General features: G+C 45.6%; 1 protein-coding gene across 1 annotated transcript; it reads right to left on the reverse strand.

Annotated features, from left to right (window-relative positions):
• Positions 1-192,271: 192,271 nt before the first annotated feature.
• LOC134990376 (arachidonate 12-lipoxygenase, 12R-type-like) lies at positions 192,272-464,417 on the reverse strand. The gene is made up of 14 exons (XM_063950685.1): positions 464,286-464,417; positions 359,638-359,814; positions 306,212-306,423; positions 238,908-239,011; positions 238,339-238,511; positions 238,029-238,175; positions 210,184-210,387; positions 206,804-206,890; positions 206,281-206,347; positions 204,349-204,355; positions 203,900-204,021; positions 195,186-195,286; positions 192,951-193,121; positions 192,272-192,721 (listed from the first exon to the last, which is right to left on the reverse strand). The coding sequence occupies exons 2-14, from the start codon at positions 359,782-359,784 to the stop codon at positions 192,542-192,544; spliced, it is 1,722 nt and encodes a 573-aa protein (XP_063806755.1). The 5' UTR covers positions 359,785-359,814; positions 464,286-464,417; the 3' UTR covers positions 192,272-192,541.
• Between the last annotated feature and the right edge of the window lie 911 nt (positions 464,418-465,328).

Below are 465,328 nucleotides of genomic sequence, written 5' to 3' on the forward strand. Positions count from 1 at the left end.
GGCTATTCAATTAGCACTGATGCTGTCACTTATTGTTCAGTTATACAAACGGGATGCAGTCAGGATGCCGGCAGGCAGGATTATGGCAGTCAGAAACCCAACACGTAGCCACAATGCCGACGCTGGAACTCTGACAGCAGATGAAATGCCGATGCCAGTATCCCAACTGCCAGCATCCCGTTCGTAAGTATGCTGCCCACTGTTAGTGCTAGCCCGGGGAGGGAAGTTATATATAGGCACCACCGGGGAGGGTTAGGGTGCCGGGGTGGGAGGGTTAGGTTTAGGTTGCGGAGAGAGCTAGAGGGTTGCTTGGGGAGGGTAAGTATACTTACCTAGCCCCTGTTGGGTTTCTCTCCATTGGGATGCTGAAGTTGGCCCTTTAGCCACCGGCATCCCGAATGCCAGTAAAACATATCACACCCATATAAACGTGCTTGTTTCAGGCACAGAGACAGGAAGGTGCGCACCTTTAGCGCACATCTGGGTGATGAATACTACAGCCCCTGACCTACCTGTTGCTGTACTGTGAAAGGTGACCTATCAATTCATTGTACTCCTGTTAGGGGGCTGAATACTACAGAGCCTGATCTTCCTGCTTCAGTTTATAAAAAACAGTAAAGCCCAAAGGACTCACTGAGTCTATAAAGAACTAAAGTATTTAAATGATCAAATATTATTTATCACAGTGCCATAGCTAGACATATTAGCGCTGTGTGCAAGAAATAGCATCGGCGCCCCCCACCAAATATGAAAAAAATCAAGGGACGTTGCTTCACGGGGAAGGGGCATGGCCACATAGCTCTCTTTTACACAGTACAGCAGGCAGAGCTCCCTTTTACACAGGTAGGCAGGTAGAATCCCCTATTACTACACATTAGGCAGATAGAGTCCCCTTTTACACATTAGGCAGGTAAAGTCCACCTTTTACACAGTACGTCAGGTAGAGTCCCATTTTACACATTATGGCAGGTAAAGTCCCCATTTTACACATTACGGCAGCAGAGACCTCCTTTTTACACATTAGCAGCAGAGTCCCCCTTTTATCACATTAGGCTGCAGAGTCCCCCTTTGTTACATATTACAGTACACAGGAGAGAGAGAGAGACAGAGTGAGTGTGTGTTTTCTCTAGAGATGAGCGGGTTCGGTTCCTCGGGATCCGAACCCCCCCGAACTTCACCTATTTTACACGGATCCGAGGCAGCATCGGATCTTGCCGCCTTGCTCGGTTAACCAGAACGCGCCTGAACGTCATCATCCCGCTGTCGGATTCTCGCGAGATTCGTGTTCTATATAAGGAGCCGCGCATCGACGCCATTTTCACTCGTGCATTGTAGATTGAACGGAGAGGACGTGGCAGCGTTCTCTCCCTGAAAAGATCCGTAATCTGTGCTCAGTGTGCTGCAAATATCTGTGCTCAGTGTGCTGCAAATAATCTGTGCTCAGTGTGCTGAAAATATCTACATTCTCTGCCTGAAAAAGCTCCATATCTGTGCTCAGTGTGCTGCAAATATCTGATCAGTGTGCTGCATTGTTGGGACTGGGGACCACCAGTATATAATAATTATAGTAGTACAGTACAGGAGGCCATTGCTGTATCGTGCAGCTCTGTGTCACTGCAAGTATCCATTCCATATCTGTGCGGCATTTTTGTGAGCAGTATATATAGTATTACAGTGCAGCATTTTGGTGACTAACAGTATATAGTTGTACAGTAGGCCATTGCTGTATCTTGCAGCTCTGTGTCACTGCAAGTATCCATTCCATATCTGTGCGGCATTTTTGTGAGCAGTATATATAGTATTACAGTGCAGCATTTTGGTGACTAACAGTATATAGTTGTACAGTAGGCCATTGCTGTATCTTGCAGCTCTGTGTCACTACAAGTATCCATTCCATATCTGTGCGGCATTTTTGTGAGCATTATATATAGTATTACAGTGCAGCATTTTGGTGACAGTATATAGTTGTACAGTAGGCCATTGCTGTATCTTGCAGCTCTGTGTCACTGCAAGTATCCATTCCATATCTGTGCGGCATTTTTGTGAGCAGTATATATAGTATTACAGTGCAGCATTTTGGTGACTACAGTATATGGTTGTACAGTAGGCCATTGCTGTATCTTGCAGCTCTGTGTCACTACAAGTATCCATTCCATATCTGTGCTGCATTTTTGTGAGCAGTATATATAGTATTACAGTGCAGCATTTTGGTGACCAACAGTATATAAGCACATGAGGGAAGAGGGCCCTGCTCGTGAGAGCTTACAATCTAAAGGGGAGGGGTAGACAGACATGGGTGACACAGATGGGGTACATAGAGAACGTGGAACAGAGGGTTAGGAATCAGGATGAGATTTGGCTGGGTTTGGTGAAGAAGTGGACCCCCAGAAGGCACAAGTCAATACTTAACATTGCAACATTTTACTGGGCTATGCAGGAGAAAATTAAAAATAGGGAAAAAAAAAAAAAAGAATCGATAACTTCTACCGCTTTCAAAAAGGTCAATGGATGCTGAAATAATGGACAACTACCTCATGGAAGCCAGATACAGTATACCAAACAGTACTTAGCAGAGTTAGGAATGAGTGCTTATGAAATACAGTAACATTTTGTCATAATATTTCAGAAACTGCATGGCTGGTCTCTTGCACTCTTTTGCTCTAATACACCACCTGCTTTAGGATTTATATTCAAAAACATTATGGGGTAAATTTACTAAGATTCGTAATTTCCGAAAAAAGGTCAAAGTTCAATCACGAATGACATCGACAGTGTAAAACTGCAACTTTTTGAATTGATTACGATGGATTTACTAAGCTGTCGTATTCGGGTTTTTCTTTTCTTCCGATGTCGATGTCATTCGTGTTTTTTTACCTAATTTTACGGCAGTGATTAGCAAAACACTGCCGTTTTTTTTTACAATCAATCTCGGCCGGATCTGTGTGATCCGTGCTGGGGTTCTTATTTTTTTTTAATTTAATTAAACAATGTAAAATAAAATAAAAAAATGCGTGGGGTCCCCCCTCCTAAGCATAACCAGCCTCGGGCTCTTTGAGCCGATCCTGGTTGCAAAAATATGGGGAAAAAAATGACAGGGGTTCCCCCATATTTAAGCAACCAGCATCGGGCTCTGCGCCTGGTCCTGGTCCCAAAAATACGGGGGACAAAAAGAGTAGGGGTCCCCCGTATTTTTAAAACCAGCACCGGGCTCCACTAGCTGGACAGATAATGCCACAGCCGGGGGTCACTTTTATACAGCGCCCTGCGGCCGTGGCATCAAAAATCCAACTAGTCACCCCTGGCCGGGGTACCCTGGGGGAGTGGGGACCCCTTCAATCAAGGGGTCCCCCCCCCAGCCACCCAAGGGCCAGGGGTGAAGCCCGAGGCTGTCCCCCCCCATCCAATGGGCTGCGGATGGGAGGGCTGATAGCCTTTGTTGTAAAATAAAAGATATTGTTTTTAGTAGCAGTACTACAAGTCCCAGCAAGCCTCCCCCGCATGCTGGTACTTGGAGAACCACAAGTACCAGCATGCGGCGGAAAAACGGGCCCGCTGGTACCTGTAGTACTACTACTAAAAAAATACCCAAAAAAAGACAAGACACACACACCGTGAAAGTATAATTTTATTACATACATACACACATACATACATACTTACCTATGGCCCCACGCAGGTCGGTCCTCTTGTCCAGTAGAATCCAAGGGTACCTGTTGAATAAATTATACTCACGAGATCCAGGGGTCCAGGCTCCTCGGCAAATCCAGGGTTAATCCACGTACTTGTTAAAAATAAAAAAACGGTATCCCGACCACGAACTGAAAGGGGACCCATGTTTGCACATGGGTCACCTTCCCACGAATGCCAGAAACCCACTTTGACTTCTGTCTAAGTGGGTTTCTTCAGCCAATCAGGGAGTGCCACGTTGTAGCACTCTCCTGATCAGCTGTGTGCTCTTGTCCTCACTGACAGGCAGCACACGGCAGTGTTACAATGTAGCGCCTATGCGCTACATTGTAACCAATGCTGGGAACTTTCTGCCCTGCGGTTGACCTAAAGTGACGTCACCGCTGAGCTGAAAGTTCCCAGCATTGGTTACAATGTAGCGCATAGGCGCTACATTGTAACACTGCCGTGTGCTGCCTGTCAGTGAGGACAGGACCACACAGCTGATCAGGAGAGTGCTACAACGTGGCACTCCCTGATTGGCTGAAGAAACCCACTTAGACAGAAGTCAGAGTGGCTTTCTGGCATTCGTGGAAAGGTGACCCATGTGCAAACATGGGTCCCCTTTCAGTTCGTGGTCGGGACACCGTTTTGTTTTTTTTGTCAAGTACGTGGATTACCCCTGGATTTGCCGAGGAGCCTGGACCCCTGGATCTCGTGAGTATAATTTATTCAACAGGTACCCTTGGATTCTACTGGACAAGAGGACCGACCTGCGTGGGGCCATAGGTAAGTATGTATGTATGTGTGTATGTATGTAATAAAATTATACTTTCACGGTGTGTGTGTCTTGTCTTTTTTTGGGTATTTTTTTAGTAGTAGTACTACAGGTACCAGCGGGCCCGTTTTTCCGCCGCATGCTGGTACTTGTGGTTCTCCAAGTACCAGCATGCGGGGGAGGCTTGCTGGGACTTGTAGTACTGCTACTAAAAACAATATCTTTTATTTTACAACAAAGGCTATCAGCCCTCCCATCCGCAGCCCATTGGATGGGGGGGGACAGCCTCGGGCTTCACCCCTGGCCCTTGGGTGGCTGGGGGGGGGGACCCCTTGATTGAAGGGGTCCCCACTCCCCCAGGGTACCCCGGCCAGGGGTGACTAGTTGGATTTTTGATGCCACGGCCGCAGGGCGCTGTATAAAAGTGACCCCCGGCTGTGGCATTATCTGTCCAGCTAGTGGAGCCCGGTGCTGGTTTTAAAAATACGGGGGACCCCTACTCTTTTTGTCCCCCGTATTTTTGGGACCAGGACCAGGCGCAGAGCCCGATGCTGGTTGCTTAAATATGGGGGAACCCCTGTCATTTTTATTCCCATATTTCTGCAACCAGGATCGGCTCAAAGAGCCCGAGGCTGGTTATGCTTAGGAGGGGGGACCCCACGCAATTTTTTTAGCAAAAATAAGCACTTTCACACCCCTTCCCACTGATATACATGCACGGATCTCATGGATCCCTGCATGCATCTCAAATCACGGATAAAAAAAGCAGGTCTGTTTTTTTTTAGGACTTTTTTACGAGTTGTAATTTTTCACGGCAGTGTTTTGTGTTTTTTTGCTTTGCACTTCTTAGTAAATGACCGAGATTCATACTTAAACAGCCGCGTTTTGACCGATGGTGTATTCATTCGTAATTTTTTACCTAAACTAGCAAAAAATTACGAATGCCCTCATCACTGCCGTGATTAGTGTTTAGTAAATGACCGAGATTTACCGAGATGACACTTTGATGAAAAAACGGCATCTCGGTCAAAATCGGGAGCTTAGTAAATATACCCCTATGTCTCCATAATCCCAAAAACGTCAGTCTTCTTGGAAAGTGGTTTGTTTCTTTGTAAGGGAAAGAGAACAAACGTTCTCAAACAACGGTTTCTCAATTTCTTTTTCCTCTGGGAAGGGATTGTGGATTCGCAGGAATATCTGAGCATTTCTGTAATCAGAAAGCAGCGACTTTCTACAAATGTTTACGAATAATTCCAGTGATTTTGTCATTTTCTTCCAGTGATTTGGACCAATAATACCATTGATTAGAACGAATAATTCCAGTGATTTTGTCATTTTCTTCCAGTGATTTGGACCAATAATACCATTGATTAGAACGAATAATTCCAGTGATTTTGTCATTTTCTTCCAGTGATTTGTACCAATAATATCATTGATTAGAACAAATAATTCCAGTGATTTTGTCATTTTCTTACAGTGATTTGGACCAATAATACCATTGATTAGAACAAAAAATTCCATTGATTTTGTCATTTTCTTCCAGTGATTTGGACCAATAATACCATTGTTTAGAACGAATAATTCCAGTGATTTTGTCATTTTCTTCCAGTGATTTGGACCAATAATACCATTGATTAGAACTAATAATTCCTGTGATATTGAGGTGTTTGTGTCGCTTAGCTTAGCTGTCCAGCGACCACAGTGACACTCTTTTTCTCTTTTCTTTGCATCATGTGCTGTTTGGGGCCAATTTTTTTAAGTGCCATCCTGTCTGACACTGCAGTGCCACTCCTAGATGGGCCAGGTGTTTGTGCCACACTCTTGGGTCGCTTTGCTTAGTCATCTAGCGACCTCGGTGCAAATTTTAGTACTAAAAATAGTATTGTGAGGTGTGAGGTTTTCAGAATAGACTAGAAATGAGTGTAAATTGTTATTGAGGTTAATAATACTATAGGATCAAAATTACACCCAAATTCTATGATTTAAGCTGTTTTTGAGGGGTTTTTGAAAAAAAAACCCCAAATCCGACAAAAAATTCCAAAACGCGTCTGAATCCAAAACACAGCCGTGGAACCGAATCCAAACACAAAACCCGAAAAATGTCCGGTGCACATCTCTAGTTTTCTCATCTGTCGGGACAGTCCAGCAGCAACGGCTCTCTCTCTCTGCAATTACAACAAACAGCAGCAGCTCATATGCGGGAGCTGGCGGCGCCGGGTCTCACGGACAGAATTACTATAGCCATCAGCGGCTCATATACGGGAGCTAGCGCCTGCTGTAGCGATCCTGCTCCCTCTACATTACAGAAACAGTGGCAGCTCTCAAAGGCAGAATTACTGGCGGAGCTTGTCTAACACCATATGCAGCCTGTGACACCGCTTCCAATCCACAGCATGACACAGGTGCTGGCGGACAACTGAAGTTTCACTCACTCACCGGGTCTCACAGACAGAATTACCATAGCAAGCGGCAGCTTATATACGGGAGCTAGCACCTGCTGTAGCGCTCCCACTCCCTCTACATTACAGAAACAGCGGCGGCTCTCAAAGGCGTAATTACCGATGGAGCCTGTCTAACACCATATGCATATAAGGAGAACTGGAAAGGCGGTTGTTGAGTTGGGTGCACAGTGTCAATTGATTGGATTGATTGTCAAAATAAAACGTAACTTTTATTACTTATATTAATATTAAGAAGGTCCTTGTCTTGGGACACATACAGCAAAATATAGAGGTTAAAAACATGACATATACAAACACATAAGTGATATAGAAAAAAGGAAAGTGTGAGACAGATTCTTAAAAAGTGGGGTCACCACAATAACTCCTGCAACTAGTATAATTATTTATGTGTGAGACAATAGCCACTCAGGATACAAACTGGGTGATATTTCCCAGTCCTAGGTATAGTTGATATCGTATGGGGAGATTAAAAGTAACCACAGATAGTGGCGTGGGGTGTTTCTAATGGGACACTGCCTCTGGTACGTGGATACGGTGGAATATATGATACAATTCGGGCCTCTTTCCCACCTGGTAATAATATGCCAGTGAGTTATTCTTGAATAGAGAACATTAACTGCAATGGTACTGATGGTTGAAACATACAATATGTATTGTACCACTGGTGCCTTATATTACAGAATGCTGTATATCTCCTTTCGTACTGCTTCTGGATAACTTAATAACCGTGAAAATATATAAGTATTTGTCAAAAGATTAACAGTGACAAGTACTGGGGTGCTCACACCATATTAATGTGTAGGGCACTCGCATGGATAATATAAACTTATATATCTTGAGAATAAGATGTATAGATTTAAATCTAGGGTAATACCCCGTATATTAATGGAGTCAATTGGAAGATGTACTGAGATACTACAGTAATGATTGTTTACAAACATAGGCACAGAGTGAATGTGTTTCAGTCCACATTTGTTTAGAAGTAAAGGGAAAGATGTTGCAAATTGTCCTAGGACTGATATAACAAAAAGCAACAATTGTTGCAGTACTGATTCATGCAAAGGAAAGAGGATATGTAAGAATATTGCTTCACTAAAATGTGTGGTATTCACGGATCATACACATGTGTGCCTATTGAAAGGGTATTACTTTCATTATAAGTGTATAGTACACTATCATAGCGGAACATACGCGTGTGCACCTCTTGAAAGGTTAATCACTTGTATTTTTTAGGTATACAAATGTGTGCTCCATATAGAGAAGTCCACTAAAGGCGTCCAAATTGTTGAAAGAAAAAATTATAATGAATAATATATATTTGAGCAGTGTTCCTAACACCCTTAGAGGTCTGTTGTCCCTATTATAACGTAATGGGTCCCCTATGTGGGGATTATGAAGATAATAAATACCGCTGCTAACTCCAATGACCCCTAGGATATAGTATAACTCTAAACCAATGCTTGTGATACAATTCCTGATTCCTATAGTTTTATTATAGGCAGTGCAATGGTTACTGAGCACAGAGTGGTTGCGGCATGAATAACGGTAATCGAGTAATCCACAGATGTATGCTGTTCAGAGAAGCAAGTAATTGCAACCTCTGTTTACAGCAATAACCTAGGGTAATCCTAGTACACAGATGTATGCTGTTCAGAGAAGCGAGTAATTGCTACCTCTGTTTACAGCAATGACCTAGGGTAATCCCCTGTGCTGCTATCTTGAGTGGTGGTTTGTCTGATTTCATAAACTCATACACACAGCCTGCTGAGCGAATCCTAATTGCTGAATGCTAAGGCTCTATAGAGATCAGTGCTGGTGCTGGTAAGAACATCACTAACTATTACATAGAATACAACATTGCTATACAATTTCAAGGAGTGTGGTGGGCCACCACACTCCTTGAAATTGTATAGCAATGTTGTATTCTATGTAATAGTTAGTGATGTTCTTACCAGCACCAGCACTGATCTCTATAGAGCCTTAGCATTCAGCAATTAGGATTCGCTCAGCAGGCTGTGTTTATGAGTTTATGAAATCAGACAAACCACCACTCAAGATACTGTAGCAGCACAGGGGATTACCCTAGGTCATTGCTGTAAACAGAGGTAGCAATTACTCGCTTCTCTGAACAGCATACATCTGTGTACTAGGATTACCCTAGGTTATTGCTGTAAACAGAGATAGCAATTACTCGCTTCTCTGAACAGCATACATCTGTGTACTAGGATTACCCTAGGTTATTGCTGTAAACAGAGGTAGCAATTACTTGCTTCTCTGAACAGCATACATCTGTGGATTACTCGATTACCGTTATTCATGCCGCAACCACTCTGTGCTCAGTAACCATTGCACTGCCTATAATAAAACTATAGGAATCAGGAATTGTATCACAAGCATTGGTTTAGAGTTATACTATATCCTAGGGGTCATTGGAGTTAGCAGCGGTATTTATTATCTTCATAATCCCCACATAGGGGACCCATTACGTTATAATAGGGACAACTGACCTCTAAGGGTGTTAGGAACACTGCTCAAATATATATTATTCATCATAATTTTTTCTTTCAACAATTTGGACGCCTTTAGTGGACTTCTCTATATGGAGCACGCATTTGTATACCTAAAAAATACAAGTGATTAACCTTTCAAGAGGTGCACACGCGTATGTTCCGCTATGATAGTGTACTATACACTTATAATGAAAGTAATATCCTTTCAATAGGCACACATGTGTATGATCCGTGAATACCACACATTTTAGTGAAGCAATATTCTTACATATCATCTTTCCTTTGCATGAATCAGTACTGCAACAATTGTTGCTTTTTGTTATATCAGTCCTAGGACAATTTGCAACATCTTTCCCTTTACTTCTAAACAAATGTGGACTGAAACACATTCACTCTGTGCCTATATTTGTAAACAATCATTACTGTAGTATCTCAGTACATCTTCCAATTGACTCCATTAATATACGGGGTATTACCCTAGATTTAAATCTATACATCTTATTCTCAAGATACTGTATATAAGTTTATATTATCCATGCGAGTGCCCTACACATTAATATGGTGTGAGCACCCCAGTACTTGTCACTGTTCATCTTTTGACAAATACTTATATATTTTCACGGTTATTAAGTTATCCAGAAGCAGTACGAAAGGAGATATACAGCATTCTGTAATATAAGGCACCAGTGGTACAATACATATTGTATGTTTCAACCATCAGTACCATTGCAGTTAATGTTCTCTATTCAAGAATAACTCACTGGCATATTATTACCAGGTGGGAAAGAGGCCCTAATTGTATCATATATTCCACCGTATCCACGTACCAGAGGCAGTGTCCCATTAGAAACACCCCACTATCTGTGGTTACTTTTAATCTCCCCATACGATATCAACTATACCTAGGACTGGGAAATATCACCCAGTTTGTATCCTGAGTGGCTATTGTCTCACACATAAATAATTATACTAGTTGCAGGAGTTATTGTGGTGACCCCACTTTTTAAGAATCTGTCTCACACTTTCCTTTTTTCTATATCACTTATGTGTTTGTATATGTCATGTTTTTAACCTCTATATTTTGCTGTATGTGTCCCAAGACAAGGACCTTCTTAATATTAATATAAGTAATAAAAGTTACGTTTTATTTTGACAATCAATCCAATCAATTGACACCGTGCACCCAACTCAACAACCGCCTTTCCAGTTCTCCTTATATGTTTTGACACTTGGTTGTAATAGGGTCGCACCCCCAGAGAGGCTTAAAGTCTAATTTAGACACACGTATATTGGGGTTTCATTGATCTACTAATCAATCAAATTGTTAATTTAGATCATTCAAGTGTGCAGATGTACCCTTCTTTCCTTGTTCTTAACACCATATGCAGCCTGCGACACTGCTCCCCATCCAGAGCGTGACACAGGCACCGGTGGACAACTGAACTGACACTCTGATATATAGATACCCCTCAATTTGCCCTTAAATGAGCCCTTCTTCTTGGACCAGCCCAGCAACACTGAAGGGGTTAATACCCCTTGCTCCTGGTCCCTGGATGACGTCAGCTGCAGCCCCAAAACACGGGGGGTACAAGGACCTGGGGATGATCGATCGCCACTGCCCGGAGCGGGAAGCATCCAGGAATTTTGAAAAAAACTGTTTTATGGGGGCACGGGGAGCCGTTGGTAAAGCGCTGAGGAGATGTGGGAAGAGGACAGAGCTGCACGGAGGGGAGAGAATCTGGACTGAGGACCGCTACCGGAAGCACCGCTTAGAGCAGGAGAGACAACGGGTGCTGAGGAGAGCCGGGAGCCGTGACTGCAGCCGAGAGACGCGCCAGCTGTCGCTAAAGGGGACCACCAGCCACCACAGAGAGGACCGAGCTGCTTCAGAGAGGAGCCGCTTGCAGCAGTGAGAAAGACGGCAGGACGCTGAAGTAACCGAGCGGCCACTGTGAGGGAGACCGCGCCGCTGCTGTGGAGGAGCTTGTGCGCCGTTGAGGAGAGACGCCACTGAAGGGAGCCGAGTGGAGGATGGGAGCTGCAGCTGTGAACAAAGCCGGGACCCGACCGCCCCCGCCAGCCTGTCTGCCGCTGAGGGGAACCGTTGCTGTGGACAGAGCTGGAGATTGAGCATCCCCGCCAGCCAGCACAAACACAGAGAGAGGCCGAGCCGCAGCAGAGGCACTGGGGAGAAATGGACCTCCTGCTGCTGGACCATCAGAGGGAAAAGCACCACTGAACTGCAGCAGCAACAAACATGTATCCCTTTCGTCCACACTGACACCCCCTACAAGCAGCCTTTTGCCTAATAACAGCCTGCACAGTTAATTACTGGCAGAGGAGAAGGAGAGAGACATTGCTAACCTTGCTCCGTAGACCCAGATAACAGGGGGAAAGAGAGGAGAGAGACACACTTCTAGATTTGCCCTATAGATACAGTTAACAAGGGCAGATGAGATAGAGAGATATTCCCAAACCTACTCTGCATCCCCAGTTATTCAGATTCCCAGATATTTAATACAGCTTGTATTGTCAACTTTGGATCTGTTCTTCTGTTCCCATTGAACTGTATTCTTATTCACACCTTACCTGGAACCTGCTACCTGCATGTTGGTTGCTAGTAAGCTATCTCATGAACTCAACTGCAAAGCCTGCTTTATTGCCCTCATGTCTGCTCATTAGTGGTTTGGCTTATGACAGTACCCTTGCTATGCACTGCTATGCCCCCTATCCCCTGTTTGTCACCTGCCTGTAACTTCCGCACAACTCTAAAGTGGTTTTGAACTGTACTGCTATCCTAATATTGTTTGCTAACTGCATGACTAACAGTTTCTAATTGAAATGTACTAAGTACTTATAGACGCATCGCTGGGAATTTATCAGCTTCATCTGCTATCTTTGAGACTTCAGCTTCACCTTGTCCACATCTTAAAGAGACTCATTGCTACTTAAAGTTAGCTATGAACTGAGTATATACTATAAGTTAAGGGTATAGTTGAATACCAGATGAGATTATACTGTTGTCAAGTACCCAGGTTAGGGTACATCAGGGTTTAGCCCATTCCCGGTATAAGCAGATAGTTGACTGTTACATTGTGATGCTATCTTTTGGATTTGTCCTATTATTGTACATTATTTTGTACTGTTTATCCATTTGTGAAATCGTATTTGGCCTTAGCCATTTAGTCCGACTGAAGTGATCAGTCGTTCCAGCATAATAAATCTTTTTGTCGCCATCCTACCGTGTGGTGACTTGTGTGGGGTTGGGGTTCCTTGTTCCTCTGCCTAGGGTTCCAGCAGCTAATCCGGTCTAAGACGCGATCCCGGGTGAAGAATCCAGGTATGACCACCGATACCTACAGCTGCAACCACATTCTCACCGATTGAACCTGTTACAACTTGGTGTCCACGAACAGGATACAGGATGTCAGAAGCACAGGAACTTCAGACGTCCACATCAACTGCAGTTAGAAGTAAGTTACCCACCTCGCCCGGTCAGTCATCACCAGCTCTGTCATCACCGGCTGCACCAATTACAATGCCAAATTATTTTGGAGCCCCATGGCTTCCCATATACTCGGTAGATTCGAAGCCAATTGGCACGAGTCCATTTAAAGAATTCCAGGACAAAATAAGATCACTGATCACAAGCTTTATCCCCTGAATGAGGAGCAAAAAGTGGAGGTAGTTATCGGATAACTCAAAGGGGAAGCATTACGTGAAGTCAGGTCTTGGTCGGACGAAGAATGGAAAACAGCTGAAGGTATCTTGGAAAAGTTGGCTGGTATCTTTAATTTACAGACCATTGTGGAATTAAAGGGTCACCTATACGCTCGGAAGCAGCAACCAAATGAGAATCTCCGGTAGTTTGCCCTGGGCCTACAAGAAGCCAGGCGGGCAATATAGGCCAGAGACCATTGAGAAGCTGAACAAACAGAGGAGACTATGATTAATTTATTCATAGAAGGAGCAAGAGGAGAGGCGACAAAAGCACAGTTGCAAATGTGGGGGCGTCAGAACCCTCTCTGCACTTTCTCTGAATTTAAGGAGGCTATGATGGACATTTTGGGTTTAAACCAAAACACAGATGGAGAATATATAGTGGTGTTAGGACCATCTGGAGGTGGAGTGACAGGAGAGTCTCAACTAAGCCCGATGGCTGAATCCTTTATCTGTAAAGGGACCGTCAGTCAGCGATTACAGGCTGATCAAGATCAAATTGGAGCCCTCATCAGCGTTGTTAATGAAATGATGAAGGAGCTGAAGGAGATACGGCTGGAGCAAGTAGAAGCTAAGCACCAAGGTTGGCGTCAGGACCAAGGTAGAAGAGGACGATCATGATAGGAGGTGCCACGAGAATCGTGGGCGGCGCCCCATGTACCAATTTGATGATCAAGGAAGACCTATATGTAGGAGATGTAATCAAAGTGGGCACATCGAACGGCGATGTTCTAATGGTTCTTTAAACGACTCGACCCCAAGGCAAGAGACCGACCCTCGGGAGGAGATGCGTCAATAGGTCCATCGAAGCCAGGGTGGTGGCCTCAATATGTTGGCGAGTGTCCCCACCTGAAGATCCGAATTAATGGGGTAGAAGTGTCCGCTCTTCTAGACACGGGATCACAGGTGACAACGATCCATTTGGCCGAATTTCAGAAACACTGGGAAGATTCTGAGATAGTGAACCCACCAAACACTTGGTTACATCTATTGGCTAGTAATGGACAGCCAATCAAGTTCCACAGCTATTGGGAAGATAATCTCACTATCGGCAAGGCTAATCTGGAATGACAAGGGTGTTTGGTCACTACTACATACAACCAACATCTTCCCCCGGTCATCCTGGGAATGAACGTTCTGCATAATTGCCCAGATGAATTAGTGGAACCCCTTAAACTGGAAATGCGATCTGCTGCCCCGAAGGAGCAGAAGACTCTCCAGCAGATGGTCCGGTTGCTCGAGGGTCACAAAAGGTTCACTAATGCAACGGGAGAAATTGGAAAGGCAAGGATTGCCGATCATCAGTGATCCTTGCCTTTCTGAGCATGTGGTGTGGTGCAAGGCACGGATCGGCCCTGGTGGAAGAGATTATGAGGCAATCCTAGAACCCTGTGACTTCGATGGACAGCAGCTGTTCGCGGTGGCCCAAACCCTTGCCATTGTAACGAGGCAGAGTACCCCTTTAGGATTTTGAATCCTCATAGTTATCCAGTTCGTCTGTTCCGGCATTGTCCTGTGGCTAGTGTGGTGTTGGTTGACTTTCAAGATGTCATCGGTGAGGCTTTACCCAGAGTTTCAGAGGGAGCTGCGGCCAGTCAAACTAGTACGACCACCGGTGAGACTCCCTGGTGGAGCGAAATCCAGATTGGCAGCCCAGATACTACAGAGAGTCAATGAGAAGGTGTACTGCAGGTGGTGCGCAAGAATGCCAAAGCGTTCAGTCAATTTCCATCAGACTTTGGAATGGCTGAAGGGTTCCAGCACCACATACCCACTGGAACCCATCCCCCAGTCAAGGAGAGACACAGACCTCTACCCCCAGCTATGTATCAACCGGTGAGGACCATGATTAATGAAATGAAGGAAGCCGGTGTAATCAGGGAGAGCCATAGTCCGTGGGCGGCCCCATTGGTAATTGTGCTGAAGAAGGATGGCAGTCTCAGATTCTGCCTCGATTATAGAAAATTGAATGCTGCAACACACAAAGATGCCACTGACAGCATTAAAGACGGCTCGGTATTTTTCAACTCTTGACCTGACGAGCGGATATTGGCAAATCCCAATGGCTCCAGAAGACCGGGAGAAGACGGCATTTGCGACTCCTATGGGTCTGTTTGAATTTTACCGGATGCCGTTCAGGTTGTGCAATGCTCCGGCCACCTTCCAGCAGGTCATGGAGCATTGTTTGGGACACCAAAACTTTGAGATGGTCTTGCTCTATCTGGATGATGTTATCATATTTTCAAAATCTTATGATGAGCACCTAGAACATCTGGAGGAGGTCTTCACCCAATTAACTAAATGAGGCCTAAGGTTAAAATCCTCTAAGTACCACCTATTAAAACCAAGTGTGCAGTACCTATGTCACATAGTTAGTTCCAGAGGAGTAAAGCCCGATCCTGAGAAGATACGAGTGGTGCGGGATTGGCCTGTTCCTCGTACTGTTAAAGATGTTCGCAGTTTCCTTGGTTTCGTGGGATATTACAACCGTTTTATCAAGCACTTTGCAAAAATAGCTGCTCCACTTCATGAATTACTTCGAGGCAAGTCAGGACAGGAGAGACGGAGTACTGCCCTGGTCGCATGGACAGAGGAGCAACAGAATGCTTTCGAACAACTAAAGTCATCTCTAACAGAGGCCCCAATCCTCGCCTACCCTGATTACAAAAAACCGTTCCAGGTGCACATCGATGCCAGCCATTGTGGATTAGGAGCTGTACTCTCCCAGCTGCAGGACGGTCATGAGAGGGTTATAGCATATGCCAGCAGAGGTCTGAGGAAGACCGAAAGGAATAATGAGAACTACAGCACCTTCAAATTGGAGCTCCTTGCCCTCTTATGGGCTGTCACCGAAAAATTTAAGAATTACCTGACCGCCACACCTTTCATGATCATTACAGATAACAATCCGCTGGCACACCTGTCCTCTGCCCGCCTTGAAACCCTGGAGCAAAGATGGATGGCACGGTTGGCAAATTTCAGATATACAGTGTCTTACCGGAGCGGTAAGGCGAATGGAAATGCTGATGCCTTGTCTCGCCTCCCGACTATGGACCTTGCGGAAGAGGAGTGAGACAGGACTGAAGACATCAAGACTCCCGTGTTCAGACCTCCGAGTACACGGAAACAAGTCATCCATTCAGACCCTGTCGCTGCAAATAGAAACCGTGGAACTGATAATTCTGTGAGCGTTTCCACCGAAGTTGACTGGGCGCAAGTACAGAGAGCCAGCCCAATGATACAGTGCCTGATTGACCTTATTCATCAAAAGAAACAGCTAACCAAGTCACAAAGAGCCAATGCTGACCCTGAATTGGTCAAACTATTACACCATTGAGACCGAATTAGCCTCCGAGGGGACTTTGTCATCCGCACCAGCCTTGATCCCGGTACTCACCAGCCTATCTCTCAGATTGTAGTGCCCAGACAGCAGGCTAATCTGTTGTTATCTGCTTATCACGACCAGTCGGGACACTTTGGCACCCAGAAGACAGAAGCAGTACTTAGACAGAGATTCTTCTGGATTGGCATGAGAACTGATGTCGAAGAGTGGTGTCGGAGTTGTGTGACCAGCAGTCTAAAAAGACCATCTGATTCTTCCCAAAAAGATCCTTTGCATCCAATTCAAAGTTCTCGACCGCTCGAACTTGTTGCTCTGGACTATGTAAAACTCGAGAATAGCTCCGCTGGGTTCCAGTATGCCCTGACTATCACGGATGACTATAGCAAGTTCTTGGTGGTGGTACCAGCCCGTGACTTAACATCGAAAACAATGGCAGAGCTATTCTTGAAGCATTTTGTCCACCCTTACGGTTATCCTGACCAAGTTTTGACTGACCAAGGCCCTGCATTCGAGTTCCAGTTATTCCAGGAACTCTTGCACAGAGTGTAGAGCCTCTACACCTGGACCCCCAAACCACGGTTGAGAATTTGGACTGCAGTACTTGATGCCCGAGGATAATCCCAGACCGTCAACCCGGGAAGACTCTCTGGTGATTATTTGCTAACACGTCAGTTTGAGAGCTGTTTTACACCAGTTCTCCACGAACTCTGGTAATTGCACTGTTTGAACTATTCACACCAGGATTGGGGGATATAAAATCTGTATTCGATCTTTTTGGAATCTGTTATATGTGTATTAAATTAACTGTACTACACATGGTATGTCTCTAGTTTTTTTCTCCTTTATGGCGAGAATCTTCATCTGGCAAATAATAAGGAGAATGAACCTGTGAAGAGGCCTCAACCAAATTGAAAGGAATGTATTGATGTACCCTCATTTTCTCTCACTTCTATTTAGGCGCCCATTCACCTCACTTATTCCTTCTTTTGTTTGCACTATTCCAGGAACTCTGTTCTCTTTATGGATGTAAGAAGCTCCGTACTACTGCCTACCACCCGCAGGGAAATGGCTTATGTGAGAGAGCCAACCAAACCATGATTGGGATGCTCTGGAGTTTATCGACAGAGATACGGACGCAGTGGCCCAATCTTTTATCCAAACTGACATACCTCTATAACAACACGGAGCATTGCTCTACAGGGTTCACCCCATTTTATTTGATGTTTGGGAGACCAGGCAAACTTCCAAAAGACCTAGAATTGGCGACAACGCCGGATGAGCCTAACCTCCTGCAGAACGACTGGGTGCAGGAGCATCAGCATCGGATCGAAGCTGCCCGACAACTGGTGGAACAATGGATGGAGATGGTACACCGCCGCTAGGAGAAAAATTATAATTTAAAAGCGCAGCCAACACCCCTGAAGGTTGGAGATAAGGTATGGAAAAAGAAAAATCAACGGACAAGCAAACTCAATGCCATGTGGGAAGATATTCCTTATGAGATTGTCAAAATTCCAGCTGATGGACTTTATACCTACCAAATCCAAAGACCTGATGGACATCTGACTACCGTTCCTCGTGACCAATTGAAGCTTTGCACCGTTGAAGTCCCGGCAGCAGAGAGAGACTCACCTTTGGCAGAGGGGTGGGGAATCCCAGGGGGCATTCCATTCCACAACCCCATTGAGCTCTTACTATTCATGGATAGCTGGATCCCGAGTTCTGTGAACTCAATTGCCCCAAGACCCTGGGAAGTTAATTTTATTGAAAGTGATGACACAATTTGTATTGTACCTGAACTGGCCGAAGGGGTGCATACCCCAATTCCTAAGAGGCCCGAACGTAGTACCAGGGGTACGCTACCTCTTCAGTACCGCGATTGAAATGTGTTAACACAACCTGTTTCCATATCTGATGTTTTTAAATATATCTGTAAATAAATACCATTGGAAGTGTATGTAATGTATGAACAGTTGTTTAGAATATGTTTATTTAGGGCTTATGATCCTTATTGCTCTGCTGTGGAACTGTTGCTCAGAACTCTTGCCTTTGACGACTTTGCATGAAGACACGCATGTTTTTAGCAGGGAGATATGTGACACTCTGATATATAGATACCCCTCAATTTGCACTTAAAAGAGCCCTTCTTCTTGGACCAGCCCAGCAACACTGAAGGGGTTAATACCCCTTCCTCCTTGTCCCTGGATGACGTCAGCTGCAGCCCCAAAACACGGGGGGCACAAGGACCTGGGGATGATCGATCGCCGCTGCCCAGAACGGGAAGCATCCTGGAATTTTGAAAAGAGCTGTTTTATGGGGGCACGGAGAGCTGTTGTTGAAGCGCTGAGGTGACGTGGGAAGAGGATGGAGCTGCGCGGAGGTGAGAGTAGCTGGACTGAGGACTGCTGCCAGAAGCGCCGCTGAGAGTAGGAGAGACAACGGGCGCTGAGGAGAGCCGGGAGCCGTGACTGACAGTGGAAACCTGCCAGCCGCCGCTAAAGGGGACCCGCCAGCTGCCGCAGAGAGGACCGAGCCACTTCAGAGAGGAGCCGCCTGCAGCAGTGAAAAAGACGGCGGGACGCTGAAGTGACGGAGCGGTCACTGTGAGGGAGACCGCGCCGCTGCTGTGAAGGAGATTGTGCGCCATTGAGGAGAGACGCCACTGAAGGGAGCCGAGCGGAGGACGGGAGCTGCAGCTATGAACAGAGCCGGTACCCGACCGCCCCTGCTAGCCTGTCTGCCACTGAGCGGAACCGTTGCTGGGGACGGAGCTGGAGATTGAGCATCCCCGCCAGCCAGCACAAACACAGAGAAAGGCCGAGGCACCGCAGAGGCACTGCGGAGAAGCGGAGCTGCTGCTGGACCGTCGGAGGGAAAAGCGCCACTGAACTGCAGCAGCAACAAACATGTATCCCTTTCGGCCACACTGACACCCCCTACAAGCAGCCTTTTGCCTAGTAACAGCCTGCACAGTTAATTAGCGGCAGAGGAGAAGGAGAGAGACATTGCTAACCTTGCTCCGTAGACCCAGATAACAGGGGGAAAGAGAGGAGAGAGACACACTTCTAGATTTGCCCTATAGATACAGTTAACAAGGGCAGAGGAGATAGAGAGATATTCCCAAACCTACTCTGCATCCCCAGTTATTCAAATTCCCAGATATTTAATACAGCTTGTATTGTCAACTTTGGATCTGTTCTTCTGTTCCCATTGAACTGTATTCTTATTCACACCTTACCTGAAACCTGGAACCTGCATGTTGGTTGCTAGTAAGCTGTCTCGTGAACTCAACTGCATAGCCTGCTTTATTGCCCTCATGTCTGCTCATTAGTGGTCTAGCTTATGACAGTACCCTTGCTATGCACTGCTATGCCCCCTATCCCCTGTTGTCACCTGCCTGTAACTTCCACACAACTCTAAAGTGGTTTTGAACTGTACTGCTATCCTAATATCGTTTGCTAACTGCATGACTAACAGTTTCTAATTGAAATGTACTAAGTACTTATAGACGCATCGCTGGGAATTAATCAGCTTCATCTGCTATCTTTGAGACTTCAGCTTCACCTTGTCCACATCTTAAAGAGACTCATTGCTACTTAAAGTTAGCTACGAACTGAATATGCACTATAAGTTAAGGGTATAGTTGAATATCAGCTGAGATTATACTGTCGTCAAGAACCCAGGTTAGGGTACATCAGGGGTTAGCCCATTCCCGGTATAAGCAGATAGTAGACTGTTACATTGTGATGCTATCTTTTGGATTTGTCCTATTATTGTACATTATTTTGCACTGTTTAAGCATTTGTGAAATCATATTTGGCCTTAGTCATTTAGTCTGACCGAAGTGATCAGTTGTTCCAGCATAATAAATCTTTTTGTCGCCATCCTAATGTGTGGTGACTTGTGTGGGGTTGGGGTTCCTTGATCCTCTGCTTAGGGTTCCAGCAGCTGATCCGGTCTAAGACACGATCCCAGGTGAAGAAAACAGGTACGACCACCGATACCTACAGCTGCAACCACATTCTCACCGATTGAACCTGTTACACTACTACCTCACGAATATAATGGCATACGTGCGGGTGAGGGCAAGGCACCATCGGCACTCACTTATAGCTCTGATTTATCAGATATATCCACTCACAGCATAGTAATTGTCACAATCTGTCAGCCCGACCTCCCCCCCCAATAAATGTCATAACCCAGTAACTAGGGTGTCCGCATTGTAACCTGGTGAACTGTAGGGCACTGTAGGAGGCATGGGGCTACCCAGGGCAAATTAGTGCCTTGGCACTGGTCATAACAAAAGTATATCATATATTACTAGCCTAAAGAGTACGAGTAGTACGAGATTATGAGAACATTCAGATTTTGGGGTCTATTTACTAAGCCTTGAGCCTTGAGTATAGATAAAGTGGATGGAGATAAAGTACCAGCCAATCAGCTCCTGTCATTTTTCAAACCCAGTCTGTGACATGGCAGTTAGGAGCTGATTTGCTGGTACTTTATCTCTGTCCACTTTATCTTCACTCACGGTTTAGTAAATAAACTCCTTAGTCTGTTATGAAGTGGGAATAACTTATCGCAGCAACTGTATAGTAATATGTTCTCTCATACATCTAGCCTCAATATGGCACGCAGCACGGATGCCAGGTCCCATGCAACTCCTCTAGCTTTGGGTGTCTTTTTTTGCTGAAAATGTGTCTTAGTCACAACGGAATGCACCAGGCCACTGCATAATGTATCTAGGATGCACCAGGAGAATGTGCTGATTACTTTGATATGTGACACTTGTATATCTCTGTGCAACTGAGTCTGTATACTAAGCGCTATTTATGGTAAAAAGCTGTGGCGGCTGCATCAAGCGTTTCTTACTGTATGTAGATTAAGAGACTCAGTAGCACACACATATTCAAGTGCTGCATATCAAATTGATCAACACAGTCTCTTGGTGCGCCCTAGTCGCACTGCGTTGCGACTAAGACACATTTATTTTCAGCACAAAAAAGACGCCCGACACCAGCAGAATCTCATGGGACCTGATGTGCCAAGAAGGGCTGTTTGACACGACTGCAGCAAAGATAAAAGATATATGACAACACATCTGTATATTTTATGTCTATTTAGCATTGTTAGTGTCCCTAGCGCCGCAACATTTTTTTTTTCTATTACTGTATAGTGGATGTCAGATAATAATGTGTTTTCATTTTATTTTTTATTCATAAAAAAATAGCAATTTTGAGGTAAAATGGTCTCATATAATCTGCAAATGCAATAATCCATAACTTCATCCTACCAGTGAATATCCACTTTCTATAATTCTTAAATAATATCTTTATGTATTACTAGTATTATTGGGACTCCCATAAGATACTTACTGCTCCACGTATGAAGTTGCTCCACTTATGGGGTAGTCGGAGTTTAGTACTTTCTCCCTCAACTCTCACAAGAGCAATGGAGACTTGTACGCAGGTCCCAGCACTCAGGTCAGTCCCGGTTGCAATTTTAAGCTTGTAGATCACCATGTCTTTAGGCAATGATCCTCGCAAAAGCAGCTGTGGAAGAAACTAGACCAGTCAGGAATGTTTCAGACTAGGATGCGCATTTCTCTTTTACCATGTACAATACCCCACTTATAATGCATCACAAATCCTGCAGAATGGAGATATGAAGCAAGAGATTTTTTTTTTAATTTTCGGGATGTCTGACTGTGCCAAACATCAGTCATTTTCCTGCACTCCTCTATTGCGGAAAATAGCATTGTGTCACAACCATGAGTATTTTCTCTGTGAACGTACTCAAACCACTCAGGTATCACAAATGAAATGGGTTAAATCAAGCAAATTGACTGTTGAAGCACACACACACAACTTGGGAGTGGTAGCTGGACACAGGTCAGTAATCAAGGCATTGTACCCATTAAATAGTAAAAATAATATGATCATACTTGTTAATTTTTGGCTGCACCATTGTGTGGCCATGATCAGGGTCCGATTAAGCCTTTAGAGGGCCCGGGGCACTCAAGACAGGGGACCATCCCACCTATTGTCAGTAATTTCAACTGCTGGAGACAAGCAGAATGGTCCCCTGATAGCAGCAACAGTATTGGTTTGGAGCTGTTGATACTGTATATAGCTAATAGGTATGGTGGTCACAATAGGGTGCATGGAAGATGGCAGGGGCGCTTTAAGAGAGGAGGTGACCCATGTGCAGCCTCCTCCTTCCGGGCCCCCTTTTCTCTATCCGACAGTGCATTAGAATCTGAGCACTAGAGGGCTCGGACTGTAATGCGCATGCGCAGATATCCGGGAAGATGGTGCGTCGGCCATTTTCCCAGTGATTTCTCTACTGCGCATGTGCGAAACACTGTGAAAATGGCTGCCACATCATTTTCACAACATATATACAAGGCGCTTAAATAATTATTGGTGTATGCTGTATAAACTCTGTTATATTTATCAATTAGAAATAGCAAGGACAAAGCGCAGAAAACAATAAATCTATATACAATATAAATCTAGATATCTAATTCTCTCACCAATATATAAATGTATATCAAAGATATTATATTTAAAACCAAATAACCATATATTAAATGTCTAATTTGTTTATTTGTCGCCATCTGTTTGTTTCCCTTGTTAATATATGTTTATTTGGTTTTAAATTGGTGAGAATCACAAATCCATTTTATAGTTATCATGCCAAACCCCATCTCTGGGTGAAAAGTGTTGATTTTTTTTTGCAGAGAATTTAAATCTGGTTTTGTCTGTAACTTGCCACTTTAGGTCCTGCTGCAAAAATTGCCACTAATTACTCTCTGTATGTCCTGTCCTCATTTACACATTGGTATGTCAGTACCAAGAGGAATCAGCACTGGTGCAGCAAGACGGAGTCAGTGGTTGTAGAAGAATCCAAGCAGTGGTAGTGCAAGGTTTCTAGGCACCATAGGCAAAGCTACACAATACTGCCCCTGCCCCCGCCCTCTCTCCCTCCTTAGTACATACGGGAAATGTGGTAAAAAATAACACATTTGCCCGTTAGTACATCCTGCAGGTTGGGTATAGAATACAGGCTGTCAGGATGCCGGCCGGCGGTCAGAGTACCAATCCCGACATTCTGACTGGCTAAAACCCGACATTGGATCTTAGGTAAGAGAACCCTAATCCTCCACCTAACCCTCTTTACCTGCAGCCTAAACCTTTCCCTAATTTTCCCTCAGACAGCCTAACCCTATCTCTCCCTTCCCACAGTCTAACTCTAACTCTCCCTCCTGCAGCCTAACCCAATCCCCCCCCCCCCCCACCCACCCGTAACCTAACCCTAAACAAACTTTTGTTCGGGATCCTGGATGTTGGAATGCCACCGTCGGCATTCTGGCAGATGTCAGGATTCTGGAAGCTGGTATTCTGACTGCCAGAATGCTGAACGCTGGGATCCTAGCTACATCTCCATCCCGCCCAGTGTGCTGAAGTGGGAACCTCAGGACAGGTTGCTGCTGTAATGCTGCGGGTGTACCCAGGGTGTGCAAGAACAGCTAGACAAGGGATGGATTAAACCTTCGGGAGGCCTGGAGCACTTAAGACAGGAGGTCCCTCTCCATCATGCCAGCACCACATTCTTGGCTGTGCCCATCAGGCACCTTTCCTGAGTTTTGAGCTTTTGGGAAATGCAGTCAAACCTCCAAAGACTGCAGTTTGCAAAGTTTTTATTGCATTTTAGTGTTATTTCCCCCCAATGTACATACACATACAGGAAGTTCCCCATGCACAATGCTCAGGACCAACAACACCAGACCCTGCTCAAAGTAGTCACAGTCACAGGAAGGTGCCACTAGCCACATACCTGCCTTGTCCGGGGTGCCCATATTTGCAGCCCCTTACATGTGTGATTCAGGGCAGGGAGTACGTATTGCTTGATGTGCAGACTACAGAGGGTGTAATGTGGCCAGGGAAAGAGGGGATATTTACTAAGCAGTGAAAAGAGCAGAGAAGTTGCCCATGGCAACCAATCAGCACTGAAGTAACATCTATAATTTGCATACTAAAGAATGATACAGAGCTGCTGATTGGTTGATGGGGCCACTTCTCCACTGGCTCACTTCTCCACTTATCACTGCTTAGTAAATGTCCACCAGAATTACACCTGCTGTTGCTGCTGGCTGCTATTACATGTCCCTCTGCAGACTGCAGCTCAGCCTCTTCGGCTCCATGAGCTGAATGTTCAGCACCCTCATTTATTTATTTATTTATTTCTGCTGCATGAGTATTATTAATGGCTGTCTGGCGTCCTCTGCAGCCTGCTGTCTTCCTGGTGGCACTTGTAAGTGCTTAATAAAAGTTTACTTTATTTTAATGATAGTACATATATATATATCCGTGTGCATACATATATACACATGTACATACATACATATAAACACACACACATATGATATATATATATATATATATATATATACATGTGTATATATACGTGTACTGTATGTATGTATGTATGTATATATATACATATGTATGCAAGTTTAATATGTCATGTATATGTGTATATGTATGTGTGTATATAGATATATATATATAGGTGTATATAGGGTATATATGTGTAGATATATATGTATATATACACACACAGACACACTAGTTTTACAGACCCAGCATATACTGGGTCACCTCAGTCCCCACCCCCGTGATTGGCTCCACCCAGTTCTGGAAACTCCCCCATGCAAATCCTGCATTTGCCACTGTCACCCCTGGCTTGGTCTGGCTTGTACCTCCATTTGCTTAGCCCAGTCCTATGCTCGGAGCTGGGCTGGCTGCACAAAGTAAAGGGGGTACACACAGAGAGATCCATGCTTAAAAACTAAGCAATATGACTAGATTGCTTAGAAGTTAAGCACGGATCTCTCGTGTGTATGCCCCCGCACCCCCACCCCACCCCGCAATAGCCGCACATCGCTATCGCTGGTGCTAAGTTGAGCCTGTAGGCTCAATCTAGCAGGTCGCTCAATTCAGCATTGGGTGAAATGAGTGCCCCCTTCCCCTTCAGATCGTGCTGTGTGCTGAGCGGGGGAAGAGATATGTGCTGAGCGGTCTGTGATAGATCGCTCAGCACACATCTTTAGGTGTGTCCCCCCCCCTTAACAACTTTCTAAACTGCACTGCATACCTTCACCACCTCTGACCTCCGTTTGCTGGGGGGAGGAGGGGTGCACGCTCAAATTCCCCCTCTCCATCTGCTTGAATTACCCTTCCTGATCACAACATGCATATCCCCACTGCAATCACGGGAGATATCATGGAGGGGAGGGAGGGGGGCGGGGGGCTAGTACTGCAGAGAGAGGAGCAGACAGTGTACATAAGTCAAGCTGGCTGATGGGTTTTACACTTACACTGTCAGTGCTGTTGTGCCGGCTGATGGCCCTCATTCCGAGTTGATCGCAGCAGGAATTTTGTTAGCAGTTGGGCAAAACCATGTGCACTGCAGGGGAGGCAGATTTAACATGTGCAGAGAGAGTTAGATTTGGGTGTGGTGTGTTCAATCTGCAATCTAAATTGCAGTGTAAAACTAAAGCAGCCAGTATTTACCCTGCACAGAAACAAAATAACCCACCCAAATCTAACTCTCTCTGCACATGTTATATCTGCCCTCCCCCCTCCCCCCTGCAGTGCACATGGTTATGCCCAACTGCTAACAAAATTCCGGCTGCGATCAACTCGGAATGAGGGCCCATAACCGGTGGGCGGCCACTGCATCCCTGCTCCTCATCTCTTAAGGAAGAGCTCACGTTGAGCTAAGGAAGTAATATAGCCAGCACTCATCGGCAGCATGCGGCATTGCCCTACAGTGGCCAGCGCCCATAGGCAGCTGCCTAAAGCTTCCTAATGTTGGTGCCGGCCCTGAACCCAAGTAGTGCTTGCAGGCTATCATATCTTATGTAGATGGTTACTGTGCTACGTCCGTACTTGAATGTTACAGATGATACAGAATTTTGCAAATATAAAATGATATAAGCACTGTTCAGGTTATTGGACTTTTAAGTTCTAGGCCAGGATGTAATATGAGCCGATTTTAATTTCTGGAAAACAAACTCAAAATGTGTGACTTTTTCCTGTCACTTAGCCAATGTAATGGTGTGGATCTTTTACGGTCCCAATTCAAATTGGACCCGAGTTCTGACGACATTTTTAAACCAGGAAATGTCTGATTTTTTCTGATCAAATGGAAAGCGTCTGTTATTTTAACATGTGCACAGTGATAGAGTGTACCTCATTGGCACTCAAAAGTCCCATAACTAAAACAACACACACCCTAAATAATCCCCAGACCTCCAAGATGCACTAGCAGTTTATGCCCATTAAAATGATATGTGGCATGGCTATATTCTGTGTGATTGCAACTGTATCAGCATACCAAATTATGTTACAGTGTTTGGCTGGAATACACTGTAGCATAACATTCTGTATACAGATACAACTACAATTATACACATAATATAGGCATGCCACACATTTTAAACAGCTGGAGCTATTATTATTGCATCCTGGGGGTCATTCCGAGTTGATTGCTAGCTGAATTTGTTTGCAGCGATCAGGCTAAAAATTGGCAGTTCTGCACATGTGTATGCGGCGCAATGCGCACAAGCGACATACGGGCACAACGAACGATGTAGTTTTGCACAGGGTCTAGCGATGCATTTCAGTCGCACTGCTTGCCGCAGAGTGATTGACATGAAGTGGGCATTTCTGGGTGGCATCTGACCATTTTCAGGGAGTGTGCGGAAAAACGCAGGCGTGCCAGGAAAAACGCAGGTGGGCTGGGCAAACGCTGGACGGGTTTGTGATGTCAAATCCGAACTGAATAGTCTGAAGTGATCACAAGCGCTGAGTAGGTTTTGAGCTACTCTGAAACTACACAAAAAAATTTTGTAGCTGCTCTGCGATACAACCGTTTGCACTTCTGCTAAGTTAAAATACACTCCCAGTGGGTGGCGGCACAGCATTTGCACGGCTGCTAAAACTAGCTAGCGAGCGATCAACTCAGAATGACCCCCTCTATTAGCACTGTTTTGTGTCTAAGACACATTTTCTGGGGCAAAATGTGCAAAAATTACATGTACAGTACATGGACTGTTTTGAGAGATCAAAGTTTTTGTTTTTAAGCTTAGAAATAGTTTAAAAAATGTTTCTGTTATATATTTGTTGGACTTGTGTAGTTGCAATTGTTTTTTAACACTGTCAAATTCAACTTGCCCCAAAAAAATAGGTCTGTTTATGTCTGACTTTGTAGAACTGTTTTCAGAGAGATTTCCAAACTCGGAATCCATTACATCGGCCGAGTTGTATGTTTAACATGGGTTAGATAACAAATGAAGAAAGAGAATTGGGTTCAATTGGGTGCACTCCATCCCCTAGATTGAATTATTATTATTAAAATCCACTTTATTAATTTTAATTTAAAAACAGGTTTCAGGATCAATACTCAGTTCAGCAGCCTGTACGGCCTGTGAATTATAATCTATATTTGTTTTTAACCTATAATAGGTGAATTGAGCGAACTAAAGAAATTAGAAAAAACAATGTGAAAGAAATATAAGAAATGTGAATAAAGATTTTTTTTTATATATATATATATATATATACTATGTGTCACGTCTCTTATTTGCTTATTATATGTAAGTTCCCATACATATGCTACCAATAAAATGTAAGCACAGAGTTAATACATGTTCTATTATATATATATTCAGATATATGGTGCTTGTTCCACAAACAGGAGAAAGGTACCAATTTATAATATAATGCAGCCCTCAATGGTTACATGATAAATGGTACTGGTAACTTTTGTATCAATAATTACTTGAGTTTCCTGGATTATAGCTTTTGAATCCAGCAGCTACTGAATGTGGTGTTTGAAAGAAGTTTGTAATTAGCCTGTAGTCATATGATATCCTTATATCTAGACTCAAATGGTTATAGTTGGGATTATATTTTCCAGCACCAAATCACGTTGTTTTCATTACTCTGGTATTTATCATGGTTCATATGTAACAAAAATAGTGTTACTAATAGATCCCTACAGCCATACAATAATAATGATGGTAATATTGCATACAGACTCCTGTTATTATAAATAGTGTTAATCCAAACCTTGTTTGGTAATTCTAACCATTTTTTTCCCACTAGACAGGCTTTGTTATGAATCGCTACACTTCACATTCATGCGTGGTACTTGTAACTTTGTATCAATGATTGCTTATGTTTACTGGATTGTAGCTCTTATATCCAGCAGATAGTAAATGTGGTACAGGTCGAGTATCCCATATCAAAATATCCGAAATACGGAATATTCCGAAATACGGACTTTTTGAGTGAGAGTGAAATAATGAAACTTTTGTTATTTGATGGCTCAATGTACACAAACTTTGTTTAATACACACAGTTATTAAAAATATTGTATTAAATGACCTTCAGGCTGTGTGTATAAGGTGTATATGAGACATTAATGAATTGTGTGAATGTACACACACTTTGTTTAATGCACAAAGTTATAAAAAATATTGGCTAAAATGACCTTCAGGCTGTGTGTATAAGGTGTATATGTAACATAAATGCATTCTGTGCTTAGATTTAGGTCCCATCGCCATGATATATCATTATGGTATGCAATTATTCCAAAATACGGAAAAATCTGATATCCAAAATACCTCTGGTCCCAAGTATTTTGGATAAGGGATACTCAACCTGTATCTGAAACAAGTTTGTTATTAGCCTGTAATCATATAATATTCATATATATAAACTCAAATGGTTATACTAGGGATTATGATTCCCAACCAAGAGTCACGTAACTTTTATTATTCTGATATTTTTATGGTCCATGTGTAACAACAATAGCGTTACTAATAGGTCCCTGCAGTCATATAATAGTAATGATGATAATATCACATGCAGACTCCTGTTGTTATAGATAATATTATCCAGATCTTATTTAATAATTTTAACCGTTCGTCTTAATATATATTGCACAGGCTTTCTTATAAATAGCTACACTTCACATTCATGAATAATATTGCACTCCAAAATTAATGTGATTTCTTACACTAGTATCAACTATTTTATTACTAGTAAAGCATATTATTAGTCTTGTGTTTAGTGCATTACCATTCAGCGGGCGTCCCCGCTGTGCGGGACCATTATGATCGGATCTCCTATGCACCGTTCAAGTCTCATGTAGCTGCCTCCGCCGCTATCTTGATAAAGACCGCGGTGGAGTGCATGTTAGGCTGTTGGTAGCAATGGGATTATATAAATATATATTATATCTGTTATGATTCCCGTACTCCAGACCAGAGGAGATCTTTATGGCAGAGGTCTGAGTACTGGAAGGATATGCTGGTACGGGAGCAGGAAAGCCTAGTAACCCCTGGCGCCCTAACTCCGTTGTCTCGCCCGTGTTATCAGAAATCCCCTGCGAGACTATGGTTGCTTGAGCCCATGGCAGCCGCGTTCGAAGGGCGGATTATGTCTGCCCAACCCCGATGCCCCCTCAGGTCTTAATGGGAGACAAAGGGAAATCCGAGACAGGGTGATAACAAGGGGCCCTCTGACTAAGCAACCAGGCCAGGGGTTACAAGCTATCTAACTTAAACCAAAAGTATGTGCGGACAAACCGCCAGGGAAAAGGACAACCAAAGATCCACTGATCCGTTACTCCTATCCAGCACCGCTGGATACCAGAGTGGATTTGTGGGAGCGGAATCCTCCGCAAAAGCTCCAGAACACAATAAACTAAATAATAAATAGTAGCGGTCAAGCCGCAACACACGGCTACGCCGCGACTCACGAACACCACAGGATGTTAAAGGTGCTCGGTCGGACTCCAGGAATAGATGACAAATTCCGAGTACTGGATCACTGAGGACAGGAACAACCGGGTTGAGCAGGACTGGAAACTCTCTGTAACTGACACAGCAAACAGGAAGCTATCACCGGCGTCTGTGAGAAGTCCTGAGAGTGCTTAAATTTGGGAGCCCTCCAATCATGATCCAGACAGGGTAATCACATAATGATGCCGTGCAGCTGCATGCTGCACGGCCAGAATACACAAGCACTGATTAATTAAGACCCAGCAACGGGGAACGCGGTCTGACCGTGGCGTCCCCGTTGCTAGGGTCTGAGCGGCTCCGTGCGCCCGGCGTCTAGCGTTGCTAGGGAGCCGGCGGCTGTCTGCCTGCGGCGTCCCTAGTTGCTAGGCGCCGGGCCGCACTGACGGGCGGACCCTCGGCGCCTAACAATATCATAGATGTGACACACAGGGCTATTGCCACTATTGCCATGAAGAAGCCCGATACTGGAGCGAAATGGGCATTGGTGATCTGGATCCAACTTTTGTCCGGCCGCTCTCTTTAAGGGTAAAAAACATCCAACTTTGCATGTACTTGGATGCCATTACATTGGCTGGGTTTGCAAAATGTGTGACTTTTGACAAAAAATCTGACATTTTACAAACTCGCTCAAACTCTGCTCCCATTGCACACAGCTCTAGTGTGAGATTTTATATAGGTATAAAAAGTAAAGCCGCACTAAAGAAGAGCTGCACATTTTTTGTTTTCAGAATTGGGGGCAGGGGGTTGGGGGGGGGGGGGGTGCGCTGTTCCCTACTTTTTATGAATATGAAGCAGCTAACCTGGTTAATTCCTGTGACTTTTTACATGAGTGCAATTCTATATTGTCTTTATCCACAAATAATTTAGTAAGCTACTTACATGCTGTGGTAAATCTCCAACCAGTCCCGTATTATAGTCTGGAAATTATGAGTCTCTGATTTCTATACCAGGCACTCAGGTCCTCCTAACCACATCACAGATCACACCACAGTCACATAACTATTTAGTAAATATTCCTTATCAAATAATTACTGAATATCAGTTCTAAAGTAAAATCTTTGCATAGATGGCCTGACTCATACTGACACACTAAAGCCTCATACACACAGGGAGATTTCCCCAGAGATGTGTGCGGAGCATGCAGGCCAATCTAGCACCGGCGATAGCGACGCGCGGGGCTGCGCATCGCTATCGCTGTGGGGCATACACAAGGAGAGATCAGTGCTTAACTTCTAAGCAATCTAGTCAGATTGCTTAGAATTTAAGCACGGATCTCTCGGTGTGTACCCCCCTTAACCCAAAGGACTACCTACATAGTAAATGGGGATAAATTAGGGGATTCTGTACTAGAAAAAGAATTAGGTGTTCACATAGATAACAAACTTAGCAGTAGTACCCAAAGTAGAAATGCAGCAAAAAAGGCAAACAAGGTAATAGCATGCATAAAGCGGGGAATTGATGCAAGGGCTGAGAGTGTTATACTCCCATTATATAAATTTCTAGGGCCTAATTCAGGCCTGATCGTAGCCATGCAAAATTTTGCATGGCTACGATCAGCTTCCCTGACATGCGGGGGGATGCCCAGCACAGGGCTAGTCCGCCCCGCATGTCTGGCCCTCCCCCCTCCGCACTGGAACAAAAGCATCTCATATACTGTGCACAATTATGGACACTATACTACAAAAAGGATATCCTGGAACTAGAAAAGGTTCAGAGACGACCAACCAAATTAGAGATGTGCACCGGAAATTTTTCGGGTTTTGTGTTTTGGTTTTGGGTTCGGTTCCGTGGCCGTGTTTTGGGTTCGAACGCGGTTTGGCAAAACCTCACCGAATTTTTTTGTCGAATTCGGGTGTGTTTTGGATTCGGGTGTTTTTTTCAAAAAAACCCTAAAAAACAGCTTAAATCATAGAATTTGGGGGTCATTTTGATCCCAAAGTATTATTAACCTCAATAACCATAATTTCCACTCATTTTCAGTCTATTCTGAACACCTCACACCTCACAATATTATTTTTAGTCCTAAAATTTGCACCGAGGTCGCTGGATGACTAAGCTCAGCGACCCAAGTGGCCGACACAAACACCTGGCCCATCTAGGAGTGGCACTGCAGTATCACGCAGGATGGCCCTTCCAAAAAACACTCCCCAAACAGCACATGACGCAAAGAAAAAAAGAGGCGCAATGAGGTAGCTGTGTGAGTAAGCTAAGCGACCCTAGTGGCCGACACAAACACCTGGCCCATCTAGGAGTGGCACTGCAGTGTCAGGCCGGATGGCCCTTCCAAAAAATACTCCCCAAACAGCACATGACGCAAAGAAGAAAAAAAAGAGGCGCAATGAGGTAGCTGTGTGACTAAGATAAGTGACCCTAGTGGCCGACACAAACACCTGGCCCATCTAGGAGTGTCACTGCAGTGTCACGCAGGATGGCCCTTCCAAAAAACACTCCCCAAACAGCACATGACGCAAAGAAAAATGAAAGAAAAAAGAGGTGCAAGATGGAATTGTCCTTGGGCCCTCCCACCCTCCCTTATGTTGTATAAACAGGACATGCACACTTTAACCAACCCATCATTTCAGTGACAGGGTCTGCCACACGACTGTGACTGAAATGACGGGTTGGTTTGGACCCCCACCAAAAAAGAAGCAATTAATCTCTCCTTGCACAAACTGGCTCTACAGAGGCAAGATGTCCACCTCATCATCATCCTCCGATTCATCACCGTGTACATCCCCCTCCTCACAGATTATCAATTCGTCCCCACTGGAATCCACCATCACAGCTCCCTGTGTACTTTGTGGAGGCAATTGCTGCTGGTGAATGTCTCTATGGAGGAATTGATTATAAGTAATTTTAATGAACATCATCTTCTCCACATTTTCTGGAAGTAACCTCGTACGCCGATTGCTGACAAGGTGAGCGGCGGCACTAAACACTCTTTCGGAGTACACACTTGTGGGAGGGCAACTTAGGTAGAATAAAGCCAGTTTGTGCAAGGGCCTCCAAATTGCCTCTTTTTCCTGCCAGTATACGTACGGACTGTCTGACGTGCCTACTTGGATGCGGTCACTCATATAATCCTCCACCATTCTTTCAATGGGGAGAGAATCATATGCAGTGACAGTAGACGACATGTCCGTAATCGTTGGCAGCTCCTTCAGTCCGGACCAGATGTCAGCATCAGCAGTCGCTCCAGACTGCCCTGCATCACCGCCAGCGGGTGAGCTCGGAATTCTGAGCCTTTTCCTCGCACCCCCAGTTGCGGGAGAATGTGAAGGAGGAGATGTTGACAGGTCGCGTTCCGCTTGACTTGACAATTTTCTCAATAGCAGTTCTTTGAACCCCTGCAGACTTGTGTCTGCTGGAAAGAGAGATCCAAGGTAGGTTTTAAATCTAGGATCGAGGACGGTGGCCAAAATGTAGTGCTCTGATTTCAACAGATTGACCACCCGTGAATCCTTGTTAAGCGAATTAAGGGCTCCATCCACAAGTCCCACATGCCTAGCGGAATCGCTCTGTGTTAGCTCCTCCTTCAATGTCTCCAGCTTCTTCTGCAAAAGCCTGATGAGGGGAATGACCTGACTCAGGCTGGCAGTGTCTGAACTGACTTCACGTGTGGCAAGTTCAAAAGGTTGCAGAACCTTGCACAACGTTGAAATCATTCTCCACTGCGCTTGAGACAGGTGCATTCCACCTCCTATATCGTGCTCAGTTGTATAGGCTTGAATGGCCTTTTGCTGCTCCTCCAACCTCTGAAGCATATAGAGGGTTGAATTCCACCTCGTTACCACTTCTTGCTTCAGATGATGGCAGGGCAGGTTCAGGCGTTTTTGGTGTTGCTCCAGTCTTCTGTACGTGGTGCCTGTACGCCGAAAGTGTCCCGCTATTCTTCTGGCCACCGACAGCATCTCTTGCACGCCCCTCTCGTTTTTTAAATAATTCTGCACCACCAAATTCAAGGTATGTGCAAAACATGGGACGTGCTGTAATTTGCCCATATTTAATGCACACACAATATTGCTGGCGTTGTCCGATGCCACAAATCCACAGGAGAGTCCAATTGGGGTAAGCCATTCTGCGATGATCTTCCTCAGTTGCCGTAAGAGGTTTTCAGCTGTGTGCGTATTCTGGAAAGCGGTGATACAAAGCGTAGCCTGCCTAGGAAAGAGTTGGCGTTTGCGAGATGCTGCTACTGGTGCCGCCGCTGCTGTTCTTGCAGCGGGAGTCAATACATCTACCCAGTGGGCTGTCACAGTCATATAGTCCTGAGTCTGCCCTGCTCCACTTGTCCACATGTCCGTGGTTAAGTGGACATTGGGTACAACTGCATTTTTTAGGACACTGGTGAGTCTTTTTCTGAGGTATGTGTACATTTTCGGTATCGCCTGCCTAGAGAAATGGAACCTAGATGGTATTTGGTACCGGGGACACAGTACCTCAATCAAGTCTATAGTTGGCTCTGCAGTAATGATGGATACCGGAACCACGTTTCTCACCGCCCAGGATGCCAAGGCCTCAGTTATCCGCTTTGCAGCAGGATGACTGCTGTGATATTTCATCTTCCTCGCAAAGGACTGTTGGACAGTCAATTGCTTGGTGGAAGTAGTAAAAGTGGTCTTACGACTTCCCCTCTGGGATGACCATCGACTCCCAGCAGCAACAACAGCAGCGCCAGCAGCAGTAGGCGTTACACGCAAGGATGCATCGGAGGAATCCCAGGCAGGAGAGGACTCGTCAGAATTGCCAGTGACATGGCCTGCAGGACTATTGGCATTCCTGGGGAAGGAGGAAATTGACACTGAGGGAGTTGGTGGGGTGGTTTGCGTGAGCTTGGTTACAAGAGGAAGGGGTTTACTGGTCAGTGGACTGCTTCCGCTGTCGCCCAAAGTTTTTGAACTTGTCACTGACTTATGATGAATGCGCTGCAGGTGACGTATAAGGGAGGATGTTCCAAGGTGGTTAACGTCCTTACCCCTACTTATTACAGCTTGACAAAGGCAACACACGGCTTGACAAATGTTGTCCGCATTTCTGTTGAAATACTTCCACACCGAAGAGCTGATTTTTTTTGTATTTTCACCAGGCATTTCAATGGCCATATTCCTCCCACGGACAACAGGTGTCTCCCCGGGTGCCTGACTTAAACAAACCACCTCACCATCAGAATCCTCCTTGTCAATTTCCTCCCCAGCGCCAGCAACACCCATATCCTCCTCATCCTGGTGTACTTCAACACTGACATCTTTAATCTGACTATCAGGAACTGGACTGTGAGTGCTCCTTCCTGCACTTGCAGGGGGCGTGCAAATGGTGGAAGGCGCATGCTCTTCACGTCCAGTGTTGGGAAGGTCAGGCATCGCAACCGACACAATTGGACTCTCCTTGTGGATTTGTAATTTCGAAGAACGCACAGTTCTTTGCTGTGCTTTTGCCAGCTTAAGTCTTTTCATTTTTCTAGCGAGAGGCTGAGTGCTTCCATCCTCATGTGAAGCTGAACCACTAGCCATGAACATAGGCCAGGGCCTCAGCCGTTCCTTGCCACTCCGTGTGGTAAATGGCATATTGGCAAGTTTACGCTTCTCCTCCGACGATTTAAATTTAGATTTTTGAGTCCTTTTTTACTGATCTTTTGTGTTTTGGATTTTACATGCTCTGTACTATGACATTGGGCATCGGCCTTGGCAGACGACGTTGATGGAATTTCATCGTCTCGGCCATGACTAGTGGCAGCAGCTTCAGCACGAGGTGGAAGTGGATCTTGATCTTTCCCTATTTTTGGAACCTCAACATTTTTGTTCTCCATATTTTAATAGGCACAACTAAAAGGCACCTCAGGTAAACAATGGAGATGGATGGATACTAGTATACTTATGGATGACGAGTGACTGACGACACAGAGGTAGCTACAGCCGTGGACTACCGTACTGCGTCTGCTAGTATAGAGATGATAATGATATAAAAAATATATATATATCACTACTGCAGGTATATATAATATAATGACGGACCTGCTGGACACTGTCAGCAGACTCCTAAACTACTAGTATGAAGAAGATAGAAAAAAAAAACCCACCACAGGTAGGTATACAATTATGGACGAGCACTGACGACACAGAGGTAGCTACAGCCGTGGACTACCGTACTGCGTCTGCTAGTATAGAGATGATAATGATATAAAAAATATATATATATCACTACTGCAGGTATATATAATATAATGACGGACCTGCTGGACACTGTCAGCAGACTCCTAAACTACTAGTATGAAGAAGATAGAAAAAAAAACCCCACCACAGGTAGGTATACAATTATGGACGAGCACTGACGACACAGAGGTAGCTACAGCCGTGGACTACCGTACTGCGTCTGCTAGTATAGAGATGATAATGATATAAAAAATATATATATATCACTACTGCAGGTATATATAATATAATGACGGACCTGCTGGACACTGTCAGCAGACTCCTAAACTACTAGTATGAAGAAGATAGAAAAAAAAACCCACCACAGGTAGGTATACAATTATGGACGAGCACTGACGACACAGAGGTAGCCACAGCCGTGGACTACCGTACTGCGTCTGCTAATATAAAGATGATAATGATATAAAAAATATATATATATATCACTACTGCAGGTATATATAATATAATGACGGACCTGCTGGACACTGTCAGCAGACTCCTAAACTACTAGTATGAAGAAGATAGAAAAAAAAACCCCACCACAGGTAGGTATACAATTATGGATGAGCACTGACGACACAGAGGTAGCTACAGCCGTGGACTACCGTACTGCGTCTGCTAGTATAGAGATGATAATGATATAAAAAATATATATATCACTACTGCAGGTATATATAATATAATGACGGACCTGCTGGACACTGTCAGCAGACTCCTAAACTACTAGTATGAAGAAGATAGAAAAAAAACCCCCACCACAGGTAGGTATACAATTATGGACGAGCACTGACGACACAGAGGTAGCTACAGCCGTGGACTACCGTACTGCATCTGCTAGTATAGAGATGATAATGATATAAAAAATATATATATATCACTACTGCAGGTATATATAATATAATGACGGACCTGCTGGACACTGTCAGCAGACTCCTAAACTACTAGTATGAAGAAGATAGAAAAAAAAACCCCACCACAGGTAGGTATACAATTATGGACGAGCACTGACGACACAGAGGTAGCCACAGCCGTGGACTACCGTACTGCGTCTGCTAATATAGAGATGATAAAGATGATAGAGATGAACAAAAAAAATATAACACTACTGCAAGTAAATATTTATATAATATAATGAATGACGGACCAGCTGGACACTGTCAGCAGAATGCGTTTATAGAATAAAAAAAAAACACCACAGACAGGAGTGTTTAACTTTTTCAGGCAGACAATATACTGGTGGTCACTGGTCAGTCACACTGGCAGCAAGTGTGCACTGTACTCCTGCTATAACTGCACCCCAGTCTCCCCCACAATTCAGCTGTGTGAGCAGTGAGCACTCAGCACAGTCAGATATACATATAGATGATATTATCATGCAGCACACTGAGGCTGAGCACAGATATGGTATGTGACTGTGTATCGTTTTTTTTTCAGGCAGAGAACGGATTATATTAAATAATAAATAAAACTGGTGGTGGTCAGTCACTAGTAACTATCAGCAAAACTCTGCACTCTGAGTACTCCTAATGCTCCCCAAAATTACTAAGTAATCAACTCAAGTGTCTCTATCTATTCTAACGGAGAGGACGCCAGCCACGTCCTCTCCCTATCAATCTCAATGCACGTGTGAAAATGGCGGCGACGCGCAGCTCCTTATATAGAATCCGAGTCTCGCGATAGAATACGAGCCTCGCGAGAATCCGACAGCGGTATGATGACGTTCGGGCGCGCTCGGGTTAGCCGAGCAAGGCGGGAAGATCCGAGTCTGCCTCGGACCCGTGTAAAAAGGCTGAAGTTCGGGGGGGTTCGGATTCCGAGGAACCGAACCCGCTCATCTCTAAACCAAATTGATTAAGGGGATGGAGATGCATTATAGTATTAAAATACAATAAAAATAAAAAAAAAGGAATTGACATAACGGCTAAACATTTACCACAGTTAAATTAGTCTGAAAAATATTACAGTGTAGGAGAGCACTAATAGGTTGAACTCGATGGACAAATTGTCTTTTTTCAATCTTAGAAACTATGTTACTATGGTAAAGGTTAACATACAGACACAGTGGTGGGGGCACTGCGCATGTACAGGACCCTTTCTGCATTCTTCCACACAGTGCCCTCTAAGCCCCAGCCTGATTGACAGGCTGAGGGTGTTTGGGGGCGGGGAAGTGGTGGCGACCAGGCACGTTCCTCAAAACAGAAGCGTGTTACTTCTGTTTTGTGGGAGAGACAAAGTCAGTGTCTACATCTGGCGACACAGATTGTGACCTTGGCTGTGGATCAGAGATGGAAATCTGAAGTTACTCAGATGACCGATGGTCATGCAGAGTGATCTGATGGTGCGTCTTGAGACACAATAGCGGATCACCGAAGCAGGCAGGAGGCGTCTATTTTCATCAGGTGCCTCCTGCTGCATTGGCATATTAGCTGTACGGTATTACACAGCCGCTTCCCTGTGGCTGTGTAATAGTGTACAACCCTGAATCAGACTCAATGTCAAAGTATATAGAGATATAAGTAGGAATTACAGAATGATTATAATTAAGCGTGTACAATCTGTGATACACCACAATTGTGATGTATAGTACATTACCACCTCCCAATGTTCTAATTGCAGCAGCCTGGGACTACTTCTCCCAGGATGCAGAGATACAGTAAGTAAGATAAGCCTCACAAGTTTCAAGTTACAGAATAGATAAGCACCTTGAGTCCTGTTGGAGAAAGAGTGCTATATAAATAAAATTATTATTATTATTATTATTATTATTATTATTATTAGTGTGAAACCATTGGGAGGAGAGTGTGGAAGCATTAAATAAGATACAAGTAAGGGAGAGGAGATGTGAAAGACTGTGTCCAGAGTGAAACACTGCATTCAAGAGATTGCTGAGACTTGTGGTGCCACAGTGAGACCAAGCAACCCAGTGGAAAGTAAAGCTCCGGTCTTCCCAGACTGACCTGAACAAGAGGGAAAGCCATTGCCTGAAAGCTCCACTAAATGGTGAATTACTACAGGCTGACTCATCAGCCTCAATAACATCATAGGTCTGAGTCAACAGACTTAAAGGTCAGGCTGAGTAGACTGTAAGTTCATGTTGTTTACTCGGCTCTATAAAGGGGTCTGCATGTTTCCAAGCCTGTCACTGTGCTATTTGAACATTACAGTGCTGTATGGCTGTACAGTACTTATCCCAATATATATTGATGCCTTACCCTATTGACTGCTACTTATCTACTGTTACCTACACCCTGTTTTCTTCACAGCTTCAATAAAACCTACTCTGACATTAAAAGAATCAGTGAGTACATAAAAATATACAGTATATATATATATATATATATATATAGTGTGTGTGCATATATATAGTGTGCTCAAATCATACCCCCCAACTGTCCCGATTTCAGTAAGACAGTCCCGCTATTCGGACACTGTACCGCTGTCCCTCCCGTGGGTTTCAGTGTACGGCGGGCGAGGGGGCAGTTGGGGGAGGCTTTGATCACCCGCTGCTCTGCTCTGCAAAGCAGCGAGTGATCTCTGAATAGACACTGTGCGCACGCGAACAGCATCTATTCAGCATCTATTCAGTGCGGGGAGTGGAGCAGGGGGCTGCCCAGCTGCCATTTTGGGGGCGCCAGACACCCCCCCAAAGTGGCGAAAAATGGGTCCTCGTCGCGTGGCCACAACCACTTTGTCATAGCTACGCTTCTTTCATCTGAGGCCGCGCGAGTGTCCTAACACCGAAGGAATCAAAGTTGGGAGGTATGCTCAAATGGTTAACAACTGTGGATTAAGCTGTACAGGTAGAATTCCTGCCTATGAACTAATCACAGCATTGAGGCAGAGAATTTCTTAAGAATAGGAATGGTTCAAAAGTTCTGATATCGGACCCAACTGGGTAAGCGCGAGTGAAGAGCAGCATGCTGCGCTCACTATAATAGACAGGGCAGAAAGTCAGACTGCTGGAAGCTGTGGAGAACAACTGTTCCCTCGCTAACAGCTGCAGGAGTCTGAGGAGAACTGCCACTAATGGAATCAATGAGGGTAATTCAGAGTTGCTAGCAGCAGCAAATTTGTTTTGCCCAACTGCTAACAAATTTGCTAACAATATTTTTGCTACGATGTGGTGCTCCCTGATTGGCTGGCAAGTCTCCAAGTGACAGAAGTCACGAGGCGGCCTGGTATTCGAGAAAAAGGGAGCCATGTATGTACACATGGAACCCCATACGTACGGTGGTGTGGTATAATGTGGTTTGTTATTTTTAAGCCAGTGGATGCCCAGTGGATTAATTTGATATATGACATTTGTATATTGTTTGTGACCGAGCCTGTATACGATCAGCGGCGTTTCCTACCTTTTTCATGGAGGGGGGCTGCCATGTCCCTACTGACGAGGGAGAGAAGAAAAGCAGCCCCTGGACTGCCTGGTCCCGGCACATGTGCAATGAATCTGGCAGGTTCCGGGACCTGCACATACAAGTGGCTGCTTGAGTGCACATGCGCAAACCCCTGGCTTCTATGGACTGCATTGGCTGCAGCCCAGAGAAGCCGAATTGTGCTAACGATCAGGCAGGGAGTGGCACTTTGTATAGTACTTTGTATACAGATTCAGTGACTGAACTGCACAAAGATAAACAAGTAATCAGCACAGTCTCCTCTTGCATCCTAGTGGTATTGTGTTGCGACTATGATGCATTTTTTGGCACTAAAGATTCTCATGTGACCTGGTGTGCCAAGGGGGGCTGTTGGCTTGACTGTAGCAAAGATGAATGAGGACACATCTGTAAACTGGTTGCTTAAGGGGCCCATACATCAGCAACCAATTGGGACAATCTGACGTTTTGCAGATGATTGTGTCAATAAATCTGCAATGTATGGGGTTCACAGATTGCAGATTTCAGCCACAAATCGGTTAGGATATTTTAAATCATGTTTTTCAACATGTTTAATTTCACAGATTAATTGGGACTGCAAATTGCTAGTGTATGGGCAACAATCAGCAGATCTGCAGACTGTGAATCTTTGAAGATTGGCAGATCTGTTTAACTGAAAATTATCTGCAAATCACTGAAAAATATCTGTAGTCTATGGGCAAAATGAGATGGATTGGGGAAACAATATATCTGGGGGGAGAAAATCACAGGATCTGTGAAACAACAGTGATTGCTGGTGTATGGGCCCCATTAGTCGAATCCTGTTTGGCTGTGACAACCCTCGGAAAATGATTCTGGGTAGCAGGTGGCATAGTCAACCATGAAAAAAAGAGGGGGATGGAAGGTTCACCTATTTGGCGCAAAGCAGCCCGTACACTGAAAATATCAAAGTAAATGTCACCACATCTATATAACAAATTTAGAAAAAAGGAAGGAGATATTAATCTGTGTCCAGGGCGCTCTAACATAAAATATCACTATGTATAAACATATGAATAAAAAATGGAAGAAAATACATCCCTCTTGTACAGAAGGTGACTGATAAAGCATGTTGATCTCCAATCCAAAAAGTTCAACTTGAGTTCTGAGTTTTCCAACCCGTCTAAAATGGCTCCTCCAGGCTCATGCAGAGAGGAAAAACATAGAAAAAAACAACACATGTGTAGGCCTGTTTCATAAAAAATGGAAACATAAAACCCTTGACATATCCGAAACAAGGGAGCGTACCCCACTCACACAAATTATGGTAATTATAAACACATCAATGTATCTTTTGGTAAGTAGAAAGGATGCTTTTGGTAAGTAGAAAGGATGTGGAGTTTAACTTTATCCAGTGTGAGTGGGGTACGCTACCCTTTAATAATTGGTCTAGCAATTGTCTGAGAGAACATCATTCAGCTCTACTGGACTTACTATACCATGATATCTCATTTATTTTTCCATTGCATATCACCGTGAGGTATCTGTGGATCAGAAGATTCGTCTACACCACTACAGGAGGCTCTTATTGGAGTTGGACTCTTTTTCCTTTGTCGCACATATGGACTTTAAGTATTCACTATATTTGTCTACATGAAACAACACTGAGCGCCTATTTTGAGTATTTGTTTTTGTTCTATTGCTTTGTAAGGGCGAGGTGGCCCTTTTTTCCTCAAGTGGCTGCACAAGTGTGTTTGCGCCTTGGGTTTCTGATTATTTTTCTTGTCACACTGTGCAATATTGAAAGGAAGAAATCCAGTAAACTGAGCCAGCTCTACCAACTGGGCTGCTATGCTGTTCAGTCGCAGTCACTTAACTCTAAGGTTGGACAATTTCTGGACCAGGGCTAAAACTCTGACTGCAGGATCATAGGTACAGACTACAGATATGCGTTGGACCATTTTTACTGGATTTGGATTTGGTTCTTTCTAATTCGTCGGCCTGCTTTGGATTTTAATTTGCCACATCACAGTGACTGGCTTTGGATTTGGATTTTTTTTTTTTATTTACAAAAAAAGCTAAAATCACTTAATTTGGGCTCATTTTTGTCCCTAGAGTATTATTAACCTCAATAACATTAATTTTCAGTAGTTTCCACTTAATTTTGACCACCTCACAGCTCACAATATGGTTTTCACCTATATTGGCCAAAGGCTGGCTGGCTAAATTGCACTATACAGTGTAGGTTGGATACGGTGCTGGTCAAATACAGTGCAGGTTGGATACAGTGCAGGAAACAGGACAGGTTGGATACAGTGTGGGATACAGAGTGGGTTAGATACAGTGTAGGTTGGATACAGTGCAGGATACAGGACATGTTAGATACAGTGCGGGATACAGAGTGGGTTATATACAGTGCAGGTCAGATACAGTGCAGGATACAGGACAGGTACAGTGTTGATACAGTGCTAGCTGGATACTGTTTGGGTTGAATACAGTGCGGGTCGGATACAGTGAGGGATACAGGACAGGTTGGATACAGTGCGGGATACAGAGTTGGTTGGATAGAGTGCTTGTTGGATACAATGTGGGTTGGATACAATTACAGATATATTACTGGTTGAATACAGTGCGGGATACACTGCGGGTCAGATACAGTGTGGGTTGGATACTGTGTGGGTCTGATACAGTGCTGGTTACATTGCTAGTCGGATACATTGTGTGTTGAATATAGTGTGGGATACAGTGTGGGTTGGATACAACGCAGGATACAGTGCAGTGCTGATACACCAATAGTGCATTTAGTGTGACAGTGTATGCCGGTGGTGTCCCCAGTGCGGGAGAGTCGGCAGTGCAGTGGTGCATTACAGTCTTCATTGTGGGGTTGCCGGTGGTATCTGTACTGCTGGGGTGCTTCCGGTGTCGGCAGTGACGGCGGTGTCCTCAGTGCAGAGTTGCTGGTGGTGTCGGTACTGCTGGCTGTGTTGACAGTGCAGGGGTGCCAGGGGTATCCTTACTGCAGAAGTGTCGGCAGTGCCTGCAGTTCCCTTAGTGTGGGGTTGGCGGCAGTGTTCAAATTGCTGGGGTGTTGGTGGTGTTGGCAGTGACGGTGGTGTCCTCAGTGCAGAGTTGCTTGCAGTGTTGGTACTGCTGGCTGTATCAGCAGTGCGTGAGTGCCAGGGGTATCCTCAGTGCAGGGGTGTCAGCAGTGCCGGCAGTGTACTCAGTGTGGGGTTGCCGGCAGTGTCGGTACTGCTGGGGTGCTGGGGGTGTCGGCAACACGGGAGTGCTGACGGTGTCCTCAGTGCCGGGCCGTGTCGGCAGTGTGGGGGTGCTGGCTGAGTCAGCAGTACTGGGGTGCCGGTTGTGTCCGCAGTGCGGGGGTGCCGGTTGTGTTGGCAGTGCAGGAGTGCCAGTGGTGTCCTCAGTGCGTGGGTGTTGGCAGTGCAGGAGTGCCAGTGGTATCCTCAGTGCGAGGGTGCCAGCAGTGTGGGGGTGTCAGCAGTGTGGGTGGTGGCGGTGGCACTGCAGGCGGCGGTGGCGGCGGTGCAGGCAACAGTGTCACAGTGGTGCGGGTGGCCATCTTTATTCATTAAAGTCTAAGGGAAAATGCTGATTGGCTGAGAGCTGTGACAGACGGCTCTCTCACAGGCATGGAAGCGGGACTCTTTGCAGAGCTGCTACCGAAAGGGAGCATGGCCTACAGAAAAGGGGGGCGTGGTTTTGTGGAGTGCCGTGATCGCGAGCCATGTCCCTGTTTTCTATCACTATGCCCCCAGACCCTCTGTTTCCTGTGAATATGCGCAATTGACTGCTGCAAGTGGCAGAAGCCTCCCAACGGGAGGTATTTGATTTGCCGCCTGTTGGGATCCCGGCGCTCATCGTTTGCGCTCACCCCGTTGCCTGCATGCCGGCGGTCGGGATCCCGCTGCCGATATGCTGGGCGCCGGTATCCCAAGTGCCGGCATAACATACTACGACCCTCCCAACTGCCCTCCTCACCACGGGACATTGCGGCCCGCAAGTTGGACAGCAGGACAGTCCCAAAAAAGTGGGACTGTCTTGCGAAACTTGGGACAGTAGTGAGGTATGCACTTCCATGGCCATGCACATATATGCATGCGGCAGTTTGTGGGCACACTTGGCGCGACTACTTTGCTGCAATACATCAAGACGAGGCTGGCTACATCTGTAGTAGTACTTTTCTCTTTCCTTGCTGTCACTTTTGGATCCTGTTCAAGGGAACACAGAACAAAATCATAGCTTTGTTTGTGGAGCATGTGATACCATTGCCATATGATTGTTTTATGCAACATATACTGCTTCAAGGCTAATGTTTATACTATTATGCCACAGAACAACCAATGGTTAATATAATACTGTATTAAATTAATTATAAAGTCTTTGGATCATGAGATCTATTTCAATATGTGTACTTTAAGTAGGATTTTAGGTTATTTATTCTTTAATGTTGTGAATATACTGTACTGTAATGCCATTTTAATACATTTATGAGAATGAATGTGTCACCTGCTCCTTTATCTCCTTTTTTTCAGGACCATTAGAAAGAGAGCAGAGTTTTCCATATAATTCGTGTTTTTTAAGATACGAGGCCAAATGTAATAGGGTCTGAGTTTTCAAAATGTGCGAGTTTAGCGCTACACTAACACATTCTGAAAACTCAACCAAAGGAATAGGTTCCGAGACCAAGGAAACTCCCATGTTTCTCAGATTCTCACAACTCACACGATTTAAACTCGCTTCCAGATGTTTTGTACATACAACTCGGCCAATGTAATAAGGGTCGGAGTTTTAAACTTGGACCTAAACCATGACTAAAAACTCTCAAAAAAAGAGACAGTTTAGATAGGTGAGTTGTATGTGACAATTTGGGAAAACAATTACAAATATGCAATAAAAGCACATTTTCAATCAAGCATTTCTAAAGACATATCTACCTTTAAAACCCCATTTACAATAATTAATCCCTAAAACAGTGTACCTACATGTAAGTATAAAAAGCTCATTAAACAAATCCATTACCTAAAATGTTCCCCCTAAATAGCGTACATACATATAAGTATAAAAAAACCTTTTACATTAATGCACCCTCTAAATAGCGGGGATACATACGATATCCTGCCGGCTGTCAAAATACCGACATTGGCATCTTGGAGGTTCAAATTCCGACAGGGCCCTAAAACCCAAGGTAACCTTTATCTGTAACCCCTAACCCTAACACATCCTACCCGCAGCCTAAGGTTTTTTTTCTAACACTTTACTAAACACAATCTGAAAAAAATAAGAATTATCAGAAAAACAACAGCAAAAAACATAAAATAAAAAAGACATCATGAGGCAGAAGTGCCTCTTGTCCACCCTACCCCTTGAGATACCCTCACCTCATACAGACCCTACTCATTGGGGGAGTAACTGGCAAGGCAATCTGTGGTCTGGTCATTTGGGAGCTGAAGTCTGCTTCCAGATAGCATGTGTCTGCTCCCATGTGGCCTGTGATTGCCAACAGGTGGTCTGGTTGAGCTCCATCAAGCAGTTGTAAAATTTGCAGGACATCTGGATGCGGCTACTATGTGCCACCACTGTTGTGCGGTTCAGTCTCCACAGCTGCCACCCAATAGAGTCCATCTGGTGAGTCTGGTGCTCCATACATGTGAGCTGGTGTTCACAAAAAGTGTGGAGGGACAGCGTCAGCTCATCCACACTTGGCACACTGGGCTGTGGGGTGGGCGATGTTGGCTATGGCTGCTGTGGCAGTGGCAGGTGTTGTGTTAGCTCCACAGGAGTGAGAAGTATGGAGTCCTCCTCATCCTTCCCTGATGAGTAAGCCACCAGCATCACTGGAGTTGGCAGGACGAGAGGCGCTAATGAGGTGGAGAGCAAGCTGTGGAAACAGCACATAAGAAGGACCTGAAAAGTTAACAAAAAGGCAAAATAAGTATACTTGTATTGCACTAAAAATACTGTTCCTACCAATTTGGGTCACCTAACAATTAGAAATGTGCGGCTGGCACTTTTCGGGTTTTGTGTTTTGGTTTTGAATCTGGATCCCCGCTCATGTTTTGGATCTAGATTGGTTTTGCCAAAACCACTCTTTCGGGTTTTGGTTTTGGATCTGGATGATTTTTTTAAAAAACATAAAACCACCTAAAATCACAGAATTTGGGGGTAATTTTGATCCTACGATATTATTAACCTCAATAACATTAATTTCAACTCATTTCCACTCTATTCTGAACACCCAAAGGTGATGCACACCTTTTAGGCCAAAAGGGTGCACCGCGGTAGCTGGATGACTAAGCTAAGTGACCCAAGGGGGCGGCACAAACACCTGGCCCATCTAGGAGTGGCACTGCAGTGTCAGCCAGGATGGCACTTTTAAAAACTATGCCCCAAAGAGCACATAATGCAAAAAAAAAAAAAAAAAGAGAGGTGCAATGAGGTAGCTGGATGACTAAGCTAAGCAACCCAAGTGTGCGGCACAAACACCTGGCCCATCTAGGAGTGGTACTGCAGTGTCAGACTGGATGGCACTTTTAAAAACTAGGCCCCAAAGAGCACATAATGCAAAAAAAAAAGAGAGGTGCAATGAGGTAGCTAGATGACTAAGCTAAGCAACTCAAATGTGCGGCACAAACACCTGGCCCATCTAGGAGTGGCACTGCAGTGTCAGACTGGATGGCACTTTTATAAACTAGGCCCCAAAGAGCACATAATGCAAAGAAGAAAAAGAGGTGCAATGAGGTAGCTGGATGACTAAGCTAAGCGATACAAGTGTGCGGCACAAACACCTGGCCCATCTAGGAGTGGCACTGCAGTGTCAGACAGGATGGCACTTTTAAAACTAGGCCCCAAAGAGCACATAATGCAAGTAAGAAAACACGACTATGGCTGAAAAGATTGGTTTGTTTGGGCCCCCACCAAAAAAGAAGCAATTAATCTCTCCTTGCATAAATTGGCTCTACAGTGGCAAAATGTCATCCTTATCCTCAGATCCCCCCCCCCCCTTCAGTGTTTACATCCTCATGCTCACATAGAAATAATATTGAAACAAACAAAACCACATAATTTAGATTTCAGTGGACTGCTTATGCTATTACCCAAAGTTTCTGAACTTGACAATGACTTATGATGAATGCGCTGCAGGTGACGTACTGTATAAGGGAGGATGTTCCAAGGTGATTATTGTCCTTACCCCCTACTTATTATGGATTGACAAAGGCAACAGATGGCTTGACACCTGTTGTCTGGATTTGTGGAGAAATAATTCCACACCAAAGAGGTGGCTTTTTTGGTATTTTGCCCAGGCGTGACAATGGGCTTTTTCATCCCATGGACAACAACTGTCTCCACTGGTGCCGTATTCAAACAAACCACATCACCATCAGAATCCTCATCATCAACTTCCTCCGCAGCGCCATCTACACCCATATCCTCCTCATCCTGGTGTACTTCTACAGTGACATCCTCAATCTCAATATCAGCAACTGGACCTGCAGTGCTCCTCCCGGCACTTGCAGGGGGCATGCAAATGGTGGTAGGAGCCTCCTCTTCCCATACAGTGTTTTGAAGGTCAGGCCTAGACATCGCAACCGCAGACAGTGCCAGCACCCCTGTATTTTTGCAACACCCCTGTAATTTTACAGCATACAAGACAGGGCCAGTGTACATTGATTTTAACTGTACCCTAGAATAATTACAGTATACAAGACAGGGCCAGTGTACATTGATTTTCACTGCACCCTAGAATTATTACAACATACATGACAGGGCCAGTGTACATTGATTTTCACTGCACCCTAGAATAGTTACAGCATATAAGACAGGGCCAGTGTACATTGATTTTCACTGCACCCTAGAATAATTACAGCATACAAGACACGGCCAGTGTACGTTGATTTTCACTGCACCCTAGAATTATTACAGCATACAAGACAGGGCCAGTGTACATTGATTTTCACTGCACCCTAGAATAATTACAGCATACAAGACAGGGCCAGTGTACATTGATTTTCACTGTAACCTAGAATAATTACAGCATACACGACAGGGCCAGTGTACATTGATTTTCACTGCACCCTAGAATTATTACAGCATACAAGACAGGGCCAGTGTACATTGATTTTCACTGCACCCTGAATTTTTACAACAGTGTAATGTTATTTGAACAGCAACACCCCTATATTTTACAGCATATAGCAGTGTGCTTTTAACTTTTAATAACTGCACCTCTGAATTTTTACAACATACAGGGCCAGCAGCACCCCTATATTTTACAGCATGCAGCAGTGTGTTTCCGAGTCTGGCGGGATGTCCCAAGCCGGGCTCAGAGTGTGAAGTTCGGGGGGGGGGGGGGGGGTTTGGTTCTCAGGGAACTGAACCCACTCATCTCTACTAACAATGCATGTGTAAAATAAATCTATACTTGCTGACAGGTACATTCAGTATGGACAACAATTAAATGAAACAGCACAATATAAATGTAACAGCAAAGTAGGTGTAATGCTGTGCCGGTGTAGATGTCAGATGATGTACCTGGATTCTTCACCCGGAATCACCTCTTCGACCGGATCTTACTGCTGGAACCCTAGGCAGAAAGATGAGGAACTTCAAACCCAGAGGACCCATACTCAATAGTCACCACACGTTAGGGCGGTGACATATATTTTATTACTCAGGAACAATTGGTCACCGCTGAGAATTTAACCGGTAAAGCAGAGCTGGCCCTAACCAACATGATGCCCTAGGCAAGATTTTGTCTGGTGCCCCCTAGCACCACCACTAGTTTTGCCTCTGACCCTGCACCCCTTATCTGCTTGGATACAGATGCCTCAATACGCCATGCAGCAGGAGATGCCCGGCGTGAGTCAGCTCTGCTAACGTTGGGCACCCTTTTTTTAACGAAAATGCATCTTATTTGCATTACTATGTGGCTAGGATGCTAAAGCATCTTCTGCTGATTAAAATGATATGCGGCATGACTATATTCTGTATGTGACTGTGGCTATATCTGCATACGAAATGCTACAATACAGTGATTTCCAGGAATACACTGTAATGTAGCATTTCGTATGCAGATACAGCTGCAGTCACACACAAAATATAGACATGCTGCATATCATTTTAATCAGCAGAAGCTGCTTGTGCCCCTGGGCATACCAAATGCCCTAGGCAATTGCCTAGTTTGCCTATGCCTAGGGCCGGCTCTGCGGTAAAGGCAAGATGCAATTCACAGTCATATAAAATAATGCAATGACCTAAGCAATAGTGCTATCAGTAACAACATCAGAGACCAAGAATAATAATAACACACACCAAGGTACACTTCCTACGTAGTGGATGCACTTTTATTAAGTAAAATTCACAACAATTGAAATACAACAATATTACTTCTATTAATTGTTCTGGTAATGCCCTCACTTGTCCACTAGGCAGCACTGTAATGCACTGTGGTCCAGTCTTAAACCTAAGGGACCGGTAGGTATGAGGGTACTCTCCTATATTAAAGGTTGTAATCCTACGAGGAAGGCAACTGTTTTGGTAGAATAAGTTCCATACAGATAAGGGCAGTAAACTATATCATGCGGTGTAATAAGTCCCCTCAATGTAGTAATTCAGCAGCACCCTACAATCCACATTCTTTATGCATTAGTGGGGAAGAGGCTGTTAACAGGGGTCATGCAGTTAAATGTCTCAGCAGGTAGCAAGCTGGATAGCGGTGCACAAGAGGGCTTTTGAACGTAGCAAGCAAGCAGATGTGAAGCTAGAAGCAGGGCAATTCATAACAGAAGTACCTCAAGCAGTGACAGGTAAAGCCATGCAGTTTCTCTACTGGGTCAACAGAATTATCTGGTAGCATGACAACAACAGTACTCCTCCTCTTTTCTGGATTGACTCTCTCCCTGTTTCAAGCAGGGACAATTGACTTTACTGAAGTCCCTATAATAGAGGGGAATGAGTTCCTCACAGACTGGGGAATGGTTTAAAGACAACGACAGTTAAGGCAGGCTGGTCAGTCTCTATCTCTGTCTGTGTTTAAGGGGTGGTTTTGTGAAAACTATTGTGACCGGGGTAATCTCTAACTAGCAGGCTTTGTAGGGGCGCTCAGTCTATAGGGCAGTAGGATGGCTTTACAGATTCCCTGTGGTCTGAAATGTTGGGTAACAATATCTCTCTCTCTCCCCTCTCTGGTCTCTGATAAACTGAGAAACTGTCATTAGCTGAAGTTGCACACTCACACTCATGTCACACTCATGCTCTCTTCAGCGTGGTCCCTTAGCGATCACCTCAGCAGCAGCTTCTGTCCTCACAGGGCGGCTCCTCTCTCTGCAGCACGCTCTCCTCATCACACCAACGGGCGCGAACCCCGCCTCTCCAATTCCTGCTCTGCGGCGGCCAGTCACCAGTCTCCCAGCCTTCCCACTCTGAGGAGCTGCTGCTGGAATTCCTGGGTCCCTGTGTCCATAGTGTTACAGGCAACCACTGACGTCATCCATGGAGAGTAATGGAGGAGGAATATTAACCCCTTCAGCATTACTGGGCTGGCTAGTGGGAAAGGGGTTCATTTTGGGGTCTCAGTTAAATGAGAGATGGTGCCTGCATATATATATATATATATATATATATATATATATAACCCCCATACATTCAGATAACAGGGGTCTGTTTCAGAGTGTCACATAAACATGGTCTGTAAAGTATCTTTCCAGGGGACCTTTTAAATTTAAAATACTACTTCATATACAGTAAGTAAGACACTACAAAATTTTCACTGATATGGTTGTCGCAAAAATGTTTTATGTAATGGTTTCAGGCCTTAATACATACCTCCCAACTTTTACGCAGTGGAGCCGCGCCCATCCAAAAAGGGTGTGTGGCCCCAGTATAAGGGGGTGTGGCTTCACAGGGATGCCGGGATAGCCTTCTACGCCTCCTGTTTTTGTCGCTGGGGGGCATGGCCGGCGCTCTGTGAGCTACTGGCATCCCCCTCCCCAGTCCCTCTGCCTCCTGTGAATAGATGTTGCTGCTCTGCTCTGCACTAAGCAGAGCAGCGAGTGACAGAGAAACTCCCAACTGCCCCCGCCCCCCCTCCACCATGGGACAGCCCGCAGGAGGAATAACGGGAAAGTCCCCAAAAAACTGGACTGTCCTGCAAAAATCGGGACAGTTTGGAGGTATGTTAATATGTCAAAATTGTAATTTCATTAACGGTATGTGACATTACACTTAGGTAACATAGGCCTGCAAATGTGCATAATGTTCATTATGTGTTTGTGTGTTTTTTCTTACACTTACCAGCCTCCCCAAATATAACTCTCTCTGCACATGTTATATCTGCCCCCCCATGCCCCCCCCCTCTAGAAGTGCACATGGTTTTGTCCGTCTGCTAACAAATTTGCTGCTACGATCAGGTCCGAATTAGGCCCTATGTTTCAAAGGCAATAGTACCGTGTTGGGTTAGGTACAGGAGGTCAACAGTGACAATGTCACCAGTCACTATGTTAACATCACTATACCAATAGAACAAAATATATAATGGATGAGTACTTTCTGGCACTCCTAATAGTGCAGCCTGCGTGAGACCTAGTTGTACCCAATAAACAACTCAATGACAAAATACAGTAAAAAAGTGGAAACTCTCAATGCATTCTATATGCAAAACACAGAATAACTATTTCCCTTTTTGCCAACATGCAGTCCTAATAGAGAGATGTCCCAAACACTTCCATTGCCAAATATTTACAAGTTCTTCCACAAATTAAAATGTCCAGACATAAAATATCATGATTCCTTCTTCAATGCAAAAGTACTAAGTGGAGCCATACAGCCAAATCCTCTTAGACATAAGAGATGATCATCTCCAAATGTCAACCAGAAAAAATAAGGTCCAGCAGCAAGTCCAAAAGCAGTGAGATCCGTGTAGGGCTTCATTGTGTTAACATTTTTAAAAACATTGCATGGGGTCTCCCCTCCTAAGCATAACGAACCCAGGACTCTTTGAGCCAGTGCTGGTTCTGAAAAAATACAAAAATTTCATAGGGGTCCCCCAGTATTTTAAGAACCAGCACCAGGCTTAGGACTGGTCTTGGTTCCAAGTATATGGGGGGAAGGACGTAGGGGTCCCCCATATTTTTTTAAACTAGCACCAGGTTCCACTACTCAAGAAGATAATGCCACAGCCAGGAGAAGACATTTATACAGGTCCCTGTGGTAGTAACTCAACTAGTCAACCCTGGCTGGGGCTCCCTTATTAAGTGGGAACCTCCCCAATGAAGGCCCCCCCAGGTCCCCCATGGTCCAGAGCTGAAGCCCGGGGATATCCTCACCGTCCTAAGGCCACTGCTGATTGAGAGTTGATAGCAATAAAGGTGCAAAAATAAAAAATATTGGCCCTCATTCCGAGTTGTTCGCTCGGTATTTTTCATCGCATCGCAGTGAAAATCCGCTTAGTACGCATGCGCAATGTTCGCACTGCGACTGCGCCAAGTAACTTTACTATGATGAAAGTATTTTTACTCACGGCTTTTTCTTCGCTCCGGCGATCGTAATGTGATTGACAGGAAATGGGTGTTACTGGGCGGAAACACGGCGTTTCAGGGGCGTGTGGCTGAAAACGCTACCGTTTCCGGAAAAAACGCAGGAGTGGCCGGAGAAACGGTGGGAGTGCCTGGGCGAACGCTGGGTGTGTTTGTGACGTCAACCAGGAACGACAAGCACTGAAATGATCGCACAGGCAGAGTAAGTCTGGAGCTACTCTGAAACTGCTAACTCGTTTGTAATCGCAATATTGCGCGTACGTCGGTCGCAATTTTAAGAAGCTAAGATTCACTCCCAGTAGGCGGCGGCTTAGCGTGTGTAACTCTGCTACATTCGCCTTGCGAGCGAACAACTCGGAATGAGGGCCATTGTGTTTTTCTTGTGGGATTACAGGTTCCAGCAAGGCTCTCCCACATGCTGGTACTTGGAAAACCACAAGTACCATTATCTGGGGCATTAAAGGGTTTGCTGATGCTTGTAGTTCCACGAGTATAACAAATCAGTGACGTGCGGTGAGGTCACTGGTTGGGGAGGCACTGGCAGCTAAGAAGCCCCCCCCCCCCCCCCCCTGAAGAAAAAAAAAAAAAAAAGTGTGGTCCCCCAACACACCAGTAAAACCAGCACTAGGCAGAACCAGCTAGGGGGAGTAATGCCATAGCAGGGGAGACACTCAGTGTGGGGTCCCCCTGCCATTACATTAATCTGCCCCCCAGCCAGTCAGCCCAGGGTTGGAATTACTCGGAAAGTGGGAACCCCAAAAAATAAAAATGGGGTCCCCCCTCCCGAGCAGTAACCAGCACTGGGCTGATAGCCCAGTGCTATGCCCCGCACCCTTGGTGGCGGTGGGTGCGGGGTTCATTGTGTTAATATTGTTCTTTACAGGTGGCCTACAGGTCCCAGCAAGCCTGCCCCAGCATGCTGGCACTTGGAGAACCACAAGTGCCAGCATGCCCGGACACAAAGGGCCTGCTGGCACCTGTAGTCCACCTGCAAAGAGTAGTAATATTGTTCTTTACAGGTAGCCTACAGGTCCCAGCAAGCCTGCCCCAGCATGCTGGCACTTGGAGAACCACAAGTGCCAGCATGCCCGGACATAAAGTGCCCGCTGGCACCTGTAATCCACCTGTAAAGAAAATATTAAAATAAAAACACCACACTATCTTGAAAATAAACTTTATTAAACTGGGTCTTCACCTGGGGGCGGCGGCCTTTAAGCTCTTTTGCGTGGCCGCCGCCTTCCCAGGGCTTCCGGCGTCTTCACCTGGGGGGGCGCCACCCCCCCAGGGCTTCCAGCATCTTCACCTGGTGGGCGGCGGCTGCTAAGCTCTTCTGCATAGCCGCCGCCCAGCCAGGACTTCCGGCGTCTTCATTCTTCAGGAGCTCTTCACTGCTCCTCCTCCGCCGTCGGACTGACTCTCCTCCGCCTCGCGCTGACTTATATAAGTCAGCCGGCGGGGGCGGGGCGATGACGCGGCGAGCCGTGATTGGCTCGCGGCGGCCATCTTGAATTTCAAAAATGACGCTGAGGCGCCATTTTTGAAACTGGAACCGCTCCGCTGCCAAACTCTGCAGAATAAAGGTATTTTCCGCCGCCGCACCACCGCCGCAACCCGCACCGCCGACGCCCGCTCCACCGCCGCATCCCGCCGCCCGCACCATCGCCGCATCCAGCCGCCCGCACCTCCTCCCCCGCGTCGCCCACACAGTGATTGACAGCGGATCCAGGGACGGATCCGCTGGCCAATCACTGTGGCCTCACTGACAGGGACGTGCTTTCATAGGTTGAAAGCACGTCCCTGTATGAAAGCGGCACCACTAATGGTGCCGCTTTCCCATATATTTTCAATGGGCTTTTACAGCCCAAGGCTAGTCCCCGCCCGTGCCCGCCCCCCGCTCCCCATACTTTCCGCAGTGACAACGGGAGGCACCACGATCGGTGCCTCCCAAATACATAGAGAGGGGAGAAATGTAAAGAATAATATAAAGAAGATACATATGACACAGAATATGTGTCATATGCATCTTCTTAGTATTATCTTAATCATTATGACAGGGGAGGCACTGCCTCCCCTGACTGCACGTCCCTGTAACAAATATTACAATAATGACAGTGCATGCACACCATAGAAAGTTTATTAAAACACCCTTGCATGCTCACACTCACGTACATACACACACCTACACATACTTACCTACATCCACTGTAGCCATTCACGTCCACTTTTTCCTGTAGAAATACACAGGTCACCTGTAAAAAAGAAATATATATAAATACTCACCTAATCCAGTGTAGATCAGTTTTCCATTCATTCCATGCAGACATCACAGAGGTTAAAAATAAAATAAAAGGCAAAAAACCCACACCACCGGACATGTAGTAGAACTTCAGCAACAAGGACTGTCACTTTTGTGGCTGAAGTACTTGGTTTGTTTGGGTTCCAACAAAACAAGCTACCAATAAGCTTAAGACAGCCAAAAGTGTTGCTAATCCTCTCTAGAGCTGGAAGAGGTCATTCTCATTTGTGTTAATATTATCATCACACAATATTAACTCATCCCCACTGGAATCCACCATTACAGTCTCTGTACCTTGCCATAATTGGGGGAAAGTTCTTCCTCGTGGAAGTTATAGTTCATTTTTATGAACATCATCTTTTCCACATTTTAAGGAAATAGCCTTCTAAGCCGATCACTCACAAGTTTCCCGACTGTGCCAAACACTCTTTATGTGTACACACTGGAGGCAGGGCAGTTTAAGTAAAACATAGCGAGTTGGTATAAGGGGCTCCAAATAGCCTTTTTTACCTCCCAGTAGTCAAAGTGACTGTCTGACATACCTATGTGTACATTGGGGGTCATTCCGAGTTGTTCACTCGCTAGCAGTTTTTAGCAGCCGTGCAAACGCATTGTCGCCGCCCACTGGGGAGTGTATTTTCACTTTGCAGAAGTGCGAACGCTTGTGCAGCAGAGTGCCTGCAAAATGTTTTTGTGCAAACAAGACCAGCCCTGTAGTTACTCTTCGTGTGCGTTGATTCTAATGACAGAGGGACAGCTTTTGACGTCACACACCCGCCCAGCGTTCGCCCTGCCACGCCTGCATTTTTCCAGACAAGCCTGTGTTTTTCTAAGCACTCCCTGAAAACGGTCAGTTGCCACCCAGAAACGTCCACTTCTTGTCAATCTTCCTGCGTTCAGCCATGCGACTGGAATCTTTGTTAGACTCTGTGCAAACCCACGATGCTCATTGTACACGTATGACACGCCTGTGCATTGCAGTGCATACACATGCGCAGAAATGCCGATTTTTAGCCTGATTGCTGCGCTGCGAACAACGGCAGTTAGCGATTAACTTGGAATGACCCCCATTGTCATTAAAATAATCCTCCACCATTCTATTGATGGTTACTGCATCAGACTGAGGGCCTAATTCAGAGTTGATTGCAGCAGCAAATATGTTAGCAGATGGGCAAAACCATGTGCACTGCAGGGGGGGGGGGGCAGATATAACATGTGCACAGAGAGTTAGATTTGGGTGGGGTGTGTTCAAACTAAAATCTAAATTGCAGTGTAAAAATAAAGCAGCCACTATTTACCCTGCACAGAAACAATATAACCCACCCAAATCTAACTCTCTATGCAAATGTTATATCTGCCACACCTGCAGTGCTCATGGTTTTGCCCAACTGCTAACAAATTTGCTGCTGCTATCAACTCTGAATTACCCCCTCAGTCATGGTCAGTGTTGGACTGGCCCAAAGGGGTAAAGGGGAAAACCCCGGTGGGACTTACTGTCTGGGGGCCCACCTCCTCCTCTAGAGATAAGGTTCCATACTGTGCACTTGAATTAAACATTATTCATACAGTATGTTAACTTACACTGCACAGGGGCAATATTTACTAATATTCGTGTTTGAGTCGGTTTGTGTAGTGTTTTAACTCGTTTTGTATCGGGTGCATTTTCATGCAACTTTTTGAATCCATATACGCAAAGTTACGAAGCAGTCGACTTTATGGTTGTCGTGTTTTCCGATGTCGATGGCAGTCGGGTTTTTTTGGCAAATTTACGGCCGTCATTGTCGTTTGCGTACGTGTTTTTGTTGTATTTGCTGTTTTTTTTCCTAAGTTAAACGCGGCAGGGTTTTTTTTTTTCCGCGGCCGCATTTTCACTTTCAGTTTCTATTTTCATCCCAGTTCGTAATTGGTTGTGTTTCAGATGGTAGGAGTGTCTGTGCGCAACCATATAAATGCGCCCCAAACCGTCCGCACCTCGTGGGTTTAGTTAGTGGTGAGGAGGAGGGAGGTTGTGATGTGGAGGTAGGTGAATTTGTGGTTTGGTGAAGAGTGTTGGTAGCGATTTCTGAGTGTGGTATTGTGTTTGAAAGTCGTCTTGTCATTCTTGTTGTCTTGTATTTTGTGGTTTTGTCTAATTTTTAGTCCAAATTATTTTTCTTTATAGTCCCTTGTCAGTGTGTGTGTGTGTGTGTGTGTGTGTGTGTGTGTGTGTGTGTGTGTGTAGCAGTTGTGTAGTGGTAGTGGAGGAGTGTGTTGTTTGTCTTTTTTTTCCTGTGTTAACTGTTTAGACACACAATTATGTGTGACTCAGAGGTGGGTGAGGTGGAGGGTGTGAGTGAGGGGGAGGAGGTTGGTCAGGTGGAGGAGGTGAGTGTGAGTGAGGTTAGTGAGGTGGAGGAGGTGGGTGAGGTTGCTGCAGCAGCCTCAAGTGATAGTGACAGTCAGAGTGCTCCGCAGCTACGCACCACTACTAAGACTGGGCGGAATGTAAAGTTTAGTTTTGCTGAAAATGTGGCATTGGTGCGTGAGCTAATGAAGTATCAGAGGCAGCTATTTGGCCCTGAGTCCGCCAAGGTGCCAACACGGAGGAAGATGGTGTTGTGGGCGAAAGTTGTTGCTGCTGTCAATAGTGAGGGGGTGGTCAAGCATACGGAGGACACGTGCCGCAAACGGTACTATGACATAAAGCGACGTGTTAAGTCCAAAATGGCCAAGGAGGCCAAGTAGGCTCGGAAAACTGGTGGTGGACAGCCATATATTGCAAGATATCTGGAGTATGAGGAGCCCATGCGGAGTGTAATACCTCCAGAAGTTGTCTCTGCAACCCATGTCCGGGATTCAGATAGGCCCAGGAAGAATGGTGAGCATGTGTATTTGCATTTACATTCTATGTTTTTTTTTTTTTTTTAAATGTGTGTCATGTGACGTTGCATATTACTCCCATCTTCAAGTGTGTGTCAGCAAATACATTGTTTTGGTTCATGTTTTATACAAAAGCCAAGGTAACATCTTACTTTATTGTATGTCATGTGTTTTTCTGACAGATATTTTGCATATGTAGTTTGGACTTGGTGTGTCTCTGAATTGTCCTGCAATAATATTTTCCTTTTGTTCGTTTTTAAAAAAAAAATTGTGACTATGTTTTATATTTAAGTGATCCATGTGCAATGTTTAAAAAACAGTGGTTGTCATGTTAGAGGCTGGAGTACTGGAAAGTGGTTTGGAAACCACTTACATGTGTAATGTCATTATTAGATAATGTTATTTTTTTAATTAAAATAACACTATTTTTTTGTTTCGTTTTTGCTTGTATTTGTACCGTGACACCACACTGCAGTGTATTTTTTTTTTTTAAATTGCTACATTTTGTTTTGGATCATATAATGGTAATGTGTCTTTGGAGTGCCACATCACAGAGCAATTTATATATTGCATCTCTAATATTTATCCTTTCAATACAAAATGAAGATGTGTGTGTTTTTTTGTTTTGTTTTTTTCTTTAACTTGTGGCCTATGTCAGTGTCCTGTACATGTTTTCCTGTTTTGATGTTGCCATAGTGCATATGTGTTTTGGTCAATGTTTTCAGTTTTTTTATTTTTATTTCTGTATTTCCGGTCCTTATGTTTTTTATAAATAAAAACCAAGAATTTCTAAAAGAAAAAATGTTTATAAGCATAATGGGTGGATGTATACACAATAGCATGATAAAATTTTTAATTTTTATTTTATACAGTGTTAGAAAAAAGCAGTACTACTCGTCGGCCAAAAACTCCTATCACATCTGATGATGATGATGCTGCGGAAGCAGGTAAAGTGTCCATTGTAGTATAGGGTATGCTTGTAAAGGAATGGCCATAACAAAATTGCACTTTCATTAAAAGGTCCATCAAAAGAAGTATGGAGCAGCAGAAGTGGCACTTCTGAAAGACATCACCACAAAAAACCTGTGGCCGAAAAGAAAGCAAGGTCGTATGTCCCGGCCCAAACACAGCAGGCTACCCCGCCACGAAGATTTTTGTCCGTATGTTCTGTCCCCCCACTCCAAATTTTGGACACACCTCCAAGACGTCATCCACACTCCCCTCATCTTGATTGTGAGTATCAAACTGAAATAAATGTAAAAAATTTCAGAACGTAATCAAAATATTTTCTAACCGCATTAAGTCAAAACACATAAAAAAATTAAATACTTACCGCAGTAAGTAAAAGCTGAAATGGAATCCAAGCTAAATGGCCTTGTCCACATCCAGTAAAGATATGTATGTCCACTTGAGCCATACAGTATGACATTGTGTGTAAGATGCTGCAACAAAAAAACATGTTGGTTATATTGCAAAAAGTAAGGTTGTTTTTCCAAAATTCACATGTGTGTTTGAGGTAACATTGCAAAATACATATAAAAACATTACTATGTTTGTTTGAACAAAGCTATAAGGTAACACATTATGTATTCCAATGTGTTTTTATGGTGGAGTATGTGTGAGCTACAATAAAACTAAAGTGTTTGCTTTAACAATTAAGTCACCAGACACATTTGCCACAAACAGGCATATGTATGTATTTAAGCTATGAGTGATGATATTGATAGGCAGAATAGTTGAAAGCAACAGTGAATGACATGTGTTCCATGTGTAGTGATTTGTTTACATTTCTCAAACATATGGATAGCTAACAGAGATTTGTTTAACATTTCAGCTTCTAGTCCTGGGAACAGCATCCCTCCGCAACACAGTGACATGGAGGAGACAAACATCTTAGAAATGCAGCCATTAATGCAAGGAATGAGCCCCCCAGCACCTGTGAGTACACCACCACAGCAAAGCACACCACCACCACAACACAGCCCAACAACACCAGGAACACAAGGCCCTGATCAGGTGTTTTGGTCCATTTGGGCTAGACAGCAGGCCACTAATGAAGATTGCCTGCGTAAGCAGACACAAATGTTTGCAAGCCTACCATCTCACCTCAGAAGAATATCAAGAAATCTGAGTAGACAAAATGAACAAACAACCAGAATAGGCAATAACATGGAACTCATGCGTACAGACATTACACAGGTCATGGGCAACTTTCAGCGCATAATGGGAGAACAGCACAGACAACAGCAAAGTTATATGAGCATTTTTCAAAACAATCAAAACATTAATTAAAGTTTATTCCGAATAGTAGACAATCAAAATGCTGCTACATGTGAACTCAATGCCACCCTCACTAACCTGAATGAAATACTCAGATGCATGCACCAACAGCAAACAAGCAGCAGTTCTGGTATGACTACTCCAAATATCATGCCAGTCTCATCACCACAAAGACGCTCCACCAGAGCACGACAACATGACAGTGCTAAAGGCAAAGGGCAGGACAAGCAGCCACCAAAAAAAAACGTGAAAAAAATACAAGTTAGACATTTGTGATAAGTAACTCAAAATAGTTAGTAAGTGTATTTTTGGCAAAAAATATATAACACTTAGCTCCTTGACACTTTTTTCAACATCATTAATTATAAGTGGTACAAACAAAAACATAAATTTGTACGCACATTTATTCTTTACCATTTTTTTTGTATTGGAGGAGGGAAATGTTGAAGGAGCCACACATACATGTTAGCAGGAAGTAAACTGACCACTTGATTTTTTTCTAATCATTACTCTTTCTAGATTCCAATCATTCTCTTTTCCTGCAGACAATCCAAATTACAATGTTATTGATACATATTTTAGCTTTCTTATCTATACAACATTACAAGAAGAACACAATTGAGTTGCGTAAAAAGCTTGTAATATGTTGGCTTTGTTTTGTTTTAAAAACATTGTCAAAATGAATGTCAGTATTGTTGGGACATGTTTGTGTGTGTTAAAAATGAGTTAGAATGTTTTTACACATGATGCTGAAACAAACAAATATGTACTTTTTTTTGTGTAAACTGTTTTTTTATTAATTAAAGCAGCAGACAAAACATTACAGCAATACTTTTCCTGAAAAGGGGAGGACAAAGACATCACATATCAGCACACTACACATAGAGCGTCCAAAGTATAAAAATAACTTGTCTGCTTCGCTTACAACATCAGAATTTATAAAAGAGGAACATTTTAACAAAACAGCATATCAAATTGGGAAAGAGGAGAAAAAGAAAGAAGAAAAGAAAGAAGAAAGAAAGGAGGGGGAAATTTAGAACAGGTAGAGTCAGGTGTGAGTGTCTGCGCAGTAAGGACGGGTTGTTTGGGGGACGGGGGGGGGGTCTCCACCAATTGAGGGTCTGAGACATATTATAAAGATATCATAATCGAAATATGAATTTGAATATAAGTATGAATATGAATATGAATATGAGGGGGGTTATGTCACCATGTAGGACCGATACAAAGGTGTGTCCTTAAAATCGTACCAGGGAAACCAGATAGCTGTAAAGTTGACGGTTTTCCCAGATGAGAAGGAGACAAGGTCTTCCATATCTAAAAAGTAATCGATCTTTGTGAACCATAATTTAATCGAGGGTGGTGAGATGGATCTCCAAAGAATTGGAACAACCGCTTTTGCTGCGTTGCTAAGATGTCTCAACAGGAAGTGTTTGTAGGAGTGTGTTTCTGCAGAGGTGTGATTGAGGAGCCAAAAACCAGGATCTTTCGGGATCTCATCTCCCACTATCTGTTCGGAACACTTAAATACCTCTGCCCAAAATGGAGTTATAAGAGGGCAGTCCCACCAAATGTGTATAAAACTCCCTGGGGCATTTTTGCATCTCCAACACTGATTTGAGAGAGAGGGAAACATTTTATTGAGAACAATAGGAGTCCTATACCACCTATATATAAGTTTATAGAGGGTCTCTAATGTCGATAAGCATAGAGAACTCGCCTGGGCATTGTTGAATACGGAATCCCAGTTGATCTGCGTGGGTAACCCTGCCAGTTCTCTCTCCCAGGAAGCCATGAAGGTAGGAGGTTGCGGGAAAAAGTTTTCCATGATAAGCGCATAGATTTGTGAGATAGTATGTGTGGGAGAACTAGGAGAAGTGCATAGTCTTTCAAACCCAGTGAGATCCCTAGTTATGTCAGAGAGGTTCTTAGAAGATGATATGAAATGATGAACCTGCCGGAACCTCCAAAACTCAGTACTATGTAGGTTCCAAGAAGACTGAACATCTGAAAAGGAGCGCACCCTACCCGAGCTCACCAGCTGACCGACTCTAAAAATCCCGGCTTCCGCCCATGGAGCAAAAGCTGTCCCGTGAAGACATGGAGTAAATTCGGAGTTATGGAGAAGGGAGGTTAGGGGGGACCATTTGGAGGATATATGGCTCTGAGATCTCAGCGTGGCCCATAATTTAAGCGTGGGGGAGACCGTGGGGTGTGTGACCTTCGGAAGGGTAGGAAGCCAAGGTGCTATTTCAATATAATGTGGAAGACAGCCCTCCTCTAGCAGGACCCATTGTTTGCGGTCTTTAGCACGCGTCCATTCCAGAATCCTATTCAAATGTACTGCGTGGTAGTAGTTAGAAATATGTGGGAGTTGATGCCCCCCTTGATGTTTTCTCCTAAATAAAATGTTGTGTTTAAACCTGGGTGTCTTACGTCCCCAAGCAAATGCGCGGATAAGATTCTGGACGTCTCGGAGCCAAAGTAGGGGGGGGTGTATCGGGAGGGTCTGGAGAAAGAATAGTATCCTAGGGAGGGCATTCATTTTGACAACGTTAATCCTGCCAAACCAAGACAGTCTTAGTTTCTTCCATTTCTGGAAGTCTAGGCAAAGCCTATCCAATAAGAGGTTAAAATTTAGGGAGAATAATTTAGATAAATCGTTGGTCAGTAACACCCCCAAATATTTTAATTTGTGATCGTGCCAGGTAAAGGGGAAGGCATGTTTCAGACCCTCTACTATATCAGGAGGAGTAGTTAAATTCATGGCAATAGATTTGGAATAATTTATTTTGAAGTTGGAGAGGGCTCCAAACTTCTCAAATTCTACCATCAAGTTCGGCAAAGAAGTGACCGGTTTTGAGATTATAGCGAGTAAGTCGTCGGCATACAAAGCCAGTTTGTATTCAGTCCCCTTCACCAGCAAACCCGAGATATTCGGGTTAGCCCTAATGCTTCGAGCTAATGTTTCCATGCAAAGGACAAAGAGCAATGGAGATAGTGGGCAGCCCTGACGTGTGCCATTGGAAATAGGAAAGGAATCGGAAAGGGAGCCATTAATCCTAATTTTGGCGGACGGGGAAGTATAAAGAGATAGGATTCTGTGAAGACAGGTGCCACCGAGCCCAAGATGCTTCAGTATACCAGCCAGAAAGTCCCAGTCCACTCTGTCAAATGCTTTTTCAGCATCGGTCGACAATATGATTGATGGGGACGAAAGCTGGCCTGCATAGTGAATCATGCTGAGTACTTTAGAGGTGTTATCTCTAGCCTCTCGGCCCAAAACAAATCCAGCTTAATCTCCATGTATCAGACCAGGTAATAATAATTTAAGGCGGTTTGCAATCAGTTTGGCAAAAAGTTTTATGTCTTTATTTAATAGTGAAATTGGCCGATAACTGGAGCAAAGACTAGGGTCCTTACCCTCCTTGGGTAGAACTGCAATATGGGCTTCTAGAGATTGTGGGGAGAAAGGCGATTGTTCTGATATAGTATTAAAGGCTCTAGTGAGTAAAGGGACTAATTTCTCTTTAAAAGCTTTATAATAAGCAATGGTGTATCCATCAGGGCCGGGACTCTTGCCGTTGGGAGAAGATTCAATAACATTCTGAACCTCCTCAGTGGAAAAAGGGGCATCTAGATCTTCCACTTCTTTTATGGATAGCGTGGGGAAGTCTAAGGCCCGTAAATAGTCAGCTATGGCTGTTTGATGGGACAACTTGTCAGGTCTTCCGGTCGGACCAGAAAGGTTATACAGAGTGGAATAATATGCCCTAAAGGCCCTAGTGATGTGAGGTGTCTCATGTTGGGGCTGACCGTGACTATTTTTAATTGTGTGGATAAAAGTAAGAGCGCGTTGCTCTCTAAGGGCTTTGGCTAGTAATTTCCCAGGTTTGTTGCCCCATTGGTAGTATCTGCTACGGCACTTCCGATAAGAAAACTTGACTCTATCAGAGAGTAGCTTATTCAGATCTGCCCTTGCAGCTTCGAGATCAGCATAATGTTGTGGGGTTTGGGATTTCTTGTGTAGAAGCTCGAGAGATTGTATTTTAGACAATAAATCACCCCAAAGTTTCTCCCTCTGTTTTTTGCGGAAGGATCCTAACTGGACACAAACCCCCCTAATGACACATTTGTGTGCTTCCCAAACTGAGACTTTAGAAATGTCATCTAAGTCATTGGTACAGATATAAGAATCTAAAGCGTTGTCGATTTGAGACCGACAGTCTGCGTCCTGCAAAAAAGTGTCGTTAAAACGCCAGGACCATTGGCGATGTGTACTGGGAGGCAAGCGTAAAGTGAGGTTAACTGGGGCATGATCTGACCACACAATCTGTCCTATAGAGGCATCAGAAAGGAGGTGTAAGTGCTGGTGGCTCACAAACAAGTAATCAATTCTGGAATATGTCTGATGTGGGTGTGAGAAAAAGGAGTAATCTATCTCAATAGGATGTGTCAGTCTCCATGTGTCAATCAGCTGGTGGTCGAGCAGGGCGCGCCTCATTCCCCTATGCTCCCTCTCCGGCCTGCAGGAGATCTTTTTAGAATTGTCCTGGCTGGGATCTAGGGTCCAATTTAGGTCACCTCCCATCACCACCACCCCCTCCAGGAGAGGTTCCGCATTATCTAGAACTGAGGACAAAAAGGAAGGTTGTTTAGCGTTGGGAGCGTATATATTCAAGAAAGAAAACCGTTGACCATGTATGTCGCATTTCACCAGCAACCCCCTACCCTCAGCTATTCCATGGGAAGCAACATTAAGGACAGGCAGGTGGCGAGCCAGTAATATAGCCACGCCTAATGTCTTACCAGCAGAATTATTAGACAGGAAAATATGAGGATAATAGTGACATTTTAGGGACGGCACGTGTCCCATCTTGAAATGTGTTTCCTGAATAAAAGCAACGTCAACTTTCTCATCTCTAAGCCATTTAAGAAGTTTAGACCTTTTCTCAGGAACATTTAACCCTTTGACGTTAAGGGTAGTTACATGTAGATCATTCACCCCCATTGTCAGGCGGGCCTAAATGCTTCGCAATAGTCTTCCCTACGTCAGACACTGAAGGAGGGGAAGGAAGAGCAGCAAGGGAAGGAAATAGAAAAAAAGAGAAAGTAGAGAAAAGAAGAAAAAAAGATGCAGCGTGGGAAACCACGCCGTAAAGTACTTTGACATTAAACAGATATGATAATACTACAAAAAGGACTGCTGCAAAAAGGACAGGAGTGGAATCCTGCCGACTCCCAGTCCAAAGAAACAGGGGATGCAGCATAGTGGGGCTCCTACGGGGGGCCCAGGACAGCGACCATCCACAAGATAGAATCTAAACAAATATATAGTATTACCGAGATGTGCACAAAGGCACAGGTGAAACAAAAAATAAAAATATGAAAGCTTATATAAAAGTGTATGTATAATCTTTAAGCTATCAAACCCGGTTTCATACAGGCTGGTCAATTGTGTATATGAGCATCGTCATCAACATAATAAATCCAGCATGAAAAAAAAAAAATTCCAAAATAACATGTCGATGATGCCTCATCTCTTATCTATGAAACCATAACAACTATAAACTGTTACAAAGATACAGGAACCGATCTCACGTGTGAGCAACACAGAGCACTATTTAAGAGAAAGAACTCAGTGCAGAACATGGGTAGCAAGAGAATTCACGTCCGCTCGGGATGAGACGTCTCATTCAGGGAGTCTCTGAAGATCGTGAACCAGGAGTGGTTCCCCGCGTCCGTGGGGAACGTACTTGCTGCCACGCGTCGTCTGGAGGGAGCACAACCGGTAGGTCTGGTAGGTGGTGAAAGGCGTCCCAATCTGGTAACGGTACCGGAGGAATTCCCAAGATCGTGAAGAAGGCCTGTAAGTCCGAAGGTCTAGAGAGACTCGCGACTTTGCCACCATGAGAAACCTGGAGGGAGAAAGGGAAGCCCCATCTATATTTCAGCTCGAGTTTCCTGAGAGAGTCTGTAAGAGGCTTCAAGGCTCGACGTTGTTGTAGAATAATGAATGTAGTTTGCTGCGCTTGTGGAAAAAAGCTGCTCAAGTTGTTGTTTGACGTATATGGAAATTGGACCGAGCGCTTATATGTGCAAATGTGTAGTGTTCAGAAACAAATAAGAATTTATATGATGTAAAAAATATATAAAAATATATAAAAATAAAAATAAATTAAAATGAAAATAAAAATAAAAATAAAAATAAAAAATAAAAATAATAATAATGGGAAAGGGGAAAGGGGAGAAGTGCAATGTTTACAGCTCCTTTTTGAAAGAATTGTGGAGCTTGTGGACACTTTTATGGAAGGGTACAGTCTGTTCTTTTATACTGGAATCTTTCCCTGACTTACCCTATGCAGATGCGGCTGGAGGCTTTTGGTGTCTCTAACAGCATTCAAGTGCTGTAACTCACGATCTCCTCCTCTTAGCCGCACTGTTAGCCGCTGCTCCGTTCGTCAGACCGGAAGTTGCGATGTTTAATTCCGGTATTCGGACGCTGGCGGCGGCTGGCTTCGTGTCCTTGGTGTCCTCTGTGTTAGCTTAGTTCTTCTTATACTCCAACGCCTAAATTTGATTGGCAGGAGGGCGGATCTTGGTGTAGGGTCTGCAATGCAAAATGGTTTTGCCCAATTGGTAACTTTTTTGGTTTGCTAAAAAACCTAATCCCCTGAGTCAGCAATAGGACCTAAGCCCCTGTCTCTGATATTATTTCGCCGGCCACGATTATCCATATCCTCAATACGTGATTTTAGAAATGAGATATCGTCCCGTTGATGAGATAGCACCTCCCGAAATTTAGTCAGAGAATTCACATTAGACGATTCGTGGCGTTCCAGGACATCGACACGGGTCGCAACTTGGGACATATCTTGTCGGAGCGCTGTCACTTCCTGAGTGATGGTGGAAAGCAAGCGAGTCTCCAAGGCTGAGAAATCATGTTTCATGGGGAGTGTCTTTACATGAGACAATATCTCGCTTATCTCCGCAGACAGAGAGAGGGCCTGTGGGGGCAACGGAGTATCAGAGGATGTCATGTCGACCACCGGTCCGTGCAGATTCGGAGAGGTCGGGACAGTAGAGGAAGTAGCGGGAAGTGAGGTTGGAGTAGTTAAGAACTGACGCAGGTCCGACGAATGTCGGTTCGCAGGGGATGGGATCGCGTCCGGCTTGGTCTTGGCCTTTTTTTTCTTTATCCCTCTCACCATGAGATCGGTCTTCAAGTAAAGCAGTATATAGTTACACTTTCACATATCTTCGGCAGTATGAAGCATGTGGGTCGTCACCGTGCAAGAGCCCCCATGTGGTCTTAGGGCAGCATCAGGCAGGCAGACGCATAGCTAGGGTACCATATGTCAACTCACAGTGGCAGGACATCCGACTTGGTCTGATTGAGGTGTCTCTGCGGGACACTATGTGTTAGAAAATACGCTGCCACACCACCGCTTCACGGTGTTATAGATAAATGGCGGCAGCGGGTGGCAGGCTGTGTGGAGACCACTGAGCGGGGAACCGGCTGGTGCAGGTACTTGAATGAGTGGAGGGATGGATGGATGGGGGGGGCACTTTAGCAAGTGGTAGATAGCTAAAAGGTCTGTGTGACCCAGCCTTATATATATACCCCTCTCCCTACCTTCGCCTGGTCACTCCAGATCACTGGTGCATTTATTTCTGGAGGCCCAGCAGGAGAGAGATACAGACAGTACCTCTGACGAGATTAAGATGGCCGCCGGGCGCCCGCCGGCGCCATCCCGGGCGGCTTGTCTCAGGGTCCCCGTCAGGCGGAAGCGTGCTGCAAACAGCCGGCAGCCGGGAGATACTTCTAGCCGCGGTCAGCGGCTAGCGGCGGTGAAGAGAACGGAGCTCCGGAGGAGGTCCGCGGCCCGTGCTGTGGGTCCCGGAACTATCTCCGGCGTGAGAGAATACCTGAGACCCCGGCTTCGGTGATCCCCGTAGGCCGCAACCCGCAGGAGCAGTGAAAACTGCTCCCCGATTCCGCGGTACCTCGGGGGGGATCAGCAGGGGCTACAGGAGGGGCAGGAGAGGTATTGGGGCGGATAAGAGGGTTCTGGGAAGTGATATATATACATTATTGGCTGCTGGTCCCGGGAGCTCTATGAGAACACAGCTGCCTCCTTCAGCAGCTAGACCACGCCCCCCACAAATATGTACTTTTACAACAAAAATCAAAGAATGTGTATAATAATGTATATGTGTGGCAAACTGTGTATTTACTTACACATCATCAAGTTTACAGCATCAAACATTAGGGGTAAATTACTACGATTTTGCGGCTAATTGAATTTGGCCCTAAGTCTTGTTAAGTACTGGAGAGATATAAAATGCTAAATGCTCGAGAGATATTATTCAGAGGTGGATGCAGCTGCATTCATTATAGTGAACACTGTCGGTATAGTGGGTACAATAATATGCAATTTGTAATCCCATCTATCCCCATGTGCACAGCATGTAATGGAGATTCCAGGCACTGAGATGATCATTTTCTGAGACCATGGTTAGGGCAATTGCGACGGGTGGCTCTGAACAGTCCACTATCGGCATACCATTGTAACCATCATCGACAATTTTGAATAAGTCTGAACATGGCCTATGAGGCTGTCAATCTGCATTGGGAATTCAGCAACATTCCCATGACACAGCCATAAGTCCCATAATGTGCACATGAGACAGCAAACACTTCAGGCTACCTCCCAGTCACCACCAAGGAGCGCCCATTGCTATCCACTACAAGTTCTATTACAGGCAACTCCATACACAACAGCAACACCTGCATACAGTCAGAGTAACACATGTGCCATAGGTGTTTTCTGGACTGTTCTTGCATGAGCAGTAGCAAAATATAGATCAACTGTGCAACCATCAGCATTGTGTCCACCTCTGAATCAGGGCTTCAAATATAATTGATAGAGTACATGAGATATTTGTGCTCTTAGAACTGAGATATAATTCTTTTTTCTGTGTATGCAGAATAATCAGCATTAGATGCAGGGGTGTAACTCCCAGAGGCAATGGAGATGACTGTCTCCGGGTTTCAAGACCTGAAAGGGCACCTGCATGTACAGCAACACCTGTGTGGTTCACAGCGGGATCCAGCTGTGACTACTGCTCTTCCAACGGAGCTCTGCGGTGCGCCTGCTGCTGCTGCAGAGTTAATCTGCTCTGTTCCAGGAGCCCTGCTAACACCTGTAATAGGGGACAGGATGGTTCCTGCCTGGTACCGCTCAGCCGGTGCTGCAGCAAGTGATGGTGCACCCGCCGCAGCTGCTGGACTGTGAGATTGCACCCGCCAGTGAATGCTGATTCTGCATGCTGCAGATGGCTGAATCTAGTTAGTCTGACCCTGACCGCCCGTTTTCACACAGCGCAGCTGGTGCCCTGCCAATTCACTGTGGGCTCCGTTCTCTGTAGACCAGCTGAGAGCACTGTCTATATAATTAAGTAAGCTGTGTGTGTTTATGCACACACACATGCACACTAACACACACCATATTTGTTTTCCCTTTTTGTTTTTTAAGAGGGATGGGGAGGGGGGGGGGGGGACACCAAACTTCAACTTGCCTCCGGGCGGCTGGGATGAATTTACGCCCCTGATTAGATGCTATTTTTTTGCCTTATTGTGGATTACAAATATATGCATAAATAGTGACAGTGACCACCCAGCAAAAAAGAACTTCAACTAAAGACCTTTGAGAAGAACTGTAAATAACTGATCAGTCCGGGGTGTATACGGTCTTGCATACTAATATAGATGGGATTCTGTTTTATCAGTTTTGCTAATCTTGCTTTTCAATTCATTATATGTGTACATATGAAAGATACTGTGTGTATTCAAGATATAATAGGACATATTATAGAAGTTTAAGAATTCTAATTTCTAGTTACTCATAATTAGAGAGGTACTGCAGCAGCTGAGGCTAAAAATTGTGCTTGATTGACAAGTGGGATGCAGTTTTTTTATGCATATTACGTTACTGCATCTTATCATAAGGACAGAACATCCTCTGATTTTGCTTATGCCAGATTATTCTGCCTATTAAGGTTGTCATGTTAAGTCTTTTTACAGTGAACTGGTTTATCCTCTCTGCTACAGTGTTGGAAGAGAAAACCTGTGGAGTCTTTGCCCGAAGAAATTAAGGTCCACTGGAGCTGCCATCTCTACTGTAAGGTAGCATGATTACCTAACTAATCTGTGCCCAGGGCCGGCGCTACCACTAGGCAGCTTTAGGCAGCTGCCCATGGGCGGCGACCACTGGAGGGCGGCACCGCACACTGAATGAACCAGATAACGCTTTCTTAATCACCCTGCCTCACCTCGCCTCAGCTTAGCCAAGCTCCTGCTCTTCTTTAAGAGACGAGGTGCAGCCAGGGATGTTGTGGGCGCCCAATTGTCAGCACCCGAACCCCCTCCCCCTCCCAGCGATTGTGCTCCCGAATGTTACCGCCCCCCCCCGCGCGATTATGCTCCCGAATGTTACCGCCCCCCGCACGATTACGCTCCCGAATTTCACTTGCTCCCCTCTGCATCCCCCCCCCCCCCGCGATTGTGCTCCCAAACCCTCCCTCCTGCAATTGTGCTCCTAAATATTACCCGCTGCCTCCCCACCTCTTGCATCTTGTTACCATCCAGGGCCAGGCTGAGGAGGGTCAAGACCAGAGCCGGCGCAACACGCTCAGCCAGGTCAGCAATGCAGGGAGGCGCCGAACTATAGAGGCGCGGCGCTCTCCCTGCTCTGCTGCTACAGTGTCCGCTGCTGCTGCGCATGTCAAAACTGACAGGCAGCAGCAGAGCAGCAGCGTCAAAGCGTCTTAGCGCCGTTCCCCTCGAGTTGCTGCTGCTGTAGCTAGGACGTTTTATTTAAACTTTCTACAGTACTGCAGCCGTCTAGTAAGCCCCGCCCCTTCTGCAGGCTCCGCCCCCTACTCGGCCCGTGATTCTCCATGGTTTTGGTAAGGAAAGCTTCTTCTCTTATCTTCCCCTTCTCTGATCTCTGCACTTACTGTCCTTTTCATCACCCATTCATGATCTCCTGTTCCATCTCACTGCCTCCCTCTATGCACCGTTTCTTCCACTCCTTTCTCCACTGTCAGCTCCACGCTACAACTTTCTGTGCCTGTCTTTTTAATTCTTCTATTGAGGGCATTATGTGTGTAAGTGGCACTACTATTGTCTGCAGGCATTATGTGTGTAAGCGGCACTACTATTGTCTGCGGGCATTATGTGTGTAAGCGGCACTACTATTGTCTGCAGGCATTATGTGTGTAAGCGGCACTACTATTGTCTGCGGGCATTATATGTGTAAGCGGCACTACTATTGTCTGCGGGCATTATGTGTGTAAGCGGCGGTACTATTGTCTGCAGGCATTATGTGTGTAAGCGGCACTACTATTGTCTTTAGGCATTATGTGTGTAAGCGGCACTACTATTGTCTGCGGGCATTATGTGTGTAAGTGGCGGTACTATTGTCTGCAGGCATTATGTGTGTAAGCGGCGGTGCTATTGTCTGCGGGCATTATGTGTGTAAGCAGCGGTACTATTGTCTGCAGACATTATGTGTGTAAGCGGCGCTACTATTGTTTGCGGGCATTATGTGTTTAAGCGGCACTACTATTGTCTGCAGGCATTATGTGTGTAAGCGGCACTACTATTGTCTGCAGGCATTATGTGTGTAAGTGGCACTACTATTGTCTGCGGGCATTATGTGTGTAAGCGGCGGTACTATTGTCTGCAGGCATTATGTGTGTAAGCGGCACTACTATTGTCTGCAGGCATTATGTGTGTAAGCGGCACTACTATTGTCTGCGGGCATTATGTGTGTAAGCGGCACTACTATTGTCTGCGGGCATTATGTGTGTAAGCGGCGGTACTATTGTCTGCAGGCATTATGTGTGTAAGCGGCACTACTATTGTCTGCAGGCATTATGTGTGTAAGCGGCACTGCTATTGTCTGCGGGCATTATGTGTGTAAGTGGCGGTACTATTGTCTGCAGGCATTATGTGTGTAAGCGGCGGTGCTATTGTCTGCGGGCATTATGTGTGTAAGCAGCGGTACTATTGTCTGCAGACATTATGTGTGTAAGCGGCGCTACTATTGTTTGCAGGCATTATATGTGTAAGCGGCGGTACTATTGTCTGCGGCATTTTAGGTGTATGGGTGCAGTACTATTGTCTGCGGACATTATGTGTGTAAGCGGTGCTACTGTTGTCTGCAGGCATTATGTGTGTAAGTGGCGGTACTATTGTCTGCGGGCATTATGTGTGTAAGCGGTGCTACTGTTGTCTGCAGGCATTATGTGTGTAAGTGGCGGTACTATTGTCTGCGGGCATTATGTGTGTAAGCGGCACTACTATTGTCTGCAGGCATTATGTGTGTAAGGGCGGTACTATTGTCTGAGGGCATTATGTGTGTAAGTGGCGCTACTATTGTCTGTGGGCATTGTGTGTGTAAGCAGTGCTACTATTGTCTGCAGGAATTATGTCTGTAAGCAGCGGTACTATTGCCTGCAGGCATTATGTGTGTAAGCGGCGGTACTATTATCTGCAAGCATTATGTGTGTAAGCGGCACTACTATTGTCTGCGGGCATTATGTGTGTAAGCGGTGCTACTATTGTCTGCAGGCATTATGTGTGTAAGCGGCGGTACTATTGTCTGCAGGCATTATATGTGTAAGCAGCACTACTATTGTCTGCAGGCATTCTGTGCGTAAGCGGCACTACTATTGTCTGCGGGCGTTATGTGTGTAAGGGCGGTAGTATTGTCTGCAGGCATTATGTGTGTGAGCGGCGCTGCTATTGTCTGCAGGTGTTATGTGTATAAGCAGCGGTACTATTGTCTGCGGGCATTATGTGTGTAAGCGGCACTACTATTGTCTGCGGGCATTATGTGTGTAAGTGGCGCTACTATTGTCTGCGGGCATTTTGTGTGTAAGCAGCGCTACTATTGTCTGCGGGCATTATGTGCGTAAGGGGCGCTACTATTGTCTGTGGGCATTATGTGTGTAAGGGGCACTACTGTTGTGGGCAGTATGTGTGTAAGGGGTGCTACTACTGTGGGCATTGTGTGTAAGCAACGCTACTACTGTAGGCATTGTGTAAGGGGCACTATTAACGTGGGCATTATGTGTGACCACTGTGTGCCGTAACGTGAAAATGGGGCACTACTATGTGGTGTAATGTGAATCAGGAGCACAATGTGCAGTGTAACGTGTGGTTTAATTTGAATTGGGGTACTATTGTGTGGCCACGCCCCTTCCTTGTGATACCACACCCCTTTTGCGCAGCAGGGGGAGGGCGCAAATATATAGTTTGCAGGTGGGCGCCGAACACCCTAGCACTGGCCCTGGGTGAATGCTGTGTATGGGTGCCAGTGAATGACTGCTGTGTTTGGGTGACAATGGGTGAATGCTGTGTGTGGGTGCCAGTGAATGACTGCTGTGTGTGGGTGACATTGGGTGAATGCTGTGTGTGGGTGACTGCTGTGTGTGACAGGGGGTGACTCCTGTATGAGTGACTGTGCTAACTTTAAATTGCCACCATATCTGCTTGGGGAAGGAGCTGCATTGGATGAGAAATCGCATTGGGGAGAGTGGCTAGGGAGTTAAAGAAAAGAAAGCTAATGAGAGGTGTGGGGATTAGAGAAGGAATCAGGTAGGCAGTGGGGCAAGGAAGCAGGCAGGGAGTGAAACAAGCAATGAGAGGTGCGGGGAATGATGGGGGGCAGGGGTAGAGAGGGAAGAAGGAGCCGAATGGGTAGCAGGTAAAATGCGAGGAGTAAGTAAAGGTGAAAGACACAGGCATTCAGACACCAAGGAGAGCAAGTGTTTTTTGGGGGGGTGGGCGGATGGGGAAGGGGGGGGGGGGGTTGTTAGGCTGAAGTTTTGCCTAGGGTGCCGAAATACCTTGCACCGGCACTGTCTGTGCCCACACTCAGGCCCGGCGCTACCCGCTCAGCAAAGGGATGCAAAGCAGGTAGGTGGCAGGCTGGAGAGGTGCTCTCCGTGCTTTGCATCCCTGTGCTGCGCCTAGGCCCCCTGCTGCTGCCAGCTGCTGTGCCTGTCACACTGTTTGACAGGCAGCGGCGCCAGCAGCTTGAAGCTTCCCCGTACCGCATGTAGTGTCCGTCCGTGTTCTGGACGGAAAGGTAGCGGGGCTACATGGCACCTAAGGGGGGAGCTACATGAGTCTAGGCTGCAGGAGGAGGACAGATGCTGCTATAAGCTGCTACAGATCCAGCTAGCCACATGGTATTTTGAAGGAGAGTGAGAAAGTGTGTGTGTGTGTGTGTGTGTGTGTGTGTGTGTGTGTGTGTGTGTGTGTGTGTGGTCAGTGACGTGCGGAGGGGTGAGGCAGGTTAGGCAGAGCCTTTCCTGTCATACTAATGTGTAAACCAGAGTTTTCACTATATAAAGTATATGAAAAGTACAAAGAATATGGTTGAAATATCTTCTTTGTATTACAGGTTGAGTATCCCATATCCAAATATTCCGAAATACGGAATATTCCGAAATACGGACTTGTTTGAGTGAGAGTGAGATAGTGAAACCTTTGTTTTTTGATGGCTCAATGTACACAAACTTTGTTTAATATACAAAGTTATTAAACATTGTATTAAATGACCTTCAGGCTGTGTGTATAAGGTGTATAAGGAACATAAATGAATTGTGTGAATGTAGACACACTTTGTTTAATGCACAAAGTTCTAAAAAATATTGGCTAAAATGACCTTCAGGCTGTGTGTATAAGGTGTATATGTAACATAAATGAATTCTGTGCTTAGATGTAGGTCCCATAACCATAATATATCATTATGGTATGCAATTATTCCAAAATACGGAAAAATCCGATATCCAAAATACCTCTGGTCCCAAGCATTTTGGATAAGGGATACTCAACCTGTATTCTAATAATTTTTATAGTCAAAACTCTGGAGTAAAAATAAGATTTTAAACCTACCGGTAAATCTTTTTCTCCTAGTCCGTAGAGGATTCTGGGGACTCCGTAAGGACCATGGGGTATAGACGTGCTCCGCAGGAGACATGTGCACTATAAAGAACTTTAGATGGGTGTGCACTGGCTCCTCCCTCTATGCCCCTCCTCCAGACCTCAGTTAGAGAAACTGTGCCCAGAGGAGACGGACAGTACGAGGAAAGGATTTTTGTTAATCTAAGATTCATACTAGCCCACACCATCCACACCGTATAACCTGGAATATACGCAACCTGTTAACAGTATGAAACAAAACAGCATCAGCCCGAGACTGATCAAAACTGTAACATAACCCTTATGTAAGCAATAACTATATACAAGTCTTGCAAAAATATGTCCACACAGGGACGGGCGCCCAGCATCCTCTACGGACTAGGAGAAAAAGATTTACTGGTAGGTTTAAAATCTTATTTTCTCTTACGTCCTAGAGGATGCTGGGGAATCCGTAAGGACCATGGGGATTATACCAAAGCTCCAGACCGGGCGGGAGAGTGCGGATGACTGCAGCACCGATTGAGCAAACATGAGGTCCTCCTCAGCCAAGGTATCAAACTTGTAGAATTTAGCAAAAGTGTTTGAACCCGACCAAGTAGCCGCTCGGCAAAGTTGCAAAGCCGAGACACCTCGGGCAGCCGCCCCAGAAAAGCCCACCTTCCTAGTGGAATGGGCCTTTACCGAATTAGGTACCGGTAATCCAGCCATAGAATGAGCCTGCTGAATCGTGTTACAGATCCAGCGGGCAATAGTCTGCTTAGAAGCAGGAGCGCCAACCTTGTTGGCTGCATACAGGACAAACAGTGCCTCTGTTTTTCTAACCCGTGCCGTCCTGGCTACATAAATTTTTAAGGCCCTGACTACATCAAGGGACTTGGAATCCTCCAAGTCACCCGTAGCCACAGGCACCACAATAGGTTGGTTCATATGAAAAGATGAAACCACCTTAGACAAAAATTGAGGACGAGTCCTCAACTCTGCTCTATCCACATGGAAAATCAGATAGGGGCTTTTGTGAGACAAAGCCGCCAATTCAGACACCTGCCTTGCAGATGCCAAGGCCAACAACATTACCACCTTCCAAGTGAGAAATTTTAATTCCACTGTTTGAAGGGGCTCAAACCAGTGAGATTTTAGGAACTGTAACACCACGTTAAGGTCCCATGGTGCCACTGGGGGCACAAAAGGAGGCTGTATGTGCAGCACTCCCTTTACAAAAGTCTGGACTTCTGGGAGAGAAGCCAATTCCTTCTGAAAGAAAATTGATAGGGCCGAAATCTGTACCTTAATGGAGCCTAATTTAAGGCCCATATTCACTCCTGTCTGCAGAAAGTGGAGAAAACGTCCCAGATGGAAATCTTCCGTAGGAGCATTCTTAGATTCACACCAAGATACATACTTTCTCCAGAAACGGTGATAGTGTTTCGCCGTCACCTCCTTCCTAGCCTTTTTCAGAGTAGGGATGACTTCTTCCGGAATGCCTTTCTCAGCTAGGATTCGGTGTTCAACCGCCATGCCGTCAAACGTAACCACAGTAAGTCTTGGAACACGCAGGGCCCCTGTTGCAACAGGTCCTCTCTGAGAGGAAGAGGCCACGGATCTTCTGTGAGCATTTCCTGAAGATCTGAATACCAGGCCCTTCGAGGCCAATCTGGAACAATGAGTATTGTCTGCACTCTTTTTCGTCTTATGATTCTCAATATCTTTGAGATGAGTGGAAGAGGAGGGAACACATAGACCGACTGAAACACCCACGGTGTCACCAGGGCGTCCACTGCTACTGCCTGAGGGTCCCTTGACCTGGCACAATACCTCCGAAGCTTCTTGTTGAGGCATGACGCCATCATGTCTGTTTGAGGAAGTCTGCAACGACTTGTTATCTCTGCAAAAACTTCTTGATGAAGTCCCCACTCTCCTGGATGGAGATCGTGTCTGCTGAGGAAGTCTGCTTCCCAGTTGTCCACTCCCGGAATGAAGACTGCTGCCAAAGCGCTTATGTGATTTTCTGCCAAGCGCAGAATCCTGGTGGCTTCCGCCATTGCCACTTTGCTCCTTGTTCCGCCTTGGTGGTTTACATGAGCCACGGCTGTGACATTGTCTGATTGAATCAGAACCGGTAGTCCACGAAGAAGATTCTCCGCTTGACGTAGGCCGTTGTATATGGCCCTCAATTCCAGTGCGTTGATGTGTAGACAAGCCTCCTGGCTTGACCACATCCCCTGAAAGTTTCTTCCTTGTGTGACTGCTCCCCATCCTCGGAGGCTGGCGTCCGTGGTCACCAGAACCCAGTCTTGAATGCCGAACCTGCGACCCTCTAGAAGGTGAGCACTCTGCAGCCACCACAGGAGAGACACCCTGGCCCTGGGGGACAGGCTTATTTTCTGATGAATTTGAAGATTGGACCCGGACCACTTGTCCAGAAGGTCCCTCTGAAACGTCCTTGCATGAAACTTTCCGAAGGGGATGGCCTCGTAGGTCGCCATCATTTTCCCCAGTACTTGAGTGCATTGATGAACTGACACTCTTTTCGGTTTTAACAGGTCTCTGACCATGTTCTGGAGTTCCTGGGCTTTTTCCATTGGGAGAAAAACCCTCTTTTGTTCCGTGTCCAGAATCATGCCTAAGAAAGATAGCCGAGTCGTTGGAACCAACTGTGACTTTGGTAGATTTAGAATCCAGCCATGTTGCTGCAGCACTCTCAGGGAGAGCGACACGCTTTTCAGCAACTGATCTCTCAATCTCGCTTTTATCAGGAGATCATCCAAGTACGGGATAATTGTGACTCCCTGCCGGCGCAGGAGCACCATCATTTCGGCCATTACCTTGGTGAAAATCCTCTGGGCCATGGAAAGCCCAAATGGCAACGTCTGAAACTGGTAATGACAGTCCTGTACAGCGAATCTCAGATACGCCTGATGAGGGGGATATATGGGGACATGAAGGTATGCATCCTTTATGTCTAGTGACACCATAAAATCCCCCCCTTCCAAGCTAGAGATAACTGCCCTGAGCGATTCCATCTTGAATTTGAACTTTTTTGAGTACAGGTTTAGGGATTTTAAATTTAAAATAGGTCTGACCGAGCCATCCGGTTTCGGGACCACAAATAGGTTTGAATAGTACCCCTTTCCCTGTTGAACTAGGGGAACCTCGACAACCACTTGTTATTGACACAGTTTTTGAATTGTAGCTAAAACTATCTCCCATTCTGGGGGAGAAGCCGGTAAAGCCGATTTGAAAAATCGGCGAGGAGGCACGTCTTCGAATTCCAGTTTGTAACCATGGGACACAATTTCCATTGCCCAAGGATCCACGTCCGACTGAACCCAGACGCGGCTGAAGAGTCGAACACGTGCCCCCACCGGCGCGGACTCCCTCAGTGGAGCCCCAGCGTCATGCGGTGGATTTAGTAGAAGCCGGGGAGGACTTCTGCTCCTGGGAACTAGCCGTAGCCGGCAGTTTTTTCCCTCTACCCTTACCTCTGGCGAGGAAGGAAGAGCCCCGACCTCTTCTGGACTTGTGCGACCGAAAGGACTGCATCTGATATTGCGGCGTTTTCTTTTGCTGCGGAGAAACATAAGGTAAAAAGGTAGATTTACCCATGGTAGCTGTGGAAACCAGGTCTGCGAGACCTTCCCCAAATAAATCCTCACCTTTGTAAGGTAAAACTTTCATATGTTTCTTTGAGTCGGCATCACCCGTCCATTGGCTGGTCCACAGGGCTCGCCTAGCCGAAATCGCCATGGCGTTGGCTCTCGAACCTAGCAGACCAACGTCTCTCTGAGCGTCTCTCATATATAAGACTGCGTCTTTAATGTGACCTAAGGTCAACAAAATGGTATTCCTATCTAGGGTATCAATGTCAGCTGATAAGGTATCAGTCCAAGCTGCCACAGCGCTACAAACCCAAGTTGTCGCTATTGCCGGTCTGAGCAAGGCCCCCGTATGTGTATAAATTGATTTTAAGGTTGTTTCCTGTCTGCGATCATCAGGATCCTTGAGGGCTTCCGTGTCTGGAGACGGTAGCGCCACCTTTTTGGACAAGCGCGTTAACGCCTTGTCCACCCTGGGTGAGGATTCCCACCGTAACCTGTCCTGCGCAGGGAAAGAATACGCCATAAGAATTCTTTTGGGAATCTGCAGTTTCTTGTCTGGAGTTTCCCAAGCTTTTTCAAATAACTTGTTCAGCTCATGAGATGGGGGAAAGGTTACCTCAGGTTTCTTTTCCTTAAACATGTGTACCCTCTTGTCAGGGACAGAGGGGTCATCCGTGATATGCAAAACCTCTTTTATTGCAATAAACATATAATGAATACTTTTGGCCACCCTTGGGTGTAACCTCGCATCATCGAAGTCGACACTGGAGTCAGAATCCGTGTCGGTATCAGTGTCTGCTATTTGGGATGGGGGACGTTTTTGTGACCCTGAAGGGCCCTGTGACACCGTCAAAGCCATTGATTGACTCCCTGGGGTATATTTACTAAAATTCGTATTTGTACCGATTTGGAGTGAGATTCATCACGATTGACATCGAATGTGTAAATGTGCAACTTTTTGAATTGGTTACGCCTCATTTACTAAGCTGTCGTATTTTTATTTTTCGTGTTTTCCGATGTCGATGTCTTTCGTGGTTTTGTAAGGTAGAATGCGGCCGATTTAGTGGTTTTGCGGCCGTGTTATGAGGTTTTCTTACGACTGCGTCACATTTCGGTTACGGCAGTGTTTGTCCGTTCACGGACGCGTTTTTTTCCTAAGTTTCGTTTTTGACACTCGTCCGTGATTGGTTTGATTCGTGATGGAGGAGTGTCTGTGCACATTACTATAAAAACGCCCCAAACCGTCTGAACCTCGTGGGTTTAGCTAGTGGAGAGGTGAGAGGAAGGTGTGTTAGGAGTTGGTGAGTAGTTTGGAGTTTTTGGTGGTTTTGAGGAGGTTCTTTGTGATTGTTGAGTGCTGTACTGTGTGTGTAAGTAGTCTTGTCATACTTGTTGTGTAGTTATAAAAGTCTGTCTAGTTTTTTGTCATTGTTTTTTTATTTCACGTCTATTGTCATTGTTTGTGAGTGAGTGAGTGAGTGTGTGTGTGTGTGTGTGTGTGTGTGTGTTTGGTGTGTGGTGTGTAGTGGTAGTGGAGGAGTGTGTTTACTGTTTTTTTTTCTCAGTGTTATTTGTTGTTTGTCCTGATTATGTCCCAGTCAGAGGTGAGTGAGGTGGAGGAGGTGAGTGAGAGGGAGGAGGTAAGTGAGGTGGAGGAGGTGAGTGAGAGGGAGGAGGTTAGTGAGGTGAAGGAGGTTAGTGAGGATGAGGGGCAGGTTGTTGCTGCGGCCTTCAGTGATAGTGATGGTGTTGTGGCTCCGCAGCCACGCACAACTACAAAAACTGGCCGCAATGTCAAATTTAGCTACGCTGAAAATATGGCTTTGGTGCGGGAGCTGATGAGGCATCATCGGCAGTTGTTTGGCCATGATGCAGCAAAGGTGTCGTCACGCAGGAAGAGTGTTCTGTGGGGGAAGGTCATTGCGGCTGTGAATAGTGAGGGTGTGGTGAGGCGGACCGAGGACACGTGTCGTAAGCGTTTCTACGACATAAAGCGCCGCGTCAAGGCGAAGATGGCCAAGGAGGCTAAATCGGCCCGCCAAACCGGGGGTGGACACCCCTTCCGTACACCTTACCGTGATTGGGAGGAGCCTGTGCGTGCACTCATTCGGCCAGAAGTGGTTGGTGCCACTCATGTCCGGGATTTGGATCGGCCAAGGCAGGATGGTGAGTTATTTGTGTTATTTTTTTAACAATTTAAACATGTGTGCTTTGTCCTTAGTTGTCTGAAATGTCTTCTAGCTAATTGTGGTTGTCAGTTTGTTCATTCTTCTAATGTGTTGGTGATGTAGTGCAGGCCTGGCCAACCTGTGGCTCTCCATCTGTTGTAAAACTACAAGTCCCATCATGCCTTGCCACAGTTTTGCTATTAGGGAATGCTAAAACTGTGGCAGGGCATGCTGGGATGTGTAGTTTCACTACATCTGGAGAGCCACAGTATGGCCAGGCCTGATGTACTTTTATTCTCAATTATGTTTTTTTGTTAATATTTTTTTTTTATTTTTTTCTGGTTGCCTTGGAGTTTTTCTGGTGTTTTATGTCAAATGTTTGTAGGTGTATTTTAAAGAAGTTTTTTTTTTTAAATTATTTTTACAAAGGTTTTTTGTAAATACATTTCATAGCATTTATGTTTATTGTGTGTTGTTCTGGGTTGCCCTTTGTGTGCTTGATGTGTTTTTTAATGCATATTTGGTTGTGATGTTTCCAATTTTTTGCAGATATTTTTGTCTAGTGTTTTATTATTAGTATCAAAAATTGGGACCTTAGCGTGCAATATTGTTGCTGTGTCAAGCTACGACGTTTTGGTTTTAAGTAGTGATGTGCACCGGAAATTTTTCGGGTTTTGTGTTTTGGTTTTGGGTTCGGTTCCGCGGCCGTGTTTTGGGTTCGGACGCGTTTTGGCAAAACCTCACCGAAATTTTTTTGTCGGATTCGGGTGTGTTTTGGATTCGGGTGTTTTTTTCAAAAAACCCTAAAAAAACAGCTTAAATCATAGAATTTGGGGGTCATTTTGATCCCATAGTATTATTAACTTCAATAACCATAATTTCCACTCATTTTCAGTCTATTCTGGACACCTCACATCTCACAATAATATTTTTAGTCCTAAAATTTGCACCGAGGTCGCTGGATGGCTAAGCTAAGTGACCCAAGTGGCCGACACAAACACCTGGCCCATCTAGGAGTGGCACTGCAGTGTCAGACAGGATGGCCCTTCAAAAAAATAGTCCCCAAACAGCACATGATGCAAAGAAAAAAAGAGGCGCAATGAGGTAGCTGTGTGACTAAGCTAAGCGACCCAAGTGGCCGACACAAACACCTGGCCCATCTAGGAGTGGCACTGCAGTGTCAGACAGGATGGCCCTTCAAAAAAATTGTCCCCAAACAGCACATGATGCAAAGAAAAAAAGAGGCGCAATGAGGTAGCTGTGTGACTAAGCTAAGCGACCCAAGTGGCCGACACAAACACCTGGCCCATCTAGGAGTGGCACTGCAGTGTCAGACAGGATGGCACTTAAAAAAATACTCCCCAAACAGCACATGATACAAAGAAAAAAAGAGGCTTACCAAGGTCGCTGTGTGACTAAGCTAAGCGACACAAGTGGCCGACACAAACACCTAGCCCATCTAGGAGTGGCACTGCAGTGTCACGCAGGATGGCCCTTCAAAAAAATACTCCCCAAACAGCACATGATGCAAAGAAAAAAAGAGGCGCAATGAGGTAGCTGTGTGACTAAGATAAGCGACCCAAGTGGCCGACACAAACATCTGGCCCATCTAGGAGTGTCACTGCAGTGTCACGCAGGATGGCCCTTCAAAAAAATACTCCCCAAACAGCACATGATGCAAAGAAAAAAAGAGGCGCAATGAGGTAGCTGTGTGACTAAGATAAGCGACCCAAGTGGCCGACACAAACATCTGGCCCATCTAGGAGTGGCACTGCAGTGTCAGACAGCATGGCACTTCAAAAAAATACTCCCCAAACAGCACATGATGCAAAGAAAAATGAAAAAAAAAAGAGGTGCAAGATGGAATTGTCCTTGGGCCCTCCCACCCACCCTTATGTTGTATAAACAGGACATGCACACTTTAACGAACCCATCATTTCAGTGACAGGGTCTGCCACACGACTGTGACTGAAATGACTGGTTGGTTTGGGCCCCCACCAAAAAAGAAGCAATCAATCTCTCCTTGCACAAACTGGCTCTACAGAGGCAAGATGTCCACCTCCTCCTCATCGTCCGATTCATCACCCCTTTCACTGTGTACATCCCCCTCCTCACAGATTATTAATTCGTCCCCACTGGAATCCACCATCTCAGGTTCCCGTGTACTTTCGGAGGCAATTGCTGCTGGTGAATGTCTCCACGGAGGAATTGATTATAATTAATTTTAATGAACATCATCTTCTCCACATTTTCTGGAAGTAACCTCGTACGCCGATTGCTGACAAGGTGAGCCAGGGCCGTCTTTTCGTATGGGCTCAATGGGCTCTTGCCCAAGGTCCCCAGGAGTATAAGGGCCCTAGGCTGATAGCTGAGGGTCCCCTCTTTCCAGAGGTACTAAATTTTTGAAAATCGGCCATAGGGAACCAGAGATATCCGACTTCAAAGCAGTGGTCCCCATCCAAGCCTGTTAATTGCTCTTGCCAGCCAGATATCTTAGGCTTTGTATGATGTAGAGTTTTTCTGAGGGTACATTTCAAAAGCTGGGACTCTCCACTTTTGGTGGACACTGGCAGCTTGTCTCTACTATGTCCAGAACCAGAGATATCAGCCTTCAAGCAGCTGGTCCCTGCTCCAGCTACACACGCCTGGGATGCAGTTTTATATTTTCATTGGTGGATTGCTCTGGCTCCTGAACTCTGATCCCCAAGTCCCCAGAACCTCCTGACAGGTGAGACTTTCTCATTTTTATCCCATTCAAATCTAAGAAATCATTTTCCAGGAACTTGAGATATCTACAGTCATGCAAGCTGCTGTCTCACCAGAAAATGATGAATATTAAGCCCACTCCGCTATCCACACCTCCCCTGTGTATTAAACACTCCCTGCCACCCTGGAGGTCATGTACCGGGCCCCTTCATTCAGCCCAATGCCCCCTTCTACAGTTTAGTGTTCTCCATCCTGCCCCATCTGTGCAGTAAAGGAGTGATTAGCAGATTACTGCTCCAGGTTCTACATGCTGAGCGGAAGATAGAACCCCCCAACCCCTGCAGGACATCAAAGCTGCCGCTGATAGCCCCCCCCCCCCCCCTGGAGGATGGGTAGGGGCCCCAGTACATTGCTGTGCCCAGGGGCCCACACTGCTGTTAAGACGGCCCTGAGGTGAGCGGCTGCACTAAACACTCTTTCGGAGTACACACTGGAGGGAGGGCAACTTAGGTAGAATAAAGCGGGAGGCAATACATCTACCCAGTGGGCTGTCACAGTCATATAGTCCTGAGTCTGTCCTGCTCCACTTGTCCACATGTCCGTGGTTAAGTGGACATTGGGTACAACTGCATTTTTTAGGACACTGGTGAGTCTTTTTCTGAGGTCTGTGTACATTTTCGGTATCGCCTGCCTAGAGAAATGGAACCTAGATGGTATTTGGTACCGGGGACACAGTACCTCAATCAAGTCTATAGTTGGCTCTGAATTAACGATGGATACTGGAACCACGTTTCTCACTGCCCAGGCTGCCAAGGCCTCAGTTATCCACTTTGCAGCAGGATGACTGCTGTGATATTTCATCTTCCTCGCAAAGGACTGTTGGACAGTCAATTGCTTACTGGAAGTAGTACAAGTGGTCTTCCGACTTCCCCTCTGGGATGACGATCGACTCCCAGCAGCAACAACAACAGCGCCAGCAGCAGTAGGCGTTACACTCAAGGATGCATCGGAGGAATCCCAGGCAGGAGAGGACTCGTCAGACTTGCCAGTGACATGGCCTGCAGGACTATTGGCTTTCCTGGGTAAGGAGGAAATTGACACTGAGGGAGTTGGTGGTGTGGTTTGCAGGAGCTTGGTTACAAGAGGAAGGGATTTACTGGTCAGTGGACTGCTTCCGCTGTCGCCCAAAGTTTTTGAACTTGTCACTGACTTATGATGAATGCGCTGCAGGTGACGTATAAGGGAGGATGTTCCGAGGTGGTTAACGTCCTTACCCCTACTTATTACAGCTTGACAAAGGCAACACATGGCTTGACACCTGTTGTCTGCATTTGTGTTGAAATAATTCCACACCGAAGAGCTGATTTTTTTTGTATTTTGACCAGGCATGTCAATGGCCATATTCCTCCCACGGACAACAGGCGTCTCCCCGGGTGCCTGACTTAAACAAACAACCTCACCATCAGAATCCTCCTTGTCAATTTCCTCCCCAGCGCCAGCAACACCCATATCCTCATCCTGGTGTACATCAACACTGACATCTTCAATTTGACTATCAGGAACTGGACTGCGGGTGCTCCTTCCAGCACTTGCAGGGGGCGTGCAAATGGTGGAAGGCGCAAGCTCTTCCCGTCCAGTGTTGGGAAGGTCAAGCATCGCAACCGACACAATTGGACTCTCCTTGGGGATTTGTGATTTCGAAGAACGCACAGTTCTTTGCTGTGCTTTTGCCAGCTTAAGTCTTTTCTTTTTTCTAGCAAGAGGATGAGTGCTTCCATCCTCATGTGAAGCTGAACCACTAGCCATGAACATAGGCCAGGGCCTCAGCAGTTCCTTGCCACTCCGTGTCGTAAATGGCATATTGGCAAGTTTACGCTTCTCCTCAGACGCTTTTAATTTTGATTTTTGGGTCATTTTACTGATCTTTTGTGTTTTGGATTTTACATGCTCTGTACTATGACATTGGGCATCGGCCTTGGCAGACGATGTTGATGGCATTTCCTCGTCTCGGCCATGACTAGTAGCAGCAGCTTCAGCACGAGGTGGAAGTGGATCTTGATCTTTCCCTATTTTTTTAACCTCCACATTTTTGTTCTCCATATTTTAATGCTCACAACTAAAAGGCACCACAGGTATACAATGTAGATGGATAGATACTAGTATACTTATGGACGACGAGTGACGACACAGAGGTAGGTACAGCAGTGGCCTACCATACTGCTATATACAGTATAATGGACCTGGTGGACACTGTCAGCAGACTGCGTTTACAGTATAAAGAAAAAAAGACACCACAGGTATACAATGTAGATGGATGGATACTTAGTATACTTATGGACGACGACTGACGACACAGAGGTAGGTGCAGAAGTGGCCTACCGTACTGCTATATACAGTATAATGGACCTGGTGGACACTGTCAGCAGACTGCATTTATAGTATAAAGAAAAAAAGACACCACAGGTATACAATGTAGATGGATGGATACTTAGTATACTTATGGACGACGAGTGACGACACAGAGGTAGGTACAGCAGTGGCCTAACGTACTGCTATATACAGTATAATGGACCTGGTGGACACTGTCAGCAGACTGCGTTTATACTTAGTATAAAGAAAAAAAGACACCACAGGTATACAATGTAGATGGATGAATACTTAGTATACTTATGGACGACGAGTGACGACACAGAGGTAGGTACAGCAGTGGCCTACCGTACTGCTATATACAGTATAATGGACCTGGTGGACACTGTCAGCAGACTGCGTTTATAGTATAAAGAAAAAAAGACACCACAGGTATACAATGTAGATGGATGGATACTTTGTATACTTATGGATGACGAGTGACGACACAGAGGTAGGTACAGCAGTGGCCTACCGTACTGCTATATACAGTATAATGGACCTGGTGGACACTGTCAGCAGACTGCGTTAATACTTAGTATAAAGAAAAAAAGACACCACAGGTATACAATGTAGATGGATGGATACTTAGTATACTTATGGACGACGAGTGACGACACAGAGGTAGGTACAGCAGTGGCCTACCGTACTGCTATATACAGTATAATGGACCTGGTGGACACTGTCAGCAGACTGCGTTTATACTTAGTATAAAGAAAAAAAGACACCACAGGTATACTATGTAGATGGATGGATACTTAGTATACTTAAGGACGACGAGTGACGACACAGAGGTAGGTACAGCAGTGGCCTACCGTACTGCTATATACAGTATAATGGACCTGGTGGACACTGTCAGCAGACTGCGTTTATAGTATAAAGAAAAAAAGACACCACATGTATACAATGTAGATGGATGGATACTTAGTATACTTATGGACGACGAGTGACGACACAGAGGTAGGTACAGCAGTGGCCTACCGTACTGCTATATACAGTATAATGGACCTGGTGGACACTGTCAGCAGACTGCGTTTATACTTAGTATAAAGAAAAAAAGACACCACAGGTATACAATGTAGATGGATGGATACTTAGTATACTTATGGATGACGAGTGACGACACAGGTAGGTACAGCAGTAGCCTACCGTACTGCTATATACAGTATAATGGACCTGGTGGACACTGTCAGCAGACTGCGTTTATAGTATAAAGAAAAAAAGACACCACAGGTATACAATTTAGATGGATGGATACTTAGTATACTTATGGACGACGAGTGACGACACAGAGGTAGGTACAGCAGTGGCCTACCGTACTGCTATATACAGTATAATGGACCTGGTGGACACTGTCAGCAGACTGCGTTTATACTTAGTATAAAGAAAAAAAGACACCACAGGTATACAATGTAGATGGATGGATACTTAGTATACTTATGGACGACGAGTGACGACACAGAGGTAGGTACAGCAGTGGCCTACCGTACTGCTATATACAGTATAATGGACCTGGTGGACACTGTCAGCAGACTGCGTTTACAGTATAAAGAAAAAAAGACACCACAGGTATACAATGTAGATGGATGGATACTTAGTATACTTATGGACGACGAGTGACGACACAGAGGTAGGTACAGCAGTGGCCTACCGTACTGCTATATACAGTATAATGGACCTGGTGGACACTGTCAGCAGACTGCGTTTATACTTAGTATAAAGAAAAAAAGACACCACAAGTATACAATGTAGATGGATGGATACTTAGTATACTTATGGACGACGAGTGACGACACAGAGGTAGGTACAGCAGTGGCCTACCGTACTGCTATATACAGTATAATGGACCTGGTGGACACTGTCAGCAGACTGCGTTTATACTTAGTATAAAGAAAAAAAGACACCACAGGTATACAATGTAGATGGATGGATACTTAGTATACTTATGGACAACGAGTGACGACACAGAGGTAGGTACAGCAGTGGCCTACCGTACTGCTATATACAGTATAATGGACCTGGTGGACACTGTTAGCAGACTGCGTTTATAGTATAAAGAAAAAAAGACACCACAGGTATACAATGTAGATGGATGGATACTTAGTATACTTATGGACGACGAGTGACGACACAGAGGTAGGTACAGCAGTGGCCTACCGTACTGCTATATACAGTATAATGGACCTGGTGGACACTGTCAGCAGACTGCGTTTATACTTAGTATAAAGAAAAAAAGACACCACAGGTATACAATGTAGATGGATGGATACTTAGTATACTTATGGACGATGAGTGACGACACAGAGGTAGGTACAGCAGTGGCCTACCGTACTGCTATATACAGTATAATGGACCTGGTGGACACTGTCAGCAGACTGCGTTTATACTTAGTATAAAGAAAAAAAGCCACCACAGGTATACAATGTAGATGGATGGATACTTAGTATACTTATGGACGACGAGTGACGACACAGAGGTAGGTACAGCAGTGGCCTACCGTACTGCTATATACAGTATAATGGACCTGGTGGACACTGTCAGCAGACTGCGTTTATACTTAGTATAAAGAAAAAAAGACACCACAGGTATACAATGTAGATGGATGGATACTTAGTATACTTATGGATGACGACTGACGACACAGAGGTAGGTACAGCAGTGGCCTACCGTACTGCTATATACAGTATAATGGACCTGATGGACACTGTCAGCAGACTGCGTTTATAGTATAAAGAAAAAAAGACACCACAGGTATACAATGTAGATGGATGGATACTTAGTATACTTATGGACGACGAGTGACGACACAGAGGTAGGTACAGCAGTGGCCTACCATACTGCTATATACAGTATAATGGACCTGGTGGACACTGTCAGCAGACTGCGTTTATACTTAGTATAAAGAAAAAAAGACACCACAGGTATACAATGTAGATGGATGGATACTTAGTATACTTATGGACGACGAGTGACGACACAGAGGTAGGTACAGCAGTGGCCTACCGTACTGCTATATACAGTATAATGGACCTGGTGGACACTGTCAGCAGACTGCGTTTATAGTATAAAGAAAAAAAGACACGACAGGTATACAATGTAGATGGATGGATACTTAGTATACTTATGGACGACGAGTGACGACACAGAGGTAGGTACAGCAGTGGCCTACCGTACTGCTATATACAGTATAATGGACCTGGTGGACACTGTCAGCAGACTGCGTTTATAGTATAAAGAAAAAAAGACACCACAGGTATACAATGTAGATGGATGGATACTTAGTATACTTATGGATGACGAGTGACGACACAGGTAGGTACAGCAGTAGCCTACCGTACTGCTATATACAGTATAATGGACCTGGTGGACACTGTCAGCAGACTGCGTTTATAGTATAAAGAAAAAAAGACACCACAGGTATACAATTTAGATGGATGGATACTTAGTATACTTATGGACGACGAGTGACGACACAGAGGTAGGTACAGCAGTGGCCTACCGTACTGCTATATACAGTATAATGGACCTGGTGGACACTGTCAGCAGACTGCGTTTATACTTAGTATAAAGAAAAAAAGACACCACAGGTATACAATGTAGATGGATGGATACTTAGTATACTTATGGACGACGAGTGACGACACAGAGGTAGGTACAGCAGTGGCCTACCGTACTGCTATATACAGTATAATGGACCTGGTGGACACTGTCAGCAGACTGCGTTTACAGTATAAAGAAAAAAAGACACCACAGGTATACAATGTAGATGGATGGATACTTAGTATACTTATGGACGACGAGTGACGACACAGAGGTAGGTACAGCAGTGGCCTACCGTACTGCTATATACAGTATAATGGACCTGGTGGACACTGTCAGCAGACTGCGTTTATACTTAGTATAAAGAAAAAAAGACACCACAAGTATACAATGTAGATGGATGGATACTTAGTATACTTATGGACGACGAGTGACGACACAGAGGTAGGTACAGCAGTGGCCTACCGTACTGCTATATACAGTATAATGGACCTGGTGGACACTGTCAGCAGACTGCGTTTATACTTAGTATAAAGAAAAAAAGACACCACAGGTATACAATGTAGATGGATGGATACTTAGTATACTTATGGATGACGACTGACGACACAGAGGTAGGTACAGCAGTGGCCTACCGTACTGCTATATACAGTATAATGGACCTGATGGACACTGTCAGCAGACTGCGTTTATAGTATAAAGAAAAAAAGACACCACAGGTATACAATGTAGATGGATGGATACTTAGTATACTTATGGACGACGAGTGACGACACAGAGGTAGGTACAGCAGTGGCCTACCGTACTGCTATATACAGTATAATGGACCTGGTGGACACTGTCAGCAGACTGCGTTTATACTTAGTATAAAGAAAAAAAGACACCACAGGTATACAATGTAGATGGATGGATACTTAGTATACTTATGGACGACGAGTGACGACACAGAGGTAGGTACAGCAGTGGCCTACCGTACTGCTATATACAGTATAATGGACCTGGTGGACACTGTCAGCAGACTGCGTTTATACTTAGTATAAAGAAAAAAAGCCACCACAGGTATACAATGTAGATGGATGGATACTTAGTATACTTATGGACGACGAGTGACGACACAGAGGTAGGTACAGCAGTGGCCTACCGTACTGTTATATACAGTATAATGGACCTGGTGGACACTGTCAGCAGACTGCGTTTATACTTAGTATAAAGAAAAAAAGACACCACAGGTATACAATGTAGATGGATGGATACTTAGTATACTTATGGATGACGACTGACGACACAGAGGTAGGTACAGCAGTGGCCTACCGTACTGCTATATACAGTATAATGGACCTGATGGACACTGTCAGCAGACTGCGTTTATAGTATAAAGAAAAAAAGACACCACAGGTATACAATGTAGATGGATGGATACTTAGTATACTTATGGACGACGAGTGACGACACAGAGGTAGGTACAGCAGTGGCCTACCATACTGCTATATACAGTATAATGGACCTGGTGGACACTTTCAGCAGACTGCGTTTATACTTAGTATAAAGAAAAAAAGACACCACAGGTATACAATGTAGATGGATGGATACTTAGTATACTTATGGACGACGAGTGACGACACAGAGGTAGGTACAGCAGTGGCCTACCGTACTGCTATATACAGTATAATGGACCTGGTGGACACTGTCAGCAGACTGCGTTTATAGTATAAAGAAAAAAAGACACGACAGGTATACAATGTAGATGGATGGATACTTAGTATACTTATGGACGACGAGTGACGACACAGAGGTAGGTACAGCAGTGGCCTACCGTACTGCTATATACAGTATAATGGACCTGGTGGACACTGTCAGCAGACTGCGTTTATAGTATAAAGAAAAAAAGACACCACAGGTATACAATGTAGATGGATGGATACTTAGTATACTTATGGACGACGAGTGACGACACAGAGGTAGGTACAGCAGTGGCCTACCGTACTGCTATATACAGTATAATGGACCTGGTGGACACTGTCAGCAGACTGCGTTTATAGTATAAAGAAAAAAAGACACCACAGGTATACAATGTAGATGGATGGATACTAGTATACTTATGGACGACGAGTAACGACACAGAGGTAGGTACAGCAGTGGCCTACTGTACTGCTATATACAGTATAATGGACCTGGTGGACACTGTCAGCAGACTGCGTTTATAGTATAAAAAAAAAGACACCACAGGAGTGTTTTTCAGGCAGACAAACGTATACTGGTGGTCACTGTCAGCAAAACTGTGTACTGTACTCCTGCTATAGCTGCTCCCCAGTCCCCACAATTAAGCAGTGTGAGCACTCAGCACAGATATATCATGCAGCACTGCACACTGAGCACAGATATGGTATGGAGCGTTTTTTTCAGGCAGAGAACGGATAAAAAACTGGTGGTCACTATTAGCAAAACTCTGCACCGTACTCCTCCTAACAGCTGCTCCCCAATCCTCCCCACATTAAGCTAAGCAATCAGATCAACTGTGTAGTATATAACTAGTATATAAACGGAGAGGACGCCAGCCACGTCCTCTCCCTATCAATCTCAATGCACGTGTGGAAAATGGCGGCGATGCGCGGCTGCTTATATAGAATCCGAATCTCGCGAGAATCCGACAGCGGGATGATGACGTTCGGGCGCGCTCGGGTTAGCCGAGCAAGGCGGGAGGATCCGAGTCTGCTCGGACCGTGTAAAAAAGGTAAAGCTCGTCACTAGTTTTAAGTAGTATAATTATTTGCATTATGCGCCTTTGTGTATGTTTTTTTTTGCGTAATTTTTGCTAATTTAAAGAATAAACACCCAATGAAGTCAGGCAGAAAAGCATAAGCATCGTTTAGTTTAATTCTCATCGGGTACTACATATGTTTACATCACAATAAGGAATTTGCATAAACATATCACCAAAATAGTATGTTCATAAGGACATTCTTCATATTTCTACAGTACGCCAGAGAAGCAGCATAGCCAGGCCACAGCCAACACTGCCAAGAGATGCAGATGGTGGCAATGCCGGTAAGATTTAACTGTAAACACATAATCTGCAAACACACAGCAACACAAAAGGTTAATGATTATCTTATCACATAGGTTCTTCTTCGGCAAATCCACCTACACTAAGGCGCCCATCACAGGGCTCGGTTACTGTGGCAACGAGGCCACCAAAGAGACGCCGTCTTGAGGCTCCAGCTCCAGCATCACCACCCCAACGGCGCATCTCCGCAGTGTCGGCCGTGCCACCACTAGCTCTTTTGGCCAGCCCCCAAAGTGAGGATCCACAATCCCCTCAGTTGTCTGGTGAGTAAACATAACAATTACATGTAAATAAGTAAACAAACAGTGGTGTAGATTTATTAACCTGGAGAAGGCATAAGGAAGTGAAAAAACACTGATATGTGCAAGGTGATAAAGGCAGCAGTACAAAATAAACACAACTGTTAATGTACATATTGGATCTGTTTGCCTTGTGCCTTTATCACCTTGCGCATATCACTGGTTTTTCACTTCCTTGTGCCTTCTCCAGGTTTATACATCAGCCCCACTATTAGTACATAGAAAATAAAAATACACTAATGACCAGTCATCCTTGCAATAATCAACAACAACAAGCAGATGGTGTTAAGGTATTTTTAGATGGATAATTGTCAGATGTGATGTTGGCCATATCAACACCAGTGGCGTCACAAGGCGGGTGCGGGGGGTGCGGCCCGCACCCGGGTGTGACACCTGGAGGGGGTGACACCAAATGTCAGCTCCTCCGCAGTGACAGGAGCCAGGTGCTGCAGTGTGAAATTCCGCTACAGCACCCGGCTCCTGTCATAGCAGAGGAGCCGACCGCACACTGAGACCGTCTCTGGGGGAAGCCCAGCATCTCCGGAGATGCTGGGCACGCCCCCAGAGTGACGATCCCGGTATCCCCGCGAAGCCACGCCCCCTATATGTAAGGCCACGCCCCCTTTTTGCCGCGATCGAGGCAGTACATCAGGGGTGCGCACCGGGTGTCACCACACCTGGTGACGCCTCTGATCAACACATTTTTGTTACATAATTTTTGGAATAAAAAATCAACATAAATGTTAAGTCCAACCAATTGTTTTGCATGGCCAACAACACCACTTCTAAACATAGGGCACCTTAATACTTTTTCATCCATTGTTAATGTGTACATTTTAGGCCACTATATTTGTTAACGTTTTTGCCAGACCACTGACTGCCTTGAACAATGTATGAGTGTATTGGTCAACACATTTATTGTATTGTGTGTGTTGTTCCAAAGGAAGCTTCATACCCAATATGTAAATGTAGTACTTTGTATTTGTTAGAGTTCTTCGTGTTTAAACAGTAATTATGGCTCTGAATCCTACTATTGCCAAAAAATTTAAACAACTGAGTAGTGAACGTTAGAAGCCACATATTTATAAAAAAAAGGTGAGCAACATAGTTAAGTTTATGCCACAATCTATTTAGCAATTACAACATTAATATTAAGAAGCAATGCATGTTGACGTAAAGCTATAGTAAGACCAATGCTACATATTTACTAAATAGTGGCTGTCTTCAACCCCATACAGACCCAGCCATCATCACCGAGGATGACCAGCAGGAACGTGACCAGGATACCTTCACACTCCACCTGCAGCCCATCGATCCTACTCAGCCAACCACGCCGCAGGACATACCCCAACCACCCCAAACATCCCACAGCCCCCAATTGAGCACAACACAAGTTGACACACAAATGGGCCCTGAGTTTTGGAGCCGTTGGTCGTCACAACAGGCGCAACACTACGCGTGCCTCACCACCCAAAGCCAATACCTGTCAAGTCTGCCCCATCATTTGCCTAGACTGAGTCGCAACTCAGGCAGACTTATAGTGCAGGTGGGCAGAATCGCTAACTCCATGGAGCAGATGAGGGCAGACAACAGCCAAATGCAAACAAACCTACAACGCATCTTGGATGATCAGCAGCGGCAGCTACAATCACTTATCCAGATCATACAACACAACCAAATGATCAACGACAACCTATCACGCATGATAGCTAACAACACTGCCGCTAATACTCAGCTCACAGCAAGCTTGAACAATCTAAGTCAAAGCCTTAGTGTGTTGGCATCACACCATGCCACATCTAGTTCTGGGACAACGACACCAAGCCACACCCCAGTTCATTCCCCAGTCCGACGCTCAAGTCGAACCCGCACCAACGAGCCAGCACAATCCTCGGCACCCAGCACACAAAAAAAACACAAATAATAATGGTTGGTCAGAATATGTTGACCATTACAATGTTTTTTCTTTTTGATTTGTCACAAAAATTTGTGTGTTAATTAATAAATTGTGAACACGCAATATGTGTATTGTTTAATTAGCTCCACAAACCACATGCACATTAGTGTCTGGGGCCAGATGTGGATTGTTAGAAATATATTGCCTGCCCCTAGGTGTCCTCAGCTCAACGTGTGTCTAATCTATGTCACCCAGCACATTGTCCATGGCCGCAAGATCAGATAAAGCTACCCTGACTGCATACCACTGCGACTCCTGGGTGGGGAAGCAGAGAGAGGCATCTATGTAGCCATCCAAGACATCCAAAACCTGAGTGGCCATTAAAAAATTAAAGGTGAGTGTCATGACCTGTAATCAATACAATACTGTTTTCTATTACATTACAGAAGCACCACTTAGACATAGACGTGTATGTATGTTTTAACTCACCTGAATTAAATATTTTTAAAAGGTGGCCTGTGAGATACTAATTACATCGCCAGTCACAGGCTGGAAGCTGCCAGTAGCCATAAAGTACAACACAGGCAGGAGTTTGTGCAGGCCTGAGACAGAGCGAGAGCGTACTGTCTCAGGGTCTTGGTTCAGTTTGACAAGGTCATACAGAGGGAAAATATTATTTACATTTAGTCTGAGCATCTGTACAACATGGTCATCAGCAATTTTGTTATCGTTTAAACGCCCACTAAAAAATAGTGATGAGCGGGTTCGGTTTCCGAGAAACCGAACCCCCCCGAACTTCACCCTTTTTACACGGGTCCGAGCCATACTCGGATTCTCCCGTATTGCTCGGATAACCCGAGCGCGCCCGAACGTCATCATCCCGCTGTCGGATTCTCACGAGATTCGGATTCTATATAAGCAACCGCGCGCCGCCGCCATTTTCACACGTGCATTGAGATTGATAGGGAGAGGACGTGGCTGGCGTCCTCTCCGTTTATATACGAGACAGTTGATCTGATTGCTTTGCTTGTTTATTTTACTATTGTGGGGAGGATTGGGGAGCAGCTGTTAGGAGGAGTACAGTGCAGAGTTTTGCTGATAGTGACCACCAGTTTTTTATCCGTTCTCTTCTCTGCCTGAAAAAAACGCTCCATACCATATCTGTGCTCAGTGTGCTGCATGATATATCTGTGCTGAGTGCTCACACTGCTTAATTGTGGGGACTGGGGAGCAGCTATAGCAGGAGTACAGTGCAGAGTTTTGCTGACAGTGACCACCAGTATACGTTTGTCTGCCTGAAAAACACTCCTGTGGCTTTTTTTTTATACTAGTAGTTTAGCAGTTTGCTGACAGTGTCCACCAGGTCCATTATACTGTACATAGCAGTACGGTAGGCCACTGCTGTACCTACCTCTGTGTCGTCACTCGTCATCCATAAAGTATACTATCCATCCATCTACATTGTATACCTGTGGTGGCTTTTTTTTTATACTAATAGTTTAGCAGTCTGCTGACAGTGTCCACCAGGTCCATTATACTGTATATAGCAGTACGGTAGGCCACTGCTGTACCTACCTCTGTGTCGTCACTCGTCATCCATAAAGTATACTATCCATCCATCTACATTGTATACCTGTGGTGGCATTTTTTTTTATACTAGTAGTTTAGCAGTCTGCTGACAGTGTCCACCAGGTCCATTATACTGTATATAGCAGTACGGTAGGCCACTGCTGTACCTACCTCTGTGTCGTCACTCGTCATCCATTAAGTATACTATCCATCCATCTACATTGTATACCTGTGGTGGCTTTTTTTTTATACTAGTAGTTTAGCAGTCTGCTGACAGTGTCCACCAGGTCCATTATACTGTATATAGCAGTACGGTAGGCCACTGCTGTACCTACCTCTGTGTCGTCACTCGTCATCCATAAAGTATACTATCCATCCATCTACATTGTATACCTGTGGTGGCTTTTTTTTATACTAGTAGTTTAGCAGTCTGCTGAAAGTGTCCACCAGGTCCATTATATTGTATATAGCAGTACGGTAGGCCACTGCTGTACCTACCTCTGTGTCGTCACTCGTCATCCATTAAGTATACTATACATCCATCTACATTGTATACCTGTGGTGGCTTTTTTTTTAATACTAGTAGTTTAGCAGTCTGCTGACAGTGTCCACCAGGTCCATTATACTGTATATAGCAGTACGGTAGGCCACTGCTGTACCTACCTCTGTGTCGTCACTCGTCATCCATAAAGTATACTATCCATCCATCTACATTGTATACCTGCGGTAGCTTTTTTTTATACTAGTAGTTTAGCAGTCTGTTGACAGTGTCCACCAGGTCCATTATACTGTATATAGCAGTACGGTAGGCCACTGCTGTACCTACCTCTGTGTCGTCACTCGTCATCCATAAAGTATACTATCCATCCATCTACATTGTATACCTGTGGTGGCTTTTTTTTCTATACTAGTAGTTTAGCAGTCTGCTGAGTGTCCACCAGGTCCATTATACTGTATGTAGCAGTACGGTAGGCCACTGCTGTACCTACCTCTGTGTCGTCACTCGTCATCCACTAAGTATACTATCCATCCATCTACATTGCATACCTGTGGTGGCTTTTTTTTATACTAGTAGTTTAGCAGTCTGCTGACAGTGTCCACCAGGTCCATTATACTGTATATAGCAGTACGGTAGGCCACTGCTGTACCTACCTCTGTGTCGTCACTCGTCATCCATAAAGTATACTATCCATCCATCTACATTGTATACCTGTGGTGGCTTTTTTTTTTATACTAGTAGTTTAGCAGTCTGCTGACAGTGTCCACCAGGTCCATTATACTGTATATAGCAGTACAGTAGGCCACTGCTGTACCTACCTCTGTGTCGTCACTCGTCATCCATTAAGTATACTATCCATCCATCTACATTGTATACCTGTGGTGGCTTTTTTTTTATACTAGTAGTTTAGCAGTCTGCTGACAGTGTCCACCAGGTCCATTATACTATATATAGCAGTACGGTAGGCCACGGCTGTACCTACCTCTGTGTCATCACTCGTCATCCATTAAGTATACTATCCATCCATCTACATTGTATACCAGTGGTGCCTTTTAGTTGTGCGCATTAAAATATGGAGAACAAAAATGTGGAGGTGTGGCGGCACCAGTAGCAGCATCTCGCAAACGCCAACTCGATCCTAGGCAGGCTACGCTTTTTATCACCGCTTTCCAGAATACGCACACAGCTGAAAACCTCTTACGGCAACTGAGGAAGATCATCGCAGAATGGCTTACCCCAATTGGACTCTCCTGGGGATTTGTGACATCGGACAACGCCACCAATATTGTGCGTGCATTACATCTGAGCAAATTCCAGCACGTCCCATGTTTTGCACATACCTTGAATTTGGTGGTGCAGAATTATTTAAAAAACGACAGGGGCGTGCAAGAGATGCTGTCGGTGGCCCGAAGAATTGCGGGCCACTTTCGGCATTCAGGCACCGCGTACAGAAGACTGGAGCACCACCAAAAATACCTGAACCTGCCCTGCGAATCATCTGAAGCAAGAGGTGGTAACGAGGTGGAATTCAACCCTCTATATGCTTCAGAGGATGGAGGAGCAGCAAAAGGCCATTCAAGCCTATACATCTGGCCACGATATAGGCAAAGGAGGTGGAATGCACCTGTCTCAAGCGCAGTGGAGAATGATTTCAACGTTGTGCAAGGTTCTGCAACCCTTTGAACTTGCCACACGTGAAGTCAGTTCAGACACTGCCAGCCTGAGTCAGGTGATTCCCCTCATCAGACATTTGCAGAAGAAGCTGGAGACATTGAAGGAGGAGCTAAAACAGAGCGATTCCGCTAGGCATGTGGGACTTGTGGATGGAGCCCTTCATTCGCTTAACCAGGATTCACGGGTGGTCAACTGTTGAAATCAGAGCACCACATTTTGGCCACCGTGCTCGATCCTAGATTTAAAACCTACGTTGTATCTCTCTTTCCGGCAGACACAAGTCTGCAGGGGTTCAAAGACCTGCTGGTGAGAAAATTGTCAAGTCAAGCGGAACGTGACCCGTCAACAGCTCCTCCTTCACATTCTCCCGCAACTGGGGGTGCGAGGAAAAGGCTAAGAATTCCGAGCCCACCCGCTGGCGGTGATGCAGGGCAGTCTGGAGCGAGTGCTGACATCTGGTCCGGACTGAAGGACCTGCCAACGATTACTGACATGTCGTCTACTGTCACTGCATATGATTCTCTCACCATTGAAAGAATGGTGGAGGATTATATGAGTGACCACATCCAAGTAGGCACGTCAGACAGTCCGTACGTATACTGGCAGGAAAAAGAGGCAATTTGGAGGCACTTGCAGAAACTGGCTTAATTCTACCTAAATTGCCCTCCCTCCAGTGTGTACTCCGAAAGAGTGTTTAGTGCAGCCGCTCACCTTGTCAGCAATCGGCGTACGAGGTTACTTCCAGAAAATGTGGAGAAGATGATGTTCATTAAAATGAATTATAATCAATTCCTCCGTGGAGACATTCACCAGCAGCAATTGCCTCCAGAAAGTACGCGGGGACCTGAGATGGTGGATTCCAGTGGGGACGAATTAATAATCTGTGAGGAGGGGGATGTACACAGTGAAAGGGGTGATGAATCGGACGATGATGATGAGGTGGACATCTTGCCTCTGTAGAGCCAGTTTGTGCAAGGAGAGATTGATTGCTTCTTTTTTGGTGGGGGCCCAAACCAACCAGTCATTTCAGTCACAGTCGTGTGGCAGACCCTGTCGCTGAAATGATGGGTTCGTTAAAGTGTGCATGTCCTGTTTATACAACATAAGGGTGGGTGGGAGGGCCCAAGGACAATTCCATCTTGCACCTCTTTTTTCTTTCATTTTTCTTTGCATCATGTGCTGTTTGGGGAGTATTTTTTTGAAGGGCCATCCTGCCTGACACTGCAGTGTCACTCCTAGATGGGCCAGGTGTTTGTGTCGGCCTCTTGTGTCGCTTAGCTTACCTTGGTGCGCCTCATTTTTTCTTTGCATCATGTGCTGTTTGGGGACTATTTTTTCAAGTGCCATCCTGTCTGACACTGCAGTGCCACTCCTAGATGGGCCAGGTGTTTTTGTCGGCCACTAGGGTCGCTTAGCTTAGTCACACAGTTACCTCATTGCGCCTCTTTTTTTCTTTGCATCATGTGCTGTTTGGGGACTATTTTTTTCAAGTGCCATCCTGTCTGACACTGCAGTGCCACTCCTAGATGGGCCAGGTGTTTGTGTCGGCCACTTGGGTCGCTGAGCTTAGTCACACAGCTACCTCATTGCGCCTCTTTTTTTCTTTGCATCATGTGCTGTTTGGGGACTATTTTTTTCAAATGCCATCCTGTTTGACACTGCAGTGCCACTCCTAGATGGGCCAGGTGTTTGTGTTGGCCACTAGGGTCGCTCAGCTTAGTCAGACAGCTACCTCATTGCGCCTCTTTTTTTCTTTGCATCATGTGCTGTTTGGGGACTATTTTTTTCAAGTGCCATCCTGTCTGACACTGCAGTGCCACTCCTAGATGGGCCAGGTGTTTGTGTCGGCCACTTGGGTCGCTCAGCTTAGTCACACAGCTACCTCATTGCGCCTCTTTTTTTCTTTGCATCATGTGCTGTTTGGGGACTATTTTTTTCAAATGCCATCCTGTTTGACACTGCAGTGCCACTCCTAGATGGGCCAGGTGTTTGTGTCGGCCACTAGGGTCGCTCAGCTTAGTCAGACAGCTACCTCATTGCGCCTCTTTTTTTCTTTGCATCATGTGCTGTTTGGGGACTATTTTTTTCAAGTGCCATCCTGTCTGACACTGCAGTGCCACTCCTAGATGGGCCAGGTGTTTGTGTCGGCCACTAGGGTCGCTTAGCTTAGTCACACAGCTACCTCATTGCGCCTCTTTTTTTCTTTGCATCATGTGCTGTTTGGGGACTATTTTTTTCAAGTGCCATCCTGTCTGACACTGCAGTGCCACTCCTAGATGGGCCAGGTGTTTGTGTCGGCCACTTTTGTCGCTTAGCTTAGCCATCCAGCGACCTTGGTGCAAATTTTAGGACTAAAAATAATATTGTGAGGTGTGAGGTGTTCAGAATAGACTGAAAATGAGTGGAAATTATGGTTATTGAGGTTAATAATACTATGGGATCAAAATGACCCCCAAATTCTATGATTTAAGCTGTTTTTTAGTGTTTTTTGAAAAAAACACCAGAATTCAAAACACACCCGAATCCGACAAAAAATTTCCGGTGAGGTTTTGCCAAAACGCGTCCGAACCCAAAACACGGCCGCGGAACCGAACACAAAACCAAAACACAAAACCCGAAAAATTTCCGGTGCACATCACTACTAAAAAAACAAGCCATGGCCAGCCTACGCGGAACATGTACAACCTGCTTACCCTGTTGATTTTCCTGGCCTGGGTTTATTGTAGCCTCATGGAGCAGTGTCAGCAGGGCCAGTGCTAGGGTGTCCGGCGCCCTCCTACAACCTATCAATTTTGCGCCTTGTGACTGATCTCATCCTCAGAGCTGTAACTAGACATTTTGGTGCACCCCCCGCCCCCCCCCTCAAGATCCATAAATATACGGTCATAAAAAGATTACCTATAATATAGGGACGTAAAATAATTATGATGCACAGTAGTCTCTATTATTTAAAATTACACCACACAATAGTACCACTTACATACATCACGCCAGGTAGTGCCCCTTATATTCATTACGCCAGATACAGCCCCCTTTTACATATTGCACCAGGTAGAGACACTCACACATTATTCCGGATAGAGCACCTTTTTACACACTGAGCCAGGAAGAGTTCCCTTTTACACTTTGCGCCAGGTAGAGCACCCTTTTACAAATGCCACTTCCCCCAGCAGGGGGAAGAGCCAAAAATATAGGGGCCACAGAATAGTATATATATATATATATATAGTATCAATTCACATCACACTGCACAGTAGTGTCCGCTAGTCACATTACACAGCACAGTAGTGTCCGCTAGTCACATTACACTGCACAGTAGCGTCCGTTAGTCACATTACACCGCATAGTAGTGTCCGCTAGTCACATTACACTGCACAGTAGCGTCCGTTAGTCACATTACACCGCATAGTAGTGTCCGTTACTCACATTACACCGCAGAGTAGTGTCCGTCAGTCACATTACACTACACAGTAGTGTCCGTCAGTCACATTACACTACACAGTAGTGTCCGTCAGTCACATTATACCACACAGCAGTGTCCGGCTGGGCGGCCTTGTGCTTGTGCAGAGGTGAAAGCAGATACGGCTGCGTATGCAGCGATCTGCGTTCATCTCTGAATGACCCCCTATGCCAGGTACATCCTTCATTCCCTCCACAGTGCGGCCCCGGTACCTGCAGGAGGTCCCGGCTCGGGCGCTGCTCCTCCTCTCCCTTCTTCTCCGGTTTCTCACAGGCTCCGTTACTCCAGTGGCTCTGTAGGATGTAGTGACCCAGAGAAGGGGAGGGAGCAGGTACTAATTACTTGGGCCTGGGACTGATGGAAGGGCCCTGGTCCCCTGCACTCCTAACCACCTCCCACCTTACTGGGCAGCAGCAGCAGCTCTCATGTTGGCAGCACAGCACATGCTGCACAGTGTGCTGTGCTGCAGTGGGGCAGAGTGGCTGCTGCTAATGTTATTGCTCCTATATGGGTGGGTGGGGGGATTGTGATCATAGTGATCACACTCCCTCCTCGAATTGACCATGGATGAGGGGCTCAGGGATCATGGACTACACTTACCCTGCTCTGTACAGCAAAATACTTTTTTTTTTAAGATTTTCCCCACAAAGGGGCGCCACGCCCCTTTGTGGGGAAAATCTTTAAAAAAAAAGTATTTTTCTGTACAGAGCAGGGTAAGTGTAGTCCCGCGATTAGGTCACGCCCCCAACCCGCGAGGCAACTCCGGATGTCAGTGGCAGCAGTGCTGTGTGTAGGCTGAGGCCACACACACATTGCATGCAGGCTTTCTGGGGAGGAGAAGGGGGGTGAGCCACGCTGCTGGCTGCCAGCGCCGCTACTTGTCATCGAGTGGGACAGGCGCAGCGGCAGCTGGCAGCAGGGATGCAGAGCAGGGAGAAGCTGAGCGCCTCTTCAGTTTGGCGCCTCCCTGCACTGCATCCCTTTGCTGAGCGGCTAGCGCCGGCTCTGAGTGTCAGGTATCCCCCAGCAAACAAGACAGCAGTACTACACACAGTAGCAGCCATTTCAGATTGAGAATGGTGAAAAATGTGTTGGGGCCCCTTTTAAAGGTCCAAAAAGTCAGGTGTGACTAATGTAGAATTGACAACACATGTAAACACACTTCTTAAAAGCAGGTCTACTTTTTTTTAGGCTTTTTGTACAATTAGTAATTTTTGGCAGCCACAATTCCATTTTCGCGGTAGAGATTTCAAATACGAATGCTTAGTAAATGACCGAGTTCTTTATCTAAACAGCCGCGTTTGACCGATGGTGTATTCATTCGTATTTTTACTGCACAGCCGTAATAAAAATAGGAATGCCCTCATCACTGCCGAGATTTGTGCTTAGTAAATTCCCAAGATGACACTTTGAAGAAAAAACACCAAATCGGTCAAAATCGGGAGCTTAGTAAATATACCTCCCTGTATTATCCCTGGACTCTGCTTTGTCTAATCTCTTATGCAATAAAGCCACATTAGCTTTAAAAACATTCCACATGTCCAACCAATCAGGTGTCGGCGTTGCCGACGGAGACACCACAATCATCTGCTCCACCTCCTTCTTAGATGAGCCTTCCGCTTCAGACATGCCGACACACGCGTACTGACACCCCCACACACTCAGGGATATATCTATATGGAGACAGTTCCCCAATAAGGCCCCTTGGAGAGACAGAAAGAAAGAATGCCAGCACACACCCAGCGCCAATTGACACTGGAAACAAACTTCCCAGATAAACAGCGCTTTCATATAAACATTAGAGATGAGCGGGTTCGGTTCCTCGGAATCCGAACCCTCCCCGAACTTCAGCCTTTTTACACGGGTCCGAGGCAGACTCGGATCTTCCCGCCTTGCTCGGCTAACCCGAGCGTCATCATCCCGCTGTCGGATTCTCACGAGGCTCGTATTCTATCGCGAGACTCGGATTCTATATAAGGAGCCGCGCGTCGCCGCCATTTTCACACGTGCATTGAGATTGATAGGGAGAGGACGTGGCTGGCGTCCTCTCCGTTTAGATAGAGAGTGAGACACTTGATTTACTAGTAATTTAATTTTAGTAATTTTGGGGAGCATTAGGAGTACTCAGAGAGTGCAGAGTTTTGCTGATAGTTATACTAGTGACCACCAGTTTTATTTATTATTTAAAATCCGTTCTCTGCCTGAAAAAAAACGATACACAGTCACATACCATATCTGTGCTCAGCCTCAGTGTGCTGCATGATAATATCATCTATGTATATCTGACTGTGCTGAGTGCTCACTGCTCACACAGCTTAATTGTGGGGGAGACTGGGGAGCAGTTATAGCAGGAGTACAAAACAGTGCACACTTTTGCTGCCAGTGTGACTGACCAGTGACCACCAGTATATTGTCTGCCTGAAAAAGTTAAACACTCGTGTGGTGTTTTTTTTTTTATTCTATAAACGCATTCTGCTGACAGACAGTGTCCAGCAGGTCCGTCATTCACTATATTATAATATATACCTGCAGTAGAGATATATATATATTTTTTATATCATTATCATCCAGTCTATACTAGCAGATGCAGTACGGTAGTCCAAGGCTGTAGCTACCTCTGTGTCGGCAGTGCTCGTCCATAATTGTATACCTACCTGTGGTGGGTTTTTTTCTTCTATCTTCTTCATACTAGTAGTTTAGGAGTCTGCTGCTGACAGTGTCCAGCAGGTCCGTCATTATATAATATATACCTGTCCTGCAGTAGTGATATATATATATTTTTTATATCATTATCATCCAGTCTATACTAGCAGATGCAGTACGGTAGTCCACGGCTGCAGCTACCTCTGTGTCGGCAGTGCTCGTCCATAATTGTATACCTACCTGTAGTGGGTTTTTTTTTTTTCTATCTTCTTCATACTAGTAGTTTAGGAGTCTGCTGCTGACAGTGTCCAGCAGGTCCGTCATTATATAATATATACCTGTCCTGCAGTAGTGATATATATATATTTTTTATATCATTATCATCCAGTCTATACTAGCAGACGCAGTACGGTAGTCCACGGCTGTAGCTACCTCTGCGTCGGCAGTGCTTGTCCATAATTGTATACCTACCTGTGGTGGTTTTTTTTTTCTATCTTCTTCATACTAGTAGTTTAGGAGTCTGCTGCTGACAGTGTCCAGCAGGTCCGTCATTATATAATATATACCTGTCCTGCAGTAGTGATATATATATATTTTTTATATCATTATCATCCAGTCTATACTAGCAGACGCAGTACGGTAGTCCACGGCTGTAGCTACCTCTGTGTCGGCAGTGCTCGTCCATAATTGTATACCTACCTGTAGTGGTTTTTTTTCTTCTATCTTCTTCATACTAGTAGTTTAGGAGTCTGCTGCTGACAGTGTCCAGCAGGTCCGTCATTATATAATATATACCTGTCCTGCAGTAGTGATATATATATATTTTTTATATCATTATCATCCAGTCTATACTAGCAGACGCAGTACGGTAGTCCACGGCTGTAGCTACCTCTGTGTCGGCAGTGCTCGTCCATAATTGTATACCTACCTGTGGTGGGCTTTTTTTTTCTATCTTCTTCATACTAGTAGTTTAGGAGTCTGCTGCTGACAGTGTCCAGCTGGTCCGTCAATATATAATATATACCTGTCCTGCAGTAGTGATATATATATATTTTTTATATCATTATAATCCAGTCTATACTAGCAGACGCAGTACGGTAGTCCACGGCTGTAGCTACCTCTGTGTCGGCAGTGCTCGTCCATAATTGTATACCTACCTGTGGTGGGTTTTTTTTTTCTATCTTCTTCATACTAGTAGTTTAGGAGTCTGCTGCTGACAGTGTCCAGCAGGTCCGTCATTATATAATATATACCTGTCCTGCAGTAGTGATATATATATATTTTTTATATCATTATCATCCAGTCTATACTAGCAGACGCAGTACGGTAGTCCACGGCTGTAGCTACCTCTGTGTCGGCAGTGCTCGTCCATAATTGTATACCTACCTGTGGTGGTTTTTTTTTTTCTATCTTCTTGATACTAGTAGTTTAGGAGTCTGCTGCTGACAGTGTCCAGCAGGTCCGTCATTATATAATACATACCTGTCCTGCAGTAGTGATATATATATATATATTTTATATCATTATCATCCAGTCTATACTAGCAGACGCAGTACGGTAGTCCACGGCTGTAGCTACCTCTGTGTCAGCAGTTACTCGTCATCCATAAGTATACTAGTATCCATCCATCTCCATTGTTTACCTGAGGTGCCTTTTAGTTGTGCCTATTAAAATATGGAGAACAAAAATGTTGAGGTTCCAAAAATAGGGAAAGATCAAGATCGACTTCCACCTCGTGCTGAAGCTGCTGCCACTAGTCATGGCCGAGATGATGAAATGCCATCAACGTCGTCTGCCAAGGCCGATGCCCAATGTCATAGTACAGAGCATGTAAAATCCAAAACACCAAATATCAGTAAAAAAAGGACTCAAAAATCTAAAATAAAATCGTCGGAGGAGAAGCGTAAACTTGCCAATATGCCATTTACCACACGGAGTGGCAAGGAACGGCTGAGGCCCTGGCCTATGTTCATGGCTAGTGGTTCAGCTTCACATGAGGATGGAAGCACTCAGCCTCTCGCTAGAAAAATGAAAAGACTTAAGCTGGCAAAAGCACAGCAAAGAACTGTGCGTTCTTCGAAATCACAAATCCACAAGGAGAGTCCAATTGTGTCGGTTGCGATGCCTGACCTTCCCAACACTGGACGTGAAGAGCATGCGCCTTCCACCATTTGCACGCCCCCTGCAAGTGCTGGAAGGAGCACCCGCAGTCCAGTTCCTGATAGTCAGATTGAAGATGTCAGTGTTGAAGTACACCAGGATGAGGAGGATATGGGTGTTGCTGGCGCTGGGGAGGAAATTGACCAGGAGGATTCTGATGGTGAGGTGGTTTGTTTAAGTCAGGCACCCGGGGAGACACCTGTTGTCCGTGGGAGGAATATGGCCATTGACATGCCTGGTGAAAATACCAAAAAAATCAGCTCTTCGGTGTGGAAGTATTTCAACAGAAATGCGGACAACATTTGTCAAGCCGTGTGTTGCCTTTGTCAAGCTGTAATAAGTAGGGGTAAGGACGTTAACCACCTCCCTTATACGTCACCTGCAGCGCATTCATCATAAGTCAGTGACAAGTTCAAAAACTTTGGGCGACAGCGGAAGCAGTCCACTGACCAGTAAATCCCTTCCTCTTGTAACCAAGCTCATGCAAACCACCCCACCAACTCCCTCAGTGTCAATTTCCTCCTTCCCCAGGAATGCCAATAGTCCTGCAGGCCATGTCACTGGCAATTCTGACGAGTCCTCTCCTGCCTGGGATTCCTCAGATGCATCCTTGCGTGTAACGCCTACTGCTGCTGGCGCTGCTGTTGTTGCTGCTGGGAGTCGATGGTCATCCCAGAGGGGAAGTCGTAAGACCACTTTTACTACTTCCACCAAGCAATTGACTGTCCAACAGTCCTTTGCGAGGAAGATGAAATATCACAGCAGTCATCCTGCTGCAAAGCTGATAACTGAGGCCTTGGCATCCTGGGCGGTGAGAAACGTGGTTCCGGTATCCATCATTACTGCAGAGCCAACTATAGACTTGTTTGAGGTACTGTGTCCCCGGTACCAAATACCATCTAGGTTCCATTTCTCTAGGCAGGCGATACCGAAAATGTACACAGACCTCAGAAAAAGACTCACCAGTGTCCTAAAAAATGCAGTTGTACCCAATGTCCACTTAACCACGGACATGTGGACAAGTGGAGCAGGGCAGACTCAGGACTATATGACTGTGACAGCCCACTGGGTAGATGTATGGACTCCCGCCGCAAGAACAGCAGCGGCGGCACCAGTAGCAGCATCTCGCAAACGCCAACTCTTTCCTAGGCAGGCTACGCTTTGTATCACCGCTTTCCAGAATACGCACACAGCTAAAAACCTCTTACGGCAACTGAGGAAGATCATCGCAGAATGGCTTACCCCAATTGGACTCTCCTGTGGATTTGTGGCATCGGACAACGCCAGCAATATTGTGTGTGCATTAAATATGGGCAAATTCCAGCACGTCCCATGTTTTGCACATACCTTGAATTTGGTGGTGCAGAATTATTTAAAAAACGAGAGGGGCGTGCAAGAGATGCTGTCGGTGGCCAGAAGAATTGCGGGACACTTTCGGCGTACAGGCACCACGTACAGAAGACTGGAGCAACACCAAAAACGCCTGAACCTGCCCTGCCATCATCTGAAGCAAGAAGTGGTAACGAGGTGGAATTCAACCCTCTATATGCTTCAGAGGTTGGAGGAGCAGCAAAAGGCCATTCAAGCCTATACAACTGAGCACGATATAGGAGGTGGAATGCACCTGTCTCAAGCGCAGTGGAGAATGATTTCAACGTTGTGCAAGGTTCTGCAACCTTTTGAACTTGCCACACGTGAAGTCAGTTCAGACACTGCCAGCCTGAGTCAGGTCATTCCCCTCATCAGGCTTTTGCAGAAGAAGCTGGAGACATTGAAGGAGGAGCTAACACAGAGCGATTCCGCTAGGCATGTGGGACTTGTGGATGGAGCCCTTAATTCGCTTAACAAGGATTCACGGGTGGTCAATCTGTTGAAATCAGAGCACTAGATTTTGGCCACCGTGCTCGATCCTAGATTTAAAACCTACCTTGGATCTCTCTTTCCGGCAGACACAAGTCTGCAGGGGTTCAAAGAACTGCTGGTGAGAAAATTGTCAAGTCAAGCGGAACGCGACCTGTCAACATCTCCTCCTTCACATTCTCCCGCAACTGGGGGTGCGAGGAAAAGGCTCAGAATTCCGAGCCCACCCGCTGGCGGTGATGCAGGGCAGTCTGGAGCGACTGCTGATGCTGACATCTGGTCCGGACTGAAGGACCTGCCAACGATTACGGACATGTCGTCTACTGTCACTGCATATGATTCTCTCCCCATTGAAAGAATGGTGGAGGATTATATGAGTGACCGCATCCAAGTAGGCACGTCAGACAGTCCGTACGTATACTGGCAGGAAAAAGAGGCAATTTGGAGGCCCTTGCACAAACTGGCTTTATTCTACCTAAGTTGCCCTCCCACAAGTGTGTACTCCGAAAGAGTGTTTAGTGCCGCCGCTCACCTTGTCAGCAATCGGCGTACGAGGTTACTTCCAGAAAATGTGGAGAAGATGATGTTCATTAAAATGAATTATAATCAATTCCTCCATGGAGACATTCACCAGCAGCAATTGCTTCCACAAAGTACACAGGGAGCTGTGATGGTGGATTCCAGTGGGGACGAATTGATAATCTGTGAGGAGGGGGATGTACACGGTGATGAATCGGAGGATGATGATGAGGTGGACATCTTGCCTCTGTAGAGCCAGTTTGTGCAAGGAGAGATTAATTGCTTCTTTTTTGGTGGGGGTCCAAACCAACCCGTCATTTCAGTCACAGTCGTGTGGCAGACCCTGTCACTGAAATGATGGGTTGGTTAAAGTGTGCATGTCCTGTTTATACAACATAAGGGTGGGTGGGAGGGCCCAAGGACAATTCCATCTTGCACCCCTTTTTTCTTTCATTTTTCTTTGCGTCATGTGCTGTTTGGGGAGTGTTTTTTGGAAGGGCCAGCCTGCGTGACACTGCAGTGCCACTCCTAGATGGGCCAGGTGTTTGTGTCGGCCACTTGGGTCGCTGAGCTTAGTCACACAGCTACCTCATTGCGCCTCTTTTTTTCTTTGCGTCATGTGCTGTTTGGGGAGTGTTTTTTTGAAGGGCCATCCTGCGTGACACTGCAGTGCCACTCCTAGATGGGCCAGGTGTTTGTGTCGGCCACTAGGGTCGCTTAGCTTACTCACACAGCTACCTCATTGCGCCTCTTTTTTTCTTTGCGTCATGTGCTGTTTGGGGAGTGTTTTTTTGAAGGGCCATCCTGCGTGACACTGCAGTGCCACTCCTAGATGGGCCAGGTGTTTGTGTCGGCCACTAGGGTCGCTGAGCTTACTCACACAGCTACCTCATTGCGCCTCTTTTTTTCTTTGCGTCATGTGCTGTTTGGGGAGTGTTTTTTGGAAGGGCCATCCTGCCTGACACTGCAGTGCCACTCCTAGATGGGCCAGGTGTTTGTGTCGGCCACTAGGGTCGCTGAGCTTACTCACACAGCTACCTCATTGCGCCTCTTTTTTTCTTTGCATCATGTGCTGTTTGGGGAGTGTTTTTTGGAAGGGCCATCCTGCCTGACACTGCAGTGCCACTCCTAGATGGGCCAGGTGTCTGTGTCGGCCACTAGGGTCGCTGAGCTTAGTCACACAGCTACCTCATTGCGCCTCTTTTTTTTCTTCTTTGCGTCATGTGCTGTTTGGGGAGTATTTTTTGGAAGGGCCATCCTGCCTGACACTGCAGTGCCACTCCTAGATGGGCCAGGTGTTTGTGTCGGCCACTTGGGTCGCTGAGCTTAGTCATACAGCTACCTCATTGCGTCTCTTTTTTTCTTTGCGTCATGTGCTGTTTGGGGAGTATTTTTTGGAAGGGCCATCCTGCGTGACACTGCAGTGCCACTCCTAGATGGGCCAGGTGTTTGTGTCGGCCACTTGGGTCGCTGAGCTTAGTCATCCAGCGACCTCGGTGCAAATTTTAGGACTAAAAATAATATTGTGAGGTGTGAGGTGTTCAGAATAGACTGAAAATGAGTGGAAATTATGGTTATTGAGGTTAATAATACTTTGGGATCAAAATGACCCCCAAATTCTATGATTTAAGCTGTTTTTTAGGGGTTTTTTTTACAAAAACACCCGAATCCAAAACACACCCGAATCCGATAAAAAAAATTCGGTGAGGTTTTGCCAAAACGCGTTCGAACCCAAAACACGGCCGCGGAACCGAACCCAAAACCAAAACACAAAACCCGAAAAATTTCCGGTGCACATCTCTAATAAACATATATATATATATATATATATATATAGCTGTAGTAACTCCGGCACTCCACTGAAATAGCAGAATGAAAAATACTTGCTCCTGTGCCTTCCTACAGGGGGGTCACCCCGGAATAGTAGCAAACAAAAGAGGCGGCACTCGAAGTCAGCAAAAAACGTGAAATGTATTATCACAAGAGTGTTGACGTTTCGGGGACGTGCTCCCCTTCCTCAGAACAATTTAACAATGTGCAAAACCAGCAATAAATACCCACTTACCCCGTGGACCTCCCACACCGTCGTGCGTCCCCAGTCACGATGTCCCGCACACTCCGGTGTACACTCACAGCTTCCGGCGGCGGGGCGGAGTGACGTCACCCGGCCCGGCATGGTGACCATGGCAACTTGCTGTCACGGCCCCCCGCGCTGGACTCCCGCGATGCCTTCTGCTCCCTCCAGCCTGGCGGAAATGACACACCGGGGCTCGGCTCGTAACCAGGGAAACGCTATACAAATAAAGATAAACATACAAACAATTCATTAAAATAACACACATTTGTGCATTAAACGTGAATATAAAAATTAGGCTGTTCTAACAAAACATATTTAAGAACAGGTATAGTGCATAAGAAAAGACTTTAATACACACAGCAATTTTAAAAAAGAAAAAATAAAAAAAGATTTTTTTTTTAAAACCTGCTGCTGTCGTTACGTGACTGATGTGCAGCAACATTCCCATGTCAGACCACTGAATGATATCTAACCATACTACCATCCATAACTGCCCAGACTATAACAATGTTACCGACCAATGTGGCCATGGACCCCTGGTCATGTAGATGTTATCTAAAAGACCAAAATGGCTCTTCACAGCCTAAGCTTTATCCAAACAGATCCTGAACATCAATATGGCCAAGGCAACCCCACACAATAGCAAACCCGCCTACGCAAAAACTTGACGAAAAAGCGACTCATAACCAGTGAATAAGGCCTAATGTGTCATTCAGGCCCCTGGGACGCATAGTCTGTAGCTTAAAAATCCACCGGGACTCAAGTTGCAATAGCTTCTTCCCTCTATCTCCCCCTCTATTGGATTCAGGCACATGATCTATAATCCTGTGTCTCAGCATTGCCATGTTATGTTTAAATTCCAGGAAATGTCTGGCTACAGGTTGTTCTGCCACCCCCGTGTTCAGCGCATTACGTATGGCTTGTCGGTGTTGTGCCATGCGAGTTTTGAATTGGCACTCGGTCTTACCAACGTAATAAGTGCCACACGGGCACATAATTACGTAAATAACAAATTTAGTACTACACGTTAAGGGCCACTTAATTGGAAATTTTTTACCCGAAAAGGGATGCGTGATCGTATTCCCGGGTGACATATATGTGCACGTGGTGCATCCCAGGCATTTATAACACCCATTCTTTCTCGATAAGAAGTGTGTAGCTGATGTTTTCATATTTGAGATATCGGTTTTCACCACAATATCCCGAATATTGCGCCCTCTAGTGTAGCTGGGCATGAGTTTCTTGTGGAATAACTTCGGAAGGTCAGTGTCAGAAGACACAATGGGCCAGTATTTCTTAGCAGCTTTACTCGTTCTGCCACTCACGGAGTTAAATTCATTAACCCATGTGACAGCAGTGCTGACTGTGTTGGACTTCTGGTTTGTATTGGACTTGAGGAGCCTGCTTCTATCCTGTACCAAAGCTTTTTTTCTGGCATTTTGCAACAGCAGAGATGGATATCCCCGCTGTCTAAATTTCTCTTCCATCTCGTCTAGCTGTTTGTCCCTCTCACTCTCGTCACTATTCACCCTACACACCCTTAAAAACTGTGAGTAGGGTAGACCTTTCCGAGTGGGGACCGGATGAAAGCTGTCATGGCGTAAGAGTGTATTGCGATCAGTGGGTTTGGAATAAAGTTTGGTCACAATCCGGCCTGCCACTAATCTGATATGGATATCGAGGAAACAAATTTCCTCTCTACTGGTGGTAAGGGTCAATTTAATCGGACTGGGTGAATTATTGTGCCTACTCACAAGCCCACCCAGCTGTTCTTCCATGCCACTCCACATGACAAACAGGTCGTCTATGTACCTATAGTACAGGAAAACCTGTTGGGCCACTTCTGTATTTTCAAAAAATAGACACCGTTCTACCTCCCACATATAGGAGTTTGCCAACGACGGGGCCACTGAGGACCCCATCGCACAGCCAGTTAGCTGTCTATAATATTTCCCGTCAAATAGAAAATAGTTATGTGTCAACGTAAATTCAAGTAGCAACAGAAAAAAATCAACATCTGGTCCCATATATAATGCATTGCCAACCAGTAACCTCTTAACCGCCTGTATCCCCGCCGCATGGGGAATACAGGTGTATAAGCTTGCCACGTCAAGCGTGGCCAAAACCAAACCCTCAGGCACAGAATTAATGGACAGAAATCTTTTTAACAACATATTAGAATCTCTGAGGTGAGTGAACGTCTGCTGGATGCACGGCTGTAAGTATGCATCCAAATATACAGCCAAGGGTTCACACAGAGACCCCCGTGCCGACACAATGGGTCTGCCCGGAGGTCTCTTGGCATCCTTGTGGATCTTGGGGATGGTGTACAAGATAGGAGTAATAGGATACTCAGTAAGTAACTTATCGTACACCACCTTACCAATGATACCATCCTCTCTTGCTTTATCCAGAATCTTGATGAGTTCACATTTATACACCTCCGTCGGATCTTTTTCCAATAAGCAATAGGTGTCCGTATCGCTTAGTTGTCTTAAACATTCCTCTCGATAATCGTGAAGGTCCTGCACCACGATGGCCCCGCCCTTATCTGCTCCACGGATAATGATGTATTTCCTATTCCCCAAATCACATAGTGCCTGCTGTTCTTCTTTAGACAAATTAGAATGGAAATTGGGAATATTCTGGAAGTTGCCTTCAGCTTCAAGTAATCGATGAAACGTTTTTAAAGACGTACTATGTGAAATAGGATCAAATTTAGAGCTAGGGCCCAATTTTTGAATGCGGGGTGGTAATGGTGCATTTGAATCATCTGGTTGCGTCTTACCAAAGAACTCTTGGATTTTTAGTTTACGATTAAACTTAAACATGTCCACCTTCCATCTAAATGGATCTGGATGATTAGTGGGAACATAAGAAAGTCCTTTGTTTAAGACTCTTACCTCCACGGGTGAGAGAATGACCGAAGATAGGTTAAAAATCATTGTGTCTTCCCCTTCGGGGCCTTTCTTCCTCCCTTGCCTTTGGTTTTGTCCACCTCTTCGTGTGTATTTTTTGTTTTTGTTTTTGGTATTATTCCTGCCCGAGTCTTGACCCCTAAAGGGATGGTACGTGGCGTAGAGATGTTGCTTTAATTTTGCTCATCAGACTCGCTAGCTGATGTACTCTGAAAGTTGACACGTGGTCTACGTTTGAAAAACTTCGGTGGTTTGCCTCGTGCTTCAAGAGAGCTGGACCCCCCTAGCCAGGGGTATACTCTGTGCTGGGCATAATCCGCCTGTACTTTAGACAGTTTCTCACGTTTGAATTTTAAAAGTCCCACTTTGTACTGTTCAACTTGAGTTGATAATTTAGTCAGCCAACCATCGGTTTGATCTGCAGCCAGTGGTCCCAGGTGCTCTTTCTCGAATTCTCCAATTTTTTCTTTGATGCTGTTATATTCTCTTGTGGACTCTTCTATAACAAGAAGAATAAGGTCCATCGAGCACTTGTTAAGTACTGAGACCCATTTTTTACAGAAAGCTGCATTATGTCTCCCAATTGTCGGGGTATTTTGTACCCTGAAACCTCTGGGCAGCTGCTTGGCTCTATAGTAGTCTGACAAGGTACGACTATGGTACAAATAATCAAGCTCTCGCTTTTTCATTTTTAACAGTTCTCTGAACACATCCTCAGAGGTGGTGCATGCTTTGTCTGTAAACGCTGGTTCTTTGTGTAATATAGCCTCTGCCTCGAGGTCAGAAAAGCTCAGTGTGTCCATAGTGTCACATAGCAGCATGAATGGTGTATGATCACCTCCATCTGGGGCAGCGGTCGCCATCTTCAAACACAAGTGCTTAAGTGAAGTGCATATAGTGCATAAAGTGCTGGTGCTTCCAAAACGTGCATCAGGAAACCCTGAGGTAATGAGTGAAAAAACGATGCCAAAGGGTGCCTTGAGAAAACCCCTGTGTCTGCACGACACGCCGGGGTTAATGATACAGCTGTAGTAACTCCGGCACTCCACTGAAATAGCAGAATGAAAAATACTTGCTCCTGTGCCTTCCTACAGGGGGGTCACCCCGGAATAGTAGCAAACAAAAGAGGCGGCACTCGAAGTCAGCAAAAAACGTGAAATGTATTATCACAAGAGTGTTGACGTTTCGGGGACGTGCTCCCCTTCCTCAGAACAATTTAACAATGTGCAAAACCAACAATAAATACCCACTTACCCCGTGGACCTCCCACACCGTCGTGCGTCCCCAGTCACGATGTCCCGCACACTCCGGTGTACACTCACAGCTTCCGGCGGCGGGGCGGAGTGACGTCGCCCGGCCCGGCATGGTGACCATGGCAACTTGCTGTCACGGCCCCCCGCTGGACTCCCGCGATGCCTTCTGCTCCCTCCAGCCTGGCGGAAATGACACACCAGGGCTCGGCTCGTAACCAGGGAAACGCTATACAAATAAAGATAAACATACAAACAATTCATTAAAATAACACACATTTGTGCATTAAACGTGAATATAAAAATTAGGCTGTTCTAACAAAACATATTTAAGAACAGGTATAGTGCATAAGAAAAGACTTTAATACACACAGCAATTTTAAAAAAGAAAAAATAAAAAAAGATTTTTTTTTAAAACCTGCTGCTGTCGTTACGTGACTGATGTGCAGCAACATTCCCATGTCAGAAATGTGTATCTTGTACACCATCCCCAAGATCCACAAGGATGCCAAGAGACCTCCGGGCAGACCCATTGTGTCGGCACGGGGGTCTCTGTGTGAACCCTTGGCTGTATATTTGGATGCATACTTACAGCCGTGCATCCAGCAGACGTTCACTCACCTCAGAGATTCTAATATGTTGTTAAAAAGATTTCTGTCCATTGATTCTGTGCCTGAGGGTTTGGTTTTGGCCACGCTTGACGTGGCAAGCTTATACACCTGTATTCCCCATGCGGCGGGGATACAGGTGGTTAAGAGGTTACTGGTTGGCAATGCATTATATATGGGACCAGATGTTGATTTTTTTCTGTTGCTACTTGAATTTACGTAGACACATAACTATTTTCTATTTGACGGGAAATATTATAGACAGCTAACTGGCTGTGCGATGGGGTCCTCAGTGGCCCCGTCGTTGGCAAACTCCTATATGTGGGAGGTAGAACGGTGTCTATTTTTTGAAAATACAGAAGTGGCCCAACAGGTTTTCCTGTACTATAGGTACATAGACGACCTGTTTGTCATGTGGAGTGGCACGGAAGAACAGCTGGGTGGGCTTGTGAGTAGGCACAATAATTCACCCAGTCCGATTAAATTGACCCTTACCACCAGTAGAGAGGAAATTTGTTTCCTCGATATCCATATCAGATTAGTGGCAGGCCGGATTGTGACCAAACTTTATTCCAAACCCACTGATCGCAATACACTCTTACGCCATGACAGCTTTCATCCGGTCCCCACTCGGAAAGGTCTACCCTACTCACAGTTTTTAAGGGTGTGTAGGGTGAATAGTGACGAGAGTGAGAGGGACAAACAGCTAGACGAGATGGAAGAAAAATGTAGACAGCGGGGATATCCATCTCTGCTGTTGCAAAATGCCAGAAAAAAAGCTTTGGTACAGGATAGAAGCAGGCTCCTCAAGTCCAATACAAACCAGAAGTCCAACACAGTCACCACTGCTGTCACATGGGTTAATGAATTTAACTCCGTGAGTGGCAGAACGAGTAAAGCTGCTAAGAAATACTGGCCCATTGTGTCTTCTGACACTGACCTTCCGAAGTTATTCCACAAGAAACTCATGCCCAGCTACACTAGAGGGCGCAATATTCGGGATATTGTGGTGAAAACCGATATCTCAAATATGAAAACATCAGCTACACACTTCTTATCGAGAAAGAATGGGTGTTATAAATGCCTGGGATGCACCACGTGCACATATATGTCACCCGGGAATACGATCACGCATCCCTTTTCGGGTAAAAAATTTCCAATTAAGTGGCCCTTAACGTGTAGTACTAAATTTGTTATTTACGTAATTATGTGCCCGTGTGGCACTTATTACGTTGGTAAGACCGAGTGCCAATTCAAAACTCGCATGGCACAACACCGACAAGCCATACGTAATGCGCTGAACACGGGGGTGGCAGAACAACCTGTAGCCAGACATTTCCTGGAATTTAAACATAACATGGCAATGCTGAGACACAGGATTATAGATCATGTGCCTGAATCCAATAGAGGGGGAGATAGAGGGAAGAAGCTATTGCAACTTGAGTCCCGGTGGATTTTTAAGCTACAGACTATGCGTCCCAGGGGCCTGAATGACACATTAGGCCTTATTCACTGGTTATGAGTCGCTTTTTCGTCAAGTTTTTGCGTAGGCGGGTTTGCTATTGTGTGGGGTTGCCTTGGCCATATTGATGTTCAGGATCTGTTTGGATAAAGCTTAGGCTGTGAAGAGCCATTTTGGTCTTTTAGATAACATCTACATGACCAGGGGTCCATGGCCACATTGGTCGGTAACATTGTTATAGTCTGGGCAGTTATGGATGGTAGTATGGTTAGATATCATTCAGTGGTCTGACATGGGAATGTTGCTGCACATCAGTCACGTAACGACAGCAGCAGGTTTTAAAAAAAAAATCTTTTTTAATTTTTTCTTTTTTAAAATTGCTGTGTGTATTAAAGTCTTTTCTTATGCACTATACCTGTTCTTAAATATGTTTTGTTAGAACAGCCTAATTTTTATATTCACGTTTAATGCACAAATGTGTGTTATTTTAATGAATTGTTTGTATGTTTATCTTTATTTGTATAGCGTTTCCCTGGTTACGAGCCGAGCCCCGGTGTGTCATTTCCACCAGGCTGGAGGGAGCAGAAGGCATCGCGGGAATCCAGCGGGGGGCCGTGACAGCAAGTTGCCATGGTCAACTTGGTAACTTTTTTAACAAAGAAACCAGGGTGTTATAGATGCATAGGCTGCACTACCTGTAGCTATATGGAAGTGGGCCAAGGATTTTCACACCCCCACACAGGCAGGTATATTAAAATTGATAAAGTTTTGACCTGTACACACACCCACGTTATATATTTTATCCGCTGTCCCTGCGGATTATATTACGTGGGGAAAACTGTGAGACAATTTCGGGAACGCATGGCCATGCACAGGTCAGCGATTAGAGCGGCCCTTGGGGGTGAATGTCAAGCACAACCTGTGGCAAGGCACTTTGCCAAAATGAAACATAATCTTTCATGCCTCAAATATAAAATAATAGATCAGCAACCGGAAGATATCCGAGGAGGGAATAGAGATAAATTGCTATTACAACGGGAGGCTAGTAGAGATGAGCGCCGGAAATTTTTCGGGTTTTGTGTTTTGGTTTTGGGTTCGGTTCCGCGGCCGTGTTTTGGGTTCGACCGCGTTTTGGCAAAACCTCACCGAATTTTTTTTGTCGGATTCGGGTGTGTTTTGGATTCGGGTGTTTTTTTAAAAAAACCCTAAAAAACAGCTTAAATCATAGAATTTGGGGGTAATTTTGATCCCAAAGTATTATTAACCTCAAAAAACATAATTTACACTCATTTTCAGCCTATTCTGAACACATCACACCTCACAATATTATTTTTAGTCCTAAAATTTGCACCGAGGTCGCTGTGTGAGTAAGATAAGCGACCCTAGTGGCCGACACAAACACCGGGCCCATCTAGGAGTGGCACTGCAGTGTCACGCAGGATGGCCCTTCCAAAAAACCCTCCCCAAACAGCACATGACGCAAAGAAAAAAAGAGGCGCAATGAGGTAGCTGACTGTGTGAGTAAGATTAGCGACCCTAGTGGCCGACACAAACACCGGGCACATCTAGGAGTGGCACTGCAGTGTCACGCAGGATGTCCCTTCCAAAAAACCCTCCCCAAACAGCACATGACGCAAAGAAAAAAAGAGGCGCAATGAGGTAGCTGTGTGAGTAAGATTAGCGACCCTAGTGGCCGACACAAACACCGGGCCCATCTAGGAGTGGCACTGCAGTGTCACGCAGGATGTCCCTTCCAAAAAACCCTCCCCAATCAGCACATGATGCAAAGAAAAAGAAAAGAAAAAAGAGGTGCAAGATGGAATTATCCTTGGGCCCTCCCACCCACCCTTATGTTGTATAAACAAAACAGGACATGCACACTTTAACCAACCCATCATTTCAGTGACAGGGTCTGCCACACGACTGTGACTGATATGACGGGTTGGTTTGGACCCCCCCCAAAAAAGAAGCAATTAATCTCTCCTTGCACAAACTGGCTCTACAGAGGCAAGATGTCCACCTCATCTTCACCCTCCGATATATCACCGTGTACATCCCCCTCCTCACAGATTATCAATTCGTCCCCACTGGAATCCACCATCTCAGCTCCCTGTGTACTTTGTGGAGGCAATTGCTGCTGGTCAATGTCTCCGCGGAGGAATTGATTATAATTCATTTTAATGAACATCATCTTCTCCACATTTTCTGGATGTAACCTCGTACGCCGATTGCTGACAAGGTGAGCGGCGGCACTAAACACTCTTTCGGAGTACACACTTGTGGGAGGGCAACTTAGGTAGAATAAAGCCAGTTTGTGCAAGGGCCTCCAAATTGCCTCTTTTTCCTGCCAGTATAAGTACGGACTGTGTGACGTGCCTACTTGGATGCGGTCACTCATATAATCCTCCACCATTCTATCAATGTTGAGAGAATCATATGCAGTGACAGTAGACGACATGTCCGTAATCGCTGTCAGGTCCTTCAGTCCGGACCAGATGTCAGCATCAGCAGTCGCTCCAGACTGCCCTGCATCACCGCCAGCGGGTGGGCTCGGAATTCTGAGCCTTTTCCTCGCACCCCCAGTTGCGGGAGAATGTGAAGGAGGAGATGTTGACAGGTCGCGTTCCGCTTGACTTGACAATTTTGTCACCAGCAGGTCTTTCAACCCCAGCAGACCTGTGTCTGCCGGAAAGAGAGATCCAAGGTAGGCTTTAAATCTAGGATCGAGCACGGTGGCCAAAATGTAGTGCTCTGATTTCAACAGATTGACCACCCGTGAATCCTTGTTAAGCGAATTAAGGGCTGCATCCACAAGTCCCACATGCCTAGCGGAATCGCTCCGTGTTAGCTCCTTCTTCAATGCCTCCAGCTTCTTCTGCAAAAGCCTGATGAGGGGAATGACCTGACTCAGGCTGGCAGTGTCTGAACTGACTTCACGTGTGGCAAGTTCAAAGGGCATCAGAACCTTGCACAACGTTGAAATCATTCTCCACTGCACTTGAGACAGGTGCATTCCATCTCCTATATCGTGCTCAATTGTATAGGCTTGAATGGCCTTTTGCTGCTCCTCCAACCTCTGAAGCATATAGAGGGTTGAATTCCACCTCGTTACCACTTCTTGCTTCAGATGATGGCAGGGCAGGTTCAGTAGTTTTTGGTGGTGCTCCAGTCTTCTGTACGTGGTGCCTGTACGCCGAAAGTGTCCCGCAATTTTTCTGGCCACCGACAGCATCTCTTGCACGCCCCTGTCGTTTTTTAAAAAATTCTGCACCACCAAATTCAAGGTATGTGCAAAACATGGGACGTGCTGGAATTTGCCCATATTTAATGCACACACAATATTGCTGGCGTTGTCCGATGCCACAAATCCACAGGAGAGTCCAATTGGGGTAAGCCATTCCGCGATGATCTTCCTCAGTTGCCGTAAGAGGTTTTCAGCTGTGTGCGTATTCTGGAAAGCGGTGATACAAAGCGTAGCCTGCCTAGGAAAGAGTTGGCGTTTGCGAGATGCTGCTACTGGTGCCGCCGCTGCTGTTCTTGCGGCGGGAGTCCATACATCTACCCAGTGGGCTGTCACAGTCATATAGTCCTGACCCTGCCGTGCTCCACTTGTCCACATGTCCGTGGTTAAGTGGACATTGGGTACAACTGCATTTTTTAGGACACTGGTGAGTCTTTTTCTGACGTCCGTGTACATTCTCGGTATCGCCTGCCTAGAGAAGTGGAACCTAGATGGTATTTGGTAACGGGGGCACACTGCCTCAATAAATTGTCTAGTTCCCTGTGAACTAACGGCGGATACCGGACGCACGTCTAACACCAACATAGTTGTCAAGGACTCAGTTATCCGCTTTGCAGTAGGATGACTGCTGTGATATTTCATCTTCCTCGCAAAGGACTGTTGAACAGTCAATTGCTTACTGGAAGTAGTACAAGTGGGCTTACGACTTCCCCTCTGGGATGACCATCGACTCCCAGCGGCAACAACAGCAGCGCCAGCAGCAGTAGGCGTTACACGCAAGGATGCATCGGAGGAATCCCAGGCAGGAGAGGACTCGTCAGACTTGCCAGTGACATGGCCTGCAGGACTATTGGCATTCCTGGGGAAGGAGGAAATTGACACTGAGGGAGTTGGTGGGGTGGTTTGCGTGAGCTTGGTTACAAGAGGAAGGGATTTACTGGTCAGTGGACTGCTTCCGCTGTCACCCAAAGTTTTTGAACTTGTCACTGACTTATTATGAATGCGCTGCAGGTGACGTATAAGGGAGGATGTTCCGAGGTGGTTAACGTCCTTACCCCTACTTATTACAGCTTGACAAAGGGAACACACGGCTTGACACCTGTTGTCCGCATTTCTGGTGAAATACCTCCACACCGAAGAGCTGATTTTTTTGGTATTTTCACCTGGCATGTCAACGGCCATATTCCTCCCACGGACAACAGGTGTCTCCCCGGGTGCCTGACTTAAACAAACCACCTCACCATCAGAATCCTCCTGGTCAATTTCCTCCCCAGCGCCAGCAACACCCATATCCTCCTCATCCTGGTGTACTTCAACACTGACATCTTCAATCTGACTATCAGGAACTGGACTGCGGGTGCTCCTTCCAGCACTTGCAGGGGGCATGCAAATAGTGGAAGGCGCATGCTCTTCACGTCCAGTGTTGGGAAGGTCAGGCATCGCAAACGACACAATTGGACTCTCCTTGTGGATTTGGGATTTCAAAGAACGCACAGTTCTTTGCGGTGCTTTTGCCAGCTTGAGTCTTTTCAGTTTTCTAGCGAGAGGCTGAGTGCTTCCATCCTCATGTGAAGCTGAACCACTAGCCATGAACATAGGCCAGGGCCTCAGCCGTTCCTTGCCACTCCGTGTGGTAAATGGCATATTGGCAAGTTTACGCTTCTCCTCCGACAATTTTATTTTAGGTTTTGGAGTCCTTTTTTTTCTGATATTTGGTGTTTTGGATTTGACATGCTCTGTACTATGACATTGGGCATCGGCCTTGGCAGACGACGTTGCTGGCATTTCATCGTCTCGGCCATGACTAGTGGCAGCAGCTTCAGCACGAGGTGGAAGTGGATCTTGATCTTTCCCTAATTTTGGAACCTCAACTTTTTTGTTCTCCATATTTTATAGGCAGAACTAAAAGGCACCTCAGGTAAACAATGGAGATGGATGGATTGGATACTAGTATACAATTATGGACGGACTGCCACGGTTAGGTGGTATAAAAAAACCACGGTTAGGTGGTATATATTATAATAATAATACAATTATGGATGGACGGACTGCCTGCCGACTGCCGACACAGAGGTAGCCACAGCCGTGAACTACCGCACTGTACACTGGTTGATAAAGAGATAGTAGTATACTCGTAACAACTAGTATGACACTATGACGACGGTATAAAGAATGAAAAAAAAACCACGGTTAGGTGGTATATATTATAATAATAATACAATTATGGATGGACGGACTGCCTGCCGACTGCCGACACAGAGGTAGCCACAGCCGTGAACTACCGCACTGTACACTGGTTGATAAAGAGATAGTAGTATACTCGTAACAACTAGTATGACACTATGACGACGGTATAAAGAATGCAAAAAAAACCACAGTTAGGTGGTATATATTATAATAATAATACAATTATGGATGGACGGACTGCCTGCCGACTGCCGACACAGAGGTAGCCACAGCCGTGAACTACCGCACTGTACACTGGTTGATAAAGAGATAGTAGTATACTCGTAACAACTAGTATGACACTATGACGGTATAAAGAATGAAAAAAAAACCACGGTTAGGTGGTATATATTATAATAATAATACAATTATGGATGGACGGACTGCCTGCCGACTGCCGACACAGAGGTAGCCACAGCCGTGAACTACCGCACTGTACACTGGTTGATAAAGAGATAGTAGTATACTCGTAACAATTAGGATGACACTATGACGGTATAAAGAATGAAAAAAAAACCACGGTTAGGTGGTAGGTATATAATAATAAATAATACAATTCTGGTCGGACGGACTGCCTGCCGTGTGCCGACACAGAGGTAGCCACAGCCGTGAACTACCGCACTGTACACTGGTTGATAAAGAGATAGTAGTATACTCGTAACAATTAGGATGACACTATGACGGTATAAAGAATGAAAAAAAAACCACGGTTAGGTGGTAGGTATATAATAATAAATAATACAATTCTGGTCGGACGGACTGCCTGCCGTGTGCCGACACAGAGGTAGCCACAGCCGTGAACTACCGCACTGTACACTGGTTGATAAAGAGATAGTAGTATACTCGTAACAATTAGGATGACACTATGACGGTATAAAGAATGAAAAAAAAACCACGGTTAGGTGGTAGGTATATAATAATAAATAATACAATTCTGGTCGGACGGACTGCCTGCCATGTGCCGACACAGAGGTAGCCACAGCCGTGAACTACCGCACTGTACACTGGTTGATAAAGAGATAGTAGTATACTCGTAACAATTAGGATGACACTATGACGGTATAAAGAATGAAAAAAAAACCACGGTTAGGTGGTAGGTATATAATAATAAATAATACAATTCTGGTCGGACGGACTGCCTGCCGTGTGCCGACACAGAGGTAGCCACAGCCGTGAACTACCGCACTGTACACTGGTTGATAAAGAGATAGTAGTATACTCGTAACAATTAGGATGACACTATGACGGTATAAAGAATGAAAAAAAAACCACGGTTAGGTGGTAGGTATATAATAATAAATAATACAATTCTGGTCGGACGGACTGCCTGCCGTGTGCCGACACAGAGGTAGCCACAGCCGTGAACTACCGCACTGTACACTGGTTGATAAAGAGATAGTAGTATACTCGTAACAATTAGGATGACACTATGACGGTATAAAGAATGAAAAAAAAACCACGGTTAGGTGGTAGGTATATAATAATAAATAATACAATTCTGGTCGGACGGACTGCCTGCCGTGTGCCGACACAGAGGTAGCCACAGCCGTGAACTACCGCACTGTACTGTGTCTGCTGCTAATATAGACTGGTTGATATTTAAAGAGATATTAGTAGTATACAACAATACTATACTGGTGGTCAGGCACTGGTCACCACTCCTGCAGCAAAAGTGTGCACTGTTAATTAATATAATTGTACTCCTGGCTCCTGCTAACAACCTGCAGTGCTCCCCAGTCTCCCCCACAATTAATTATAAGCTTTTAATTTATACATTGATGACTGTGCAGCACACTGGGCTGAGCTGAGTGCACACAGACTGAGTCACACTGTGTGACTGACTGTGCTGTGTATCGTTTTTTTTTTCAGGCAGAGAACGGATATAGCAGAGAGAAGTGAACGGATATATTATATTAAATAAAAGTTAACTAGCAACTGCACTGGTCACTGACTGTGGTAAACTAACTCTGTCTGCGACTCTGCACAATCTCTCTCTATCTAATCTATCTATCTCTATTCTAATGGAGAGGACGCCAGACACGTCCTCTCCCTATCAATCTCAATGCACGAGTGAAAATGGCGGCGACGCGCGGCTCCTTATATAGAATCCGAGTCTCGCGATAGAATCCGAGCCTCGCGAGAATCCGACAGCGTCATGATGACGTTCGGGCGCGCTCGGGTTAACCGAGCAAGGCGGGAAGATCCGAGTCGCTCGGACCCGTGGAAAAAAAAGTGAAGTTCGTGCGGGTTCAGATTCAAAGAAACCGAACCCGCTCATCTCTAGAGGCTAGGTGGATTCACCGCCTCAACACATTGGCCCCAGGTGGTCTTAATGAACAATTATTGTTAAATTGTTTCATTTTGACTGGTAAATATTAATATGTGTCAACATGTGTGTAGTCATGTTTCTTTAAATATTTTTACAGTTAGGCTGACAGTTTTAATTAATTCTGTTTCTATATGTTAACAACTTCCGCTATATGTATATGTATACTAGATGGTATAATCAGTTGCACTGTTTTTTGTATAAGTGCGTCTCCTAGGTAACTGGGACGCTGACAGGGGTGGGAGCGCGCCGCACTGTGAGTGCGTGATGACGTCATCTTTCCCCGCCAGCGCACCGGGCCGGAGAAGACGCTGCATGTGGTGGAGGGTAAGGTATAAATGCTTGTATTTTACGTGTATTTGTTTGGGTCTGACGAAAGTTGTAATACAACTGAAACGTTACCGCAGAAGAGGAGCATTGTCTCTGTGTTTTATTTTAAAAAAAAAGTCCTCCTGGAGTGCCATCTGATTACACGGTATATTTCTGCATATTAGCAAGGATGGGCACCGGGGGCAATAACTGTTGATAACGGAGTGCCGGTTATTGGAGGAGCTATATATATATATATATATATATATATATATATATACACTCACTGCGCCAATTAAAAGTGCCCCCCCCCTCTTTTTTGCCCTCTGTCACCGTGTTCAGCAGGGGAGAGTCCGGGGAGCCAGCTTCTCTGCAGTGTGCTGTGGAGAAAATGGCGCTGGTTAGTGCTGGAGGACCAAGCTCCGCCCCCCTCAGCGGCGGGCTTCGGTCCCGCTCAATTTTCCCAATACTGGCGGGGGATTATTATATATACTGCCTCCGCAGCCTATAATATATATAGCCAGTCCCTAGAGGTTTAATATTGCTGCCCAGGGCGCCCCCGCTGCGCCCTGCACCCATCAGTACCCGCGGTGTGTGTTGTGTGTGGGAGAAATGGCGCGCAGCGTTACCGCTGCACGTTACCTCAGAGAAGATCTGAAGTCTTCTGCCGCCTGTGAAGTCTTCTTTCTTCTAATACTCACCCGGCCTCTATCTTCTGGCTCTGTGAGGGGGACGGCGGCGCGACTCCGGGACGAACGGCGAGGGTGAGACCTGCGTTCCGACCCTCTGGAGCTAATGTAGCCTAAGAAGCAGAGCCTATCATTTAAGTAGGTCTGCTTCTCTCCCCTATGTCCCACGATGCAGGGAGCCTGTTGCCAGTAGTGCTCCCTGAAAATAAAAAACCTAACAAAATTATTTTTCAGAGAAACTCAGGAGATCTCCTGTAATGCACCCAGTCTCCTCTGGGCACAGGATGTAACTGAGGTCTGGAGGAGGGGCATAGAGGGAGGAGCCAGTGCACACCCATCTAAAGTTCTTTATAGTGCCCATGTCTCCTGCGGAGCCCGTCTATACCCCATGGTCCTTACGGAGTCCCCAGCATCCTCTAGGATGTAAGAGAAAAGTCTATGGCAGGTTAGGCAGTGTCCCCCATGCTTACCTTGTTTGCACATCTCTGATCAAAACTTAAAAAATTTCCAGCAGTACTGTATATACTGCTGCATCTTTGCATAATGCCCACATGAACCCTTTGCCTCATATATTGTGTATAAATGTGGCTCTGGTACTAGACAGTGCCTCCTGCGCCATTTACCTTACCGCACTTTCCTGGTGTGTATGTGTATCTATGGGATCTATTTACTAAGCCTTGGATGGAGATAAAGCCGCTGGAGATAAAGTACTAGCCAATCAGCTACTAACTGCCATGTCACAGGCAGGGGTGTATCTAGGAGTCTGAGCGCCCCTGGCAAAGTAAGGGGCAGGCACCCCCCACCCCCTACATACATTTGAAATAAGGTGTGAGTATTGGAAATGGGGCATGGTCTTGTGGGGGAAGGGCGTGGACACAATAGTACCACAATTCAAATGATGCCACACAATAGTGTCCTTCATTCACATTACACCGCACAGTAGTGTCTCATATTCACATTACACCATACCTCCCCCCTACCCCCCTAACCCACCTTTCCCACAGCCTGATCCTAACCGGCCCCCCCAGCCTCTTCAGTGGTGCCAAACACTTCCTAATCTCCCTCCCTGCAGCCTAACCCTAACCCTCGCAGCCTAACCCTAACCCTCGCAGCCTAACCCTAACCCTCCCACGCGGCTTGCCAGTGGAGACTTTGGCACCAACTCGATTCGAATTGTGGTATTCTGCATCGCTATCTATGTTGGTTTTTTTTCACCAGGTACAGTCTGACAGTACTACTTTTCTACCCTTTGGCTGTGGATGGCACCGCCAGGCGGAGCCCCCTCCTTGCCTGGCGCCCCTGGCGAGTGCCATCCTGGCCAATGGGTAGATACGCCCCTGGTCACAGGCTGTGTTTGAAAAATGACAGTTACGAGCCAATTGGCTGGTACTTTATCTCCAGCGACTTTATCTCGATCCAAGGCTTAGTAAATAGACCCCTATGTGTATGTATGTGTGTGTGTGTATCTACAGTATGTGTGTGTATTTGTGTGTGTATCTACAGTATGTGTATGTATCCATGTGTATATATGTGTATATGTGTGTGAGTATCTATCTATGTGTATGTGTTTGTGTGGGGCAGGGCATAATTTGTAAAAAAAAGGCACTTCTGAGGGCATTATATATAACCAGTGCTACTACAGGGGCTATTATGCGTATAACTGGCGCTACTACAGGGGCTATTCTGTGTATAACTGGTGCTACTACAAGGGCTATTATGCGTATAACCTGCACTACTACATGGGCTATTATGCGTATAACCGGCACTACTAAAGGGGATATTATGCATATGACCTGCACATGGGCTATTATGCGTATAACCGGCGCTACTAAACGGGATATTATGCATATAACCGGCGCAACTACAGGGGCTATTATGCATCTAACTGGCGCTACAACAGAGGTTATTATGCATATAACTTGCGCTACTACAGGGGCTATTATGCATATAACTGACGCTATTACAGGGTCTATTATGCATATAACCGGTGCTACTACAGGGGCTATTATGTGTATAACCGGCGCCACAACTGGGGACATTATGTGTATAAACAGCACTACTATGCGCAGGGTAATGTGAATAAGATTGTGCTACTGTGTGGCGTAATTTGAATTGGGGGTACTATTATGTGGACTAGCCCCTTCCTTGTGAGACCACACCTCTTATTTGCAACACACTGTCCCTTTGTAAAATATGGGAGGGTGCAAATTTATAGTTTGCATGGTGGCGCCGAACACCCTAGCACCGGCCCTGCCCACACCGAAGTACAACAACCTTACTCCTGTACATAAGATACAGTATACTGCAATATTTGGAGCACTGTAACTGAACCGCTAACTACAGTTTCTGTACAAGTGTATGCGGTATGAAATACTGACAGATGGGATGCCGGCTTTTAGTATAGCGACAGCGGCATCCTATCTGCCGGAATCTTGGCAGCAAGTCCCCTTTCGGGATTGCTGCGCTCGCCTTGCTTTGGGCCCAGTACTCACCACAGGTTCTATTGCCACTTGGTTGGTGGTATGGACCCACCAAGCTATTGAGAATACGGGGTGGGTGTCGGGATTCCATCCATTGGTAAAATGTCGGCTGTCGGGATTCTGGCATCAGTATCCTGAATGCCGGGATCCCGACAGCCTGCATTTTAACTGCATTCCATACAAGTTTAGCATGTGTTTGGGGGCACCTCCCACAGCAAGGGGGCAAAGTGTTATAAAGTTAGTTATATCGATTTAGTTGTGCTGTAACATTGGAAAAGCATCCACTACTCTATGAACAGCATTATCTAATAAGAATTAGAGATGAGCGGGTTAAGAACCGAACCCCCCCCCCCTCCGAACTCCACGGGTGTGGTTCATCAAATCGACAGTGTCTAGGTCGACAATGTTTAGGTCGACCACTATAGGTCGACAGTCACTAGGTCGATATGGATGGAAGGTCGACAGGGTTTCTAGGTCGACATGTGCTAGGTCGACAGGTCTAAATGTCGACATGAGGATTTTTTTTTGTGTGTCGTTTTCTTCGTAGAGTGACCGGGATCCCAAATTAGTGCACCGCGTCCCCTCGCATGGCTCGCTTCGCTCGCCATGCTTCGGGCATGGTGCCTTCGCTCCGCTACCGCTTCGCTCGGCACACTTTACCGTTCCAATCGTAGTCCACGTGGATCGTTAAGTATGAAAAAATGTAAAAAAAGAAAAAAAATGTGAAAAACTCATGTCGACCGCATGACCTGTCGACCTAGCACATGTCGACCTAGAAACCCTGTCGACCTTCCATCCATGTCGACCTAGTGACTGTCGACCTATAGTGGTCGACCTAAACATTGTCGACCTAGACACTGTCGATCTTCAGACCGGATCCCGAACTCCACGTGTTTTACACGGGTCCGAGGCAGGCTGGCCTGACTCGGAAAACCCAAACGAGGCAAAGCGTCATCATCCCGCTGTCGGATTCTCATGAGATTCGGATTCCATATAAAGAGCCGTGCGTCACCGCCATTTTCACTCGTGCATTGTAGAGGGTAAAGAGAGGACATGGCTACATTCTCTCAGTGGCAAATCTCAATATCAATGCTCAGTATCAGTGCTTATTGCTGCTCAGTAATACTAGTACAGTGTCTCTCTTGTGCTGCATCTTACTGCTGTAGGGTGCTGTGGTAGTAGTGTCCTGTGACTGTGTATCGTTCATCATCATTCCAGTCACAGTGGTATCTGGGGGGTGACAATTCCAGAGTGCTTTGTGTTGCTCAGTAATACTAGTACAGTGTCTTGTGCTGCATCATGTTGCTCAGTGTCAGTTCTCCGTAGTATCATCAGTGCTCAGTATCATCAGTGCTCAGTATGATCAGTGCTCAGTATCAGTGCTCAGTATCATCAGTGCTCAGTATCATCAGTGCTCAGTATCAGTGCTCAGTATCATCAGTGCTCAGTATCAGTGCTCAGTATCATCAGTGCTCAGTATCATCAGTGCTCAGTATAATCAGTGCTCAGTATCATCAGTGCTCAGTATCAGTGCTCAGTATCATCAGTGCTCAGTATCAGTGTTCAGTATCATCAGTGCTCAGTATCAGTGCTCAGTATCATCAGTGTTCAGTATAATAATCAGTGCTCAGTATAATCAGTGCTCAGTATCAGTGCTCAGTATCACCAGTGCTCAGTATCACCAGTGCTCAGTATCATCAGTGCTCAGTATAATCAGTGCTCAGTATCATCAGTGCTCAGTATAATCAGTGCTCAGTGTCTTGTGGAGCTCAGTAATACTACATTACTAATACTAGTACAGTGTCTTGTGCTGCATCTTGCTGCTGTAGGGTGCTGTGGTAGTGTCCTGTCACTGTGCATAGGTCATCATCATTCCAGTCACAGTGGTATCTGGTATCTATCTAGTGGTATCTAATTCCAGACATTACTGCCATCTAATTCCAGATATTACTGGCATATAATTCCACACATTAAAAAATGGAGAACAAAAATTTGAAAGGTTAAATAGGGAAAGATCAAGATCCACTTCCACCTCGTGCTGAAGCTGCTGCCACTAGTCATGGCAGAGATGATGAAATGCCATCAACGTCGTCTGCCAAGGCCGATGCCCAATGTCATAGTAGAGAGCATGTAAAATCCAAAAAGCAAAAGTTCAGTAAAATGACCCAAAAGTCTAAATTAAAATCGTCTGAGGAGAAGCGTAAAGTTGCCAATATGACATTTACGACACGGAGTGGCAAGGAACGGCTAAGGCCCTCTCCTATGTTCCTCATGACTAGTGGTTCAGCTTCACATGACGATGGAAGCACTCATCCTCCTGCTAGAAAAATGAAAAGAGTTAAGTTGGCAAAAGCACAGCAAAGAACTGTGCGTTCTTCTAAATCACAAAACCCCAAGGAGAGTCCAATTGTGTCAGTTGCGATGCCTGACCTTCACAACACTGGACAGTAAGAGGTGACTCCTTCCACCATTTGCACGCCCCCTGCAAGTGCTGGAAGGAGCACCCACAGTCCAGTTCCTTATAGTCAAATTGAAGATGTCACTATTGAAGTACACCAGTATGAGGATATGGGTGTTGCTGGCACTGAGGAGGAAATTGACGATGAGGATTCTGATGGTGAGGTGAGACAACTGTTGTCTGTGGGATGAATAAGGCCATTGACATGCCTGGTCAAAATACAAAAAAAATTACCTTTTCGGTGTGGAATTATTTCAACAGAAATGCGCACAACAGGTGTCAAGCCGTGTGTTGCCTTTGTCAAGCCATAATAAGTAGGGGTAAGGCCGATAACCACCTAGGAACATCCTCCCTTATACGTCACCTGGAGCGCATTCATCAGAAGTCATTGACAAGTTCAAAAACTTTGGGTGACAGCGGAAGCAGTCCACTGACAACTAAATCCCTTCCTCTTGTACCCAAGCTCCTGCAAACCACACCACCAACTCCCTCAATGTCAATTTCCTCCTTAGACAGGTACGCCAATAGTCCTGCAGGCCATGTCACTGGCAAGTCTGATGAGTCCTCTCCTAACTAGGATTCCTCCGATGGATCCTTGAGTGGGACACCTACTGCTGCTGGCGCTGCTGTTGTTGCTGCTGGGAGTCGATCGTAATCCCAGAGGGGAAGTCAGAAGACCACTTGTACTACTTCCAGTAACTAATTGACTGTCCAACAGTCCTTTGCGAGGAAGATGAAATATCACAGCAGTCATCCTGTTGCAAAGCGGATAACTCAGGCCTTGACAACTATTTTGGTGTTAGACGTGTGTCCGGTATCCACCGTTAGTTCACAGGGACTTAGAGAATTGCTTGAGGTAGTGTGTCCCCGGTACAAAATCCCATCTCTAGGCAGGCGATACCGAGAATGTACACAGACATCAGAAAAAGTGTCCTCAGCATCCTAAAAAATGCAGTTGTACCCACTGTCCACTTATCCACGGACATGTGGACAAGTGGAGCATGGCAGACTAAGGACTATATGACTGTGACAGCCCACTGGGTAGATGTATTGCCTCCCGCAGCAACAACAGCAGCGGCGGCACCAGTAGCAGCATCTCGCAAACGCCAACTCGTTCCTAGGCAGGCTACACTTTGTATCACTGCTTTCCATAAGAGGCACACAGCTGACAACCTCTTACGGAAACTGAGGAACATCATCGCAGATTGGCTTACCCCAATTGGACTCTCCTGGCTATTTGTGATATCGGACAACGCCACCAATATTGTGCGTGCATTACATCTCGGCAAATTCCAGCACGTCCCATGTTTTGCACATACAATTAATTTGGTGGTGCATAATTTTTTGAAAAATGACAGGGGCATGCAGGAGATGCTGTTGGTGGCCCAAAAAATTGCGGAACACTTTCGGCATTCAGCCACCGCGTGCCGAAGACTGGAGCACCAGCAAACACTCATGAAATGCCCTGCCACCAGCTGAAGCAAGAGGTGGTAACGAGGTGGAATGCAACTCTCTATATGCTTCAGAGGATGGAGGAGCAGCAAAAGGCCATTCAATCCTATACATCTGCCTACGATATAGGCAAAGGAGGGGGAATGCACCTGACTCAAGCGCAGTGGAGAATGATTTCCATGTTGAGCAAGGTTCTACAACCCTTTGAACTTGCCACACGTGAAGTCAGTTCAGACACTGCCAGCCTAAGTCAGGTCGTTCCCCTCATCAGGCTTTTGCAGAAGCAGCTGGAGAGATTGAAGGAGGAGCTAAAACGGAGCGATTCCGCTAGGCATGTGGGACTTGTGGATGGAGCCCTTCATTCGCTTAACCAGGATTCACGGTTGGTCAATCTGTTGAAATCAGAGCACTGCATTTTGGCCACCGTGCTCGATCCTAGGTTTAAAGCCTACGTTGTATTTCTCTTTCCGGCAGACACAAGTCTGCAGAGGTTCAAAGACCTGCTGGTGAGACAATTGTCAAGTCAAGCGGAACGTGACCCGCCAACATCTCCTCCTTCATTTTCTACCGCCACTGGAGCTGCCAGGAAAAGGATAACATTTCCAAAACCACCCGCTGGCGGTGATGCAGGACAGTCAGGAGCAAGTGCTGACATCTGGTCTGGACTGAAGGACCTGCCAACGATTACTGACATGTCATCTACTGTCACTGCATATGATTCTGTCACCATTGAAAGAATGGTGGAGGATTATATGAGTGACAGCATCACTGTGGGCATGTCAGACAGTCCGTACGTATACTGGCAGGAAAAAGAGTCAATTTGGAGGCCCTTGCACAAACTGGCTTTATTTTAGCTAAGTTGCCCCCCCTCCAGTGTGTACTCCGAAAGAGTGTTTAGTGCAGCCGGTCACCTTGTCAGCGATCGGCGTAGGAGGGTACTTCCAGAAAATGTGGAGAAGATGATGTTCATCAAAATGAATTATAAATTCCTCCATGGAGACATTCACCAGCAATTGCCTCCAGAAAGTACCCAGGGACCTGTGATGGTGGATTCCAGTGGGGACAAATTAATACTCTGTGAGGAGCAGGATGTACACAGTGAAAGGGGTGAGGAATCGGACGATGAGGATGAGGTGGACATCTTGCCTCTGTAGAGCCAGTTTGTGCAAGGAGAGATTGGTTGCTTCTTTTTTGGTGGGGGCCCAAACCAACCAGTCATTTCTGCCACAGTCATGTGGCAGACCCTGTCGCTGAAATGATGGGTTTGTTAAAGTGTGCATGTCCTGTTTATACAACATAAGGGTGGGTGGGAGGGCCCAAGGACAATTCCATCTTGCACCTCTTTTTTTATTTATCTTTGCATCATGTGCTGTTTGGGGACTATTTTTTTAAGTGCCATCCTGTCTGACACTGCAGTGCCACTCCTAGATGAGCCAGGTGTTTGTGCCGCCCACTTGGGTCGCTTAGCTTAGTCACCCAGCGACCTCGGTGCAAATTTTAGGACTAAAAATAATATTGTGAAGTGTGAGGTGTTCAGAATAGACTGGAAATGAGTGGAAATTATGGTTATTGACCTTAAAAATACTATAGGATCAAAATTACCCCCAAATTCTATGATTTAAGCTGTTTTTGAGGTTTTTTTTTTTTTAAAAACACCCAAATCTAAAACGCATCCGAATCCGGCAAAAATCCAAAAGGGTGGTTTTGCCAAAATGCCTCCGAATCCAAAACACGACCGCAGAACCGAATCCAAAACACAAAACACGAAAAATGCCCGCTGCAAATCTTTAATAAGAATGGAATTAGGGCAAGACTTCCATTGATTTAATAGTGTTACAAATATATTCTGACCATGATCATGAAGATACTTTATTTGAATCATAACTTCTTCACCCACCTCTAGAAACAATCTTGACTGCCACTATTGTTATTAGATGGATATACTATTGTCAATCACACAAGGTCCAAGTAAGTATATGACAACTTCATGCTATTGTTCCACATACAAATGGAAAGAACACGGAGGACATTGCTATATAGCAGTAGTGTCATAAACCTCCTGGCTCTGTAGGCTCATGCTCTGGTCAGGCACATCAAGGGTTAGCAATTTTATGGGGAGGGTTTAAAGGAATTGATAGGGGAATTTGATTGGAGCAGCAGTAGAGTAGGGGATTGTGGATTACTAACTAGGGAATTTTCTGGAAGGTTCAGCATCTTACTCTTGGACGTTTGGACAGAGAAGTACTGTGTTTAATACACTGCTGTTATTCTTTATTATTATTATTATTATTATTATTATTCCTTCTTTATAGTATTTTCTTTCTCATTCCTGTTTTTCTATATCTCCTCCTGCCTTTCTTAACTACATTCTCTTTCTTTATCTATGCTTTTTTAGTGTATGATATGGAGCCTGAGGTACGTGGGGTAGGCTGCACTGGCAAGCCACGCAGGGTAATAACCCTCCATGCACGTTACCTTCTGGGCTCCGGAGGGGGTCCTGCACCCAATGATGTGGGGATAGATGGTGCCGGAGCAGGTTGCAGGCACTCGCGGAGGCGCGTGCCTACGTCTGCCTCTCCGGGGGGAACAGGTCTGCTGGCAGTGAGGTGCAGGGGTCATCCCTGGGACCGGGTGGCGGTACGCGGCCTTTCTGGTTCAGTGGGACAGGACCCCTGTGTAGTTGTGGCCTCCGGTGGCGAGTCACGGAGATCGGGAAGCAATTGTCCGGGCTGGGGGGAAGTCAGTGGCAGAGGCGTGTGCAGCGGGGCTGGCGCTCGTGTGGCCGGGGATCGGCGGCATGCGGCAGAGCATGCTGCTGCCTGGGGCCACATGGGGGCAGGGAGTTTTTGGGTGACGGAGCTTTTGCTCCGAGGAGTTAAAATCAGAGCGCGCATGAAGGGGACAGTTATCCCCCGCTGAGTGAGATGAGGGGGACAGAGGATTCTGTGTCTAATGACTCGGGCACTGGGGGCAATGCTAGGGAGGCACCAGAGGCAGCATGAGGGCAGCGGTAGAGGGATAAGCAGCAGCAGCTCTTCTATTGAGCTGTGGTCTTTGCGGGGTGACTCTGCCGCGGTATGTGCGCCCACCTCCCGTAATAGGGGGGGCGCAGGTCTTGTTTGCAAGATGGTAGGTCCAGTGGCGTAACTAGAAATTTTTCTCCCCCAAGCCAAAAAATTATCTGGCGATGAACTTGTGCGCGCTGCAAAAGGGGCGTGGCTTTGTTGAAAAGGGTGTGGCTTCGCATAAAGGGGTGTGGCATTGCAGGAAAAGACTACCTTATACCCCAGTTTTGCAACCTGCACGCCCAGACGTTGGCCACCACAGGAAAGAAAAATAATCCTGATTCATGCCCCTTACATTATTTGTCATTTTTCCTCCTTATAGTAATGCCCAGTATACATTATGCCACATACTGCAATGGCCCTTAGAAATTATGCCACACACAATAATGCACATGACACAATGGGGGTCATTCCGAGTTGTTCGCTCGCTAGCTGCTTTTAGCAGAATTGCACACGCTAGGCCGCCGCACTCTGGGAGTGTATCTTAGCTTAGCAGAATAGCGAACGAAAGATTAGCAGAATTGCGAATAGAAAATTCTTAGCAGTTTCTGAGTAGCTCCAGACCTACAGTACTCACAGATTGCGATCAGCTTAGTCCGTTTTGTTCCAGGTTTGACGTCACAAACACGCCCTGCGTTCGGCCAGCCACTCCCCCGTTTCTCCAGACACTCCCGCGTTTTTCCCTGACACGCCTGCGTTTTTCCGCACACTCCCAGAAAACGTCCAGCTTCCGCCCAGAAACATCCACTACCTGTCAATCACACTCCGATCACTTCAACGATGGAAATTCTTTGTTCGGACGTGAATAAATCTGCTAAGTTTTGTGCTAAAATACTTACAGCATGCGCACTGCGTACCATGCGCATGCGCATTTTTGCCTTAATCGCTCTGTTGCGAAAATCGGCAACGAGCGAACAACTTGGAATGACCACCAATATGCACACACCATAATGCCCCCGACACATTATGCCACACACCGTAATGCCTGTGACACATTATAACAGGAATGGCAATGCCCGTTATACATTATGCTACACACTGCAATGCCCTGATACATTATAGCACATACAATGCCTGTGACACATTATGACACACACCGTAATGACCCTGAGACATTATACCACATACCACAATGCCCGTGATATAGTATACCACACACCGTAATGCCTGACACATTATGACACACACCGCAATGTCCGTGATACATTATGCCACACACTGCAATGACCCTGAGACATTATACCGCATACCACAATGCCCGTGATATAGTATACCACACACCGTAATGCCTGTGACACACACCGCAATGCCCGTTATACCCTATGCCACACACCGCAATGCCCGTTATACATCATGCCACACTGCAATGCCCCTGAGACATTATACCACATACCACAATGCCCGTGATATAGTATGCCACACACCGTAATGCCTGTGACACATTATGACACACACCGCAATGTCCGTGATACATTATGCCACACACCGCAATGCCCATTACACATTAAGTCCTACAGTAAGGCTTCTAATTACTTTTAAATTACCTGCTCGTTGCCAGGTGTTTCATGCTCTTGGTTCCATACACGGTGCCAGGGGTTTTCATGCTCAGGGTGTCATGCTCGTTGCCAGGGGTTTCATGCACTGGGTGTCATGCTCATTGCCAGGGGTTTCATGCTCTTGGTTCCATGCACGGTGCCAGGGGTTTTCATGCTCAGGGTGTCATGCTCGTTGCCAGGGGTTTCATGCACTGGGTGTCATGCTCGTTGTCAGGGGTATCATGCACTGGGTGTCATGCTCATTGCTAGGGGGTAATGCTTGTTGATAGGGCTGTGTTCTCAGTGCCACATATGCCCCCAGTGCCAGATATTCCCCCACAGTGCCAGGTACACACATGCCCACAATGCCAAATATGCCCCCCCCCCAAGTGCCAGGTACACATATACCCCCCAGTGTCACATGTGACCTTTCAGTGCCATATATGCCCCCCCAAGTGCCAAATATGCTCCACCTCCCCCAGTGCCAGGTACAGCTCCCCCACGCTCCCCCGCTGTTTTGTGAAGGAGGGACACAGAGGGCACAGCGCACGCCTCTCCTGTGTCCCTCCTGCGTCACCGGCGTGTCTGTTAAATGAAGTGCCGGTTCGTGAGCCAATGAGAGCTCACGAACGGGCACTTCATTCAATAGACACGCCGGAGACGCAGGAGGGACACAGGAGAGGCGCGCGCTGTGCCCTCCGTGTCCCTCCTTCACAGCAGCGGCTAGGGAAGGAGGGAGCCGTCCGCATCTCAATCTCAGCTAAATCAGTGGCGCCCCCCGTAGCCCTGCACCTCCAAGCCACCGCGAGGGCTGCGGGGGCAGTAGTTAACCACTGGGTAGGTCATATGCGGAGGTAGTTAGGGCTCATGGCAGATGGGGTGCGAGAAGACAGAGAGCACCAGATATGAGTCAGGTGCAGGCTGCGCAGGGGGTGACTGCGGACGCAGCCAGAGTGTCAGCCATATGTGCTGCAGTGGTGGCAGCCTTGGTGCCCCTGCTTACCACCGGACCTGGTGGGGTGCTAGGGGGCGGGGCACGGGATGCTGGGACAGTGTTGTCCCGATCGGCGCAAGCGCTGGAGCTGGCAGTAGCATCAGCGGTAGATAGCGCGTCTGGCTCCAGTCCGGTCATGGCTCCTAGTGTCAGTAATGTACCTGGTGGGGCTGGTGTATTATCTTCCCTCACATCCGCAGCTGAGTTGAATCGAGCTGACAAGGACAGGATCAGGACCAGGATGCAGGATCAAGGGAGAGCGCGGCTGTGGCCGAGCATGCGGCAGGTACATCAGGTGAGTCCACATCTGACCCGGATTGGGTTGACTCGGGAGCGAGTGCCGCTAGTTCGTCTATGTCAGCTTCGGGGGGTCCTCTTCCTCTGTGCATGATCGGAGGCGTCGGCATAGACGGCATAGAAGGAGTCGCAAGGAGGCTAGTTTGTCTTTCACATCCTCGGGGTCCTTGGGATTTTCTCGGGAGCGAAGGAGATACTCTAGGCATAGAAGCGGGAAGAGGTGCAGGTGGTCGTCTACTTCAAGTATGTCCGTGGAGTTGGACCAATCGGATGAGGTGCGCTGCGCTAACACGGCGGTGCTTAGAGGTTTGCGGCCGCGGGTGAAGGAACGGATTAGAAAGGGGAGGTACATGAACATCTTCGCTCTAATGGGCAAGACCAAGAAGGCTCATGCAGTCGCTAGAAAGAAGGGAGGAGCCATACCTGTCGTATCAGAATTGGCTGCGATGCATGTACATCTTTGCGGCCTGCTATCTGGGGACACGACCTGATGAACATATCAGCGTGGTACGTTATATGTTTCTCATACAGAAGTAAGGGATCAGCATGGCGATCTTATGATGAGGAGTTTCGTCGCAAGCAGCACAGGCGAGATGTGATGGACTTCGTAAAGAAGGATGTAGAGCTTTATGTGGACGTGACTAATAACGATAAGTCACCGACAGAGGTGGTTACGGCGTGGCAAGGAGATTGCGGTTTCTGGAACGCTCCGGCTAAGGTAGCCACCGGTAGGGCTGGCGGCTCGCGGATTGGACATGGACAATTTTTCGCATTCAACAACTGGCAATGTTCCTTGGGGGCGAATTGCAAATTCCGGCAACTTTGTATTAGGGTGGTCATTCCGAGTTGTTCGCTCGCTAGCTGCTTTTTGCAGCCGTGCAAACGCTAAGCCGCCGCCCTCTGGGAGTGTATTTAAGCTTAGCAGAAGTGCGAACGAAAGGATCACAGAGCGGCTACAAAATAATTTTGTGCAGTTTCAGAGTAGCTCCAGACCTACTCAGCGCTAGCGATCACTTCAGACTATTCAGTTCCTGTTTTGACATCACAAACACGCCCTGCGTTCGGTCAGCCATGCCTACGTGTCCCCAGCCACGCCTGCGTTTTTATCTGGCACGCCTGCATTTTTCCACTCTCTCCCTGAAAATGGTCAGCTGACACCCAGAAACGCCCACTTCCTGTCAATCACTCTGCGGCCAGCAGTGCGACTGAAAAGCTTCGCTAGACCTTGTGTGAAACTACATCGTTCGTTGTAATAGTACGACACGCATGCGCATACGCATGCGCAGAACTGCCATTTTTTTGCCTGATCGCTGCGCTGCAAACGAATGCAGCTAGCGAACAACTCGGAATGACCACCTAGGTGCAGAGGGCCCCACCTGATCAAAGACTGTACGCTATCTGTCGGTGGGGGTGGGGGAGCAGCTGGCCAGCAAAACCACGGTCCCACGGTGGCCACCTCTAAATAGAGCCCCCACCCTGATCTGTTTGGGGGCGCTGTTGGGATGGCTTAATGCTTATCCCGATCGCGAAACAACGGAATTTCTGAGGTTTTGTTTTCCGGTGGGGTTTTCCCTGCCTATCACTAGGGAAGTTAGGTCAGGAACAGGCGGTAATTTGCGCTCTGCAAAGGAGTTCCCTCTGGTATTGCGGGAGAAGGTGATGAGTGAAGTGGCGTTGGGGCGTATGGCAGGTTCGTTTGAGTACCCGCCGGTTGAGGGCTTACTGCTGTCACCGGTGGGTGTAGTTCCTAAGAAGGCCCTGGGGAAATTCCGGCTGATCCAGCATCTATCTTCTCCTAAGGGTTTTTCAATGAACGATACTATAGACGACGGTCTCTGCAGTGGAAAAGATCCGTTCTTTTGGTATGGGAGCCCTCATGTGTAAGCTGGATGTTGAGTCGGATTTTTGCTTGCTGCCATTACATACGTCTGCATTTAAATATATGGGTTTTCGGTTGGACAACGTTTTTTATGTTGTTAAGTGTCTCCCAATGGGCTGCGCCATCTCTTGTGCGTATTTTGAACGATTTAGTTAATTTTTGCACTGGTGTTTGGTGCAGAACTCGGGGGAAGATGGGGTTGCGCATTACATAGATGACTTTCTCCTGGTGGGTCCGGCAGGGTCCTCGCGTTGCGCTGGGCTTCTGGAGAGTGCATAAACAATGTTTCTGACTTTCTGGGTCCCCATAGCGGTGGATAAAATGTAGGGTCCTACAGAAGTCATAACCTATTTGGGTATTGAAATGGATGCCTGGGCAGGGTTGTGTCGGCTTCCCCAATAGAAGGTAGCGAGTTTGCATGACGGAGTCCTGTTGGCATTGGCGGGGGGTAAGGTTACCCTTAGACAAGCCCAATCGCTGTTGGGCTTGTTTAACTACGCTTGCCAAGTTATTCCGATGGGTAGGATATTTTACAGAAAGCTAGAGAGTGCTATGGTTGGAGTGCGACGTGCTCATCATTATATTCGGATATCCAGGGAGATACTGAGGGATCTTCTGATCTGGGACATGTTTCTGGCTAGTTTTAATGGGGTTCGGATTTGGTTGCCACCCCCTATCGCCAGCCCTGGTCTCCAGCTCTTTATAGATGCGGCCGGCTCTACTGGGTTTGGAGCGATTTTTAACGGTGTCTGGTGTGCAGCTCCCTGGCTGACGGAATGGGTGACGCAGGGGCTGATGGTAAATATGTTGTTGCTCAAGGTTTTTCCTATAATGGTTGCTCTCGAATTATGGGCCCCAGAGCTGGAGAATAGGCAGGTGGTGTTCTGGTGCGATAACCTGGGCGTGGTACAGGCCATTAATAGACAGCGGTCTACATCTCTTCCAGTGATACGGGTACTGGTGCAGATAGTACTGCGTTGCCTGCAAGCAGTATTACGCTTAGAGTTCAACATGTCCCAGGTGTGGATAACTGTATTGCGGATGCGCTGTCGCATTTTGACTGGCAGCGCTTTAGACGGCTAGCCCCTGGTGCTAAATCATGTGGTGACTCTTGCCCTCCTTATGTATGGCAGGTTATCCATCCAACATGGAGGGACTAGCCCACCGTTCGCTGGCCCGGCAACTTATGCGGCTTACCTGTCCGCGTGTGAGCAGTGGAGTCAATTTTTGATCCGCAGGGGCGCTGGAGGTAAGAGTCCTCTTTCCTTAATTTTGCCCTTCGTTTTGTCGAAGTCAAAAATATTACATAGAGAGAACATACAGACTACACACATTATGAGTCGCTATGCTTGCAAATACGCGCAGCGAGCACAGCAATATATGGTAACACACGCATTTACACGGACATGCCACAGAGATGGATTCGACACTTATTTCATACAGCACATAGTTATAACATATCAAGCGCAAGACATCATAATGATTTAAAATTATATTATGGAGTAACGTCATGTATGCGTATTATTGGAGCGGAGCAAGATAGACATGTCATATTTGGTATTAAAGCAACCAGATTAATGTGTAGATTAATTTGTTACTTGTTATTAAGTTGTAGGATATTGCAACAAGTAGTTATGATTAAATGTATGAAAGCTAAAATCACTCTTATTAGGACAATGGACATTCCAAACAGGTGGTGGACAGGAAACTCAGGCCAGCCCTTTTGATGTCTTCAAGGCTGAACCTGGTTAGCATACGAACAGACCAGTGACTCATCATGAATGAGAAAGTTCCCTCCCTTAGACTAGATGTGTGCACTTCCCCAAACTAGATAACACATTGCTGATCAGACACACAGGAGTTAGTTGCTGTTTTGTCCCAGACGATGGTGGAGATGTTGCCAGACCAGTTCCTGTATTTATTTGCTGAGCGAGAGAGATATATTAAGAGGAGGATGCATTGAGGGAATGGTATTGTATGCTGGTCTGTAACTGTATGTATTTTGCATTAACTGATTACTGTATAAATTGTAACCATGTAACTATATATATACTGTACATTGTGATATATTGAATACATATCCATTTAATAAAAAATATATACATCAATGAGCTTTGGAACTCAGATAATGCGTGGGTGTATTCTTTTCTCTTAAGGGATGTAGTGTTTTGAGATGTACAGCGCACTTTTATCGTATATGGTAATAAGATGCGCCTGGCGTCTGCAGTATATATTAGAGCGGGCATTTTAAATATTTGTTAGAAAGCAATTTGGTATTTACAGATGAGGGCTGCGTCCGCGATATCACGGTCTTAATGATGCACTGTACATTACAAACGCGACGATGTGGTCGATCAGCTTATGGTGGACGCATCGTGACGCTGAGAATTCATATCCGTGTGTTCTTTTGTGTTATCAATAAGCCGCTGATATGAAATTCAAGAAACAATGTGTTTCTCATAATATTTAAAATGCTAAAATGTATTTTTATTGTTGCAAAACAAAGTTCAAATAAGTCATATTGTGTTTGATTCAGATTGGATTGTTTATCTGTTAAGTAGATTTAAAAGTACATTTAAAAGTTGCTGCATAGCTTTGATATAGTTTTTTTTTATTTAAACTCAGGCCTAAAGTAACTTCCGGTGCTTGTATAATTTGTGATTTCTTTGTGACAAAGGAGCCGCATGGTTTGTCCTCCATTTTGGCCTAACCACATGGCCTGTCCACCATCTTGTGTAAACCTCATGGATGTGGAAAGGGGAGGAGCAGTGGCCATTTTAGGAAGGTCACTTTCTAAATAGCTGATTTTCAGTGTGCTCAGAACAATCAGTTTCCTTTGTCACATCAAGCACCATTTATGAGTTACCAATGCATTTATTTAACCCATGCCATAGTCAATTATAATTAGTTTCAATTTGGCCTAGTGAGAGTAAATGGTGAGATAAGTGTTTTTTTTTATTCCTTCTTTTCTGTGCGTAATTACTTTACATCAAGTGGGGGGTTGCACACAAATAGAAAAAAGGAAAGAAAGAGTTTTGTTTTTGTTTTTTTTCTTTTTCTTCCAAGACTTGTAGAGTCTGCTTACTAGGGAGTATAGCCATTGAAATGCAAATTAACCTGTGTAACTCCTTTTTTTAGCAGTGAAAAGCAAATATCTTTGATATGCAAATTAGAGGTAAGGTGTCTCATTGTTGGCCAGTGAATGGTACATATATATAATATTATTATAATTATGTGTATATTTATTTCAGTGTATGTTCTGCAAGATAGCTATCCAATCTGAATCATATCATTTAAATTATAGATTATTGCAGTCATTATAGATCTGTGTGAAATTGGATACATTTGTTTGCTATATAGATAAATTTGAAATAAATGTATTTAAGGGAGTAATTATAGACATGACATGCAGTTCTGGCCTGGTTGTTATACAGAAAAAAAATGGGGTGTTGTGTTAAGTGAGCGATTATAGTTAGTATTGCTCACATTTATAGAGACTGTGTGGTAGAGCGCTCGTAGTGTAAAAGGCATGCTGGTCGCGTGTTTACGCAAGGTTGTGTAGGAATACGGACGCTAAGTACAAAGCACACGATATTTGTTCAATTAAGGTGGGATAATAGACATTTAATACAATAGCACATAACTATCCGATTTCAAAAGCAGGTTACTCTAAAATTTAGTTTAAAAACTGTAAGTACCTCTGGAATAAAGTTACTGACCTAAAGGGAGTAAAACAATTTTCTGTACAGAAAAACCAGGTGTATTTGAGTGAGTGAAAGCGGAGTGAGTGGAGCTGAACCCGGGAATTCGGGATCCCGTCGTGGTACACTGGGTTAGTAGAGGCCCAGTGGCATAGGGTTCGCTACCTTACATGATAAGAACTAGGTGTTCAAATTGAACTACTGTAAGTGTTCAAAGTGAACTATGTGTTCACAGTCCCAAGTGAACTAGGTGTTCAAAGTGAACTAGGTGTTCAAAGTGAACTAGGTGTTCAGGTGGTCTACAGCAATCGTAGGGCATATAGATAACTAGTATCTATAGGCTGTGCAATTGAATTGCACGTCCGTGTGTTCTACACAGCACAACGTGATACCATTGTGTCATATGCGCTGTGGAAAGGCCTACGCAGACATGATTGTATAGACAAAGGGGTTTTTCTTTGATAACGTCGGGAAATCTCCCTGGTGGGCTTCCACTGGAAAGGGTGAAGAATAGTTATCTAATTTCTCTGTTTTTCACCCTACAAAAATTCCAGTGGAAAGATACCGAAAAGGAATTTTTCGCTGCCTCTCTCAGGAAAATATTCCAACAGAACCTCCACCGAGAGAAATCACGGTGCTGTAAGGTCTTATAGGACCCCTAAGTTGGGTACATCATGATCCACTATCAACAGTGTACCGCAGTACTGGCCAGCATGGGCGAGAGCGAGTGAAAGGCACTCGAGTAACTTTCACCATCTGCTTGCATTGAGTATTTTGGTGTTTGTGGGAACAGCAAGACCCACAAATATGGGAGCCAGTTGCTCAAGCGAGAGACGTTTAGCCAGGGTTCAGGCAGGAGAATTGCGGCCCGAGAGGGTCAGCAAGGTTTATAAGAACTAGGCGTTCAAAGAGAACTAGGTGTTCAAAGTGCAATGAATGGGTACGTATGACTGCGGAAGATAGGGCATCATTCCCTAGGGTGGGCAGCTTTGAACCAGAGGTACTGCAGAATGTAGGTATTAAAATATGTCTGATAAAATCCAGAAAACAAAGGGTAATACGTACAAATTGTTTAAACCTGTGGCAGCAAGAGGGGTTGGTGAGTTTGATCCTAAGGTATTGCAGGTGGTATGTCTAACCAAAAGTCATATAAGACAAGAATGGAAACATAAGAACTGTTTGAACTTGTAGCAACAATAAACAAGTAGGAAGAAAAAGAGACTGCAAGTACACCGCCATATGTAGATGTGGAAGCAGTTACGGCCAGCATACAAACTATAGAAAATAATAAAAATATGAAAAATATGACTGTAACCTATATATGTACTAATGAATGTTGAAGTTTTATTTAGGAGGTGACCAGATTGTTTTCAGCCATTTCTCATGCACTCAGGGGAGTATCCAACCGGTAAAAGAAGAGCAGTAGCCTGTGGGGGAAGTGGCTGAGACCAGTGGAACTGGTAAGTATGGTATCATTCGTGTACATATACTGTATAGTAAACCCAAAAATAAAATAAAATCAAGAAAGTAACGTCAGAAATGGAGGAAAACCTGTCCGCACTTTAGTATTTGCCAGTAGGAAAGCGGACAGAGACAGGGTAACCCCCGGGTATTTCTTTTAGTTACCATATAAGAAGTTTTCATTCCTAGCAATGCCCCTAGTCAAGATGAGCTCGGAAATGTTTGTTGGACCATGTACAGACCCTTAATACGGGATGAGAAGGATTTAATGAATACTTCGCATGACCTAGAAGCTTGTTAAATTTTTTCTTTTTGTCTTTTGCAGTAATAGAAAACTCTCAGTCTGGATAAGATCAATGGTAAACACTAATTTGGCAAATGGGAGGTGGCTGTCTCTGTGCTAATGGACTGGCTCAATAAGGCATTGAGGGTCAGGGTGCAGACTTCTTTGCCAAATTGGAAAGGGGTCACAGTAGCTAATCTTAGAGAGTGTGCTATTGAACATCCCAAGAATAGTGCTAGGCGCAGAGAACAACAGGAGGAGAGTTTGAGGACGGTAAGTATACAGGCACATACAGGAAAGACCCATCAGTCCAAACCCCAGATCCCTAATGGTAAGTCAAGGTCAATAATATGTTACACTTGTAGGAAGGAAGGACATTTTGCCAGAAATTGTAGGAGTAGTAGGACACATAGTCAATATAGACCCCTAGACAGAGAAAACAAGCCACATTATTAAACTTATATAGACGGGATCAAGGGACATATATTATTTTATTATTATTACATTTATAAGGCGCCACATGTGTTTCGCAGCGCCGTACAAAGAACAGTACAGGGGACAAAACATTGCATTACAGTAAATAAATAACAGAAATAGAGTACAGGTAACAGAGCACCACACATTCTCAAGACATAATACAGCTAAGATGTAAGTATTGAGGGAGTGATCATCGTACTACTAGAGGCTGGTGGCCATAGATGGAGATGAGCCTTTACTAGCAGGATAAAGATGGTCGTTGAGTAGGGGAGAGCTGTGATTGAAATGTGTTGAGACGAGGGATTAGATAACAAGAGGAAAGAGGGCCCTGCTCTGAAGAGCTAACAATCTATTGGGGAGGGGCGACAGACAGATGATAAGAGGTGCAGGCAAGTGGGAGGTAGCCTGATGGCAGTATGCAAGCAAAGCTGAGATGTTCACGGCCTGAGGCAGGGGGGTGGAGGCGCGGCTTAAGCACTGGGTTATGCATCGGGAGGGTATGCTTTGATGAATAGGTGGGTTTTTAGTGCCCGTTTGAAGCTTTGCAAGGTTGGGGAGAGTCTAATGGAGCGGGGGAGTGCGTTCCACTGAAGGGGTGCAGCACGGGCAAAATCCTGAACTCGTGCATGGGAAGCAGTGACCAGGGCGGTGGAGAGGCGACGGTCATTAGTCGACCGTAGGGGGCGGGAGGGAGTATGAAGGGAAAGGAGGTTGGAGATGTAGGAAGCAGTGGAATTAGAGATGGCCTTGTATGTGAGGGTGAGGAGTTTGAAGAGGATTCTGTAGGGGAATGGGAGCCAGTGTAGATTTTGTTGAAGGGGAGTGGCAGATGTGGTGCGGCGGGAGAGGAAGATAAGCCTAGCTGCGGAGTTCAGGACAGATTGGAGGGGAGCAAGATGGGAGCAAGCGAGGCCAGTGAGGAGGACATTGCAGTAGTCAAGTCGTGAGATGACCAGTGAGTGGGTGATGAGTTTAGTTGCACTCTGGGAGAGATATGGCCTGATACGAGCAATGTTGCGTAGCTGGAAACGACAGGATTGTGCCAGAGCTTGGATGTGGGGTGCAAAGGAGAGGGAGGAGTCAAGAGTGACGCCCAGGCAGCGGAGTTGGGGAACGGGGGAGATGGTGGTGTTGTCAACAATGATGGAGATATTGGTTGGGGGTGTTGCTCTGGATGGGGGGAAGATGATGAGTTCCGTTTTGTCCATGTTGAGCTTTAGAGAGCGTTCAGACATCCAGGAGGAGATTGCAGAGAGGCAGCTGGAAACCTGAGAGAGGACAGAGGGGGACAGATCAGGAGATGAGAGGTAGAGTTGTGTGTCATCAGCATAGAGGTGGTATTGAAGGCCAAATGAGTTAATGAGCGCACCCAGGGAAGAGGTATACAGGGAGAACAGAAGGGGTCCAAGGACAGAACCCTGAGGGACACCAACAGGAAGGATGGACGGGTGTGAGGTGGTGCTTGAGGCAGACACAGAGAAGGAGCGGTTAGTGAGGTAAGAAGAAAACCAGTCAAGGACAGTGCTAGAGAGGCCAGCGTTTTGGAGTGTGCCGAGGAGGAGAGGATGATCTACGGTGTCAAAGGCAGCAGAGAGGTCCAGAAGGATGAGCAGAGAGAAGTGGCCCCAGGATTTGGCCGAAAGCAGGTCATTGGTGACTTTCACCAGGGCAGTCTCAGTTGAGTGGAGTGGGCGAAAGCCAGATTGTAGTGGATCGAGGATGGCGTTGTCAGAGAGGTAGCTTGTGAGACGGCTGTAGACTAGTCGTTCAAGTAATTTGGAGGCGAAAGGGAGAAGAGAGATGGGGCGGTAGTTAGTGGGTGATGAGGGGTCGAGGTTGGGTTTTTTGAGAATAGGCGAGACCAGAGCATGTTTGAATGGTGAGGGGAAGATGCCGGTGGAGAGGGACAGGTTAAAGAGGTGAGCAAGGTGGGAGCAGGCAGTGGGGGAGAGGGAGCGGAGAAGACGGGAGGAAAGGGGGTCCAGGGGGCAAGTGGTGGGGGGGAGGAAAAGATGAGGGAGTGGACTTCCTTTTCTAAAGTGGGATGGAAGGAGGACAGGGTGGGATAGATGGAGGGGAGGGATAAAGGGGGCAGGGGGGTAGCAGAGGGGTGACGGCGAGAGATGTCGTGTCGGATATCCTCAATTTTGGAGATGAAGAAGGAGGCAAAGTCAGTGGCAGTGAGGGAGGATGGGAGGGGAGGAGGAGGGGGGCGAAGGAGAGTGTTGAAAGTTTCAAAGAGACGGCGTGGACAGGAGGACTGAGAAGAGATGAGTGCTTGGAAAAAGGATTGCTTGGCGAGGGAAAGAGCAGAGCTGTAGGAGGAGAGAATAAACTTGAAATGGAGGAAGTCCGCCAGAGAGTGAGATCTCCTCCAGGAGCATTCAGCGGAGCGTGAGCATTTTTGTAAGAAACATGTTAGTTTGGTGTGCCAGGGTTGGGGTTTGGAGCGGCGGAGGGGGACAGAGGAGAGGGGGGCCACAGAGTCGAGAGCAGCGGTTAGGGAAGAGTTATAGAAGGTGGCTGCCTGGTTGGGACAAGTCATAGTGGAAAGAGGAGAGAGGAAAGTCTCGAGGGAGGACATGAAAGTGGGGTTGAGAGACCCGAGATTGCGTCTGGTGGTAGTAAGGAATCACGAGCCATATAGAAAACACAGATTCAGTTAATGGGAAGAACGGAATAAATGCAACTTTACCCTTTTGACAAAACTTGCTGGGGTTAAGATGAGGCCTCTAAACTTTTGCTTCTGTCTCTAGCAGAAATGGCCCCTGATTAACTTAACAGGAATTTTGTTAGATATGGTATACATATAGCGTGCTCCCGCCCAGGAAGTACAAAGTATGTTGGATACCCACGAAGACTAATGTTACATATCACTGTTCTAGATGCATGTCCATCACAGGTAGAGGAAATTATCTTACAGATACCGGGTTCTCTATGAACTTAGGATGGACAGGACACTGGATTGATGGCTGGGATAGTCCCAGTAGAGATACGACACATAGAATTTTTTTTTAGGGGTGTAGACCTAGTAGAAAAGTCATTCCCCATAGTGCCCAATCCAGTTGTCAAATGTTTGTAAAATCCTCTTTGCCTCTACAAACTTATCTGTTACTAACCTCTATGTAATTTTTCTTCAAAGTTTCCTCATCATCTCTTACGTTCATCGATAGGAGGGTACAATACATGGACCCAATTACAGTTCAAACGCCATATGCCTACTCGGTCCGTCAGAGTTCTGCCCAAATCCAGTATATCTCACCAGCACGATGACACCAGTATTACTGCAATGTGCCTGGTCATGCACAAAGGGTGGAGAATGAGAATACTGGTGAAGGTAGACTGTGTACAGACACCGATATGCATGATGGTGTGACAGCCTGTTGGTGAATGGCAAACCTGACATTTTCTTTTTCATTTTCTTCTTCTTTCTCTCCTCTAGAGATTTTTTTTTCTTTTTTTTTAGTTATGCTCATGGTACTCTACATTGCAAACACACAACGACTTCGTACAGTTAACACCCTTTAGGAATTATTGTTATGTATTGGTGTGCACTGATGTTTTCACAAACTGGGTAGAGGCATTTCCTGCCGCCACGGATGCTGCTGTGTTTACCGCAAATAAAAAATTGCGCAGAAATTTGTGTGTAGATAATGGTACCCCTAGAAGTAGGAGCAAAGCTTGAAATTGTACTATTGTGATCATAGATACTTCCACTAGTATTATGTAGCATCGGAACCACTTCCAGATCTTCACTTAACGAATCACCCTCTTCGAAATTTGTTTTTGTTTTGGTATTTGTGTATTTTTTGTTGTTTTTGGAAGACAACCTCATGTCATGATTAATCTGCACAATAATCAGAAATACACAAATGAGGTGACAGTACAGTACCTTATTGAGATGAGCCAGCATTTGAGAACTTGACAAAAGAACTTGAAACTGTTGATTGCTGGTATGCCAAATACTAACTGTCTTGATTGTGAACCAAGAGACTGTGTGATTGTTCTTACGCTCAGGTTGCCTAATAGGTGGGAAGGACCGTACCAAGTTTTGTTGACAGCACTATCCCAGTGAAAGTAGCCGAGAGAGATTTGGGTCCACGATTCCCATTGCAGGAAAGTCGATAGTCCGGAAGGAACTCGTAAATGGAGTGAGATCGCAAAAGTATCACCAGAGACTCTGTTCCGTGAAGAATGAGAGGCGGCACTGTTGAACACTACCTCAGCGTGATAAAGGATCACAGAAAGACCAGTCATTGTAATTGATTTGCTGTGATCAAGAGTTGTTTTGTTCTATTTCTGTTTTCTCTCTTTCCCGCTGACAAACATTTTTTTTAGGACATTCTATTTTTGCGAGGTTTTTTATGAGTCGAGTGTGGGACTGGAACTGGTCCTGGAGTAGTGATGTGCACCGGAAATTTTTCGGGTTTTGTGTTTTGGTTTTGGATTCGGTTCCGCGGCCGTGTTTTGGATTCGGACGCGTTTTGGCAAAACTTCCCTGAAAATTTTTTGTCGGGTTCGGGTGTGTTTTGGATTTGGGTGTTTTTTTATAAAAAACCCTCAAAAACAGCTTAAATCATAGAATTTGGGGGTCATTTTGATCCCATAGTATTATTAACCTCAATAACCATAATTTACACTCATTTCCAGTCTATTCTGTACACCTCACACCTCACAATATTATTTATGTTCTGTGAAGACTGCTAGGCGGCACCGTTGAACACTACCTGAGCGTACTAAAGGATTGCAGAAAGACCAGTCATTGTAATTGATTTGTTATGAACAAGAGTTGTTTTGTTCTATTTCTCTTTTCTCTCTTTCCTGCTGACAAACCTTTTTTTTTCAGGACATTCTATTTTTGCGAGGTTTTATTATGAGGAGTCGAGTGTGGGACTGGAACTGGTTCTGGAGGAAGGAGTGATTTCCTTATAGGATCCCAGGATTAGCCGATCAGTTTGTTAAAGCCAGAGAAAAATCAAAGGTCTAGTAGTTATGGAGTTCGGAGGTAATCAGGAACAATCAGACAATGGCTATTCACACATTGCAGATAAAGAGCTCATTAATATATGTGGAAGAAAGGTTTATGAGTGGCTCTCCCCGAACTCTGAAGGTTTATGTTATTTAGCAAGGACACTACTTATAACTCTTGTTCAATGATTAAACAGACCTAGCATACGTTCCAGAAATGGAAACAATGTTCAAAAAAGGATAGGAATATGTAGATCAAGAAAATTTTATATGTCACTTTCACTATTTGTTTGTGTCTTCTTCATCTACCCAGCAGAACCTCATTCGAATGCAAACATCAGTGTACAAAGACGTAGGTACATGTATGTGTGAAATGTTCGTCCAAATCAGACATTATAGGCCAAAGCACTGTCCCAGCATACTCTATAGATTGAATGTTGTCCCACACCCAACCAGTGGTCCCGTGACCGCCAAGTGCATATAGAGGATGCCTCGTCCTCCTCCCTGTCTTCCCCAAATATGGTCAAACATCTGATTTGCGAAATGAATACATACTTGTGTTTAGGTCACCGATTATTGTCTGAAATATTTTTTTCTTATGTTAATAATTGATGGCAGTTATTGTTTGCTGCCAAAGGGTGGACTGTCGAAGTCAAAAATATTACATAGAGAGAACATACAGACTCTACACATTATGAGTCGCTATGCCTGCAAATACGCGCAGCGAGCACAGCAATATATGGTAACACACGCAGTTACACAGACATGCCACAGAGATGGATTCGACACATATTTCATACAGCACATAATTATAATAATATCAAGCGCCAGGCATCATAATGATTTAAAATTATATAATAGAGTAACGTCATGTATGCGTATTATTGGAGCAGAGCAAGATAGACATGTCATGCTTGGTATTACAGTAACCAGATTAATGTGTAAATTCATTTGATACTTGTTATTAAGTTGTAGGACATTGCAACAAGTAGTTATGATTAAATGTATGAAAGCTAAAGTCACTCTTAGTAGAACAATGGACAGGAAACTCACGCCAGCCCTTTTGATGTCTTCAAGGCTGAACCTGGTTAGCATACGAATAGACCAGTGACTCATCATGAATAAGAAAGTTCCCTCCCTTAGACTAGATGTGTGCACTCCCCCAAAATATATAGCACATTGCTGAAGAGACACACAGGAGTCTCTGTCCTTCCCTGGGTGCTGTTCGAGATGCTGTCTGCCCAGTTCCTGTATTTATTTACAGAGAGAGAAAGAGTGATATGGAGGGAAGAATTTATATGAGAAAGATATGGTAATTGTATCGCTGGCCTGTAACTGTATGCATTAACTGCTTATTGTATAAATTGTAACCATGTAACTATATGTATACTGTACATTGTGATATATTGAATACATATCCTTTTAATAACAAAATATATACATCAATGAGCTTTGGAACTCAGATAATGTGTGGGTGTATTGTTTTCTCTTATGGGATGCAGTGTTTTGCGATGTATAGCGCACATTCATGGCACATGGTAATAAGATGTGCAGGCGTCTACAGTATATATTAGAGCAAACATTTTAAATATTTGTTAGGGAGCAATTTGGTATTTACAGGCTCGCATGGTGCCAATGGCGTTTTAGCAACAGGGGCTAATATTTAAACTGTATGCTGACTGTTGATTGGTCAAACTGTGATGGTGTCATCTGTATTGATAAACTTTATTAATATAACTGTACTATTATGTGTTTTAACAGTTATGTGTTTTACCCTGTATATGCATAAGCGACTGTTCGCAGCTGACGCACTGCGAAAAAACTCTCACCCCAACACTCACCCCATTTCGAGGCCTGATTCAGCTGAACAATCCCAGAGAGTAGTATGAGTTTGTAGGTATGGGTAGGTTGTATTCCAAATATAGAAAAAAAAATTAGAGCCGTGCATGGGAAATATGTACAGCAACAACCACAAAGTTCCTATTTCTATGTTTCAATATTAATGTTTTTTAAATTGAAAAACCAAAACGAGCAGGATTCTTAAAAATATGTGTACAACATGCAACAATACTGTTGGTCTATCAGCATTTACAGATGTAGGAAGTTGACAGTAAGTTAGGATACTACTCAAAAGACATACACTAAATAATCCATGGGTAGCTAAATTATGGCCATACCAACATATTACTTAAATTCCTATCAAATATAGTTACATACTGTATGTAACTAAATAAATGAATATATAAATAAAATACATCTAATTATAGCTTAACAAAAATGAGAATGTGTTCAGGACATTAGCATACATGAAATGCTGGCGCACTATTCTGGCCCTAACGGCATGACCACGCTGGGCCTCCGTGCCACATCAGAATGTCCACCCATCCCCAGGCTCCTCATCCTCTCTGGGCAATTCCTCGGATTGAGGAAGCTCCAGCCGACTCCTCACGGCAATATTGTGTAGGATGGCACACAGGACCACAATTTTACTTACCATTTCCGGCGAATACATGAGGTCGCCACCAGTGCGGTGGAGCACAAGGAAGCGGCCCCTCAGGACCCCAATGGTGCGCTCCACCAGCTGTCTAGTGGCAGTAAGCGCGGAATTAAACTCGGACTGTGGCCCTGGCATGGGTGTGCTGTAAGGAGTCATGAGCCAGGGGGTGCCAGGATATTCACGATCTCCTGTAAGAACATAATATAATCGGGTGTAGTATTGTATGCCGGCGGCCGGCTCCCGGTGACCAGCATACCAGCTCCGGAATCCCGACCACCGGCATACTGACAGCGTGGCGAGCGCAAATGAGCTCCTTGCGCGCCAAGCTATTTATTCTCCCTCCAGGGGGGTCATGGACCCCCAAGAAGGAGATAAAGTGTTGGTATGCCGGCTGTCAGAATTCCGGCGCCGGTATACTGTGCGCCGGGATCCCAACATCCGGCAAACTGAAGACCACCGAATACAATCATAAGTGCCATCTTTTAACAACATCACACACAAAAATTAAACATTTCACCAAAAAAAATAAACTCACCCAATAGCCACATGTCTTGGCCTTCCATCATACTTAATCTTTGCCAGATCCCTGATTGCCGAATGACATGGGCATCATGCCCACTCCCGGGGTACGTTGCATTCAGGGACAGGATCTGGAGGGATGGGCCATAAACAACCATCACATTCATAGAGTGGTACAGTTTCCGGTTCCTATAGATTTCCTCATTATGTTCTGGTGCCACAATTGGAACATGTGTCCCATCCACAACCCCAATAACGTGTGGGAAGTGTCAAAGTCGAAAAATATTGTTATACATATCCATTGTACTAACCCCTCATGCACATGCACGCTGCTCGTGCACCCGGTCCCCCGTGCGTACACATACCCGCAAGTTGCGTAAGAGATGCTCCAGCGACTCGTGCGCATGATATGTGTATTTATGGCAGAGTTTGTGAGCGTGTAGCGTGCGACTCGAACGTAGCATATTTAACCCAAATAGTGCATTTTGTAGACATAGTTCCCTTAGATCATGTCAGCGAGTAATGTTAGTTTAAACAGTTCCTGGACAGAGGGATTCGTCTTTGCATGATAGGAAGGGTCAGACAAAGGTTGGTAGGTGATGTCTGGTATCCAGCTGTAGGGTATTTTTAGGGTAACATTTTGGTGTTAGTTAGGAAAAGATCGCTTGCTCCTGCGCATAGTTATGTGCAGAAGTAGAATATAGATATAAAATTGTATTTAAAATATATTACGGATGGGGAGGGGACGAGAATGGAACCCAGTCACACATAAATTTCCCACAGACTGAGATACAATGGCCTTGTTTACACTAAGCTTTGAGATTCTATGAAATGGGCATACACCTTTGTTTATGAATAGGGCCAGGTTTCTCTCCAGAATAATGAGTGCTGAGTTGCCATTGTCTCAACTGAAAGAAAAGGACAAACAAGGGTGAACAATGCCCAGGAGCAGAGTATGTTTGGAAGATCAGAAACAATAGCTAACCACAACAAAACCAGACAGATAGGAATTTAGAATACTAACATTCCTAGTCCAAAATCCATGGAGATAGAGGTATTCATTTATATATATATATATATATATATATATATGTGTGTGTGAATAAATATATAATTCCTAACAAATTGTAATAGCAGGAGTGTGTGTATATATATATATATATATATATATGTGTGTATATTAGAGATGAGCGGGTTCGGTTTCTTTGAATCCGAACCCGCACGAACTTCACTTTTTTTTTCACGGGTCCGAGCGACTCGGATCTTCCCGCCTTGCTCGGTTAACCCGAGCGCGCCCGAACGTCATCATGACGCTGTCGGATTCTCGCGAGACTCGGATTCTATATAAGGAGCCGCGCGTCGCCGCCATTTTCACACGTGCATTGAGATTGATAGGGAGAGGACGTGGCTGGCGTCCTCTCCATTAGAATAGATTAGAAGAGAGAGAGAGAGAGAGAGATTGTGCAGACAGAGTTTACCACAGTGACCAGTGCAGTTGTTGTTAAGTTAACTTTTATTTAATATATCCGTTCTCTGCTATATCCGTTCTCTGCCTGAAAAAAACGATACACAGCAGTCACACAGTGTGACTCAGTCTGTGTGCACTCAGCTCAGCCCAGTGTGCTGCACATCAATGTATAAAAGCTTATAATAATTGTGGGGGAGACTGGGCAGCACTGCAGGTTGTTATAGCAGGAGCCAGGAGTACATAATATTATATTAATTTAAAATTAAACAGTGCACACTTTTGCTGCAGGAGTGCCACTGCCAGTGTGACTAGTGGTGACCAGTGCCTGACCACCAGTATAGTAGTATATTGTTGTATACTATCTCTTTATCAACCAGTCTATATTAGCAGCAGACACAGTACAGTGCGGTAGTTCACGGCTGTGGCTACCTCTGTGTCGGCAGTCGGCACTCGGCAGGCAGTCCGTCCATCCATAATTGTATAATTATATACCACCTAACCGTGGTATTTTTTTTTCTTTCTTTATACCGTCGTCATAGTCATACTAGTTGTTACGAGTATACTACTATCTCTTTATCAACCAGTGTACAGTGCGGTAGTTCACGGCTGTGGCTACCTCTGTGTCGGCAGTCGGCAGGCAGTCCGTCCATCCATAATTGTATTATTATAATATATACCACCTAACCGTGGTTTTTTTTTTCATTCTTTATACCGTCATAGTGTCATACTAGTTGTTACGAGTATACTACTATCTCTTTATCAACCAGTGTACAGTGCGGTAGTTCACGGCTGTGGCTACCTCTGTGTCGGCAGTCGGCAGGCAGTCCGTCCATCCATAATTGTATTATAATATATACCACCTAACCGTGGTTTTTTTTTCATTCTTTATACCGTCATAGTGTCATACTAGTTGTTACGAGTATACTACTATCTCTTTATCAACCAGTGTACAGTGCGGTAGTTCACGGCTGTGGCTACCTCTGTGTCGGCAGTCGGCAGGCAGTCCGTCCATCCATAATTGTATTATAATATATACCACCTAACCGTGGTTTTTTTTTCATTCTTTATACCGTCATAGTCAGTCATACTAGTTGTTACGAGTATACTACTATCTCTTTATCAACCAGTGTACAGTGCGGTAGTTCACGGCTGTGGCTACCTCTGTGTCGGCAGTCGGCAGGCAGTCCGTCCATCCATAATTGTATTATAATATATACCACCTAACCGTGGTTTTTTTTTCATTCTTTATACCGTCATAGTGTCATACTAGTTGTTACGAGTATACTACTATCTCTTTATCAACCAGTGTACAGTGCGGTAGTTCACGGCTGTGGCTACCTCTGTGTCGGCAGTCGGCAGGCAGTCCGTCCATCCATAATTGTATTACAATATATACCACCTAACCGTGGTTTTTTTTTCATTCTTTATACCGTCATAGTCAGTCATACTAGTTGTTACGAGTATACTACTATCTCTTTATCAACCAGTGTACAGTGCGGTAGTTCACGGCTGTGGCTACCTCTGTGTCGGAACTCGGCAGGCAGTCCGTCCATCCATAATTGTATTACAATATATACCACCTAACCGTGGTTTTTTTTTCATTCTTTATACCGTCATAGTCAGTCATACTAGTTGTTACGAGTATACTACTATCTCTTTATCAACCAGTGTACAGTGCGGTAGTTCACGGCTGTGGCTACCTCTGTGTCGGAACTCGGCAGGCAGTCCGTCCATCCATAATTGTATTATTATAATATATACCACCTAACCGTGGTTTTTTTTTCATTCTTTATACCGTCATAGTGTCATACTAGTTGTTACGAGTATACTACTATCTCTTTATCAACCAGTGTACAGTGCGGTAGTTCACGGCTGTGGCTACCTCTGTGTCGGCACTCGGCAGGCAGTCCGTCCATCCATAATTGTATTACAATATATACCACCTAACCGTGGTTTTTTTATACCACCTAACCGTGGCAGTCCGTCCATAATTGTATACTAGTATCCAATCCATCCATCTCCATTGTTTACCTGAGGTGCCTTTTAGTTCTGCCTATAAAATATGGAGAACAAAAAAGTTGAGGTTCCAAAATTAGGGAAAGATCAAGATCCACTTCCACCTCGTGCTGAAGCTGCTGCCACTAGTCATGGCCGAGACGATGAAATGCCAGCAACGTCGTCTGCCAAGGCCGATGCCCAATGTCATAGTACAGAGCATGTCAAATCCAAAACACCAAATATCAGAAAAAAAAGGACTCCAAAACCTAAAATAAAATTGTCGGAGGAGAAGCGTAAACTTGCCAATATGCCATTTACCACACGGAGTGGCAAGGAACGGCTGAGGCCCTGGCCTATGTTCATGGCTAGTGGTTCAGCTTCACATGAGGATGGAAGCACTCAGCCTCTCGCTAGAAAACTGAAAAGACTCAAGCTGGCAAAAGCACCGCAAAGAACTGTGCGTTCTTTGAAATCCCAAATCCACAAGGAGAGTCCAATTGTGTCGTTTGCGATGCCTGACCTTCCCAACACTGGACGTGAAGAGCATGCGCCTTCCACTATTTGCATGCCCCCTGCAAGTGCTGGAAGGAGCACCCGCAGTCCAGTTCCTGATAGTCAGATTGAAGATGTCAGTGTTGAAGTACACCAGGATGAGGAGGATATGGGTGTTGCTGGCGCTGGGGAGGAAATTGACCAGAAGGATTCTGATGGTGAGGTGGTTTGTTTAAGTCAGGCACCCGGGGAGACACCTGTTGTCCGTGGGAGGAATATGGCCGTTGACATGCCAGGTGAAAATACCAAAAAAATCAGCTCTTCGGTGTGGAGGTATTTCACCAGAAATGCGGACAACAGGTGTCAAGCCGTGTGTTCCCTTTGTCAAGCTGTAATAAGTAGGGGTAAGGACGTTAACCACCTCGGAACATCCTCCCTTATACGTCACCTGCAGCGCATTCATAATAAGTCAGTGACAAGTTCAAAAACTTTGGGTGACAGCGGAAGCAGTCCACTGACCAGTAAATCCCTTCCTCTTGTAACCAAGCTCACGCAAACCACCCCACCAACTCCCTCAGTGTCAATGTCCTCCTTCCCCAGGAATGCCAATAGTCCTGCAGGCCATGTCACTGGCAAGTCTGACGAGTCCTCTCCTGCCTGGGATTCCTCCGATGCATCCTTGCGTGTAACGCCTACTGCTGCTGGCGCTGCTGTTGTTGCCGCTGGGAGTCGATGGTCATCCCAGAGGGGAAGTCGTAAGCCCACTTGTACTACTTCCAGTAAGCAATTGACTGTTCAACAGTCCTTTGCGAGGAAGATGAAATATCACAGCAGTCATCCTACTGCAAAGCGGATAACTGAGTCCTTGACAACTATGTTGGTGTTAGACGTGCGTCCGGTATCCGCCGTTAGTTCACAGGGAACTAGACAATTTATTGAGGCAGTGTGCCCCCGTTACCAAATACCATCTAGGTTCCACTTCTCTAGGCAGGCGATACCGAGAATGTACACGGACGTCAGAAAAAGACTCACCAGTGTCCTAAAAAATGCAGTTGTACCCAATGTCCACTTAACCACGGACATGTGGACAAGTGGAGCAGGGCAGGGTCAGGACTATATGACTGTGACAGCCCACTGGGTAGATGTATGGACTCCCGCCGCAAGAACAGCAGCGGCGGCACCAGTAGCAGCATCTCGCAAACGCCAACTCTTTCCTAGGCAGGCTACGCTTTGTATCACCGCTTTCCAGAATACGCACACAGCTGAAAACCTCTTACGGCAACTGAGGAAGATCATCGCGGAATGGCTTACCCCAATTGGACTCTCCTGTGGATTTGTGGCATCGGACAACGCCAGCAATATTGTGTGTGCATTAAATATGGGCAAATTCCAGCACGTCCCATGTTTTGCACATACCTTGAATTTGGTGGTGCAGAATTTTTTAAAAAACGACAGGGGTGTGCAAGAGATGCTGTCGGTGGCCAGAAGAATTGCGGGACACTTTCGGCGTACAGGCACCACGTACAGAAGACTGGAGCACCACCAAAAACTACTGAACCTGCCCTGCCATCATCTGAAGCAAGAAGTGGTAACGAGGTGGAATTCAACCCTCTATATGCTTCAGAGGTTGGAGGAGCAGCAAAAGGCCATTCAAGCCTATACAATTGAGCACGATATAGGAGATGGAATGCACCTGTCTCAAGTGCAGTGGAGAATGATTTCAACGTTGTGCAAGGTTCTGATGCCCTTTGAACTTGCCACACGTGAAGTCAGTTCAGACACTGCCAGCCTGAGTCAGGTCATTCCCCTCATCAGGCTTTTGCAGAAGAAGCTGGAGGCATTGAAGAAGGAGCTAACACGGAGCGATTCCGCTAGGCATGTGGGACTTGTGGATGCAGCCCTTAATTCGCTTAACAAGGATTCACGGGTGGTCAATCTGTTGAAATCAGAGCACTACATTTTGGCCACCGTGCTCGATCCTAGATTTAAAGCCTACCTTGGATCTCTCTTTCCGGCAGACACAGGTCTGCTGGGGTTGAAAGACCTGCTGGTGACAAAATTGTCAAGTCAAGCGGAACGCGACCTGTCAACATCTCCTCCTTCACATTCTCCCGCAACTGGGGGTGCGAGGAAAAGGCTCAGAATTCCGAGCCCACCCGCTGGCGGTGATGCAGGGCAGTCTGGAGCGACTGCTGATGCTGACATCTGGTCCGGACTGAAGGACCTGACAACGATTACGGACATGTCGTCTACTGTCACTGCATATGATTCTCTCAACATTGATAGAATGGTGGAGGATTATATGAGTGACCGCATCCAAGTAGGCACGTCACACAGTCCGTACTTATACTGGCAGGAAAAAGAGGCAATTTGGAGGCCCTTGCACAAACTGGCTTTATTCTACCTAAGTTGCCCTCCCACAAGTGTGTACTCCGAAAGAGTGTTTAGTGCCGCCGCTCACCTTGTCAGCAATCGGCGTACGAGGTTACATCCAGAAAATGTGGAGAAGATGATGTTCATTAAAATGAATTATAATCAATTCCTCCGCGGAGACATTGACCAGCAGCAATTGCCTCCACAAAGTACACAGGGAGCTGAGATGGTGGATTCCAGTGGGGACGAATTGATAATCTGTGAGGAGGGGGATGTACACGGTGATATATCGGAGGGTGAAGATGAGGTGGACATCTTGCCTCTGTAGAGCCAGTTTGTGCAAGGAGAGATTAATTGCTTCTTTTTTGGGGGGGGTCCAAACCAACCCGTCATATCAGTCACAGTCGTGTGGCAGACCCTGTCACTGAAATGATGGGTTGGTTAAAGTGTGCATGTCCTGTTTTGTTTATACAACATAAGGGTGGGTGGGAGGGCCCAAGGATAATTCCATCTTGCACCTCTTTTTTCTTTTCTTTTTCTTTGCATCATGTGCTGATTGGGGAGGGTTTTTTGGAAGGGACATCCTGCGTGACACTGCAGTGCCACTCCTAGATGGGCCCGGTGTTTGTGTCGGCCACTAGGGTCGCTAATCTTACTCACACAGCTACCTCATTGCGCCTCTTTTTTTCTTTGCGTCATGTGCTGTTTGGGGAGGGTTTTTTGGAAGGGACATCCTGCGTGACACTGCAGTGCCACTCCTAGATGTGCCCGGTGTTTGTGTCGGCCACTAGGGTCGCTAATCTTACTCACACAGTCAGCTACCTCATTGCGCCTCTTTTTTTCTTTGCGTCATGTGCTGTTTGGGGAGGGTTTTTTGGAAGGGCCATCCTGCGTGACACTGCAGTGCCACTCCTAGATGGGCCCGGTGTTTGTGTCGGCCACTAGGGTCGCTAATCTTACTCACACAGCTACCTCATTGCGCCTCTTTTTTTCTTTGCATCATGTGCTGTTTGGGGAGGGTTTTTTGGAAGGGACATCCTGCGTGACACTGCAGTGCCACTCCTAGATGGGCCCGGTGTTTGTGTCGGCCACTAGGGTCGCTTATCTTACTCACACAGCGACCTCGGTGCAAATTTTAGGACTAAAAATAATATTGTGAGGTGTGAGGTATTCAGAATAGACTGAAAATGAGTGTAAATTATGGTTTTTGAGGTTAATAATACTTTGGGATCAAAATGACCCCCAAATTCTATGATTTAAGCTGTTTTTTAGTGTTTTTGGAAAAAAACACCCGAATCCAAAACACACCCGAATCCGACAAAAATAATTCGGTGAGGTTTTGCCAAAACGCGTTCGAACCCAAAACACGGCCGCGGAACCGAACCCAAAACCAAAACACAAAACCCGAAAAATTTCAGGCGCTCATCTCTAGTGTATATATATATATATATATATATATATATATATATATATAACACAAAACAAAGATTAACCCCTTTTTTGCGCTATACCACTAGTCTCAAACCACTAAGAAATACCCTCTGTCAGATGAGGTATTAAGAGTAGATTTGAAATGGAAAAAGATTCTCGTGGGAGCCAATACGCCTTTAGTATGACAATGATTAAAAGTTTTTATTCATACATAAACAAACGATATTTATATCCTAAACATTCGTCATTGGTACAAATTTCTAAAAATTAAAGAAAACAATATTACAATCTTATACATAAACATATTTCGGTTGATGTGAGGAATTTACAGTCAGGTGATCACAGTCAGAACTTGAAAGAGATATGTCTCCAACCAGATGCTTGTGGTAAAGGCTTTATTAACCCGATGTCGCGAAACCCAACGCGTTTCGTCTGTTAGGACTACATCAGGGGTTTACAATCAGTTCTTATAATAGTATGGATTACCACTGGTTAGAACTGGTTAGAATGTTCAATGTTACATCCAATCACACGTTCGATTCAATAAATATGGTATCTAAATAGACTTCATCGTCACAGAAAATAACAATTAGGTTGAAGTTAGATGATATTATATTCCTTTTTCACAGGAACAAGCACAACCTCACTGGATCCCAACCTGTGGTTGGGATCCAGTGAGGTTGTGCTTGTTCCTGTGAAAAAGGAATATAACATCATCTAACTTCAACCTAATTGTTATTTTCTGTTACGATGAAGTCTATTTAGATACCATATTTATTGAATCGAACGTGTGATTGGATGTAACATTGAACATTCTAACCAGTTCTAACCAGTGGTAATCCATTCTATTATAAGAACTGATTGTAAACCCCTGATGAAGTCCTAACGGACGAAACGCGTTGGCTTTCGCGACATCGGGTTAATAAAGCCTTTACCACAAGCATCTGGTTGGAGACATATCTCTTTCAAGTTCTGACTGTGATCACCTGACTGTAAATTCCTCACATCAACCGAAATATGTTTATGTATAAGATTGTAATATTGTTTTCTTTAATTTTTAGAAATTTGTACCAATGACGAATGTTTAGGATATAAATATCGTTTGTTTATGTATGAATAAAAACTTTTAATCATTGTCATACTAAAGGCGTATTGGCTCCCACGAGAATCTTTTTCCATTTCATATATATATGAATATGTGGATATATGAATATCTTGAAGATTGAGATAGATAGTAATATCATGTGTGGGTTCATATTGTTCAGAGTCACGTGAACATTAATCTGGTGGGAATAAGAACATTGTTAAAATTTACCTCATTAAGATATTAATAATATCGGATTTATGTTTAATGTGATGGGTTTAAACTGATTAGGGGGCGGGAACTCCACATCCCAAGTCCTAGCCATCGCCCACTTCTTGAACTAACCAATGGTCCCCGGTGCAGGACATGTCCCACCCCCTAACCAATGGAAGAAGAGCACATAGTGTCTATTGTATTATGTCTTGAGCTACTGAATAAAGAGCGAGCAGCAGGCCAGGTCACTATCAAAGACTCTGAAGGCTTTCTATCTGATAGCTGAGGACTGGTCCAAGACGTGCTTGCGAACGATTCCCCACGTATGTATATTCTCTGTAGCCATTATTCTCTATTATTCTGTTTAGATTTCCTTGTTAGCCTGTAGTGTATAACTTGTATCTGTTTACCCCTTTTCTCAGAATAATCCACTGCGGTGTTAGAGCCCAGTGGTTTACCACAAACCGGTGTTGTGTTTTCACTTTCCTGCAAAGGGCTTTCATAGCGTATTAATCGGTATAAGGTGTATAAGCATTGTTAAGGTGTAAGCACTGCGGGTACTTCATGCCGCCAGCGCTACTTAAGGTTTTAAAGGTATTACATCGTTGCAGTACTAGGCTGCTAAGGTTTAAAGTATAAGCATATCCTTACATTCTTTCATCACTTAAGGTTTACTGTATATCACTCTGTGTGCGTCCGCGCCGCGTGTGCGTCGCGCCCACGGCACAGCGTCTGATACGCTAAGTGCGTATCCATACGGTACTCAGTATGCAAATAGCGTACTTAGTACGTAGAGTGTGTAATTAGTCTAGCGGCCATAGCGGCTCCACGGTAATAGTGTATAGCTTTATGTTTTAAGGTAATATTTGACATTATCAATTGGGAGTATCGTCCGGTCCTCCTCATATCTGCAGCCTAGCAGGACAAGGCAGACTTTATCTATCAGCAAAGGGCGGGAAGGTATAAAGGTATCCCCGGCTAGCCTTCTCATGGTCAGGTGGATACACTGGTGCTGATTAGATAAGCGTCTGCTCCGCATGGTTTGTAGGGATGCTGGTGGGATCCGAAAGGTAAGAACGTTAAGCTATTGTTTTTTTAAATCTGTTAAATTTCTGTTGAGTGCCAACTGCGCACGCAACACACGTAACACACGCACACACCTGTATTTTATTTGTGTATCCTGCATATCTATTCGCTTGTTGCCATTAGCATTGATCATTAGATACATTTTGACCCGTGCTGAGAAATTTGTTGCTATTTAGTTAAAAACATAGAGTAATATTTAAGGGAGTACATGTAAAACACACACGCAGCCTGGCCTAGTTATAAGGTTTATACAGGAGATACTGTGTGGTGTTGGTAAGCGATTATAGTTAAATATCGTTTACATTTATAGCAGTGTGGTATTTGCATTACTGCGGACGTATCCGGCCTTTGTACACGTGTCTCGGACAGCGTGCGAGACTGCGTACGCAACGCAAAGGCCTACACACGTGGCGTATTTTACGCAACGTGCGTACAGATTCGCCCACTAAATACAAATCACACAATAGCATTGTTTCAGTTTAGGCGAGACGGTAGCCACGCGATAATAGCACAAATTGATCAGTGTCCAAATTTTAGTTTAAAAAACTTTTTTTCTGTATTACCTCTGGGGAAAGCTATCAGTTAACAGGAAAGGATTTTTCTGATCAGAAAACTATAAAATGTTAGTGTGGGCTGAATAGGGTGTGAATATATTGAACCCCGCTTGGTGGTCTTGGTGATCTTGGTGAAACTTGGTGAAGCTTGGTGAAGCACGGTCTAGGTGAAAACGTGGTGAGCACGGTCCAGGTGTACACGTGCGACGGAGTGTGATAGAGTTTTCGTGGTATTACGCTTCGGCTGTTTTGGAGCACAGTAGGGAGACTCCAGTGATCCTACCACTTATAGATAGCAAGTGTCTATAAGCGGTACGATTGGACCGCACGGTTGTATGGGCAACACGTGATGCAACGTGATACGAGGTTTTGCATATTTGTGCATAAATCTCGTCATCATATGCGTTATAGGAAGCACATGCAAGCGTGATTTGTGTAAAGTAAAGGTTTAGGGAATTTTTGCCGGTCTCTCAGGAAAATCTTGAGAGGAAGGGCCTGCAACACCTACACGTGTCTGCTAAAGAAGGCGGATCCGTGGTACTCGGAGCAGAAGAAGTTCAGTGGAAGAGCTTTAAGGATTTCCACTGTAGACTACTGTGTTTGGTGCATTTTAGGAAGTTTTCCCGTGTTAAAAAGGTCCACAATGGAAGCCAAGTGCACAACACAGGGACGTTCAGCAGTCAGGGTTCAGACTGCAGATTTCAGACCCAGGGGGTCAGCTCGGTTAGTAATGTGGGGGAAGTATGGTCCCCACACTGAGACCTTTTGTGATGAATGGACACGAATGACTGTGGGGGATAAAGCACCATTTCCTGGGATAGGTAGTTTTGACTCAGAGGTATTGCATAATTTAAGGCTTAGGATCTGTCTGATAAAATCCCAAAAACAGAGGATCAGACACACAAACTGTTTACATTTATGGCAACGAGAGAGTGATATGCAGAGGGAACTAGCTTACACAGCTGGTTCTAACCCTAGCAGGAAACTGATAGCAACCGCACCACCACCGTACACAACAGGAGAGATAATGGCTACAGAGAATGGCATACTGGTATATGACGATAATAGTGCAATTAATAAATGTATTAATGATGATAAGAGTAAACTTAATAAATGTATAAATTCTAACCCGTGCAAGTTGCACCCCATTTTAAACTTCCCTCAGGATTCCAAGCAAGAAAGTGAGCCCAGCACGATGTCGGCACTTTCTCTAGCAATCACCATACAGGACACCCAGGTGGGCACGGCCCAATCGGTAAGAGCAATAGTAAAGCCCCCTAGCGGAGGGTCAGGTGAGGTCGTTTCCACAGGTAAGTGCGGTATTGTACATTATGCACAGACAATAGCACCTCACATTGTAGAGTCAACACAAAATGATATAATTGAACTGAATCCTGTCAGGGTGATCGCAGTCCCCAATGGGAGGACTGACGCTCAGGGAGTCACTCCCGTCAAGGACATTGCTATGCATCGTCCCTGGTCCCGGGCAGAATTGAGGACAATTGTGTCTGAATTTCCCGATCCCAGGAAAGATCTAGTTGCATGCCAGAGGTTTATTAAAGAATTAGGTAATGCCACCGAACCCACAAACAAAGATTGTCGAACAGTGCTACAAGTATGTCTGCCTTCCAATATTGACCCTGCAAAATTTATTACTGATTGTAAATTAGACGCAGAAGTACCTCTCACTGAGGAATACACTCAGGAGAATGTACGACAAATCAATCTGCAGTTAGGAGTACATTTCCCAACTGTTGTCAAATGGAACAAAATCTTCTCCATTAGACAAAAAGAAGGTGAAACTGCTTCTGACTATTTCCATCGAGCACTGGAGGTAATGGCTAGATTTACTGGGATCAAAGACATTAAGGATAATGTGCATCATAGAGAGGTAGCTGTGTCCGTATTAATGGACGGGTTAAAGGAAGTGTTGAGAACCAGGGTAAAAACCACTCGACCTAACTGGAGAAGTATCTCGGTGGCTGCCTTAAGAGAGTCCGCTGTTAAGCACGATTGGAACATCATTAAACACAGGGAGTCACAGGGGGATAAGCTGATAACAGTAAGTATAAAAGTCCTGACAACGAAGCCACATCAGCCTAAACCCCAGACCCCTGTTGGTAAGTCGTATGTGGTAAAATGTTACAACTGCCAGAGGGAAGGACATTATGCACGGAGCTGCAGATTTAGAGACCCACATAAGGTATATCGACCCCCTAGACAAGAAAACGAGCAAAGCTATGACGCACGTAATTGGAATCAGGGATCATATAGGAAAAATTTTGGGCTGCACCTGTAGTCTGCAGCCAGTGAAATTGATTGTTAGCCTAGGTAGTGAAAACCTGACGTCACAGTGAATATAGTTGGTAGGTCACTCTTTGTAGATACAGGGGCGGCCAGGTAAACTCTGTGATTTATGTTTAAATGTTTCCTCTTCATCTCTGACGTTCACCGACAGAACTACAGCTCAAACGTCACATGTCTACTCGGTCTTTTCAGAGGTCTGCCCAACCCCGGTATATCTCACCAGCATCATTGTGCCTGGCCATGCACAGAGGGTGGAGAGTGGAAATACTGGTGGGGGAGACTGTGCAGAGATACCGATAGACATGTTGGTGTGACAGCCTGATGGTGAACGGAAATCTGACAATTTTTTTCTTTTTATTATTCTCTCTCTTTTTGTTTTTTCATGTTCTACGGATGGTATGTCACACAACAGTTAAACAAATGGTAATGCAAGATTTATGCTCCCTACAGAAAAGTCGCTGACTCGGAAAGAACATCGTATCACTGGAGTGTCTATTCCAGGAAGACTGAGAGGCAGCACTGTTGAGACGGCATCTGAGCAAGGAGAACAAAAAGACTAGAGGCGGTTATCATACCAGTTTTCATTCCCTTCTATTATTTTCTTTACCTCCCATTACCACTCTTTCTTTCTCCTCCTGCAAGATGGACTTACCCCAAGAGACTGTGTTCTGGGTTTTCCTGTTGACCCTGTTGTTGACCAGAGCAGTCTATTTCGGTGAGAGTACCAGAGAGGTCGAGAAAGGATCTGGAATGGGTTCTGATGACAAGGACGGATTAGTAGAATTCCAAGAGCAACACAGTCACCGAGCAAAGGCGAGTATCAGAAAACGATCTAGTAGTCATGACACTAGGAGACATTGTGAAGGGTTATTGGCTGAAGAAAATTGTATCTGTAGAAATTGTGAAAACATAGTTGAGGACGGCTGCATCCAGAGATGTCAGTCCAGCCTTAATATCAACATGGACCGTCATCCATTGAGTGATTATCACTCATTAGTGGGTAAGGTTTTAAACCAAACGGAATGCTGGGTGTGCTCACAAGTACCTCAAGGTCAGAGGAAGTCAGGATTAGTACCGTATCCTTTAACACTAGATGAGGTACTTGAATTAAGGGGTGGGAGACCGGTGGACAAGAAATTTAATATTTCTAGGCCTCCTAGTTTGAAGCTCCACCAATATCATGTGGATAGGTCCTTAATATGTTTTAACATTTCCAATCCCCGAAAGCTGGGAAATTGGGAAGTGACATGGGACAACCAAACCATGGCATTTTCACACAGAGCCGATAGAATGCCCGTAGACCCAGAACTTATACGCCAAATAGCCGACGGTGGGAGATATTTTCGGTACAGGTATACGCTAGGAAGTAGGACCATGCGGGTTGAAGAAGTATTTCCAGGGTACTGTGCGCATATCATACAGCCTGATACGTGTACTGAACAAATAAGAGAGTTAGGGATAGGGTTTTTCACCTGGAAGGTTTGCAATATGGTGATGTCATATTCTGTCCCATATGTTCTCCCCGATGATGCATATTTCATATGCGGGAGGAAGGCGTATTAGTTCCTTGCCCCAAACTCAGAGGGATTGTGTTACATTGGAAGAGTGTTGCCAGAAGTAATGACCATTACCCATGATAAGATGAAAGACGTTCACCGCAATGCTCAAGCTCCTTACACTCACACTCACTACGAACACATTGTTAAGAGACACCTTATAGATAGGACAGAGCACGCAGCCTCTGATTTGATCCACGGATCCACCGGGATTCAATTCCTACTCACGTTAGATATCACCCATACCGCCAGAGGAATTATAAATTTTAGGTATATTCATGCGCTAGCGAACCTGATAGATAATATCACCGAGATGTATGATGACACCTTCAGGTATACTGGGAGGGAATTGCAAGCTTACAAAACAGAACTGATCCAGCACAGGATGGTTCTCAATTACATCACAGCGGTGACAGGCGGGTATTGTGTCACCCTAGCAACTCAGTATGGAGTGAAGTGCTGTACGTATATTACAAACAGCACTGAGGACCCAACCGAGGTCATAGATCAAAAGATGGACGATATCTTGCAATTGAAGTGAGAGTTCCGAAGGAGACACAACCTTACCCTTACTGCTGTGAGCAATGAACTGACCGGCTGGGTTTCATGGTTGAACCCACGCAATTGGTTCTCAGGTTTAGGAGAATGGTCTCAAAACGTTATCGTGAATGTAGGAAAGTTTCTCCTTTGTATCCTGGGAGTTGTCATAATGATTGGTTTGATATTTAGATGTGTTCGGATTTTAATGCAGCGCAAGCGCAGTACCAAAGTGATGAGTTTAAGGAGCGAGGGCATTGTTACAACAACTGGTTTAATTTATGATCCATCAATTGAGACAATGTTGTGATAAGACGTGATTCCACGGTCCGTTTCTTTCACCCGTTTCCCCTTTGTTTTTCTCCCAAGCGAAAAGACATCCATTCGGAAGAAGACTACAGACTTCGATGGACATTTCTACAGACTTCGATGGACATTTCTAAAAGACTTTGATAGACACTTTAGAGACTTTAAAGACTTTATATGGACACTTGAAAGACTTTGATTATCACCCACAGCAAGGATACACCTATCCGGACAAGACTTCAACAGACACCCAAGGACAATTGCACACATTATCATATGAATGTATTTGTGACATGATTCTTATCTTCATCTCTACAATCTTCAGGTAGTGACACACATATTCGACAGGTGATATAGGTACATATATTAGCACTCACATGTTTTTCCCCCCTCCATGTATCATCAACTAATGTGCACCCCATTTGTTGGAACAAGAAGCCGAAAAGAGCTCAGTAGTGTTTGCTGGCCCACTTACAGACCCTTAATACGGGATAAGAAGGATTTAATGTATACTTAGCAATACCTCAAAGCTTATCTAGAACATGTACGGCACGATGATACATGCCCCCCAGACATGAAGTTCATACATACATGCTTTTACTATCCCACTAGGACATACATTTCTTGCCTACTCCTCTCCTCCCTCCACCCAATCATATATAGGTATTTCATATGTATTGTATATTTTTCTGCTTAAATGTTTAGATTGTGGCAGTTATTGTTGACTGCCAAAGGGTCGACTGTCAAAGTCGAAAAATATTGTTATACATATCCATTGTACTAACCCCTCATGCACATGCACGCTGCTCGTGCACCCGGTCCCCCCTGCAAACACATACCCGCAAGTTGCGTAAGATACGCTCCAGCGACTTGTGCGCATGATATGTGTATTTACGGCGGAGTTTGTGAGCGTGTAGCGTGCGACTCGAACGTAGCATATTTAACCCAAATAGTGCATTTTGTAGACATAGTTCCCTTAGATCATGTCAGTGAGTAATGTTAGTTTAAACAGTTCCTGGACAGAGGGATTCGTCTTTGCATGATAGGAAGGGTCAGACAAAGGTTGGTAGGTGATGTCTGGTATCCAGCTGTAGGGTATTTTTAGGGTAACATTTCGGTGTTAGTTAGGAAAATATCGCTTGCTCCTGCGTATAGTTATGTGCAGAAGTAGAATATAGATATAAAATTGTATTTAAAATATATTACGAATGGGGAGGGGATGAGAATCGAACCCAGTCACACATAAATTTCCCACAGACTGAGATACAATGGCCTTGTTTACACTAAGCTTTGAGATTCTATGAAACGGGCATACACCTTTGTTTATGAATAGGGCCAGGTTTCTCTCCAGAATAATGAGTGCTGAGTTGCCATTGTCTCAACTGAAAGAAAGGGACAAACAAGGGTGAACAATGCCCAGGAGCAGAGTATGTTTGGAAGATCAGAAACAATAGCTAACTACAACAAAACCAGACAGATAGGAATTTAGAATACTAACATTCCTAGTCCAAAATCCATGGAGATAGAGGTATTTATTTATATATATATATATATATATATATATATATGTGAATAAATATATAATTCCTAACAAATTGTAATAGCAGGAGTGTGTGTATATATATATATATATATATATATATATATATACAGTCTGCTCGGACCGGCACTCCCCCTCCTCAATTTAGCTGCTTTGGTGCCGTCTCAGGAATAGGTAGGTAAATGAAGCATGAAGAAAAGCGGCACTCAAAGTCTGATAAAGAAGTTAAATGTATTTCACACGTAAAAGTGAACCGACGTTTCGGGGACCAAACGCCCCTTTTTCAAGGTGAACAACAATGTGTGTAAGGAAAAAACATACCTTTTAAAGAAGTAGAAGTGCCCGCCAAAGTGCTCCAAATTACGCCCGCCCACTAGGAATGTGCCCACTATAGGCAGACACAGCCCAGAGTTTTGTAGAAAATGGGTTGGAATCCTCAACAAGTGCAGTTTAGATCTTGTCTTACTTGTCGTGGAAGAAGCTGGGAAGGAACTGAGTGGAACACGGGAGAAAATCCTCAATATGGAAACATTACACAAATCCATGTTGCAGAACGATTCCAACAAAGAATGGTTAATCAAGTTACAACATCAGATTGATCGGTATAAGGAAGATTTGGTAAAGTTCAAAAGAAACAAACTGAACACAGTGAAGGAAGACTATGATACCAATCGGGTATACAGGTGGCTGATGGGAGAGAGCACACAAACACCAGGCCAATTCAATTACAGAAGCAGACAAAGCTGGCGCAAAGAAGAGAAATGCAGCAAAGTGGGGCAGGTACCTCTAATAGTGACAGCGAGTTCGGGCTCTGTGACTCTGAAGGACCGACTCCGGAGCCTAGTATCCCTTTAGGGACCTTGCCGGTAACACTACCCGAAAAAGGGCGAAGAGGCAGGCCACCCGCAGGGGCGGCCAGTGCACGCGGGACCAAAAGTGCCACTACAAACAAAAAACGTTGATTTACAATCTCTCCAAGAGAACACTCACAGAAGCAGAACAGAGCGTCTTGGAGAAGGGCCTGTCATTCGTGCCCACCAACACATTTTATGACTTTAGGTGGAATATAGAGCTTCACCACTATGCACGTAAACTTAGGCGCCAGGAGTACTTTCAAAATTCACCTGACACAGCATCTGCACCCATGGATTTGGATTGTAAACATCAAGAATTCCTCATTAAACGTTCTGCATCCTCCTTTGATCCCATGTCCACCAATGCCTCCATTAAAGCATTTACCAGGTTATTGGACGATTCGGTGCATAGATATAACGAGGCGGCAGCCACCGTCCCAAAACATCATAATCTGTCCAAAGAGGAAGAATCTGCACTTAAACAACTTGGTGGCTATAGAGACATAATCATCCGCCCCGCGGACAAAGGGGGAGGAGTAGTAATCCTGGATTTGGATTACTACGTGAAGGACATACAGCGTCAACTCGCAGACATCAATGTGTACGAGGAGTTGAACCGTGATCCCTCCGTTGAATACCACAAAGCACTAAAAAGCACTTTAGATGCAGCTAAAGACAGTGGTAAGTTAACCACAAAATTGCACAAAGCACTTTTTCAGAAAAATCCCCTTGTACCCATCTTATACACGGTACCTAAACTGCACAAGAACCAGCTTTCCCCACCAGGCAGACCTATCATTGCTGCTAGAGAATCCATATTCCAACCAGTTTCTGTCTTCCTAGACAGCATACTGCAACCGTTGATCTTAAAGCACAAGCACTTTATTAAAGACACAACCAGTTTCCTTAACCGGTTGAGAGCCATCCAGCAGGTACCGGAAGGAACCCTCATGTGTGTAGTGGATGTTGTTAGTCTATATACTAACATACCACATGAGGCAGGATTAACAGCTATGGAAGTATTTCTGAAAAAAGAACACATGGACAAACTGGAAATTCCACTGTTCATGAACCTCCTCCGTATGACCCTGGAAAAAAAATTCTTTTTATTTAATGGCAAATTTTATCGCCAAAGAGTAGGGTGCGCGATGGGGAGCAATGTCTCCCCATCATTTGCAAACATTTATATGTTTGAGGAAGAAGAGAAGGTGTTCTTTCAAAAACAAGCAGTCAGTCAACATATTCTATTTTTTTCCCGATATATAGATGACCTCTTCCTCCTGTGGACAGGAGGATTGGAAAGTTTTGACCAGTTGATGCATCTTACCAACTCTAGACCAGAAGGAGTTAAATACACCTACCAAACCAGCACAAGTTCCATCCACTACCTGGACGTACAGATCTCCATCACAGAGGGCACACTCCAAACAGGGGTCTACACGAAACCAACGGACAGAAATACCCTGTTGAGAGCCAACAGCCACCATTCGAAAGCCCTCAAGAATGGTCTGCCTCGCTCTCAGATGATCAGGGTATCACGTCTGATCAGCAATCGAGATAAGCTGGAAGAAGAGCTTGATAAGATGGTTCAAAAATTTAGGGAACGAGGTTATAACCGGCAACTCCTTGCAAAACACAAGCAGGAGGTGATGCAATTGCCCAGAGAGACCCTCCTCCAACCCAGCAAACGCACTAAAAGTCAAGCTATACCTTTTATCTCTAGGTTCAATACCACAAGTCCGGTAGTACAGAGAGCGACTAGAGCCCTATGGCCCATTATCTCCTCGGATCAGTCGCTATCGTCGCTCAGAGGAACGCGACCAATGATGTGTTTTTCAAGGGGCAAAAACATCAAGGACGTAATAGTCCACACAGACATCACGGGTTTCCAACAACAAGAACAGTCTTCAACCACCTTCCTGACCAGACAGCCCGGGTGCTATAAATGCATCAAATGCACTACGTGTGAAAACATGATAATAGGATCTAATTTTGGTAATCCCCACCGAGACAAAACATACAAAATTAACCATGTACTCACATGCACCACCACCCACATAGTCTACCTCATTAAATGCCCTTGCGGTCTTCACTATGTGGGCAAATCTATCAGGACTCTCAGGGAAAGAATGGCTCTCCACCGGTCGGCCATCAAGCAAGCTCTGGCAGGCAAAGAGTCAGACCAGCCGGTGGCAAGACACTTTGCGATGGCTAAACATTCTTTGAACGATCTGAGACACATGATCATAGATCATGTTCCCAAACATATCAGAGGGGGAGACAGAGACGGCAAACTCTTACGTTTGGAAACCAAATGGATTTTTGAACTGAATACTACCAACCCCCAAGGTTTGAACGAGAGACTGAATTGGAACATTTTTCAGTAACTACAACATATAACACAGTATTAATAACTATCAGCAAGGGTCCTATTTACGTGATTGTCCTCACTTTCCAGTGACTTCATCCAAAGTATACACTTCCCTATTGACGTCACCCATGTATAACATTGTTCTCCCTGACAGCAATCAAGGTGATACCTGGGGACTATATAGCCGGTCCAACAAAGGGCGAGATCACCACCCTTACAGACCCTTCAACCCCTCTAGTGTGCAGGGTTGCCCATGGTAACAGTTCTACTGTTATATTTATAGCAATAGTATTTTTTCTTTCAGTCTTTTCAAACCGTATCATCATTTAGACAGCCACGGGTACCAGTGTTTCTATCATTGTTTACCTCTATTTCACTTATTGTAATTTAATTCATTAGGGGGTGTGTACATAACACCCAAGTATCACCTTATTGTTATATACACTAATGTCTTAGTGGTGGTGGGTTCTGTAATCTTTGATGGCACAAAACATATATTTCTTTCAATCAGCGCCGCAGCCCGGCCGAGGATTACAGCGGGTAACCATAGCAACGACGCGCACGCAGGGCGCATTGAATATGACGTCATCTTAATGCACCGGAGCGGAAGACGGACCTCGAGCGGCCGGGCGGGCGTAATTTGGAGCACTTTGGCGGGCACTTCTACTTCTTTAAAAGGTATGTTTTTTCCTTACACACCTTGTTGTTCACCTTGAAAAAGGGGCGTTTGGTCCCCGAAACGTCGGTTCACTTTTACGTGTGAAATACATTTAACTTCTTTATCAGACTTTGAGTGCCGCTTTTCTTCATGCTTCATATATATATATATATATATATATATATATATGTGTGTGTGTGTATATATATATAGATATATATATATGAAGATGTGGACAAACAGTCCCTTCCCACCTGTGGCTCAGGTGTTGTGTAGAGAAGGAAAAGGCGGCACTCCAAGGACTTGTATAACAAACTTGTATTCAAAACATAGTGAAAAAAACAAAGCAAAACAAAAGTACAGGTGTCTTACAACGTTTCAAGGCATGGCAGCCTTTTCATCAGGTAAGTGACCCTGGTGCTGTGAAAGAAAAGAAAACCGAACCGGTTTTCTTTTCTTTCACAGCACCAGGGTCACTTACCTGATGAAAAGGCTGCCATGCCTTGAAACGTTGTAAGACACCTGTACTTTTGTTTTGCTTTGTTTTTTTCACTATGTTTTGAATACAAGTTTGTTATACAAGTCCTTGGAGTGCCGCCTTTTCCTTCTCTACACAACACCTGAGCCACAGGTGGGAAGGGACTGTTTGTCTGCATTATCTTTTGGAGGGCACCCAGGCGTTATTCTACTTATCAGAGTGCCGGATATTTCTTTTTTGTATGAAGATGTGGATATATGAATATCTTGAAGATTGAGATAGATAGTAATATCATGTGTGGGTTCATATTGTTCAGAGTCACGTGAACATTAATCTGGTGGGAATAAGAACATTGTTAAAACTTACCTCATTAAGATATTAATAATACCGGATTTAAGTTTAATGTGATGGGTTTAAACTGATTAGGGGGCAGGAAATCCACATCCCAAGTCCTAGCCATCGCCCACTTCTTGAACTAACCAATGGTTCCTGGTGCAGGACATGTCCCACCCCCTAACCAATGGAAGAAGAGCACACAGTGTCTATTGTATTATGTCTTGAGCTACTGAATAAAGAGCGAGCAGCAGGCCAGGTCACTATCAAAGACTCTGAAGGCTTTCTACCTGATAGCTGAGGACTGGTCCAGGACGCGCTTGCGAATGATTCCCCACGTATGTATATTCTCTGTAGCCATTATTCTCTATTATTCTGTTTAGATTTCCTTGTTAGTCTGTAGTGTATAACTTGTATCTGTTTACCCCTTTTCTCTGAATAATCCACTGCGGTGTTAGAGCCCAGTGGTTTACCACAAACCGGTGTTGTGTTTTCACTTTCCTGCAAAGGGCTTTCATAGCGTATTAATCGGTATAAGGTGTATAAGCATTGTTAAGGTGTAAGCACTGCGGGTACTTCATGCCGCCAGGGCTACTTAAGGTTTTAAAGGTATTACATCGTTGCAGTACTAGGCTGCTAAGGTTTAAAGTATAAGCATATCCTTACATTCTTTCATTACTTAAGGTTTACTGTATATCACTCTGTGTGCGTCCGCGCCGCGAGTGCGTCGCACCAACGGCACAGCGTCTGATACGCTAAGTGCGTATCCATACGGTACTCAGTACGCAAATAGCGTACTTAGTACGTAGAGTGTGTAATTAGTCTAACGGCCATAGCGGCTCCACGGTAATAGTGTATAGCTTTATGTTTTAAGGTAATATTTGACATTATCAGAAGCGACTACCCCTTCCTGGAATTGCCGGTTCACCAACGCCAGGGCCCCAGCATCCAATGGCATTGATATGAACTGCTTTGTTCGCTTTAAAAATGCATCTAGGATGCGACGCAGGACCTTTGAAAACTTGCCCTGAGACATACTTACCAGCATGCCAACGACATGCTGGTAGGATCCCGTGGCACAGAAATGTAACACAGCAAGGAATTGTGTCAATGCTGGTATTGCTATAGGATACTGAATTGATTGATCTAGATCACTCTCTATTATGGAGAGAGTTAATAGGATGATATGAGGGGGCAGCCTGTAGCACCGCACAACCTCATCATCTGGCATCCCAAAAAGGGTGACACGGGTACGGAAAATAGAAGGCCTTGCATGCCTCTGTTGCCTTGGAGGATGAGGGGCAGGTTGGGGTTATACGGCTTCGGAGGCTAGATATCTGGCTACATGCATCTTGAAATTAAGGGGAAAATGTAACAATAACACATTAAAATTTTTGGCCACATTGCGACATTGTCAACTCTGGATATGGTAGTAAAAAAACTTACTTCCGGAACGTATTCCATATCTACATGTCGGACACCAGGAGCCAAAAGATAATAGAAATTAGGGAGAAAGACAAATGATAAAATAATAACATCGACAAGACACAACACACACACACAGAAATAACACACTTGCCAGGTCTAAAATACCCTTAAACTATCAAGTTACACACAAACATACAGAAATGGGTAAGCTCAATTGTACATACTAATCAAAATGGCAAACTACACACCTTCACCCCAAGCCCAGCAAGCTACATGCAAATACTTACCAGCAATTAGAAGAGAAAAAGGACTTGAAAACAAAAGTCCTCACTTGGCAGAATAGAAGCAAATAATAAAAATGCACCCTACAGAAAATATAAAAAAGACTATAGAAACTTCATTACCTCTCACTCCTGCTCTTTTCAGCAGCCTCTCTCACTAACCTATTTTCACTTTTTCACTATATATTTTTTCACTTTTGTGTTGCCCTGGGGTCACTCAGCTGCTTCATTTTGGGGGGTCCCGTGCCCTAGCTTTGTACCCCCCAAAATGTTAGGGACTTGCCCGACTAATGAGGTCACCTGGACGCGGTGGGCAAGCCGTTATTTATGGCCATAACTATGCAAAGACCCTTGCTCAAAATGCAAAATTTTATTGCAATGATTATTATTAATAAATTGGTAATGTTTGAATTGTGCACCTGCAACCTTTGTCTTTGTATGCAGTTCTACTGAAAGGTCTCCACAGGGCCGCATCTCTCATTACCGGTGTGCACCCCAGGACCCCTGCCCTGTATACCTAATGCTGTGTATTTACATACACAATAGAAGGCCAGAGACCCCTTCTGCCTGTTGGTAGCACCCACGCCCACCTGTCCTATATATTGGTTTTAATTAGGTTCCTGACATTTCTTAGACTGCATGCAAAGCAAGGTGAGTCCTGCACAAATGTATATTGGAGTATCAGATGGGGGGTGGATTTCTGGGGAGTGGGTCCCCCTGGACTGTTGTGGCTGTTTGGCCTCAGGAGCAACACATATTAACACTTATTTTCATATTTACTTTCATCCCTATCGTGTGTTTTGTTTCAATGTAATTCATTTCCTACCCTCACTTTTCACTACTTTACCTCTCACTTCATTACCTCTCACTAATTTACCCCTGCTCTTTTCAGCAGCCTCTCTCACTAACCTATTTTCACTTTTTCACTATATATTTTTTAACTTTTATGTTGCCCTGGGGTCACTCAGCTGCTTCATTTTGGGGGGTCCCGCGCCCTAGATTTGTACCCCACAAAATGTTAGGGACTTTTTTTGTTAGTAGCCTGTGATGCTTTTTCCTGTGAACTTGATCCACCTTCCCCCTTCTAGCGTGCTGTGGCTATTTGGGTTTGGGTATTGTGTCCCGATTCTTCCTCAGTTTGACCAACAAGATCCTCTGGCTGGGTATTCACACCATTGCTGGCCAGTAGATGGGGGGCCCTTAGTACTGGCTTCTGTGATCCTAATTTCTGCACTGGCAGGTGTTTGTTGCTATGGCATGTTTGCTGATTGTATTGTTTTGATTTTTTTTCGAAACAAAAGTAAAAATAAGAATTTACTCACCGGTAATTCTATTTCTCGTAGTCCGTAGTGGATGCTGGGACTCCGTAAGGACCATGGGGAATAGCGGCTCCGCAGGAGACTGAGCACAACTAAAAGAAAGCTTTAGACTAGCTGGTGTGCACTGGCTCCTCCCACCATGACCCTCCTCCAGACCTCAGTCAGGAGACTGTGCCCGGAAGAGCTGACACAATAAGGAAGGATTTTGAATCCCAGGTAAGACTCATACCAGCCACACCAATCACACCGTATAACTCGTGATACAATACCCAGTTAACAGTATGATAACAACTGAGCCTCTCAACAGATGGCTCAACAATAACCCTGTAGTTAAGCAAAAACTATATACAAGTATTGCAGACAATCCGCACTTGGGATGGGCGCCCAGCATCCACTACGGACTACGAGAAATAGAATTACCGGTGAGTAAATTCTTATTTTCTCTGACGTCCTAAGTGGATGCTGGGACTCCGTAAGGACCATGGGGATTATACCAAAGCTCCCAAATGGGCGGGAGAGTGCGGATGACTCTGCAGCACCGAATGGGCAAACTCTAGGTCCTCCTCAGCCAGGGTGTCAAACTTGTAGAATTTAGCAAACGTGTTTGACCCCGACCAAGTAGCTGCTCGGCAAAGTTGAAGAGCCGAGACCCCTCGGGCAGCCGCCCAAGAAGAGCCCACCTTCCTCGTGGAATGGGCTTTTACCGATTTAGGATGCGGCAGTCCAGCCCCAGAATGTGCAAGCTGAATCGTACTAAAGATCCAGCGAGCAATAGTCTGCTTTGAAGCAGGTGCACCCACCTTGTGGGGCGCATACAGGATTAATAGCGAGTCAGTCTTTCTGACTCCAGCTGTCCTGGAAACATAAATTTTCAGGGCCCTGACTACGTCCAACAACTTGGAAGCCTCCAAGTCTTTAGTAGCCGCAGGCACCACGATAGGCTGGTTCAGATGAAAAGCTGATACCACCTTAGGGAGAAATTGGGGACGAGTCCTCAATTCTGTCCTATCCATATGGAAAATCAGATAAGCGCTTTTACATGACAAAGCCGCCAATTCTGATACACGCCTGGCCGAAGCCAAGGCCAACAACATGACCACTTTCCATGTGAGATACTTCAATTCCACGGTTTTAAGTGGCTCAAACCAATGTGACTTTAGGAAATCCAACACCACGTTGAGATCCCAAGGTGCCACTGGAGGCACAAAAGGGGGCTGAATATGCAGCACTCCCTTAACAAAAGTCTGAACTTCAGGTAGTGAAGCCAGTTCTCTCTGGAAGAAAATCGATAGAGCCGAAATCTGGACCTTAATGGAACCCAATTTTAGGCCCATAGTCACCCCTGACTGTAGGAAGTGCAGGAAACGGCCATGCTGAAATTCCTCCGTTGGGGCCTTCCTGGCCTGACACCACGCAACATATTTTCGCCATATGTGGTGATAATGGTTTGCGTTACTTCCTTCCTAGCTTTAATCAGCGTAGGAATGACTTCCTCCGGAATACCCTTTTCCTTCAGGATCCGGTGTTCAACCGCCATGCCGTCAAGCGCAGCCGCGGTAAGTCTTGGAACAGACAGGGCCCCTGCAGCAGCAGGTCCTGTCTGAGCGGCAGAGGCCAAGGGTCCTCTGAGATCATTTCTTGAAGTTCCGGGTACCAAGCTCTTCTTGGCCAATCCGGAACAATGAGTATAGTTCTTACTCCTCTTCTCCTTATTATCCTCAGTACCTTTGGTATGAGAGGAAGAGGAGGGAACACATAAACCGACCGGTACACCCACGGTGTCACTAGAGCGTCCACAGCTATCGCCTGCGGGTCTCTTGACCTGGCGCAATATCTTTCTAGCTTTTTGTTTAGGCGGGACGCCATCATGTCCACCTGTGGCCTTTCCCAACGGTTTACAATCAGTTGGAAGACTTCTGGATGAAGTCCCCACTCTCCCGGGTGGAGGTCGTGCCTGCTGAGGAAGTCTGCTTCCCAGTTGTCCACTCCCGGAATGAACACTGCTGACAGTGCTAACACGTGATTTTCCGCCCATCGGAGAATCCTTGTGGCTTCTGCCATCGCCGTCCTGCTTCTCGTGCCGCCCTGTCGGTTTACATGGGTGACTGCCGTGATGTTGTCTGACTGGATCAGTACCGGCTGGTTTTGAAGCAGGGGTTTTGCCTGACTTAGGGCATTGTAAATGGCCCTCAGTTCCAGAATATTTATGTGTAGGGAAGTCTCCTGACTTGACCATAGTCCTTGGAAGTTTCTTCCCTGTGTGACTGCCCCCCAGCCTCGAAGGCTGGCATCTGTGGTCACCAGTACCCAGTCCTGTATGCCGAATCTGCGGCCCTCCTGAAGATGAGCACTTTGCAGCCACCACAGCAAAGACACCCTGGTCCTTGAAGACAGGGTTATCAGCCGATGCATCTGAAGATGCGATCCGGACCACTTGTCCAACAGGTCCCACTGAAAGGTTCTTGCATGGAACCTGCCGAATGGAATTGCTTCGTAGGAAGCTACCATCTTTCCCAGGATCCGCGTGCAGTGATGCACCGACACCTGTTTTGGTTTTAGGAGGCCTCTGACTAGAGATGACAACCCCTTGGCCTTCTCCTCCGGGAGAAACACTTTTTTCTGTTCTGTGTCCAGAACCATCCCCAGGAACAGTAGACGTGTCGTAGGAACCAGCTGTGACTTATTTAGAATCCAGCCGTGCTGTTGTAGCACCTCCCGAGATAGTGCTACCCCGACTAACAACTGCTTCCTGGACCTCGCCTTTATCAGGAGATCGTCCAAGTACGGGATAATTAAAACTCCCTTCTTCCGAAGGAGTATCATCATTTCGGCCATTACCTTGGTAAAGACCCTCGGAGCCGTGGATAGACCGAACGGCAGCGTCTGGAATTGGTAATGACAATCCTGTACCACAAATCTGAGGTACTCCTGGTGAGGATGGTAAATGGGGACATGCAGGTAAGCATCCTTGATGTCCAGTGATACCATGTAACCCCCCTCGTCCAGGCTTGCAATAACCGCCCTGAGCGATTCCATCTTGAACTTGAATTTTTTTATATATGTGTTCAAGGATTTCAAATTTAAAATGGGTCTCACCGAACCGTCCGGTTTCGGTACCACAAACATTGTGGAATAGTAACCCCGTCCTTGTTGAAGTAGGGGCACCTTTGCTATCACCTGCTGGGAATACAGCTTGTGAATTGCCTCTATCACTGCCTCCCTGCCTGAGGGAGTTGTTGGCAAGGCAGATTTGAGGAAACGGCGGGGGGGAGACGTCTCGAATTCCAGCTTGTACCCCTGAGATACTACTTGAAAGATCCAGGGATCCACCCGTGAGCGAGCCCACTGATCGCTGAAATTTTTGAGACGGGTCCCCATCGTACCTGGCTCCGCCTGTGGAGCCCCAGCGTCATGCGGTGGACTTAGAGGAAGCGGGGGAGGACTTTTGCTCCTGGGAACTGGCTGTATGCTGCAGCTTTTTCCCTCTACCTCTGCCTCTGGGCAGAAAGGACGCGCCTTTAACCCGCTTGCCCTTATGGGGCCGAAAGGACTGTACCTGATAATACGGTGCTTTCTTTGGCTGTGAGGGAACATGGGGTAAAAATGCAGACTTCCCAGCAGTTGCTGTGGAAACTAGGTCCGAGAGACCATCCCCGAACAACTCCTCACCTTTATAAGGCAAAACTTCCGTGTGCCTTTTTGAGTCTGCATCACCTGTCCACTGCCGAGTCCATAACCCTCTCCTGGCAGAAATGGACATTGCACTTATTTTAGATGCCAGCCGGCAAATATCCCTCTGTGCATCTCTCATGTATAAGACTGCGTCTTTAATATGCTCTACCGTTAGCAATATAGTGTCCCTGTCTAGGGTATCAATATTTTCCGACAGGGAATCTGACCACGCAGCTGCAGCACTGCACATCCATGCTGAAGCAATAGCTGGTCTCAGTATAATATCTGTGTGTGTATATACCGACTTCAGGATAAACTCCTGCTTTCTATCAGCAGGTTCCTTTAGGGCGGCCTTATCCGGAGACGGTAGTGCCACCTTCTTTGACAAGCGTGTAAGCACTTTATCCACCCTAGGGGATGTTTCCCAACGTGACCTATCCTCTGGCGGGAAAGGGTACGTCATTAGTAACCTTTTAGAAATTACTAGTTTCTTATTGGGGGAAGCCCACGCTTCTTCACACACTTCATTTAACTCCTCAGATGGAGGAAAAACTACTGGTAGTTTTTTCTCTCCAAACATAATACCCTTTTTTTTGTGGTACCGGGGGTAACATCAGAAATGTGCAACACATTTTTCATTGCCTCAATCATGTAACGTGTGGCCCTATTGGAAGTTACTTTAGTCTCATCGTCGTCGACACTGGAGTCAGTATCCGTGTCGACATCTGTGTCTGCCATCTGAGGTAGCGGGCGTTTTAGAGCCCCTGATGGCTTTTGAGACGCCTGGGCAGGCACAGGCTGAGAAGCCGGCTGTCCCATATTCGGTATGTCGTCAAACCTTTTATGTAAGGAGTCGACACTGTCACGTAGTTCCTTCCACATAACCATCCACTCAGGTGTCGGCCCCGCAGGGGGTGACATCACATTTATAGGCATCTGCTCCGCCTCCACATAAGCCTCCTCATCAAACATGTCGACACAGCCGTACCGACACACCGCATACACACAGGGAATGCTCTGACAGAGGACAGGACCCCACAAAGCCCTTTGGGGAGACAGAGAGAGAGTATGCCAGCACACACCAGAGCGCTATATAACACAGGGATCCCACTATAAATGAGTGTTTTTTCCCTTATAGCTGCTTATATTACATATACTGCACCTAAATTTAGTGCCCCCCCTCTCTTTTTTACCCTTATGTAGCTTGACACTGTAGGGGAGAGCCAGGGAGCGTCCTTCCAGCGGAGCTGTGAGGGAAAAATGGCGCCAGTGTGCTGAGGGAGATAGCCCCACCCCTTTTCCGGCGGACTTCTCCCGCTTTTTCTGGAATTCTAGCAGGGGTATTTTTACACCTATATAGCCTTCCTGACTATATATGGTGTAGATTTGCCAGCCAAGGTGTATTATATTGCCCTCAGGGCGCCCCCCCCCAGCGCCCTGCACCCATCAGTGACCGGAGTGTGAGGTGTGCATGAGGAGCAATGGCGCACAGCTGCAGTGCTGTGCGCTACCTTGTTGAAGACAGACGTCTTCTGCCGCCGATTTTCCGGAACACTTCTTGCTTCTGGCTCTGTAAGGGGGCCGGCGGCGTGGCTCCGGGACCGAACGATCGAGGTCGGGTCCTGTGTTCGATCCCTCTGGAGCTAATGGTGTCCAGTAGCCTAAGAAGCCCAAGCTACCTCCAGTCAGGTAGGTTCGCTTCTTCTCCCCTTAGTCCCTCGCTGCAGTGAGTCTGTTGCCAGCAGATCTCACTGTAAAATAAAAAACCTAAAATATACTTTCTTTCTAGGAGCTCAGGAGAGCCCCTAGTGTGCATCCAGCTCAGCCGGGCACAAGATTCTAACTGAAGTCTGGAGGAGGGTCATGGTGGGAGGAGCCAGTGCACACCAGCTAGTCTAAAGCTTTCTTTTAGTTGTGCCCAGTCTCCTGCGGAGCCGCTATTCCCCATGGTCCTTACGGAGTCCCAGCATCCACTTAGTTAGGACGTCAGAGAAATTACTTTATTTAATTCGTCTTTGTGTGGATAATGGTGGTCATTCCGAGTTGATTGCAGCCAGCAACTTTTTGCTGCTGCTGCGCTCAACTAGTACACGCCTATGGGGGAGTGAATTTTAGCTTAGCAGGGCTGCGATCGCTTGTGCAGCCCTGCTAAGCCAAAAAAAAATTTGAGTAAAACAAGACCAGCCCTGGACATACTTACCCTGTGCGACGATCTCAGCGATGCTTGGGCCGGCTTTGATGTCAGACATCCGCCCTTCTTCTGGACACGCCTGCGTTTTGAAATCCACTCCCCGAAAATGGCTGTAAACGATTCGGTGCCACCCAGGACCGCCATCTTCCTGTCAATCTTCTTGCGGTCGGCTCTGCGACCGATGTGTTCGTTCTTCTTGACGTAACCCAGCGACCTCCGATGCCGGGCAACGTTGCACACGTGCAGTGCGTCCGCCACGCATGTGCATTCCGGTCCCGTTCGCACTGCAGTGACAAACTGCTGCGTGCAAACGGGTCGGAATGACCCCCATTGTGTGTTCCTTATTGTTATTTTGTGCATTATTTTTAAATTTATAGTTACTAAAATGTTGCACAAATCTTACGTTTGGGGACAAAGGGGGTAATTCCGAGTTGTTCGCTCGTTGCCGATTTTCGCTATGCTGCGATTTGTTGCTAAATGCACATGTGCATGGTACGCAGAGCGCATGCGCTAAGTTAATTAACACAAAACTTAGTAGATTTGCTGGTGTTCGAGCGGCGCTTTTCAGTCGCACTGCTGATCGGTGAGTGATTGACAGGAAAGGGTCGTTTCTTGGTGGTAACTGAGCGTTTTCCGGGAGTGTCACAGGCGTGTCAGCGAAAAACGCGGGAGTGTCTGGAGAAACGGGGGAGTGGCTGTACGAACGCAGGGCGTGTTTGTGACGTCAAACCAGGAACTAAACGGACTGAGGTGATCGCAATCTAGGAGTAGGTCTGGAGCTACTCAGAAACTGCAAATAATTATTTAGTAGCAGTTCTGCTAATCTTTCGTTTGCAATTCTGCTAAGCTAAGATACACTCCCAGAGGGCGGCGGCCTAGCGTGTGCAATGCTGCTAAAAGCAGCTAGCGAGCGAACAACTCGGAATGAGGGCCAAAGGGCACAAACATTGCATATCTCACAATTAAAATTGCTTAGCATTAACAACAGTTTACTGTGCCTACAAACACAATATATTTCCACAAAGCAGTTTGGTTACTAGGGGCAACATGACATAGTTGTAGAAACAGACAAGTGAACAAAATCACACTTAACAATGAGTTAGGTACATAAGTATGACAAAACATTAGAGCTTAGCCTGCATTATGTGGGTAATGTTGGTATATGAATGTCCAAAGGAAGGATGGAATGTGGAAAACATGGCATGCTTGTGGGAAGCACTTTTACTATGAAAATTGGCTAGGAATCACTTAGCCAATGGCAATACGTTGTACCCAAAGCAGACATATGGAACATACCAAATACACAGGCATTGTATAAAAACACACGTGTGATACTTGTCAGTGTGTCAGATTTTTAAATGGTATAGTAAATGTACATTTGCAAGGAGTTTAAAAGGCACATACTGTCTGTCAGAGTGTCAGTTGCAATTGCAGTGTTGAACAATTAGCTGCTCTCCAGCTGCATTGTATTGGCACTTATTAGCTAGCTACGCCCTGCCAGCCACTTGTTGCCCGAGTTCGCTTACTCTAAGTAGCTCAGGACCTACTCCTGTGCTGCGTTTGTATCGCGAACGCCTGTGTATCCACTACCATCAGCTACGCAGTGGTGCGAAAACCACACCTACTACCCTTTGTACACTCCCACACTAGACACCCACTATCACGCCCCTTTTCGCTAGCTAGCGAAGCCATTTCCCCGCACCGCCTTCAACACGCCTCTTTGTAGTTGGACTTATACGAACACAAAAAGCGTTTGCATTTCCACACATTCATCGCACAGTGACTTTGCACATGCGCACTGTAGCTGTTGCGCGTGCGCATTTGGCTAAATTCCGCGGCTTGCGATGCGATGAGCCGCTGTGAACAACTCGGAATGAGGGCCTATATTCCCTACCATATGTAGACACACACAAACATAAACCTGGAAGTCCAGGGAAGGGAGCACATCACGAAGGACAGCTCTTATTGTAAGAGCTGTCCTTCGCAATACCAATCGCATATGCTAGTGCATATGCTATTGGTATTGGTGCAATGTCCAACGATGTGTGGCGGCATGTGCACTGCAAGGTTAGTATATCCCGCCCAGTGTGTGCTTGATGAACTCCTTGACAACCTCCTTCAGCAGGCAGGCAGTGCTGCATCTCTCTGAGTGACCTGGGCAGCCCCTGGTAAAAATGTCTGCAGCTTTGGCTGCACCTAACCGCTGAAAAAAATAAATCGATCAACAAAACTGAGATTGAAATTTACTTTGAACAGCACTGGAAAATAATATGCTGTAAAAGTTCACATTACATGTGAATCAGAAGGAGTCGTCTATCTGTTGCAATGCCCTTGTGGAATGCAGTATCACGCTTACCAGAGCCGGCCCTAACCAATATGATGCCCTAGGCAAGATTTTGGCTGGTGCCCCCTAGCACCACCGCTGGTTCTGCCTCTGACCTTGCACCTCTTTCCCAGCACCATCACCCCTCACCCATAGTAGTCCTTGTACCCCCTATATTTTAAATAGGAACAGTTCGCACATTTGACGCACAGCCCAAAAAGGGGCATCTTCTTGCTGGGAAGGGACATGGCCACACAATAGTAACCCCAATTCCAATTACGCCACACAGTACTGCAACTTTATTCACATTTTATCTTGCGATAGTGTCCATAATTCATATTACATCCACAGTAGTATCACTTTACCGTATAAACAATAAACATTACTCCTCACAGTAGAGCCCCTTATTCACATTACATCACACTGAATTGCTCCTTATTCACATTACACCACACCTTATTGCTCGTTATTCACATTAGACGACACAGTAGTGCCCTTTCTATTTGCAACGCCACATAGTAGAGCACCTTATACACATAATGCCACACATTAGTAATGCATTTATACACAATTCCACACAGTAATGCCCCTTACACATAGGAGGCTCATTAATGTCCTTATAAACATAATGCACCTTACACATTATGACAACCTTTATTAATGCCCTTTTACACATAATGTCCCTTACACATATGCCGCACATTATTAATGCCCTTATACACATAATGACACACATAGTGCCCCCTACACATTTGCTGCACATTATTAGTGCCCCTATACACATAATGACACACATACAGTAGTACCCTGTTACACATATGCCGCACATTATTAATGCCCTTATACACATAATGACACACATAGTGGCCCTTTACACATATGTTGCACATTATTAATGCATTTTTACATTACACACATAATGCTCCTTACACATATTCTGAACACTACTGCACAACCAACCCACTCACATGCACACAGCACTCACACTTCCACTAACACTGTGACCTCTGCTTGGACACAGATGTGTCCTCACAAATCTTGCATCAATGCGAACGTCGGGCACCTTTTTAAAAAAAAATGAAAATGCATCTTATTTGCATTGCTCTGTGGCTAGGATGCACAAGCAGCTTCTGCTGATTAAACTGATAGGCAGCATGCCTATATATTGTGTGAGACTGTGGCTGTATCTGCATATGAAATGCTACATACAGTATATAGGCATGTCGCATATCATTTTAATCAGCAGAAGCTGATGATGCCCCTAGGCATATCAAATGCCCTAGGCAATTGCCTAGTTTGCCTATGCCTATGGCCGGCTCTGACGCTTACAACATTACACATAGTTTGACTAACCGTTTCTTACAAAAACATGACAAAAACCTTTCAGTTCTGGAATTCATGTCTATCCAAAAAGTTAAACGCAACTGGAGAGGTGGAGACCTGGTAAAAGAACTAAAGAAATGTGAATCAAAATGGATATTCGAATGGCAAACCTTGAAAGGACTAAATATTGATTTTGAGTTTAATGCATTTTTATAAAGTGACAGCTATTTTTACATATCTTTTACATTATTCACATACACTTTTTTTTTTATCAGTGTAGCACCTTCTATCAATGTAATACTTACTTTCCTATTTTCATGGAGGTCTTCATAAACATGAGGTTCCCACCAGTTTTCATCACTTCCGGGAAGATCAATACATTTTTTTTACTTTAGAGAGCCATCCCTGAAAAAGTGCTCCTTGTGCACGAAACGCATTGGAGGTAACTGGATTGGACCCACGAACAGCTTCACCTTAGGTGCACCAAGCCACATTGACTGCTGCCCGCTGCACAGTACTCCCATCTCAGAGAGTGTCAAAATCTGGCACATTCCGGCCAGGATGCAGGATGTACAACGGCACCCATGCTCATGGGAAGTCACCAACCCAGCCTGGACCATCGGCTACTACGTATAGGTAGGGACAGTAAGCGGTTAGGTACAGTAACAGTAGGGACAGTAAGCGGTTAGTAAGCGGTTAGGTACAGCCAAAATGTTTATTACCTCTCCAGATACTTTTAAAAAAAAGTCTAAACATTATCTACTGTGGTGATAGGGCTTGTTTCTCACCACAATTGCCCACATTTCTGTGGGAGCAGCTCCCTCCAAGAGAGAAGAAAACAATACCTGCTCATTCTGCACCTAAATATGGAGATTTATAATTCTGTGCTTTCTGAGTTGCACAGCTGCAGCTGGAGAAACAGAGGTCCGGGTTTTTCAGCTCACCCAGAGAAAGCTGGAAGTCAGGTGCAGGAGAGGGGTTTAAAACTCCAAAATGCCAACAGTGCATTGCGCTGCTGCCTATTAGGGGCCAGTGAGCAGGGATCAGTTTGTACCACCAGGGACTATGGACATTGGCCGGGCAGGAGAGCATGGCATGGGTGTGGCTGCAAGCCACTACAGAGGACTGATGGAGCACAAGAAGTGCTAGGACTTTTTATGTTGGTGTTTTTATTTTTCTGTTTGTACCTGTGTGACAAGGCCCAAGCCTGAATATACTCTGCACAGTGTCTGCTACCAGTCAAGATGCTGTGTTGTAACCAGAATACCTGCCTGGGAGTCCTTATTTACAGTACCTGTGTTACATTACTAATCATATTTTTGCTTACAGGTGCCACATTTTATTATCCTTTAGTGCTCATTTATCCCCATGTTTAATATTCCATTTGTAGCTGTGTACTGAGCTTGTCCAAGTCTGCTATGCCATGTGTGCCATCTGCCAGCCCCTTACTCCTCTTTAGAGTGCAAGCTTTTCGGGTCAGGGATATGACTGCAGGGGTGTTCCCTTGGTGTCCTCTCTGCGAAGCACTGCAGGCGAAGGGGGTGTGTGTTAATACTCAATTGGGTATTTTAAAAACCATGTTCAGTCTGGAAAAAGGCCATATTCCAAACAGTTTCCCCATCTCTCCTCTCTCTCTCATGTCTCACCCTATTCCTCCTCTCTCTCTCTCTCTCTCTTTCTCACGTCTACCGCTATTCCTCCTCTCTCATCTTTCTCCCTATTCCTCCTCTCTTTCATGTCTACCCGCTCTCCTCTTTCTATCTCTCGCTTTTTCTTTCTCTATCTCGTCACAATATTGTGAGCTGACCAAAAGACGATATTGGGGGCTGGCACACATCTATCATTTAAATATGGTGATGCTTTTCTAATGTGAAATGCTCATGTCTATCCACACAAAGGTAGACTATTAGGAAAGGAATGTTAATTCTTGGCCTCTTTCAGAGGTGGACACAATACCAATGTTTGTCAATTAATGGTTTAACGATGGCGGTCAGAGTTATTGAAAGTTAACAAGCATTTGTGGGAGGGGTAATTGGGAGTGGGGAGACAAACACAGCATCTTTGTATGCAAAAGGTGGATTGGAGACACCGCCAGTGGGCATTACAGTACAATCCCAGTAGCTGCAACATTAGCATATTTTCAAAGAACCGCTGCATACGGAATTGCAGATGTAACGGGATTTTGCATTTACAGTACCTCTGTCGGTGGGTGCCAGATACATCTTTGCTAGTGGATAACTATCATAATAAGGGCGGGATGTACTAGAAAATGTCGCCGCCCATCGCCACGATGCAAATCGCACTACTTACATATGCGATTAGCATTGCAAATTACAGCTCTTCCAATAAGAATTGTCCTTTGCAATCTCCGATGGCTTTCTGACTTCCGAGTTTCGGCCCTGGGAGTCATTCTGCACATGCACAGAGTGACGGGGAGACTGTGGGGCATTCCAGGAGGGATCACACCAGCGCAGTGGAGACAAGTCCATAGGCTTCTATGGGGTATCACCAGCAAAAGCTGGTGATCCCCAACGCGGCGCTGTCCTGGCGGCAGGGGGTTAGTGCTTTCGGAAAATGCGGTAAACAGGGGTTTACCACATTTTCTGATTAGTACATACCGGCTTAATTGTTGAAAAGGAGAATTACTGTACATGACACGATCCCAGTTACAGTATGCATAGTTCCCCAGTATTCTCATTTCTGCATACAACCAATGAAACAAGTTCTCTGGAGTATCTAGAATACTGGACAATTATCACACTGAGTAAATTCTGTATTTGGTCAGGTGTAGCCCCATACTGTAGGAGAAATGGAGAAGTGACAAAGCCAGTAGTTTATATGTAGTAGAGTTGTATTTGATGCCCCAAATGGTTTACTGGTATGATTAAAATAAAGAGCACCTGTCCTTATTCCTCCCCTCACCTTATACAAATGTTAATTATTAAGAATGGATTTAACAACAGTATTTCAGCCTAATTAATCTTTAATCATGTCACAAATATGTTCTGACAATAGACTTGAAGATACAGTACCACTGTATATTGGAATTACCAGTCTTACAGTATCTTATTACAAGGAGCTTGACCGCGAGCTCTGTCCCTGTATCCGATAATTGATACATCCCTGCAATGTAATCAGTTATCGCAGTGCGAGTTTGGGCGATTTTATCACATGACATCCGCATACAAGATAAGTATGGTGATAAATAGGCCCCTTAAGAAGTAGATAAACCACCACTATTATTCTTAGATAATGATACCGTTCTCAATCATTTTCGGGTCCAAGTAGGTATATGGAAAATACATGCTCTTGTTTCGGTCAGTAATGGACTTGGAAATTTCCAGTAGCTTTTTTTTAAAATCCTCAATAGACTGTAGTGGGCTCTTCTCTGTAAAACGCACATCAGGGTAATGTCCTAGTCGTCTCTATAGAGGATTGAAAAATCTTGTTATTAGAAGTCTAATAGATGTTATCGTGATTCCGTTTACTAAGTCCATTCACCAGTCACCACATTACCCAAGCCTGTATGTACATGAATGGTGCACCAGAGAGAGCTGTATATACAGGGTCTCTGTATTGTGTTCTTGGGGAATATGTAACAATGGGGCAGAGACACTTATTTCTGCAATGTCTATACTGATCCCAGGTACTCACCGAGTCTTCCGAATCTCTACTGAGCAGCCACACTACGAATATAGCGACGCTTACAACATTTACATCTGGCAATGCCTCCAGGATAGTCTGCATTGTGCTGATGCCCTTAGCTGTTGGAGGGGGGCTTTTCATTGATGTGGGACTATTGGGCATCCAAGAGTAGAAGTCAAACTGCAATGGAAGCATGGATCATCTGAAACATGTTCATATGTGCAAATACAGTAGTTTTTTCTGACTGCTTAATTATCATTTTCATTTTTTTTTTTTTTTATTGCTAGCTCTAATATTCAAATGTATTACATTATGTGCTTGGGACCTAAGTAAGTCTACCTCAACACACATGCAGCTTGATGCAGAATTTTAATTGTCAGCATTCATTGCTAATTAATTAAGGTCTGTCCTGTCTCAGTCATGTGTGCACCAGGGTGTGCTGATTCAAAGCAACTTGATTTAAATCATGATTTAATTTCTGAGTTAAATCACATTGATTTTTTGTTAATAAAAATAATTGATTTAAATCACATGATTAAACAAAAATCAAGGTGTTTAATGTATTGTTAAAATTATGAATTCAATATATATTATCATGGATGTAGAGTTAGAGTCTACAGCCATGTTTTACCAAGCTTTAACTGGTAATTGGCATAAGAATACTGTGCAATATGGATCTTAAACCTTTGGCATTTAATTAGCTGCTCTGCTAATAAAAGGTTTGTATCTATGGCTATTATTTGCTGACCTAATTTAATTAAGACTTGTGATACAAAGAGGCACAGGCAGCAGACAAGTCAAAATAAGAAACAGATAATTCCAGAATCCACTGGACATCAACATTGGGCTGAAGAGAAATCCAGAACAATAATAATTTAACCGCCTAAAGCCTATTTCAATAGCCATTGACACGGTTCAAAAAGATAGCTGCACCATTTCCAATGCTGTACACGTGTGGAAAGAATTAGAGGATAGTTTGAAGGAATTAAATCTGGACAAACCAAACATGAAGACATTTATTGACCACTATAATCAAGCATTGGGACCTGCACATTTTGTCGCTTGCTTAATGGACCCACATTACTGTGGTAGTTGTTTAACTGCAGAAGAAAAGTTAAAAGATCTTAAGTTTGCCAAAGAAACATATCCACATTGAAATACCCTTCTACCAACACTAATCAAGTTCCAAACAAAAGTAACTCCGTTTAATGACCTCTTGTTTGACCAAGATGTTGTGTCAACAGTGGCACCAACAGATTGGTGGAAAATGCACAATGGTTCAGAAGCTATAGCTGGAAATGACAATATCCTGGTAGTAGTAGAGCAATTGCTAACAGCATCAGCATCATCAGCTTCAGTACAAAGACTATTTTCCACATTTGGTTTGGTGCAGTCAAAATGTAGAAACCACTCGGATACTGGCAAAGCTGCAAAACTTGTGTTTCTTTTTTAAGGTGTTCAACAAACTTAATGTGTAGGATTATTCAGATTTACAAATCAGGCAAGGCAATTGCCAACTACTGTATAGCAACTTTTGCCATCATTGTTTCTTTCCTTTTGCAGTTTGTATGATTTGTGTGTAGTTTGTTGTGCCAGGCCATGATTCACGGTGACGCTGTCAAGTCATTTAAATTAAATATAGTTCAGCATTTTAAAATAACTTTGTATTATTGTTTTTACTTGGTTTATTTGTTTACTTTATACAAATACAAAATGAAATTAAAAAAATCTGATTTATATAAAAAAATACAATTTAAATGTCAAAAAACCCTGTAAAGTGGGAGTGGTACGTACCTCCCCCCCACCACCACCCCAACTGATGACTTCAACCGTAGTGAGCAATGGGACAGACCGTAGCCGGAGAGGACAGAGACCTGAAAGGATTGGGGTAACTATACAGCTTGTAGGAGAGAGGGAGTGAGTTGGAGAGGGTGGGGCTGAGCAGGAGGTGGACTTTTGTGACCCAGCACATGACAGCTCCAATATGCTCATCAATGTATGATCCAATTTCAGTATTTAGTGCAAATATCAAAGGTTTACAAGGAGTGGAAACATAGGCATAGTGCTGTTCAATGTATAAACCTATTAACATTGTATTATCTATGCTTTTTGTCAAGAAGTTTCCTATGGCATCAAATTGCCTATGGATGTGTGTAGTAAACACTCACCACAGAAAACATTAAATCTATCAAGTAATTACTGTAGTATAGTTTGTATTGAAATGTAATGATCTGTGCCACTCACTTGACCTTTGTTGACAGCTGCGTGCTGAGCAGAACATGTGAAGATCACCATTGTCAGGTACTTGATCAGAGAGGCTTTGGTCTCCAAGGAAGATGGGACCCCTATTGCAAGGAGTAGGATGCTCATTACTAGTAGTCTAGACCTCCAGTGCACTTAGCCAGACTATCTAGATTTGTTTAAAAACTTCAGATATACTAAATATAAAATAGAAGTTTTATACACATTTTTATATATAAAAATGTCAAAGATTCCTTAATGCGCTATTCTATATAAATGTAAAATGGATTTAAACCACAGTAATTTTCTTCAAATATATTGTTTGTGGAAAATTAAACCACAACACTTGGCATTAGCCAATTCAATTAAATGACTCTCTTGGGCTGCTTCCTCAGAAATAGGTCCCTTGCCAATGTAGGCCTAAAAGAAAAAAATTTAAATGGTTTTTCTAAGGAGCGCTCTAATTAGGCTTATCTGAGTCTTATTACTGGACCATTTGGGAAGTATATATGAACATATGTGAACAGAGGATGAACTATTACTTCCTTATACACAGATACACCGAATGTATTCGCATTTATTAAAAAAATATTTTATTAAAATATACTTAAAACAATTAGCAACCAATTAATTAGTTCATTTTCACAAACATCTTTTTATCAAAAAGATATCAAACAACTTGTAGGCTTTTATGTTCATTCACTTTTCTTAGCATACTAATAAATTAATAAACAAATTTTCCCCCAACGCTATGTCGACTTCTTCAGGGGTGTCTTTTGGATGTGACAATACAAATGAATAATTATAAAGAGTAATTATTACCAGTTATTTTATATAGCGCACACATATTCCGCAGCGCAGTACAGAGAATATTTTGCCCATTCACATCAATCCCTGCCCCAGTGGAGCTTACAATCTATATTCCCTACCACATATACACACAGACACATTCACGCTAGGGTTAATTTTTTTGGGAGCCAATTAACCTACCAGTATATTTTTGGATTGTGGGAGGAAACCGGAACACCCGGAGGAAACCCACGCAAGTACGGAGAGAATATACAAACTCCGCACAGTTAAGGCCATGGTGGGAATCGAACCCATGACCTCAGTGCTGTGAGGCAGTAATGCTAACCATTACACCATCCGTACTGCCCTGTAATGAATAAACTCTTAAATTTAACAACATTAAGGACATTGGGACAATTGTTAAAGACCATCTAAATTAACCATTTAAAGATAAAGTCAGGACTTAATGTCCCAAGTAAGTATATATCTATTATGATTTATTTAATTAAGAAATATAATTATAGAAGTTTGCAAGTTAACTTGTGTTGTTTTAAATATAGGAAGTCCATATATTAAGAATTCAGATAAAAAAAACATCATTCTTAAGACTCTAAATAGGACCATATTATGTATTCCAGTAAGTAATACATAATAGGAATAGGTAATTATTACTATGTAATAACATCACGAGTGATGGTTTCATTATTTTATTATTTTATCATTATTTGCACAGGCACAATGGTCTGCTATTACCTTTGTTGTACTATACTTATCAGTCATCTATGAATGAAAACTATTTCTATCATCTAGACATGAGACCCTAATGATTCCGAAAAATAGTAAGTATTTTAATAATCCTTTTTTGGAAAATGTTAGAAAATATAATGACAATAAAAAATAAGAATTTACTTACCGATAATTCTATTTCTCGTAGTCCGTAGTGGATGCTGGGGACTCCGTAAGGACCATGGGGAATAGCGGCTCCGCAGGAGACTGGGCACAAAAGTAAAGCTTTAGAACTACCTGGTGTGCACTGGCTCCTCCCCCTATGACCCTCCTCCAAGCCTCAGTTAGGATACTGTGCCCGGACGAGCGTACACAATAAGGAAGGATTTTGAATCCCGGGTAAGACTCATACCAGCCACACCAATCACACCATATAACTTGTGATCTAAACCCAGTTAACAGCATGATAACAGAGGAGCCTCTAGAAAAGATGGCTCACTACAGCAATAACCCGATTTTTTGGTAACAATAACTATGTACCAGTATTGCAGACAATCCGCACTTGGGATGGGCGCCCAGCATCCACTACGGACTACGAGAAATAGAATTATCGGTAAGTAAATTCTTATTTTCTCTAACGTCCTAAGTGGATGCTGGGGACTCCGTAAGGACCATGGGGATTATACCAAAGCTCCCAAACGGGCGGGAGAGTGCGGATGACTCTGCAGCACCAAATGAGAGAACTCCCAGTCCTCCTCAGCCAGGGTATCAAATTTGTAGAATTTTACAAACGTATTTGCTCCTGACCAAGTAGCTGCTCGGCAAAGTTGTAAAGCCGAGACCCCTCGGGCAGCCGCCCAAGATGAGCCCACCTTCCTTGTGGAATGGGCTTTTACAGATTTTGGCTGTGGCAGGCCTGCCACAGAATGTGCAAGCTGAAATGTACTACAAATCCAACGAGCAATAGTCTGCTTAGAAGCAGGAGCACCCAGCTTGTTGGGTGCATACAGAATAAACAACGAGTCAGATTTTCTGACTCCAGCCGTCCTGGAAACCTATATTTCCAGGGCTCTGACAACGTCTAGCAACTTGGAGTCCTCCAAGTCCCTAGTAGCCGCAGGCACCACAATAGGTTGATTCAGGTGAAACGCTGAAAACCACCTTAGGGAGAAACTGAGGACAAGTCCTCAATTCCGCCCTGTCCGAATGGAAAATCAGATGAGGGCTTTTACAGGATAAAGCCGCCAATTCTGACACGCACCTGGCCCAGGCCAGGGCCAACAGCATGACCACTTTCCATGTGAGATATTTTAACTCCACATATTTAAGTGGTTCAAACCAATGTGACTTTTGGAACCCAAAAACTACATTTAGATCCCAAGGTGCCACAGGAGGCACAAAAGGAGGCTGTATATACAGTACCCCTTTCACAAACGTCTGAACTTCAGGGACTGAAGCTAGTTCTTTTTGGAAGAAAATTGACAGGGCCGAAATTTGAACCTTAATGGACCCCCATTTCAGGCCCATAGACACTCCTGTTTGCAGGAAATGTAGGAATCGACCTAGTTGAAAATTCCTCCGTCGGGGCCTTACTGGCCTCGCACCACGCAACATATTTTCGCCAAATGCGGTGATAATGTTTTGCGGTTATATCTTTCCTGGCTTTGATCAGGATAGGGATGACTTCATCCAGAATGCCTTTTTCCTTCAGGATCCGGCGTTCAACCGCCCTGCCGTTAAACGCAGCCGCGGTAAGTCTTGGAACAGACAGGGTCCTTGCTGGAGCAGGTCCCTTCTTAGAGGTAGAGGCCACGGATCCTCCGTGAGCATCTCTTGAAGTTCCGGTTACCAAGTCCTTCTTGGCCAATCCGGAGCCACGAATATAGTGCTTACTCCTCTCCATCTTATAATTCTCAGTACCTTGGTTATGAGAGGCAGAGGAGGGAACACATACACTGACTGGTACACCCACTGTGTTACCAGAGCGTCTACAGCTATTGCCTGAGGGTCCCTTGACCTGGCGCAATACTTGTCGAGTTTTATAAACATGTGGAAGACTTCTGGGTGAAGTCCCCACTCTCCCGGGTGGAGGTCGTATCTGCTGAGGAAGTCTGCTTCCCAGTTGTCCACTCCCGGAATGAATACTGCTGACAGTGCTATCACATGATTTTCCGCCCAGTGAAGAATCCTTGCAGCTTCTGCCATTGCCCTTCTGCTTCTTGTGTCACCCTGTCTGTTTACGTGGGTGACTGCCGTGATGTTGTCCGAATGGATCAACTCCAGGTGACCTTGAAGCAGAGGTCTTGCTGAGCTTAGAGCATTGTAAATGGCCCTTAGCTTCAGGATATTTATGTGAAGTGATGTCTCCAGGCTTGACCATAAGCTCTGGAAATTCCTTCCCTGTGTGACTGCTCCCCAGCCTCACAGGCTGGCATCCGTGGTCACCAGGACCCAGTCCTGAATGTGCGGCCCTCTAGAAGATGAGCACTCTGCAACCACCACAGGAGAGACACCCTTGTGCTTGGTGACAGGGTTATCCGCTGATGCATCTGAAGATGCGAGCCAGACCATTTGTCCAGCAGGTCCCACTGGAAAGTTCTTGCGTGGAATCTGCCGCATGGGATTGCTTCATAGGAAGCCACCATTTTTTTCCAGAACCATCTCATTGATGTACTGAGACTTGGCTCGGTTATAGGAGGTTCCCGACTAGCTCGGATAACTCCCTGACTTTCTCCTCCGGGAGAAACACCTTTTTCTGAACTGTGTCCAGGATCATCCCTAAGAACAGAAGACGAGTCGTCTGAATCTTTTAGCTGCGATTTTGGAATATTGAGAATCCAATCGTGCTGCCGCAACACTACCTGAGATAGTGCTACACCGACCTCCAACTGTTCCCTGGATCTTACCCTTATCAGGGAATCGTCCAAGTAAGGGATAACTAAAATTCCCTTCCTTTGAAGGAGTATCATCATTTCGGCCATTACCTTGGTAAAGACCCGGGGTGCCGTGGACCATCCCTACGGCAGCGTCTGAAACTGATAGTGACAGTTCTGTACCATAAACCTGAGGTACCCTTGGTGAGAAGGGTAAATTGGGACATGAATGTAAGCATCCTTGATGTACCGAGACATCATGTAGTCCTCTTCTTCCAGGTTCGCAATCACTGCTCTGAGTGACTCAATCTTGAATTTGAACCTCTGTATGTAAGTGTTCAAAGATTTTAGATTTAGAATCGGTCTCACCGAGCCGTCCGGCTTCGGTACCACAACAGTGTGGAATAATACCCCGTTCCCTGTTGCAGGAGGGGTACCTTGATTATCACCTGCTGGGAATACAGCTTGTGAATGGCTTCCAAAACTGTCTCCCTGTCAGAAGGAGACATCGGTAAAGCCGACTTTAGGAAACGGCGAGGGGGAGACGTCTCAAATTCCAATTTGTACCCCTGAGATATCACCTGAAGGATCCAGGGGTCTACTTGCGAGTGAGCCCACTGCGCGCTGAAATTTATTGAGACGGGCCCCCACCATGCCTGATTCTGCTTGTAAAACCCCAGCGTCATACTGAGGGCTTGGCAGAGGCGGGAGAGGTTTTCTGTTCCTGGGAACTGGCTGATTTCTGCAGCCTTTTTCCTCTCCCTGTGTCACGGGGCAGAAATGAGGAACCTTTTGCCCGCTTGCCCATGAAAAGACTGCGCCTGATAATACGGCGTCTTCTCATGTTGAGAGGCGACCTGGGGTACAAACGTGGATTTCCCAGCTGTTGCCGTGGCCACCAGGTCTGAAAAACCGACCCCAAATAACTCCTCCCCTTAATAAGGCAATACTTCCAAATGCCGTTTGGAATCCGCATCACCTGACCACTGTCGTGTCCATAACCCTCTACTGGTAGAAATGGACAACGCACTTAGACTTGATGCCAGTCGGCAAATATTCCGCTGTGCATCACGCATATATAGAAATGCATCTTTCAAATGCTCTATAGGCAATATTATCAATATTTTCAGTCAGGGAATCCGACCACGCCAACCCAGCACTGCACATCCAGGCTGAGGCGATTGCTGGTCGCAGTATAACACCAGTATGTGTGTAAATACATTTTAGGATACCCTCCTGCTTTCTATCAGCAGGATCCTTAAGGGCGGCCATCTCAGGAGAGGGTAGAGCCCTTGTTCTTACAAGCGTGTGAGCGCTTTATCCACCCTAGGGGGTGTTTCCCAATGCACCCTAACCTCTGGCGGGAAAGGATATAATGCCAATAACATTTTAGAATTTATCAGTTGTTATCGGGGGAAAACTACGCATCATCACACACCTCATTTAATTTCTCAGATTCAGGAAAACTACAGGTAGTTTTTCCTCACCGAACATAATACCCCTTTTTGGTGGTACTCGTATTATCAGAAATGTGTAAAACATTTTTCATTGCCTCAATCATGTAACGTGTGGCCCTACTGGAAGTCACATTTGTCTCTTCACCGTCGACACTGGAGTCAGTATCCGTGTCGGCGTCTATATCTGCCATCTGAGGTAACGGGCGCTTTAGAGCCCCTGACGGCCTATGAGACGTCTGGACAGGCACAAGCTGAGTAGCCGGCTGTCTCATGTCAACCACTGTCTTTTATACAGAGCTGACACTGTTACGTAATTCCTTCCAACAGTTCATCCACTCAGGTGTCGACCCCCTAGGGGGTGACATCACTATTACAGGCAATCTGCTCCGTCTCCACATCATTTTTCTCCTCATACATGTCGACACAAACGTACCGACATACAGCACACACACAGGGAATGCTCTGATAGAGGACAGGACCCCACTAGCCCTTTGGGGAGACAGAGGGAGAGTTTGCCAGCACACACCAGAGCGCTATATATATACAGGGATAACCTTATATAAGTGTTTTTCCCCTTATAGCTGCTGTATCTTTAATACTGCGCGTAATTAGTGCCCCCCTTCTCTTTTTTAACCCTTTCTGTAGTGTAGTGACTGCAGGGGAGAGCCTGGGAGCTTCCCTCCAACGGAGCTGTGAGGGAAAATGGTGCCAGTGTGCTGAGGAGATAGGCTCCGCCCCCTTATCGGCGGCCTTATCTCCCGTTTTTCTATGTATTTTGGCAGGGGTTAAATTCATCCATATAGCCCAGGAGCTATATGTGATGCATTTTTTGCCATCCAAGGTGTTTTTTATTGCGTCTCAGGGCGCCCCCCCCAGCGCCCTGCACCCTCAATGACCGGAGTGTGAAGTGTGCTGAGAGCAATGGCGCACAGCTGCAGTGCTGTGCGCTACCTTGTTGAAGACATGACGTCTTCTGCCGCCGATTTTCCGGACCTCTTCTGTCTTCTGGCTCTGTAAGGGGGCCGGCGGCGCGGCTCTGGGACCCATCCATGGCTGGGCCTGTGATCGTCCCTCTGGAGCTAATGTCCAGTAGCCTAAGAAGCCCAATCCACTCTGCACGCAGGTGAGTTCGCTTCTTCTCCCCTTAGTCCCTCGATGCAGTGAGCCTGTTGCCAGCAGGTCTCACTGAAAATAAAAAACCTAAAACTAAACTTTTCACTAAGCAGCTCAGGAGAGCCACCTAGTGTGCACCCTTCTCGTTCGGGCACAAAAATCTAACTGAGGCTTGGAGGAGGGTCATAGGGGGAGGAGCAAGTGCACACCAGGTAGTTCTAAAGCTTTACTTTTGTGCCCAGTCTCCTGCGGAGCCGCTATTCCCCATGGTCCTTACGGAGTCCCCAGCATCCACTTAGGACGTTAGAGAAAGTGGTATTGGCCATGGAGTCTTTCATTTGATTGTCATCAACCAATGAATTATGTATAACATGTCTATGATATAATATGAAACACTGTATTTTTTGGAATCCCTATAAAAGTTGTAACTACAAATTATATTATATATCCACACCAGATATTGTTAAATGTAAGTTTGTTACTCTTTATAATTATTCATTTGTATTGTATATTAAAAACACCCTTTGTTCTCTTTTTTCTATTTTCACATCCAAAAGACACCCCTGAAGAAATCGCCATAGACAAAACGCATTGGGGATTTTTTTTTTGTTTTTTTAGTATGCTAACAAAAGTGAATAGGCATAAAAGCCTACAAGTTGTTTAATATCTTTTTGGTAAAAAGATGTTTGTGAAAATGAACTCTTAATTAATTGGTTGCTAATTGTTTTACGTATATTTTAATAAAATACATTTTTAATATATGTTAATACATTGGGTGTATCTGTGTATAAGGAAGTAATAGTTCATCCTCTGTTCACATATGTTCATATTTACTTCCCGAATGGTCTAGTAATAAGACTGAGATATGTCTAATTAGAGCGTACCTTAGAAAAACCATTTTGACATTCTTTTACATTTTTATATATATTTAATTATTACACCATAACATATATTCAAACATTCTAAGCCAGAGTTACCCATGCTCCACCATTACAGTCCAAGTTTTAATAATATCCATGTTTGAGTCCAGATAGTAACATCAAATTGAGTGAGGTACTAATTAAGTTGTCTGCAATTCAGTGACGTGCGGTAAGGTGAATGGCTGGGGAGATACACATGGGGATGGGTCTGAATGCTGAGAGCCTCTCTCCCCCTACTCACTGTAACTCTCCCCTCACTACACTAAACTACAGTGTCCTTTGAGTCTCCTACCTGCGTCCTTGTGTCAACTTCTGCTGTTACGGACTGAGCTCTGACTACAGTGCACTACCTGTTCACATGACACATCCAAGTGTCCATCAGTGCACAAGGCACACCCCCACACTCAGAGGCATGCCTCCATTAGCTCCCTTTCTGTGAAACTTTACCGCCTATGGTGTGGCCCCGCCTCCAGCTTTGCAAAGCAGTGTCTGACTGTAGAACCGAGGCAGAGCTGTTGAAGCCTCATCTATCATCTCCCCACAGCTCCAGGGATCTCCACAAAGCTGGTGAGTGTTAGCTATAAAAAATGTTTGTTAGAAATATGTTCTTTGTATTATTCTAATAATTTTTATATGAAATCTCAGGAGTTTGACAGGGGAGTGTGACAGGGGATGCTCTGCTGCGATGCCTACCTCTTTGAAGCCCTTAGCTGCTCAGAGTTGTGTAGGCAGGCTCCAACAGATGCGCAGTTACCACAAAAAAATAACAAATGACGCGATCATTCCCCATAACAGGTATGTGAGCATCACTGAATCATTGATGACTGATTAATTTTTACCTGAAGATGTATTCTCCAAGAAACCTTCTTTAAAGATCTCTGCCACCCATGCCTGAAGTTCAGGATCCTCACTGACTGCTTCATCACTCTTATAGTAGTAATGAATAATGTTAGACACAAAGCTGTGTGAAGACAAGATGAGATATTGAGGTGAATGTGAAATAACAAGGAATATATTGGTCTTTGCGCTAAGCCTTAGAAAGAGATAAAGTGGATGGAGACCAGCCAATCAGCTCCTAACTGCCATGTTAAATATATATGGAATAGTCTTGTTAAGGTGTGTGAAGTTGACTTGTGATTGTACCCATTTGAATGTTAATAGTGTGTGTACTGCATGCTATATACAGGTGGGTACAAACTACAAAGTACACTGGCCTCCATAGTGGCCCAGCTTTTTCCCAAGATTATATGGCATTCCTTCTCCTGGCATTGGGCCCATCTTAACTCACTGAGCCCCTATGTAGACAACAAGGGGAGCCACAATGTTTTTACGTTGGGGAAGCCAAGATATAATTTAATTTTGGTGCCCCTAAATTGCTGAATGCTGAGCAGCTGGAGGTACCCGCCACAGCGCCTACATGATGACAGAGGTATAACGATAGATAGATAGATAGATAGATAGATAGATAGATAGATAGATAGATAGATAGATAGATAGATAGATAGATAGATAGATAGATAGTGGGAGGTGAGAAGGGTGTGAGGCCATCAACAGTAACTAGTCACACACTGGGGTATATTTACTAAGGTCCCGATTTTGACCGAGATGCCGTTTTTTCTTCAAAGTGTCATCTCGGTCATTTACTAAACTCAAATCTCGGCAGTGATGAGGGCATTCGTATTTTTTTTGAAGTCCAACAAAAAAAATACGAATGAATACACCATCGGTCAAAACGCGGCTGTTTAAGTATGAATCTCGGTCATTTACTAAGAAGTGCAAAGCAAAAAAAAAAAAAAAACACTGCCGTGAAAAAATACAACTCGTAAAAAAGTGCTAAAAAAAAACAGACCTGCTTTTTTGAGCCGTGATTGGATAGGCATGCACGGATCCATGAGATCCGTGCATGTATATCAGTGGGAAGGGGTGGGAAAGTGTTATTTTTAAAAAAAAAAATTGCATGGGGTCCCCCCTCCTAAGCATAACCAGCCTCGGGCTCTTTGAGCCGATCCTGGTTGCAGAAATATGGGAAAGAAATTGACAGGGGTTCCCCCATATTTAAGCAACCAGCATCGGGCTCTGCGCCTGGTCCTGGTTCCAAAAATACGGGGGACAAAAAGCGTAGGGGTCCCCCGTATTTTTAAAACCAGCACCGGGCTCCACTAGCTGGACAGATAATGCCACAGCCGGGGGTCACTTTTATATAGTGCCCTGCGGCCGTGGCATCAAATATCCAACTAGTCACCCCTGGCCGGGGTACCCAGGGGGAGTGGGGACCCCTTCACTCAAGGGGTCCCCCCCCCCAGCCACCCAAGGGCCAGGGGTGAAGCCCGAGGCTGTCCCCCCCATCCAATGGGCTGCGGATGGGGGGCTGATAGCCTTTTTGTAAAAGTGTAAGATATTGTTTTTAGTAGCAGTACTACAAGGCCCAGCAAGCCTCCCCCGCATGCTGGTACTTGGAGAACCACAAGTACCAGCATGCAGCAGAAAAACGGGCCCGCTGGTACCTGTAGTACTACTACTAAAAAAATACCCAAAAAAAGACAATACACACACACCTTGAAAGTAAAGTTTTATTACATCCATCCACACAAACATACATACATACTTACCTTATGTTCACACGCAGGTCGGTCCTCTTGTCCAGTAGAATCCATGGGGTACCTGTTGAATAAATTATACTCACCAGATCCAGGGTACCAGGCTCCTCGGATAATCCTTTTGTAATCCACGTACTTGATTAAATTAAAAAAACGGAGACCCGAGCCACGCACTGAAAGGGGACCCATGTTTTCACATGGGTCCCCTTTCCCCGAATGCCAGAAACCCACTCTGACTTCTGTCTAAGTGGGTTTCTTCAGCCAATCAGGGAGCGCCACGTTGTGGCACCCTCCTGATCGGCTGTGTGCTCCTGTACTGACTGACAGGCAGCACGCGGCAGTGTTACAATGTAGCGCCTATGCGCTCCATTGTAACCAATGGTGGGAACTTTCTGCTCAGCGGTGAGGTCACTTTCGGTCAACCGCTGAGCAGAAAGTTCCCACCATTGGTTACAATGGAGCGACCTGCGTGTGAACATAAGGTAAGTATGTATGTATGTTTGTGTGGATGGATGTAATAAAACTTTACTTTCAAGGTGTGTGTGTATTGTCTTTTTTTGGGTATTTTTTTAGTAGTAGTACTACAGGTACCAGCGGGCCCGTTTTTCCACGCATGCTGGTACTTGTGGTGACCCCATCCATCGCTTTTTTCAGCAGTATTGGAATCCCTCCTTTTCCAGTTACTATACTCTGGATAAAAGACAAAAGGTGTTGGAGATGTGTCTTGGCTCAATGATGCAGCCTGTATTTGGTTGTAATACATTATTATTAACAGGGGCAAAAACAGGATTTGTATGGGGGGACGTATTAGTGGGATATATACAGTGTAGGCAGGCTCATCATTGCCGCTATGCATACGCACATGTATACACATCATGACAATGACTAGCTGCACCTATTTGTGGCCGCGACTAAGTAATGCTATGAGAACATGTCGCGTGTGTGAATTGTGCACGCTGGCTTGCACATGCTTTGCGGCAACTAGTCGGACCCACGTATGGGTGGGTGAGTGGGGGGTTCTGGGTACTCAGAAATCCACCCCCTTCCCCATGCATGCACCAATGGTATTGCTGGGCCAAGTCAAACTCCAAATTTATCCAATACCTGCTTCTGCTGTCTGTAACAACTGTATATATAGGGTCTCACCTGGTCAAAGTAACCCCCAGGACCAATTAGCTTCATTCTGGCAATGACATTGATCTCAAGGGTGTAAAGTAGATGTGGAGTAATTAACTGGGGAAAAGAAATATTGATTACAGACATTACTATTAACTGATGAGACTCCGTGTAATCCATTCACGGCTAAAAGGTTTTCTTAATCCTCTGCTGAGCACGATTTTTTACTTCTACACATGTCACATTGGAAATATCAGTATCACTAATACAGTATTCACACAAGTTATGCCTTGTTTTTCCCCATAATATACCATTAGTATTTCTGGTCCTTTTAACAAGTCTTCCCCAATTACAGGTTCTGTAGAACGTTGGGTTGATCCTGCACGGCTTATCTTAATTAGAGCTGATTATAATTATATGCAAACTGATAACTTTTGTAATTAATGGTAGATTCCTCAAGAACTATTTTTAATGTTGGTGGTTCTCCCCTGAGGAAAATGATAGTCACATCAAAAACAGGGGTTTTCCCATAGAAAGAAAGGGAAAAGAGAAGATTTTACCTCTTTTGTGGGGGCACTCTTTTTATTGGAGATTAAACTTAGCTTTTAATTGATTTTTATTAAGACTCATATGGGTATTTCTTACCCTAAAAACTCTGCTTGTCCCTTATTTTAGGGAATGCAAGTCACTGGTAATCAATCGGGTGAGATATGTAGGTTGATATTGAGGTTTATAGTTGGAATAAATATTTCTATACACCTCTACAGGGCTTATTTGGTAGCAGGAATTGCTTGTGTCTCCTACAATTTTCAACAAATTTGCCAAATAAAGTTTCAGAAAGAGATATACATATATGCATATGTGGCTTTTTCCATGTCAGTATCTGAGAGCTAGAATAGGAACATACTGTATTTTTGGCATCCACGTACAGTATACAGTGTGTCTCTGTATTGTTTGAGTAAAGATAGTTAATCACAGTAACTTGATATTGATACACTGTGTGTTTTAGCAGGCATACGATTGCTGTATGTGTCAGCGTGTGTTGGTTGAAACAATATAATTGAAACAAATGCCAAATGCAATGTGTTGTTTAGCAGACACTCAGTTGTGTATGTATCAGCGTACGTTAGTTGAAACAGTGTAATAAAAAGTCAGGGCCCCATACACTACTGCGACATGTCCGTCTGACATGTCGCAGGCGATCGCTGGTGATCACCCCGGCAGCCTCCCGGGCGGCAGGATCGCCCAAGATACATCGTATGCTGTCCTTTTGCATACAATGTATCTTGGGAGATCCTGGCCAATCCCAGCCATGCCTGCAGGGTCGGATCAGATTGAATGTGCAGCACACTCAATCTGGAGGATCTGATCCGATGCTCACGGGAACACGCATCGGATCAGATACACAGCCAAAATGCCCGATTTCACCCACTATATCGGGCCGAATGCCCGAATTGGGCTGAAATCGGGCATAATCACTCTAGTGTATGGGGCCCTTTAGATGGCAATCAATGTCACTTCAATAAAAAAGACTAGAGCCATTTATCCAGTAACCTCTACTTCCTTCCCATGTGTTTGCACAGTGAATGGGAGGTGAGAGGGTTAACTGGACGGCACTAGTTGAAAGGGAGAAAAGAGGCGTTTCTGCTGTTGGGGCGCTGGCAACCCGATGGTCATTGCAGAGCGTCCCCCGCCGCTGCTCCCCAATGAGAGAACGCTGAAACACCTTTGTCTGTAGTCCGTGTGCGTCTATTGCTCTATCGCCTAGTGTTAGATGCCGGTAGCAAGCTCTCCAATTACAGGTTTCTATGATTTTTCTGGTGATGCTCTGTATGGGAGGGCGACACTCACTTTGCCTGATTCAGACATAGATGCAGCTGCATTTGCTCTTGCATCTGTTTCTGGAGTCCTGGCTGAATGTATAGGCATTCCTCGTTTACGACCAGGTTCCGTTCCTATGACTCGGCAGGGATAAGGTCATTTCTTTCTTTTTTTAATGCAGAATGTTGTGGTGCAGGACAAGCAGAGCTCGTCTTCTGCAGCCTTAAGTTATATGTGTAAGATGTTCCTCACTCAGGGGTCTATTCATGAAGTAAAGAGTAGAGAAGTGGGCTGTGGAGAATGTGCCCATGGCAACCAATCAGCATTGAAGTAACATTTATCAAGTGTATTCTGTAAAATTTTACGTAGCAGCTGATTGGTTGCCAAAGGCAACTTCTCCACTGGCTCACTTCTCCATCTTTTCACTGATTCATGAATAAGGGGTCTATTTACTAAGCTTTGGATGCAGATAAAGTGAACGGAGATAAAGTACCAGCCAATCAGCTCTTAACTGCCATGTCACAGGCTGCGTTTGAAAAATGCCAGTTAGGAGCTGATTGGCTGGTACTTTATCTCTATTCACTTTATCTCCATCCAAGGCTTAGTAAATAGACCCCTAAATCCCTTAACCTCTTCAGTGAGGGGGATAAATACAAGAAATTTATATCCCTCAAAATCTGCTTAAAATAGTAACTTCTGCCCTAGAGTGAGTGGTCAAATTAAAGAAAGTGAAAATAAATCCTAATCAAAGTTCTACTTGTGGTTTCCACCTCACTAGTACTTACTTTACAGTAAAGGGATACATACATAAAATCAAGGCTTACAAGGCTTAAGTTGATGTAGCTAAAGAGAGGCACCTTTTAATTTGACCCTGTCATGAGGCAGAATGACTACGTGTTACTTACAATGGACAATGGGCCTGATTCAGATTTGTATGCAAACATTCAAATCAGATAGTGGGGAACTGTGTATGGGCATGACCCATCCTGCACATGCTCAGGATGAGTCCTGCATGAACGTTCACAGTCATTTCTTAGGGGTACAGAGCGGGGACAGCTTGCCAAGCCCAGGATCTACATCGTTGGACACAGACTTCCTGGAACTAGCTGACAAGTTCCAACGGGTAGTCTGAGACAGCTTCACCTTACGCAGATGCCTAAGAGCTGCAACCATCGAAACCAATGGTTGTACTGGTCATCCAATGCTGTGTCTTTGGACACAGATCTTGGATCTGCAATGCATGCGGTAGGCATTTTTTCCTACGGAAGCCTCCTGCTGTGTTAGCATTTTAGTTTAGGTATGGTATTGCACAGCTGCTTCCCTGCGGCTATATAATACTGTACAGATCAAAATCGGGCCCAATGGTACCTGACACCAAACTTTAAAAGTGAATGAAAAGTTTTTTCAGGATGCTACATGCCTGTTCCCATGCCTTGACCAGAAGATCTGTACAGTTGGCATCCACATTCAGAAGACTCTCTTTGTGGCTCCCAACACTGAGCAACAATGAGGATCTTAATGTGGATGGTCTTGTATGGAGAAACTGCAATGAGAGTCCATTTCAATGGCTTAAACATATATCATCTCACCTTGTACACTGGGTGGCTCATTGGAAGTTGTCTGGTGGTTGCAATGTTGAAGACCTCAGCAAAGAGATGAGTGCGGAGAAGGTGACTGTCCACTTGATGCACCTGGAACTCAGAATTGCGCACCCAAATCTTGGCCAGTAACCAGTCAGATTCAGAGTCACTGGGCAGGAAGATTGGAGCATTCTCTCCTGGGCTTTGAGCCAACTGTAATAGAGACAGATGATGTCATTCTTCATCAACTCCCAAGGGTATATTTATCATGTAAAGTAAATAAGTGTACATGCTTTTCATCTGCAAAAAGCAGCAGAATGAGCAGTTTCATAGATGTTAAGCCGGGTACACACTAGACGACATTTTAAATGAATTTGCCAATAACGACCATTCATCATAACAAATTCTTAAAATTGTCCAGTGTGTACCTACATGGCTAGTGACGCGCACCCCGGCATGATTCTAGCGACATCCCCATTGTCTGTACTGTACATGCAGCTCAATCTGTGTAGCACTTGCTGATGCTGGCATCCCTGCCGGGTCCATTTCTACCGATCTCGCTGGGTACACATTTTCATCTAGTACCACTATGTAAAATAAGCATGATATTCTTATTTCTAGTTTAATGATAGGCAATACAAAGAATATGGAAGCTAGGGGTTAATGATTTAATTGTGTAAATTATGAAGGGTTTAATTTCTTATCAGACTAAATGATGTACAATAATTAGTGGTACTAGAGAAAGGGGGGAGATCCCACACAGGACATTTATCCTCTAAAGATGTGTGGCGGGCACTTTTCGTGTTTTGTGTTTTGGTTTAGGTTCTGGTTCCATGCTCGTGTTTTGGATCTGGATTGGTTTTGCCAAAGCCACCCTTTCGTGTTTTGGTTTTGGTTTTGGATCTGGATGATTTTTGAAAAAAACATAAAAACAGCTAAAATCACAGAATTTGGGGGTAATTTTGATCCTACGGTATTATTAACGTCAATAACATTAATTTCAACTCATTTCCAGTCTATTCTGAACACCTCACACTTCACAATATTGTTTTTAGGTCAAAAGGTTGCACCGAGGTGACTGTATGACTAAGCTGTTTGGGGCCTATTTTTTAAATCTGCCATCCTGTCTGATACTGCAGTGCACTCCTAGATGGGCCAGGTGTTTGTGCCGCACACTTGTGTCGCACCAGTGTGTGGCACAAACACCTGGCCCATCTAGGAGTGGCACTGCAGTGTCAGACAGGATCGCATATTTAAAAAATAGGCCCCAAACAGCACATGATGCAAAGAAGAAAAAGAGGTGGATGCAAAGAAGAAAAAGATGTGCAATGAGGTAGCTGGATGATTAAGCTAAGCGACACAAGTGTGCGGCACAAACACCTGGCCCATCTAAGAGTGGCACTGCAATGGCAGACAGGATGGCACTTCAAAAAACTAGGCCCCAAACAGCACATCATGCAAAGAAGAAAAAGAGATGCAATGAGGTAGCTGTATGACTTAGTTAAGCGACACAAGTGTGCGGCACAAACACCTGGCCCATCTAGGGCCAAGTGTGCGGCACAGACACCTGGTCCATCACAGTACCCTGTGCATGAATGTGTATTTGAGGGGATCCCGATCATGTGACTAGAATGATCACATGATCGGATCCTTCCCTGCATACAGATAAGGTAAATTAATGTTAAGAATTTGATCTGAAGCTCGTTTTTGTAATTCTTCTGCACTCCATCTCTCTGTGACCAATTGAGACTCTAAATATAAAAGGTTTTATATACAGGTTGAGTATCCCATATCCAAATATTCCAAAATACGGAATATTCCGAAATACAGAATTTGTTGAGTGAGAGTGAGATAGTGAAACCTTTGTTTTTTGATGGCTCAATGTATACAAACTTTGTTTAATACACAAAGTTATTAAACATATTGTATTAAATGACCTTCAGGCTTTGTGTATAAGGTGTATATGAAACATAAATTCATTATGCGCTTTGACTTAGGTCCCATCACCATGATATCTCATTATGGTATGCAATTATTCCACAATATGGAAAAATCCGATATCCAAAATACTTCTGGTCCCAAGCATTTTGGATATGGTATACTCAACCTGTATTTTAAGCTTGTTTAATTGAATGATTGTTTACACAAGTGCCATTCATTATATCACCCTGAAGGGTATATAAGGAAACTTAGTGTGACATACAAACATGCTCCTGAGGAAGCAAAACGCGTTGAGCCTGACGCCGCAATTGGATGAAATCCACTCTCTCTGGCACATCTTGGGAACTGGGACTTAAAGTGTGACCCACTTTCATCATTTTAGCAGATATTGGACATCTGATTTAGCATACAAAGGACATCCCAACTGTTTCACAAGAGATTGCCCTCTCCCAACAGGTCTCTCTGCTCCAGCAGTTGGACATATTCTCAGCAATTAAAGGACATCCAGCTGATGAAAGGGACTGCGCTTTCCCACCAACAAGACTGGTAAAAAGAATATAGACCTTGATATCTTTCTGCTATAGATTGTGGGTCCCAATATATTTCCACGTTTTTTCCCCAGCCTACAGTGAAAAATTTGGCGATCAGTGGCTTTAATATTCATTACTGGCACTTATAAAGTATATGTGATTTATTTTTACTGTTTTAAATGTTTTGTATATTAAATGTGATACATCTATTATAACAAGCCTAAATTGTTATTTATTAGCAATCAGCCAGCGCTGGTATACCTTTCTTTCTATCCATTTCTAATCATTACACGGGGATTTAGACCACCCCAATACCAGCAGCTATAGATAGTGCACCTGTACACACTTTTTTTCTCCATCTAGGAGTGGCACTGCAGTGGCAGACAGGATGGCACTTTAAAAAACTAGGCACCAAACAGCACATGATGCAAAGAAGAAAAAAGAGGTGCAAGATGGAATTGTCCTTGTGCCCTCCTACCCACCCTTATGTTGTATAAACAGGACATGCACACTTTAACAAACCAATAATTTCAGCGACAGGTTCTGCCACACAACTGTGGCTGAAATGACTGGTTTGTTTGGGCCCCCACCAAAAAAGAAGCAATCAATCACTCCTTGCACAAACTGGCTCTACAGAGGCAAGAGGTCGACCTCAACCTCACACTGGAGGGGGGGGGGGGCAACTTAAGTAAAATAAAGCCAGTTTGTGCAAGGGCATCCAAATTGCCTCTTTTTTTCTGCTAGTATACATACGGACTGTCTAACATGCCTACTTGGATGCTGTCACTCATATAATCCTACACCATTCTTTCAATAGTGACAGAATCATATCCAGTGACAGTAGACATGTCAGTATTCGTTGGCAGGTCCTTCAGTCTAGACTAGATGTCAGCACTCGCTCGTGACTGCCCTGCATCACCGCCAGTGGGTGGGCTAGGAAATCTTATCCTTTTCCTCGCAGGCCCAGTTGCGGGAGAAAATGAAGAAGGAACTGTTGATGGGTCACGTTCCGCTTGAGTTGACAATTTTCTCACCAGCAGGTCTTTGAACCTCTGCTACGTGTGTCTGCCGGAAAGAGTTACAACGTAGGCTTTAAACCTAGGATCGAGCACGGTGGCCAAAATGTAGTGCTCTGATTTCAACAGATTGACCGCCCTTGAATCCTGGCAAAGCGAATGAAGGGCTCCATCCACAAGTCCCACACACTTAGTGAAATTGCTCAAAATTAGCTCCTCCTTCAATTTCTCCAGCTGCTTTAACAAAAGCCTGATGAGGGGAATGACCTGACTCAAGCTGGCAGTGTCTGAACTGACTTCACATGTGGCAAGTTCGAAGGGTTGGAGAACCTTGCACAAGACGAAAATCATTCTCCACTGTGCTTGAGTCAGGTGAATTCCCCCTCTTTTGCCTATATCGTAGGTGGATGTATAGGCTTGAATGGCTGTTTGCTGCTCCTCCATCCTCTGAAGCATATAGAGTGCTGAATTCCACCTCGTTACCACCTCTTGCTTCAGGTGGTGGCAGGTTCAGAACTGTTTGCTGGTGCTCCAGTCTTTGGCACGCAGTGGCTGAATGTTGAAAGTGGCCCGCATATTTTTGGGCCACCAACGTTATCTCCTGCACGCCCGTGTCATTTAAAAAAAATAAATTCTGAACCACCAAATCAATTGTATGTGCAAAACATGGGACGCTCTGGAATTTGGCCAGATGTAATGCACGCACAATATTGGTGGCGTTGTCCGATATCACAAATCCCCAGGAGAGTCTAAGTGGGGTAAGCCATTGTGCGATAATGTCCCTCAGTTTCTGTAAGATGTTGTCAGCGGTGTGCCTCTTACAGATATGTGATATTGTACATAACGTAGCCTGCCTAGGAACGAGCTGGCGTTTGCGAGATGCTGCTACTGGTGCCGCTGCTGCTGTTGCTGAGGGAGGCAATACATCTACCCAGTGGGCTGTCACAGTCATATAGTCCTTAGTCTGCCCTGTTACACTTGTCCACATGTCCGTGGTTAAGTGGACAGTGGGTACAACTGCATATTTTAGGACACTGAGGATACTTTTCTGACATCTCTGTACATTCTCGGTATCGCCTGCCTAGTGAAGTCGAATCTAGAGGGATTTGGTACCTGGGACACAATACCTCCATCAATTCTCTAATTCCCACTGAACTAATGGTGGATACCGGACGCACGTCTAACAGCAACATAGCTGTCAAGGCCTCAGTTATCCACTTTGCAACAGGATACCTGCTGTCATATTTCATCTACCTCGCAAAGGACTGTTGGACAGTTAATTGCTTAGTTGAAGTAGTACAAGTGGACGTCTGACTTTCCCTCTGGGATGACAATCGACTCCTAGCAGCAGCAACAGCAGCGGCAGCAAAAGCATCATTAAGCTTACCACTCAAGTATCCTCTGGAGGAATCCTGGTTAGGAGAGGACTCCTCGGTCTTCCCAGTGACATGACCTGCAGGAGTACTGATGTTCCTGACTGAGGAGGAAGTTGACATTGAGGGAGTTGGTGGTGTGGCTTGCAGGAGCTTGGTTACAACAGAAAGAAGGGATTTAGGTGTCAGTGGACTGCTTACGCTGTTACCCAAAGTTTCAGAACTTGACAATGACTTCTGATGAATGCGCGGCAGGTGAAGTATAAGGGAGGATATTCCTAGGTGGTTAACGTCCTTACCCTTACTTATTACGGATTGACAGAGGCAACACACGGCTTGACACCTGTTGTTTGGATTTGTGGAGAAATAATTCCACACCGAAGAGGTGGCTTTTTTGGTATTTTGCCCCGGCATCACAATGGGCTTATTCATCCCACGGACAATAACTGTCTCCCCCGGTGCCTGATTTAAACAACCCACATCGCCATCAGATTCCTCCTTGTCAACTTCCTCCTCAGCGTCAGCAACACCCATATCCTCATCCTGGTGTACTTCAACAGTGACATCTTCAATTTGAATATCAGAAACTAGACTGTGGGTGCTACTTCCAGCACTTGCAGAGGGCGTGCAAATAGTGGAAGGAGCCACCTCTTCCCGTCCAGTGTTGGGAAGGTCAGGCAGCACAACCGCCGACACACTTGGACTCTCCTTGGGGATTTGTGATACCATCATAGAATGCACAGTTCCCTTCTGTGCTTTTTCCAGCTTAACTCTTATCATTTTTCTAGCGGGAAGATGAGGGCTTCCATCGTCATGTGAAGCTGAACCACTAGTCATGAACATAGATCAGGGATTTAGCCGTTCCTTGCCACTCTGTGTCGTAAATGGCATATTGGCAAGTTTACGTTTCTCCTCAGACCATTTCAATTTCTTTTTTTGGGTCTTTTTACTGAACTTTGGCTTTTTGGATTTTACATGCCCTCTACTATCACATTGGGCATTGGCCTTGGCAGATGACGTTGATGGCATTTCATCGTCTATGTCATGACTAGTAGCAGCAGCTTCAGCACTAGGAGGAAATGTTATTGATCTATCCTTAATTTATCCTCAAAATTTTTGTTCTTCATATAACACAATATCTGGCACAGGACAGCGTATCCCAACACCACACACGGCAAACCCGGAAAAAATTATTTGGATTAAAAATTAATAAAACCTTTAAATGGAGTAAATAATATACAGCACGGGACTGTACCACTGGACTTATACGGCAGTATCACTGGAATTATACGGCAGTATCACTGGAATTGTACAGCAGTACCACTGGACTTTTACGGCAGTACCACTGGACTGGATTTATATGGCAGAATCACTGGACTTATACAGCAGTACCACTGGAATAATACGGCAATATCAATGGAATTATACGGCAGTATCACTGGATTTATACGGCAGTTCCATTGGAATTATATGGCAGTATCACTGGAATATACTGCAATACCACTGGAGTTATACGCCAGTACCACTGGACTGGATTTAAATGGCAGTATCACTGGATTTATACGCCAGTACCACTGGAATTCTACGGCAGGATCACTGGAATGCTATGGCAGTAAAACTGTATTTACACGGCAGTACCACTGGAATTATACGGCAGTACCACTGAACTGGGTTTATATGGCAGTACCACTGGAATTATATGGCAGTATCACTGGAATTATACGGCAGTATCACTGGAATTATATGGCAGTGCCATTGGTATTATACGGCAGTACCACTGGACTGGATTTATATGGCAGTATCACCGGACTTATACGCCAGTACCACTGGAATTATACAGCAGTATCACTTGATTTATACGGCATTACCGCTGGAATTATACAGCAGTATCATTGGAATTATACTGCGGTACCACTGGGATGATACGACAGTACCCCTGGAATGATACGGCAGTACCACTGGAATTATATGGCAGTATCACTGGATGTATACGGCAGTACCACTGGAATAAACGCCAGTTCCGCTGGAATTATACGGCAGTATCACTGGAATTATATGGCAGTACCACTGGATTTATACGGCAGTATCACTGGAGTGGATTTATATGGCAATATCACTGGACTTTTGTGCCAATACCACTGAACTTTTATGCCAGTACCACTAGAATTACACGGAAATATCACTAGACTTATACGCCAGTACCACTGGAATTATACAGCAGTACCACTGGATTTATACGGCAATACCGCTGTATTTATACGGCAGTATCACTGGACTGGATTTATACGCCAGTACCACTGGATTTATATGTCAGTACCACTGGACTGAATTTATACGGCAGTATCACTGGACTTATACATCAGTATCACTGGACTGGATTTATACGGTAGTAAAACTGGATTTATATGGCAGTACCACTGGAGATATACGGCAGTATCACTGGAATTATACAGCAGTATCACTGGAATTATATGGCAGTACCACTGGACATATATACGGCAGTATCACTGGACTTATATGGAAGTACCACTGGACTGGATTTATATGACAGTATCACTGGACTTATACGGCAGTATCACTGGACTGGATTTATATGCCAGTACCACTGAATTTTTTACGGCAGTAACACTGGAAATATACGGCAGTATCACTGGACTGGATTTATATAACAGTACCACTAGACATATATACGGCAGTATCACTGGATTTATACGGCAGTACCGCTGGACTTATATGGCAGTATCCCTGGACTGGATTTATACGCCAGTACCACTGGATTTATACAGCAGTACCACTGGACATATAAGACAGTATCACTGGAATTAAACGGCAGTACCACTGGACATATACAGCAGTATAACTGGACTGGATTTATATAGCAGTACCACTAGACATATATATGGCAGTATCACTGGATTTATACGGCAGTACCGCTGGACTTATATGGCAGTATCCCTGGACTGGATTTATACGCCAGTACCACTGGATTTATACAGCAGTACCACTGGACATATACGGCAGTATCACTGGAATTAAACGGCAGTACCACTGGACATATACGGCAGTATCACTGGATTTATACGGCAGTACCGCTGGACATATATTGCAGTACCACTGCACATATACGGCAGTATCACTGGATTTATACGGCAGTACCGCTGGACTTATACGGCAGTATCAGTGGAATTTTATGGCAGTACCACCGGACATATACAGCAGTATCACTGGATTTATACCGCTGGACATATACGGCAGTATCACTGGAATTATATGGCAGTACCACTGGACATATATGGCAGTATCACTGGACTGGATTTATACGCCAGTACCACTGGATTTATACGGCAGTACCACTGGACATTTACGGCAGTATCACTGGATTTATACGGCAGTACCACTGGACATATACGGCAGTATCACTGGATTTATATGGCAGTACCACTGGATTTATACGGCACTATCACTGGACTGGATTTATACACAGGTACCACTGGATTTATACGGCAGTCCCACTGGACATATACGTTGGTATCACTGAAATTATACGGCAGTACCTTTGGACATATACAGCAGTATCACTGGATTTGTACGGCAATACCACTGGAAATATACAACAGCATCACTGGAATTATATGGCAGTACCACTGGACATATATACGGCAGTATCACTGGACTGGATTTATACGACAGTACCACTGGACATATACGGCAGTATCACTGGATTTAGGTATATCCATGTCTCAGCACAGATGGTTAAATCAAATTGACTAAGGTGCTAATTAAGTCACCCGTGGCCAAGCATGGATACATTTAAAACCTGGACCGTTGAGGTGCCTTGAGGACTGCGTTTGGGAAACTCTGGAATAATGTATATGCATGATATGGGAAGGTGACTACTATGTACTTGGGGTTGGGGAAGGTGGCTAATGGTCTGAGTCTTTGCCCTATGTGACAGAAAGATTAGCTTTACCCCTGTCTAGGGGTGCTACAACCATGAGCAGTCTTCCACCCTTTATATCAGGGGTCAGGGAACTTTTTTACTTCACCCCAAAATATCTTTAGATACGCTGACATTACCCCCTTGATTTGAAAGGAAGAAAATCATATATTATTGTGCATATATACTGGTTATCACTGTTTATATGCCATTTCTGAGATACTGCGTATATATATATATATATATATATATATATATATATATATACTGCTCAAAAAAATTAAGGGAACACTAAAATAACACATTCTAGATCTGAATGAATGAAATATTCTTATTAAATACTTTGTTCTTTACATAGTTGAATGTGCTGACAACAAAATCACACAAAAATTATCAATGGAAATCAAATTTATTAACCCATGGAGGTCTGGATTTGGAGTCACTCAAAATTAAAGTGGAAAAACACACTACAGGCTGATCCAACTTTGATGTAATGTCCTTAAAACAAGTCAAAATGAGGCTCAGCAGTGTGCGTGGCCTCCACGTGCCTGTATGACCTCCCTACAATGCCTGGGCATGCTCCTGATGAGGTGGCGGATGGTCTCCTGAGGGATCTCCTCCCACACCTGGACTAAAGCATCCGCCAAGGCGCCAACTCCTGAACAGTCTGTGGTGCAACGTGACATTGGTGGATGGAGCGAGACATGATGTCCCAGATGTGCTCAATTGGATTCAGGTCTGGGGAATGGGCGGGCCAGTCCATAGCATCAATGCCTTCGTCTTGCAGGAACTGCTGACACACTCCAGCTCCATGAGGTCTAGCATTGTCTTGCATTAGGAGGAACCCAGGGCCAACCGCACCAGCACATGGTCTCACAAGGGGTCTGAGGATCTCATCTCGGTACCTAATGGCAGTCAGGCTACCTCTGGTGAGCACATGGAGGGCTGTGCGGCCCCCCAAAGAAATGCCACCCCACACCATTACTGACCCACTGCCAAACCGGTCATGCTGGAGGATGTTGCAGGCAGCAGAACGTTCTCCTTGGCGTCTCCAGACTCTGTCACATCTGTCACATGTGCTCAGTGAGAACCTGCTTTCATCTGTGAAGAGCACAGGGTGCCAGTGGCGAATTTGCCAATCTTGGTGTTCTCTGGCAAATGCCAAACGTCCTGCACAGTGTTGGGCTGTAAGCACAACCCCCACCTGTGGACGTCGGGCCCTTATACCACCCTCATGGAGTCTGTTTCTGATCGTTTGAGTAGACACATGCACATTTGTGGCTTGCTGGAGGTCATTTTGCAGGGCTCTGGCAGTGCTCCTCCTGTTCCTCCTTGCACAAAGGCGGAGGTAGCGGTCCTGCTGCTGGGTTGTTGCCAGCCGGATTAACAATGGGGCGGATGGAGCTGCAGCTCCAGGCCCCCCACTGGAAATAGGCCCACAGATCCCCTGCAGTTCAGATAGTGTTGACAGGAAAACAAAAACTTTTCTCCTGTCATCACCAATAGCATTAACTCACTCGACTCCTGTCACGGAGAGACAGAACTCTGCCTATCCCCTCTGAAGCTGCCAGAAGCTGTCACTGCCCAATGAAGCACATACCCAGGATAGAAATAAGCTCCTCCCCCAGATCGCGATAAGCTCCGCCTCCTGGTGCATCTACAGCTGTGCCCACGATTGCTTAAAGTTATTCTCACATGCCATCCCAAGCTGTGTCTCTGTGGGACCTTTATAAACTTACTAAGCCCCCTGGTTCTTCCACTGCTGAGCCCTGGCCCCTGTTGCCTGAAGCCACACCCCCGGGTCGTTCTAAGCCCCGCCCACTGGACAGTACACTGCAGTGCAGTGCTCCCCGCCTGTGTGACCGGTGAGGTGTTCTGCAGCTGCGGTTTGAGGTACAAAGGAGTATATGCTGTGTAGCCCTATGCCCAGGACTTTCTCACACTTAAAGTTATGTGTGCATGTTCTGTGACCTTAATGGCATAATGTTTTAATTTATCATGCATGATAATCAATTGAATTCCGGCCAGTGTGTATACGGACACTACCTTGCGGTGTAATGTGACTATCAGACGCTGCCATGCGGTCTAATGTAACTATTGGACGCTGCCGTGCGGTGTAATGTAACTATCGGACACTGCCTTGTAGTGTAATGTGACTCGGACACTACCTTGCGGTGTAATGTGACTATCGGCTGCTGCCGCTCGGTGTAATGTAACTATCGGACGCTGCCGTGCGGTGTAATGTAACTATCGGACACTCCCGTGCGGTGTAATGTAACTATCGGACGCTGCCGTGTAGTGTAATGTGACTAGGACACTACTGAGTGGTGTAATGTAACTGTCGGACGCTGATGTATGGTGTAATGTGACTATCGGATGCTGCCGTGCAGTGTAATGTGACTATCGGATGCTGCCGTGCGGTGTAATGCAATTATTGTACGCTGCCGTGCGGTGTAATGTAACTATCGGACGCTGCCGTGTGGTGTAATGTACCTATCGGACGCTGCCATGCAGTGTAATGTATCTATCGGACGCTGCCGTGCGGTGCAATGTGACTATCGGACTCTGCCGTGCGGTGTAATGTGACTATCGGACGCTGCCGTGCGGTGTAATGTGACTATCGGACGCTGCCGTGCGATGTTATGTAACTATCGAACGCTGCCGTGCGGTGTAATGTAACTATCGGACGCTGCCATGCAGTGTAATGTAACTATCGGACGCTGCCGTGCACTGTAATGTGACTATCGGACTCTGCCGTGCGGTTTAATGTGACTATTGAACGCTGCCGTGCGATGCAATGTAACTTGCGAACGCTGCCGTGTGGTGTAATGTAACTATCGGACGCTGCCATGCAGTGTAATGTAACTATCGAACGCTGCCGTGCGCTGTAATGTGACTATCAGACGCTGCCGTGCGGTGTAATGTGACTATCAGACGCTGCCGTGCGGTGTAATGTGACTATTGGACGCTGCTGTGCGATGCAATGTAACTTGCGAACGCTGCCGTGTGGTGTAATGTAACTATCGGACGCTGCCATGCGGTGTATTGTAACTATCGGACGCTGCCGTGCGGTGTAATGTGACTATCAGACGCTGCCGTGCGGTGTAATGTGACTATCGGACTCTGCCGTGCGGTGTAATGTGACTATCGGACGCTGCCGTGCGGTGTAATGTGACTATCGGACGCTGCCGTGCGATGTAATGTAACTATCGAACGCTGCCGTGCGGTGTAATGTGACTATCGGACGCTGCCATGCAGTGTAATGTAACTATCGGACGCTGCCGTGCGCTGTAATGTGACTATCGGACTCTGCCGTGCGGTGTAATGTGACTATTAGACGCTGCCGTGCGATGCAATGTAACTTGCGAACGCTGCCGTGTGGTGTAATGTAACTATCGAGCGCTGCCGTGCGGTGTATTGTAACTATCGGACGCTGCCGTGTGGTGTATTGTAACTATCGGACGCTGTTGTGCGGTGTAATGTAACTATTGGACGCTGACTTGCGGTGTAATGTGACTCGGACACTACTGTGCAGTGTATTGTAACTATCGGATGCTGCTGTGCGGTGTAATGTAACTATCAGACGCTGCTGTGCAGTGTAATGTAACTATCAGCGCTGCCTTGCGGTGTAATGTGACTCGGACACTACTGTGCAGTGTAATGTGACTATCAGACGCTGCCGTGCAGTGTAATGTGACTCGGACACTAGTGTACGGTGTAATGTAAATATCGGACGCTGCCATGCGGTGTAATGTGACTCGGACACTACTGAGCAGTGTAATGTACAGTAACTATCGGACGCTGCCGTGTGGTGTATTGTAACTATCGGACGCTGTTGTGCGGTGTAATGTAACTATTGGACGCTGACTTGCGGTGTAATGTGACTCGGACACTACTGTGCAGTGTATTGTAACTATCGGATGCTGCTGTGCGGTGTAATGTAACTATCAGACGCTGCTGTGCAGTGTAATGTAACTATCAGCGCTGCCTTGCGGTGTAATGTGACTCGGACACTACTGTGCAGTGTAATGTGACTATCAGACGCTGCCGTGCAGTGTAATGTGACTCGGACACTAGTGTACGGTGTAATGTAAATATCGGACGCTGCCATGCGGTGTAATGTGACTCGGACACTACTGAGCAGTGTAATGTACAGTAACTGTCGGACGCTGCAGTTCGGTGTAATGTAACGCTGCCGTGCAGTGTAATGTGACTCGGACACTACTGTGTGGTGTATTGTAACTATCGGACGCTGCCGTGCGGTGTATTGTAACTATCGGACGGTGCTGTGGGGTGTATTGTAACTCGGACACTACTATGCCGTGTAATGTGATTCGGACACTACTGTGCGGTGTAATGTGACTCGGACACTACTGTGCGGTGTAATGTAACTATCGGACGTTGCTGTGGGGTGTAACGTGTCTCGGACACTACCGTGCGGTGTAATGTGACTAGCAGACGCTACCGTGCGGTCTCATGTGACTCGGACATTACTGTGCGGTGTAATCTAACTATCGGACACTGCTGTGCGGTGTAACGTGCCTCGTACACTACTGTGCGGTGTAATGTAACTAACGGGCGCTGAGGCATATCCCCTGCTCCCCTCTCCTTAATCCAATCTGCTGCAGCGGTACACAATAGGCCTTTCCTATATTTCAGCTCCAGGCCCATGTGCACATTAATCTGGCACTGGTTGTTGCCCTCCTAGGGCCTCCTCCACGTCTCCTGATGTACTGGCCTGTTTCCTGGTAGCGCCTCCATCCTCTGGACACTACGCTGACAGACACAGCAAACCTTCTTGCCACAGCTCGCATTGATGTGCCATCCTGGATGAGCTGCACTACCTGAGCCACTTGTGTGGGTTGTAGACTCCGTCTCATGCTACCACTAGAGTGAAAGCACCGCCAGCTTTCAAAAGTGACCAAAACATCAGCCAGAAAGCATAGGAGCTGAGAAGTGGTCTGTGGTCACCACCTGCAGAACAACTCCTTTATTGGGGGTGTCTTGCTAATTGCCTATAATTCCTACCTGTTGTCTATTCCATTTGCACAACAGCATGTGAAATTGATTGTCAATCAGTGTTGCTTCCTAAGCGGACAGCTTGATTTCACAGAAGTGTGATTGACTTGGAGTTACATTGTGTTGTTTAAGTGTTCCCTTTATTTTTTTGAGCAGTATATATATATATATATATATATATATATATATTTTTTTATATATATATATATATATATATATATATATATACCGTATATACTCGAGTATAAGTCGACCCGAATATAAGCTGAGGCACCTAATTTTACTACAAAAACCTGGGAAAACTTATTGACTCGAGTATAAGCCTAGGGTGGGAAATGCAGCTCTAGACGTACACAGCCCTCAGTGCCAGATATGCCCTCATACTGCCAGATATGCCCCCACAGTGCCAGATATGCCCTCATACTGCCAGATATGCCCCACAGTGCCAGATGTGCCAGATATGCCCCACAGTGCCAGATATGCCCTCATGCTGCCAGAAATGCCCCACAGTGCCAGATATGCCCCACAGTGCCAGATATGCCCTCATGATGCCAGATATGCCCCACAGTGCCAGATGTGCCAGATATGCCCTCATGCTGCCAGATATGCCCCACAGTGCCAGATATGCCCTCATGCTGCCAGATATGCCCCACAGTGCCAGATGTGCCAGATATGCCCCACAGTGCCAGATGTGCCAGATATGCCCCACGGTGCCAGATATGCCCTCATGCTGCCAGATATGCCCCACAGTGCCAGATGTGCCAGATATGCCCCACAGTGCCAGATATGCCCTCATGCTGCCAGATATGCCCCACAGTGCCAGTTTGTTACTTACCCTCCGTCGCTCCCGCACTGTCTTCTGAAGGAGGGACACAGAGGGCACAGGGCGCGGCTCTCCTGTGTCCCTCCTGCGTCTCTGGCGGCAGCGGAGCGTATGTGTTAAAGGAAGTGCCGGTTCGTGCACCTCCTTTAACACATACAAGCGCTGCCGCCGGAGACGCAGGAGGGACACAGGAGAGCCACGCGCTGTGCCCTCCGTGTCCCTCCTAAATACTGACTCGAGTATAAGCCGAAGTGGCTTTTTCAGCACAAACAAAAGGTGCTAAAAAAGTCGGCTTATACTCGAGTATATACGGTATATATATAAGATGGTTTTTTTAAATAATTTTTGGCAATTATTTTTTGACAATAAATGGGTTAATTAGCAATTTCTCCCCAAAACACCAGAATGACTGTAAGAAAGATGGATGAGGGAAAAAGGTGGGGACAGATGACTTTTAGGAGACAGATGGTCACATCCTCACCTCAGTAATGTCAGTGGGAATTTCCCACTGTTATGTGGGCCACTTTCTGATCCTGCGGAACTTCGTCAGTGGTCAGCCACAGAACACTTCAAGTTCTGCGTGTGGGTTGGCGGGCCGCGGGTGGGAGGAGAGTACAGCGCAGGACGAGCGGGCGTGAGGGAGCGCGGTGTGACATCAGAACATCACACCATGGCCAGGAACATAGCACAGGGCGGCCAGGAACACCCGCACAGGGCAGGCAGTAGGGAGCACAGTTTGACATCAGCACCAGGGCCGTTTCTACAGGAGTGCGAGCCGTGCATTTGCACGGGGCGCCCACCGCAGCTCCTGCTGGCAGCTGCTGCCTTTAATCTTCAGCTTCCCTCCTCCCCTTCATTGTACTCCGCTCCCTGGGCGGAGTTATGCATTTTGACGCGATTGCGTCCAGACGTCATGACGTCATACGCCGGGGGTTTACCTGTATAATGGTAGACGCCGCGGAGGAGCGGGTGGGCGCCATTTTAAAAGTGACAAGTGTGTCACTCAGGCAGGCGCTGTGGTAGTTTGGCTGCTGATGATTGAGCGGTGGAGTAGCTGGAGCCTGGAGGCTGCATTTCAAAGGTAGCGATGCTACGTAGCACACTGACTGATCCACTGATGCGCGTATTCTGCAGCCAGCAGTCTCCACAATCAGACTCCTGGCTTTTTTTTTTTTCAGGCTGGATTTGTGTCTTTCAGGGGGGAGGGGGGGAAATAAATTGCAGGCTCCTATCTATAGCTATAGCCTCCATTTAAAATTAACTTTATGGGATTCTATGCTGCTCTGGGGGGCGCCTCACAATCACACTACTGGCTTGCTCGTTTTTTTGTTCAGGATGGATTTGTCTTTCTTGGGGAGGGGGGGGAATAAATTGCAGGCTCCTATCTATAGCCTCCATTTAAAGACTGCTGGCTTGCTGGGGTTTTTTTAGGATGGATTTGTCTTTTTCATGGGGGGGTGGGGGTGGTAGGTAGGTAAATGGAGGCTATATATAGCAGCCTGCAATTATAGATAGCAGCCTGCAATTTATTTCTTTTTTGGGGGGTGTGGGGGGGGGGGATAAATTGCAGGCTCCTATTTATAGCCTCCATTTACCTCCCCTCCCCTCCCCTCCCCTGGAAAGACACAAATCCACCCTGAAAAAAAAACACAGCAAGCCAGCAGTCTGACTGTGAGGCGCCCCCCAGAGCAGCATGGAATCGAATAAAGTAACTTATTTTTAAATGGTGGCAATGTGTCTTTATTTTCCAGGGTGGGTTTGGTGGGGTAGTGCATGTCATGATTGGGAGCCTGCCATTTCAATTTCATCTCCCCCTCCCCCACCTCTCCCTTTAAAAAAAATAAAAAAATGAAGGGTGGTGTGCACGGGTGTGTAGTATGGTATGCCGGCGGCCGTGTTCCGGGCGACCAGCATACTGGCGCCGGGAGCCCGACCGCCGGCATACCGACAGCGTGATGAGCGCAAAGGAGCCACGCTATTTATTCTCCGTCCAGGGGTGTCGTGGACCCCCACAAGGGAGAATATCTGTCTGTATGCCGGGTGTCGGGATTCCAGCGCCGGTATACTGTGCGCTGGGATCCCGACATTCGGAAGACCACCCGTGCACGGGAGCCTGTAATGTCACCTTATTTTATTTTAAAGGGGTGGGGGACTGTTTGATATATGCAGCCATTGCTGCTTTTAGTTTTTTTGTTTTAATTCCAGGGTGGGGTAATGCATTTGGAACACACTACCCCACCCAAACACCACACTGGAATAAAAAAAATCCAAAAAGCAGCAATGGCTGCATACATCAATCAATCCCCCACCCTTTTAAAATAAAATAAGGTGACATTACAGGCTCGCTTGCGCACCCCCCTTTAAAAAAAAGAGAAACTAATATATATATATATATATATATATTTTTTTTTTTATTTTAAAGGGGGGTGCGCAAGGGAGCCTGTCATTTTTGTAAAGGGTGGGGGCACAGCTGCAAGGAGAGAACTGTGGCCAAGCCCCTTCCCTATGAAAAAGCCACGCCCTGGGCGCCACAAAGTCTTGAACCGGCCCTGGCTACACAATCACCCACAGGTGGAGCTGGAAGCGGAAGTGGTGGCACCAGTGTGCCTGACACTGAGTTCCTCCTCTGGCGGGGCGCCTTTGTACGGTGGCCGGGTAGGAAATCCCCCCCCCCCCCCCACACCACCACCCTTGTTCCTCCTCCGGCGCCTGCTCCGTCCTCCCAGCCCAGCCACCAGCAGCACTTTCCCCTTTCTGTGCTAACGTCCTCCCATGTCAGTGAGTGCATGAATTTCATTCATTTCTCCCTCTCCCCCCTCTCCTCTCCATTACTTCATTTGTAAGTATAATTTTCATTTTTACAGGTACCCCTATTGGATTCTATTGGACAAGTGGACGTGATCGGCATGGGATGTAGGTAAGTAATCTCTCTCATTTTTACAGGTACTCCTATTGGATTCTACATGGACAAGTGGACGTGACCGGCGTGGGATGTAGGTAAGTATGTGTGAGTGTGTAAGTGTGTTTTAATAAACTTTTACTTTCACAGTGTGTGTGTTGTGTTTTTTAGAGATGAGCGCCTGAAATTTTTCGGGTTTTGTGTTTTGGTTTTGGGTTCGGTTCCGCGGCCGTGTTTTGGGTTCGAACGCGTTTTGGCAAAACCTCACCGAATTATTTTTGTCGGATTCGGGTGTGTTTTGGATTCGGGTGTTTTTTTCCAAAAACACTAAAAAACAGCTTAAATCATAGAATTTGGGGGTCATTTTGATCCCAAAGTATTATTAACCTCAAAAACCATAATTTACACTCATTTTCAGTCTATTCTGAATACCTCACACCTCACAATATTATTTTTAGTCCTAAAATTTGCACCGAGGTCGCTGTGTGAGTAAGATAAGCGACCCTAGTGGCCGACACAAACACCGGGCCCATCTAGGAGTGGCACTGCAGTGTCACGCAGGATGTCCCTTCCAAAAAACCCTCCCCAAACAGCACATGACGCAAAGAAAAAAAGAGGCGCAATGAGGTAGCTGTGTGAGTAAGATTAGCGACCCTAGTGGCCGACACAAACACCGGGCCCATCTAGGAGTGGCACTGCAGTGTCACGCAGGATGGCCCTTCCAAAAAACCCTCCCCAAACAGCACATGACGCAAAGAAAAAAAGAGGCGCAATGAGGTAGCTGACTGTGTGAGTAAGATTAGCGACCCTAGTGGCCGACACAAACACCGGGCACATCTAGGAGTGGCACTGCAGTGTCACGCAGGATGTCCCTTCCAAAAAACCCTCCCCAAACAGCACATGACGCAAAGATAAAAAGAGGCGCAATGAGGTAGCTGTGTGAGTAAGATTAGCGACCCTAGTGGCCGACACAAACACCGGGCACATCTAGGAGTGGCACTGCAGTGTCACGCAGGATGTCCCTTCCAAAAAACCCTCCCCAAACAGCACATGACGCAAAGAAAAAAAGAGGCGCAATGAGGTAGCTGTGTGAGTAAGATTAGCGACCCTAGTGGCCGACACAAACACCGGGCCCATCTAGGAGTGGCACTGCAGTGTCACGCAGGATGTCCCTTCCAAAAAACCCTCCCCAATCAGCACATGATGCAAAGAAAAAGAAAAGAAAAAAGAGGTGCAAGATGGAATTATCCTTGGGCCCTCCCACCCACCCTTATGTTGTATAAACAAAACAGGACATGCACACTTTAACCAACCCATCATTTCAGTGACAGGGTCTGCCACACGACTGTGACTGATATGACGGGTTGGTTTGGACCCCCCCCAAAAAAGAAGCAATTAATCTCTCCTTGCACAAACTGGCTCTACAGAGGCAAGATGTCCACCTCATCTTCACCCTCCGATATATCACCGTGTACATCCCCCTCCTCACAGATTATCAATTCGTCCCCACTGGAATCCACCATCTCAGCTCCCTGTGTACTTTGTGGAGGCAATTGCTGCTGGTCAATGTCTCCGCGGAGGAATTGATTATAATTCATTTTAATGAACATCATCTTCTCCACATTTTCTGGATGTAACCTCGTACGCCGATTGCTGACAAGGTGAGCGGCGGCACTAAACACTCTTTCGGAGTACACACTTGTGGGAGGGCAACTTAGGTAGAATAAAGCCAGTTTGTGCAAGGGCCTCCAAATTGCCTCTTTTTCCTGCCAGTATAAGTACGGACTGTGTGACGTGCCTACTTGGATGCGGTCACTCATATAATCCTCCACCATTCTATCAATGTTGAGAGAATCATATGCAGTGACAGTAGACGACATGTCCGTAATCGTTGTCAGGTCCTTCAGTCCGGACCAGATGTCAGCATCAGCAGTCACTCCAGACTGCCCTGCATCACCGCCAGCGGGTGGGCTCGGAATTCTGAGCCTTTTCCTCGCACCCCCAGTTGCGGGAGAATGTGAAGGAGGAGATGTTGACAGGTCGCGTTCCGCTTGACTTGACAATTTTGTCACCAGCAGGTCTTTCAACCCCAGCAGACCTGTGTCTGCCGGAAAGAGAGATCCAAGGTAGGCTTTAAATCTAGGATCGAGCACGGTGGCCAAAATGTAGTGCTCTGATTTCAACAGATTGACCACCCGTGAATCCTTGTTAAGCGAATTAAGGGCTGCATCCACAAGTCCCACATGCCTAGCGGAATCGCTCCGTGTTAGCTCCTTCTTCAATGCCTCCAGCTTCTTCTGCAAAAGCCTGATGAGGGGAATGACCTGACTCAGGCTGGCAGTGTCTGAACTGACTTCACGTGTGGCAAGTTCAAAGGGCATCAGAACCTTGCACAACGTTGAAATCATTCTCCACTGCACTTGAGACAGGTGCATTCCATCTCCTATATCGTGCTCAATTGTATAGGCTTGAATGGCCTTTTGCTGCTCCTCCAACCTCTGAAGCATATAGAGGGTTGAATTCCACCTCGTTACCACTTCTTGCTTCAGATGATGGCAGGGCAGGTTCAGTAGTTTTTGGTGGTGCTCCAGTCTTCTGTACGTGGTGCCTGTACGCCGAAAGTGTCCCGCAATTTTTCTGGCCACCGACAGCATCTCTTGCACGCCCCTGTCGTTTTTTAAAAAATTCTGCACCACCAAATTCAAGGTATGTGCAAAACATGGGACGTGCTGGAATTTGCCCATATTTAATGCACACACAATATTGCTGGCGTTGTCCGATGCCACAAATCCACAGGAGAGTCCAATTGGGGTAAGCCATTCCGCGATGATCTTCCTCAGTTGCCGTAAGAGGTTTTCAGCTGTGTGCGTATTCTGGAAAGCGGTGATACAAAGCGTAGCCTGCCTAGGAAAGAGTTGGCGTTTGCGAGATGCTGCTACTGGTGCCGCCGCTGCTGTTCTTGCGGCGGGAGTCCATACATCTACCCAGTGGGCTGTCACAGTCATATAGTCCTGACCCTGCCCTGCTCCACTTGTCCACATGTCCGTGGTTAAGTGGACATTGGGTACAACTGCATTTTTTAGGACACTGGTGAGTCTTTTTCTGACGTCCGTGTACATTCTCGGTATCGCCTGCCTAGAGAAGTGGAACCTAGATGGTATTTGGTAACGGGGGCACACTGCCTCAATAAATTGTCTAGTTCCCTGTGAACTAACGGCGGATACCGGACGCACGTCTAACACCAACATAGTTGTCAAGGACTCAGTTATCCGCTTTGCAGTAGGATGACTGCTGTGATATTTCATCTTCCTCGCAAAGGACTGTTGAACAGTCAATTGCTTACTGGAAGTAGTACAAGTGGGCTTACGACTTCCCCTCTGGGATGACCATCGACTCCCAGCGGCAACAACAGCAGCGCCAGCAGCAGTAGGCGTTACACGCAAGGATGCATCGGAGGAATCCCAGGCAGGAGAGGACTCGTCAGACTTGCCAGTGACATGGCCTGCAGGACTATTGGCATTCCTGGGGAAGGAGGAAATTGACACTGAGGGAGTTGGTGGGGTGGTTTGCGTGAGCTTGGTTACAAGAGGAAGGGATTTACTGGTCAGTGGACTGCTTCCGCTGTCACCCAAAGTTTTTGAACTTGTCACTGACTTATTATGAATGCGCTGCAGGTGACGTATAAGGGAGGATGTTCCGAGGTGGTTAACGTCCTTACCCCTACTTATTACAGCTTGACAAAGGGAACACACGGCTTGACACCTGTTGTCCGCATTTCTGGTGAAATACCTCCACACCGAAGAGCTGATTTTTTTGGTATTTTCACCTGGCATGTCAACGGCCATATTCCTCCCACGGACAACAGGTGTCTCCCCGGGTGCCTGACTTAAACAAACCACCTCACCATCAGAATCCTCCTGGTCAATTTCCTCCCCAGCGCCAGCAACACCCATATCCTCCTCATCCTGGTGTACTTCAACACTGACATCTTCAATCTGACTATCAGGAACTGGACTGCGGGTGCTCCTTCCAGCACTTGCAGGGGGCGTGCAAATGGTGGAAGGCGCATGCTCTTCACGTCCAGTGTTGGGAAGGTCAGGCATCGCAACCGACACAATTGGACTCTCCTTGTGGATTTGGGATTTCAAAGAACGCACAGTTCTTTGCGGTGCTTTTGCCAGCTTGAGTCTTTTCAGTTTTCTAGCGAGAGGCTGAGTGCTTCCATCCTCATGTGAAGCTGAACCACTAGCCATGAACATAGGCCAGGGCCTCAGCCGTTCCTTGCCACTCCGTGTGGTAAATGGCATATTGGCAAGTTTACGCTTCTCCTCCGACAATTTTATTTTAGGTTTTGGAGTCCTTTTTTTTCTGATATTTGGTGTTTTGGATTTGACATGCTCTGTACTATGACATTGGGCATCGGCCTTGGCAGACGACGTTGCTGGCATTTCATCGTCTCGGCCATGACTAGTGGCAGCAGCTTCAGCACGAGGTGGAAGTGGATCTTGATCTTTCCCTAATTTTGGAACCTCAACTTTTTTGTTCTCCATATTTTATAGGCAGAACTAAAAGGCACCTCAGGTAAACAATGGAGATGGATGGATTGGATACTAGTATACAATTATGGACGGACTGCCACGGTTAGGTGGTATAAAAAAACCACGGTTAGGTGGTATATAATACAATTATGGATGGACGGACTGCCTGCCGAGTGCCGACACAGAGGTAGCCACAGCCGTGAACTACCGCACTGTACACTGGTTGATAAAGAGATAGTAGTATACTCGTAACAACTAGTATGACGACGGTATAAAGAATGAAAAAAAAACCACGGTTAGGTGGTATATATTATAATACAATTATGGTTGGACGGACTGCCTGCCGAGTGCCGACACAGAGGTAGCCACAGCCGTGAACTACCGCACTGTACACTGGTTGATAAAGAGATAGTAGTATACTCGTAACAACTAGTATGACGACGGTATAAAGAATGAAAAAAAAACCACGGTTAGGTGGTATATATTATAATACAATTATGGTTGGACGGACTGCCTGCCGAGTGCCGACACAGAGGTAGCCACAGCCGTGAACTACCGCACTGTACACTGGTTGATAAAGAGATAGTAGTATACTCGTAACAACTAGTATGACGACGGTATAAAGAATGAAAAAAAAAACACGGTTAGGTGGTATATATTATAATACAATTATGGATGGACGGACTGCCTGCCGAGTGCCGACACAGAGGTAGCCACAGCCGTGAACTACCGCACTGTACACTGGTTGATAAAGAGATAGTAGTATACTCGTAACAACTAGTATGACGACGGTATAAAGAATGAAAAAAAAACCACGGTTAGGTGGTATATATTATAATACAATTATGGTTGGACGGACTGCCTGCCGAGTGCCGACACAGAGGTAGCCACAGCCGTGAACTACCGCACTGTACACTGGTTGATAAAGAGATAGTAGTATACTCGTAACAACTAGTATGACGACGGTATAAAGAATGAAAAAAAAACACGGTTAGGTGGTATATATTATAATACAATTATGGTTGGACGGACTGCCTGCCGAGTGCCGACACAGAGGTAGCCACAGCCGTGAACTACCGCACTGTACACTGGTTGATAAAGAGATAGTAGTATACTCGTAACAACTAGTATGACGACGGTATAAAGAATGAAAAAAAAACCACGGTTAGGTGGTATATATTATAATACAATTATGGATGGACGGACTGCCTGCCGAGTGCCGACACAGAGGTAGCCAATGCCGTGAACTACCGCACTGTACTGTGTCTGCTGCTAATATAGACTGGTTGATAAAGAGATAGTATACAATACTACTAATATACTGGTGGTCAGGCACTGGTCACCACTAGTCACACTGGCAGTGGCACTCCTGCAGCAAAAGTGTGCACTGTTTAATTTTAATATAATATTATTTATCATGTACTCCTGGCTCCTGCTATAACAACCTGCAGTGCTCCCCAGTCTCCCCCACAATTATAAGCTTTATATACAATACATTGATGTGCAGCACACTGGGCTGAGCAGTGCACACAGACTGAGTCACTGTGTGACTGTGTATCGTTTTTTTCAGGCAGAGAACGGATATATTAAATAAAACAAACAGCTGCACTGTCTCTGGTGGTCACTGGTCACTGTGGTCGTCAGTCACTAAACTCTGTCTGCACTCTCTTCTAATCTACAGTATCACAGCAATCTCTCTCTCTCTCTCTCTTCTAAATCTAATCTAAATGGAGAGGACGCCAGCCACGTCCTCTCCCTATCAATCTCAATGCACGTGTGAAAATGGCGGCGACGCGCGGCTCCTTATATAGAATCCGAGTCTCGCGAGAATCCGACAGCGTCATGATGACGTTCGGGCGCGCTCGGGTTAACCGAGCAAGGCGGGAAGATCCGAGTCGCTCGGACCCGTGAAAAAAAAAGTGAAGTTCGTGCGGGTTCGGATTCAAAGAAACCGAACCCGCTCATCTCTAGTGTTTTTATTTGGGTATTTTTTGTTGTTGAAGAACTACAGGTACCAGCGGGCTCGTTATTTCCCCGCATGCTGGTACTTGAGGTTCTCCAAGTACCAGCAAGCGGGTGAGGCTTGCTGGGCCTCATAGTTCCACAACAAAAAACAATATTCTTTTTACACACTTATGGCTATCAGCCAGGGGTGCTGGGGACAGCCTTGGGCTTCACTCCTGGCCCATGGGTGCCTGGAGGGGGGGGGGACCCCTTGATTTAAGGGGTCCCCACTCCTCCAGGGAACCCCGGCCAGTGGTGACTAGTTGGGGGGGTAATGCCACGGCCGCAGGGACCTACATAAATATGTCCCCCGGCTGTGGCATTATGTCCCTGGCTAGTGGAGCCCGGTGCTGGTTTTAAAAATATGGGGGACCCCTACATCTTTTGTCCCCTGTATTTTTTGGAACCAGGACTGGACTAAGAGCCCGGTGCTGGTTGTCTAAATACGGGGAACCCCTGTCCAATTTTTTCCCAGTATTTAAACAACCAGGACCGGCTCAAGGAGCCCGAGGCTAGTTATACTTAGGAGGGGGGACCTTTTTTTTTTACATTTTTTAACCCATTCAGACCCTTCTCAATTAAGTTAATGGAAGCCCTGGACAACAAAATTGCATTCATGTCCTCCTCCCACTCCCTTCCTAGTCCCAAACACAATTTTTTTTTTTTTTTTGTATAAAAATGTACAATATATCATGGTAGGCAGGCAGCAGTCATTGGCGGCATCGGACTGAGATGCAAATTAGTGGTGGAGGGCTGGGTCAGTTGATGGTGGGCGAGTTTGTAAGCCATTGGCGATGGCAGCGGGCATCTGCTCAGAGGCAGTAGCGGGCATTGGCTCGGCGGCGGTAGGGGTCATCAGCAGGATTTGGCAGAAATTATGGCTGTAGTGCCTCACCGCACGCCACTGACCTCACCGCACGCCACTGACCTCACCGCACGCCACTGCTGCAATGTCACCTTTTGTTATATGCTTCACCTGCTGCGTTTCTGTATTTTCCAAGGTGGTGCATGGAGGGTTTGGTAATGCACCTTGGAGCCAGCAATGTGTATATTAAGTGTTTTGGAGGGGTGTTTTTTTATTTTTTATTTTTTTTCACTTAAGAGGAGAGGGTAGTTTGATATATGCAGCCTCAACTGCTGTGTGGATCTTCTGTATTTTGTAAATTGTATGTATGGGTGGGGAGGGGAGGGAGGGGGAAGGGGCGAGCCTGCACTGCTCCTCTTTGGTGGGGGGGGGGGGGGGGTGAGGGCAGCCTGCAATGTTCCTATATGGGGAGTGTGAGGGCTAGGGCGAGCCAGCAATGTTCCTTTTATTTCATATTGAAAAAAATTAAATTTTGGTGGTTTGATATGTGCAGGCCAGTGGAGCAGGAGGTGAGCGTGGTGGTTACCATAGAAACCCACTGCTGCCGACGTCACTTCACTAGCAGGATCCTGGGTGAACGGACCTCCGTGCCACGTCTGTATTTTAGGTATGTAGTTTCTTGATTGCGTTGTTACAGTAACTCACCTTGAAAAAGGGGCGTTCAGCCCTGAAACATTTGAAATTCATGAGAAATACAGTAGTTTGATTTAGAACAGAGTACAAACCACCTCAAGTAACATCAGCATGCAACCAATGTGCACAGCATAAGTGGTATATTCAGCAGACTACCGTGGCTGGAAAGGTAATTTTAACAACAAAATGCCATGCCACTTGTGCTGTGCACACGTGTTTCATTCTGGTGTTACTTGCAGTGTTTTTGTACCGCCACTGTTGGTACATGAGTAAATATTTAATTGTATGTGTTATGGTGTGTACACACAGTGAGATATTTTCTCACGGTTTTGACTATATAGTCAAAATCGTAAGAAAAGTTAGTGCAGATCGCAAGGTGAAAGTCACCTTGCGATCCCGATCCGATGCGCGGTCGGCATCGCATGCCTAGATAGACTGTGCAGGCAAGCCAATTTTGACTATCTCTATAGAAGAGAGTCAAAATTGACAGCCAAAATCGCACATAGTCAGTATCGCAAGCACAGTCATTATGTGCTTGTGATGCCGACCTAGCCCCTGTCGCATAGTGAGAATCGGGCTTAGCCGTGCTGTGTAAAATGGGGACATGTGCCTGCCGTACTGTGTAAAATGGGGACATGTGCCTGCCGCAATGTGTAAAATGGGGGCACGTGCCTGCCGCAATGTGTAAAATGGGGACACGTGCCTGCCGCAATGTGTAAAATGGGGACACATGCCTGCCGCAATGTGTAAAATGGGGCCACGTGCCTGCCGTACTGTGTAAAATGGGGACTTTATTTTTTTTTTATCCTGTGGTGGCCGTGATGAGATCAGATGAGGCCATGCCCATTTTAACAAAGCCACGCCCCTTGTCGGGAGCGCGCACATTCTTTTCCATTTTATATCTATGTAGGGGGGGGCGCATTTTTTTCTTCTTTGAATGGGGGGGGGGGCGCATTTTGAAATCACGTACTGGGAGCCAAATTAGCTAGAAACGGCCCTGGTCAGCACGTCACATCACGAGCCGGCTGGTGCTGGACAGGGCTGTGTCTCTGCATTGCGACCTTCCACTACCCCCAGGAATTTGATTTTTACCCCATTTGGGGTAATTTACCCCTGTTCCCTGACCACTGCTTTATAGAGTTAGGCAGTGCTCTGTAATACCGTCTGCATGGTGATGTTCTGTGCCTCTATTGATCATTACAGATTAATATATAATGGGCCTAATTCAGATCTGATCGCTGGGCTGCTTTTTATGATGTCTTGCGATCAGATAGTCACTGTCTACAGGGGGAGGGGAAAAACGCTGTGCAAGTGTGCGATCGCTTCTGTTGCAGAGCTGCACAAAAATCAGTTTGTGCAGTCTCTGTGCAGCCCAGGACTTAGAGTGTGTACACACGGTGAGATTTTTTCTTACGATTCTGACTATATAGTCAAAATCTCAAGAAAAGTTAGTGCAGATCGCAAGGTGAAAGTCACCTTGCGATCCCGATTTAATCCCGATGCGCGGTCCCGCCAGGTCGGCATCATAAGAAAAGATAGACTGTGCAGGCAAGTCAGTCCTTGCTAGATTGGTGTACTATCTAGTTCATCTCATATGACAATGACATCTCACATAAGCCAAAATCGTAAGCACACATAGTCCTTATCTCAAGAAAAGTTAGTCAAAATCTGTGCTATCTGGGCTCCAGGGAGTTCAAGGGAAATCGCAAGTAAAAATCGGGCATAGCAAGGATCTCATCGTGTGTACACACCATAAGTTATCCAGTGTGATGGAATCCTGCTGATCGGGGCTGGAGCTGACGTCAGACACCCTCCCTGAAAACGCCTGAGCCCACCTGCGTTTTTTCTGGACACTTCCTGAAAACGGTCAGTTGCCACCCACAAACGGCCTCTTCCTGTCAATCTCCTTGTGAACGTCCGTGCGCTCTGATTTTTTTGCACTATTCCGTCGCTAGGCGCCGATGCCTGTAGCTGTTGTGTGACTCGCCGTTGCAGTGCAGTGCATACACATGCGCAGTTCAGATCTGAATTAGGCCCTTAGTACTGGTGCCCTGAAAGCTTTATCCATGCCTGTACCCATATTCCAGTTAACAATTACTAGATTAGAGCTATAAAAGGAAAAACTGGTGCCACCGATATCTTATGCTACTTAGTGACAAGTATATATACTACTCAAAGCACATCACATTACATTTCATTTCTTGTAAATTGAGAATAAACCTTTGAAGAAACAATAAGCTAAAAGGAAGTATTATTTACAGTAGAAATAGACTTGCCTGGATGGCTATTGGCACAAGTTGATCTTCAGGATTCTTCCACAGTAGACACATGGGGGCAACCATGTATTGTTGCTTTCCATTAACAGATTTATTGGCAGGGACCCCCTGCAGAATCTTGTAATCTGCCAGGAAGATGTTACCATCCTGCAAGACACAAGCACCAGTTTATTGAATATATAACAGTCATGATGGATATGTTTTTGGGTTAGCTATGTGTTAATATAGAGAAATAGAATGTTTTAAGATCATTAAATTACTTTAAAAAAATAGATAAAAGCTGGTTAATCCATGTCCTCTATCGCCTTACCTCTAGTTCTTTCTGAAGACTGGTGGTGGTCCCAAGAGATGCAGCCACCATATTGTCACCAACTGGGAAGTTCTCAGGGATTTTGCTGCATTTCCTGATTAGTGTAGGGTTAACTCCAATCAGATATTGACTCCCGAAGAAGTCATCCTCTTTCCATAACTCAGCAACCACATCTGGGGATAAAAGACTCAAGATCCAGGAACATTTTATGCAATCACAGTGTCACAGTGTGAGCAGAGGGGCAATGTGGATTCTTCTTATATGTTAAGAATATAGATAATTTCAATAGATTAGAGACATTTAGTCATGAATTAAAATGAACTTGACAATAATTCATAAATTCGGCGGCTCCAAGTCCCAGTAGTGATTACCAGGTCAAACTCAACCTTCACATTTTATTTGTCAGCATTACATGTTACACGTATTATTATTGTTTAACCTACAGTAATACAGGGATGTAGTTAGCTGTTAAGTAAATAAATAAGTATATTTTGCAGATGATCATCTGGTCTTTTAGTTTTACACGGTGTATAGACGTAGTGACACAAAATCAAGAAACATGCACATACCCGAATATTCTGACTTATAAAGGGAATATAAAAATCTGATGTCTTCTATATCAGTCCATGATGCCTTACAGGTTGCAAAACCTTTCATCTTCATTACAAATTCACTGTAATAGAGAGTAAGATACTGTCAAATATCCATAAGCACTCATGTATGGACAGATGCATGAAATAAAGAAAAATCTCATGAATTCATCCAATCTATATCAAGTGGCAGGACTGGGAGGGGAAGTGAGACGAGATTGACATAGTTCGCTTTTATTTTAAGTGGATATTAAAATTCAAGTCTTCTTTTCCTGAAAGCAAAATCAACTCATTATGGCACACCGTGGCTGACTATTGCATCAGTACACCTCCATGAACAAAGTTACGCTAAGTGTAGCTTACTTTACCTAGCTATTTCCATTTAGCTAATATTAGGTAATTGCCTTTAAAGCGGAGCATATCTAAGAACCAAAAAGTTATCATAAGTCATGTAAACTCCTGGTATGTGTTAATTATGTATTTTAACTAGAGATGTGCACCAGAAATTTTTCAGGTTTTGTGTTTTGGATTCGGGTGTTTTTTAAAAAAAAAACCTCAAAAACCCTCAAAAACAGCTTAAATCATAGAATTTGGGGGTCATTTTGAGCCTATAGTATTATTAACCTCAATAACCATCATTTCCACTCATTTCCAGTCTATTCTGAACACCTCACACCTCACAATATTATTTTTAGTCCTAAAAGCGACCCAAGTGGGCGGCACAGACACCTGGCCCATCTGGCACTGCAGTGTCAGACAGGATGGCACTTAAAAAAACTGGCCCCAAACATAACATGCAAAGATAAATAAAAAAAAAGAGAGGTGCAAGATGGAATTGTCCTTGGGCCCTCCCACCCACCCTTATGTTGTATAAACAGGACATGCACACTTTAACAAACCCATCATTTCAGCGACAGGGTCTGCCACACGACTGTGGCTGAAATGACTGGTTGGTTTGGGCCCCCACCAAAAAAAGAAGCAATCAATCTCTCCTTGCTCAAACTGGCTCTACAGAGGCAAGATGTCCACCTCATCATCATCCTCCGATTCCTCACCTCTTTCACTGTGTACATCCCCCTCCTCACAGAGTATTAATTCATCCCCGCTGGAATGCACCAGCACAGATCCCTGGAGGCAACTGCTGGTAAATGTCTCCACGGAGGAATTGATTATAATTCATTTTGATGAACATCATCTTCTCCACATTTTGTAGAAGTAACCTCGTACGCCGATCGCTGACAAGGTGATCGGCTGCACTAAACACTCTTTCGGAGTACACACTGGGGGGGGGGGGGGCAACTTAGGTAAAATAAAGCAAGTTTGTGCAAGGGCCTCCAAATTGCCTCTTTTTCCTGCCAGTATACGTACGGACTGTCTGACGTGTCTACTTGGATGCTGTCACTCATATAATCCTCCACCATTCTTTCAATGGTGACAGAATCATATGCAGTGACAGTAGACGACATGTCAGTAATTGTTGGCAGGTCCTTCAGTCTGGAGCAGATGTCAGTTTTCGCTCCTGACTGCCCTGCATCACCGCCAGCAGGTGATTTTGGAAATCTAATCCTTTTCCTCGCAGCTCCAGTGGCAGTAGAAAATGAAGGACGAGCTGTTGGCGGGTCACATTCCGCTTGACTTGACAACTGTCTCACCAGCAGGTCTTTGAACATCTGCAGACTTGTGTCTGCCGGAAAGAGAGATACAACGTAGGCTTTAAACCTAGGATCGAGCACGGTGGCCAAAATGTAGTGCTCTGATTTCAACAGATTGACCACCGTGAATCCTGGTTAAGCGAATGAAGGGCTCCATCCACAAGTCCCACATGCCTAGCGGAATCGCTCCATTTTAGCTCCTCCTTCAATCTCTCCAGCTGCTTCTGCAAAAGCCTGATGAGTGGAGTGACCTGAATCAGGCTGGCAGTGTCTGAACTGACTTCACGTGTGGCAAGTTCAAAGGGTTGCAGAACCTTGCACAACGTTGAAATCATTCTCCACTGCGCTTGAGTCAGGTGCATTCCCCCTCCTTTGCCTATATTGTAGGTGGATGTATAGGCTTGAATGGCCTTTTGCTGCTCCTCCATCCTCTGAAGCATATAGAGGGTTGAATTCCAACTCGTTACCACCTCTTGCTTCAGCTGATAGCGGGCAGGTTCAGGAGTGTTTGCTGGTGCTCCAGTCTTCGGCACGCGGTGGCTGAATGCCGAAAGTGGCCCGCAATTCTTCGGGCCACCGACAGCATCTCTTGCACGCCCCTGTCGTTTTTTTTAAAATTCTGCACCACCAAATTCAATGTATGTGCAAAACATGGGATGTGCTGGAATTTGCCCACATGTAATTCACGCATAAAACTGGTGGCGTTGTCCGATGTCACAAATCCCCAGGAGAGTCCAATTGGGGTAAGCCAATCTGCGATGATGTTCCTCAGTTTCCGTAAGAGGTAGTCAGCTGTGTGCCTCTTATGGAAAGCGGTGATACAAAGCGTAGCCTGCCTAGAAATGAGTTGGCATTTGCAAGATGCTGCTACTGGTGCCGCCGCTGCTGTTGTTGCTGCGGGAGGCAATACATCTACCCAGTGGGCTGTCACAGTCATATAGTCCTTAGTCTGCCCTGCTCCACTTGTCCACATGTCCGTGGTTAAGTGGACATTGGGTACAACTGCATTTTTTAGGACACTGGTGACTTTTTTTCTGACGTCTGTGTACATTCTCGGTAACGCCTGCCTAGAGAAGTGGAACCTAGATGGCATTTGGTACCGGGGACACACTACCTCAAGAAATTCTCTAAGTCCCTGTGAACTAACGGCGGATACCGGAGGCACGTCTAACAACAACACAGCTGCCAAGGCCTGAGTTATCTGCTTTGCAACAGGATGACTGCTGTGATATTTCATCTTCCTCGCAAAGGACTGTTGGACAGTCACTTGCTTACTGGAAGTAGTACAAGTGGTCTTCCGACTTCCCCTCTGGGATGATGATCGACTCCCAGCAGCAACGACAGCAGAGCCAGTAGCAGTAGGCGTTACACTCAAGGATCCATCGGAGGAATCCCAGTCAGGAGAGGACTCGTCAGACTTGCCAGTGACATGGCCTGCAGGACTATTGGTGTTCCTGTCTAAGGAGGAAATTGACACTGAGGGAGTTGGTGGTGTGGTTTGCAGGAGCTTGAGTACAAAAGGAAGAAGGGATTTAGTTGTCAGTGGACTGCTTCCGCTGTCACCCAAAGTTTTTGAACTTGTCAATGACTTCTGATGAATGCGCTCCAGGTGACGTATAAGGGAGGATGTTCCTAGGTAGTTAACGTCCTTACCCCTACTTATTACAGCTTGACAAAGGCAACACATGGCTTGACACCAGTTGTCCGCATTTCTGTTGAAATAATTCCACACCAAAGAGGTGATTTTTTTGGTATTTTGACCAGGCATGTCAATGGCCTTATTCATCCCACGGACAACAGGTGTCTCCCTGGGTGCCTGACTTAAACAAACCACCTCTCAATCAGATTCCTCCTTGTCAATGTCCTCCTCAGCACCAGCAACACCCATATCCTCATCCTGGTGTACTTCAACAGTGACATCTTCAATTTGACTATCAGGAACTGGACTGTGGGTGCTCCCTCCAGTACATGCAGGGGGCGTGCAAATGGTGGAAGGAGCCACCTCTTCCCGTCCAGTGTTGGGAAGGTCAGGCATCGCAACCAACACAATTGGACTCTCCTTGGGGATTTGTGATTTAGAAGAACGCACAGTTCTTTGCTGTGCTTTTGCCAGCTTAACTCTTTTCATTTTTCTAGCGGGAGGATGAGTGCTTCCATCCTCATGTGAAGCTGAACCACTAGCCATGAACATATGCCAGGGCCTCAGCCATTCCTTGCCACTCCGTGTTGTAAATGGCATATTGGCAAGTTTACGCTTCTCCTCAGACGCTTTTAATTTAGATTTTTGGGTCATTTTACTGAACTTTTGTTTTATGGATTTTACATGCTCTCTACTATGACATTGGGCATCGGCCTTGGCAGACGACGTTGATGGCATTGAATCGTCTCGGCCATGACTACTGGCAGCACCTTCAGCACTAGGTGGAATTGGATCTTGATCTTTCCCTATTTTACCCTCCACATTTTTGTTCTCCATTTTTTAATGTGTGGAATTATATGCCAGTAATATATCAATAGCAATGGCTTACTGTACTGTACTACTATATACTGGTGGTCACCACAATGCTGCACTGTACTACTATATACTGGTCATAATAATGCAGCAGATATTGAGCATTGATCAGGATACTAGAAGTGACACAGAGCAGCAAGAAACAGCAATGGCCTACTGTACTGTACTACTATATACTGGTGGTCACCACAATGCAGCACTGTACTACTATATACTGGTCATAACAATGCAGCACAGATATGGATACTAGAAGTGACACAGAGCTGCAGGATACAGCAATGGCCTACTGTACTGTACTACTTTATACTGGTGGTCACCACAATGCAGCACTGTACTACTATATACTGGTCACAACAATGCAGCAGATATTGAGCACTGATCAGGATACTAGAACTGAGTCTGACACGGAGCTGCAAGATACAGCAATGGCCTACTGTACTGTACTACTATAATATACTGGTGGTCACCACAATGCAGCACACTGAGCACAGATATTGAGCTTTTCAGGCAGAGAACATAGCCACGTCCTCTCCGCTCAATCTACAATGCATGAGTGAAAATGGCGGCGATGCGCGGTTCTTTATATGGAATACGAATCTCACGAGAATCCGACAGTGGGATGATGACGTTCGGCCTCGTTTGGGTTAACCGAGCAGGACGAGAAGATCCGAGGCTGCCTCGGACTCGTGTAAAACACGTGAAGTTCGGGGGGGGGGGGGTACGGATCTTGACGAACCGAACCCGCTCATCTCTAATTTTAACCTATTTCAGTCATTGCAGAGCAATTGTTATGAATAATGTTGCGTTTTGTGGGTCAAAAGGTTCAATGGGTTAGAAAATTCATAAATTCTTTAAAATAATTGAAATAGTCATAAATAAAATGGCACAAAAAGTGTCACAAAGTGGTGTGAGAGGTGTAAAGTCAGGTATGCACTGTTTTATATACTGTAGGGATCAATAATCTATGTCATGTGACCAATCCAGGCCAATCTGGGACGTTACCAGTGCACAGGTAGTGACCTTTAGGAGAGAGTTTAAAATGGCAGCTGGGTCAAGGTGTGTTCCACAAGCCCCTATTAGGTTATAACCTAACTCAATGTAAGAAAATGGCATCTGACCCAGTAAATTATGACTGCTCGTTGGGTTAAATAAACAAGGGATGGTGCTCTCCGAGGGCCTGATTCAAATGCGGTCGCAATGAGAGAATTGCAATGTAGCTTGCAATGATGGATTAGTCACAAAGTGAGTGACAGGAAGACAGCATTTGCGGGTGGTAACGGGGAGTGGTCAGCCAAACATAGGCATGTCATGGCCATTCAGATGTCGTTTTCTGGGCGTGCATAAATTAACTGTTGTTATCTCACTTGCTACTGGAGAGCAGCTCAGCCTCCGCATCTACAGAGGCACTCAGACTTTGCGACATGACCCGATTTGCGACGATGGTACCAACGTTTCAGCAATTATACGCTGTTGGACAGAAATGAAGAGACAGCAGTGGGCATCCCTATGATTAGGTTAGCTTCCGTCCATATTAGCATATACTCGCAATTGCGTACAGCAAAAGATAACAACAACAATAGCAAGAAACACCACATCTGAATGAGGCCCAGTGTTATGAATAATTGAACAGATTGTTCTTTTGGACAAAACCACAAAAAAAATATAGACAAGTGCTGGTGAAATATGATGGCAGAAGAAAAACAATTGTTCAAATAGTCAAAATATTCATATAACCACAAATGGATCTAGGGTGGATATTTGTAAGCGTGGAAATTCAGGTAATCTTAATGAGAAAGAAAACAGTGTAATTAGCTTTAGACACTTATGGGCCCTACACACATGCCGATATTACTGCACGATATGAACGATCTCGTTCATTAATGAACGAGATAACGTTCATATCGTGCAGTGTGGAGTCACCAGCGATGAACGATGCACGGCCCCGCGCTCGTTCATCGCTGGTGACAAGTCGGCTGTGCATGCAGGCCAATATGGACGAGATCGTCCATATTTGCCTGCACGTCTATGGAGCCGGGTGACGGGGGGAGTGAAGAAACTTCATTCCCCCCGTCACTGCCCCCCCGCTGCCGGGTCGCCCGTCGGCCGTATCGGCCGTCGGTCACCTCGGCGGCACATCGCCTAATGTGTAGGGCGCATTACTGTGTGGAATAGGTTCCTGCCTCCTGTTTCCGATATTATGCTTTGGTGCTTTCCTGGATTGGGTTGACTTGCCTGGTGGTAATAGCCCCGCTCTATAACCCGCCACCGGCCAAGGCAAGCCAACTCAGGTATGCACCGAAACATAATAACTGCATACCATGGCAGTGACCAACTGAATATTTTAACTACAGTATATGGACAATCTTCTGTACTGTTTGAATCTTTTTTGCCATCAAATTCCACCAGTACCTGTCTGTTTTCTGTTAAGTTCTGTCCAGAAGAATAAGCCAGGTTACCAATGCCTCCCGTTTACATGTGGTACATTGTGCTACTGTGTATTAACCGTGTCCTTTTAAAAAAATATGTTTTTTTCAGTAAACATTTTTTCCCAGCTGTGCAATTTTATTTTCATTGTGGGGGTAATTCCAAGTTGATCGCAGCAGGACATTTTTTTAGCAGTTGGGCAAAACCATGTGCACTGCAGGGGGGCAGATATAACATGTGTAGAGAGAGATAGATTTGGGTGTGGTGAGTTCAATCTGCAATCTAAATTGCAGTGTAAAAATAAAGCAGCCAGTATTAACCCTGCACAGAAACAATATAACCCACCCAAATCTAACTCTCTCTGCAGATGTTATATCTGCCCCCCCCCCCCCCTGCAGTGCACATGGTTTTGCACAACTGCTAAAAAATTTCCTGCTGCGATCAACTTGGAATTACCCCCTGTATCCCACTATTTGTCAACACATTTCTGTACTTATTTAGCGATTAAAGGCCTGTACACATTAGGTGATATAGTAAACAACATTGCTCAATTAGACCCTTCCTGAACGATATTTTTTACTATATTGTCCAGTGTGTATGCTGTAAACAAGTGGGGTCATTCCGAGTTGATGGCTCGTTAGCTACTTTTTGCAGCCGTGCAAACACATAGTCGCCGCCCACAGGGGAGTGTATTTTAGCTGTGCAAGTGTGCGATCGTATGTGCAGCCGAGCGGTACAAAAACAGTTTGTGCACTTTCTGAGTAGGTCTGAACTTACTCAGCCGCTGCGATCACCTCAGCCTGTCCGGTCCCGGAATTGACGTCAGACACCCGCTCTGCAAACGCTTGGACACGCCTGCGATTTTCCAACCACTCCCTGAAAATGGTCAGTTGACACCCATAAACGCCCTCTTCCTGTCAATCTTCTTGCGACCGGCTGTGCGAATGGATTCTTCGTTAAATCCATCCGCCAGCAAGGATCCGCTTTGTACCCGTACAACGCGCCTGCGCATTGCGGTGCATACGCATGCACAGTAGGGACCTGATCGCTGCGCTGCGAAAAACGGCAGTGTGTGATCAGGTCGGAATGACCCCCAACAAACGATGCTCGGCCCCGAGGGTTGTTAACGACCCTCGGTGTTGGCTGTGCCTGCCACTCAATTTGGACTCATCGTCCAAAGCAGGCATGATGTCACTGTGCATTATCGCTAGTGTGCATGCCCACGCCGGCCAGCCCGGGCCAAGAGGGGGACACGCTAGGTGATGTCGCTAATGGAGAACATCGGCTAGTGTGTACCCACCTTAAGATTCACCTCTTTTACTTATAGACTTTTATTTAATAGTCTGCTTTGTTTATTGAATTTACTTTCCATATGTAACCCTTCTTTTGCTACTATAGTATGACGCTACAATGTCGCTTTACGTGCCTCCACCCAAGTTACAGTACTATACTTTATTGGCTCGCTTGGGACAAGCCGTTACCAATTAACCTTAATATATCTTCCTAGGGTTAACAATGTTAACAATATTTACATAACACCCCTCATCAACTGTTATTTACCTTTCTCTTTCTCCAGGGTGCCGAAGTCCGGATTTAGAAAAGACCACAACAGGTAAGTTATATTTTTTTATATATACGTTAGAATTATAACTCTTATCATTTCTTACACAAGTATAATTTCATATATTTCAACTTTACGACCCAAACCTCCCTTCCCGGTCAATATCTATACAATTTCCCTTGCATGCAATACAAAAAAAGCTCTCGTCCGAGAAAATAATTTCTTGTAACAACTTTATAGAGTAACCCGGATTCTCATATAGTTCATAGTTCTCATATAGTTTATACGTGCACAGTTGGGGCCCTTGATGACGTGACAACTAGCAGTTATTTGGGAGACTGTAGTATTGGCAATCTCCCAATGTCGCTATTAAGACTATTACAGCAGTTATGAATACACGCTATCTCTAGTTTCACTCCTTTAAACTATAGACAGTATCCCGTATCCTTGTAAATAAGCTCTCCTTCTGGTCTGATAGGATTTTAAAAGTTATAAGTCTCCACTTTATATTATTCCCTCTCTGTGCTGCTTCTTAATATGTGGTTAACTCCTCTTTTCATGAGCTGATATTTGTCTTTGTCACATATTATTAGCTCGGCATAACTGTATGAACTGTATGCCTTTGCAGATCACCTGGTCGTCTAACCGGTTGGGGTTTTAGCATAAGTTACAAACATACTGAGCGTAGCAGTCATCATGGCATATAACACTATCATACTGATGAGTATCGGCTATTCCTGTGGTTTGTTTGTGAGATTAGCTTACTTTATACAGACTAATCACTTTAATCGCTTGAAATAAATGAACAGATGCAGGATGCAGTCTCTCTCTCTCTCTCTCTAATAGCTTGCCTGCTCTACTTTACTTGCTGGGTAGTATCGCTGCAGATTGATCTATGCATGGAAGAATATATCACTCCCTTAAGCTTACTTTCATCTATGTTTCATACTCAGTCTAGTAGAAATAAGTAGGGTGCCTGAGATCAATGCAATGGTCTGTCTGAATGATGGCTTTGTCACGCCTCCTCCTCTGACCTCGCCCATATAGGGCGTAACGACAGGTTTCCACTCCCCCGACTCCTCCTTACTGTAGTTTTAATTGGTCAGGCTGCTGTGTCCTTGCCTCTCCACCACACCTCTTCAGTACAGAAAGAGTGACTCCCAGACACACACTCTGTAGGTTATTTTACTTGCCCCTTAGTGCTGCTAGCGAGATCCGGTAGCCTCCTGAGTCCAGCACCATTAGGACGACAGGTGAGGCGCTGCTCCAGCCCCTCTTCACTGCAACACAGTCTCGGGCCTCTCCGGGCGTTTCTCTCGCCGTCCTCCTCTTTATTGGTGGTAGGCAGCTTCCGCCACTAGCCGCACCTCTCTCTCCGGCGGGTGCTTCAGACTGCGGCTCTGCTCACCGGTCTCAGGCTGTACCTCTGCTCTCCGGCTTCAGGCTGCCTCTGCCCGTTCGCTCAGCCGCTCATTTGCTCAAAACAGCTGCGCTTGCTGAAGGTCCACCGTTTTGTCTGTTTAACTGCCGGTGGAGCTGCTTCTTATACCCCCCCTCCTGTGCCTCGCGGTCTCCTGCTCTCTCCACTCACTGCGTGCGGCGGCTCTTTTCCATCACACGGGGACTCTCTCGAAGTTTCTGTGGTCCCCCTCTGGTGCCTTGTTACTTCTATGCCACCACACAAATCACATTATATACTAAATACAAACTTCTCTAACGTCCTTGAGGATGCTGGGACTCCGTAAAGGGCCATGGGGAATAGACTGGCTCCGCAGGAGATAGGGCACTTTAAGAAAGCTTTGGATTCTGGGTGTGCACTGGCTCCTCCCTCTATGCCCCTCCTCCAGACCTCAGTTTTTACACTGTGCCCAGAGCGAGATGGGTGCACTGCAGGGAGCTCCCTGAGTTCTCTGCCTAGAAAGCATTTTTGTTTGGATTTTTTCTACATTTTTACAGGGAGCACTGCTGGCAACAGGCTCCCTGCATCGAGGGACTGAGGAGAGAGGGGCAGACCTTCTTGTCTAAGATAGGCTCTGCTTCCTCGGCTACTGGACACCATTAGCTCCAGACGGGGTGAACACAGGTTCTTACTGGGCGTCCACCCCCAGAGCCGCGCCGCCGTTCTCCTCACAGAGCCAAAAGAAACGAAGTCAGAAGACGTCTCAGGCGGCAGAAGCCTTCAGAGCTTCACTGAGGTAACGCACAGCACCGCAGCTGTGCGTCATTGCTCCCATACACCTCACATACTCCTGTCACTGGAAGGGTGCAGGGCGCAGGGGGGGCGCCCTGGGCAGCAATATAACACCTCTCTTATGGCAAAAAGTATATATACATGTACAGGTAGGCACTGTACATGTATATAAAAGAGCCCCCGCCATATTTTAGTAAGTTTGAGCGGGACAGAAGCCCGCCGCCGAGGGGACGGGGCTTCTCCCTCAGCACTCACCAGCGCCATTTTCTCTCCACAGCACCGCTGAGCGGAAGCTCCCCGAAATCTCCCCTGCTTGACACACGGTGAAGAGGGTTTTAAAGTAGAGGGGGGGCACATATTTGGCGATTATACATTACAGCAGTGCTACTGGGTAAACATTCTGTGTTTTTTCCATTGGTCATATAGCGCTGGGGTGTGTGCTGGCATACTCTCTCCAAAGGGCCTAGGGGGGAACCTGTCTTCAGATAAGAGATTCCCTGTGTGTGTCGACATGTCTGCGGTAAAAGGCTCTCCTAAGGAAGAGATGGAGCAAATCTGTGTGGGTGCGTGGTGTCTCCGTCGACAACGCCGACACCTGATTGGATATGTGAAATTAAGTGCTAAGATGTACTTATTACAAAAGATTAGAGAACAGACAGGGAATCTACCCATGTCTGCCCCTATGTCACAGAGACCTTCAGAGTCTCGCAACGCTTACTATCCAAAATAATAGACACTGTTATCGACACGGAGTCTGACTCCGGTGTCGACTACGATAATGCAAAGTACAGCCAAGACTGGCAGAAAAGTATTCAATATATGATTATTGTAATAAAAGATGTTTTGCATATCACTGATGACTCATCTGTTCCTGACACAAGGGTACACATGTTTAAAGGGAAGAAAGCTGAGGTAAATTTCCCTCCTCTCATGAAGAAAAAGAGCGGGAATCTCCAGACAAGAAGCTGCAGCTTCCCAAAAAGAATTCTCAGGGAGTATCCTTTCCCTAATGGGGCCAGGATACGATGGGAATCTTCCCCTAGGGTGTACAAGGCATTGACACGTTTACCCAAAAAGGTAGCGCTGACTTAACAGCTATTCTCAGGGATCCTGCAGATAGCATGCAGTAAAAGTACTTTGAAGTCCATTTACACACATTCTGGTACACTACTCAGACCGGCGATTGTGTCGGCATCGGTTTATAGCGCTGTAGCAGCGTAGTCAGATACCTTATCAGCGGAGGTTGAAACCCTAGATAAGGATGCCATGTTATTGTCCCTAGTATATAGATATATATATATATATTTATATGTAAAAGATGTTGTCTTTTATATATATATATATATATATATATATAAAAGACATGCCCAAAGAGACGTTAGTCTACTGGGTTCTAGAGTCAACGCTATGTCGATTTCTGCTAGACTTGTCCTGTGGAACATGCAATGGACAGGTGATGCCGACTAAAAGAGGCATATGGAGGGTTTACCTCACAAGGCTGAGGAATTGTGTGGAGAAGGGCTCTCGGACCTAGTCTCCACAGCTATAGCTGGTAATTCTGATCTTTTGCCTTATATTCCCTCACAGACTAAGAAAGCACAACATTATCAAATGCAGTCCTTTCGGATGCAGAATAACAAGAAAGTATGAGGAGCGTCCTTTCTTACCAGAGGTAAGGGCACGGGGCACAGCTAGTTCCCAGGAACAGAAGTCCTCCCCGGCCTCTACTACATCCACCGCAGGATGCGGGAGCTCCGCTAAGGGAGTCCGTCCCAGGGGGAGCACGTCTTCGACTCTTCAGCCACATCTGAGATCACTCACAGGTGGATCCCGGGGCAATAAAAATTGTTCTCAGGGTTACAAAGGAATTCGAAAGGTGCCTCCTCGCTGGTTTTCCTTATCGGACCTACCGGCTTCTCCCCCAGAAGGGGAGTTATATTAAATACAATTCTCCAACAGGTGGTGCTCAAGGTTCTCCTCCTGCAACAAGGTAGGGGCTATTACTCAACCTTGGCTGTAGTCCCGAATACGTACGGTTCGGTCAGACCTTTTTAAAATTAAAACCTCTGAACCTATACTGGAAAAGGTTAAAATTTAAAGTGGAATCGCTCAGAGCGATCATGGCCAGCCTGGAAAGGGGGGATTTGATGGTGTATCTAGACATAAAGGCTGTATAACTTCATGTTCCCATTTATCCACCCCATCAGGCGTACCTGAGAATTGCGGTACAGTATTGTCATTACCAATTTCAGGGTAATTGGCGGAAATGATGGTGCTCCTACGCAAGCAAGGAGTCACAGTTATCCCATGCTTGGACGATCTCCTATAAGGCGAGATCAAAAGAGCAGTTGTTGAACAGCGTGTCACTTTCGCTGAAGGTGTCACAGCAACACGGCTAGTTTCTCAATATCCCGAAGTCACAGTTGGTTCCTATGACTAGTCTGCCCTTCTTGGGTATGATTCTGGATACGGACCAGAAAGGGGTTTACCTTCAGATAGAGAAGACCCAGGAACTTATTGAAACCAAGACAGGTGTCGGCATCACTGCACCCGAGTCCGGGGAAAATCATTCCCTTCAGCAGGTTCCATGCGAGGTCTTTCAAATGGGACCTACTGGACAAGTGGTCCGGGTCACATCTACAGATTCATCAGTTGATCACCCTCTCCCCCAGGGCCATGGTATCTCTCCTGTGGTGGCTGCAGGGTGCTCACCTTCTATAGGGCCGCAGGTTCGGCATTCAGGAGTGGATCCTGGTGACCACGGACGCGAGCCTCCGAGGTTGGGGAGCAGTCACACAGGGAAAAATAAAATGTCCAAGGTCTTTGGTCAAGTCATCAGGCTTGTCTTCACTTCTTGGAACTAAGGGCCATATACAGATGTGTCCACTATTACCTTTCTGAAAAAAGTATCATGGCCTGCCGTTCATGGCACGAGATAAGCTTTCCTCTTAAGATATACACGGCAAGCCATGTGTATCTCCTCTGAAATATAGTGCAGTACCACTTTTCAGACAGCAGGTGGCATTTTCAGAAACTGAGCAAGCAGAAAGTCTGATAAAGAGATTCTAGAGGGAGTAGTTCAGACCTGATTCTAGCAGCATTTTATTTGCAAATGGGCAAAACCATGGGGGTCATTCCGAAATGATCGCACGCTAGGTTGTTTTGCAGCATTGCGATCAGGTCGAAACTGCACATGCGTATGCACCTCAATGCGCATGTGCGTCGTACGGGTACAAAGCGGATCATTGCTGAGCAATGGATTTAACGAAGAATCGATTCGCACAGCAGATCGCAAGGAGATTGACAGGAAGAGGGCATTTGTGGGTGGCAACTGAACGCTTTCTGGGAGTGTTTGGAAAAACGCAGGCGTGTCCAAGCGTTTGCAGGGCAGTTGTCTGACGTCAATTCCGGACACGAACAGGCTAAAGTGTTTGCCCCGAATTTACATCAGACACCCACCCTGCAAACGCATAGACACACCTGCGTTTTTCCAAACACTACCAGAAAACGGTCAGTTGACATCCACAAATGTTTTCTTCCAGTCAATCTCCTTGCGATTGTCTGTGCGAATGGATTCTTCATTAAATCCATTGCTCAGCAACGATCCACTTTGTACCTGTGCGACGCGCCTGCGTATTGCGGGGCACACACATGCGCAGTTATGTCCTGATCGCAGCTCAGCAAAACAACCTAGCGTGCAATCAGGCCTGCATGACCCCCATGGTTTTGCCCATCTGCTAACAAATTTGCAGCTATGGGGGGGTCATTCCGAGTTGATCGTAGCCCTGCAAAATTTTGCAGGGCTACGATCAGGAACAGAGACATGTGGGGGATGCCCAGTACAGGGCCAGTCCGCCCTGCAGGTCAGTTACGCCCCCCCCCCCCTGCAGAAGTGCAAAAGTATTGCACAGCGGCGATGCTTTTGTACTTCTGGAGTAGCTCCCGACCAGCGCAGCTTTAGCGTGCTGGCCGGGAGCTACTCATTACTACACGGCCCGCAGCGGCTGGTCAGCAGCAGCGATCGGGTCAGAATGACCCCCATGAGCCGTATGTGCAGGGCAATTTATCCATCATGCACACGGTAATATCAGCTGCAGCAGCTAATTGTGAAGTATTAATATTTTTCCAATACATCTCTCATACTAACTTCCAACATGTACCTGGCTCAATGTTGCCTATATGTTTAAAAAAATCTTTTCCTTGTGATTGATAATGTGCTGATGAAGAGTTCATACAAACTCCACACTGAGATTCAATATATAAATTATGATACTAACTAAAAGGCACTATTGATACTTGTCATTTTTTGCAATTGTTTGGTGGTTAAGGTGTAGAGAGAATTTTTGGTATTTCAATACCACATATATTTCACTGGGATCCGGTCTGAAGATCGACAGTGTCTGCCATACAAGTGGGTGCTGCATCTGTCTGCCACAAATCGGTCCAGTGCTGAGGCTGTGTTGCCATAATAAATCACTGGGTGCTCTGTCTGCCATACAAGTGGGTGCTGTGCCTGTCTGCCACAAATCAGTCCTGTGCTTGGGCTGTGCTCCATAATAAGTCACTGGGTGCTCTGCCTGCCATACAAGTGGGTGAAGAAACATGAGACCCAGGGCCTGATCAGCCATAAGCCTGCAGCCGGAATGGCTGAGTCCTGGGGGGGCACCGGCACAATAGATGCTTAGGCTCTACCTACTACTGGAAGCTGCAGATTCCATGCAGACAGCATGGAAGACGGCCCTTATAGGAGACAGATGCCAGGGGTATTACTAGACCATTACCCAGCGCTACCCAGAATGAGCATGTAACCCCCTGGCTCTAAGCATATAACCCCTATGGCAAAAAGCATATGTAACCCCTGGCAACGAGCATGTAACCCCTGGCAACGAGCATGTGACCGGGTCAGACTTCCGGTCAGCAGAATCAAGGATGCCGGTGGCTTCTCCTCCCACCTCTAGCCACCAACAGCACCGTGGGCAGCAACATGGACATCCATATGTGCAGGGCAATTTATCCATCAGGCACACGGGAATATCAGCAGCGGCAGCTAATTGTGAAGTATTAATATATCTCCAATACATGTGGGAGTGCCAGTAGTGTCCTCGGTGCAGAGGTGTAGGTGGTGTAATCAGTGCAGGGGGGCTGGCAGTATCCCCAGTGCAGGAGTGTCAGTAGTGCGGGAGATGTCCTCCTTGCACTTGGTTGATGGTACCGTGGACACTTCTGGCACTCCCGCACTGAGGACACCTCAGCAGGAAGCGTCCTGCTATGCAAAACCATTCACTCCCGCTGACATCGCTGGGCAGGCGGAAAATCACTCAGTATGTATGCGCTGAGTGGTTTTCTGCCCAGCGATATCGGTGATCACACGGGCTCAGCAAGATCACTCAGCACACAGAGCTGCACCAGCGATGTGTGCTGAGCGATCTGTCACTGCCCGTGTTTGCAATAGAGAAAACATGGGTGATGACTAGATCTTTCAAGCATGCAGGGACGCACATCACTATCGCTATAGTCCATACACACATAGCGATTTGTGCTGTATTTCTAAGTGACTCAGCAAATCAATTAGAAAAGCAGCCCAAATCGCTATGTGTGTGTGATTGTATTCAGGTCGTTCTGATGTACAGTATTGCCAGCTTTAGAGTCCAGTTCTTAATTGTGTAGGTGTGAAAATCTCAGTGTGAGAGGCCTTTGAAGTAGATTCCTTGGGGAATAGAGATACAGCACAGTAACATGTATTCTGGGTGGGGGAAGGGCTGCTGTCCTGGAATTTGAAATAAACAGTGAACTTTTAGCAATTCAGAGCCTCAGTTTATTAATGCAAAAATTGGAGTTATTTGTTACTCAGAGCACAGAGGTGAATGAAGTCTAAAGTGACATTAAAGAATAAGTTAATTAAAACCTAATAGTGCTACAAGGTAACGGAACATATTATAAGACTTTGCAATGATAAAATAATTCCAACTAAATAGTATAAATATACTGTAAGTTAGACAAAACTGAATGCAATCACTTGGATGCTTTGTACAATCCATACACAATTACAGTATACAGTGTTGCAGAGGTGACTACTTTTTTTTTTAAAAACAATTTTCAAGATTGCATAACAAATGTAATACTAGGGTGAAGTACATGTTACAGATAAAATATAACAAATTAATTAATTTAAGCAGGTAGTCTAATTTTGATATTTCAAGCATTTGCAGAAAGGATGAGTACGATAGGTAAAGGGCCCTTTATGCAAATTCTATGCATTATTCGTTTGCGTACTGTATTTTTTGATGTGTCGACATATGGCATGTCGACCAATATTGGTCGACCTAATGACTGTTGACCTTTTTGTCGACAATATGATCCATTCCAATTACATGCAGCTGGCTTGTCCATTTCTTTCTATAATCACTGGCAGCACAGAAAATAAATGGTCTACATAATTATTACAGGTCTCCAATGTAAGTACGTTTTTCCAAAATGTATTGATGCCATCAATCAGTTGCTCTTTTGTCCTTGGCTTACATTGAGAACTAATATAACTTTTCCTTTGAGACCACACTAGCTCGATAGGATTCATGTCCGGTGATCTGTGAAAAGTCAATAAAGGGAGAGAATTTAAAAATGGAATATTTGGCATTTCATGCTTTACAGTGCGGGAGGTGTCCTCAGTCCATGAGTGCTAGCAATAGGTGTGCCGGCAGGGCAGGGGTGTCGGCAGTGCAAAAGGTGTCCTCATTGCAGGAGTGCCGGCAGTGAGGGCGGTGTCCTCATTGCAGGAGTTCAGGGGTGCCAGCAGTGTGGGAGTGCCGGAAGTGTCCTCAGTGCAGGGGTGCCGGCAGTGTCGGCAGTGCAGGAGGTGTCCTTAGTGCAGGAATTCTAGCAGTATCCCCAGTGCAGGAGTGTCAGCAGTGCCGGTGGTGTCCTCAGTGCAGGGGTGTCAGCAGTGTCGGCAGTGTGGGAGTACTGGAGGTGTCCTTAGTGCAGGAGTACAGGGGTGTCGGCAGTTTGGGAGTGCCAGAAGTGTCCTTGGTGCAGGGGTTCCAGCAGTGTTGGCAGTGTGGGAGGTGTCCTCAGTGCAAGAGTTCAAGGGTGCTGGCAGTGTCGGCAGTGTGGGAGTGTCTGAAGTGTCCTCGGTGCAGGGGTGCCAGCAGTGCGGGAGGTGTCCTCAGTCTAGGAGTGCTGGCAGTATCCCCAGTGCAGGTGTGCCGGCAGTGTCGACAGTGCGGGAGGTGTCCTTAGTGCAGGAATTCTGACAGTATCCCCAGTGCAGGAGTGTCAGCAGTGCAGGCAGTGCCGGTGGTGTCCTCAGTGCAGGGGTGTCGGCAGTGTCGGCAGTGCGGGAGTACTGGAGGTGTCCTTAGTGCAAGAGTTCAGGGGTGTCGGCAGTTTGGGAGTGCCAGAAGTGTCCTCGGTGCAGGGGTTCCAGCAGTGTTGGCAGTGTGGGAGGTGTCCCCAGTGCAGGAGTTCAGGGGTGCTGGCAGTGTCGGCAGTGTGGGAGTGTCGGAAGTGTCCTCGGTGCAGGGGTGCCAGCAGTGCGGGAGGTGTCCTCAGTCTAGGAGTGCTGGCAGTATCCCCAGTGCAGGTGTGCCGACAGTGCGGGAGGTGTCCTCATTGCAGGAATTCAGGGGTGCCGGCAGTGTGGGGTTGCCAGAAGTGTCCTCGGTGTAGAAGTGCCGGCAGTGCGGGAGGTGTCCTCAGTCCATGAGTGCTAGCAATAGGTGTGCCGGCAGGGCAGGGGTGTCTGCAGTGCAAAAGGTGTCCTCATTGCAGGAGTGCTGGCAGTGAGGGCGGTGTCCTCATTGCAGGAGTTCAGGGGTGCCAGCAGTGTGGGAGTGCCGGAAGTGTCCTCTGTGCAGGGGTGCCGGCAGTGTCGGCAGTGCAGGAGGTGTCCTCAGTGCAGGAATGCTAGCAGTATACCCAGTGCAGGAGTGTCGGCAGTGCGGGAAGTGCCGGCGGTGTCCTCAGTGCAGGGGTTCCAGCAGTGTCGGCAGTGCGGGAGTACTGGAGGTGTCCTTAGTGCAGGAGTTCAGGGGTGTCGGCAGTGTGGGAGTGCCAGAAGTGTCCTCGGTGTGAAAGGTGTCTTCAGTGCAGGTGTGCTGGCAGTATCCCCAGCGCAGGGGTGCCAGCAGTGTCAGCAGTCAGGGGTGCCGGCAGTGTGGGAGTGCCGGAAGTGTCCTCGGTGCAAAAGTGCCGGAAGTGTCGGCAGTGCAGGAGGTGTCCTCAGCGCAGGAGTGCTGGCAGCATCCCCAGTGCAGGGTGCCGGCAGTGTCGGCAGTGCCGGCGGTGTCCTCAGCGCAGGGGTGCCGGTGACTTACTTACCTGCTGCAACGTTTTCAGCCTGTTCGGTCCTGGCTGTAACGTCAAACACCCGTCCTGGACACGCCTGCGTTTCTCTCACCATGCCTGCGTTTTTATTACCACTCCCCGAAAACGGCTGCAAACGGTGAGTTGATGCCCAGGAACCCCCTCCGCCTGTCAATCTTCGTGCGATCGTTGCAGCGATCGCTTTTTTCAGTTCCAGCATCGTTGCCCGGCGACGGCCGTGCGTGCGCATAGCGACGGTCGCGCATGTGCAGTAGGGACCCGATTGCAGCTGTGCGAACGACAACACGCTGCGATTGGGTCGTAAGTCCAGAACTACTTAGAAACTGCACAACATTTTTTACCATATCAGGCCTGCACAAGTGATCAAAGCCTTGCTATGGGAAAAAAACAACCTCCATAGGCGGAGGTTAGATGGTCGCACGGGCTGCAAAAAGCAGCTTCGTCTGATCAACTCGTAATGAGGCCCTTTATTTGGAAATATTTTATCATTGCAAAATCTTATAATATGTTCTTTTACTATATAGCACTAAGGTTTTTATTAACTTATTATTTAATTTCACTTTAGACTTCACTCACCTCTGTGCTTTGAGCAACATATTGTATAGTAAGCAGGGACGTGCCCACCGCACTACACTGATAGTAACATCCCCCAGCCAGGATAAAATCTGTACCCCCCAAGGAGTCTACTTCAAAGGCCTCTCACACTGAGATTTTCACACCTACACAATTAGCAATTAGACTTTAATGCTGGCCATACTGATTACAGTGTCTATTTAACAGCAATGTTAGTGCAAAGCTATGTTACGTGATGCACTGGCCACCCAGTGGTGAAACTATAAATTGTCATGAATTGTCACGGCACAATATGACGGCACAAAAACACAAGGAATATATGTCATGCCAAATTTACTACCATGGCTCTGTTTTCAGAAAGGTAATAGTGGACACATCTGTACAACGCCCTCCGTCAGGCGGAGACCCTACTTCGCGACCAACCGGTTCTGATCCAGTCAGAAAACGTCACCGCAGTAGCTCATGTAAACCGCCAAGGCGGCACAAGGAGCAGAGTGGCGATGGCGGAAGCCACCAGAATTCTTCGCTGGGCGGAGAATCGTGTAAGCGCACTGTCAGCAGTGTTCATTCTGGGAGTGGACGACTGGGAAGCAGACTTCCTCAGCGGACACGACCTACGTTCTGGAGAGTGGGGACTTCATCAGGAAGTCTTAGCACAGATTGCAATTGGGTGGAGACTGCCACTGATAGACATGATGGCGTCCCGCCACAACACAAAGCCGCAGAGTTATTGCGCCAGGTCAGCAGACCCTCAGGCAGTAAGCTGTGGACGCCCTAGTGACACCGTGGGTGTTCCGGTCGGTCTCTGTGTTTACTCCTCTTCCTCTCATGCCCATGATGTTGAGGATAATAAGAAAAAGAGGAGTGAGAACAATTCTCATTTTCCAGATTGGACACGGAGGACCTGGTATCCAGATCTGCAGGAAATGCTCACAGAGAATCCGTGGCCTCTTCCTCTAAGACGGGACCTGCTGCAGCAGGGGCCCTGTCTGTTCCAAGACTTACCGCGGCTGCGTTTGATGGCATGGCGGTTCAACGCAGGATCCTAGCGGTAATGGGTTTTCCGGAGGAGGTCATTCCTACCCTAATTAAGGCTAGGAAGGAAGTGACATTGAAACATTATCACCGAATATGGTGAACATATGTTTCCTGATGTGAGGCCAGGAATGCTCCTACAGAGGAATTCCTTTTGGGCCGTCTGCTTCAGTTCCTTCAAACTGGAGTGAACTTGGGCCTGAAATTAGGATCGGTAAAGGTTCAAATTTCGGCCTTATCCATTTTCTTCCAAAAAGAATTGGCTTCTCTTCCTGAAGTACAAACGTTTGTGTAGGGAGTACTGCATTTTTAGCCTCCTTTTGTACCGCCGGTGGCGACTTGGGACCTTAACGTGGTGTTACGGTTCCTTAAGTCACATTGGTTTGAACCACTTAAGTCAGTGGTGTTGAAATATTTCACCTTGAAGGTGGTCATGTTGTTAGCCTTGGCTTCGGCTAGGCGAGTTTCGGAATGGGAGGCTTTTATCACTAAAAGCCCTATCTGATTGTCCATATCTATAGAGCGAAATTGCGGACCCGTCCTCAATTCCTGCCAAAGGTGGTCTCATCCTTTCATATGAACCAACCTATTGTCGTGCCTGTGGCTAAGTGTGACTTGGAGGATTCCGAGTCCATTGATGTGGTCAGGGCTTTGAAAATTTACGTGGCCAGAACGGCTAGAATCTGCAAAACAGAAGCACTGTTTGTCCTGTATACAGCCAACAAGGTTGGCGGCCCTGCTTCAAAGCAGACTATTGCTCGCTGGATCTGTAACACGATTCAGCTGGCGCATTCTACGGCAGGATTGCCGTTACCTAAATCGGTTTTGGCCCATTCCACTAGGAAGGTGGGCTCTTCTTGGGCGGCTGCCCGAGGGGTCTCGGCACTACAGCTGTGCCGAGCTGCTACTTGGTCGGGGTCAAATACCTTTGCAAAGTTCTGTAAGTTTGATACCCTGGCTGAGGAGGACCTCCTGTTTGCTCAATTCGGTGCTGCAGAGTCATCCGCACTCTCCCGCCCGTTTGGGATCTTTGATATAATCCCCATGGTCCTTACGGAGTCCCAGCATCCTCAAGGACGTTAGAGAAAATTAGATTTTACTTACCGGTAAATCTATTTCTCGTAGTCCGTAGAGGATGCTGGGCGCCCGTCCCAAGTGCGGACTTCTTCTGCAAGACTTGTATATAATTTTTGCTTACATAAGGGTTATGCTATAGTTTATCGGTTGAACCGAGGCTATGTTGTTGTTCATACTGTTAACTGGGTAGTTTATCACAAGTTATACGGTGTGATTGGTGTGGCTGGTATGGATCTCGCCCTTAGATTTACAAAAATCCTTCCTTGTACTGTCCATCTTCTCTGGGCACAGTTTCCCTAACTGAGGTCTGGAGGAGGGGCATAGAGGGAGGAGCCAGTGCACACCCAGAATCCAAAGCTTTCTTAAAGTGCCCTATCTCCTGCGGAGCCCGTCTATTCCCCATCGTCCTTACGGAGTCCCAGCATCCTCTACGGACTACAAGAAATAGATTTACCGGTAAGTAAATTCTTATTATTACATTTATATGATAGATATATATATATATATATATATATATATATATATATTTAAATATCCATCTATTCATCTGATAAAGACTAAGCAGTGATAAGAGCGGAGAAGTGAGCCATTGGAGAAATTTCCCCATCAACCAATCAGCAGCTCTGTATCATTTTATAGTATGCAAATTATAGATGTTACTCCTGTGCTGATTGGTTGCCATGGGCAACTTCTCCACTGGCTCACTTCGCCACACTTATCACTGCTTAGTAAATGCCCAGCAGGCATGTGAGCCATCTTGTCCAAATAGGGCAGCAAGTTGTTGGCGGTGTGGGAGCAGACTAACAGATGCCTCTCACACACAGTGACTGTGCGACGCCTGCTCTTCTGGGTCCAGCTCTGTTGCAGGTAGTTAAAAAAAAAAACATAAAAGAGAAAAATGACATAAATACAGGATCCAGCAATCTATAGCAGGCGGTCCATACTGAATTATAATCAGATTGAATGGATAATCCGCCGCTGTGGCTAATCTAGAATTTATAATGCAATGATCGCTGTCATGTCGCTGGATCCTGTACTTATGTCATTTTTCTCTTTTATGTTTTTTTTTTTGTTTCGTCACTTGTTTGTTGGTTTCCTAGGTTATTATGTACATCCCCTGAGCCACGCCCCCGTGAGAGGACTGAGCGTTCGTACATGCAGCGGATGGATGACGTCATCAGCGCTTCGCCCGTGCAGCACACTGATGACATGACCGGCGCTCCGGTGGGACAGCTGGCAGGGATTCCGTAGATTCATTTGGTAAGTGTATTTAGATTTGGTATTGTAGTATGTTGTTCGGGTTATAAGTAGTGATAAGCACCGGACATTTTTCGGGTTTTGTGTTTTGGTTTTGGATTCGGTTCCGCGGCCGTGTTTTGGATTCGGACGCGTTTTGGCAAAACCTCACCGAAAAATTTTTGTCGGATTCGGTTGTGTTTTGAATTCGGGTGTTTTTTTCAAAAAACCCTAAAAAACAGCTTAAATCATAGAATTTGGGGGTCATTTTGATCCCATAGTATTATTAACCTCAATAACCATAATTTCCACTCATTTCCAGTCTATTCTGAACACCTCACACCTCACAATATTATTTTTAGTCCTACAATTTGCACCGAGGTCGCTGGATGGCTAAGCTAAGCGACACAAGTGGCCGACACAAACACCTGGCCCATCTAGGAGTGGCACTGCAGTGTCAGGCAGGATGGCACTTCAAAAATATTGTCCCCAAACAGCACATGATGCAAAGAAAAAAAGAGGCGCACCAAGGTCGCTGTGTGACTAAGCTAAGCGACACAAGTGGCCGACACAAACACCTGGCCCATCTAGGAGTGGCACTGCAGTGTCAGGCAGGATGGCACTTCAAAAAAATTGTCCCCAAACAGCACATGATGCAAAGTAAAAAAGAGGCGCACCAAGGTCGCTGTGTGACTAAGCTAAGCGACACAAGTGGCCGACACAAACACCTGGCCCATCTAGGAGTGGCACTGCAGTGTCAGGCAGGATGGCACTTCAAAAAAATTGTCCCCAAACAGCACATGATGCAAATAAAAAAAAAGGGGCGCACCAAGGTCGCTGGATGGCTAAGCTAAGCGACACAAGTGGCTGATACAAACACCTGGCCCATCTAGGAGTGGCACTGCAGTGTCAGGCAGGATGGCACTTCAAAAAAATTGTCCCCAAACAGCACATGATGCAAAGAAAAAAAGAGGCGCACCAAGGTCGCTGTGTGACTAAGCTAAGCGACACAAGTGGCCGACACAAACACCTGGCCCATCTAGGAGTGGCACTGCAGTGTCAGGCAGGATGGCACTTCAAAAAAATAGTCCCCAAACAGCACATGATGCAAAGAAAAAAAGAGGCGCACCAAGGTCGCTGGATGGCTAAGCTAAGCGACACAAGTGGCCGACACAAACACCTGGCCCATCTAGGAGTGGCACTGCAGTGTCAGGCAGGATGGCACTTCAAAAAAATTGTCCCCAAACAGCACATGATGCAAAGAAAAAAAGAGGCCCACCAAGGTCGCTGTGTGACTAAGCTAAGCGACACAAGTGGCCGACACAAACACCTGGCCCATCTAGGAGTGGCACTGCAGTGTCAGGCAGGATGGCACTTCAAAAAAATTGTCCCCAAACAGCACATGATGCAAAGAAAAATGAAAGAAAAAAGAGGTGCAAGATGGAATTGTCCTTGGACCCTCTCACCCACCCTTATGTTGTATAAACAGGACATGCACACTTTAACGAACCCATCAATTCAGTGACAGGGTCTGCCACACGACTGTGACTGAAATGACTGGTTTGTTTGGGCCCCCACCAAAAAAGAAGCAATCAATCTCTCCTTGCACAAACTGGCTCTACAGAGGCAAGATGTCCACCTCATCATCATCCTCCGATTCCTCACCCCTTTCACTGTGTACATCCCCCTCCTCACAGATTATTAATTCGTCCCCACTGGAATCCACCATCTCAGGTCCCCGTGTACTTTCTGGAGGCAATTGCTGCTGGTGAATGTCTCCACGGAGGAATTGATTATAATTAATTTTGATGAACATCATCTTCTCCATATTTTCTGGAAGTAACCTCGTACGCCGATTGCTGACAAGGTGAGCGGCTGCAGTAAACACTCTTTCGGAGTACACACTGGAGGGAGGGCAACTTAGGTAGAATAAAGCCAGTTTGTGCAAGGGCCTCCAAATTGCCTCTTTTTCCTGCCAGTATACGTACGGACTGTCTGACGTGCCTACTTGGATGCGGTCACTCATATAATCCTCCACGATTCTTTCAATGGTGAGAGAATCATATGCAGTGACAGTAGACGACATGTCAGTAATCGTTGGCAGGTCCTTCAGTCCGGACCACATGTCAGCACTCGCTCCAGACTGCCCTGCATCACCGCCAGCGGGTAGGCTCGGAATTCTTAGCCTTTTCCTCGTGCCCCCAGTTGCGGGAGAATGTGAAGGAGGAGATGTTGACTGGTCACGTTCCGCTTGACTTGACAATTTTCTCACCAGCAGGTCTTTGAACCTCTGCAGACTTGTGTCTGCCGGAAAGAGAGATACAACGTAGGTTTTAAATCTAGGATCGAGCACGGTGGCCAAAATGTAGTGCTCTGATTTCAACAGATTGACCACCCGTGAATCCTGGTTAAGCGAATTAAGGGCTCCATCCACAAGTCCCACATGCCTAGCGGAATCGCTCTGTTTTAGCTCCTCCTTCAATGTCTCCAGCTTCTTCTGCAAAAGCCTGATGAGGGGAATGACCTGACTCAGGCTGGCAGTGTCTGAACTGACTTCACGTGTGGCAAGTTCAAAGGGTTGCAGAACCTTGCGCAACGTTGAAATCATTCTCCACTGCACTTGAGTCAGGTGCATTCCCCCTCCTTTGCCTATATCGTGGGCAGATGTATAGGCTTTAATGGCCTTTTGCTGCTCCTCCATTCTCTGAAGCATATAGAGGGTTGAATTCCACCTCGTTACCACCTCTTGCTTCAGATGATGGCAGGGCAGGTTCAGGAATGTTTGGTGGTGCTCCAGTCTTCTGTAAGCGGTGCCTGAATGCCAAAAGTGGCCCGCAATTCTTCGGGCCACCGACAGCATCTCTTGCACGCCCCTGTTGTTTTTTTAAATAATTCTGCACCACCAAATTCAATGTATGTGCAAAACATGGGACGTGCTGGAATTTGCCCAGATGTAATGCACGCACAATATTGCTGGCGTTGTCCGATGTCACAAATCCCCAGGAGAGTCCAATTGGGGTAAGCCATTCTGCGATGATCTTCCTCAGTTACCGTAAGAGGTTGTCAGCTGTGTGCCTCTTATGGAAAGCGGTGATACAAAGCGTAGCCTGCCTAGGAACGAGTTGGCGTTTGCGAGATGCTGCTACTGGTGCCGCCGCTGCTGTTCTTGCTGCGGGAGGCAATACATCTACCCAGTGGGCTGTCACAGTCATATAGTCCTGAGTCTGCCCTGCTCCACTTGTCCACATGTCCGTGGTTAAGTGGACATTGGGTACAACTGCATTTTTTAGGACACTGGTGAGTCTTTTTCTGAGGTCTGTGTACATTTTCGGTATCGCCTGCCTAGAGAAATGGAACCTAGATGGTATTTGGTACCGGGGACACAGTACCTCAATCAAGTCTAAAGTTGCCTCTGAATTAACGATGGATACCGGAACCACGTTTCTCACCGCCCAGGCTGCCAAGGCCTGAGTTATCTGCTTTGCAGCAGGATGACTGCTGTGATATTTCATCTTCCTCGCAAAGGACTGTTGGACAGTCAATTGCTTACTGGAAGTAGTACAAGTGGTCTTCCGACTTCCCCTCTGGGATGACGATCGACTCCCAGCAGCAACAACAGCAGCGCCAGCAGCAGTAGGTGTTACACTAAAGGATGCATCGGAGGAATCCCAGGCAGGAGAGGACTCGTCAGACTTGACAGTGACATGGCCTGCAGGACTATTGGCTTTCCTGGGTAAGGAGGAAATTGACACTGAGGGAGTTGGTGGTGTGGTTTGTAGGAGCTTGGTTACAAGAGGAAGGGATTTAGTGGTCAGTGGAATGCTTCCGCTGTCATCCAAAGTTTTTGAACTTGTCACTGACTTATGATGAATGCGCTGCAGGTGACGTATAAGGGAGGATGTTCCGAGGTTGTTAACGTCCTTACCCCTACTTATTACAGCTTGACAAAGGCAACAGACGGCTTGACACCTGTTGTCCGCATTTGTGTTGAAATAATTCCACACCGAAGAGGTGATTTTTTTTTGTATTTTGACCAGGCATATCAATGGCCATATTCGTCCCACGGACAACAGGTGTCTCACCGGGTGCCTGACTTAAACAAACCACCTCACCATCAGAATCCTCCTTGTCAATTTCCTCCCCAGCGCCAGCAACACCCATATCCTCATCCTGGTGTACTTCAACACTGACATCTTCAATTTGACTATCAGGAACTGGACTGCGGGTGCTCCTTCCAGCACTTGCAGGGGGCGTGCAAATGGTGGAAGGCGCAAGCTCTTCCCGTCCAGTGTTGGGAAGGTCAGGCATCGCAACCGACACAATTGGACTCTCCTTGGGGATTTGTGATTTAGAAGAACGCACAGTTCTTTCCTGTGCTTTTGCCAGCTTAAGTCTTTTCATTTTTCTAGCGAGAGGATGAGTGCTTCCATCCTCATGTGAAGCTGAACCACTAGCAATGAACATAGGCTAGGGCCTCAGCCGTTCCTTGCCACTCCGTGTCGTAAATGGCATATTGGCAAGTTTACGCTTCTCCTCAGACGCTTTCAATTTAGATTTTTGGGTCATTTTACTGAACTTTTGTTTTTTGGATTTTACATGCTCTCTACTATGACATTGGGCATCGGCCTTGGCAGACGACGTTGATGGCATTTCATCGTCTCGGCCATGACTAGTGGCAGCAGCTTCAGCACGAGGTGGAAGTGGATCTTGATCTTTCCCTATTTTTGTTCTCCATTTTTTAATGTGTGGAATTATATGCCAGTATCAATAGCAATGGCCTACTACTATATATACTGTGCAAAACTAAAATGCACCACAGGTATAGAATGTAGATGGATAGTATACTTAATGACGACACAGAGGTAGGCACAGCAGTGGCCTTCCGTATCGTACTGCTATATATAGTATACTGGTGGTCACTGTGTCAGCAAACTGCAAAACTAAAATGCACCACAGGTATAGAATGTAGATGGATAGTATACTTAATGACAACACAGAGGTAGGCACAGCAGTGGCCTTCCGTATCGTACTGCTATATATAGTATACTGGTGGTCACTGTGTCAGCAAACTGCAAAACTAAAATGCACCACAGGTATAGAATGTAGATGGATAGTATACTTAATGACGACACAGTGGTAGGCCCAGCAGTGGCCTTCCGTATCGTACTGCTATATATAGTATACTGGTGGTCACTGTGTCAGCAAACTGCAAAACTAAAATGCACCACAGGTATAGAATGTAGATGGATAGTATACTTAATGACGACACAGAGGTAGGCACAGCAGTGGCCTTTCCGTATCGTACTGCTATATATAGTATACTGGTGGTCACTGTGTCAGCAAACTGCAAAACTAAAATGCACCACAGGTATAGAATGTAGATGGATAGTATACTTAATGACGACACAGAGGTAGGCACAGCAGTGGCCTTTCCGTATCGTACTGCTATATATAGTATACTGGTGGTCACTGTGTCAGCAAACTGCAAAACTAAAATGCACCACAGGTATAGAATGTAGATGGATAGTATACTTAATGACGACACAGTGGTAGGCACAGCAGTGGCCTTCCGTATCGTACTGCTATATATAGTATACTGGTGGTCACTGTGTCAGCAAACTGCAAAACTAAAATGCACCACAGGTATAGAATGTAGATGGATAGTATACTTAATGACGACACAGAGGTAGGCACAGCAATGGCCTTTCCGTATCGTACTGCTATATATAGTATACTGGTGGTCACTGTGTCAGCAAACTGCAAAACTAAAATGCACCAAAGGTATAGAATGTAGATGGATAGTATACTTAATGACGACACAGAGGTAGGCACAGCAGTGGCCTTCTGTATCGTACTGCTATATATAGTATACTGGTGGTCACTGTGTCAGCAAACTGCAAAACTAAAATGCACCACAGGTATAGAATGTAGATGGATAGTATACTTAATGACGACACAGAGGTAGGCACAGCAGTGGCCTTCCGTATCGTACTGCTATATATAGTATACTGGTGGTCACTGTGTCAGCAAACTGCAAAACTAAAATGCACCAAAGGTATAGAATGTAGATGGATAGTATACTTAATGACGACACAGAGGTAGGCACAGCAGTGGCCTTCTGTATCGTACTGCTATATATAGTATACTGGTGGTCACTGTGTCAGCAAACTGCAAAACTAAAATGCACCACAGGTATAGAATGTAGATGGATAGTATACTTAATGACGACACAGAGGTAGGCACAGCAGTGGCCTTCCGTATCGTACTGCTATATATAGTATACTGGTGGTCACTGTGTCAGCAAACTGCAAAACTAAAATGCACTACAGGTATAGAATGTAGATGGATAGTATACTTAATGACGACACAGAGGTAGGCACAGCAGTGGCCTTCCGTATCGTACTACTATATATAGTATACTGGTGGTCACTGTGTCAGCAAACTGCAAAACTAAAATGCACCACAGGTATAGAATGTAGATGGATAGTATACTTAATGACGACACAGAGGTAGGCACAGCAGTGGCCTTCCGTATCGTACTGCTATATATAGTATATTGGTGGTCACTGTGTCAGCAAACTGCAATACTAAAATGCACCACAGGTATAGAATGTAGATGGATAGTATACTTAATGACGACACAGAGGTAGGCACAGCAGTGGCCTTCCGTATCGTACTGCTATATATAGTATATTGGTGGTCACTGTGTCAGCAAACTGCAAAACTAAAATGCACCACAGGTATAGAATGTAGATGGATAGTATACTTAATGACGACACAGAGGTAGGTACAGCAGTGGCCTTCCGTATCGTACTGCTATATATAGTATACTGGTGGTCACTGTGTCAGCAAACTGCAAAACTAAAATGCACCACAGGTATAGAATGTAGATGGATAGTATACTTAATGACGACACAGAGGTAGGCACAGCAGTGGCCTTCCGTATCGTACTGCTATATATAGTATACTGGTGGTCACTGTGTCAGCAAACTGCAAAACTAAAATGCACCACAGGTATAGAATGTAGATGGATAGTATACTTAATGACGACACAGAGGTAGGCACAGCAGTGGCCTTTCCGTATCGTACTGCTATATATAGTATACTGGTGGTCACTGTGTCAGCAAACTGCAAAACTAAAATGCACCACAGGTATAGAATGTAGATGGATAGTATACTTAATGACGACACAGAGGTAGGCACAGCAGTGGCCTTCCGTATCGTACTACTATATATAGTATACTGGTGGTCACTGTGTCAGCAAACTGCAAAACTAAAATGCACCACAGGTATAGAATGTAGATGGATAGTATACTTAATGACGACACAGAGGTAGGCACAGCAGTGGCCTTCCATATCGTACTGCTATATATAGTATGCTGGTGGTCACTGTGTCAGCAAACTGCAAAACTAAAATGCACCACAGGTATAGAATGTAGATGGATAGTATACTTAATGACGACACAGAGGTAGGCACAGCAGTGGCCTTCCGTATCGTACTGCTATATATAGTATATTGGTGGTCACTGTGTCAGCAAACTGCAAAACTAAAATGCACCACAGGTATAGAATGTAGATGGATAGTATACTTAATGACGACACAGAGGTAGGCACAGCAGTGGCCTTCCGTATCGTACTGCTATATATAGTATACTGGTGGTCACTGTGTCAGCAAACTGCAAAACTAAAATGCACCACAGGTATAGAATGTAGATGGATAGTATACTTAATGACGACACAAAGGTAGGCACAGCAGTGGCCTTCCGTATCGTACTGCTAAATATAGTATACTGGTGGTCACTGTGTCAGCAAACTGCAAAACTAAAATGCACCACAGGTATAGAATGTAGATGGATAGTATACTTAATGACGACACAGAGGTAGGCACAGCAGTGGCCTTCCGTATCGTACTGCTATATATAGTATACTGGTGGTCACTGTGTCAGCAAACTGCAAAACTAAAATGCACCACAGGTATAGAATGTAGATGGATAGTATACTTAATGACGACACAGAGGTAGGCACAGCAGTGGCCTTCCGTATCGTACTGCTATATATAGTATACTGGTGGTCACTGTGTCAGCAAACTGCAAAACTAAAATGCACCACAGGTATAGAATGTAGATGGATAGTATACTTAATGACGACACAGAGGTAGGCACAGCAATGGCCTTCCGTATCGTACTGCTATATATAGTATACTGGTGGTCACTGTGTCAGCAAACTGCAAAACTAAAATGCACCACAGGTATAGAATGTAGATGGATAGTATACTTAATGACGACACAGAGGTAGGCACAGCAGTGGCCTTCCGTATCGTACTGCTATATATAGTATACTGGTGGTCACTGTGTCAGCATACTGCAAAACTAAAATGCACAACAGGTATAGAATGTAGATGGATAGTATACTTAATGACGACACAGAGGTAGGCACAGCAGTGGCCTTCCGTATCGTACTGCTATATATAGTATACTGGTGGTCACTGGTCAGCAAAACTCTGCACTGTACTCCTCCTATATAATATTAATTATACTGGTGGTCCCCAGTCCCCACAATAAAGCAGCATACTGAGCACAGATATGGAGTGTTTTTCAGGCAGACAACGTATACTGGTGGTCACTGTCAGAAAAACTCTGCACTGTACTCCTGCTATATAATACAGCTGCTCCCCAGTCCCCACAATTAAGCAGTGTGAGCACAGATATATTATGCAGCACACTGAGCACAGATATGGAGCGTTTTTTTTCAGGCAGAGAATGTATAAAACTAGTGGTCACTGATCAGCAAAACTCTGCACTGTACTCCTCCTAACAGCTGCTCCCCAGTCCTCCCCACAATTAAGCAATAAAGCAATCAAGTTCAACAATAAACGGAGAGGACGCCAGCCACGTCCTCTCCCTATCATCTCCAATGCACGAGTGAAAATGGCGGCGACGCGCGGCTGCTTATATAGAATCCGAATCTCGCGAGAATCCGACAGCGGGATGATGACGTTCGGGCGCGCTCGGGTTAGCCGAGCAAGGCGGGAAGGTTCGAACCTGCCTCGGACCCGTGTAAAATGGGTGAAGTTCGGGGGGGTTCGGTTTCCGAGAAACCGAACCCGCGCATCACTAGTGTTTACCAACAGTTTCTTATAAGCGCAGCAAATTCCGTTGCACTTTAATATACTGTATATATCTATCTATATATATCTATCTATATATATCTATCTATATATATATATATATACTGTATGTATATATATATATATATATATATATACTGTATATATAATATATATATATATATATTAGAGATGTGCACCGGACATTTTTTGGGTTTTGGGTTTTGGTTTTGGTTCAGCGGCCGTGTTTTGGATTCGGACGCGTTTTGGCAAAACCTCCCTGAAGAATTTTTGTCGGATTCGGGTGTGTTTTGTATTCGGGTGTTTTTTTTCAAAAAACCCTCAAAAACAGCTTAAATCATAGAATTTGGGGGTAATTTTGATCCCATAGTATTATTAACCTCAATAACCATAATTTCCACTCATTTCCAGTCTATTCTGAAAAGTTCACAATATTATTTTTAGTCCTAAAATTTGCACCGAGGTCGCTGGATGACTAAGCTAAGCGACCCAAGTGGCCGGCACAAACACCTGGCCAATCTAGGAGTGGCACTGCAGTGTCAGACAGGATGGCACTTAAAAAAATAGTCCCCAAACAGCACATGATGCAAAGAAAAAAAGAGGTGCACCAAGGACGCTGGATGGCTAAGCTAAGCGACCCAAGTGGCCGTCACAAACACCTGGCCCATCTATGAGTGGAATTGCAGTGTCAGACAGGATGGCACTTAAAAAAATAGTCCCCAAACAGCACATGATGCAAAGAAAAAAAGAGGTGCACCAAGGTCGCTGGATGGCTAAGCTAAGCGACCCAAGTGGCCGTCACAAACACCTGGCCCATCTAGGAGTGGCACTGCAGTGTCAGACAGGATGGCACTTAAAAAAATAGTCCCCAAACAGCACATGATGCAAAGAAAAAAAGAGGTGCACCAAGGTCGCTGGATGGCTACGCTAAGCGACCCAAGTGGCCGGCACAAGCACCTGGCCCATCTAGAAGTGGCACTGCAGTGTCAGACAGAATGGAACTTAAAAAAATTAGCCCCAAACATCACATGATGCAGAGATAAATTAAAAAAAAGAGGTGCGAGATGGAATTGTCCTTGGGCCCTCCCACCCACCCTTATGTTGTATAAACAGGACATGCACACTTTAACAAACCCATAATTTCAGTGACATGGCCTGCAGGACTATTGGCGTTCCTGTCTAAGGAGGAAATTGACACTGAGGGAGTTGGTGGTGTGGTTTGTAGGAGCTTGGGTACAAGAGGAAGGGATTTATTTGTCAGTGGACTGCTTCCGCTGTCACCCAAAGTTTTTGAACTTGTCAATGACTTCTGATGAATGCGCTGCAGGTGACATATAAGGGAGGATGTTCCTAGGTGGTTAACGTCCTTACCCCTACTTATTACAGCTTGACAAAGGGAACACACGGCTTGACACCTGTTGTCTGCATTTCTGTTAAAATCATTCCACACCGAAGAGATGATTTTTTTTTTTGTAATTTGACCAGGCATGTCAATGGCCATATTCGTCCCACGGACAACAGGTGTCTCCCCGGGTGCCTGACTTAAACAAACCACCTCACCATCAGAATCCTCCTTGTCAATTTCCTCCTCAGCGCCAGCAACACCCATATCCTCATTCTGGTGTACTTCAACAGTGACATCTTCAATTTGACTATCAGGAACTGGACTGCGGGTGCTCCTTCCAGCATTTGCAGGGGGCGTGCAAATGGTGGAAGGCGCCACCTCTTCCCGTCCAGTGTTGGGAAGGTCAGGCATCGCAACCGACACAATTGGACTCTCCTTGGGGATTTGTGATTTAGAAGAACGTACAGTGCTTTGCTGTGCTTTTGCCAACTTAAGTCTTTTCATTTTTCTAGCGGGAGGATGAGTACTTCCATCCTCATGTGAAGCTGAACCACTAGCCATGAACATAGGACAGGGCCTCAGCCGTTCCTTGCCACTCCGTGTCGTAAATGGCATATTGGCAAGTTTACGCTTCTCATCAGACACTTTTAATTTTGATTTTTGGGTAATTTTACTGAACTTTTGTTTTTTGGATTTTACATGCTCTCTACTATGACATTGGGCATCGGCCTTGGCAGACAACGTTGATGGCATTTCATCGTCTCGGCCATGACTAGTGGCAGCAGCTTCAGCACGAGGTGGAAGTGGATCTTGATCTTTCCCTATTTTACCCTCCACATTTTCGTTCTCCATCTTTTAATGTGTGGAATTATATGCCAGTAATATATCAATAGCAATGGACTACTGTACCGTACTGCTAAATATATATACTGGTGGTCAGCAAAATTCTGCACTGTCCTCCTACTATATACTGCGCACAACTACAATGCAGCACAGATATGGATAGTATACTTGACGACACAGAGGTAGAGCAATGGACTACTGTACCATACTGCTATATACATTGCTCAAAAAAATAAAGGGAACACTTAAACAATACAATGTAGCCCCAAGTCAGTCACACTTCTGTGAAATCAAACTGTCCACTTAGGAAGCAACACTGATTGACAATCAATTTCACATGTTGTTGTGCAAATGGAATAGACAACAGGTGGAAATTATAGGCAATTAGCAAGACACCCCCAATAAAGGAGTTGTTCTGCAGGTGGTGACCACAGACCACTTCTCAGCTCCTATGCTTTCTGGCTGATGTTTTGGTCACTTTTGAAAGCTGGCGGTGCTTTCACTCTAGTGGTAGCATGAGACGGAGTCTACAATCCACACAAGTGGCTCAGGTAGTGCAGGTCATCCAGGATGGCACATCAATGCGAGCTGTGGCAAGAAGGTTTGCTATGTCTGTCAGCGTAGTGTCCAGAGCATGGAGGCGCTACCAGGAGACAGGCCAGTACATCAGGAGATGTGGAGGAGGCCGCAGGAGGGCAACAACCCAGCAGCAGGACCGCTACCTCCGCCTTTGTGCAAGGAGGAACAGGAGGAGCACTGCCAGAGCCCTGCAAAATGATCTCCAGCAAGCCACAAATGTGCATGTGTCTACTCAAATGATCAGAAACAGACTCCATGAGGGTGGTATGAGGGCCCGACGTCCACAGGTGGGGGTTGTGCTTACAGCCCAACACCGTGCAGGACGTTTGGCATTTGCCAGAGAACACCAAGATTGGCAAATTCGCCACTGGCGCCCTGTGCTCTTCACAGATGAAAGCAGGTTCTCACTGAGCACATGTGACAGACGTGACATAGTCTGGAGATGCCAAGGAGAACGTTCTGCTGCCTGCAACATCCTCCAGCATGACCGGTTTGGCAGTGGGTCAGTAATGGTGTGGGGTGGCATTTCTTTGGGGGGCCGCACAGCCCTCCATGTGCTCGCCAGATGTAGCCTGACTGCCATTAGGTGCCGATATGAGATCCTCAGACCCCTTGTGAGACCATATGCTGGTGCGGTTGGCCCTGGGTTCCTCCTAATGCAAGACAATGTGAGATCTCATGTGGCTGGAGTGTGTCAGCAGTTCCTGCAAGACGAAGGCATTGATGCTATGGACTGGCCCGCCTGTTCCCCAGACCTGAATCCAATTAAGCACATCTGGGACATCATGTCTCGCTCCATCCACCAACACCACGTTGCACCACAGACTGTCCAGGAGTTGGCGGATGCTTTAGTCCAGGTCTGGGAGGAGATCCCTCAGGAGACCATCCGCCACCTCTTCAAGAGCATGCCCAGGCATTGTAGGGAGGTCATACAGGCACGTGGAGGCCACACACACTACTGAGCCTCATTTTGACTTGTTTTAAGGACATTACATCAAAGTTGGATCAGCCTGTAGTGTGTTTTTCCACTTTAATTTTGAGTGTGACTCCAAATCCAGACCTCCATGTGTTAATAAATTTGATTTCCATTGATAATTTTGTGTGATTTTGTTGTCAGCACATTCAACTATGTAAAGAGCAAAGTATTTAATAAGAATATTTCATTCATTCAGATCTAGGATGTGTTATTTTAGTGTTCCCTTTATTTTTTTGAGCAGTGTATATACTGGTGGTCAGCAAAATTCGGCACTGTCCTCCTACAATATATACTGCGCACAACTACAATGCAGCACAGATATGGATAGTATACTTGACGACACAGAGGTAGAGCAATGGACTACAGTACCGTACTGCTATATATATATACTGGTGGTCAGCAAAATTCTGCACTGTCCTCCTACTATATATACTGCGCACAACTACAATGCAGCACAGATATGCATAGTATACTTGACGACACAGAGGTAGAGCAATGGACTACTGTACCGTACTGCTATATATATACTGGTGGTCAGCAAAATTCTGCACTGTCCTCCTACTATATACTGCGCACAACTAGAATGCAGCACAGATATGGATAGTATACTTGACGACACAGAGGTACAGCAATGGACTACTGTACCGTACTGCTATATATATACTGGTGGTCAGCAAAATTCTGCACTGTCCACCTACTATATACTGCGCACAACTACAATGCAGCACAGATATGGATAGTATACTTGACGACACAGAGGTAGAGCAATGGACTACTGTACCGTACTGCTATATATAGTACTGGTGGTCAGCAAAATTCTGCACTGTCCTCCTACTATATACTGCACACAACTACAATGCAGCACAGATATGGATAGTATACTTGACGACACAGAGGTAGAGCAATGGACTACTGTACTGTACTGTTATATATATACTGGTGGTCAGCAAAATTCTGCACTGTCCTCCTACTATATACTGCGCACAACTACAATGCAGCACAGATATGGATAGTATACTTGACGACACAGAGGTAGAGCAATGGACTACTGTACCGTACTGCTATATATAGTACTGGTGGTCAGCAAAATTCTGCACTGTCCTCCTACTATATACTGCACACAACTACAATGCAGCACAGATATGGATAGTATACTTGACGACACAGAGGTAGAGCAATGGACTACTGTACTGTACTGTTATATATATACTGGTGGTCAGCAAAATTCTGCACTGTCCTCCTACTATATACTGCGCACAACTACAATGCAGCACAGATATGGATAGTATACTCGACGACACAGAGGTAGAGCAATGGACTACTGTACCGTACTGCTATATATATACTGGTGGTCAGCAAAATTCTGCGCTGTCCTCCTACTATATACTGCGCACAACTACAATGCAGCACAGATATGGAGCATTTTCAGGCAGAGAACGTAGATATTTGCAGCACACTGAGCACAGATATTTGCAGCACACTGAGCACAGATATTTGCAGCACACTGAACACAGAAACTGAGAGAACGCAGCCACATCCTCTCGCTATCATCTCCAATGCACGAGTGAAAATGGCGGCGTTGCGCGGCTCTTTATATGCAATACGAATCTCGCGAGAATATGACAGCGGGATGATGGCATTCGGGCGCATTCGTGTTAACCGAGCAAGGCGGGAAGATCCGAGGCTGCCTCGGAACCGTGTAAAATGAGTGAAGTTCGGGGGGGTTCGGATCTCGAGGAACCAAACCCGCTCATCTCTAATATATATATATATATATATATATATATATATCCTATTTAATAGCCCAGATCTGTGACTTTGTGTCTGTATGTATAACGCTGGGCGTGGCTAGGAGCTCTCATTGGGTTAGTGGCAGGTCTATCACACCCAGTCCACAGCTGATTGGGCGAGAAACGCCCTCCCACACAGGTTACATCCAATGGGAGGCTCTGCCCTTTGCCTGCTGTGTTTTCACAGAGCAGGATTAGCAATGGGACTGAATAGGCCCCACTGCATCTGCAGCAACATACCCTCCAACAATGTACACATAAAAATTGATACAAATTCAAAAAGGGGCGTGGCCATGGATACGGCCACGTGGCCACGCCCCTTTTCCTATACTTTCAATGGAAGCTTGAAGAGTCAAAAATCGGTACAGACCATAAAAAAAAGGGACTGAACCTACCAAAAAGGTCCAGCTGGAGGGTATGCCACTGCATCTGCCGCAAGTCTCTGCACTGTAGATAGGGAAACACATCCTTTTACTGCAGCATCCTATGTCCTGCTGTCAGTCCGCCTGCCACCTCCTCCATCAACAATCCCCACTCCCTAGCCGTGGCGCAGGTGGAACAAAAGCTGCTGTAGCCACCGGCATAGATGTGTATGAAAGGGCGCAGCGGAAGGCTTTCATAGCCCTCCCTGCACCGCATACTCTTTGAGCCCCGGAGCCTCCTCTGAGCGTGATGTCACAGAAGAGCATCCCGGCCACAGCCAAGCCCAGATCCCCAGAGGCCCTGACTCCGCAACACAACACCTGGGCTGCCGGCCTGGAAGCCCCGAGATGGCTAATGTAACGGATAGAGTAGGTGATATCGCGGAGGGTAATGTATGGACGCTGAATCAATGTAAAAGGTGACAGTGCTGCGAAGTGCAGTGGGTGTGCAGTCTGGGCCAGTGCTAGGGTGTTCGGCGCCCCCCTGCAAACTATAAATTTGCACCCTTGCATACTTTACAAAGGCACAGCGCACATAATACCCCCTGTAGTATAGACACTTACACATGTAACGCCCCCTGTACCAAAGACTCTTACACATGTAATGCCCCCTGTACCAGTGACGCTTACACATGTAACGCCCCCCTGTACCAGTGACCATACACATGTAACGCCCCCCTGTACCAGTGACCATACACAAGTAACACCCCCTATAGCAGTGACGCTTACCACGTAACACCCCAGTGTACCAGTGCCGCTTACACAAGTAACACCCCCTCTACCAGTGCCGCTTACACACATAACGACCCCTGTACCAGTGCCGCTCAGACACGTAACGCCCCCTTTACCAGTGCTGCTTAGACATGTAACGCCCCCTGTACCAGTGCCGCTTACACACGTAACACCCCCTGTACCAGTGCCGCTTACACATGTAACGCCACCTGTACCAGTGATGCTTACACACGTAAAGCTCCCTGTAGCAGTGATGCTTACACATGTAATGTCCCCCTGTACCAGTGATGCTTACACACGTAACACCCCCTGTACCAGTGCCGCTTACACACGTAACGCCCCCTGTATCAGTGCCGCTTACACACGTAATGCCCCCTGTACCAGTGCCGCTTGCACACGTAACGCCCCCTGTAGCAGTGCCGCTTACACACATAACGCCCCCTCTACCAGTGCCACTTACACACGTAATGCCCCCTGTACCAGTGCCGCTTACACACGTAACGCCTACTGTACCAGTGACGCTTACACATATTATGCCGCATTCACACATACATACATACATACATACATACACACACACACATACACACACAACAGACACATATATATATATATACAAACACACACACATACATACTGTACATACATTACACACATACACAGTCACACATATATACAGTATACACAGACACTGTATATACACACACACACTTACTCTCTTTCCAGACACTTACCTAATGAAGTCTGGTTGGCCGAAGCTGTAGCAGCTCATCCTCCTGCTGCAGCATGGTCCTGTCTAGCGCCGCCCCTTATTCCCATCTAGCTCCACCCCCTTTGACTCCCGCCCAGCCACTGAATGTCACACAGGGGAGCGGGGGGAGGAAGAAGGCTTTGTGCTGCCGGCGCTGAGGGGGAGAGGAGGTTTTATGCTGATGGCGCCGCTGCATGTGTGACAGCAGCCGACAGCAGCAGCAGGGATAGCAGCAGCAGCTCAGCACAGGGATGCAGAGCAGGGAGAACACCTCTCCTTCCTGGTGCCTCCCTGCACTGCATCCCTTTGCTGAGCGGCTAGCGCCGGGCCTGTGTGCAGTGTCACTGACACTGACACTGCACAGCACTCTCACCTTTTACATTGATTCAGCCAGTCACTCAGTTCTGCCAACCAGTCACTATTGTTAGCACCAGAGTCCCAATGCGCCGCATTACAGGGAAGTAGACACACTAAATAAACTACAGCTCCCAGCAGCCCTTAGCGCCGTAGCATTCCGGCCCTTAGGGCTGCTGGGAGCTATAGTTTATTGAGTGCATCTTCTTCTCTGTAATGAGGCACTTTGGGACACCGGCGCTAACAACAGTGACTGGCTGCTTGGCTGCTGTGCGAGTCTCCCGGAGAGCCACTGCCAAAGGGAGGACAGCAGCTTAGCTGCTGACAGGAGGAGAAGCATTACCCGCCCCTCCCCCACTCACAGTACCTCCGGGCCCCATCCGCAGCACCCCCAAACACCCCCTCCAGCATCCACGGTAGCTCCGGGCCCCCTTCGCCACCCGCAGCAAACCCGCACCCGCCCCACCACCGCATTTGCTCCTCTCCCACCTGAGGCACCCCAGCAACTGCTCCTCCCCCACCCGCGGTGGCTCCGGACCCCCACCTGCGGCACCACCGCACCAGCCCCTCCCCCTCCGCGGCACCCCCGGATCCCATCTGTGTCTTCCCCGCACCCGCCACTCCCCCAACCACAGCACCTACTAGGTGATTCATCAGGCCCTGCGTGCGCTGTTCACCCCATTGCAAGGGGATTTGACCACTTTACCCACTCACACAATTATGATTGGAGGTAATACTCCATATAATAAAAATATTGCACGCCACAAGGATGTGCAAGGGTTAAGGGGGCTTCGCCCCTTACGACGGTGTGAAGAGCACCCGTAGGGCGCGATGAATCACCTAGTATATATATATATATATATATATATATATATATATAGTCAAAGTAGTATAAGGAAGGCACTCACCAGACTTATAGTAGATTGGAAATTAAACTTTTTATCAAACCTCACATCAGCAGCATAATTGTGGTCGGTCAACGTTTCGGTCCCAAACTGGACCTTTGTCAAGACCAAAGTATACAGCAATCCAAGTCACGTGACTTGGATTGCTGTATACTCTGGTCTTGACAAAGGTCCGGTTTGGGACCGAAACGTTGACCGACCACAGTTATGCTGCTGATGTGAGGTTTGATAAAAAGTTTTATTTGCAATCTGCTATAAGTCTGGTGAGTGCCTTCCTTATATTACTTTGAATATATTATGGGATCTTGCAGAAGCAAGTGTTACCCTGGAATGTAGGCACCCCAGCAGTTGCCAATGGATATACTGTGAGTGCCACTTCAAACTCTTTGTATGTATATATATATATATATATATATATATATATGTAATCTGAGGGGGCCCACCGCTGGATACAATTTTCGTTCATTAATGTTACTACTCCAACTGGCATAGGGGGATATACTAAGCAGTGATAAAAGTGGAGAAGTGAGCAAGTGGAGAAGTTGCCCAACCAATCAGCATTGACGTAACATTTATAATTTGCATTAGGGATGAGCAGGTTCGGTTTAGTGAGAATCGAACCCCCTCGAACATCACGTCCCGGATCCGAGTCCGGCTCAGGTTTTCCCGCTAGACTCTGAAACCAGAACGAGTTAAAATGTCATTGTCACAACTGAGGGCCTGAGCTGACGGGAGGCAGCCTCAGTTGTAGGGGCTGAGATGTACCGGAACCTGGGAGGTTGTATCAGACCCCTGGACATGTAAGTAACATGAATAATAACTGCCCGAAGGCGTGACCACGACAACTTGGATTAAAGTCAATGATGTTTATTATGACAACTCCGCAACACAGCAGCAGTAAAAGAAAACGTAAAAGTCAGCAAAGAATAAATACAGTTCCTGGGTACTACAGGATGGCAGGAGCCACAGGGCACTGGTAGTGTGAGATAGTTCTTATGATCTTCTAGATGGAAAGTCCTTACCAGGCCCGACTGTAGCAATGGAGATAACCCAGGATTGTGCCAGCTGGTGTTCCAGGAAAAGCTGGGTTGCTGAAGATAAAACAGCTGCTGTGGATACTGGCTGGAACCAGACTGTTGTTAGCATGGAGTGGATACTGGCTGGAACCAGTTAAATAATAAATGAACTTGGGAGCGATGAAATATGAACTGAAATATAGAACTTGAGAGCGGAGAAATAATAATACCGGTGGAGAGTGGTAAAGTGTAGAAAGGACACCGGCCCTTTAAGGGAAGCTGTACTCTGCTGGAAGCTGAGCTGGAAGCAGGTAATGTTGTAGCTGGAAACAGATGAATCCACAATGGATTGGAGAGTCAGGCTACACCGCAGGTGGAATGCTGGTGCGGGTCTCTATGGTGGAAGTCTTGAGACAGGAGCAGGAACCTGGAAGACAATCACAGGAGAGAGACAAACAGGAACTAGGTTTGACAACCAAAGCACTGACGCCTTCCTTGCTCAGGCACAGTGTATTTATACCTGCAGCAAGGAAGGGATTGGCTAGGCAATTATGCAGATTATCAATACTGAGAACAGATTGGTGGAAATGATCAGCTGACAGAATCCAAGATGGCTGCGCCCATGCAGACACTTGGAGGGAAGTTTGGTTTGTAATCCAAGTGGTAATGAAAACAGTAATGGCGGCGCCGGCCACCGGAGACAGGAGGCGCCAGGCTGACAGATGCACATCCAACCACGCGGACACAGCGGAGGCCGCGGCTGACGTAATCGCCACTCAGACACTCTGCATGCAGAAGTTCAGGGACGGCGGCGGAGGCCGCGGGAGACGCCATGCCAGGTGTAATATGGCGTTTACTGTGACAGCGTCCCAGAGTGACAGGAGAGGATACAGGAATGTACACATCAGGATAACAGATGGGATCCGGTCCTGGAGCGCTGAGCCAGCCTTAGGAGGCATCTGATGGGTAAGAAATGGCGTCCAGATACCCGGATCGTGACAGCACCCCCCCCTTTAGGAGTGGCCCCAGGACACTTCTTTGGCTTTTGAGGAAACTTGGAATGGAATCTCCGGACCAAGGCAGGAGCATGGACATCAGAAGCATTGGTCCATGAACGTTCCTCAGGACCATAACCCTTCCAGTCAATAAGATATTGTAGTTGACCGTAACGGTGACGTGAGTCCAGGATCTTGGCCACTTCATACTCAACGCCTCGTTGAGTTTGGACTTTCGGAGTTGGAGGAAGTGAGGAATGAAACCGATTCAAGATCAGCGGTTTCAACAGGGAAACATGGAATGTCCTGGGTATTTTTAAGAAGGGAGGCAACTGGAGTCTGTAAGCAACAGGATTGATGACTTGTTCAATCTTGAAAGGACCGATATAGCGAGGTGCAAACTTCATACTGGGAACTCTTAACCTCAAATTCTTCGTGGATAACCATACCCGATCACCCACCTTGAGAGCAGGAACTGCTCGACGCTTCTTATCCGCAAACTTCTTGTACCTGAACGATGCCTTGAGCAGAGCTGATCGTACGCTCTTCCAGATATTGGCAAACTGATGCAAGGTGATATCCACTGCGGGAACAGAAGTTGCTGGAAGCGGTTGGAACTCAGGGACTTTAGGGTGGAATCCAAAGTTAGTGAAGAATGGTGTTGAAGCAGATGAAGAATGATACTGGTTGTTATGACAGAACTCGGCCCAGGGAAGTAATTGAACCCAGTCATCTTGAGAGGAGGACACATAGATGCGGAGGAAGGCCTCCAAGTCCTGATTCACCCTCTCGGTTTGACCATTGGTCTGAGGATGGTAAGCCGTGGAAAACTTTAGCTTGACTTGGAGGACTTGACATAAACTTCGCCAGAATTTGGCTGTGAATTGAACTCCTCGATCTGAGATAATTTCTTCAGGAAGACCGTGGAGTCGGAAGATCTCTTGTATGAATACTTGAGCCAACTTGGAAGCTGACGGAAGACCGGTGAGAGGAATGAAGTGTGCCATCTTGGTGAACCGGTCAACTACCACCCAGATGGTATTGAACTTGTTGCACATGGGTAAGTCTGTAATGAAATCCATCGACAAGTGGGTCCATGGTCGACGGGGAACGGATAGTGGAACCAGTTGCCCCGCAGGCGACTGGCGGGATACTTTATGTTGGGCACACTTTGGGCAAGATGCAATAAACTCCAAGACGTCCTTTTTCAGAGTTGGCCACCAATAGGACCTAGAGATAAACTCCAGGGTTTTTTGGATACCTGTATGTCCGGCAAAACGGGAAGCATGGGCCCAATGCATGAGCTTCTTCCTTAGCATCGGCTTCACAAAACTTTTCCCTGATGGGGGCGTAGAGTCCATCCCTACCGTGGAGAATGCCAACGGATTTATAATAGGATGCTTGTCTGAAGACTCTGACTCATTTTCTTGCTCCCATGAGCGGGAAAGGGCATCGGCCTTGCGATTCTGAGAGCCCGGACAGAACTGGAGTTTAAAGTCGAACCTGGAAAAGAAAAGTGCCCATCTGGCCTGACGAGGGTTGAGACATTGTGCGCCCTTCAGGTATAAAAGGTTCTTGTGGTCTGTAAGTATGGTGATTGAATGAGAAGCTCCCTCCAACAGATACCTCCACTCTTCTAGAGCGAGCTTGATGGCTAGCAACTCCTGGTCGCCAATGGCATAGTTGCGCTCAGCTGGGGAGAACTTCCGGGAGAAGAAACTGCAAGGGTGTAAATGGCCATCTTTAGCCCTCTGAGATAACACCGCTCCTACTCCAACGGAGGAGGCATCCACCTCTAAGATGAAAGGAGAGTCGATGTCAGGCTGTTTCAGAACAGGCGCAGAGATGAACCTTTGTTTTAAAAGATGAAATGCTTGCATGGCTTCTTCAGACCACTTGGACGGGTTAGCACCCTTCTTAGTGAAAGCAGTAATAGGCGCCACAATGGTGGAAAAGTCTCGTATAAACTTTCGGTAATAGTTGGCGAACCCTAAGAACCTCTGGACCCCTTTGAGGGTTAAGGGTACCGGCCAATTTTGGATTGCTTGTAGTTTCTCAGGATCCATCTCTAGTCCGGAACCGGACACAATGTACCCTAGAAACGGAATGGACTTGACTTCAAAGACGCATTTTTCTAATTTGCAATAGAGATGATTGACACGGAGACGGGACAGAACCTCTTTAACCCAAAAACGATGTTCCTCTAAATCGTTGGCAAAAATGAGGATATCGTCTAGATAGACCACGACATGACGGTATAGAATGTCTCTGAAGATCTCATTGACAAAATGCTGGAAGACAGCTGGAGCATTGCTCAATCCGAAGGGCATGACGAGGTACTCATAATGTCCGTCACGGGTGTTAAAGGCGGTCTTCCACTCGTCACCCTCACGGATCCGGATGAGATTGTATGCACCTCGCAAGTCCAGCTTTGTAAAGATGGTAGCTCCGCTAACTCTGTCAAAGAGCTCAGTAATCAGGGGTAAAGGATAACGGTTCTTGATGGTAATGTCGTTCAAACCTCTGTAGTCGATGCACGGCCGCAGACCACCATCTTTCTTTTTTACAAAAAAGAAGCCTGCGCCGGCTGGAGAAGAAGAAGGTCGAATGAACCCCTTTGCTAGGTTCTCTTTAATATATTCCTCCATAGAATGCGTCTCAGGCAGAGACAACGGATAAGTTCGGCCTCGAGGTGGAACCTTCCCTGGAACGAGATCAATCGGACAGTCCCATTCTCTATGAGGAGGAAGGATATCAGCAGAAGCTTTACTGAACACATCCGTGAAATCTTGATATGGAGGAGGTGGAACATCAGACGACCTGGGGGAGGAAGAACAGACAGGCAATACTTTAAACAAACATGTCTCAGCACAGGAGGAACCCCATGCCAGGATTTGCGTAGTCGTCCAATCAATTGTAGGATAGTGAAGACGGAGCCATGGAAGGCCCAGGACCACAGGATGTGTGGCTCTTGGAATCACTAAAAAAGAAATAAGTTCGGAATGAAGAACTCCCACTCTCAGACGAACTGGTAGAGTCCTTAAAGAAATAACTGCATCAAAAATTTTGCTGCCATCCACGGCAGTTAAAGAAATGGACGAAGGAAGTCTCTCGGTGGGTAGGGACCACCGTTTAACATAGGCTTCGGTAATAAAGTTCCCAGCTGCTCCGGAATCAAGGAGGGCAATGACGTTCCGATAACGTTGAGCAACTTGAAGCGAGACTGGGAGATTACAATCTTGAGGAGATGGAGAGGAGATCATTACTCCTAGCCGGCCCTCTCCTTGGCGAGCTAGGATTTGGAGTTTCCCGGACGTTTGGGACAGGCATTAATGGTGTGAGACGGAGCTGCACAATAGAGACAGAGAGACTCGGAGAGACGTCTTCGGCGCTCAGCAGGAGTTAAACGGGAACGGCCAAGTTGCATGGGCTCATCTTTAGATGGTGACAATTGACGAGGAGGAGGAGCAGAAGATTTTGGAGCAGATGATCTTCCACGCTCAGTTGCTCTCTCTCTGAAACGTAAATCAACTTTCGTGCAGAGTGAGATTAGCTCATCTAACTTAGAAGGTAAGTCTCTGGTAGCTAACTCATCTTTAATACGCTCAGATAAGCCATGCCAGAATGCAGCATACAGGGCCTCGTCGTTCCATGCCAGTTCGGATGCCAGGATCTGGAACTGTATCAGATATTGTCCTACAGTACGTGACCCCTGGCGTAAACGGAGAATCTCGGATGAAGCTGAGGTTACCCGGCCTGGCTCGTCGAAGATGCGCCTGAATGTTGACACGAAGGCAGTGTAGGAAGATAGCAGGGTGTCGGACCTCTCCCATAACGGTGATGCCCAATCAAGGGCTGAGCCACTGAGAAGAGAAATAATGTAGGCAATTTTTGTACGGTCACTGGGAAAATTGCCAGGTTGTAGCTCAAACTAAATCTCACACTGGTTGAGAAATCCCCTGCAGAATCTTGGAGATCCGTCAAATTTTGCGGGCGTTGGAAGATGAAGACGTGGAGCAGAAATGGGTAAGGTGGGTGGGGTTATAGCTGGAGTCACTGTGGTTGACGCACCAGACGCGCCTGATCCACGGAGAGTTGTCTGAATCCCATCCAGCCGAGTAGAGAGATCCTGGAGACAGCGGATGATGTGGCCCTGTGCAGCCTCCTGATGTTCTAGTCGGGCTGCCAGTTCTTGCATCGGCCTGGCCGCTTGATCCTGGTCTCTGGCTGGATTCATTAGGTCAGTGCTTACTGTCACAACTGAGGGCCTGAGCTGACGGGAGGCAGCCTCAGTTGTAGGGGCTGAGATGTACCGGAACCTGGGAGGTTGTATCAGACCCCTGGACATGTAAGTAACATGAATAATAACTGCCCGAAGGCGTGACCACGACAACTTGGATAAAAGTCAATGATGTTTATTATGACAACTCCGCAACACAGCAGCAGTAAAAGAAAACGTAAAAGTCAGCAAAGAATAAATACAGTTCCTGGGTACTACAGGATGGCAGGAGCCACAGGGCACTGGTAGTGTGAGATAGTTCTTATGATCTTCTAGATGGAAAGTCCTTACCAGGCCCGACTGTAGCAATGGAGATAACCCAGGATTGTGCCAGCTGGTGTTCCAGGAAAAGCTGGGTTGCTGAAGATAAAACAGCTGCTGTGGATACTGGCTGGAACCAGACTGTTGTTAGCATGGAGTGGATACTGGCTGGAACCAGTTAAATAATAAATGAACTTGGGAGCGATGAAATATGAACTGAAATATAGAACTTGAGAGCGGAGAAATAATAATACCGGTGGAGAGTGGTAAAGTGTAGAAAGGACACCGGCCCTTTAAGGGAAGCTGTACTCTGCTGGAAGCTGAGCTGGAAGCAGGTAATGTTGTAGCTGGAAACAGATGAATCCACAATGGATTGGAGAGTCAGGCTACACCGCAGGTGGAATGCTGGTGCGGGTCTCTATGGTGGAAGTCTTGAGACAGGAGCTGGAACCTGGAAGACAATCACAGGAGAGAGACAAACAGGAACTAGGTTTGACAACCAAAGCACTGACGCCTTCCTTGCTCAGGCACAGTGTATTTATACCTGCAGCAAGGAAGGGATTGGCTAGGCAATTATGCAGATTATCAATACTGAGAACAGATTGGTGGAAATGATCAGCTGACAGAATCCAAGATGGCTGCGCCCATGCAGACACTTGGAGGGAAGTTTGGTTTGTAATCCAAGTGGTAATGAAAACAGTAATGGCGGCGCCGGCCACCGGAGGCAGGAGGCGCCAGGCTGACAGATGCACATCCAACCACGCGGACACAGCGGAGGCCGCGGCTGACGTAATCGCCACTCAGACACTCTGCATGCAGAAGTTCAGGGACGGCGGCGGAGGCCGCGGGAGACGCCATGCCAGGTGTAATATGGCGTTTACTGTGACAGCGTCCCAGAGTGACAGGAGAGGATACAGGAATGTACACATCAGGATAACAGATGGGATCCGGTCCTGGAGCGCTGAGCCAGCCTTAGGAGGCATCTGATGGGTAAGAAATGGCGTCCAGATACCCGGATCGTGACAGTCATCATCCCGCTGTCGGATTCTCGTGGGTTTTTGATTCCGTATAAGGAATTGCGCGTCACCGCCATTTTCACTCCAGTCCTGGAGAGAGTAGCGAGAGGACATGTCTCCTCAGTGTCTGTGCGGGGAAAGTGGTGTGGTGTGTGGGGTGGCTACCTGCTCTTTTGTATCATTCCAGTGGTGCTGTCTTGTGCCGCATCAGTCCAGTGGTGCTGTCTTGTGCTGCATCAGTCCAGTGGTGGTATCCTGTGCTGCCATAAGTCCAGTGGTGGTGTCCTGTGCTGCCATAAGTCCAGTGCTGCTGTATAAGTCAAGTCCAGTGGTGCTGTGTTGTGCTGCATGAGTCCAGTGGTGGTGTCCTGTGCTGCCAGAAGTCCAGTGCTGGTGTCCTGTGCTGCCATAAATCCAGTGCTGCTGTATAAGTCCAGTCCAGTGGTGCTTTGTTGTGCATCTTCAGTCCAGTGGTGGTGTCCTGTGCTGCCATAAGTCCAGTAGTGCTGCTGTATAAGTCCACTACAGTGGTGTGGCAGTATAAGTCCAGGAGTACTGCCATATAAGTTCAAAGGTACTGCCGTAAAAGTCCAGTCCAGTGGTGCAGCTGTATAAGTCCAGGGTTACTGCTGTATAAGTCCAGGGGTACTTCCGTATAAGTCTGGGGATACTGTCATATAAGTCCAGTCCGGTGGTTCTGCCGTATAAGTCCAGGGGTACTGCTGTATAAGTCCAGGAATACTGCCATATAAGTCCAGTCCAGTGGTGCTGCCGTATAAGTCCAGTCAAGTGGTGCTGCCATATAAGTCCAGTCAAGTGGTCCTGCCATATAAGTCCAGAAGTAATGAAGTATAAGTCAAGGGGTAATGCCATATCAGTCCAGGGGTAATGCCGTATAAGTCCAGTCCAGTGGTGCTGCCGTATAAGTTCAGTCCAGTGGTGCTGCTGTATAAGTCCAGTGGTGCTGCCGTATAAGTCATGGAGTACTGCCGTATTAGTCCATGGGTACTGCCGTATAAGTCCAGTCCAGTGGTGCTGCTGTATAAGTCTAGTCCAGTGGTGCTGCCGTATAAGTCCAAGGGTGCTGCTGTATAAGTCCAGGGGTACTACCGTATAAGTCCAGTCCAGTGGTGCTGCCATATAAGTCTAGCGGTACTGCCATGTAAGTCCAGGGGTGCTTCTGTATGTCCAGTCTAGTAGTGCTGCTGTATAAGTCCAGGGATACTACTGTATAAGTCCAGACCAGTGGTGCTGCTGTATAAGTTCAGTCCAGTGGTGCTTCCGTATAAGTCCAGGGGTACTGCCGTATAAGTCCAGTCCAGTGGTGCAGCCGTATAAGTCCAGGGGTACTGCTGTATAAGTCCAGTGGTGCTGTTCTGTGCTGTATATTATTTACTCCAAATAAAGGGGTTATTAATATTTAATACAAATAATTTTTACAGGGTTTGCCCTGTGTGGTGTAGGTGTATGCTCAGAGCCGGCCCTAGCCAATTTGATGCCCTAGGCAAAATTTTGGCTGGTGACCCCTAGTACCGCCGCTAATTCTGCATCTGACCCAGCAACACTCGGGCAGTGGGGCCCACCGGTGGGTTACCCTTTGGGCCAGTTCAAACCTACATAATGCCCCACAGTAATGCCTATAATACATATAATTCCACACAGTAATGCACCTTACACATATGCCCCACAGTAGTAATGCCCATAATACACAAAATTCCACACAATAATGCAACTTACACATATGCCCCTGTTATGCACACCAGTGCCTGCAGGAATGTACTGGTGTTTGAACTGTTATGCACACCAGTGCCTGCAGGAATGTACTGGTGTCTGAACAGAGAGGGATGCAAAACAAATGAACTCACAGACAGACTGGGAAATATGACATAACGTACACAGAAGGTGATAGGGTAACAAAACCAACACAGAGTGAACAGAGAAGCCCAGAGGCTAAGAAACTGGGTGTCTCCCTAGTATTAGAAATGCTCAGATGGAAAAAGCAAGATGTTGTGTTTTAATACGTAGAGAACCCGAAATGCTGTTGCTAAGGGCAACAGCAAAACCCTAAAGGGTTACCAACGGGTGTGGCAGTAAACTCCTTGGTCAGAGATGGAATAATAGACACAAGGAGAGTCTCCACAATCCTAATTCTCACTTGCAGGGCCCAGGTACAGCTTACTGCCACTAAACTGACACATGGACACCCTGCACAGTGAGAGAGGATTAAGCAGGCAGGTCTGAAAGTACAGCCACAAACCTGCTGGGTTCACAGAATATCAAAAGAACCTCAGCAGGCTAAACGACTGACTCCAGTCTTACTGCTAGGTCTGGATTGGCAGAGTGTAGTACCAAATCCCCAGGCCTATTTGCAGTAAGCAACAACAAATACAAAGCTACACAGTACTGGCTAACTTTCAGGAACTGACTAACCAACAAAGATTCAGCAGCATCTGCTTAACCTGAGAAAAGGCCTTATAAAGCAGGTGCTGTCCACGCCCCCCTCAGACCTCACAGACTGTGAGCACAAAAACCAGCACCGGATCCCCTGCCTGTAACCACTGCACAGCAAAAGACCCGAACCGGAGTATCGGCTGCGCTCAGGTTACTCCGCTAGCACTTGTCTCCCGGTTGCCATGACGACGTGGCAGCACAGGGCAGGAGACCCTAACAGCCCCACATTAGTAATGCCCATAATACACATAATTCCACACAGCAATTCACCTTACACATATGCCCCACATTAGTAATGCTAGTAGCTTTTTTTTTTTATAAAACTTACTTTTGCTTGCTGGTGTACTTGCAGGCAGTGTGTGCGCCCATGCAGCTCACTAGATCCGTGACTGTATTTTGTAAGATGGGGGTGGCAATATGGGTGAGTGCTTGTGCTTGCACCCCTTAAAGGGGCACCCGTACAAGGGATGTGACCTCACAGTGTATGCCATCCTTTGCTTTAGCTTTCTGGTTGGACACAGATAGCAGCAAAGTCCAGATACTGCTATACTTGCTGGTTATACAAAAAGACCATTATCAAACATGTAGCAACTGTCCATTCTCTTCACTGTTCAGTGTGTTTGCTGCTGTCTGTTACTCCAGGCAACTGCATACCCTTTATTTTATACTGCTGGAGCAATATGCTCTGCTCTCCAGTCTGACGCATCTGAAAGTCACGCTGCACTGACGTTTCATATAGAAATAGCGCAACGCAACTTACTGACCACGTTACAGTGCTGGATGGCAAGGGAATTTTACGGCATGGACTGACTGAGAAATAAAGTGTGGGGAGAACACTGCCCATGTTATATCCCTCCAGACACCTGGGGTTTGCACAGGGATAAGGGGCACAGGATAGCAGGGTCCCCAAACCCCATGTGCACAAGCAGTATAGGTGATGTCAGATTTATATGGAGCAGTCTTCCACAATACACATGTGGCATAAGAAACCATCCAATAATAACCTTATATATAGGTATATGCAATTGCCAGCGCGGCAATTTTTCGCCCGTTTTTTAATTCGACACAATTCGACCGTCGAATTCCGGCAAGTGGGTGCCGGAATTCAACATATTCAATAAAAAACGGATTCGACAGTCCCGCTGTCGAAAAATGGCTGATTTGACGGATTTTGATTAGACTTGTAAAAATGTAAAAAAAAAACGGGGGAAAACGGGAAAAACCATGAAAAAAAATTGCGTGGGGTACCCCCTCCTAAGCATAACCAGCCTCGGGCTCTTCGAGCCGGTCCTGGTTCTAAAAATCCAGGGGAAAAACTGACAGGGGATCCCCCCGTATTTTTAAAACCAGCACCGGGCTCTGCGCCTGGTGCTGGTGCAAAAAATACGGGGGACAAAAAGAGTAGGGGTCCCCCGTATTTTTTACACCAGCATCGGGCTCCACTAGCTGGACAGATAATGCCACAGCCGGGGGTCACTTTTATACAGCGCCCTACTGGCATTAAATATCCAACTAGTCACCCTTGGCCGGGGTACCCTGGGGGAGTGGGGACCCCTTCAATCAAGGGGTCCCCCCCCCAGCCACCCAAGGGCCAGGGGTGAAGCCCGAGGCTGTCCCCCCCATCCAAGGGCTGCGGATGGGGGGCTGATAGCCTTGAGTAAAATGATAGAATATTGTTTTTTCCAGAAGAACTACAAGTCCCAGCAAGCCTCCCCCGCAAGCTGGTACTTGGAGAACCACAAGTACCAGCATGCGGGTGGAAAAACGGGCCCGCTGGTACCTGTAGTTCTACTGGAAAAAAAATACCCAAATAAAAACAGGAGACACACACCGTGAAAGTAAAAGTTTAATTCATACCTGCCGACACATACATACTTACCTATGTTGACCCGCCGACTGCCACGCCCCCCTCATCACTGAAGAATCCGGGGTACCTGTGAATAAAATTATACTCACCTGATCCAGTGTCCGGATCTTTTAAAATAATCCTCGTACTTGGAAAAACAACAAAACGGCAACCCGGACCAAACGGACTGAAAGGGGTCCCATGTTTACACATGGGACCCCTTTCCACGAATGCCGGGACCCCACGTGACTCCTGTCACAGAAAGGTCCCTTCAGCCAATCAGCGAGCGCAACGTCGTGGCACTCTGCTGATTGGCTATGCGCGTCTGAGCTGTCAGACAGCGCATCGCAAAGCCTTACCATTATATTCAATGGTGGGAACTTTGCGGTCAGCGGTGGGGTCACCGACCGCGGGTAACCCCACCGCTGACTGCAAAGTTCCCACCATTGAAACTAATGGAGGGAGCTGTGCGATGCGCTGTCTGCCAGCAGACGCGCATACAGCCAATCAGGAGAGTGCCACAAAGTGGCGCTTCCTGATTGGCTGTAGAGACCATTCTGTGACAGCAGTCACGGGGGGTCTCTGCATTCGGGGAAAGGGGTCCCATGTGTAAACATGGGACCCCTTTCAGTCCGCCTGGTCCGGGTGTTCGTTTTTTTTTTTTTGCCAAGTACGTGGATTATAATAAAAGACCATAGGACACTGGATCAGGTGAGTATAATTTTATTTTCAGGTACACGTGGATTCTACTTGGACAAGTGGACAGAGGTCGGCGTGTGAACATAGGTAAGTATGTGTGTGTCGACATGTGTGAAATAAAGTTTTACTCTCACGGTGTGCGTGTCCTGTTTTTATTTGGGTATTTTTTTCCAGTAGAACTACAGGTACCAGCGGGCCTTTTTTTCTCCCGCCTGCTGGTACTTGTGGTTCTTCAAGTACCCGCTTGCGGGGGAGGCTTGCTGGGACTTGTAGTACTACTGGAAAAAACAATATTCTTTCAATTTTTACAAGGCTATCAGCCCCCCATCCGCAGCCCTTGGATGGGGGGGACAGCCTTGGGCTTCACCCCTGGCCGTTGGGTGGATGGAGGGGAGGGACCCCTTGATTGAAGGGGTCCCCACTCCCCCAGGGTACCCCGGCCAGGGGTGACTAGTTGCGTATTTAATGCCACGGCCGCAGGGCGCTGTATAAAAGTGACCCCCGGCTGTGGCATTATCTACCCAGCTAGTGGAGCCCGATGCTGGTGTAAAAAATATGGGGGACCCATACGCTTTTTGTCCCCCGTATATTTTGCACCAGGCGCAGAGCCCGGTGCTCGTTTTAAAAATACGGGGGGATCCCATGTCAGTTTTTCCCCCGGATTTTTAGAACCAGGACCTGCTCGAAGAGCCCGAGGCTGGTTATGCTTAGGAGGGGGGACCCCACTCATTTTTTTTTCTGATTTTTACCATTCCATTTAAAAAAAAATATATATTTTTAAAAATATATAAATAATAATTGTGCCTCCAAAATAGACAAACCAAGTACCTAATCCCTTCTAATATAAATAGATATGCTATTACCAATAAAAAAACCACAAAAAAAAACATGTTTTTTAAATTTTTTATTAGATTTCGCCAGCAAAGTGTTGCAGATTGAAAATGACGAATTTTCTGTCTAAAAGCACTGTTGTCGAATTTACAATCTTCAATTGAATATACTTTTGTCGAATTGCCGCATTTGTACCATTGCAGAAATGTCGAATTTGACAAAAGTCGAATTTTGAAAGTCCGTTTTTTTGACGAAAAGTACTGAATTGCATTGTCTTTGAATTTTTTTTTTGGCGAAAATGTCCCGTTTTTCGACATTTTCGGGAATTCGACCGCAATTGCATATACCCCATAGTCAGTGAAAATGTCACAGGTCCAGGAATTGCAGTTACTGGGCTTCTGCTGTCTAAGGTCTCACAAGTCAGGAGCATTCAAGCATGTCAGAGGGTGTCAAGGGACAGTGTGCATTCTATTTGATAAATGTAAACAGCAGTGTATACAAGTACTGATTGAATACATTTAGAAAGTAACAGATAGTTTGCAGACTGTCCCTCCCAGCATGAGATACTGCAGGGACATGCTTGGATGCCCCTAGACATGTTTGGCTGCCCTAGGCAAATGCCTAGCCTGCCTATAGCTAAGGGCAGCTCTGGGTACGCTTTCCTGTGCCGCATATTGTTATATAACTCCAGAAAATAATTGAGAACAAAAATTTGGAGCATAAAAAAGGGAAAGATCAAGAACTACTTCCTCCTACTGCTGCTGCTTTTGCTGCTGTTGTTACTGCTGGGAGTCAATCGTCATCCCAGAGGAGAAGTCGGTAGACCACTTGTACTACTTCAACTAAGCAATTGACTGTCCAACAGTCCTTTGCGAGGACGATGAAATATGACAGCAGTCATCATGTTGCAAAGCGGATAACTGAGGCCTTGACAGCTACAGTATGTTGGTGTTAGACGTGCGTCTGGTATCCGCCATTAGTGCAGTGGGATTTAGACAATTGATGGAGATAGTTTGTCCCCGATACCAAATCCCATCTACATTCCACTTCACTAGGAAAGCAAATCCCGGACTGTACAGGGACATTAAGAAAAGTGTCCACAGTGTCCTGAAAAATGCGGTTGTACCCACTGTCCACTTAATCTCGGACATGTGGACAAGTGGAGCAGGGCAAACTATGGACTACACGACTGTGACAGCCCACTGGGTAGATGTATTGCCTCCCGCAGCAACAACAGCAACGGCATCAGTAGCAGCATCTCACAAACGCCAGATTGTTCCTATGCAGGCTACGCTGTATATCACCGGTTTCCGTAAGAGGCACACCGATGAAAACCTCTTATGGAAACTGAAGGACATCATCGCACAAGGGCTTTCCCCACTTAGACTCTCCTGGGGATTTGTGATATCGGACAACACCATCAATATTGTGCATGCATTACATCTGGGCAAATTCCAGCACGTCCCATGTTTTGCACATACAATTAATTTGGTGGTGCAGATTTGTTTGAAAAATTACATGGGCGTGCAGGAGATGTTGTCGGTGGCCAAAAAAATTGCGGGCCACTTTCGACATTCAGCCACAGCGTGTAACTCCTAGATGGGCCAGGTGTTTGTGCCGCACACTTGGGTCGCTTAGCTTAGTCATCCAGCAACCTCTGTGAACCTCTTTTTTTCTTTGCATCATGTGCTGTTTGGGGCCTAGTTTTTAAAAGTGCCATCCTATCTGCCACTGCAGTGCCACACCTAGATTTGCACGGTGTTTGTGCCGTACACTTGTGTCGCTTTGCTTAGTCATCTAGCTACCTCATTGCATCTCTTTTTCTTCTTTGCATCATGTGCTGTTTGTGGCCTAGTTTTAAAAAGTGCCATCTTGTCTGCCACTGCAGTGCCACTCCTAGATGGGACAGGTGTTTGTGCCGCACACTTGTGTCGCTTAGCTTAGTCACCCAGCAACCATGGTGCACCTCTTTTTTTTCCCTTTGATTAATGTGCTCTTTGAGACATAGGCACTCATTCCGAGTTGTTCGCTCGGTAAAAATCTTCGCATCGCAGCGATTTTCCGCTTAATGCGCATGCGCAATGTCCGCACTGCGACTGCGCCAAGTAAATTTGCTATGCACTTAGTAATTTTACTCACGGCTTTTTCATCGTTCTGGCGATCGTAATGTGATTGTGTTAGGGTCTCCTGCCCTGTGCTGCCACGTTGTCATGGCAACCGAGAGACAAGTGCTAGTGGAGTAACCTGAGCGCAGCTGATACTCCGGTTCGGGTCTTTTGCTGTGCAGTGGTTATAGGCTCTGTGCACGGCAGGGGATCCGGTGCTGGTTTTTGTGCTCACAGTCTGTGAGGTCTGAGTGGGGCGTGGACAGCACCTGCTTTATAAGGCCTCTTTTCAGGGTAAGCAGAGGCTGCTGAATATGTTATGCACACCAGTGCCTGCAGGAAAGTACTAGTGTCAGAACTGTTATGCACTCCAGTGTCTGCAGGAATGTACTGGTGTTTGAACTGTTATGCAAAACAAATGGACTCACAGACAAACTGGGGAATATGACATAACGTACACAGAAGGTGATAGGGTAACAAAATACACACACAGTGAACAGAGAAGCCCAGAGGCTAAGGAACTGGGTATCTCCCTTGTATTAGAACTGCTCAGATGTAAAAAGCAAGATGTTGTGTTTTAATACGTAGAGAACCCGAAATGCTGTTGCTAAGGGCAACAGCAAAACCCTAAAGGGTTACCAACGGGTGTGGCAGTAAACTCCTTGGTCAGAGATGGAATGATAGACACAAGGAGAGCCTCCACAATCCTGATTCTCACTTGCAGTGCACAGGTTTAAGCTTACTGCCACTAAACTGACCCCTGACACCTAGCACAGCGAGACAGGATTAGACAGGCAAGTGTTAGAATACAGCCGCAAACTTGCTAAGTTCACAGAGTAATAACAGAACCCCAGCAAGCTAAACGACTGACTCCAGTCTTACTGCTAGGTCTGGATTGGCAGAGTGTAATACCAAATCCCCAGGCCTATTTGCAGTAAGCAACAAACAAATACAAAGCTACACAGTACTGGCTAACTTTCATGAACTGACTAACCAACAGAGATTCAGCAGCATCTGCTTACCCTGAAAAGAGGCCTTATAAAGCAGGTTCTGTCCACGCCCCACTCAGACCTCACAGACTGTGAGCACAAAAACCAGCACCGGATCCCCTGCCGTGCACAGAGCCTATAACCACTGCACAGCAAAAGACCCGAACCGGAGTATCAGCTGCGCTCAGGTTACTCCACTAGCACTTGTCTCCCGGTTGCCATGACGACGTGGCAGCACAGGGCAGGAGACCCTAACAGTACTCCCCCTCTGACGAGGGGTCAAAGAACCCCTACCACCGGGTTTATCGGGGAACTGCGAGAAGAAAGAGCGTATCAGTCTGGGGGCATGAAGATCACAACTGCGCACCCACGACCGCTCCTCCGGGCCATACCCCTTCCAGTGCACCAAAAATGACAGCCGACCCCGAACCACCTTGGAGTCAAGAATCCTTTCAACAACAAACTCCCTCTGGCCACGTATCAGAAGAGGGGAAGGTCTTCCACTGGAAGAAGGATTACTAATCGCCCGTTTTAAAAGGGAACAATGAAATGTTTTATTGATACCCAAAGAACGGGGCAGATCTAACTGAAATGCCACCGGATTGATAACCCTGGTGATCTTATAAGGGCCGATGAACCGGGGCCCTAACTTATGAGATGGCTGTCTCAACTTCAAATTCTTGGTAGACAACCAGACGAAGTCTCCTAATTTGAAGCTGCAGGGTCTTTTCCGCTTATCAAAAACCCTTTTGATCACTAATGACACAGACACAAGGGCTTTCTTCACTTTCCGCCAAATACCTCTAAGGACCGAAACCACAGAGGAACCACCAGGCGTGGAGTCCAGGGGGTCAAAAGAATTGGCCTTAGGATGATGCCCATACACACAAAGGAAGGGAGAGATCCCTGTAGCAGAGTGAGCCGCGTTGTTATAGGCAAACTCCGCCATGGACAGATGAGCAACCCAGTCAGTCTGACACTTGGAGACATAACACCTGAGGAACTGCTCCAAGGACTGGTTCACCCTTTCAGTCTGCCCATTAGACTGCGGATGGTAGCCTGACGACAAGCTGACAGAAATCTGGAGATCGGAACAAAATGCCCTCCAGAATTTGGCCACAAACTGGGATCCGCGGTCAGAGACCACATCAAGTGGCAACCCGTGGAGACGCACAACATATTCAGCAGCCTAATACTCCTGTTGAAATTTTGTGGGAATATGGAGCATACCCCTCAAAATACGTTGCAACAGGTGGTCGATCAGGTGCAGGTCCTGACTCGACAATTTAATGATTTGTCCATTAAAATGCACACCTCCCAGGCTGCTGGCGGAGCTCCCGCAGCAGCAGCACCTGCAGGGGTTAAGGAGCCAAAAGTAAATCTCCCGGATCGTTTTTCTGGAGATCGCTCGCAGTTCTTTTGTTTCAAGGAGAGCTGCAAGCTATACTTCCGGCTTAGGCCTCAGTCTTCTGGGTCGGAGATTCAGCGGGTGGGCATAGTGATTTCCTTGCTACAAGGAGACCCACAGGTCTGGGCATATGGGTTGCAGCCTGACTGTCCGTCGCTTAAAAGTGTTGATGCTTTTTTTACGGCACTGGGCATGTTGTATGATGACCCTGACAAGACGGCCTCAGCCGAGGCTCAGATTTCGATCCTTAAGCAAGGGCGAAGGCCAGTTGAGGTTTACTGTACGGAGTTTCGGAGGTTGGCCCATGATACCCAGTGGAATGACCCAGCCCTGAGACACCAGTACCGAAGAGGTCTTTCTAACCAGATAAAGGACCAACTGGTACAATATCCCTTGCCTGATAGCTTGGATCAGCTCATGCAGTTATCCATCCGGGTGGATAGACGGCTGAGAGAGCGTAGGCTTGAAAGGGAGACTGAGATTTCCTTCCTTCCCAAGGGAACCTCAGACTCTGAGGAATTTTCTGAGGAGCCTATGCAGATTGGGGCTACCCGCCTCTCCTCGCGTGAGAAGACGCGGAGGAGACAGCAGGGGTTGTGTTTGTACTGTGGGAATAAAGGTCATGTGGTAGTATCATGCCCAGAAAAGCCGGAAAACTTCAGGGCCTGAGGGTGATGGGAAATATCCTGTCAGGCCAGAAGTCAGAATTTCCCAAGAAGACTTTTATCATTCCGGTGACCTTGAAGATCCTCGGTCAAACTGTCAAGACTGAGGCCTTTGTGGACAGTGGGGCCGACGGGGTTTTTATGGACCACCAATTCGCCCTAAAACACTCTGTTCCCTTAGTACCCTTGGCATCGGAAATTGAGATTTGTGGGTTAAACGGGGAACCATTATCCCAAGGTAAAATTACCTCTTGCACTAGCCAGATTTCTTTGTTTATTGGAGCCACACACTCTGAAAAATTGTCCTTTTATGTGACTGTCTGTACTTTTGCCCCATTGGTGTTGGGGTTACCCTGGTTAAGGGCCCACAATCCTCAATTTGACTGGGTCTCTGGGGAGATTCTTAGTTGGGGTACTGATTGTTTCAGGAGTTGCTTGAGCCTTCCAGTCAGGCTCTCGCAGCTAAGTTTGCCAGGATTGCCAGGGTGTTATGCAGATTTTGCGGACGTGTTCTCCAAAAAAGTTGCAGAGGTACTACCTCCCCATCGCCCCTATGACTGTGCCATTGATTTGTTGCCAAATGCTAAGCTTCCCAAGAGCAGGTTGTACTCCCTGTCACGTCCTGAGACTCAGGCTATGGCAGAGTACATTCAGGAGAACTTGGCTAAGGGATTTATCAGACCTTCACAGTCTCCAGTTGGGTCGGGGTTCTTCTTCGTGGGTAAAAAGGACGGTTCGTTGCGACCCTGCATCGACTTCAGGGAATTGAACCGTATCACGATTAAAAACTCATACCCACTGCCTCTCATTTCGGTCTTGTTTGACCAGCTTCGTACTGCCACCATTTTTTCTAAGATTGACCTACGCGGTGCGTACAATCTAATCCGAATAAGAGAGGGGGATGAATGGAAGACTGCCTTTAATACCCACTCAGGGCATTATGAATATTTGGTGATGCCTTTTGGACTCTGTAATGCCACGGCAGTCTTCCAGGATTTCATGAATGATGTGCTCAGGGAATATTTGGATAGATTCTTAGTTGTATACTTAGATGACATCCTAATCTTCTCCCATTCCCTGGAGGAACATCGGAAGCATGTACGCTTAGTCCTCCAAAAACTCAGAGACCACCGGCTTGGGGCGAAGCTGGAGAAGTGCGAATTTGAAGTTCAGCAAATCGCATTTCTAGGATATATTATCTCCCCAGAAGGTTTCCAAATGGAGGGTTCCAAGGTACAGGCAGTCCTGGATTGGGTGCAGCCCACTAGTTTGAAGGCGCTTCAGCGTTTCCTGGGCTTTGCGAATTTTTATAGACGATTTATCGCTGGATTTTCGTCTATAGTGGCGCCCTTGGTGGCACTCACTAAGAAAGGGGCGGATGTTGCTCACTGGTCTTGTGAGGCTAAAGCGGCTTTTGCCCGTCTCAAAAGGGCATTTGTTTCGGCCAAGGTGCTGCGACACCCAGATCCAGAGCGTCCTTTTGTGGTGGAGGTGGATGCCTCTGAGATGGGTATTGGGGCAGTGCTTTCTCAGATGGGAGTGTCTGATAATCGCCTTCATCCCTGTGCTTACTTTTCCCGTAAATTTTCGCCTGCCGAGATGAATTATGACGTGGGTAACCGGGAATTGTTGGCTATTAAGGATGCACTCGAGGAGTGGAGACACTGGCTTGAGGGGGCTAAGTTTGTGGTCTCAATTCTCACTGACCATAAGAATCTGGCATATTTAGAGTCAGCGAAGCGTCTCAATGCCAGGCAGGCACGATGGGCTTTGTTTTTTGCTCGCTTTAATTTTTTGATAACATATCGCCCTGGGTCAAAAAACATCAAGGCTGATGCGCTCTCGCGGAGTTTTGCTCCAATCCAGGAGACCACCGAGGAGCCGTTGCCCATTATTTCCCCATCATGTACTAAAGTGGGCATTACCCAGGACCTCTTATCATTAGTCCTTAGAGCACAGGAGCAGGCTCCTCCAGACCTTCCGGTAGGTCTTTTGTTTGTGCCTCCTAGGTTAAGACAGCGAGTGTTCCTGGAATTTCATGCCAAGAAGTCGGCAGGTCACCCGGGTATTGCCAGAACTCGGGAGTTGCTATCTAGGGCGGTGTGGTGGCCCTCGGTGGCTAAGGATGTGGATCAGTGGGTTCGGGCATGTGACATCTGTGCCCGAAATAAGACTCCTAGAGGGGTTCCTGTTGGCCCATTACATCCACTCTCTATCCCATCTAAGCCATGGACCCACATTTCAATGGATTTTGTGGTGGACTTGCCCAAATCCTCGGGGATGACAGCCATCTGGGTTGTCGTTGACAGGTTTTCGAAGATGGCGCACTTCGTTCCACTGGTTGGGCTGCCATCAGCCAGACGCCTGTCTGAATTATTTATGCTGCATGTTGTGCGTCTCCACGGGTTGCCACTTGATGTGGTCTCTGACCGCGGATCCCAGTTTGTGGCCAAATTCTGGAGGGCATTTTGTTCCGATCTCCAGATTTCTGTCAGCTTGTCGTCAGGCTACCATCCGCAGTCTAATGGGCAGACTGAAAGGGTGAACCAGTCCTTGGAGCAGTTCCTCAGGTGTTATGTCTCCAAGTGTCAGACTGACTGGGTTGCTCATCTGTCCATGGCGGAGTTTGCCTATAACAACGCGGCTCACTCTGCTACAGGGATCTCTCCCTTCCTTTGTGTGTATGGGCATCATCCTAAGGCCAATTCTTTTGACCCCCTGGACTCCACGCCTGGTGGTTCCTCTGTGGTTTCGGTCCTTAGAGGTATTTGGCGGAAAGTGAAGAAAGCCCTTGTGTCTGTGTCATTAGTGACCAAAAGGGTTTTTGATAAGCGGAAAAGACCCTGCAGCTTCAAATTAGGAGACTTCGTCTGGTTGTCTACCAAGAATTTGAAGTTGAGACAGCCATCTCATAAGTTAGGGCCCCGGTTCATCGGCCCTTATAAGATCACCAGGGTTATCAATCCGGTGGCATTTCAGTTAGATCTGCCCCGTTCTTTGGGTATCAATAAAACATTCCATTGTTCCCTTTTAAAACGGGCGATTAGTAATCCTTCTTCCAGTGGAAGACCTTCCCCTCTTCTGATACGTGGCCAGAGGGAGTTTGTTGTTGAAAGGATTCTTGACTCCAAGGTGGTTCGGGGTCGGCTGTCATTTTTGGTGCACTGGAAGGGGTATGGCCCGGAGGAGCGGTCGTGGGTGCGCAGTTGTGATCTTCATGCCCCCAGACTGATACGCTCTTTCTTCTCGCAGTTCCCCGATAAACCCGGTGGTAGGGGTTCTTTGACCCCTCGTCAGAGGGGGGGTACTGTTAGGGTCTCCTGCCCTGTGCTGCCACGTCGTCATGGCAACCGGGAGACAAGTGCTAGTGGAGTAACCTGAGCGCAGCTGATACTCCGGTTCGGGTCTTTTGCTGTGCAGTGGTTATAGGCTCTGTGCACGGCAGGGGATCCGGTGCTGGTTTTTGTGCTCACAGTCTGTGAGGTCTGAGTGGGGCGTGGACAGCACCTGCTTTATAAGGCCTCTTTTCAGGGTAAGCAGATGCTGCTGAATCTCTGTTGGTTAGTCAGTTCATGAAAGTTAGCCAGTACTGTGTAGCTTTGTATTTGTTTGTTGCTTACTGCAAATAGGCCTGGGGATTTGGTATTACACTCTGCCAATCCAGACCTAGCAGTAAGACTGGAGTCAGTCGTTTAGCTTGCTGGGGTTCTGTTATTACTCTGTGAACTTAGCAAGTTTGCGGCTGTATTCTAACACTTGCCTGTCTAATCCTGTCTCACTGTGCTAGGTGTCAGGGGTCAGTTTAGTGGCAGTAAGCTTAAACCTGTGCACTGCAAGTGAGAATCAGGATTGTGGAGGCTCTCCTTGTGTCTATCATTCCATCTCTGACCAAGGAGTTTACTGCCACACCCGTTGGTAACCCTTTAGGGTTTTGCTGTTGCCCTTAGCAACAGCATTTCGGGTTCTCTACGTATTAAAACACAACATCTTGCTTTTTACATCTGAGCAGTTCTAATACAAGGGAGATACCCAGTTCCTTAGCCTCTGGGCTTCTCTGTTCACTGTGTGTGTATTTTGTTACCCTATCACCTTCTGTGTACGTTATGTCATATTCCCCAGTTTGTCTGTGAGTCCATTTGTTTTGCATAACAGTTCAAACACCAGTACATTCCTGCAGACACTGGAGTGCATAACAGTTCTGACACTAGTACTTTCCTGCAGGCACTGGTGTGCATAACAGATTGACAGGAAATGGGTGTTACTGGGCGGAAACAGGCCGTTTTATGGGAGTGTGGGAAAAAACGCTACCGTTTCCAGAAAAAACGCAGGAGTGGCCGGAGAAACGGAGGAGTGTCTGGGCGAACGCTGGGTGTGTTTGTGACGTCAAACCAGGAACGACAAGCACTGAACTGATCGCAGATGCCGAGTAAGTCTGGAGCTACTCAGAAACTGCTACGAGGTGTTTAATCGCAATATTGCGATTACTTCGTTCGCAATTTTAAGATGCTAAGATTCACTCCCAGTAGGCGGCGGCTTAGCGTGAGCAACTCTGCTAAAATCGCCTTGCGAGCGAACAACTCGGAATGACCTCCATAGTTTTTAAAAGTGCCATCCTGTCTGCCACTGCAGGGCCAGTCCTACATGGGCCAGGTGTTTGTGCCACCCACTTGTGTCGCTTAGCTTAGTCATCCAGCTGCGTTGGTGCACCTCTTTTTTTTTTTTTTTTGCATCATGTGCTGTTTGGGGCCTAGTTTTAAAAGTGCCATCCTGTCTGACACTGCAGTGCCACTCCTAGATGGGCCAGGTGTTTGTTCCGCACACTTGTGTCGCTTAGCTTAATCATATAGCAACCTCGGTGCACCTCTTTTTTTCTTTGCATCATGTGCTTTTTGGGGCCTAACTTTTAAAAGTGCCATCCTTTCTGACACTACATTGACACTCCTAGATGGGCCAGGTGTTTGTGCCGCCCACTTGGGTCACTTAGCTTAGTCATCCAGTGACCTTGGTGCAAGCTTTTGGCCTAAAAACAATATTGTGAGGTGTGAGGTGTTCAGAATAGACTGGAAATGAGTGGAAATGTATGCTATTGAGGTTAATAATACCATAGGATCAAAATTACCCCCAAAATCTGTGATTTTAGCTGTTTTTATGTTTGTTTTTTTAAATCACCCAGATCCAAAACCAAAACCCGAAAGGGTGGTTTTTGCAAAATCAATCCAGATTCAAAACACGAACAGGGATCCAGATCCAAAAACAAAAGACAAAACACGAAAAGTGCCCTCCGCACATCTCTAATTTGCATACTATAAAAGTTTACAGAACAGCTGATTGGTTGCCATGGGCAACTTCTCCACTGGCTCACTTTTCCACTTTTATCACTGCTTAGTATATCTCCCCCCTAATCCTGTATGTGGACGTAGCTTTCCTCCCTGTGTATTAGTGCTGAAATCACCTTAGATGCCACATTGTACCATTCCTGCGCTGGTGAACTATTCATCATACTTTACAAGTCTAGTTATTTGTTGTCAATTTCTAGATGTGAAGATAGATCCTTGATACACCCCAACTAATACACAGAGAGGTGCACACAGAAAGAAGTCTTATAATAAAGCAATCATTAATGATTTATAACCATGCTGTATTGTATACTATTCAGGATATAAACTTACGAGGTCATCTTAGGCAAGTTAAAGCTGCTCCGTTTCTGGTAGGTAAACTGGTCATTATATTGCAGATCATGAACCGAGGCTGCATCAATGCAATGTGGGACGCCTTCTGCATAAACTTTCCACCTGCAGGTGACAAACTACGTTATTGCTAAAGAAAATATTCAGATGGTATCCGGATTATGGGGGTAATTCCAAGTTGATCGCAGCAGGAATTTTGTTAGCAGTTGGGCAAAACCATGTGCACTGCAGGGGAGGCAGATTTAACATGTGCAGAGAGAGTTAGATTTGGGTGGGGTGTGTTCAATCTGCAATCTAATTTGCAGTGTAAAAATAAAGCAGCCAGTATTTACCTTGCACAGAAATAAAATAACCCACCCAAATCTAACTCTCTCTGCACATGTTATATCTGCCCCCCCTGCAGTGCACATGGTTTTGCCCAACTGCTAACAATGGGGGTCATTCCGAGTTGTTCGCTCGTTATTTTTATCTCGCAGCGGAGCGATTAGTCGCTAATGCGCATGCGCAATGTCCGCAGTGCGACTGCGCCAAGTAAATTTGCTATGCAGTTAGGTTTTTTACTCACAGCATTACAAGGTTTTTTCTTCGTTCTGGTGATCGTAATGTGATTGACAGGAAGTGGGTGTTTCTAGGCGGAAACTGGCCGTTTTATGGGTGTGTGTGAAAAAACGCTACCGTTTCTGGGAAAAACGCGGGAGTGGCTGGAGAAACGGAGGAGTGTCTGGGCGAACGCTGGGTGTGTTTGTGACGTCAAACCAGGAACGACAAGCACTGAACTGATCGCAGATGCCGAGTAAGTGTGGAGCTACTCAGAAACTGCTAAGAAGTGTCTATTCGCAATTTTGCTAATCTTTCGTTCGCAATTTTGATAAGCTAAGATTCACTCCCAGTAGGCGGTGGCTTAGCGTGTGCAAAGCTGCTAAAAGCAGCTTGCGAGCGAACAACTCGGAATGAGGGCCAATATTCCTGCTGCGATCAATTTGGAATTACCCCCCCATAGCTCTACACTAAAAAGGTCTACAGACATACATTAGGTCAACAGGGTCAAAAGGTTGACATGTAAAAGGTAGACAGGTCGACAGGGTCAAAAGGTCGATGGGGTCAAAAGGTCGACATGACAATGGTCGACACATATGGTAGACACAAGTTTTTTTATTCATTTATTTTTTTAATTTTTTTCAACTTTTACATTCTTTACCATCCATGTGGACTCGATTAAAAAGAGTAAGCTGTGCACCTTGCCTGAAGCATGGTGAGCACAGCAAGCGATGTGAGGGTAATCAGTACAGTAATGGGACTTGTTTGTGGCAAAAAAATGACAAAACACCCAAAACATAGATAAAAAAAACCTGTGTCTACCTTTTTCGTGTCGACCTTTTGACCCTGTAGACCTTTCCTAATGTCTACCTATTCTATGTCGACCTTTTGACCCTGTCGACTGTTTGACCCTGTTGACCTTACGCATGTCTACCATTAGTGGTAGACCTATTGACTGTAGACCTGTTTAGTGTATATCTAATAATCCACACCCATATAAGCAGCACTTGATAAATGAAAATCAGTTTATTCAATATGACATATGGAACCTTTCACTTATGAACTAGAAATATCCTCATATGTGTTAGCTAAAGAGAATTCCAGTCATGGGAATCTTCTGTCACCCAGGAAGAAGCCCAGGAGATAGGACAGTCACTGCATGTACATTGGTCACTCACCTGTGGGTTGCTCTCTGCTTCTCCAGTTCCGCTCTCCGTTGCTGCTGGAGAACAGGGTGAGTGTTCCCAGATAAAATTATGCCTGAAACAGAACAGATCCCAAGAGCACTGTGTTGCAATTATCCTGGTGAGTATGGATGGTTATTGTCCTTGCATGCAGATTAATCATGTGACTACATAAGGAGAATCTCTATTCATGGAATCCTTCCACTCATATAGCGCTCTTTCTCCAATAGGACTCACAGCGCTTGTGGTTGGTGTTGCTGTTCATGCATCAAAGCACCAATTACCTCTACTTTGTGCATGCATAGGACCATTCAGCACGTGTGCGAATGGGTCCTGCTACAACAGATGTACAGTACTACTGTGTCAGACTGTCAGTGATTGACAGTCTGATACCATTTAGAGCCTGGGAGGGGGCTGTGGTGGCTTTCGTTTCTCCAAACTGAGGCAAGTCGATGCAGTTTAGGTGGAGGGAAGTGGTCATGGATTTTTGTGGTTGAACAGAGATTCGCTGGCCTCTGCAATGGGTGGCTTGCATGTCCCCAGTGCTGCGTCCTAGAATGCAGCTCGGATCTCTACTGCAGGAGGAGGTATCTGCTTGCGATAGATGCCACCTGCTGCATTACCATACAGAGCTGTCACTGCTGCTTCCAAGGAAGCAGCAGTCATAGCAACTCCGCCCACATCTGAATCAGGCCCATTAAAATTGATTTGGAACACAAGATATAGGGATTTTAAGGAATTTATGATGTATTGAGTACAACTTTATCAATGAGCTCCTAGCTGTATCCAGGCCCAACAATAAAACAAAAAAAAACCCACGTAATGTACCACCAACATTGGCCACATCATAATAACTCAGGCAGCACTACCCAAAACTTCATGAGTAGAATATAGTTATAAGAGCTACATCTCACCCTTCCCCTCTGGGATCTCCACAGTCATTGGACCACATATCCACTGATAGAAAGGGAACTGGTAGAGTTGACCACTGGGACTTGTCACATCAACATAGCGGCAGTACCAAGCATCCATATTAAAGGTTTTGTATTGCTCTGTAGAGATCCGGACCAGCAGGAGGTCTCCAAGATCTTTCTCCATGATAACGTCAAAGTCAGTTACCTAGAAAAGCAGAGCGGTGTCTGAGAAACATGCATGATGGAACCTTGGACTTCCACTAGCCCAGACATTGTGGGATTCATGTAGAGTTGTACATACTGTATGTACATCTCAAACATACAGAAAGTGTCCAATATGATAGCTTATGGCAGCCTGTTTGGATACATTTTTAGGCTGTCAGTGTGGAGGGAAAATGTTTGAGTACTTAGAAACCCTCCCTGTATGCACCACTGATATACTCAGGTGAACGCATCTCAAGATTTACCTCCTTCAGCTCTCGCATGTGTAGTACAAAAAAGAGTAGGGATGTGGCCTGACAGTGTTTCAAGAAAATGCAAACGTTGCATTATTTCTACAACATTCAGTATAATACATTTTCCATGCAAAATATAATAAAATACAAAAAGCAAACACAGATTAGATAAATAAATAAAATTAAGTGAAATACAGGCATTGGTTATCTTCCCTTTAAAATTGTAAATAATAAGTTGTGTGAATAGGTTGGAACAATTTCATTTAATAGAGCAGGAACACTAAAGCTGGGTACCCACTAGACGATAAAGTGGACGATGTGTATGATAATGATACATCATCCACATTAGCAGTTAGTGTGTATGCACTATGTCTCTGATGATGTCGTTAGCGACATCGCCCAATGCCCGATGAGTGATATCGCCAGGAAGGGCCTTGCTGCCAAATGTAGCATGACCTTCCCGCCATCGCTCATCGCTGGCGGCATCGGCAAGTGTGTATGCATTTGCTGATGCCTGCCCCGCCGCCGGGTACACACATTATCTATTGGGTATCCGGTATGAGGGGGAATTCAATTAGCTGCAGTAATTTACTTTGGCTAATTGATCCCCTGGGGGCTATTCAATTAGCACTGATGCCGTCACTTATTGTTCAGTTATACAAACGGGATGCAGTCAGGATGCCGGCAGGCTGGATTATGGCAGTCAAAAACCCAACACGCAGCGACAATGCTGACTCCGGAACTCTGTCAGCAGATGAAATGCCGATGCTAGTATCCCAACTGCCAGCATCCCGTTCGTAAGTACGCTGCCCACTGTTAGTGTTAGCCCGAGGAGGGGGGTTATATATAGGCACCACCGGGGAGGGTTAGGTTGCCGGGGAGGGAGGGTTAGGTTTAGGTTGTGGAAAGGGAGGGTTAGCTTTAGGCACCACCGGGGAGGGTAAGGTATAGGCTGCAGGGAGGGGGGGGGGGGGGGCAGTGGCAAATGCAGGATTTGCATGGGGGGGGGTTCCAGAACAGGGTGGAGCCAATCACGGGGGTGGGGACTGAGGTGACCCAGTATATGCTGGGTCCATAAAACTAGTGTGTCTGTGTGTGTGTGTGTGTGCATATATATATATATATATATATATATACTATATATATACATGTCTACACATATATATACCGTGTATATGTATATATATATATATATATATATATGCCGAGAATTTTGAAAGAAGCAGGGAGCGCCAATAGTGCATTAAAAGTGTAACAATTTATTTATAACACATCCAAATACGATGATCAAATAAAACCCGTACCATAAAAGGCGGTTAAACCACCGCTTGTATAACCAGCATGAAATTATCCCACAATACAACTCAGCATACGTGATTCAGTATCCATACGTCAGACCACGCCCATACGCGTTTCGTCATCAGACTTCGTCAGTGGGCTTGGTCTGAAGTCACAATCTCATTATTTAAATACACCCTGCAGCACTCTGATTGGCCTAAGCAAGATGTCTTAGAACAGCTACAAATCATCTTATACAGCAGCTGATCCATATTAAACCAATGGATTCATTTATCAAATAGTACATTTTATACGTGTCTAAACGATTAGGAGAGAATTCATAAAGGCATCAAAGTACATGAATATGTACGGAATATTAAAAAATAAAACATATAAAAAACATTTTTTGTTTGTTGAAATGTAATCATGTAAATGCAGTATAAAAATATTAATGCACTCTAATAGGTAATATTCACACTACCCATAGACACATTGTTATTCATAAACCAATAACTATATTAGAGTAAAATAAGCAATATTCAAAACTTCTATATATCACATACTGACCAACCCTATATTCATTGTACTCTTGTTACCATTGGCAACCACAGCAGGGTAATTAAGCAGACAGGAGTTTTTCCCAACACCAACAGGTTTAGATGATGGACTAAGGGGCCCTACACACTCGGCGATGCGCCACCGAGGTGCCCGACGGCCGATACGGCCGACGAGCAACCCGGCGGCGGGGGGGCAGTGACGGGGGGAGTGAAGTTTCTTCACTCCCCACGTCACGCGGCTGCATTGAAGTGCAGGCAAATATGGACGAGATCGTCCATATTGGCCTGCATGCACAGCCGATGGGAGATCAGCGATGAACGAGCGCGGGGCCGCGCATCGTTCATCGCTGGAGTCTCCACACTGAAAGATATGAACGAGTTCTCGTTCATTTATGAACGAGATCGTTCATATCTTTCAGAATATCGGCCAGTGTGTAGGGCCTATTATTATAATGGCACAGCAACTATGCACATACTAAAAAGCCTCTTGTTTGTATCGTATATATCGACTCAGGAGGAAATTAAAAGGTCAGTTCAAGCATCTTATAAAGAATTTTTTTTTAGTTTGAAGCATGTTATTAGAGCAAATGATACTAATAGGGACACCACATGAAACTGGCTATTTAGGCCAGCTACACACTTAACGGAGAAATGTAACCTATTTGAGAAACGGAGTAAGTTCATACCCCTCATTCAATCCCTTTGGATGCAAAGTGTTCAATGTAAATATCCAGAATGTCTCTCTTTTATTCAATATGTTTTCTCTATCTCCGCATCCCGCACCCACATTCCAGCAGATATACAACACTTTACACTTGCCACATGTATAAAATCCTTCCACTCTGGGCAATAGGGCCAGAGTGGAAGGATTTTATACATGTGGCAAGTGTAAAGTGTGCCAGTATGGGTTAAAAGGTACGAAAACCTTCAGTGGTTCAAATACGGATAAAAAGTTCAGAATAAATAACTTTATTAATTGTAACACTACATATGTTGTATATCTGCTGGAATGTGGGTGCGGGATGCGTTATATTGGCAAGACGAAGAGAGTGCTAAAGTTGAGAATTTTAGAGCACCTAAGAAACATCAGGAACAATGTAGAAAATCATAGTGTTCCACGTCATTTTAAACAGCATCATTGCAGCAATCCAGCCTCATTAAAATTTATAGGACTGGAACACATACCACTTGACAAGCGTGGCGGAGATAGAGAAAACATATTGAATAAAAGAGAGACATTCTGGATATTTACATTGAACACTTTGCATCCAAAGGGATTGAATGAGGTTTATGAACTTACTCCGTTTCTCAAATAGGTTACATCTCTCCGTTAAGTGTGTAGCTGGCCTAAATAGCCAGTTTCATGTGGTGTCCCTATTAGTATCATTTGCTCTAATAACATGCTTCAAACTAAAAAAAAATTCTTTATAAGATGCTTGAACTGACCTTTTAAATTCCTCCTGAGTCGATATATACGATACAAACATGAGGCTTTTTAGTATGTGCATAGTTGCTGTGCCATTATAATTAGTCCATCATCTAAACCAGTTGGTGTTGGGAAAAACTCCTGTCTGCTTAATTACCCTGCTGTGGTTGCCAATGGTAACAAGAGTACAATGAATATAGGGTTGGTCAGTATGTGATATATAGAAGTTTGGAATATTGCTTATTTTACTCTAATATAGTTATTGGTTTATGAATAACAATGTGTCTATGGGTAGTGTGAATATTACCTATTAGAGTGCATTAATATTTTTATACTGCATTTACATGATTACATTTCAACAAACAAAAATTTTTTTTATATATGTTTTATTTTTTAATATTCCGTACATATTCATGTACTTTGATGCCTTTATGAATTCTCTCCTAATCGTTTAGACACGTATAAAATGTACTATTTGATAAATGAATCCATTGGTTTAATATGGATCAGCTGCTGTATAAGATGATTTGTAGCTGTTCTAAGACATCTTGCATAGGCCAATCAGAGTGCTGCAGGGTGTATTTAAATAATGAGATTGTGACTTCAGACCAAGCCCACTGACGAAGTCTGATGACGAAACGCGTATGGGCGTGGTCTGACGTATGGATACTGAATCACGTATGCTGAGTTGTATTGTGGGATAATTTCATGCTGGTTATACAAGCGGTGGTTTAACCGCCTTTTATGGTACGGGTTTTATTTGATCATCGTATTTGGATGTGTTATAAATAAATTGTTACACTTTTAATGCACTATTGGCGCTCCCTGCTTCTTTCAAAATTTCTCGGCAGGATCATTACCCGTTCGGAATCGGGTCTCTGGTGGGGAAGCGACAGCTGGAAATCCCAGAGGTGCACACTGATAAAGACTAATCGACCAGTGAGACTGGGTGTCAGTGACTGTGAGAAACTGTTGATTCTTGTTCAGCCTGGGACTTGTAGTTCCACGGGACTTTTAACTTTTCCTTGTCCTTTGCGCTCATACATTTTTCCTGTTACTCTATATATATATATATATATATATATATATATACACAGCATATTAAACATGCATATATATATATATATATATACACACACACATACAGTACACGTATATATACACATGTATATATATCATATGTGTGTGTGTTTATATGTATGTATGTATATACATGTGTATATATGTATGCACATGGATATATATGTACTATAATTAAAATAAAGTAAACTTTTATTGCACTTACAAGTGCCACCAGGAAGACAGCAGGCTGCAGAGGACGCTAGACAGCCTTTAATAATACTCATGCAGCTATAAAAAAAAAAAAAACAGAAACATTTTATTTTTTTTAGTGGAGGGGGGTTTTTGGGTGCTCGGAACCCCTACCTGGGTGCGCCACTGGGGGGTGTTAGGGTTAGGCTGATAGAAGCGAGGGTTAGAGCTAGAGGGTTGCTGGGGGAGGGTAACTATACTTACCTAGCCTCTGTTGGGTTTCTCTCCATTGGAATGCCACTGTCGGCCCTTTGACCGCCGGCATCCTGAATGCCAGTAAAACATATCGCACCCATATAAACGTGCTTGTTTCAGGTGCAGAGACAGGAGGGTGCGCACCTTTAGCGCACATCTGGGTGATAGATACTACAGCCCCTGACCTACCTGTTGCTGTACTGTGAAAGGTGCTAGATAATGTACTTCAGACCCTGACCTATCAATTCATTGTACTCCTGTTAGGGGGCTGAATACTACAGAGCCTGACCTTCCTGCTTCAGTTTATAAAAAACAGTAAAGCCCAAAGGACTCATTAAGTCTACAAAGAACCAAAGTATTTAAATTATATAATATCATTTATCAGATATATCCACTCTCAGCATAGTAATTGTCACAATCTGTCAGCCCCAAAACCCCTCCCTCCCAAAAATATAAAACCCTAACAAAAGCAACAGGATATATGATCAACGATCACATAACAGAATGTGGATAAGTTATGACCTGCTTGGAAGAAATTGGACACAGTCATGCGGATGGCAGATCTATGGAGTGCCAACCGCTCCCTAAATTGTCTGTCCGCTTTCCCAACAGAACTCAGGCCACATGGGCAAGTAACTAAATGAATCACACGCGTTGTACATGTTAGAAGATATCCTTTCTTTGGTGTAAGAAAATGACACGGGTTGTCATCTAAGTTTGAAAATACGTGGATGACAAAAGTGGAATAATAGTGATTAACACATAAGTACTTGAGTTTGCACGAGAGTACATACAAACTAATCTTGTTTCAAGAAGTAGTAGGCATTGGATAAACTCTCATTGTTGTCCTATGGTGGTTGCGTGAGATGTTGCCTGTAACTGTAGGTTTTTCTTAAATGAATTGGGTTTCTAAACGAATATCAAAAGCATTCTTCTATCCTATTAAGGATAGATGATAGTACATACATTCTACAAAGTAGTACGAATAGATACATTGATCTGCACTATGGGGGTTATCCTAGTTTGTTAGCAAACCAAAAAAACTGGAACTTACTCAGCTGGCCGTCTGCATGGAACATCTGCAATCTAACACTGATGGTCATGATGTTGTATCCCAGCTTGCGATGTCAGTCACAGTGCTGGTATCACAGCCACACGCAGGAGATGTCTATTTTACTGAGATGTTTCCTGCATGCCCCTCCTGTAGATCGGACGGAAATACAATGCTGATTGCATGCAGCATTGCATTTTCGTCCAACTCTGAATCAGGCCCCCCAGTCAGCTCTAAGGACAATAATATGTGTGGGCATATATTCCTGTATATAGATATTAGAGATGAGCGCCTGAAATTTTTCGGGTTTTGTGTTTTGGTTTTGGGTTCGGTTCCGCGGCCGTGTTTTGGGTTCGAACGCGTTTTGGCAAAACCTCACCGAATTTTTTTTGTCGGATTCGGGTGTGTTTTGGATTCGGGTGTTTTTTTAAAAAAACACTAAAAAACAGCTTAAATCATAGAATTTGGGGGTCATTTTGATCCCAAAGTATTATTAACCTCAAAAACCATAATTTACACTCATTTTCAGTCTATTCTGAATACCTCACACCTCACAATATTATTTTTAGTCCTAAAATTTGCACCGAGGTCGCTGTGTGAGTAAGATAAGCGACCCTAGTGGCCGACACAAACACCGGGCCCATCTAGGAGTGGCACTGCAGTGTCACGCAGGATGTCCCTTCCAAAAAACCCTCCCCAAACAGCACATGACGCAAAGAAAAAAAGAGGCGCAATGAGGTAGCTGTGTGAGTAAGATTAGCGACCCTAGTGGCCGACACAAACACCGGGCCCATCTAGGAGTGGCACTGCAGTGTCACGCAGGATGGCCCTTCCAAAAAACCCTCCCCAAACAGCACATGACGCAAAGAAAAAAAGAGGCGCAATGAGGTAGCTGTGTGAGTAAGATTAGCGACCCTAGTGGCCGACACAAACACCGGGCCCATCTAGGAGTGGCACTGCAGTGTCACGCAGGATGGCCCTTCCAAAAAACCCTCCCCAAACAGCACATGACGCAAAGAAAAAAAGAGGCGCAATGAGGTAGCTGTGTGAGTAAGATTAGCGACCCTAGTGGCCGACACAAACACCGGGCCCATCTAGGAGTGGCACTGCAGTGTCACGCAGGATGTCCCTTCCAAAAAACCCTCCCCAAACAGCACATGACGCAAAGAAAAAAAGAGGCGCAATGAGGTAGCTGACTGTGTGAGTAAGATTAGCGACCCTAGTGGCCGACACAAACACCGGGCCCATTTAGGAGTGGCACTGCAGTGTCACGCAGGATGTCCCTTCCAAAAAACCCTCCCCAATCAGCACATGATGCAAAGAAAAAGAAAAGAAAAAAGAGGTGCAAGATGGAATTGTCCTTGGGCCCTCCCACCCACCCTTATGTTGTATAAACAAAACAGGACATGCACACTTTAACCAACCCATCATTTCAGTGACAGGGTCTGCCACACGACTGTGACTGATTTGACGGGTTGGTTTGGACCCCCCCAAAAAAAGAAGCAATTAATCTCTCCTTGCACAAACTGGCTCTACAGAGGCAAGATGTCCACCTCATCATCACCCTCCGACATATCACCGTGTACATCCCCCTCCTCACAGATTATCAATTCGTCCCCACTGGAATCCACCATCTCAGCTCCCTGTGTACTTTGTGGAGGCAATTGCTGCTGGTCAATGTCTCCGCGGAGGAATTGATTATAATTCATTTTAATGAACATCATCTTCTCCACATTTTCTGGATGTAACCTCGTACGCCGATTGCTGACAAGGTGAGCGGCGGCACTAAACACTCTTTCGGAGTACACACTTGTGGGAGGGCAACTTAGGTAGAATAAAGCCAGTTTGTGCAAGGGCCTCCAAATTGCCTCTTTTTCCTGCCAGTATAAGTACGGACTGTGTGACGTGCCTACTTGGATGCGGTCACTCATATAATCCTCCACCATTCTATCAATGTTGAGAGAATCATATGCAGTGACAGTAGACGACATGTCCGTAATCGTTGTCAGGTCCTTCAGTCCGGACCAGATGTCAGCATCAGCAGTCGCTCCAGACTGCCCTGCATCACCGCCAGCGGGTGGGCTCGGAATTCAGAGCCTTTTCCTCGCACCCCCAGTTGCGGGAGAATGTGAAGGAGGAGATGTTGACAGGTCGCGTTCCGCTTGACTTGACAATTTTGTCACCAGCAGGTCTTTCAACCCCAGCAGACTTGTGTCTGCCGGAAAGAGAGATCCAAGGTAGGCTTTAAATCTAGGATCGAGCACGGTGGCCAAAATGTAGTGCTCTGATTTCAACAGATTGACCACCCGTGAATCCTTGTTAAGCGAATTAAGGGCTCCATCCACAAGTCCCACATGCCTAGCGGAATCGCTCCGTGTTAGCTCCTCCTTCAATGTCTCCAGCTTCTTCTGCAAAAGCCTGATGAGGGGAATGACCTGACTCAGGCTGGCAGTGTCTGAACTGACTTCACGTGTGGCAAGTTCAAAGGGCATCAGAACCTTGCACAACGTTGAAATCATTCTCCACTGCGCCTGAGACAGGTGCATTCCACCTACTATATCGTGCTCAATTGTATAGGCTTGAATGGCCTTTTGCTGCTCCTCCAACCTCTGAAGCATATAGAGGGTTGAATTCCACCTCGTTACCACTTCTTGCTTCAGATGATGGCAGGGCAGGTTCAGTAGTTTTTGGTGGTGCTCCAGTCTTCTGTACGTGGTGCCTGTACGCCGAAAGTGTCCCGCAATTCTTCTGGCCACCGACAGCATCTCTTGCACGCCCCTGTCGTTTTTTAAAAAATTCTGCACCACCAAATTCAAGGTATGTGCAAAACATGGGACGTGCTGGAATTTGCCCATATTTAATGCACACACAATATTGCTGGCGTTGTCCGATGCCACAAATCCACAGGAGAGTCCAATTGGGGTAAGCCATTCCGCGATGATCTTCCTCAGTTGCCGTAAGAGGTTTTCAGCTGTGTGCGTATTCTGGAAAGCGGTGATACAAAGCGTAGCCTGCCTAGGAAAGAGTTGGCGTTTGCGAGATGCTGCTACTGGTGCCGCCGCTGCTGTTCTTGCGGCGGGAGTCCATACATCTACCCAGTGGGCTGTCACAGTCATATAGTCCTGACCCTGCCCTGCTCCACTTGTCCACATGTCCGTGGTTAAGTGGACATTGGGTACAACTGCATTTTTTAGGACACTGGTGAGTCTTTTTCTGACGTCCATGTACATTCTCGGTATCGCCTGCCTAGAGAAGTGGAACCTAGATGGTATTTGGTAACGGGGGCACACTGCCTCAATAAATTGTCTAGTTCCCTGTGAACTAACGGCGGATACCTGACGCACGTCTAACACCAACATAGTTGTCAAGGCCTCAGTTATCCGCTTTGCAGCAGGATGACTGCTGTGATATTTCATCTTCCTCGCAAAGGACTGTTGAACAGTCAATTGCTTACTGGAAGTAGTACAAGTGGGCTTACGACTTCCCCTCTGGGATGACCATCGACTCCCAGCAGCAACAACAGCAGCGCCAGCAGCAGTAGGCGTTACACGCAAGGATGCATCGGAGGAATCCCAGGCAGGAGAGGAATCGTCAGAATTGCCAGTGACATGGCCTGCAGGACTATTGGCATTCCTGGGGAAGGAGGAAATTGACACTGAGGGAGTTGGTGGGGTGGTTTGCGTGAGCTTGGTTACAAGAGGAAGGGATTTACTGGTCAGTGGACTGCTTCCGCTGTCACCCAAAGTTTTTGAACTTGTCACTGACTTATTATGAATGCGCTGCAGGTGACGTATAAGGGAGGATGTTCCGAGGTGGTTAAAGTCCTTAGCCCTACTTATTACAGCTTGACAAAGGGAACACACGGCTTGACACCTGTTGTCCGCATTTCTGGTGAAATACCTCCACACCGAAGAGCTGATTTTTTTGGTATTTTCACCTGGCATGTCAACGGCCATATTCCTCCCACGGACAACAGGTGTCTCCCCGGGTGCCTGACTTAAACAAACCACCTCACCATCAGAATCCTCCTGGTCAATTTCCTCCCCAGCGCCAGCAACACCCATATCCTCCTCATCCTGGTGTACTTCAACACTGACATCTTCAATCTGACTATCAGGAACTGGACTGCGGGTGCTCCTTCCAGCACTTGCAGGGGGCGTGCAAATGGTGGAAGGCGCATGCTCTTCACGTCCAGTGTTGGGAAGGTCAGGCATCGCAACCGACACAATTGGACTCTCCTTGTGGATTTGGGATTTCGAAGAATGCACAGTTCTTTGCTGTGCTGCTTTTGCCAGCTTGAGTCTTTTCATTTTTCTAGCGAGAGGCTGAGTGCTTCCATCCTCATGTGAAGCTGAACCACTAGCCATGAACATAGGCCAGGGCCTCAGCCGTTCCTTGCCACTCCGTGTCGTAAATGGCATATTGGCAAGTTTACGCTTCTCCTCCGACAATTTTATTTTAGGTTTTGGAGTCCTTTTTTTTCTGATATTTGGTGTTTTGGATTTGACATGCTCTGTACTATGACATTGGGCATCGGCCTTGGCAGACGACGTTGCTGGCATTTCATCGTCTCGGCCATGACTAGTGGCAGCAGCTTCAGCACGAGGTGGAAGTGGATCTTGATCTTTCCCTAATTTTGGAACCTCAACATTTTTGTTCTCCATATTTTAATAGGCACAACTAAAAGGCACCTCAGGTAAACAATGGAGATGGATACTAGTATACAATTATGGACTGCCTGCCGAGTGCAGACACAGAGGTAGCCACAGCCGTGAACTACCGTACTGTACTGTGTCTGCTGCTAATATAGGCTGGTTGATAAAGAGATGTCTATGTAACTATGTATGTATAAAGAAGAAAGAAAAAAAAAACCACGGTTAGGTGGTATATACAATTATGGACGGGCTGCCGAGTGCCGACACAGAGGTAGCCACAGCCGTGAACTACCGCACTGTACTGTGTCTGCTGCTAATATATAGACTGGTTGATAAAGAGATAGTATACTCGTAACTAGTATGTATGTATAAAGAAAGAAAAAAAAACCACGGTTAGGTGGTATATACAATTATGGACGGGCTGCCGAGTGCCGACACAGAGGTAGCCACAGCCGTGAACTACCGCACTGTACTGTGTCTGCTGCTAATATAGACTGGTTGATAAAGAGATAGTATACTCGTAACTAGTATGTATGTATAAAGAAAGAAAAAAAAACCACGGTTAGGTGGTATATACAATTATGGACGGGCTGCCGAGTGCCGACACAGAGGTAGCCACAGCCGTGAACTACCGCACTGTACTGTGTCTGCTGCTAATATATAGACTGGTTGATAAAGAGATAGTATACTCGTAACTAGTATGTATGTATAAAGAAAGAAAAAAAAAACACGGTTAGGTGGTATATACAATTATGGACGGGCTGCCGAGTGCCGACACAGAGGTAGCCACAGCCGTGAACTACCGCACTGTACTGTGTCTGCTGCTAATATATAGACTGGTTGATAAAGAGATAGTATACTCGTAACTAGTATGTATGTATAAAGAAAGAAAAAAAAACCACGGTTAGGTGGTATATACAATTATGGACGGGCTGCCGAGTGCCGACACAGAGGTAGCCACAGCCGTGAACTACCGCACTGTACTGTGTCTGCTGCTAATATAGACTGGTTGATAAAGAGATAGTATACTCGTAACTAGTATGTATGTATAAAGAAAGAAAAAAAAACCACGGTTAGGTGGTATATACAATTATGGACGGGCTGCCGAGTGCCGACACAGAGGTAGCCACAGCCGTGAACTACCGCACTGTACTGTGTCTGCTGCTAATATATAGACTGGTTGATAAAGAGATAGTATACTCGTAACTAGTATGTATGTATAAAGAAAGAAAAAAAAACCACGGTTAGGTGGTATATACAATTATGGACGGGCTGCCGAGTGCCGACACAGAGGTAGCCACAGCCGTGAACTACCGCACTGTACTGTGTCTGCTGCTAATATATAGACTGGTTGATAAAGAGATAGTATACTCGTAACTAGTATGTATGTATAAAGAAAGAAAAAAAAACCACGGTTAGGTGGTATATACAATTATGGACGGGCTGCCGAGTGCCGACACAGAGGTAGCCACAGCCGTGAACTACCGCACTGTACTGTGTCTGCTGCTAATATAGACTGGTTGATAAAGAGATAGTATACTCGTAACTAGTATGTATGTATAAAGAAGAAAAAAAAACCACGGTTAGGTGGTATATACAATTATGGACGGGCTGCCGAGTGCCGACACAGAGGTAGCCACAGCCGTGAACTACCGCACTGTACTGTGTCTGCTGCTAATATATAGACTGGTTGATAAAGAGATAGTATACTCGTAACTAGTATGTATGTATAAAGAAAGAAAAAAAAACCACGGTTAGGTGGTATATACAATTATGGACGGGCTGCCGAGTGCCGACACAGAGGTAGCCACAGCCGTGAACTACCGCACTGTACTGTGTCTGCTGCTAATATATAGACTGGTTGATAAAGAGATAGTATACTCGTAACTAGTATGTATTTATAAAGAAAGAAAAAAAAACCACGGTTAGGTGGTATATACAATTATGGACGGGCTGCCGAGTGCCGACACAGAGGTAGCCACAGCCGTGAACTACCGCACTGTACTGTGTCTGCTGCTAATATAGACTGGTTGATAAAGAGATAGTATACTCGTAACTAGTATGTATGTATAAAGAAAGAAAAAAAAACCACGGTTAGGTGGTATATACAATTATGGACGGGCTGCCGAGTGCCGACACAGAGGTAGCCACAGCCGTGAACTACCGCACTGTACTGTGTCTGCTGCTAATATAGACTGGTTGATAAAGAGATAGTATACTCGTAACTAGTATGACTATAAAGAAAGAAAAAAAAACCACGGTTAGGTGGTATATACAATTATGGACGGGCTGCCGAGTGCCGACACAGAGGTAGCCACAGCCGTGAACTACCGCACTGTACTGTGTCTGCTGCTAATATAGACTGGTTGATAAAGAGATAGTATACTACTAATATTATATATACTGGTGGTCAGGTCACTGGTCACTAGTCACACTGGCAGTGGCACTCCTGCAGCAAAAGTGTGCACTGTTTAATTTTAATATAATATTATGTACTCCTGGCTCCTGCTATAACCTATAACTGGCACTGCAGTGCTCCCCAGTCTCCCCCACAATTATAAGCTGTGTGAGCTGAGCACAGTCAGATATATATATACATTGATGCAGCACACTGGGCTGAGCAGTGCACACAGATATGGTATGTGACTGAGTCACTGTGTGTATCGTTTTTTTCAGGCAGAGAACGGATATATTAAATAAAACAAACAACTGCACTGTCTGGTGGTCACTGTGGTCGTCAGTCACTAAACTCTGCACTCTCTTCTACAGTATCACAGCCTCAGGTCAATCTTTCTCTCTCTCTCTCAACCCTAATCTAAATGGAGAGGACGCCAGCCACGTCCTCTCCCTATCAATCTCAATGCACGTGTGAAAATGGCGGTGACGCGCGGCTCCTTATATAGAATCCGAGTCTCGCGAGAATCCGACAGCGTCATGATGACGTTCGGGCGCGCTCGGGTTAACCGAGCAAGGCGGGAGGATCCGAGTCTGCTCGGACCCGTGAAAAAAACATGAAGTTCGTGCGGGTTCGGATTCAGAGAAACCGAACCCGCTCATCTCTATTAGATATACTAGTTTAAGTACTCCATGTTGACCGGGTTTAAATTTTCCAACTCATTTTACGTTGTCAATGAGTTGGACGTAACTGTCAACATATTAAAAAAATTAATAGCTTAGTAGCTCTTCCAACACACCCATGAGGTGGCTGCCCAGTGCTGCTTTTGAGGTGCCACCAGTAGCACTGATCCCCAGCTTTTGTTTCTGTTCCGTTTTTAATCAGTTTCCATTGCCAGATGGATTTAAAGTTTTCCTTCTGTTATCAATGTTGCTATTCCAAGGCTTTCGGGTACACATTTTTTGTCTTCACACCTTCATTTCTGTCAGTTATTTTAGTTCATTGATTTATGGTTATTTCATTCAGTTATTTCAGGACACTGAATTATGGTAATTTCTGTCAATTATCACAGTTCAATAAAGTTTTCATCCAAATCCATCCAGTGGCAGGCCCACAAGGGGTTCCCTGTGTCAAAGTTCTGTCTATCATACCCCAACAGGAGGTCCGACTTGGACCTTATCTCCCTAGTATGTCTTCTGTGATCCAATGTTACCTCTCTGTGAAGTTTTCTTCCAAATCTACCCTGTGGAAAACCCAGAATAGTCTCTCTGGGAAAAAGTTCTGCCCAGCGTACACCAACGGAAGGTCGAACCGGTACCCCAACCCACTAGTATGTCTTCTGGGATCCAATCTTCCCACTCTGTGAAGTATCCTTGCAAATCCATCCAGTGGAAAGCCCAGAACAGGCTCCCTGGGTCACAGTTCTGCCCAGCACTTTCCACTGTGAAGTCCAACCAGGACCCCAACCCTCTAGTATGTCTTCTGGGATGCAGTGTTTTCAGTCTGTGATGTTTTCTTCCAAATCCATCCAGTGGAAGGCCCAGAACAGGATCGCATGGTCAAAGTTCTGCCTGGTGCATTCCACCGTGAAGTCCAACCGGGACCCCAACCCTCTAGTATGTCTTCTGGGATGCAATGTTTTCAGTCTGTGATGTTTTCTTCCAAATCCATCCAGTGGCAGGCCAAGAACAATCTCCCTGGGTCAAAGATCTGCCCAGCATACACCAACGGGAGGTCCGACTGGGAACCTAGCCCCCTAGTGTGTCTTCTGGGATGCAATGTTTCCAGTCTGTGCAGTTTTCATTATTTTGAGGTTGTCACTGAAAGCAAAAACAGATAGTATCCTGGGGAGACTGCTACATATTATAAACTGACTTATACTGCCATCTATTGGTCAATATCAAGTTAGTTGTATGAAGGCGTTCCTATGATGTAGAATACTGAAAAGGAAGAGTTAATTGATACCATTATTCTGTATACAGTATCCATAGTTTCCTGATACTAACCAATTTTTATTCGTAAACTGTGTAGTTAGATCAAGCCTTCTCTAATCTAATTAAGATTGTCAGAATTGATGGTTTTGACTGAATTTAGTACTGTGTTACAACTTATTTATTTTTGCCTTCAGAATACACCATATAGAACTTTAATAACCTTGGCCCTCATTCCGAGTTGTTCGCTCGGTATTTTTTATCGCATCGCAGTGAAAATCCGCTTAGTACGCATGCGCAATGTTCGCACTGCGACTGCGCCAAGTAACTTTACTATGAAGAAAGTATTTTTACTCACGGCTTTTTCATCGCTCCGGCGATCGTAATGTGATTGACAGGAAATGGGTGTTACTGGGCGGAAACACGGCGTTTCAGGGGCGTGTGGCTGAAAACGCTACCGTTTCCGTAAAAACGCAGGAGTGGCCGGGGAAACGGTGGGAGTGCCTGGCCGAACGCTGGGTGTGTTTGTGACGTCAACCAGGAACGACAAGCACTGAACTGAACGCACAGGCAGAGTAAGTCTGGAGCTACTCTGAAACTGCTAAGTAGTTAGTAATCGCAATATTGCGAATACATCGGTCGCAATTTTAAGAAGCTAAGATTCACTCCCAGTAGGCGGCGGCTTAGCGTGTGTAACTCTGCTAAATTCGCCTTGCGACCGATCAACTCGGAATGAGGGCCCTTAATCAGTGTCTTATTCTTGAATTTTATAATTTCTTGTATGTATACACACAGCTGTGTAGTCATTTTAGTCTTCCAATCGACTGAGGAATTGGCTGTAAGAATTAGAGATGAGCTGGTTCGGTTCCCTGAGAACCCCCCCCCACCCCCTCCCCCCATCCCCAAACTTCCCGCTCCGAGTCCGGAATCAAGTCTGGCTCGGGACTTCACGCCAGACTCGGAAACCATAACTAGGCAAAACGTCATCATCCCGCTGTCGGATTTTCACTGTATTTGGACCCCTTATAAACAGCCGCGCACCACTGCCATTTTCACTCCGGACTTGGAGAGTGAGGGAGACAGACCTCTGTCTCTCTGTGGGTGGTGGCATGGGGTTAGTGTGTGCTCTGTTGGGGTGCTGCTGCAGTCACTGTGGTGTATCTGTGCTGTGTTAGGGGTGCTGTCCTTTCTGTCCCTGCTGTCCTGGCTGTCACTGGTGTTACTGCCGGGTGCTGCAGCTGTACATGGGTGTTGCTGTCCTGGCTGTCACTGTGTTGTACAGGGGGCAGGGGCGCTGTGAAATATAGGGGTGCTGATGTCTTAATAACATTACACTGGCCCTGTCTGCTATAAAAGTTTGGGTGCAGTTAAAAATTAAAAGCACACTGCTCCTGTATACTGTGAAATATAGGGGTGCTAATGTCTTAATAACATTACACTGGCCCTGTCAGCTATAAAAATTTGGGTGCAGTTCTTACATATTAAAAGCACACTACTCCTGTATGCTGTGAAATATAGGGGTGCAGATGTTTTAATAACATTACACTGGCCCTGTCTGCTATAAAAAATTGGGTGCAGTTCTTACAAATTAAAAGCACACTGCTCATGTATGCTGTGAAATATAGGGGTGTTGATGTCTTAATAACATTACACTGGCCCTGTCTGCTATAAAAGTTTGGGTCCAGTTAAAAATTAAAAGCACACTGCTCCTGTATACTGTGAAATATAGGGGTGCTGATGTCTTAATAACATTGCACTGGCCCTGTCTGCTATAAAAATTTGGGTGCAGTTCTTACAAATTAAAAGCACACTGGTCCTGTATGCTGTGAAATATAGGGGTGCTGATGTCTTAACATTACACTGGCCCTATCTACTGTAAACATTTGGGTGCAGTTATTACAAATTAAAAGCACACTGCTCCTGTATGCTGTGAAATATAGGGCTGCTGATGTCTTAATATCATTACACTGGCCCTGTCTGCTATAAAATTTGGGTGCAGTTAAAAATTAAAAGCACACTGCTCCTGTATGCTGTGATATATAGGGGTGCTCATGTCTTAATAACATTGCACTGGCCCTGTCTGCTAGAAAAATTTGGGTGCAGTTCTTACAAATTAAAAACACACTGGTCCTGTATGCTGTGAAATATAGAGGTGCTGATGACTTAATAACATTACACTTGCCCTGTCTGCTATCAAAATGTGGGTGCAGTTCTTACAACTTAAAAGCACACTGGTCCTGTATGCTGTAAGAATACAGGGGTGCTGTGAAAATAAAGGGGCACTGTTCTGTGAGCTGTAATAATAAAGGGGTGCTGTCCTGTGAAATGGATAACAACAATTTGGAGGAAAAAATAGTGGAAGATCAGGAACCACTTCCAGTTCCTAGTACTAGTGCTGAAGCTACTGCTGACACCAGTCATGACATTGAAGATGCAATTCCATCAACGTTGTCTGTTAAGGCCAATGCCCAATGTCATAAAGGGCGTGTAAAATCCAAGAAGCAAAAATTAATAATCAGAAAAAAAAAGAAATTATCTGATGAGAAACATAAAATTGGCAATATGACATTCACGACACGAAGTGACAAGAAAGGCTAAGGCCTTGGCCTATGTTCATGACTGGTGGCTCAGCTTCTCATGAGGATGGAAGCCCTCCTCCCTCTCAAAAATAAAAAAAATTAAGCTCGTTAAAGCACAGCAAAAAACAACTGTGCGTTCAGAGATATCACAAATCCCCAATGAGACTCCAAGTGTGTCTGTCGTTGCGATGTCTAGACCTGACCTTCCCAAGACTGTATGGAAAGAAGAGGCTCCTACCACCACTTGTACACCCCCTGCATGTGCCGGGAAGGGTTCTCAGTCCAGTTGCTGATATTGAGATTGAGGATGTCACTGTAGACGTACACCAGGATGAGGAGGATATTGGTGTAGCTTGCGCTGAGGAGGAAGTTGACAATAAGGATTCTGATGGTGATGTGGTTTGTTTGAATAAGGCACCAGTGGAGACAGTTGTTGTCCGTGGGATGAGAATGCCCATTGTTATGCCTGGGAAAAATACCAAAAAAGCCACCTCTTCGGTGTGGAATTATTTCTCCACAAATCCGGGTGTCAGGCTGTGTGTTGCCCTTGTCAATCCGTAATAAGTAGGGTAAGGACGTTAACCACCTAGGAACATCCTCCCTTATACGTCACCTGCAGCGCATTCATCAGAAGTCATTGTCAAGTTCATAAACTTTGGGTAAGAGTGTAAGCAGTCCACTGACATCTAAATCCCTTCTTCCTCTTGTACCCAACCTCCTGCAATCTACACCACCAACTTCCTCAACGTCAATTTCCTCCTCAGTCAGGAACCTTGAGTGGTATGCCTACTGCTGCTGCTGTTGCCGCTGCTGCTGTTGCTGCTGGTAGTCGATCGTCATCCCAGAGGGGAAGTCGGAAGACCACTTGTACTACTTCAACTAAGCAATTGACTGTCCAACAGTCCTTTGCGAGGAAGATGAAATATGACAGCAGTCATCCCGTTGCAAAGCGGATAACTGAAGCCTTGGTTGGTGTTAGACGTACATCCGGTAACTGCCATTAGTGCAGTGGGATTTAGACAATTGATGGAGGTAGTGTGTCCCTGGTACCAAATCCCATCTAGATTCCACTTCATTAGGAAAGCGATTCCCAGACAGTACAGGAACATTAAGAAAAGTGTCCTCAGTGTCCAGAAAAATGCTGTATACCCAGTGTGCACTTAACCATGGACATGTGGACAAGTGGAGCAGGGCACACTAAGGACTACATGACTGTGACAGCCCACTGGGTATATGTATTGCCTCCTGCAGCAACAACAGCAGCGGCACCAGTAGCAGCGTCTCACAAACGCCAGCTTGTTCCTAGGCAGTGCCACTCCTAGATGGGCCAGGTGTTTGTGCTGCATACTTGTGTCGCTTAGCTTAGTCATCTAGCAACCTCGGTGCACCTCTTTTTTTCTTTGCATCATGTGCTGTTTGGGGCCTAGATTTTAAAAGTGTCATCCTGTCTGATACTGCAGTGCCACTCCGAGATGAGCCAGGTGTTTGTGCCACACACTTGTTTCGCTTAGCTTAGTCATCCAGCAACCTCGGTGCACCTCTTTTTTTCTTTGCATCATGTGCTGTTTGGGGCCTAGTTTTTAAAAGTGTCATCCTGTCTGATACTGCAGTGCCACTCCGAGATGAGCCAGGTGTTTGTGCCACACACTTGTTTCGCTTAGCTTAGTCATCAAGCAACCTCGGTGCACCTCTTTTTTTCTTTGCATCATGTGCTGTTTGGGGCCTAGTTTTTAAAAGTGCCATCCTATCTGACACTGCAGTGCCACTCCTAGATGGGCCAGGTGTTTGTGCCGCACACTTGTGTCGCTTAGCAAAGTCATCCAGCTACCTCAGTGCAACCTTTTGGTCTAAAAACAATATTGGGAGGTGTGAGGTGTTCATAATAGACTGGAAATGAGTGGAAATGAATGTTATTGAGGTTAATATAACCGTATGATCAAAATTACCCCCAAATCCTGTGATTTTAGCTGTGTTTGTGTTTTCCCCCCAAAAATCATCCAGATCCAAAACCAAAACCCGAAAGGGTGGTTTTGGCAAAACCAATTCAGATTCAAAACACGAGCAGGGATCCAGATCCAAAACCAAAACACAAAATACGAAAAGTGCCCGCCGCACATCTCTAATCTATATACTAAGCCTTGGAGAGAGATAAAGTACAGAGATATATAGGGGTATATGTACTAAGCCTTGGGGAGAGATACAGCGGAGAGAGATAAAGTACCAACCAAACAGCTTCTAGCTGCCATTTTCAAACACAGCCTATAACATGACAGCTAGGAGCTGACTGGTTGGTACTTTATCTCTCTCTACTTTACCTCTCTCCAATGCTTAGCAAACAGATCCCTTAGAATTTTTATTTCCAAGACCTACTAAACACCGTGGGGTATATTTACTAACATTCGTAATTTTCGGAAAAAGGTCAAAGTTCAATCACGAATGACATCGAAAGTGTAAAACTGCAACTTTTTGAATTTATTACGACTAATTTACTAAGCTGTCGTATTCTGATTTTTCATTTGTTCCGATGTCGATGTCATTCGTGTTTTTTTTACCTTTTTTACGGCAGTGATTAGCAAAACAATGCCGACTTTTTCAAAATGAATCTCGGCCGGATCTGTGTGATCCGTGCTGGGTTTCATTTTTTTTTTTTTTTAAATAAACACTGTAAAACGGAGAAAAAAAATGCGTGGGGTCACCCCTCCTAAGCATAACCAGCCTCGGGCTCTTTGAGCCGACCCTGGTTGCAGAAATATGGGTAAAAAAATGACAGGGGTTCCCCCATATTTAAGCAACCAGCATCGGGCTCTGCGCCTGGTCCTGGTTCCAAAAATACGGGGATCAAAAAGAGTAGGGGTCCCCCGTATTTTTAAAACCAGCACCGGGCTCCACTAGATGGACAGATAATGCCACAGCCGGGGGTCACTTTTATATAGTGCCCTGCGGCCGTGGCATCAAATATCCAACTAGTCACCACTGGCCGGGGTACCCTGGGGGAGTGGGGACCCCTTCAATCAAGGGGTCCCCCCCCCAGCCACCCAAGGGCCAGGGGTGAAGCCCGAGGCTGTCCCCCCCATCCAATTGGCTGCGGATGGGGGGCTGATAGCCTTTTGTGAAAATGAAAAGATATTGTTTTTAGTAGCAGTACTACAAGGCCCAGCAAGCCTCCCCCGCATGCTGGTACTTGGAGAACCACAAGTACCAGCATGCGGCGGAAAACGGGCCCGCTTGTACCTGTAGTACTACTACTAAAAAAATACCCAAAAAAAGACAAGACACACACACCTTGAAAGTAAAGATTTATTACATACATCCACACAAACATACATACATATACATACATACTTACCTATGGCCCCACGCAGGTCGGTCCTCTTCTCCAGTAGAATCCAAGGGGTACCTGTTGAATAAATTATACTCACCAGATCCAGGGTCCCAGGCTCCTCGTAGCATCCATTTGTAATCCACGTACTTGATTAAAATAAAAAAACGGAGAGCCGAGCCACGCACTGAAAGGGGACCCATGTTTGCACATGGGTCCCCTTTCCCCGAATGCCAGAAACCCACTCTGACTTCTGTCTAAGTGGGTTTCTTCAGCCAATCAGGGAGCGCCACGTTGTGGCACCCTCCTGATCGGCTGTGTGCTCCTGTACTGACTGACAGGCAGGACGCGGCAGTGTTACAATGTAGCGCCTATGCGCTCCATTGTAACCAATGGTGGGAACTTTCTGCTCCGCGGTGAGGTCACTTTCGGTCAACCGCAGGGCAGAAAGTTCCCACCATTGGTTACAATGGAGCGCATAGGCGCTACATTGTAACACTGCCGTGTGCCGCCTGTCAGTCAGTACAGGAGCACACAGCCGATCAGGAGGGTGCTACAACGTGGCGCTCCCTGATTGGCTGAAGAAACCCACTTAGACAGAAGTCAGAGTGGGTTTCTGGCAGTCGGGGAAAGGGGACCCATGTGCAAACATGGGTCCCCTTTCAGTGCGTGGCTCGGGTGTCCGTTTTTTTATTTTATTCAAGTACGTGGATTACAAATGGATGCTACGAGGACCCTGGGACCCTGGAGCTGGTGAGTATAATTTATTCAACAGGTACCCCTTGGATTCTACTGGAGAAGAGGACCGACCTGCGTGGGGCCATAGGTAAGTATGTTTGTATGTTTGTGTGGATGTATGTAATAAATCTTTACTTTCAAGGTGTGTGTGTCTTGTCTTTTTTTGGGTATTTTTTTAGTAGTAGTTCTACAGGTACCAGCGGGCCCGTTTTTCCGCCGCATGCTGGTACTTGTGGTTCTCCAAGTACCAGCAAGCGGGGAAGGCTTGCTGGGCCTTGTAGTACTGCTACTAAAAACAATATATTTTCATTTTCACAAAAGGCTATCAGCCCCCCATCCGCAGCCAATTGGATGGGGGGGACAGCCTCGGGCTTCACCCCTGGCCCTTGGGTGGCTGGGGGGGACCCCTTGATTGAAGGGGTCCCCACTCCCCCAGGGTACCCCGGCCAGGGATGACTAGTTGGATATTTGATGCCACGGCCGCAGGGCACTATATAAAAGTGACCCCCGGCTGTGGCATTATCTGTCCAGCTAGTGGAGCCCGGTGCTGGTTTTAAAAATACGGGGGACCCCTACTCTTTTTGTCCCCCGTATTTTTGGAACCAGGACCAGGCGCAGAGCCCGATGCTGGTTGCTTAAATATGGGGGAACCCCTGTCAATTTTTTCCCCATATTTCTGCAACCAGGATCGGCTCAAAGAGCCCGGGGCGGGTTATGCTTAGGAGGGGGGACCCCACGCAATTTTTTTAAAGAAAATAACCACTTTCCCACCCCTTCCCACTGATATACATGCACGGATCTCATGGATCCCTGCATGCCTATACAATCACGGATTAAAAAAGCAGGTCTGTTTTTTTTAGCACTTTTTTACGAGTTGTAATTTTTCACGGCAGTGTTTTATTTTTTTTTTGCTTTGCACTTCTTAGTAAATGACCGAGATTCATACTTAAACAGCCGCGTTTTGACCGATGGTGTATTCATTCGTAATTATTTTCATGGACTACCCAAAAATTACGAATGCCCTCATCACTGCCGTGATTTGAGTTTAGTAAATTACCGAGATGACACTTTGATGAAAAAACGGCATCTCGGTCAAAATCGGGACCTTAGTAAATATACCCCCGTGTGTCAATAGCTGTCCAGCTGAGATTCCCAGTGTTTACATGTGGTTCCAATTTTTTCATATACTGTATATATAACACCATTTAATAGATACTGTATATACAATATAAGTTTATAAGTTCGTATTATGCATATATTGCATTATATTAATGGTATATTTTGTGTTTATTTCTGTATTTAGTTATTTCTTTTCTTATAGCTCAGTTGTTTTTTTTGGTTGATTTTGTGATGGTCTCACTTTGGCGATGTCATCTAATTGTACTATGATTACCCTGCGTTGTTTGATTGTTTTACATTTGTTGTTCTCTGGGCTATAAGGTGAATGCAGGCGAGAGACCTAATGCCGCCCTTACCCTGCCATAGGAAAACACAGGGGGGGGGGGTCCTATTTTTATAGAACATACATCACATGCACCACCTTCTTCTAGAAGGCAAATCAGTGCACAAAAAGAGTACTAAGGAGGTAATTCCGAGTTTATCGCACGTAGCAACGTTTTTCTGCTCGTGCGATCAACTTGGCGCCGCCTATGGGGGAGTGTATTTGCAATCGCTTGTGCTGCCCTGCTATGCTAAAAAAGTTTCCTGCAAAACAAGACCAGCCCTGCAGCTACATACCCGGTGCAACGGATCCAGTGATGAAGGTCCCAGCTGTGACATCAGACATCCGCCCTCCAAACGCCTGGACACTCCTGCATTCGCCTTACCATGCCTGGGAAATGGTGAGTAGATGCTCTGATCCTCCTTCCCACTGTCAATCTTCTTGCGTACGCTCCTGCGATCGCTTTCATCGGTCCTGGCGTCGTTGCCCGGCAACGACCATCGCTGGGCAACGGCGCGCGTGTGCAACGACACGCGTGTGCAATGTGGCCGTGGCATCGCAGTGAAGAACCGCTGCGTGCGAACGGGTCGGAATGACCCCCTAAGGCTCAAGAACAAATTGTATAGTCACAAACTTCACAGATTCTTGAGGAGAATCTTAGCGCTTACTAAAGTGCGGGTTTATAAAAGTGGAGATGTTGCTCACAGCAACCAATCAGATTCTGCTAATCATTTATTTAGCACCTTCTATTACAGTGATTTTCAACCTTTTTTCATCTTACGGCACACCGAACAAGCCTTTAAAATTGCCACGGCACACTATCAGTCCCCCATGGGGAAAATAAACACACAGAAATTGCCCCCCCCCCCCCCCCCAGTAATGAAATAAACACACTGGCATCCACATTAATACATATTGGCCCCCACAGTAATTCCAAGCACATTGGCCCCCACAGTAATTCCAAACACATTGGCCCACAACAGTATTTCCACACACATTGGCCCCCACAGTAATCCAAACACTTTGCCCCCCATAGTAATTTCAAACACATTGGCCCCACAGTAATCCAAATATATTGGCCCCCACAGTAATCCAAACACATCGGCCCCCACAGTAATTCCAAACACACTATCTTCTCACAGCCATTTCACACACACTGTCCCCCAAAAAAATTCACTGGCCCCCTACCATGACTTTCTTTCTGTTATCTTCTGCTTCCTTCAGCGGTGGACGGTGGGAGTTTACACAGCAGCCGCGAGCAGCACAAAGCTGTAAGGAGCAGAGCTTTGCTGGTGGTGCGCTAAAAGGCTGGAGTGCAGGCAGGCAGGTGGCTGAAGCGGCGTGCATGATTAATGAGTCATGCTGTATTGCCATAGGTCACAGGCTGGGCCTCAGAGAGTGCCTGTGACTGCCCAAGCACTAGACTCCATGACGGCATCCGGGCAGCATCTCTCATAACCGCTGGTGGCATACTAGTGAGCCACGGCACAGCGGTTGGGAATCAGTGTTAGATAATAGCTAGAATCTGATTGGTTGCTACGGGCCACATCTCCATTCCTATAAACCTGCACTTTAGTAAATATACCCCTAAAGGTTTCCCAAAGTGCTATGTCTGATATTTCTGATTCTGACACTGTAATCCTGGATAAGCTTCCTTCCACGTTTTCTAAACACTCAGTACATGTGAGGATGAGTACTGTAGATGTAAAAGAAAGGATGATGGTTTAAACACAGAAATTGAGGATGCTACTTTGGAAATTGTAAATGTGCAACAGGTTGAGGGGGATAATTGTGTATCTGACACTATTAAGGGTTGTTGATGATTAATGTGTTTGACAAAAACCAGTTGATAAAATTCAGAAGGATGATGTTATTTGTGTTAAAGTAAGTCAGCCAACAGTGGCAGCACATTATTACAGTGATAATATAAGCACTTTGTCATGCCTAGGCAAAAGACCAAAACTGACACCTCTTCCATGTGGAAATATTTTACCCAAATTCTGACATTTATCAAGGCATCTGGAGCAAAGTTAGTAGAGGTAGAGGCGTTAATCTATGGGGTCATATAGTTCAAACTGCTATCTTGTCTGCCACTATGTTCCATAGATGTGCTACTGTATATTGCTTTAAACTCTCATGTGTTTGTGCCACTGCTCTGTCATGTAGTTTAACAGGCAGCTCACCTCAACTTTTGGAAAATATTGGTGAAAACTATGGCCCAGATTTATCAAGCCTTGGAGAGTGATAAATAGCACGGTAATAAAGTACCGACCAACCAGCTCCTGTAATTTTTCAAACACAGATTGTGACATAGAAAATTAGGAGCTGATTGGTTGGTACTTTATCACTGTGCTATATATCACTTTCCAAGCCTTGGCCAAGACCTCCTGTGCACAATGAATGGTCTGAGCTTCACACAGGTCATTCCTTCAGGTACACATACAAGTGGTCACACTCTTGATCTTGTCGTTCAGTTTAGATTAGAAGTCACTGACCTAAAATTAAACCCAGTCATGTGGTCAGACCACCTCTCCCTTTGGTTCTTAGTTGCAACCCCTCAAATTAGATCTTTGCCTATGGAGTTGACCAGGTATCGTCCAAGGAGGGGTTTGACTTCCCAGGCTCTTGCAGCAAATCTGGAACTCTCTGCTATACTGGGTGCCTGTGAGGATCCCTGCTCTCTAGTCCATTATTGTAATAGGGATGTTACAGCTGCAATTGATATTATTGCTCCAGTGCGTATAAGATGTGCGTATAAGACCTTGTAAACCACAATGTCGAGCTCCCTTGTTCTTCAACAGTGCTAGTGAGCTCAAGAAAAGGGGGCGTAGACTGGAAAGACGATGGAGGAAGACTTTCCTAGTGGATGACAAAATAAAACTAATAAAGCATAATGAAGAATATCAATCGACAATCACCCATAAGAAATCACAATTCCTATCAAATGAGATCATGGCAGCAAACAATAGGCCAGCTCATCTTTTCCATACAGTGGAGATGTTTTCAAGCCAGCATGCCTGCAGATAGATAAAACCCTCTCCCAGGCAAGATGCAACGAGTTTGCAAACATCTTTGCAGATAAACTATCCACCATCTGGGCTGGAATCTCCACAGTGCCATCAAAGGAGAGCCAAACTACAAAGCCTGACAATATAAGCCACCTGCCTTCATGGACCAGCTTTGACCCAGTGGATGTAAAGGAAATTGCTGAAATTGCTTGGATTTTGTGTCCCACCACCTGTGATCTGGACCCTGCCTCAACCAAGCTTCTAATAGGTTGTATGGATATAATTGGTCCTGTCTTTCTAAAATTGTTCAATGCTCTTTGCAGACAAGCATTTTTCATGGACCCCTAAAGGAAGCAATTGTTAGGCCTCTTCTTAAAAAACCTAATTTAGATCCTGACTGCATTACCAACTGCAGACCGGTATCAAACCTTACTTTTCTAGGAAAGGTTATTGAGAAAGTGGTTGCAAATCAACTGGAAACCAGCCTGACAACCCATGATATTTATGATCCAATCCAATCAGGATTCAGGAGAAGACATAGCACTGAAACAGCCCTGGTGTGTGTGTGTGTGTGTGTGTGTGTGTGTGTGTGTGTGTGTGTGTGTGTGTGTGTGTGTGTGTGTGTGTGTGTGTGTGTGTGCGTGTGTGTGTGTGTTAATTGATCTTATGATGGCAAAAAACAGAGGTGACTGTTCAATCTTAATCCTTCTGGATCTCTCTGTGCATTTGATACCGTGGATCATGGCCTTCTGATTGAGCGACTGATACATTTCTGTGGACTGGATGGCAAAGTCCTAAGCTGGTTCAAATAACTTCTCACAGGCAGGTCACAGAGAGTATCGTCTAAAGCAGGGGCGTCGGAACAGTGGGGGCAAGGGGGCAGCTTGCCCTCCCAAATATGACAGAGGCGCAGGGGAGCTGGTGCTGCTCGCTCAGCAAGGGTATACAAAGCAGGGAGGCGCTCTCCCTGCTTTGCTACCCTGCTGCTGCGCCTGTCAAACTGGATGACAGCTAGTGGCAGCGCTGGCCCCGTGTAGCGCCGCTCCCTCCCTCAGTGTGCGGCCTCTGCCCACACACTGCTACCGCTGCTGCCACAGACTTCCCCTGCTGCCAAGACGTTTGGGGGCGTGGCCTAACTGCGGGAGGCGTGGTCACGCCCCTTTATGGAAAAAGTGGTGGTGGTGGTGGGGGAATCTGTGCAGTGCCTCCCCCCCAGAGGAGGATTGGCCATAGGGTCTACAGGGAAGATTCCGGGTAGGCCGACGCACCCACGGGGCCTGTTTTGTTTGAGGACATGTGGTCCTATTTATAGACATAATGAATAAGATGCCAAACAATTTGCATATATGAAAATGACTTTGCCACTTAGCCTGTGATTACAGATGATCTAGTGTATGCTCTGTCTGCCTGCTTGGCTGACATATAAGATTGAGTGAATAGTGATTAGGATACACGGTTGGTGTAATAAGCAAGAATATAAATCTTTCTAAAGAATTATATAATTTCCTAAATTCTAAAGGTGTATCATATAATGTGCTCATAACATTTAATTTTATTTCCTTTTAACTTCCCCCTGATGCTGGACATCCCCACTATCTGGAAAGTCTTGGGGGGAGGGTGCTGCTGCCATGGCCCATGGCTAGACCTTACACCTCTGGTGCTGCCCAAGTGGGGCCACTAGTACAAATTTTTCCAGGGCCGCTCTTTGTTCCCAATCCGCCCCTGCTGACCCCTGATTGAGTCCCCTTCAGTGTGATCACCCCCCCCCCCCACCCCCACCCCACCTATACAGGAAAAAGCAGGGGCTGAGAAAGAACAGCAGCCTATCTGCCTGACTGCAGCACAGCACACTGCAGCATGTGCTGTGCTGCCAACATGAGAGCTTATGCTGCTGCCCAGTTAGGAGGGAGAGGGGTGGGAGTGCAGTTCACCAGGGCCCCCGGCAGACCCCTCCATTAGTCCCAGGTCTGGGTAATTAGTACCTGCTCCCCCCCCCCCTCCTCTCGGCATCACTGACGAGATAGGATGGAGCCGCTGCTGCTGGAGTAACGGAGCCTGCGAGACACTGGAGGCGGAGAAGAGAGAGGAGAGTCAGCGCCTGAGCCGGGACCTCCTGCAGGTACTGGGGCCGCACTGTGGAGGGAACGAGGGCTGTACTTGGCATAGGGGGTTATTCAGAGATGAAAGCAGATTGCTGCATACGCAGCCAGATCTGTACTCATCCCTGCACATGCTGAGGGCCGCCCAGCACAGGGCAAGGCCGCCTCCCGATGCATCCGCAATTAGATTGCGGGCACATCTGATCTAAGGTTGTGTTGGCTGGCTGCGCTGTCAGGCGGTCAGCAGACTTTTTTATTGGGGGAGCGTCTGTGTGTGACGTCATGCAGCCGCCCCAAAAATGGTCCCGGCCTGCCCCCGCTTTTCCGTCACCACCCTGCCTTAATCCCGCTACGCTGTCACCTGTCAATCACATTGTGGTTGCATCCATCGGAGAAGCGACCACAATGTGTATGGCCTCACGCCCACTGCGCATGCGCAGTTTGCTGCCACCAACAAACTGCGCTGAGGGCCGCTTTTGCGGCGGGGTCTGAATGACCCCTATAATGTGTATAATGGGCTGTACCTGGCATAATGTGTATAATGGGCTCTAGCTGGATAACGTGTATAAGGGACTCTACCTGGCATAAGTGTATAAGCAGCTCTACCTGGCATAACATGTATAAGGTGCTCTACTGTGGCGTAACTTGTATAAGAGGCTTTTACTCTGGCATAACTTGTATAAGTGGCTCTCCTGTGTGGTGTAACGTGTATAAGGGTACTACTGTGCAGTGTAATGTGAATAACGGAAACTTCTGTGCGGTGTAATGTGACTAACGGACACTACTGTACAGGGTAATGTGAATTGGTACTATTCTTTGGCCCCATATTTCTCTTACGTCCTAGAGGATGCTAGGGACTCCGTAAGGACCATGGGGTATAGACGGGCTCCGCAGGAGACATGGGCACTATAAAGAACTTTAGAATGGGTGTGCACTGGCTCCTCCATCTATGCCCCTCCAGACCTTAGTTAGTTCCTGTGCCCAGAGGAGACTGGGTGCATTACAGGGGAGCTCTCTTAGCTCTGTTAGTTTTTTTATTTTCAGGGAGCACTGCTGGCAACAGGCTCCCTGCATCGTGGGACTGAGGAGAGAGAAGCAGACCTACTTAAGTGATAGGCTCTGCTTCTTAGGCTACTGGACACCATTAGCTCCAGAGGGAGTCGGAACGCAGGTTTACCCCCCGCCCGCCGTTCGTCCCAGAGCCGCGCCGCCGTCCTCCTCACAGAGCCGGATGAAAGAAGCTGGGTGAGTATAAGAAGAAAGAAGACTTCAAAGGCGGCAGAAGACTTCAGATCTTCTCTGAGGTAACGCGCAGCGGTAACGCGCAGCGCCAATGCTCCCACACACAACACACACTGCAGGCACTGATGGGTGCAGGGCGCAGGGGGGGCGCCCTGGGCAGCAATATTACACCTCTAGGACTGGCTAGTACATATATAGGCTGCGGAGGCAGTATATATTAAAATCCCCCGCCAGTATTACAAAATTGAGCGGGACCGAAGCCCGCCGCTGGGGGGGCGGAGCTTGATCCCACAGCACTAACCAGCGCCATTTCCTCCACAGAGCACTGCAGAGAAGCTGGCTCCCCGGACTCTCCCTTGCTGAACACGGTGACACAGGGCAGAAAAGAGGGGGGGGGGGCATTTGTAAGGCGCAGTGAGTGTATTATATACAGATAATTATATATAAAAGCACTATTTATCTGGGAATTTTGTTTCCAGTGTGAGTTGGCGCTGGGTGTGTGCTGGCATACTGTCTCTCTCTGTCTCTCCAAAGGGCCTTATTGGGGAACTGTCTCCATATAAATATATACATTCAGGAGAGTGGGGACTTCATCAAGAAGTTTTTGCAGAGATAACAAGTCATTAGGGACTTCCTCCAGTAGACATGATGGCGTCACGCCTCAACAAGAAGCTTCGGAGGTATTGTGCCAGGTCAGGGGACCCTCAGGCAGTAGTGGTGGACGCCCTGGTGACACCATGGGTGTTTCAGTCGGTCTATGTGTTCCCTCCTCTTCCTCTCATCTCAAAAATCAAAAGACGAAAAAGAGTGCAGACAATACTCATTGTTCCAGATTGGCCTCGTAGGGCCTGGTATTCAGATCTTCAGGAAATGCACACAGAAGATCCGTGGCCTCTTCCTCTCAGGGAGGACCTGTTGCAGCAGGGGCCCTGCGTGTTCCAAGACTTACCGCGGTTACGTTTGACGGCATGGCGGTTGAACACCGAATCCTAGCTGGGAAAGGTATTCCGGAAGAAGTCATCCCTACGCTGATAAAGGCTAGGAAGGAGGTGACGGCGAAACATTATCACCGTATCTGGAGGAAGTATGTATCTTGGTGTGAAGCCAAGAATGCTCCTTCGGAAGATTTCCATCTGGGCCGTTTTCTCCACTTTCTACAGACAGGAGTGGATATGGGCCTGAAGTTAGGCTCCATTAAGGTACAGATTTCGGCCCTATCTATTTTCTTTCAGAAGGAATTGGCTTCTCTCCCAGAAGTCTAGACTTTTGTAAAGGGAGTGCTGCACATCCAGCCTCCTTTTGTGCCCCCAGTGGCACCATGGGACCTTAACATGGTGTTACGGTTCCTAAACTCTCACTGGTTTGAACCGCTTCAGACGGTTGAATTAAAATTTCTCACTTGGAAGGTGGTCATGTTGTTGGCCTTGGCATCTGCGAGACGGGTGTCCGAATTGGCGGCCTTGTCTCACAAGAGCCCCTATCTGATTTTCCATATGGATTGAGCGGAGTTGAGGACTCGTCCTCAATTTTTGCCCAAGGTGGTTTCATCATTTCATATGAACCAGCCTATTGTGGTGCCTGTGGCTACGGGTGACTTGGAGGACTCCAAGTCCCTGGATGTAGTCAGGGCCTTAAAAATCTATGTAGCCAGGACGACTTGGGTTAGGAAAACAGAGGCACTGTTTGTCCTGTATGCAGCTGAAAAACTTGGCGCTCCTGCTTCAAAGCAGACTATTGCTCACTGGATCTGTAACACGATTCAACAGGCGCATTCTACGGCTGGATTGCCGTTACCAAATTCGGTAAAGGCCCATTCCACTAGGAAGGTGGGCTCTTCTTGGGCGGCTGCCCGAGGTGTCTCGGCTTTACAGCTTTGCCGAGCAGCTACCTGGTCATCCGCACTCTCCTGCCCGGTCTGGAGCTTTGGTATAAACCCCATGGTCCTTACGGAGTCCCCAACATCCTCTAGGACGTAAGAGAAAATAAGATTTTAAACCTACCGGTAAATCTTTTTCTCCTAGTCCGTAGAGGATGCTGGGCGCCCGTCCCAGTGCGGACTATTTTCTGCAAGGCTTGTATATAGTTATTGCTTACATAAGGGTTATGTTACAGTTGAAATCAGTCTTTGCCTGATACTGTTTTGTTCATACTGTTAACTGGTTGCGTATATTCCAGGTTATACGGTGTGGATGGTGTGGGCTGGTATGAATCTTGCCCTTAGATTAACAAAAATCCTTTCCTCGTACTGTCCGTCTCCTCTGGGCACAGTTCTCTAACTGAGGTCTGGAGGAGGGGCATAGAGGGAGGAGCCAGTGCACACCCATTCTAAAGTTCTTTATAGTGCCCATGTCTCCTGCGGAGCCCGTCTATACCCCATGGTCCTTACGGAGTCCCCAGCATCCTCTACGGACTAGGAGAAAAAGATTTACCGGTAGGTTTAAAATCTTATTTTTTTTCGCGCACCTTCGGTGCACACTGTCCCTGTTTTCAGCATGGCGGGTACCAAAGGAAACTTTCGCCCTGAGCTCCTCAAGGTCTAGAACTGACCCTGTCATCGATTTTATTTTTTTAAACATTTTTTTTCTTTTCAAATGCAAGATGCCCCCAATTCAATACAGAGGAGGTGGTGCTGAAATATACCTTTGCTCAGGGCACCATGGCACCTAGCTTTACCTCTGATAAGGAGCACTACTGTATGTGGGCATAATGTATAAGGGATAGTACTGTGTATAAGTGGCGTAACATGTATAAGGGGCATTACTGTGTGACGTAATGTGAATAAGGGGCACTATTTTGTGGCATAATATAAATCAGGTGCACTACGTTTGGGGTAATGCGAATAAGATTGTAATACTGTGTGGCATAATTTGAATTGCCTGCAGATCCACGCGGGCGGCATCTCCTTTAAAAACAGCCTGCTACCGCTATCTTCGTTCGTTGTGTCCTAGCCACCGCCGATTGTCTCTCCTTCACAGTTGCATTACTGGGAGGAGGCGTGGCTATGGTCCCGGGATGTCCCAGCCTGGCCACGCCTCCTCCCAGTAATGCTTCTGTGAAGGAGAGACAGCCGGCGGCAGCTAGGACACAACGAAGATAGTAGGACATAGCACCCCGCGGTAGCAGGCTGTTTTTAAAGGAGATGCCGCCCGCGTGGATCTGCAGGTAAGCACTCATCCGCACAGCGGTGGGGGGCTAAAAAGGTAGAGGAGGCCGGCACCAGGGGGCGCCAAAATAATTTTTTTCTACGCCCCCCCCCCAACCTAAAAACATTCCAGCGCCCCTGGTCTGGAGTATACTTATCACCATCAGTGCCATTGCCATGTGGTGTCCCACAAGGTTCTATACTATGCCCCATGCTTTTTGCAGTATACATGCTCCCACTGGAGGAAATAATCAGGCACCATGGGCTGGTCTACCACTGCTATGCAGATGATACACAACTGTACTTGTCCTTTGCTCCGGGCACTGATAACCCAGGAGCAACCCTAAATGGCTGCCTAGCTGAGCTCCAGAAGTGGATGAGTGGATCAGCGACTGAACCCGGATAAAACAGAGGTCCTTATTATAGGACAGCAACATCAAAGGACAAGACTGCAGCATAGCCAACCAACTGGACTTACACTCGGGGATTCAGAATTACCAACCACTGATTGTGTGCGGAATCTTGGCGTTGTCCTGGATGGTGGCTTGACACTTAAATATCAGGTATCAGCAACAATCAAATCCTCATTCTTTCACTTGAGGAACATAGCCAGAATCAAGCACTTAATTCCCTCAGATGATCTGCCAAAAGTCACATGTGCATTTGTATCATCTCGATTAGACTACTGTAATGCCCTCTACCTTGGTCTTCCAGCAAAGGAATTTCACTGCCTACAGCTGGTGCAAAACACAGCTGCCAGGCTGTTAACCGACCAGCCCCGTTCTAGCCACATAACACCAATACTCTACTCCCTACACTGGCTGCCTGTAAGATGGCGAATCATCTTCAAGTTTGGCTTACTGAGTTTCAAAGCACTACATGACCAGGGCCCAAGGTACCTGAAGCCGCTTCTGACCCCATACTTCCCCACTCGATTACTGTGATCTGTAGATGAAGGACTTTTAGCAGTACCTAGAATCTCCCGTAATTCATCTGGGGGTCAAGCTTTTAGTCATGCGGCTCCGACTCTATGGAACTCACCCACACAGTGCGAGAGGCCCCAACTATAGAATCCTTTAAAAGTAAACTCAAGACTTTCCTGTTTACTCAAGCATTCCCATAATGTCCCTTTAGTATCTATAGCTACATGCTTCTGTAGTTTATGGAAAGCTGTTCTGTACTTTATTGTTTCTGTACTATATTATGTTATGTATCTGTTAAGTGCCTTGAGTCCTATTGGAGGAAGAGCGCTATATAAATTAAATTATTATTATTATTATTATTATTAATGGTGACCTACATTTTTAACTGTGAGGTGGTTGAAAGTGACTGGAAATTAATGTTATTATTGATGATAATAATAATAATAATAATAATAATAACAATAATAACTAGCTGTTCTACCATTTATTCACACAGGAGTTTCTGCTTTTCATGGTTGTAAATATAAATGAGAGTTAAAAATTTGGTAAATCTTTAGATGGTAGATGTGAGATTGGATATCTTAATGTAAGTAAATCTTAATCCATGGTTCTTGGCGCTACCCAAGGAGCACCCGTAGCGGGTACGGTAAAAAGTGACAAGACCATTTTTGTAGTTTATTAAATTCTACACGCCGGAGGTGCAAGCAAATTTTGATCCCATTGTCCGTTTGGACATTATTGGACGTTCACGCAACGCAAGCCACGCATTGGTAATGACATCATTACGTCAACCTCCTTTTCATCCCCATAGGGGAGGTTTATTAAAATTCTGATTACATCGTTTTCCTATTTCCCACCTGAAGATTACCTATGTTAAATTTCAGCTTCCTCACATATCTGGGAGTAAGAGAATTAGTGATGAGTCAGTCAGTCAGTCAGTCAGTGAGGACTCTCGCATTTTTATATATAGATAATAATAATAATAATAATAATAATAAGAATAATAAGAATGGGCATAATTCAGATCTGTTCACTCGCTAGCATTTTTCGTTGTGCAGCGATCAGGTAACTACTGCCCATGCATATGCACCGCAATGCACAGGCGCGCCGTACGGTTACAAAGCGGATCGTTGTTGTGCACTGGTTCTTGCGAAGATACCATTTGCACCGCTGTTCGCAAGGAGATTGACAGGAAGAGGGCGTTCGTGGGTGGCAACTGACCATTTTCTAGGAGTGGTTGGAAAAATGCAGGCGTGTCCAAGCGTTTGCAGGGCGGGTGTCTGACGTCAATTCCTGGCTCGAATAGGCTGAAATGATTGCAGCGGCTGAGTAAGGTCAGAGCTACTCACACTTGCAAAGCTTAAATACACTCCCCTATAGGCGGCATCTATCTGTTCGCAGCGCTGCTAAAAATAGCTAGTGAGCAACGCAACTGATCTGAATTAGGCCCCATGTTGGAACAAAACAGGTTCAAATGACACGATTTTAGCTGTTTTTATCAATTTTTAAAGAAATCCAAAACCAAAACAATTAGAGTAGTTTTACTAAAATCAAAACACAACAATAATTTAGAACCAAAACCAAAACACTGGGGACTGTACTTATCTGTAATATAGATAGATAGATAGATAGATAGATAGATAGATAGATAGATAGATAGATAGATAGATAGATAAACTGAGACTCTGAGTCTGTGGGGTAATTCAGACCTGATCGCTGCTGGGAGATCAGATCTGAACAGCGCATGCATATGCACCGCAATGCGCAGGCGCGACGGAACGCAGCACCAGGCATCAGTGCCTAGTGACGGGATTGTGCAAAAAAAACGATTGCACGGGCGATCGCAAGGAGATTGACAGTAAGAGGCCGTTTGTGTGTGGCAACTGACCGTTTTACAGTAGTGCCCGGAAAAACGCAGGTGGGACCAGGCATTTTCAGGGAGGGTGTCTGAAGTCAGCTCCGGCCCCGATCAGCAGGAAACAAGCGCAGTAGCAGAGTAAGTCCTGGGTGGAGCAGAGACTGCACAAAATCAGTTTGTGCAGCTCTGCTACACACGCGATCGCACACTTGCACAGCGAATTCTCCCTCCCCCTGTAGGAGGCGACTATCTGATCGCAGTGCAGCAAAAATATATGCCTGGTGATCAGGTCTGAATTACCCCCTGTATACACAGTGCTACAATGCAGCAGCCTCAGCTTTTTTCCAATACCAAAGTTCTGTTCTGCTACGTATAAAGGGCCTAATTCAGACCTGATCGCAGCAGCAAAATTGTTTTCTAATTGGCAAAACCATGTGCAGTGCAGGGGGGGCAGATATAACATGTGCAGAGAGAGTTAGATTTAGGTGGGGTGTATTCAAACTGAAATCTATATTACAGTGTAAAAATAAAGCAGCCAGTATTTACCCTGCACAGAAACAAAATAACCCACCCAAATCTAACTCTCTCTGCACATGTTATATCTGCCCCCACCTGCAGTGCCCATGGTTTTGCCCATTAGGGAACAATTTTGCTGCTGCGTTCAGGTCTGAATTAGGACAACAGTCTCAGTCACGCAATATACGAGTATCATATATCACATTAATCAGCACAGTCTCCTTGTGCACCCTAACCACATTGCTTTGTGACTAAGAGGCATTTTTGCTACAAATAGACACCCAACATTAGCACTCACTCATGCCAGTCATCTCGTGCTCCATGGCATATTGAGGTTGGATGTGTGAGGATTCATCTGTAGATAGATAGACCCAGGGGCAGATTAGAATGGAAAACCAGCCCGGTAAATTGATGGAAGCAGCCCTAATGGGGGTGGGGTCTGACGAGGGGGCGGGGTCTGCTGAGAGAGGCAGGATTTCTCCTTATAGGGGCTTATTGTACACAATTGCAGCCTTTCTTGCGTCTTTTGCTGCAGTTGTGTCTGAGACCAGGGGTGGGTTGGAAACTAAAAGTGGCCCTGTAAATTTTTTTAGAAGTGGCCCGACATGGGCAGCACAAGAGGAATAATGGTGGATGGCAGAGTTGCTGTACTGCAGAGATGGAATAATAGAACTAATGTGGACAATGCAGTGCACTGAGTGTGGTGGGCTGCCTGTCATCTGAAGGGCGGAGCCACATGAACACACAAAACAGGCCCCACAGACACGTCGGCCCACCAGGAGTCTTCCTGGTGATCCCTATGGCCAATTCGCCCCTGGATAAACCTCACAATTATTTGGCAATTGAATTATCATCCATTGCAAAACAGTATTGTGAAATACTGTATGCCTCCTATCATGTCTGGCTTACATTTTTGGTTAGTTCAAAATGTGCAACAGACTACTCAGCCCCACCTAAATCTACATATTAATTGTATCCATATGAGAAAATAATGTATCTTGGGATGTGCGGCTGGAACTTTTCGTGTTTTGTGTTTTGGTTTTGGTTCTAATTCCATTTTCATGTTTTGGTTTTGGCTTGGTTTTGCCAAAACCACCCTTTCGTGTTTTGGTTTTGGATCTGGATGATTTTTTTTGGGGGGGAAACATAAAAACAGCTAAAATCACAGAATTTGGGAGTAATTTTGCTCCTACAGTATTATTAACCTCAATAACAATAATTTCCACTCATTTCCAGTCTATTCTGAACACCTCACACCTCACAATATTGTTTTTAGGCCTAAAAGTTGCACCGAGGTGGCTGGATGACTAAGTGCACAAACACCTGGCCCATCTAGGAGTGGCACTGCAGTGTAAGACAGGATGGCACTATTCAAAAAATAGTCCCCAAACAGCACATAATGCAAAAAGAAAAAGAATTGCAATGAGGTAGTTGTATGACTAAGCCAAGTGACACAAACAACTAGGCCCATCTAGGCGTGGCCCTGGCAGCCCTCCTGTCTGCAGTGGCAGACAGGAGGGCAGATATAAAAAAAAGGCCCCAAACAGCACATGATGCAAAGAAAAAAAAGAGGTGCAATTAGGTAGCTGGATAACCAAGCTAAACGACACAAGTGTGCGGCACAAACACCTGGCCCATCTAGGAGTGGCACTGCAGTTACAGACAGGATGGCACAAAAAAAAACTAGTCCCCAAACAGCACATGATGCAAAGAAGAAAAAAAGAGGTGCAAGATGGAATTGTCCTTGGGCCCTCCCACACACCCTTATGTTGTATAAACAGGACATGCACGCTTTAACAAACCCATCATTTCAGCGACAGGGTCTGCCACACGACTGTGACTGAAATGACTGGTTTGTTTGGGCCCCCACCAAAAAAGAAGCAATCAATCTCTCCTTGCACAAACTGGCTCTACAGAGGCAAGGTGTCCACCTCATCATCCTCCGATTCCTCACCCCTTTCACCGTGTACATCCTCCTCACTGAGTATTAATTCGTTCCCACTGGATTCCACCATCACAGGTTCCTGTGTACGTTCTGGAGGCAATTGCTGGTAAAGGTCTTCCCGGAAGACTTTATAATTCATTTTGATGAACATCATCTTCTCCACATTTTCTGGAAGTAACCTCCTTCACCGATCGCTGACAAGGTTACCGGCTGCACTAAACACTCTTTCGGAGTACACACTGGAGGAGGGGCAACAGGTAAAATAAAGCCAGTTTGTGCAAGGGCCTCCAAATTGCCTCTTTTTCCTGCCAGTATACGTACGGACTGTCTGACATGCCTACTTGGATGCTGTCACTCATATAATCCTCCACCATTCTTTCAATGGTGACAGAATCATATGCAGTGACAGTAGACATGTCAGTAATCGTTGGCAGGTCCTTCAGTCCGGACCAGATGTCAGCTTTCTCTCCTGACTGCCCTGCATCACCGCCAGCGGGTGGGCTAAGAAATGTTATCCTTTTCCTTGCAGCCCCAGTGGCAGGAGAAATTGTAGGAGGAGCTGTTGACAGGTCACGTTCCGCTTGAGTTAACAATTTACTAACCAGCAGGTCTTTGCACCTCTGCACACTTGTGTCTGCTGGAAAGAGAGATACAACTTAGGCTTTAAACCTAGGATCGAGCACGGTGGCCAAAATGTAGTGCTCTGATTTCAACAGATTGACCACCATTGAATCCTGGCAAAGCGAATGAAGGGCTCCATCCACAAGTCCCACATACTTTGTGGAATCGCTCTGTCTTAGCTCCTCCTTCAATTTATCCAGCTGCTTTTGCAAAAGCCTGATGAGGGTAATGACCTGACTCAAGCTGGCAGTGTCAACTGACTTCACGTGTGGCAAGTTCAAAGGGTTGGAGAACCTTGCACAAGACGGAAATCATTCTCCACTGCGCTTGAGTCAGGTGCATTACCCCTCCTTTGCCTATATCGTAGGTGGATGTATAGGCTTGAATGGTCTTTTGCTGCTCCTCCATCCTCTGAAGCATATAGAGGGTTGAATTCCACCTCGTTACCACCTCTTGCATCAGTTGATGGTGGGGCAGGTTCAGGAGTGTTTGCTGGCACTCCAGTCTTCAGCACGCAGTGGCAGAATGCTGAAAGTGGCCCGCAATTTTTCAGGCCACCGACAGCTTCTCCTGCATACCCCTCTCATTTAAAAAAAAAAATTTGGAACCACCAAATTAATTGTATGTGCAAAACATGGGACGTGCTGGAATTTGCCCAGTTGTAATGCACGCACAATATTGGTGACGTTGTCCGATATCACAAATCCCCAGAAGAGTCCAATTGGGGTAAGCCATTCTGCGATGATGTTCCTCAGTTTCCGTAAGAGGTTGTCAGCTGTGTGCCTCTTATGGAAAGCGGTGATACATAGCGTAGCCTGCCTAGGAATGATTCGGCGTTTGCAAGATGCTGCTACTGGTACCATTGCGGGAAGCCATACATCTACCCAGTGGGCTGTTACAGTCATATAGTCCTTAGTCTGCCCTGTTTCACTTGTCCACATGTCCATGGTTAAGTGGACAGTGGATACAACACATTATTTAGGACACTGGTGACTCTTTTTATGACGTCTGTGTACATTCTCGGTATCGCCTGCCTAGAGAAGTGGAACCTAGATGGGATTTGATACCGGGGACACAGTAACAAATCTTTAAGTGACTCTGAACTAATGGTGGATACCGGACGCAACTCTAACACCAACATAGCTGTCAAGGCCTCAGTTATCTTCTTTGCAAAAGGATGACTGCTGTCATATTTAATCTTCCTCACAAAGGACTGTTGGACAGTCAATTGCTTACTGGAAGTAGTACAAGTGGTCTTCTGACTTCCCCTCTGGGATGACGATCGACTCCCAGCAGCAGCAACAGCAGCAGGCGTACCACTCAAGGATCCTACGGAGGAACCCCGGTTAGGAGAGGACTCCTCAGTCTTGACAGTGACATGGACTGATGTTCCTGACTGAGGAACTTGACGTTGAGGGAGTTGGTGGTGTGTCTTGAGGGAGCTTGGGTACAGAAGGAAGTCTGATTTAGGTGTCAGTGGACTGCTTACGCTCTTACCCAAAGTTTCTGAAGTTGACAGTGACTTCTGAACAATGCGCAGCAGGTGACGTATAAGGGAGGATGTTCCTAGGTGGTTAACATCCTTACCCCTACTTATTACAGATTGACAGAGGCAACAGATGGCTTGACACCTGTTGTCCGGCTTTGGGGAGAAATAATTCCACACCGAAGAGGTGGCTTTTTTGGTAGTTTGCCCAGGCATCACAATGGGCTTCTTCGTCCCAAGGACAACACAGGTGTCTCCCCCGGTGCCTGACTTAAACAAACCACATCACCATCAGAATCCTCATCGTTAACTTCCTCCTCAGCGCCAGCAACACCCATATCCTCATCCTGATGTACTTCAACAGTGACATCTTAAATTTGAATATCAGGAACTGGACTGTGGGTGCTCCTTTCAGCACTTGCAGGGGACGTGCAAATGGTGGAAGGAGCCACCTCTTCCCATCCAGTGTTGGGAAGGTCAGGCATCGCAACCGCCGACACAATTAGACTCTCCTTGGGGATTTGTGATACCATCTCAGAGCACACAGATCTTTTCTGTGCTCTTTCCAGCTTAACTCTTTTAACTTTTCTAGCGGAAGGATGAGGGCTTCCATCGTCATGTGAAGCTGAACCACTAGCCATGAACATGGGCCAGGGCCTCAGCCGTTCCTTGCCACTCCGTGTCGTAAATGGCATATTGGCAAGTTTACGTTTCTCCTCAGATGATTTACATTTCTTTTTTTGGTTATTTTTACTGAACTTTGGCTTTTTGGATTTTACACGCCCTCTACTATCACATTGGGCATCGGCCTTGGCAGACGACGTTGATGGTATTTCATCGTCTATGTCATGGCTTGTGGCAGCAGCTTCAGCACTAGGAGGAAGTGGTTCTTCTTGATCTCTCCCTGTTTTTTCCTTAAAATGTTGTTCTCCATTATTTTTTGGGAGTTATAAGAGACAATATGCATCACAGGAATGACTGGAATTACTGATGAGACAGGACACTACCAATGGTCTGTGCAGCCTAACAGGTTGTTATAATTGTTATACTGCAGCAGTGGATATATAGCAGCAGAGTATATCGCCACTGGAATTACTGATGACACAGGACACACACTACCACTGGTCTGATGCAGCCCAACAGCTTTTTAATAATAATATAATTGTAAGTAATTTGTTATACTGCAGCAGTGGATATATATAGCAGTAGCGTATATCGCCACTGGAATTACTGATGACACAGGACACACACTACCACTAGTCTGATGCAGCCCAACAGCTTTTTAATAATAATATAATTGTAAGTAATTTATTATACTGCAGTAGTGGATATATATAGCAGCAGCGTATATCGTTACTGGAATTACTGATGACACAGGACACTACCACTGCTCTGATGCAGCCCAACAGGTTGTTATACTGCAGCAGTGGATATATATAGCAGCAGCGCATATCGTCACTGGAATTACTGATATATATACTGAAATTACTGATATATGGCAGCAGAGAACACCAACACTGTGACTGGCTGGACTGATACAGCACAATACACTGACTACACTGGACTGGTCAGCACAACACACCACCACTTTACAGCTACACTGGATATATCTGCCTGGACTGATACAGCACAATACACTGACTACACTGGACTGGTCTGCACAACACAGCACCACTTTATACAGCTACACTGGCTATATGGACTGGACTGAGCAGCACAACACTTGTCACCCCACTTTCCCGCCCGAATAAACAGAGACTGAGCACACTGAATAGTACACGTCCTCTCACTCTCCGAGACTGGAGTGAAAATGGCCGCGACGCGCGGCTCCTTATATGGGATCCAAATCCTGCGAGAATCCGACAGCCGGATGATGTAGCCGCTCTGCGATCCTTTCGTTCGCACTTCTGGTAAGCTAAAATACACTCCCAGTGGGCGGCGGCATAGCGTTTGTACGGCTGCTAAAAACTGCTAGCGAGCGAACAACTCGGAATGACCCCCATAGACCCCTATTTCTCTTGAGCAATATGACACTAATATTAACACTATATTTGCATATTATTGTGTGTAGCAATACAGTACCTCACGTGTGATTGTTGCTTTTTATATTGCTATTCATTTGTTATTTTTTTATGTGACTATCAAAAACTTTGTATCTTTTACTGCAGTATTCAGACACAGGGGCTAATTCAGACCTGATCGCTGCTGCGCGTTTTCACACAGCGAACAATCAGGTGTGAACTGCGCATGCGCAGGCGCCACAGTGCACCGGCACATGCCAGAGATGCTATCGGCATCTCAGCCCAGTGATCACCTCTGCCTGATTGAAAGGCAGAGGCGGTCGCTGGGTGGGAGGGGGCGGGTCGGCGGTGTTAGGCTGCCATTTTGGGGGCGTGGTTCGGGCAACGCAGGTGTGCGAGGGGCAGCTGCGGTGGCTGCGTGACGTCACACGCAGCCGCTGTGACCCGGAGAGCGAAGGGTTGCTCCCTGCCAGCACGCAGGAGCTGCACTGCTAGGGAGCTACTCTTCAGGTAAAAAGCATTGCCGCCGCGTGATGCTTTTGTACCTGTGTGGGGGGGGGGGGGGGGGCAGACATGCAGGGCCGACTAGCCCTGTGCTCAGCGTCCCCTCGCATGTCAGGGTGGCTGATCATAGGTGCACGGCTACGATCAGGTCTGAATTAGGCCCACAGTCACTTTCATGTTCAGGCAGAGGCACTGTATCTGCCATAGGCAGGTGCAAGTGTCGATGCTGAATGCAATGGTGCGTCAGTGGTGAACCACCGGAGGTGCAACTGAGTACAGGGGTGCATAAAATGGGAGTCTCAGTGCTCACACATTCCTGCACAGGTGATGGTTGAACATAGCATATTATTATTGCACCCATGAATATGGGAACCGGGACTACAGTGGATGCATCAGTGTCCATCTCTGAATTAGGCCCTGATGATGTAGTCCCATCTGCCCCATTAATTTGTCCCTATACTCATGTCCCAAGTCAGAGCCTGCCACAGAAAGTAAAGACGGATGGAAAGAATTTGGAACACCATTAGGTGTAATATTGATCAATCTATTAAGCCAAAATCATTCAAAATTGCTGTTTCCACTTGATTAAGGCAGATTATCAGTATCTGGGATTGTTAACAAAACTGAATTCTGGACATACTAGAGATATGTTCTATGTTCAACTAAGTACTACGGTTCCACTAATTCTCAAAAGGCACTGTGATCTGTACCCGTTTATCAAGCCCCAAAGAGGAGATTAATCCCACCTTTAGATGCCGTCAACTATTGTAGCCTATAGGCTTAGTTTCTATAATTGTTTGCAAAATATGATTCTTTTTATCACTATTCAGCAGCCTATACAGTACATAGGGAGCCTCATAGTGACAGGGCCATGTCAGACATTGTGGTCCAAGTCCAGTGGTGTCATCTCATTACCCTCTGTCCCTGTTGGTTGCGGCTGGCATTTCTTAAGGCCCGTACACACTGGTTGATGTATCGGCCGTTCTCTTGAACGGCCGATACATCGCGGGACCGTCGGCCAGTGTGTACGGGCGATACGTCTGTGAACTCCGTCGTTCACAGACGTATCGCGTCGGCCGCGCAGCACAGCCGACAGCCAATATATCTAACGATATATTGGCGCGTCGCTGTGTGTGTACGGGGCGGTCGTCCGACCGCCCGTACACATGCTGCGGCGGCCGGCGGTGATTGACAGGTGAACTGGGCGGGCGCTCGCGCCCGCCCGCCCAGTTCATGACGTCAGTCCCCCGTTGGATCGGGCTGTGTGTATGCACAGCACACTGCCCGATCCGTACATAGATATATCTGCAGATCAATTGATCTGCAGATATATCTAATAGTGTGTACCCACCTTTAAGGTGGGTACACACTAGAAAGATATATCTGCAGATCAATTGATCTGCAGATATATCTATGGACGGATCGGCAGTGTGCTGTGCATACACACTGCCCGATCCGTCGGGGACTGACGTCATGAACTGGGCGGACGTGTACACAGCCAGCCGCCGCAGCATGTGTACGGGCGGTCGGCCGACACACACACAGCAATATATCGGTAGATATAGTGGCCGTCGGCTGTGCTGCGGGGCCAACGCGATATGTCTGTGAACGACGGAGTTCACAGACGTATCGTCCGTACACACTGGCCGACGGAGCCGCGATATATCGGCCGTTCAAGAGAACGGCCGATATATCGGTCAGTGTGTACGGGCCTTTAGAAACCAGTATCCTGGCACCAGTTGCCTTGTGCTTCTTTTCCAGTCTAAAAATTGTTATTCATTCTGCATCTGACTATGTCTCAGTCACCAGTATTGCATTCCACATCTGAGGCAGTCGATCAGCTCCTACACTGCTTTCAGCACTCAGCAAATATTCCAGTTATCTACCATCAGTATTGTTTCTGCACTTCACAGCTGTTCCAGTAGGTGTCCTTCCTCTGCTGTACTGCAGTCCTGAAACAACCATCTCCTATTGACAGTTTCTGTCATGCAACCGCGTCCAGCACCCTCATCAGCATACCTACAGACTATACCAGTGCTCAGTGATTACACTGGGTATTTAGATATACATACTGTATCTGTTCACATTCTTACAAATACTAACTAGAAGCATTGGTCCATATGAATAGTAGAGATGAGCGCCTGAAATTTTTCGGGTTTTGTGTTTTGGTTTTGGGTTCGGTTCCGCGGCCGTGTTTTGGGTTCGAACGCGTTTTGGCAAAACCTCACCGAATTATTTTTGTCGGATTCGGGTGTGTTTTGGATTCGGGTGTTTTTTTCCAAAAACACTAAAAAACAGCTTAAATCATAGAATTTGGGGGTCATTTTGATCCCAAAGTATTATTAACCTCAAAAACCATAATTTACACTCATTTTCAGTCTATTCTGAATACCTCACACCTCACAATATTATTTTTAGTCCTAAAATTTGCACCGAGGTCGCTGTGTGAGTAAGATAAGCGACCCTAGTGGCCGACACAAACACCGGGCCCATCTAGGAGTGGCACTGCAGTGTCACGCAGGATGTCCCTTCCAAAAAACCCTCCCCAAACAGCACATGACGCAAAGAAAAAAAGAGGCGCAATGAGGTAGCTGTGTGAGTAAGATTAGCGACCCTAGTGGCCGACACAAACACCGGGCCCATCTAGGAGTGGCACTGCAGTGTCACGCAGGATGGCCCTTCCAAAAAACCCTCCCCAAACAGCACATGACGCAAAGAAAAAAAGAGGCGCAATGAGGTAGCTGACTGTGTGAGTAAGATTAGCGACCCTAGTGGCCGACACAAACACCGGGCACATCTAGGAGTGGCACTGCAGTGTCACGCAGGATGTCCCTTCCAAAAAACCCTCCCCAAACAGCACATGACGCAAAGAAAAAAAGAGGCGCAATGAGGTAGCTGTGTGAGTAAGATTAGCGACCCTAGTGGCCGACACAAACACCGGGCCCATCTAGGAGTGGCACTGCAGTGTCACGCAGGATGTCCCTTCCAAAAAACCCTCCCCAATCAGCACATGATGCAAAGAAAAAGAAAAGAAAAAAGAGGTGCAAGATGGAATTATCCTTGGGCCCTCCCACCCACCCTTATGTTGTATAAACAAAACAGGACATGCACACTTTAACCAACCCATCATTTCAGTGACAGGGTCTGCCACACGACTGTGACTGATATGACGGGTTGGTTTGGACCCCCCCCAAAAAAGAAGCAATTAATCTCTCCTTGCACAAACTGGCTCTACAGAGGCAAGATGTCCACCTCATCTTCACCCTCCGATATATCACCGTGTACATCCCCCTCCTCACAGATTATCAATTCGTCCCCACTGGAATCCACCATCTCAGCTCCCTGTGTACTTTGTGGAGGCAATTGCTGCTGGTCAATGTCTCCGCGGAGGAATTGATTATAATTCATTTTAATGAACATCATCTTCTCCACATTTTCTGGATGTAACCTCGTACGCCGATTGCTGACAAGGTGAGCGGCGGCACTAAACACTCTTTCGGAGTACACACTTGTGGGAGGGCAACTTAGGTAGAATAAAGCCAGTTTGTGCAAGGGCCTCCAAATTGCCTCTTTTTCCTGCCAGTATAAGTACGGACTGTGTGACGTGCCTACTTGGATGCGGTCACTCATATAATCCTCCACCATTCTATCAATGTTGAGAGAATCATATGCAGTGACAGTAGACGACATGTCCGTAATCGTTGTCAGGTCCTTCAGTCCGGACCAGATGTCAGCATCAGCAGTCGCTCCAGACTGCCCTGCATCACCGCCAGCGGGTGGGCTCGGAATTCTGAGCCTTTTCCTCGCACCCCCAGTTGCGGGAGAATGTGAAGGAGGAGATGTTGACAGGTCGCGTTCCGCTTGACTTGACAATTTTGTCACCAGCAGGTCTTTCAACCCCAGCAGACCTGTGTCTGCCGGAAAGAGAGATCCAAGGTAGGCTTTAAATCTAGGATCGAGCACGGTGGCCAAAATGTAGTGCTCTGATTTCAACAGATTGACCACCCGTGAATCCTTGTTAAGCGAATTAAGGGCTGCATCCACAAGTCCCACATGCCTAGCGGAATCGCTCCGTGTTAGCTCCTTCTTCAATGCCTCCAGCTTCTTCTGCAAAAGCCTGATGAGGGGAATGACCTGACTCAGGCTGGCAGTGTCTGAACTGACTTCACGTGTGGCAAGTTCAAAGGGCATCAGAACCTTGCACAACGTTGAAATCATTCTCCACTGCACTTGAGACAGGTGCATTCCATCTCCTATATCGTGCTCAATTGTATAGGCTTGAATGGCCTTTTGCTGCTCCTCCAACCTCTGAAGCATATAGAGGGTTGAATTCCACCTCGTTACCACTTCTTGCTTCAGATGATGGCAGGGCAGGTTCAGTAGTTTTTGGTGGTGCTCCAGTCTTCTGTACGTGGTGCCTGTACGCCGAAAGTGTCCCGCAATTTTTCTGGCCACCGACAGCATCTCTTGCACGCCCCTGTCGTTTTTTAAAAAATTCTGCACCACCAAATTCAAGGTATGTGCAAAACATGGGACGTGCTGGAATTTGCCCATATTTAATGCACACACAATATTGCTGGCGTTGTCCGATGCCACAAATCCACAGGAGAGTCCAATTGGGGTAAGCCATTCCGCGATGATCTTCCTCAGTTGCCGTAAGAGGTTTTCAGCTGTGTGCGTATTCTGGAAAGCGGTGATACAAAGCGTAGCCTGCCTAGGAAAGAGTTGGCGTTTGCGAGATGCTGCTACTGGTGCCGCCGCTGCTGTTCTTGCGGCGGGAGTCCATACATCTACCCAGTGGGCTGTCACAGTCATATAGTCCTGACCCTGCCCTGCTCCACTTGTCCACATGTCCGTGGTTAAGTGGACATTGGGTACAACTGCATTTTTTAGGACACTGGTGAGTCTTTTTCTGACGTCCGTGTACATTCTCGGTATCGCCTGCCTAGAGAAGTGGAACCTAGATGGTATTTGGTAACGGGGGCACACTGCCTCAATAAATTGTCTAGTTCCCTGTGAACTAACGGCGGATACCGGACGCACGTCTAACACCAACATAGTTGTCAAGGACTCAGTTATCCGCTTTGCAGTAGGATGACTGCTGTGATATTTCATCTTCCTCGCAAAGGACTGTTGAACAGTCAATTGCTTACTGGAAGTAGTACAAGTGGGCTTACGACTTCCCCTCTGGGATGACCATCGACTCCCAGCGGCAACAACAGCAGCGCCAGCAGCAGTAGGCGTTACACGCAAGGATGCATCGGAGGAATCCCAGGCAGGAGAGGACTCGTCAGACTTGCCAGTGACATGGCCTGCAGGACTATTGGCATTCCTGGGGAAGGAGGAAATTGACACTGAGGGAGTTGGTGGGGTGGTTTGCGTGAGCTTGGTTACAAGAGGAAGGGATTTACTGGTCAGTGGACTGCTTCCGCTGTCACCCAAAGTTTTTGAACTTGTCACTGACTTATTATGAATGCGCTGCAGGTGACGTATAAGGGAGGATGTTCCGAGGTGGTTAACGTCCTTACCCCTACTTATTACAGCTTGACAAAGGGAACACACGGCTTGACACCTGTTGTCCGCATTTCTGGTGAAATACCTCCACACCGAAGAGCTGATTTTTTTGGTATTTTCACCAGGCATGTCAACGGCCATATTCCTCCCACGGACAACAGGTGTCTCCCCGGGTGCCTGACTTAAACAAACCACCTCACCATCAGAATCCTTCTGGTCAATTTCCTCCCCAGCGCCAGCAACACCCATATCCTCCTCATCCTGGTGTACTTCAACACTGACATCTTCAATCTGACTATCAGGAACTGGACTGCGGGTGCTCCTTCCAGCACTTGCAGGGGGCATGCAAATAGTGGAAGGCGCATGCTCTTCACGTCCAGTGTTGGGAAGGTCAGGCATCGCAAACGACACAATTGGACTCTCCTTGTGGATTTGGGATTTCAAAGAACGCACAGTTCTTTGCGGTGCTTTTGCCAGCTTGAGTCTTTTCAGTTTTCTAGCGAGAGGCTGAGTGCTTCCATCCTCATGTGAAGCTGAACCACTAGCCATGAACATAGGCCAGGGCCTCAGCCGTTCCTTGCCACTCCGTGTGGTAAATGGCATATTGGCAAGTTTACGCTTCTCCTCCGACAATTTTATTTTAGGTTTTGGAGTCCTTTTTTTTCTGATATTTGGTGTTTTGGATTTGACATGCTCTGTACTATGACATTGGGCATCGGCCTTGGCAGACGACGTTGCTGGCATTTCATCGTCTCGGCCATGACTAGTGGCAGCAGCTTCAGCACGAGGTGGAAGTGGATCTTGATCTTTCCCTAATTTTGGAACCTCAACTTTTTTGTTCTCCATATTTTATAGGCAGAACTAAAAGGCACCTCAGGTAAACAATGGAGATGGATGGATTGGATACTAGTATACAATTATGGACGGACTGCCACGGTTAGGTGGTATAAAAAAACCACGGTTAGGTGGTATATATTGTAATACAATTATGGATGGACGGACTGCCTGCCGAGTGCCGACACAGAGGTAGCCACAGCCGTGAACTACCGCACTGTACACTGGTTGATAAAGAGATAGTAGTATACTCGTAACAACTAGTATGACTGACTATGACGGTATAAAGAATGAAAAAAAAACCACGGTTAGGTGGTATATATTGTAATACAATTATGGATGGACGGACTGCCTGCCGAGTTCCGACACAGAGGTAGCCACAGCCGTGAACTACCGCACTGTACACTGGTTGATAAAGAGATAGTAGTATACTCGTAACAACTAGTATGACTGACTATGACGGTATAAAGAATGAAAAAAAAACCACGGTTAGGTGGTATATATTATAATACAATTATGGATGGACGGACTGCCTGCCGACTGCCGACACAGAGGTAGCCACAGCCGTGAACTACCGCACTGTACACTGGTTGATAAAGAGATAGTAGTATACTCGTAACAACTAGTATGACTGACTATGACGGTATAAAGAATGAAAAAAAAACCACGGTTAGGTGGTATATATTATAATACAATTATGGATGGACGGACTGCCTGCCGACTGCCGACACAGAGGTAGCCACAGCCGTGAACTACCGCACTGTACACTGGTTGATAAAGAGATAGTAGTATACTCGTAACAACTAGTATGACACTATGACGGTATAAAGAATGAAAAAAAAACCACGGTTAGGTGGTATATATTATAATACAATTATGGATGGACGGACTGCCTGCCGAATGCCGACACAGAGGTAGCCACAGCCGTGAACTACCGCACTGTACACTGGTTGATAAAGAGATAGTAGTATACTCGTAACAACTAGTATGACACTATGACGGTATAAAGAATGAAAAAAAAAACACGGTTAGGTGGTATATATTATAATACAATTATGGATGGACGGACTGCCTGCCGAGTGCCGACACAGAGGTAGCCACAGCCGTGAACTACCGCACTGTACACTGGTTGATAAAGAGATAGTAGTATACTCGTAACAACTAGTATGACTGACTATGACGGTATAAAGAATGAAAAAAAAACCACGGTTAGGTGGTATATATTATAATACAATTATGGATGGACGGACTGCCTGCCGACTGCCGACACAGAGGTAGCCACAGCCGTGAACTACCGCACTGTACACTGGTTGATAAAGAGATAGTAGTATACTCGTAACAACTAGTATGACACTATGACGGTATAAAGAATGAAAAAAAAACCACGGTTAGGTGGTATATATTATAATACAATTATGGATGGACGGACTGCCTGCCGACTGCCGACACAGAGTTAGCCACAGCCGTGAACTACCGCACTGTACACTGGTTGATAAAGAGATAGTAGTATACTCGTAACAACTAGTATGACACTATGACGGTATAAAGAATGAAAAAAAAACCACGGTTAGGTGGTATATATTATAATAATACAATTATGGATGGACGGACTGCCTGCCGACTGCCGACACAGAGGTAGCCACAGCCGTGAACTACCGCACTGTACACTGGTTGATAAAGAGATAGTAGTATACTCGTAACAACTAGTATGACTATGACGACGGTATAAAGAAAGAAAAAAAAATACCACGGTTAGGTGGTATATAATTATACAATTATGGATGGACGGACTGCCTGCCGAGTGCCGACTGCCGACACAGAGGTAGCCACAGCCGTGAACTACCGCACTGTACTGTGTCTGCTGCTAATATAGACTGGTTGATAAAGAGATAGTATACAACAATATACTACTATACTGGTGGTCAGGCACTGGTCACCACTAGTCACACTGGCAGTGGCACTCCTGCAGCAAAAGTGTGCACTGTTTAATTTTAAATTAATATAATATTATGTACTCCTGGCTCCTGCTATAACAACCTGCAGTGCTCCCCAGTCTCCCCCACAATTATTATAAGCTGTTATACATTGATGTGCAGCACACTGGGCTGAGCTGAGTGCACACAGACTGAGTCACACTGTGTGACTGCTGTGTATCGTTTTTTTCAGGCAGAGAACGGATATAGCAGAGAACGGATATATTAAATAAAAGTTAACTTAACAACAACTGCACTGGTCACTGTGGTAAACTCTGTCTGCACAATCTCTCTCTCTCTCTCTCTCTCTCTTCTAATCTATTCTAATGGAGAGGACGCCAGCCACGTCCTCTCCCTATCAATCTCAATGCACGTGTGAAAATGGCGGCGACGCGCGGCTCCTTATATAGAATCCGAGTCTCGCGAGAATCCGACAGCGTCATGATGACGTTCGGGCGCGCTCGGGTTAACCGAGCAAGGCGGGAAGATCCGAGTCGCTCGGACCCGTGAAAAAAAAAGTGAAGTTCGTGCGGGTTCGGATTCAAAGAAACCGAACCCGCTCATCTCTAATGAATAGGAGATTATCAAGGCCTCAAAGCTAATCCCTCGAGTCCAGTCTGAATCTACAAAACCGCAGTGGCGTGATAGACCAATAATGTCATAACCCGGACAGTAACTAGGGTGTCCGCATTGCAACCCGGTGAACTGTAGGGCACATCCTTAGGAGGCACCCAGTACTCAGCTTCCTGGTCCTCTTCTGTGACATTATGAAGTCACATGTGCTGGGGGCAGGGGTCAATGGGGCTACCCAGAGCAAATTAGTGCCCTGGCACTGGTCATAATAACAAATGTATATCATATATTACTATCCTAAAGAGTACGAGGAGTACGAGAGTATGAGGACATTTAGATTTAGTGGTCTATTTACTAAGCCTTAGATGGAGATAAAGTGGATGGAGATAAAGTACCAGCCAACCAGCTCCTGTCATTTTTCAAACACATCCTGTGACATGGCAGTTAGGAGCTGATTGGCTGGTACTTTATCTCCATACAAGGCTTAGTAAATAGACCAGGCATTCCCAACCACGGTCCTCAAGGCACACCGACAGTGCAGGTTTTAGTGATATCCAGGCTGCAGCACAGTTGGTTAAATCAAAATAACTGAGCTACTAATTAAGTCACCTGTGCTGGAGCCTGGATATCACTAAAACATGCACTGTCGGTGTGCCTTGAGGACCGTGGTTGGGAATGCCTGCCATAGTCTGTTGTGGAGTGTGAACAACGTAACACAGCTTACAGTATAGTAATACGTTTTATGTATACATCTAGCCTCAATATGCCACGCAGCACGGATGCCAGGTCCCATGCAACTCCTCTAGCTTTGGGTGTCTTTTTTTGCTGAAAATGTGTCTTAAGGGGGGTACACACGGAGCGATAATCTAAGCAATCTGACTAGATTGCTTAGATTTTCAGCAAGATCGCTCCGTGTGTAGCCCTAACAGCGATAGTGATGCGCAGCCCCGCGCATCGCTATCGCTGCTGCTAGATTGGCCTGCATGCAGGCCAATCTAGCGGGTCGCTCACTTCACCCGCTGGGTGAAGTGAGCGGTCCCCCCGTCTCCCCCCGCACGCTCAGCACAGATCGCACTGTGCTGAGCGGCGGGAGAGATGTGTGCTGAGCAGTTCGCTCAGCACACATCTCTACAGCATCGGGCCGTGAGTACTGGCCTTTAGTCACAACTGAATGCACCAGGCCACTGCATAATGCATCTAGGATGCACCAGGAGAATGTGCTGATTACTTTGATATGTGACACCTGTATATCTCTGTGCGACTGAGTCTGTATACTAAGCGCAACTGATGGAAAAAAGCTGTGGCGGCTGCATCAAGCGTTTCTTATATAGATTAAGAGACTCAGTAGCACACACATATACAAGTGTTGCATATCAAATTAATCAACACATTCTCCTGGTGCGCCCTAATCACATCGCGTTGCGACTAAGACACATTTATTTTCAGCACAAAAAAGATGCCCGACACCAGCAGAATCTCATGGGACCTGATGTGCCAAGAAGGGCTGTTTGACACGACTGCAGCAAAGATAAAAGATACTGTATATGACAACACATCTGTATATTTTATGTCTATTTGGCATTGTTAGTGTCCCTAGCGCCGCAACATTTTTTTTTCTGTTACTGTATAGTGGATGTCAGATAAAAATGTGTTTTAACTTTATTTTTTATTTATAAAAAAAAGCAATTTTAAGGTATAATGGTCTCGTATAATCTGCACAATTCAATAATCCATTAGTTCATCCCACCAGTGAATATCCACTGTCTATAATTCTTAAATAATATCTTTATGTATTACTGGTATTATTGGGACGCCCATAAGACACTTACTGCTCCACGTATGAAGTTGCTCCACTTATGGGGTAGTTGGAGTTTAGCACTTTCTCCCTCGACTCCTACAAGAACAATGGAGACTTGTACAATGGTCCCAGCCCTCTCCTCAGTCCCGGTTGCAATTTTAAGCTTGTAGGTCACCATGTCTTTAGGCAATGATCCTCGTGAAAACAGCTGTGGAAGAAACAAGACCAGTCAGGAATAGGATGCACATTTCTCTTTTACCATGTACAATACCCCACCTATAATGTATCACAAATCCTGCAGAATGGAGATATGGAAGCAAGAGATTTTTTTTAATTCTCGGGATGTCTGACTGTGCCAAACATCAGTCATTTTCCTGCACTCCTCTATTGCGGAAATTAGCATTGTGTCACAACCATGAGTATTTTCTCTGTGAACGTACTCAAACCACTCAGGTATCACAAATGAAATGCAGTGCCGGCCCTAACCAATATGATGCCCTCGGCAAGATTTTGGCTGGTGCCCCCTAGCACCACCGCTAGTTCCGCCTCTGACCCTGCACCCCTTTCCAGCACTAACATCTCCCCACCCATAGCAGTCCTTTTTTATGTTTTCCTACCCACTGTATTTTAAATAAGAACAGTGTGCACATTCGGCGCATAGTCCAAAAAGGTATGTGTTTTTGCTGGCAAGGGGCATGGCCACACAATAGTACCCAATTCAATGTATGCCTCACAGTAGTGCAACTTTATTCACTATTTATAATGTGATAGGGTCCCTTATTCACATTACATCACACAGTAGTACCACTTTACCTTATATACGTTACTCCTCTCAGTAGTGCCCCTCATTCACATAACATCATACTGAATTGCTCCTTATTCACATTACACCACACGATATTGCTCTTTATTCTCATTACACCACACCATATTGCTCTTTATTCTCATTACACCACACCATATTGCTCCTTATTCACATTAGACCACACAGTAGTGGCCTTTCTATACATTACGCCACACAGTAGAGCACCATATACACATAATGCCACACATTGGTAATGCATTTATACACATAATACCACACAGTAATGCCCCTTACACATATGACACACATTATTAATGCCCTTATACACATAATTTCTCTTACACATATGCCACACATTGTTAATGCCCTTATACACATAATGACACATATATTTCATGGCGTGAGTCAACTGGCAGCTCTGCTAACGTCGGGTGCCTATTTTTTATGAAATGCATCTTATTGGCATTGCTATGTGGCTAGGATGCACAAGCAGCTTCTGCTGATTAAAATGATATGCGGCATGCCTATATACTGTGTGCAACTGTGGCTGTATCTACATACGAAATGCTACACACAGAATATAGGCATGCCGCATATCAATTTAATCAGCAGTAGCTGCTTGTGCCCCTAGGCATACCAGATGCCCTAGGCAATTGCCTAGTTTGCCTATGACTAGGGCCGGCTCTGATGAAATGGATTAAATCAAGCAAGTTGATTGTTGAAGCACACACACACACACACACACACACACACACACACACACACACACACATAGGGAGTGGTAGCTGGATACAGGTCAGTAATCAAGGCATTGTACACATTAAATAGTAAAGCTTATATGATCATACTTCTTAATTTTTGGCTGCACCATCATGTGACCATGATCAGGATCAAATTAAAGGCCAGTACTCACCGGCAGTTGTGGGGAGAGATGTGTGCAGCACACATCTCTCGCCCCGCTCAGCACAGCGCGATGTGTGCTAAGCGTGCGGGGGAGACGGGGGGGGGATGTGCTCATTTCACCCAGCGGGTGAAGTGAGTGACCTGCTAGATTGGCCTGCATGCAGGCCAATCTAGCACCAGCGATAGCGATGCGCGGGGCTGCGCATCGCTATCGCTGTGAGGGGTACACACGGAGTGATCGCTGCTTAAAATCTAAGCATTCTAGTCAGATTGCTTAGATTTTAAGCAGCGATCACTCCGTGAGTACCCCCCTTTTGCCTTTAGAGGGCCCGGGGCACTAAAGACACCGGATCATCCCCCCTATTGTCAGAAATATCAACTGAGACAAGCGGGATTGTCCCCTGATAGCAGCACCAGAACAGGTTTGGAGCTGTCGATACTGTATAAAGCTAATTGGTATGGTGATCACAATAGGGTGTATGGCAGGGGTGCTTTAAGAGAGGAGGAGACCCGTGTGCAACATTCTTCATCTGGGCCCCCTCTTCTCTATCAGGCAGTGCATTAGAGTCTGAGCATTAGAGGGCCTAGACAGAAATGCGCATGTTCAGATCTCTGGGAAAATGGTCCAGCTCCCAATTTCACAGTAATTTCTCTACTGTTCATGTGCAAAACGCTGTGAAAGTGGCTGCCACGTAATTTTCACAGGATATATATATATATATATATATATATAGGGCTATATTTGGTTAACATTCAAGCACGTTGACTGGTGTGTGTGTGCGTGTGTGTGTGTATGTGTGTGTGTGTGTGTGTGTGTGTGTGTGTGTGTATATATATATATATATATATATATACATACACACAAAATAAAAAGTATTCCAGTGCGCTAGTATATTCAGAACTGTAAATTTAGTACATAAATGGTTCAGGATGAATTCACCCAGTTGGGTTGATCATTATTCTATGCAGCAAGGATCTTCCTTAATAGGGTCAATGTGAAATACCCTAGAATGTACCCTCTCACCAAGAGCTATCACCCAATAAAAACAACAATTAATGGTCAAGTAGAGATATAATAGATAAGATTTATTCTCATAGTAAAAGAATAGTAAAATTGCATATAAAAATTGTCATAACACCAAGACTCATATACATGCCAGTAGAGATAAGTTGACATACATCACACCCACACCTTAACAAAGGGCTGAGCTCAGGGTGGTATTCTCATGAACACAGATACAATGAATAACTGTTGGTGAACCCTATGCGTTTCATCTCAATGACTTCATCAGGGTCAAAACATCACTTTAAGTGTAGATCACGGCATGAGACTGCTTGGAATTATCTACTCTCCAGGGGATGTTAGATGTTAAAACCAGTGTAAATATGAAATCACAGATTCCCTAAGATTCTGATGTGAATTCAATCGATAATGAGGAGTGGAGTCATAATGTGCCCCAGAGAAAGATTTTGCTCATATTAATGAGTGGTGAACTTCTCCTTAAATACTGGGATGGAGTTGCTATTATACCAATCTGCCTAGGAGTACCTGTGTGCAAGACTAGTGACTGGAGTCCTCCTTCCATGTCTGCAGTAGTGGTAGTGTCCGCTTCCCGCTGCCTGTGTCCGCTTTCCATTTGTGTGTATTTAACCGCGGGTGTGTGCATATGCACACTCCCATGAATGCCACGGCATGTGTTCACATCGCAGGCACAAGGTCTGATCTGTACATCTGTGTGTAATAGTTACTGAAGTGCTACAATGCAGCAAAAGCGGCTTTTTTCACCAAAAGTTCCATTGAGCTTCATCTACGTCTCGGCTGAGCAGTTCCGGCAGTCATTCTAAGTAGCTGTTGACAACATACCGATACTGCCAAAATTGTTGTGATTGTGATCCGATGTTGCATCTTCGGACACAGAACTTGGCTTGCCAATGTTGGCAGGAGGCGTCTGTTTCCTAGAGATGCCTCCTGCTGCATTAGCCTATTAGTCGGTTCCTCGTGGCTGTGCAATACTGTACAACTATGAATCCGACTCAATATTACTTGCTGTTTTTTGTTTTGCTCCCGATAAAGTTGGATGTACTTATTATATTAGCGCAGAATAGGCATTTTTTTTAAACTCTGCATGTGCACCAAAATATGTGTATCCCTTGTCCATGCAAATGTATATATATTTTTATGTTTTACTGTGAATATATTGAATAATACTATGTTTTGAATTCTAAGATTATCTGATACTGAGATTTCTGATACTGTTATTATATTAATGACATGTAATCAAGGGCCTGATTCATGATTGTAATAAATTGCACAGCCACTTCCAATTCCATGTCAATAATATGCATGCTGGCTGTCAGATCCGGACACCTGGGTACAGGAAGTCTGCTTCGAATGACGCAGACCTTAGACCTGTCATGTCTATAAAATGGTGGTGACATCAGGGCCGTCTTTTTGTATGAGCTCAATGGGCTCTTGCCCAAGGGCTCCAGGAGTATAAGGGCCCTAGGCTGATAGCTGAAGGTCCCCTTTTACCAAGGGTACAAGATTTTTGAAAATCGACCCTGGGGAACCGGAGATATCTGACTTCAAAGCAGTGGTCCCCATCCAAGCCTGTTAATTGTTCTTCCCAGCCAGATATCTCAGGTTCTGTCTGACGTAGAGTTTTTCTGAGGGTATACTCCGAAATCTGGGACTCTCCACCTTTTGGTGGACACTGGCAGCTTGTCTCTACTATGCCCAGAACCAGAGATATCAGCCTCCCAGCAGCTGGTCCCTGCTCCAGCTCCACACACCTGGTATACAGTTTTATATTTTTATTGGTGGATTGCTCTGGCTCCTGCACTCTGATCCCCAAGTCCTCAGTTCCTCCTGAACGGTGGGACTCTCTAGTTTGTTTTATCCCATTAAACCTAAGAAATCTATTTCCAGGAACCGGAGATATCTGCAGAAAAGCAAGCTGCCCTCCCACCGGAAAATTATGAATATTAAGCCCATTCCACTATCGACCTCCCCTGCATATTAAACACCCCATACCATCCTGAAAGTCATGTACCAGGGCCACTTCATTCAGCCCAATGTCCCCTTCTTCAGTTTAGTGTTCTCCCTCCCGCCCCATCTGTGCAGTAAAGGAGTAATTAGCAGAAATTATTTCTCCAGGTCCTACTTGCTGAGCGAAAGACAGAACACCCCCTACTGCCCACGGGACATCAAAGCTGCCGCTGATAGCACTTCCCACCTCTACCGCTGATGGGTGGGTAGGTGCCCCAGTGCATTGCTGTGCCCAAGGGCCTACACTGCTGTAAAGATGGCTCTGGGTGACATGCCCATGTTTTGAAGAATTGTGCTGGGTGCTGCCCACACTCCGCTCCCCAAACGTCCCAGCATTTTAATCCTGCCGTAGATGACAGGGGACTACAAGCGATATCGCAAGACCTGTTCTGCACATTTACAGAACTTGTTTTACGTCTGCGCAGACTCCCAAACAGCGTGCTTGTGTACAAATATGAATTAAGGGGGTCATTCCGAGTTGATCGTAGCTGTGTTAAATTTAGCACAGCAACAATCAGGGACACAGGCCCTCATTCCGAGTTGTTAGCTCGGTAATTTTCTTCGCATCGCAGCGATTTTCCGCTAATTGCGCATGCGCAATGTTCGCACTGCGACTGCGCCAAGTAAATTTGCAATGCAGTTAGATATTTTACTCATGGCATTACAAGGTTTTTTCTTCGTTCTGGTGATCGTAATGTGATTGACAGGAAGTGGGTGTTTCTGGGCGGAAACAGGCCATTTTATGGGTGTGTGAGAAAAAACGCTGCCGTTTCTGGGAAAAACGCGGGAGTGGCTGAAGAAACGGGGGAGTGTCTGGGCGAACGCTGGGTGTGTTTGTGACGTCAAACCAGGAACGAAACTGACTGAACTGATCGCAGTTGCCGAGTAAGTGTGGAGCTACTCAGAAACTGCTAAGAAGTGTCTATTCGCAATTCTGCTAATCTTTCGTTCGCAATTTTACTAAGCTAAGATTCACTCCCAGTAGGCGGCGGCTTAGCGTGTGCAAAGCTGCTAAAAGCAGCTTGGAAGCGAACAACTAACTCGGAATGACCACCACAGACATGCGGCGGGACACCCATCACAGGGCTAGCCCGCACCGCATGTGTGCCAATCCACCCCCCCCCCCCCGCACAAGTACAAAAGCAAAGCGGTGATGCTTTTGTACTTGTGGAGTAACTCCTGGCCAGCACAGCTCCTGCGGCTGGCCGGGTGTTGCTCGTCGCTGCTCCTGGTCGCAGCGGCTGCGTGTGACGCCACACAGCGGCTGCGGCCTGCCCCCTGCACGGTCCGGCCATGCCTGCGTTGGCTGGACCGCGCCTCCGAAACACCCCCCCCACGCCCAGCGACCACCTCTGCCTGTCAATCAGGCAGAGGCGATCGTAGCACTCCGACGGCCTTCGGCCGTCTTGCATGCGCTGGCGCATGCGTAGTTCTGACCCGATCAAACCGCCCCAGAGCCAGATTTATACACAATATATGAGCCAAAGGGTACATCTGGGCATTATACACAGGTGCAGCAGTATAAACTCCTGGAAATTTGGTGAGTTTTGATCAAAGATGAGCGGAAAAGATAGGCAGGTGAGGCACTGCCTCACCTGCCATAGACTTTTTACTCCACGGTTTTGGCTATAAAAATTATTAGAATAATGCAAAGGAGATATTTCTAACATATTCTTTGTATTTATCATATACTTTACACAGTCAAAACTCTGGCACAAACGTAAGTGTGACAGGAAAGGCTCTGCCTCACCTGCCTCACCCCACCGCACGTCACTGCCGCCACCCCCCCATCCCCTCCCCAAGTATACCTGTGCTCTCTAGCGGCCAGCATCATCTTCTCAAATATCACTTGGAAGATGGTGCTGGCCGGGAAGGAGGGACCTGTTGCTAGATCAAGTTAGGTAGGAGGCGGGTGCCCTCCCCGCACAACCCCTGCCCCCTCCCCCCCATGTTGAAACGGCACCCCACTTGTAGAGCATTTATTTTTAAAATACTTTTTTATTTAGTGGCATAGGAATACCAACTTTCTTAAGTCACACTCCTGCCCCTTTACCGGAGCCCTACGTGACTCTCGACTACACACCCCAAAAATCCTCTAAACCAGGTCACAATAAAAAGGTTACAAAACAATGTGTAGTATATTTACCTCTAAAGTGCTGAAATAATTATTGGTGTATGCAGCCACCTAAATAAACGCTGTGATATTCATCAATTAGAAACAGCAAGGACAAACAGTCAGCGCAGAAAATAGGATTTTAATTACATACCAGTAAATCCTTTTCTTGTAGTCCTTAGAGGATACTGGGGTCCATTTAGTACCATGGGGTATAGACGGGTCCACTAGGAGTCATGGGCACTTTAAGAATTTGATAGTGTGGGATGGCTCCTCCCTCTATGCCCTTCCTACCAGACTCAGTCTAGGAAACTGTGCCGAGGAGACGGACATACTTCGAGAGAAGAATAGATAAGTATAGTGGTGAGATTCCGAACCAGTACACACAACAAGAGGAAAGCCAATCTAATCCAACTTGAAACAGGAACAGCAACGGCTGAACCAACATTACTTAACCAAGTAACAGTGCAGGAAGAACGAAGCACTTGGCGGGCGCCCAGTATCCTTAACGGACTACGAGAAAAGGATTTACTGGTAGGTAATTAAAATCCTATTTTCTTTTACATCCTAGAGGATATTGGGGTCCATTTAGCACCATGGGGATGTACTAAAGCTACCAAACCGAGTGGGAGAGTGCTGAGGTTCCTGCAGAACTGATTGACCAAACTGAAGGTCCTCAGAGGCCAAAGTATCGACTTGTAGAACTCAGCAAGCGTGTTCGAACCTGACCAAGTAGCTGCTCGGCAGAGCTGTAAAGCTGAGACACTCCCGGGCAGCCGCCCAGGAAGAACCCACTGAACAAGCAGAGTGGGCCTGTACAGATTTTGGACACGGCAAACTTGCCGTGGAATAAGCATGCTGGATAAGAAGTCTGATCCAGCGTGCAATTGTCTGCTTTGAAACAGGACACCCAATCTTATTGGGATCATAAAGAACAAACAGCGAGTCCGCCTTTCTGTGACGAGCTGTTCTGTTCACATACACCTTCAAAGCCCTCACAACATCCAAAGACTTTGAAGTAGCAGAGGTGTCGGTGACAACCAGAACCACAATAGGTTGGTTGATGTGAAATGCAGACACCACTTTAGGAAGAAATTGCTGGTGAGTTTTGAGTTCAGCTCTGTCCTCATGGAAAATTAAATAGGGACTTTTGTGACACAAAACCTCCAGCTCCAACACATATCTTGCTGAAGCCATGGCGAACAGTGTGACGGTCTCCCATGTAAGATATTTCATGTCCACCTCCTGTAAAGGCTCAAACCAGTCTGATTGGAGGAATTGCAGCACCACATTGAGATCCCAAGGTACCATAGGAGCAGGGCCGGTTCTTAGCCTTGTGGCGCCCCGGGCAAAATATGGGGGCGTGGCTTCAAATGGGGGCGTGGTCACGATGCTGAAAGAAAAAATAAATAAAAAAAAAGTATACTTACCATCCCCGTTCCTGATCCAGACCGCTGCAGACCCCCATCCGCCGGCGGCGCCGCTCTTCTCCTCTCTCCAATCTATGGGAGAGACATTATTACGTCTCTCCCATAGAACAGCATAGACACTAGAGGTCAATTATGACCCCTAGTGTCTGTGCCACTATGCTGTGCGGTGCGCGATGACATCATCGCGCATCGCACAGCAAAGGTCCTCTACATGAAGGGAAACTAGACCGTAGCGTCTAGTTTCCCTTCATGGAGAGGACCTTAGCTGTGCGGTGCGCGATGACGTCATCGCGCACCGCACAACTAAGGTCCTCTCAATGAAGGGAAACTAGACGCTACGCGTCTGGTTCCCTTCAAAGCGGGGGGGCACAGCAGGGCACTGCGGGGGGCACAGTGGCGGATCTTGCTCTGGTGCGGCGCCTTCCGGATGGCGCCAGCGCCCTCCGGAAGGCGGCGCCCCGGGCAAAAGTACCGCTTGCCCGTGGCAAGAACCGCCACTGCATAGGAGGCACAAAGGGAGGTTGGATGTGCAGAACACCTTTCAAGAACGTCTGGACCTCAGGTAGAGAAACCAATTGTTGCTAAAATAAATGGACAAGGTTGAAATCTGGACTTTTACCTTCCGTATTGAAGTGGAGGAGTTTGGTTGAGAGAGCAATGCTGTCCAGCAACCTTTCATTGGACGGTGCTTTTATCAGTAGATCGTCCAGGTATGGAATTATGTTCACTCCCTGCTTGCGGAGTAGAAACCTCATCTCTGCCATCACCTTGGTGAACACCCTCGGTGCTGTGGAGAGACCAAATGGCCGGGCCTGGAACTGGTAGTGACAGTCCTGCAGTGCAAACCTGAGATAAGCCTGATGAGGCGACCATATCGGAATATGAAGGTACGCATCCTTGATATCCAGAGACAGTAGGAATTCCCCCCTCCTCCAGACCTGAGATCACCACTCTCAGAGACTCTATCTTGAATTTGAACACTCGTTAGTATGGGTTCATAGACTTGAGGTTCAAAATTGGTCTTACCGAACCGTCTGGCTTTGGTACTACGAACAAGTTGGAATAGTACCCCTTGTTTAGTAGATGAGGTGGAACTGGAACAATGACCTGAGTCTGTACCAGTTTTTGGATGGCATGCTGGAAAGTTATACTTGCCTCTTGTGAAACTGGCAAGCCTGATTTGAAGAATCTGTGGGGTGGTAGCTTTTGGAACTCCAGTCTGTAGCCCTGGAAATAAGATCTATGACCCAGGTATCCTGGCACGAATTTGACCAGATCTGACTGAAGATTTATAGTCAGGCTCCCACCTGACAGCCTTACAGGCATTGCGGTCTACCGTCATGCTGAAGCCTTCCAGGAAGCCGAGCCTGATATCTGTTCCTGAGCACCTTCTGTTGCTGGTTTGCATGGTTTATCTCTTGCACCGCTGGAGGACGTAGAAGCACCTCTGGATTTGTCCTTGAACTTGGCCATCCGAAAAGGACTGTAACTTAGAAGCTGAATAAGTCTTCTTGGTAGGGGGGCTGCGGAAGGTAGATACGTAGACTTACCCACAGTAGCTGTGGAGATCCATTTGTCTAAATCATCTCCATACAAGGCCTCTCCTGTGAATGGTAGGCCTTCCACGCCTTTCCTGGAGTCCGCGTCAGCAGTCCACTGGCGTAGCCACAAGCCCCTGCGTGCCGAGACTGCCATAGCGGAGGTGCATGCGTTAAGCATGCCTATTTCCTTTATGGTGTCAAAGTCGAAAAATATTGCAGAACACACATCACGTACAAACTACACACACATGCCCACTGCGCGTGCATTTGTTCTATCGTGCGTGCACATACTCGCAATTTGTGTATGGTCGCTCCCGCGTTCCTGCGCATCGGCGCGTGGTATGGGTATTTACGGCAGAGTTTGTGAACGCATGGAGGGCCATCAGAACACATTACATATTTAATCCAAATAGCGCACAATGTACATATAGTCTCCTTGTACCACATCAGAAAGTTATAGCTGTTTAAATGGTTGCAGAACAAGGGGATTCACCTTTACAGGATAGGAGGGGACAGACTAAGGTTATAAGGTGGTGTTTGGTATCCAGCTCTAGGGTATTTTAAGGGTAACATTCCGGTGTTGGTCTGCGGAAGATCGCATGTTCCTGCGGATAGTTATATGCAGAAGCAGAATATAGATATAAACTGTATTTACTGTATATTATGTATGCGGCGGGAATCTAGAGGAGACCACCCACAAGAGCAGTTGGGAAAGACATCGTCCACCTTTTCAAATCGACCTATGACCTCTCCTGTACTTTAAAGGTGCATTCCTGTGTCCAATGGACAAAGGGATTACAGTATCCATTGTATTGCTTTTGGAAGGATGGTATAAATAAAGCCTGCTGCAACCCGGGCCAACACAAGACTCACAACGTTATCTATTTGATGACGGAGGACCGGACCGGGAGGCGCACGCGAATTTACTCACGTATGTACATTGACTGTAGCCATTATTCTGTTATATTATATTGTATTGTATTGTAGTGTATAATTTGTATTGTATACCCCCTTTCAGAAATAATCCACTGTGGTGTCGGAACCCAGCGGTAAAATCACAATTGGTGTCGTGTCCTCATTGCCCTGCTAAGGTTTAAACTGTATTATTATTGCATAGCATTGTTGTAGAAGGTTTGCGGTGTATCTCTGGGTGTGTATGCGCTGTGAGTACTTTGTACCTTCAGCGCGGCGTGTGTACGCAAAGTCCGTACACTGTACGGGACTCTGTGCGCTAATAGCGTAAAAGGTGCGTAGAGTGTGAATTAAGTATAGCGGCCACAGCGGCTAAAGGTTTAAATTGTATTTACTGTGTGTTTAAGGTATAGCTTTCATTCCTGTAAAGATAACCGGCTTTATCAATTGGGGGCTGTCCGGTTTTCCACATTTTTACAGCTTAACAGGTCACAAGCAGACTTAATCTATCAGCATAAGGGTGGACAGGGATCCTACGTATCCTTTTCTTGGTCGATGGATGCACTGAAAACCCTACTTAATTGCTGATTAGACGGTGTCTGCTCTGTATGGTTTGTAGGGATGCTGGTAGAACTCGTATGGTAAGCAGTAAAAAAAAAGCTATTTAAAATCTGTGAATTTATTTTTGGCGCCAAATGCGTACACAACAAAAGCGTACACCCATACTCTGTGCATAATCTCCAACATTGTTGCCATAACATTCAGATTACTAGATTCATAATATAAATATTAAGTAAGTAAGCGTAAAACACAATGCAGTCTGGCCTAGTTATAAAGGTTTATACAGAAAAGAAACTTTGTGGCGTGTTAAGTGAGCGATTATAGTTAATATTGCTCACATTTATAGAAATTGTGTGAATTGTTTTATTGCGTCCGCACATTGGTACACGTGGTACGGAACGTGAGGACAGCGTACACAAAACGTGCACGTACCGCAAGGCCGCACACGTGGCATAGAGGTACGCACGGTTGCGTAATTACGCAAGCTTGCATAGCGTTGTGTGCGCATAATAAAACCACACGATAGTTTGTTTAGTTTAAAGGTGGGATAGTAGCCACGCTACAATAACACAAGATTGCCCAGTTTCCAAATTTTAGTATAAAACCCTTATTTGCTGTATTGCCTCTGGGAGAAAAGCTGCTTGTCTGAATGATAATTTTCTGTACAGAAAAATAAAGTATATTTGAGTGAGCGAGTGCAGGAGTGAGTGGATACTGAACCCAAGAACTAGGTGGGCTAGGTGAACTAGGTGAATTGCTAGGTGGGCTAAGTGAACACACTGGGTTAGTAGAGGCCCGGTGGCGTAGGGTTCGCAACCCTGCGTTATTGACAAGTGAACTAGGTGGTCTTGGTGGACTGAGTGGTATCCCATACAACTCTAGGTGGTCTACTAGGTGGTCTACTAGGTGGTCTACAGCAATCGTAGGGCATATAGATAACTAGTATCTATAGGCTGTGCTATTGCATCACACGTCCGTTTGTTCTGCACAGAGCAACGTGATATTATTGTGTCATCTGTGGAAGAGCATACGCAGATGTGATTGTATAGACAAAGGGGTTTTTCTTTGATAACTTCGGGAAATCTCCCTGGTGGGCTTCACTGGAAAGGGTGAAAGATAGTTATCTAATTTCTCTGTTTTTCACCCTACAAACAATTCCAGTGAAAGAAACCGAAAAGGAAATTTTCACTGCCTCTCTCAGGAAAATATTCCAAACAGAACTTCCAACGAAAGAAATTACGGTGTAAGGTCTGATAGGAGCCCTAAGTTGGGTACATTGCGATCCGCTATCAACAGCGTATCGTTGTATTGGCCAGCGTGGGCGCGAGCGAGTGGAAGGAGCTCAGGTATACTTCCACCGTCTACTTATATTGAGTATTTTGGTGTTTGTGGGAATTTTTTAAAGATATTAGAAGAAACCCACAAATATGGGAGCCAGTTGCTCAAGTAAGAGTCGTTTAGACAGGGTTCAGGCAGAATTGTGGCCAAAAGGCTCAGCAAGGTTTATCATGTGTGAAAAATATGGTTCACACACAGAAGTTTTATGCAATGAGTGAATATGTATGACCAACAATGATAGGGTACCATTCCCTAGAGTGGGTAGCTTTGAACCAGAGGTATTACAGAACTTAAGGTTAAGGATATGTCTGATAAAATCCAAGAAACAAAGGATTAAACATACAGACTGTTTAAATTTATGGCAACAGGAGGGCGATATGCAAAAGGAATTAGCTCACGCAGCAGGTTCCAAACCTAGCGGGAAAACAATGGCGACGGCACCACCACCATATATTGTTGGGCAGAAAATGGCTACAGGCAATGATACAATGGTACAGAATAAGAGTGTAATTGCAAAATGTACTAACACTAACCCTTGCCAGTTGTACCCTGTTTTAAATTTTCCCCAGGACTGTGAATAAGAAGATGAGCCCAGCACGATATCGGCACTCTCTCTAGCAGCCACCATACAAGACACTCAGGTGGGCACGGCCCAACCACCAAGAGCAGTAGTCAGGCCACCTAGCGGAGGGATAAGTGAGGTCATGTCCACAGGTAAGTACGGTACCGTACATTATGCAGAAACCATAGCACCCCACATTGTAGAATCAAACCAGAATGATGTAATTGAATTAAATCCTGTCAGGGTGATCGCGGTCCCAAATGGGAGGACTGACGCTCAGGGAGTAACTCCCGTCAGGAACATTGCCATGCATTGTCCCTGGTCCCGGACAGAATTAAGGTCAATTATGTCAGAATTTCCTGATCCCAGAAAAGATCTAGTCGCATGCCAGAGGTTCATTAAAGAGTTAGGTAACGCCACCGAACCCACAAACAAAGATTGGCGAACAGTGCTATGGGTATGTTTACCCTCCAATATTGACCCCGTGAAGTTTATAGCTGATTGCAACATAGAAGCAGAAGTACCTCTCACTGATGAGTACACTCAGGAGACTGTACAACAAATCAATCTGCAATTAGGAATATATTTCCCTACTGTTGTCAAATGGAATAAAATCTTTTCCATAGGACAAAAGGAAGGTGAAACGGCATCCGAATATTTCCATCGAGCACTGCTGGAAATGGCTAGATACACTGGGGTCAAGGACATTAGAGACAATGTACATCATAGAGAGGTAGCTGTTTCAGTATTAATGGACGGGTTGAAGGAAGCACTCAGAACAAGGGTACAGACCTCTCTACCAAACTGGAGAGGTATCTCAGTGGCGGCATTGAGAGAGTCCACTGTCGAGCATGATAAAAACATCATTAAACACAGGGAGTCACAGGGGGAAAAACTGATGACGGTAAGTATACAGGCCCTTACAGTAAAACCCCATCAGCCGAAAACCCGGACCCCTGTTGTTTGAGACAGACCTAGAACATGTTACATTTGTAGGAAGGAAGTTCATTTTGCCAAAGACTGTAGGAGTAGTAGAGCGCATAGCCAAGATAGACCCCTAGACAGAGAATACAAACCACACTACTACTCACATAATTGGGATCAGGGACCACATAGGAGAAGTTATGAGCCACATGCAGGGGAAACAAGGAGGTACCCGCCAAGGAGAGATGGGCAGACCTCCGGAAATTCTCAGCTACAGTACCTCCCCCACATATCGTAGCTGCTAATGCGCTGCGGGAGGGTCTCACCACACAATAGGGGTTGGGCCACACCTGTAGTCTGCAGCCAGTGAAGTTGATTGCTAGCCTTGGTAGTGAACCTGAGGTCACGGTTGATGTAGCTGGTGTACCATTACCTTTTCTTGTAGACAAAGGGGCGGCCAGGTCAGTGTTAAATTCAACGGTAGGTATGAAAACCACGGGTAAAACAATTTCAGCAATGGGAGTAACAGGAATAGTGCAACACTACCCTTTGAGTAGACCTGCGGAGATTACCATAGGGCCCTTGCAAACCAAACATTCATTCCTGTTGGCTGCATCGGCTCCGACTAATCTACTTGGGAGAGATTTATTGTGTAAAATGAGGTGTGTCATATATTGTACTCCTGAGGGTATCTTCTTGGATATACCCGAGAATCACGTTCAGGAAGTGCAGGATATGTTAGACACCCCACAAAGGCTAATGTCACACTCTGCTGTTATAGACAAGTGTCCATCAAAGGTAGAGGAAATGATCTCACAAATACCGGGTTCCCTTTGGACCAAAGATGGACAAGACACTGGATTGATGGCGAATGTAGCTCCGGTAGTAGTGCAAGTAAAAGATGGTAGGATAGCTCCAAAAATCACTCAGTATCCTCTGAAGCCAGAGGTAGAATTAGGAGTGTACCCTGTCATAGAGCGGTTACTACAACAGGGCATACTAGTCAGGACGTCCAGCACTGCCAATAGTCCCATCTTCCATGTGAAAAAAGATTGGGGGGGGGGGGTTACAGGCTAGTGCAGGATCTAAGGGGGATAAACAAGATAGTTGAGAGCCAATTCCCCGTAGTGCCCAATCCAGCTGTCATCCTCATGCAAATTGACCTCTGTTCTGCCTTCTTTTCTGTCCCTCTGCACCCTGACAGCCAATACCTCTTTGCATTTACATACAGGGGAGTACAGTACACCTGGACTTGTCTCCCCCAAGGTTTCATTGACAGCCCAAGTATTTTCTCCCAGGCTTTGCATGACTGTTTACAATCCTTTCAACCTGAGAGTGGATCAGTACTAATACAGTATGTCGATGACTTATTGCTGTGTTCTGATTCACTCGAATCATCCTTGAAAGACACGAAACAGCTTCTGTTTCATCTTTCCCACAAGGTTTCAAAGGATAAGTTACAGTTGTGCCAGACCAGGGTAAAATATTTGGGACATTGCTTGACTAAAGGACTTAGACATCTCACCGCTGATAGAATACAGGCGATTCGCGACATGACCCTGCCACAAACCCAGCAACAGATCCGCACTTTCCTTGGAATGTGTGGGTACTGCCGAAACTGGATCCCAGGATTCTCCATACTGGCTTTACCTTTGCAAGAAATGGTCTCCTCGAACAAACTAGATCGGATCTCGCACACAGATGAGTCGGAATTGGCTTTTGAGAGACTCAAACAGTGCCTATCACAGGCACCTGCATTAGGTATGCCAGATTATGGGAAGCCCTCTGAATTATACGGTACAGAAAGTGCAGGGTGCGCAGTAGGAGTTTTAACCCAGAGACATGGTGATGCCAGCAGGCCGGTAGCTTACTACAGTGCACAGTTGGACACCGTAGCGCGGTCTCTCCCCACATGCTTGCAAAGTGTTGCAGCGATAGCTTTGCTAGTAAGTAAAAGCGAAGACGTAGTGTTAGGACACAACCTGACCATCCATACACCTCATGCAGTATCAGCCTTACTAAACTCCGCCCAAACCAGACATGTCTCATCGGCACGGTTTACAAAGTGGGAATTATCATTGATGGCCCCTGTAAACAGCAACATAAAGAGATGCAGCGCACAAAATCCTGCAACTTATCTGCCAAGTGTGCCTGGACAGGCACAAAGGGTGGAGGATGAGAATGATGGTGAAGGAGGATTTAGTGCAGATACTGATACGCATGATTGTATGGAATACCTGAATCAGACTTTCACTGCGAGACCTGACATAAGTGACAACCCACTGGAAGGCGTAGACTTTACCTTTTACACTGACGGTAGTTGCCACAGACAGACGGACTCGGGAGACCTGTGTACTGGATACGCAGTTGTAGACGACAGAGGTATCATAGAAGCTGAACCCCTGGGCCCACCGCACTCAGCACAAGTTGCTGAGTTGGTCGCCCTAACCAGAGCGTGTGAATTGGCCAAGGGTAAGTCAGCTAATATATACACAGATTCTAGGTATGCCTTTGGAGTGCTGCATGATTTTGGGGCCCTATGGCGCCTCAGAAATTTCATGACAACAGCTGGCACACCTGTAGCACATGCATCCCACATAAAAAGGCTTCTAACAGCGATACAAGAACCAGACAGAGTGGCTGTTATCAAGTGCAAAGCACACACTTACAACCAAGACCCAATTTCACTTGGTAACAGCCGGGCAGACGAAGCTGCTAAATCAGCAGCCATCACCCCCATACAAACGAACATCACATCACTGATGACATTCAACACAATCAACACACAAAAATTAATTGAAATGCAAAATTTGTGTTCTCCACAGGAAAAGGCGGTCTGTAGGTCAAAGGGGTATGACCAGGAGTCCTCATGACTCTGGACAGGTGGACACGGTAAGCCAGTGGCCCCCAGAGCATGTCTTCCAAGCCTTCCCCCCCATTCCTGAGTACACCTCCCCCTCCTCCATGTCTGACCTGTCAGAGTCAGACTGCAGGATATGGGCCTGAGATCGCTTTTGCGGACAAATGGGAGGGGACTGAGACGCTGTTTTGGGGATTGAGTCTCTGTTCATAAACTCACCCACAGTCTGTTTTAAGTATTGCGTCTCTTTCTCATTGCAGGACAGTTCTGTAGAAAGAGTAGAGATCGTTTCCTTAAGAGAATTAACCCATTCTGGTACAGCCCCGCTAGTCTGTGAACCCTGAGTACCCAGTAGTGAGCCCCCAGGTGAAGAGAAACACTCTGCGGTACAAGAGACACACTCTTAATGTAAATGTGACAGCATACACATACACAGGAAAGGCTAAGCACAATTAACCCACAAAGAGCCCTTCAGGGAGACACAGAGCTGTTTGGAGCCAGTCCCCACCACGCCCTTATCGCTAATGGCAAGCTTAGCTGGGTCGCAGCCTAAGTACCCTGATAGGGGACTTAGTACATTAATAGTCGCTCCCCCCCTGCCATGACCCCCTGGTACCGCTGAGGTAATCTGGAGTCACACTGGAGGAGCTGCGCGTCCCGGTCCTGTCAGCGTCTGTATCCGCTGCAGAGGGAAAATGGCGCAGGTGAGCTACTGGATCCTCTCATAGTGAAGCCCCGCCCCTTCAATGGCGCGCAGTCTTCCCGGTTTTTTATACTGACTGAGGAATCTGGTGCTAAAACCGTTTTAAGGATGTTGTGCCAGTATGGGTACTGTGTACAGTGTACGAGGACGCAGTTGTGTACTGTGTTCGGAGATGCATTCCTCACTGTGTAGAAGCCGTGCTTCTTCATACCCTCATGCTGCCATAATGGCCGGCACCCCGGTAGCCGGGACGCTGGTTCAGTACTCACCACTCTTCATTCTTCTGGCTCTGTTAGTGGTGGCGGCATGCTGCGGGAATGTACGCTAGCCATGGTGGGGCCTGCGAATAGTTTCCTCAGGAGCTCAGTGTCCTGTCAGCGGCGAACGGGACCATTAACCCTTCAAGAGGTTGGGCCATTTTCCTCCATAAGTCCCACGAAGCAGGCAGGCTGGTGCCAACCAGCCCTGCCTGAAATAACAAACATAGAAAATAAATGCAGAAAAATCTTCAGGAACTTCCTTCAGCATGACCGGCTCCTCCGGCCACATTTTCTAAACTGAGTCTGGTAGGAGGGGCATAGAGGGAGGAGCCAGCCCACACTATCAAATTCTTAAAGTGCCTATGGCTCCTAGTGGACCCGTCTATACCCCATGGTACTAAATGGAACTCAGTATCCTCAGGACGTAAGAGAAAACAATAAATTTTATTTAAAACCAAATAACCATATATTAAATTTCTAATATGTTTTTTTGTTGCCATCTGTTTGTTTCCATTTCTGTTAGTATATGTTTATTTGGTTTTAAATTGGTGAGAATCACAAATCCATTTTATAGTTATCATGCCAAACCCCCATCTCTGGGTGAAAAGTGTTGAATTTTTTTGCAGAGAATTTAAATCTGATTTTGTCTGTAACTTGCCACTTTAGGTCCTGCTGCAAAAATTGCCACTAATTACTCTCTGTATGTCCTGTCCTCATTTACACATTGGTATGTCAGTACCAATAGGAATCAGCACTGGTGCAGCAAGATGCAGTCAGTGGTTGCAGAAGAACCCAAGCAGTGCTTTGCTACAACGACAGTACTTAAACTTTACAGTTGATATAGAATTTTGCAAATACTCTATAAAAAAGATATAAACATTGTTCAGTTTATTGGACTCCTTAAATGCACTCTTAAGTTCTAGGCCGGGATAAAATGGGAGCCGATTTTATTATCCGGGAAAAAGACGCACAAACTCGGACATTAAAATGTGCGTCTTTTTCCTGGCATTTAGCCAAGGTAATGGCGTTCATCTTTTACGGTCTCAATGCAAATTGGATTCGACTTCTGACAACTTTTTTAAACCAGGAAATGTCCGATTTTTTTAGGCCAAACGGAAAGCGTCTGTTATGTTCATAGTTGCACAGTGATAGAACTTCACCAATTACACCCAAAAGTCCCATAAATAAAGCAAAACACACTAAATAATCCTCAGACCTCTAAGATACACAAGCGGCTTGTGCTGATTAAAATGATATGCGGCATGGCTATATTCTGTGTGTAATTGCGACTGTATCAGCATACCAAATTATGTTACAGTGTTTGGCTGGAATACACTGTAGCATAACATTCTGTATACAGATACAACTACAATTATACACAGAATATAGGCATGCTGCATATCATTTTAAACAGCAGGAGCTGCTTGTGCATCCTACTTGCATCGTTTTGCGTCTAATGGTGGGCACACACTATAAGATATTTCTGCAGATCAATGGATCTGCAGATATATCTGTAGCTGGATTGGGCAGTGTGTTGTGCATGCACACTGCCTAATCCAGCATTCCAGGGCAAAATGTGCAAAAATGACATGAACAGTACATGGACTATTTTAAGAGATCAAAGCTTTATTTTTTGTTTTTAGGCTCAGCCATAGTTTGAAAAACATTTATTTATTGTAAATGTTCTGCAATTGTGTACTTGTAATTGATTTTCAATTCTGTCAGATTCAACTTGCCCAAAAAAAACAGGTCTATTTATGTCCGACCGAACTGTTTTGTGTGAGATTTTCAAACATTACATCGGCCGAGTTGTATGTTTAACATGGGGAAAACATCTGGATCCAACTTTTGGCCGGCCACTAGAGTAAAAATCAGACTTTTCATGTACTCGGACGCCATTACATTGCAAAATGTGTGACTTTTGCCAAAAAATGGGACATTTTACAAACTCGGCTCAAACTGCCATTACGTACAGCACTAGTTTGAGATTTTACATAGGTATAAAAAGTAGAGCTGCGCTAAAGAAGAGCTGCACATTTTTTGTTTTCAGAATTGGGGGAGGGAGATGTGCTGCTCCTTACTTATGAATATGAAGCAGCAAACCTGGTTAGTCCCTGTGACTTTTTACATGAGCGCAATTCCTATAGGGTTCCAGTCTATAGATCAGGGATGGGGAACCTTTGACCCTTCAGCTGTTGTTGAACTACACATCCCACCATGCCCTGCAACAGTTTTAGCTTTACCAAATTGCAAAACTGTTGCAGGGCATGCTGGTATGTGTAGTTCAGCAACAGCTGGAGGGCCAAAGGTTCCCCATCCCTGCTACAGATAGACAGTTAAGTCCAACAGGGTCAAAAGTCAGACAGGGTCATAAGTCAGACACAAAAAAAAATGTTTTTTGTTTTTCTGTGTTTTTTACAACTTTTGCCTCATTTACTATCCATGTGACAATACTATTACCTTTTAGTAAACTTGTGGCGAGTGAAGTGAAGTGGAGCGGAGCGAGACACCGAGCCCAAAGCGTGGCGAGCATAGCGAGCCCGCAAGGGAACGCTTTTCACCAAATTTGGGTTAAAAACACCAACAAAAAATAATAATAAAAATTTGTGTCTGACTTATGACCCTGTCGAACTTTTGACTGTCTGACTTTTGACTGACTTTTGACCCTATCTGACTTTTTTACCCTGTCTGTCTTTTGACTGTCGAACATATGGTGTCTACCTAATGACTGTCTATCTTTTAACTGTCTCTGTGCTATACCACACCCAATTCTATATTCTCTTTACCCACAAATAACTTAGTAGACTACTTACATTCTGTGGTAAATCTCCAACCAGTCCTGTATTATAGTCTGTAAATTATGAGTCTCTGACTTCTATACCAGGTCCTCAGGTCCTCCTAATCACACCACAGATCACACCACAGTCACATAACTATTTACTAGTAAATATTGCTTATCAAATAATTACTGAATATCAGTTCTAAAGTCAATACTTTGCATAGATGGCCTAATTCAGACTGGCATACTAACCTGATGGTTAGCAGACAGATTCGATGGTGGGGATGCTGCACATGTGCAAGACCCTTTCTGCATTCTTGCACACAGTGCCCTCTAAGCCCCAGCCTGATTGACAGGCTGAGGGTGTTTGGGGGCTGGGAACAGGTGGCAACCGGGCACATTCCTCAAAACGGAGCAAGTCGCCTCTGTTTTGTGGGAGAGTCAGTGTCTACATCTGGTGACACAGATTGTGACCTTGGCTGTGGATCAGAGATGGAAATCTGAGTAACCTGAAGTTACTCAGATGACCAATGGTCATGCAGAGTGATCTGATGGTGCGTCTTGAGACACAACAGCGGATCACCGAAGCAGGCAGGAGGCGTCTATTTTCACCAGATGCCTCCTGCTGCATTGGCATATTAGCTGTACGATATTACACAGCCGCTTCCCTATGGCTGTGTGATATCGTACAACTCTGAATCAGACTCAGAATGTCAAAGTATATAGAGTAAATAGGAATTACAGAAAGATTATAATAAAGTGTGTACAATCTGTGACACACCACAATTGCGATGTACAGTACTTTACCACCTCCCAGTGTTCTAATTGCACCCGCCTGGGACTACTTCTCCCAGGATGCAGAGATAAGTCAGATAAACAAATTACAGAATAGATAAGCACCTTGAGTCCTGTTGGAGAAAGAGTGCTATATAAATAAAATTATTATTATTATTGTTATTATAAACCATCTGGAGGAGATCTTGCAGAGTGTGAGGAGGGAGAGATGAGGCTCAAGAAATACAGGATCAAAAGGAAGAATTTAAGATGGAGAAATGTGCAAGTAGGAGTGTAGAGCTAAGCAGACACTCAGGCAGAGATACAGTATATAAAGTATAGAAGCATGAAATAAGATACAGTACAAGTAAGGGAGAGGAGCTGCATGTGAAAGCCTGTGTCCAGAGAGAAACACTGCATTCAAGAGATTGCTGAGACTTGTGGTGCCACAGTCAGGGCCGGCTCCAGGCATGTTCTAATAGAGCGGCCGCGCAGGGCACCACCCTTAAAGGGCACCGCATGCTCGTGCCACCAAATTGGAGCCGGCCTGGAGCCACAGCAGCGTCCATCCCTAGGGCTAGCAGCAGTGCCAGCGGCTGTGTGTGACAACGAGGGGGGAGTGTTGTGGGTGGGACAAAGCTCAACTACTCTGTGTGCACTGTGCGGTGCCAGCGTCTGACATCAGATGCCAACACCGCACAGCGCGCACAGAGTAGATTAGCTATAGTCCTCCCACAGCACTCCACCTCACCGGCACAGCCACTGGCCCACTGATATGATAGGACTCAGGAGGCGGGCCGCGGGAAAGACGCTGCTACAGACTCAGTGCAGATGTCCCTTCCCGCATACGGCACACCACGGCCGAACACACGTGACACGCGGGGGCATGTGTATCTGGCACTCTGGGGGCAAGTGTATCTGGCAATCTGGGGGAAAGTGTATCTGGAACTCTGGGGCCAAGTGTATCTGGAACTCTGGGGCCAAGTGTATCTGGAACTCTGGGGGCATGTGTATCTGGCACTCTGGGGGCAAGTGTATCTGGCAATCTGGGGGAAAGTGTATCTGGAACTCTGGGGCCAAGTGTATCTGGAACTCTGGGGCCAAGTGTATCTGGAACTCTGGTGGCATGTGTATCTGGCACTCTGGGGGCACGTGTATCTGGCACTCTGGGGGCACGTGTATCTGGCACTGTGGGAGGCACATGTATCTGACACTGTGGTGGGCACGTTTATCTGGCACTCTGGGGGCACGTGTATCTGGCACTCTGGGGGCACGTGTATCTGGCACTCTGGGGGAATGTGTATTTGGCACTGTAAGAAGCACGTGTACCTAACAATGTGAGGGCATATGTGTATCTGGCACTGTGGGGAAACATGTATCTGACAATGTGGGGGCATATTATGTATCTGACAGTGTGGGGGCATATTACAGTATGCGTATCTGGCACTGTGGGTGCATATAATGTGTATCTGGCAATGCGGGGGCATATAATGTGTATCTGGCACTGTGGGGGCAAATAATGTGTACCTGGAACTGTTGAGGCATATAATGTGTATCTGGCACTGTGGGGGCATATAATGTGTATCTGGTACTGTGGGGGGCATATAATGTGTATCTGGCACTGTGGGGGCATATAATGTGTATCTGGCACTGTGGGGGCATATGTGTATCTGGCACTGCACTACTGGGGTCATATGTGTATCTGGCACTGCTGGGGGCATATAATGTGTATCTGGCACTGTGGGGGCATATAATGTGTATCTGACATTGTGGGGGCATATAATGTGTATCTGGCACTGTGGGGGTATATAATGTGCCTCTGGCATGGTGGGGGCATATAAAGTGTATCTGGAACTGTTGAGGCATATAATTTGTTTCTGGCATTGTGGGGGCATATAATGTGTATCTGGCACTGTGGGGGAATATAATGAGCCTCTGGCACAGTGGGGGCATATAAAGTGTATCTGGAATTGCTAAGGCATATAATGAGTATCTGGCACTGTGGGGGCATATAATATGTATCTGGCACTGTGGGGGTATATAATGTGTGTCTGGCACTGTGGGGGCATATAAAGTGTATCTGGAACTGTTGAGGCATATAATGTGTATCTGGCACTGTGGGGGCATATAATGTGTATCTGACACTGTGGGAGAATATAATGTGTATCTGGCACTGTGGGGGCATATAAAGTGTATCTGGAACTGTTGAGGTATATGTGTATCTGATACTGTTGAGGCATATAATGTGTATCTGGTACTGTGGGGGCATGTAATGTGTATCTGGCACTGTGGGGGCATATAATGTGTATCTGGCACTGTGGGGGCATATAATATGTATCTGGCACTGCACTGCTGGGTACATATGTGTACCTGACACTGGTGGGAGCATATAATGTGTATCTGGCAATACTGGGGGTGTACGTACAGTATGTGTATTTGGCACTACTGGGGGCATATGTGTATCTGGCACTGCACACTATACAGGAAACATTGTGTAAAAAGTACACTACTGTGGGTGTTATGTGTAAGACTGCTAATTGTGTGTGTAGATTGGTGTGAAAATATATTTATAGTCTGATAATATAAAGTTGCAAGGCCACACCCACTTGGGGGGGGGGGGCACTTTGAAATGTTCTCACTCAGGGTGCTAGTAGGCCTGGAGCCGGCCCTGGCCACAGTAAGACCAAGCATCCCAGTGGAAAGGAAAGCTCCGGTCTTCCCAGACTGACCTGAACATTAGGGAAATCCATTGCCTGAAAGCTCCACTAAATGGTGAATTGCTACAGGCTGACTCATCAGCCTCAATAACATCATAGGTCTGAGTCAACAGACTTAAAGGTCAGGCTGAGCAGACTGTAAATTCATGTTGTGTACTTGACTCTATAAAGGGGTCTGCATGTGCCCAAGCCTGTCACTGTGCTATTGGAACATCACAGTGCTGTATAGTACTTATTCCAATATATATTGATACCTTACCCTATTGACTGCTGCTTATCCTCTATTACCTATGTACTGTTTTCTTCAATAAAACCTACTCTGAAATTAGAAACAATGTGTAAATGCAAACATACAGTATATATATATATATATATATATAAATAATAGGCAGAGTTTGGCACTCCTGAAGCAAACACTTAACTGCCTCGGCTTCATCATTAATGCCTTTATCGCACAATATTCCCTCAGCATCAGACTCTGAGAATGATAGAATGTCCCCTGCTGGGAATTTAAAATGTCCAAATTGGTCATCCATGTGTTCCATATTAACAGTGTAATCAGTGAAAGTCCGCAGTAGTTATCACAGCACAGCCAGCAACTGTGACCTCTTGTCAGAGAACTGCACCAAACACTTAGCCGTATAAACTGTTAAATAAAAATACTCTAGACAATCTAGAGATGCAGGAATTGCCCGATGACAAAAATCAATGAAATAGCTGGGTGCCTCAACCGGAGTTCTCACTGTTATGTGATAATTCCAAATATAGAATAGGCAGAGTTTGGCACTCCTGAAGCAAACACTTAACTGCAGCCGGTGCCTTCATAGGTAAGTAAATACATAGAACGAGGATGCGGCACTCAAGGCTTAAGAAATCCACAGCATACAAGCTTCTGCTTAGCAACGTTTCAGTAGACACACCTACTGTCGTCAGGCTTTGTTATCAGATTAAAACAAAGTACATACCTTTATAGTATCACCACGTGTGTTCCCGCCAGCTCGTCCCGGGACTGCTCACCCGCCGAGCCGCACAGGCTATGACGTCGTCATCAATCGATGGCGCCGTGTAACCGTGCCCATCACCATGACAACAAACAATCAGTGCAGTAGACTGCAGGGCTGGCTGAAACAATGTAACCCGTATTATTCATTAGATACATGACGATCTTAACCACACTGTACGGACTATTTCAAATCTTTCTAGATAAAATAAACATTACGAACTCTGCTGATTATTTCATTTTAGGAAGCATGCATAAGAGATCGATTCATTTAAACCTTTGGGGTATATTACCCCGAGGCGAAGAATCCATTTAGTTTCTAACTGTAGTAATTTGGCACCTCTGTTACCTCCTCTCATGTCTGCTGGAACACAATCTATCATCCTATACCTGATACTATGTAATGGATGTTTTAAATGAACGATATGCCGGGCAACAGGCTGCTCACTGTCACCTGTGTCCAAAGCATTTCGAATCGCAGACCTATGTGCAGACATTCTTTCTTTGAATTTTCACTCAGTCTTGCCGATGTAGCTCAAGCCACATGGGCATACGATTTGATAAATTACAAAATTAGAATTGCACGTCAATTGATGTTTAATAAAAATTCTTTGTCCCGTCTGAGGATGATTGAAACAATCTCCTGTAAGAAGAAACTGGCACGTTACACATGAACATTTGATGTTTCCCAACTTTACATTCATTGGTAAAAATGATTTTTTACCTACAGGTTCTCTTTTCAATTTTGCTACATCCGTTTTCACTAACAGATCACGTAGGTTTTGACCTCGTGAATAGCAAGGCATTAAATTAGTATCTCTCAAATTTAAATTATTGTCTGAAACAATAATCGGACAATGCCTTTTTGATATAGTATTAATGTGAGAAGATCTAACATTAAATTTGTTCACCCATGGTAAAACTGATTTGCCCACGCTGGCTTTTGTATTACTAGTAAGTAACGTCTCTCTATCCAAGGCCATCACCTTATTTTTGGAGCTTATTAATGTTTTTAAAGAATAGCCTCTACCTATCAGCTTGTCAATAAGGGTATCTATCTGAGATTCAGCTGTTTCCCTATTGCTGTTTATACGTCTAATCCTGATCATCTGAGCGTAGGGGAGACCTCTCATCATAGATTTGGGATGACAACTCCTTGCATGTAATAGCTGTTGTTTATCTGTTGTTTTCACAAACATTGTAGTGGTCAGAATTGAATCTCTGATCTGAATTTGTACATCTAAAAAGCTAATGACATTTTGGTTCATGTTGCAGGTGAATTTGATGGGTCCCTCTGTGGCATTGTAGTTAATTAACATATTTTCCAGCACTGTGTGGTTACCTTTCCACAAGATGATTAAATCATCTATATACCTGTTAAATGACAGTGCTTGAGAGGAAAACAAAGGATCATTATAAAAAAGGTCCTCCTCTACTCCAAACATTACTATATTTGCATAGATTGGAGCCACAGAGGAACCCATCGCACACCCCTGTATTTGCATATAAAATTGCTTATCGTACAGAAAAAAATTCATAGTCAAAATTAATTCTAGCAATTGTAATATCACATCGATTTTAGCTAAATTGAAAACCTTTTTTCTCAGTAAAAACCTTTTGACCGCAGCTAAACCAAAATGGTGCGGAATTGATGTGTACAAACTGACTACATCTACCGTCACCAACCATGTATCATCTGAAATGGTTGTTACCTTTTTCAGATTGTTTAACAAACTTGTTGTATCTAAGAGAAAACTTGGTTCATTACGGATTAAAGGCTGTAACAGAGCATCTAGTAAACAAGCTGATGGTTGCAGCAATGAGCCCCTGGCTGACACTATGGGGCGGCCTGGTGGAGGATCTAAACCCTTGTGTATTTATGGGATTAAATAAAAAATCGGTACCAAAGGATGATCAGGCATCAAGATTTTAAATACATCTTCAGAAATAAAATCTACTACTAAAGCTTGTTGTAAAATACCTTGGAGTCTTTTTTTACAAAGACCTGTTGGATTTGATTGTAACTTCATATAAACCTGGGTATCGGATAGTTGTTTAAGAGCCTCTTTATTATAATCGGAAAAATCTTGTAGGACTATCGCCCCTCCTTTATCCGCTGAGCGAATAATTAAATTATGATTATTAGATAGTGATTTCAATGCCTCTCTTTCCTGTACAGTAAGATTCGGATGACTAGAGACATCACTATTGGTGACTGCCTCAACATCCTGTTCCAACAACCTCATAAAAGTCTTTATGCTGGGATTGTATGAAACCGGCTCAAAGACCGATTTGGGAAGAAATGGTTTTAACTGTTTAGGAACTGGAAATTTCTCTACTGGATCATGTCCTGGATTATCTTTGAAATGTTCTTTAAGCTTGATCTTTCTTTGCAAAGAATGCTTTTCAATGTTCCATTGTAAAGGATCAAAGGGGACTGATGGAATAAAGGACAGACCTTTATTCAACAAACTAATTTCTGTGGAAGATAGTTCATATGAAGATAAATTAACTATGTTGTCTTTTTGGATGTCGGTGGACGCCCTGCTCTTCCTCTGCCTTTCATTTTGGCCACTTCTCCTAGTGCGCCATCTTTTCCTTGGTTTCTTACTCCTCTTGTTTTTATTCCTAAAGGGGCAGCAGCTTGATTGAATCTATCTGTGTCACTGTTGGTCTCTTGTGATGATTCTGTATCGAATCTAGTAAAAGGTCTCCGGTTCCTACGAAAAAAGGGTCGTCTCTTACCCTCTGTTCTATTATCAGAGAGCCATCTATAAACTGAGTGTTTCTCATAGTCTTGTTCCACCTTTTGTAGTTTTTCTTTTTTAAAGGCAATTAATTCTCTTTTATATAGGGAGACTTGTTGTTGTATTTTATCCCTCCAATCTTCTTCTTTATCAGATGCTAACACCGGAGTATGTACTAATTCAAATGCAGCTATTTTACTTTTTTATCACTTCCATTTCTTTTTTGGATTGTTCTATCACTAATAAAATTAGATCAAGCGAGCATTTGTTTAAAATGGCCGTCCAACGCCGACAAAACTGTACATCATATCGTCCAATCGTCGGACAATTTCTGACCCGGAATCCTCTGGGTATTTTCTTCATTTTATAATAATCACTTAGTGATAATCCATGGTGATAAAAGTCCACTTCTTTCTTTTTTAATTTTAACAATTCCTTAAAAATATTTTCCACTGACGTTGCCTCAGCTTCATCATTAATGCCTTTATCGCACAATATTCCCTCAGCTTCAGACTCTGAGAATGATAGAATGTCCCTTGCTGGGAATTTAAAATGTCCAAATTGGTCATCCATGTGTTCCATATTAACAGTGTAATCAGTGAAAGTCCGCAGTGGTTATCACAGCACAGCCAGCAACTGTGACCTCTTGTCAGAGAACTGCACCAAACACTTAGCCGTATAAACTGTTAAAAATACTCTAGACACAGGGCCGGTGCAAGGTTTCTCTGCACCCTAGGCAAATAGTCAGCAACCCCCCTTCCCCCCACCTCCTCCCCAAGGTAACCACCTCACAATTTATCGGTTTTGGTTTGGATATTGGGGTTACAGTATTAGGGATAGGAAATAAGGGTTGATTTATCAGTGTGGGTTAAGGTTAGGTGTTATTATTAGGGAGAGGTACATATAACTACATAAAATATATTGCATACAATATCCTGGTGCTCGGGATGCCGGCTGTCAGAATACGGACAGCGGCATCCCGAAGATTAAAATCCCAACACTTGCTAATTATGTAAACTAACCCTGATCCCTAATCTTCCACCTCCCCCCCCCCCTTCCTAATCCTAACCCTCCCCAGTGGTGCCTAACCTTAACTCCCTCTTCCACCAGCCTAACCCTAACCCTTCCTCCCCCAAAGCCTAATCCTAACCCTCCCCAGGGCTGCCTAATCCCCCCTACCCACAGCAAAACCCTCCCACCCCTGCAGACTAACCCTAACCCACCCACCCCCGCAGCCTAACCTCTCCCCCAAAATAGTAATTTGGACCCATCCTACAATGCTACACTGGTTCCCCAAGCCCAGCTGTTCATACTGGAAACGCACAGACTATATAGCATTAGTATATATATAAATATATATATATATATATATATATATTCCCTACAATGGCGGCACTCAGGTCTCGTAAATAATGACAACAGGACACGGCTCTGATCGGCAACGTTTCAGCGCTTGTCAGCGCTTTTATCAAGCCACATAAAAGCACTGTGAGCACACTGAATGAGACGAAATTCACACTGAATGAGCCGAAATTCACACTGAATGAGACGAAATTCACATTGTAGCACACTGAATGAGCCGAAATTCACATTGTAGCACACTGAATGAGCCGAAATTCACCTTGTAACACACTGAATGAGCCGAAACTGACATTGTAGCACACTGAATGAGCCGAAACTCACATTGTAGCACACTGAATGAGCCGAAATTCACATTGTAGCACACTGAATGAGCCGAAATTCACCTTGTAACACACTGAATGAGCCGAAACTGACATTGTAGCACACTGAATGAGCCGAAATTCACATTGTAGCACACTGAATGAGCCGAAACTCACATTGTAGCACACTGAATGAGCCGAAACTCACATTGTAGCACACTGAATGAGCAGAAATTCACCTTGTAGCACACTGAATGAGCCGAAATTCACATTGTAGCACACTGAATGAACCGAAATTCACATTGTAGCACACTGAATGAGTCGAAATTCACATTGTAGCACACTGAATGAGCTGAAATTGTGACAGCAGGGACAGCCAGAGTGACGACAGGGACAGCCAGAGTGACGACAGGGACAGCCAGAGTGATGACAGGGACAGCTAGAGAGACGACAGGGACAGCCAGAGAGACGACAGGGAGAGAGAGAGATGACAGGGAGAGAGTGTAACAACAGTGACAGCAGGGAGAGAGAGAGTGACAGTAGGGACAGGGACGGTAACGACGGAGAGAGGTGACAGCAGGGGAACATTACCTCATTTGTTGCTGGTGGCTGGCAGCGGTGACCGGCGGGCGGCTGGCAGCGGTGAGCGGTGGCCGGCTGTGGCGGTAAGCGGCTGTGAGCTAGTACAGCGCTCTACACAGCCGCCGGCCGACGCGCAGGGACGGGGAGCACTTCCCTTGCCTCCTGCTGCACTTTCAGTTCCTCATTTCCGGGGTCAGTGGAAGAAGTAGCGGTATACCATACCGCCGTATACCGCCCCACTTCGACCACTGTATATGTATATATATATATATATATATATATACACACACATATATATAAATATATATATATATATATATATATATATATAAAACACAGGGTAGAGTGATGCTGTGTGACATTGAGGCAGGTCCGCACGCCGGTCGCTGCTCACACTCCTGGCTGCACAGGGACAGGGAGAGCAGACGCCGGACTCTGCCAGGGAATGATTGTGCAGTGATACAGCGTGTAACCCGCCGCCACTGCCTGCAGGTCCCTGGCTGCGCTACGCTGCTACTCACCGTTCTCCGCCGGGCTGACATCCGAGGCGGGAACACGCGCATGAAAGGGAGTGTGCCGGTGCGGGAAGCAGCTCAAGCAATGGATCCGCGTGTAGTTGGTGACATATATCTTCGCCCCGGCCCCCGGGTGAAGGTCCGTTCTCCTCCTCTGGCTGCAGTGGCCTCTTTGAACGGTTTCAGGACCCTTTGGAGAAAGCAGGTCTTTTACGCTGTCATCGGGATGGGAGGGAGGGGGGGGAGCAGGGCCGGTGTAAGGGTGTTCGGCGCCCCCCTGCAAGCAATAAATTTGCACCCTCCCACCCATACATAATAAAGGGACCGTGCACGCCAAAGGCTCGTGCCGCAGAAAAGGAGTGTGAACTCACAAGGAAGGGAGACGTGGCCACACAACAGAACCCCCAAGTCAAACTACGCCACACAGTAACACAATTTTATTCACATTACACCGCACATAGTGCTTCTGATTCATATTACACCACATAGTAATGTCCCTTATTCATGTTACGACGCACAGTAGTGCCCCATATTCACGTTATGTCACAGTAATGTCCTTTAGCAGTACCCCTTGTACATGTCATGCAACACAGTAGTGCCCCTTATACACAATGCCCACAAAAGTAGTGCCCCTTACACATAAGTCACACAGTAGTAGTGTCATACATAATGCCCATAGTAGTAGTGTCCCTTACACATAACGCCCACAGTAGTATTGCCACACATAATGTCCACAGCAGTAGTGTCCCTTACATATATGTCCACAGGAGGGGAGGGGAGGAGAGTGGTCCTTATGCTGGGCATACACGGGCAGGAGGAGGGAGTGTGGTCCTTATGCTGGGCATACACGGGCAGATAAAATGATTGTCAGGCATTTTATCTGACCCTGCTGCTATCCGGCACATACACTGTGAGATCTCTCACAGTGGATGTCATGTGATATCTGTGCTCTATCTCCCAGGAAGGATACATTTCCAGAACCTTCCCATGTGAAGGAAAAGGGGAAATGTCTGTCGGTCGGCCACAGTAGGGTATACACTGCCAATTCGGCCGATCAGACACTTAGAAAATATTGCATCAGAGGGACATGCTGGATGATCCAGCATGCTTGACCGATCAATATTTTTGGTTGCAATTATCTAATAATTGTAGCGTGTATGCCCAGCATTACACGGGAGAGCAGTGTCGGGTAGTCTGGTGACTGAAGAGCCGCTTCACGCTGCCAATGCGGCTGCCATCATACAGATTCAGGCAGTGGGGAAGAGTGGGAGGAGAGAGGAGGGAGTGAGGTAGCTGCTGCTTCACGCTGTTGGCGCGGCTGCCACCATACAGGTGCAGGCAGCGGGGAGGAGTGGGAGGAGAGAGGAGGGAGGATGGAGGCCGACGCTACACGCTTCCGGTGCTGCTGCCATCATACAGGTGCAGGCAGCGGTAAGGAGGGGGAGGAGAGAGGAGGGAGCTGACACTACACGCTACCGGTTCGGCTGCCGTCATACAGGTGCAGGGAGTGGGGAGGGGTTGGAGGAGAGAGGAGGGAGGAAGGGAGCTGACGCTACATGCTGCCGGCGTGGCTGCCATTATTCAGGTGCAGGCAGCGGTAAGGAGGGGGAGGAGAGAGGGAGTTGACGCTACACGCTACTGGTTCGGCTGCCATCATACAGGTGCAGGGAGTGGGGAGGGGTTGGAGGAGATAGGAGGGAGGGAATAGCTGACGCTACATGCTGCCGGCGTGGCTACCATTATTCAGGTGCAGGTAGTGGGAAGGAGGGGGAGGAGAGAGGAGGGAGCTGACGCTAGAAGAGCTGCTTCACACTGCCGGCGCCACTGCAATCATACAGTTTGACATGTGCAGCGGCAGCCGGAAGCAACAGCAGAGTAGCAGAGTGGGTAGAGCGCATATCCAGCCATGCGCCTCCCCGCTTTGTAAACTCTGCTGAGTGGGTAGTGTTCGCTCCAACTACACCCTAAAACCTAAAAACCCAAAATTTAATGTACACACCAGTGATAATAGTAAAATAACATATCCAACTACAAGTTGTATTAATAGACAACCCCCCCCCTTCCCCTTACCCCCACCCCCGCCCACACACACACCATATACTTGCTCAGCTGGAAGAAGAAGGCTCTTTGGTTTCTGAGTCTGCACTCTCAGAAGGATGGAACTTGGAAGCAGCCCATGGCTGGAGGAGAAAAGGAGGAAGGGATCAGTGATAGTGACATGGAATAGAAGGGAGGGAGTGGAGCCTCCAGGAGAGGAGGCTAGCGATAGGTTAACGAAGGGAAGGGGCGGAGCCTCTGGGGGAAGGGGCGGAGTCTCGCGGGAGAAGGGGCGTGACCTCGGTAAAACAGACAGTGTGACTGACTGACATCGGGACACTGACTGTGAGTACAGCCTGAATGACACAGCTGCAGCACGGACCGGGTTCTCTGTGAGAGCGGCGTCTGGGCAGTGTGTTCCCTCTGTAGGCTCTGCTCAAACTGCACAGTGTCAATGTTTCTACAGCCGCTGCCCCCTGCTACTGTTGGCTGGAAACATCAGTGGGCGGCCCTCCCACCTCCCTAGTCAATGCCGAGGAGGACCTGCATTTTATTTATGCTGCCGGTGCCGCTGCCAGTATCACAGACGCTGCGGCAGCCGGCGACAGCAGTAATGTACCGCAGCAGAGCAGAGTGGGAGAGCAGGGAGAGCGCCTCGCCAGGTCAGCAGGACTTTGCTGAGCGGGTAGCGCAGGGCCTGGGGGGGAGTGAGGAGGAACGCGGTCACTTTTTTTTTTTTTTATAGTTACAGTCGGTGCCGCCCTTCCAGCGCTGCCGCCCATAGGCAGCTGCCTAAAGCTGCCTAGTGGTGGCGCCGGCCCTGTCTAGACAATCTAGAGATGCAGGAATTGCCCGGTGACAAAAATCAATGAAATAGCTGGGTGCCTCAACCGGAGTTCTCACTGTTATGTGATAATTCCAAATATAGAATAGGCAGAGTTTGGCACTCCTGAAGCAAACACTTAACTGCAGCCGGTGCCTTCATAGGTAAGTAAATACATAGAACGAGGATGCGGCACTCAAGGCTTAAGAAATCCACAGCATAGGGTAAGGGATAGGTTCAGCGTTGCATTAAGGAAGGAAAGAACCTTACGCCAGAAACGGAGTACTTTGGAGCAAGTCCAAAAGCAGTGAAAATATTTGGCATTTGCCATTCTACATTTAGGGCACGATCCAGATTCCGAAGAATCCATATATTTCCTTTGTGCTGGTGCTACGTATATCCTATGGATAGTTTTAAAATGTACTTCCTGGAGGTATGCAGAATGTAAAATAGACATAGTTTTGGAGTAAGGCTGTAATAATTGATGGATTCCATCAACATCTGGTATATCCCTTTTCCAAGATTCTAGTAGAGGTATAACACCTTTGTCATTACGTGGAGAGAGGAGTAATGTGTATAGGGAAGATGATTTAAACTTACAGCATTGCAGAGAACAAAGCAGGTTCGCAAAAGGTAAATTAACCTTAGTAAATGGACGGGTATTTTGCAAGGAAGATATGTAGTGGCTTATTTGAAGGTATAGGTAGAAGTGAGAATTAGGTATATCGTATCGTTGTACTATGTGTGCAAAGGAGAAAATATGACCACCCGGATCAAACAATTTTGTTGCTAAATTCAATCCCTTTTCACGTCACAATCTGATTGCGGGGTTGTGCAGGGAGGGCTTGAAGGCTGGATTGCCCCATATCGGGATAAATGGGGAGTAACTGTGGGTAGATTGCAGAGTCTTGTGTATTGTAAGCCAGCTGTCATACGTGTCTTTAAAAAGTATGTGCTGTAGAATGGATGAGGGAATAAGTTGTATTGGGGAATGAAGGAGGGCCCCCGGGGAAAACGGCTGGAAAATAGATTGTTCTAGAGTAAAATCAACATAGTCTGAAGTTTCTAATAACCAATCTGATATGTATAGGAATTGCGCAACCCTAGAGTACAGCTGAAAATCTGGGATCCCCAAACCCCCTTCTCTTTTGTGTTTAGTCAATTTCAGGAGGGATAGCCTAGGCCTTTTATTCTGCCAGAGAAAGGATGAAACGGCTTTATTAAGTTTGAGGACATCTTGAGAAGAAATGGTACAAGGAAGCATTTGTATTGCGTAGTAAATTTTAGGGAAAATTATACTTTTGACAACGGCTGCCCTACCCAGTAGAGATAATGGTAATTTATTCCATCCATCCAATTGAGAGAGAACTTTATTAAGCAAAGGTGTAAAGTTGGCCCTGTATATTTGGAGTGGGTTCCTGGTAATTTGAATCCCTAAGTATTTTATAGAGTGGTCTTGAATAGTAAATTGACTTATTATCGGCAAGGAGTGGGTCAAAACAGACAGTGGTGTTATAGGTAAGATATCTGTTTTAGAAACATTAATTTTATATCCAGACTGAGTATAGTATGCGGAAATTATGTCCATGATTGCGGGGAGGGAAGTCTCAGGGTTCGAAATAAACAGAAGCATATCATCAGCGAAAAGTGAGACTTTTAGTTCCGAGGAGGCGATCGATATACCTCTGAACAAAGTAGCTGATCGGAGTGACATTGCTAGAGGTTCGATCGCCAAAGCAAACAGGAGTGGGGACATGGGACACCCTTAGTAGAATAAAAAGAAACCCTCCTAAGGCGCTGCAAACGGGCAGCAAATAGACAGTACCAAATAGGTCACCAACCTATAGGAAAACATGTAACAAAAAAAAGGTACAATCTCACTCTTTGCGCTCCAAATGTCCCTTCACTTGAGTTGTCCTCACACCGATATCGGGGGTTTACATGAAACAGAAAATTAAACATGACATAGTGTAATACTGCATATGCAAAAAAGTTCTTTCCACTGTGTAGGGGAAGAATGAAGTGATGGAAAAGTCCCAGAAGAGTTCAAACGTCCACCTTCTTATGGGGTCCCCAAAGTGATATGACGAGGACTTGGCAACGAATTCTTACATGTATGCTTACTTTTATGAATATGGTAGAAAACACATAAAGGTTTCTTTGATGAAGTTATTGGGATTTTTATTCTTAAACCATATGATGCAGATAAATATTGCTCATGTGGACATATGTGGAATTAAAAAAGGGAAGCCAATTAGGGCAAACCAAACCCCTTTTATTTTTAAAATAATACAAACAGACGACCAGTCATACCCAATTTGGGAAACAGAGATGGACTTCAGCTGACAAAGTAAAATCTGGATATAACAATGTCACATGCTCCCCTCAATGGATATGCTGGTTTAAAGACATCAATATAACACTGTGGAAAGAACTTTTTTGCATATGCAGTATTACACTATGTCATGTTTAATTTTCTGTTTCATGTAAACCCCGATATCGGTGTGAGGACAACTCAAGTGAAGGGACATTTGGAGCGCAAAGAGAGAGATCGTACCTTTTTTTTGTTACATGGGACACCCTTGCCTCGTGCCTCTCTGAATAGGAAAAGGGGGGGACAAAAAGCCATTACAAGTAATCCGGGAGGAAGAAGATCTGTACAGAGTCTGGATAAAGGAAATAAAGAGAGCAGGGAAACCAAAGCGTTCCATAGTGGAAAACAGATGAGGCCATAGTATTAAATCAAAGGCCTTTTCTGCATCTACACTTAGTATCATTTTTTCACCAGTGTCTGAGGCCCTGCCATAGAATGCCTGAATCGCTGCTAAAACTTTTCGAATATTTATAACAGAGTGCCTGCCTTTAATAAAACCTGTCTGGTCCTGATGAATAATGTGTGGCAATACAGGATTTAATCTGGTAGCGAGGATTTTTGTTAGTAATTTATAATCCGAATTTAACAAGGAAATTGGTCTATAAGACCCAGGTAAATCATGTGGCCTACCTGGTTTAGGAAGGACCTTAATAATGGCTGAATTAAAATAAAGGGGGGCATTATGATTGAAAAGGATAGAATTAGAAACAGAGATTAATATAGGACAACTTCTATCACTGAACATCCTATAAAAGTCACCACTAAACCCATCAGGACCAGGAGATTTAGCTTGCTTAAGTGTTTTAACTGCATCTTGGACTTCTGTTAATGATATGGGATTAGTCAGTCGCGAAAGATATTCTTCAGGGACAGGGGCGAAGGATAAATTTGTCAAAGAAGGAGGAACATGTGAAGAGGAATCCTTATCCATAGTTGTCCCTGAGGGATCTAAAGAGTGGGGTGCAGAGTATAGTTCAGCATAGAACGTTCTCATAACGTCAGTTATTTGTTTATTGGATGTAGTATGGGAACCATCAGGCAATAGTAATGGATGGACCGCCATAGCAGGTCTGGTGCCATTCAGAATATTAGTAAGTAATTTGCTTGTCTTGTTGCCAAATTGATGATATCTAAAATTGGATGCAAACTGATATTTATCTGTTAGTGATTGGAGAACTTCATCAAAGTGAGCCTGTGCCGTAAGATAATTTGTCCTATTCGAGGGTGTCGGGTCTCTAGTGTAGGTAGAATAAGCGTCAGTAAGTAGTTGTTTCACAAGATAGGATACTGAGGTTGTCTTTTTCAATTGGGATTCATAAGACATAATAGACCCTCTTAATACTGCTTTAGCCGCCATCCAATAAAGGGCAGGATCTGAGGCCAAAGCACTTTCATTGTTGAGATGAAAGTCATCCCAGGAATGATTGACATGAGAAATAAAATTTGGGGAATTGTGTAGGTGGGCAGGGAACCTCCAGATTTTGTGGTCAGAAATTTCATGCTGTGTTTTAAAGGTCACCCATACAAGAGCATGATCTGAAATAACAATTGGTTCAATATCAGATTCAACAACTTGAGTAAACAACGAGTTGGAAAGGGTAATGTAATCTATTCTGGAAAACGTGTGGTGTGCCGAGGACAAGCAAGTATAGCCTTTATCAATTGGGTGAGTAGCCCTCCATACATCAATCATTTGCAGTTAATGAAAAAGGGTAGGGACCCCTAATTTAGGGAGAGAGGGTGCGCGTGTTTTAGGATGGGATTTATCCAAGTGTAGGTGAGAGATAAGGTTGAAATCTCCACATAAAATAATATTGGAAGAAGAAAGAGGAAGCAAAATACGAAGTATAGTCTTGAAAAAGGTTTTAGTGTAAACATTAGGAGCATATAGAGTGCAGAGTGTGTAGGTTTTAGCATAAAGTCAGAAAGACACCACTACATATCTGCCATTTGAGTCTGCTTGGACAGTAACTTCATCTATAGGTAAGGATTTGGAAACTAGGACTACTACTCCCCTAGATTTGGTATTGTAGGGGGCAGATGCAAGAACATGCCAATTAAGCATTTGCAATTTAACCGTTTCAGCAGCTGACAGGTGAGTTTCCTGAATACAAGCAATATGTAATTTGAGCCTATTCAGGTATGTGAGAGTCTTAAGGGGGGTACTCACGGAAGAGATGTGTGCTGAACGATCTTAACACAGACCGCTCAGCACACATCTCTCACCCAGCTCAGCACAGCGCGATGTGCTGAGCGAGGGGGAAAGCCGACGGGGGGCCGCTCACTTCACACAACGGTGAAGTGAGCGACCCGCTAGATTGAGCCTGCATGCAGCTCAATCTAGCATCGGCGATAGCGATGCGCGAGGCCGCGCATCGCTATCGCTGGAGGGCATACACACGGCAGATCCGTGCTTAAAATCTAGCAAGATTGCTTAGATTTTAAGCACGGATCTCTCCGTGTGTACCCCCCTTTACGTCTCTTCGCCGGAGTATGAAATCCCCCGATATTGATGGAACCGATCTTAACATTCGTTACCCTGGGATTAGGGAATGGAAAGCCTGATGGAAGGAGTATGTCTTCAAGAAGCCACTGATTATCCTAAATAAGGGGAGAAAACAGAAATGGGAAAGAACAAGGGGGTAGGGGGAGACACAAGACAAAAACAAACGAAACATGTACAGCAAAATGCATCGATGCATGAACAACATGTGGAGAAGTTATCAAACTCCAACAAAGGTAACTTCCGAACCGTGTGATAAAAAGAGAGAGGTGGAGCCGTGCGGTCACAACGGCTATGAGACAATCCTCGATCGGGGCATGGCAGAGGCTCCATGGCCCAAAACATGAGTATACATACCCCTAATAGCATGTGTAAATATTAAGACATATATGAAAATGAGAGGGAAGGGGAGGGGGTGGGGAGGTGGGGGGGAGGGGGGGAGGGGGGGAAGGGGAGAAGGGGGGGAAGGGGGGGCGAAGTGATATAAGAAATCCACGGTCATATTTTAGTAGTCAAAATATCATGTCACAAGTATCTTAAACTGTATGAGGATTACGGTAATATATATAAAACAGCATATGGTAGGTAGCAAGTAGAGACTGAGAACAGGTAAGATCGTGTATCCCCTACTAGAGCGTATATGGCATATAGCATACTTAACAATCAGAACATAGACAGGGACGTAGTACGAGAGATGATGTGAGGAGAAACAGGTAGAATGAAGTTGGAAAAGTCCATTCAAGCATTGGCAGTCGCTGGAGAGTCAGAAATGTCGTCATAGGCTGCCTGGGATCCTTCATCCAAAAAGGCCTGGGCATCGGTAGGAGAGGTAAAGTCATAATGTTTATCATCAATAAAGATGCGGAGCCTGGCCGGATACATGAGGGCAAACTTTTGTTTGGCTGCCACTAAGGAGGAGCAGATTGGCGAAAATGCTTTACGTGCCTTAGTAAGTTCAACCGAAAAGTCCTGAAATATACGAATCCGTGAACCTTCCCAGAGCAAGGTGTGCTCTCTGCGGGACGCCTTCCATATAGCAAGTTTGTGGAGATAACTTAAACATTTGAAGATGACTACCCGTGGCCTTTTGTCATGCGGTTTCGGGGAGGGTTCAAGTCTGTGAACCCTTTCCACTACTAGATCAGCACATTCAGATTCAATTTTCAGGAGTTTAGGTAGAGTGGTGTTCACGAAAAGCATAAGGTCAGGGCCTTTTACAGATTCAGGAACTCCAACTAATCTTATATTACATCTTCTTGTCCTGTTTTCAATATCGTCTATCTTGTTCCAGAGGTGATAGTTATCTCTCTGGAGTCTATCAATAGCACTCTGTGCATCAGCTAAATTGTGGCAAACAGTACCAACCCGGCGTTCAGTGTCTCCCACCCTGATCTGCAGCTGCTGTATTTGCTGGGTAATCTCCGTCACTGCCTGTGCTAGGAGAGGGGTCATTGCATGCTTAATCGCCTCCACTATATCCCCATAAGTGGCCGGGGTGTCCGGGGATTTGCGTACCTGTGGAAGGTCTTCATCTGGGGAGGGCGCCGCTGCTTTCTTGGAAGCAGGGAGAGGTGATGCAGCGTCCTGACCCGCCGCCATGTGAGGCTCTGCTCGGCGCTTCTCCAAGCGGCTCTGCTGCTGCGGCTTAGCGGAGGGCGGAGAGGAGAGGAATTTATCCATCTGGAGCCCCGGGAGCAGGGAGGTATACGTGCGGGGGGTATTGGAGGCAGGGGTGCCGTGAAAAAGGTAATTAGCTGAGGGCCACGGAGCAGAGCTGAGCGATCACGCTGCAGCTCCCATGAACTCGGAAGCGGAAGATGGAAAATATTTTTAAGGAATTGTTAAAATTAAAAAAGAAAGAAGTGGACTTTTATCTCCATGGATTATCACTAAGTGATTATTATAAAATAAAGAAAATACCCAGAGGATTCCGGGTCAGAAATTGTCCGACGATTGGACGATATGATGTACAGTTTTGTCGGCGTTGGACGGCCATTTTAAACAAATGCTCGCTTGATCTAATTTTATTAGTGATAGAACAATCCAAAAAAGAAATGGAAGTGATAAAAAAGTAAAATAGCTGCATTTGAATTAGTACATACTCCGGTGTTAGCATCTGATAAAGAAGAAGATTGGATGGATAAAATACAACAACAAGTCTCCCTATATAAAAGAGAATTAATTGCCTTTAAAAAAGAAAAACTACAAAAGGTGGAACAAGACTATGAGAAACACTCAGTTTATAGATGGCTCTCTGATAATAGAACAGAGGGTAAGAGACGACCCTTTTTTCGTAGGAACCGGAGACCTTTTACTAGATTCGATACAGAATCATCACAAGAGACCAACAGTGACACAGATAGATTCAATCAAGCTGCTGCCCCTTTAGGAATAAAAACAAGAGGAGTGAGAAACCAAGGAAAAGATGGCGCACTAGGAGAAGTGGCCAAAATGAAAGGCAGAGGAAGAGCAGGGCGTCCACCGACATCCAAAAAGACAACATAGTTAATTTATCTTCATATGAACTATCTTCCACAGAAATTAGTTTGTTGAATAAAGGTCTGTCCTTTATTCCATCAGTCCCCTTTGATCCTTTACAATGGAACATTGAAAAGCATTCTTTGCAAAGAAAGATCAAGCTTAAAGAACATTTCAAAGATAATCCAGGACATGATCCAGCAGAGAAATTTCCAGTTCCTAAACAGTTAAAACCATTTCTTCCCAAATCGGTCTTTGAGCCGGTTTCATACAATCCCAGCATAAAGACTTTTATGAGGTTGTTGGAACAGGATGTTGAGGCAGTCACCAATAGTGATGTCTCTAGTCATCCGAATCTTCCTGTACAGGAAAGAGAGGCATTGAAATCACTATCTAATAATCATAATTTAATTATTCGCTCAGCGGATAAAGGAGGGGCAATCGTCCTACAAGATTTTTCCGATTATAATAAAGAGGCTCTTAAACAACTATCCGATACCCAGGTTTATATGAAGTTACAATCAAATCCAACAGGTCTTTGTAAAAAAAGACTCCAAGGTATTTTACAACAAGCTTTAGTAGTAGATTTAATTTCTGAAGATGTATTTAAAATCTTGATGCCTGATCATCCTTTGGTACCGATTTTTTATTTAATCCCAAAAATACACAAGGGTTTAGATCCTCCACCAGGCCGCCCCATAGTGTCAGCCAGGGGCTCATTGCTGCAACCATCAGCTTGTTTACTAGATGCTCTGTTACAGCCTTTAATCCGTAATGAACCAAGTTTTCTCTTAGATACAACGAGTTTGTTAAACAATCTGAAAAAGGTAACAACCATTTCAGATGATACATGGTTGGTGACGGTAGATGTAGTCAGTTTGTACACATCAATTCCGCACCATTTTGGTTTAGCTGCGGTCAAAAGGTTTTTACTGAGAAAAAAGGTTTTCAATTTAGCTAAAATCGATGTGATATTACAATTGCTAGAATTAATTTTTACTATGAATTTTTTTCTGTACGATAAGCAATTTTATATGCAAATACAGGGGTGTGCGATGGGTTCCTCTGTGGCTCCAATCTATGCAAATATAGTAACCTTTTTTATAATGATCCTTTGTTTTCTCTCAAGCACTGTTATTTAACAGGTATATAGATGATTTAATCATCTTGTGGAAAGGTAACCACACAGTGCTGGAAAATATGTTAATTAACTACAATGCCACAGAGGGACCCATCAAATTCACCTACAGCATGAACCAAAATGTCATTAGCTTTTTAGATGTACAAATTCAGATCAGAGATTCGATTCTGACCACTACAATGTTTGTGAAACCAACAGATAAACAACAGCTATTACATGCAAGGAGTTGTCATCCCAAATCTATGATGAGAGGTCTCCCCTACGCTCAGATGATCAGGATTAGACGTATAAACAGCAATAGGGAAACAGCTGAATCTCAGATAGATACCCTTATTGACAAGCTGATAGGTAGAGGCTATTCTTTAAAAACATTAATAAGCTCCAAAAATAAGGTTATGGTCTTGGATAGAGAGACGTTACTTACTAGTAATACAAAAGCCAGCGTGGGCAAATCAGTTTTACCATGGGTGAACAAATTTAATGTTAGATCTTCTCACATGAATACTATATCAAAAAGGCATTGTCCGATTATTGTTTCAGACAATAATTTAAATTTGAGAGATACTAATTTAATGCCTTGCTATTCACGAGGTCAAAACCTACGTGATCTGTTAGTGAAAATGGATGTGGCAAAATTGAAAAGAGAACCTGTAGGTAAAAAATCATTTTTACCAATGAATGTAAAGTTGGGAAACATCAAATGTACATGTGTAATGTCAAAGTCAGAAAAATGTCTCAATGCACGTTGCCATATTTGCACCGCACACTGGTCCGTGCTGCGCATGCGTACGCTCTCCCGTGGAAGCGCATACCCGCAATAGCGTGCACTCGCACGCGCAGTATGCGCATTTACGGTAGAGTTTATGTGATCGTAGCGTGCGACTCATTAGTTACAAATGTTCACAATTAATGTAGTTTATAGATCATGATCCCTTTGATAGTTTCTGTAAGTTTGGTTAAAGTACAATGTCCCAGAGCTGAGGAATCCCTCTTTGCATCGTACGAAGGGTCTAACAGGAATCATATTGCAGTGTTTGGTACCCATCGGAAGAGTATTTAATTAGCAATATTCCGGTGTTGGTTTGGAGCGTATTAATCGCTCATGCGAATAGTTATGGACATAAGAAGTTTATGTCCATTTCTATGATTTACACATACTCAGGTATGCGGCGGGAAACCCAGTTTCCCACCCACCTGAGCTGTTGGAAATCGTCACAGCCCACCTGTATGAATCACCCTATGACCTTTTGTTATGATGCAGGGCCGAATTCCTTCGGCCAATGGACAATGGGATTGTAGGACCAGGAGATTGCATTGTGTGTGGAGCATAAATAGGCAGGCCGACCACATCCAGCACTCACTCTCTCATCAACGGTTATCTGCTGATAATCGGGAGCTGGATATCGAGGCGCTGGCGATCATACCCTTTGTGCGTAAGTTCTCTCCATAATCATTGTCTTTCTGCGAGCCAATCTCTCTCTCTCTCTCTCTCTCTATCTCTCTCTCTCCTCTTTTCTCTTAAATACCTTATAGTATTATAGTATTGTATTGTATTTCATTTAGGTCAGCGTAGCATTGTCTTATTGTATTTATTGTTTAGTTCTGTGGTTAGGAGGTCTCTGTTATATTGTAGTGTATCATATGTACTGTTATCCCCTTTTACAAGTATATTAGACATAATACAGTTAATAGGCTTTGGAAACCTAAACCAGTATAAGTGTATTTACTATAGTGTTAAGTGTTCACTTGAGCGTCGGTGACGCTCAATCAGCTTTGTAGTTAGTCAGGTTACACAAGGTTGCACTTACACCCTGTACTCACATTAAGGTATTCAGTGTATTTCATTGGTATAAGGTTTTAACATAAAGGTATAGTGTTGTGAGCGTCTGCATCGCTGGTGACCTCCTCGTGGTCTCTAGCGTACGCTACGTTACAGCGAATCTTTCCCCTAGACATAACCAATAACGTGTCCTGTGATCCCTGGGCCGTGAGCGAACGTGACGCCTGAGCGTCTCGCCTACGGCTGCGCGATCGTTACGCAACTAGCGTACCATTACGGTACTTCTTAAGTAAACAGCGTACAGTGTTCTTAGCTTCATAAAGGGTTGTTTATACGACAAAGGAATTTAGCATTGTCAATTGCGGGCTCGTCCGGTCCTTTTCACATCTGCACTAGGTAGATCAGCAGACATTATCCCTCCAGCAAAGGGTGGGAGGTTGTCTCACAGTGCTGACGGGATAAGCGTCTGCTTCGCTTAGACAAAGAGTGCTGAAGGAACCCGGTAACCGGAAGTAAGAACAAAACGCTTGTGTCTTTTTAAAACTGTTTATTTTTCTTTTGTCTTGCGTACGCATACATACCTGCATTTCTTTTCACTTGTGTATTTCATTTTTTCGTATATCACTATTCCTGTCTGCCAAATTTTATAGTTGATAGAAAGTGCTAAAAAGAGATTTGCTGTTATTTAATAGTAGAGGTGATAGTTAAAGTATAGAACAAACACACGGTTTGTCTGAGATACAAGGCAGTCAGTGTGGATTGCGGTAGATGATCAGGGATCATTTACATTGATAAAAATATATTGTGTTACGGTGGATCCTTTGCATTGCGTACACGTGTCGCTAACAAAGACTAGCGTACGCAATCCAAAAGGCAGACGCACGCAGCGTTCATTACGCAACGTAGCGTCCGGTTACGCTCACGTAGCTCAAGTCACGAAAAAAGTTGAATTAGCGCAAAGCGATAATTAGCGCAAGGCGATAATTAACGCACGGCGGTAGATAACGCGAAGCGGTAAATAACGCAAATCTGTTTTTAGAAAATCTGAAATTTAGTTTAACAGATCCTGCTCCTAATTGGTAACACTCTTGGCCTGAAGACAATTTCTGCGCAGAAATAGATATAGAAACAAAGTGTACATGTGTTGAGTGAGTGTGTTTTGTATACAAAAGTTTATATAACTTTAAGGTGGAACCAAAAGGAAAGCCGGGTACTCGTCAAGGGACATACGTGTAAGTGACATATACGGTGGCCAGGGAGGCATCCCTGGTTAAATAATATTTGAGCATTAGAGTATAGCGGACCATAAGGTAACAAGACCAGGAGGTCATAAGGTAACAAGACCAGGAGGTCGTAAGGTAAAAGGTCCGCTATAAAAGTCCAGTGGCACAACGCCTGGGGTGTTGGTGCAGAACCCATATAGGCCATAAGCTCTTGCTGAAGGAATCGCGGCCGGAAACATCGATTCCATTGGTCTTTCAGTACATGACAAGTAGTGCTCGTGTACTGAACGATTGGACCGCACGTAATTGTGTGCAGTAGTTAGTAATCTGACCTAATACCATTAGAGTAAAGTGGTCACAAACGCTATTTGTACATTCTGACGTGATTTGTGTAATTTTTTATTTTTGGAAGGGAAGTTCGCTGGTCACTCAGGAACTATCTAACAACCCCACCTTTACTGGAAAGAGTAAGTGTCCTGCGGGTAACCCTCATATGTTCCAGTAAACTGAAGGTTCCATAGGGGCCCTGTATCGAGTACGCCAGCACCACGTCGGTGTGATCAGGTCGTATTGGTCGAGGTGGGCGAGTGAGTGGGGTACTCGGTAAACCGCCACCGCCGGCCTACTGTGGAGTAATTTGGTTGTCTGAAAAGGCTTGCTGAAAACCTTGATACAGAGATCCAAGGAGGACTAAGCAACACCTGCAGACTATGGGGGCCAGTTGCTCAGGTAGGGGGCGATCAACCCTGGTTCAGGTTGATTCTGTGAACCGACCAGTTGGGTCGGCACGATATGTAATGTGTGAAAAATATGGAATTCACACCGAATCTTTATGTGATGAATGGGAGAGAATGACTGTACAAGACAGGGACAAATTCCCAAGAATAGGTAGCTTCAGTCCAGAAGTGTTACAAAATTTAAGGAGGAGGATATGTCTCGTAAAATCAGCAAAGAGACGAATTCAGCATCATGATTATTTACAGTTATGGCACCAGGAAGGTGAGATACAGAGAGGTTTGGCTCTGGCGGCAGGATCTGGGGCAGTCAGGAAGTTGATTGCCACAGCTCCTCCCCCACCATACATTGCAGGAGAAAAGTTGATTGCGGAGAGAAACGCACTGGGTTGTAAAACACAAACTCTTAGTAACACTGTAAATGTTAATGATGTTAACCAAATAACTCATGCAAGTATTAACCCGTGCAAGATGTACCCTGTTTTGAACCTTCCTCAGGAGTGTGATCAAGAAGACGATTCAGCAACAATTTCAGCTCTCTCTCTTGCAGCCACCATAGCAGAGACCACAGTAGGCACAGCGACACCCACGAGATTAGTGAAAGCCCCTAGCGGAGGGATAGGTGAGGTCGTGTCAACGGGTAAGTACGGCACCATGCACTACACTGAAACAATTGTACCACAACAAGCTGTAGAATCTACACAGGAAGAGGCTGTTAGAATTGCTCCTGTAAGGGTAATAGCAGTCCCCAATGGAAAAACAGATGTCTCCGGAGCCACTCCCATAAGGAACATTGCCATGTACACTCCATTTTCCAGAATGGAATTAAGAACAATAGTGTCCGAATTTCCTGACCCCAGGAAGGATTTAGTTGCTAGCCAAAAATACATCAGGGATTTAGGTAACACGGTAGAACCCAACAACAAGGATTGGCAGATACTGCTAAGAGCTTGTTTACCTTCCAATGTTGATGCAACTCAGTTTTTAGCTGATTGTGCATTGGATAAAGATGTACCGCTTACAGACGTGTACAACAAGGATAATGTAAAAAGGATAAATTTACAGCTAAAGGAGTATTTCCCTGCCGTTGTTAAATGGAATAAAATATTTTCCATTAAGCAAAAGGAGTCCGAAACGGCAACAGAATATTTTCACCGGGCACTATTAGAAATGGCAAAGTACACTGGTATAGAAGACATTAAGACCAACCCAAACCATCGAGAAGTAGCAGTATCTGTACTGATGGATGGTTTGAAAGAAACATTAAAAGCTAGGGTACAGACCACGCAGCCATGTTGGCGAGGTCTGTCAGTGTCCGGCTTGAGAGAGGCTGCTATTGATCACGACAGAAACATCACTAGGCACAGAGAATCGCAAAGTGATAAGTTGATGTCCGTAAGTATACAGGCGCTGACCACAAGGCAGCCTGCGTATGTACCACCGAATCCTGTGGGTAAGGCAAGTGTAATAACATGTTTTTCTTGTAACAGACCGGGACACTTTGCACGAGAATGTAGAACAAAGAATGTACAAAGATCTTTTCAGCCCCCTAGACAACAACACAACACACGACATTGGGAGCAGGGTCCACAGAGGCGGAGTTTTGAGCCACATACAGGGGAAACAAAAAGATATCCCCCGAACAGAGATTGGCATGCCTCTGGTAGTTCCCAGCTAACTCCCTCACAAGTAGTTGCTGCCAGCGGGATTCAGGGAGGTCAGCATACCCAATAGGGGTGTGGCCATACCTGTAATCTGCAGCCAGTTAAGTTGATTGCTAGTCTTGGAAACGAACCAGAAATTGCAATCAATGTAGCTGGTAAAACTTTAAACTTTCTTGTAGACACAGGGGCGGCCAAGTCAGTGATAAATTCGACAGTGGGCATGAGAACCACTGGTAGGACAATTCCAGCCATGGGAGTAACAGGAGTAGTCCAGCACTACCCTGTTAGCAAACCAGCCGAGATTACAATAGGGCCTTTGCATACCAAGCATTCCTTTTTGCTGGCTGCATCTGCACCAACTAATCTCCTGGGAAGAGACTTACTATGTAAAATGGGTTGCGTCATTTATTGTACTCCTGAAGGTGTATTCTTGGACATCCCTGAGAATCACGCTCAGGAAGTACGAGACATGTTAGACTCCCCATCAAAATTAATGTCACACACCATTATGACAAATAGGAACCCATCCCAGGTAGAAGAGATGACATCTCAGATACCAGAGTCGCTTTGGACAAAAGATGGACAGGACACTGGATTAATGGCAAACGTAGCTCCAGTAGTTGTGCAAGTAAAAGATGGTAGGATAGCTCCAAAAATCCCACAGTATCCTCTGAAGCCAGAGGTGGAGTTAGGAGTTTTTCCCGTAATAGAGCGCTTGCTACAACAGGGCATTCTAGTAAGAACGTCCAGCACAGCAAATAGTCCCATCTTCCCTGTTAAAAAGAGTGGGGGGAGGGGTTACAGGCTAGTGCAGGATCTAAGGGGGATTAACAAAATAGTTGAGAGTCAGTTCCCCGTAGTGCCTAATCCAGCTGTCATCCTAATGCAAATTCCTCCCACTGCCAAATTTTTCACTGTTATTGACCTCTGCTCCGCTTTCTTTTCGGTACCTCTGCACCCTGACAGCCAATATTTGTTTGCATTCACATACAGAGGAGTCCAATACACGTGGACTCGGTTACCCCAAGGTTTCATAGATAGTCCAAGTATATTTTCTCAGGCTTTGCATGATTGTTTACAGTCTTTCCAACCAGACAGTGGATCAGTATTGATACAGTATGTGGACGATTTATTACTGTGTTCAGATTCACTGGAAGCATCTCTGAAGGATACGAAACAGCTCCTGTTTCATCTTTCAGACACAGGTCACAAGGTTTCCAAAGACAAGTTGCAATTATGCCAGACTAAGGTAAAATATTTGGGACACTGTCTAACACAAGGACTGAGACACTTGACCGCTGATAGAATCCAAGCCATTAGAGACATGACACTGCCACAAACCCAGCAACAGATCAGGACGTTTTTAGGAATGTGTGGGTATTGCCGTAATTGGATCCCAGGGTTTTCCATATTGGCACTACCTTTGCAGGAAATGGTCTCCTCAAACAAACCTGATCGGATTTCGCATACAGACGAATCCGAAACAGCATTTGAGAGACTCAAACAGTGTCTAACGCAGGCACCTGCACTAGGTATGCCAGACTATGGGAAACCCTTTGAACTATACGGAACAGAAAGTGCTGGGTGCGCAGCAGGTGTACTAACACAAAAACACGGTGATGCCAGCAGGCCAGTTGCATACTACAGCGCTCAGCTAGATACGGTAGCACGGTCCCTCCCCACATGCTTGCGTAGCGTTGCAGCGATAGCATTGCTAGTGACAAAAAGCGAAGATGTCGTGCTAGGCCACAACCTCACAATCCATACACCGCATGCGGTATCTGCCTTATTGAATTCTGCCCAAACCAGACACGTCTCATCAGCAAGGTTTACGAGATGGGAATTGGCATTAATGGCCCCCGTAAACATCACCATAAGGAGATGCAGTGCATTAAACCCTGCAACATTTCTCCCAGGTGTGCCTGGACAGGCACAAAGGGTGGGAGGTGAGAGTGATGGGGAAGGAGGATTTAATGCAAAGGAAGATACACATGATTGTATGGAATATTTGACCCAAAATTTTACCGCAAGGCCTGACATCAGTGACAATCCACTAGAAGATGCAGAACTCACGTTCTACACGGACGGTAGTTGTCACAGACAGTCAGACTCGGGAGACTTGTGTACTGGATACGCAGTCGTAGATGACCAAGACACCATAGAAGCGGAATCACTAGGCCCACCTCACTCAGCCCAGGTTGCTGAACTGGTCGCCCTAACCAGAGCATGTGAATTGGCTAAGGGAAAGTCAGCCAATATCTACACCGATTCCAGATACGCGTTCGGGGTAGTCCATGATTTCGGAGCCCTATGGCGGCTCAGAAATTTCATGACGGCAGCTGGCACACCGATAGCGCATGCAGCTCATATAAAAAGGCTTCTAACAGCGATACAGGAACCCGACAGAGTGGCTGTTATCAAATGTAAAGCACATACATATAGCCAAGACCCAGTATCCCTTGGTAACAGCCGAGCAGACGAAGCTGCAAAGCTTGCAGCTGCTACCCCCATACGGACAGACACCACACAACTGATGGTATTTAATACCATCAACACACGAAAGTTGTGTGAAATGCAGAATTTGTGTTCCACTCAGGAGAGAGCAGTCTGGAAGGCAAAGGGATATGGCCAAGAGTCCTCAGGGCTCTGGACGGATGGACATGGTAAACCAGTGGCCCCCAGGGCATACCTTCCGTGTCTGGCTGAAGCAGCTCACGGGCTGACTCATCTAGGCAAGGAGGGGATGTGCAAATTGGTAAGAGCATACTGGTGCGCCCCAGGATTCTCCTCTCATGCTAGTAAAAGAGCAATGTCATGCCTTACCTGTCTGAGAAAGAATATTGGAAAGGCAATACCTACAGAACCATCCCATATCCCACCTGCCGGCGGCCCTTTCCAAGTAATACAAATTGACTTAATTCAATTGCTCCCATGTAGAAATTTAAAGTATGTACTTGTCTGTATAGATGTTTTCTCAAATTGGGTCGAAGCTTTTCCAGCAGCTACAAATACCGCTATGTTTACAGCTAAGAAAATTGTGCAGGAATTTGTATGTAGATATGGTATCCCTAGAATCATTGAAAGCGATAGGGGTACCCATTTTACAGGTGATGTCTTCCAAGGAATGTGTAAGTTGATGGGAATTGATAGCAAGCTGCACACTCCGTACCGTCCACAGGCGAGTGCGAAGGTCGAAAGAGTGAACAGCACTATTAAAAATAAATTGAGTAAAGTAATGGCAGAGACAGGATTGACGTGGCCAGAAGCTTTACCCATTGTTTTGTATAGCATCAGAACCACTCCCAGGTCCCCTCTTAATCTGTCTCCTTTTGAAATCTTGTTTGGTCGACAACCGCATGTCATGATTAACCCTCAGGATGATTTGAAATGTAACAATGAAGTAACTGTAAAGTACTTGATTAACATGAGTAAACAGTTGAGGAATCAAAATGATAATCTGAAGTTGGTGATTCCTGATTTACCAGATAGTAATTGTCATGACATTGAACCTGGGGATTATGTAATGATACGAAATTTTCTACGCTCAGGTTGTCTTATTGATAGATGGGAAGGACCATACCAGGTCTTATTGACTAGCACCACAGCATTGAAGGTTGCTGAGAGAGAGACTTGGGTCCATTCATCCCACTGCAAGAAGGTTGCTGATCCAGAGAAGTCCCGTGATAAGGAACAGACGGTAGAGGTTGTATCACTGGAGTGTCTGTTCCAGGAGGACTGAGGCGGCACCTGAGCCTTGAAGACCGGAAGCAGTTGTCGACTCCCCTCTCCCTTTTATTGTTTTTCTCCACTTCCCATCCCCTCTCCCTTAAAAATTTCTGTTTCCCCCTTCTCAATCTTCTCCATTTCCTCCTCAAAGATGGACTTGCCCAAAGAGACTGTGATCCGGATTTTGATGTTGACCATGATGTTGACCCGAGCAGTCTATTCCGGCGAGAGTACCATAGAGGTCGAGAGAGGTTCTGGAATGGGTTCCGATTATGATGATGGAGGCGTAGTTTTCCAAGATCAACCAATCCAACAAGCAAAGGCGAGTATCAGAAAACGATCCGATAGAAGAAATTGTGATGGATTGTTAGCTGAGGAAAATTGTATCTGTAGGCTCTGTGATAATCTGGTTGAAGATGGATGCATAAAGAAATGCCAATCTAGTTTTAATATCCATATAGACCGGCATCCATTGAGTGACTATCACTCCTTAGTGGGTAACGTGTTAAACCAAACAGATTGTTGGGTATGCTCTCAAGTACCTCAGGGTCACAGCAAATCAGGGCTAGTACCATTTCCTTTAACGTTAGGGGAGGTACTTGAGCTAAGTGGTGGGAGACCGGTGGACCGGAGGTTTAACATCTCCAGCCCTCCTAGTTTGAAGCTCCACCAATACCATGTGGATAGGTCCCTCATATGTTTTAACATCTCCAATCCCAGAAAACCGGGAAATTGGGAAGTGTCATGGAGCAACCTTACCATGACCTTTTCACACAGAGCAGATAGAATGCCTACAGATACAGAGCTCGTACGCCACATAGCCAGTAGAGGAAAATCTTTCCGGTATCGATATACCTTAGGAAATAGGATTACTAAAGTTGGAGAGGTATCACCAGGATACTGTGCACATATCGTACAAACCGATACGTGCATTAGGCAGATGGAAGAATTAGGGTCAGGAGATTTCACCTGGAAGGTTTGTAACATGGTCATGTCCTTCTCCGTCCCATATGTTCTCCCCGATGATGCATATTTCATATGCGGGAGAAAGGCGTACAAGTGGCTTGCCCCAAACTCTGAAGGATTGTGTTATATTGGAAAAGTATTGCCTGAAGTGATGACTGTAACACATGACAAAATGAAGGACATACACCGTGGTGCCCAAGCTCCTTATACTCACACTCATTACGAACACCGAGTTAAAAGACAACTGTCAGAAAGGTTAGAGCATCCGGCCTCTGATCTTATCCATGAATCCACCGGGATTCAGGTTCTGGTAGCGTTAGATTTCACTCGTACCGCTCGAGGAGTGATGAATTATAGATACATTTCCGCACTCGCCAATTTGTTAGATAATATCACTGAAATGTATGATGACACGTTTAGATACACTGGAAGAGAACTTCAAGCTTACAAAACAGAACTAGTTCAGCATAGGATGGTTCTTAATTATCTTACAGCAGTAACAGGCGGATATTGTGTTACATTGGCAACACAGTACGGCATAAAGTGTTGCACGTATATCACCAATAGCACCGAGGATCCGGTAGAGGTCATAGACCAAAAGATGGATGATATTCTGCAATTAAAGTGGGAATTTCGTCGAAAACACAATCTCACCCTTGCTGCTGTAGGTAATGAGCTGACTGGTTGGGTGTCATGGTTGAACCCGCGAAATTGGTTCTCCGGTTTGGGAGAGTGGGCTCAAGGAGTCATAATGGATGTTGGAAAGTTTCTACTGTGTATTTTGGGTGTCGTTATATCGTTTGGATTGATATTTAGATGCGGGCAGGCTTTGATGAGGTGTAAACAAAGTACGAAAGTGATGAGCTTGAGGAGTGAGGAAACTGTAATTAACCTGGATTTGGTTTATGACCCAATGCTAGAAACCATGACGTAATGATGTAATGAGTATACGGTCCGTCTTTCACCCATTTCTATGTTTTCCTCCGAGGTACAAAGACCCACGTAGACGAAGGATTTGATGAGCCAAGGGGCCGACAACGGAAAGATGGAAAGAAGAAGAGCAGTCGACCTGATATACAAGATTTTGATGGACAATGCCATGGGTACCCCAGTTTCCCTAGGAACTTTAAAATCACGCTAGCCCAACATTTTTTGTAAATCCATGGACGTTGTTTGCTTTACTCACGATTTATGAGCAAAAGCACAGAGAAGAAGACTCCGATCAACCGACACCAATCAAGACCTCAATCGACGAATGTACATTTCCCTGACATAGAATACCATTGCATTTTCCATAAGTGTTCTTTATCTTCATCTCTACAACCCTCAGGTAATGACACACATAGACGATAGGGAATTCAGGCACAGATATCAGCAACCACATACCTCCCCCATTCATGTATCATCAACTAAAATGTGCATCCCCATTTTGTTACAACTACAGCCGAAATGAGCTCGGTAAAGTTTGACAGCCCATCCACAGACCTGTACCACAGGATAAGAAGGAATTCAAATGTATACTTCGCAATACCTCGAAGCTTGATCTACCACACGTACGGCACGATGATACATGACCCTCCAAACATGGACTCATACACACATGCTCCTGCTTTCTCACTAGGTCATACCCTCTTCACACCTTCTCCTCTCTCCTCCCCTACCCAACCATGGAAATCAATTAACCCCTGACTTACATTTTTCTCCTTAAATGTTTTGTGGCAGTTATTATTGACTGCCAAAGGGTGGACTGTCAAAGTCAGAAAAATGTCTCAATGCACGTTGCCATATTTGCACCGCACACTGGTCCGTGCTGCGCATGCGTACGCTCTCCCGTGGAAGCGCATACCCGCAATAGCGTGCACTCGCACGCGCAGTATGCGCATTTACGGTAGAGTTTATGTGATCGTAGCGTGCGACTCAGTTACAAATGTTCACAATTAATGTAGTTTATAGATCATGATCCCTTTGATAGTTTCTGTAAGTTTGGTTAAAGTACAATGTCCCAGAGCTGAGGAATCCCTCTTTGCATCGTACGAAGGGTCTAACAGGAATCATATTGCAGTGTTTGGTACCCATCGGAAGAGTATTTAATTAGCAATATTCCGGTGTTGGTTTGGAGCGTATTAATCGCTCATGCGAATAGTTATGGACATAAGAAGTTTATGTCCATTTCTATGATTTACACATACTCAGGTATGCGGCGGGAAACCCAGTTTCCCACCCACCTGAGCTGTTGGAAATCGTCACAGCCCACCTGTATGAATCACCCTATGACCTTTTGTTATGATGCAGGGCCGAATTCCTTCGGCCAATGGACAATGGGATTGTAGGACCAGGAGATTGCATTGTGTGTGGAGCATAAATAGGCAGGCCGACCACATCCAGCACTCACTCTCTCATCAACGGTTATCTGCTGATAATCGGGAGCTGGATATCGAGGCGCTGGCGATCATACCCTTTGTGCGTAAGTTCTCTCCATAATCATTGTCTTTCTGCGAGCCAATCTCTCTCTCTCTCTCTATCTCTCTCTCTCCTCTTTTCTCTTAAATACCTTATAGTATTATAGTATTGTATTGTATTTCATTTAGGTCAGCGTAGCATTGTCTTATTGTATTTATTGTTTAGTTCTGTGGTTAGGAGGTCTCTGTTATATTGTAGTGTATCATATGTACTGTTATCCCCTTTTACAAGTATATTAGACATAATACAGTTAATAGGCTTTGGAAACCTAAACCAGTATAAGTGTATTTACTATAGTGTTAAGTGTTCACTTGAGCGTCGGTGACGCTCAATCAGCTTTGTAGTTAGTCAGGTTACACAAGGTTGCACTTACACCCTGTACTCACATTAAGGTATTCAGTGTATTTCATTGGTATAAGGTTTTAACATAAAGGTATAGTGTTGTGAGCGTCTGCATCGCTGGTGACCTCCTCGTGGTCTCTAGCGTACGCTACGTTACAGCGAATCTTTCCCCTAGACATAACCAATAACGTGTCCTGTGATCCCTGGGCCGTGAGCGAACGTGACGCCTGAGCGTCTCGCCTACGGCTGCGCGATCGTTACGCAACTAGCGTACCATTACGGTACTTCTTAAGTAAACAGCGTACAGTGTTCTTAGCTTCATAAAGGGTTGTTTATACGACAAAGGAATTTAGCATTGTCAGTAACGTGCCAGTATCTTCTTACAGGAGATTGTTTCAATCATCCTCAGACGGGACAAATAATTTTTATTAAACATCAATTGACGTGCAATTCTAACTTTGTAATTTATCAAATCGTATGCCCATGTGGCTTGAGCTACATCGGCAAGACTGAGTGAAAATTCAAAGAAAGAATGGCCCTCATTCCGAGTCGTTCGCTCGGTATATTTCATCGCATCGCAGTAAAATTCCGCTTAGTACGCATGCGCAATATTCGCACTGCGACTGCGCCAAGTAATTTAACAATGAAGATAGTATTTTTACTCACGGCTTTTTCTTCGCTCCGGCGATCGTAATGTGATTGACAGGAAATGGGTGTTACTGGGCGGAAACACGGCGTTTCAGGGGCGTGTGGCTGAAAACGCTACCGTTTCCGGGAAAAACGCAGGAGTGGCCGGAGAAACGGTGGGAGTGCCTGGGCGAACGCTGGGTGTGTTTGTGACGTCAACCAGGAACGACAAGCACTGAAATGATCGCACAGGCAGAGTAAGTCTGGAGCTACTCTGAAACTGCTAAGTAGTTAGTAATCGCATTATTGCGAATACATCGGTCGCAATTTTAAGAAGCTAAGATTCACTCCCAGTAGGCGGCGGCTTAGCGTGTGTAACTCTGCTAAAATCGCCTTGCGAGCGATCAACTCGGAATGAGGGCCAATGTCTGCACATAGGTCTGCGATTCGAAATGCTTTGGACACAGGTGACAGTGAGCAGCCTGTTGCCCGGCATATCGTTCATTTAAAACATCCATTACATAGTATCAGGTATAGGATGATAGATTGTGTTCCAGCAGACATGAGAGGAGGTAACAGAGGTGCCAAATTACTACAGTTAGAAACTAAATGGATTCTTCGCCTCGGGGTAATATACCTCAAAGGTTTAAATGAATCGATCTCATATGCATGCTTCCTAAAATGAAATAATCAGCAGAGTTCGTAATGTTTATTTTATCTAGAAAGATTTGAAATAGTCCGTACAGTGTGGTTAAGATCGTCATGTATCTAATGAATAATACGGGTTACATTGTTTCAGCCAGCCCTGCAGTCTACTGCACTGATTGTTTGTTGTCATGGTGATGGGCACGGTTACACGGCGCCGTCGATTGATGACGACGTCACAGCGTGTGCGGCTCGGCGGTTGAGCAGCCCCGGGACAAGCTGGCGGGAACACACGTGGTGATACTATAAAGGTATGTACTTTGTTTTAATCTGATAACAAAGCCTGACGACAGTAGGTGTGTCTACTGAAACGTTGCTAAGCAGAAGCTTGTATGCTGTGGATTTCTTAAGCCTTGAGTGCCGCATCCTCGTTCTATATATATATATATATATATATATATATATATAGTGTGTGTAAATTGCACGTGCTTAAATGGTTAACAACTCTAGATTAAGCTGTAGAGATCAGATTTGCACTTGTATTACACATTATGCATATGTTACATGCACTAGTATTATTTGCTATACTGTATATATTTATCAAGGGGCACAGAACATGCACTACTGGTTAACCAAGCCTCTAAGCACGGGCCCCTATCACTGCATTTCTCCGGTGTGCCCTTCATGCCCCAGTCCGACACTGTACTGTAGAATTCTCGCCTCTGAACTAATCACAGCATTGAGGCAGAGAATTCTTAAGACTAGGAATTATTATTATTATTATTATTATCCTTTATTTATATGGCACCACAAGGGTTCGCAGCGCCCAATTACAGAGTACATATGCACATAATCAAAACAGGAAAACAGTGACTTACAGTTGAAGACAATATAGGACAAGTACAGGGTAACTAAGCATAACTACACCAGCAAACATAGAGATAAATTCCAAGGTGGCCAAAAAACTGCAGAAATTGGGCAGTTGAGGATTATTAAAGTAAGAAAAGGATAAGCACATGAGGGAAGAGGGCCCTACTCCTGAGAGCTTACATTCCAAAGGGGAGGGGCAGACAGACAGGGGTGACATAGATGAGGTAGACCGAGGAATGGTTCAAAAGTTCTGATATCGGACCCAACTGGGTAAGCGCGAGTGAGGAGCAGCATGCAGCGCTCACTATAAAAGACAGGGCAGAAAGTCACACTGTTGGAAGCTGTGGAGAGCAACTGTTCCCTCACTAACAGCTGCAGGAGCCTGAGGAGAACTGCCACTAATGGAGTCAATAACCGCAGCTCCTTCCTACGGTCCCCACTGAGAAGTGGTGCCCATTCAAATATTGCTGGTTAAAGAGGGAATGTAAAGTAAGCGCTGTCCTGTTGAACACAGCAGCAGTCATATGGCATCCATATGGCCTACAAATGGCTTGGCAAAATCTGGGGACTTTAAGACCAGCCCTTCACATACAATTGAACTTGTTTAACACAGACGGACATTCCCCAGACCACACAAGTTTATTTGGGGCAGAATTTGTTAGACCAATAACTGGAATATGAATCACCTCTAATATCCCAGCGAACCAAAGAAGGATCTGAATACTTTCTGGGTGACCAGTATCAGATCATCGACTAGGGCCTGCAACTTACTCACAAGAGGCTTCAGACATCCACTTCCCACCAAATATCCTAGGTTTCATTCTTCCCTAGAGCACATTTTGTTTGAAATTAGCAGTTATACCTGCCTCCCATAAGGACTTAAGAACCTTAATATATTGATGTGAGTGTTCCACTGCTGACTATATAATACAATGTCATCCATATACACTGCAACATCATTCTGGGGAGGATGAAGCACATACAGTAGTTTATTAACCTCAGAAAAGAGGATGGAGCACCATGCAGGATTAAATACATTGTTTTAAACTGATGGAACCTTTCTGAAGTGGAAAAGGCCATTTTGCATTTAGCATGGTGTCATCTCAATTTGCCAGTACTTCTTCATCAGATCAAGGTTTGAGATATACCTGGCTGAGCCTAGCCTGTCAAGCAGCTCATCCACCCTAGCATTGGGTAGGTATCATATTGTAAGATGGCATTGACTTTGCAAAAATCAATGCAAAATCTCATCTGATTTCAGAATCAAGACAATGAGTCTACACCCGTCAGTAGACAACTCCTCAGTTACCACTAATTTTAACAGGTCTTGAACCTCCTTGTTTAACTGCTCGCTTTTACCTATTGGAAGCCTATAGGACCTTTGTCACACCATCATCTCTAATAGGATTATGATGTTGTCAGGACAAGATTGGTCCTCCCTGATTTATCAGAAAAGAACTCTTCAATAATCTCATCAAATTGCCCAACTATAAAGATCCAGAATGGGGGGTCACCATCTGACTAGGGAACCTGTGGACCAAAGTCACTATGGCCACTACAAGGATGCACAAAGAACTCCTATTCCTTCTATGCTTTCAATAAATTGACTTGATAGATCTCTCTACCTCTACCAGTCAGGTTGGGCAACCTCAGAGCTTACCTCTCCTACCCTTCTGACTACTGAGTCAAATGACCCCTGCCGATTTTCTTAAAACTTGCTTCCGTGGGTAGATAATAACAAAAGAACTATATACCTTGGTGCAAAAACTCTAGACTGGGCATGGCAATTATGGAGATGTTTTTGAGCCTCCTGGGCATTTATCAAATCTTCCCAGGTGAGTTTACCCAGGAGATCCATGCACATATGCATCTGGGTGATGTATTGAATGAGGCTACCCATCTATTGGCTGTACTTCCAGGGGCATTTTAAGAGAGGAGGGGACCCACGTGCACCCTCAGTCACGGACCCCCTCCTCTCCGACAGCAGTAGAAACGCCAATGTGTACTTCCCATGATTCTCAAAGAAAGGCGAGAACACATCATGGCTTCCTCCCATAGAGATTCTCAAAAAATCTGGTTGCAACTAACAAGCAGGAGAGAAGTTCAATCCACCTTTTCTCTGTCGCAATAAACTTCTACAACATTTATTTTTAATCTTTCCGCTAAGCCATCAATTTGGGGATGGCATAATAATGTTCTGACAGATTTAACTTTTAACAATCTTAACATTCCCTACAGTACATTAATTTGAACATGAAGTTTGTTCCTTGGTCGGTAAGGATTTATTAGATACAGATGGGTCCTCATATATCTAGGGGGCCAAATGTAATGGGATGCGATTCGGTCAAAGTGCGAGTTTAGTGCTATACCATGGCGCAGGTGGAACAAAAGCTGCTGCGGCCACCGGCATAGATGTGTATGAAAGCGGCGCAGCGGAAGGCTTTCATAGCCCTCCCTGCGCCGCATACTCTCTGGGCCCCATAGCCTCCTCTGCGCATGATGACACAGAAGTGTCTCCCCTCCACAGCTGTGCCTGGATCCCCAGAGGCCCTGACTCCGCAACACAGCACCTGGCCTGCTGGCATGGAAGCCCCGGGATGGCTAATGTAACAGATAAAGTGGGTGATTTTGCGGAGTATAATTTTAGAAAAGGGATTTGGTAGAATTTAAAAAGGCGCTCCTGATGAATGAAAAAGGTCACCCGTATAAAAAGGCAATTTATTGGATAAAAACACATAAAAGTGATTGGTTCTAAAGGGGGAGTGTTGGCCACGAGGAAGGCAAGCTGCCAGGCAGGGGAAACTGTAGGACCATCAAAATTGGGTCCAAAGGGATCCGGTGCCGATGGGACCCAAAAATGAATTAAAGGGTGATACCTTTCCCCTACCGTGCAGGTGACATCCAAGTGTGCAAGGGTCCTCCTCCCAGCCAACGCGTTTCGAGATAACTCTCTTTATCAAGGCTGGTTCTGCATTGCTAATGATGCATATTTATAGTAAAACTGGAAAATCCTCCAAATACATCACTTCCGGTCCCAGGGCCGACCGGAAGTGAAGGTCCGTTCGATAAAACTATCTTTCTGCTTTATTAGGGTGATCTGAAAATGAATGTCAAGGTCTCCTATTCTTAATGGTCTTGGGTCTCTATAAGTAATCGTCATATGAGGATTGTGGGGTCCTAAAACAAATTGTCCACGATCGTCACCGGAAGTGGCCACCGGGCGTTATGGGTAATGTAGTCCGGAAGTCCCGATTAACGGCTGGAGATATGCCGCGACCGGAAGTTCTCATCTGGCCGCCGGGCATTGTGGGGGATGTAGTCCGGAAGTCTCATTGACGGCTCGAGATATGCCACGACCGGAAGTAGTCATCTAGCTCCGGGGATATATATGTTGTCATCTAGTTCCGGGAATATATATGTGAATAGTAGAAGAGTTGGAAGCAGTCTCATGGGCTTCTGGGAGATGTAGTCTGGTAGTAGATGCTTGAGGTGAAAGCTGTAGAGGGATTCCTTATGCACGTGACCACAGAAGGTCCCGGAAACTTGTGAAAAATGTGGTCTTGTGACAATTTCTTTGGTTTAAATGCTGTGAATAAATAAAAAAGGGGAATTTCTATGTGTCCTTAATATTGATCTTCCGAATATAGCATTAGAAGGAGCTGAAAAACAAAAAAACAAAAAACGATTTGTAAATAAATAAAACAAATGATCCTAAAAAAAAAATTTTAAGAAAATAAATTTTAAAGAAACCATTTTAGTTCGAAGTCATGGTTAAGTCCCTGTGGACTTAGCGTCTTTAATTCGAAGATGGTTCGCATTTCGGTTTGTGCTAGTTTTTTTTCTATGTTCTTATCTTTCCATGTTGTTTTTACATGTTTCAAACCTACAAATCTCTTTATGTGGTTGGTGGAACAATTGTGAACATTTTTAAAATGGTTAGAAAGATGATGGCTAATTAGTCCTTTTTTTATGTTCCTTAAATGTTCCGATATTCGCGTTTTCAAAGGACTTGAAGTCCTTCCCACATATGAGAGACCACAGGAACATTCCACTAAGTAGATTACATTGGATGTATTACAAGTGATGAAGTCTCTGATCTTAATTTTATTGTTATTAATATGTATTTCTGTATGTTTGCTAGTAGTATCACTAATGTTTCTACAGCCTATGCACATCCCACATCTGTAGAACCCCTTGCTACGTACTAAATTTTTGGTGGGTATGGGTAGTGCACTTTTAACCAACTGATTCTTTAGATTTCTGGATTTACGGTATATGAAAGTGGGTTTTTCTGGGATGATCTCCTTCAATATTGGGTCACGTTGTAGAAGATGCCAATTTTTCCGGAAGAAACCTTTAATAGAGACAGAGAAACTCTATTAACTCCAAAGACCCACTCCACCGACACTAAAGAAGGGCTTCAATGGTCATTTATTACCCAATTCGATGCCCAACACTCACAGGTAGAACGTATCATCCGGAAAAATTGGCATCTTCTACAACGTGACCCAATATTGAAGGAGATCATCCCAGAAAAACCCACTTTCATATACCGTAAATCCAGAAATCTAAAGAATCAGTTGGTTAAAAGTGCACTACCCATACCCACCAAAAATTTAGTACGTAGCAAGGGGTTCTACAGATGTGGGATGTGCATAGGCTGTAGAAACATTAGTGATACTACTAGCAAACATACAGAAATACATATTAATAACAATAAAATTAAGATCAGAGACTTCATCACTTGTAATACATCCAATGTAATCTACTTAGTGGAATGTTCCTGTGGTCTCTCATATGTGGGAAGGACTTCAAGACCTTTGAAAACGCAAATATCGGAACATTTAAGGAACATAAAAAAAGGACTAATAAGCCATCATCTTTCTAACCATTTTAAAAATGTTCACAATTGTTCCACCAACCACATAAAGAGATTTGTAGGTTTGAAACATGTAAAAACAACATGGAAAGATAAGAACATAGAAAAAAAACTAGCACAAACCGAAATGCGAACCATCTTCGAATTAAAGACGCTAAGTCCACAGGGACTTAACCATGACTTCGAACTAAAATGGTTTCTTTAAAATTTATTTGCTTAAAAAATTTTTTTTAGGATCATTTGTTTTATTTATTTACAAATCGTTTTTTGTTTTTTTTGTTTTTCAGCTCCTTCTAATGCTATATTCGGAAGATCAATATTAAGGACACATAGAAATTCCCCTTTTTTATTTATTCACAGCATTTAAACCAAAGAAATTGTCACAAGACCACATTTTTCACAAGTTTCCGGGACCTTCTGTGGTCACGTGCATAAGGAACCCCTCTACAGCTTTCACCTCAAGCATCTACTACCAGACTACATCTCCCAGAAGCCCATGAGACTGCTTCCAACTCTTCTACTATTCACATATATATTCCCGGAACTAGATGACAACATATATATCCCCGGAGCTAGATGACTACTTCCGGTCGCGGCATATCTCGAGCCGTCAATGAGACTTCCGGACTACATCCCCCACAATGCCCGGCGGCCAGATGAGAACTTCCGGTCGCGGCATATCTCCAGCCGTTAATCGGGACTTCCGGACTACATTACCCATAACGCCCGGTGGCCACTTCCGGTGACGATCGTGGACAATTTGTTTTAGGACCCCACAATCCTCATATGACGATTACTTATAGAGACCCAAGACCATTAAGAATAGGAGACCTTGACATTCATTTTCAGATCACCCTAATAAAGCAGAAAGATAGTTTTATCGAACGGACCTTCACTTCCGGTCGGCCCTGGGACCGGAAGTGATGTATTTGGAGGATTTTCCAGTTTTACTATAAATATGCATCATTAGCAATGCAGAACCAGCCTTGATAAAGAGAGTTATCTCGAAACGCGTTGGCTGGGAGGAGGACCCTTGCACACTTGGATGTCACCTGCACGGTAGGGGAAAGGTATCACCCTTTAATTCATTTTTGGGTCCCATCGGCACCGGATCCCTTTGGACCCAATTTTGATGGTCCTACAGTTTCCCCTGCCTGGCAGCTTGCCTTCCTCGTGGCCAACACTCCCCCTTTAGAACCAATCACTTTTATGTGTTTTTATCCAATAAATTGCCTTTTTATACGGGTGACCTTTTATGAATGCTTTCTGGATAAAGATACCTTGATGCGCAGACGGAACACGCCTCCATCAGTGAGTACCGGTACGCAGCTTGGCATATAAAGATACCTTGATGTGTTTTTTATCTCTATTTTACCTTGTAAGTTAGGTACGCCAACCAATCTAGTACCTTTATTTCAAAGAAACCATTACATGCTTCAAACCTCGCTCACTTACTGTAAGTGAGGTACGATTACCTTGCTTGAAATTCCTTCATATTACCACCTAATATCTACTGCATTTATGTGAAGATTTTCCACTTTGAAAAACCACCCTCTAATCTGTGTTTTTTTATACTATCACGTCTCATGACTTTACTGCTTTCTGGAGGAACTACATCTCTTCTTCAAGAATCAGGATTCCATCAAAAATCCCACAGATTCCATGATACCATCGTTCCCTGGAAGAAAAATGTCGCCTCTCTAAGAACTAGGATCTCATCAAAAATCCTACAGATAAGTATTCTTTTTTCCATTCATCTCAAACCATAACCTCCCAACTGAATCATCAGTTTCATTCCCCCACTCCCTTCCAGCGCCAACTCCTTTTCACCCATACACCTCCTCCAGTTGCGGAGTATAATGTCTGGATGCATGTAAAAGGTGACAGTGCTGTGCAGTGCAGTGGGTGTGCACTGTCACTGACACTGTACAGCACTCACCTTTTACATTGATTCAGAGAGTCAGTCAGTTCTGCCAGCCAGTCACTATTGTTAGTGCCGGTGTCCCAACGTGTCGCATTACAGGGAAGTAAACGCACTAAATAAACTACAGCTCCCAGCAGCCCTTAGCGCAGGACCATTCCGGCGCAAAGGGCTGCTGGGAGCGTGGCACGTTGGGACACCGGCGATAACAATAGTGACTGGCTGCTGTGCGAGTCTCCGGGAGAGCCACTGCCAAAGGGAGGACAGCAGCTTAGCTGCTTCCAGGAGGAGAAGCAAGAGAATCATTACCCACCCCTCCCCCACTCGCAGTACCTCCGGGTCCCATCAGCGGCATCCCCACACACCTGCATACAGGACAATCTAGAGTCAGCAAAAGCGAAAAGCAGGGCCGCGCATCGCTATCGCTATGGTGCATACACACGAAGCTATGTGTGCTTCTTTTCTAAGCAATCTAGCCAGATTGCTTAGAATTTCAGCACACATCGCTACATGCAGAGCCGGCCTTAGGCATAGGCAAACTAGGCAATTGCCTAGGGCATCTGGTATGCCTAGGGGCACAAGCAGCTTCTGCTGATTAAAATGATATGCAGCATGCCTATATTTTGTGTGTAGCATTTCGTATGCAGATACAGCCACAGTCGTACACAGTATATAGGCATGCTGCATATCATTTTAATCAGCAGAAGCTGCTTGTGCATTCTAGCCACATAGCAATGCAAATAAGATGCATTTTCATAAAAAATAGGCACCCGATGTTAACAGAGCTGCCAGTTGACTCACGCCAGGAACTATGGAATGTGTCATTATTTGTATAAGGGCATTAATAATGTGTAACATATGTGTAAGGGACACTATGTGTGTCATATGTATAAGGGCATTAACAATGTGCGGCATATGTGTAAGGGAAATTATATGTATAAGGGCATTAATAAGGGTTGGCATAATGTGTAAAGCGCATTATGTTTATAAGGGCATTAATAATGTGTGTCATATGTGTAAGGGGCATTACTGTGTGGTATTGTGTATAAATGCATTACCAATGTGTGGCATTATGTGTATAAGGTGCTCTACTGTGTGGCGTAACGTATAGAAAGGGCACAACTGTGTGGTCTAATGTGAATAAAGAGCAATATGGTGTGGTGTAATGTGAATAAGGAGCAATATGGTGTGGTGTAATGAGAATAAAGAGCAATATGGCGTGGTGTAATGTGAATAAGGAGCAATATGGTGTGGTGTAATGAGACTAAAGAGCAATATGGTGTGGTGTAATGTGAATAAGGAGCAATTCAGTATGATGTTATGTGCATGAGGGGCACTACTGTGAGGAGTAACGTATATAAGGTAAAGTGGCACTACTGTGTGATGTAATGTGAATAAGGGACACTATCGTATGATAAATTGTGAATAAAGTTGCACTACTGTGAGGCAAAATTTGAATTGGGGGTACTATTGTGTGGCCATGCCCCTTGACAGCAAAAACACATACCTTTTTGGGCTGTGCGTCGAATGTGCACACTGTTCTTATTTAAATTACAGGGGGTAGGAAATAAAAAAAAAGGACTGCTATAGGTGAGGGGTGATGGTGCTGGGAAAGGGGTGCAGGGTCAGAGGCGGAACTAGCGGTGGTGCTAGGGGGCACCAGCCAAAATCTTGCCTAGGGCATCATATTGGTTAGGGCCGGCTCTGGCTACATGTGTAACCCCCATTAGACTAGTCTGTCTCCCATCTGTACAAGTACCTGTATCAGGTCGGACAGGGCAGGTTTCAGTGGTGGTAAAAGTCCCCAGTAAAGGAGTTGTCCATCTGTGGACACACCCAATCTCGATGCCTGGATTGGCCATATGATGAACACACCTGATGTGGAGGTGCTGGGGAATTTACAAAATACAGACTGCGGACTTTCCAAAAGCGGGTGGCCATCATCTTCCCTGTCCGGATAGTTTACTCCAAATTATTGGCTCAATGAACTCAGACACATTGTGCAATATTGAAAGGAAGAAATCCAGTAAACTGAGCCAGCTCTACCAACTGGGCTGCTATGCTGTTCAGTCGCAGTCACTTAACTGTAAGGTTGGACAAATCTGGGCCAGCGATTAAGGGGGTCATTCCGAGTTCATTGCTAGCAGATTTCGGTCACTGCGCAGCGATCAGGCAAAAAATCTGCACTTCTGCGCATGCGTATTTGGCGCAATGCGCATGCACATCGCACTATTACAACGAACGATGTAGTTACACACAAGGTCTAGCGATGCTTTTCAGTCGCACTGCTGGCCGCAGAGTGATTGACAGGACGAGGGCATTTCTGGGTGTCAACTGACCATTTTCAGGGAGTGTTCGAAAAAACGCAGGCATGCCAGGAAAAATACAGGCGTGGCTGGGTGAACGCAGGGCGTGTTCATGATGTCAAAACAGGAACTGAACAGTCTGAAGTGATCACAAGCGCTGAGTAGGTCTGAAGCTACTCTGAAACTGCACAAAAATATTTTGTAGCCGCTCTGTGATCCTTTCGTTCGCACCTCTGCTAAGCTAAAATACACTCCCAGTGGGCGGCGGCTTAGCATTTGCAAGGATGCTAAAAACTGCTATCGAGCGAACAATTAGGAATGACCACCTAAAACTCTGACTGCAGGATCATAGGTACAGACTAGAGATGTGCGCTGGACCACTTTTACTGGATTTGGTTCTAATTTGTCGGCCTTTGGATTTGTTTTTGTTTGTTTTTTCAAAAATGTACAAAAAAAGCTAAAATCACTTAATTTGGGCCCTTTTTTGTTCCTAGAGCAGAGGTTCCCAAGCGCGGTCCTCAAGGTACCCCAATGGTTCAGGATTTACATATATCCATGGCTCAGCACAGATGGTTAAATCAAATTGACTGAGGTGCTAATTAAGTCACCTGTGGCCAAGCATGGATACATTTAAAACCAGGACCTAACAAGTTATACTACAATTATACACCCGGCGCTGTTATTCTCAAAGTGAGAGCAGCTATCCTCGAGGAATTGATCCTGTATTCCTCAAAACTAGAAAGCAAAGAATAAATAATGAGACTGCACTTCTCACTTTGACACAGAAAAATAATTTTGATATAATCATTAATACATATTATAACTAGTGGTGAGCGGGTTCGGTTCCTCGGGATCCGAACCCCCCCCCCCCACCCCCACCCCCCGAACTTCATTTATTTTACACGGTTACGAGGCAGCCTCGATTCTTCCCGCCTTGCTCGGTTAACCCAAGCGCGCCCGAACGTCAGCATCCCGCTGTCGGATTCTCGCAAGATTCGTATTCTATATAAGGAGCCGCGCGTCGCCGCTATTTTCACTCGTGCTTTGGAGATAATAGCGAGAGGACGTGGCTGCGTTCTCTCAGTTTCTGTGTTCAGTGTGCTGCAAATATCTGTGCTCAGTGTGCTGCAAGTATCTGTGCTCAGTGTGCTGCAAATATCTGTGCTCAGTGTGCTTGCAAATATCTGTGCGCAGTGTGCTGAAAATATCTACGTTATCTGCCTGAAAAACGCTCCATATCTGTGCTGCATTGTAGTATATAGTAGGAGGACAGTGCAGAATTTTGCTGTGACCACCAGTATATATATATAGCAGTACGGTACAGTAGTCCACTGCTCTACATCTGTGTCGTCAAGTATACTATCCATCCATACCTGTGCTGCATTTTAGTTGTGCGCAGTATATAGTAGTAGGACAGTCCAGAATTTTGCTGACCACCAGTATATATACAGCAGTACGGTACAGTAGTCCACTGCTCTACCTCTGTGTCGTCAAGTATACTATCCATCCATACCTGTGCTGCATTTTAGTTGTGCGCAGTATATAGTAGGAGGACAGTGCAGAATTTTGCTGACCACCAGTATATATATAGCAGTACGGTACAGTAGTCCACTGCTCTACCTCTGTGTCGTCAAGTACACTATCCATCCATACCTGTGCTGCATTTTAGTTGTACGCACTATATAGTAGGAGGACAGTGCAGAATTTTGCTGACCACCAGTATATATATAGCAGTACGGTACAGTAGTCCACTGCTCTACCTCTGTGTCGTCAAGTATACTATCCATCCATACCTGTGCTGCATTTTAGTTGTGCGCAGTATATAGTAGAAGGACAGTGCAGTATTTTGCTGACCACCAGTATATATACAGCAGTACGGTACAGTAGTCCACTGCTCTACCTCTGTGTCGTCAAGTATACTATCCATCCATACCTGTGCTGCATTTTAGTTGTGCGCAGTATATAGTAGAAGGACAGTGCAGAATTTTGCTGTGACCACCAGTATATATACAGCAGTACGGTACAGTAGTCCACTGCTCTACCTCTGTGTCGTCAAGTATACTATCCATCCAAACCTGTGCTGCATTTTAGTTGTGCGCAGTATATAGTAGAAGGACAGTGCAGAATTTTGCTGACCACCAGTATATATATAGCAGTACGGTACAGTAGTCCACTGCTCTACATCTGTGCCGTCAAGTATACTATCCATCCATACCTGTGCTGCATTTTAGTTGTGCGCAGTATATAGTAGAAGGACAGTGCAGTATTTTGCTGACCACCAGTATATATACAGCAGTACGGTACAGTAGTCCACTGCTCTACCTCTGTGTCGTCAAGTATACTATCCATCCATATCTGTGCTGCATTTTAGTTGTGCGCAGTATATAGTAGGAGGACAGTGCAGAATTTTGCTGACCACCAGTATATATAAAGCAGTATGGTACAGTAGTCCACTTCTCTACCTCTGTGTCGTCAAGTACACTATCCATCCATACCTGTGCTGCATTTTAGTTGTACGCAGTATATAGTAGGAGGACAGTGCAGAATTTTGCTGACCACCAGTATATATATAGCAGTACGGTACAGTAGTCCACTGCTCTACCTCTGTGTCGTCAAGTATACTATCCATCCATACCTGAGCTGCATTTTAGTTGTGCGCAGTATATTGTAGAAGGACAGTGCAGAATTTTGCTGACCACCAGTATATATACAGCAGTACGGTACAGTAGTCCACTGCTCTACCTCTGTGTCGTCAAGAATACTATCCATCCATACCTGTGCTGCATTTTAGTTGTGCGCAGTATATAGTAGAAGGACAGTGCAGAATTTTGCTGACCACCAGTATATATATAGCAGTACGGTACAGTAGTCCACTGCTCTACCTCTGTGCCGTCAAGTATACTATCCATCCATACCTGTGCTGCATTTTAGTTGTGCGCAGTATATAGTAGGAGGACAGTGCTGAATTTTGCTGACCACCAGTATATATGTATATAGCAGTACGGTACAGTAGTCCACTGCTCTACCTCTGTGTCGTCGAGTACACTATCCATCCATACCTGTGCTGCATTTTAGTTGTGCGCAGTATATAGTAGGAGGACAGTGCAGAATTTTGCTGACCACCAGTATATATATAGCAGTACGGTACAGTAGTCCACTGCTCTACCTTTGTGTCGTCAAGTATACTATCCATCCATACCTGTGCTGCTTTTTTGTTGTGCGCAGTTTATAGTAGGATGACAGTGCAGTATTTTGCTGACCACCAGTATATATATAGCAGTACGGTACAGTAGTCCACTGCTCTACCTCTGTGTCGTCAAGTATACTATCCATCCATACCTGTGCTGCATTTTAGTTGTACGCAGTATATAGTAGGAGGACAGTGCAGAATTTTGCTGACCACCAGTATATATATAGCAGTACGGTACAGTAGTCCACTGCTCTACCTCTATGTCGTCAAGTATACTATCCATCCATACCTGTGCTGCATTTTAGTTGTGCGCAGTATATAGTAGGAGGACAGTGCATAATTTTGCTGTGACCACAAGTATATATATAGCAGTACGGTACAGTAGTCCACTGCTCTACCTCTGTGTCGTCAAGTACACTATCCATCCATACCTGTGCTGCATTTTAATTGTGCGCAGTGTCTAGTAGGAGGACAGTGCAGAATTTTGCTGACCACCAGTATATATATAGCAGTACGGTACAGTAGTCCACTTCTCTACTTCTGTGTCGTCAAGTATACTATCCATCCATACCTGTGCTGCATTTTAGTTGTGCGCAGTATATAGTAGGAGGACAGTGCATAATTTTGCTGTGACCACCAGTATATATATAGCAGTATGGTACAGTAGTCCACTGCTCTACCTCTGTGTCGTCAAGTATACTATCCATCCATACCTGTGCTGCATTTTAGTTGTACGCAGTATATAGTAGGAGGACAGTGCAGAATTTTGCTGACCACCAGTATATATATAGCAGTACGGTACAGTAGTCCACTGCTCTACCTCTGTGTCGTCAAGTATACTATCCATCCATACCTGTGCTGCATTTAAGTTGTGCGCAGTATATAGTAGGAGGACAAAAGTGTAGAATTTTGCTGTGACCACCAGTATATATATAGCAGTACGGTACAGTAGTCCACTGCTCTACCTCTGTGTCGTCAAGTATACTATCCATCCATACCTGTGCTTCATTTTAGTTGTGCGCAGTATATAGTAGAAGGACAGTGCAGAATTTTGCTGACCACCAGTATATATACAGCATTACGGTAAGGTAGTCCACTGCTCTACCTCTGTGTCATCAAGCACACTATCCATCCATACCTGTGCTGCATTTTAGTTGTGCACAGTATATAGTAGAAGGACAGTGCAGAATTTTGCTAACCACCAGTATATATATAGCAGTACGGTACAGTAGTCCACTGCTCTACCTCTGTGCCGTCAAGTATACTATCCATCCATACCTGTGCTGCATTTTAGTTGTGCGCAGTATATAGTAGGAGGGCAGTGCAGAATTTTGCTGACCACCAGTATATATATAGCAGTACGGTACAGTAGTCCACTGATCTACCTCTGTGTCGTCAAGTACACTATCCATCCATACCTGTGCTGCATTTTAGTTGTGCGCAGTATATAGTAGGAGGACAGTGCAGAATTTTGCTGACCACCAGTATATATATAGCAGTACGGTACAGTAGTCCACTGCTCTACATCTGTGCCGTCAAGTATACTATCCATCCATACCTGTGCTGCATTTTAGTTGTGCGCAGTATATAGTAGAAGGACAGTGCAGTATTTTGCTGACCACCAGTATATATACAGCAGTACGGTACAGTAGTCCACTGCTCTACCTCTGTGTCGTCAAGTATACTATCCATCCATATCTGTGCTGCATTTTAGTTGTGCGCAGTATATAGTAGGAGGACAGTGCAGAATTTTGCTGACCACCAGTATATATAAAGCAGTATGGTACAGTAGTCCACTTCTCTACCTCTGTGTCGTCAAGTACACTATCCATCCATACCTGTGCTGCATTTTAGTTGTACGCAGTATATAGTAGGAGGACAGTGCAGAATTTTGCTGACCACCAGTATATATATAGCAGTACGGTACAGTAGTCCACTGCTCTACCTCTGTGTCGTCAAGTATACTATCCATCCATACCTGAGCTGCATTTTAGTTGTGCGCAGTATATTGTAGAAGGACAGTGCAGAATTTTGCTGACCACCAGTATATATACAGCAGTACGGTACAGTAGTCCACTGCTCTACCTCTGTGTCGTCAAGAATACTATCCATCCATACCTGTGCTGCATTTTAGTTGTGCGCAGTATATAGTAGAAGGACAGTGCAGAATTTTGCTGACCACCAGTATATATATAGCAGTACGGTACAGTAGTCCACTGCTCTACCTCTGTGCCGTCAAGTATACTATCCATCCATACCTGTGCTGCATTTTAGTTGTGCGCAGTATATAGTAGGAGGACAGTGCTGAATTTTGCTGACCACCAGTATATATGTATATAGCAGTACGGTACAGTAGTCCACTGCTCTACCTCTGTGTCGTCGAGTACACTATCCATCCATACCTGTGCTGCATTTTAGTTGTGCGCAGTATATAGTAGGAGGACAGTGCAGAATTTTGCTGACCACCAGTATATATATAGCAGTACGGTACAGTAGTCCACTGCTCTACCTTTGTGTCGTCAAGTATACTATCCATCCATACCTGTGCTGCTTTTTTGTTGTGCGCAGTTTATAGTAGGATGACAGTGCAGTATTTTGCTGACCACCAGTATATATATAGCAGTACGGTACAGTAGTCCACTGCTCTACCTCTGTGTCGTCAAGTATACTATCCATCCATACCTGTGCTGCATTTTAGTTGTACGCAGTATATAGTAGGAGGACAGTGCAGAATTTTGCTGACCACCAGTATATATATAGCAGTACGGTACAGTAGTCCACTGCTCTACCTCTATGTCGTCAAGTATACTATCCATCCATACCTGTGCTGCATTTTAGTTGTGCACAGTATATAGTAGGAGGACAGTGCAGAATTTTGCTGTGACCACAAGTATATATATAGCAGTACGGTACAGTAGTCCACTGCTCTACCTCTGTGTCGTCAAGTACACTATCCATCCATACCTGTGCTGCATTTTAATTGTGCGCAGTGTCTAGTAGGAGGACAGTGCAGAATTTTGATGACCACCAGTATATATATAGCAGTACGGTACAGTAGTCCACTTCTCCACTTCTGTGTCGTCAAGTATACTATCCATCCATACCTGTGCTGCATTTTAGTTGTGCGCAGTATATAGTAGGAGGACAGTGCATAATTTTGCTGTGACCACCAGTATATATATAGCAGTATGGTACAGTAGTCCACTGCTCTACCTCTGTGTCGTCAAGTATACTATCCATCCATACCTGTGCTGCATTTTAGTTGTACGCAGTATATAGTAGGAGGACAGTGCAGAATTTTGCTGACCACCAGTATATATATAGCAGTACGGTACAGTAGTCCACTGCTCTACCTCTGTGTCGTCAAGTATACTATCCATCCATACCTGTGCTGCATTTAAGTTGTGCGCAGTATATAGTAGGAGGACAAAAGTGTTGAATTTTGCTGTGACCACCAGTATATATATAGCAGTACGGTACAGTAGTCCACTGCTCTACCTCTGTGTCGTCAAGTATACTATCCATCCATACCTGTGCTTCATTTTAGTTGTGCGCAGTATATAGTAGAAGGACAGTGCAGAATTTTGCTGACCACCAGTATATATACAGCATTACGGTAAGGTAGTCCACTGCTCTACCTCTGTGTCATCAAGCACACTATCCATCCATACCTGTGCTGCATTTTAGTTGTGCACAGTATATAGTAGAAGGACAGTGCAGAATTTTGCTAACCACCAGTATATATATAGCAGTACGGTACAGTAGTCCACTGCTCTACCTCTGTGCCGTCAAGTATACTATCCATCCATACCTGTGCTGCATTTTAGTTGTGCGCAGTATATAGTAGGAGGGCAGTGCAGAATTTTGCTGACCACCAGTATATATATAGCAGTACGGTACAGTAGTCCACTGATCTACCTCTGTGTCGTCAAGTACACTATCCATCCATACCTGTGCTGCATTTTAGTTGTGCGCAGTATATAGTAGGATGACAGTGCAGAATTTTGCTGACCACCAGTATATATATAGCAGTACGGTACAGTAGTCCACTGCTCTACTTCTGTGTCGTCAAGTATACTATCCATCCATACCTGTGCTGCATTTTAGTTGTGCGCAGTATATAGTAGAAGGACAGTGCAGAATTTTGCTGACCACCAGTATATATATAGCAGTACGGTACAGTAGTCCACTGCTCTACCTCTGTGTCGTCAAGTATACTATCCATCCATACCTGTGCTGTATTTTAGTTGTGCGCAGTATATAGTAGGAGGACAGTGCAGAAGTTTGCTGTGACCTCCAGTATATATATAGCTGTACGGTACAGTAGTCCACTGCTCTACCTCTGTGTCGTCAAGTATACTATCCATCCATACCTATGCTGCATTTTAGTTGTGCGCAGTAAATAGTAGAAGGACAGTGCAGAATTTTGCTGACCACCAGTATATATACAGCAGTATGGTACAGTAGTCCACTGCTCTACCTCTGTGTCGTCAAGTATACTATCCATCCATACCTGTGCTGCATTTAAGTTGTTCGCAGTATATAGTAGAAGGACAGTGCAGAATTTTGCTGACCACCAGTATATATAAAGCAGTACGGTACAGTAGTCCACTGCTCTACCTCTGTGCCGTCAAGTATACTATCCATCCATACCTGTGCTGCATTTTAGTTGTGCGCAGTATATAGTAGGAGGACAGTGCAGAATTTTGCTGACCACCAGTATATATATAGCAGTACGATACAGTAGTCCACTGCTCTACCTCTGTGTCGTCAAGTACACTATCCATCCATACCTGTGCTGCATTTTAGTTGTGCGCAGTATATAGTAGGAGTACAGTGCAGAATTTTGCTGACCACCAGTATATATATAGCAGTACGGTACAGTAGTCCACTGCTTTACTTCTGTGTCGTCAAGTATACTATCCATCCATACCTCTGCTGCATTTTAGTTGTGCGCAGTATATAGTAGAAGGACAGTGCAGAATTTTGCTGACCACCAGTATATATACAGCAGTATGGTACAGTAGTCCACTGCTCTACCTCTGTGTCGTCAAGTATACTATCCATCCATACCTGTGCTGCATTTAAGTTGTTCGCAGTATATAGTAGAAGGACAGTGCAGAATTTTGCTGACCACCAGTATATATAAAGCAGTACGGTACAGTAGTCCACTGCTCTACCTCTGTGCCGTCAAGTATACTATCCATCCATACCTGTGCTGCATTTTAGTTGTGCGCAGTATATAGTAGGAGGACAGTGCAGAATTTTGCTGACCACAATATATATATAGCAGTTCGGTACAGTAGTCCACTGCTCTACTTCTGTGTCGTCAAGTATACTATCCATCCATACCTGTGCTGCATTTTAGTTGTGCGCAGTATATAGTAGGAGAACAGTGCAGAATTTTGCTGACCACCAGTATATATATATATAGCAGTACGGTACAGTAGTCCACTGCTCTACCTCTGTGTCGTCAAGTATACTATCCATCCATACCTGTGCTGCATTTTAGTTGTGCGCAGTATATAGTAGAAGGACAGTGCAGAATTTTGCTGACCACCAGTATATATACAGCAGTACGGTACAGTAGTCCACTGCTCTACCTCTGTGTCGTCAAGTACACTATCCATCCATAACTGTGCTGCATTTTAGTTGTGCGCAGTATATAGTAGAAGGACAGTGCAGAATTTTGCTGACCACCAGTATATATATATAGCAGTATGGTACAGTAGTCCACTGCTCTACCTCTGTGCTGTCAAGTATACTATCCATCCATACCTGTGCTGCATTTAAGTTGTTCGCAGTATATAGTAGAAGGACAGTGCAGAATTTTGCTGACCACCAGTATATATAAAGCAGTACGGTACAGTAGTCCACTGCTCTACCTCTGTGCCGTCAAGTATACTATCCATCCATACCTGTGCTGCATTTTAGTTGTGCGCAGTATATAGTAGGAGGACAGTGCAGAATTTTGCTGACCACCAGTATATATATAGCAGTACGGTACAGTAGTCCACTGCTCTACCTCTGTGTCGTCAAGTACACTATCCATCCATACCTGTGCTGCATTTTAGTTGTGCGCAGTATATAGTAGGAGTACAGTGCAGAATTTTGCTGACCACCAGTATATGTATAGCAGTACGGTACAGCAGTCCACTGCTCTACCTCTGTGTCGTCAAGAATACTTTCCATCCATACCTGTGCTGCATTTTAGTAGTGCGCAGTATATAGTAAGAGGACAGTGTAGAATTTTGTTGACCACCAGTATATATATAGCAGTACGGTACAGTAGTACACTGCTCTACCTCTGTGTCGTCAAGTATATTACCCATCCATACCTGTGCTGCATTTTAGTTGTGCGCAGTATATAGTAGGAGAACAGTGCAGAATTTTGCTGACCACCAGTATATATATATATAGCAGTACGGTACAGTAGTCCACTGCTCTACCTCTGTGTCGTCAAGTATATTATCCATCCATACCTGTGCTGCATTTTAGTTGTGCGCAGTATATAGTAGGAGGACAGTGCAGAATTTTGCTGACCACCAGTATTTATATATATATACATATATATATATATATATATATATATATATAGCAGTACGGTACAGTAGTCCACTGCTCTACCTCTGTGCCGTCAAGTATACTATCCATCCATACCTGTGCTGCATTTTAGTTGTGCGCAGTATATAGTAGGAAGACAGTGCAGAATTTTGCTGACCACCAGTATATATATATTAGTATGGTACATTAGTCCACTGCTCTACCTCTGTGTCGTCAAGTATACTATCCATCCATACCTGTGCTGAATTTTAGTTGTGCGCAGTATATAGTAGGAGGACAGTGCAGAATTTTGCTGACCACCAGTATATATACAGCAGTATGGTACAGTAGTCCACTGCTCTACCTCTGTGTCGTCAAGTATACTATCCATCCATACCTGTGCTGCATTTTAGTTGTGCGCAGTATATAGTAGGAAGACAGTGCAGAATTTTGCTGACCACCAGTATATATATATTAGTATGGTACATTAGTCCACTGCTCTACCTCTGTGTAGTCAAGTATACTATCCATCCATACCTGTGCTGCATTTTAGTTGTGCGCAGTATATAGTAGGAGGGCAGTGCAGAATTTTGCTGACCACCAGTATATATATAGCAGTACGGTACAGTAGTCCACTGCTCTATCTCTGTGTCGTCAAGTACACTATCCATCCATACCTGTGCTGCATTTTAGTTGCTCGCAGTATATAGTAGGAGGACAGTGCAGAATTTTGCTGACCACCAGTATATATATAGCAGTACGGTACAGTAGTCCACTGCTCTACTTCTGTGTCGTCAAGTATACTATCCATCCATACCTGTGCTGCATTTTAGTTGTGCGCAGTATATAGTAGAAGCACAGTGCAGAATTTTGCTGACCAACAGTATATATATAGCAGTACGGTACAGTAGTCCACTGCTCTACCTCTATGTCGTCAAGTACACTATCCATCCATACCTGTGCTGTATTTTAGTTGTGCGCAGTATATAGTAGGAGGACAGTGCAGAATTTTGCTGACCACCAGTATATATATAGCAGTACGGTACAGTAGTCCACTGCTCTACCTCTGTGTCGTCAAGTATACTATCCATCCATACCTGTGCTGCATTTTAGTTGTGCGCAGTATATAGTAGAAGGACAGTGCAGAATTTTGCTGACCACCAGTATATATACAGCAGTACGGTACAGTAGTCCACTGCTCTACCTCTGTGTCGTCAAGTACACTATCCATCCATAACTGTGCTGCATTTTAGTTGTGCGCAGTATATAGTAGAAGGACAGTGCAGAATTTTGCTGACCACCAGTATATATAATATATATACTGGTGGTCAGCAAAATTCTGCACTGTCCTTCTACTATATACTGCGCACAACTAAAATACAGCACAGGTATGGATGGATAGTATACTTGACGGCACAGAGGTAGAGCAGTGGACTACTGTACCGTACTGCTATATATATTATATATAGCAGTACGGTACAGTAGTCCACTGCTCTACCTCTGTGCCGTCAAGTATACTATCCATCCATACCTGTGCTGCATTTTAGTTGTGCGCAGTATATAGTAGGAGGACAGTGCAGAATTTTCCTGACCACCAGTATATATATAGCAGTACGGTACAGTAGTCCACTGCTCTACCTCTGTGTCGTCAAGTACACTATCCATCCATACCTGTGCTGCATTTTAGTTGTGCGCAGTGTATAGTAGGAGGACAATGCAGAATTTTGCTGACCACCAGTATATATATAGCAGTACGGTACAGTAGTCCACTGCTCTACTTCTGTGTCGTCAAGTATACTATCCATCCATACCTGTGCTGCATTTTAGTTGTGCGCAGTATATAGTAGGAGGACAGTGCATAATTTTGCTGTGACCACCAGTATATATATAGCAGTATGGTACAGTAGTCCACTGCTCTACCTCTGTGTCGTCAAGTATACTATCCATCCATACCTGTGCTGCATTTTATTTGTACGCAGTATATAGTAGGAGGACAGTGCAGAATTTTGCTGACCACCAGTATATATATAGCAGTACGGTACAGTAGTCCACTGCTCTACCTCTGTGTCGTCAAGTAAACTATCCATCCATACCTGTGCTGCATTTAAGTTGTGCGCAGTATATAGTAGGAGGACAAAAGTGCAGAATTTTGCTGTGACCACCAGTATATATATAGCAGTACGGTACAGTAGTCCACTGCTCTACCTCTGTGTCGTCAAGTATACTATCCATCCATACCTGTGCTGCATTTTAGTTGTGCGCAGTATATAGTAGAAGGACAGTGCAGAATTTTGCTGACCACCAGTATATATATAGCAGTACGGTACAGTAGTCCACTGCTCTACCTCTGTGCCGTCAAGTATACTATCCATCCATACCTGTGCTGCATTTTAGTTGTGCGCAGTATATAGTAGGAGGGCAGTGCAGAATTTTGCTGACCACCAGTATATATATAGCAGTACGGTACAGTAGTCCACTGCTCTACCTCTGTGTCGTCAAGTACACTATCCATCCATACCTGTGCTGCATTTTAGTTGTGCGCAGTATATAGTAGGAGGACAGTGCAGAATTTTGCTGACCACCAGTATATATATAGCAGTACGGTACAGTAGTCCACTGCTCTACTTCTGTGTCGTCAAGTATACTATCCATCCATACCTGTGCTGCATTTTAGTTGTGCGCAGTATATAGTAGAAGGACAGTGCAGAATTTTGCTGACCACCAGTATATATATAGCAGTACGGTACAGTAGTCCACTGCTCTACCTCTGTGTCGTCAAGTATACTATCCATCCATACCTGTGCTGCATTTTAGTTGTGCGCAGTATATAGTAGGAGGACAGTGCAGAATTTTCCTGACCACCAGTATATATATAGCAGTACGGTACAGTAGTCCACTGCTCTACCTCTGTGTCGCCAAGTATACTATTTATCCATACCTGTGCTGCATTTAAGTTTTGCGCAGTATATAGTAGGAGGACAGTGCAGAATTTTGCTGTGACCTCCAGTATATATATAGCTGTACGGTACAGTAGTCCACTGCTCTACCTCTGTGTCGTCAAGTATACTATCCATCCATACCTGTGCTGCATTTTAGTTGTTCGCAGTATATATTAGAAGGACAGTGCAGACTTTTGCTGACCACCAGTATATATACAGCAGTATGGTACAGTATTCCACTGCTCTACCTCTGTGTCGTCAAGTATACTATCCATCCATACCTGTGCTGCATTTAAGTTGTTCGCAGTATATAGTAGAAGGACAGTGCAGAATTTTGCTGACCACCAGTATATATAAAGCAGTACGGTACAGTAGTCCACTGCTCTACCTCTGTGCCGTCAAGTATACTATCCATCCATACCTGTGCTGCATTTTAGTAGTGCGCAGTATATAGTAGGAGGACAGTGTAGAATTTTGATGACCACCAGTATATATATAGCAGTACGGTACAGTAGTCCACTGCTCTACCTCTGTGTCGTCAAGTACACTATCCATCCATAACTGTGCTGCATTTTAGTTGTGCGCAGTATATAGTAGAAGGACAGTGCAGAATTTTGCTGACCACCAGTATATATATATATAGCAGTATGGTACAGTAGTCCACTGCTCTACCTCTGTGCTGTCAAGTATACTATCCATCCATACCTGTGCTGCATTTAAGTTGTTCGCAGTATATAGTAGAAGGACAGTGCAGAATTTTGCTGACCACCAGTATATATAAAGCAGTACGGTACAGTAGTCCACTGCTCTACCTCTGTGCCGTCAAGTATACTATCCATCCATACCTGTGCTGCATTTTAGTTGTGCGCAGTATATAGTAGGAGGACAGTGCAGAATTTTGCTGACCACCAGTATATATATAGCAGTACGGTACAGTAGTCCACTGCTCTACCTCTGTGTCGTCAAGTACACTATCCATCCATACCTGTGCTGCATTTTAGTTGTGCGCAGTATATAGTAGGAGTACAGTGCAGAATTTTGCTGACCACCAGTATATATATAGCAGTACGGTACAGCAGTCCACTGCTCTACCTCTGTGTCGTCAAGAATACTTTCCATCCATACCTGTGCTGCATTTTAGTAGTGCGCAGTATATAGTAAGAGGACAGTGTAGAATTTTGTTGACCACCAGTATATATATAGCAGTACGGTACAGTAGTACACTGCTCTACCTCTGTGTCGTCAAGTATATTACCCATCCATACCTGTGCTGCATTTTAGTTGTGCGCAGTATATAGTAGGAGAACAGTGCAGAATTTTGCTGACCACCAGTATATATATATATAGCAGTACGGTACAGTAGTCCACTGCTCTACCTCTGTGTCGTCAAGTATATTATCCATCCATACCTGTGCTGCATTTTAGTTGTGCGCAGTATATAGTAGGAGGACAGTGCAGAATTTTGCTGACCACCAGTATTTATATATATATACATATATATATATATATATATATATATATATAGCAGTACGGTACAGTAGTCCACTGCTCTACCTCTGTGCCGTCAAGTATACTATCCATCCATACCTGTGCTGCATTTTAGTTGTGCGCAGTATATAGTAGGAAGACAGTGCAGAATTTTGCTGACCACCAGTATATATATATTAGTATGGTACATTAGTCCACTGCTCTACCTCTGTGTCGTCAAGTATACTATCCATCCATACCTGTGCTGAATTTTAGTTGTGCGCAGTATATAGTAGGAGGACAGTGCAGAATTTTGCTGACCACCAGTATATATACAGCAGTATGGTACAGTAGTCCACTGCTCTACCTCTGTGTCGTCAAGTATACTATCCATTCATACCTGTGCTGCATTTTAGTTGTGCGCAGTATATAGTAGGAAGACAGTGCAGAATTTTGCTGACCACCAGTATATATATATTAGTATGGTACATTAGTCCACTGCTCTACCTCTGTGTAGTCAAGTATACTATCCATCCATACCTGTGCTGCATTTTAGTTGTGCGCAGTATATAGTAGGAGGGCAGTGCAGAATTTTGCTGACCACCAGTATATATATAGCAGTACGGTACAGTAGTCCACTGCTCTATCTCTGTGTCGTCAAGTACACTATCCATCCATACCTGTGCTGCATTTTAGTTGCTCGCAGTATATAGTAGGAGGACAGTGCAGAATTTTGCTGACCACCAGTATATATATAGCAGTACGGTACAGTAGTCCACTGCTCTACTTCTGTGTCGTCAAGTATACTATCCATCCATACCTGTGCTGCATTTTAGTTGTGCGCAGTATATAGTAGAAGCACAGTGCAGAATTTTGCTGACCAACAGTATATATATAGCAGTACGGTACAGTAGTCCACTGCTCTACCTCTATGTCGTCAAGTACACTATCCATCCATACCTGTGCTGTATTTTAGTTGTGCGCAGTATATAGTAGGAGGACAGTGCAGAATTTTGCTGACCACCAGTATATATATAGCAGTACGGTACAGTAGTCCACTGCTCTACCTCTGTGTCGTCAAGTATACTATCCATCCATACCTGTGCTGCATTTTAGTTGTGCGCAGTATATAGTAGAAGGACAGTGCAGAATTTTGCTGACCACCAGTATATATACAGCAGTACGGTACAGTAGTCCACTGCTCTACCTCTGTGTCGTCAAGTACACTATCCATCCATAACTGTGCTGCATTTTAGTTGTGCGCAGTATATAGTAGAAGGACAGTGCAGAATTTTGCTGACCACCAGTATATATAATATATATACTGGTGGTCAGCAAAATTCTGCACTGTCCTTCTACTATATACTGCGCACAACTAAAATACAGCACAGGTATGGATGGATAGTATACTTGACGGCACAGAGGTAGAGCAGTGGACTACTGTACCGTACTGCTATATATATTATATATAGCAGTACGGTACAGTAGTCCACTGCTCTACCTCTGTGCCGTCAAGTATACTATCCATCCATACCTGTGCTGCATTTTAGTTGTGCGCAGTATATAGTAGGAGGACAGTGCAGAATTTTCCTGACCACCAGTATATATATAGCAGTACGGTACAGTAGTCCACTGCTCTACCTCTGTGTCGTCAAGTACACTATCCATCCATACCTGTGCTGCATTTTAGTTGTGCGCAGTGTATAGTAGGAGGACAATGCAGAATTTTGCTGACCACCAGTATATATATAGCAGTACGGTACAGTAGTCCACTGCTCTACTTCTGTGTCGTCAAGTATACTATCCATCCATACCTGTGCTGCATTTTAGTTGTGCGCAGTATATAGTAGGAGGACAGTGCATAATTTTGCTGTGACCACCAGTATATATATAGCAGTATGGTACAGTAGTCCACTGCTCTACCTCTGTGTCGTCAAGTATACTATCCATCCATACCTGTGCTGCATTTTATTTGTACGCAGTATATAGTAGGAGGACAGTGCAGAATTTTGCTGACCACCAGTATATATATAGCAGTACGGTACAGTAGTCCACTGCTCTACCTCTGTGTCGTCAAGTAAACTATCCATCCATACCTGTGCTGCATTTAAGTTGTGCGCAGTATATAGTAGGAGGACAAAAGTGCAGAATTTTGCTGTGACCACCAGTATATATATAGCAGTACGGTACAGTAGTCCACTGCTCTACCTCTGTGTCGTCAAGTATACTATCCATCCATACCTGTGCTGCATTTTAGTTGTGCGCAGTATATAGTAGAAGGACAGTGCAGAATTTTGCTGACCACCAGTATATATATAGCAGTACGGTACAGTAGTCCACTGCTCTACCTCTGTGCCGTCAAGTATACTATCCATCCATACCTGTGCTGCATTTTAGTTGTGCGCAGTATATAGTAGGAGGGCAGTGCAGAATTTTGCTGACCACCAGTATATATATAGCAGTACGGTACAGTAGTCCACTGCTCTACCTCTGTGTCGTCAAGTACACTATCCATCCATACCTGTGCTGCATTTTAGTTGTGCGCAGTATATAGTAGGAGGACAGTGCAGAATTTTGCTGACCACCAGTATATATATAGCAGTACGGTACAGTAGTCCACTGCTCTACTTCTGTGTCGTCAAGTATACTATCCATCCATACCTGTGCTGCATTTTAGTTGTGCGCAGTATATAGTAGAAGGACAGTGCAGAATTTTGCTGACCACCAGTATATATATAGCAGTACGGTACAGTAGTCCACTGCTCTACCTCTGTGTCGTCAAGTATACTATCCATCCATACCTGTGCTGCATTTTAGTTGTGCGCAGTATATAGTAGGAGGACAGTGCAGAATTTTCCTGACCACCAGTATATATATAGCAGTACGGTACAGTAGTCCACTGCTCTACCTCTGTGTCGCCAAGTATACTATTTATCCATACCTGTGCTGCATTTAAGTTTTGCGCAGTATATAGTAGGAGGACAGTGCAGAATTTTGCTGTGACCTCCAGTATATATATAGCTGTACGGTACAGTAGTCCACTGCTCTACCTCTGTGTCGTCAAGTATACTATCCATCCATACCTGTGCTGCATTTTAGTTGTTCGCAGTATATATTAGAAGGACAGTGCAGACTTTTGCTGACCACCAGTATATATACAGCAGTATGGTACAGTATTCCACTGCTCTACCTCTGTGTCGTCAAGTATACTATCCATCCATACCTGTGCTGCATTTAAGTTGTTCGCAGTATATAGTAGAAGGACAGTGCAGAATTTTGCTGACCACCAGTATATATAAAGCAGTACGGTACAGTAGTCCACTGCTCTACCTCTGTGCCGTCAAGTATACTATCCATCCATACCTGTGCTGCATTTTAGTAGTGCGCAGTATATAGTAGGAGGACAGTGTAGAATTTTGATGACCACCAGTATATATATAGCAGTACGGTACAGTAGTCCACTGCTCTACCTCTGTGTCGTCAAGTACACTATCCATCCATACCTGTGCTGCATTTTAGTTGTGCGCAGTATATAGTAGGAGTACAGTGCAGAATTTTGCTGACCACCAGTATATATATAGCAGTACGGTACAGTAGTCCACTGCTCTACTTCTGTGTCGTCAAGTATACTATCCATCCATACCTCTGCTGCATTTTAGTTGTGCGCAGTATATAGTAGAAGTACAGTGCAGAATTTTGCTGACCACCAGTATATATATAGCAGTACGGTACAGCAGTCCACTGCTCTACCTCTGTGTCGTCAAGTACACTATCCATCCATACCTGTGCTGCATTTTAGTTGTGCGCAGTATATAGTAGGAGTACAGTGCAGAATTTTGCTGACCACCAGTATATATATAGCAGTACGGTACAGTAGTCCACTGCTCTACTTCTGTGTCGTCAAGTATACTATCCATCCATACCTCTGCTGCATTTTAGTTGTGCGCAGTATATAGTAGAAGTACAGTGCAGAATTTTGCTGACCACCAGTATATATATAGCAGTACGGTACAGCAGTCCACTGCTCTACCTCTGTGTCGTCAAGTATACTATCCATCCATACCTGTGCTGCATTTTAGTTGTGCGCAGTATATAGTAAGAGGACAGTGTAGAATTTTGTTGACCACCAGTATATATATAGCAGTACGGTACAGTAGTCCACTGCTCTACCTCTGTGTAGTCAAGTATATTACCCATCCATACCTGTGCTGCATTTTATTTGTGCGCAGAATATAGTAGGAGGACAGTGCAGAATTTTGCTGACCACCAGTATATATATAGCAGTACGGTACAGTAGTCCACTGCTCTACTTCTGTGTCGTCAAGTATACTATCCATCCATACCTGTGCTGCATTTTAGTTGTGCGCAGTATATAGTAGAAGGACAGTGCAGAATTTTGCTGACCTCCAGTATATATATAGCTGTACGGTACAGTAGTCCACTGCTCTACCTCTGTGTCGTCAAGTATACTATCCATCCATACCTGTGCTGCATTTTGGTTGTTCGCAGTATATATTAGAAGGACAGTGCAGACTTTTGCTGACCACCAGTATATATACAGCAGTATGGTACAGTAGTCCACTGCTCTACCTCTGTGTCGTCAAGTATACTATCCATCCATACCTGTGCTGCATTTAAGTTGTTCGCAGTATATAGTAGAAGGACAGTGCAGAATTTTGCTGACCACCAGTATATATAAAGCAGTACGGTACAGTAGTCCACTGCTCTACCTCTGTGCCGTCAAGTATACTATCCATCCATACCTGTGCTGCATTTTAGTAGTGCGCAGTATATAGTAGGAGGACAGTGCAGAATTTTGATGACCACCAGTATATATATAGCAGTACGGTACAGTAGTCCACTGCTCTACCTCTGTGTCGTCAAGTACACTATCCATCCATACCTGTGCTGCATTTTAGTTGTGCGCAGTATATAGTAGGAGTACAGTGCAGAATTTTGCTGACCACCAGTATATATATAGCAGTACGGTACAGTAGTCCACTGCTCTACTTCTGTGTCGTCAAGTATACTATCCATCCATACATCTGCTGCATTTTAGTTGTGCGCAGTATATAGTAGAAGTACAGTGCAGAATTTTGCTGACCACCAGTATATATATAGCAGTACGGTACAGCAGTCCACTGCTCTACCTCTGTGTCGTCAAGTATACTATCCATCCATACCTGTGCTGCATTTTAGTTGTGCGCAGTATATAGTAAGAGGACAGTGTAGAATTTTGTTGACCACCAGTATATATATAGCAGTACGGTACAGTAGTCCACTGCTCTACCTCTGTGTCGTCAAGTATACTATCCATCCATACCTGTGCTGCATTTTAGTTGTGCGCAGTATATAGTAAGAGGACAGTGTAGAATTTTGCTGACCACCAATATATATATAGCAGTACGGTACAGTAGTCCACTGCTCTACTTCTGTGTCGTCAAGTATACTATCCATCCATACCTGTGCTGCATTTTAGTTGTGCGCAGTATATTGTAGGAGAACAGTGCAGAATTTTGCTGACCACCAGTATATATATATATAGCAGTACGGTACAGTAGTCCACTGCTCTACCTCTGTGTCGTCAAGTATACTATCCATCCATACCTGTGCTGCATTTTAGTTGTGCGCAGTATATAGTAGGAGGACAGTGCAGAATGTTGCTGACCACCAGTATTTATATATATATATATATATATAGCTGTACGGTACAGTAGTCCACTGCTCTACCTCTGTGCCGTTAAGTATACTATCCATCCATACCTGTGCTGCATTTTAGTTGTGCGCAGTATATAGTAGGAAGACAGTGCAGAATTTTGCTGACCACCAGTATATATATATTAGTATGGTACAGTAGTCCACTGCTCTACCTCTGTGTCGTCAAGTATACTATCCATCCATACCTGTGCTGCATTTTAGTTGTGCGCAGTATTTAGTAGGAGGACAGTGCAGAATTTTGCTGACCACCAGTATATATATAGCAGTACGGTACAGTAGTCCACTGCTCTATCTCTGTGTCGTCAAGTACACTATCCATCCATACCTGTGCTGCATTTTAGTTGTGCACAGTATATAGTAGGAGGACAGTGCAGAATTTTGCTGACCACCAGTATATATATAGCAGTACGGCACAGTAGTCCACTGCTCTACTTCTGTGTCGTCAAGTATACTATCCATCCATACCTGTGCTGCATTTTAGTTGTGCGCAGTATATAGTAGAAGGACAGTGCAGAATTTTGCTGACCAACAGTATATATATAGCAGTACGGTACAGTAGTCCACTGCTCTACCTCTATGTCGTCAAGTATACTATCCATCCATACCTGTGCTGTATTTTAGTTGTGCGCAGTATATAGTAGGAGGACAGTGCAGAATTTTGCTGACCACCAGTATATATATAGCAGTACGGTACAGTAGTCCACTGCTCTACCTCTGTGTCATCAAGTATACTATCCATCCATACCTGTGCTGCATTTTAGTTGTACGCAGTATATAGTAGGAGGACAGTGCAGAATTTTGCTGACCACCAGTATATATATAGCAGTACGGTACAGTAGTCCACTGCTCTACCTCTGTGTCGTTAAGTATACTATCCATCCATACCTGTGCTGCATTTAAGTTGTGCGCAGTATATAGTAGGAGGACAAAAGTGCAGAATTTTGCTGTGACCACCAGTATATATATAGCAGTACGGTACAGTAGTCCACTTCTCTACCTCTATGTCGTCAAATATACTATCCATCCATACCTGTGCTGCATTTTAGTTGTGCGCAGTATATAGTAGGAGGACAGTGTAGAATTTTGCTGACCACCAGTATATATATAGCAGTACGGTACAGTAGACCATGGCTATTGATATATATTACTGGCATATAATTCCACACATTAAAAAATGGAGAACAAAAATGTGTAGGGTAAAATAAGGAAAGATCAAGATCCACTTCCACCTCATGCTGAAGCTGCTGCCACTAGTCATGGCCGAGACGATGAAATGCCATCAACGTCGTCTGCCAAGGCTGATGCACAATGTCATAGTAGAGAGCATGTAAAATTAAAAAAACAAAAGTTCAGTAAATTGACCCAAAAATCCAAATTAAAAGCATCTGATGAGAAGCGTAAACTTGCCAATATGCCATTTACGACACGGAGTGGCAAGGAACGGCTGAGGCCCTGTCCTATGTTCATGGCTAGTGGTTCAGCTTCACATGAGGATGGAAGCGCTCATCCTCCCACTAGAAAAATGAAAAGACTTAAGCTGTCAAAAGCACAGCAAAGAACTGTACATTCTTCTAAATCATAAATCCCCAAGGAGAGTCCAATTGTGTCGGTTGCGATGCCTGACCTTCCCAACACTGGACGGGAAGAGGTGGCGCCTTCCACCATTTGCACGCCCCCTGCAAGTGCTGGAAGGAGCACCCGCAGTCCAGTTCCTGATAGTCAAATTGAAGATGTCACTGTTGAAGTACATCAGGATGAGGATATGGGCGTTGCTGGCGCTGAGGAGGAAATTGACAAGGAGGATTCTGATGGTGAGGTGGTTTGTTTAAATCAGGCACCCGGGGAGACACCTGCTGTTCGTGGGACGAATATGGCAATTGACATGCCTGGTCAAATTACAAAAAAATCACCTCTTCGGTGTGGAATTATTTTAACACAAATACGGACAACAGGTGTCAAGCCGTGTGTTGCCTTTGTCAAGCTGTAATAAGTAGGGGTAAGGACGTTAACCACCTAGGAACATCCTCCCTTATACGTCACCTGGAGCGCATTCATCAGAAGTCATTGACAAGTTCAAAAACTTTGGGTGACAGCGGAAGCAGTCCACTGACAACTAAATCCCTTCCTCTTGTAACCAAGCCAGTGGGTGACTTTCTATTAATCTGTGCAACTCACAATTAGAGATGAGCGGGTTAAGTTCTCAGAGAACCGAACCCTACCGAACTTCATGTCTCGAGCCCTGATCCGAGTCAGGCTCAGGTTTTCCCGCCTGACTCGAAAACCCGAACGCGGCAAAACGTCATCATCCCGCTGTCAGATTCTCGCGGGATTTGGATTCCTTGTAAGGAGCCGTGCGTCGCGGCCATTTTCACTCCAGTCTCAGAGAATGTATAGAGGACGTGTACTCAGTGTTCAGTGTCTGTGTGTTGGGGCGGGATAGTAGGGTGGCAAGTGTTGTGCTGCTCAGTCCAGTCCAGTGTAGTCACTCAGTGTATTGTGCTGCATCAGTCCAGCCAGTCACAGTGTTGGTGTTCTCTGCTGCCATATATCCAGTGTAGCTGTATAAAGTGGTGCTGTGTTGTGCAGACCAGTCCAGTGTAGTCAGTGTATTGTGCTGCATCAGTCCAGCCAGTCACAGTGTTGGTGTTTTCTGCTGCCATATATCCAGTGTAGCTGTATAAAGTGGTGCTGTGTTGTGCAAACCAGTGGTAGTGTCCTGTCTCATCAGTCATACCAGTGACGATTAACGCTGCTGCGATATGTCCACTGCTGCAGTATAATAATTATAACAACAACCTGTTGTGCTGCATCAGACCAGTGGTAGTGTCCTGTCTCATCAGTCATTCCAGTGACGAGATACGCTGCTGCTATATGTCCACTGCTGCCGTATAATAATTATAACAACAACCACAAGTCTCTTACAGTATTGTTGTGTTGTGCTGCATCAGACCAATGGTAGTGTCCTGTCTCATCAGTTATTCCAGTGACGATATACGCTGCTGCTATATGTCCACTGCTGCAGTATAATAATTATAACAACCTGTTGTGCTGCATCAGACCAGTGGTAGTGTCCTGTCTCATCAGTCATTCCAGTGACGAGATACGCTGCTGCTATATGTCCACTGCTACAGTATAATAATTATAACAACAACAACCACAAGTCTCTTACAGTGTTGTTGTGTTGTGCTGCATCAGACCAGTGGTAGTGTCCTGTCTCATCAGTTATTCCAGTCCAATTGTCTCATATAACTCCCAAAAAATAATGGAGAACAAAAATTTTGAGAATAAAATAGGGAAAGATCAAGAAGAACCACTTCCTCCTAGTGCTGAAGCCGCTGCCACTAGCCATGACATAGACGATGAAATGCCATCAACGTCGTCTGTCAAGTCCGATGCCCAATGTGATAGTAGAGGGCATGTAAAATCCAAAAAGCCAAAGTTCAGTAAAAAGAACCAAAAAAAGAAATTTAAATTGTCTGAGGAGAAACGTAAACTTGCCATTATGCCATTTACGACATGGAGTGGCAAGGAACGACTGAGGCCCTGGCCTATGTTCATGACTGGTGGTTCAGCTTCACATGACGATGGAAGCCCTCATAGCTGAGGCCTTGACACTTATGTTGGTATTAGACGTGCGTCCGGTATCCTCCATTAGTGCAGTGGGATTTAGACAATTGATGGAGGTATTGTGTCCCCGGTAACAAATCCCATCTAGATTCCATTTCACTAGGCAGGCGATAGCGAGATTTTGCCATTTAATTCCAGTGATTTGGACGTATAATTACAGTGATTTTGCCAATTAATTTCAGTGATTTATAATTATTAATTACAGTGATCTTGCCATTTAATTACAGTGATTTATAATTATTAATTACAGTGATCTTGCCATTTAATTCCAGTGATTTGGACGTATAATTTCAGTGATTTTGCCAATTAATTTCAGTGATTTATAATTATTAATTACAGTGATCTTGCCAATTAATTCCAGTGATTTGGACGTATAATTCCAGTTGAAATTGTTTGTGTCGCTTGGCTTAGTCATACAGCTACCTCATTGCACCTCTTCGACATCTTTGCATGAGGTGCTGTTTGGGGCCTAGTTTTTGAAAAGTGCCATCCTGTGTGACACTGCCGTATGAGTCCAGGGGTACTGCTGTATTAGTCCTGGGGTACTGCCGTATAAGTCCACCAATTGCAGATTTTTTTTAGTGACTGGAGCGTGCTGGAGATGCTGTCAGTGGACCAAACAATGGAGTCCCACTCTCGACATTCAGTCACTGCGTGACACCACTAGATGGGCCAGGTGGTTGTGTCGCTTAGCTTAGGCCTACAGCAACCACGGTGCACCATTTTTTCTTCTTTGCATCATGTGCTGTTAAGGGCCTTTTTTTTATATCTTCCCTCCTGTCTGACCCTGCAGTGCCACTCCTAGATGAGCCAATTGTTTGTGTCGCTTGGCTTAGTCATACAACTAACTCATTGCAATTCTTTTTCTTCTTCTTTGCATCATGTGCTGTTTGGGGCCTTTTTTTAATATCTGCCCTCCTGTCTGACACTGCAGTGCCACTCCTAGATGGGCCAGGTGTTTGTGTTGTCCACTTGTGTCGCTTAGCTTAGTCATCCAGCAACCTTGTGCAACCTTTTGGCCTAAAAACAATATTGTGAGGTGTTCAGAATAGACTGGAAATGAGTGGAAATGAATGTTATTGAGGTTAATAATACTGTAGGAGCAAAATTATCCCCAAATTCTGTGATTTTCGCTGTTTTTATGTTTTTATCAAACATCATCCAGATCCAAAACCAAAACCAAAACACGAAAGGGTGGTTTTGGCAAAACCAAGCCAAAACCAAAACACGAAAGTGGAATTAGAACCAAAACACAAAACACGAAAAATGCTCGCCGCACTTCTCTACTCACAATAGTGACATTCGGAGTCCTGTTGGTCTAAATACAGATGTTTCCTGGTGTGTATTCTCACGATAAGTCGCATGAGAGTTACGTTTGTGCCTGAAAATACAGACCCAATTACACTGAGCGAGTTGCCAGAAAACGTTGCAAACATTATAATGTCCGTTAATGAGTTTTTCCCACACACCATACTCGGACCCTATTATATTTGGCCCACAGAAATATTAAGAAATGCCAAAAATGATATAAAGTTCAGCCTAATATGGATAGACGTAACTATGTGTCAAAAGCAATAGTACCTTGTTGGGTTGGGTACAGGAGGTTAACTGCAACAATGTCACCAGTCTCTATGTTAACATCACTATGCCATTAGAACAAAATATATAATGTGTGAGTTCATTCTGGCACTAATAATAGTGCAGCCTGTGTGAGACCTACAGTAGTTGTACCCAATAAACAACTCAAATGAAAAATACAGCAAAAAAGTGGAAGCTCTCAAGGCGCTCTAAATGCAAAACATAGAATAACTACTTCCCTTTTTGCCAACATGCAGTCCTAATAGAGAGAAGTCCCAAACACTTCCATACAGCCAAATCCTCTCAGATGTAAGAGATGATCGTCTTCAAATGTCGACCAGAAAACAAAAAGGAAACAGAAACAAAAACAGCAGATAGTTTAATACTTCTCAGAAAACTGCAATAGGATATAATAAAACATAAGGTGCTTGTTTGCTATTAGCCTTAAAAAGGTAAAGAGATCAAACAGCAAGTCCAAAAGCAGTTTTATTGTATAAAGCAATTGAAGCATAAAAAATAGTAGGCATTAGAACCGTACCCGGACTGCTTCACCCTGCAGCAATGTTATAAAAGCATAGAAGTCCTAGACACCTCTATCTTTAGATCCCCAGTCAGTGGATAGGTTTAGGAATGGTTTTTTTAACCAATAGCTGCCAGGCACAGCAGTCCAAAATCCATCCAATGCATTTTGAGTTGGTTTGGTGCAGTGCCTCCCATATGCCTCTTACATATCCCTAAAATCACCCTCAACCCGGAAATAGTGAGTACCGTAATCCAAAAAATATATTGACAAACAGAAATAACCTCCTCATACAACAATTCGATACAGTACAATTAGATAATATTAGTCCATCTCCCATGTACAGTATATTGGAGTACGTTCCATTATATTAGAACTCCATATTTCCACAGTCAAATACTGGTAAGCACAAAGAAGTAGGAGACTATAGAACCTGACTGCCGTAGAGACACTGAATAGGTAAATTTACTAAGCTCCCGTGTTTCAGTCGATGTCATCCAAAATCAAACTCGGTTGGCATTGGCCATTTTCATGTCTATTTTTCCACAAACATACCCGGTAATTTGCTAAGCTCCCATGTTTCTATCATTCGTGGTTTCCAATGTCAATGTCATTCGTAATCCAGAGTAGTGTTTTATGTAGTTTTGTCAATCACTGCCGAACATGATGGCATGAAACCCAGCAGGACTAGTGAGATCCATGTAGGGCTTCATTGTGATAAATAAAAATAAAAAAACATTGCGTGGGGTCCCCCCTCCTATGCATAACAAGCCTTCCAAAAATATGGGGAAAAAGGACATTGGGGTCCTCCGTAGCTTTGAAACCAGCATTGGGCTCCACTAGTCAAGAAGATAATGCCACAGCCGGGGGACATATTTATAAAGGTCCCTGTGGTTGTAACATTAGTAACTCAACTAGTCAGCCCTGGCTGGGATTCCCTGGGGGAGTGCCCCCCCCCCCCCCCCCCCAATAAAGGCCCCCCTCCTTCAGGTCCCCCAAGGACCAGGGCTGAAGCCCGGGGCTATCCTTACCATCCCATGGTGGTGGATGGTGAGTTGATAGCAATCAAGGAGTAAAAATAAGATTATTGTGCTTTACTTGTGGGAATACAGGTTCCAGCAAGCCTCCCTCACATGCTGGTACTTGGAGAACCACAAGTATCAGTATGCAGGGCATTAAAGTGTTTGCTGGTGCTTGTAGTTCCACGAGTACTGTATAAAAAATATTACAATAACGACAGTACACACATCGTAGAAAGTAAAAGTTTACTAATACACCCTTGCACGCTCACACTCACGTACATACAAACACTCACACATCCATTCACGTCCACTTGTCCCTGTAGAAATACATAGGTCACCTGAAAATAAAATAAAAATTCACCTAATCCAGTGTAGATCGGTCCTCTTCATTCCATGTGTTAAAAATTAAAAAAAATGCAAAAACCACGCACCACCGGACTTGTAGTAGCACTTCAGCAACAGGGACTGCCACTTTTGTGGCTGAAAGGTTTGGTTTGTTTGGGCTCCCACAAAGCAAGCTACCAATGGGCTTAAGGCAGCTAAAAGTGTTGGTAATCCTCTTTACAGTTGGAAGAGGTCATTCTCATCTGTGTTAATTCATCATAATCATCATCACCACACAGTATTAACTCATCCCCACTGGAATCCACCATTACATTCTCTGTACTTTGCCATAATTGGCGGGAAATGTCTTCCTCAGCAACATTCCCTTGACACACCCATAACACACACGTGAGACAGAAAACACTTCAGGCTACCTCCCAGTCACCACCAAGGAGCACCCATTGCTATCCATCACAAGTTCTATTACAAGCAAGTCCATACGCAACAGCAACACCTGCATACAGTCAGGGGAACACATGTGCCATAGGTGTTTTCTGGACTTATCTTGCATATGTAGTAGCAAAATATAGATCAACTGTGCAACCATCAGCATTGTGTCCACCTCTGAATCAGGGCTTAAAATGTAATTGATAGAGTACTTGAGATATTTGTGCTCTTAGGACTGAGATATAATTCTGTTTTCTGTGTATGCAGAATAATCAGCATTAGGGGTGTAACTCTCAGAGTCATTGGAGACACCTGCCTCCGGGCTCCAAGCTCTGAAGAGGCACCTGCATGTACAGCAGCACCTGCTTGGTTCACAATGGGATATAAGTGTGACCGCTGCTCTTCCAAAGGAGCTCTGCGGCGTACCCTCTGCTGCTGCAGAGTTAATCTGCTCTGTTCCAGGAGCCCTGCTAACACCTGCAATTGGAGACATGATGGTCCCTGCCTGGTAGCGCTCAGCCGGTGCTGCAGCAAGTGATGGTGCACCCGCCGCTGCCGCTGGACTGTGAGATGGCACCCACCAGTGGACGCGGATTCTGCATGCTGCAGATGGCTGAATCTCGTCAGTCTGACCCTGACCCACCGCCCGTTGTCACACAGGGCAGCTGGTGCCCTGCCAATTCACTGCAGACTCCGGTCTCTGTAGACCCTGCAAATGTTTTGACACGCCTGCGTTTTTCCAACCACTCCCCGAAAACGGTCAGTTGCCACCCAGAAACACCTTCTTGTCAATCTCCTTGCGTACACCTGTGCAATCGGATTCCTCGCAGAATTTCATCGCAGGGCGGCGATCCCCGTTGTTGCCATCCATTGTGCCTGCGCATTGCGATGCTTACGCATGCGCAGTTTGGACCTGATCACAGGCTGTGAGAAAACGCAGCCTAGCGATCAGGTCTGAATTACCCACCCTCCCCATGGTTTTGCCCATTAGCTAACAAATTTGCTGCTGCAATCAGATCTGAATTAGGCGCACAGTACCAAGTGACCCTCCCTTACTTACTCTGCTAGGGTGTCACACAGTCATATGTTACTGAAGATAATATTTACAGGATTTACATACACAAACATTTAATCTCTTCAGGAATACAAACTAATATTTTTAAAAAATAAAAGAGTTTGCATTTTAAATTCATTAATATTTTTGTTTTTATTAAAAATTTGAAACAACATGGGCAGTTTGAATATATATAAAAATGTGGTTTCAGGAAAAAAATTATAATTTTAAATTACAAGTAATGATATGTAACACTTATTTGTCTCTAAAGAGGTTAAAAAATGAACACTTGACACTGATTTAGGTTGTAACAGTTAAAAGGGGACATTTGTTTGTTTACACACAAGGATGACTGGGGTACACTGGACGGTCTGTGTCCACTACACGCATTCCTGAAAGAACCTCTGGGGGAGTAATTTGTTTAAACTCCTCCTCAAAGGCAGTGTAGTGGACCAGTGCTGCACATCCCCGTCCCCCCACGTCCTGCGACCCTCTCAGCGCTACTCAGCCATCTTCTGTTTGAGGACCTTCTTGATATCCCCAAACTTTTTATTTACATTTTTCATGAACCGCCAGCAGGATCTCTCTCCATGTACTATGTCCTGGATTGACCTCCACATCTTCTTCTTCCTGGATGCAGGGTTCGGGTGGTAGTCATGTGACCGCCGTTCGGCTGACCGACAGTCACATGACCTCCTCCGTGAGCCCGACGGCTCACTATCCCGATGGTCGGCATGCCGACCAACAGGGACTATTTCCACTCGTGGGTGTCCACGACACCCATAGAGTGGGAATAGAACCCGTGGCGACCGCAGGTCGCCACCGAGCCCGCAGCGCGGCGAGCGCAGCGAGCCCGCAAGGGGCTTGCTGCACTCGCCCCTCCCCGCCGGGATCCCAGCGTCCGTATGCTGCCGGGATCCCAGCGTCGGTAAGGTGTACTACACCCCTATTTTACTTCACCCGTACTACACCCCTATTTTACTTCATTTAGAGATGGTTAATTGTATGATGGTAATACAGAAAAAATACATTTTAGATGAAGCACACAAGTGATTTTTATTATATATCATACACATAACATACCAACCACAGATACCCACTCACACCACAGCCCATGGAGGAGCAGAGGTAGTAACACTGGTAAGTACTGTAATGTGCAACTCACCTTCCACTTACCTGCCAAATAGTGTCTGTGAGAACTGATCGGTTCCCATTAAAACGAGGTTCTGTGTAAGAAGCGTGAGACATGGAGCATTGCATACTGTGGACATTACCATGTACAGAATACCCATATACTATATACAGTGTGAGTGATTCTATTACCACTAAGAGGACTTGATGTTCAAAGTTATTATTTCTCATATATGCATGTATATTTATATATTTAAAAAAAATTTAAGATTCAAGATTGGTGGATAAGTATTTCTCCATTAATATATAGTCTGGCTGGATACAGTGGGTGAGAAGGAGCATATACAGCAGTGGCGTGCGGTGAGGTCAGGGGCTGGTGAGGCACTGCAGTCATAATGTCCTCCGAGTCCCGCCAATTACGCCTATCACCGCTGAGCCAATGCCCGATACTGCCAACGCCTCCGCCAATGGCCTACAAAATCGCCGCCATCTACCACCCGGTCCTCAACTCAGTCCAATTCCGCTGCCAATGCCCACAGTCTGCCTGCTCATCAAACATGTAAAGAGCAGGAGGCTAATATATTGTACATTTTTAAAAATGTATAGGAAAGAGAGAGGAGGAATATGGGGAGATGGGAGAAATGAGAAATATGAGGAGATGGTAGAGAGAGCATGGGGTAGGATGGGAGTATTCGTGGTAGAGAGCAGGGGGCAGACTGGGAATAGTAGTGGGGAGCAGGGGGACAGGATGAAAGTAATAGTAGTGCAGAGTAGGGGGGAAGGCAGTGAGTAATACTAGTGCAGAGGGGTTTAGTATGATTTACTGACTGATGGGATGCTGACAGGCCCCTGTACAGTACCCTAACCATCCCATGCCACCTACCCAAACCCTGTCTTGTGGGTGCCTAAACCTAACTCTCCTGGGCGATGCCTAACCCTAATCCTCCCTTCCCGCTACCTAAATCAAACCCTCCATCCCTGGAACCTAACCCTAACCTTCCCGTCCCTGCACCCTATGTCTAACCCCCCTTCTCATGCCTAAACCTGATCACCCCTGCGGCAGGACGTGCCGGCGCGTCCCACTAAAAGGGCATTCGGGAATCCGGCTGTCTGTATTTTGACGCCGGGCTTGTGGTTCCTTCAGGATTCCGGCGTCAGTATATCGACTGTTCATCGGGAACTTTACTGTATCCTGTGCAGAGTAGGGGGCAAGCAGGAAGTAATAGAAGGGGTGGCAGGATGGGAGTAGTGGTGGGAAGAAGTGGGCAGGATGGGAGTAGTGGTGGGAAGAAGTGGGCAGGATGGGAGTAGCGGTGGGGAGAAGTGGGCAGGATGGGAGTAGTGGTGGGAAGAAGTGGGCAGGATGGGAGTAGTGGTGGGAAGAAGTGAGCAGGATGGGAGTAGTGGTGGGAAGAAGTGGGCAGGATGGGAGTAGTGGTGGGAAGTAGTGGGCAGGATGGGAGTAGCGGTGGAGAGAAGTGGGCAGGATGGGAGTAGCGGTGGGGAGAAGTGGGCAGGATGGGAGTAGCGGTGGGGAGAAGTGGGCAGGATGGGAGTAGCGGTGGGGAGAAGTGGGCAGGATGGGAGTAGTGGTGGGAAGAAGTGGGCAGGATGGGAGTAGCGGTGGGAAGAAGTGGGCAGGATGGGAGTAGTGGTGGGAAGAAGTGGGCAGGATGGGAGTAGCGGTGGGGAGAAGTGGGCAGGATGGGAGTAGTGGTGGTAAGAAGTGGGCAGGATGGGAGTAGCGGTGGGGAGAAGTGGGCAGGATGGGAGTAGCGGTGGGGAGAAGTGGGCAGGATGGGAGTAGCGGTGGGAAGAAGTGGGCAGGATGGGAGTAGTGGTGGGAAGAAGTGGGCAGGATGGGAGTAGTGGTGGGAAGAAGTGGGCAGGATGGGAGTAGCGGTGGGGAGAAGTGGGCAGGATGGGAGTAGCGGTGGGGAGAAGTGGGCAGGATGGGAGTAGCGGTGGGAAGAAGTGGGCAGGATGAGAGTAGCGGTGGGAAGAAGTGGGCAGGATGGGAGTAGCGTTGGGAAGAAGTGGTCAGGATGGGAGTAGTGGTGAGAAGAAGTGGGCAGGATGGGAGTAGTGGTCAGGATGGAAGTAGTGGACTCAGCAAGTATAATTTAGAATAAAATGAAGGATCTCACCTCTTTACAGCTCACACAGGACATACAGTTGGACAGCCAGAGTGAAAGTGGTGTGTCATGCTCCTCCGGCAGCTCACAGTCACACCCATCTCTTTCCTGCACAGTCCAGCGTGGCTGACACACAAGAGTGGATGCGGCCTGTGATCGGTTTGCGGGGGGAAGGGGGGGATCAGTTTGCGGGGTGAGGGTCAGTTTGCGGGGGGGGCGATCGGTTTGCGCAGGGGGGGGGGGGCACCGCACTTCCGCACAAGCTGTACTGGCCAATGCTTGCAGTATAGGCTAGCTGCAGCCCACAGACATTCCCCAGACCGCGGCTGTCAATGTGTGACAGTCGGCGGTGGGCAGCCCCGGGAGTGGGGGGATCTCAGCTGGAGCCCTGCATATGACGCGGCCTAAGAACACTTGATCCTGCCGCTGTATACTTCAGTTCAGTGTGGGTCGGCGGACACTGTCGGCCGCCATGTGTGTAAGCTCGGGTGGGTGGGGGTGGCTAACGCTCGTGGCAGAAGGGGGGAATTATCGGCTGTCATTAGTGTAAGCTCGACAGGGGTGGGGTGGGAGGGAGAGGTGCTCGCGGTAGCCGGCTCTGGGAAGCAAGGTGGTTTGGGGACGGGTAGCCACTCCAGCCCTGCCCACTGTCCAATTACATCAAACTCAGTGACAGGAGCGTGCTTTCATATGGGCTGAAAGCACGCCCCTGTCATAGAGGCACTTCCAGCAGGTGCCGCTTATAGGGCTTTTTTTAATGGGCTTTTACAGCCCGATGCTTGGCCCCACCCCCCGCTTCCGGCCCTTTCACACCAACAGCAGGAGGCACCAAGAGCGGTGCCTCCGAAACACATTAAAAACTTGGACACAATAAAAAGGATTAAAATAATATAAAGGCTAAAGAAGATACTTATATGTGTTATAAGTATCTTCTTTGAATTATTTTAGTCATTAATGACAGGGGAGGCACTGCCTCCCCCTGCCTCCCCTGACTGCACGTCCCTGGTATACAGACTGGGGCGTAATCACCACATTGGATTCTAGTGTGTAACATAAGATGCTATTTGTATAGGACTAATAGACATATTTTGCTATAGCTGACATTCGCTGTTTGATATTCCCTTTGTATAAGAATCTGTTACACCTGGATACATATTATTTACTAGGTGCTTCATCGCGCCCTAGGGGCGCTCTTCACACCGTCGCAAGGGGCTACACCCCCTTAACCCTTGCATGCCTTTCTCGGGTTCAGTATTTGTATTATATGGAGTATTACCTGCATTCCTTTGTTAGTGGTTAAATATTGAACAATGAAAGGGCGTGCATTGGTGAAGGAGGCGCAGCACCTTGCGACGGCGTGAACAGCACCTGCAGGGCATGATGTACAGAATGTAGCGGGTGCGGGGGGGACTGCGGATGGGGGAGGGTGTCTGTAGATGCTGCGGGTGAAGGAGGGGGCGGATGCGTGGGGGGGCCCGGATGGGGAAGGGTTGGGAGGTGCTATGGATGGGGGAGGGGCAGAGGAGTGGGGGCTGCAGATGGGGGAGGGGTCCAGAGGCACTGCAGGTGGGAGAGGGGCAGGGGTGCCATGGGTGGGAGAGGGGCAGGTGCGGGGATGTTGCGGATGGGTGAAGGGTTCCAGAGGTGCTGTGGGATGGGAAGTGGCGGGGGTGGGGTAGGGGGTCTGGAGACACCATGGGTGGGGGAGGAGCAGGTACAGGTGGTGCGGCAGATGGGGAACGGGGTCTCGAAGCGCTGCAGGTGGTGTAGGGGCAGGTGTAGGGGTGCCGTGGGTGGGGGAGGAGTGGGGGGGAAACCACGGATTGAGGAGGGTGCCTGCAGATGCTGTGGGTGGAGGGGGGGCAGGTGTGGGGGGAGACATATATGGGGGGTGGATGGTGGAGGGGGCCTGGAGGTGCTGTGGGTGGTGGAGGGGCGGGGGAGTGGGAGCCGTGGGTGGTGTAGGGGGTCTGGAGGCACTGCGTATGGGGGAGGGGTGGGGTGCCGCATGTGGTGGAGGGGAAGGTGCGGAGGTGTGGTGCATTGGGGAGAGGTCTGGAGGCGCTGCGGGACTGTACCTGCCAAAAAGGTAGTTGGAGGGTATGCAGTAACAGGGCCAGGACAGGGGTGACAGGGCCAAAACAGGGGTGACGGGGCCAGGCCAGGGGTGACGGGGCCAGTACAGGGGTGATGGGGCCAGGACAGGGGCAACGGGGCCAGGACAGAAATGACAGGGACAGGATAGGGGTGACATGGCCAGGGTAGGGGCGGCAGGACCAGGACAGGGGTGACAGGGCCATTATAGGGTTGACAGGGTAAGCACAGGGGTGACAGGGCCAGGATAGGGGTAACAGGGCCAGCATAAGGGTGACAGGGCCAGGATAAGGGTGAAATGGCCAGAATAAGGGCCAGGATAAGGGTGAAATGGCCAGGATACGGGTGAAAGGGCCAGGATAAGGGTGACAGGGCAAGGCCAGGGATGACAGAGCAAGGCCAGGGGTGACAGGGCAAGGCCAGGGGTGACAGGGACATGACAGAACACAGGGCACGGGAGAGATTGGTATTAGGGACAGAACAGTGGTGAGAGACAGATGTGTCTTACCGGAGTCACTGCTGCTGGCTGCTGCTGTTCCACTCCAACCTGTTGGGATCTGCTGCTGGTGGAGACTTGGCATGGCTGACTCTCACAGGCTGGAGTCCTGCTTCCTCTGCCCGTCCGCATCCCTCCCCCCCTCCTCAGTCACACACCGCAGACCTCACACAGCTGGCAGGCACTGTGGTAAGGGGAGACTGGGAGTGACTGGTTAGTCCCCGGGAGATGCTGCGGCTGGGGGAAGGAGGGGGTCATATAACATGCACGCGGCGTGGACCTCGCGGCTGCCAGGCACTGTGGTAAGGGGAGACTGGGAGTGACTGGTTAGCCCCCAGGAGACGCTGCGGCTGGAGGGAGGGGGGAGTCATTGCTTGCACGCGACGCGGGCATCGCGGCTGCCGGGCACTGTAGAAGGGGGAGACTGGGAGTGACTGGTTAGCTCCCAGGAGATGCTGCGGCTGGAGGGAGGAGGGGGTCGGAGCCTGCAATCAGCGCGGACTTCTGCAGCGCTACCCGCCGGCTAAAGTGTGTGAAGGAGCTGGGCGTACCTCACTGCGGGCGACAGCGCTGCAGCTAGCGGTGGGGTTGCCGGGGCTGGAGATAACAGAGGCACTATGGAACCTGCACAGCGGCAGGTGCCCCACAAAACTGCAGCTAAGAAGCGTGGAGTGTGCCAGAAAGTGACGCTCCTCCGCGCCAGAGAGCCCCTGCTGAGTTTGCTGATGTGGGGGGTCAAGCACACAGTGAGCCGGTGCCCGTCTGTCTGTACGGCATACCCCCTCACACACCCCCGTACCTCCCCACTGTCCCGATTTTCGCGGGACAGTCCCATTTTTTTGGGTCTGTCCCGCTGTCCCACCCGTGGCCCGCAGTGGCCCTCGGTGAAGGGGGGTCAGTTGGGAAGCTCCTGAACTCAGAACAGCGGTGAATAGATGCGCACAGCGTCCATTTAGTGGAGACAGGAGGAGAGGGGGCATCAGGGGGTACGGATTAAGCGGGGGTTCCGGCAGCAGAGCCGGATTAAGGGGGGAGGGCCAGGGGGTACGTACCGTGGGCCCCACAGTTTTAGGGGCCTCCCTGGCTGGAGTAGCTCTGTCCCAGCTCTTAAGCTCCCCGTCCTGCCAGCAACAGCAGCAGCATTGTGTTACAGCCAGCGCACGCTGCTGCGTGTTGGCAGGTCTGTGGTGTTGCAGGGAGGCAGCAGCCTCCCTGCTTTCTTCTGCCTGTGCGGGTGTGTAGGGCGACCACCCCCTCTGGATTTACCCCTAGCTGAGGGGCCAAAATCCCATGGAAAAAAAAACATCTCCGGAATTTGCATAAGGGGGCGTGGTCATGCAGCCACGATTAGGCCACGCCCCCAAACCCACAGCAGGCACAGCAATGAGATAGGGCCCCCCTGTCTCAAGTGCCCTGGGCCCCCCGGACTCATAATCCGCCCCTGGGGGCATGCCAGCAGCTCACAGAGCGCTGGGCATGCCCCCTCACTGACGAAAATGGGGGCCCTCTGGTGAAGCCACGCCCCCTTTCGTTGGCCACGCCCCCTTTTCGCCGCATGTGTGTCCCTCCTGCCTGAAGAATGCTGGGAGGTATGTACCCCTGCCTGTGCCATGCCCATACCATCTGCTTCTGCTCCTAGTCTCCTATAGATTTGCCCAGATCTGTGACTCATTTAACTAACTCCGCCCAGTGTTGTGACTCCGCCCAGCGTTAGCAAATGAGTCACAAAGTCACAGATCTGGGCTATTATACAGGTTGAGTCTCCCTTATCCAAAATGCTTGGGACCAGAGGTATTTTGGATATGGGATTTTTCCGTATTTTGGAATAATTGCATACCATAATGAGATATCATGGTGATGGGACCTAAATCTAAGCACAGAATGCATTTATGTTACATATACACCTTATACACACAGCCTGAAGGTCATTTTAGCCAATATTTTTTATAACTTTGTGCATTAAACAAAGTGTGTGTACATTCACACAATTCATTTATGTTTCATATACACCTTATACACACAGCCTGAAGGTCATTTACTACAATATTTTTAATAACTTTGTGTATTAAACAAAGTTTGTGTACATTGAGCCATCAAAAAACAAAGGTTTCACTATCTCACTCTCACTCAAAAAAGTCCGTATTTCGGAATATTCCGTATTTCGGAATATTTGGATATGGGATACTCAACCTGTATAGGAGATTGACCATCATTTCACTTCTATACATAATACCAAAGCCAGATTGTGCGCTGCATGAATTCTGTTATTCTATGTAACATAGAGTCTGGACCCCTCTCACATGCGGGTGGCACAACAAGACGCTATGCGGACTCTACTGATCCAGGGCCCTAAAGTCTGTCACTTTCTATCATAATTTTATCATATAAATCCTTTGTGGGCTGACAATGCCCCCTCCAGTTCCTGGTCACACACACCCCAGGGTCATTTCACCCCAGGGCCTAGTCTGACACTAACTTACCCTTTACCAGACGCATCGCGTAGATAGGAGAATACCTGAGGAAGGATACAAACCCCCTGGGGCTGTCAGGTAATATGGAGGTAGGCTACCCCCCCTCCGGTGCTGTCAGGTGATATGGAGGTGGGATACATACCCCTGAGGCTGTCAGGTGACATGGAGGTAGGCTACATACCCCCCGGTGCTGTCAGGTGACATGGAGGTAAGATACCTACCCTTGGGGCTGTCAGGTGATATGGAGGTAGGATACATACCCCTGGGGCTGTCAGGTGACATGGAGGTAGGATACATACCCCTGGGGCTGTCAGGTGACATAGAGGTAGGATACGTACCCCTGCGGCAGTCAGGTAATATGGAGGTAGGATAGACACCCGCTGGGGCTGTCAGGTGACATGGAGGCAGGAGCGTAGCCAGAACTTCATGGGCCCCATACCAACATTTTGAAGGGGCCCCTGCCCCAATAATTCGAGAGAGACCACAGGAGTTGTTAATTTTATGCCCCATAATAGTGCCCTTGCTCATTTTCTGAACCATAGTAGTGCCCTAGTTCACATTATATCACATTGTAGGGCTGCCAGTACACATTATGCAACACAGTATCACCAATTCACATGAACACATAGTGTTCCCAGTTCCTATTTTACCACACTATAGTTCCCCAGTTCATATTACATAACATTATAATACATTAATTTTAAAATACATTCATTTTTTCATACATTATAATCCAGTTCATTTTATACCACATTACAATGAGCAGGTCCAGTTGCATAACTAGATACATTGTAGGTCCCAAGGCAAATGTTTTTTATCACCCAATGGTGAAAAATGTATATAACACATAACTTTGACAGGGAACAAGGGCCCCTCTCTGCTCTGGGCCCCATAGCAGCTGCACTTTCTGCACCTATGGTAGCTACACCCTTGCATGGAGGTAAGATGCATACCCGCTGGACCCCATAGCAGCTGCACTTTCTACACCTATGGTAGCTACAACCTTGCACGGAGGTAAGATGCATACCCCCTGGGGCTGTCAGGTAATATGGAGGTAGGATACATACCCACTAAGGCTGTCAGGTATATAGACTCTGTCAGGTGACATGGAGGTAAGATATAAAGTATAATCCCTGGGGCTGTCAGGCAGGGCCGTAACTAGGTGTGTGCCAATGGTGTCTTGCCCACGGCGCAAATGCACTGAGGTCGAACTATCTGGCAGCACACCCCCAGCCGCACGCCCGCTATCTCACTACTCACTCCCGCCGCCGCCTGTCTCCTGGGCCGCTGCTGCATGGGACATGTCCGGCCTGCGTCCCCCCGCCAACACCACCGGCGCCCAGCTGCATTGCCTGGCTACCTCTCACATAGGTAGCCGGACAGCACTGCAGCTCCCTCCCACCCGTGTGCTAGGAGAGATGACGTCTCTCCCAGCCCTCCCACAATGCCCTGCGCTGCGATGAGTACAGCGTAGGGCAGAAAGGAGAAGAGGAGAGGCCTGCCAGTTGGTCACATGTAAGTAGAATACTCTCTCTCAGACTGCCTGCCCAATGTGTAAAAAGGGAGACTCTGCCTGCCTTATGTGCAAAAAGGGGGACTTTGCCTGCCTAATGTGTAAAAAGGGGACTGTGCCTGCCTTAGGTGTAAAAAGGATCTCTGTCTGCCTTAGGTGTAAAATGTGGCCCTACCTGCCATCAGGTGTCATGGAAGTTAGATATATAACCCCTGGGGCTGTCAGGTATACATAGACCCCGTGCCAGGTGATAAAGGATAAGAATATATACACCACATGGGTAGTGACAGGAGATGGATGCTAATGCCTCAGGCGGTTGCCAGGTAATGACGATCAGCTGCAGCCAGGTCTCCCGGCTTCTGATGCTGACACTCTGGCACCGCCTCCTCACAGCAGCCAATCAGGAGACTCCGTGCCACGATAGCAGGGATCGATGACGACAAATCAGGAGGCTTCTGAGAGAGATGGTTTCCACGGCAACCAGCTCCGCCAAAACCAGGGGGCGTCTCCTTCCAAGATGTGGGCAGTGTCTTGAAGACGGCCGGGTCAGGGTTCCAGAGCCTGGAACAGAGCGGCGGAGACCGTTGCCGCACCGGCAGGATGGGAAGGGTGAGTGCTTCCTTGCGGCTGCGCTGTGTGACGTGTCTGTACAGTGTCCAGCTAGGTGTGCTGCTGTGATGTAGGATGATGTCACAATGTGTGTTCTGTATATATGTCACATGTGCTGTACAGAAATTCTATATATCTCACATCATTTACATATTCTCATGTCATGTACAGTGTATATTATGTAGATATATCACATGCTGTACACTGTATATTTATATATATCTCCCATACTGTACAATTGATAGTCTACATATACTACTTGCTGTACAGTTTGTGCGTGTGTGTGTGTATATATATATATATATATATATATATACTGTACAGTATATGTTCCATATATATCACATATGCTGCATATTGTATATTCAGTAGACATCACTTGCTGTACAGTGTGCCACACAGCTGGCCCACATTCGCATTTAATATGCCCGATATTCTATGTGCATCTATTTTTATGTATTTATGTACTCTATATTTCATTAAAAACCTGTGCAAAAAAAACACTGTCTGACAGTGACCTTGAGAGGATCTCCACAAAGACATGAGATACAGTAAGCCGATATATCTTTTATACATGGTACGTGTTCACCTATAGCCCTATTTCACACT

This window comes from Pseudophryne corroboree, chromosome 2 (assembly GCF_028390025.1).
Source record: "Pseudophryne corroboree isolate aPseCor3 chromosome 2, aPseCor3.hap2, whole genome shotgun sequence".
Classification (NCBI taxonomy): domain Eukaryota; kingdom Metazoa; phylum Chordata; class Amphibia; order Anura; family Myobatrachidae; genus Pseudophryne; species Pseudophryne corroboree.

Bases quoted from the DNA above. Each gene is read 5' to 3' on its own strand.
- LOC134990376 (XM_063950685.1), bottom strand. From the start codon at position 359,784: ATGGTGACCTACAAGCTTAAAATTGCAACCGGGACTGAGGAGAGGGCT. The intron at 238,176-238,338 runs GTAAGGCGATAG...TGTGTCTTGCAG, and splicing joins GTCTTCAGAAAGAACTAGAG to GATGGTAACATCTTCCTGGC. The intron at 210,388-238,028 runs GCAAGTCTATTT...TCTCTATTACAG, and splicing joins TTGTGCCAATAGCCATCCAG to TTGGCTCAAAGCCCAGGAGA.